This window comes from Schistocerca gregaria, chromosome 7 (genome assembly GCF_023897955.1).
Source record: "Schistocerca gregaria isolate iqSchGreg1 chromosome 7, iqSchGreg1.2, whole genome shotgun sequence".
NCBI lineage: Eukaryota > Metazoa > Arthropoda > Insecta > Orthoptera > Acrididae > Schistocerca > Schistocerca gregaria.
In genome coordinates, this window is record NC_064926.1 from 159,754,834 (window position 1) to 160,242,420 (window position 487,587).

Here is a 487,587-nt window from a genome sequence, read left to right on the forward strand (position 1 = left end):
TACACCAAAATAAGTGTCGTAACTGACACCAACCACATCACACAACATCTGAAGCCCTTTTCGGGTGTTTGGGTATCGTGGGTCCTTTCAGACAGACGAATGCGGAGGGAGGTGGCGGACTGTGTGTAAACCAGATTTGGAGGACCAAGTTTTACAGGATACTGAGACGAACCCTAGTACGAGCTTCAGGCAAGTGGCCCTCCAACATGGTGTAAGCCAAAGTACGATTGCGTGTATCCCGCATGACAACTGTTGTTATCGACTGCAACGAGTGCAGCGATTATCAGCGGTGAATTTCCCGCTGCAGGAGGGATTCTGTCGATGGTTTATGCACCAGACCATCACAATTTTGCTGTTTCTGTCATCAGTCATCTTTACTGACCAAGCAGCCTTTACCAGATCTGTCATCACCAACGTGCATACTCTTCATTTGTGGTCTACAGACAATTATCGGGGAATGGTTGAGGCCTCATATCAGCATCGGTTCAGCATCAATGTGTGGGCAGGCATTCTTGGCGACCACATACTTGGACTGGTTAATACTCCACAACGCCTCGACGGAGGAACGTATCTGCGGAATACTCTGCCAGGGCTGCTTGACAGCGTGCCTTTGGATATACGACGGGTTCTGTGGTTTCTCCATGATGGAACACCACCCTACATCCTCGTGACCGTTCGCCGATACCTCAACAACATCTTCCTCAGACGTTGGATAGGACGCAGACGCCCTGTAGCTTGGTCTGCTAGATCACGAGGTTTAAGCCGCCTGTACTTTTAGTTCTGGGGGCATTTGAAAAGCGTTGTGTATACTGAACCAGTTCTTGATGTACAGACTCTTCAACAGGATCTTCACGATGCCTGTGGCGCTAGTCGGCGAGAGGCCGGAACGTACGAAACAGTGTGGCAATCCATAATGCGACGTGTGAACGCGTGCATGGCCTTCTGATGTGGCCACTTTGAATATTTGTTCTGACACGGGTGCGATGCAGCTCTGTTCTGTTTTCCTGGACGATTTGTTGTCGTTGCAGGCACACCATTCACATGTTCATAGGACCTTTTTACCTCTATTCTCAGTCAGCAATCGGTCCTTGTAGTCCTGCGGTTTATCGATTTTATTAATGGTCACTCTGTTTATTCCATATTAACGATTAATTTAATAATGCAGTACACTTGACTCTGTTCACAAGTGGTCGAGAAACTTTGAATCCTACAGTGAGAAGGTGTGGATTTACAATGGGAAGTTCCATAACATTAAAAAATGTTTTTCATAAAATACTCGTGCACTGAATATGCACACATTTACTACGCGTTACCAACGAATGGGGGTTCGATTCCACCATCAATCACGTGGCAGTTGGGCTGTACAAATCCACTAACTTTCAAGTTCCCAAACTCCCAAACGAATTAAAATTCGAATTCTTGAATCTCGCAATACCGTCTAATCAGTACTCTACATAATTTTGGAATGAATCTACTACCACACCAGTCTGGCAAGGCAAGCCTCTTTTGTTTTACCTCAGACGTGGAGCCAGGCTCAGTAATACGCAAAACATTCTCATCAAAACTCACGAACGAACTAAAAATCTAAGGCTTATGGCTCTCGCCATTCCGTTTAATAAAATTACTCTGTATATTTATATTGATTCACTATATGTGAAGGTAGTATCTGTTCCCGAAAGAACCGATACCATTGATGACAGTGCACCTCCTCTAGAATGAAATGATACTTATGTCGTCACCCTAACTGCAAACAGTCGTTGATATACATCATTGGGGACATGTTGGAAATGTGTGCCCAGACGGGGACTCGAAACCAGAATCTCCTGCTTACATGGCAGACACTTCTATCCATCTGAGCCACCGAAGGTACAGAGGATAGTGCGTCTGGAGGGACTTATCCCTTGCACGCTTACCGTGAGATCCACATTCCCAACATGTCTATACCACTCAATTCGTAGTGCGTCAAATAGATGTTTCCCATCACACGGTCATCAATGGTATCTGTTCTTTCGGGAACAGATACTACCTTCATGTACAGCTAAATATGGCTACCCGGCCATTGACCTTCTTCAGTGAACACACACGCTACGCCCCAATTCGTATGAGACTTGGTAGATTAATCTGCCACGGGTAATGAGAGTGATGGGCAAACATCTATTAAGCGCACTACGAATGTAGTGGTGTGGACGTGATGGGAATGTGGGTCTCACGGGGAGCGTGCAAGGGATAAATTCCTGCAGGCGCACTATCCTCTGTGCTCTCGGTCGCTCAGATGGATAGAGCATTTGCCAGGTAAGGAGCAGATCCTTGGTTCGAGTCCCAGTCGGGGCACACATTTTCAACATGTCCCCCAGTGATGTATATCAACGCCTGTTTGCAGCTAGGGTGTCGATTCAATTATCATTTCATTATGTTGAATTCGCTACGTTTCTGGTTTTTGAAACCAAGTCTCTTTTGTTCTCACACATGGAGCCCAGCTCACTCTTACCAAAAATTCGAGAATGATATTAAAACTTCACTCGAAATTATTCCCGTGCTAACTAACATGTTTATCAATGATTACCAGGAGAAACTCCAATGAAATGATTGGAAATTCATATCTTAAATATTTCTAATTCCACTTTCGATGGGCCTAATATTAAGCCCCGGCTCGATAGAGCCCCCTTTTTTTTAATCCAGTCTAAGCGCTTTAGTCACCACTGTACTGAAAATAGGGGTGGAGGGGGGGGGCAAACATGGAAAAGAAGGAAAAAGCAGTGGAGCACAGTGGCTTCTAAAATATATAAAGAAGAGGGAGCAACAATTTTCCTTCTTTGCAAGAGGAGAATGAAGTCGAAAGAAACTTTTTTTGTACATATACACTTCGCAGTACTCTGCCATTTTGCCCTTCCTTACCCTGCAGTAGCGTCATTTGCACTTCACTTTATTTTTGGAAACAGAAATTCAGATGTAAGTGTTCGCACTGAGCATAGTATTACAATATTTACGTTATTTCTTGTAGGTTGTGAGCGTTGCCAAACTTTTTTAAATAATATAATTCAGGTGCGCGAGTGTGTGTGTGTGTGTGTGTGTGTGTGTGTGTGTGTGTGTGTGTAGGCGGAGGGGGAAGAGAAAGAGAGATTAGTCTGTGGCGATGTGAGAGGGAGAAGTGGTGTGTGTTTCAAAGAGTGTGGATGGATGGGTGGGGGTGAGCTGTTCAGGTGCGCAGGTGTGTGTGTGAGTGTGTGTGTGTGTGTAGGCGGAGGGGCGAGAGAAAGACAGATTAGTCTGTGGCGATGTGAGAGGGAGAAGTGTGTGTGTGTTTCAGTGAGTGTGGATGGATGGGTGGGGGTGAGCTTTGTTGTATGTTTAGGAGAAATGCGAGTGGTTGGGGTTGGGGGGGGGGGACGTTCGAGCTATTGTACAAATTTTGGGGGAATAGCGATCATAGGAAACAAACTTTGAGGATATGACAGTGGTGAAAAGGGCCTGGTAATGTGTATATATATTTAATGATAACTGGTCAGTTAGTTCAAAGAGTGCGTAGTTTGTCAGATTAGTCTGATCATTTGTTGCTTCTTTTCTTTTAGGTTTTCTGGATATGGTAGTATTTTTGCAAAGTGAGCAGGTATTTTTTTGTTTTAATTGTTATTATGATTTTCATATGTCCATGATAGTAATTTTATGTTGGTGTTGGTGTAAGCGTTGTGAAATGTTGAATGATTTGTCCTTTATTTCCATGTTCTTACATGTTGTTTCTATCTGGTGTCAAATGTTCTCCTATCTTGACGTACTTGTCTTCCACCATGTTTCAAAAAAACAAGGCGTAAAAATAGTCCATCAAACCAACAATTCAGTTCAAAAGTACTTTCCAAAAACAATAGGAAAATCCGACCTATATCAGAAATCGGAAATATGCCGTCTGAGATGCAATACATGTGATGGAGCCATGTATCGTCAACCGATAAACCTAGGGCAGATAACCACGTCACTGGAGTCGACATGGATCCACATCCCTGTTGGTACCTTCCAGAACCTCACTGAATCTCTTCCTGCTCAACTCCGTACAAAAGGTAGTTATTCACTTTGTGAAAAGTACTCACAATAATTTGACTAGACAGTGTAATACTCCTGTATTATTTGTGAAGGAATTTTGACACAAGTCAACATGTTGTACAAAACATAAGTACAAATGAACAGTCCTATGTACAGTTCTATCAGCCAAGCAAAAAGCATTCATAGTTTCCTTGTTAACAGCTCACACATGCATATCTCGAATACAGAGTGATTGATACAAAAATGATATACTGATCACTGCATTATGTTGTCACGTATTCTCAAAATTATGCAACTAACATTTGTCGATTCCACTATTGCATCTAATATTTTCGTTTGAAAACTCTTGGCCAGCATAGAGTCAGATGTAAAAAAACGAATATTTAAAAAGTTCACTGTCCTGTTCTGAGTATATTTGCATGTCTTTTAAACTCTTCTTATCTTCTTTTATTTCTTTCTTTGGTCCAATTATGATTTAAACCCAAATAACAAATAAAGAAGCACACAGTTGTCGTCTAGAACATTACGTATGAAACAAAATAACACAGCTAGTTTTACTTAATCTTTGCTTTCGTGTTTCAATTATCTGCAGGTACATAAGGCTCAAAAATACGTCAAGAGTTTAGCGCTCTTCATCTACAGCAACTTTAATTTAAAATTCTTCAGCTCTTTCTTACGTGATATGGTCGCTGGTGAATCTTAAATCTTAAGATGATTTATATTACAGTATGAAAATTTCTTCTTGCAGCATCTTTCCGTTAATCAGGAATCCTACAAGTTTCCCTCATTGGTGGACTCGAAAGCGGCTGGTGAAGTAGGCCATTGTAGCACAAATTCACTCGAAACTCCCGAAACCAAAAAACACAATCTATGTGCGTGGCGACAGAAAAATGTAGGGAGAGAGATTTGAATTGCGACTACCTTGGATAAGTAATAAACGTAAAACGTTAAGGTCGGTTTGTATCGTTACGTATGTTACTCATGCAACAATATGGTCGAAAGTGCCACAAGATGCGATTTTAGCCAATCAAGAAGTGTACTGTCGTGGAGAAACGAGCGAGACCCCTCGCCTTTTCGTTATGCTGATCCACACAGCATTAAAGTCTGCTACACAGCATAACAAGCAAGGCGACGAAGTGCTACCAACATACTATGCACAGGCGTAAAATTGACAAAGTATCCAAACATTGTCAGACTGTTTTCTATCATATGTAAGACCATACGAGGGTTGGAACTTAAATTTTGGCAAATATTTATTCACAATCAATACGAAAGAGTTACATGTTTGCACCTGTTACTGTCCTTCAAAGTAGTTACTAGCGTTGTGTAGAAACCGTTGCCGTTACTCTCTAATAGCAGTATTTTGTTATTTCGATAAACATCCCGAATGCTTGCCCTATAAGCGGGACTTAAAGGTAGAAAATTCATGTTTTAGAGTCTAGAAAGCTCATTGCAACAGAAAATGCAGATCATTTTTCCATTTTCATTGCGAAATTGTTGGCTTATTCATGTCTGGGGTAATAGCAGAGGGCTTTTTGCCTGGGTTGTCTTCTAGCGTAGTCAAAGGTGTCTGCTACTGCAAGGGAGGTCTGGTTTGTTTTCGGTTCTAATCTCGATGGAGGCAGATAGACTATCAGTAAAGCAATTTTAAGAAATTCTCGCGCCCCCAATGCGATTTATATTTATCTTTATTCAGCACTGACGCTCTGTGGATGTTAATATGAAACTCTTGTAGAATTTCATACTTGTTGCTGTCTTCCTTTTTCCGTCTCTGTCAATAAATGAAGTGACTTACGTGTGACACTGAATGATTTTTAACTGACTTTCGTTATTAATGTTCACGCATTGCTAAATTTGCACACTTTCATGGGAGGTCAGCAACGGTAATCCACTATGACTGGTCTGAAAGTTGAGATAAACCGTTTCGCTTCCGAATGAGCATCATATTTCGCTGATTCGTAACGATCTGGGGTACTTTGTCTTACTAGAACAGTTGTGTTATCTCGATAAGCTGAAATTCATTTTTATTAGTACAGTTCATACTAATTAGCGTTTTTTCTTTCATTTATATCTTATATTTACGTGTTGTGTTTAATACACTAATCAAAAATGGTTCAAATGGCTCTGAGCACTATGGGACTTAACATCTGAGGTCATCAGTCCCCTAGAACTTAGAACTACTTAAATCTAAGTAACCTAAGGACATCACACACATCCATGCCCGAGGCAGGATTCGAACCTGCGACCGTGGCGGTCGCGCGGCTCCAGACTGTAGCGCCTAGAACCGCTCGGCTACTTCGGCCGGCACACACACTAATCAGTATTAATATAGGCTTACACATGATTGGAAACAGTCTGACAAAGTTTCACGGCTGTGCATAGTATGTTGGTAGCACTTCGTCGCCTTGCCTCTTATGCTGTTTAGCAGACTTTAAAGCTGTGCGGATCAGCATAACGAAAATGCGAGGGGTCTCTCTATCGTTTTGTCCACGGCTGTAGAGGGCGACAAGCGCAAGGATGATGATGATGATGATAATGGTGATGATGTTTGGTTTGTGGGGAGCTTAACTGCACAGTTATCGGAGCACGTACAGGTTCCCAAGTTTTACACAGTCCAGTCTCATTACTTATACAAATGATGATGAAATGATGAGGACAACGCAAACGCCAGTCCCCAGGCGGAGAAAATCCCCAACCCGGCCGGGAATCGAACCCTGGTCCTAGTGATCCAGACACAGCAACGCAAGTGGAAGGGAAGGATAGCTATCCATTCCCTATGCAGAGCTCTAACCGCACCTGCAGAGTGGTCGGTCTTCCTGCACATCTTTACGAGAATGCACGTATGTACAATTAGGCAGTGTTGCTAAGAAAAATTCAGTCACCCGGCGTATGTTACAAAACATGGATTATGTAAGTGGCATCAAACCAGTACTTCTAGTTTTCTACTTGAAAATAGATTACAGTGGTTGGTTGGTTGATTTGGGGGAGAGGGCCAAACAGAGAGATGAAAAGTCCCATCCGATAACGGAAGGAAGGGGAAGGAAGTCGGCAGTGCCCTTTCAAACGTGACTGAGTTAAATCACAGGAAACCAGGATGGCCAGACGCGGGTTTGAAGCGTCGTCCTCCCGAATGCGAGTCCAGTGTGATAGCCACTGCGCCACCTCTCTCGGTAAAGTGAACATCTGTCTTATAGGGCTCCACAGTTGAGTGTGGGAGCAAATTAAACAGTCTGCGTTGCAGAGCGTATGTATCCAACGAACGGCGAACGGAAGAAATATAGAAAGACTAGCCACATATTATGATGCTCTGCAAATGACAAGGGCCGAACAGAGAGTTTTTAGTTTCGCATAGCTGAACGAAAAAAAATGGCACCATGACCTTTCGGTCAATCGTCGACTGTATTATCATTTACCACTCTCTATCTGTAATAGGCTATCTAAACGCGCCTATTCATTGCACTATTTTATTGGGACAATTTCTCTGTGCGTTCTGTACGGAATGAATGTAGCTTTTTTATCTTAAAAAAGTCGCCGTTGCACTAAAGAGTGCAATGTAAATTAAACACAATTCTTTCTCTCTCTCTCTCTCTCTCGCTTGCTATTGCTGTTGGAGGTAAAAGAGTGTTGCGTTGTGCATTAGCAATGTACTAATTAATTGCGCTGCAAATATCGAGCGTTTTCGTCATATATATCCTGTTGTCACCAAAAATTAATAGTACGGTGTTAATTAAATACAGAGCTGAGATTTGCAGTCGTATAAATTATTTAATGAACTGATGATTTTAATTGGTTTAGAATGATTTATGCAATATGATGGAAAACAATTTTTTAATGATTCTGAGATAAAACTTTGATTCTGTGGGGGTCAAGACTACATAATTTGTACAGATGGTCAACAATTCGACTATTTAATTATTTTGGTCACTTACGTTTTTATTTAAGTAGATAGTGATTCACTATATTTCCTTATCAAGTAGATTTTATGTCCTCACTCTTTGTACATGAAAACTGTAAACTGCAGATCAGCTAATGTTATGACTGAATTTTCTTTTGAAGGTGAGCATTCTGTTTAAGAAGGTTGTATCTGTAGAGTTACGATTTTAAACAGGATAATTATGGTACTAATTAATGAGTTAGGAACTGAATTATACGTTTCTTAGTCACACTGGACATTCTCGGCCAATAAATGGACTTTAGTTCATAGCAGTATGCTGGGGCTGCTATTCGGTAATTATCGTAATGAAAAATATAACGTTAATTTTTTTATTGACGTGAGTGAACAGTCTGGCAGTTTAAGACCTCGTTTGCTTTCCACTGCCATTGAGTATTGTCTTATTTGTGTTGTTGATTCTGAATGGGTATTGCTCACACTGCTACTAATTAAGTAGTTGATTTACGCATAAACACAAAGGATATTTAGAGGAGAATGATTAAGTAGGCACAGATATTGTGAAATTTGTTTCAAGAGTTTTGTTTTTTGCTTTCAGCTCGGTTAATACTGCGGTATATCATTATTTACTTCACAAAATGATACGAACTTCGGAAGTTACACCATATATGTCATATCTTGGACATTAGTTTTAATTTCTAATATCGTTGCGACTGGCATCATGTTCTGGAATATTTACTGTTCAATTTGCATAGACCATGCAGTTGGAGAGGTTTGGAAAACATCATAATATTAAGTGTTCGTTGATAACTGTTTCAGTGATGTTACATTTTGATGTGTATGTGAGTTGTATAGACATATCTATTAATGAAGCGCTGCAGGCTACCAAGGCGAATGATTGAGGATCTGAATAGGACAACAAAGAATCAATGAGGAACTACATATTTTGCTAGTGAACCTCCATCAACTGTGAAGAACAAGTTGGCAGCTAAACTTGTTGCTGACACCTTCAGTGTACGTCGTGGGCAAGAATACAATTGCAATCACCAGATTCATAAATAACTTACATAATCCTTGCTAAAAGTGACGCGATAGCATTTTGTGTCAAATGGCGCCCTGATCTATCACTGGTCACTACAGAACCGTCTAACAGGTATGCAGGCATAATTGTAAAAAAGCTTGAAGCAGGATCAGTCTAGAAACGGTGTTGCTACAGCTAGGGTAATCATACGTAAGAAGCCACCACATAACATTTTAAATACTGAATCTTTCTTTCTTTCTTTCTTTCTTTCTTTCTTTCGCCTACGCCATAGTGCTCAGCGATCGCAGGGTCGGCGTAGTTACAACAGATTTGGCAATGTATTTTAAATACTGAATATCAGGGTTAAATTATGTAGTTTTGAGTAGATGTCCCATTTTACATTGGAATTATGAACTAGTATTCAAGCAATTGGTGGGTCAGCATTCCGAAACTGTACTTAAGGCATTCTGTTAAGTTACATTTTCTGCATCTAGAAGAACTGAACACATCGATTCTGAAAACATTCTCTTCATGCTACATGTACTTCGGGTAACGTATTCAGCTCCTAAGAAAAACTGGCCGTTGGTTGGCCCTGTGTTCTGCATGTGAACAGAGTCATGAAACAAAAGTATTATTTCATGAAATGCAAAATTTGAAATAAAGAGAGTGAATCTAATTAAATGCGCAAAACAAACTAATTGTGTGCTAAATGAAAATTATATAATTAAAACTCAGTACTGAAGCACATTATGAACGTTGCGTGATATGTAGTGCAACGTTAGAATTGGAAAATCCACAAAAAATAAATTACTTCTGTATTTTGAAGAAAATAACTCTGAAATTACTAACTCTGTTCACACAAAATTAATGTACTAGCTAATACGATACCTGACAATCCTGACTACATACAAGAATGGAAGGTGAGGTCTTTTCTGGAATAAAAGATACTTACGGCTTGCTTAGCATTTGTTTTTGTGCGTAGAGTATTAATGTTGTCGAAAGTGAATAAAAATCAGCAGTTGCAGCATCTAAAGATAAATAATCTACTCTACATTCTTTTTGTCAGAAACAATCTCTTGCTATGAATGGTGTTAGGTGCAATGCACACACGGTAGGTGGGCCCGCATCTCGTGGTCATGCGGTGGCGTTCTCGCCTCCCACGCCTGGGTTCCCGGGTTCGATTCCCGGCGGGGTCAGGGATTTTCTCTGCCTCGTGATGGCTGGGTGTTGTGTGGTGTCCTTAGGTTAGTTAGGTTTAAGTAGTTCTAAGTTCTAGGGGACTGATGACCATAGATGTTAAGTCCCATAGCGCTCAGAGCCATTTGAACCATTTGAACGGTAGGTGGGTTTTACTTTAAAGAAAATTGTTTTTGGGAAATCAAACTGTTATTATAAAGACTACATAACTATAAGAAAACTCTAACAATTACAACATTCTCTCGATACAAAGAATCCACAAAAATGTCTTTAAAAATCCTCCGAAATCTTCTCTGTCAATAATAAGAGCAACAAAGCATTACATATCACTTTTAAACTCCATAATAGTATTCTAGATGGATTGTCCCAGATTCACAGAAAACAAATCTCATTCTTTGAGAAACTCAGCTGCCTGCTACTATACCTCAAATAAGAATGTCTCAGCGCTAAGAAGTCAACATTAGATAAAACTAAACACAGAGTCCAGGGTCTTATTCACTACTACTGCCATGCAGTCATTCATCTTTGTCCCAATAAGTAAAGGTGAATTTTTTTACAATGGTAGAAAACAGATGAAAACCATACATTATAGTCTGCCCTCTGGAAAAAAATTTCATATGGGCTGTGTTATGGCAAGGAAATGAATTTTTTTTTAAGTTACAAGGAATTGTGTACAATAAGTTAGAAGCATTAATAATATTATAAGTGTGACGAATCCAGATGCAAAATGTACAAAAACATGCTCTGATTGTTTTTAACATATGAAGATTGTCTTTTCATAGGGAGAAAACATACAAACTATTTGCGTGGTTCTATAGATTGTAGGTAATTGTTGTATAACTGACAACGATAGAAGTTTTTCTTTAAAGTCTCATATCACTAATCTTTAGGCTAGTATGTGAACACAATTGAAGATAAAATGCTATGTTACTCGGCACCAGTAAAGATACTTTCGCTGTTCATTGAGATTTCTCTGGTGGTCAAGAAAAGGAAGGTAACTAGCACAATATTGTCACATTTCTTGTTGTATGGCCACCAATCAGGACGCTGACCATTTACCGCTGAATCTACAGATCCAAGAGGTCAACAAAGCAGAAGAATATGAAAATTGCTTCAGGCTTAGGAGCAGCCCATTGATAGGCGTCATGTATAATTTTGTCATCTGAGTCGATTGTGAGCGAGCAGCGATGTTGTAAGGCAGCATCGTAGAAATTATTTTCTCTGATGTGTGCGAGGGCGCAGTGCAGCAGACTATGTTTAGCTGTATTGGAGCAAGGAAGCTGACATTGTTATACAGTGTTACTGTGAGGAAGCAATGGCAATACTGCGTTTCACATTTAATGTGTCAACTCACCAATTTGTTCTATAAACATCATTATACCAAAAGTGTAACAGAAACTGATTTGTGAAGGAAGAAGATGAACACAGTATCAGAGGTAAAATTTAAATGACATTACACTTTTTCACTATTGTTGAGTCATCGAATTAATGTACTGAACGTTACTAGATTTCAGAGATAGGAAAGTGTATTGTTTTGATGTTAAGAAGTTCACTAAATTGAAAATCGGCCTTGCGCACTTTTTCACGGTATACAAAAAAGCTTACTGTTCCCATTTATGCGCATATTTCGTTGTTCTACCAAAGTTTCTCTTACAATTTTTAATAGATCATAGAACCAAATGTGTCCGGGAAACAGTTCGATTTGCAATTAACAGAGAAATCACTGCACCTCTCGAGTGTCACTGTGTAGATACAGTAAATTGCACCTTTAGTACAGTGGCGTACAAGACATAGTAGTATTGCAACACATTATCCAAGTTTGTGCAGAATTGAGGTAAGGTCTAAGTATTTTGATTTTTTTCTTTCTTATTCACGACCCAATTAATTCATTCAGAGACATTGTTTGTGATCAGTTTTGCAAAACCAATTAATGTGGGTTTTATTTCAAAGTTCATTATTCAGTCAGTTTATACTGTTCAAAATTCTTGCAGATTGCTAACTTCTACAGTTTTAAGGAATTCCATTGTCATTACGACCATTAATTATTATTACAGTGCCGCTTTACTTTCACATTACGACAGTAGAAGTTTAATTGTGACGGCTCATTCATTATTACAGAACAGAGCATGCAAATTGAAAAAGTACTTAAGCCATATTTTTAATTACTTTAAAGAGAACCTTCACTATATATAGTTCTTTATTTTATTTAAAAGAGAACTTTCTCGAGATGCCCTTGTACAGTTCAGGCGACTTAGGAATATTTTGAGAAACAGTCATTAATTGTGTGCTGCTCTGTCTTATTTATTATTACAATTTTCACGCAACGCGAATTCCTATACGAACATTCTACATCTCTTTTCAAATTAGACACTTATTGTGTTCGACGTTGTTTATTACATCTTTAATTTCTTTTTATATTTCTCTATTATCATGCTGCCTGGTACGTTTGTCAGCAAATCAGGCAATACGATGAAATCTCAAAAATATGATTCGCAAAATGCAACCAACAGGAATAATACCTTTGCTGATCATTCTGTTGCTACTAATATTAACCATATTTCCGACGTAATAATGGAATAACCTGTGTCTTTACAACGGGGTAGTCAATCAACGTACATTGTACACACTCCTGATTCTGACATAACTCAACATTCCGATGTTAATATTTGTCGTAGTACTGATCTTTTGTTTTCTGAGTATAGTAATATTGAAGGTTCACTCCCTTTGACAAAATCCGACCCCCAGCCTCGACAAAACTTTTCTCTGACAACCAACAATTTCCATTCCTTTTCTCAATCAGATTTTGTACGCCTGTTGCAAGCTATTAAAATATTACGTGACGAAAATAATAAACGTTTTAAGGAACAATCCACTTGTTTTACTGAGAATTTTGAAGAAAACATCATGGCACTTACGAAACGTCCACTCCTTTTGACGAACTTAAAAACAGTATCGAGTCCCTTACAAAGTAATTTCAAGAACTTAATGACAAATGTACTAAAAATTATGAATCTCTCACAGAATGTTTTTATGCACAGGCTACTCATTTGGAAGGGCTTAATCAGAAATTCGAAGAGCATAAAAATCTTTAGATGCTCTCCGTCGGAACCAGAAAGCCGAACTGAAAGACAGCCACAAAACTTTAACAGACCGTATAAACGATGTTTCATCTGAGGGTTTCCAATGTCACATCTCGTTGAACGAACTAAGTACAGCTCATGACAACCTTAGTCAACGTGTGTCAGACAGAGAAGTAACCACTGATGAACAACTTAATACCATTTCTGAAGATGAGCGGCAAGACAAAGCCCTACTTATTGCTAAAATTAGATAGTCGGTACCATGTGAAATTGTTGCTACGCTGCAAAAGGAAATGTGTAGCCATGCTGTACATGCTGTACAGTTACAGTCACTTAAGGATGATACTACCAACATTCTAGATCAATACGACAATCTGAAACCGAATATTATGAACTCACCGACACAGTAGCACAATTAAAATTGAATCATGACAATCACTCTGAAGGTACACAAGCGGTACGCTTCACTGACACTGAAGAATTTCAACCACTTGAAAACTTTGGACAGGGACAGCTGTGAATTAATTGTCAAATCAAACAGGAACTTAATAAACTTAATGCTCGCTTGTCTGATAATAGGAACTATACCATTTCTCAGGACGGCTCACATAACATTGCCACGCATTGTATCGATCAGAATATAGAACATTCTCCGCAACCTCAGCTTATTAAACCAGTCAGAGAAAGAAACTTTCTGCAATCACGTCACAACTCTCGCTTCTTTTTCAGCCTACAGCATTCTTTTGATAATTTTGGAATCGACGGATTTGACAACAAGCATTTTTTATCTGTCAGGAAATTCAAAGTATTCCGTAATGGTCCTAATTGTCTACATCCCTTGGACTAGATTCAGTAATTTACTTTCTCTTTGCCGCCAAGCTGACCTGTCTCTCATAAATTAGAATTTATTTGTAGCTGTTTTGGAAGATGTACCATAGACGAGAATGCGATCCATTGCACGCCAATGATTTTCATTTGAAGAATTCCCAAAGTGCTTTCATCGCAGCGTACTCGAATTTTGAAACTTAACAGATTACTTTGAAGACATTGTACCACAAAACCACCATTTACTTGAACCATTCAGCTCGTCAGGTTTGAACCACCTCTGTATTTCAAAACTTCCAAGAAATTTGATATGTGCGTTAAGAGTAGGTCAACAAACATGTAACATACGTGCTTTTCGTGATGTTATACTGTTACTTCAAATGGACCACTCGTTTTCTCAGCAGAAGAATAATAATAACTTTTCTAACAGTAATCGCAATTTTCACTACAGACACAACGGTGGTCATTCTGGTACGTTTTTTAATCACAATATGAGTGACTATTTTGGGAATGAAAGACGTAACAGAAATTTTGACAACAACAACCAGAATTTTAATGGCAATCAGCGACGACATTTTCACCAGAACCAAAGTCTTCCTAATAACTAACAACAGCAGAATCATAATTTTCAGCAGTCTAGTCAGCAATATGTTAATTCCGGACAACACAGAAAACAGTATTGGCCGTATCAGCTATCACAGCAGCAGTAATTCTCACAAAATGATTCTGGTAAAATTCTTACACACGAACGCTTTCCATAAATGTAGACATCAACCGTACCAGCAAACCTCTTTTGGCATTGTCCAACAATTTCAAGGTCACAATGGGAATGAGCCGGGAAAATAGAAATGTTGATCATAATTACAAGTAATAAAGGGCACTTTAATAACAACCAGTCTTTATGCTTAAATTAACCACACTCACATTTTCACCAGCAACAAGGTAATCAAAATTGTTCAGCACTTCAGCGCACTGTTCAAATCATTGAAGGGGCATCTGCCAGCGCACATAATGGTACAGACCCTATGCAACTATGACTATCAGACCAGGCGTCAGATGATGCTGACGCTGCACCAACACAGGGTACATCGCATTCTGCAGATGTACAGAATTCTTCGTATTTGTCATTCGAATGCTTTGGAAGTGGAAAGTTTAAGAACCAGACTTAGTATGGGTGTACACCATATTATGTGTGTCAAAGAATTTCACGAATAGGACACACTGACACAGCTTTACAGAGGAAGTGCCTACACCGAGAAGTTGTTTACTATAGAATTGGTATGACCAAAACCTACTTTGTCATTTCTTGTTTTATAATTTGCGATTTTCCCTGATTTTGTGACTTATCAAGGAGTTATTGTTTTCGGAAAGTAAAATTTCTCACTCTCAACAGGACACACATACACAGCTTTACAGGCAGCACACTTCCAATGTGATCTGGATTACTACCGGACTGATATCACTGTAGTCTATTTGTCTAATCTTATAACTTTGGGCTTGCACTTATATTTGGATTTACTTTTCTGTTTTCTGCCTTTTGTCTGATGCTTTCTACAGCCTGTTACTTTCATACATTTTTGTCTACTGTCAGAAGGAATATTTGCTCAGAGCTACACTTTCTTCTTCTCATGATCTTTTGTCATTGCAAGTGTTGTGTGTACAGTATTGGTGTTTCATACGTATGGCTATTAGGTGTTTTTCGTGTGTGAGAAAATTGATCTCGACAGAACAGGGAATTTTATTTTGGTGCATTTCACATGAGTTTTATTAAGAAGTTCAAAAACGGTTCAAATGGCTGTGTGCACTATGGGACTTCACATCTGAGCTCATCAGCCCCTTAGAACTGAGAACTGCTTAAACCAAACTAGCCTAAAGATATCACACACATCCATGCCCGAAACAGGATTCGAACCTGCGACCATAGCGGTCGTGCGGTTCCAGACTGAAGCGAATAGAGCCGCTCGGCCACAAAGGCCGACTATTATGAAGTTTACTGCATATTTGTGTATTTGATGATAATGATTTCTGATGATATTTAATTAGGTATATGATTATGATTGATGTGGCTTACATATATGATGTGTTATTTGAAGTAACTAATAAGATGATGATAGTGAATAATTGTGGTAATGGTTCAGGCTTAATGGCCCTGTTTTTGTTGTCGATTTTATTTCACATGATGATATTTCTCTTTTACAAACATAAAAGATGAGTTTGGATCAGTCATGGCAGGTTGACAATGGTAACTGTTTTACAGCTATTTGCTACTACACAGAATCTTTTGTATGATATGCAGTTGTCACTTTCTTAAAATTTTCATGCAACCCTCGTTATACTTGGTATTTTTTTCTCGATGAGAATAACGCAACAGGCTACAGCCATGCTACATCTTACAGCTGTTTACAATTCTGGTCTAATTACTAATATATACAATGGCATTTTTTCCTTGCCTAATAATAACCTACTGCTTTATTTTGACTATTTGTTCTTGTGGAAGCTTGGTTTTTCTCATATGTAATTAATAAATTAGGAAACATACACAGTTTGACAGACAACATACACACACAAACGGAACTATTACACCTAATTAGTGTCTTATCATTTTCCATACTCATGCTTTGTCTCTTCAAGAATATTGTATACAGGTCATACTATGCTTTATTTGTCTTATACTTTATACACATTGTAAACCGGTTTGCATTTGCTTTATTACCTATAGGCAGCTACATTATACACTATGACATACATTTTCTTTGATGTTTACAGTGAACCTTCGTCTTGCAATTTTTTTGCCACTGTAATATTTTAATCCTATGTACTTAACTGTTGCAGACCCACATTGTGCTTGAAAATGTGTCTTTTTTTTCCATTGTCTTGTCTTAATTTTGTTAAGCCATAAGATATTTATATACCTCGGCAGCATAGTACAGTTAGCTTGGTACATACAGAAGTAAATCGTCAGCATTCAGGTAATGGTCATGTGGCTGACGCTTTGAAACCGTGAATCATTGTTTTGCACCTGATCAGTTTTCAAAATTTGTACCAATCTATCTTAACAGGTCTAACTGGATTGAGAATAGGTCATGCTCTGTCTTTGTCGGCAAATGGTAAGGCAATTATGAAACTCTGCACGTATTTCTAGTATTACAATGAATCTTTATGATGTATTTCTTTTGAAGCTATTATATTAAGAAGAGACTTTATGTGGATGATGATATTTTCTTGTGATTTCATGATGATATTTCTTCCTGGTATCGATGGTGTGAGATTAGGGTTACTTTTTAAGTGATTTGCTGATTTGCTAGACTTGATTTGTTTCTCTCTATGGTGATTTGTGGTTGGATACATAAATTCTTGTTGCCTGGTGATTCCTCTTTTCATTATCTTCTCAAGTCTGAAATATATTCATGACTTTGGCCACATTCTTCTTGTTGCTTTGTTGACTGTTGCATGACGAATGGCTTTAAATTACTTCTTTCCACTGGTACAATAGGCCTAGAGCACTATGCAAACCTTCCTTTTTCCCCTCATGTCCTATTTGTTCCCATAGTTAGTGGAGCACCTATCTTTTCTTGTGTGTGTTTACTCTGCATAGATAGTGTAGATAATAATATAAATGTTGTTAATGTTAATGTGGAGATGTTCGTGCAATCATATGGGAAGTATATTGTCATAGGGCAACTATGTTTGAACAATTCTATGAATATATACAACAAATGTTTCAAGGAACTGTGTTACTCGCATTACCAAATGCCACATACTTTTCCCTTGATAACTATTTTTTACATGTCACCTCTGTAATTTTGTATGTGACGTATCTGGTCATACTGTAACTAAGTTTGCATATTACACTGAATGTAACGGGGTCTTCCCATGCCAGTCGTATGTAGTATGACATATTGGACTTCAGGCATACTCTTTTCTTGTTGATATTGCTACCTTGATTATTAGCTTAGTTTTAAGTCACTGTTTTAGTGGTAAGATGTTCTGTATTCTGACATTTTTCCTCTTTAAGGTCAAAACTTCTTCTCACACTTCACCTAAGCTTGCACATTACTCTGAAATGTGGCCTTTGTTAATACTTTTTCAAAAACTGATTATTTCCTTAATTTTAGCCGTTTCATCAGTGTTAAAACAAATTGTATTCTTTTTTTTCTCTCTTTAAAGTAATACCTTTCTCATTATGTTACTCAATTTAATAAGTGTACTAGTTCACTATTTTATTTCATTGCCTGGACATACACTCTTCTTTCATGTGTAACATTTGTACTTTATTTGCATTCTGCACAGATACTGAAATATTTTCACAGGGAGCCACTGTTAGTTCTCAAATTTTATTTGATCAGAAGCTGTAGACTCTTATACCCTGGCTTTTGATTGGCCTGTAATGAACTTGAGATTATATATACTGTCGATGTCAAGTGGAGACATGTTTGTAATGAGTGGTTAGATTTTTGCTACAGTGTGGATGGACTATTTTTTTAACACATTCATATCTTGCAACATCCTCAGTACTGCTAACGTCTGATGTTGCTGCCAGCAGGACTGCAAGATTGTTCTGCAATGCTCAGTTCTACCAAATACTTCTGATGACAGTGCCAGTGGGTCTGCAAGCTTGTCACACTGTGCTTTTAAAATAATATTTGTACTGTCATTGTCTGTAGGTGTACAAGATTTTCATTCAGTGTGTCATGTAGTTTGCCTACACGCTTATGATTGGCAGTTATTTACAACTTTTATTGATCTGAGGACACTTTTCATGCCACAACCCAAGGTGGTCAGAAACATTTTCTTTGTACTTAGAACGTTAACATGTGCAGTGTATATATGTATTCTATCAGCTCACTGTACTAACAGTCTACACATGTAATACGGTCTGAACAACTGTGAGTGTACCCTAATATTTAGCAAATACTATTCTGGTAACTATATGTTTATGTGCAGCAATGATTTGTAGCCACTTTCCATTATGCAACTGTTTATGTCCAGCAATGATTTGGACCTATTTTCAGTTATACAACTGTTTAAGACCAGCAATTATTTGTACTTACTTTCGGTCATGCAACTGTTCATGTGGATCAATACTTTATATTTATTTTCTGTCATGTTTAGTTGTATTTTTACCTGTGTACTCGTATCGTATCTTCAAACTTTTGTAGTCACCTTTCTGCATCTTTCTATCAGAATATTGTTTTCAGAAAGTAAAATTTCTCACTCTCGTCAGTCACACTGACAACAGCTTGCCTGTGAAATTTTGGCCCGCCGGACTGCAGAGTAATAATAGGTGTCATCTATAATTTTGGTAGCTGAATCGATTATGAGCGAGCAGTGATGCTGTAAAGCTATATCGCAGATGGTAAGTTATTATTTCTTATGTGCGGGAGCTGCAGTGCTGCAGACTATGTGTAGCTGTATTAGAGTGAGCAAGCAGACCATGTTAAGCTGTGTTAGGGTGATGAAGCAGTAGCAATTTACGTTTAAAATTTAATATCTCAGTTTGTCAATTTCTTCAATCAACATCATTATATCAAGATTGTAATGGAAACTGCTTCGTATAGGAAGAAGTGTAATGGAATATCAGAAATAAATATTATAATGATGTTAAATTTTTTCACTATTGCTGTGTCACCAGACTAACTTTGATATTCTACTGAGAGTTACTAGATTTGAGAGATAGAAAAGTGTATTGTCCGGATGTTAAGAAGTTCACTAAATTTAAAATTTGCCTTGAGCACTTTTTCGTGCTATACAAAAAAACTTTGTGTTGACATTTATGTGCATATTTCATTTTTTTACCAACCTTCCTCTTACAATTTAAAATGGATCATGGAACCAAGTGTGTTCGAAAAACAGTTCGATTTTCAATTAACAGAGAACTTATTGCACCTCTTGAGTGTCTTTGTGTAGGTGCAGTAAATTCCAGCTTTATATAGTGGCGTACAAGACAGAGCAGTACTGCAACGCGTTATCCAGGTTTGTGCAGAATTGAGGTAAGGACTAAATATTTTGATTTTTTCTTTATTCACTCAGGAACAACATGAATCATTCATGGACAGTTTTTGTGAACAATTTTGCAAAACCAATTACGGTAGTTTTAATGTCAAAGTTCATTATTCAGGCAGTATATACTGTTCAAAATTCTTATAGTTAGATTGCTAACATTTACAGAATTAAAGACTTCTGTTTCCACTACGAAAATTAATTATTATTATAGTGCAGCACTACTTTCACATTATGACAGTACAAGCTTCATTATGACACTTCATTTATTATTACAGCTCAATCAGAAACAGTAGTTCAGTCATATTTTAATTATATAAAAAAGAACATTAACTATATATTCTTTTTAATTATTTTAAAGAGAACTTTCATCATAAGGTAATTAAATGTCCATTGCTGACAACGCTCGGAAGATTTGCTGTATACATACAGAGAGATATGAACAGACTCAGAAAGGCAGTGTTACATTGACAATAGAAAAATTTGTAACCCATATGTCCAACATATGTCTGGAAGATAATCTGAGTTCTGATATTTCATTTAAGTATGTGCAAGACTTATTCAGATCCCTGGAAACTTGTGATTAGCGTTACAAATAAGCTACGTGAACTGCACATAGAGTATGGTCTCTCAAACAAATTATCTTATCCCTACAAATATCTGAAATAGCACAATAGCATTGCCTGGAAATGTAAGATGAAAGTTACATAGAAAACATGAATATTTGAAGATTACAATAGTCTGTGTGATCAGAAAACATCTACATACAGAAAGAATTATGCAATATTGTGTGCCTGATAGAAAGTAAAGTTAACAATAGGAGGAACTGACAAAACATCATTACCTTCTAATAGTTACAAATGGCCATGAAAATGTACAAGGAAACATAGTGTACACTCAATACCAGATCCAATGTTAGAGAAGACATATAGTTACTCAGAACTAACAACTAACATGCAAAATGCAGGAACAAAGCTAATAAAAAAACTTACATAAAAAACATACATACACACACACACACACACACACACACACACAACATTACAGAAAGACAGTTAATAGACAGGAAAGAAAGCACAAACAAACAAATTAATCATGGTCCGTGTAAAGGAAAAGTGGAGGGAAGTAAGTGCTCTTCAGAGTCAAAGTCTCAGTGTGATATTTTATCCTAGTGTCATGTATTATTCTAATGTATTGATTATCTTTCTGACTTCTGTACTGTATTCATGCTTTCTCTGAATCGTTATACTTTTCTCATAATACCTTTAACTCATTTTATGTGCAAAAAACATTATGCTCATATAATAATACATTTCGTGGCAGTTTATTCATTTCGTTGTCACTTCATCATAACCATGTAATATAATAATTATTCAACCTACCTAAAGTCATTTATTTTTCCTTATAACAATTAACATTACATTCCTTCCATCACAGCATGCATCAAATTTTATTTGAGCTTCCTACTCACACGCCTTACTACATTTTGTTTTTTGTCACATCTCTCTCATCCTAAGTGCAGCTGCTATATTTTCAACATTCTCTCTTCCTATACCCATTTTTCGTAATTATATTGCAACATGACAATTACCTTATTTACACCCTCTAACAGAAAATGCTTGTCCTAAGTAAGCTCTCATAAAATTATAGGCTGCATGTTATACACATATGCACATAAACACACTCCTGGAAATGGAAAAAAGAACACATTGACACCGGTGTGTCAGACCCACCATACTTGCTCTGGACACTGTGAGAGGGCTGTACAAGCAATGATCACACGCACGGCACAGTGGACACACCAGGTACCGCGGGGTTGGCCGTCGAATAGCGCTAGCTGCGCAGCATTTGTGCACCGCCGCCGTCAGTGTCAGCCAGTTTGCCGTGGCATACGGAGCTCCATCGCAGTCTTTAACACTGGTAGCATGCCGCGACAGCGTGGACGTAAACCGTATGTGCAGTTGACGGACTTTGAGCGAGGGCGTATAGTGGGCATGCGGGAGGCCGGGTGGACGTACCGCCGAATTGCTCAACACGTGGGGCGTGAGGTCTCCACAGTACATCGATGTTGTCGCCAGTGCGCCAGTGGCGGCGGAAGGTGCACGTGCCCGTCGACCTGGGACCGGACCGCAGCGACGCACGGATGCACGCCAAGACCGTAGCATCCTACGCAGTGCCGTAGGGGACCGCACCGCCACTTCCCAGCAAATTAGGGACACTGTTGCTCCTGGGGTATCGGCGAGGACCATTCGCAACCGTCTCCATGAAGCTGGGCTACGGTCCCGCACACCGTTAGGCCGTCTTCCGCTCACGCCCCAACATCGTGCAGCCCGGCTCCAGTGGTGTCGCGACAGGCGTGAATGGAGGGACGAATGGAGACGTGTCGTCTTCAGCGATGAGAGTCGCTTCTGCCTTGGTGCCAATGATGGTCGTATGCGTGTTTGGCGCCGTGCAGGTGAGCGCCACAATCAGGACTGCATACGACCGAGGCACACAGGGCCAACAGCCGGCATCATGGTGTGGGGAGCGATCTCCTACACTCACCGTACACCTCTGGCGATCGTCGAGGGGACACTGAATAGTGCCCGGTACATCCCAACCGTCATCGAACCCATCGTTCTACCATTCCTAGACCGGCAAGGGAACTTGCTGTTCCAACAGGACAATGCACGTCCGCATGTATCCCGTGCCACCCAACGTGCTCTAGAAGGTGTAAGTCAACTATCCTGGCCAGCAAGATCTCCGGATCTGTCCCCCATTGAGCATGTTTGGGACTGGATGAAGCGTCGTCTCACGCAGTCTGCACGTCCAGCACGAACGCTGGTCCAACTGAGGCGCCAGGTGGAAATGCCATGGCAAGCCGTTCCACAGGACTACATCCAGCATCTCTACGATCGTCTCCATGGGAGAATACGAGTAGCAGCCTGCATTGCTGCGAAAGGTGGATATACACTGTACTAGTGCCTACATTGTGCATGGTATGGGGTATCGTCTCAGTTGTGCGACTGGATTCGTGATTTCCTATCAGGAAGGTCGCAGTTCGTAGTAATAGACGGCAAATCATCGAGTAAAACTGAAGTGATATCAGGTGTTCCCCAGGGAAGCAGGGAAGCGTCCTGGGACCTCTACTGTTCCTAATCTATATAAATGACCTGGGTGACAATCTGAGCAGTTCTCTTAGACTGTTCGCAGATGATGCTGTAATTTACCGTCTAGTAAGGTCATCCGAAGACCAGTATCAGTTGCAAAGCGATTTAGAAAAGATTGCTGTATGGTGTGTCAGGTGGCAGTTGACGCTAAATAACGAAAAGTGTGAGATGATCCACATGAGTTCCAAAAGAAATCCGTTGGAACTCGATTACTCGATAAATAGTACAATTCTCAAGGCTGTCAATTCAACTAAGTACCTGGGTGTTAAAATTACGAACAACTTCAGTTGGAAGGACCACATAGGTAATATTGTCGGGAAGGCGAGCCAACGGTTGCGTTTCATTGGCAGGACACTTAGAAGATGCAACAAGTCCACTAAAGAGACAGCTTACACTACACTCGTTCGTCCTCTGTTAGAATATTGCTGCGCGGTGTGGGATCCTTACCAGGTGGGATTGACGGAGGACATTGAAAGGGTGCAAAAAAGGGCAGCTCGTTTTGTATTATCACGTTATAGGGGAGAGAGTGTGACAGATATGATACACGAGTTGGGATGGAAGTCATTAAAGCATAGACGTTTTTCGTCGCGGCGAGACCTTTTTACGAAATTTCAGTCACCAACTTTCTCTTCCGAATGCGAAAATATTTTGTTGAGCCCGACCTACATAGGTAGGAATGATCATCAAAATAAAATAAGAGAAATCAGAGCTCGAACAGAAAGGTTTAGGTGTTCGTTTTTCCCGCTCGCTGTTCGGGAGTGGAATAGTAGAGAGATAGTATGATTGTGGTTCGATGAACCCTCTGCCAAGCACTTAAATGTGAATTGCAGAGTAGTCATGTAGATGTAGATGCTCTGTTGCCTGTGTCTGTGTACCTGTGGTTCTGTTAGTGTGATCATCTGATGTATCTGACCCCTGGAATGTGTCAATAAAGTTTCCCCTTCCTGGGACAATGAATTCACGGTGTTCTTATTTCAATTTCCAGGAGTGTAGTACATCAGGATAACAATATAGCCAAATTCATTATCATAAAAAAAAGACAAATATTTCCTCACAAAAGAAACGCAGCAAAGTATCTGATCCCACACATATGCAACAAAATATCATTATGGTAAGCCACTAAGCAAAATGAAGAGCACATTCTTGGACTAAGACAAATCGTACACAAAAGTTTCATCATAAAAGTAATGCAACAACTAAAGCCAAGTATGTCATAACAAAATTGCAAGCTATCTGTGTCATCACAAAATGCAAATAAGACAACAGTGTCAAAATTTGTTCGTGCAGCAATGATTGTGTGGTGGATAAATCCAAAATAGGCAACGCTACGTTAAGGAATAGTAATATTATGCAGCCCACCTGGTTAGCCATGCGGTGTAACAGATGGCTTTCCAGACACTGGACTCGCATTCAGGAGGAAGACGGTTCAATCCCATCTCCTGCCATCCTGATTTAGGTTTTCCGTGATTTCCCTAAATCGTTTCAGGCAAATGCCGGGATAGTTCCTTTGAAAGGGCACGGCCGATTTCCTTCCCAATCCTTCCCTAACCCGAGCTTGCGCTCCGTCTCTAATGACCTAGTTGTCGACGGGACGCTAAACACTAATCACCACCACCACCACCACCGGCTTTCCAGAGTGGGAGGGTATGCCTGGTCTCCAGCAGAAATCCACCTAGCAGACTTATGTTGAGGTCCAGTGAACTGGCCAGTCAATCTGTGGATGGTTTTAGGTGGTTTTCCATCTGCCTTGGCGAATGCGGGCTGCTTACCCTTTTCCGCCTCAGCTACAATATGCCGACGATTGCTGCACAAACATCTCCACATACACATATATCACCATTACTCTACCATGCAAATATAGGGGTTATACTCGTCTGTTGTCTGACATTGCCGGTTGTGGTCCACTGGGGACAAAGCTGCACAATAACCCTGAAAGAGTGATTCAGTGTGGGGTGGTGGAGGGGTAAAGTGGACTGCAGTAGTCGTCACAGGGTTGTGGACCACTGCAACTGCAGCGGGGATGGAGCCTCTCCATCGTTTCTAGGCCCGTGGTTAACATACAGTACAATACAATATTATGCAACAAGATTATAAATATTTGCTAACCTTGACTGGGGGAATAAAATTAATTAATAAACGCAACAATGGAAAAAGGAAGTAAACGTCATGGATTAGTAGCAAAAATTCTTGGAAACAATTATTTCACCAGAAAATACATCTGTCTCTGTGTGGTACCTTAACAAAAACTAGTATTCAACAACACATCCTATCTGAAACTGTATGTCATAAATCTGGAATGCATGAATTGTTAGCCAAATTCGTTTTCATATATATTTATGAGACGAAGTCTGTCATAATCTGACCTGAAAACATAAGAGGTGTGTAGTTAGTTACAAAAAAATGTAGACACTTCAATGGGATGATGTTCTGATATGCTATAAGCAGCCAATCAAAAAAAAGTCACAAGACAAAATATATACCTAAGACAGAAATGTATGACATACCAGTTCTACCTTATTACCCAAAAAATTTCACATAAAAACAACTGTATTGCCATTTATCATATTGGTGTTACTTACAATTTCAGACCTTCTTTTTGTTACATGCAAGTTAGTGAAACATATATGTGCAAAGGAAAAGCAGTGTCAACAAAAACAGGTTTTCAAACATGTACCCTAACCCTAACCTACTCATTCCTCATCATATATCATAATTCCTAACGATTGGATTTGCCTGACGTATTATCGTCACTATCCTGTTAACCATCATCATCAATAATTACTAATATCTTCAACATTCTTGTCTCTACTGTATCGTCATCATCATCATGTCAGATCACATAATATCCTCATATCTCGTAACTAATAAATAGTAAATACTGCTAGCTGTGTTTTATTATATCAGGCCATGCAAGAGAAGTATTCCACAGTCACACCTGATAAATAACCCTACTGAGCTAACATACCTTCATTAGTGTACATCTGAACATGAAAAGACAATCTCCACAAAAATCCATATTCCTTCATATACTGACAAGTTAGTCGAGACAACACAATCTTATCTTTAACGACGTAAAATTATTCCTTGACCTGGTAGAAAACCCTATATATACTAGTAATTCACCAATCCCATTACTTTTAAAAAACTTATTGTCACTTTGCACAGCACAACTACATTCTCAATACCAGAACTGGTACTAAATCTTTATTTTATAGCCCATGACTGCAACTGCCGTAATTTTTTTCATTTTTTGCAGTTTAAGGGGAACCAGAACGATGAAAATGACAAAATTAAGGTTTTATGTTTTTTCGTTATAAAATTATTTGGAGTTTTCTGTATAAAACAAATCAAGTTTCACCCTTCTAAATGAATTGTAAGTGTACTTTTTATGGCTGCAAAGTTGACACGCCGCGTAAACGGTTATAGCACCTTGGTGTGTCACCTCTGACAGAGCTTCTCGCTGGCTACAAGAAGGGTATCTTTGCGGAATTAGACAGTGTTTCGTTTTCCAACGTTGTATGGCTTTATATCTGTGACAAGTGACTGTTCATATCGGTAAACATAAACGCTATACCATGTGTGTTGACTTGTAGATTCTGATTTCTGTTGTTTAGCTGTTCAATTTTGCATATTTGACAAATTTTGCTCGTACCTGTTCCACGTATTTGGTTTGTGGATATCAATATGCACTGTTTCAGTAATCGAGTGCTTAAGAAAAGGCACAACGAGTGGAAGAAGAAATCTTTTGTTGTTTCGAAGGGAGATGCTGCTCAGACTTCTTCACCGACTACTCCAAATGAATGTGATAGAGCTTCTTCCCGCAAGAAACTTTGTGACAGCAAAGAAAAATTATAAAAATATGAAAGTGACAGTAATGATGTAAATGAAATAATTAACATGTCCTTGCTCTCTAATATTTTGAAACATAACGTATAATGCGAAGATTGCAAAGAAAGAGGACTAGGATGGAAAATATCTTCACACATTAGTTTTGCATGTAAAATGTTATTGAAGTGTAACAGATGTGCTGCAGAAGCTTCGTTTTTTAATTCTAACGGTATTCGTCGTAGTGGTAATAGCGGAAAGAAACAGTATGGTATAAATGTTAGGCTAGTGTATTCCTTGCGTTGCAATGGTAAAGGCAGTGCTCCAGAGACAATGTTATGTGGATTTATGACCTTTCCAAAACCACCAACCACGTTTGGATTTTGTAATGAATTGGTGGGATCTTCTTCTGAAGAAAGCAGTTGAAGAAGCTGTGACAGGGAATGGGAATTGTAGAGATTTAACTGTTTAGATGGATCATGCAACATAGAGGTCATAAATCTGTACAGGGTAATACCAAGGACGAACATTGTGAAAGTTGTGAAGCAAATTTTCACGATACGAGTGAAGCGATTGAAGTAGAGGGAGTGAAAGCATTTTTTTTCCAGAAACAGGAGTGGTATTATGTACTATACAGTAATCATCTAGGAGATGGTGATTCTAAGGGATATAAAGCTGTACAGGAACTCAAACCTTATGGCAATGAAATTCACATTGAAAAACAGGATTGCATTGGACGTGTGCAGAAGTGCATGACGGCTCTCTCGCGCGAACTAAAGTAGACATTAAGATACCAGAAACGTAGTGATGGTAAGACCCTTGGAGGAAGAGGAAGATTCTCAAATGAAGCAATTGATAAATTGCAGAGGTATTATGGGTCTGCAGTTAAGCAAAATACAAGAAGCATTGAGCATATGAGGAGAGCAGTATGGGCACTACTTTTTCATAGTACATCAACAAATGAGCACCCAAAACATACACTTTGTTCCACAGGTGGTGACGCATGGTGTAACTACCAATCAGGAAAGGAATACGCCCATAAAAACAGTTTGCCAAGTGCTGTAATTGATGTAATTAAGCCTATATTCAGAGATTTATGACAGCAAAGTTTATTGGAAAAGTGTTTGCATGGGAAAACAAAATCCAAATGAAAGTGTAAAAAACATAATTTGAATCTGGATCCCCAAAAGAGTGTTTGTGCAGATAAAAACATTGTATTTTGGAGTGTATGATGCATTGGCACCATACAATGAAGGAAACATTATCAAATGTGATGTGCTGAAACGTTTAGGTTTCCAACCAGTACACAACACCATTTCCACAATGCGCCTAATTGATGAAGAAAGACTAAGTGGTGCAGCAAGAAGAGACAAAATCCTACAACATGCAGCGAAAGGGAAGAAAAGGCCAGTGAAATGGAATCCAATACTGGAAAAAACAAGAGGATGCTGGTAATGCATCATATGGGGCAAGTATGTGTTAAAAAACTTCGGAAGCCATTTCCCATAACTTAAAAAGTTTCATTTTTGAGAGGCATTTTCTCAAAAACTGCTAACAATATATCAAAGAAATTTGTACAAAATATTATTTACTTCTTGTCCTTCATTTTTATAACAAATTGTAAAAAAATATTGTATAATTTTAGAGTAATAGAAGAAAAAGTGCAAACTTTTAGAGATAAAATAAGCATTTGTTTAAAAAATTGTAAAATAAAAACCAATAAATATTTCTTAACATAGCATTATAAATTTGTAGAGAAATATTCACTGAACATGTAGTCGAAACTTCGGAGAAGTATGTTTAATGGTTTTAGAGGAAAAGTTCCTTCTATTTCCTAAAATTAACTTAGAGGAGATGGATCGTTCCGGCTCCCCTTGATGTCGTGCCTGGGACGATCATAAAGACATTTTTAACCGAAAAAAATCCTTTCAGTGTCACTAACTGTGTGTAATTACAATTTTCAGTGTTGTCAGAATCAGAATCTACTTTGTGGCCAATATGACAGATCTGTAATCATACCTTACAAATCACTAAAATTGCTATCAACATTTGTACATTACGGTAGAGAAGAAAATTCGTTGTACTTATCTACTATAACGGGTATTGAGAGAAGAGGAGTTACCAAGAAACTGAAAGACAATAACACCCCCCTCGGGGAGGCAATGCCGCCACTCGATGTATACAATACAGTATAATGAATGTCCTACCTACATTATTTTGAATGTGGGGAAATAAATGGGATTCAGATTGTTTCTTCATCTCGTAATTCTCTGCCTCGTGATGACTGGTTGTTGTGTGATGTCCTTAGGTTAGTTAGGTTTAAATAGTTCTAAGTTCTAGGGGACTGATGACCATAGATGTTAAGTGCCATAGTTCTCAGAGCCATTTGAACCATTTTTTTTCATATCGTAATTACTTTGCTCAAGTGAGTAGAACAGCATGCATACTATTCACTGCCTTATGTGTAAGTGTATTTTTCTACACGAGAATAATCACCTAAGTTCACTGTATGAAAATATTTGTGATCTTTCGTGGCCACAAAACTTCTTTGATATGCCGCCGAGATTGTTCACTGTTGCGACAGCGAGTTAAACTGTTCTCGCGAAAGGTCACACATATGCCATGAATATACACAAAGACGGAAAATGCCAAAATGTAGATAAGAATAAGCGAAATCATCTCATTAACATCTATGTCTAAGCTATTGTTTAATCATTCTTAGATGTTCGTCTAGGTGGTGTTTCAGAGTTTGACATTTCTCATTTCGTGAAAAACAGGCTAGAAAAATGTTCTTTTAGTTTCTGCTTATGTTAACCGTACTGATCGCTGTTTTTTAGTGTTCTTCATGGGCAGTGATAGCACGAGGTCCGATTTGTTGCTCTCCATGAGCTGTAATGGTACAGGGAATTACTTGCATATGGATTTCTTTAGATGGTTGTTCTATTTTGCCGTTGCGCGGATTTGTTTCACTGTTTAGACTCCAGTCAGTTAATTTCGAGTTAGCATTTAGACCCCAAGCTGGATACGGTGGCCAATGTGTAGTGACCAATCATCGTCCAAAGCTCTGGACGAGTTAATTCGTCTGTTTGGAAGGGGAGGTGGCCAACTGTTTTCTATCTTTCGACGATGACAGATTCGAGGCGCACGCGCAGCAATATTTCTCAAATGATCTACAGAAACTATTCGATCAAACGATTTCATTTTTGCTTTACTTCTAGCTTTGTATGTCAGACTCATGATGACATGCCCGTAATTTCATTAATGTTCACAGTTATTGTGGTATTTACGTGCAAGTAAACAGTGCGCGAAATTCGAAAAAGTTAGCATTGAGAAGTATGGGTGTTTACGATTTTGAGTTTGGTGTATGTTACATAGTTTATTGCTGCATATGAAATTTACATAACATATTGAATTTTTCTTTAGACTTAGGTACAGGTGTGTATCTGTCACCCAGTCTCGAGAAAATTGATCTAACGTAGCATACTCATTTGCGAGAACCCCATTCCACCGGTAAGGTCAGAGTGAAATAGCCACAACATCCTTTATATTTCACAAGTAGTTACAGATATCGAAATGAGATTTTCGCAAATGGTAACACACAAAGAAAAGTATTTTGCCATGTCATTATTATGCAAAACTTCATATTTAACATACATTCCACTAACTACAGACCTTGACGATGAAAGAATTCAACATTTAAAGGCCATTGATAGCTGGTGAAACGAGAAATGCTATGGGTTTTGGAACAACGTAAGTCAAGACATTTGAACTGAGGATTTGCGTTTTTGTAAGCTACTGAACTTGCTTTTCCTCAGTTTCTCCCTTAATATACTTAATAAACGATTGTTTCAAAATTCTCTCGCACTTGTGTTTGTACAACAAATTAGTAAAGTGAGGCTGTGTAAACCCTACTGATTTCAGGCTAAATTAACAAATTTTAACATGGCGAGAAGTGAAATGTGTAGGTTTTACTCAAAATCCGCCCTCATATCAAATGCTTAGCATCGCCGGCTGGTGAGGCCGAGCAGTGTTAGGCGTTTCAGTCTGATACCACTTAAGCCCAATAGTGTAGAGATGGATCGAACTCGTTCATTCCCGTGAACTACTTCATTCATTTCACTCTTTGCCGGGAAGCGTTCAAATGAGGTAGTTCAATCCTGAAGTACGGAAGCCTGGCGAGGTAGCGCAGTTCGCCGCTCAGCCGCTGCTACGCTCGCTTCGCCTCGCTCGTACAATAAAGGTCCGTAATACTTCACAATTTTACCAACAGATAGCGGAACTATGTAGTAACGTGCACGCAACGTTTTACGCTCTTGCAGCGTCTGAGTCAACATAAATAGAGCATGGTCGTAGGGGACAAAGGAAAGATAAACAGAGAAGCTTGTCACATATAAAGGTACTACATTGAATCTTCTCGACATTTTCTCATGAAGCGCCAAAAAAGTCTTTATATGCCAAATGAAACATTATTTGAAATATTCATGGACTGAAAAAGAGGGCTACCAACGAAATGCAGTCCAATTTTATGTTCCTTTTAAAATTTAATCCAAAATAGAATGAGTATGTTTAACACTGTTACACAGTCTATATACCTACGTTAAGTAATTATTCAGAAGTTTACCTGTAGATTTTATTTTTGTTGAGAATAATAACCCACCAGATTCAAAACGTAAACTGTCACCTGTAGCCATTGGTACGATTTCAGGTAAAATCCCTCTTCAGTGTTATTAACAAACCTTTTATTTTCATGTTGACTGTATCTGCTCACACAGATAGCCTCTTCGTTTCTATCTTTAATATTCATTTGTCTACAAGCGCTGCCAATGGTAGGCTACCCATAGACGCGAAGGTTAACTGCACAAATAGTCACGGGTAATGATGTCAGCACTGCAGGTAGCAGCTTACTCTGCCTTCTCCTCGCCCCTCACCTCTCCCGCCACTGCTGAACCTATCGTTCCCCACAAACACCGCGCGATTCGTCGACAGGCAGCACAGGGAGAACTGAAGTGAAGGGAGGATGAGTGACGTGGGTGAAGGAGGGAGGAAGAGAGTGACTGAACTAGAAGAAAGTGTGGAGTGTGCTATCTGTGAAGAGTTTAAAGTACCAGTTCCTTGAAATTAAGTGGTTAGTTCACACTTCACAGGAGTGAAGCGTTCATTTGAACGACTCATTTACGAGCTCCCCATCACTACAGTAGTGGTCAGAGCCATTTGAACCATTTTGATTAGCATGCCAGGCGAAAATAAATCGCTTCATTTTCAGAGAAACTCCTTTAAGATACTAACCAAAGCAGCAGTGATTGTCGTTTTGAATGGTCACCATGTAAGTGTGATCGTGGAGGAGCCCTAGTTAATATTTAGAAAAAATGTGATCATAGTCTTCAGTTTAGAAAGACATTTCCCCTCCAGCGCTCCGCATTTGCCCCACAACGGCTCCCCATAACCCCCACCACTACCCCTCAGCCCACACATGACTTCCATCTGTGCATCCATGGCCATCGTTTTCTGTGTCATCTCTACTTCGCGTTTCTGTTGAGTAGTTTTCAAATTGTTTTGTTCAGTTTCAAGGCTGCATAGCGAGGCCTTAAGCCTCGTAAGTGATTTTGGTTAATGTTACATATAGTGTTTCGCGTAATTGCTGAGACTGTCTTGTATTTGTTCAAGTGCTTTACTTGCGTCTTTCCAGGTTTAACTCATGGTTTGCAGCAACACTAGCAAAATGGAATTAATGATTTCCGCATTCACGTTTACTGGATTTGCAACGATTGAATGTAAATTGTCGGTAATACATGACGGCTCATGTACCGTTTCATTAAAAAAAAAAAAAAAAAAAAAAAAAAAAAAAAAAAAAAAAAAAAACTGGAAGTAAAACCAGAATCGGCTGTCTCAGTGAATGGTTGTTGCGAAATTTCGCAAAGCTGAGGCCAATTGTTACATGCGTGTTGATCCTCTGAAATTTCTTGTTCACTTGTTTAACCTTTGTTGGGTACTAATTTCACATTACCTCTGAACAAAGTGTTGAGAAGAGGATTTGTGCCCGACTCGTAAAAATTGGCATAATTGTGTTTATTCCTAGAATTTTTGGTTATGCAGCATCCGATATTTTCGCCCAGTTAGCTTACTAAATTTTGATACTGGCGAGGACGATTAATAGCCAGCTGTTTGTGTTGCTGGAGAAAGTTGTTAGTGACCATAAAATTTGTATTACTGGTCATACTACTCAGACGCTGGTTTACAGAATGTCATGACGTCATACCGATGGCTGCTGTTACTTCTGTTCTTGGTGCTTTGGATTTTTATGGATTTTGACAGGGCATTCGGCAGTGCCAGCCTAGGCTTCCTGTTGCATGTTCTGGAAGCCATTGTGTTTAACATTGACATTCGCAGAGTATTGCCTAATTTGTTTACGGGTATCTAAGCTTCGGTGATTGTCAGAGGCCAACTGACTACACGATCGGAATCCGTAGGGATTTTCGTCACAGAAGTCCGCTTTGAGTGTCGTTCTTTATTCTATCACTTGAGCCCCTGCTTCGCTAAGTTGCAAGCATGGACACTGAGGCGAGACGACTTCGGTACGAGTACACACAGACAGTGGGATGGTGTTACTCTGCCCTCCTGCTGAGATTCCGTTCCTGAAGGCTTCGTTGGATTGCCGCATAAATGAAGGTGAATCTTGGTTGATGAATTTCGGTGTATTGAGAATGTTGTTATTTCGTTAGCGGCTGTAGTCGATTTACATAAATCTTTGACAGTCATAATTGATCGCTGTCTACCCCAAATGGCTGCTCTTAATTAGAAGTCGGTTACAGGGAAGAGACGAGGTGTAATCCTGTGACGTGAACAGCATTCCCTTAACCTGCTTCAAAAAGTTCGTATCCTTTATTCCTAGATCTTGCGTAAATTATATTATGTCGCACATGTCTTTTCCCTTCCCATTTATTTCTACTTGATTACTAGGCTATTCACAGTAAAGTGCCTGGCAGAGGATTCAATGAACCACTTTCAAACTGTCTCCCTACCACTCCACTCTCGAACGACGGGCGGAAAATACGAGCTCTTAAATTTTTCTGTGAAACCCGTGATTTCTCTTCTTTTATCGTGATGATCATTTCTCCCTATGTAAGTGGGTGCCACTAGAATGTTTTCACCATCGGAGGAGAAAACTGGTGTTTGAAACTCCATGAGAAGATACCCTCGCAATGAAAAACACCTTTGGTTTAACGGTTGCCACTCGAATTAACGTATCATGTCTGTGTCACTATCTCCGCTACTCCGTGATATTACTAAACAAGCTGCCCTTCTTTGAAATTTTTCGATGCCATCCGTCAGTACCACCTGATGAGAATCCCACACCGCACTGCAATACTCCAGGGTATGGCGGACAAGCGTGGCGAAAGCAGTTCCTATTTGTCTAGCATTATTTATTGCTAAGAGGTAAAGCATACTCTCGTAGCCATTTACCCTTCGAGTGGGCTCATGAACTAATTGACCGAAATACGTTTCTGAGAAAGCATTCAGTAAAATTTGGGATGACATTTTATGCCTGCCGCTGGCTGTGAACGTATAATTTTTCCAGCATATCAGGGGAGATTGAAGTCACCACTGACTATAATCATTTGAGTGGGGAACCTATTTGAAATGATACTCAGATTTTCTTTGAACTGTTCTGCAACTACAGGGTATTACAAAAAAGTACGGCCAAACTTTCAGGAAACATTCCTCACACCCAAATAAAGAAAAGGTGTTATGTGGGCATGTTTCAGGAAACGCTTAATTTCCATGATAGAGCTCATTTTGGTTTCGTCAGTTTGTATTGTACTTCCTCGACTCACCGCCAGTTGGCCCAATTGAAGGAGGGGAATGTTGACTTCGGTGCTTGTGTTGACATGCGACTCATTGCTCTACAGTACTAGCATAAAGCACATCAGTACGTAACATCAACAGTTCAGTGTTCATCATGAACGTGGTTTGGCATTCAGTGCAATGTTTACAGATGCGGAGTTGGCTGATGCCCATTTGATGTATGGATTAGTAGGGGGCAATAGCCGTGGCGTGGTACGTTTCTATCGAGACAGATTTCCAGAACGAAGAGGGCCCTACAGGAAGACGTTCGAAGCAATTGATTGGTGTCTTAGGGAGCACGGAACATTCCAGCCTATGACTCGCGACTGGGGATGACCTAGAACGACGAGGACACCTGCAATGGACGAGGCAATTCTTCGTGCAGTTGACGATAACCCTAATGTCAGCGTCAGAGAAGTTGCTGCTGTACAAGGTAACGTTGACCACGTCACTGTGTGGAGAGTGCTGCGGGAGAACCAGTTGTTTCCGTATCATGTACGGCGTGTGCAGGCACTATCAGCAGCTGATTGGCCTCCACGGGTACACTTCTGCGAATGGTTCATCCAACAATGTGTCAATCTTCATTTCAGTGCAAAAAGGATGAGGCTTCATTCCAACGTGATCAAATTGTAAATTTTCACAATAAACATGTGTGGGCTGACGAGAATCCGCACACAATTGTGCAATCGCATTACCAACACAGATTATCTGTGAACGTTTCGGCAGGCATTGTTGGTGATGTCTTGATTGGGCCCCATGTTCTTCCACCTACGCTCAATGGGGCACGTTATCATAATTTAATATGGGATACTCTACCTGGGCTGGTAGAACATGTGCCTTTACAAGTACGCCTCAACATGTGGTTCACGCAGGATGGAGCACCTGCAAATTTCAGTCGAAGTGTTTGTACGCTTCTCAACAACAGATTTGGTGACCGATTTTTTGGTAGACGCGGACCAATTCCATAGCCTCCACGCTCTCCTGACTTCAACCCTCTTGACTTTCATTTATGGGGGCATTTGAAAGCTGCTGTCTACGCAATCCCGGTACCAAATGTAGAGACTCTTCGTGCCCGTACTGTGGACGGCTGTGATACAATACGCCATTCTCCAGGGCTGCATCAGCGCATCAGAAATTCCATGCGACGGAGGGTGGATGCATGTATCCTCGCTAACGGAGGACATTTTGAACATTTCCTGTAACAGAGTGTTTGAAGTCACGCTGGTACGTTCTGTTGCTGTGTGCTTCCATTCCATGATTAATGTGATTTGAAGAGAAATAATAAAATGAGCTCTAACATGGAAAGTAAGCGTTTCCGGATACATGTCCACATAACATATTTTCTTTCTTTGTGTGTGAGGAATGTTTCCAGAAAGTTTGGCTGTATCTTTTTGTAACACCCTGTATATCTTCTGCTAGTCCGATTGATGACTATAACCTCTCCCATACTATTTTGCAGGAACTATCTACTTCAGTTTCACTAGAAGGTAAACTATTTATAACAGCAATAAATGCTCTACCAGCAACTGCATTTAATCTATCATTTCTGAACACTGTTGGATTGTTTGAAAACATTTCGGCTGAAATTATTTCCGGCTTTAGCCTATAACTATTTGAGCTTCAGTGCTTTCTATTATGGCTTGGAGCTCTTGTTCTTTCCCAGCGAAGCTACGACAATTTACAACTACAATACCGATAGTTTCTACCTGATGGCGCAAGTCAAGGAATCTGCAGCCTACCCTATCACAGAACCGCCTGTGCCTTTGATTCAGACCCTCTAGTCAGCTCTGAACCAAGGGATCATAGTCGGTTCCCTAGACGATGCTGCCGATTGTGAGCTCCTCTTTAATATCGCAAGCAAGACTGGCAGTGAAACTTCCTGGCAGATTAAAACTGTGTGGCGGGCCGAGACTCGAACTCGGGACCTTTGCCTTTCGCGGGCAAGTGCTCTACCAACTGAGCTACCCAAACACGACTCAAGTCCCATTCTCACAGCTTTACCTCTGCCAGTACCTCGTCTCAGCCGCGAAAGGCAAATATCCCGAGTTCGAGTCTCGGCCCGACACTCAGCGACGATCAGCGCACACTCCGCTGCAGAGTGAAAATATCATTACGGAAACAACCCCCAGGCTGTGGTTAAGCCATGTCTCCGCAATATCCTTTCTTTCAGGAGTGCTAGTTGTGCAAGGTCTGCAGGAGAGCTTCTGTAAAGTTTGGAGCGTAGGAGACTAGGTATTGACAGAAGTAAAGCTGTGAGGACGGGACGTGAGTCGTGCTTGGGTAGCTCAGTTGGTAGAGCACTTGCCCACGAAAGGCAAAGGTCCCGAGTTCGAGTCTCGGCCTGGCACACAGTTTTAACCTACCAGGAAATTTCATATCAGCGCACACTCCGCTGTAGAGTGAAAAATCTCGTTGTGGAAGACTTGCAGTCCTTACCATTTCCTGGAGCCACCTGAAACCAGAGAAAATCTCCCTGATCCAAAGCGAGACACGACACTGGTACCGATATGAGCCACCATCTGCAGTTGGCTGCCCCCTGTACTCTTTATGGCATCCGGAAGCACCCTTTTCACATCCGGTATGACTCCCTCTGTTGTGCACAAGGGGTGCACATTGTTTTTCTTCCCCTCCTTGGCATCCATGTTCCTAAGAGGCCCCATTATGCGACTAAATCTGCAACTCCCAACTACCAGCCAACCCACCCTCTGTGAATACCCAGATCTTGCATGCCGAGAAGCTTCCTCTGAAATACGGTGGACCACTGCATCCGGCTCAGACACGTCGTCAGCCACAGATAGTGTCCAAAACCTATTCATCAAATGAACCGGGGAGGCCCTATGATTGGCCCCTCAGAAAGATTTTCGTTGCCTGCCAGACTCGACCACAGGTGAGGGGTCAACGCCAGCGCAGGCAGTACCCAGGGCTGACACAGCAGTGGACCAATCGGGAAGCAAATGGGACGTGCTCGATGTCCCTCACATCCCCACGTATGACCCCCAACAGTCATGCCCCTTGGCAGCAGCTGCAAGCTGTGTGATGAAGCCAACACTGCCTGGAGCTGTGAGCGAAGGGCCACCAACTCAGCTGGCATCTGTACACAGCAGTCACAGTTCTTATCCATTACTGATGTCGCTCCTGTTTGAAGCTTATAAAACTATATAAGAAATGGATGGTGTACTCGCCTTATTAGTAGCAAGAATTCGAGGTGCTCGCTCACTGACGGTTTGATATCAAGTACAATAGTTGTTTTATTAATATATGCTCATGTGGTAATGAGTTAAATGCATTTTATTAATTGCCTTGATCAATTGCTTTCTGAATGTTTAGGGGTGGGGGGGAGAAATGTGCAAATTGAATTAAATGGCGAACATTTTGGTAATCCATGCTGGTTTGCGTGTAGAATATTGTTCTTTTTGAAATACTTCACTATATTCGAGTTCAGATTACGTACTAATTTTCTAAAACAGATGAGTGTCGATTAGAGTGGATGGTAGATTTGTGGGTCTCTTTTGCTACCCTTCTTGTAGACTATAACAATTCGTTGTTCGAGGGATGTACAGAATCCTATAATGATAATGGAAACTAGATCAGTTGCAGATTTCATATCCAGTCTGACAGGGATTTCTTCATCCCTGGACCCTTGTTAATTACAACGATTTCAGGTATTTCTCAAACGCTACACACACTGTTTTTACAGGGCATAAAAGAGCAAGCATACATAGTTGTAGAATTATTAAAGAAGATAAAAAATTGTTATACGACAGAAATGGCACTAACACCATTACCTCACTAGGATTCTTGAAGGTTTTTTTCTGGGTTTTTCACAGACCAACAATGACAGTTGTTTTGGTTACTTCATTTTCATTACGTCGACACTGGAATTTGATTTGCAACACAATTACATCTTATTTCTAGGAATGGTAATATGTCATTACTGCTAGCAGTGTCCAAGGTTCTGGATAAACATTTATGTTATTTGCGATAGTGACACAGCTAAAGAAATGAATTAAAATCTATGCTACAAACTGGATTTGAAACCACGTCTTCTTCCTTGTTACACAGGAGTGCTAACCATTACACCAATGCAGCATTGTTGCACGGATTCCCGAAGCTCAAGATATGAATTGAGGTTTGTGTTGGGGAGGGCATCCGACCTGGGTAGTCTGTGCAAGCGGGTTAATGGTTAGCATTCCTGCATAATAAGCAAGAAGCTCTGCGTTCAGTCCTGACCGTTGCACAATTTTAATTCACTTCGGTAATTCATTACCATAGATAAAAATGAGTCTCAAACGTCTCGAGAAGAATTAAATTTAATTAAAAATATTTATGTTATTGTTGTTTATGTCATGTACACATAATTGTTTCTACTTATATGTACTCTCTCTCGATGGCTAATACACTCTGACAGAGTTAGCTGACAGTGCATCATTTATGTGGAGGCATGATGCAACTGTCGAAAAGCAGCGCGCCTGTACGTACTACGATTTCCAGGGAAGAGGTTAACAAGTCATGTCACATTTCTAAGAGTCGAGGGGCGTCTTTCTGAAATGGATGTCTTAGAACAGACCGACGGGAGACTGGTAGATCTCGCATTGTCGAACTGTCCAGTTTAAGGAAGATGTGTTATAGTGATATATGTGGTGTCCGGTTGTATCGATTCACGTTGAATGTTACTTAAGTATCTTCTGCCTGGTCCATTGATGAATGAGTGCGAAATTTTCATGCTTAACAAAATTTTATTCACATTAATTGTCATCCGAATTCCACACTCGTCATGTTAACGTAACACAGACTTCACTGAACTGTCGTAGCATCGCAAAATCGCTTTATATAAAATTTTAACAATAGCTTTCAAGATAGCCCGTTACTAAATTTGTACAATTTCAATGTTACAATTAAAATTTACAAAATGTAAAGAAACTGATGTTTCAGCCGAATAAGGTATAAAATACAATATTTGAGTTAAAATCTAGTCTAGTAATATCTTTAGTTTTCCATAAGAAAATCATTGTGAACTTTAATTACAATAATGTCTCTAGTATTATTGTAGTTAATTAATTACTTACAGTTGTGATTTGGTTACTAACATGTAATGGTGTTACAAATCTTGTGCTTTGTCCGCCTGCATACGAGAAAGTTAGAAATCAAGCCTCAAATTCTGAAATTGCAAAACTGTGAGATTTAAAGAACTGGAGAGTTAATTAGTAATGCAATAACAAGGACTATTAAATACAGAGGTACACATAAAAATAAATAACAAATGAAAATACATCGCTTGCTAATAACTTTCAAGTCGTTTCTCAAGATAATGAGGTTGTTTCTGTTAACTCGTTACTCGATTGTATTTATGGTAATTAGAGGCGCCAGACACCTATGCCAACACTTCTACAACATTTTATTATCTGTTTCTTTCTATTTATTCCTTCAGTCTGTTGATTAATCATTTAATTTAGCATCTGTACTTAATTTTGTTAATGACAACAATCTCTTGATAATTATGACAATATACACTTTTCCAGAACGTTCTATTTGCTTTCACAGTGAATATAAAGTATTATTAGCAAATTGGACAGAAAGATATACACATAGACACACATACAAATCCCTAGGAAGCAATAAATTGTCCGATAATCATCCGGATGCAAATAAAAATGGTGATATGAGACATTTCATATGAATTTTGGGGAAGACTCTATCGTTGTACGGTCTTTCGAACATGTCTGAAAGAAGAAGACACTACATACGTAATTAAGGCGATAACGGCCAATGATTCTTTCAGTGCAGATGCACACCATGCTCGAATTCGTACAGGAATCGGGTAGCTGCCGAGAGTAATGTGTCGCATAAGTCGAGACTTTTTGTCTGACGGAAGGCATGCTAGAGTAGTGCATGCGACATTGGTGATCACTGTGTCCGGATGGTTTAGTGGTCAGAGTATCTGCCTTGTAAGTAGGAGACGCGGTTTAGAATCCCAGTCTGGTGCAGATTTGCAAGTTTCCCCACAGATAAAAATTAATGCCCACTGGCAGTTAATATCTTTACTTCCTTCGTGTCTTATGTTACAGTGAACTGAAGATAACCCAACACCAGAGCATGATACACAGGCAATGAGAAATACCTGCAAAGCCTAAGTGTAGAGCGTTCTGGACAAGACAGGCACGCATCCGTCCTGGTATAAGAAGGTATAAGACCATCCAGCTGATAATTTCCCCCAGCAGTTTAAATTCTGCCAATGGCATCTACACCAAACGGTAAAAATCTGTGCCATGCAAACGTGCTTTTAGCTTACTACAGACTGCCTCGCATTGGAAGGAATATTCAGCGTTCACTAAGACACACCTGGGTGTTGGAAAATTTTAAGGCAGCACATGTGTTGCCCCCTCGACAGAAATTCACAATCTATAGGCTCGTATTGTTCACAACCATGTGATTGGGCTGTAACTTCTGCCTAACAGGCTCTATGGAAGACATTATCGAATCTTTCTCTGTGAAGTAATACCGCAGATGCTGGAAAATGTCACGCACGCACTAAGGCAACAATTATGGTTCCATCATGACTGAGCCCAACGTGACTTTGGTGTTCCTGTCAGAGAACGTTGAAGACAGTTTCCCCCAGATATTGGATCGGGAGTGGTCTGCCAGTACCGTGACCACAACGTTCTTCCGAAATCTACATTTTTCATTTACATACTCCACAAGCCATCGTATGGTGAATGGCAGAGAGTACCTAGCATCATCACTACGAGTCATTTCCTTTCCTCTTACACTCGCTAATAGAGCCGTAATTACTCTTTGTATTAAATTCGTCGTCTTTACGCGAAATTTACGTTGGGGGCAGTATATTTCTCCCTCAGTTAACTTGAAACGCAATTTCCGTAAATCTTCCAGACAGTATTTCCCGGAAAGATCGTCTTTTTTCCCTCCAAGGTTTCCCATTTACAGTTCATGAAGCATCTCCATAATAGTCGTGTGCTGATTAAACCTAGGTTAACATATATAGCAGCCCTCCTATGGGTTGCTTCGATGTCGTCCTGTAATCCGGTTTGGTGGGGATCCCGAACACTCGAGCAGAACACTAGTATTTTACATGTGGTCTCATTTACAGGTGAATCACACATTCGTCTTGTCCACCACCGTCCAAACGCGTCCGTTCCAGTTCATATCGCTTTACGTCGTTACCCCCAAATATTTAACAGACGTGACTGTGTCAAGCGCTCGCATCTCGTGGTCGTGCGGTAGCGTTCTCGCTTCCCGCGCCCGGGTTCCCGCGTTCGATTCCCGGCGGGGTCAGGGATTTTCTCTGCCTCGTGTTGGCTGGGTGTTGTGTGTTGTCCTTAGGTTAGTTAGGTTTAAGTAGTTCTAAGTTCCAGGGGACTGATGACCATAGATGTTAAGTCACATAGTGCTCAGAGCCATTTCAACCATTTGAACTGTGTCAAGCAGCACACTGCTAGTGCTGTATTCGACCATTACGGAATTTTTATTCCTACTCAACTGCAGTGACTTACATTTTTCTATATTTACAGCAAGCTGCCACTTATGAGGGGCATTTGAAAAGTCCGTGCAAAAATAAAAACTACTTTCATGTTGGGGGTAAACCTTTGTTATTTTTCGACATAGTCTTAAACTTATACACTTTGTCCAACGCTATTCTAATTTGTGATCGCTTCCGAATAATAGGACTTGTCCAAGTCTGCAAAATAGATATTAGTTGTTGCAATCACCTTCTCCTTTGAATAAAATCTTTGTCCCGCCAGCCATTTCTTCAAATTGGGGAACAAATAGTAGTTCGAGGGAGCCAAGTCTAGAGAACAGAGGGGATGTAAAACTAGTTGGAATCCAATTCCCATTAATTTTGCAACCACAAGTGCTGATGTGTGTGCTAGAGCATTGTAGTGATGTAAAGCGACTTTTTTTCGGTCCAATCGCCGGCGTTTTTCTTGCAGCTCGGTTTTCAGACGGTCCAATAACGATGAATAATATTCATCTGGTTTCACCTTTTTCCAGATAGGCGATGAGGACTATCTCTTGCGAATCCCAAAAGACAGTCGCCATGACCTTTCCAGCCGAAGGAATGGTCTTCGCCTTTTAGGGTGCAGATTCTCCCTTGGTAACCCATTGTTTACATTGTTGTTGTTCTCAGGAGTATAGTAATGTATCCATGTTTTATCCACAGTGACGAAACGACGCTTAAAGCCCTGCAGATTCTTCCTGAACAGCTGCAAATCATTCTTGCAACACTTCACACGATTCTGTTTTTTGACAAACGTGAGCAACCGCGGAACCCATCATGCGGATAGCTTTCTCATGCCCAAATGTTTATGTAAAATATTATGTACCCATTCATTCGAGATGCCTACAGCACTAGCAACCTCACGCACCTTAACTCTTTCGTCATCCATCACCATACCATAGATTTTATCAATGAGTTCTGGAGTCGTAACCTCCACAGGGTGTCCAGAACGTCCAGCATCACTTGTGCTCGTATGGACACTCCGAAAATTTTGAAACCACTTATAAACTGTTCTAATTGAAGGTTCTGAGTTACCGTAATGTTCATCAAGCTTCTCTTTAGTCTCCTGAGGCGTTTTGCTTTTCATAAAGTAATGTTTAATCACCATACGAAATTCTTTTTCGTCCATTTTCTGACAATCATTCGATTTCCTTCATTCACACGAATGCGAAACAAAATGAAATAGATCAGTATGGATGAAACTTGGTGTGCGTTCCTTCCAAGGAGGTTACTAGCTAAAAGTGACCTCGATACGCGCTCGTGGTGCCATCCCTCGGACTTCGCTAGGACTTTTGAAACGCCGCTATTATCACACAAACTAGAAATTCTGAGTATGTCACTCAGCGACATCTCCTTCCTGTGTACTACAGTCTCATCAGCTAACACATGCAGATTGCTGCTCACTCTATCCAAAATAACCGCGGTCCTATTACACGTCTCTGGGGCACTCCTGACGATCCCTTGTCTGTTAGCCAGCCGTAGTGGCCAAGTGGTTCTCGGCACTACAGTCTGGAACCGCGCGACCGCTACGGTCGCAGGTTCGAATCCTGCCTCGGGCATGGACGTTTGTGATGTCGTTGGGTTTAAGTAGTTCTAATGAGTCCTCGGTCACTGAGCAAGCTGTAAATAAAATCAAGATGAAATTTATAAAGGGTATTAACGTTCAGGGAGAAGAAATAAAAGCTTTGTCGTTTGCCTGTGACTTTATAATTCAGACAGGGACAGATACGGACTTGGTCGAGCAGTTGTACAAAACAGACAGTGGCTTGACAAGAGATGGTGAGGTGAACAATAGTAAAACTAAATTAAGCGTAATAGAATGTAGTCGAATTAAATTAGGCGATGATGAGAAAATTAGATTAAGAAATGAGACACTAAAAGAAGCAACTAAGTTTTTCTATTTGAGCTGCAATAGAAGTAATGAAGGCCGAAGTAAGGAAGCTATAAAATGAAGACTAGCAATAGCAAGAAAATCATTTCAGAAAAAGAGGAGTTTGTTAACATCTGATATTAATTTAAGTGTTAAGAAGTCTTGTCTGAAGGTATTTGTCTGGAGTGTAGCGTAGTTCAGACAAGGGTGAGAGAGATGAATGCTGAAAATTAAATGGGTAGACCGAATAAAGTATAATGAGGTAAACCTAATTTGGAAAGAAAGAAATGTATGGCACACTTTGACGAAAAGATGGGATCTAGTGATACGACGTATCCTGAAACATTTATGAAGTTTAAATTTAGTGATTTAAGAAGTAATGGGATTAAAGTTGTAGCGGGAGACAAAGGCCTGAACACTGAAAATGGGTTTAAATGGACGTTGGCTGCGGCAGTTAGGCCGGCATGAAGAGTGTTGCTCAGGGTAGGCTTGCATGGCTAGCTGCATCAACAAGTTTTCGGGCAGAAGAGCACAAAAAAAATTCTTAGTAATTGGCGATTCCAGGAGGTATGGTAAATATCTAGGGAGATGATGGGAACGATCATTCGATACGAAAAAGTAAAGTAAACATGGGCTTTAAAGCGCATACCTTTAAAGCTTTGAGCGATTCTTGATTCGATAGTGTGGAACAAATCTCTTCTACCGTAAGCTCTTTTCTTCCGTATTTTGGAAAGTGGCAGTAAGGACCAAAACATGAAAAAAGTGTCTAGTAAAGAAGAGCTCTAAAATGCATACCGTAACAGCTATGAACACTTGCTCATCTTCGCTACTTTGAAACACAACTCTTCTCATGAACAAATGATCATAACTTTTAAGGTATACATTTTAGACTACATTTTTACCGGAAACTTTTTTCCTTCTTTTTGTCCATACAACCGCTTCCCAAACTACGGAAAATAAAGGGCATGCAGTAGAAGAAATTAGTTTCACAGTATAGAATATGAAGAACTGGTATGCGTTTTAGAGAGTCCGTGTTTACTTGACTGTTTTTGTTACGAATGATCATTACTATTTTATCCCTGGATACTGACCATTCCTTGTAGAATACATTGTATATTTTGAAAGCACGCCACTTCTTCAGTCAGAAGGCACTTAAAATGAACATTAGTTAAGGTGCGATACAGGAAGCTTCAAATACGACACAAACGCTGAACGCAGAACCAGTAGTCCGAAGCACAGACCCTATTTTCCGCATACACCATGGCTCTGTGGTAGGACAGCGGAGCGTATCAGTTTCTGCAAACCAAAGAAAACCAAGAAAATCACTAGAAGCAACCTATCACCAAAACTACGTGTCAAAACCTTCGTAGAGACATTAGCGCTGTGTGTCCTTCTTCGGCGTGAAATAGCAAAATGTCTTTTCATTAGATGTCGTAGATGTCGAATCTCTGAAAAAAGATTACACTATACAGAGGTTTGACAAAATAAGGAAATACTGTGAGAAATTCATGCTTGAACTTACATGTAAATGCTACCCAAGCTTAGCCGTCCGGTGTGGCCGAGCGGTTCTAGGTGCTTCAGTCTAGAACCGCGCGACCGATATGGTCGCAGGTTCGAATCCTGCCTCGGGCATGGAGGTGTGTGATATCCTTAGGTTAGTTAGGTTTAAGTAGTTCTAGGTTCTAGGGGACTGATGCCCTCAGATGTTAAGTCCCTTAGTGCTCAGAACCATTTGAACCATTTAGCTAAACATACAGGTTGCGCTGCTGTGTTTGGCCACGAACGGAACCTGTTCAATGACCTTAATACGTTACAAGTGCCAGTTGTGGTCAAAAGATTGTTCTGTGTGACTGTGAGTGCATTATCTCGGAGTTTAGTGCCTTCTAATGTGGAAAAATTGTTGCTTCCACAAGCAAATCTTGTGCAAAACATATCCCGTGCACGGTAGCCGAAGTGTTTGGGTTCTCAGCAAGCACTGTGTTGAAGCTTTGTAATGCTCACAGAGAAAGCGGGAGAATATCATCTGGTATGCAACAAAGCAGACGAAAGGGTTATTTGAGGGATCATGGACTGTGACGAAACATAAGAGGACAACAAGTGCAAAACTCACTACAGAACTGAATGTTGCGCTCTTGAACACCGTCAGCACCAAAACGACACGAAGGGAGCTGGATAAGCTTGGAATTGCAGTTTAGGTGGAATTCAAAATGCTTGAGTACTGCCAAGAGTGGAACATGGAACCATTGCGACCATTTTGGGTGATGTTTCTCCCCAACGTTGACGCTGTGTTTCAAGACGACAGTGCCCCTCTTCACACAGCTCGCATCCTGCTGGACTGGGTTTGTGAACGCGAGGATGAATTACCGGATCTCCCGTGGCCACCACAACTCCCATGTCTCAATATTATTGTCTTTATGGTCTGCTTAGGAGAGGGGTGCCTAGCCACTATCCACCTCCATCATCTTACCTGAACTTGACCGTATTCTGCAGGAATAAGACCCTCTAAAGTCATACAAGTCCTGTATTTGTCCATTCCAAGGCGACTGGAAGCTGTTTTGAATACCAACGGCTTTCCTGCCGCGTATTAGGGTTGGTAATGTGTTCTGTTTTTGGTGATTCCACACTTTTTTACACCCCTGGTATTGTTCACATAGTTACCAGAAGTTATGGTTACACGAAAAAGATGGCTACAATAAGTCGCCCTGCACTATTTGCACGCCGCACTCAGTTTGTCATATCGTGCAGTGGCTCTCCATTAAATGGCAAGGACTTTTAAAACTAGAACATAGCGTGTCCTGGTAGTTCACCATAATTCAAGAAAAAGAAATTTTCAGCATCACCTTTTTCATCGTACAGAGACTACAAGAGCCAGTTCCCATACTGACTTCGAGCTATAATATCCGAACAGATCAGGTGTGGAACTACCACTGAATACTTCGTCTACGCAGTACAGCCTCTGTTGATGAAAAGTAACATTTTACAGCATCACTCACTCGTTTATTTTCCACTACGTGCTTCGATTGCCTACACTAACATCTTCAGATGGAGAATCGTCTAGTTACATACCAGGTATAATGCAGAGCACACATACAGTACATTACGTTGATTTGTTTTAATTCATCTCTATACCAAAAGGAACAGCTTAAGAAATATATACAACTAATGTATAAATTTTGTTATATTGACAATGTAAATAACCCTACTCGTGCACCTGCAACAGTAGGTTTTTAGTTTTTCGTGGTGGAGTCGACTCATAATTTAATAATGTAAGATAGGTGGGGTAAAATGGCCGCTCTAATGGAAATTGATTTTTCACCAAATCCTTTGGACACTGTTATAAACTTGGTGCTCACATATTGCGAATCTACATGTTATAAGTTATGACTTTTTTTTTAAGTTTTGGAAAGTTCCTATGTAACCAAACTGCAGAGGTCATCGGTCCCTAGGCTTACACAGCACTTAATGTAACTTAAAGTAGCTTACGCTAAGGGCAACACACACACCCATGGCCGAGGTAGGATTCGAATCTCAGACGGGGGAAGCCGCGCGAACCGTGGCAAGGCGCCCTACAGCACGCGGCTACACCGGGAGGCTAAATCTTTTTAAGTGAAAGTCATGTGAGGGAACTACACGAATTTTCTAGAGATGTACAACCTGACTACTTTTCTCTGCCTAAGGTGGTAACGTCGCAAATGCCACGGTAACAGGTTCCAATATTTGTTGTTTTAATTTCCGGACTTATTTTGTAGGCATCTTGATATCCTAGTATCTGAAACAACACCAAACGGTTGCAGCAAACCGTTTCCAATCGGATTTTTGTATCAGGCCAAATACAAAAACACTGAGATAGTTTTAAATAATATGAATTAATTACCCCAGTACTGTGTCAAAGGAATATAGAGTGACGGATGACAGCTTTGTATACGAAAGGGTTTTGGAAGCAGTTTGATCTGTAGTATTATGAGTGATACGTGGAAGTGAAAACTGTCATTGGGGTAAATGCCATGGACACTTTTCTCGACGAGTATTGTGGTAGCTTTTACGGCAGAGCGCAATGTTATCATTACTGGTTCACAGATAAGCTTGTAGTACAAATCACAAGCTCAGTATTTTTCTGGTGTAGTTGTTAATATTTGTACATGTTGCACTATTGTACAATATAATACACCTTTTACTAACAGTACCTTTATGTAATGTTTTAGAGTGGGGCTGCACGTAATTCTAGAGAATGTCTTTAAAAAAAATTAATTGCTAAAATTTCCTTTTAAACTGTTAATTGTATTAATTTGGATGTATAACCAATTATTGTTAAATAATAAATCTGTGTCAACAAGTCTTGGACCAAATAAATGCGCCTACACTTTCATCATCCTGGCTCTGCTACCGTCTGTACATCACAGTTATACTTTACTCTTATAACCCATTTTGCGCTTGTCAGTGGTTGTTTATAAATATCAGTGGGTAACTCTCAAGTATAAAGATAGGAATTTGTTTCCATTTTTAGCTAGAAAACTCCCTCCTCCCATTAATATGTCTTTGTGAGTGACTTGGTGCCCATTTTTTCCATGCTTAATTGGTCCAGCTCTTTAAATATCCCTTTAAATAACGTGTTTACGTTGCGTGACAGTCTCCTTATTTTATAAATTATTTGCATGATCATTTGGGATGGTTTGTTGTTGAGTTGGTCACCAAACTTTGATCCTGTACGTTCCAGGGCTATGCTCGCTACCGCAACCGAAACGCCTATTGTAAAATAAACAAGTGACTGACGCAGTAAACGGCGCTGTATACGTATGTGCACCACCGTTACTACCGTTCTGGTTTCGTGCGAAGCTCTGTGGCCATAAGCTACTCACACACAAGGGTAATGTGTCAGATTCAGCAACGACTTTGTCGCAGTCCTTTCCAAGACCAGTAGTAACTCTTATGGTTCACCCTCAGCTAAGACGGAAACGCCACCTGCCAAGTGTCCGAGGAACGAGCAGCCGCCTTGTTACTGCAGTTTCGGTTCCCGCGTGTCGCCATATAAAGCGCTTACATCGCAGTTTTTGCCTGGCCAGCTTACTGTTTTTGCGTTACGCTAACGCTCCACCATTGCTGTTAATATTTACCAGTTGTTGGGCGGAGCGGGGCCCCGCAAGTCGTGAATTATTGACACATATCTGGATTTGGGGAGGCGGAGCTCTCCGTGCCGTTCCGGCTGGGATTATGTGAGCCCGGCCCGCGTCCTTGCTGTTGCCACAGACACCTGTTCATTAGTGCCGCAGACGCCCACCGCAGCTGTTGTCTTCTCCTGCTACTGCCGCCGCTGCGCTGCCGCCACGGAAGACGAGATCACAGGTAAGCGACAAACTCTCCACTGTTACGCCAAACATTGACTTTATCACCTCTGTAAGAATTAATTATCGTCTCTTTTGGCAACCTTTCTCCTATATGTGATCACACTTGAGAAAAGTGAGACGCATACAAGGTATTTCTGAATTTATTACGATTTGGAGCAGCCAGTGAAAAGCCGATGGGGAACATACGGTGCCACACACGATACGTGGAAACTACTTCTCAGTACGGATTTAGCTGATGTGACATTTCTGTTGCTTGGCTAATGGACCAATTGATTTAGAAAGTACAGCTCTAGTTAACGGTTGCATTTTTCTGTATAATATTTCGACAACTTAGCTAGTCGTCGTCATATTTTCGGAACGAAATGTTAACTTAGCCATTCGAAGCAAAAATGTCTAGTAAACATGAGTTCCAAAATGCATACCTTTCGAGATATGAGCACTTGTCCATCTTCGCTATTATGAAGCACATCTATTCTACTCAACAACTGCTCATAGCTCTTACAGCATGCATTTTAGAGTCGAGACTTTTCTGCATCGAACGATCGTTCCTGTCATAAAAAAAAACCCTCTCCATCTATAGGCCACAAGTGGAACATCGGGAGTATCCGACCGCTGTGTCACCCTCAGAGGAGGATGCGGATAGGAGGGGCATGGGGTCAGCACACCGCTCTCCCGGTCATTATGATGGTATTCTTGACCGAAGACGCCACTATTCGGTCGAGTATATCCTCAATTGGCATCACGAGGCTGAGTGCACCCCGAAAAATGGCAACAGCGCATGGCGACCTGGATGGTCACCCATCCAAGTGCAGCTGTCATATCCCTGAATATTAACGGTTCCTCCTGGGATACCCTGCATAGATTGGTGAAAAAACAAGGCATTAGCATAAAATGGAGTGGTACGAGTCGAATCGAACAAAATGTTTCAAATAACCAGTGACCGTGTGATCTCCGTCTATTTGAGGTTGCTGCCTTAAGACGACAGTTAGCGAGCGACTAGCACACGGAAGTTTGATCGTTGGGCAACGTGTCTGCATGTATGTAACCGTACATTTTTGCCCACCAAACATTTGTTCTACGATGTTAACTTTTCTGTAAAAGAAGGGTCATTGACGAAAGAAAAGTACTTAAAATTTAATTTCTGATTTCTCTTCTAACATCGTCTCAGTGAGAAATTGCTACTGTATTCGTTAGAATAAACCTTCATTCGTTGCCTCTGTACATTGCCAAAAAATATGACATGTGACCTTTAGATGTCATTGTTAATAACGCTCCACCACATGTCAACTATTTGCTACAGTGATATTCTGCAAAATACTTCGTGGTCACAAAAAGTTAATGTTATTAGAGCATTTTCTGCATAGTTGATTTAATACCGAAACCTTACACAGTAAACGTAACATAAAAACCACGGCTAACGTAAACAGCCATAGATAGAAATTTAAAGTTCGTCTGGCTTTGAGCGTTCAGTTGAAACCATTATCCTCAGTTAATTTTATTACTAAGAGCACTATTTAGACATAAAAGAGTTTCAGCTGGGAAAAAATAATTAAACGCGCACCCTCCGCGCACTCGTCGCTAATTCATTGTCATTTTACGGCCGTTGCTCCATATTTCTGACCTGTGGTTATTTAGACGCCCCCTACCCATCCCTGACTTATTATCATGTATTTTTTCCCCGTGCTGTACTGCACGTTACCTGAAGTGGTTAAAAGTAGACCTGCTTCTTCCCAAAAGGAATCCATACCCGAAAACTATGTAATGAAATTCTGTTATTGACGCCAAAGGGAGGAATGACAAAAGAGAGATTGTAGAGAATTTAAAATTCAGATGGAAAATCGAAGCAATTATTAAAGCGAATAATTTTCGAGATACGATATAACTGTCGATTTCGAGAGGCTTTGATCGAAGCATTTACTCCATCTCGTTTTTCTCATATCTGATAGATATCACTCGTTCATTTAGAGATGAACAATTCATGTGTGAGCTACACCATTGTTCAGTGCAGTGTTGCGCCATTACCGTATGAGAACGCGTGCAACTCTGTGTTATGTGGATTCAAAAAATGGTTCAAATGGCTCTGAGCACTATGGGACTCAACTGCTGTGGTCATCAGTCCCCTAGAACTTAGAACTACTTAAACCTAACTAACCTAAGGACATCACACACGTCCATGCCCGAGGCAGGATTCGAACCTGCGACCGTAGCAGTCACACGGTTCCGGACTGCGCGCCTAGAACCGCAAGACCACCGCGGCCGGCTATGTGGATTCATATGCCAGAACACTGATCTGCAGATGGCCGCAGTTAATAGCTGAAACCCGCCTTTATAAATATAAGAAAATATACTTGCCCTTAGCAGTAATAGAGAAGGATAGGCTATGAACTCAGTTGGAGGCTTGAGAAGCTTATATTTTTAGTCACTTAGCGGAAGCACGAACACATCCCTTACGCTAAGCACGATAATCGAACATCCTTTACTACCTTTTCAGTGGCTTGAAATTAGTACGTCGATATAGAAACAGGACCATGCGTCTTCTTTGGCTGTTTTTGCTCTTTCGATAAAAACTGCTGAAAAAAGTGAATAGATAATATTTAGTTTTAAGGATATCTAATAAACCAAAAACATATTAGCAAGGCAGTACACTTAGGTAGTTAAACATTTATCCAAATATTGACGTGGTTACGTCAGTACGGACGAAAACGCGTACTTTATAGTCATCTCTCCGTCATTTGTAAAATTTTAAATTAAAAAAAGATATGACCGAGAGAGAAACTACAGCATTATATAATTTACAGCCTGAAACACTTAACGTTAGTAACACCGCAGGTACTAAATTTCGTAGTTTCTAAAAAAGGTTTCTCTTATACAACTCATCTGTTGCAGGTCTTCATTAGTAAGTACCTACCGTAGTTGGTATTCAGGCACGATACACTTTAAGACAGAAAAGAAGACTCACCACAAAGGAATTATCCAAACGTGTCGGAAATTGCTGCTTGTGATGCACATGTGTAGACAAACAAGTGATCAAAATTCAGCAGTTTTTATCGAAAGAGCAAAAACGGCCAAGGAAGACGCATTGTCCTCTTTCTATATCGGTGATAAAAATGGATAAATTAAACAAGTTAGTAAAGCGTTGGTCCACATCTGGCGCTCACTCAAGCAGTTATTTGTCCATGCACAAACTGACAGAACTGTTGGATGTTCCCTCGAGGGATATCGTGCCAAATTCTGTCCAGTTAGTGCGACAGATCTTCCAAACCCTGAGCTGGCTCTGGGTCTCTACCCAAATGCTCCATACGTTCTCAGTTGGGGAGACGTCCGACGACTTAGCTGGCCAAGGTAGGATTTGGCAAGCACTTAAAAAAGTAGTAGAAAACCCCGCCGCGTGCCGGCCTGCATTATCTTGCTGAAATGTAAGCCCATGATGGATGGCCACGTAGGACAACAAAACGGGTTGTTGAACATCGTCTACGTACCGCCATTCCTGCTTGTCGAGCTGCATGGCTGAAGATAGTCACATTGTTATTCCACAGCAATCCGAGGCGTCTCCAGACATGTCTTCGGCCTAGGATCTCATACTGACTGGAACAGAAGTGTCATCAGTGATGAGTCCCGCTTCGAACTGAGCCCCGACGACCAGCAAAGGGGAGCGTTATGTGCTGGTCGCTCCTACCAGCTCATTGTTTTGACGATCTATCATACCAATCGGACAGCCATTGCAGGACATTAAAACACCCTGTTAGTCAGGATAAAGCCGAATAAGTGCTTGAATAAGGGGCAGAGGTGGACAAACAAGTTATTGAGTTGCTCATATTGTGAACCTCTTTCTCTTCAATAACTAATCTAATTTTTCTGAAATTGTAATCATTTGTGTCTCTAGTTTTTCATCGCACCTGTTGATTTCCGTTCCATTCAGAGAATTCGTTCGTGGTTTGCCCACTTTTTTTTTCCTTAGGACGTATCTTGAGTAATGACAATGTACTTTTCTGCGACGGAATCGCTTTCTGTTCATCGGGTGAAAAAAAAATCGTATGCTGCAGCCCTGTTTGTCTTATCGCGATTATCATTCAGTTTGACGCTTCATCCATAAGATTAGCCCTCAAACACTATACACCGTTCTGTGGCTGATTAGCCATGGATAGGTCGACTTGGTGCCGCTAAAAAGACTGTCTCAGTACTGGCTTTTGCTTTTACAAGGAAAATTATTCTAAATTTAACAACCTTTATATTTGAAATGCCTGCGTCATATTATCGACCCAGAAGATTGCGCCAGACGCCGTATGACGCTTGTAGATACACAGGGTGATTCAGCTGCCGCGACCTATTTGTTTTATGCAGCCCGCAATGCCTTCGAAAACCATGTGGAAGTGGAGACTTGTGTTTGACGTCCCGTCGACAGCGAGGTCATTAGGAACGGAGCACAAGTTCGGATTAGGGAAGGATGGAGAAGAAGTTGACCGTGCCTTTACAAAGGAACCTTACCGACATTTGCCTTATACGATACTGGGACATCATGGAAAACCTGTCAGAATGGCTGGACGCGGCTTTGAACCGTCGTCCTCCCGAAAGCTAATCGAAAGCGCTAAACATTGCGCTACCTCGGTTGGTGAAAACCATGTGCCAGATGTTGATAGTCTCTAGTTCACTAGGTGCAAACCACTGTCCTACAGAGAAAATGAACGGGACATTATTGTAGTTAATGTAATGTAGTTAAATTCTGCACTGGGATCGGTCATAGTGTCGTAATTGAAGAAAAACGCACCATGATGACATTCAAAAACTTCGAAAAATTTATTGTATCATTGCAGCTGTGGTGCTTCGTCACTTTTATGGCTAAACGATAGTCCACCAGATGACATGTCTGACCGTTTTTAACGGAAGAGCTCTGATGATACAAAGTTGGCCCACAAATAACGCTTTTGTTGCCTTTTCAACAAATATGGACTTCTAAACTGAAATGACGTGAAATTGCCGTCACCTATGCCCTGTTGTATGTGAACCGTAAATTATTCCACTGGAGTGCAAGTGTGTGGTGAGCCTCAATTTCACTCGGGTTGCAGGAACGAGGCACATGTAATTATTAACGTAAGAACCAAAGCTCGTAAGTATTGTGCTCAATTTGAACGCGACTAATTCCGTTAAAAATACCAGGGGTGGATAAAACTTGATTGTCTCCTAGAAACATTTACGATACGCCGTTTCTTCCGGCCAATGACGTGAGTGCCAAAAGGTTGGCCCAGCTCACTAATAAATTAGAGACGGTCTACACCGTTTTGGTTTTAGCTGTACTAACGGCGTGCTATATTGCTATCAGGAGAAGTTAAATGTAACGAGGCCTGCACGCACGTACCTGCAAAAAATGATCATTAAAACTGGCTTTGCCTGGCAATCTATTTATTCTAATATTCAATCTGTCTAACTCCTCCTCCTCAATCTCCTGCTTCCCCGTTTCTCTATGCACGTGTTCCTCCTCCATCCCTCTACCCGTCCTTTTTCCCTTTATTCATCTCTCCTCCCTCTCCCTCTATCCATCCATCAGTACCTCTGCATGACCTTCACATCCACCCCACTCTCTATCCATCTCCAGCACTCCCTCTCTCTATCCATCTCCTCCTACCCTCACTCTCTGTCCACTCCTCCTCTTTCCTTTCTCTGTCCACCTCCTCCTCTCCCTCTACCTGTCCATTTCCTCCTCCCCTATCTCTATGTCCATCTTCTCTTTTTCCTGTCTGTGTCTATCCCTTCCTTCCCCCTCCCTTTCTGTCCACCTCCTCGTCCTATCTCCTCTCTCTACAACATCCTGCTCGCCCTACTGGAGGCTCGTGGTTCTTATCCAGACAGCATTTCTTTCCGGATTGTGATTAATCGGTGCACCAGGTTTGATTGCAAACGATCCAGGGATTTAGAAAGTGCTTTTGTCCCGTGGTTTTTCTCGCATGTTCACATGTCAAATATGTTTCACACACATGTAAAGTATTTCACCCGCAGTATTTGTTCACGTATTTCATCAGTTTGTCTAGCGAATTTCGCTCTGCATTTCCTTTATCAGGCAGCGTAACATTTAAGACGTCGTACTTCATGAACAATGTGCTGCACGACGAAATTATTTAGCGAGCACATGCAGTCGTATATTTGCCTACTGCTTGCCGAATGTGGTGGAAACAGATTTTGTAGCAAAGAAGTAATAAATTAAGCTGCATGCGGCAGTTTTTTTCACATCTTCGTATTTCACGTCATATGTACTGAAATATATGTGGTAAAATGATTTATTTTTGTAGATACATTCAAGTGTGAATACTGTTTGCGAGAAGTGTTTTGAACGGAGTTTGTATACACGAAGTAATACATTTAAACGTCTTGCATGATTCTGTAGCTTTTCATGCATTCAGTGTTCATGACGTCGTATCTCCTGAACTAAATGTCGTATAGTGATATAGTTTTTCTGGTACATTCAGTAGTGCACGTCAATTCTGCCTGAAAAATGGTTAACGAATACACTCATTAGAAAAGAAGTCATAAATTAAAATGAGATATTTCATGTGGCAGTTTTACTCCATGTACAGCAAAAATGTGGTAAGGTACAAACTTTCTTCACAATTCAGCGGGTGTTGTCAGGAGATAAAGTTTCGTAAAGCTGTGAAATTATATGTAAAGTGTGTTGTTTAAGTCTATGTGTGCTCTCATTCTCAAATACTGGATAACGAAAGTACTGGTACTCTCGCGTCATTGCCCACACTGCTTTTTAAGCCCTACCCACACCCGTTTAATACGTGGGTGGTTCTGAGGTATCCACACAGTGAGTCTTTTCAGACAGTAAATGATTTGTGTACCAAGTTTGGTTGGAATCGGGGGGTGGGGGCGGGGGGGGGGGGGGGGGGGACGGGATGTGGAACATAGTACATACGTACATGCATACACTGATCAGCCGAAACATTACGATCACTGCCCACCGCCATGCTGACGCCTTGTGGGCACGTGACTTGGTAACGAAAGTTTGCAAGCGGAGCAGAAAGGAACAGGGCATCACCCTGATGAATATAAGGGCTGCGAACGGGGAAACCCATTGAGATAAGCGACTTTGACAATGGGCAAATTAACACTACTCAGAGCCTATGATTGGGTATCTCGGAAACGGCAAAGATGGTCGAATGTGTACGTTCTGCTGTGGCAGCAATCGAAGACACGGTGACAGCTGCGAACCGCCTGCATTTCTTCATGCTTGATGTCTTCCCCGATGGCGATTTCATCTTTCAGAAATATAACCGTTGGTGTCACGGAGACAAAACTGTGATGCACAGGTTTGAGGAGCATTTTAGTGATATCTCAGTGGCCAAATTCGGTTCATGTAAATCTTATGGAGCCTATCTTGGTCGCTATCAAGCAACATCACCACGTACGCAAATAAATGACCCTTTATCTACGCGAATTACATGACGTGTGCGAAAAAATTTAATGCCACATACCTCCAAAAAACCACCCACGAACTATTGAATCCCTGATACGCAGAATCAGTTACATATTTCGTTCCAGAGACGGACAAGCAAGCTATTATGCACGTGGTCATAGTGTTTTGGCTCATAAGGGTTCGTACGTACGTACATACATACATCTATCTATTTTTATAATTTGCGTGGATTTCTTCACTGACTTCAAATCAGTCTACAGTTGATAATATTTTCTCTAGTCGTCAGATAGGGTTTTCCTGCAAATGGCTCTGAGCAGTATGGGACTTAACTTCTAAAGGCAGGATTCGAACCTGCGACCGTAGCGGTCGCGCGGTTCCAGTCTGTAGCGCCTAAAACCGCTCGGCCACCTCGGCCGGCGGTTTTCCTGCACAACATGTATTATATTAGTATAGATGAATGGGTTGTCGAGTTCAAACAAAAGTTAGTTAGATTGTGTTAGAACTGAAAAAGAGCTCTTCTACTGCATGCCGGATATAGTAATGGAATCAGTAATCACGACAGTCAATGATAAGTAGTTGGTCTACCACGACAGATTATTGTTTGGAGCTTACTGTATAGCTTTACTTATACAACTTGTCAACCAGTTCGTAACATACGCAACATATAAAATCTAAGCGTAGTGTTAACAAGGATGTGCAGCCGATAATAACGGGTTGCTTTCATTATCGCATTAAGTAACTCCTTTCGTGGGAAGTAAAATAGTTGAACCTATAAACGTAAATCACTATATTGAAAGTATGAAGCAATTATTTTGTGAAATACATTTACTCATTTACAGGAAATGTATTCGTAGTTACAAACAGGAACTACCTTCTGCTGCGTATTAGAATGAAGAAAATGAAAATTTTTGCCACGCCGAGACAAGAACTCGGATTTCTCGCATTACGCAAGGGGTCGCTTTAACTGCTTTTTTTAAGCGGAAGAATAGGATAATTCTGTTTTTCTGTGCAGCAAATGTTCTACCCCCTTTTGTTACATGTAAACTGGAACAATAGCAAACTACCTTTTTGCTGGAATTTCAAAAAGAGATCAACAATTTCTTTATATATATACACATACAAGCTGAACAGGATAACCATAAACCTGACTGATGTAAAATTAACATTGTACTAACTAGCAATCTTTGAAAAGTTAAATATACTCGTGGATCAGAAACGGGAAAGCTCAATAAAATTAAGTTCAAAAAATACTTATCCAACTACGCTTAATATTTCAACGAATATCTTTCACAAATTAAAGCAAATCTTGGTTCATATATAGCATTTAAGTGAAGTTCAATTTCGGTAACAACTACTTCATTGTCATACCACAAATAAATCTACTAAACTGAACTAATGTTCATAAGGAAAGAAACACACAGCGCAATGGAGGACCGTATTTCCAATTCCCCCTCCCCCCCACTCAGCAGCTCTGTCATCCTGGTATGTCATTTCGTAGGCGTTGGTATCCACCGATTCTTATCTTGCGCTCATTGTTTCTTCGCGTCGATAATTTAACTTCTCGGACCCTGGACGTTCCAGCTTTGCGGGGGATCTTGAAATGCACTCCAATAGGATGTTAGAGAAATACAATTGGTATTTCCGATTGCTCACAATCTTTACATGTCATTCCCGCAAAAAGGTCCAAAAGTGCATCAAATTCTTTGGGCCATCTCTGAACAAATAGAGTACCTTCTGCCCTCGATGCCACGTGCTGTCATTCGTTTTAATATGTGGATATTAAGCCCCGCCCGGGAAGAATATAATCCGTGGTCCAATGTTGCGTTGTCCCGTTCCAAGAAAGAAAGCGATCAATTGTGTCACCAAACGCCACACCTCTACCAAATGGCCGCGTATCAGGCGGTGTTCACCGTCGTTCTGAGTTTGTCCGTGACGCACGATGGTAAATCTGTCATATGAATCGCATGGAGTCTGGATCGGGCGACATTTTTACCATATTAGGTACCACACTGCACGTGTCTAAGGAAACATGGTGTATCGATCGACATACTACTTGCCAATTGATAAGTGAATGCTTCCTCTCAAGAGGATTGTTGTGTCGTCGTTAGTATCCGCTAGATGTGACGCGGCGTTGCAGGTCTTGTTTCCTGCAGAGCCGTCTAAAAGTAGCTGTTCTCTATCAGAAAAAGGCGCGTATATGGTGGAGTGACTAGGAAATGTGTTGGACCGCCACTGGCGCCATTCGAGAAACTGGTGCTAGTTTTTCTATTGAAATCCCTGTCAGACAAGTCTGACGTCGTCACCTCAGATGTAATATTGTGCTGATGTATAGTGCCACCGCTCGATCGTAAACATGCGCAAGACCAAGTCCACCCTACTAAGAGTGACGGAGAGGGCGTTGTATCTTAGTTTATAACAGTACACCTGTACTCACGAAGGAACCGAACGCCGCCAGTATTCGTCGGCCGCTTCGGTTATTCGTGCACGAATCACGTCCAGACCAAAACTTCCATACGTCGTTGTTCTTGCGTCACAACGTGCACTCTTGCGTTACTTACATCCCCGTCCAGGAGGGACATTATTGAGAGTCGAGGGTCTGGTGTGGGCGATTAAACATGAAATCGTAGGCACTGATTCGTTGTTACGCTAAAATTTGTGTTACGTTGTAAGCATCCTCTCCATTTTTCAAATTCGGATTACAGGCTAGTTTGTATCCTGAAATACACTCTGAAATAAAACGCTCTCTTACATACGAAAAAAGAAAACTTAAATCATATTGTGACGTCACCTGTCTGCACCTTTAAGAAAACTAAAGGTGAACAGGACCAAGTTACCTTGAGCAACGTGCTGGCCATAAGCAAACAGCTGATTAAATTGAATAAACATACTAAACTGTGGTAAACATATGAATTCATACAAATAACAATGTAAATAACTGTTTTATAGCCAAGTTACAGGTGCAGAATAAGTGTAGTCGGGTCCGTTAGTATACTCTTTCTATCAAGAAATCTGAAAATCCAAAGATGTAAAACTATCAGACGTTAGATAAAGTGATGAACTGTCAGCTCCCTCCGCAACTGCAACGACTGACTTACCTTCTGTTCTGCAGAAACGTGTACAGAAAAATGTACTATGTGTTCAATTCAAATGCCTCTGAGCACTATGGGACTTAACAGCTGAGGTCATCAGTTCCCTAGAACTTAGAACTACGTAAGTCTAACCAAAGGACATCACACACAACCCTGCTCGAGGCAGGATTCGAACCTGCGACCGTAGCTATCGCGCGGTTCCAGACTGAATCTTGGCCAGCTAAGTGTTCTATTCACTGTAGTTTTAAAATATAAACATTCTTTGTAGTAATATTTCAGAAGATACCGTATCTTTTCAATGCCGATTGCAAAGTCTAATAGCGAACAAATTACAGGACCTTTAAAGTAAAGAAAACTGTAATTGCATTTAAATCCTGACTAAGGCCACCATCACACACAACATCCATGCTTAAAACACGTGGTAGAAGGAAACACTGCTCATTAAATATTTAAACAAAACGAACTTTACATTTCTCAGGAAATAATGAAAGCAGCTCACTGAATGGGGCTGTGATGGACTTAAGTGTTATAGTATTTCGATGGATTAATAAATCCTGATTCTGTACCGTAATTCGAAAGTTACCCTTTTCATAGAAGACTACACCTACCAACAGTATGTACATAAAATACACGCTGAGGTGCTAAACATATTATAAATTACATTTCGTCAAGCTTTGCAGTTCGTACCAGAGAACAAGCATATGTTTATAACACATGATCAGCTAATGAACGACAGACTCTGACTTTATTTCTGATCAAATCTTACTAACAACACCCTATATGTGCATTCGAAACGAACATTCCCAACTTAACACGTGATCTCTGCACTTCTCACTAGCAGGTCTTCAAAGATTTTCTTGCGAGCAACCTACTGAGCGTGCCAAAGACTATCATGCTTTCAGATGTCGATCGCTCTGCAAAGAGTACATCTTCGCAGAATGTTTCAAGTACATGAAACGAAGTCAGCATTCTACATTGTGGTTGTGACAGGCAACATTCAACATGACAGAGCTTAAGCTAATGCAGTGCTGTGCTGAGCACTTGTACGAGTGGTGATAGGTTTTGTTCTGCTTGTTCCATATTCAATATAGCTTGTCTTTTTACTGTGTAACTAAGTAGCATATTTAAATTCGATTCCACTTTCAAAAACGTTCATGTTTGTTGGTATACAAAGCATTTCCAATCGTCTGCATTCTTCGTAGGTGCTGCTTACATTCATAATATAAATTTACATGTCTTGTGTACTTCTTACATAAACATTCTGAAATTCCATCCTTTATTACATAGTTCTGAAACTCGTTTAACAATATTTAAACATAGAGTTGTAAGCACGGCTACTGTGAACTTTATGCCGAGGTCATTGTGCCTCTTTATTAGAAGCACACCTCTAGCATCAGATACATCTATTAAGGTGATATTCACAGGGAATATGTTAAATGTGTAGACGCCAGCAAGTTAATGCAAAGATTTTCGTTCGTTGTTAAGTCTACTTGTAACACGGTATGTTTCAGTCAGACTCTTATAAAGAGATTTGAAGTTAATACTATTTTTCATCATGCTGCAAAATGTTCAAACATATATATATATATATATTAATATATTAACCCATTAAAAAGATTCTTATAATGAATAATAGTTAGTTTTTCTTAAACATAGGTGTTTCTAACAAACGTGTTTGAAGGTCTTCCAACATACTGATTTTTTCTTTTACTTATTGTTTGTACAAAGATGAAGCTGTGTGTCTGAATTTTGCAATGTTTTTAGTAATGTAGTGGTATTGCAACATGACGGGATAGTCGCCTTAAGTTTAAAAAGCTCCAATGGCTCTGTAAGTAAATTGTCACCTATTGACATTATGTAACAATAAATGATCTCAAGTGTGGCACAACTTTGAAACATAGAAAGATCATGATGGTACAATCCTTTATTAAACGTTACATGTTTCAGTTTTTCACCATCCGTCTTAAATTGTGGAATAAAGCTCACAAGAAAATTAACAAAAGCACATATGTACGCAATAACATAAGTATGCATGTTAATATTCCATATACAGAAACTTCAATTCGTATTGTACTTATAATTAAATCAAACATTACTAAAAAGCTCACGAAAGTAAGCACGTATACTGAACATAATACAGATCTAATCTCATAGAGGTATATTTAAAAATACCGTTGTCTGCTCGAAGAGAACCAGAGCCAAACTGCATGTGGCGATTAAGCTATCAACGGAATGACAAAGGCCGGTAGACAGTGCTACTTTTAATACAGGAATGCAGTCAAAGAGTAACTTTACAAACAGCTATGCATTGCAATTAACTAAATGTCAGAACATCATGTTCAGCTTGACAAAGATACATTATGCCACTTTCATATAGGAGAATCTCCTACATTGACAGCATGTAATGGAACACAATTGTGTTACTCAAGAGCGCTTAATTACACCTGTGCAATTCTGAGGTAAAAACAAAATCAATAAATTTGTAGTCAGATACTCACTGTACACCATTACCAAAGCTTAGAAAAGAAGAATCAAGAGAATTAAATGAACGTTATTCTTTGACATTATAAACAGTTTCGACACGCATACGGTACGAATGTTGTTGAATAATAAGTACGCATGTGTCCAGAAATGCCCTCAGTCACACAAAATACACAGAGGGGACCAAGTCACGCAACTCATACAATATTATAAATAAACAAATTCCAGACACGTGTGCGCCAGCTGTCAGGTTTGAATGTAGCCCCTGCTGCGGTTCTCGACCAATCACAACAAAGGGTATTTATGATAGGTTTTAGTGTACACCGTATAAATGGCAGCTTCCATACCTGCTCATTTTACTATTTAAATTATTTATTACGCGAAGTTCAAGCGTTCGCCTTATAAATGGAGACAGGCAAATCCATCCGCTTCACAGTTCAAATTATTTAATATGTGCGAGATCAGAATCTGTGGACTATTTTAAATGTACTGACTGAATGCGATACTACTATTTTACAGTTTAAGAGAAAAATTATATTAAAGGATATGTAGCAAGCCCTATAGTCATACGTTTTTAATGTTGCGGAAATTCGTGACAGCATTATCGACCTAAGACCATGTTACAAGTTGAACAAAATTTTATTTTAAACAGTAGATACGTAACACAACACTTTTGCAGTTGAGAACCTAATATTATTCAACAGTCTGTTAAAACACTCTCCGCTCTGGCTGCACCTCATCTCGTTGCAGGACAAGACAGCGGTAGCCTGATGTCGCGGGACTCCAGTTCCAGAGTGTACACCATTTGCAACATCTGAGGATAACATATTTGCGGAATATATTTTTCTATATGCTGCCACACTCCGTGGCACTCGCGGAACAGTTTCAGTTCATTCAGTGACACATCACAGTTAAGAGCGTATTTGCATCAAACGTCCAGATCCCATATCGTACACAAACACTGTTTCACCAGTGGCCCATCTGTATTCGTACGTTTTACAAGCGATAACTGACTTAGTTAATTCAAGAATGGAAGTGTAGGCCATAGTTCCCTGTTTAATCAGCAACAGTAGGTGCTACTCACAGTGGTACGATGCATATACTATCCATGTCCTCAAATGCGAAAGACTCTCCACGAGTCATGCCGTTGAGTTAAAAATTCCCATTTCTTCGTTATCGATATTATCAATCAATTTTTTCAGAGGCTATCTTCTAACTAAGTTACGGTAGAGGCACATTGAAATTTTTATGTTCATACGGGTGTGTTTGTAATATTTGAATGTAATGACACCTGTTGCTTAATATAATAAACAAATAAAAATAATAAAAGGAGAAAAAATGGAAATAGGCTTAAAACTATCAGAGTATGTCCCGAACTGCGCTCCATGCAACCACGCTCTGCTACCGCAACATGGCGTGAGACTCAAGTGGGGTTGGGATAAGGCTGGAGGCTGTGCAGATATGGGCTGATTATTTACCATGTAGTAACCAATTTAACAAGATAGAGAACACTATTAGAAAAACAGGTTCTTTGAAGCTCAAATAAATTTGAATAGTGGTTGAATAACACAACATACCTTCTTGAAACAATAACAATAATTAATACAAAAGAATTCATTATGGTATCATAGAGGCAACCCAAAAAATATCTAAGACATTAAAATATACATCTCTTCGCTTTCACTATTTATGACAATAGTAACTTGTTATACAAGAAAATATTCACTTATGTGTTACAGAAAATTGTGTAGAATCGGTAATAGCGAATGCTTGCTGGGAACCTCCAATCACCAAGACACGAATTACCAATATACTGCTCAACAACCAATTGATTAGGAGATACACCAGCTACCTATACCAAAACTTATTTACGTACAAGAATATAGCAATTCACAGTAAACATGAATTAATCAAAGGTTCAGTAATATAGTGCATACTGGATCAACATAAGATCCTCAGAGCATGGAACAAATCCACAGTTACAGCAAGATTTTAAATTACAGTTAACTTTTGTATAATCAGTCACACAATGCACACTAGTATAAAACGAATTGTTAAATGACACAGTATTCACTTCAACACACCCTGCATGAAATATTCACTTAGCATGACCCCATGTGCAATAGTCACAACACACCATAATTCAATGCCCGTAACTTCTTGATGAAACGAGCTAACACTGACTTCACTTAATGCATCTTTGCATATAACACAGTGACCCAACATAAACACCAGAACACCAACATTGATTAAAAAGCACGCTGCTTGTGCTCCTTGTAATCTGCTGAAGTCATTCCTCATTTTTCTGCAAATGCTGCGTATGCGACCAGCGAAAAAAAGAAAAACATGCGCACCAACAGGTAGTTGTCTACATGCAATCACCAACACACCTGATAATGTCAATCCAGTGTTCATTCGCACACCAACTCAGCTGGACTTGGCTTCCTTCACAACTGCTTTCCTTGGTGTATCTCCAGCAACTCCTCATCAGTGACCATTCATCTCAAAGCACAGAGGGGGCCTCCAGTCTTCGCCGGCACCACAAGCCTTAGGGCCCTGTGCTGACAGTCAGCAGGTTCAGACTTCATAGCCCTAGACGGCTCTCTTCCCTCTGCATTACCCTTCATTCCTTGGTACCCTGCTTGCCGTCTACAGATGTCGCCCAGCACCTGGTATATTCTTCTGCCCTTCTCTTTCCCAGATTAAAACCTTCAATCGCCTCAACTAGAAGCCAATCTCGTCCCAAATTATGTACCACCGAGTTTAGCTTCCCACTCTTCAATGTTAGCAACACCCTCCAGTCTTCTCTAACTCTTCTCAGTACATCCTCATATGACTTTATCAGTCCAGCTAATCTCCATACTGCTCCATCGTACTTCACGTGCTTCACTTCTGCTCTTGTCAGCCTTTGTCAATGTCCATGTTTGTGCTCCGGACAAGGTAACGCTCCATATCAGGCGTTTCACTAGTAGCTTTCTTAATTCTAAGTTCAAACCACAAAAGAAGACGGTACATCGAGTATGGTCAAACTCAGATACCTGATTTGCAGATTCCAGACATGCATGAAGAATTCCAAGGCGGTCTTCTCGTCCTAAAGAAGAATTTAAGCCTTTTGTCCCATGATCCGAATGGTTCCTGCATAGCAAAGAATACGGAAATAAACAAAAAGAAAACGAAAGACATGGTTATAAGCCTAAATAAAAAAGAGCTAAACCATGGAACAGGTGACAGAATTCAAGTATTTAGAAGCAGGGTTAGGGAAGATATACATTGTGAAAAAGATAACAAGGACATGTTGGCGTGGCATAAGATGCATTTCAACAGCAGGAAAGACTCTTATCTAGTTTCCTGAATCAAATGATGAGAAAAACATGATAACCGCATTAAAATTTCTGTAACCTGTGCTGTTACGCTCTATTTAGATGTAACAAGTATTGAGCATGGGCTATAGTAGCATTTATCAATAAATTGTAATTGCGCTCAATTATTCAGCCTATTCTATTACTTAACATTTACTTCATAATTTCAGTGCATCTGCAAACGCTTATACCACGCAGTAGGTTTCTCTACCGATTTGCATAGATCCAACAGCCACCTACTGCATCTATATATACGACGCAGCTACCGCGAGGACAGAAGTGTTTTAACAGTCGAAATACGACTGTACAGTAGATCTCAGTAACAAAATTCCATAGCGAATCCTCGTATATCATGCTCTGAACGCCTTCGCCAGGGGAATCAATACATACACAGTACAACATAACAAGGCAAACTGAGTTTTCCCTAGTACTCTTGATTTATCAGTGCGGAATTTTTCCCATCATTCCTTTCTCCTAAATACCTACGTCAGTAGGCGTAACATTCAGACACAAAAGATCATCACCTAAAACGCCAATTCAACTCCTCTGAAAAATAAATCACTTGCTTCTGCAGATACATCACTAGATTTATCTCCTGCTGACAAGACCACTGAACGTGCCTTGACAGGTATTTTCACCTATTTCCAGCGATACAAAAGAAAAATTATCTCTACCAGCTGGCGAAACCACTTCTGTGTTGCTTTCACTGGCGTATTCATCTAAAATACTTTCCCATATATCGCTATAATTGCTGCAACTGAATAGTACTTCATCGGAATTCTCCATACATTCAACCTCCGCCAAGTTCGTATTCACTTCTGTCTCTCTTCCGTACACAGAACATTCCACCAGACGTATAGCCATTCTATCTTTCTCTTCTCCAGGATAAAATAAAATGTCTAGACCCATATCCTCTTAACTAATTCAGAACTATATGCTTCTAACTTCAGTGCACTCTTTTCTTTTTACTGATGTACTTCACCAGAATTCTTTTAGATCGTTGACTACACGCACCTTCGAAATTTTAGCCTCACCTGACATTTTATACATAGCCAAATCACATCAATCATTTGAAGATTTACTTGCCAATATATTTCTCCACCTCCTGACCTGAGATGTGGCACAGATCAATTTTACGACCTCTCACAGTTCTTTATCTGCCCATGAATCACAGGTCTCTCAAATGTGTGCTAACGATACTTGTATCATAATGTACAATATCTAAGATATTTCAAAACATTATTATTAATACAAACATGTTCCTCAGTGAAAACTTCCGTTACTGGCTTCGCCCTCAACAACATTTATACATTCTAAGTCTTTAACCTACCAATCAGTTACTTCTTCCGCTAATTCACCTCTTGTTTGTCTACTTGTATCCTCAAGAGTACTTTGGTTCAAAATGGTTCAAATGGCTCTGAGCACTATGGGACTCAACATATTAGGTCATAAGACCATAGAACTTAGAACTACTTTAATCTAAGGACATCACACACACCCATGTTCCAGGCATGATTCGAACCTGCGACCGTAGCAGCCCCGCGGTTCCGGACTGCAGCGCCAGAACCGCACGGCCACCGCGGCCGACAAGAGTACTTTGCTTTGGCTCGCAGCACCATCACATATTTTATCTTCTGACTCATCTTTATCAGTTCCTTGTGGTTCCCCATACCGGATCGACTTTGTCATCAACCTTGTCGATTTTTCCGATGTCTCTATTACTTCGACTTTAAATCTACCCCCCCCCCCCCCCTGTGTAAATCGCACAGGTGCTTCCGTTTATAGTAACTGCTAGACAGAATGTGTCTTTAATCTTTGTAGTCAGAAAGAAGAGGGCAACTTGGAAAAAGTTTCACCTTTCTTCATTCAAAAGTGTTTAGATTGTATTGCCAATACTTTAAAATCTGACAAAAAATTGGGAAATGGACAATTTTGTCGAAACTTCAAGTTTCAAACTAACATAGAACTCCAGAAACCAATGCACCAGGGAATATGCAATCTAAACAGAGCTACACAACACCTTGAACTACAGTGATATCATTGACATCGTCAAGGAGGAACTGAACGATGGATGGAATCGACGAGTCGTTAGGGATGTGACAAATATAATGAAATGGATAGATGGCCTGTTGGACACCTCCAGAGTGAACCAAGGCAGGTTTTCCATGCTTAAATGTGCGGCAATGGCTTTTGTTCATCTTCTCTGAAGTGTGCAAACAGCTTATCCCAAAAACCGTTGCCTCTACACAAACATTGCTAACATTGCTAATGTCGGCAATACTACCTGCGTTTGTCAGTGCCGTTGTGAAGGTGCTACTTTTTTTTTTTTGAGCAAATGCTGTCCCCAAGGCATCAGATGAAGCCACAGCTGGGGATATTGTAGAGCTACCGGTACCTTAGAGGAAAGACGTCAGTATACAGGCCGCCACTGCCACTACCAGTGCCACGGAGATTCCTACGAAGCTTCCTATGGCAAAGAAACCAAATGGAGATCATCAGCCACAGAAGAAGACAGCTCGTAGACTGGCGCACCATGTTGACCTCGCTCTCGCTGACGGTTCTAATGATTCGACTTTGGAGCAAAGTGCCATATGAAATCTACTTGGGCAACTATCTAGCACCCAGGCTAAGCCTCCATTCCATGCATGATATCTAGCACAGAAGTGAGACGGGGCGAAAGAAATCTTCATCGGTAAGTGGGACCCGTAGTTCAGTGGAACATCGCTGGGTTAAGGACCCATGTAGAAGAGCTGAAACGCCTAGTGCAGGTATGCCCATGTGCATGTTTTAACAGGACACACATTTCAGTTCTATTGATGCCTTTCTGTTAATAGGGTGTGCCTTTCACTGTATTCATGACCTGACTGAGAAATGGATCAAGAGGGGGACAGTTGTGTTTGTTACTAATGGATATCATTCCTCTGCTGCATCCCTAGTTAGTAACCTGCAAGCAGTTGCCACTGAAGTTCATGTGGGACAAACGATCACAGTATGCAGTTTGTGTTTTTTACCACAGAACGTGATAGATACTGAGAATCTCTCAAATTTTATGTGCCATGTCCTCTAACCATTTCTTCTTCGTCGTTTTCTTGTACCTTTCTCCCATGTCGGTACAGGGTCAGCACGGTTTATTAATGGATTTGGGATCGTTACTCTAAGGCATGGCTGGATGCCCTTCCGTTGCCACCCCATTACCCACTGGGACGGAATATGTGTACAACGAACTGTCGGTGTGTGGTGCTACTCAAGTGAATGTGGGCGAAAGTTTTCTAAATTTTTGCGAGTCATGTATCTGAGGTTACAAGTCCAGTATTCACCATGTGGAGTGTGGGAAAACACATTGAGGCTCTGGCACACTGACCTTTGTTTATCCAATAGGCAGATTCTGTCCACAGCTGGTACAGCTCCCCATCTGGGAATCGGCACTTTAACACACATGGTTATCTAGATGTGTTGCCACTTCGAGACTTGACTTCCCAATAAAGTATTATGGAGCTCATATTTTAACTGCACGAGTTTTAAATCCTAATGATGACCCAGTGATTGTGACTCCACAATAAGGACATTGCCCTTTATTTTCTTGCTGCTACTGGTTCGTTCTCAGCCTTTGTCCACTCTTTCTGCTCCACAGTCCACACAGAATCTCCTCAGTGGGAAATAACTGATTTTCATTCCAGCAACCATTTCTTTCTTGGATTCATCTATCTTTCCCCTTGAAAGAAAACCGAAGAAATGGTTGAGCTAACTGGACGCAGTTCCACCACCTGGCTACGTTTGAATGGGTGGTTCCAGTCGCGTGTATGATCCACCACTCCATCAACGTATTCATCACGAAGTCCTCCGGTCATCTTATAAGGCAGCCCGTACCTTGCTGGAATAAGGAATGAAGCTCAGCAATTCGGGATAGGTGTGTGGCTCTGCGATGCTCTAGGTGTCACCCAACAGTATAATACCTGGCAGCTTTTAAGAGTCGTGAGCCCCAAAACTTGACTCATAATCAACGAGAGCAAGATAAAGTCATGGCACACGTTCCTGGAGTCTATCAGCCGCCCCACTCGAACTACCAAAGTGTGGGAATACATCAGGAAGATTTCCTGTAAATGCACTCTTTTATCAACAGCACCGGTGCTGCTACAGGGGTGCCTCCAAAACCACCTGGAGACATCCCTGAAAATGACAGAGCATTTTGCGACGACCACTGCTGTTGCTGGCCAGGATTTAGTGTTCAGCTGCTAATACTCGACCTTCGAGTGATGCGAGTTGGCTTCAATTTTATACTCTGAAGAGCTGGTTTCGACGGTCTGTGAGGCTCTTTGTAGTGAGTCCAGGGTCGACCAAATTTAGTGCAGCATGCTGAGACAATTGCCAGCAACGTCAAAGGTAATTCTCCTCGAAGGTTTTAATTAGGTATTCATACAGGACAATTTTCCATCTAGCAGAGAGAATCAAGTTTGATACGTCTCCTTAAACCAGAAAAGGAGCGACCATGTCCCACTAGTTACCAAGTTAGCCATCAAGAGCCGTTTAGGTAAGCCGCTCAAGTGAGTGGTGAACTGCTGTTTGGTCTGTATGTTTGAAGCTACATAACTCCTTAGCTGATGGCATTGTGGATTCAGGAGATGTCGCTCCATTGTTGACAATCTGATCCTGCTAAAGGCGGCTATCCAGCATTTTCTACGTAGACAGCATTGATCAAGATATTTTTTGACATCAAAACGTGTACGACATTACCTGGAAGCACAATATTCTCGGGCAGCTCCACCAATGGCGCTTTCGTGGACACCTCCCCATATTCATCAGCCTTTGTCGGTACTGAGTTGGTGGTATGTTGTTAATTGTGAGCGGGAATGATGTTCCCCAGGAAAGTGTTTTGTCACCCACTGTATATGACGTATACGATAAGGAGTCCTGTACAATGCTCCTTATTTGTGGACGATTCTACAGTTTTCTGTTCCTCCCCCAGTACTGCAACAGCCACCATTCAGTTATAACTTACAGTGACGAAGTTGCAGAAGCGGGCTACAAAGACAGATGTTACACTTTCCTCAGATAAGTGTGTTTTCATCATTTTAATCGTTCTCGGCATAATTTGTATTTTACTGATCTGCATATGAGGGACACCGTTCTCCGTTTGAAATATTCTGTGAGGTTTTTGGGCCTCATTTTCGATTCCAAACTGTCGTGTTTACTTCACGTTGAAGGACATGAAACCAAGGACCCAGAAAGCTCCTAATACCTTCAAGTTCCTCAGTCGCAAATCCTGCTGAGAGAACATGGCGCGTCTGTTTCAGTTTTATAGGGTTTTTGTGAGAACATGTCTAGACTATGGATGCACGGTGTACAGATCAGAGAGACGTTGTCACCTGTAGTTCACCAGCGCTATCAACCATGAGGGGATCATGTTGGCCATTGGTGCTTACGAAAACATCCCCATCCACATTCTCTGTGCTGAGGCTAGGGCGGCAGCTCCTAATGATGGGTCAAGCAATAAGTTCCTCGCTGCTCCCAATTCTCTGGCATTCAGTACTGTTGCCCGTTCAGTTATGGAACACCTTTTTCTAAACCCCCGGCAAGCAACAAAGCAGTTTTGGGTGTGTGTGAAGCATCTGCTACAGACAGTCGATTAGTGGCAACTTCAAATCCAGACACAGAGTTGGAACAGATTGCCACCCTGGTAGCTGGAGATATAACGATTAATTTTATATTTAGTTTGGTACAGGATAGGTGGCACTCCTGCTTCTGTTTTAAATACCAAATTTTCCCCATTTTTAATGAGCACCACAAACACTTATCTGTTTTTACGGATACGTCGAAACAAGATGATTCTGTTGGTTGCTCTGTTGTTTTCTCTGACCATGTCGTTCAGATTCGATTGTCTCAACAATTTGCTGTGTTTGATGCAGAATTGTATGCGATCTTGAAGGTACTGGAGCTGATGAGCTGTGTTACGTCCACTAAATTCCTCGTCTGTTCTGACTCCCTGACTGACCTTTACTCTCTAGAACACTTGTACACAATGGTTCAAACAGTCCACTATACGCAGGACGTCGTCCTCCACCTACAATAATTGAAGAAGGAGGTATCTTACTGCTGGGTGCCAGGGCGCAAGGTTGTAAAGGGAAACGGATTGGCAGATATAGTGGTCAAGGAGCAATGCCACGTTAATAAGATAGTTCTGTGTGCCATTCCGCTAAATGCTCTCTCCTCGCTGTTGTGCTGTTACGGTACAGAGGTATGCCTTAGTAGGAAGAAGAGTGGCTGAAAATGAAAGACAAAAAGCTGCATCTAGCAAAGCTAGCAACTCGGCTATAGCATACCTGCTTCCAGTCATGCAGACGGCTTACTCACTTGTCTTCGCATGGATTACACACCTACTGAATATAATTTACTGATATATTTGTCCACTACTTTACCTGAAAATGGCAGAAATTTTTCGTGGTTTTGTGTAAGGGTGATTATGGTGGGACTGAGAGACAGTGAGTGCATTTTTATATCACATTGCTTGTCCAGTCCGTGGATACGTCCCATCACCAGCTTTGGACGAAGCTGTGGACTGTGTGGCGCAGTAAGGACATTGACGACATTGTGGGCTGAGGTCTGCTAAGTTACCTTTAACAGAGTGAGAGAGACAAATCCTTCTGCGATGCGATTCTTAGCACAGTTGATTTTGCAGCGAAGAGGAAACGTCGTTGGCTTCTTAGGATTAAAGATTCAGTTTCAGAGCAGTTAACTTCCCCTGCATTTCAATCACATTTGAAGGGCGTCTTACAGTGGCTTTATATCTTTGCAATTCTATGAGGATTCCCTTACCGCTCTACGTGATACTTATTTTCAGCAGTCCCATTTTCTGAGTTTCCTTTTCGTTATAAAAGAAGAGCGTTCTGCTTGCAGCTCCTTCCGACAATATACAGCCAAATACTTCAACCACAATGGGAGACAAGTGTGAGACAGTGCTTGTTCCAATTCATATTGTGACACGCAGAAAAGATAAACTGTTACTGATTCTTACCACAAGAGATAAACTCTACAGAGCTTGTTTTTCTACTAACAGGCAGGAAACGCAAGATAAGAACTGTTACTGGACGCCTCTCGAAAAGTCAATTGTCGTTTCCTGACTCTGTACTGAGTCGCAGTTAGTACTGCAGTAACATCGACATGCACTTTGTAATGATTCTGGCCGTAATGACACTGGCTTCCTGGTAATGACGCTGGCCGTTTATATACTGGTTTTTCAGTAACATTTGGGTGAGTTTTTCCCTTAGAGATATTTTCCCTGATTATTTCAAAGGTTGTCCTAATAATTCTTCCTGAAAATTCCAGAACGTACTCCAATATTCTAGCTGTATGCCAGCGTCTGCTACATCGTCTTGTTGCCTAAGGGGCAGTCCTCTCCTAGCCGTTACAGAACTGCCGCTTCCTGAGCTGGTTGTCAACAAGACTGATTTTATTCAGAGCACTAGTCCACTCTGTGTTGTCCGCCTGACACGCCACCTTGTGTCAGCTCTTGAATATTGCCTTTAATAAAGATTCTCTCCTTTCATCACAGCCTCGCCACTTGTCAAATTAACAAAATTCTATAGCCATTGACGCCGCCCCCACCAGCTTAAAATACACTCCTGGAAATGGAAAAAAGAACACATTGACACCGGTGTGTCAGACTCACCATACTTGCTCCGGACACTGCGAGAGGGCTATACAAGCAATGATCACACGCACGGCACAGCGGACACACCAGGAACCGCGGTGTTGGCTGTCGAATGGCGCTAGCTGCGCAGCATTTGTGCACCGCCGCCGTCAATGTCAGCCAGTTTGCCGTGGCATACGGAGCTCCATCGCAGTCTTTAACACTGGTAGCATGCCGCGACAGCGTGGACGTGAACCGTATGTGCAGTTGACGGACTTTGAGCGAGGGCGTATAGTGGGCATGCGGGAGGCCGGGTGGACGTACCGCCGAATTGCTCAACACGTGGGGCGTGAGGTCTCCACAGTACATCGATGTTGTCGCCAGTGCGCCAGTGGTCGGCGGAAGGTGCACGTGCCCGTCGACCTGGGACCGGACCGCAGCGACGCACGGATGCACGCCAAGACCGTAGGATCCTACGCAGTGCCGAAGGGGACCGCACCGCCACTTCCCAGCAAATTAGGGACACTGTTGCTCCCGGGGTACCGGCGAGGACCATTCGCAACCGTCTCCACGAAGCTGGGCTACGGTCCCGCACACCGTTAGGCCGTCTTCCGCTCACGCCCCAACATCGTGCAGCCCGCCTCCAGTGATGTAGCGACAGGCGTGAATGGAGGGACGAATGGAGACGTGTCGTCTTCAGCGATGAGAGTCGCTTCTGCCTTGGTGCCAATGATGGTCGTATGCGTGTTTGGCGCCGTGCAGGTGAACGCCACAATCAGGACTGCATACGACCGAGGCACACAGGGCCAACACCCGGCATCATGGTGTGGGGAGCGATCTCCTACACTGGCCCTACACCTCTGGTGATCGTCGAGGGGACACTGAATAGTGCACGGTACATCCAAACCGTCATCGAACCCATCGTTCTACCATTCCTATACCGGCAAGGGAACTTGCTGTTCCAACAGGACAATGCACGTCCGCATGTATCCCGTGACACCCAACGTGCTCTAGAAGGTGTAAGTCAACTACCCTGGCCAGCAAGATCTCCGGATCTGTCCCCCATTGAGCATGTTTGGGACTGGATGAAGCGTCGTCTCACGCGGTCTGCACGTCCAGCACGAACGCTGGTCCAACTGAGGCGCCAGGTGGAAATGGCATGGCAAGCCGTTCCACAGGACTACATCCAGCATCTCTACGATCGTCTCCATGGAAGAATAGCAGCCTGCATTGCTGCGAAAGGTGGATATACACTGTACTAGTGCCGACATTGTGCATGCTCTGTTGCCTGTATCTATGTGCCTGTGGTTCTGTCAGTGTGATCATGTGATGTATCTGACGCCAGGAATGTGTCAATAAAGTTTCCCCTTCCTGGGACAATGAATTCACGGTGTTCTTATTTCAATTTCCAGGAGTGTAGTTCGCTCGCAACTTAATGTTAATTGGTCTTACGCACATAAGATAATAGATTTGTACTGCTTAGCTAATGGTCCTTAATCGGATGATTAATTCTACAGATGTTGCTCTGTAATGAGTTATTGTGTTTCTAGTTACTTAAGGCAGATGTCAGTCTGTTGTGGATAGCCACTAGTTCTGGTATTTTTCGTACCTATTCGTGACCGTTCCCCTCCCGTGTGGGGGTCCATGCCGATTCTGTATAGGAAACAGCTGAGTGGGGGGCGTCCGCTTCTGGGCATAGTTTGTTGAATCCCACGAGGTTGCTTGGTCATATTAAATTTTATATTTTATATCCTACACTGAAGGGATCCTGCCATTGAAGTAACGTGTTGTGTGCCATGATGTCTGATTTGTTGCTGCCTGTACTTTGAATTACTTTGGTAATACCAATCAGTGCACTAACGAAAGACTACATTTCTTCGTTAAATTTTAGTAAACTGTTCTTCAGGTTGGTCATAGTTTTTGAGTAAATTATTTTTAACTCATTTCACAAAATGTGTAATAGGCCATAAGGGCCGTGGTTTATGAATGTTTAAATTTTGAATTAACTTGCTCTCACCTAAATGGTAATTTTAAAAATGTGTTGTGGTTTTATTTGTTATTTGTCTTGTTTAAATGTGCCAAATAAATGTTCCGTGCAACATGTCGATGGTGATTGCCTGATGTGTCATTTGGTCCAGTCCTACCACACCACAGCCTATTCTGCTGAGCTAGAAGAAAGTATGAGCATTTTTGTTAAGAACAAGGTTCCGAGGATATTCATTCACGAGACGCGGGGTGGTTTACGTTCCACACGAAATGTGAAGGATACGGATCGCAGGTATACGTCCAGTCTAATAGAGTGAAACAGACCACTGACACTGGAAGAGACATTACCCTAGTATTACAATGGTAATCAATTGTTGTGAATAATGTGAGAGAGAAACATATAAGAGGTTCCATTACAATTGCTATTAAGACATGTAGAGGCAATGTTTGACGACCTACAGGTATCAGGAAAACGATTAGATGACGCGGAGCAGCTGATTGATAAATATCAGAGATAAATGGGCGGTGGGAGAGGAGTCCAGCATTACTCTACAAAGAAGCGCCAAAGAAACTGGTATAGGCATGCGTTATCAAATACAGAGATATGTAAACAGGCAGAATACGGCGCTGTGAACCGCAACGGCTGTATAAGACAACAAGTTCTGACACAGTTATTAGATCGGTGACTGCTGCTACAATGGCAAGTTATCAAGATTTAAATGAGTTTGAAAGTGGTGTTATAGTCGGCACACTAGCGATGGGACACAGCATCTTCGAGCGATGAAGTGGGGATTTTCCCATACGACCATTTCACGAGTGTACTGTGAATATCAGGAGTCCCGTAAAACATCAAATCTCTCACATCGCTGCAGCCAGAAAAAGATCCTGCAAGAACACGATCAACGACGACTGATGAGAATCGTTCAACTTGACAGAAGTGCAACCCTTCCGTAAATTTCTGCTTTATTTCAATGCTTGGCCATCAACAAGAGTCAGTGAGCGAACCATGCAACGAAACATCATCGATATGGGCTTCCCGAGCCCAAGGCCAACTCGTGTACCCTTAATGACTACACGACACGAAGCTTTATGCCTCGCCTGGGCTCGTCAACCTCGGCATTGGACTATTGATGACTGGAAAAATGTTGCTTGGTCGGTCGAATCTCGTTTCAAATTGTATCGAGTCGATGGACGTGTACAGATATGGAGAGAATCTCATCAATCCATGGACCTTGCATGTGAGCAGGGACTGTTAAAGCAGGTGGAGGCTCTGTAACGGTGTGGGACGTGTGCAGTTGGAGTGATATGGGACCCCTGCTACGTCTAGATACGACTCTGACAGGTGGCACGTATGTAAGCATCTTGTCTGGTCACCTGCATCCATTCATGTTCATTGAGCATTGAGGTGGACTTGGGCAATTCCATCAAGACAATGAGACACCTCACACGTCCAGAATTGCTGCAGAGTGGCTCCAGGACCACTCTTCTCAGTTTAAAAATTTCTGCTGGCCACCAAATATCACTTAGTGTGCAATAAATATGAACTATACCACGCATCAAGAAATTCAATAAAAGGAAATACTGTGGTAACCAGTTCACAAACAAAACAAGCCACACTGTTGAAAGTAACCTATGTGTCAGTACTTCAGGGAAGAAACTCCCACTCGGCGTTCCTCCTGGTGATTTTTATGTTAACATTGATGTTGTTTGTAATGTATTTGTTGTTATTGATGTGGGCATCTTATTTTTTTTTGATAAATGAAGTGGCGAAATGTAAACAATGTGATGGTATAGGCTGTCTGGAAATAAATGAATAACAAAGTAGCAGGAAGGGTTTAGCGTCAAAATTAGTTGTTCTGTGTAGATCCTGCAATAAATCTGCCCCGAAAATGACTTCGAACATTGTGCATAATTCATATGATGTGAGTTTGAAGTTAGTGTATGCAATGCGTGCAATAGGAAAAGGAAAAAATGGTGATCAAACGTTTTGTGGACCTTGCTCCCCCTTCTAGTAAGTTCAGCAAGTACATAAAAATACCTTTAGGTGCATTGACGCTTCTATCTGAAACATCTATGAAATGTGCAGTAGAAGAAACGGTAAACATTAGTGGAGCCAGAACATTGCTGATGCACTTGATGGGACATGGCAATGTCGAGCACATCGTTCCTTGAATGATGTAAGTGTTTCTTCTCTGGAGAACAGAAACGTTGTTCATGTTAAGTGCTTATCTAAGTAATGCCACACTTGCCATGGTGACACTGAAGGACATATTTACCATCAGTGTTGTAAGAAGTATGATGGTTACATTGGAGGTATGGAGTGTGATGGACCTCTAAAAATATTTCAGAGGTCGGTGCTCGCTTATAACGTTAGATATAGGAAGTACCTAGGCGATGTGGCCATTAAAGCTTTCAATAAAATTAATGAGTTCAACTTTTGTGTTGACATCTTGGTAAGAAAAATGGAGTGTTGTGGACATGTGCAAAAGAGGATGGGTGCTAGATTGAGGAAGCTACAAAGAGAAATGAAAGGAAAGTTGTATTTGATGTAAAATCTTTGCCTGGCCGAGGCAGATTTACAGAATCTGAAAGACACCTTCTTCAGAGTTATTATGGACTGTCCATTACACGAATTGCACCTCTGAACGGTGTTACAGCAATGAGAAAAGCTGTATCGGTCACCTACTTTCAGAAGTTGTCCACAGATGGCTACCTTCTTCACAGACTTTGCCATACAGGATAGATTTTTAGAGTGGTTACCCAAAAAAAAAGATTGTGTTCAAATATATCACCATAAGCGTTCTCTTCCTGGACATGTTATGAATGAAATAAAACAAATTTTTAGAGACCTGAGTGACCCAGTTTTGCTTAGTAGATGTTTTCATCGAGGCACTCAGAATATAAATGAAGGTTTCAACCACGGCATAAGGGAAAGATTACCCAATTATATTTTTGTAAGACTACATACATTAAAAGTTGGTGTTTACGATGAAGTGATACGTTTCAATGATACAGTGATAGGAAAGTTGGAAGACCTGAGAAATTTAGGCATAAAATGTGGCTCTAAAATGGAAGATCAACTGCTTGCATGTGGCAGACAACGGGTGCATGATGCTGAAGGATTCGCTCTTCAAGTTACCAAAGAAGCAAGAAGTGCTAAAAGGAATGCCAAAAGGAAGCTTGAAGATGAAGAAATGCTGTAGAATGAAGACTATGCTTCAGGAATGTCCTGAGACACATTTTAATTGGACTCATATCTTCATTCGCAGTTTCCCACAAGTTGTATTTTTCAGAATTCAGGTACATATATTTCCTAAATTTTATAAAACATTGCTGTAAATATTTTCTCTAACTTTAAATAGTCCATACGTATGTAGTAGACTGAAGCTTTATTGCAGACTCGACTAAATTATAGAAAAAAAACATTTGATTAGAAAAAAATATAAAAATTACCTTGTAAAATACATAATAAGTGTAGTACCTCAGCCATCATGTCACGCACATCTGGTAAAAATTTTGGTCTCCTTCACATATATAACATTGGATTAAATGGTACCTCAATTTCAGGAAGCGTTGTGGAAAAAAATTCCATCAGTTTCTTTGCAGTTTTTTTAAGAACCCTAAGCAGGTTCAAAAATATTCAAAATACTTCTAATTTGTTTAGAAAGGGTGCTGCATTACCTGATATCAGTAAAAAATATATAAAACATATACATTATAAACAGTGCCTGAAAGAAATAGGTGTTAGTCTTTGCATAATATTGAGCCAGAAAAGTACCCTGCATCCATAAAGAATAGAAAGTAGAAAAGAAATAAGGATATCATGTATAACAAATGTATTTAAATTTAAAGGAATTAATTTCACACTGAAAAAGTGCTCATAAATTACACTCCTGGAAATTGAAATAAGAACACCGTGAATTCATTGTCCCAGGAAGGGGAAACTTTATTGACACATTCCTGGCGTCAGATACATCACATGATCACACTGACAGAACCACAGGCACATAGACACAGGCAACAGAGCATGCACAATGTCGGCACTAGTACAGTTTATATCCACCTTTCGCAGCAATGCAGGCTGCTATTCTTCCATGGAGACGATCGTAGAGATGCTGGATGTAGTCCTGTGGAACGGCTTGCCATGCCATTTCCACCTGGCGCCTCAGTTGGACCAGCGTTCGTGCTGGACGTGCAGACCGCGTAAGACGACGCTTCATCCAGTCCCAAACATGCTCAATGGGGGACACATCCGGAGATCTTGCTGGCCAGGGTAGTTGACTTACACCTTCTAGAGCACGTTGGGTGTCACGGGATACATGCGGACGTGCACTGTCCTGTTGGAACAGCAAGTTCCCTTGCCGGTATAGGAATGGTAGAACGATGGGTTCGATGACGGTTTGGATGTACCGTGCACTATTCAGTGTCCCCTCGACGATCACCAGAGGTGTAGGGCCAGTGTAGGAGATCGCTCCCCACACCATGATGCCGGGTGTTGGCCCTGTGTGCCTCGGTTGTATGCAGTCCTGATTGTGGCGTTCACCTGCACGGCGCCAAACACGCATACGACCATCATTGGCACCAAGGCAGAAGCGACTCTCATCGCTGAAGACGACACGTCTCCATTCGTCCCTCCATTCACGCCTGTCGCTACATCACTGGAGGCGGGCTGCACGATGTTGGGGCGTGAGCGGAAGACGGCCTAACGGTGTGCGGGACCGTAGCCCAGCTTCATGGAGACGGTTGCGAATGGTCCTCGCCGGTACCCCGGGAGCAACAGTGTCCCTAATTTGCTGGGAAGTGGCGGTGCGGTCCCCTACGGTACTGCGTAGGATCCTACGGTCTTGGCGTGCATCCTTGCGTCGCTGCGGTCCGGTCCCAGGTTGACGGGCACGTGCGCCTTCCGCCGACCACTGGCGACAACATCGATGTACTGTGGAGACCTCACGCCCCACGTGTTGAGCAATTCGGCGGTACGTCCACCCGGCCTCCCGCATGCCCACTATACGCCCTCGCTGAAAGTCCGTCAACTGCACATACGGTTCACGTCCACGCTTTCGCGGCATGCTACCAGTGTTAAAGACTGCGATGGAGCTCCGTATGCCACGGCAAACTGGCTGCCACTGACGGCGGCGGTGCACAAATGCTGCGCAGCTAGCGCAATTCGACGGCCAACACCGCGGTTCCTGGTTTGTCCGCTGTGCCGTGCGTGTGATCATTGCTTGTACAGCACTCTCGCAGTGTCCGGAGCAGGTATGGTGGGTCTGACACACCGGTGTCAATGTGTTCTTTTTTCCATTCCCAGGAGTGTAGATACACGGACAGCCGGCAAGCGCAGGCAACGGGGGCGTAAAATACTCAATAGCACAAGCAGGACGCAACCCAGGACCCTGCACCCGCTACCAAGACAAACAGCAGAAGTTCCAATAAAACGAAATCAAATGCAAGTACCTAGAATGGAGTCTAACGATATATCGAGAACCGTCCCCCGAGCCGGCCGCGGTGGCCGTACGGTTCTAGGCGCTGTAGTCCGGAACCGCGGGACTACTACAGTCGCAGGTTCGAATCCTGCCTCGGGCACGGATGTGTGACGCCCTTAGGTTAGTTAGGTTTAAGTAGTTCTAAGTTCTGGGCGACTGATTACCTAAGATGTTAAGTCCCATAGTGCTCAGAGCCATTTGAACCATTTTCCTTCCCCCGACGCAAAACACAAGGCGACTTACACCAAGTAGCTGCACTTTAATTTGTGATTCATTCAGAATTAATAATCATATCCACATACTATCATTGATGGAATTCTAGTACTTACATTAATAGAAACAGTTTCACACTATTTAAACACACAGTAACAACTGGCCTCTAAGTAACTTGTAAGAATTTATGAAACTACTTATTTAGAATTAGACACGTGTTTCTCAGGCACACTATCACTTCAGATAGAAACGTAACAGTAATGCTATTGCAATTCGCAGCAAAATATATCCAGGGAAAATTTCATCCATGCATATCTATAGCAATGGGTCAGCTTTACTCCGTCGTGTGATACAAATACAATAACCAGGCGGCACTTAGACAAGGACCAGTCAAGCTGTTGTCAGTGCAGGTTAATGCTGACAGTAGCAATCTACAAGCAGAATGTATTAGAACGCCAGGCCCTAGGAAATGTTAATCATCAAATCACATACAGCTCTCACTAGAACCTTGCGTACTAACGACGGTGAAATTAACATATTCGAGGACAGACTCAGCAGGAGTAGCAACGGCCAGCCATGAAAATGAAGTCAACAGCACTGAACCCAGTAGTCGATTCCGGCAACAATTTACAGCACAAACAATGCCCTCGCCCTCTTGTTTGTTCGACGAAGCCAGACGCCGCAGATCCCGTTGCCAGGAGACATGCAGGAAGCGAGATACACCAACGGCTTCCCATTAACGTGACTGCTTCCATGCCGGCAATATTTGCTACGGCTCCGTCACCCAGGTAAACAGCCCCTTTCAGATGTGCTCTTCTTGCTGCCTCGCACGGCGCCTGTACAGTCCGCCAGACTTCCCAAACGACGTTACTGCTAGGAGTCCCAAAGCAAAAATCCTCTCTTGCTAGAGCTTATCCCTCGCTCCCCGATCTGCCCGGGAGGTGGCGCCACCGCATGCTCTGCGAACAGCATCGGAAAGAAGAGCCATACCGGCGGCGAGAATATCGCTGATCGAGCCACACGGCTCAGTACAGGGTGAGTTCATGATGACGTTACAAGCTTTCGGGGCTGATGAACAAGGTAAGGCACACTGGTCTGGAAGCGACATGATCGATCCTGTAATAGCGTAAACATGTACCGGCAATGTTGTCGCTAAGATTATAGGGTAGTCAATTTACAGAGATGGTAGTAGAGACTAAAAGAACAAAGAAGTGTCTGGTAAACATAGTCTTCAAAATGCATACTTGAAGAGCTTCCCATGGTTATTGAGGAGGTAGTGTGCAATAAAATTAAACAACTTTCCAGTAAATATAAGCTCTAAAAGGTATATCTTAAGATCTATGAGGACCTGTTCAGAAGAGATGTTTCACAGTAGCGAAGATGAATAAGTGCTCACAGCTATTAAGTTACGTGTTTTTTTTTTGTTTTTTTTTTTTGTTTTTTGTTTTTGGTCATCAGTCTACTGACTGGTTTGATGCGGCCCTCCACGAATTCCTTTCCTGTGCTAACCTCTTCATCTCAGAGTAGCACTTGCAACCTACGTCCTCAATTATTTGCTTGACGTATTCCAATCTCTGTCTTCCTCTACAGTTTTTGCCCTCTACAGCTCCCTCTAGTACCATGGAAGTCATTCCCTCATGTCTTAGCACATGTCCTATCATCCTGTCCCTTCTCCTTATCTGTGTTTTCCACATACTCCTTTCCTCTCCGATTCTGCGTAGAACCTCCTCATTCCTTACCTTATCAGTCCACCTAATTTTCAACATTCGTCTATAGCACCACGTCTCAAATGCTTCGATTCTCTTCTGTTCCGGTTTTCCCACAGTCCATGTTTCACTACCATACAATGCTGTACTCCAGACGTACATCCTCAGAAATTTCTTCCTCAAATTAAGGCCGCTATTTAATGTTAGTGGACTTCTCTTGGCCAGAAATGCCTTTTTCGCCATAGCGAGTCTGCTTTTGATGTCCTCCTTGCTCCGTCCTTATTTGGTTATTTTACTGCCTCGGTAGCAGAATTCCTTAACTTCATTGACTTCGTGACCATCCATCCTGATGTTAAGTTTCTCGCTATTCTCATTTCTACTATTTCTCATTACCTTCGTCTTTCTCCGATTTACTCTCAAACCATACTGTGTACTCATAAGACTGGTCATTCCGTTCAGCAGATCATTTAATTCTTCTTCACTTTCACTCAGGATAGCAATGTCATCAGCGAATCGTATCATTGATATCCTTTCACCTTGTATTTTAATTCCACTCCTGAACCTTTCTTTTATTTCCATCATTGCTTCCTCGATGTACAGATTGAAGAGTAGGGGCGAAAGGCTACACCCTTGTCTTACACCCTCCTTAATACGAGCACTTCGTTCTTGATGGTCCACTCTTATTATTCCCTCTTGGTTGTTGTACATATTGTATATGACCCGTTTCTCCCTATAGCTTACCCCTACTTTTTTCAGTATCTCGAACAGCTTGCACCATTTTATATTGTCGAACGCTTTTTCCAGGTCGACAAATCCTATGAACGTGTCTTGCTTTTTCTTTAGAGCCTATATTTACTACACATCTCTTTCTTGTGTTAGACCATACTACCACCTCTGAAAGTTGCATACCCTACCATACCATCTCCTCTGCACGTTGCGTACCCTGCAGTCTTCGCAACTGTAGTACCGGTGCATGTATTCCATTGCCATATGTATAACAACAGTTTTCGCTTATAACTTGCTAGTCGATTCCGGATCAGTTTTCCTTACCCCAGTTTGGTACATTTACCCTTCTTCAAATACCGGAAAGTCTGAACCATCATTACAGAATCACTCTGTACAGCCATTTGTTATCACTAAAATGTGTGCACTAAATTTTTGTAAGGCAATTAACTTCCGGGTGCAATTATTTGAGATGCTCCTGTTTTGCAGTATTAGGACTTCACACTCGACTTGTTCAGTCGTGGACAACATTACAAATGTTTTCATACATATCTTTGTTCCCTTAACAATCTCTTTACATTTTAGTAACCGCCGAGAGTGTAACTCACAGCTTTTTAGAATTATCTAACAGTAAATTTTATTTCTTTGGCCTTATATAAATCTGTTTCCCTGTGTCGGCTCTTGTTGTGTTTGGGACTGGTAACAGTCTGTGTTAGTGGCACGCTAATGACATACCCTAATGCATTTTCTGACACAATGACACCTAAATATCTACTTATAGAAGCACATCTCCACATTTTTTAAAGCATATATCCACATGCTTCTGGCAGGGGTACAGGTCATCTTCCGTTTCTAATATCATTTTGAATTAACCGTAAATGCCGGCCGTTGTGGCCGAGCGGTTCTAGGCGCTTCAGTCTGGAACCGCGCGACCGCTACGGTCGCAGGTTCGAATCCTGCCTCGCTCATGGATGTGTGTGATGTGCTTAGGTTAGTTAGGTTTAAGTAGTTCTAAGTTCTAGGGGACTGATGACCTCTAATGTTAAGTCCCATAGTGCTCAGAGCCATCTGAGCCATTTTTTTAACAGTAAATATTTTACTGTCTGTGATGGATACCTTTTTGTGCATGCAAAGTAGCACTTACTAACTGCTCATACTCAGTACTTAGTTCTCTAAATTGTGAGGTCAGTTGTATCATCCGTTTATTGATGATGAAGACCGCACCTATTATCTTTAGTCTTACATCAGTCGTCTTTAGCGAGTAAGTAATGAATTGCTCCAACTTTTCTGATATTTACTCATTCGTTGGCATATGCGCTATCACGTGTTTCAGACCAAATAACATTGCTCGTACTACGACTACTTCTTTCTTTGAAAGTCTCAGCGAACTTCCCGATCACACTTATATTGAGTCGATTTTTGTTTTATAGAATGAACCATCCGTTTCGACCTGATTTCCGAATAATATTTTACTGATTTCGCCTACGAATTTGAAAATTACCCTTCTGGATTTGGAGCCATGACTGGATAATTGCTGAACTAAGTCTCTGGATTTTTCTAGTCTGGCTACATTACTACCAGTCTCATTAATTAGGTTACATTCTGTTCTACCTATATTTAATTCTCATATTCTTGTTCTGTAGGATAGCCTTGTTTCATACCCGGGCCAATCTATTGAATTTTTCATCAAGCGTTCTTAGGTTCAGATACGTCACTAATTTCCATGCGATATTTGTGATCTATGACTTTTCCTGATGGTGGTGGTAAATCCCAGGTGAGTTTTCTGTCTTTTGGCTCTCCAATGCGTCTTCACGTGGTTAGGTATGCAACCATCCGCCTCGCTGGATCAGTACCCATGGGATCAGTTTCGTTTGGACCATGACTCCTTGCTTCTGTAAAATATTTTCTTCATGCTACTGTCTCCTATAGACTCTTCTTGCCATTAATAATCAGACTTCAGTCAGTTTGCATGTACCTTCATCTGTTATTTTCTAGGCCCCGTAATTCTCACATTCGGTAGGTCTCTTGATACAGTCCTCGGAAATGCTCAACTAACTTTCTAGAGCGAATCATCTTTATGATCTCGTCACACAAAAAAAACCCTATCTTCTGTTCTAAATATTATTAGATTCTCCGTTTCGTCATAGTGAGCCCTACTGATTTCTTTCGACTCCTTCATCCCTTCTCATGCTAGCCGGTGCGCTTTTTGTATTATAGTTTGCCCCCGATACACATAATTATACCCAACAGATCTTTTCTCTTTTTGCAGGACTTGATTTACGCCCAAACATTAAGTAAAACTTTGCGTAACCACTGCTCCGACTTGTCACAGTAAACTTTAATGATTTCTTTCACTCCCTTTACCCTTTTTCGTGCTACTCAGGGAGCTTCTTACATTCTAGATTGTAACTGGTATGTATAACCATCATGATTATATCCAATAGTTCTTTTCTCTTTCTAGAGCACTTCTACAGAGTTTAATTTTCTCCCAAATATTAACTCCAACTTTGTGTAGCTAGTGCTACTATGAGCTGTTGTATTAAATACAGAAGGACTATATGCTAACACTAGATCAAAATTAGACTGGTCCTCTCTACTGAAGTGTCGTAAGTATTCCAACAGCGTCTTGTGTGTTCTCTTGAGCGTCCCATTCTTCTGTGGGTGAAACGCCATGGTTTGGACCTTCCTGATCCTTTGTAATTTACATATGCCGTTAAACACTACGGTTAAAAATTCAATCAATATTCGGTCAACAGCACTGTCAGAATTTTGTACTTCAAAATAATTTATTCTACAAATTTCTGTGCCACTGTCTCGGCTTACTGCGTCTCGATTGGCACTGCTACAGTGAACTTGCTCACGTCATCTTGTAATGTCAAGGTATATTGATTGCCAGTTCTTGTGGTATCTAACGGACCTACAACGTCCATGTTACACTTCTCGAATGCTATTGTCCTGTGTCTGTAATTAGTAGCGGAAAGTTTGTCTAGCTCTATTTGAACTTAATCCTTTACAATTGTCGAATTCGTAAAGCATTCTTCTACTTCTTTTTTCATTCCTTTCCACTATTTATAACTCTTAATTCGGGATAAGGTTCTGTGCATTTCTTGATGTCCACGTAATGAATTATTCTGCATTTCCTTCATGATTTCGGCCTTTCCCTCGGCAGTAGGTTCCCAGTTTTCTTGTTCCTATTCTTTATTTCCCCTAACCACTCTTAGGCGTACTACACTTCCATTTACATTCTCTACACCATCAGACTGTATTTGACTTAATGCATCTGTATTGAGTTTTCTGTATTTATACACTACGTCATAAGAATACTCGTCTAGTTTGAACCTCCGTTTTAGTTATTCTGACGTTAGATCTTTGACACTGAAAATCCGTGTCGGTCAGTGGCTTCTGATTGGTTACTAAGGTAAAATGTCTCCTCCAAGCATACGGTCTAAACTGCTCTAGGGCCCATACAATTGGTCAGCACTCTAACTCTATTGCAGAATACTTCCTTTCAGCCTTATTCAATGACCACGACGCAAAGTTAGTTGGGAGAACTGCACCTACCTTACTTTGTAACAGAACTGCTTCAATGCTTTTCTGTTGGCAACAGTAGCCATAATAAATGGTTTCAAGAAATCTGGGTAGCCCACTGTGGTAAGACATATTGATCTCTGGTTCTCAAGTACTGCTCGTTGTTGAGATCTCCTTTTGTATGACACTTCAGTCTTCAGCGATTCATGTAATTAATTCATTATTTTACTGACTTTGTAATAAATAGATAGTTCTCCTTATATTATGACACGTAGAAATTTTCTATTTCTTGTTTCTACCACTAGACGTAAAGTCTACAGGGCTTGTCTTTTGCTGACAGGTAAAACACTGAAGATATTAACTGTTGCGGGATACTTAACGAAATCTCAGTTGCCCTCCTTCAAACGAGTACAGTCTTCTCATAGTTCTTACTGCAGCAGCATCGAAGTGTCATTCTCTAGTGACTCTGAGCGTCGGCAGCAGTACTCCTTCCTGATGCTGACTGACTTCTCCTCTGCATCGGCAGTTTATATACTCATTTATCACGGATTTTTGTGTGAGTTTTTCCCATTGAGATGTTTTCTGTGAATCTGACAAAGGACTTTCTATTGATTCTTCCAAAAACTTCCCGAAGGTTCTCGATCATTCTAGCTGTATGTCTGCGTCTTCTAGTCGCCTTGTTGCCTGAGGCTGTTGTCCTCACATATCCTTTACAGCACCACCTCTTCCTCAGCAATTTATGGGCAAGTCTGACTTCATAGAGAACACTGACCCACTTTCTGATGTCCAACTGACACCATGGATTGTCTTAAATATTACCTTTTTTATGTAGCCCACCACTAATTCCTTTCCTGTTCCAACCTCTTCATCCCAGAGTAGCACATCCTATGTACATCCTCTATTATTTGCTGCCCGTATTCCAATCTGTGTCTTCCTCTACAGTTTTTACCATCTTCAACACCTTCTACTACCATGGAAGCAATTCCGTGATGCCTTAACAGATATACAATCCTCCTGTCCTTCTTCTTTTCAGTGTTTTCCATAAATTCGTGTCTTTGCCGATCTGCGGAGTACCTCCACGCTCCTTACCTTATCTATCCACGTAATATTCAACATTAGTCTGTAGCATCACATCTCGAATTCATCGATTCTCTTCTGTTTCAGTTTTCACGCAGTCTATGTTTCACTACCATGCAGTGATGTGCTCCAGACATAGGTTCCGATAAATTTATTCCTCAAATTAAGGCCTACATTTGTCAGTAGTGGACTTCTCTTGGCCTGGAAGGGCCTTTTTGCAAGTGCAAGTCTGCTTTTTATGGCCTCCTTGCTCCATCCATGATGGGTTATTTCGCTGCATAGATAGCAGAAATACTTAATATCATCCACCTTGTGGTAGCCAATCCTGATGCTAAGTTTCTCGCTGTTCTCTTTTCTGCTACTAGTCATTACTTTCGTCTTTCTTCGATTTACTCTAAGTCCATATTCTTTATTCATTAGACTGTTCATTCTAGTCAGCATGTCCTGTAACTCTTCTTTACTTTCACTGAGGATAGCTGTGTCATTATCGAGTTTTGTCATTGATATCCCTTCACCTTCAATTTAAATTCCACTCTTTGAATCGTCCTTCGATTTCGTCATCGTTTCTTTAATGTGTGGATTGAGCATTAGGGGTGAAAGACTACGTCTCTGCCTTACATCCTTTTTAATCCGAGCTGTTCGTTCTTGGACTTTCACCCTTATTCTTCACTTCTTACACCAATAAAACTCGACACCCATGAAACGCATCTTACTTCTTTTATCACATTTTCGACTCTTTAACAACCTAATAAATTGTCTGAAATTATGAAAATTCGTGACCCGTCAGACACTACTGCACGCGTCCAGGTAGCTACTATCCAGTGTGTGTTTTGTGTAGTCCATTGTGACGCACACCTTAATGAGCTGCTGTCGGCTGTGGCGTTTTGTGATTACACTGCATGCAATTCCTTTCGCAGTTCGTATTAGAAAGTGCTTAGATAGACCTTAAATAATTGACATTAATTGAGAGCAGGGCTGGTGCTGGTGTGGAAGTCAGCTGTGATTCTTGTAGAGGAAGAGTTACCAGTTACCATTGAAAAGGTATAACAGTCGTGATTGCTGTCGGTTACGATCTCTTCACTACTAGTATTTTTAGATCGTATGTCGTGTGGCTGTGAGTGGTTCATCAGTCCTAACAGTCACTCTGAAAAGTCTTCATTTATACACCACCAAAGTGGATAACTTCATTCATGGAGTTGTCATAAGTACCTCCAAAAACCGTAGCTCTTCTCTGTGATTCATCGTGCTGATACCTTACAACCGACTGGCACATACACACCACCCAGTTCAGTTCCATGACTTAAGTTAGTGGTGGGGTGTCACATTACCGTCTAGTACCATTTAGATACCATCTACAGTGTTGCTTTGCATCCGATCTTCTGTTTTGGGAGAGAGTGTAATATTTTGTCAGGTGCGATAATTTTTGTAAATATTGACATGCAGGGAAGGAGGAAATATGTTTCGTACCAGGGTGGTTGGCCTCTACAGTGACAGGGCTGAGTCGAGGCAGCGAGTTGACGCCAGGATGTCTCGAGAAAACAGCATAAACAGTCACATATTTTATCAGCAAACAGGCTACAGCACTCGTAGTGTCGTTCCGTAGCACTTACACTCACCTCCGTGCGTTCTGAATGCAGCGCGGCTAGTTTTTGCTGCGGCGCAACATGTCCTCAGTGCGAAACAGGACTGATAAGGTAGTACGCTAGTGACAGCATGTGCACCATCCTGGTACTGCTCTATAACTGACGGCAGTTCCAGTCTGCACGTGTAGAAGTTAGCCGCGATTCTTGATGCGGAAAACAGCCTCCAGCAGTGGTGTCCGCCTGTGAGCGAGGCGGCGTACAGCAGTTCCAGTTTTCAAGAAGAGTCGTCGAGCAGATGCGCAAGACTATAGGCCTATATCTCTGACATCGATCTGTTGTAGAATTTTAAAACATGTTTTTTGCTAGCGTATCATGTCCTTTCCCGGAAACCCAGAATCTACTCTGTAGGAATCAACATGGATTCCGGAAGCAGCGGTCGTGTGAGATTCAACTCGCTTTATTTGTTCATGAGACCCCGAAAATATTAGATAAAGGCTCCCTGGTAGATGCCATTTTCCTTGACTTCCGGAAGGCATTCGATACAGTTCCGCACTGTCGCGTGATAAACAAAGTAAGAGCCTACGTAATATCGGACCATCTGTGTGGCTGGACTGAAGAGTTTTTAGCAAACAGAACAAAGCATGTTGTTCTCAATGGGAAGAGGTCTACAAACGTTAAAGTAACCCCCGGCGTGCCACAGAGGAGTGTTATGGGACCATTGCTTTTTCACAATATATATAAATGACCTACTAGATAGTGTCGGAAGTTCCATGCGGCTTTTTGTGGATGATGCTGTAGTATAGACAGAAGTTGCAGCATTAGGAAATTGCAGTGAAATGCAGGACGATCTGCAGCGGGTGGTCACTTGGTGCATGGAGTGCCAACTGACCTTTAACATAGACAAATGTAATGTATTGCGAATACATAGAAAGAAAGATCCTTTATTGTATGATTATGTGATAGCGTAATAAACACTGGTAGCAGTTACTTCTGTAAAATATCTGGGAGTATGCGTACGGAACGATTTGAACTGGAATGATCATATAAAATTAATTGTTGGTAAGGCGGGTACCAGGTTGAGATTCATTGGGGGAGTCCTTAGAAAATGTAGTCCATCAACAAAGAAGGTGGCTTACAAAACACTCGTTCGACCTACACTTGAGTATTGCTCATCAGTGTGGGATCCGTACCAGGTCGGGTTGACAAAGGAGATCGAGAAGATCCAAAGAAGAGTGGCGCGTTTCGTCACAGGGTTATTTGGTAAGCGTGATAGCGTTACGGAGATGTTTAGCAAACTCAAGTAGCAGACTCTGCAAGAGAGGCGCTCTGCATCGTAGTGTAGCTTGCTGTCCAGGTTTCGAGAGGTTACGTTTCTGGAAGAGGTATCGAATATATTGCTTCCCCCTACCCACACCTCCAGAGGAGATCACGAGTGTTAAATTAGAGAGATTCGAGCGTGCACGGAGGCTTTCCGGAAGTCGTTCTTCCCGCGAACCATACGCGAATGGAACAGGAAATGGAGGTAATGACAGTCACACGTAAAGTGCCCTCCGCCACACACCGTTGGGTGGCTTTCGGAGTATAAATGTAGATGTAGATAGAGATGTAGATCAGTGTGCCTGTACAAGTGCGCTCTGGATCCAAATAGCAGCCCTCCAACCCAGAAGTCTCGCTGCAGCCGACATGAGCCCAAGGTGGCCCACCAACTGGGATTTGCGAAGTCCATGTGACTGAACTCAGTACATTCAGACAGCTCATGGGTGGTGGACCAGAGGTTTCATGGTGGCAACTTGCAGAAGCATGTTGCCCTTTCACCTGCGTGCACCTCCCGACGTAGTACGTGCCACCAGACTGCAAATACCTGAATCATTGAAGAATCCAGCTTCGGCCTGAGCCACGATGACCAGCGAAGACCCGTGTGGAGACGTCCCAGACAGTGGTGGGATATCAACGGGACTGTTGCCCGCCATTCGACGTGACACGTGCGTGAGATGCTGAAAGGTGCCATTTCATTTTATTGCTATAAGGACCCCTTGGTCTGTTATCCATGGCACCCTTAAGGCACATCAGTACGTGACGATTCACGGCACCCCGCTTTATTGGACTTTATGGCAAACCGTTGTAGGCTTACACTTCAGCAAAATAATGACTGCTCACACACAGCGAAAGTCTCTACTACTTGCTTCGTGTTTGTAATATCCTACCTTGGTCAGCAAGATCATCGGAACTCTCCCCTGGTGAGAAACGTTTGGCGTATAAAAGGCACAGCCCTCCTACCAACTCGAGATTTTTAAGATCTGACCGACCAATCGGGCCTTTCATCCTTTGTCGATGGCGTCATCGAATGCGGTATGGACGGGTATGTGGTCAGGACGCTGCAGTCCCAGTGTTCGTCGGGCTCCTTGCTCGTCCTTGCAACTGCTGCTAATCAGTCAATTTTTACTTCATTACTTTGTTTCTTTCTAGGTTTATGTCTGTATTTTCCCTGTACCTTGTTAGTCTAGTATCACTTCTAATTATTATGTGGTTTAAGACCATCAAATTCAGCATTATTTTCTTCTTACTGGATAACTTACAATCACATGCAATTTTAGGTCCTGATCCTGTGAAGTTGCTTTCTCTCGAAATAATGTGTGAAGCACAAACGTGTTGCATTGTTAAGCACAAACGTGTTGCATTGTTAGCCACCTCATGCTTAAGTCAGACTTTTCTGCATCCATGAATTTCGATATATATATAGTTCGTTACATGTTACATCTTCCATTTCAGTGTTCCACAGATGAACACAGTGACGTCAGCTTTTCCCACTAAAAAACCGAAATTTATGGATGCAGAAAAGTCCGACTTAAGCATGAGGTGGCTAACAATGCAACACGTTTGTGCTTAACACAGTATTTCGACAGAAGGCAACTTCACAGGATATGGACCTAAAATTGCGTGTGATTGTAAGTTATCCAGTAAGAAGAAAATAATGCTGTATTTGATGGTCTTAAACCACATAATAATTACAAGTGATACTAGACTAACAAGGTACAGGACAAATACAGACATAAACCTAGAAAGAAACAAAGTAATGAAGTAAAAATTTAAATGGAAATCCCTCGAAGGAAGGAAATGTTCTTTTCGAGAAACGGTATTGAGTAAATTTAGAGAGCCGACTTTTGAAGCTGACTGCCGAACTATTCTCCTGCTGCCAACATACATTGCCGGTAAAGACGGCCTCACGGGTTAGCCGCGAGGTCTAGGCGTCTTGTCACGGTCCGCACAGCTAGCCCCGTTGGAGGTTCGAGTCCTCCCGCGGTCATTGGTGTGTGTTTTCATTAGTTTAAGTTAGATTAAGTAGTATGTAAACTTAGGGACCGATGACCTCAGCAGTTTGGTGCCATTAGACCTTATCACAGATTTTTCTGTAAGGACCTCGAAGATGAAATACGAGAAATTATGCCTCATTCGGAGGCATATAGGTAGTCGTTTCTTCCTCGCTCCGTATGCGAGTGGAACACGAAAGGAAATGACCAGAGTACCCTCCGCCACGCACCGTAGTGTGGCTTGCGAAGTATCTATGTAGATGTTCATGAAGAAAGTTCGATAAATAGATTATGGAAAATAGATCATATTATTCAACATGTTTATTGCCTCAGAAAACGATGAGGATTAAGGGAAATAATTAATGAAGGTAGTTAAGCAAGCAGTGAAATACAAAAACAGCAAAACAGAAGAAAATGTCGAATGGCATGAACTAATAATTATTAGAGAATAAAAATAATATACATTACTAAGATCTAAAAAAAAATAAAGATATTTGGAAATGCTTCTTATAGGACATGAAAGAATACTATAAAAATTACATAGAAGCAAAAAAATTAAAAAGAGTTTGAAGAGAAGGAATAGAAACAAATAATGTGTAGATATTACGTGTTTAATTTAAAATGGCATGTGTCACAGTAAATAACAATAGAGGCAAAACAGTATAGATATTCAGAGATTATTGTGAATACTTGTGCACCCTAAGAAATGAAAAATAATCGTAGATCAATGAAAACGATGACCTTCTGTCAGTATTTCTAGAAGTGGTGGATAAATCCATTCACTGTAAGAAGAAAAAGAAATCGAAAAATAATGATAGTTTATAAACGCGTGTAGTCAAGTGTTATGTTGATATAAAAAGAACTCGCCAAATTGTTGCAAGAATGTTTGGAGACGAAATGCTGTTCCCCAAAACTGGAAATTAAGTCAAATGTTCTACTTAACTCGACTGTAAACAGGAAGGAGATAAAAATTTACACAGCTATGAGACTTCTCACAGAAATTTACATGTTATTCACTAAATTTGCCACAAATACTGCGGACAATCTGAGATTTGTAGCTTAATTTAATGACAGTGTTCTAAATTCAGTAGACAGAACGAATAAGTTTGTTTGAGGAATATACAGATGCAGATAAATAGTAAGAAGACTAAATTCTTAGTAAATTGCTAAAAAATCAAACTTGCACCCAAATGGTGTGAATGTGTAAGAAACAAGCACAAAGTACGCAAAATAACAGAATGTTCCCGGTATTCGTTTGATAGCAACCTGTGTGGGCCTGACGCTGTCCTGAAGGGACTAGAACAAGGAAAATGTCCTCACCCCTAGCCGCCATTGGCAAAGGGCTTGCCACAGTGGATACATCAGTTCCTGTGAGATCACTAAAGTTAAGCGCTGTCGGGCGTGGCCGGCACTTGGATGGGTGACCATCCAACCACCATGCGCTGTTGTTATTTTTCGGGGTGCACTCGGCCTCGTGATGCCAATTGAGGAGCTACTCGACCGAACAGTAGGTCAAAGAAAACCATCATAACGACCGGGAGAGTGGTGTGCTGACCACACGCCCCTCCTATCCGCATCCTCAACTGAGGATGATACGGCGGTCGGATGGTCCCGATGGGCCACTTGTGGCCTAAAGACGGAGTGCTATCCGCGATTGAACCCGGGACGTTCAAGGCTGCCGACCAACGATCTATCCTTTAGACGATAACAGCCCCTGCTAAATAAATAAGATAGTGAGAAACACTGACTGTGAAAGGCCAGTCACACCGCAAAATAGAATAAATTTAAAAAAATAGCAAGCGCAACTAAAACGCTCTAATTACTTATTTACTCTGAAAATCATGAAACCGATTACCTGATAACATTAATAGTAGCGTCTTGAAACTAAAATTATTTCAATGAAAACAGTATTAAGAGATGGGCACAAATAAATCATTCACCGCAAACTTCGTGTGCTCAAAACACTATCAACGTAAACGAATGGCTTCAGTAATGCAAGAACGCTGTATCGTAAAGACAGGTTCGAAAGATACTACTGAAGGGTAAATTGTAGAAAACTGTGTTACGTGCAGGCGACACATTCAACTCCGGAGACGGTGACAAATGTTTACGAATGCGGTGTCGTGTAGCGCTGGTGTACGTCGAAAGAAGAGACCAGCATACACGCAGAAGACCGTCACCGTCACTTCTAAAAGCGAAATGTGACTTTCAAGTAGGCATTTTTCTCCCCTTTTCAGTCAACCGCTGGGGAATAAACACGTTACCAATGGCGCTGCGTGCTGAAAGAGAGTTTCCGTGAGCTGTGGCAGAAGCACCCACTGCGCCTGTGCTTTGCGCCTAGAGCTGGGCTGTTGTGCAACGGCGGCGGGGGCGGTGATGCGGTGCCTGGCCAGGAACACGGAGCCCCCAGAGCGATCATGGTCGAGGTCGCCTCTCCTACCACTGCTCGCTCTCGTTGTTCCGCGACGTTCGTCAGCTGGAAGCGGGCTTCGTCATTTCGTAAGACTAATTATGCCGCAAAAAGGTTGCATTGTTTGAACTTATGCAGTTTATTCGACCACTCCTTCTAGAAAGTGTTGGTACAATTATAGATCCTCTACAAGTCTTTGTCAAAAGGACATCTGACGATTAGCACAATCAAGTAAGTAGTACTGCAGGAGAAATCACACTAATACCATGTATACATCCTCTACTTTGATATGGTCTCATTACAGTGAGGAAGAGAGTATGCAAGTTATACAGGGTGTTACAAAAAGGTACGGCCAAACTTTCAGGAAACATTCCTCACACACAAAGAAAGATAATATGTTATGTGGACATGTGTCCGGAAACGCTTACTTTCCATGTTAGAGCTCATTTTATTACTTCTCTTCAAATCACATTAATCATGGAATGGAAACACACAGCAACAGAACGTACCAGCGTGACTTCAAACACTTTGTTACAGGAAACGTTCAAAATATCCTCCGTTAGCGAGGATACATGCATCCACCCTCCGTCTCATGGAGTCCCTGATGCGCTGATGCAGCCATGGAGAATGGCGTATTGTATCACAGCCGTCCACAATACGAGCACGAAGAGTCTCTACATTTGGTACCGGGGTTGCGTAGACAAGAGCTTTCAAATGCCCACATAAATGAAAGTCAAGAGGGTTGAGGTCAGGAGAGCGTGGAAGCTATGGAATTGGTCCGCCTCTACCAATCCATCGGTCACCGAATCTGTTGTTGAGAAGCGTACGAACACTTCGACTGCAATGTGCAGGAGCTCCATCGTGCATGAACCACATGTTGTGTCGAACTTGTAAAGGCACATGTTCTAGCAGCACAGGTAGAGTATCCCGTATGAAATCATGATAACGTGCTCCATTGAGCGTAGGTGGAAGAACATGGGGCCCAATCAAGACATCACCAACAATGCCTGCTCAAACGTTCACAGAAAATCTGTGTTGATGACGTGACGCACAATTGCGGGCGGATTCTCGTCAGCCCACATATGTTGATTGTGGAAATTTACAATTTGATCACGTTGGAATGAAGCCTCATCCGTAAAGAGAACATTTGCACTGAAATGAGGATTGACACATTGTTGGATGAGCCATTCGTAGAAGTGTACCCGTGGAGGCCAATCAGCTGCTGATAGTGCCTACACACGCTGTACATGGTACGGAAAGAACAGGTTCTCCCGTGGCACTCTCCACACAGTGACGTGGTCAGTGTTACCTTGTACAGGAACAACTTCTCTGACCCTGACATTAGGGTTATCGTCAACTGCACGAAGAATTGCCTCGTCCATTGCAGGTGTCCTCGTCGTTCTAGTCTTCCCCAGTCGCGAGTCATAGGCTGAAATGTTCCGTGCTCCCTAAGACGCCGATCAATTGCTTCGAACATCTTCCTGTCGGGACACCTTCGTTCTGGAAATCTGTCTCGATACAAACGTACCGCGCCAAGGCTATTGCCCCGTGCTAATCCATACATCAAATGGGCATCTGCCAACTCCGCATTTGTAAACATGTCAACACAAGCACCGAAGTCAACATTACCTTCCGTCAATTGGGCCAACTGGTGGTGAATCGAGGAAGTACAGTACATACTGACGAAACTAAAATGAGATCTAACATGGAAAGTAAGCGTTTACGGACACATGTCCACATAACATATTTTATTTATTTGTGTGTGAAGAATATTTCCTGAAGCTTTGGCCTTACCTTTTTGTAACACCCTGTATGACAGGATACCACAGGGCCAAAAATAGCGACAATGTATGAATGCAGAGTCTCGCGGAGATAACATTGAATAAAATGTTCTCAGGTTTCCAACCGCGTCAATTGCTTAAAAATAACTGCACGAGCTTTGGACATAATTTCCCAGTACTTTGTAAGTGACGTGGTCGAGCTATTTAGGCACACTCTTACTTCCTCCTATGTCGTGTTCAACGGCCAGTATTACGATAAGACGGCGTAGCAATGCGTAGCCCGTTGGCTCCAGCTGTTGCAAACCTCTTCATGGAGAATTTTGAGGATAATGCCATAGACACTGCGCCAGTGAAGCCGAAGTGTTTCTTTCGATACGTTGACGACACTTTCGTCATTTGGCCACACGGACGCGAGAAATTGGACGAGTTTTTGGAACAGTAATATCCAGTTCACCATGGAGGTGGAAAAAGATAATGCATTGCACTTCCTCGACGTCCTTGTCCACCGTAAATGAAATGGGTTCCTTGGCCACAGCGTCTACAGAAAACCCACCCACACAGATCAGTACCTGCACGCCACAAGCCATCATCATCCAGCACAGAAGCGCACAGTATTACAAACATTGGTGCATCGTGCAAGAGTAATATCAGACGAAGATAACCTGCCCGATGAACTGAGCCACCTACCCAAGGTTTTTCAGGAATAACTCCTACAGCGCCCATCAAGATAAAGAAGTGATTTCTGGGAAATTTCAGAATAAGACCACCGACGAAGAGCAGGAAAAGAAACTTGCTTTGCTGCCATTCTGTGGCTCTGTGTCCGGCAGCATAAGCCGCCTGTTGAAAGAAATGGCTCTGAGTACTATGGGACTTAAAATGTGTGGTCATCAGTCCCCTAGAACTTAGAACTACTTAAACCTAACTAACCTAAGAACACCACACACATCCATGCCCGAGGCAGGATTCGAACCTGTGACCGTAGCAGTCGCGCGGTTCCGAACTGAGCGCCTAGAACCGCTAGACCACCGCGGCCGCCTCACCTGTTGAAAAGACGCAAGATCAAATCAGTCTTCACGTCTCCAACGGCAATCCGTCATGACTGAGACCAGTTAAAGACGCAGTAGGTCTCAGAACACCTGAAGTCTACGAAATACCTCGTGAGTGTCGCCAGAAATACATCGGATACAATGCGCACAGTGGAACAACGCAGGAAAGAACATGAGAGGTATTATCGCCTACGCTATCCAGAGAAATCTGGGTTAGCTGAGCATGCGTTAGAAAACGGTCACCACATAAAATTTGACGATACCTCTGTCGTGGCTCGCACTAACGGCTTCTGGGACAGTTTAATAAAGGAAGCTATTGAAATAAAAATTACCGCAAACACCCTGAATAGAGACTGTGGCTTGCAGCTCAGCGTTGCGTGGAATCCAGCGATCGCGTGGTTGAAGGGAGCACATCGAACGCCGACTCAAAACATGACCATATATGGCAATGTCACGGGCACCAGTGACGTCACAGCTGGCAGCTACCGTATATAAGGGCGCACCAACAGCCCACTAGCAGTCATACCACCTGACAATGGCCAAGGAGTGCTTGGCCGAAACTTCGTGTCGCTTTTTAAAGCAATTGACACGGATTGAAACTCTAGAACATTTTATTCAAATAGCGACGATGTTCATTGCTGCGTTGCACGTGCCTGTGGGGAGGCCGGTAAATAATCAAAATGGTTAAACTTTTGGTACGTGGTTATGAAGAGACACTTAAATTGTCTATGCTTGCTTTAGATCTACCTTCGACGTTTACAAGAGCCTTAAAACTATTTTTGGGTTCAGCCAGAAAGCGATGTAGAACATACCGACCATAATTTCCAGTCTGCAAGTCCACATCACTATTGTATGCACTAAAGAAGATGTTCCTACTTGCTAGTCATTCAGCAAGTTCAGGGGTGACCTCCAGAGCAAGTTCCAAGTAAAAGGGTCTGTCGCTCTGTCTTATAATCACCAAAAGTTAATTGTTCGCCTTAAAAGTAGAAAATAATCTCGCCATCTACCACGCGGTTTCGTCAACATTACGGGCAGCACACAAACAGTTACTTCGTGAAATTTCAGCGATCCAGGATGTTGTTCAGTCCTCGTGAGTACACTTCCTACTTTTTTACCGAAAACACCTTCAAGTCTGCTCATCTCTGACGTCATCCGAGGCACAACACGCGCACGTGTTTGACTGACGTCAACACATTGATATCTCGGTGCGAAGTGTGTCTTCTCAACAGACTCTCTGGCTGTATTTATGTAGGGGCGCAGTGGACCGTCAAAGGAACATCCGCTATCAGTCGCTCTAGGCACAGTAGTTGTGTCTACATGGGCCCTTTCTCGATCACATATTAATTAATATATCTGTCGTTTAACAATTTACAATCTTCTGAATTTTTATATAAACAGATTAATGTTCGCTCTAGTTACTGAAAACGTTTTGGGGAGACTGCATTTGAACTTTGCCAGCTAGAATTTTTAGAACGGAACTAATAGTAGAACATGATCTCCGAATTGTGGCTTTAAGACCCCTTGTAAGCGTAGTTATTTAGGATACAGTCTTGAAACTTGGTACATTCGTCTTATACTAGGTCTACAACATTGTTTCCGCCGTTTTTTCTCGAAGTTCGGGGCTTTATTGTGAAAAACGTACAAAAAAATTATGATTCATAAAATTGCCAATCGCTGGCAACTACATTCTCCCATCTTTCGGATAGCATACGAATCCTGTCGCGGAAGAACTGGGCATCTTTTGCGGGGACCCATCAATCGATTCAATTTTGCACTTGTTCATACTATCGGAAGTGCTGGTTAGCCAGACTGTATGCCACTGATAGAAAAAATGTGGTAATCAGAGAGAGCAACGTATGGAGAATACGGCGGGAGGGATAGGACTTTCTCATTTCAACATTTCCATGTATATTTTGACAGGTTTTGCGGCATTGGGTGGAGCACTGACCTTCTGCTAAATTACCTTTACGTGACTATCACTGTATTGTGGCCGTTTGTGTTTCAGTGCTGAGCTCGAACGCATCAATTGCTTTCGATAATTATATCTTGTGACTGTCATCGTGTGTTACAATAGCTACGAAAACCTTCTGTCTTCCACCGCCATCGACATCAAAATCACCGTTCTTAAGATGCTGAAAATATTCTCTGCACGTTCTTCCACTAATAGCTCCCTCGCCATTGGTCTTACCTAGCATTTTAAGAGCCACAGCCACAGATTTCTTCATGTTAAAGCAGCCGGTCGGAGTAGCCGAGCTGTTCTAGGCGCTTCAGTCTGGAACCGCGCGATCGCTACGGTCGCAGGTTCAAATCCTACCTCGGTCATGGATGTGTGTGATGTCCTTAGGTTAGCTGGGTTTAAGTACTTCTAAGTTCTTGGGGACTGATGACCTCAGAAGTTAACTCTCATAGTGCTCAGAGCCATTTGAACCATGTTAAAGCAGAAAATTAAAATTTCCCCGCAAATGGCGGGAAATGGGTACATAAGTTGACGTACTTAATTGAGAATAACCGTATGATGCAATAACAAACCGACTAATATTTTTATGGCATTATGTTTACAGATGCCTAAGCTTACTGTATACACCTGTGAGAAAGTACCCAAACCCCACTTGCGGCTACTGCTGTCTATTGCAAAACGGCGGAATGTTGTAGACCTTATAGCATAAATTTAAGTAGAACTTTCTATCGCAAATACAAATGACACTTAATCTATCATGATAAGCTGATTTTCCAAATCTGATTTTTAGAAAATTACTTGAAAATTAATAGAGGTATTTTTTAGCTTATTGGTATCTTATATATAATGATTTGTATCTAACTTAGGTTACATACGCATTTCCATTTTCGTGTGACTAATATTTAGCACCTTAAATTTTTCGTAAGAACGCCTAATTTGACCTAATTATTGCTCTGATCAAGTTGAGATTTACAGCTTTTAATTGTGACATACTCTTGCATATTCTGAACAGCTTTTAGCTCGTATATACTGCCTAGCATATTCATTTGATCATTCCGATACCTTACAGTTTTAACATTAATGTACTGAAGCACATCCTGATGAAGTTTCGAAAAGTTATTTTAATTTTTAATTTCGCTCTTAGATTACGTTAAAATCTTTTGTATGTTAAGCAGAGATGCGTTATGATGATGGGACTCTGGTAGTAGTGTACTGAGGTAAGCCCCAGCACTCACGCTCACCTCTGTACCTCTTATAATGATACAGCGTTTGTTTTGCCTCATGCCTTTCCATGCAGTCCCAAACGTTTTCTATGATTTGAAGAATGGGTGATTTAGCAGGCCAGTTAAGATGCAACAGGACCTTAGCTGTGTAGCCTTGTGAACACGAGTGTTGCAACCCTGGAAGACGCTAGCGTCCACAGCAAACTCGTCAGGATATACGAAAGGAAAGGCAGCACTTGATCACCTAGACGTTTGAAGTAAACACCCCGGTTCATGTTCACAGTAACCTGAATGAGTAGACTCATCTCAAAACAGAAAAAAAACGTCTTGGAAACCTCACAGAATCTCTTTCAGCCTGAACTGCACACTGTGGGCTAAACTCAAAATTTGGCCGTCGGTTCACTCGAAGCTTTGCATCATTTGCAAAGAGATTAAATACCAACAGATCGGACCATTCTACACATCCCGGTAGGGTATCTGTATAATCATTGTGTTGTTTGGCCCGCTGAAACTGAGCCGATATCCCGTTGTGAGCAATGACATTGTCAGATACCTGACTGAAATGTCCATTTTATGCTGTTCCCTCGCCAGTAGTAACTGAATCCAAATGGCTCTAAGCACTATGAGACTTAACATCTGAGGTCATCAGTCCCATAGACGTAGAACTACTTAAACCTAACTAACCTAAGGACATCACACACATCCATGCCCGAGGCAGGATTCGAACCTGCGACAGTAGCAGCAGCGCGGTTTCGGACTAAAGTGCTATTGTCAATATTGCTGTTAGCATGGACGATAACAACATGCGGCGTAAATACATAATTGTTACAGAACATTGCGTCTGCGGTATGTCAGAGATTTTAGCTCATACGTAAACTGATGAGCTAACACGTTTTGACCACATGATTAATAGCTTGTGTGTCCGATTTTGGAACGAAATACAAAATTAATTCTGAGAGCCAGAAATCGGACAGTTTGTTGGTAGGTATGTGCCGTTATGTGGTTTTAGATGTCTAAGCGCAGGTCACATAATTCGCATAAATAACAAGCCGCTGGTTTTGCATACGTGGTAATGACGCCCGATAGCGAGGTAGTTGGTTTCCATAAAATATAGATCGGTCGAATGTGGTCGCCTAGACATCAATGTGAGTTCATTGTAATGCTACTCAAACCACTGTAGCACAGTTCTGGCTCCGAGATGCGCATAATTATACTGTGCGTAATTATACTGGTGAAATATGACATCGCCACCGGGGAACGCATCAAGCACAAAGCGATGCAGGTGGTTCGCAGCTGTCAGCGTGTCTTCGATTACTACCACAGCCCATGAAAGCGCAGGATAATATATCCCCTGCGTTCGTGCCACGCTGCACGTTTCGAGCCGCCGTTCCCGTCGATGACGTCATTTGTGGAGACGAACATCTACCTAGTGTAGCAAAAATGTGATTCACCCGAAGAACTGACACGTTTCCATTGATCCACGTTTAAATCCCGATGGTTCCTTTCCTACTGCAATCGTAATTGACAATATCACTGGGTCAACATGTGAACACGTAAGGGTGGTTTGTTAGTGGGCTTCATGGTCAACAATGTACGGTGATCGGTGTGTCAGAAACACTTTCGTGTGCAACAGCATTGTGCTCTTTCGGGAGAGACGCCACAGGTCACCACCTATCCTTCTTTAAACAGCAGACTAGCCCCCGAACTCCACGTTCTGTGAAGAGTCGCGGACGTCCGACCATATAGTTCGTAGTGGTAGTTCCACTGTCCTATCTCTTTCCGTGGCAGCACGTGAATATTCGACCGTTTTTCAGATACTCGTTCACAGGGTCTGCGTAATAATACTCTGCTCTTTGTCGAAGTTGCATATCTCAAGGGATTTCCCCATTTGCAGCCCGTATCTTCTCGAGCGTGCTCTCCTGTCCAAGTTTTCTCCTCTTATACACTTTTTTTACCACGTCACGTGCCTGCAACGCCACCAGGCGTCATTCAACGTACGTTGTACTGTGGTCATAATATTTTGGCTGATCAGTGGATATGTCTCGACTTATTTATATTTTTAGAAATATCCAGGATTTTTGCTGTTATTTATCTAACGGAGCAGTTCATTTTGATATTCTTCACGCTACGGAACGGTACCTTCACTCACACTTCTCTGTTTACCAGAGACAATATTTAGAACGAGCAGGTGAAAGAAGGAAATGGAATGCTCTTCAGCAGTGTAAACAGCATAAAAGTTTAATTTATAAACAGTTAAATATCACTGAAAATGGAAGACATTCAAAAAAAACTACGGTTGTAGCTGGAACAACGCTTAAATGAAATGTTGTTGCTCAGAAACATGTCACAACTGAGTCTTTCCGTGTACACACGAGGAGTATCTGTGTGATTCAGAACAAGGGATAGAAACGTGGAACGGACCACCGAATAACTGGGTCACGTGAACAGCTTTACTGAGAGGTGACGGAATAAGAGAGGGGCAGTATGTGAAAAAACAGAAAAACCGTACTCTGGGCACGGTTCAAATATAAACCGAATGAAAGAAAGAAATGCCGAAGACGTATAGAATGAAGGTGTACTCACTACCAGGGAAATTAATTATATCTGGATATTCCTTTTGAATAAAAAAATAATAGAAGTAAAATTTAGAGAAATCGCATTACTTTTAGAGTTAGACAAACGTGTCCTCATTGTGAAGTATAATAAATTCTTTAATGCGATGGCAAGGAAACGAAAAATGTAGACTTCTACGTTACAATAGGGAATAATAAAAGTGAAAGACAGTTATGTATAAAGTCGCATAAGAATGCGTGTAACTTGGCCTGCAGTTTACTATCAATACTGTAAAGCTGGCCTATTTGAACGGCAACGAATGAAATTGAATAAAAACTAAAGCATATTCAAATATATAAGGATACAAATACCAGTGACTAGTTCTCAATGCAAGGAAAACGTATTGGATATTATGTAGAATGATCTAACAACGAAATTGAGTTAAAACTAAACATAACATAAACGGATATAGCGAAGTTAATCACAAAAAACTCACCAAACATACAAACACGGGGCGATGCAGTAGTCGAAACTGGGCGGGATTGCACAGTGGTTAAGGCACTAAACGTTTAGATTATTTGCACTTACAATGATGGCTTCTTATATATCTGGAAATCTCCTCCAGTCGTAAGAGAATGACAGCGACAAACATTTTACGAAAATATATTATCCTTGCCTCGTTCCCTACATTTTTCATCTATTTGCTAATCCACCGTATTTCTATCTTTGATTTCTCCCCTCTGTCGACATTCTGATCACTGGAGATGCATATGGAAACCCATAAATTGGAAATAACTCTCATGACTCTAACCTGAGAAGATTTATGGAAGGCGCTCCAAACACGGACTATTATATCAGACCTCAGGCACAAGGTCACATACCCACAACATTTCAAGAAATATTTTCGAAATAAACGTCTAGTAACTACAAGTAGCTATACTGTCGTAAAACTGGTTGGCATGCAGCAATTGTCGGTGATTCCAGAATGAGATCTTAACTCTACAGTGGAGTGTGCGCTGCTATGAAACTTCCTGACAGATTAAAACTGTTTGCCGGACCGAGACACGAACTCGAGCCTTTGCCTTCCGCCCGCAAAGGTCCCGAGTTCGAGTCTCGGTCCGACACACAGTTTTAATCTGTCAGGAAGTTTCAATTGGCGGCGATTTTACAATGCTACGTGTCCCTGAACTTCCATGAGGTTGTTGACATCCACAGCGCAATTAAATTCATCTAGTTTCAGAATAAAACACTGGATCACCGGGAGTAATGTCCGGATCAGTGGACTGGAAGGGAAAGTCCATCACCCTGGCCACTCCGCTATCCAGACATTACACCCCATCATTTTCTTTTCTGGGCCTATATCAAAGACAGAGTCTTGGTCACACCAGTTGCTGACGTTGGCGAACTGAAGGCTAGGATACAAGCTGCTGTGAGTACTGTGACAAAACACTCCTATCGGAAACTAGAATACCGCCTCGACATTCTCCGAGCTACCAAGGGAGCACACGTTGAGGCCTTAATAACTAAGTGGTCTTAAAAAAAAAAGTAACACTAACCTATGTAACGGCATCAAATGTAGCTTATTATGCCAAACGGTTATTCTGTTATAAATTTTTATATTCAGCACAAGACTTTGTGTTCACCCTGTATACCTGACATGTGCAGATGCGAAAAAAACCATTGCTAAAAACCTCAACCTAAACCCCTGGAAGGGCTTCAGTCATAACTGGTACACATACTGACTGCAATTTGGAAAGAAATACTGTAGGGGTAAGAACCACCAGCCACCTAATGGGGTGAGTGTGAAAATGTGGAAAAGAAGGAAGGACAAGGAGATGGACAGCCTACAAGGAGAAAAAAGGAGAGGAATGAAGAAGATGGGCAGAGAAAGGGAAGAGGAGGAGATGGACAGAAACAGGAGGATGAAGAGACAGGCAGAAAGGTGGAGGAGCAGGAGATGGAGGGGAAGGAGTAAATGGACACAGAAATAAAGAGGAAGAGATGAACAGATGGAAGGGAGAGAGAGAGACTGCCACAAGAGAAAAAGGGGAAGGAGGTAAACCAGGAGAGGGGGAGGAAGAGAAGGACAGAGAAAGGGTCGAGTTGGAATTGAATAGAGAAAGGATGAAGGAGATGGACAGAGACAGGAGGAGGAAAATGCAGAAAGTGAGATAGGGGAGAAGGAGATGAACAGACAGAGGAGAAGCAGGAAATGGTCAGAGTAAGGGAAGAGGTAGAAATAGACAGAGGAGAGAGGAAAATATGGACACAGAAAGGAGAGGGAAGAGAAGAATTGGGAGGGGGAGGAGGAGATAGGTGCAGAGAAGAGGAGGAGGAGATGGACAGAAATAGGGGAGGAACAAATGCACAGAGAGAGGGGACTGAAGAAGATGGACAGAGAAAGGGAAGAGGAGATAACAGAGACAGAGACAGGATAGGAAGAGATAGGCAGAGCGAAAGGTGTACAGGAACAGACAGAGTGGGGGGATAAAATTGACAGAGAAAGGGAAGAGGAGGAGATAAACATGGAGAGGGTGGTGGAGGAGTTGTAAAGGCACAAGTGGGAGTAAAAGATGGAGAGGCAGTGAAGGTGGAAGACATTGACAAAGAGAGCGGAGGAAGAGATGGAATTAGAGAGGGAAAGAGGAGATGGACAGAGGGGGAGGAGAAGATGGACAGAGGAGGATGAGTAGGTCGGCACAGAGAGGAAGGAATCAGAGATGGACAGAGAGTGGGGTAGGGGGTGCGGGAGGAGTAGGTGGACAGAGAGACGGGTGATGGAGATGAACACGCAGAAGGGGAGAAACGAGATGAAGTAACAGAATACTGGAGTAAATACATATCTGGGTAATGTCAGATATTCATCTAGGCGTTCATTTGATCTGCTGGAACCCTTGTGGAGAACAGGCTGGCCAATTTATGCGTCCTCCACGTCCTATGAAACGCCCGTCGAACATCCTGTCAAGGGTTATCCTAGTGTTAATTGCAGAATGAGCAGGTGCACCATCATGCTGATACCACATTCGTCGACGCGTTTCCTGTGGGACATTTTCGAGCAACGTTGGCAGATCATTCTATAGAAACGCGATGTATGTTGCAGCTGTTTGGGCCCCGGCAACGAAGTGAGGACCAATGAGGTGGTTGCCAATGATTCCGCATCATACATTTACAGTCCACGGTCGCTGTCGCTCTACCTGTCTGAGCCAGCAAGGATTGTCCACGGACCAGTAATGCATGTTCCGTAGATTCACTGCCCCGTGGTTTGTGAAATCCCCTTCATCGGCTAACAGGTAGGACTGCAATGCTTTCTCTGTTAATGCCCATTGACAGAATTGCACTCGATGATTAAAGTCATCACCATGTAATTGCTCATGTAACGAAAAATCAAACGGGTGAAAGTGGTGACGATGCAGTATGCCATGACACTACTTTGACTCAGTCCACCGACTCTCGCAAGTCCCGTGTACTCATGTGTGGGTTCATGGCAACAGCAGCTAACACACCCACTGCACCCGCTTCTCCTGTGATGGGCCTGCTAAGGACCCGTTTGCGTGCTAAGACCATACCTGTTGCATACAGTTGGCGGTAGATGTTTTGCAATGTGCGGCACGTTGGATGCTCTCTGTCCGGGTACCGTTCTGCATACACCCTGCAGGCTTCAGCTGCATTTCGTCGACACTCGCCATAGATGAGTATCATCTCCGCCTTTTCAGAGTTCGAATACACCATGGTCACAGTTCCTACAACACTACACTATCACAGACGTCTGGTAACACGGTGTACTACAGTTGGTCTGCGTGCAGAGACGGATGCAGAATAACAATAGCAGCAAGCGCTACATGCGGACACTGCGACAGCTAGACCAAACCACAACAGTGCACTGCAGCCACACTCGTAAACACGGTCATCATCGTAAACATGTCCCTGCAGATGCTGCTCGCCGATCGTGGCCCGTGTTTGTTACAAAACGCAACTGAACGTCAGAGGTTTCAAGCGTCAACTTAAGGTTACAATATCTCCGGATGTAATTAACATTTTACAATGCAACAAATGGCACTGATATTGTTTATATGTTCAGATGTGCTAACAAAACTAACGTGGTTCCATTTAAAAAAACGTAGGTTTGTGTTAAAAAACATAATTCCGTACATTTTTGTATGGTTTGTATTAAACAATTACACTAGCCCTCTCCTCACGTTCGGTCTGTGGAATCGGTTCGTCAGTATTTGATGTGGTTTACGAAATATATCCAGCGGTAACGTTAGGTGACTCACCCTGTATATAACTTGGTGTGGGTGATAATACGGAGACAGAAGAGGTAACAGGAGAAGGACTGGAAGGGTAAAATGGGCGGAGTAAGTGGCCAGGTAGAGGAGCAGGAGGAGCTGCATAGGGAATGGAGATGGGGGAGGTGGTCAGAGAAACGGCGTGAAGGAAATGGAGTCGAGGAGGAGGATATGGACAGAGAGAATGGGGAGTGAGTGGAGGAGGAAAGTGACTTGGAGGATTGGGGAGGAGGAGGTGCATAGAAGGGGAAGGAGTAAATGGGCAGGAGAAGGACAGAGAAAGGGGCAAGAGCAGTTGGACAGGGAGTGAGAGCTGGAGAACGTGGACAGAGAAAGAGAAAGAGATTGACAGAGAGAGAGAGAGGGGGGGGGGAGAATACAGAGAGGGAAAGGGGACTGACAGACTGGAATAAATACGTACCTGGGCAATGCTGAAGAAACAAACATCTTTCTTTGAGAAAGGTGACACTGAGTCACTTTGCATTACTAAAGAACATATACGTCAAAGGTATTACATTGATAGTAGGAATCAGGGCCGCTTCGAGAATTTTTCATTATTTTGAAATGAGCAGTTTACAGTCAGTGTGTATTACCATTTAGACATAGAACTGAAAGGCTAAAATCGTTCAAAAACATAATTTTCAACAAATAATGGAGTGAAGCCACATGGTAATTGCTGGAGTAGACAGGAAAACAAGCTAATGAACAAGGGTGAACAGAGAGAGGAAGTAAACGGAGATAAGGGGTTCCGAGTGATAATAAAATATCGAGACGACGATAGACCAGTAGGTCGGCAGTTGACAACAGGAACCGACATTTATGCAATATATTTAAAACCGTAATGTGTGCGACAGTCTTTAGGAGACGTTTCTCTAGCTCTGGATGTGAATCTGTTGCTGCTGCTGCTATTGTCGATGATGATTATGGGTTAAGTAAATGGGGGTATACTCGTATGCAGAAACAGACACCAATTTACGTTTGATTAAGATATTTGCAGGACGTGGAGAAGATCTGATGGCATTCTGGAAGTGGTATGGTTGGAGAGAACTTATTTATCTAGAGAGCGACTTAATGTAGGAAAGGCTGGGCAATCACAGAAGGCGTTATAGATTTTACGGTGAGTGATAGTATGTTTCCGGATTCAAAGTCTGAATCATATCGGCTAAAAATTATGGTAGCTTATATGACTAGCAATTCCTTAGTCGTCCTTCGAACCTACTACAACTACGAACGTTATATGTCACACATAATGAACAGTGCACTGCGGAGAGCCCGTCTATGAAGTGCTCATACGATTGTTATATAACACTGAAGGCCCGTCAGTAACATACAGAGTAATCTAGCTTCGTACAGTAACTATATTCAGAATAATTTAGAGAGATGCGTATCACCTCTCCCCATGGAAATACAAAATGTTAGACCCAAGAAAGGAGGTCTATAGTTTCATTTCAAGTACATGAATGGTAGATCTCGCGATCCATAGTGTTTAAGCTAAGCAACGCCGATGTTAATGCCCTTTGGTGCAAAACTCGCACAGGTATCTGCGGAAACCATTTACTATGAAGTCCTCCATTTGATTCAACTTTTGGAGATGACAAATAAGACCAGCTGCAGCCCATCAAATACTTTTGCACGTAGCGTTAAATATATGAAGAATGAAATATACACTGCTTACAAATAAACAGGAGGAAGACTGCTTCCTTGAAGCTAAACCACATAAATACACGTTAATATCGATCAGGAGCGTGAAAATCTTTACCTAGTTTAACCTTCTAACAATCAACAGCTTCAAATATTCTCCCATTTTGGAAATCCGGTACGATTACAGATGCAATACGTCTTTTTGTATTTTCAGCACCAACAGAAGCCGACTGTATGTCTGCGAGATCATTCCATGTATAACTATACAATTTACAACAAGCAATTCGCTACCGTCTTTTACCCATGTACGAAACGAACTGAAGGCAAGTTGATGTTATATAGCACTACTGTTCTGCTTTAGAGAACCCGCGTTCATTTAGTCAAAACAGTTATTTACATCCAGCCTATAATCTCCTAAAGCTTCTGTACTTCTTTCGTAAAGACAACATACAAATGATCTAATGAACAGCTTCGGAAACTCCACGGGTCTGTTCGTGGACAATGCTGTTGCCTTTAACAAGGTTATAACGCCTAATGACCGTACTGAAATGCAGAAAGGCCTGCAGAGCATCGACGTTTGAAGTAGGGACTGGCAGTTCATACTGAAAGTAAATAAATGTACTTCGAACAAATTGTCGAGGGGATAAAATAGTGTTTGAGAACACTATCGGCGATACACTGGAAGCAGCAACAACTGTAATATTCCTAGGAACAACCGTCGCTAGCGACCTAGACTGGAATGATTACATAAAACAAACTGTAGAAAATGGAGATTCTAGGCTAAGATTCACTGGGAGAATCTTAACGAAATCTAATTCATCTAAGAAGGGACAACGATCATCGTAATAAAATCCCAACAGGAAAACTTAAAGAAAGATTAGTTTTTCCCACTTTAAACAGTAGAAAATAAAATGGTTATGTGAACCCTCTGCCAAGCACCTAAGTGCGACCTGCAGAGTAGTCATGTAGCTGTACGAGTAGATGTAGACCGGAGAGATTGAAACTGTTACGGAAGTTTACCGATACTCATTCTTCCAACACTGATGGAACGGGGATGGGGGAGCAGATAGTGGTAACAGAAGTAGCCTCCGATACACATCGTAAGGTGGCTTTCGGAGTGTAGACGTTTCCGACAGTAGACAGCACAAAGGAAGAACAAGCCCATATATTTAGAGTTGCGCCTGTTTGGTAGTTTTGGTGCACTATATAAATGACGTAATAAGTGGTAGATCTACCTATAGTGTCGGTAGCATTGGTAGGGAAAGAAACATAAATGAATGTGAGAGAGAAACTACTTTTTGTTTGTTTGTTTGTTTTACACATAATTAGAGCCGCACATTGTTCAGCGTTAGTCCACTGTGCAGTTTCTAACTTTACAAAATATAAACTTCATTTTATAAGTGAAAACATTGAGCTGCTCGCTTCACTTCTACGCTTTTACGTAACCAAAACAAATGCTTTCTATAAAAGCCCAGTTTACGTGGACAAACACAAAACATGTATAAAATTATTGCCGTTATTTTGTACTCAATAGAACGATCTTCATCATGATCAAATGCAAGAGTTTCCCTTTGTAATTGATGAATGCGAAAGTTGTTTAACATTAACAGAAACACGTGGTATTTATGCTGGATGCTGTATCAAAGCGATCTTTGATATGATTTTGTTTTGCATTTTTTAAAATCTTACTTTTTTATGAGGAAATTGTGCTTTCAAGCGCTATGTGATAAATCCGTATAGATTTTTTTTCTTTTTTTTACTACAAAATATATCTGTTTCACGTTACAAACCAACAGTTTTCCAATAAAACCTGAATTAACAATGCAAATTATCGAACGAGTTGGCACGGTGGTTAGCACACTAGACTCGTATTCGCGAGGTCAACGGCTCAAATCCGCGTCCGGACATCCTCATTTAGGTTTTTCATGATTTCCGTAAATCGTTTCAGGAAATTTCCAGAATGGTACCTTTGAAAGGGTACAGTCGAGTTCCTTCCCTATCCTTCCGTAATCCGATGGGACCGATGACCTCACTGTTTGGTCACCTCCCCCGAATCAACCAACCCACCAATAATACAAATTTCAATTTTGCAGTAAGTGCCGTTTACTTTTAAGTAACAAACAAGAGGATAACCATGCAGAACAACAATATGTTATAGTTTACGTGGCTCTTTATATATCCAAACTCAGTTTCTAGACGGTTCACCAGTTTTCTAGGCTAATATGGTAAGACTGTGACCGCATACGCAAATAAAACGACAGAAGTGAAGTAACGCCCGATAGATATGCAACACACCTAACATTCAGGTAATACGGTTACGATCTTAACTGACCAAACCTACAAAGAAAAGTACCGAGGTCTGCGCTTTCTTACGATAGTCTACGGCAGGGCTTCCCAACGTGTGGTCCGCAGACCCCTTAGGGGGTCCACGGCCACCCTTCACCAAATCGTCTAAAATAATGAGTAAAATTATTGAATAAAAATGTGAAAAATCAAATTCATCACTATTTCTTTTTTCGTGTGAAAAAATGTGTGCTTTTACTTCAGGTCGTATTCCTAAGTAGTCTTTGCGGTTCCTAAGTGAGAACGCATACACAGTTTAGTGCCGGAGAATGCGGTTTCTCTAATGGACTGTCTCGCAACAACACGCGAGTTGTTAGTGCGCCGGCTCACGGCAGTAGATGCGCTGAAATATTTTACGCATGCGCGGAGCGAGCTTTGTCGACCAATCACAGCACTCACTGGCACGTATGCAGCCCCAGGCATCATTAAATGTTAAACTTGCTTTTTCAGTGTACTACCTATTTCATAAGACGAGTTTTGACCTTCAAGTTGTTTTCATTCATCTCTAAACCAAAGACTATTGATTCTTCTGTGTGTGTGTGGGGGGGGGGGTCATTGGGAACAGACTAGGGGTCCGCCATGGATTTTCGACTACAGAAGGGGTCCACCATCTGAAAAAGTTGTGAATCCCTGGTCTACGGTAGCTGATGATAGTTTTTCAGCTCCACATGTACTTATTTGGCAAAAGTACCTCGCACTTCCGCGTCCAGATAACACCTTGCCTGATCGTGTGCAGATGTGACGTCACGAAACAAACAAGGACATGATAGTTTTTCAGCTCCACATGTAGTTATTTGGCAAAAGTACCTCGCACTTCCGCGTCCAGATAACACCTTGCCTGATCGCGTGCAGATGTGACGTCACGAAACAAACAAGGACGAGGGCTGCACCCCGTGGGTAGTAGCGTGGGATGACGGACTTACGTATGCGGATGGGCATCGGCGGTAGGCAGCCAGCCGCCCACGCACGCGTTAGCCGTCTCTGTGCGGTAGGCTTCCCCGCCAAGACCGGCGCGGTTCAATTAAAAAGCTTGATTGGCAGGCCGGCGTGGCGGTGGTGTTGGTGCCGCGGTGGTGGCGGGCGGTGTTGGTGGCGTGGTGGTGCCGCCTCTATCAGTCACGTCGCGTGCGCGGCGCGGCGCGGCCGCCGGCGGCGGCACCGCCTCTGACGCACGTTCGCAGGCCGGCCAATCGGAAAACGAGTCTTTTGGCTTGCACTGTGGCTCCCCCTCCCCACCACGGCCCCCTTCCTCAGTCGCTCACCGGACCTCTCCCCCTGCTCTCCCTCTTCTTCAGGCCCGGGGTGTCCCAATTCCTCGCCACTCCCACCTACTGTTAAATAAACCAGCCTCGACGCAGTGGTACACCGGTCCTCTGCACCACGCCTCGCTTCCCGAGCTTCTGGTAAGTAGTTCGCTGCAGCGGTCGACCGCCTCCACGCATTCGTGTGAAACCGCATTCATAAAGGCTGCTCCCGCCAGTTTACGTTACTTCGTCAAAACAGAAAAAACACGTAGATAACTACTCACTAAGCCCAACACTTGTTAATCGTTTCAGAGGCCTCAGCCACCTTAACTTGGCAATATCGGATTTTAATTCACCGGCATACCTCACGTAAAGTTGAAATTGGTGCATTTTTGTATGATTTCCGCAGTACATTTATACTGGAGAGCCCTGCGTTCGACACTTGTGCTATATTTGACCATACAGTTATTACTTTCTGCAGTATCTCCAGAAGAAACTGAAACACATCGTGGGCTAGAGAAGCTTGGTGGCTAGTTATGTGATACTTCTGTTACTTTTATGTTACTTTCAGCGACTTCACGCTATACCACCGAACAAAATTGTATCGACCCCTCGCATATTTGCTTACATAAGGTACTGATTATTTTACGTGTGTGACTACCTCGATGTGACTCATACTGACTTACGGCGACAGGGCACCAATCAGTTTTTTCTGAGGTACAGTGAGCGGTCGTTGAGTATGACATTAACGGTACTAACCATCAAAATACCTTTGCTTTCCTCTCCACAAACATATTATGGAACAGTTTTTTTCCAAGAACACAAACCGTAGTGAAAATATGTAATGTGGCGTTAGGTCAAGACCAAAACGTGCGGTCAGATTTTTTTAAATGATTAGAGTAGCTATAACGCTTAATTATATGATTAAGATGCCTTGAAAGTCTAACAATGTAAATGAAATATTTTCCTTGTTCATCTGTGCATTTCTTGAATATTACCATAGAAATCCAAAAGAAGAATGGAACAAAAGGTCTCTGATTTTTACTACACAATTAATAGCATAAAATACGTTAAAAGTATTATGTGTGTACAAAACATGCGGTCAGATTTTTGTAAACGTTTAGAGTAGCTATAACGCTTCATTATTTGATTAAGATCCCTTGAAAGTCTAATAATTGAATAGAATATTTTCCTGTTTCATCTGTGCATTCCTCCTATAGAAATCAAAAGAAGAAGGAAACAAAAGGTCTCCGGTTTTTGCTACTCAATTAAGAGCATAAAATACGTTAAGAGTAATATGTACATATTATACCAATCTTGAGTGATACAAGATATTGTTATCTATAAAAAGACATCATGAAATGGTTTAAATCATCTCCCTTAAATTATTCCACGGTGTCATTAACCGTCTGTTCCATTCGTTTCTGGCAGATTATTTAATGCAATATGAATGAAAAAACACACGACAACGACGCAGTATTGTACAGTACTTTTTATTTTACAAATTATTTTTCGGCTGTTTAGCTGTCGTCAGATTCAGAGTCACGTTTACAGCTACACATATTTATCTTTGTGCCCTACAATGGCGTAACAGCCGAAAACGGGCTTTTAAAGTAGTAAATGTTGTGGAATATTAAACCAGTGTCGCATGTTTTTTCATTCAAAATGTATTGTACTTTTCTGTACTGTTTTAATATCTGTTTCACAATAACACTGGCGAATATTACAGGTGTGCTACTTTCCCTGTTCATGCTATTTACTTTTTGTTTGGTGGGGATTAGTTCATCGATTTCCGCGAAACTCATAAACAGAACTGGAAGTACTTTTGTTTCATCATCTCTATTTATCTGTTGATGTAATTACTTTGCGGTAAGGAAGAGAGAATGAGATAAAAAAGTTAACAACGTAAAATAAAAAACGTTAAGAACATCATAAAAAATCCGAGCAAGTTTATTCTCATAACTTTATTAACTCTGTAGTTTATTGCACATTTCACGAAGCTTTTTATTTTCCCAAGAATTTAAACAGGTGTCTGCGGAGCGTCGATCAAGAATTAGTGGAATGCTTTACAGCGTAGTCGCCTACACATTACTTCTTTGGAAACGTGAGAGCAATAAATCTCAATGCCATACTTTCAAAGACGTTAGGTTTATGCCACGAGACATAGAACTTCTTTCTGTGTTCAGTAATTGATATGATTTTCAGATTCGCGTAGCCTTTTATGCTTTTGTGAGTCTCGAAGACAAAGAAAAAGTGAAGAGTCAAACCACACTTCCATTATTTACATATATCGGAATCTGAGATGCCTTAGGTCTTCAGTTCTAAACCTATTATAAAAATATTTGACGACCTCGCCTCATGTCTGTGCTAAATTGAAATTAGTAAGTTTAAAACAATAACTATCAAAACTATCAGGTTGCACTATCAGTAATATGTATTAAATATTAAGTCAGCTCCGTCTAGTTATATAAAACTCGATAAAAATGGAAAATTTTCAGTAACCTACCTTAAAAATTACAGTTGTCATGCTACATACGTGACGTGTCCCAACTGTGAGGGCTCCACATTTGGAGATGCTTTATCTCGAGTGGTCCAACTATGTCTTGCGTCTCCAATGATGTTATTTCCCGTATAATCCATATTTTACATACCCCACTTTTCGTGATATTTGATGCGCTGTTTGTTATTGTGAAAATGGGAGATTATGAAGACGTGGTAACGTTTAGTCCTTATGAATAATATGCAGTATGTAAGTAATTTTTGTACTTTTTTGGCTGCAGTAAAAGTTACGAATAAAAAGAACACAAATAATGTAGGACCACAGACCAAAAAACCCAAAATTTGTCCTTCACATTATAAGTCGCCCACTAATTCACAACTTACAACAAATTTCAGTGTTACTTGTTGCCTTGAGTACACTAGTGGTCCACTGGTTCCTTTGATTGTATTATTCATCAGCCTTACTTCTAAGAATAGAATACTCCTTTACTGAAAACGGACGGAGTTTTATGTAAATCAAAGTGTGAAGAAGGGAATATGTTTTTGACATACTGTAGGCTCTTAAATGGTTTCTATGCTTCTAATGGTGGCAAATAACCTCTACATACAAGGAGTGGTGTGTGGAAAAACGACAATTGCATAATAAGTCAAACTAAATAAACTTCTGATTGATGTGTATCTAAATTCATGACCCTGAATGATCACAAAACCATATTTCTGCTTCTTTCCCAACAGAGTAAGGAAGAGAGAGTTCATTTCTTCTTTCTGCGCTATCCATTTTCCTTCTAGTACGGGGTCCGCTTTTTTAGGACATTGCAAATTTTATTTAATTTAATCCTGTGGCCGGATGTCTTCCGTAAGTGGCGTGTGTCACCTGTGAAACAAATAAACTTTGTTCCGCATGTTGTCGCATCGTAAACGTCTTCGTATCATATTCTCTGAGACAAAATTTAGAGATTACCACATCAAGTGTGGGAGACCGCCTAGCCACACTCAGACTAGCCACTGTACAAGCGCTTGGTCCGTAATACACCGCGCAGCTTCGATCACGGTTTGGTGCAACCCCTGAGTCGTCAGCTAGCGTGGCGCGTGGTGCACTGTAAGAGCAGGTGAGTTCCTGTATTAGTCGGATAAAACAGAATACGTCACTGCCGATTTCCTTCGAAAAGTAAAGGGACAACAAAACTAGCTTTGTGTATTTCGTTCTTAGAGTCTAAGTAGGCAAAGCTTACCTCTACTTGCTCAAGTAGGCTGTCAAACACCTACTGTAAACAGCTCTACTCAAAAGTGTAAGCTCGCATTCATATGCTTATTTACGTCTAACTGGAAGACTGCTACCAGAAACTGCATAAACTGAGCGCCAGCGCCTTGTTCCTTTCTTTGTTCTCTAATATGTTAAGTGCAATTCATCGCATAATCCATCTGTGGGCCCGAAAGTTTCTTTTCGTTACTTCCGCTTCTACATTTCTAACACAATAATTATAACAAAGAATCCATTGATTCTTATCTCTCTAACAATTTAAACAAGTGAAGACAGTGTGACAATAGAGGATAACGTCCAATTCTACATCTGCATGACGATTCGGGAATTTAACCGGTATTCCCTGAAAGAGAGTCCTTCGACATACCTCCATCTTCCAGAACGAGCTTTAATTTATCTTATTTTATTTGTCTTATATTATTTTCTACGTAGGTTAACGACGGTAAAATATTTTCGCGGTCAGGGGAAACAGTTGGTGAATGAAATTTCGTGGAAAGACTTCGTCACAGCGAAAAACTCCTTTGTGTTTATGATTGCCGCACCATCTCGCTTATCACACCCGTGGGCCCTCTCCCTTATCTTGTAATAATACAAAACAAGCAACCCTTCTTTGGAGTTTTTCTATGTCCTCCCTCCGTCAATCCTGCTTGGTCAAGATCCCATACACCACAGCAGTACTGCAGCAGTGCACAGATAAGTGTAGTGTAGGTAGTCTCTTTAGTAGATATGTTGCATCTTCTAAGTATTATGTCAATAAAAGGTGGTCTATTGTTTGCCTTCCCCGCAACATTATCCATGTGTTGGCTCCAATTTAAGTTGTTTGTAATTGTGATTCTAGGTATTTCGTTGCATTGAAAGTCTTTATATTTGTGTGATTTGTCGTGTAACCTAAATATAACGGAGTTGTTTCAGTGCTCATGTGGATGTCTTCGCACTTTCCCTTATTCAGAGACAATTGTTACCTTTAGAATCACACAGATGTTGAGTATAGGTCATTTTGCAACTGGTTTTGATTCCCAAAAGACTTTAAGAGACGGTAAATGACACATCATCTGCAAACATTCTAAGAGGACTGCTCAAATTGTCTGCTAAGTCGTTTGTTTAGATTAAGAACAGCAAAGGGCGTCCTAGGGGAACAACATATACAACTGACGTTTTACTCGACGACTGACAGTAGATTACTACGGGCTGTGACCTTCCTGACACGAAATCACGAATGCAGCCACAGAACTAAAGCGATATTCCGTAGGCACACAATCTGATTAGAAGTCTCTTGTGAGGGACGATGTCAAAAACCTCCTGAAAAATCTAGAAATACGGAATCAGTTTGAGATCTCCCTGTCGGTAGCACTTATTAGTCCTTGCGAATAAAGAGCTATTTATGATTCACAGTAGCGATATTTCCAAAATCTGTGCTATGTGTCAATAGACTGTTAACTTCAAGGCAGTTCATAATATCCGAACACAGTATATATTCCAAAATTCTACTGCAGATCGATGCCAGTGGTATACATCAATAATTAATCGGATTACTCCTATTTCCTTTCTGAGTACTGGTGTAATTTGGGCAACGCTGTAGTCTTTTGGTACCAGTCTTTCGTCGTGCGAGTAGTTGTATACCATTTCTAAGTGTGGGTCTACTGCATCAGCATGCTCTGAAAGAAACCAACCTTCCATACATTGACGTGACGAGAGTCTTGGGAGACCCCTACTATCTGTCGGAATTCCTATTGCCCGGCATAGTGCAGTAAATTCTTGGAAGTCCCCTGCAGAAATTTGTGCCATGCTGCCTCTATACTAGCTTACTTACTTACTCCTTGGCCTCTCTGATGATCACAGTCCAATCCTGACGATTTTCTACTCGTTTCCTCCATCTCCTGACTCCAATCTTTCTCAAGTCATTTTCCACATCCTCCAGTTATCGTTTCCCGTGTCTTCTTTTGCTCCTTTTGCTACCTGGGTTTCCTGTGTAAACCTTTTTGACAGCTCGATCCTCCGACATTCGCTCTACATGTCCCAGCCATCTAAATCTTTTACACTTAATTTCACTCGCCAAGTCAGGACTTCTATACAGTTCTTCCAATTCCTTGTTTCTCCTTATCCTCCATTGCCCCGCCTCAAACACGGCTCCAATAATCTTTCTTAATATTTTCCTCTCCCATCTTTTCAAGAGCTCTTCTTCTGCTACAGTCATTGTCCATGTTTCTGAGCCCTACATTACCACCGGTCTTATGATTGTTCGATAGACAGTCACCTTCGATATTCTGCTCAGGCAAAGTGACCGAAGGATCATGATCAGGGCCCAGTAAGCACTACTTCCGGCAGCAATCCTATATTTTACTTCTTCTCCTATTCTACTATCTACAGAAGAATGCTGAAGATTATATGGGTAGATCACGTAACCAATGAGGAGGTATTGAATAGAATAGGGGAGAAGAGACGTTTGTGGCACAACTTGACAAAAGGGACCGGTTCGTAGGGCATGTTCTGAGGCAGCAAGGGATCACAAATTTAGCGTTGGCGGGCAGCGTGGAGGATAAAAATCGTAGAGAGAGACCAAGAGATGAATACAGTAAGCAGATTCAGATGGATATAGGTTGCAGTAAGTACTGGGAGATGAAGAAGCTTGCACAGGATAGAGTAGCATGGAGAGCTGCATCATATCAGTCTCAGGACTGAAGACCACCACAACAACAACAACATTCTACTGTCCTCCGTAATCAGCACTCCCAGCTATTGTAACTTCTCTGTGCTTTTGTGTTGGTTACTCAAAGTCCTAACTGTTCTGCTTCCTTTTCCTGTCTGCCAAATCCTTCTCCCATTTCCTTTAAACATCTTGACAGCATACACACCTCGTCGGTATGATCCATTTTTTGGTGCATACGGTTAAACACAGTGCCACCTCAGCTATCAATCTCCACCTTTCCCATCACTCTCTCCAACACTATGTTGAAGAGTAGCGTGGATAATACATCACCCTTGCTAACCTTTGGTTGACCTCAAATTCTTTAAAAAGTTTCCATTCTGCTTGTTCCTGGCATTTTGTGATGGTGAGGGTCATTTGTACCAGTCTGATAAATTTATTTGGGAATTCCATCTCGATTAAGGCGTAATATAGCTTTCTCCTTTTAATGTTATCATAGTATTGTTTAATGTCTACAAAAAGCTGGTGTACATTCACATTATATCGATAACATATTTCCTTTATTTGCCTTATAATGAAGATCTGGTCAGTTGTTGATCTGCACCGTCTAAAGCCACAGTGATAGTCTCCGAGTATTTCTTCTGTAATTGGTGCAAGTCTCATACCAATGACTTTGGTTAATACTTTGTGCTCCCCATGATAATTTTCACAGTTTGCTTTGTCTTTCTGCTTATGAATCGAGCATATAATGGGCGTATTCCACTGGTCTAGCATCTCTTCCTTTTCTCATATTTCCACTATCAGCTGATGTACCAATCTTGTCAGATGTTCACCTCCACCCTTGATCATCATTGCTCAAATGTTGTTACCTGCAGCCTTATTATGCCTTAGGCTTTTAATTGCCTTCCTCACTTCCTCTATTGTTGGTATAGGTAAAGGTCTTTCATCCTGACTAACATTCTGCCACACCTGGTCACCCTCTGTTTCATTTTCTTCCAGAACTTCTCTTTCTGTAGTGACATTCAGCAGCTCGCTGAAATATTCGGCCCATCGGTCTAGAACCTGTTCTTCTCCTCGTACAAAATTTCCTTCTTTATCTCTACAGAATACCGTACGTGGTTGGAAGCCTTTCTTCAGTTCCTGAACTCTCTGGTAGAATTTTCTTACTTTTTGATGATTATACTCTTCTTCTAGCCCCGTAATCCCTCTGCTCTCTAACTCTCCTTTCTTTCACCTGCAAATCCTAATCTGCCTCTTACGTTTTCTTCATGAATTCTTCTGTATTGGACCTTGTTGTCCTGTTTATCATTTTCTTCCTTGCCCGGCCGGCAGCGGTGGTCTCGCGGTTTTAGGCGCTCAGTCCGGAGCCGCGCGACTGCTACGGTAGCAGGTTAGAAACCTGCCTCGGGCATGGATGTGTGCGATGTCCTTAGGTTAGTTAGGTTTAATTAGTTCTAAGATCTAGGGGACTGATGACAACAAATGTTAAGTCCCATAGTACTCAGAGCCATTTGAACCATTTTTTTCTTCCTTGCCTCATTTCTCCGTTCCACTGCCTGTCTACGATCTTCAACGTACCATCCTGCCCTTTTCACCCTTTCTTCTAAACCTAAAATTTCTGCCGCAGTTTCTTGTAGAACCTCTTTAATCATACTCCACTTCCCTTCGATGCTTTCCAGTGCTTGGCTTTGTTTAGCCTCACCCTCCTGCAGTTCTTCCTCTATAGGCGTCCATAGTTCCAAAGGTACGCCAGTGCAGGATGCTGTGCAGGAAATGACCTCTCGATTATGTACCATGCTGTTCGATGGAATAGAAGACGGGCGGTCTAGGTGTCCAAATCATTCGCTCGAACTGTACAGAATGGTCTTCAAATCAATCTCTAACAATTGTGACCTAGCGACGGGGTGCATTGTCACTATTGATGAATATGAAGTCTATGAATGGCAGCATATGGTCTTCACGTAGAAGTTATCGGTTCAGATTGACCACGGCACCCAGTTCCTTCCACGTAAACACAACCCACACTATTACGGAGCCACCACTAGCTCGCGTGGTGCTTTCTTTACAACTTGGGTCCATGGCTTCGACGAGTCTGCGCTACACCTTGAACCATACCATCAGCTCATACCAACTGGAGTCGGGACTCATCGGCCAGGCCACCGTTTTCCAGTCGTGTAGGGTCCAACCCATATCGTCACGAGTCCAGGAGAGGCGCTGTAGGCTACGTCGTGCTGTTAGCAAAGGCACCTCATCGGTCCTGTACTTCTATAGCCCATTAACACCACATTTCGCCGTATTGTCTTACCGGATACGTCCGTCGTACGTCGCACATTGATTTATACGGTTATTTCACGCAGTGTTGCTTGTTTCTTGTTGTTTGTTGCCGTACACAAACGCCGCTGCTCTCATTCATTAAGTGAAGGCCGTCACCTACTGCTTTATCCATGAGAGAGCGACTCTTAACCTAAGGGACATCCTAAGTGCCCTGTGGTTTCACAGGCTAAACCCAATTGTTATTCCTGTTTATCTTAAGTGTACTTGTGTCTCTGATGGCCTAACGTGTTGTGTGTGTCCTATGTGTCACATGAGTGTTGTGTGCGTGTGTAGTGTATCTGATTTTGCTCTAACAGTGGTCGTGAGTGTTTCCACTGGCGATCACTGCCGAAGCATGTCGGGCCATCGTGTGGTCCCCCTCCTGTGCTCCTGGGTACCCAGGTTTGCTATTAACCTGTTGTCTGACTGGGACGACAGTTCATAGAACTGCCGCGCCAGCAGTTTGAAGCGATCCCTAATCATGGGGATCCCTGTGACGTCATGCAGGTCCCTGGTGGGGAAGTCCCGCGGGAGGTGCATGGCAAGGCGCAGGACCTTAGCTTGTAGGCCTTGTAACCACTTGATATGGCAGTCGGCGGCATTTCCCCACACTACGGCCGCGTACTCCAGCACTGGCCTGATCAGTGCCAGATATAGCGTAATGCCGCAGTGTGTGGGAAGCGATGGTGAGAGGTAATGTCTGAAATATTTTATTCTTGGCACACTCTTGACACCGTGGTTCTCGGAATACTGAATTCCCTAAGGATTTCCAAAAATGGAATGTCCCACGCGTCTAGCTTCAACTACCATTATGCGTTCGAAGTCTGTTAATCCTCGTCATGCGGCCACAATCACGGAAAGCTTTTCACATTAAGCACGTGAGTACCAATAACATCTCTATCAATGCATCGCCCTTTTATACCTTGTGTACGCGATACTACAACTAGCTGTGTATGTGAATATCGCTAGGCCATGACTTTTGTCGCTTCATTGTATGTGTCACAAGCTAGCGCGCTTCGCGTTACATTGTGCGAGTTGGTAGTTGATGGTTGGACACACAACATCGTTTTTACCACTTCATAAATGTTGGCTACTGGTGAGCCGCTTATACGACTGTAGTTAAGCCCCTCAGCGTCGGTTAAGGCCCGACGATGGTGCGCTGTAGCGCAGAAACTGACAGGCATTTAATAAATAACATCGTAAAGACAGCTGTAGGTGTTCCATTTTACGGCACTATACGAGCAGGTGAGTTCCTGTATAAGTCGGATAAAACAAAGTATGCCATTGCCGACTTCCGTCTAGAAGTAAAAAGACAAATATTTGGTTTGTGATTGTACTGCAGTCAAGCATCTCTACATGTAAACTTCTACAAGACAAGAAAGTTTAGAGGTATCCACGTAAAGGACCTAGGTAGCCAAATATTTACTCAAATTCGATATCAGATATCTCTTTTTAACTATCTCTCCTCAAAATTGTACACTCGCATTTCTTTACAAATCTTCTTCTGACAGAAAGACTGCCTCCTAAAACGTGAAACATCCAAGTCTCATTATAGACTGAGGAACGTTGTTGCCTTAATTTTCAAGTTTCTTTCTTTGTTCCCTAACATGTTATACAATTCAACGCATAGTCCATATGCGGACCCGAAAGTTTCTCGTCTTTGCTAGCACTGCTGCTTTGCTAACATAATAACTATAAAGTGTTGAGATAAACAGTCCACTCATGCTTAGATTTGAACAAAAGGTTTAAAGACCAGAAGGCAATATGGCAATAGAGGATAAAACGTGGAAATCGAATGTGTGTACGGGAATCGATAGACAAACAGCTGCCTAACATTGCATTGCCAACAACACTTCTGCTTTACAGGAGCAGACTGTGCGCAAAAGGGGAAGGTGGGCAGTGGTCACTGCCTTCATGCAACAAGTGCACTTCAGGTGTGTGTGCGGGGTCATACAGAGGGGATGGTGAGATGGGCCCAGCCAAGGGCGTAGGCACAGAGGGAGCGCAAAAGATCGACGAGAAAAAAGAATACAAGGAAAAAAAATCTGTTTCATAGCTAACCGGGAGCAGCAGGTAAGCTCTCCCTACCCACGCTCTCCTACCTTCTTCTTAAGACAAAAATCCTTTTCCTCAGTCTGCGACCCTAATCGCATGCACTGTGCTGTTTCTTATGGTTTGATTTGGTCTAAGTAGCACCATAAGCAAAAGGACTACAACCGAACGCACGTCTATTGCAAACATTGTTTATGTGGTACAATATGCTTGGTCTATACAGCTGTCTGCTCCACACTTCATTGATGTTCAGAGACAGAATTTGTACGGTACCCCTTTTCGCTGATAAGACCACATTTTCCTTTACTTCCCGTTTTGCTATTTCATATACGCGAAGTGAATGTGTCAGCGCTGCAGTAAGTACAGATTTGGAGCTAGGATCCCACGCTGGGTAGCTCAGGCAGTTGGCCATCTGGCGCTTTCAGAATCAATGGGGTCAGGTGCCGGTGCAGAAGTCGCTCATGACGTAAGCATCTTTACAATTATGGGGTTTCTTTAAAATTAATCTGAATACATGGGAGGGGGGGGGGGTATGACCTCAATACAATTGTCGCGCAAACGGAACTCAGTAGGATGTACCGTACATCAGAACTGGATGAAGTGGGAAGTGGAATTTTAGCTGTGAGAGCGTAAACAAAAAATCTGGCAAAAGAACATTTATTATGTCGGTAAAGTTAATTGCACACACGAACATGTATAGTGAAAAATATGATGCCTTCAATCTATTACGTCGCACATTAATTACACCTAGAACTTTACTTTGGAGTGCCATGCAAGGTCTTTGTTCTATAGAAGAGGAATGATCAAAGGATAGTTTATCACGAACACTTACATTCACACGCACTTAAGAGAGTAACAGGAAGGAAAATAACTATAAACTTTCACCACAGCTCACGTGGGTAACAAGAGGGGCTGTTTCCTTGATTTTAACTTGCAGGGTAAGTGAATAAAATTTATATTAAAGTGAATTACTATAAATTCAGCATAAATAAGAATCACAGTCAATTCAGATATTCTACAGCGGAAGACCACTGTGGCCTTGACACTGTAGGCTTTCTCATTAGATCACGATCTCGTGGTCCTCACAAACAAATGGGTGCACAATGGAAGTTACCAGGTGAGACGAATTGCACTAAATTCAGTCATAAAATCACGGAAATCAGCCGCTATATACATGCTCTCGTGAAAGGGATACAAACAAAATGAACTGAATCACAATAAACTCAACACGGCTCCAAGTGTTTGATTAACAGTTCAACTGAACAAGCCTACACCGTCCCTGGATTTTAACGCATTTAACATTCCCGAACTAGCAAGTAAAATTTGTCACAGAAGATAATAAACTAGGAACGATGAAAGGAATCATTTACTTTGACTAGCTTTGAAAAACTTACAAAAATTCAACGTAAACTTCCCATCGAAAAGGCACACTTACCTCCAGAGGGTCTCACCCGTCTCGCGTCCCATGGAACACTCCACGGGCATTCGCTCTCCAACAAAAACCGCCCCCGAACCTACGGATGTGGCCAGAGGAGCCTCTTTGTGGTGCCAACCTATACAAAAGGTTCGTCAAAGGCAAACAGAAACCTCTTTGCTACCTGGTACTTGTTTCCTACAGTTGGCTGGTCTGACACAATGGTTGACTACTACACCCCCCAACTGAAATCCTTGCATACACTCATTCACAGATTCAACTGATCCGAAAAGAAGAGGAAAGGATAGATACATTGAAATATGGTACTTAAATGTATCAAACATGCGTGCGGGGCTTCGACAACCACCAATAACCTAATGAAATGTTTAAACGAAATACGGATAGTATACTGTGGCTACCACAAACACACTCAGCTGCTCAGTCTTTTACCTTTTCTTCTTTACATCTAGGGTAACAGACCTGTTGCACCAACAGTTTAGGTGCCAGAGGCGAACAAATGGAGCTTTGTGGTATGGTAAAATCATGAAGAGGCTCATGCAGAGACCCTTCATAACACACACAGGTCCCGGAGAAAAGACTGTGCTGGGAGTGGTTTTGGCATGCAAGGACACACGCAAACAGGCTTTAATCCATGCCACAGACAGAGAATTGTACACAGTTGCAAAAGACAAGCTGGAACACTATGAAATATAACCAATGTTGATAACAGGCAACCATCTCTATATCTTAAGCCTAACATTTTACAAATTCTTCATCAGTTTCTCTGACAGTGGTTTCAAAATTTTAATTAAGTTTGTTGTGAACTGAAAACTGTATGTTACTAAAAAATAATTAACAAGCCAAAGTTGCCTTTGGTCACTCAGAGATTAGGATGAACCTACAGATCATAAATACTATCTTTCAGTAATTTTACAATGCCAGGAAACCTTAATACGATTATTAATGAATAAATGAATACCTTGGTATATCCAAAGATGTACAGTCTTACACGAACTATACCGATTATACCATCAATCTACAGGCTGTGCGCCATAGTCGGCAGTCGTCGATAGCACGCCTTTCGATCCAGTCATGCGGTAGACCATGCTCTCGTACAGTTAATACTTCGCTTACGATCAGTGTGAAAAAGTTCATTTTACGGTGATTCTTAAACGCACCATAATGGCATCCATTGTAATAATTATTTGCACAAAAACATTTCGTTCTGCTTCATTACGTAGAACATAGACTGTACTATTGGACTTGCAGAATCCGACGGCGCTGCTAGTGCTTTGCAAGGGCACGTGAAACTACGACAGCATTTCCACATAACACGTAGCAAGAATTCCTAGGCGGCGGCTCACTGAGTTACTTCAAGGACAGACTGGCTCAAGTATCGCAAAACTTGGGTGGGAAAGCGTGGCCAGTTATACTGTACGCTCCCTATACCATCATCTACGGACTCACAGGCTAAACTGAAACATTTCTGGGAGCTTAGTATGTGTGTGTTTTTGGGGGGGGGGGGGGGGGGGGGTTCTTGCAAGTTCTTAGTGCTGCTTCGCTACGGTGCTGTGGGATTCCAAACGTCGGCGAATGCGTGCTGAAGAAAATACACTGGTTGATCAAGAGTTTCTGATTTTTGCGTGATTCTATCGAATAAGGACCACTAATAACTTATGAGTGGCAAATAAATTCAATTCTTTATTATACATGATACTAAAACCAGTGTATAGGGTCGTTATAATTAAAATTTCGCATCTTGGGAGGACCCTTCCGAACAAAACGAGTTATCGTAGGACAATGAAACTTTGTGGAAACATCTGTAAGGCGTGCTGAAGAGAAATCTACATGTACATGTACATCTACATCCATACTCCGCAAGCCACCTCACGGTGCGTGGCGGAGGGTTCCTTGAGTGCCTCTATCGGTTCTTCCTTCTTTTCCAGTCTCGTATTGTTCGTGGAAAGAAAGATTGTCGGTATACCCCTGTGTGGGCTTTAATCTCTCTAATTTTATCCTCATGGTCTCTTCGCGAGATATACGTAGGAGGGAGCAATATACTGCTTGAGTCCTCGCCGAAGGTATGTTCTAGAAACTTCAACAAATGCCAGTACCGAACTACTGAGCGTCTCTCATGCAGAGTATTCCACTGGAGTTTATCTATCATCTCCGTAACGCTTTCGCGATTACTAAATGATCCTGCAAAGAAGCGCGCTGCACTCCGTTGGATCTTCTCTATCTCTCTGTCAGCCCTATGTGGTACGGATCCCACATCGGTGAGCAGTATTCAAGCAGTGGGCGAACAAATGTACGGTAAAACTTCCTGGCAGATTAAAACTGTGTGCTGGATCGAGACTCGAATTCGGGACCTTTGCCTTTCGCGGGCAAGTGCTCTACCATCTGAGCTACCCAAGCACGACTCACGAGTCGTGCTTGGATAGCTTAGATGGTAGAGCACTTGCCCGCGAAAGGCAAAGGCCCCGAATTCGAATCTCAGTCCGGCACACAGTTTCAATCTGCCAGGAAATTTCATATCAGCGCACACTCCGGTGCAGAGTGAAAATCTCATTCAAGTATACTGTAACGTACTTCTTTTGTTTTCGGATTGTATTTCCTTAGGATTCTCCCAATGAATCTCGGTCTGGCATCTACTTTACCGACGATTAATTTTATATGGTTATTCCATTTTAAATCACTCCTAATGCCTACTCCCAGATAATTTATGGAATTGACTGCTTCCAGTTGCCGACCTGCTATATTGCAGCTAAACGATAAAGGATCTTTCTATGTATTCGCAGCACATTACATTTGTCTACATTGAGATTCAATTGCCGTTCCCTGCACCATGCGACAATTCGTAGCAGATCCTCCTGCCTTTCAGTACAATTTTCCATTGTTACAACCTCTAGATATACTACAGCATCATCCCCAAAAAGCCTCAGTGAACTCACGATGTTACCCACAAGGTCATTTATACATAATGTGAATAACACCGGTCCAACGGCACTCCCCTGCGGCACACCTGAAATCAGTGTTACTTCGGAAGACTTCTCTCCATTGAGAACGACATGATGCGTTCTGTTATCTAGGAACTCTTCAATCCAATCACACAATTGGTCTCATAGTCCGTATACTCTTACTTAGTTCATTAAACGACTTGGGGAACTGTATCGAACGCCTTGCGGAAGTCAACAAACACGGCATCTACCTGGGAAACGGCGTCTATGGCCCTCTGAGTCTCTTGGACGAATAGGGCGAGCTGGGTTTCACACGATCGTCTTTTTCGAAACCCATGCTGCTTCCTACAGAGTAGATTTCTAATCTCCAGACATAACGAATAAACCTTTGAATGAAACACATTGTAACTTCAACATGTAAGGGTAACGTTGGCTAATTGTCACGTGAACATTACAGATCATAAACGTGGCTCATTGTGCCGATTACCTGCATCCTCGACATCCTAGATACAATGTCACAATTGTACACAATACTTTTCGAACGGTGAACCATGCAATGTTCAGGTGCCGTGACACAGCTCGCATGCTGGTTGAAGACTGCGCCATTGCATCTAGCATTTTCAGCCATGGAAACAGCAACTTATTGAACAATATGTAGTGCAAAAGGCTGTCGGCCTTTCCCAGGAGCGGTTCCCATATTACCATTTCATTCAAACTTTCGAATATTTTTCTTAAACGCCGGTGCAGAAAGAGGACCTTGCCGTGTTCGTTTATTGCGTCGATACTCGGGAAGAACAGTAGCACTTTTGCTGTTGTTTTGATGAAACAGTTTCGCGAATGAAGCTCTGCTCACCTTGCGCAGACGAACGTTGACTGTTCGGAAGTGTAACGCACGGTGATGCATGTGTTCAGTCCCTACATCGAAGTTCCAGCACCGGCGCCTAACAGCAAATCATGACAACCAACAACGCAAGTCTTGCAGCGCGTTGTCTCAACGTCATTCCTATGAAGTTGGGTATCCGTATGGAAAACAGTTTTCGGCCTACACAGCCTCAAGTAGCGGAAGATTAATTAAAGTCACCCTGACCAGCAGTTCCTATAACCAATAAGATATACGAGGTGTGACAGTAAAGAGACTGATGTGAAAAAAAATGTTGCTTACCGTTTTAGTCAAGTTTAGTGTTGTTTCCTTCAAAGTAGTTCCCTTCTGATTGCACACACTTTTTCCAGCTGCTTCTGCCATTGATGGTAACATTTCTGGAATTCATATTCCGTAATATCCTCCAAGACTCTCGTCACTGCTTTTTGGACTTTTTTTTTGTTTGAAAATGGTGTCCCGTGACCGCCATTTTGACTCTTGTAAATTGAAAAAAGTGGCACGGACCGATATTTGTTGAATATTGTGGCTGTGGTAGTACTGAAATATGTTTTGAGGTTAAAAGTTGCTGTATTGACAGAGCAGTATGGGATGGCGCATTGTCGTGATGCAGAATCCAATTATCAGCAATGTTGGCACGGAAACGAAGAACTCTTTTAGGAATTCCTTCTAAAATTTCTTTGTAGTAATATTGGTTAACTGTTTGTCCAGGAGGAACCCACTCTTTATGAACAATTCCCTTGGAATCAAAGAAGCATACAAGCTTGATGGTCGTCCAGTGCTGTCTTAATCTTCAACATTCGTTCGGCCACCATTAAACATTTTATGCCAACTAAAAACTTGAGCTCTTGACATAACGTCCTCTCCAAAAGCCTATTGAAGCTTACCGTAAGTTGTCGTCGCGTTTCCACCCAATTTAACGCACAAAGAAAAGGCATACCGTTGCACAATATTACGCGGTTCCATTTCCGTGACGAGACACACAAAAACGTGTTAACTTATTACAGCACAACTCACGACTGAGCAGTTGCATAGATTTACTGTTTGGACTAGAAGCAGCTTATAGACCAAAGTCAAAGATATTGTGAATACGCAAGCCTGCAGGGTTGCCACATCTTGAAAAGAAAATCAGTCGCATAACTTTATTGTCGCACCTCGTATATTTTGATTTACTTCCAGCTTTATTATAATGTTCATACAATTTGCTAGTGATGCATTTCATTTGTTGAGTAGTTTATCTTCAATACACACGGAAGTACAAAAGAAACTGGTACAGGCATGCGTATTCAAACACACAGATTGGTAAACAGGTATAACATGGATATGCGATCGGCAACGCCTATGTAAGACACCAAGTATGTGGCGCAGTGGTTAGTTCTGTTACTGCTGCTACAATGGCAGGTTATCAACATTTAAGTGCGTATGGTGGTGGTGTTGTAGTCGGCGCACAAACGATGGAACACTGGATCTCCGAGGTAGTGATGAAATGGAGACCTTCTCGTACGACCATTTCACGAGTATACCGTGAATATCAGGATTCCGGTAAAATATCAATCTCCGATATCGCTGCGGCCGGGAAAGGATCCTGCAAGAACGGGACCAATGACGACTGAACAGAATCGTTCACCGTGTCACAAATGCAACCATTCCTCAAAGTGCTGTAGATTTCAATGATGGGCCATCATCAAGTGTAAGCGTGCGAACCATTCAACCAAACATAATCGATATGGGCTTTGGGAGCCGAACGCCCACTGGTGTACCCTTGATGACTGTACGACACAAAGCTTCAAGCCTTGCCTGGGTTTATCAACACCGACACTGGATTGTTGGTGACTGAAAACGAGGTGCCTGGTCGGACGAGTCTCGTCTCTAATTGTAGTGAGCGCATGAATTTGTGCCGGTATGGACACAACCTTACGAATCCGTGGACCATGCATCTCAGCAGGAGACTGTTCCGGCTGGTGGAGGCTCTGTAATGGTGTGGGGCGTGTGCAGTTGGAGTGATAAGAGACCCCTGATACGTCTAGAGACATCTGGCACTTACATTAGCTTCCTGTCTCATCACCTGCATCAATTCATGCTCATTGTGCATTCCGGTGGACTTGGACAATTACAACAGGACAATGCGACACCCCACACGTCCATAATTGCTGAAGAGTGGCTCCTGGAACACTTTTCTAAGTTAAAACACTTCCGCTGGCCACCAGGCTACCCTGACATGAACATATTGTGAACATATTGGACATATCTGTGAGGTCTTGCAACGTTCTGTTCAGGAGAGATCTCCACCGCATTGTACTCTTACTGATTTATGGAGAGCGCTACAGGATTCATGGTGTCAGCTCCCTCTAGCACTACTTCAGACATTTGTCGAGTCCATGGCACGGCGCTTTGCGGCACTTCCACGTGCTCGCGAGGGCCCTACGCGATATTAATCAGGTATAACAGTTTCTGTGGCTCTTCACTGTAGACCGTTTAGTAATATTTTAGAATTATCCTACATTTTTATCAAACCTACTCACAAAATTTGCTAAAAATTACTGAAATGTAATTTTATGGGAAGTGGGCGATGGAGGTGGGGGGAGGGGGAGGCGAGGGGGAGGTGGAGGGGGAGGGGGAAGCTTAGATTCGGCAGTTCTGTCAATGGCGCAAGATGATCTGAGTCATTATGATATATGACGCGTACCTAGCGAGTCTTGACTGCACTCTCCTATTAGTTCCATTATTGTTTTAGAGTGTTAAATACGACTCGTGAATCTGTACCCTTTTTTGAAGTTTGTCATGCGAAAACAATGTTACGTGTATGTTAAAAGACGTGTATTTGATAATTCCCGGTGGCATTATTTTTAAAGGAACAGTTAAACATTTTTCCTAGAAAGTAGATAAATGTAACATTTATCTCAAACTGGAATCGCATTACAATTCTAAACACTCTGACTGATAATTTTGTGTCCATTTTTAGCAGAAGAACCGATAGTACCACTGCCTCCTACATGCATCTATGCATCAGATGCTAGTGGGTCCATAAACTGTACACAGCATCTAACTGCATGTAGAGGCAACTACTGCCGATTAGGGTAAGGCAAAGCTTTCACGTGATCAGCAGCCCCAGTTAAAACAAGATCGGAAGCTCAATTAATTTCCGTTTAGCTGTTCCTATTTCATACGTTCACCACACCACTTGACAGAGAAAAATGTGTAGAGGTAATTTTTTTTATAATACAACTTTAAGACTCATGGAAACGTAACAGAAGCTAAGGTTTGATGGTTTTACGTCCTGTCAAGTGGAGAACCCCGCAACACACGAGTTAATGAAACGTCTGTTACTGCAGTGGACAACACTACGAGGCGTCAGGCTGCAGTAACCGTCAGTTTAATACGGAATTCATTGACTAAGGCTGACACGGTCGAAATCGTTTCATCTTTTCCCATTTCACGATTTACGCTCTTCAACAATCACGTCCGGGTTGGTGTGTACACTTCCTAATTACGGCGTTGTTTGCTGTACTTTTAATAGCCTCTGTGTTCCATGCGGGTACATTGCAGTGACCCGTATTTCGCACATTCTCAAACCGCAGGGATTAAATCATTCCATTGCTGGTGCAGGTCAATTCCGTTAGTTCGCAGTGATGGATCTGCGAAAATTCTTGAGTTCAGACAAACGAATTGGTTATGACAGCTAGTATTGGTTGGTTTGTAGGGGGCCGAAGGGACCAGACAAGAAAGGCCATCGGTCCAGCTAGTACTGAGAACGGGATATTTTTTCTAGAGGTACCCAAGAAAATAAATTAAATGTTCTCAGCAGGTTGACGGAAGTGTTACTGAATAAAGCTGCAGTACGCTACAGTGTACGCTGTAAATAGAACAGATCAGAAATCGACAGTACACATAAATGAAATTGGCTAAAAAAACGGGAATATCTCTAAAGCAACGAATGGTTCTAAGAGTTTATGATGTATCTTTTTTTTTTTTTTTTTTTTTTTTTTTTTTTTTTTTTTTTTTTTGTAAAATGCTGTAACGAATTATCTGCATAACGGTGGAACTACCTGAAGAAAGATTGGGTTCCGGAAACATGCAGCAACACTATTGGCAATCTTGGAAAATACCGGGTGATCAAAAAGTCAGTATAAATTTGAAAACTTAATAAACCACGGAATGATGTAGATAGAGAGGTAAAAATTAACACATATGCTTGGAATTACATGGGGTTTTAATAGGATAGCGCTCCACCCCATATTGCTAGACACGTGAAAGATCTCTTGCGTGCGTCGTTTGGTGATGATCGTGTGCTCAGCCGCCAATTTAATCATGCTTGGCCTCCCAGGTCCCCAGACCTCAGTCCATGCCATTATTAGTTTTGGGGTTACCTGAAGTCGCAAGTGTATAGTGATCGACCTACATCTCTAGGGATGCTGAAAGACAACGTCCGACGCCAATGCCTCACCGTAACTCCGGACATTGTATATAGTGCTGCTCACAACATTACTCCTCGACAACTGTTACTTTTGAGGAATGATGAGCATTTCCTTTAAAGAACATCATCTTTACTTTGTACTACTGTGTTATGCTAATTATTGCTATTCTGATCAGGTGAAGCGCCATCCGTCGGACATGTTTTGAACTTTTGCATTTTTTTGGTTCTAATAAAACCCCATGCCATTCCAAGTATGTGTCAATTCGGACCTCTCTATCTACATTATTTCGTGATTTATTCAGTTTTCAAATTTGTACTGACGTTTTGATTACCCGGTAGATTTAACAATGACAAACCAGTATTTACAACCTTCACAGATTTAAAATTACTTCCTCTATAAATACTTGCTGACAATGTTGGCACTTTTTGTACTTCTGAAGTTATTAGGTACAAGATACTGGAATGAGTAATTAACTTCAACTTTCCAGAACCCAGATTGCAGTTCTAAGAAGGGAAAGATATAGAAGGGAAGCATTAATTAAGAAGGAACTGAAACAGTATCGTAGCTTACCCCTATGTTATTTAATCATCTACATCTACATTTATACTCCGCAAGCCACCCAACGGTGTGTGGCGGAGGGCACTTTAAGTGCCACTGTCATTACCTCTCTTTCCTGTTCCAGTCTCGTATGGTTCGCGGGAAGAACGACTGTCTGAAAGCCTCCGTGCGCGCTCTAATCTCTCTAATTTTACATTCGTGATCTCCTCGGGAGGTATAAGTAGGGGGAAGCAATATATTCGATACCTCATCCAGAAACGCACCCTCTCGAAACCTGGCGAGCAAGCTACACCGCGACGCAGAGCGCCTCTCTTGCAGAGTTTGCCACTTGAGTTCGTTAAACATCTCCGTAACGCTATCACGGTTACCAAATAACCCTGTGACGAAACGCGCCGCTCTTCTTTGGATCTTCTCTATTTCCTCCGTCAACCCGATCTGGTTCGGATCCCACACTGATGAGCAATACTCAAGTATAGGTCGAACGAGTGTTTTGTAAGCCACCTCCTTTGTTGATGGACTACATTTTCTAAGGTCTCTCCCAATGAATCTCAACCTGGTACCCGCCTTACCAACAATTAATTTTATATGATCATTCCACTTCAAATCGTTCCGCACGCATATTCCCAGATATTTTACAGAAGTAACTGCTCCCAGTGTTTGTTCCGCTATCATATAATCATACAATAAAGGATCCTTCTTTCTATGTATTCGCAATACATTTGTCTATGTTAAAGGTCAGTTGGCACTCCATGCACCAAGTGACTATCCGCTGCAGATCTTCCTGCATTTCGCTACAATTTTCTAATGCTGCAACTTCTCTGTATACTACAGCATCACCCGCAAAAGCCGCATGGAACTTCCGACACTATCTACTAGGTCATTTATATATACTGTGAAAATCTAAAGACTGAGCAATCAGTAAAGGGAACTACGAAGAAATTTCGAAAGGGGTATTAAAGTTGTAACCTGCCCACAGAATAAAATAATATGAATAATATTCTCGTTTAGTGTAACGTAAAAACAGAAAAATTCCTAAACCTCTCAACAGTAAAAAAATATAATTATGTCGTTCACATTCAGTATAACCTACCAACTGGAAAATTGCGTAACGTATCAGTAATAAAATGTGACTAATCTCTCAATAAAAAAATGTGGGTCACTTATAACCTTTCAAAAATTGACAGTCAATTTAAGCTGGTAAATTTTGGACGTCAGCAATGCTGCGTCATGGCCCTGATACATCATTCTGAATAAGCTGAAAAATCTTACCTTAATTATGTCGCCGGATAACGCGTATATATCTGCTCCTATAAGAAATTTTTCCTGGCGCAGCTAAGTGCAATGCTGGCCGATAGATTTGTCTTATATAAAAGGAAAGAACTGATTTTTCTTTTCAATAATCGGGATGACCAAGGATTGGAGAAATTAGTGAATTCTTAAAATTGAGATGAATGTCAAAAGTTACTTTTTATGAGAAAGATTATTATTAACAGATTTTTTTAAAAAACATTTACATGGGACTTAATGTAACAATACTACATATGCGCGAGGCTGCTTTTACCTTATCCTACAACGCTCAAGCTCTGCCATCGCTGCACACGACCGGCCCAGTCAACGCAATACACCAGACACGACTACTCGCTAGCAACAACTTACTGCTACTAACACACAGTTCTTATTGCAGTCAATACTGCTCTTTGGTCTCAGATTCTCTTCTAGGTTACATATCGCAGGCAGCGCGTGAGCAATACATCGAAATTACATCAGCTCGAGTGCGCTAGCAACAAATTCTTTAATTATGGACCTCTTACAAAGTTTAAGATTTTTAAGAAATAGTAGTTCTGACAGAGACAACAAGGATTTTGCACGTTCAGTTCAGAGGAGTTTGTTAGAGCAATAGAGTCATGAAAAGAGGTTATAAGATGAATGTAATTGAAAGTCAGTCTAACGTAAACGGTTGTAGTCCTACTAAATTTATTGATAGTGATGAAACTGTATTAGGAAATAGAATGCTGAAGTAGTAGGCGAGTTTTGCTATTTGAGCAGCAAAATAAGTGCCGAGGGTAGAACTAAAGAAGACCCAAAATGAAGACTAGTAATAGGAAGGAAAGCTTTTCTGTAGAAGAGAAATATGTTAACATCCAATATGAATTAGTGTCAGGAATGTAGCAGCTTTATAGGGAAGTGGAAGTGAAACGTGGACCATAAGCTGTCAAAGCAAGAAGAAAAAAGAAGCATTTGAAATGTGATGTCACAGGAGAATGCTGTGTATTACATGATTAGATGGAGAAGAGGTACCGAATCGAATTAGAGCTAAAAGGAACTTAATGGTGAAAGGTGACTAAAATAGAGATCGGGTGATACGAATAGTCTTTAGGTGTCGAGGAATAGTTAATTTGGTAATGAAGCGATATTTCTGGTACAAAACTTTTAGAAAATCCACGGCACTAAGAAAATAAGCAGGATGAAGCAGTTATTCAGGTACGAGAAGGATTGTAGAAGATAGCCAAAGTGAAGAGCTGCATAAAGTCATTTTTAAGACTGATGACTATAACAGTATATCCCTATCTCTGCACACCAACTTGGTAGTTGTGTTGCACGCTCTGTGTCAAGACGTTAGTGTTATTACTGCTTGTCCAAACATTCTCTAAAGCAGCAGCGCAAGGAGATCTGAAAGAGTGTTGTGGGCGACTGATGAGATGCAACTGGTTTCCCTATTGCGTCCTGCAAATACTCTACACTTTTGACGAGTGCCTGCAATGGCTTAATTCACCCACTTAGCCCCTCAACGCAGGTCAAACAGTGCACATCAGTAATGCTACCATCGGTACCTCGATAGTCACTAATGGCCACACCAAAAAAGTTTATTTGGAGGAGGTCAATGATTTACAATTGGCTCTCCGCCTCTGGATGTGGACACGAGTGAGAGACACTGTTGTCTGCGTATTGTTAAGCATTGAGCGTAAATGGAAGCTCAGGAAGGCGAAATGGACTTAAATCCGCCGGCTATGGCTAAACTTTGAGAGAGCGCCATAGGACGGTTTCATCAGATCATGAGGACGACTGACTCTCCGAGCCTTAGACGTAGCCACGGTAAAATGCTCAGTGTTACTGCGAATACCTCTCCGTTCCCTTGCAGTAAGGAGGAAAGACGCATCATCATAGTGGACTTCGTCCAGTAACGAATGACTTCACACTCCAATGCGAGTAGCATCAATACAAAACATTGAAACGAAATGCCATTTCCATTTTGGTCAGACAGCAGAAACAAATTTAGAAGGGAGACTAGCGGTCTATTCAAACACTTTGGTTTTGCTGCTACAGTCTTTAAACTGAAGGCTGATTCGATGCAGCTTTTTAGCCGACTTTTGCAGCCTACTGTAACTTGCAATCTGAACCTACTTACCCCATAGCTATTCAATGTTGCCTGACGATGTGCCCTCTCACCATACCCCTATTTTACTTAAATGCGTCATAAAATTCCTTTTTCCCCCATTCATTTTGGCACTACTTCATTAGCTGGTCGATGCACTGAAGAAAAACTCATGTTTATTTCCTGAAAAGGTATTTATCAAGGGCTCTATTCTCATTTTATTTGTAAAATTCACTTTCACAACCAAACAAGTAGGAGTCCGCCCCGTAATTGCAATGATCTTGTGCTTTCCTTATGTACCTATGTGCAAAACTAGCAGTGAGGGGAAAGAGATAAGTGTTGCTGTCTTCCTAGACCCGTCCGCAGCATACGACACACTCAGCGGAAAGGGATTTTTTAATGAGACTGATCAAGGAAGTTTTCTGACTATAAATCATCTCTATATTGGACAATAAGCAAAATAAACGCTCGTTTCAAGTTTTCTCCGAACATTTCCAGAGTAGGTTGCGCAAACTGAAAAGTAAGCTGCCTCAAGTTTCAGTACTCTCCCGTACACTATTCAGCGTATATTTCCTCGACTTGCCAGAAACTTTGTCTCCTAAATACACTGTCTGGCAGGAACAGTGTACCATACAGAAAGAGAGGAGGAAACGAAATGAATCATGACGGATTGAGAGCATCTGTTAGTGCAATGATTACAAAAATTGTGTGTTCATTTATAACCACTTTCAACACTCTATTCACTCTTTTAAACTGGTCCTCAAAGTTATTTGTCGTCTCTGTCAGAAAATGGCGCTATGAACCCAAAAATTTATATGGCGTTACACGCCGTCTGTCCTGGATACAGCGTTGCTTCGAATGGGATGAGCTGGAACACGATTGTTGTAACTGGTCCGTGATAGCTTAGGTACAGACACCGGAACGGGTTTGATGATCTAGCTGGTTTCCTACATATTTTATTGGAGACTGATCTGGGGTCTTGATGGTCACATGAATACCGCAGCACCACACACACAGTTTGTAGCAACATTTGTCACGTGTGATACTGCCCCATGAGAGGTAACACATGAGTTCTTTATTGGAGACTGATCTGGGATCTTGATGGTCACATGAATACCGCAGCACCACACACACAGTTTGTAGCAATATTTGTCACGTGTGATACTGCCCCATGAGAGGTAACACATGAGTTCCATGAAGTTCGTGATGTATTGTTGTACCGTCAGGGTTCCCACAATCACTACCACCCATCATATGAAATTTTGCTAGATGGCTTCCATCACTATAAAACCAGAAGAACATAACTGTACCTCTCCAAAATATTGGAAGTAAGAAACCATCACCCAGGTCATTGTGATACTCGGCAACGACAGTTGATTGGGGGAGGGGGGAGGGGACCAAACAACAACATCATTAGTCCAATCGGATTAGGGAAGAATGACGAAGGAAGTGAGCCATGTTCTTTGGCAGGAACCATCCTGGCATTTACCTGAAGCGATTTAGGGAACTCATGGAAGATCTAAATTAGGATGATCGGACGTGGGTTTGGACCATCGTCCTACCATATGCGAGTGCAGTGTGCTAAACACCGCACCACCTCGCTCTATGACTCGTCCAGGATAGCGCAGAACCACGATTAATTGCTGCAATCGATATTAAGCCAATGATCATCAGTCCATGCTTTCGATTCATGGCATCACTCCAATGCAGCCATTTTTCTTGTGGTGTTCATGACAGCCTACACATGGTATGGTAGCGTCATAGATTGGCTTCTGATAGTCTCTGACCACGATATTCCACAATGCTGGATGCTCTCTCATATGAGGGGACGTGCAAACATGCAGTGTGCCTAGGAATACTGTCGAACGTAATCGTTATGGTGGTCCAGTTGTTACGATGTGGGGAGGATTATAGTTACATTGATATACAGACCTATAAATCTTTGAACACGGTACGCTTACAAGCATCATTATTGCGGTGCTGTACTCCTTTACCATATGCGTCTTTTTAGAGTTGTGTTCAGCCATGACTTCATCTCTATGGATGACAATGCGCGACCACATTGAGGAGTGCAGTTGGAGGCCGTCTTGGAACGAGAGGATATTCAGCCAAACGTCTGCCCTGTTCGTTTCCCCGACCTATACCCCATGGAACATGTGTATGATGCCATGAGGAGATGTATTGCAGCATGTGCACATACATCAACAACCATCCAGGTGTTGTCTGATGAGCTGGTGGAGAAATGAACGCTTTACCACAAGTACTGCATACCAAATGTATCGATAGCACAGGAGCATGTTGCAGAGCATATATTGATGTCTGTATGATCACACACTCTATTAAGAAGCATGGTCGGCCTGAGAGATTGCAGGGCACTCTCACTTTTTACACGGTGTCATGCTGCTTAACGTTCTTAGGGAAGTTGGTCTTTATTACTTGGTTGCTATATCTGATACGATCAATCATATGATGAAATTGTTGGCAGTAGTTAATGCTCTAGTGAAGACATAGCAGAACCTGTGTTCGAAGGAAGAGGATGCCTACTTAATTGACTGTAGTAAAAGTGTACAGTGACTGAGAGTAAAGGGGAGGAGAGGGGTATCTTTTTTTCTGTAGAACCTGTTGAAAACGTTTGACAACGGCCAAGTCCCTACGGTTTCATTGTGCAGACACAGTGAGAGGCGCCGCTCGGTTGGCAGTCGCAGCCAGGTAGGCTGGCTAGCGCCGAGGCGTCACTGCAGGTATGAGAAGAGCATTGTAGATCTGACGACTGGCAATAAAACAGAGGATGGGCCCTTGTTAGGTAGAAAGCAGATGGGATGGCTGTCAGTTTCTGCCAATTTCTGCGGGACAGGGCAGTGGCGCCCAGGTGACCAGACTCTGCTACAAAACATATTTGTGGAGGCACGAGGCCTTTAGCGAGTTTATGGCCGTTCTTTGGAAAGTTCGAAATGGATGCAACAGAGAAGATAATGATCTTTTTATGGGGAGCTGTGGTTCCATCCAAGTCATGCCTTTAGCAATGACATGGCATAAACACATGGGAATAAGGGTGGAAGCTCAATCTTTTTTCCATTTCTCCCAGTTACTTTTCAAAGTCGCTGGTTGGTCAAATCTGTTTATGGAGAGGAGGGCGGGGGGGGGGGGGGGGTCTCCCAGTCTCCCAGCTGAGCTAGTGATTGACTTGTGTTTTCTATGTTACCGAACTGCGGAGGAAAGCTGTAGAGAAAGACAAGATCTCGCTCTTGTACTGGCACTTCATTAGTAAAGAATGGCAGGTCTTTACCTAAACGGTGAGACTTGTGCCCTTTGCTAATGTGCCACTTACAGCCTGTGCCATTCACCATCTGAACTGTCAGAGGTACTGCTTCTTGCATTATGCACACAGTGAGTTATTCGTGGGTGTACTTATTTGTTTTTAGTCGGCCGTCTAAAGATTTGACATATTGCGTTATGCATAGTCTTGTCACGGAGTGAAATTGGTTGGGCACAAATGGGTCCACTGGAATTCACCAGGGTTTCAGAGGCTCATACGGAAGTACCTTCATTCCGAATCACCTGAACACGAGACCGCGAACTTGCATATTTCTGGACACGTGCTGTAAATACCAGATTGTCACTGTACGGGACTGCAGTCGACGAGTGTCGTGATGTGCTGCCCTAACCTGCATAAGGGTAAAGCATTAGCTGCTACGGCGCAGGGCTGGAATATATGCTTCTCAGCACGCTGTTCTTTAGAAACATGTTTTTCTTTATGGAATAGTACAGTACAGATGCTTGACAGTAGCGTAGTTTTTAGGCCGTACCACGGATTCACATTTATGAAGTCAGATAAAGAGATTAGTTCCGGTTAGTGTGGTGTGTTGGCCCCCAGCAGATCACTTTGTTAACCATAAACCATATATTGTTGAAAGCATTTATCAAGTAAAAATGTTTGTGTGGCGTTTCTTTAGCCATCTTTTGTCATGTGATGTTAAGAATGAATAAATCTATTCCTATACAGACCACAGCTCCTCCTAGTGTCTTGATCAACATTACCTTTGCCATTTTATTAAAGCCTTGATTACAAATGAAAGAGTCGGAAGCTTGAAGGCCTTTTGTAGTGTTCCACAGACCATCACCAATCGCGGTGATCTCTGTCTCACTAATGTCTCTGAAAAAATGTATCTTTCCTGTTCGTCTAATTCAGTATTTCTTTCAGTTATCATCTGTTCTGTAATGCAGCAGTTCTTTCCCTGCAGAGTCCAAGTTTCGTCGAGCTACGTCACTTGGCAGTTACACATCACGCGAAAGTTACTTTCATGCTTAGGATTTGCACACCAGTGAACGAGGGCGTGCTGAAAAATAATGCCTCCCAATCTTTATGTGAAAATTGTTAAGAATGATAATCGTTATTAGCATTCGACATCTTTATTATTGCAGTCTACATTATTTCCAATCTTCTGCCGGTAGAAGGCCCTGAATTGTAGCTTGTGAGAAACAGCGTGCTGTTTCTAATTTAAAAGAGTCCGTCAACACATGGAACCCCCCCCCCCCCCACCCCTTCACCATGTCGATGCCAGAGTACACGCGAGCGCTTCGACATCTGCAACAATGCGAGGCACAGGGATTACTGTCACCAATCATCCTCCGCCCCGTTCTATTTTTATCTGTTTCATTAACTTAGAGGACACTTTCGGCAACTTCACCCTGGTAGTGATGCTGCGGTGGTAGCAGAGGCGGGGTTGTGGCTCCGCCAACAAAGTCAAACGAGCTACAGTGACGGTATCAGTAAACTGGTCTCTCATTGGGAGAAACGAGATTCTCATCAGGATGACTGTATTGAGACATAAATATGTAGACATGAAGAATAAAGGTGTAGAATGTTAATAAAGAAATCTATAAGACTGTGCACATAAAAAATTCGGAGGCATTATCTTTAGGACGTCTTAGTAGTTGGAAGAATCCTACGAACGCCCGATTGATTTACGAACGAGGGTGTTTACCTATTTGTTACTGTGTGTCAGTATGGAACTCTCCCCAAGTTGCAATAACAGGAAGATACCGGAGACACTGACTTCTTCTCTGACGTCTTATTTTGTTAACACAGTGACATATCAGAAATGCATAACAACCTCTGTTTGAGGATGCAACTACAAAGACGTTATGGGTCTTCCAAAGCCTTAATACTCAAATTTTGATTCCGTACATAACAACACGGTTAAGAAATCCAAAATTCCATCACATATATTGTCTAAAAAACAAGTTTGAAGGACCCAGAAGACAGTGTTGGATGTCAGTATAATTCCGTACACCTACCGATCATCGCCGTGTGTCTCACGAATAGAGCTGCAATTCTCTTTCACAAGTAGATAGACCACCAGAGTGTATTAGTATTCTTCACGTTTAGTGTTGTTAATAGGCCCGTTAGGGAATTAAAGAGACATGATGGTGTCAGATGTCGATCTTTCACTATGAAAGACACAGAGATACAGCGTTCCTGTCTCAGACTGCGTTATCAGCACCTGACAGAGTCTGAAAGTGGCGTCATTATGCGTCTCAGTTTGGGATATAGTATGCAGATTTGTGGGGCATTCGAATATGAGAGTGCTCAGATGTTAAACTGCATGGTTATGTGAGGGCAAGCATAATAATTTCCGTTTAGGTGCTGGTCGAAGACGCCTGACCACCACAAAGGAATATTTGATCAAAGGAACAGTTGAGTCCAACCAAGGCAATAAGCACATCGTAATCCGTTCAAAACTCCGCATGGTTCAAATGGCTCTGAGCACTATGGGGCTTAACTGCTGAGGCCATTACTCCCCTAGAACTTAGAACCACTTAAACCTAGCTAACCTAAGGACATCACACACATCCATGCCCGAGGCAGGATTCGAACCTGCGACGGTAGTGATCGAGCGGTACCAGACGGTAGCGCCTAGAACCGCTCGGCCACTACGGCCGGCAAAGCTCTGCATACCTTTCGAGGATAAGTAATGGACCCCCTAAAAACTCCGTGTTATCTCGCATCTTAGATCGGAGACTAGCAGTAGCCCGACTGGAGCATTACTGTCCCATGCGTACGCTGCCGTTAGACCCTGGTTGTGGTGGTGCCACGACCGGGAAGCATTCGCTACTCATGTATAGCGTCACAGTGAGTTCAAAGATTAACTGCAGTTCTTCATTACCCCGTCAGGACATTGCCAACGAGAGTGGCAGCTACCCGGGGAGAGGTCCCAGTCTTCCAATGTTTCGGAGAGGCACAATGTTGTTACACCTGGTGCCACTGTTTGGTGACGCATCGTGTATGACTTCAGGTCACGGTTGGTTAAGTGTGAGGGAATTCTGACAGTACTACGGTATGACATGGTCATCATGCATCCTCTCATGTGACAGTATCGTTGTGGTATCATGTATCTATATCGTCACAGGAGTGTCACACTTGGTAAGTACTCGCAAGTTTCCGTCTGACGCCGACAGTTGTCACGCGGGACCAGGCGGACCCAATGATTTGTGCCCACTGAGCCATGCATCCAGCAGTCCTGGGTTACGAGTGCCCTCTACGGTCGCTATATAGGACGGCCAGTGGCATCCACTCAATCCACTTTCACTTGGAGGCTCTGCACTACGACACCGTCATACGTGTTTTGTACAGTGAGCCTATTCCTTGTTAACATTGCGATTGGTAGACTACGTTCCTTGATGCAATATTTGTAATGAGTCTTTGTACATTTAGAGAAATAAAAATGAAGTAAGCCGCGCGGGATTACCCGTTCGGTCTGGGGCGCTGTAGTCATGGACTGTTCGGCTGGTCCCGGCGGAGGTTCGAGTCCTCCCTCGGGCATGGGTGTGTGTGTTTGTCTTTAGGATAGTTTAGGTTATGTAGTGTGTAAGCTTAGGGACTGATGACCTTAGCAGTTAAGTCCCATAGGATTTCACACACATTTGAACAAGTAAAGTAAATCTTCTGCTTACTGTGTTATCTTGTCCGCTAATCATTCCCGCTCCTGTCCAGCTCTTCTACGACGACAGTTTACGCGCCACTGTGTAGCAAACCCCACCGTACCGTTGTGTACGAAGTCGCACGTCCTCTCCCTCCAGATCTGTCCCCATAGAATAAGTGTGCAAACAGCTTGGACGTCAACTCTGTCCTAATACCAAAAAGCAGCACGTTTTTTCTGCAACTGCTTTTCCCAAACTGTCTCATAACTTACGTAAGACCAGCAAGAAAGAGTCAAATGTTATCGGAATAAGTTAATTCCCACAGGATAATGAAATATGAATGAGTACCAGAGACTGCCAATACTTAACCACAAAGCTTACAACTTTCTGTACTAAATTACATCCAGAGCTAAGTGAGAAGCCACTATAGAAGCAATCTGGACCCCATGGAGAACGAGGGAAGTGTGGTAAGGCTCTAAACTGCAGGGAGTCTGCCCCCACCCTTATTCGCAGGGTAGCCAGTCTCCCCTGTGCGAGGGCTCACCAAGCAGGTATTAGGGTCGCGTCAGGCTGCATTTTGAAAAGAGGCCACCCTGGCGCCGCCCTCCACAGTCATATAATGCAGATTACATCTTCAGGATGTGTGGGTACAACAGATATTGTTTTTAGCCAGCTTTGTTGTCACAGGATGTGTCCCGCCTCATGGCAGACTTCCCTAAGTACTACCACTGTGGAGAGAATCAGCAGGAACTCAAAATTATCCGAAAAACGTGAGTTATTAAGGCAACATCTTAGAGAATAGAGTTGGAACAGAAAGCTAGGCACCCCTTTGAAGATCGTGTGATGCCAATACCTCACTCAGGTGCTGGAAAACCAGTCAGAGAAATGTGAAAACTGCTATCTGTGTTTTATGAAAATTATTCAGAAGTGGCAGCAAGGAGTGTGACTATGCTTACAAAGGCCCATCCAGATTGGCCAGTACGTGAAGGTAGGTAGAAGGAGGAACTAATTCGTACACGTTTCACACTGCCAAGTCAAACAAATTCCATAACTGGTTATCCACCCAAAACTTAACTAAGTGAGGGAGACCAGCTTCTTGTAAGATAATGTCTTACTGGTCGGCACTCACAAGACTTCTTATCCATCGAATCACAAATTATGCGACTCCCAAAATGCACATGATAAGGTGGTCATTGACAGGTCCGTCCCCAGTAGCTGAGTGGTCAGCGCGACAGAATGTCAAGCCTACGGGTCCAGGTTCGATTCCCTGCTGGGTCAGAGATTTTCCCCGCTCCAGGACTCGTTATTGTATTGTCCTCCTGATCATCATTTCATCCCCATCGACGCACAAGTCGCCGAAGTGGCGTCAAATCGAAAGACTTGCACTGGGTGAACGGTTTAACCGACGGGAGGCCCTAGTCACACGACATTTACATTTTACTGTCAAAAGCCGTATGCAAAAAGTTATTTTTTAGGCTGGAGACGTTAAGGGCACACTTCATCTGCTAAGCTCACTTCTCCAGGCTCGTGTGGAACGAGGGGCTCTTATGTGGCTGAGATGAACTTATATGGAGACACAGATAAGTACTCGGTACAGACTTAATAACTGATTTCGCAACTATTTCAACCATCATTTGCATTTTTTGAGCAGGGTGAGATCCAATCGCAACAGTGAAGTAATCAGCAGGGAAAGACAAATCATTTATAATTCAATAATTTCAAGCTCACTCTGAAAACTTGTTTGGAGTTAGAGATTCTGGCGGGAGATGCAAATGCATATCCTTCTGTACTCTTTTCCATCTCAGTGCAGGAACCTTCGGGGTAAAACTCCCGCAAGTGTAAATTTTTTGTCCAAAAACGAATTCACTTTAAATTTTGTTCTGGATATATTATACAGATTTTCCAAGGCGTTAGCTTGTTACTTTCAATTATTTCTAACCCACCTGTCTGTTGCGAATTTAATTACATACATTTATAATGAACTGGGTTCATTGAGACCCTTGTCTCACTTAATAGTCAGCAGCATTCCTCTAGCATTGTTCTCATGGGTGATGATTTACTTACGTCAGGTACCCAGAGCCAAATGAAGAAGATTAAAAATTCCAACTGAAATACTCCTATCACAATTTAGACAATAGGGCGTAAGGTTATAATATCAAGGGTCATACTAATAAATGAGTTCATGCCTCAAAATTCTTTATCAATTTAACCCGATTTCATAATGACTAAAAAACCTCGCATCCTCATTCAAGCTGTGAAATATCATTTTTTATTTTATACTTTCCTTCAGGGGAACTGTATTGTTTTTGTCAGGCAATGAGCTTACCAAGTAATTATGCCCGGATGGCCCTTCATATGAGAGGATGTGGAGGTTTGCCGCCCCAGGAGATAAACGACAACGCCCGGTTTGCCAGCCAACCTGAATGTTGTTTCTAGGGTTTTTTTCCCTATCTCCTTCGGTGAATACTGGGCTCGTGTCGCAGTCCGTCTCAGGGACATTTAGAAAATTATCGCTGATTTTTAAACGAATAACACTCCACGCAGACAGTTAGATTGCATGAATTCCGCCTTGGGTGCTAACTGGGAGACGACAATGGCATGTGGCAATCCTTTAAATTAACCGTGCTAGATGCGCTCCTAACCATATCGACCGTGAACGACACGAAACAAAGGCAGAAGAAGAAGAAGAAGAATGTATTTACCATTTAATGATCGTGACGATAAAATAGGAAAAATTCGCGATTATCCAGCGACATCCTAGGAATATTTTCACGCCACTTGCCGCGAATGAGGCGTGATCTTCGCCATAGGCAGTACGATGACCTAAGAAATACGGAAATGATTTAAAGAAACTATACTACGGTATATTTCTCGCACATTGACTGAACGAACATCAACAGGAATTGTGCAGTAACATAATTATCTACTGAATGAATCATTCACCCTGCAGTGCAATGTGTGCTGACTCGAAACCTGCTGACAGATGAAAACTATGTGCTAGACAATGACTCGAACCCGGAACCTTTCCATTAGTGGGAAATGCTCTTTCCGAAAGACTTTCCAGTCAACTCTTGCCTATCAATAACAGTTTCACCTTTGTCAGCACTTCTCTCGCAGTTTACAAACTTTGTAGAACCTCTCGTTCATACCTTGCCAGAACTAGCACGTCTAGAAGAAGGTATACTGTGAGGAAATAAGTACTACACAGCCTAGCTGATAATTTATTGGAGTAATCTTTCACTCTCGAGAGGAGCATGTATTGATTTGAAAATTCCTGGCAGATTAAAGTTTGCGTCCAGCCGCGACATGAACCGAAAACCTTGACTATTGCTCGCAGAAATGAAGCAGACAAAGCGCGTCGTTATTCGTGCCTGGATAACTCAGTTGTGAAACCATAACAGACAAGGTTCTGGGTTTGCCTCTAGGTCCGACACACAGTTTTATTCTCTCAGCATGCTTCAAGACGATGCCATTTGAACGGGAGATTAATCGCCGTTTATTATTAGATCAATAACACCCTCCCACCTCCCATTTTTCAAAAAATCAAACTCCCATGCACAAAACGGTTTCAAACGTCTAATTACTTTTCGCTGAAGAGATGAAAGTGATGGGCTAACGACAGGCACATACAGAAATGGTGGTAGCATCGCGAACACAATGTATAAGAGGGCTGTCATTTGTATTCACTAGATTCATGTGGAAAAGTTACTGACGTGATTACGGCCGCACGTCGCGAATTAAAAGACTTCGAACGCGGGATGGTAGTTGGAGCTAGACGCATAGATCATTTCGGAAATCGTTGGGGAATTCAATATTTCGAGATGCACAGTGTCGGGAGTGTGAGAAGAATACCAGGTTTCAGGCATTAACCTTTCAACACGGACAACGCATTCGGCGGCGTTCAGGTAACGACCGAGAGAAGCGGAGTTTGTGTAGAGTTCTCATTTCTAACAAACAAGCAACAATACCTGAAACTACAGCAGGAATTAATGTCGGACTTACGAAGATATCCGTTAGGATAGTGCGGCAAAATTTGTCGTTAATGGGCTACGGCAGCAGACTAGCGACGAAAGTGCCGTTGCTATCAGTTCGACATCACCAGAAGCGCCTCTCCAGGGCTCGTAACCATACTGGCTGGACCCTACACAGCTGGAAAACCATGGCCTGGTCAGATGAGTCACGATTTCAGTTGGTAAGAGCTAAGAGTGGGTTTCGAGTGAGACGCAGAGCTTACGAAGTCGTGCGCGCAATTTGGCAACAGATCACTGTGGAAGCTGATGGTGGCTCCATAAAGGTGTCAGCTGTGTTTACACGGAACACACTGGGTGCTCTGGTCCAACTAAACGGATCGTTGACAGAAAATGGTAATGTCCTACTACTGGGAGGTCATTTGCAGCCATTCACAGACTTCAGGTACCCAAATAACAATGAAATTTTTAAGAATGACAATACTGCATCGTACCGTGCCTCAATTGTACGCGAATTATTTTAAGAACCATTCTGGAAATTTCGAGCGAATGCTTGGACCATACAAATCGCCCGCCACGAATCTCACAGGAAACTTATGGGACATAGTCGAGAGGTCATTTCAAGCACAAAATCCTGCACCGGCAACACTTCTCCAATTATGGGTGTCTACTGAGACAGCACGCTCCAATATTCTTGCAGGGAACTTCCAAGGATCTTTTGAGTTCATGCCACGTCGAGTTGCTGCACCACACCTGTGGTCCGACACGACATTAGGAGGCATTCTAAGACTTTTCTCACCTCAATAAATCTCTCGGATAGATGCATGCTTTGATGTAACGCTTCATTTTTTTCCTGCCGTAAGTGTGTTTGTGTGTGTGTGTGTGTGTGTTTGTGTGTGTGTGTGTGTGTGTGTGTGTGTGTGCGTGCAAGGGTTCAACGAGAAAAAATATAAAAAAAGTATGAACAGTTTCCTAAATGTCTTTAATTGCTTTCATTGTCAAATACTAGTAGAGTATAATCTGTGTAATTTGCGGGTCTTTAGTTGTGGTTCCTCAAGATAAATAAAGTGTTTCTAATTTAAATACTTGACTTAATGCCTGAAATCTGTAACGTATAATATTATACCTCTTAATGAGTAGATTGAGACACCATTTTAAATTTTTAATTCGTCTGATAATTACGCGAAGAACTAAAAATCAAATTTTTGTATCTGTTTTAGGCATTTAGTAATATAGATGAATTAAGGCTGGGCCATGGTACTTGGATCATGTACATACCACTAAAAGGCTCTAGCCTTTCTCCTGATCCATTTTCATTCCACGAAATTTCCAGAGTCTTCCTCAGTGAAACACGTTACTGTTGCGCGAGAGTGCACAGTCACGTGAAGTTACTGCATGCGCTACGCTTCTGTTTCAGGGACGCGCAACCGTGTGTGCAAATTTATGGGGCTTATTATTTGAGCAAAACTGAGTACTACCGTGCCTGCTGCGAAACTGTAAGCTGACTAAAGGAGTAGAGCGGCTCGGAAACTTGCCAGAAACTTGCACCGCCGCCGTTTCCGCACCCACCAACCCTGTTTATGTACGTAGCGAGACGCCTCAGTTTGCACGCGCCAGACACAGCAAAGGAATGATAGCCAAAGTTACCGGCAGAAGTGCACACAGCCCAGCATGGCGTGACTTGACTGTAACTGCATTCCGTCACGCCTTTCATTGCATATGGAAGTCGTCAGAATTCTTTACGTCAGTACATCTTTACATCATCAGAATTATTTGAGCCTATACGTCACTGAGTGTTCAAAAAGTTTAAAGGTAAAACTATGCAGACCGCATATGATCCCTTACAAGGGAACCTCCCCATCGCAACCCCCTCAGATTTAGTTATAAGTTGGCACAGTGGATAGGCCTTGAAAAACTGAACACAGATCAATCGAGAAAACAGGAAGACGTTGTGTGGACCTATGAAAAAAATAAGCAAAATATACAAACAGAGTAGTCCATGCGCAAGATAAGCAACATCAAGAACAGTCTGAGCCCAGGAGCGCCGTGTTCCCGTGGTTAGCGTAAGCAGCTGCGGAGCGAGACGTCCTTGGTTCAAGTCTTCCATCGAGTGAAAAGTTTACTTTCTTTATTTTCGCAAAGTTTTGATCCGTCCGTTCGTTCATTGACGTCACTGTTCACTGTAGTAAATTTAGTGTCTGCGTTGGAACCGCAAAACCGTGAGATTAGTAGACGAAAGAACGTGCCTCTCCAATGGGAACCGAAAACATTTGATTGCAAGGTCCTAGATCAGCCGATTCCTCCACAGCAAAACACGTCTGATATATTCTATACGACACTGGTGACGGCATGTGCGTCACATAACAGGAATATGTTGTCGACCCACCTAACTTGTACACTTGGCGAATGGGTAAAAATAACCTTGTACCTTGCCCGATTTAGGTTTTCTTGTGGATGTGATAATCGCTCCCAAAAAAGTGATGAAAACGTAAGAGTTTGTAACATAAACTGCAACAAATGAATGCAACAGTTTCATAGTCGCACAGTTTTCCCTGTGCTCTGTCAAAACATATGTCTCTTTTCGATGTTTGTTTTGGTGTAGCGTCTCCATACTACGGCGCAGTTACCTCGCATCGGACGGACTTACGGGCATATAATAATCGTCTGAAAATAAAAAAATTAAACTTTTCTCTCGAAGGAAGACTTGAACCAAGGACCTCTCGTTCTGCAGTTGCTCACGATAACCACGGAACCACGGCGCGCCTCGGCTTAGATAATTCTTGATGTTGCTTATCTTGCACATGGACTACTCAGTTTGTATATTTTGCTTATTTTTTTCATAGTTCCACATAACTTCTTCCTGTTTTCTCGATTGATCCGTGTTCAGTTTCTCAAGGCCTACCCACTGTGTCAACTTATAACTAAATCTGAGGGGGGTGCGATGGGGAGGGTCCCTTGTTAGAACTAATTAAAGATGACGAAGCGATGCTCTTGTGGTAAGAGCCCTTGAAGGAGCAACATGTGAGAAACTCGTGTTCGTCAACTATTACTTTTCATAACAAATAACTGAATGTGGCTTCGATAAAATATATCACTCGGCACAACACCAACGCTTATCGATGACTGTGCTGTCATACGGGTTCCAACACATTACCTTTAATAAATGGTCATCGATAGATATAGGAGTAACGTACCACCAGGTAAGTATATCCGGGCTCCTGTTCTTGATTAATGACCTGACAGACAATATCAACAGTAACCTAAGAGTTTTCGCAGATGATGCAGTTATCTATAACAAATGACTATGTAATGAATATATTAAGAGTGACGGTCGTCACTTTGAGCAGTTGCAGTGAGAGCAAGATGTTGTTATAAGTAATTTTTCCTCATAAAACCTAAAATTTTTAATACCGATCATTTGATCATCATCTGGAAGTGCCAACCCAGTTTGGGATAGTCTAAAATTTTGACCTAAATGATTTTGCACAATAGGACAGGGTGAACAGAAACAGTACGACAGAAAGGACAGAGCGCAGCAAACGCCGTCCAATCGTGGTAAATTATTCCAATAACCAATTTGGAGATAACGATTGTGTAAATATGGCTGTGAAGTGACAGCTAATCAGCGTCGAGAATGCAAAATTGTGTGCAGCTGAACTAACTTGCCCGATGTTGTGCCTGTTATGCTACAACTTGCAGTGACCAATGAAATTAGTTAACAGTATATGCTAGAGAATCTTGAAATTACTATCCATGGTTGGTTAAGTTGGACGAGAATTTCATGTTATGTTTATGGGCTAAATCTTTACTGTTGAATCACTTACATGAAAAGTACCGTAATGGCGTTAACATTTTAAAATAATAACCTGTAAAGAAGAAGTAGCAATGCAGTAAGGTAATCAACAAAGCGGTAGCATAAGGCACAATATTGTTAATAACGAAATGTAAAGGGAACTTCCATTCGCTACTGCATCGGGTCCAGGAAAACTGTCAGTTGCTCACTCTTGATGGAGATACTCTGATGTTTATGTTGGTTCCTGGTCACTTCGGTCTGACGGGAAACGAGGCCGCTGACGCTGCTGCCATGGCTCGTACCTCAACCCGCTAGCTCTACCATTCCCTCCAATGATCTCTGTGTTGTCATCTGACAGCAGGTGATGTCACTTTGGCAATACCACTGGTCCTCCACCAATGGTAACAAGTTCCGGGGAATTAATGTACTCCCAGCGGCTTGGATTACCTTCTCTCGGCCAGAGGAGATAGTTTTAGCTAGGTTGCATATTAGGCACTGTCTTTTTAGCCAACGCCATTTGTTACGCTGTGCTCCCAGTCCACTTTGTGTTCATTGCCCTCAATCTTTGACGGTCCACCATTTCCTGACGGAATGCCCATTTTTTTAACAACTGACGTTCTTATTTATGTTAGCCATCTGAGTTATCGTCGGTTTTAGCGAATGACTCACGGGCTGTCGACGCGTCTTACTCATGCTTTTTATCCATCGTAGCACTATGGCGAATGACATTTAATCTTTAGTTGAGGACCTTCGTTTCTCCGTGGAATATTTTATGGACCTTTCTCGAAGTCCCTGTCTTTAGCTGTCTTTCCTTCCGTCGATTGGGCTGAACACGTAGTCGTTTTTAACTCCTTTTTCTTCTTCGTGCTTCATAGTTCTGACATTTGCGCTTATGACCCTAATTGTTTTTGCGCCCTAAAACAGAAGCGAAAAAGGGCACTTGTTTCAGTTTTTGTTAGTAGACAAAGAGCATGAACGAACTTTTATACTAATAAGTACTGTACATCAGTAAACATGAACTATGACATTGGTTAAAAAGAAAAAAGAAACAAAATTATTGAAATAATGTCTTTTGCAGAACATGTCTTGCCCGTAACACAGTTACAAAGCACAACCAACGCATTACAATACAGCAGCAAATTACCCGGGAATATTCGCAGTGGCACACGCATACAAGAACGTTCGGTTGCCAGACCAACTTGTTGCTGATTGGCGGTTGTTTAACCTTCATAGGTTCACAACGGTGGATGTCGACGTATAGGTACCTGTGAAATATTGTTCGATTCGACGTTCCCTACTCATTCCTTACTGCAGGGATGGTTCCTTTGAAAGGGCATGACCGATTTCCCTCCGCTTCCTTAACCAGGCCGAGTGTGCGCTCCTTCTCTAATAACCTTGCTGCCAACAGGTCGTTAAACTTAAGACCTCCTACTGTCGTTACTTTCCTGACCTTATTACTAGATAGTTTTCTCCATCCTACACAGTGTGCAAGGGCGAATGGTGACAGTTTAATTTCCATTCCTGTATAAATAATTCTTTACACCATTTACATCCTAACCATTGTTTACAGTGAATTATTTCTTTCTAATTCATTCAGTTGATGTTACTCTGCGATATTCATGTCTCTTGGGACGCTTCACAATGAATAGAAATCCCTGAAAGTCCACTCTGCTATTGATGGAACGCGTTGTAGAATCATCCAAGTAACTGTGTGCCACGTAGTTTCATGCTTTTAACATACAAAAACTTCTGGTTTTATGATTGCATTGTACCATAGTCGGAGAATGTCCTGTTTGCAGAGAACTGATAACGAGACGCGTTGACGTAGGTAGTTCGTGAAGAGGTTACTGTATTCTCCACGCCTGTACCTCTCGACGTGCGTCATAAAGTAGCTTGGGTAGCAAAGCCGACAAAACCAGTATAACATAAATGACTTAATGCTGCTGCTGTTACTCGTCGAACGACAGTACAGTTTGTGCTATTCAGCTTTGCACACCGAGCCTTCCTGACAGTTCTATCGCCGTAAACTTACTCAGGTAACACACTCTACACCTTACGGGTGGAATTTCTCTTTAACGACATAAGCTTAACGAGAGTAAGTCGCATAAAGACATATCTTAAATAAATGAATTTTTTAAATTAAGCTTCGAATAAAGTTAGTTGTTAGGATTTGCCAAATTTTTACATATCACTTTATTGCCAATCCTTTGAGACCGAGACTAGAAAGAATTACCAATTTGCTCTCCGAAATAAATTACTTCGTATCAGTAACTTCAGTTTACAGTTTCATTAAAATGGCTTACATAGCTACATTTTGATATTATTCATCCTTAAGAAATACATTGGCTGTAAACACCAGTTTCAGTTCCATTCTAAAAAGCTGTTTCTATCGCCGGATCTATGCTCTTGGGACACTCTCAATTATGTTGGTCACGAACAATAGACACTTTCCCTACAGTCTGCAGTTTTCTATCAGATCCAAACATTTCAGAGAGCCACGAGGAATTCTAATAAATTCTGTGTTCCATATCAAAGGATTATCTTGTGAAACATATGTCTTCTTTCTGTAAATCAGTAGTTTTTCGGCCAGTATAGATGCAGCTCAAGACGAGGTCTTTATAGATAACATCCAAACTGTCGGTGATTTCCAAACAGTTCTCTATTTGGTTCCTACTGCACCTAGTAGAGTCTAAACGTTCATATGAAGTGTATATCCGTAAATAACTTGATAAATAAATTTTTCAGCTGAAGATGTGATCTTGACCTCCTTAACGCTGAGTCGTAGACAATCTTAGGTATGCTTTCGTTCGTTGCTTTGAGTTTAACTAAAATACTGATGCTGAATACTAGTTAACTGGCAGTTTTAATGCCTGACATCGAACTTTGTATAAATGTCGTTGTTGTCTATGAAAAAGTAGTATCTGGTAGGACCTAGTATATGTACAGGTAGACGTTTATAAGATTTCTGCCTGAACTGCATTTCTACGGGGAGTAAAACAGTGGTATGCTGATATAATTATAAAGACGGCATTTCTTTTAAATATGAAAATAAGGAATCAGGCACTTCCTGAAATTATATTGACTCCTAAACTCAATGAGACATGAAACGTGCTATATGCTTTCAGTGATAATCTTCTTCCGTGAATGCCTTTAGTTGTAAATTCATGATTCATTTCAGCAACTGAAATCCTATGAAAGATATCTAGCACTGGTTAGAATCTGCGCCATTGTACAACGGAAATCGCACAACGTGAAGAATAGCGTATTACGTTTTTTTTTTTTTTTTGGTAAGTAGGTGAGCATGATATACTCACAGAATTTGCCAAAGTTAGTTGTTCTACCACATGAAATCCACGTCAAACACTTGCAAAGGTGCTGTTTCTAAATGAAGTCAGATAGATATACATGTCTTTGTGGGAAAAAACAGTCTATCCTTGAATGAGATCGTTTACAACTCAAACAAGTAATTAGTTGAAGAAATAAAGCGCCTTTTCATTTCTGTACATGCTAACTTTATACAGAATGCCATAATAGGTTGGTGTAAACAAAGCTGTACAAAAAGTGTCTGGCTGCTGTACTTCTTCAAGTAATGTAATCCACATCCACGGAACTCAGCAACCACTAACATGCATAAATTAATGCTGCAGAATTACAGTATCATACTGCTAGATCTCTAAATCTGTAGGTGGTGATGGAGTATTTGAAAGACATGAAAGATCATGGAGATCGACATATTCAGCTAAATTTGTAGTAAAACACCGTTATAATAATCATTTCTACAGCAAAATTCCAGAGGCAATAACTTCTTATTTTTAAAAACCGACAGTACTGTGAGCAACCATTAAACCTTTCATACTGCAGGAAAAAAAAGTAACTAAATTCAACATTCTATACGAGTACTTAAACTATTCTTTTGCTTTTAATAATATTTCACTATCAGTTGGTGCAGAAATTGACAGTTGACACTCAATGTAAAGAAATCTACTCTATTGCGCATAAATAGGCAGAAAGATGCACTATTTTGTGAGCACACGACTGCAAGGTACTCACTGAAAACAGTTACATCCATAAAGTGTCTAGTATTATGCTTTTGGAACGATTCAAAGTCGAACGAGCACATAAAAGTAATCGCAGGTGACGCAAATACCAGACTGAGATCCACTGGACAAAACCTCAGGAAGTGTAATCGTCCCACAAAAGAGGTAGCATACAATACCCTCATCCAGTACTTGAATACTGTTCGTCACTCTGCGATCGTAACAGCCCGCTAGAGGAAACAGAGAAGATCCAAAGAAGAGCAACATATATTGTCACACATTCACTTAGAAAGAGTGGAAACGTCACGGAGATTCTCAGTTAACTCCAGTGGCAGAAACTGCAAGACAGGCGTTCGGCATAGCACTGTGGTTTACTGTTAAAGTTTTCGAGAGCGTACATTGCCAGAAGAGTCAACCATCATATTGCTTTGTCCTACGTATATCTCACGGAAAGATCAAGATATGAAAATTAGAGGCGTATCACCAATCATTCTTTTCACGGACCTTTCGCGACTGGAACAGAAAAGGGAAACGTGACAGTGGTATGGGCTGCAAATAACTTGTAGCATCCTGGTTCCTTACGCATGCGTGGCGCAGTCAGGACGTTAAAAACATTGTGCGTTTAGTTTGCATTGTTATCGACCTTTATAACGGAGATGAGAGGGAGAAAACCTCGTAGGTTGGAAGAGGTTACGTTGCAGAACACCGGTTGAGTTGGCAGTAATGGTTTCCTGACGTAATATGTTATTGCTCTTTCCTTAACCAATTTATTGTTCTAACGAACAAATCACTTAATGAGGTGTCGGAACAAATCTCCTTATCAGAATGTGTTATGCTTTCAATAATTACTAGAAAAGATCTCTATTAGACACAAGTGCTTTACTATCACTCGCTGTGCTAACCGCTGGCCATTTGGCCTTACTAAACAACCATCCACACTGTCAACCACTCACAAGCCACTTCGCCTACCGTACAAGAGACAAGTTGAAAAATGGCTCTGAGCACTTTGGGACTCAACTTCTGAGGTCATCAATCCCCTAGAACTTAGAACTACTTAAACCTAACTAACCTAAGGACATCACACAGCCGGCCGGGGTGGCCGAGCGGTTCTGGGCGCGACCGCTGCGGTCGCAGGTTAGAATCCTGCTTCGGGTATGGATGTGTGTGGTGTCCTTAGGTTAGTTAGGTTTAACTAGTTCTAAGTTCTAGGCGACTGATGACCTTAGAAGTTAAGTCACATAGTGCTCAGAGCCATTTGAATTTTTTTTTTTTCGACATCACACACATCCATGCCCGAGGCAGTATTCGAACCTACGATCGTAGTGGTCGCGCGGTTCCAGACTGTAGCGCCAAGAGACAAGTACCAAGCAGTAATCTATTCCTGCTATTCCCTTTTATTCCGCTATTCTAACTCTCTGAGACAAAGATAGACCGTCTCTGTTCAGTACTGTTCCAATGAATATCATAAAACATTACCTAATTTACAGTTGCTTCGTGTCCACCAATGTCTATCATCGTCTTCTCATAGTTGATGTGTTTACTGATCGATCAGGTGCTGCTGTGAGGCGTCACTGCCCTTTGTATTTCCGGTAATGAAACTGAATGTCCTTCCCTCGACGTGTGATCAATTTATGTTTGATTGTCTCTCTAAATCGTACTGCTGTCCTTCCATTAAGCACACTGGAAAATTTCTTGATATTCCATTGACTTCGACAGTCTGTACGGATGGCGAGGTGTCGAGTGTGCTACTTCCTGGCGTGTTTGATAAGCCGCAAAGAAGTAAGAGATCTGTTCAAAAAATTACGAAATATTTGTCAAAATGCGATTGACCATCCTGTACTCGCCTGTGTTTAGCGTGAAGCTATAGGAAGTTACATTGTTGTATGTTTAGTTAGTGTTTAGTGCTGTAGTGAGTACAACGTTGTGTTGCACAGTTTGCGAATTTCGGGATGGCAGAGTTAGAGGAGCAAAGCATCTGCATTAAATTTTGCGTGAAACTCAAGAAAACGTTAACAGAGATGCGCCAAACGATGCAAGAACGCAACGGCGATGGGTGCTTGAACTATACTCTGCGTTACGAATGGTTAGAGGGGTTTAAACACGGCCGGACGGAAGTTAAAAGATGACCCTAGTTCATGACGATCTTCGACGTCTATCGACGACTCGCATGTCAGGAACGCCAACGAAATCGTAATCGAAGACTGACTGTCCGAGAAATTGCAGAAGAATGTAACATTTCAGTTGGATCATGTCACGAAATCCTGACACAGTATCTTGGAATGTATCGTGTTGCTGCTAAGTTCGTCCCACTGCTCATGATGCAAGACCTGAAAGACCTTCAACTGTTAAATCACTGTGGCGCCTCATCCTACGAACTCGCCAGACATTGTTCCTTAGGACTTCTCTTATTTCCAAAGCTGAAAACCCCGTTGAATGGACGAAGTTTTGCAATGACAGACGAGATAAAGGAAAATCTGCCGACGTCGCTTGGCGCGATCCAGCGAGATGCGTACCAAGACTGCTTCCTGGAACCGGCGGTGGGAGCCGTGTAGCAATTGTGCACGAGACTGTTCCGAAGGAGAACATGTACGATAAGTAAAAGGCAAGAGCAAGAAAATTTGTGGACAAAGATCGGGAATTTTTTGAACAGACCTCGTATATAGTGTCCATCTGCACACGGAAGGGTTACCTGGCCCCGGTATCTTGTTTGACTACCGACTGTCACACACGCGGGCCGGCATGCATACAGAATCATTTCTCTCGTTACGATATGACATTTAGTAATATTTGCTACGCATTTCTAATGCGGCGAGATTTGTTCCTTCAACCACCACAACCAGCAGTAGCCTGTCAGTAGTTCTGTTTGACGCTTCTCAGGAAAAAAATATTTGTAAAACATAGATAGCTTTAGTATGTACAGAAGATGTAATATATATTTGCTATTTCTTAAAAGAAATTGAAAGGAAATTTGCGCATGTGTGGTATTAAAACTGTTTATTTGTTAAGAACAAATTCCGGTGCATGTGTAGACGATCCATACGGAGCACTACACCACACTAAAAATACAGGGTGGATGCGGTAACAGAAGTAAGCTCGAGTGGGTATATGGAGGTGGAACCTGTAAGGTGGTAATGGAGTTGGTTGATTGACAGCTGGACACATGTTTAGTGTGGACAGTGGAGGTAGGATTCGTGGGTTTCTGGATGGAGGTAAACAACATCGAAACAGGACTATGGTGATGGAAGGGATGGAAATCAAGGAAAAGTCCTGATGTGGGAATAAGATGGACAGTGTTACACTTGAGAGAAAGCGAATGGAGAACTGTTAAAAAAGAGACAAGAAAAGGCGGTGTGGGGATCGTAAGATGTGTTGGCAAATATTCGGCTGCATCTTTTTGTTTATTTAACTGTAACTTCCGTTCCTTCCTAGGGTGTGTAGGGGGGAAACTGCAATAACAACGATCTCATAAATACAGCAATAGAAACTATTATCTTAATATCGACAAAATGATGATGTGTATAATCTTGGGATCTGTAAGTATGATGGTTCTGTGGCCTCCTAATATAATTTCCTAGTTGTAGGATTTGTACGCAGGTGGAATGGAGGTCACACAAGAAAGAATACGGGATGAGTGTCGGTAATTGTTAGGAGGGAGGATGTCGGAGGTAGGACAGGGGCTGGATTTCAGATATGCACGGACAGGATAGTTTGACACCTTTACGTGGAGAGTAAAATGGTAGGGTAACCAATAGTTCATAACGTACATGACTGACAATTTGTACAGTGCAGTAGGTGTTTAAAAACAGGTGTTAAAACAAATTAAAATATGAAACTGAATGAAAAGCCCAATAGTACGCTGTAGCTGTATTTATTTAAGTCGATTAGAGACCCACACAGCCGTTTACGCATCGTTTAAGTTGCATCTTAAAATACTGAATGAATGGAATTAAACATAGAAGAAAATATTACGTAGTTATTTAGCAAAATTCCGCACAAAGAACCTGCCATATACGTATCTGATGAATAAGTTTTGCAATTTCATACCAAAAGAAGGTCACTTGCAAATGCTATGTCGTATCGTATAGGGAGTTGTTACAGAACTCCACAGGGTGTGGGACGCCAAAAGCGGGTGAAGGAGTTCCGAGTGTTTGAAGAGACGTGGGAAATAATAAACTGGTACAGGATATTGGTGAGGGAATGTATCGGAGTGCATGAAGTTCAAGAACTGGAGGCAATGGCGAAACTTGGGAAGGCAACAGCGCCCAGGTTAGGGGGAATAGTATGGAGTTTTGGACTCCAATCCACCATCGTGTACGATGTTTGAGTATGTCCACTGTGGAGGAGGATAGAGAAGAGCTGTTGTAGATACTGGAGGTAGTGACGATAAGAATATCATGCAAGTAGTGCTGGAGTGGAGGGCCTCTACGATATGGGTCGAGCTATACATGGTGGTCCATTGATCGTGACCGGGCCAAATATCGCACGAAATAGATGGCGTTTCCATAGGTCAAACGAATATCAACTGCGTTTTTTTAAAACAGGAAACCCCATTTTTTATTACTTATTCGTGTAGTACGTAGCGAAATGTGAGTGTTTTACTTGGACCACTTTTTTAGCTTTGTGATAGATGGCGATTTAATACTCACAAACATATGGCTCACCATTTTAAACGAAGAGGTGGGTTTTTTAAATTAAAATCACAACGTAGGTACGTTTTAACATTTTCTTTCCGTTGTTCCAATGTGAACCATGTACCTTTGTGAACTTATCATTTCTGAGAACGCATGCTGTTACAGCGTGATTACCTGTAAATACCACATTAATGTAATCATTCCTCAAAATAATGTCCATCAACCTCAATGCATTTGGCAATACGTGTAACGACATTCCTTTCAACAGCAAGTAGTTCGCCTTCCGTAATGTTCGGGCATGTATTGACAACGCGTTGACGCATGTTGTAAGGCGTTGTCGATGGATCACGATAGCAAATATTTTTCAACTTTCCGCACAGAAACAAATCCGGGGACGTCAGATCCGGTGAACGTGCTTCGACGACCAATCCACCTGTCATGAAATATGCTATTGAATACCGCTTCAACCGCACGCGAACTATGTGCCGGACATCCATCACGTTGGAAGTACATCGCCATTCTGTCATACAGTGAAACATCTTGTAGTAACATCGGTAGAACATACATAGGAAATCAGCATACATTGTGCCATATAGACTGCCATCGATAAAATGGGGCCAATTATCCTTCCTCCCATAATGCCGCATCATACATTAGCCCGCCAAGGTCGCTGATGCTCCACTTGTGGCAGCCATCGTGGATTTTCCGTTGCCCAATAGTGCATATTATGTCGGTTTACGTTACCGCTGTTGGCTAATGACGCTTCGTCGCTAAATAGAACGCGTATAAAAAATCTGTCATCGTCACTTAATTTCTCTTGTGCCCAGTGGCAGAACTGTACACGGCGTTCAAAGTCGACGCCATGCAATTCATGGTGCATAGATATATGGTACGGGTGCAATCGATGTTCATGTAGCATTCTCAACACCGACGATTTTGAGAATCACCATTCTAGCCCAGTTTGTGTGCTACTGATGTGCGTATTAGCCGCGACAGCAGCTAAAACACATACTAGGGCAGCGTCATCTGTTGCAGGTCGTGGTTGACGTTTCACATGTGGCTGAACGCTTCCTGTTTCATTAAATTACGTAACTATCTGGCAAACGGTCCGGACACTTGGATGATGTCATCCAGGATACCGAGCAGCATACATAGCACACGCCCGTTGGGCATTTTGATCACAAAAGCCACACATAAACACGATATCGACCTTTTCCGCAATTGGTAAACGGTCCATTTTAACGCGGGTAATGTATGACGAAGCAAATAGCACCCGCACTAGCGGAATGTTGCGTGATAGCATATACTTATACGTTCTACACCTACATCTAGATCCATACTCCGCACGCCACCCGACTGTGTGTTGCGGAGGGTACTTTGAGCACCTCTATCGGTTCTCCTTTCTATTCCAGTCATGTATCGTTCGTGGAAAGAGAGATTATCGGTATGACTCTGTGTGGGCTCTAATCTCTCTGATTTTATCCTGACAGTCTCTTCGCGAGATACATGTAGGAGAGAGCAATATGAAGCTTGACTCCTCGGTGAAGGTATGCTCTCGAAACTTGAACAAAAGGCCGTACCGAGCTACTGAGCGTCTCTCCTGCAGAGTCTTCCACTGGAGTTTATCCGTCATATCCGTAAGGCTTTCGTGATTACTGAATGATCCTGTAACGAAGCGCGCTGCTCTCCGTTGGGTCTTCTCTAGCTCTTCTATCAACCTTGTCTGGTACGGATCCCACACTGCTGAGCAGTATTCAAGCAGTAGGCGAACAAGTGTACTGTAACCTACTTCCTTTGTTTTCGGATTGCATTTCCTTAGGATTCTTCCAATGAATCTCAGTCAGGCATCTGCTTTACCGACGATCAACTTTATATGATCATTGCATTTAAAATCACTCCTAATGCCTACTTCCAGATAATTTATGGAATTAACTGCTTCCAGTTGCTGACCTGCTATATTGTAGCTATATGATCAAGGATCTTTCTTTCTATGTATTGGCAGCACATTACACTTGTGTACATTGAGATTCAGTTGCCATTCCCTGCACCATGCGTCAATTCGTTGCAGATCCTCCTGCATTTCAGTACAATTTTCCATTGTTACAACCTCTCGATATACTACAGCAGCATCCACAAAAAGCCTCAGTGAACTTCCGATGTCATAAACAAGGTCATTTATGTATATTGTGAATAGCAACGGTCCTACGACACTCCTCTGCTTCACACCTGAAATCAGTCACACTTCGGAAGACTTCTCTCCATTGAGAATGACATGCTACGTTCTGTTATCTAGGAACTCTTCAATCCAATCACACAATTGGTCTGATAGTCCATATGCTGTTACTTTGTTTATCAAACGACTGTTGGAACTGTATCGAACGCCTTGTGAAAGTCAAGAAGCTCTGCATCTACCTGGGAACCCGTGTCTATGGACCACTGAGTCTCGTGGACGAATAGCGCGAGCTGGGTTTCACACGATCGTGTGTGACTATTACATTGCATTTATCACAAAGTGAAAAAAGTGGTCCAACTAAAACATTCATATTTCTTTGCGTACTACACGAATATGTAATAAAAATGGGGGTTGGTATTAAAAAAAAAAACGCTGTTGGTATCCGTTTGACCTATGGCAGCGCCACCTAGCGAGTCAACCATAGCGCCACCTGGTTTCCCCCTTCAAGCTAGACGAGTTTCTTACTTTGTAGTTTTTGTCGTTTGATGCTTATTTCGTGAGATATTTGGCCCGGTCACCATCAACGGACCACCCTGTAGCACTGGTGTGAGGCTGGGCAAGGAACGTACCGGCTGTTTACGTGGGTGCCGTAATGCTTCCAGATGGCGATGTGGGTGCAGCTGCTGCTGGCGGTGCTGGCTGGCGCCGGGTTGGCGCACGACGGCGTGCAGAACGCGCTGCACTTCAGCAACGAGTGGGTGGTGCGGCTCGAGGGTGGGCCGGGGGCGGCCGGCGCGCTGGCCCAGGAGCTGGGATACGTCCTCCTCGGCGCGGTGAGTCCTCGTGTCTGCATAACTACAGCCTAGGACCCACACAAAAAGTGCTTTAAGATTGATAGCGAGAACAGTAGCTACCTGCCGCTGCAGAAAACTCCCGAACTTTCCAAAGCTCACTCCACCATCACAACACTTCCTGACTGCAGCTGAGGTTCAATTGCAGTCAACTTGCTGACCTGTCCGATCGTTGCGCCCTCTGACTTTCTGTGTGTGGGCGTTATTATTATTTTATTTGTTCTTATAGTTATTTGTTTTTACTGTTGTACGTTATTACTTTTGTTCGTAGTGTCGTACTCAGCGATGTCGGCGGGAAGTTCGTCGAAATTTGAAAGTGGTAAATTTCGACCTTATTCTCTTGGACAGAGGACTGCTGTACGAGGACAATCGGAAGAAATGGTTTGCGCATTACCTGCACCCCTCTATATGTAGGAAGATACACTACTGGCCATTAAAACTGTTACACCACTAAGATGACGTGCTACAAACGCGAAATTTAACAGACAGGAAGAAGATGCTGTGATATGCAAATGATTAGCTTTTCAGAGCATTCACACAAGGTTGGCGCCGGTGGCGACACCTACAACGTGCTGACATGAGGAACCTTTCCAACTGATTTCTCATACACAAACAGCAGTTGACCGGCGTTGCCTGGTGAAACGTTGTTGTGATGCCTCGTGTAAGGAGGATAAATGGTTGCCCTGTTTTGTTCCTACTTCGGCCATGAGACTGTACCATAGAAGCACTGGTATCACTTCCTCCTACGCTTCTATACCGCCGATTTGGAGACAACGGAAATAATAGAGTGGAAACTTATTGTAGGTGTCGCAGCTCTGATGGAAATAAATGACCACAGGTTGATCGAAGCCCCGTTAGCAGTTCTTTTCAAAATACGTGGTGCATTGTCCTCTAACTGTTTATGACTCTCGATATAAGTTAAATTTTTATTCGTTTAATGGTTCTTCTCCGAAAGAGCTTAAAGTTTGTCTTTTCTACTGCGTGATGATTGCACTACCCAACTTGAAATATAATAATCGATCATTAATGTCAATTCAGTGAATTGGTATGTGTAATATAAGGGATTGTTCTAAAATAAAACTAATCTTTCTATTCACTTCCGATCACATTTTAATTTTACAGTTGAATTGAGCGTTTTGTTAAAAAGTAATCTAGGTGTAAATAGCTACTTATGCTTCCACAGGGTAGTGTCAAGACGATTATAATCAAAATGTTTTATACTCTGACGCGGTAGAATACCTCCAAGAATTATAACCACAATAACCGCGGTAGGTCTGTCAGAGACATACAGCTTCCGAACAATCCAATCATCCCGTCTACTGCTAGTGCGAAACGTTTATGGGCGTAAGGCACCGGAGGATTACGAATACTGCTGATTCTGGCCGATCCGAAGGAATGTGAGACAACCAAGATGTCACAAAGCGTGCGGGGAAGCCCCTTGAAATAACGACCGGGAGAAAGAGGGAAACTGACGACCCGGCCCGACCCAGACACGAACTGTGTGCGCATAAGTAAACATTCTAGAAACGAAATGGTGCTTCCAGAGCCGTGGCAGCTTTTTCACACAGTAACGAATACATACGGTATGCGACAGCCCTAGAATTCGCCAAAGCGGTCAGTTGCCGGTGCTGCGGAACGCCTTGCGTCTGGCTGCAACATCATAAACCAAACGTACAAAGAACATGACATCGACGCTGCGCACTGCAAGATATTTTCTGTGAGGCAATGCATTCTTAAATTCTGATTATCGGCAATTACACAACAGAAAAATTCAATACCTTAAATTCAGAGGATGCAATTTACCGCTTATGCCTCAAAACGTTTTTATTTTGCAACTGCAATTTCGGTGTTACACCATTTTCAAGCGTAAATATTCGTTGTCGTACCCTTGTACGGTTGTGTCCCACTTAATAGCCGTGGAGATAGCAGGTGTTTCACTGATCCAAAAAACGTAACACCCTAACTTGAGCAGCTCACATATCTATATAATATACAGTGGTCACGTAAGCCATTTCCTTCAGAAATTTTCTGAACATCTTAAGGGGAGTTAGAACAGAATTTTTTTTTCATATTTTCGGATTCTTATCACATTATAAAATTTGCAGTTCTCCGAATAAAATTATATACATCACTTATAAACTAACATGGGAAGTATTTTAATTTATTTTTTACATGTAAGCTACACCAGTTGAAAATATTAAAATTTTTACGGACATTACTTCAAGATCTAACAAAATCGGTAATTTTTTATATAGAAAGCTGTGGATTGCTGTGTTATAAAGGCCATGTCCAGAAGAGGATGGACACCAGATTGAGGGAGATGAAACAAAGTCAGAGAGAGAAGAAACTTTCTGATGGTAAAACTATAAGACGGAAGCTGACAGACAAAATAATTGATGAACAAGAGAGGTATTATGGGATGGCCATTAAAATATGTAATACTGAGGATTTGTTGAAAATAAAACATGCAGTATAGGCCACCTCTTTCACAGACTGTCAACTGATAAATTACCAGTACACCACCTTTGCCCTCCTGGACCTGATTCATGGTCAAATTACAGCGATGTCAGTACTAAAACTGCATCAGAGAACTTGAACGCATGGACAAGATCCGAAGTGATAAGGCAGAGTATGCTGCACAGTTGATCACTAAGGAGTCCAGAGAGAAAAAAAGAAGAAAAAACTTGGAAAATGTTCAAGAGGATGATACACAGTATGTTCCAGGATGCTTTTGAGTGACTAAAAATAAAAAATTAAGCATATGTTAAGTGTGTTACAGTCTTTTGAAACTCTAGAAACCGTACCTGAAAGTTTTTATTCCCTGTTGCATTTTTCCCTAAATGTCGGAAACCACTTCGAGTAGAGTATTCAAATTTTCAGGAAGTAATAAGATACATATCCTGATTCTGCTGAAGTAAAAGAAGAACATAACATTATGTATAATTGCAATTATTTAGGATAACGCACAAAAAAGTACACAAAATTTTAACCGTATTAAAAAATTGTATTTCCGAAAGCAATCACTCAATGCAATTATCGCAGTTCATTAGACTCAGAATATAGAGTTTAATGACCTGTTAAAGTATCATGGCAATGGCACAGTGGTCCGTGAAATACAAAGAAGTCAAGTCACTAAATTTAACATTGTCGGAGTAGGGCATTACAACTCCCTTTAAGATACTGTAATTACGCTCTCATTTAAATGAATTGGAAAAAGTCCTTATGACCGATTGAAATTCGCTTTTATTATCTACATTAGTTAGAGAGATTTCGGTATTGTCTTCGATTTTTTAAATGGAATTATTATAATTTCTGCTGCTAGTATCTATACCTACATCTACTGCATCGACATCTACTTCGGAAGTTACCTGTACCAGAGTCACTTCTCCCTTTCCTGTTCCAGTCACGTGTGTTTCGAGAGAAAAACGATAGCTGGTAAGCCTTCGTGTGGGCTCAAATCTCTCCAATTTAATCAGTTCATCTTAATGGTCTTCTCACGAAGAATACGTAGAAGATAGCAACATATCGTTGGCTGATTGTTCTGGGAACGTATGCTCAACAGTGAAACACAAAGTTGTGCAGAACGTCTCTCTTGCTGCGTTTGCCAGTGGAGTTGGCTGCACATTTCTTCTTACGAGTTAACTACATGATCTTGCTCTTCAATGTATCTTCTCTACACACTCCATCAGTCGTACTCTATGAGATCAAAAGTTTCCGCACACCTGGCTGAAAATGACATACAAGTTCGTGGTGCCCTCCATCGGTAATGCTGGAATTCAGTATGGTGTTGGCCCAACCTTGGCCTTGATGACAGCTTCCACTCTCGCAGACATACGTTCAATCAGGTGCTGGATTGGCATTCTTCACCGAGTGCAGCACTGAGGAGAGGTGTCGATGTCGGTCCGTGAGATCCCAAAGGTGTTCTATAGGATTGAGGTCAGTACTCTGGGCAGGCCAGTCCTTTCAGGGATGTTACTGTCGTGTAACTACTCCACCAGAAGCCGTCCATTATGTACAGGTACTCGATCGTGTTGAAAGATGCAATCGCCATCTCCGAATTGTACTTGTGGGAAGCCAGAAGGTGCTTAAGACATCTTGTAAGCCTGTGCTGTGATGGTGCCACGCAAAACAACAAGGGGTGCCAGCTCCCTCCATGAAAACCATGATCACACCGTAACACCACCGTTTCCGAGTATTTCTGTTGGCAATATAACCGTTGGCAGATGACGTTCACCGGGAATTCGCCATAACCACACCCTGCCATCGGATCACCACATTGTGTACCGGGATTCGTCAGCACATACAATGTTTTTCCACTGTTCAGCCGACCAGGGTGGCCGAGTGGTTCTAGGAGCTATATTCTGGAACCGCGGGACCGCTACGGTCGCAGGTTCGAATCCTGCCTTGGGCATATCACGTTCGAAGTCCGTGAGTTCCGCGCAGCGCCCGATTCTGCTCTCTCACGATTTCTAATGACTGCTGAGGCCGCTGGCAGTAGGTGGCAGCACAATGCACCTGATATGAGAAACGTATGTATTCGGGGGTGTCCGAATACTTTTGATCACGTAGTGCATGTAGTGCGGATCCTATATGATCTATGATTCGTATGTGGTACGGTTCCCTGACAGAAGAACAGTATTAAAGTATTGGTCGAGCGACTGGTTTATAAGCTACTTCTTCTGTTAATGGACCGTAGTTTCTGAAGATTCTACCAGTGAATGTCAGTCTGGCATGTGACACACCTACGATTAGTTCTATATAGTCGCTACACTTCAAACCGCTATTACGCATTCTCTTTAAAATATTACGGAAGTAACTAACTCTGGTTATTGTAATGTAACCGTGAAATGATCCAGTAAAAAGTCTTTCTGTCTATATATTCGAAGTACATTGCATCTGTTTATGTTGAGGATCAATTAACAGCCGACTGCTATGGCCGATCAGTTCTAGCCGCTTCAGTCGGGAACCGCGCTGCTGCTACGGTCGCAGGTTCGAATCCTGCTTCGCGCATGGATGTGTGTGATGTCCTTAGGCTAATTAGAATTAAGTAGTTCTAAGTCTAGGGGAATGATGACCTCAGGTCTTAAGTTCCATAGTGCTTTGAGCCATTTGAACCATTTTCGTCAATTGACAATCTCTGCTCGAAACGTCAACCTTCTGCAGTAATTTTACAGCGTTGCTATTTGTCTGTATAAAATAGTGTCATCCGCCAAAAGTCTCATGGAAATTCTGTCGTTATCTAATACATCATTTATATTACAACAAATTTTTTTCTCAGCGAGTTTCGGTTGAAAAAATGCGGCAGCTGTTGCATGACATCGTGAAGTACTCCCACTTGGCACAGGTGGTGGCACACTGGACTCTCACACGGGAGGACGGCGGTTCAAATCCAAGTCCACCCATCCTCATTTAGGCTTCTCTTGATTTCCTTAAATCGCTTCAGGCAAATGACGGGATGGTTCCTTTGAAATGGCACGACCGACTTCCTTCCCCATGCTTCCCTATCCGCTGGTTACTCCACGTCCCAAAATCAACCAACTAATAAACCAGTCAGCCCCTATAGTTTCATGAAGTTCCGAGAGGCGCTAGCGCTATACGTAACCTTTAGAATGGCGTCTGTAACGGACGAGCGCTCAAGTTAGAGAGCTAAATGTTGGTACAGACATTCAGAGGCGCTTGGACTATATCTACAGAGAAGTGGCAGTGAAAAAAAGCACGGTGAGCCGGTAAACGACGCATCTGTCTTCATTGCAACAAGGCTGCGCAAAACTCTCCGATCTCCAGCCTACCTGTCGACCACAAACAGCCGTGACTCCTAAATTGTTGGAGGTGGTCGACGGTTTACAATCAAACACTTCGCTGCACAAGTGGACGCCTCTGTTGGTGGTGCTCACATAACTTCATTGGACTGTTCTTCCTCATCGACCCTACAGCCAAGATCTCGCACCTTCTGACTTCCATCTTTTAGCACAATGGAGGATACACTCCGCGGGAAGCAGTACTTCGATGATACGGAGGTTATTGAAGAGATAAGACGCTAGCTCAGACATCGAGCAGTAGAGTGGTACCATACTGGCATGCAAGCCCTCCCAGTAATGTAGAATAAGACCCTCGTATTGAACGTAGATTATGTTCAAACAGAGGGTTTTGCAGCCAAAGGGTTGGTGAATAATACGGCGTATTGTAATCCTAAATGAAATCAAACCAAACTGCTTTCAGAAAAAAGATGAGTTGCATTAATTATTGTACGTCCCTGGTACATAGCCATACGCCTTTCGACTTTATCTCTTGAAGGCATCATCTGCGACAAATTTAGTAGTAGTAAATGCTATTCTACGTATGGGTTGCTGGTTTTAAAGTTGCTCTTCAGCTTTCATTCTATCGATCATCTATTGTACAGCACTGAGTATATGAACACACATACATGCTTAATGAACTGTTTGGAGTTCGTAACGTATGTTCCCATACACACTACTGTGCTAGCAAAATTCGATGTACTGAAAGCACAACAACAGCTTTAAAACCAGCAAAGTAACACACAAGCAGAGCATCATCTACCAATTATACCACGTGCATGCCTTCCAAAACAAAAAAAGAGACGAAACAACTATAGCCATGTAAAACTGGTTCTATTCACTTCGCGTTGACGGACCTGAACTGAAAATTATCAACGTAACTGATGCTATAAATTTCAACCGCCCTCCCAGGAATGGAACCATCCACATTCAGATTGTATGTCACAACAATAATGTTTCGATACGACAGAAGGGGAAGACTCTCATTCATTAAAGTATTGAAGATGAAGTTCTACCTCTAGTTCATGCTCTGTTAAAGCTGTCTCTTCAGAAGCTTTTGGGACACTTTTTTCTGTTCTCGATTAACGAACTACTTTTCACACGTCGTTCCGCCGGATAGCATCCATTTGTGTTTGGAGGCTATTCACCGGCAGTGTCGGTGTTCGATGGTTCCGTTACCCCACAGGCGACAGAGCGGACACAGCAATAAGCGTGTTGAAGGGCGGGCAGCTCCTCGGAATGATTGACGCGCACAGCCAGACTGCTCAAATATTGACGGTGTCTGCGGACAAAGAGGGCGACAGCTGACGAGCCACGCCGCTACACCTTGCAGCGCGCAAACGCACGCGGACGGACTGCGCTGCTCACGTAAATTGCGATGTTTGCACAGATGGGACGTGGAGATGCGTCCTCGGTCACCGATAACACTCTTATACGGCGATAAGCCAGAGCGGATCAACCGCCACACTCGGAGCCCACTCGCGAAAAGGCCTGGGAAAATACAACGATGTTTGTCGTAATTCGGATTGTACTGTATATCCTTGCCGCTCGACGAAGAATGTCATGATGGCTATACAGGATGGTCCACTGATAGAGACCGTGCCAAATATCTCACTAAATAAGCATCAAACGAAAATACTACAAAGAACGAAACTTGTCTAGCTTGAAGCGAGAAACCAGATGGAGCTATGTTTGTCCCGCTAGATGGCGCTGCCACATGTCAAACGGAGATCAAGTGCGTTTTTTAAAAAAAAATAGAATCCCCCATTTTTATTACATGTTCGTGTAGTACGTAAAGAAGTATGAATGTTTTAGTTGGACCACTTTTTTCGCTCTGTGATAGATGGCTCTGTAATAGTCACAAACGTATAAGTACGTGGTATAACGTAACATTCCTCCAGTGTGGACGGTATTTACTTCGTGGTACATTACCCGTGTTAAAATGGACCGTTAACCAATTGCGGAAGAGGTCGATATCGTGTTGATGTATGGCTTTTGTGATCAAAATGCCCAACGGGCGTGTGCTATGTATGCTGCTCGGTATTCTGGACGACATCATCCAAGTTTTCCGGACCCTTCGCCGGGTAATTACGTTATTTAAGGAAGCAGGAAGTGTTCAGCCACATGTGAAACCTACAGGTGATGATGCCCAAGTATGTGTTTTAGCTGCTGTCGCGGCTAATCCACACATCAGTAGCAGACAAACTGGGCTAGAATCGGGAATCTCAAAAGCGTCGGTGTTGAGAATACTACATCAACATCGTTTGCACACGTACCATATTTCTATGCACCAGGAATTGCATGACAACAACTTTGAACGTCGTGTACAGTTCTGCCACTGGGCTCAAGAGAAATTACGGGACCGTGATAGATTTATTGGGCGCGTTCGATTTAGCGACGAAGAGTCATTCACCAACAGCGGTAACCTAAACCTGCATAATATGCAATATTGGGCAACAGAAAATCAACGACGGCTGCCATAAGTGGAACATCAGCGACCGTGGCGGGTTAATGTATGGTGCGGTATTATGGGAGGAAGGATAATTGGGCTCCACTTTATCGATAGGAATCTAAATGGTGCAATGTATGCTGATTTCCTATGTAATCTTCTACCGATGTTAGTACAAGATATTTCACTGCATAGCAGAATGGCGATGTACTTCCAACATGATGGATGTCCGGCACATAGCTCGTCCGCGGTTGAAGCAGTATTGAATAGCATATTTCTTGACAGGTGGGTTGGTCGTCGAAACACTATACCACGGCCCGCACTTTCACCGGATCTGACGTTCCCCGAATTCTTTCTGTGGGGAAAGTTGAAAAATATTTGTTATCGTAATCCACCGACAACGCCTGGCAACATGCGTCATTGCATTGTCAATGCATGTCCGAACATTACGGGAGGCAAACTACTCGTTGTAGAGAGGAATGTCGTTACACGTATTGCCAAATGCATTGAGGTGAGAACTTATTGCATTAATATGGTATTTACAGGTAATCACGCTGTAACAGCATGCGTTGTCAGAAATGATAAGTTCACAAAGGTACATGTATCACATTGGAACAACCGAAATAAAATATTCAAACGTACCTACGTTCTGTATTTTAATTTAAAACACCTACCTGTTATCAACTGTTCGCCTAAAATTGTTAGCCATGTGTTTGTGACTATTACAGCGCCATCTATCACAAAGCGAAAAACGTGGTCCAACTAAAAGATTCATATTTCTTTACGTACTACGCGAATATGTAACAAAAAAATGGGGGTTCGTATTTTAAAAAACGCTGTTGATATCTGTTTGACCTATGGCAGCACCACCTAGTGGGCCAACTATAGTGCCATCTGGTTTCCCCCTCCAAGCTAGACAAGTTTCGTTCTTTGCAGTTTGTTCTTTTGGTGCTTATCTCGTGAGATATTTGGTCAGGTCACGGTCAATGGGCCACCCTCTATAACAGTGCGATTTCTTACCAGACACTAGCCCAGTAATAACACCGACTTCAGTAGCTAACGGTTACACTATCGATGATCCATTAAAAACGAACAAAAAAACACACACACACACACACTTTTCATTCTAAATCTCTTCAATAATGGTCTATTGTGTATACTCACTACATAGAAACTTCTTAGGAAACAGTCGGTAGAGTAAAATAGGTGTAAGCCAAACCATATGCCTATAAATAGAGAACTACTGAATGAAACATGTTTGACACTAGAAGGAAGGTTTCAGCGACTACCGTGGTAGAATCTTATCGAAAGCCCACTTACAAAACCCCCAAAAATTCCCACCGAAAGTAAAAATAGGTTACCGCTGCGAATGTCCAGTTACTACCGACAACATAGCTTTCATTAATTTTCGTAATTTTGGGAGTCACAGTCATGTAGAATTGTCTAAATGATAACATGTTCGTCATAAATTTCGGCTCTATGAGCGTTTTCAGGTAATTCATTACTATTCTAATTAAAAGAAGATGATAATAAATAAATTCAAAATGGCTATACAGCCGAAACTGTGGCAGTGTCCACAACCAGATAAAAGAAGTGTCAAACGAAGAACGTGCTATCATTTGTATGTAAATCTCATGGTTAAATGATGATGACAGTTTTGACAAAGTGATGCTCGGGGAAATTGCGTGATTTAGGTTGCTGAGCGTACGATAAATGGGTGCACTATTACGGTCTAAGAACGTAATTAATTTATATGATATATTTTCATTGGATTAGTTTATATTCCAAAGTGTTTACAAATAATGAAAGTTGTGTTTTAGATTTATAGTGAAGAGAATAATATAGTTGATGATGCTAAGTGTTGAAACCAGTTGTGTAGTTTAAATAATTTTTTGCACTACATCTACGTTGTAATGCAGTTAATAATAAATGAATTGCTCATCATCATTAATCATAGGATTTACAGAGTAATACCGTAACTGTAATTTATTTGGTTGCTTAGCCCAGTTACCTTTGCTTTTGCGAAGATACCTTCACGAATATAAGTCGTCCTGTAACATGCTTAAAACGTACAACACAAAATACAGAGTAACGCAAATGCCCTAGACGAAATTAATGGGGTATAATAATCGAACAGCTCCCCAAAAGCGACAGATGTACACAGTCAGTAGTGAGCGACGGTTGAAGTGGTGCGAAGAACAATGTCGCTGAAAGCGAGTGAATTCGAGCGATGAGCAACACAATTCGAGCTTTTTTTTTTTTTTATTTTGGCGACTGCAGGAAGGGCTGTTCCTCAAATTGACTAAACATTTGTCTAAATCGTCTTGTATCTTCTTACAGTCACTCAACTGCCATCATGTGTAGCGCCAATAATGAATTGCAAAGGAGATGGTGTTATGGTGTTTTTCATGGTGAGGGTGCGACCCTTGTCTTACGCTTAAGGAAACGCTAAATACGAAAGGATATGAAGACATTTTACAAATGGTTCAAATGCACTATTGGACTTAACATCTGAGGCCATCAGTTCCCTAGACTTAGAGCTACTTAAACCTAACTAACGAAAGGACATCACACACATCCAAGACCGACGCAGGATTCGAACCTGCGACCGTAGCAGAAGCGCGATTCTGACCTGAAGCGCCTAGAACCACTCGGTCACAACGGCCGGCGACATTATACAAAAAATGGTCCAAACAGCTCTGATCACTATGACACTTAACATCTGAGGTCATCAGTCCCCCATAACTTGGAACTACTTAAACCTAACTAACCTAAGGACATCACACACATCCATGCCCGAGGCAGGATTCGAACCTGCGACCGTAGCGGTCTCGCGATTCCAGACTGAAGCGCCTAGAACCGCTCGGCCACACCGGCCTGCGCCATTTTACAGCTCTGCTTGCTACATACTACAGGGGAACAGCTCGGAGGCGGTGATACTTGTATCTGCATTACAGTGTACCCTGTCAAAAGCAGCACAAGTGAAGCGATTGGCAGTGGACAATAGGATTCCTGAGGTGGACTGGCCTGTCCAGAGTCCCGACCTGAGCCCAATGGAGCGCCTGTGTAGTAAATAAGAATGTCTGTTTCACTACAGTCCTGGCGCCCATAATCACCAATTTCTCTGGTTCCGGCTACTGAAGAAGAGTAGGCTACCGTTCCTCCACAGACATTGGCATCTCGTTGTAAGTGTGCCAAGCAATTTAAGCTGTTGTAAAGGAGAAGGGTGGCCATACCTAGATTAAATCCAATAACAGTCGTCTCGATTCTCTTCATCAGGTAGTGTAGTAGCGCATTCCTCAACAATGCCTTGTAGTCTGTTGACCTCTGGGTCCGCAGGTATATTGTGTCACTGTCTCATTCTTTGATGTCATATTACTTTTCTTAATTCTTGGCACCTACCCAGATCTCATTGAAATGATCTGGAACACATACATCTACATATATACTCCCAAGCCAACGTGCGGTGCGTGGCGGAGGGTACCCTGTACTACTATTAGTTATTTCCGTTCCCGTTCCACTTGCAAATAGATCGAGGGAAAAACGACTGTCTATATGCCGCTGTAGGAGCCCCAATTTAACGAATCTTAGCCGGCCGCAGTGGTTGAGCGGTTATAGGCGCTTCAGTCCGGAACCGCGCTGCTGCTACGGTCGCAGGTTCGAATCCTGCCTGGCGCATGGATGTGTGTGATGTCCTTAGGTTAGTTAGGTTTACGTAGTTCTAAGATATAGGGGACTGATGACCTCAGATGTTAAGTCCCATAGTGCTCAGAGCTATTTGAACCATCTGAACCTCAAATCTTATCTATGTTCGTATAACCATAATTGAAACGGACGACTTGGGACGTCAACTAGCATAATATATGTTAAAAATGACGAAATTCCTTCAGCTGTATTAAGGTATTGGTTTTATTGGCAACTACTTTAGATGTTGCTACAACATCAGCTTCAGGCTATACTTGTTGACAGCAACCATATGTGTCTACTACTAGTTTTAGACACATACACTTGCTCTCAACAAGTATGGGCCGAAGATGATGTAGTAATAAAGTAGTTGCCAATAAAACCAACACCTTAATACAGCTGGAGGAATTTCGTCATTTTTTAACATATCTTATCTATGTGGCCCTTACAATTACGTATCTTGGTAACAGTAGAATCGTTCTGCAGACAGCTCCAAATGCCGATTCTTTAAATTTTCTCCATAGTATTTCTCGAAAAGAACGTCGCCTTTCCCCCAGGGATTTCCATTTGAGCCGCGCGGGATTAGCCGAGCGGTCTTGGGCGCTGTAGTCATGGAATGTGCGGCTGGTCCCGGGCATGGGTGTGTGTGTTTGTCCTTAGGATGATTTAGGAGAAGTGGTGTGTAAGCTTAGGGGCTGATGACCTTAGCAGTTACGTCCCATAAGATTTCACACACATTTGAACATTTGAACATTTCCATTTGCTTTGCATCTCCGTAGCACTTACATATTGTTCGAACCTACGAATGACAAATCTAGCAGTACTCCACCGAAATGCTTCAATATCTTCTTAAATTCGACCTGTTACGAACCCTAAACACTCTAGCAGTACTCAGGAATAGTTCACACCAGCGTCCTATATGCGGCCTCTTTTACATGTCAACTACTCTTTGCTAAAATTCTCCCAATAAACCGAAATCAACCATTCGTCTTCCCTACCACAGATCTTACGCGCTAGTTCCATTTAATAGCGCTTTGCAACTTTATGCCATTCCTAAAATTAACTAGAAATTTTGTCCAAATCGTTTTGTATCTTCCTACAGTCACTCAACTTCGACACCTTGCCGTACTTCGCGGTATCGTCAGCAAACAACCGCAGACTGCTGCCCACCCTGGCCTCCAAATCATTTATGTATATACAGAACAACAGTGGTCCTGTCACAATTCCTTGGCGCACTTCTGATGATACCCTAGTCTCTTATTAACAAAAAAATGGTTCAAGTGGCTCTAAGCACTGTGGGACTTAACATCTGAGGTCATCAGTCCCCTAGAACTTAGAACTACTTAAACCTAACCAACGTAAGAACATCACACACATCCATGCCCGAGGCAAGATTCAAACCTGCGAAATTAGCGGTCGCGGTTCCAGACTGAAGCTCCTAGAACCGCTCGGCCACAAAGGCCGGTTCTCATTAACAGTCGCTGTCGAGGACAACATACTGGGTTCTATTGCTTAAGAAACTTTGAAGCTTACGAAATAATCTGTGAACTGCATATGCTCCTACCTTCGTTAACAGCCTGTAATGGTCAATGCGTTCCACAAGTCTAGAAGCACGGTATCTGCTTTTTGCCCATGATACATACCATATCACGAGAGAAAAGAGTAAACTGAGTTTCGCAAGAGCGATGCTTAAGAAAACAATGCTGATTTGTGGATGTAAGATTATCGGTCTCAAGAAAGTTTCTTATATTCTAACTGAAAACACGTTCAAGTAATCTGCAGAAAACTCAAGTTCGGGATATTGGTCAGTAATTTTGCGGGTCCGTTCTTTTATCCTTCTTTTACGAGGGTCACCCCAAAAGAAATGCACACTATTTTTTTAATCCATCTTTTATTCTACATGTTTGAAAGTTTTACAGTGTGTAGATACATCCTTTAGAAACAATATTTTCATTTCTCCACGTAATTTACATCCCTCTCAATTGCCTTAAGCCATCTTGGAACCACCACCTGTATAATCGCTCGGTAAAATTCTGGACCAACGTGTTGGAGCCACCGTTTGGCAGCGTGCATAAGGGAGTCATCATCTTCAAACCTTTTTCCACGAAGAGAGTCTTTCAGTTTCCCAAAGAGATGATAGTCACATGGAGCCAGGTCAAGATTGTAAGGCGGGTGTTTTAGTGTTGTCCATTCGAATTTTGTGATTGCTTCCATGGTTTTATGACTGACATGTGGCGGTGCATTGTCGTGCAACAACAAAACATCCTGCTTTTGCCGATGTGGTCGAGCACGACTCAGTCGAGCATGAAGTTTCTTGAGTGTCATCACATATGCATCAGCATTTATGGTGGTTCCACTTGGCATGATGTCTAAAAGCCAGAGTCCTTCGGAATCGAAAAACATCCTAGCCATAACATTTGCTGCAGAAGGTGTGGTTTTGAATTTCTTTTACTTGGGTGAATTTGCATGATGCCTCTCCACTGATGGCCTCTTCGTCTCTGGTGATAAATGATGGAGGCATGTTTCATCACCTGTCACAATTCTTCCAAGAAATTCATCTTCACCTTTCTCTTACTGATTTAAAATTTCGCTGCATACCGTTTTTTTTTTTTTTTTGTGTTTCTTTGTGAACCACTATCAACATCCTGGGAACCGACCTGCCACAAACATTTGTTAACGCTTACACTTTCAGTATTCTGCAGACACTTCCTTCCCCTATCCCAACGCAGCGTGACAATTCATTCACTGTGATGCGTCTGTCAGCAGTCACCAGTTCGTTAACTGAAGGGTGTGCAGTACGAGGCCTGCCGCAGCGACGACAATCCTCAATACTGCCGTACCCGCTTTCATCACGTAACCGGCTTGCCCACCTGTACTGCGATCGACAGCAGCATCTACATACACCTATTTCAACCTCTTGTGGATGTTTCCCCACTGACTCGTTTCGTTTTCACAGCACATGAATTCTATGACAGCACGTTGCTTGTGACGAACGTCAAGTGTAGCAGCCATCTTGAAGACATGCTATGACGGCGCCACTCACGGGAACAGGTTGAACTAAGTTTGAAAACAAGCGGGAAGGATGTATCTACACAATGTAAAACTTTCACACATGCAGAATGAAAACTGTATTTTTTACCAAAATAGTGTGCATTTCTTTTGGAATGACCCTCGTATAATTAAGTCACCTGCGATTTTTCCAGTCGTTTGGGACTTTGTGCTATGCAAGAGATTCACGACAGATGCAGGCGATGCAAGGGGCCAACGCCGGAAAATTACTCTTCGTAAAACCGCATTGGATGTTTCATTCGCTTCCAAACCTTTCAGTTGTTTCTCTACGCCAGGGTAAACCTGTGACCCTGCGAGTGCAGAACAGTAGGCCGTCTAGGTGTTTCCGTGAGAGAGATATTACGGAAGACGGGAGAAGAGTCAGTCTATCCGCTTGCCGCGAAGCACGCCGCCGTCCTAAGCCTACGCGAAACCAGCGACGCGGAAGTACGGGGGCGCTGAGCCGCCTCGACTGGCGACGCCCACGCGACGCCGGCGCCGGCGTCGGCGGCCGCCGGCTCTCTCGACGCCGGGTGGCGCCACGTCGGCCCGCCGTTTCATTTGTCAGCGGCCGCGTCAGCCTCCTGGATCCCCCGCCAAATAATGCCGCCGCGTAATGAAAACATATGGCGCGCCATTGACAGATAACACGCGAGCGCCCGCCGCCGGCGCAGGGGGGCGGCATAGAGGTGCGGCTCACACGCGGCCACTGCGGCTGCCCACGAGGCGTCGCTGGCAAACCGGGTCGAGCGCGTCACTTTCTCCGCGGAATGGAATTTCTGATTACTACTAATAAAATACGGAGAGATACATTAACAAGACTAATTTTAGAGTGGGGAAACATTAAATAGGAACGTTAACCATGGCGTCCCACAAGGTTCAGCACTTGGCCCAATCGTACTCTTGCCCTGGATAAACGATTTATCCGAGACACTGGTGAGTCCATCGGATTACTGACGTTCAGTGTAGATTCACGTATACTGATAAAGGGCGTAGACCTTTATACGACCAGAAGCAAGGGAATAATGAAACTGGCTTATAAGTGGACCACGGCAGACAGCTTAAGCATTAATATGACGATGCTCGTATCACCCAATTTCAAACGATGTAAATAGATATCAGTCCACGCATTCTCTATGATGCGACATTTGTGAAGTTCCTAGGCATCCAGATCGCTAATGTACCAAGGTTGCATCACTGCTGGTAATTTGTTGAAATCTCTCTTTTTTATTTTTTATTTATTTATTTATTTATTTTGTCATCTGGGTTCCAGCTGTTAGAACCTTTTTTAACGACTGTAATTTCGGCGTTAAGCCATTTTCAGTTATCTACAAAACGTAATACAATGTAACGAGAACAATTTACAGAACGATTATCACTAGCTACAACCAGTTTTGCAGATTGTTGACAATCAAATAAAGTAATAACAAGATTTTAACCAAAAAAATGCTTCAAATGGCTCTGAGAAATATGCGACTTAACATCTGACGTCATCAGTCAGACTTAGAACTACTTAAACCTAATTAACCTAAGGACATCACACACATCCATGCCCCAGGCAGGATTCGAACTTACGACAGTAAGAGCAGCGGCTATTCTGTCTGATATGGCACCAAAATAAGGTAAAACAATGTATTTCATTTTTTATGGTTCTGCATCACTTGTTAATGTTATTTCTTTGTTATGTTTTGCTATATAATTTGGTAGTATATATTTTGTCAACCTTACCAACATGGTAGGCGTTCTTTGTTGCTAATGTTGTATACACAACTCTTTGGTAATGTCCTTCTATTCTAATGGGAAGGTAATGATTATGTTTTATATGCTGTTAAAAAAGGCATTCTTGTGCATTTCTGGGTGCTGTTATATATTGACCCATGGATGGGATGAGTAGCGTACTTTGCATACGCTCACGCAATTCTATTCTATTCATTAATCTTTTGGGGATTGTATCTCAAGACAAATGGTTCAAATGGCTCTGAGCACTATGCGACTTAACTTCTCAGGTCATCAGTCGCCTAGAACTTAGAACTAATTAAACGTAACTAACCTAAGGACATCACACACACCCATGCCCGAATCAGGATTCGAACCTGCGACCGGAGCGGTCGCTCGGCTCCGGACTGTAGCGCCTAGATCCGCACGGCCACTCAGGCCGGCTATATAAAGACAAGAAAATGGTTATTCTGCATAAGCGCGCACTTAGAATATTACGTAAGGTTAGTAACGGAACATCTAGTAGAAGCTTCTTGGAAGATCTAGCCATTTTTACACTTGCAGGTCAATATGTTTACTAGTGGTACTTGTGAGTATTAATTTAGCATGAAATGCAAAATTCAAAACCACAGCAATAGAAGTAAAATTAATTTGCATATGGACTACGCACCTTTCTCTAGTGCAAACGTCGCGCGTATGTATCAAGCAGAAGTTGGATAGATATTAAAAATTAAAGTAAAAGATTACTTTACTATCCATTCCTTGCGCAGTTAATCAGAATGTCTGGAGTCACTGATGTAACTGCTGCTAACTCCATTGTTGCATTGCATTTATTAGACGTTCTCGGACCCGGAAGCATATCTGCTTCGAATGTTTACACGATGGGTACCATCCGTACACTTCGAAGCACACTGTGGGTATGTAACCGAGTGAGTGAAAGAGCCATTGCAAAGCGACCAGTATTAAATTTTCAATTATTATCAATTCAGATCGTTTGAGAAATTTATTAGGCTCCCTTGTTATTATTCGCTATTATTTTACTTACCCTTCTGATCCTACTAATTTTTGAGTGGAATGCGCCTCATGAACTGCAGGGCTGGTCTCGGGTGTGTAATTGGAGCGCCACACCAGTAAGCGATAAGTTTCAAGCAGCGGATAAAAACAGCTCTGCAAGAGGAGAAGCATCGGATTGCTTCAACGTAGATCCTTTTTTCCCAATATAAATTAAACTATATATAAGTAATTCCCACAATATTGTCACTGAGAGTAAATTGTCACTAGCCATCATTTGTAGTGGGCATACCTTACGCAGATTGCCTGAAGTACTTGCTTCTGCTTTTTAATATAGAATTTTATTCGTTCCATATCCCTGCTCGCTCTTCTTCATGAAGACTTCTGAGGTAGACTAACTGTGAAAGAGTAAATGAACGAAGCTGCAACACCTATACGCAACTAGCTACCTCAATGGCGTCGTTCTCGGAACAATACACTGCTCAAAAGAATTAGTGAAACATGGCTTTGGTTGTCTACCATACTCCACTAAGCAATAATTGACGACTGAGCATGTTACCTAATTATACCTGTAACTTCTACAAAGTAAGTGCTCAGCAAAACGTCGTTACATCTTCCTTCATTTGCATAGCAAAAACTGAATTGTCCGACAGGAGGCGAACACAAAGTGGAAACGATTATTCATCCTGTCATTCTGGGTGGTTTTCACTGTACTTCAAGAGCTTCAATAACACGTATGCGCCCAGTGAGCACTTGTCACCACCTTGAACGTACGCGGCATGCGTATACGGAGGTCACCGTGTGGAATCCGTTCCCACCCTTCAGTGAGAGCCCTTGACAGTTCTTTAGGAGTCTGTGGTGAAACATAAGGGCCACAAACACGTTTATCGAGCATCTCCCAAACAAGCTCGATGTCAAGACTTCGCAAGACATCCCTAGTGACGCCCACCATATGGGCTCTGGCATCGTCGTACATGAGATGGAGTTCAGTGCCACCACGGTATGCAACAGCCACCATATGGTCCAGCAGGATATGTTTTATGTATTGCCTGATGGTAAGGGCACCATGGGCAACTAAAAGATCCGTACGATCGCTGAATAACACGTTTCGGCAGTGACGAAGTTGGCAGTTGACGTGGAAGGGCTGAGATGTTGTTGTGTCAGTTGGGGTACTAAAACAAGGCATTATGATCAAGAAGTCTTTTCTCGTAAACTGCTCCTTGCAGTGGGATCGGACAAGCGGTTCCAGTCGCCCTTCTAGAATCGTTTTACGTGTGGTATCCGTACGACGCCGGAAAGCAGAGATGGCGTGATATCGGTGTTCATGTGCGGCTGTAAAACGTAGGCTACCTTTTGGAACCCGTCTTGTGTATTGACGTGTTTCCCTGCAGCGTGTCCACAATCTCTGGATGACAGATGGAGAAACATTGGCATCTTCAGCCATACGACGGAAAGCCCATTCTTCCTGGATTTAACAGACTGCCCTCGCAACCTGAACCGAAGTGAGATGATGCGTTGCATTTGCTTGGTTGAATACAACTGCGACAAATGAAACTTCCATCTGTGTATCTCACTAGAGAACACAGGTACACCGATACCCACTTCCTCTTGCGGTGTCAGCTGATACTACAATGTATAACATAGCTGATAGATGACGAATGACTTCAGGTATTACGCACATTGCAAACGAAGGTCTCAAGCTATACAAAAAGACCAGAGGTACCACCTTTATTTATCAAATAAATTTAATATTCTGGATGTTAACGCAGGTGTTTTCCTAATTGGTTCAAATGGCTCTGAGCACTATGGGACTCAACTGCTGTGGTCATCAGTCCCCTTGAACTTACAACTACTTAAATCTAACTAACCTAAGGACATCACACACATCCATGCCCGAGGCAGGATTCGAACCTGCGACCGTAGCAGTCGCACGGTTCCGGACTGCGCGCCTAGAACCGCGAGACCACCGCGGCCGGCATTTTCCTAATTCTTTTGAACCGTACATTTTGAGACCTTGTTAGAAATCTGCTAGGAGACCGAATGGAGGAATCAGCACGGATTTAACAAATACCGACCATTTGGAACTAAACTTCCCGTATTAGTTCATGAATCTCAGAGGACTCTAGAGAACCCAAATGACTACCGTGTTGTTTACTGGTGGAAAGCCCTCGATGTCGTTCCTCACCATTGGTTAGTAAACAAAATACATTCTTGCGTCGTACTGGAATAAGTATGTGATTACACTGAAAACATATCTTAAAAAAAAAAAAAATCAGTTCGTCGCTCTTCATGGCAGGATGTAGTCCAATGTGAAAGCAACATCCAATTTACATTCAACGTATTAAAATTAGCGACGTTTCGGTTGTCTTACAGAGGTCTTCCTCAGGGCATACACAGTTCTCGTTCTATAAGGTACACTAAGTTTCTTTGAAACAGCGGTAGAAGCTAGAGAATGGGTTCCGTCGCATGGCAACCAAAAATGGACATAGAAAGAACAAAATGCAAGAGGCAATACAGTGATACAGAAAATGAAACGCTTCGCAGTTGCAGAGCGTCTGTATTTGTCACTCCCAGCTAGCTACATAATAAATGCAACTGATTTCGCAAGTAGGTGTAACGTTATTGGGGCAATAACAGGTGTCGCCGGTAACAGTTGGTGACGTTGTTAAGCTTGCATTCAGAACGAAGTGGTGGTGGCGGGATGAGATTACACAATTTGTACAACTTCCTACTGCAGAACCGGCCAGAAGCGGCCCGACCGGACCGCATCAGTTCCAGTGGCTGCTCCCCCACCGTCCATCCGTCCAGCCGGGGTTTATTTCTGGGCCTGGCCGGTCAGTCAGGGGGGCCCCCCAGGGCTGACTTGATTTAATTACACGGCGGGGGTACCCCCGGTGCGCGGCTACGTCTGCAGAATGCGGCCGGCAGAGGCGCTGCGATCGTCCCTTCTTCCCTGACCCACTTCATTGTTTGCCAAACCTTCGGCGGTGGAAGTCGTTGGGCAACAGTCAATTCGAGAATAAACTGATATTGGCCTGTCTTCTTCCACTTCCCCCTACTCCTCCTCCTCCTCCTCCTCCTCCTCTTTCATATGGAGCACTTCATCACAAAACAGTGAAGTGGTGGAGAAAACTTGCCTTCCACTGTATAATTATGGCAGTTTCCAATGGTTGTATTTTGCACAATTGCACCAATGAGAAGAAGCTGAGCACTCCTAAGTTTATACAGGAGGTCTGCACTGCGTTAGTGTTACAGAGAGGATAGAGAATTGAGGATTCTCATGGATCTGCAACGATTGTTCGATGGTCGCAGAAACATTTTCCGAATCGTGTGGAAATGGCAGAAGGGAAGAAGAAAGCACGAAGACGTTGTGTAGTGTGTAGTGGAAAACAAAAGAACATTACTGGGAAAGCTGGGACGAAAGATACTTCTTATGAGTGCAGTGAGTGTAATGTAGGTTTGTGTGTCACCCCGTGCTTCAAGCTTTATCACACTGTGGTTCACTATGCAAAATAGCTAATGTGTATGTAGCTATGCTTTATGTTCAAATGGTATAAAAAATGTCTTTTCAGTGCCAAATGATCACTTTCCAAAATTTAATTCTTCTTTAAATTGAATAAAGTAGTAAATATAAATTTAAAAAAAATTCATTTTCGCAAAATAGAGGAGAAAGCCGCATCACATCTTGAAAACTGTATACTCCCCAAACACATGACTGTTAACCCGTGTAAAGTTGAAACCTTAGAGTTTTAAACCATACCTGTAGTTTTTATGTATCTCTAATTAAACGTCCTTTACAGCTATTTGAAGTTTGTTGAAAATAGAAAAAATCTGCCAGCACACAGTCGTTGGGCAACAGTCAAGTCGAGAATATACTGATATTGCCCTGTCTTCTTCCACTTCCTCCTCCTACTCCTACTCCTCCTCTAGATTCTGCTTCATCTTCTCCTCAGTTTTGGTATGTCACATTTCCTCTTCCCATTCACTCACTGAATTGCCCTCCCTCAGTGACCATAAAACATACCTTCCTGAATGTCCGCCTTACAACATATTTCTTTTCCTTCTCATTCAGAAATGTCAACTAAAATGATATCATCTCTGTTACTATAGCAGAATACATGTTGTTTCCAACTACAGAGACTTCGCGCATTCGGGAGGTTTTTGGTGGAGGGAGACATTGCTGCGTGTGTCGTTACATTACGGAATTGCTTTTGGTCCAAATCTTCACCATAGTGATATTCGTAGACTTTTCATTGTCCAGCTGCGCCATTATCTTTGCTTCACACTCTAGAATGTAAGCACACACGGTTGCAAGTAACCATCTGCGTCTTCCTAATATAGGCACCTTTCTGGTGTTTTGCATTGAAGCTGCAACTTTTCCGTCGCCGGTGCTCTGTAGTGCAAGTCCGTACTGTGAGTTGGCTTCTGTCTCTGCTCACTAGAAAGATGGCGAAGCTGTTATTCAATGCTCCATGTGATTGTCTCAGATTGGTGCTGCGGACAGCGCAACTAAACATTTGGACCGACTGAATTTTGAAATGTAAATTGCATATCCAGATCTAACAACTGCTGTATGCTGTGTAATTAGTTATAACTCTCTACTTCTTCACCAGGTGAATGCAGGTTGAGGTCGCACAATAACCGAATAATACACATACAAAATTTGTAATAGAGTCACGCCAGTGGTGCATCGGCGCCACATCGATTTGTTGCATATCTCTTACAAAGGCTGAAATACGAAACTGATAATATATTGGTAGTCAGCATAGATATTGGAACTGGTGTCAGAAGATAATATTAGAAACAAAACATTGAGATTTAGAAGAAAGCATTAGAACACATTTTGACTGAAATTTTGCTTACTAAACAGGATGTTTATAAATTACCTTTACAAATGAAGACTTTAATACCCTTAAAACTATATTACATACCGACAAATGTGTTTCAACATTTAAGATAATTCACCTCATTCATACACATCAGAGTGTGCATCCTTAGTGCCAGGGAAAATATGTAGTGCAGTAAATGAATGTTTTCCAGCGCTTCCATTGCACGTCAGCCAAAAGTGTGACCGTTCACACGGACCTTCTTTGTACGTGATAGATGTGTTGTCGGATGAGTTATGTGGTACGACGATATGGATAGTATTTCAATAGTGATTGCAAACATGAATTGCAAACAAATCCAACATTGACAATTGGCTGTTGTCAAAGATCCATTTTGAGGAAAATCAACATCTAACATAATTTTATTTTCTTCCAACAAAACCTACGCGCTTATTCCACATAGTATTTTCACTCATTTATAGTCGCAGTAGTTTATATGAATTTATATCCCTCTGTGGATAAATTTCTAAATGTCGCAATCACTCACTAACGGTCTGTATGGCAGGTCGACTTGCTCTTGCATCCTCCTCAGCTAAAAGGTGTTTCCTTAGATAATACAAGAAGTGCTTTGATGATTTACTATAAAGGGAAACATTTTGCAAGTGCATTACAAGTCAGACAACAGTGTGAGCGCCAGAGACGAGGGAGTAAGATAATACAGCCATGATCACATAGTTCCAAAGACAAGGTACTATCCAAACGAAGATATACGTACTCATACGCGTATCCTTATAGGCTTTCGGCAAGATCAATGTGTAGTATACCAGGGGTGCCCCTGGAACCCAAATACGCTGTGGCAACAGTTATATGAGTATTTCATTTCAAAATATACAGGGTGTTACAAATAGGTACGGCCAAACTTTCAGGAAACATTCCTCACACACAAATAAATAAAGTATGTTATGTGGACATGTATCCGGAAACGCTTAATTTCCATGTTAGAGCTCAGTTTAGTTTCGCCAGGATCTACTGTACTTCCTCGATTCACCACCAGTTGGCCCAATTGAAGGAAGGTAATTTTGACTTCGGTGCTTGTGTTGCCATGCGACTCATTGCTCTACAGTACTAGAATCAAGCACATCAGTACGTAGTATCAACAGGTTAGTGTTCATCACGAACGTGGTTTGCAGTCAGTGCAATGTTTACAAAAGCGGTGATCGGCAGATGCCCATTTGATGTATGGATTAGCACGGGGAAATAGCCATGGCGCGGTACGTTTGTATCGAGACAGATTTCCAGAGCGAAGGTGTCCCGACAGGAAGACGTTCGAAGCAATTGATCGGCGTCTTAGGGATCACGGAACATTTAAGCCTATGACTCGCGACTGGGAAAGACTAGAACGACGAGGACACCTGCAATGGACGAGGTAATTCTTCGTGCAGTTGACGATAATCCTAATGTCAGCGTCAGCGAAGTTGCTGCTGTACAAGGTAACACTAACCACGTCACTGTGTGGAGAGTGCTACGGGAGAACCAGTTGTTTCCGTATCATGTACAGCGTGTGCAGGCACTATCAGCAGTTGATTGGCCTCTACGGGTACACTTCTGGGAATGGTTCATCCAACAAAGTGTCAATCCTCATTTCAGTACAAATGTTCTCTTTACGGATGAGGCTTCATTCCAACGTGATCAAATAGTAAATTTTCACAATCAACATGTGTGGGCTGACGAGAATCCGCACGCAATTGTGCGTCACGTCATCAACACAGATTTTCTGTGAACGTTTGAGCAGGCATTGTTGGTGATGTCTTGATTGGGCCCCATGTTCTTCCACCTACTCTCAATGGAGCGCGTTATCATGATATCATACGGGATACTCTACCTGGGCTGCTAGAACATGTGCCTTTACAAGTACGACACAACATGTGGTTCATGCACGATGGAGCTCCTGCACATTTCAGTCGAAGTGTTCGTACGCTTCTCAACAACAGATTCGGTGACCGATGGATTGGTAGAGGTGGACCAGTTCCATGGCCTCCACGCTCTCCTGACCTCAACCCTCTGACTTCCATTTATGGGGCATTTGAAAGCTCTTGTCTACGAAACCCCGGTACCAAATGTAGAGAATCTTCGTGTTCGTATTGTGGACGGCTGTGATACAATACGTCATTCTCCAGGGCTACATCAGGGATTCCATGCGACGGAGGGTGGATGCATGTATCCTCGCTAACGGAGGACATTTTGAACATTTCCTGTAACAAAGTGTTTGATGTCACGCTGGTACCTTCTGTTGCTATGTGTTTCCATTCCATGATTAATGTGATTTGAAGAGACGTAATAAAATGAGCTCTAACATGGAAAGTTAGCGTTTGCGGACACATGTCCACATAACATATTTTCTTTCTTTGTGTGTGAGGACTGTTTCCTGAAAGTTTGGCCGTACCTTTTTGTAAAACCCTGTATATGTACTTCTACATCTACATCTACATCCATACTCCGCAAGCCACCTGACGGTGTGTGGCGGAGGGTACCCTGAGTACCTCTATCGATTCTCCCTTCTATTCCAGTCTCGTATTGTACGTGGAAAGAAGGATTGTCGGTATGCTTCTGTGTGGGCTCTAATCTCTCTGATTTTATCCTCATGGTCTTTTCGCGAGATATACGTAGGAGGAAGCAATATACTGCTTGACTCTTCGTTGAAGGTATGTTCTCGAAACTTTAACAAAAGCCCGTACCGGGCTACTGAGCGTCTCTCCTGCAGAGTCTGCCACTGGAGTTTATCTATCATCTCCGTAACGCTTTCACGATTACTAAATGATCCTGTAACGAAGCGCGCTGCTCTCCGTTGGATCTTCTCTATCTCTTCTATCAACCCTATCTGGTGCGGGTCCCACACTGCTGAGCAGTATTCAAGCAGTGGGCGAACAAGCGACTGTAACCTACTTCCTTTGTTGTCGGATTGCATTTTCTTAGGATTTTTCCAATGAATCTCAGTCAGGCATCTGCTTTACCGACGATCAACTTTATATGATCATTCCATTTTAAATCACTCCTAATGCGTACTCCCAGATAATTTATGGAATTAACTGCTTCCAGTTGCTGACCTGCTATTTTGTAGCTAAATGATAAGGGACCTATCTCTCTATGTATTCGCATCACATTACACTTGTCTACATTGAGATTCAATAGCAATTCCGTGCACCATGCGTCAATTTGCTGCAGATCCTCCTGCATTTCAGTAAAATTTTCCATTGTTGCAACCTCTCGATACACCACAGCATCATCTGTAAAAAGCCTCAGTGAACTTCCGATGTCATCCACAAGGTCATTTATGTATATTGTGAATAGCAACGGTCCTATGACACTCCCCTGCGGCACACCTGAAATCACTCTTACTTCGGAAGACTTCTCTCCATTGAGAATGACATGCTGCGTTCTGTTATCTAGGAACTCCTCAATCCAATCACACAATTGATCTGATAGTCCGTATGCTCTTACTTTGTTTATTAAACGACTGTGGGGAACTGTGTCAAACGCCTTACGGAAGTCAAGAAACACGGCATCTACCTGTGAACCCGTGTCTAAGGCCCTCTGAGTCTCGTGGACGAATAGCGCGAGCTGGGTTTCACTCGACCGTCTTTTTCGAAACCCATGCTGATTCCTATAGAGTAGATTTCTAGTCTCCAGAAAAGACATTATACTCGAACATAATACGTGTTCCAAAATTCTACAACTGATCGACGTTAGAGATATAGGTCTATAGTTCTGCACATCTGTTCAACGTCCCTTCTTGAAAACGGGGATGACCTGTGCCCTTTTCCAATCCTTTGGAACGCTTCGCTCTTCTAGAGACCTACGGTACACCGCTGCAAGAAGGGGGGCAAGTTCCTTCGCGTAGTCTGTGTAAAATGGAACTGGTATCCCATCAGGACCAGCGGCCTTTCCTCTTTTGAGCGATTTTAATTGTTTCTCTATCCCTCTGTCGTCTATTTCGATATCTACCATTTTGTCAACTGTCCGACAATCTAGAGAAGGAAGCACAGTGCAGTCTTCCTCTGTGAAACAGCTTTGGAAGAAGACATTTAGTATTTCGGCCTTTAGTCTGTCATCCTCTGTTTCAGTACCATTTTGGTCACAGAGTGTCTGGACATTTTGTTTCGATCCACCTACCGCTTTGACATAGGACCAGAATTTCTTAGGATTTTCTGCCAAGACAGTACATAGAACTTTACTTTCGAATTCATTGAAAGCCTCTCGCATAGCCCTCCTCACACTACATTTCGCTTCGCGTAATTTTTGTTTGTCTGCAAGGCTTTGGCTATGTTTATGTTTGCTGTGAAGTTCCCTTTGCTTCCGCAGCAGTTTTCTAACTCGGTTGTTGTACCACGGTGGCTCTTTCCCATCTCTTACGATCTTGCTTGGCACATACTCATCTAACGCATATTGTACGATGGTTTTGAACTTTGTCCACTGATCCTCAACACTGTCTGTACTTGAGACAAAACTTTTGTGTTGAGCTATCAGGTACTCAGAAATCTGCTTTTTGTCACTTTTGCTAAACAGAAAAATCTTCCTACCTTTTTTAATATTTCTATTTACGGCTGAAATCATAGATGCAGTAACCGCTTTATGATCGATGATTCCCTGTTCTGCATAAACTGATTCAAATAGTTCTGGTCTGTTTGTCACCAGAAGGTCTAATATGTTATCGCCACGAGTCGGTTCTCTGTTTAACTGCTCAAGGTAGTTTTCAGATAAAGCACTTAAAAATATTTCACTGGATTCTTTGTCCCTGCCACCCGTTATGAACGTTTGAGTCTCCCAGTCTATATCCAGCAAACTAAAATCTCCACCCACAACTATAACATGGTGGGGAAATCTACTCGAAATATATTCCAAATTATTCTTCAGGTGCTGAGCCACAACAGCCGCTGAGCCCGGGGGCCTATAGAGACATCCAGTTACCATGTCTGAGCGTGCTTTAACAGCGACCTTCACCCAAATCATTTCACAATTCGAATCTCCGTCAATTTCCTTCGATACTATTGCACTTCTTATCGCTATAAACACGCCTCCCCCTTCACTGTCCAGCCTGTCTCTGCGGTATACATTCCAAGCTGAGTTTAGGATTTCATTACTGTTTACACGTGGTTTCAGACAACTTTCTGTCCCTTAATCACAAAATGGATGTGTGTGTCTCATCACTTAATATATAAATAATGGAGGTATAGCCAGAGTCCTCATGTAGGTTTTGACGTTTCAGACTCTTGCTTTCGTTGAGGGGATCTTGTGTGTACCACGAGGGGTGGCCTCGATTTCACTGACGGAAGGCAAAAATGTAGATCTCCCCTGATGAACCGCAAGTGCAAAACCATGAGAAACGGGAACTATAGTGTTACAAAGATCTTAATCAATATATGAGAGCCTTTAATAATGGTGCCGCCGGTAGACATAATGATACCAAGAGCCTTAGAAGTTATTAGGTCTCTTTTTTAGTCCAGCTTGATATAAAAGAACCAAAACCGACAGCATATCTTAATAAAGACTCGGACATACGACTTTTTGACGAAAAACAGCAAACAAAATCACCAAGAGGAATTCTACACTCGGATATAGTTAAATATCTAGTGTTAAAGGTATGTAGTAAATAAGTGCTAATGAAAAACAGCAACTTTTCATTAACCTTTTCAGAACTGCTTTCACTTGTAAAACATGTAAACTCGTCGAAACGTTACGTTAATTTACAAATGCCCCTGTGGAAACGCATCTGAGATCTGGTCTTAGATCCGGAGGAGATCTAGGGTCGTATATTGCACAACCAAAAATTGGATCGACGTAATGGAAATGTAACACCGCAAAAGTTGCGATACACTCAACTATAAGGAAACTTGAAGATCGGACGCAGGGCTACTTACATAATTCGAAATTTCAACGATTATTACTCATATATTGAATCATAACATAAAACAATAAAATTCCATAAGATGTACGCAGAATTATTTGACAACATGCTGAACATAATGATTACACACCATAACTAGGGAAAAGAAACGCCAGTGGAGTCACCTTTCCCAGTTGATGCCCATTATTAGTAACCTGAGATAAATATCTAACGCATCACGTTGTTATTATTATGTAATACTTCATTATTTCGGTACAAGCAATGGAATGCTTTATGGTAGATAAAAAAGACATTCGGCAGCAGTGGTAGGTTAAGACTGAAATGCCAAGCTTTCGTGTGTAAGAGGAAGAAATCCCAGATACAGCACAACGCAAATTTTCTGTGTTCTACTTCCAAACGTTAATTTTTGATAATAATATTACTATGTACAGTAAGATGTAAAGCTATTAATAAAAATCCGTTCTTTTTTTTTAAAAAATGGTAGGAACGAGAGCATAGGGTATTATATCAGAAAACAATACGGAAGTTTAATGCATTTAGCAGAATACAAGCCTGGGTTCCGTAATGACTAGCAAGGAAATTGGAGGTACTCTTGTTTATGTAACCATTGCAGCAATCGTTCGTCAGATGTAAATCAGTGTTGGCGGATAGGGATCTGAAAAGCCTCCAATTTCGATGAAGTTCCAGTGGTATCTGCCCAATAAGAGGTGATTTCGGTTTTTGTGGAATCCGTTTATGTACTTTCCGACGCACGCGCAGTTGACTTGATTGCTTTTTAAATGCGCTAACATTGTATCGCCCTACTGTATTAGCTAATATTGGGTTTTCTTTTCTGCGTCTGGACTCGAAACCTGTTGCTTCAAGTTACTCCTCAGCAGTTGCCAGTGCCCTTTATCAAGGAGAAAATGACGCCTAAGAGAGAACGGAATGGTAGTGTTTAAAGCATCATCGGTGTCAAAGTCGTTAGAGATGTAATCTGTTATTCTGCTTACTTCGTTTTAGACTCTGTATTCTCATTAGGGCTGCTTCAAATACAGTTTGACGGAAGCCAGGGAAACGAGGGAACAGAGCTTATCCTACTCTTTCTTCATTATTAACTGTCACACTTCTATTAAGCCGTGAACTGTCCTGTAAATGTGCTTCCTGTCTGTGAATTACGAGGCTGAAAAATAAAGAAAAAGGAAAAGGTGACTATACTTCAGACATTACTAAAAAGAGCTATATATCGTTGCGTACTAGTAGGCGATCGTTTTTGGACATTTAACTTTTCCCTCTCTTCGTACAGTTTGCTCTAGAGATATCCTTAAGCTCAATCAGAAAATGTCATATGGTAAGTCTGACACAACAGACTCGAGAGAGATGCTGCAAATTTTTGTCCTCACCAAATATAGTCAGTTAGTGGTGGTTGCTTTCAAGTGTTCTGACTTAAAAGACTTTTTTTAAATTGTTTGTAATTTTTGCTACATTTTTAGTAGTAAAATAGCATCTAACTTATTTAAAGTGTATTTGATAGTTTGCTTTTGACTGGAAAGTCGAATAAGTTTTGTTGTTGTTCAACACACACGCACACTACGTCAATTGTCAGTTCTAAAACCACGTTTCTTTTAAATTCATTCTGCAACATTGGAATGTTTGCCCTTGTGATTTACTGATAGTGCTATTTTACGTTAATCTTACTGGACTGTTAACTTTGGGTCTTTTAAGTATAAATCATTAGTTATTTGAAATGAAGAGCATTCGTGTTAAAAAAAAAAGCGACTTGGCTTCTTCACCCAAAAAACGCTCTTACGTATGTTGTATCCCAAAAATACTCCTAAAAGAATTTCAAAAGTACTCCTAAATGTACATTAAGTATCCTGTCATTCACTTATTTATTCACAGCTTTACTGTTCTACTTCTTAACTTTTTAACTTCTTTACATTTTCCCCGTTCCTGGAACTGTTCTCTTCTGTGTCTAAAAGTGTGCTGGCACATGCACGTCACATTTTGCTTCATATAATGTAAGTAGCTATCGCCACAATTCCCTGTTAACAGTTCTTAAACATAGCAGAACAATCGCCACAAAATGTGTAATTTTAAATAACACTCGAGAACGTTTGAAAATATTCGAGAACATTCCACAACACTCGAGAACATTGTAAAAATGAATATTCAACGAAATCGTAAAAATATTGGTATTTCCCGCTCAAAACTACCCATTAATATTGAAACCGAGACAAAGCACCCTTGATGACTGCAACTGCTGTGTTCGGACGCAGGCTGAGTTGGCATCCGTTCGCTCCCAGCTTCAGGCAGTGTTGGCTTCGGTCACACAGCTTGAGGCTGTTGCCAATGGGCATCACTGTGGGGGTCCGGATGGGGGTTTGTCGGGGACGGCCAGCTCGTCCCACGCATCCCCTGATCGGACTACGACTGTGGCTGCCCGGGATACTGCCTGCATTGAGGCTGATTCCTCACCTGTGGTAGAGTGGGAGGTCGTCTCGAGGTGTGACAGGGGGTGAAAGACATTCCGGAGGGCTGAACATAAGGCCTCTCCAGTTTGTATGACGAACCGGTTTCAGGCTCTGTCTGAGGCTGATACTGATCTTCGGCCGGACATGGCTGCTTGTCCTGTTCCAGAGGTTGCCCCTCAGTCTGCAAGATCCGGGCGGTCGCAGAGGGTGGGCTTACTGGTAGTTGGGAGCTGCAACGTCAGGCGCTTAGTGAGGCCTCTTAGGGATATGGCAGCAAGAGAGGGAAGAAAACCAATGTGCACTCCGTGTGCATACCGGGGGGAGTCATTCCAGATGTGGAAAGGGTCCTTCCGGATGCCATGAAGGGTACAGGGTGCACCCATCTGCAGGTGGTCGCTCATGTCGGCACCAATGATGTGTGTCGCTATGGATCGGAGGAAATCCTCTCTGGCTTCTGGCGGCTATCTGATTTGGTGAAGACTGCCAGTCTCGCTAGCGGGTTGAAAGCAGAGCTCACCATCTGCAGCATGTCAACAGGACTGACTGCGGACCTTTGGTTCAGAGCCGAGTGGAGGGTCTGAATAAGAGTCTGAGACGGTTCTGCGACCTTGTGGGCTGCAGATTCCTCGACTTGCGCCGTAAGGTGGTGGGGTTTCGGGTTCCGCTGGATAGGTCAGGAGTCCACTACACGCAACAAGCGGCTACACGGGTAGCAGGGGTTGTGTGGCGTGGACTGGGCGGTTTTTTAGGTTAGATGGCCTCGGGCAAGTACAGAAAGAGCAACAGCCTCAAAGGGTGCGGGGCGAAGTCAAGACATGCGGGGACCAAGCAGCAATCGGTGTTGTAATTGTAAACTGTCGAAGCTGCATTGGTAAAGTACCGGAACTTCAAGCGCTGATAGAAAGCACCGAAGCTGAAATCGTTATAGGTACAGAAAGCCGGCGGAAGGCAGAGATAAATTCTGCCGAAATTTTTACAAAGACACAGACGGTGTTTAGAAAGGGTAGATTGCATGTGACCGGTGGTGACGTGTTTGTCGCTGTTAGTCGTAGTTTATCCTGTAGTGAAGTAGAAGTGGATGGTTCCTGTGAATTATTGCGGGTGGAGGTTTCACTCAACAACCGAGCTAGGTTAATAATTGGCTCCTTTTACCGACCTCCCGACTCAGCTACATTAGTGGCAGAAAAACTGAGAGAAAATTTGGAATACATTTCACATAAACTTTCTCAGCATGTTATAGTCTTAGGTGGAGATTTCAATTTAACAGATATAGCTTAGGACACTCAGATGCTCAGGAGTGGTGGTAGGGCCAGAGCATCGAGTGACATTATACTGAGTGCACTATCCGAAAATTACCTCGAGCAATTAAACAGAGAACCGACTCCTGGTGATAACATCTTGGACCTACTGATAACAAACAGACCCGAGCTTTTCGACTCTGTAAGTTCAGAACAGGGAATCAGTAATTTCAAGGCCGTTGCAGCATCCCTGAATATGGAAGTTAATAGGAATATAAAAAAAGGGAGGAAGGTTTATCTGTTTAGCGAGTGTAATAGAAGGAAGATTTCAGACTACCTAACAGATCAAAACGAAAATTTCTGTTCCGACACAGACAATGTTGAGTGTTTATGGAAAAAGTTCAAGGCAATCGTAAAATGCGTTTTAGACAGGTACGTGCCGAGTAAAACTGTGAGGGACGGCGAAAACCCATCGTCGTTCAACAGCAAAGTTAGAAAACTACTGCGAAAGCAAAGAGAGCTTCACTCCAAGTTTAAACGCAGCCAAAACCTCTCAGACAAACAGAAGCTAAGCGATGTCAAAGTTAGCGTAAGGAGGGCTATGCGTGAAGCGTTCAGTGAATTCGAAAGTAAAATTCTATGTACCGACTTGACAGAAAAATCTAGATAGTTCTGGTTTTACGTTAAATCAGTAAGTGGCTCGAAACAGCATATCCAGACACTCCGGGATGATGATGGCATTGAAACAGAGGATGACACGCGTAAAGCTGAAATACTAAACACCGTTTTCCGAAGCTCTTTCACAGAGGAACACCGCACTGCCATTCCTTCTCTAAATCCTGGCAAAAACGAAAAAATGGCTGACATCCAAATAAGTGTCCAAGGAATAGAAAAGTAACTTGAATCACTCAACAGAGGAAAGTCGACTGGACCTGACGGGATACCAGTTCGATTCTACACAGAGTACGCGAAAGAACTTGCCCCCCTTCTAACAGCCGTATACCACAAGTCTCTAGAGGAACGGAAGGTTCCAAATGATTGGAAAAGAGCACAGGTAGTCCCAGTCTTCTAGAAGGCTCGTCGAGCAGATGCGCAAAATTATAGACCTATATCTCTGACGTCGATCTGTTGTAGAATTTTAGAACAAGTTTTTTGCTCGAGTATCATGTCGTTTTTGGAAACCAAGAATCTACTCTGTAGGAATCAACATGGATTCCGGAAACAGCGATCGTGTGATACCCAAATCGCTTTATTTGTTCATGAGACCCAGAAAATATTAGATACAGGCTCCCAGGTAGATGCTATTTTCCTTGACTTCCGGAAGGCGTTCGATACAGTTCCGCACTGTCGCCTGATAAACAAAGTAATAACCTACGGAATATCAGACCAGCTGTGTGGCTGGATTGAAGACTTTTTAGCAAACAGAACACAGCATGTTGTTATCTATGGAGAGACGCCTACAGACGTTGAAGTAACCTCTGGAGTGCCACAGGGGAGTGTTATGGGACCATTGCTTTGCACAATATATATATAAATGACCTAGTATATAGTGTCGGAAGTTCCATACGGATTTTCGCGGATGATAGTGTAGTATACAGAGAAGTTGGAGCAGTAGAAAATTGTAGCGAAATGCAGGAAGATCTGCAGCGGATAGGCACTTAGTGCAGGGAGTGGCAACTGACTCTTAACATAGACAAATGTAATGTATTGCGAATACATAGAAAGAAAGATCCTTTATTGTTATGATTACATGATAGCGGAACAAACACTGGTAGCAGTTACTTCTGTAAAATATCTGGGAGTATGCGTGCGGAACGGTTTGAAGTGGAATGATCATATGAAATTAATTGTTGGTAAGGCGGGTACCAGGTTGAGATTCATTGGGAGAGTCCTTAGAAAATGTAGTCCATCAACAAAGGAGGTGGCTTACAAAACACTCGTTCGACCTACACTTGAGTATTGCTCATCCGTGTGGGATCCGTACCAGGTCGGGTTGACGGAGAAGATAGAGAAGATCCAAAGAAGAGCGGCGCGTTTCGTCACAGGGATGTTATCTATGGAGAGACGCCTACAGCCGTTGAAGTAACCTCTGGCGTGCCACAGGGGAGTGTACCTCTAGAGACTTGAGATGTTTAGCAAACTCAAGTGGTAGACTCTGCAAGAGAGGCGCTCTGCATCACGGTGTAGCTTGCTCGCCAGGTTCAGAGAGGGTTCGTTTCAGGATGAGGTATCGAATATATTGCTTCCTTCTACTTATACCTCGCGAGGAGATCACGAATGTAAAATTAGAGAGATTAGAGCGCTCACGGAGGTTTTCAGACAGTCGTTCTTCCCGCGAACCATACGCGACTGGAAGAGAAAAGGTAGGTAATGACAGTGGCACTTAAAGTGACCTCTGCCACACACCGTTTGTTGGCTTGCGGAGAATAAATGTAGATGTAGATGTAGATGCCAAAGAAACAGATGTGAACACCAAGATGTGCTGTCAACTACTTCAAGCACTATTCAGAGGTATCTCCAACTTCGGCCACAAATATATGTCTATGGTGATATGGGGTATGGGTTCTGATACAGCGATCGTTGGTACTTTGAAATGTGCCCACCTCAGTGTGTTGTTTTTCCTCTGCGTCTGACAGTCTTCCCGCAAACATGCCACTAAATTACTAACTGATGTTTTCTGTACGGTCGTAATTGATCCACTATGTGGACCACCGCAGTCAGTACAGACCAACTGTTTTGTGTCCACATGTTCACATTTCAGTACCTGAACTGCTTTCCAAGGGAAAATAATCCGTAATGGCTTGCTCTTGCCGTGCATCCTGGTAGATACTGACAACCTGAAAACCATGCCACTCCTAATAGTTATACTTAATAGGCTGCAAATGAAATAAATACTGACGTAATGTTGTTCAGTACGCTGTCTTCAGTCAGCAATCAAAATATCTGCACTTGTACCACTAGAATCCTGTATATGTACTTGAATCCTACAAATGTACACGTTCAAATTAAATTAAAGCAAACAGTGTTTCTACATCTTAGATAAAAAATTATTCTGAAGGAGGATTCAAGAACGAAACAAAGTCGCCATTATTAGAATCATCATAACTGGGGATGTTAGACTTAAAGATTAAAGGAACCGCTATTCACAAGAAAATACATAAACAATCTCTTCCTTACAGATGACTTTATTCTGAAGCATATGTCTCTTTCGAGCAACACGTAGTGATAGAAAAACTTTACAAATTGTGCAAGCTTCCTTCGTTACTCTTAGGAAAAATATTGAATTTTTTTATCTTCTCCGCCATCACAGACCATCGTTTAAGTACGCAAATAAGAAAAAATACTCAAATAACACTGAAATCAATGTGCAGAATGAATGTAAAGAGACAGTATGAGGAATGCGTACGTATAAAATTAAGCTGGTATAAGGGATGCCTTGAGATGGTTCAGGGCAGTAAAATGACCAAAGGAAAGTCATGGTACGAGAAGAGCTTCTGAGAGATTGAACTAAATGATGTCGGAATGGAAGGTTGTAGAAGGAGAAAGAAGGAGACAGCAACAAAGAAGAAGAAAGCGAGGAGAACTTTTTCTCAGCTGTCACGGACCACAATAGCGCAAGAGAAGGATCTATGAAAGAAATTGGGAATGGTCTTCGCCCAGAGGTGGTGCACTGGAGGCTGGTAAAGATAACAGCTAGTGATAAACGACGAGAAAACAGAAATCCATCTCATAGAGACGTATTTCAAACACAAAGAAGAGGTGCACATAATTTTATTGATTATCAGTTCAGTTTTGTTAGCAATTTAATGAATGATTATTTATCCGATGAACAAGGAACGTGAACAATTTACTATTTTCGTGTAACACACAGAAGAAAGAACGAAACTATTTTATCTGAGCACTGATAAACGCAAAGATTGCAACATTGGCTGCAGTGTTCCTGTCAACCCAATAGAGTGCACCAATATTAAATGTAATGTTCAACCACTTACAAATGTGTGATGTAATTGTCAAGACGTGCTGTGTACAAGATGTGTGAATATTCTAGTGCTGTCGCGATTCAACTATTTATTCATACCCTATTTTTTTCTAAATAGCACAGCGTAGTAAAATAATTATGAGAATTATACTATGTAAATATGATGGATCGCTGTGTATCAATGACCAAATGTCACTAAAGAAAATAGTTCTTGTTTTCATTCAAACGTGCAAGAATTTTTACTCAACTCTTCAAACACAGCTATATTTATAAGCCAGCTACATATAGAGCATATACTGTGTGGTGGTTTGGAAGTAGGACGTTTGCTTTCTATTTCAGTGTTTTCCTTCTTCTGTGTATTACGGGTACTCGTCACCCACCAAAAGCACGGATGGCGGTTGAGTTCAGTCCAACTGAAAGTTTTAAACAGACTCTACACACATAAACGAAACGTTTTATCATTTTTTTTACACATTCCACGTGATCTCTGAGTCTTAACTTGGCCAAATAGCACCGATGAATCTATATCTAGACATGTACTCTACAAACAACTGTGAAGTGCGTGGTGGAAGAATGGCTGCTTAACACTAAGTGGGGTAAATTTTACATTGCTACTAAACCATCGTTAAGTTAACTACTCCACATTTTATTGCAAGGAAGTGATAATTTATATGTTATGAATTAGTTAATTATAATTACTAGACATCCAGTGGCATGTTACGTGTCAAATTAAGTACAAAATGTCTTCTGTTATGCCTTACTGCAATAGTAAATTTTACAAAAGTTGATAATTTAGAATTAAATGTCCCTGCGTGCTGTAATCAGTCCACTCTCGTTACCATAGTTCCTACGGTAGCGATGCACAGAAGTTGTATTACATTCTTAGATTGCACAATACTGGTTCTTGAAACTTTGTGTTAGCTTTTGTGGTGTAGTTGGTGTCTGTACTCAAAAGCCTGCGAATTCTGGTTTTCCAGGACTTCTGCATGGATCAAACAAAACTGAGACCATTCTTGATCCTCCTGTTTGAATACGTTCAACAACTCCTATTTGATATGTGTCCCACAAACAAGAACAATATTCTACGGTGGGTCAAACGAGTATTTTCTAAGCAGTAGGCTTTGTAGAATGATTGCATTTTGGTAGTGTCCTGTGAATGAACCGAGGTCTACCACCTACTTTTCCACACGATTGATTCTGTACCATAATTACACTTCATATTCCTAAATATTTTTGGTTTATCGCTGGGGTGATTGTAGAGAGGAAGCAAGTATAGTATAAGATGAAGTTCTTTCAGGGAACTGTGGAACAGGCAAGAAAGGAAAAATTTTGGAAATTTAAGGTAAGGTCTTATGGGACCAAACGGCTGAGGTCATCGGTCCCTAAGCTTACACACTACTTAGTCTAACTTAAACTAACTTACGGTAGGACAACGCACACACCCGTGCTCGAGGGACGATTCCAATATCTGGCGATTGTGGGGAGGGGGGGGGGGGGGACGCACGGACCGCGACAAGGCGTCCAAAACCCCGCGGCTACCAGCGCGGCTCGCGGCGAGGTTGCAACAGATGTAACAGTTGCACACAATGACAGAAATATTAAAATAGAGCCGTTTTGTGTAGCTCAGAACCTAAAAGCCTGTGTTTGGGAGGTGTTACTGCATAATACTTCTTTGGGAACTACAACAGTCTACAGATCCAATTCTAGAGACTTCCAGTAATTTATGTGAAATCTATTTGCAGTATTGCGCTACCTGTCAGAGAAAAAGAAACAGTTAGTGGTTTTCTTGAAATATATAGACAGGAAAAAAGGAACTGGAATCGTTATCTGGGTATTTCAATCCAATTTCAGTAGTGAATTTTCTAACTAGTGTGCAGCTAGATAGCAGGATCTGGAGTGATAACTTATTTATAAACAGTGCTCAGGCTGAAACGATTAATTTGTACCCAATTGTTAATGGATTATTTCATCTTGATACATAGTTAATATAAGTAATCAATACAGAACCTTAACAGCCCTGAGGCGGGTTTATGCTGAGCTGTGAAACTTAATGATAAGAACAGAACACACTCTTTTAACATTAAGTTAAAAGACATGCAGTCAAATTAGGTATATGTGCAAAGAGATGCTAATGTCAGATTCAAAGATTCAATTTATCCAATGGCGAATCTGTGTCAACATTCGAAGAATCGTTACTATACAGGTATCCGGAATATCCATAAAAACAAACATAAAAAACAGGCAAGCCATGGAAAACTAGTTGAATTAAAGAGGAAAGGGGATATTTATGTAAAGACCAAAATGACTTTACTTACACGCTGCAAAAATACTGCTGTGTTTTAAGGAAAGTCATTAAACTACCCAAAAGCAGACATGTGCTGAAAGAACTAAAGAATGGAGAAAATAAGATTAAAACTGAATGGGATACTGGGAAATGGGAGACAGGACACCCATTCAACGAGAAAGTTACCATAGCAGTTAAACTAAACGACAATGGACACAGTTGTGAATGACGATTCTCAAGTTGCAAGTGCTTTTAACAATCACGTTCCAAACATATAAGCGAACATAGGATTAAATGGTTCACATGAAGAAGCAAGAGCATATATTAAAAACATCATTACAGAGAAATTTAAGGAAATAAGCAAATAGAAGTAACATTTAAAGTAATAGAATCACAAATATTCTGAAAACCAAAAGCTTGTTTGGTGTTAAGATTGCTGACAGAATTATCAACAGCTCAACAGTTGCTCTAACTTAGCCCTAACAATATCATCTAATTTGCGAATTTGCCAAAACGTGCATTACCAAAAGGGGGGGGGGGGGGAAGTCTTTATGCCCACCATAAAAAATGAGAAAAAATATTTTAAATTTCTGTTAACTTATACTAAAAATAATTTTTAAAACGTTATTCACCTGTAAGTATAGTCCAGAATACATTCTTATCAGGATAAACGCACTTTCACTAATATGTACTACCAACGAGAGGAGGGGGTACTTTATGGCCACCAGAAGAAAAGTAAAATTCATTAACTCTAGTGAAATACTTGTTAAGCAGATACTGATGTATAAGTAAGGTCCTGAATATGAAAGGATTCACTATGGCATATACTACGAAGTCAAATTTTCGCATTACGTTTAAGTGAAAAGTATGAAACATTTATGGATTCTGGTAGAATAATTAATTAAAAATAATTATTTTTATTAATTTTAAAATATAAACTAACTGACTAGATTATAAGGTATGTAAAAGGTTGGCACAAAGTATCCTCCTCTGCCCCTCCCTCAATACTGTCTTTAGTGAGACATGTACACTACTGGTCATTAAATTTGCTACGCCACGAAGATGACGTGCTATAGACAAGAAATTTAACCGACAGGAAGATGATTCAGTGATATGCGAATGATTAGCCTTTCCGAGCATTTACACAAGGTTGGCGCCTGTGGCGACACATACAACGTGCTGACATGAGGAAAGTTTCCAAGAGATTTCCCATACACAAACAACAGTTGACCGGCGTTGCCTGGTGAAACGTGTTGCGATGCCTCGTGTAAGGGGGAGAAATGCGTACCATCACGTTTCCGACTTTGGTAAAGGTTGGATTGTAGCCCATCGCGATTGCGGTTTTTAGTATCACAACATTGCTGCTCGCGTTGGTCGATATCCAATGACTGCTAGCAGTATATGGAATCGGTGGGTTCAGGTGGGTAATACAGAACGCAGTGCTAGATCCCAACGGCCTCGTGTCACTAGCAGTCGAGATGACAGGCATCTTATCAGCATGGCTGTAACGGATCATGCAGCCACGTCTCAATCCCTGAGTTAACAGATGGGGACGTTTGCAAGACAACAACCATCTGCACGAATAGTTTGACGACGTTTGCAGCAGCATGGACTATCAGCTCGGAGGCCATGGCTGCGGTTACCCTTGACGCTGCATCACAGACAGGAGCGCCTGCGATGGTGTACTCAACGACGTCCCTGGGTGCACGAATCGCAAAACGTCAGTTTTTCGGATGAATCCAGGTTCTGTTTACAGCGTCATGATGATCGCATCAACGTCTGGCGACATCGCGGTGAACGCACATTGGAAGCGTGTATTCGTCGTCGACATACTGGAGTATCACCCGGCGTGATGGTATGGGGTGCCATTGGTTACACGTCTCGGCCACCTCTTGTTCGCATTGACGGCACTTTGAACAGTGGACGTTACATTTCAGATATTTTACGACCCGAGGCTCTGCCCTTCATTCGATCCCTGCAAAACCCTACATTTCAGCAAGATAATGCACGACTGCATGTTGCAGGTCCTGTATGGGCCTTTCTGGATACAGAACATGTTCGACTGCTGCCCTCATCAGCACATTCTCCAGATCTCTCACCAATTGAAACCGTCTGGTCAATGGTGCCGAAGCAACTGGCTCGGCACAATACGCTAGTCACTACTCTTGATGAACTGTGGTATCATGAAGATGCCGCATGGGCATCTGTACCTGTACACGCCATCCAAGGTCTGTTTAACTCAATGCCCAGGCGTATCAAGGCCATTACTACGGCCAGAATTGGTTGTTCTGGGTACTGATTTCTCAGGATCTATGTACCCAAACTGCGTGAAAATGTAATCACATGTCAGGTCTAGTATAATATGTTTCTCCATTGAATATCCGATTATCATCTGCATTTCTTCTTAATGTTGTGATTTTAATGGCCAGTAATGTAAAGCATCGCTAACACAGGGAATTTTCCCACAGAAGCTAAAATAGAGAGTTATTAAAACTCTTTATAAGAAATGTGACTAGAGGACTTAAATAATCATCGTCCAGTTTCATTACTGACATCTTTTCCCAAAATTCTCGAAAAAGTAATTTTCTCAAGAGTAGACTCACGTTTAAGTAGAAACAATTTACTTAGCTTAGGGCTACTTCACTGAAAATGCTGTTTATGAATTTACACTCTCAATATTACAAGTTATATGTAATAAAATATCGCCATCCTGTATTTTTCGTAATCTTTCCAAGGAGTTTGATTGCGTGGACCATGTCACACCCTTAGAAAACTTACTTTTCATGGAACTGATGACTTTACAAACAACTACTTTGAAAAATACTCAACAAACTAAACGCAAGGAGTTGTACTGGAGAACGTTGGAAAGGCAGAAAATTTTAGTGAATGGCGAGAAATGGCGAAGGGAATACCACAGGGTTCAATTGTGCACCCCTGGAAAGACGCACATGGGGAATGAGTACACTTTCAGAGTAACGTTAATCTGTGAGAATACTGTGTCCAAAAGGTTGAGAGGTCAGTGTACCTATATAACATTATTCCTCTCCACACTAAAACGCACAGTCCACCGAAACGACCATATTCGACTACGCTCTTGGGTGCATCGCGCACCCTCATATGGTGAGGGATGGGAACACATTATACACCCAGGTACACTGTGGAATATGATCGTTTTGTTGCTCCGGGTGTTACAGTGTGGGGAGACATAATTAAGCTTATGCTTACTGACCTTCAAATCTCAGAGTACGGTACACTTACTGGTCATTGTTATCCCGACACTGTATTCTTTTCATGTGTCCAGTGAGCCCCGTATTCATTTTTTTGATAACAATGTATGACCGCATCGAAATGTGCGGGTGGAGGAGCTCATGGAACGAGAGTATGTTCGGCGAATAGTCTGCGCTGCCCGTTCCCCTGAGTTAGAGCCGATCGAGCAGTAGCTGGGAGTGTTGGGGCGATGTATTGCAGCGTGACCACAAGCAGCAACAACTACCCAACAAGTGTGTACCACGCGGGTGCAGAAATGACACGCCCTATCACAAAAAACCCCTGCCAACGTCGTGGTCAGCATGGGAGCACGTGGCCCAGCATGCACTGCGGTCATCGATGATCACATTTCCTATTAAGGAACATGCCCCACCTTTTGTAATGTCCAGGATATCAACATAAATCGTAGAGTCGTTTCTGTTTGTCTTATTTGGTACTTTTTTCAGTTACCTTCTTTTGTGTATGGTCCAAGTTTCATCGAGCTCTCTTGCTTGCCAGCGGCCTCTCATATGAAAATTACTTTCGTTGTTAAGTTTCGTATACCACCTTGTTAATAGGTAACTTACAGCCTTGGATGCACTTTCAGCTTAGACTGATACACGGCAGAAATGACTCCATGTACGAAGTGAACCCCCCTTCTCTTCGAGGCACACGTGCCGAAGACGCTGGTTACCAGCTTATCGGCACAGCTCGCAGCCCGGCGAGATGCGATGTGTGCCACATATGTGACAGGAGCCGGGCGTGTGGCGGAGGTGATCCCCCGCATCTGCTCATTGTCAGGCCCCAGCGGAGCGAACACACAGCATGGCGCAGCGCCTCCCTGCGATCGCAGCAGGCGCCGATCGGTGTCAGCGGCTGATGCTCAACCGGGTGTACCTGAATGCCAAACCGCGCTGCCGTTCTGCTCCAAAGGATTCTGAGAATGTTCACCACTTTTAAGTCGCTAAGTTCCGGATTTTCACTGTATATAATTCCAATCCCAAAGAAAGCAGGTGTTGACAGATGTGAAAATTAGCGAACTATCAGTTTAATAACCCACGACTGCGAAATACTAACATGAATGCTTCACAGACGAATGGAAAACTGGTAAGACCTGACCTCTGGGAAGATCACTTTGGATTCCGTAGAAATGTTGGAACACGTGAGGCAATACTGACTCTACGACTTGACTTAGAAAATACATTAAGGAAAGGCAAACCTACGTTTATAGCATTTGTAGACTTAGAGAAAACTTTTCACAATGACTGTAATACTCTCTTTCAAATTCTGAAGGTGGCAGGGATAAAATAAAGGGAGCGCAACACTATTTACAACTTGTACAGAAACGAGATGGTAGTTATAAGAATCGAGAGGCATGATAGGGAAGCAGTGGTTGGGAAGGGAGTGCGACAGGTTTGTAGCCTATCCCCTATGTTATTCACTCTGTATATTGAGCAAGCAGTAAAGGAAACAAAACAAAATCTCGGAGTAGGAATTAAATTCCATGGAGAAGAAATAAAAACTTTGAGGTTCGCCGATGACATTGTAATTCTGTCAGAGACAGACAGCAGAGCACCTGGAAGAGTAGTTGAACGGAATGGACAGTGTCTTGAAAGGAGGATATAAGATGAACATCAACAAGAGCAAAACGAGGATAATGGAATGTAGTCGAATTAAGCGGGTGATGCTGAGGGAATTAGATTAGGAAATGAGACAAAGTGGTAAAGGATTTTTGCTATTTCGGGAGTAAAATAACTGATGATGCACGAAGTAGAGGCGATATAAAATGTAGACTGGCAGTGGCAAGGAAAGCGTTTCTGAAGAAGAGAAATTTGTTAACATCGAATAGATTTAAGTGTCAGGAAGTCACTTCTGAAAGTGTTTGTATGGAGTGTAGTCATGTATGGAAGTGAAACACAGAAGATAAGCAGTTTGGACAAGAAGAGAATAGAAGTTTTTGAAATGTGGTGCTACAGAAGAATGCTGAAGATTAGATGGGTAGATCACATAACTAATGAGAAGGTACTGAATATTATTAGGGAGAACAGAAATTAGTGGCACACCTTGACTAGAAGAAGGGATCGGTTGGTAGGACATGTTCTGAGGCATCAAGGGATCACCAATTTAGTATTGCAGTGCAGCGTGGAGGGTAAAAATAGTAGAGGGAGACCAAGGGATGAATACACTACGCAGATTCAGAAGGATGTAGGTTGCAGTAGGTACTGGGAGATGAAGAAGCTTGAACAGGATTGAGTAGCATGGAGAGCTGCATCAAACCAGTCTCTCGACTGAAGATCACAACAACAACATCTGTTCTATTAGAATTACTGACCAGTAAAAATGGAGACAGTAGGCGTCTTCACATAAGTTAGGCTTTCATGTTGTGTATGCCTTAGTTCTTAACCCATTGAGATATTTTTTTACTCTAGCGGTTTAAACTTAATAAGTTCGTAATATGATGCATTAGTATGATTGCAGTAATTTTTAAACAATTTCGAGATAGTCTCCATAAGTCGTTGTCCATAAGAAGTAGGTCATACTGTCATACCTATTTGCTGGTAATTCGAGAAATGGTAAGAACTTGTGTTACTGCTTACCATATACGACTTAGTGATATCAAGAGTAATAGCACTCTGGTCACATGGACTGTCTGTCTACTCATGGCTTACGTGGGTTGTGATCTAAGTTTTTTGTTTCAGTTTCATGATTTTTTTTTTCCTTTCTATGTGAATGTATCTGCTAAGAGTCAACTTTGACAGGTCCATAGCATAAGTTTCTTCAACAAGTACGGAAACAAAGTTTCGGTACATGTTACTTTCATGTATTACATGGGAATAGAAAAATACGCTTCAAAAATTATATTTCCGAACATGGGATCCGGTGTTTATGAGGACTACGGAGACCGAGCAAGCTTAAACTGCACTGTTACAAGCTTCGAGGCTGTGTAGAGAGCGTTGTGTAGTTGATGGCTTGAATGGAAACTGGTGTGTCTGCACGTATCTCTCACGTGTTGGTCACGGAAAACAACACGAGCCATTGTATCACGACTACAGAATTGAGGAGCAATTGTATTTTGATGTCACTTAAGCAATTACTGTGTTAACAAAAAGGTAACTCATTAGGATAACCATATCACGTGAAAATTACTGTTGTAACAGTGGAATGGGCCGATAGTGCAAGTAAAGTCACAGGCTGTGTGACCTGGCATATGAACTGAGTACAATACGTTATTTAACTGTTTATTGCCGGAGTAACGGCGAACTGGTATGGATACTTTCTCCAGTACTTTCGGGCGTGTTGTACGTATTTCTGTTCACGTTTCTTCCTCTCTGAACACGGATCCCTGTTCAAACGTTGGGGTCACCACACCCCTGTAGGCCACTGGATCGATTCCTGGCGACCATTCTTAAATTTTCCGTTGGGGTTTTGAAACGCGATATGCTGAACCTGGAAAACCAAATGATAAACTACTTCAACTGGAAAGCGACGATACTGACACGCTAGTTTCCAAAGCTGTATTAAACTGAAAAAGATTGTACCAAACGAGAGATAATAATTTACATTCACATCAAATATTTCTACGATGTCCTCTACGTTTCGAAGGTGTTTGGTGGTAATAACACCGTGTATAATTTATCTCCAACGATCTGTTGGACATAATGCTTGTAAATATTAGCCTGTTTTCCACTTTATTCCAGGGCAAGATTATGAGGTCCCCTAAGAATCTTTTTCTCTCATCAACATCCAGTATAAAATTTTTGTGTTAAAACACCACGTAGGCGCAATGAAGTTGTTACAAATATTATTTCTCGCATTCGTGTGTAGCAAGTGGCTAGTAAATAATTGTAGTTTAGATGTAGCACGAATAATTAAAGAAAACTTAGGATAAAATGGACGTTTACTGAAATTGAAATAAAACGCAATTTTCGGAACATTAAGAACCTATTTCGTCCGTAAGTACTGCAGACAAGCTTGAATTATGTTGGTGGGTGAAACAGTTATATATATTACCTGACGAAAAGCATCCAGGAGTCATGCTCGGATGCCAGTGCAGCATCGTACACGTACCCCCTTCGGCAGGTATGTGAATTACTAGAATTGCTATTCTCTGTGAAAGGTAGAACGTCCATGGGAGTGTATTCATATTGATCCCGCGTTTAGTGTTATTATAAGGCATGGTAGCAGAATTACTTAATATCGTCTACCTAGTGATCGCCAATCCTGATGCTAAGTTTCTCTCTGTTCTCTTTTCCACTCTTTGTCATTACTTTCGACTTTCTTCGATTTACCGTACGTACATATTCTGTACACCCCCTCCCCCCCCCCCCCAAAAAAAAAATTTGTTCAAATGGCTCTGAGCACTATGGGACTAAACAGCTGAGGTCATCAGTCCCCTATAACTTAGAACTACTTAAACCTAACTAGCCTAAGGACACCACACACATCCATGCCCGAGGCAGGATTCGAACCTGTGACCGTAGCGGTCGCGCGGTTTCGCGCCTAGAACCGCTCGGCCACACAGGCCGGCGGTAGGATAATAGGGGGTGTGAACTGAGTCAGATGTTGATCACCGTGAAGGAGACGGAGATGCCGCGTAGTTATTCGAGACAGCGTTATCAGCACCTGACAGAGTTTGAAAGCGGCCTCTTTTGTAGGTCTCCGTTAGGCTGGCTGGTCAAATCGCTTAACAACAAGATTTGTCGGTCATTATAAGGTGATAGAGACCCGATGTAGGACTGCAAGGGAACATGAGGGTAGGCACACTCTTCAATGTTCTGGTCCAGAACGTCTGACCACTACAAGGGAGGATCGCCGTATTCTGCACCAAGCACATTGCAGACCACTCACATTTGCTCCTGCCTTCTATCAACAACCAATGGATTCCGTGAAATATTTTGTGTCATCCTACAAAATTGTCCGAAACTAACAGCAGCCGGACTAGAGGATTACCGTCCCATGCGTAGGCTGCCGTTAACACCACAAAACAATCGACTATTTTTGGAGAGCTCCCGTGACTAGGAAACATGGACTGATGATGAACGGGGTCCCATTATTTGCAACGACGGACTGCTATTCCACACTACCTCGATGATCATCGTCGGCGACTACAGCGCCAATGCGGAAAGAGGATCCGTTCTTCCCAAGTTTAGGAGTGGCAGAGCTGTGTTGCTTCTATCGCTATAGCTTGGGGAGCCGTTAGGTATGACGTCAGAAGTGACTGAGGTGACAGTGACGGCACAGTGGTTCGTCCTGGACAACCTGTGCCTCCATGTGTTACATCTCATGCGAACGTACCGTAGTGCTATTTTTCAACAAAACAACGCTCGTCCGTGTATGTTACATGTCTTTTACGAACTGTTGTGTAATGTTGAGGTACTTAGGTTGCCAGCACGATCCATAGATCTGACCCCGATACAACTTGTACTATCTCTGACGTCAACTCGGTTCCGGTGTCAACATCCAGTATATCACGTACCAGTTACCACAGTTTTGTGCCAACATGATACTGATGAGCATACAACAGCTTTTTGACATCTTTCCCAATCTAGTCAGTGCACGATCTACAGCTACATCTGCATGGATACTCTGCAAATCACATTTAAGTGCTTGGCAGAGGGTACATCGAACCAGCTTAAAAATTATCTATTATTCCAATCGCGTATAATGCGCCGAAAGAACGAACACATATATCTTTTCGAACGAGCTCTGATTTCCATTATTTAATCATGGTGATCGTTTCTCCATGCGTAGGTCAGCGTCAAAAAAATATTTTTGCTTTCTGAGGAGAAAGCTGGTGATTGGTGTTTCGTGAGAAGATTCCTCCGCAACGGAATACACCTTTGTTTTAAGGATATCCATCCCAAATCTTGTATCATTTCAGTGACACTCTCTCCTCTATTTCACGATAATACGAAAGGTGCTACCCTTCTGTGAACTTATCGATGTGCTCCGTCAGTCCCATCTGGTAAGGAGCCCACACCGCGCATCAGCATGCAGCATCCTAAAAGAGAGCAGACAAGCGTACTGTAGGCAGCCTCCTTAGTTGATCTGTTACATTTTATTAGTGTCCTGCCAATAAACGCAGCCTTTGGTTACCCTTCTCCACAACATTTTCTATTTGATCCTTCCAATTTAAGTTGTTCGTAATTGTAATTCCTAGATATTTAGTGGAATTTACGGCCTTTAGATTTGATCGATTTATCGTGTAACTGAAGTTTAACGGATTTCTTGTAGCACTAATGTTGAAGACCTCGTAGTTCGCGTTATTTAGGGTCATGCGCTAATTTTCGCACCATACAGATATCTTATCGAAATCGTTTTCCAATTTGTTACGTTCTTCTGACGACTTTGCAAGTCGATAAACGACAGCGTCATCTGCAAACTACTAAGACGGGTGCTCGTATTGCGCCCCAAGTCGTTTATATAGATAAGGAACAGCAAACGGCCTGTAACACTACATTTGGGAACGCCAGAAATCGCTTCTGTTTTACTCGATGACTTTCCATCAGTTTCTACTAACTGTCATCTCTCTGATAGGAAATAACGAATCCAGACACATAACTGAGACGATACTCCGTAAGCACGCAGTTTCACTACCATCCGTTTGTGTGGTACAAAAATACGGAATCAATTTTAAATCCCTTGTCATAGCACTCAACACTTCATGCGAGTAAAGAGCTAAAAAACTGGTTCAAATTACTCTGAGCACTATGGGACTTAACTTCTGAGATCATCAGTCCCCTAGAACTTAGAACTACTTAAACCTAACTAACCTAAGGACATCGCACACATCCATGCCCGAGGCAGGATTCGAACCTGCTACCGTAGCGGTCGTGTGGTTCCAGACGATAGCGACTAGAACCGGTCTCCACATCGGCCGGCTCTACTCCGAGGATATCTACTTCTACATTACTCATGTTGGCAGCTGTTCTTGACTATTTCGTCCTCTTTTGTGATGGCATTTCGAAAGGTTGTGTTCAGTAACTCAGCTTTGACAGCACTGTCTTCGAGAGTACCTCCATTTCTATCGCGCAGAGAAAGCACTGATTGTGTCTTGCCACTAGCACACTTCACATACGACCAGAATGTCTTCGGATTTTCTGCCAGGTTTCGAGACAAAGTTCCGTTGTGGAAACAATTATAAATTATAAACATCCCGCATTGAAGTCCGATCTAAATTTCGAGCTTCTGTAAAAGATCGCCAATCTGGGAGATTTTGCGTCTCTTTGAATTTTGCATGTTTCTTTCGTTGTTTCTGCAACAGCGTTCTGACCCGTTTTGTGTACCAAGGATGGTCAGATCAGTCATTTGTTAATTTATTTGGTATAGATCTCTCAGTTGCTGCCTATCCTATTTTTCTGAATTAAAGCCGTATCTGGCAAGAGAAGGTGCAAGGCCGTTCTGACAAGTGGGCTTGTACTATCAAGTTATTTGTAAATTTAAGGTGATTTTGTAACCATTGAAATAACAAGACACAGCCTCTCATCCCGTGAAGTTACATTTCGTTTACTGATCTCCTTCCGGGTACGTCACTTTTTTCCCATGGGTACTGTATACAGGGTGGTCCACTGATCGTGACCGGGCCAAATATCTCACGAAATAAGCATCAAACGGAAAAACTTCAAAGAACGAAACTTGTCTTGCTTGAAGAGGGAAACCAGATGGCCCTATGGTTGGCCCGCTAGATGGCGCTGCCATAGGTGAAACGGATATCAACTGCGTTTTTTTTAAAAATAGGATCCCCCATTTTTATTACATATTCGTGTAGTACGTAAAGAAATATGAATATTTTAGTTGGAGCATTATTTTTCGCTTTGTGATGATGGCGCTGCAATAGTCACAAACATGTAGTACACAATTTTAGACGAACAGTTGGTAACAGGTAGGTTTTTTAAATTAAAATACAGAACGTAAGTACGTTTGACCATTTTATTTCGGTTGTTCCAATGTGATATATGTACCTTTGTGAACATGTCATTTCTGAGAACGCATGCTGTTATAGCGTGATTACCTGTAAACACCACATTAATGCAATAAATGCTCAAAATGATGATCGTCAAACTCAATGCATTTGGCAATACGTTTAACGACATTCCTCACAACAGGGAGTAGTACCCCTTCCGTAATGTTCGCACATGCATTGACAATGCGCTGACGCATGTTGTCAGGCGTTGTCGGTGGATCACGGTAGCAAGTATCCTTCAACTTTCGCCACGGAAGGAAATCCGGGGACGTCAGATCCGGTAAACGTGCGTGGTATGGTGCTTCGACGACCAAATCGCCTGTCATGAAATACGCTATTCAATACCGCTTCAATCGCACGTGAGCTATGTGCCGGACATCCATCATTTTGGAAGTAAATCGCCTTTGTGTCACGCAGTGAAACATCTTGTAGTAACATCGGTAGAACATTACGTAGGAATTCAGCATACATTGCATCATTTAGATTGCCATCAATAAAATGGGGGACAATTACCCTTCCTCCCATAATGACGCACCATACATTAACCCGCCAAGGTCGCTGATGTTCCACTTGTCTCAGCCATCGTGGATTTTCCGTTGCCCAGTAGTGCATATTAATCCGGTTTACATTACCGTTGTTGGTGAATGAGGCTTCGTCGCTAAATAGAACACGTGCAAAAAATCCTTCATCGTCCTGTTATTTATCTTGTTCCTAGTGGCAGAACTGTACACGACGTCCAAAGTCGTCGCCATGCAATTCCTGGTGCATAGAAATATGGTACGGGTGCAATCAATGTTGATGTAGCATCCTCAACACCGATGTTTTTGAGATTCCCGATTCTCCCGCCGTCTGTCTGCTACTGATGTGCGGATTAGCCGCGACAGCAGTTAAAACGCCTACTTGGACATCATCGTTTGTTGCAGGTCGTGGTTTCACGTGTGGCGGAACACTTCCTATTTCCTTAAATGACGGTCCGGACACTTGGATGATGTCGTCCAGAATACCGAGCAGCATACATAGCACACGCCCGTTGGGCATTTTGATCACAATAGCCATACATCAACGAGATATAGACCTCTTCCGCGATTGGTAAACGGTCCATTTTAACACGGCTAATGTATGACGAAGCAAATACCGTCCGCACTGGCGGAATGTTACGTGATGCTACGTACAGCGCCATCTGGCACAAAGTGAAAAAGTGGTCCATCTAAAGCATTCACATTTCTTTACGTACTACACGAATTTGTAATAAAAATGGGGCATCCTATTTTTAAAAAAAAACGCAGTCGATATATGTTTGACCTATGGCAACGCCATCTAGCGGACCAACCAATGCGCCATCTGGTTTCCCCCTTCAAGCTAGACAAGTTCGGTTCTTTGTAGATGTTTCGTTTCTTGCTTATTTCGTGATATATTTGGCCCGGTCACTATCAATGGACCGCCCTCTATATTCAGTTATAAAAAAGAGTTAAGCAAATGCATGTTGCAGAGAAAAATAAATAAAACTTATAAGTTAATCTTTTATGTAACTTTATAACAGTGATTAAAAAATAAAGTGCAAAGTACAAAAAAGGAGGAAAACGCTAGTGTGCTATCGATCTTCTTGAAAAAGTTATATAACGGGATTTCTCTCGTATAGATTAGTGATATATTCGCAAAGAAGACTAAATTCTTGTTTAAAGAATTACTTTAAATGTTTGAGTTTCACAAAAAATGAAATTAGGGAATCGCGAGTATTTGTTGCGTAAGCCTCTGCTCAAAATCCATCTAGTTCTTTTCTTAATTCTTTTCATTCTCTACCTCTAAGGGTGGTACAAGCTGCTCGAGTTATGCACCTTTTTAGAGTCAGAGTCTTTCTACAAAAAAATCACATGAACTTGTCGTGAGGCTAGGAAGTCCCAGTTGAGAATATTTTGGAGGGCAATTTTAGCTGTAGTAACTGCCATGTAAACAACGAGAAACCCCTGAAGATCTTGGGCAGGTCGGGAGGATGGAAAATATTTTTAAACTACTTCTGGGACAACAGTCGCCACATAAATATATAAAGGCCAAGTGAATGTTGTCGTGTAATAATTTATGTGTATAAAGAAAGAGCTTGATGACTTTTGCAGGTCAGGTGCAGCGCAAAACTGTCGCCGCCGATCGCTGGCAGACACCCCTGAACGAGGTATTAGTCCTGATGTAAGGATAACATGTTAGTCTCCACCTAAACACATCACACTGATCGCTGTGGTGCACTGTGAGTCATGGCAGCGAAATACTGTGGGTAATCCAATCGGTTGTACGGAAACAGCGCCGTAACCTGTGTCGGCCTGGAGACGTGATAGAAATGGCCCATCGCGTTTGGGTTTGCCATGAGCTCACGATTTATGTAGTTGCATGATTCATTGTCATGTCAACGTGAACTGTTAAACGTATCTCTGAAGCGTAGTGTAGAACTCGCAGTCATGTATTACAGCGTAAGAACAGTTACATATAGCTCCAAACAGTCAGTGTCCTGTGACATGTTTCACAGCTTGTTGACAACGTGACTGATTGATTCGTTGTTTTATCAACGTGAACTCTTTAATGTATCTCCAAAGAGTAGTGAAGCACTCGTAGTCATTTAGTACAGCATGAGAACTGTTTTCGTAAGAATATCCAATAAGTCAGTGACCGGAGACAAGTGGGACACCTTGTCGATAGCAATGGGTCCCAAGCCCGACAGCGCTGCTGCTGTCAGAGAATGCAGATCCATGACAGCTTTTTTAAGGAACGTTTCAAAAGGAGCTGCATGCAATTCACGTTTTGAGTCAGGCACATCCATCAAGTCCATTGCTCACAGCGGTATAGAAATCCGCAAATCGTGAATATGTCAAGTAACAGAGAACCTGCGCAGAAGCTGGCTGAATGCATGTTGTGTGAACCGACAACTCGACTGTCCCTGTAAATAACCCAATCTTAATCCCATATTGAATGCCTGTGACTATTTGGGTAATCCAAGCCCTGAAATGAGGCAGTTAATCACAATGAATGGCTTCAGCTGGATGTGACTTATGTAAAGAAACTTGTGGACTCTCTTCATCTCCAAATTTAGGCCATTATCAAGAATAGACGTGGCGTTACTGGGTATTGGCGACTAAATTTTTATCCGTTAAGTTTAACTTCAGTTATTTACCTACACTACTGGCTATTAAATTTGCTACACCAAGAAGAAATGCAGATGGCATTCACTGGACAAATATATTATACTAGAAATGACATGTGATTATCTGTCTTCACGCAATTTGGGTGCATAGATCCTGAGAAATCAGTACCCAGGACAACCACCTCTGGCCGTAATAACGGCCTTGATACGCCTGGGCATTGATTCAAACAGCGTGTACACGTACAGCTGCCCATGCAGCATCAACACGATACCACAGTTAATCAAGAGTAGTGACTGGCGTACTCTGACGAGCCATTTGCTCGGCCACCACTGACCAGATGTTTTCAATTGGTGAGAGATCTGGAGAATGGGCTGGCCAGGGCAGCAGTCGAACATTATAAGTATCCAGAAAGGCCCATAGAGGACCTGCAACATGTGGTCGTGCATTATCCTGCTGAAATGTAGGGTTCCATAGGGATGGAATGAAGGGTACAGTCACGGGTCTTAACACATATGAAATGAAACGTCCATTGTTCAAAGTGCCGTCAATGCGAACAAGAGGTGACCGAGACGTGTAACCAATGGAACCCCATACCATCACGCTGGGTGATACGCCAGTAGGGCGATGACGAATACACGCTTCCAATGTGCGTTCACCGCGATGTCACCAATCACGGATGGTACGATCATGATGCTGTAAACAGAACCTGGATTCATTTGATAAAATGAGGTTTTGCCATTCGTGCACCCAGGTTCGTCGTTGAGTACACCATCGCAGGCGCTCCTGTCTGTGATGCAGCGTCAAGGGTAACCGCTGCCATGGTTTCTGAGCTGATAGTCAATGCTGCTGCAAACGTCGTCGAACTGTTCGTGCAGATGCTTGTTGTCTTGCAAACGTCCCCATCTGTTGGCTCAGTAATCGAGACGTGGCTGTACGATCCGTTACAGCCATGCGGGTAAGATGCCTGTCAACTCGACTGCTAGTGATACAAGACGGTTGGGATCCAGCACGGCGTTCCGTATTACCCTCCTGAACCCATCGATTCCATATTATGCTAACAGTCATTGGATATCGACCTACGCGAGCAGCAATGTCGTGATACGAAAAACCACAATCGCGATGAACTACAATCCGACCTAAATCAAAGTCGGAAACGTGGTGGTACGCATTTCTCCTCCTTACACGAGGCTTCACAACAACGTTTCATCAGGCAACGCCGGTCAACTGCTGTTTGTGTATGAGAAATCGGTTGGAAACTTTCCTCATGTTAGCACGTTGTAGGTGTTGCCACCGGCGCCAACCTTGTGTGACTGCTCTGAAAATCTAATCATTTGCATATCACAGGATCTTCTTCGTGTCGGTTACATTTCGCGTCTGCAGCACGTCATCTTCGTGGTGTAGCAATTTTAATGGCCAGTAGTGTATTTATTCAGTGGCCACAGACCCTGTAAATCATGCACTGAGTCAATAATCAGTCTCTTCTGCATTCTCTCTGTTGCTGTTCCTCCCAGTTGACTACATTCAAAGCTTCCGCATCTTTCGTTGCGCTATGTATCCATCTCTTTTCTTGGTTTATACAACTCTTATTGTTGAATTTGGACAATGAAAGATTTCTTACGAAGTAGGTACTCCGTCATACGGATTAGTTAACCCGCCCATGCCCTTCTGATATTGTAAAACTTTGAGCTGGTTATTGGTTTCATAAATTTCATTATTCTTTTTTGCTCTCGAAGCATCGCCATCTCTCATTGTAGCCCATGTTTTCTTTATTGCCTTTCTTTGAGATGTTTGAAGATTCTGCAGGTCTCTTTTAGTTAATGTGCAGCCTTCTGAACCATGGAGGACAATGGGGCATATAACGGCATTGTATATCATTTTCGCATTATATAGCTTCAGACTTGAACGTGTTTCTGAAGCCGTAGAGACATCTGGAGCCAGCAGAAAGTTTTTCATTTGCGTCACTAACAGTTGTGTTAGCGTCCAGGCACCTGAATGATCAAGAGACTAGAACTAATTTTCGTTAAGTGTTAAGTGCTCATGTGCACGTATAGCATTGCCTGTTTGCATACATCTTTTTTATGAGTAGTACTGTTACTATTCCAACCTTTCTGTTCAAATCTCCAATAACTTTTTCGCTATGTTGCCTACGTAGGGAAACATGTCGAACCTGCAACCTTCTATTCGCAGCCCTTTACTTTCTTCAACTTTGCTCTCTGTTACTACTTTCTCCAGGGCGAGATTAAGGAGTGCACATGACAGCGCATCTCGCTATCTTAATCCAGTTGTTGTGTGGGAAAGCACGTACTACTACTCTTGATTTACTCATACATACTCTAATCATAAAGAGTAATCAAGCTTCCTGGAGTTCATAAAAATTTTCGCCAGACGGGATGTTAAATAATTTGCTTGAAAATGTTTAAAGTTCACCTAATTAGGCTTTATTTACTCCAAAACAAGTTTTAAATGACTACCAAGTCCGCACTTACTCTTAGAACTGTTACTGGTGCAAGTTAGCTACTGATTTTACTACAACGTTTCACACGAAAGCAGCCATAAGATCACCAGTCCAACACGAATGATTTTCACACTCTATACAATCACTGACCTGCAGTTATTCACAAGTTACTACAATTACAGCTGCAAGACTATCAGCGTTCTTCTTAGAAAGAAAGGCGTGCCTAAATGTTACGACATGTTCAGGGAACATGCCAGCAGAGTTCGAAATGCGAGAAGACAGTTCTCATGGCAGTAGCTTCCAAAGTAAGTCACATAAAACTTCCGACGTTTCATCAAAACTTCGCAACCATGATAAAAGAACAGACAGAATGGAAGATCTTCTTCATCTTAACGAAAATACCTGTGGTGCAATTTCACATTGAGCTGCACAATAAGATAGTTCTCAAGCGACTCCTAGAGACACTGACTTTTGTAACACAAAGCACTACACAAAGTATGGAAGACGCTTAATTCCTATTGACTGATGATTTAGGTAGCCAATCAAAATAGCTCCAGCTCTCCTATACTCGCTGTAATCCCTAAATCATCCAGCAGAATTACAGTAAGCAATTTATAAAAGAAGCTCTGAATTCACGACACCAAAATTAATTTAGGTGAAGAAAGTTTGCCGGCCAGGGTGGCTGAGCGGTTCTAGGCGCTTCAATCCGCAACCGCGGGACTGCTACGGTCGCAGATTCGAATCCTGCCTCGGGCATGGATGTGTGTGATGTCCTTAGGTTAGTTAGGTTGAAGTAGTTCTAAGTTCTAGGGGAGTGTTGACTTCAGATGTTAAGTCCCATAGTGCTCAGAGCCATTTGAACCATTTTTGAAAAAAGATGAAATTGTCCCCAGAAATGAAATGTCAATTGATTTAACGCCTAACATTTCTTGTGTTTGATTTTATTCAAAAGTGTGCATACTGATCACACGTCATATGCACCACAGGATTTATGGCTTTACAAGAATTTTCCGACGCGTACATTTTACATAGCTTTAAAAGAATAAAACATCCAGACTTAACATATGTCCTCCATAACTCTCAAATTGTCTGTACAACCTTCAGACAACAAATCATAATTAAATAACATTTTCACAAACGGTTATTATTACGTCAGAAAGCTATGCTTGGTGACAGCAAATAAATTACTAGAAAAACAGTATACATTTACTAATCTTTATGGTAATGATTCCAGGTAAGATTGTAACTGTCTACACTAGAAACTTTTTGCATTACTAGAAATGGTGTTACTGGTTTTAGGTAAAATTGTGTGTATCTGGAAGTACTGAAAATAACGAACTAAGATTTTTACAGTGCTACTGTAGTACAAATGTAAACATCGTGTAAATTTTAATACTCTTTCTCTCGATTATTTGGGAATGTGTGTATTGAAATCGGTCGGATGCGAGTCCAGCACGCTGCCCCAGTTGCCACCGCGTCAGTTGCGCTGTTATGAGGACAAATAAAACTGTTCTCTTCCCGACCACGAGTCAAGACACACAACAAGTTGTAAGGACCCAGAATAATTTGCTATGTTACAAGTAGTTGAAAGATTTGGACGGAATTCAGGCTGATATTCCTGTCATTACTAGCCTGAAATTAGGCGCCTCATAGTGCGTATTCCCTGAGTAATACAAGATACACAGGTGTCTCCGACACAATCAAGGTGAAGCAGAGGTGGAGTGACTGTTCTTGTGGGACGCTACGAACTACATCCAGGTGACAAAAGTCAAGGGATACCTTCTACTGTCGTGTCGGGACACATTTTGCGCGGCGTAGTGCAGCAGCTCGACCTGGCGTGGACTCAACAAGTCGTTGGAAGTCCCCTGCAGTGATATTGTGCCATGCTGCCTCTATAGCCAAACATTTTTATGAAAGCGTTGTCTGCACAGGATGTTGTGCAAGAACTGACCTCTCGATTATGGCCCAAATACGTTCTATGGGATTCATATTGGGAGACCCGTGTAGCCAAGGCATTTGCTCAAACTGTCCAGAATGTTTTTCAGACCAATCACAAACAACTGTGTTCCAGTAACATGGCGCATTTTCATCCATAGTTGTTTGGAAACATAAAGTCCACTAATGACTGCAAATAGTACATTCAATTCTCGGTTCATTGGACAAGAGGACCAAGTCGTTTCAATGTAAATACAGCATACACCATAATGGAGCCACTGTCTGCTTCCACAGTGCATTGTTGATAAACTGGGACCATCGCTTCTCGGGATCTACTGTAATCGGAACTCATCTGACCAGGTCACTGTTTTTCAGTCGTGTTGGGTCCAACAGACATTATCACGAGGAGAGGCGCTGCAGGCGATGTTGTGCCGTTGGCAAAAGGCTCTGAGCACTATGGAACTCAACATTAGAGGTCATCAGTCCCCTAGAACTTAGAACTACTTAAACCTAACTAACCTATGGACATCACACCATACATGCCCGAGGCAGGAATCGAACCGGCGACCGTAGCAGTAGCGCAGTTCCAGACTGAAGCGCCTAGAACCGCTCGGCCACATCCGCCGGCGTTGGCAAAAGGCAGTCGCGTCGGTCGACTGCTGCCATAGCCCACTATAGCCAAATTTCGCCGCACCGTCTTACGTCCCACATTGATTTCTGCGGTTATTTAACGCAGTGCTGGATGTCTGTTGGCACTGACACCTTTACGCAAACGCTGCTGCTCTCGGTCGTTAAGTGAAGGCCATCGGTCACTGAGCGGACTGAAATTTGGTATTCTCGACACACTCTTGGCACCACGGATCTCGGAATATCGAATTCCCTAACAATTTTCGAAACAGAATGTCCCATTCGTCTAACTTCAGTGCGTTCGAAATCTGTTAATTCTTGTCGTACGACAATAATCCTTATCACACGAATCGTCTGATTACAAATGACAGCTCCGCCAAAGCACTGCCCTTCTGTACGTTGCGTACGCGATAGTACCGCCATCTGTATAAGTGCAGGTCGTTGTCCCATGACTTATGGCACATCAGTGTACGTGTCGGTTCGTAATGAAATTAGTATCACTTGGAGAAACGAATCGCTGGCCAGGAAACGGAGGCGGCGGCGCGTCTGGGTGTCGCGGCCGGTAAGTAGCTAACTCGTTAAATTGCTTCCGGCGCCGGCACTTAGACGGCGGCCGCCGGTGGCTCGTGGCTCGGTGGGGGCGGCCCGACCGCCAACGACTCCCCGGTTAATTGTGTCCTGAGAGCAGAGCAAACACGGCGCTAATTGTGCATCTGGCGGCTGAGTGGCGCCGGAAGCCACCACGCGGGCTGCCCTCTGCACACGGCTGCGGCGGTGGTGGAGTCAGCGTAGGACTGGCGCGTGGCCCTACTGCCGCAGCGACGCCGTGTCAGGAGGTGATTACTGTGCGTCGCCCCAACTTCTGCTTTCCGTGGGACACTACTCTACTAAACTAGTGCCCAAAAGCGAGTAACATCACTGGCCCATGATGCTACAAGTTTCGTTTGAATGAAAGTCGCTTGTACTTGCACTTTTAGTGTGGCGAATCCTAATGCGATGACAAAGAAGTCATATCGCAGATGACATTTTTGAAATACTAACACTCAGTATTTAACCCTTCAAGTAGGTGTGTGAAGTACCTGCCCGTGACGACACGTTCTCAGGCGAGTCGACGGGTAAGTTAGTGATCTGCTTATACCAGGGGATCAAAAAGTCAGAATAAATTTGAAAACTTAATAAACCATGGAATACTGTAGACAAAGAGGTAAAAATTGACACCCATGCTTGGAATGACATGGAGTTCTACTAGAACAAAAAAAAAAAAATACCCCATATTACGCGTGAAAGATCTCTTGCGCCCGTCGATTGGTGATGATTGTGTGCTCAGCCGCCACTTTCGTCATTCTTGGCCTCCCAGGTCCCCAGACCTCAGTCCGTGTGATTATTAGCTTTGGGGTTTACCTGAAGTCGCAAGTCTATCGTGACCGACCGACATCTCTAGGGATGCTGAAAGACAACATCCGACGCTATTGCCTCACCATAACTCCGGTCATGCTTTACAGTGCTGTTCACAACTTTATTCCTCGACTACAGCTGTTGTTGAGGAATGATGGTGGACATGTTGAGCATTTCCTGTGAAGAACATCATCTTTGCTTTGTCTTACTTTGTTATGCTAATTATTGCTATTCTGATCTGATGAAGCGCCATCTGTCGGACATTTTTTGAACGTTTGTATGTTTGGTTCTAACAAAACCCTATGTCATTCCAAGCATGTGTGTCAATTTGTACCTCTCTATCTACAATATTCCGAGATTTATTCAGTTTTCAAATTTATACTGACTTTTTGATCACCCGGTAGATGTTGATTCTGACATTATTGGTATATCACTGCACCACTTACATAATGTGGCAATTAAGAGGCTTCCTTTACTCCTGTTTCAAGAAGTTCTTTGCGGAGAGGGAGAGTGGACAAGTAAGCGAAAAACAGTATTCCATTTGAGTCCGCAGATGTGTCACTGACACTGAACAGGTATTTGAATGTTGTGCTAGGGCAGTTGAATTTAGTGAAACTGAACTCCCAATTGTTGTGATTCATAGGTCCCCTAATTCCGACTTCAGGCCGTTTTTTCTCAGGCGAGAGAGGGTGGTTGGTGCACTCTATATGAAGTACCAAAAATGTGTTGTATGTGATGAATTCAGCCGGCCGGAGGGGCCATGCGGTTCTAGGCGCTACATTCTGGAGCCGAGCTACCGCTACGGTCACAGGTTCGAATCCTGCCTCAGCCATGGATGTGTGTGATGTCCTTAGGTTAGTTAGGTTTAATTAGTTCTAAGTTCTAGACGACTGATGACCTCAGAAGTTAAGTCGCATAATGCTCAGAACCATTTTAACAATTTGTGGTAAATTCAATGTTAATTTTGTATGTGATTGTGCAAGAAAAATGATTTTGGAAGATCTCTTAAATTCATATGATCTGATGCAGCTTGTATTGTTTCCAACCAGGGTGTAGGGGAGCAATACTGCAACCACAGACAATATTTTCTTTTTCATTCTTCATTATTAGATGGGCATTCTGTTAGTAAAAGGGTGAGTGGCCTTTCAGAGCACGATACACAAATATTAACACTAAATGGTTGTACTCAAAAAACTTTTACACATAATGAAAAACTATGTAGAAAAGCTATTCCAATGGCTTTAGAGAATTTTTTAAACCTCGTTAAGGAAAAAGAGTGGCAGGATGTTTATAGTGCTAGTAACATAGATTACTTTCAAATAGAACGTTCATAAAAGAGTTTTAGCAGTAAAAGACAGCCTGGATGGTTGAACGAAGTGGAAATTATACTGAAAGTAGTCACAATAGAATTACAGTAGCGTAGTACAAACAGAACTGTAAAGCGCTTAAATGTTAATAGGAAGGCAAGGAGTATGTGTTATGCAACTGAAATAGCTAATTCACAGGATAAAATTAAAACCATATGGTCAGACGTGAAGGAAGTGTCCGTTCAGCAGAACAAGGCCGGGGATATAAAGTCAGTGTGTAGCAGATATGTTTCTGTTACTGACAAGTCAGATATATGTACGATATTTAACTATCAATTTCTGAACTTAGCTGGTGAATTAAATAAACACACAGTTTCTACAAGCAGTCATATAACTCTCTTGGAAAATAGATTTCTGAGACACTGACAAGGGAGAGATTGAGTCAGTAATTAAATCACAGAAGACTAAGAACTGTCATATATATGGTGGAGTATCTAACTGAATACTAAAGTACTGTGCTGCACTTGTATGTCATGTACTTAACAATATTTGTAATTTTTCCTTTAGGAATGACCAGTTTCCTTAACGATTAAAGTACTCAGTAGCAAAGCCGTTTTATAAAAATGGAGAAACGGATACTGTAGACAATTTCAGACCTATTTATATGCTATCAGTGTTTGTTAAAGTTATCGAAAAGGCTGTTTACAAAAGGATAATTGATCACATCACTTCATATAATTTGCTGTGAAATGTAGAATTTGAGTTTAGATGTCGTTTAAAAACTGAAAAAGATATATATTCTCTTTTCTCTGTGAAGGACTGGATGGATTAAACAAAATTTTTCGAACACTAAGCATCTTTTTTGATTTAACTAGGGCGTTTGATTGTTTTGACCGCAAAATATTGCTCATGAAGTTGGACCGTTATGGAATACGGGGCATAGCTCACTGTAGGCTCATATCTTACTTTAAGAAGAGGCGGAAAAAGGTAGTTCTTCACAATACTGAGAAAGTTGGTATGATTTGGGGTCTGAGTTGGCACAGTTAACTGGGAAGCGCCCAGGGATCAGTGCTGGGGCCAGTCCTGTCCCATATTTATATAAATGATATATCTTCTTGTATTACAGTTGTTTCTAAACATTTCTCTTTGCTGATGACACTAGCTTGGTGGTAAAGTATGTTGTGTGCAATGTTGGCACTGTTTCAAATAGTGGAGTTCGAGACCTAAGTTGATGGCTTGTAGAAAATAAAGTAACTCTAAATGAAAGTAAGACTCAGTTTTCACGGTTTCTAACACTCAATTCAACGAAACCTGACGTTTTAACTACACAGAATAAACACATGTTTAGTGCGACTGAACAGTTCATTTTTCTAGGTGTTCACATAGATAGTAAACTGTCGTCGAAAACTCATTTTCAGGATCTTGTTCGAAGACGTATTGCTGCCATTTTTAGTATTAGAACAATATCTGAAGTAAATGATTGTTCGACATTAACAGTATCCTACTTTGCTCATTTTTATTCGCTTATAGTGTATGGTATTATATTTTGTGGTAACTCTTCCCATTCTTCAGAAACGGACGATTCGAGCAATAAGTGGTGTAAGTTCGTGAACCTCTTGTAGACCCTTGTCCAATAGTCTTGGTATCTGACATTGGCTTCTCAGTATGTATATACACTCCTGGAAATGGAAAAAAGAACACATTGATACCGGTGTGTCAGACCAACCATACTTGCTCCGGACACTGCGAGAGGGCTGTACAAGCAATGATCACACGCACGGCACAGCGGACACACCAGGAACCGCGGTGTTGGCCGTAAATGGCGCTAGCTGCGCACCATTTGTGCACCGCCGCCGTCAGTGTCAGCCAGTTTGCCGTGACATACGGAGCTCCATCGCAGTCTTTAATACTTGTAGCATGCCGCGACAGCGTGGACGTGAACCGTATGTGCAGTTGACGGACTTTGAGCGAGGGCGTATAGTGGGCATGCGGGAGGCCGGGTGGACGTACCGCCGAATTGCTCAACACGTGGGGCGTGAGGTCTCCACAGTACATCGATGTTGTCGCCAGCGGTCGGCGGAAGGTGCACGTGCCCGTCGACCTGGGACCGGACCGCAGTGACGCACGGATGCACGCCAAGACCGTAGGATCCTACGCAGTGCCGTAGGGGGACCGCACCGCCACTTCCCAGCAAATTAGGGACACTGTTGCTCCTGGGGTATCGGCGAGGACCATTCGCAACCGTCTCCATGAAGCTGGGCTACGGTCCCGCACACGGTTAGGCCGTCTTCCGCTCACGCCCCAACATCGTGCAGCCCGCCTCCAGTGGTGTCGCGACAGACGTGAATGGAGGGACGAATGGACACGTGTCGTCTTCAGCGATGAGAGTCGCTTCTGCCTTGGTGCCAATGATGGTCGTATGCGTGTTTGGCTCCGTGCAGGTGAGCGCCACAATCGGGACTGCATACGACCGAGGCACACAGGGCCAACACCCGGCATCATGGTGTGGGGAACGATCTCCTACACTGGCCGTACACCTCTGGTGATCGTCGAGGGGACACTGAATAGTGCACGGTACATCCAAACCGTCATCGAACCCATCGTTCTACCATTCCTAGAACGGCAAGGGAACTTGCTGTTCCAACAGAACAATGCACGTCCGCATGTATCCCGTGCCACCCAATGTGCTCTAGAAGGTGTAAGTCAACTACCCTGGCCAGCAAGATCTCCGGATCTGTCCCCCATTGAGCATGTTTGGGACTAGATGAAGCGTCGTCTCACGCGGTCTGCACGTCCAGCACGAACGCTGGTCCAACTGAGGCGCCAGGTGGAAATGGCATGGCAAGCCGTTCCACAGGACTACATCCAGCATCTCTACGATCGTCTCCATGGGAGAATAACAGCCTGCATTGCTGCGAAAGGTGGATATACACTGTACTAGTGCCAACATTGTGCATGCTATGTTGCCTGTGTCTATGTGCCTGTGGTTCTGTCAGTGTGATCATGTGATGTATCTGACCCCAGGAATTTGTCAATAAAGTTTCCCCTTCCTGGGACAATGGATTCACGGTGTTCTTATTTCAATTTCCAGGAGTGTATATACTTCAATGTCGTTTCTTGTTACCAATAGCAGCTTATTCCCAACAATTATCAGCTTTCACTAAGTTAATAACCGGCAGAAATCCTGTCTGCATTTGGATCTCACCTCCTTTAGTCTTGTGCAGTATTCTGCTGCATACGTTTACAGCAAGATATCACAAGAATCATAACATCCTAGCAGTAATCCACGCGCTTTCAAATCTAAACTGTAGAGTTTCCTCATGGGTTACTCCTTCTATTCTGTGAGGAGTTCCTAAGTTAACTAACAACCAACCTTGGCTTCGCAGTACTAATAAGTATATAAATCTGGCGTAGCGATAAATTCGTTTACAGGCCGCTGCTTGGAGTTATGCGTAAAATTAAGAGAACGGTCTTAGGTAATGTAATATGATCAGTCTGATATAGGCCTAAGTGAAGCCATTTAAGTAATTAGTATATTTACAACCAATGTAAGTATTCTATGCACCTTATCGGTGTATGCGTGATTGTGACTGCGTATATCGCTGAATGTCCGAAGGCAACAAATAAAATGAACCAGGGAAACCTTGCATCATGTAGATGTGTCACTTGTGACAGCACGCTCCTTGTAAATTTTAGTACGCTATGATTCATTGTTCAGACTTCTTGCCACAATTCTTTCTCGCAGACTCTTTACGACGCAAAGAATCGTGTCCGCATCTGAGTTTCACTCAAAAGAAGAAGAAAGTTGAAAGTTGGCATGTGATGCGACGCTGAAAAAAATCTTTCCTCGTGTAAACCGAGAAAGCAGCCTTGCATGCTAAAGGAGGTTCTCAGAAAATTTATTACCTCTTCAGTAAGAAATGAATAACCACTTATTTTGATTTCGCTTGATTTTTGCTGCGAAGTTGTTCTCAAACGATTTCTTATGGTACTTGCTAGCTGTGCGAAGAATGAGCATCGAATTACGAGTGTAAATTACAATTGCAAATCTGAGGAAAGCAGAAATCGACAGTCTGATATTGCGTGGTTTTTTTAAATGAATCCCCCAATCATCTCTAGAAGTTTTTTGAAATCTTCTGCAGGCATCCAGGTATCCGCAAGGAATTCAGAAATCCTATCCATCCTCTACTTTCACGGTGTGAAGAAGATCGTACACTTGTGTGTCTCCTTCTATATGATGCTGACGAACCTATCAACGTTTATGAACAATGCTGCAACTTTTCGGTTGGTGCACTTCAAGTTAGTAAGTTCGCGCACGAAATGAAGCTTAATTTCAAAGAGTGCAAGCCGGACGGTGTGGCCAAGGGTTCTATGCGCTTCAGTCTGGAACCGCGCGACCGGTACGGTCGCAGGTTCGACTCTTGCCTCGGGCACGGATGTGTGTGATGTCCTTGGGTTAGTTAGGTTTAAGTAGGTCTACATTCTAAGGGACTGATGACCTCTGATGTTAGGTCCCATAGTGCTCAGACCTATTTGAACCATTTTTGAAAGAGTGCAAACAAGTAATATGCGAGTACATTAGACCACGTCCACACTGACCGCGCACCGCCGACAGCCGTTCCGCCTATTGTCGGTTCATCAAACGAAGCCGAGCGTTTGCGAGCGCTGCTTGGACGTTGCTGCATCCCACAGGGCACAAGAGTGGTTTCAGAGAGTTCTGCCATTCACCGCTAGCTCGCAATGGTATCGTTTTCACAGGACGGTTTATAACCCTACCACTACTATTGTAATTTAATATGCTTTTACCTAACTAACAGAAACCTTGTCTCTATGGTTCCACGTATAGCCCCCTTAGTAAAATTTAGTTTAGTTTCCAAATAAAGTACACTATGGGAGGATAGTCCTGTTTATAGGAAAATATAATCAATAGAGTTACCCTTTGTGCAGGATTTGAGCGTGTGTAGTGTCTAATGGACAAGTAAATCAGACTATTCACTTCTTTTCCTAAGATCTTATCCAGCGGTTAGATAGACACGCGGTATGAATGATATTATACTGAAGCTAGGACAACTCAGTTCCAAGTTCATTTAGTGGTTTAAAACATATACTAATGGTCGCCAGCCTATCCAGGAAATGAAACCGTGAAGTATTGGAAAAACAGAAGTATGAATTCTGCCTACTTTCTGCCTACTGTTTAAATGGTTTCTTCTAATACATATTACTCCACTTAAACAATGTTGGACTACATCCGTATACATTACGTTTTTAAAACAGAAAAAGTGCAGTAGATAACTTCAAGGAAGATAAGAAATTTGGCCATGGGGGACGTTTAGGAAAGCACTTCCCATAATCAACAAAATTAGGTATTAAAATACTTATATACTATAGCACACACGTTTTATACTGAACATTTCACTTCAAGGAAACCTCTTTCTTACTGCATTTTACTTTCAAAAGCTGTTATTCTTTGAAATAATTCTGTATACTCATTTAACAGGTTCTAGTAACTTGGCTTCACTCAGACTGAATTTTACTTAAGCAAATTTTTACTGTAATACTTTGCAATAGTTGAGAAAACTTATTTATTATTTGCACAAAAACAATTTAAATGCTGCCTCTTTATATTAATTTGGCAATTCTTAAGTCTGTAAAACAGGATACTCAGATTAATCTAACACAAGGGAGGAACCATATTTAGGTGTATGATCAGAATGAAATAATAGGGTGAACCAGTTTATTTAAAGTTCAAGAATGATTACTAAAATATAGTTTAAATTAATGCTTCACGTTCTACAAAACTAAAAATACAAAACAATCTTATATTGTGGTTGTAGGCTTGGGTGTGGCGAACAGTAATGACGGCTACACTACCTTGCTGTATGGGCTCAATTTCTCTTCTTGGCGTCGTTCACTTTTACATACAGTAGCCAAACAACTCGCAGCTGTGCCGTAAGCCGTTTGCAGCATCTTTGTGCAAATTTGCAGGCAAAGCTTCTCCTGCTCCACAAAGGTGTCGTCTCAATCACTGCTGCCTACAGACTGTGTGACTTACTTCCCGCTCTTGCTCTAGATAGCGCGCCAATTCGCCCTTGCCACTTTTTCCACTCCACAGAGCCACTTTCGTTTCAAACAAAAGCACACTGGCTTTTACGTAACACCTATTTCTTACATTGTTCCTAAGCGTGACCATTTCTTAAATTGTCAAATTTACATCAACATGAACAATTTATACACACAAATATTTTTAAATACAAAATGTCATCAGAAAATTGTTTAACTTAATAAATAATGTACACAGTATTCCACATACATTACTCACATACAATGCAAAGAATTCAAACTCCAATGTAGCACACTTTACATCTACAGAAAAGGTAGTACCAATAGAAGGAAATTTTAAAGCAAAAAAATTATGAAAATAGGTAGACTGATTCATCATAGTTCAGAAAATTTTCACGAAATCTTAGCAAAATTATAAACACATACATTTCATGTAAGTAAGTCTATCTATAAGCAGAAACAGACAAAATACCTAAAGTAATTCCTGATACTCGCCCGATTATGCCCAAAAAAGCGATGAGGGCGCTTTATATGTTTGGAGAAGACAATAGGAGAGGAAGACAGGAATTACGAGTTTCATGCCGTCAGGTGTTACAACTCTGTCCATTTGGAACCTCTCTTCATTCAAGATGACATACAGTAAAATTTGTGGTAAGATCATATGGGACCAAATTGCTTAGGTCATCGGGCCCTAAGCTTACATCCTACTTAATCTAACATAAACTAACTTAAGCTATGGACAACACATACACCCACGTCCGAGGGAGGACTCGAACCTCCGATTGTGGGGCGGGGGGGGGGGGGGGGGGGGGGGGGGGGAACGGCGCAGACCGTGACAAGACGCCCAACACCGCGCGGCGATGATATATGTTATCAACTCTAGGAAAGCTGTTTCAAAATAAGGATTGGTAAGAACGCATATTGTGACAGTCGTTATCTTCTTTCACATTTAAATGCCTGGCAGAGGGTTCGTGAAACCACCTTCACACTACCCGTCCACCATCCCACTCTCGAAATGCCCGTGGGAGATCTTTTCAGGCGACCTCTGATTTCTCTTATATTATTACGATGTTGATTTTCCCAAATTATGTGAGCATTAATAAAATATTTTCGCACCGGGAGGAGATAGATGGTGATTGAAATTTCTTGAAAAGGTCTTGCCGCAATGATAAACGCATGTAATATTCGTGGCAATCTTTCCTCTTTTTCGTGGTAACACAAAACGAGCACCTTCTCTATGAGCTTTTTTGATGTTCTCTGTTAATACTTTCCGGTAAACAACCCATACCGCGCAGAAACGCTCTTGAGGAGAACGGGCACGTATAGTGTAGGCAGACATTACGAGATCTCTTGCGCCTTCTAGGTATCCTGCCAATAAAATGCCTTCTCCACAATGTTTTCTATGTGACGGTTTCATTTTAAATTGTTCGTAACTATAATCCCTACAGTCGAGTTGGGGTATGCTGATACCTGACAGTTGGCAGCGCTGTTGCCAGCTTTCAATTACTGAGTGCAAACGGCTGCAGGTCAAAACAGTAGGCATCTATAGAGCTCCGACAACACGTAGGGGTTGCCACAGAGGCATGACGTGACTGGTTACAGCAGGTTGGCCAATTTGCTGCCCTCAGCCCACTGCAACTGTCAGGGACTCTTTTGTAGTTCGATGGACACACTAGATTTGTGTGATTTATGACGTAACCGAAATTAATTGATTCATTTTACTATGGGACGGTGACATAACTTCGTACACTTTTCAGACTTCCTCCTCTAGCCAGCCCTGTTATATAAGTCTAGTATACTGAAGCTCCCTTTTTAAATGACATTCGCTTTTTACGTGCACCTCTCTTTATCTGAAATTACAAAAAATCACGGCGTAAAATTAAATTTTTTGCACATGTGAAGATATGTTACAAGGTACATCACACGCATGTAGCTACGAACAAATATTCAATTGAAATTTTGAAGCACTGGAATCCAGAAAATCTTGTCAGTACTGCATTTAATAGTATACGTGTTACATCATTAATCTGCTACACACCTATAATCAGTAAGTGAATTCAAATAAAGCAGAAGTATTATCAAAAGCAAGTTGCAAGTTAAACGCATTTTGAAACAGAAACTATTGTAAAGTAACACAGATTTTGATTTTCAAGACAGATAACATCGTTTAAGATATTAAAGAAACTTAGTTCATTTGTAAGTATCACATGTCCCTGTGTCTCAAGGTATAAGATGGTGCACAACAGACGAAGTGCTACTTTACTGTTTGCGAGTTATGTTAACAGCTCTAAAAATATATACCCTTTACTCACCATAAAATACTGTACATCAAAAGTAAACGTTGTATTACGAATAGCTTTATACAGCTCTTAAATACATAGGATGTGAAACATTATAAATGATGCACAGAACACAACCTTACATCTAGCAGCAACAGCCACTGCAGAAAATGGCGGAAGTTGTATAGGACGGTCTGTAGTGAGCATTCCTTCATGGGATTCTAAAATCAGTCCCTAGACTGAAGTGCCGACTAAAGCACATTGTGTGTTCCTACACACATTGTTCTCTAGATACAATACGCTCCCTACTCATATAGATGACTTTTTGTTGTTTAGAGTCAGTTGTCCCACCCTACAGATACATTTTTTAAATCATTTTGCAGTTGATTTTGATCTTATTATGACTTTACTTGACTGTAAACAACAATATCGGCTGCGAACAATCTATAAGGGCTGTTCAGATTGTCTCCAAAATCGTTCATATAGATTAGGAACAGCAGAGGATAACACTTACTTGGCAAACGACAGGTAGCATTTCTGTCTTACTCGACGATATTCCGACAATTTCTACGAGCTGTGACCCTTCTGACGGGATATCAGTCGCACAACTGACCAGGCAGTCTGATCATAAGCGGCCTATAAGGAAACATGTCAAAAGCCTTCTGCAAATCTAGCAATATGGGATCATTTTCATATCTTATGTCTACAGGCTTCTTTACTTCGTCTGAATAAAGAGTTAACTGTGTTTCACAAGAGCGATATTCTCTGAATCCATGTTGAGTATGTACCAATAAATTATTTCATTGCAGGTAATTTATAATGTTCCAACACAATATATTTTCTAAAATTCTATTGCAACTAGTCGTCGGCGATGTGGATCTGTAATTCAGCAGATTACTCACATTTCTTTTCTTCTGTATTGGTGTGACTGCGCAGGTTTTAAGTCGTTGAGCACGGATCTTCCTGAAAGGAACGTTACTGATATACTATGTGGACCGGCAGACTTGCTTTCATAAGTGACTTACATGATTATCTTCAGGACAAAAATAATTTCTAGAACTGTTTTGGAGCTTGTTCGGGATCAGCTCTGACAATGTTTCTGCGTGTACCTCGATGAGTAGTAAATTAGTCCTAAATTGCTTTACAAAGTAACGAGTAAGAACACCTGTGTTAATAGAATGGGTAGCTCAGTGGTAGAGCAATTGCCCGCGAAAGGCAATGGTTCCGAGTTCGAGTCTCGGTCCGGCACACCGTTTTCATCTGCCAGGAAGTTTCAACACCTGTGTTGTCAGCACAATGCTGTAAAACGAAAAACTGAAGATGGACTAATACGTATCAGTGTACAGACATGAACGGATGTTAATGAAGTGCCAGAAGAAGAGGTATCGCGATGGCCAGCACGTTCCATGATGATATATTTCAAGAGTGATGGCATCGTCCAAACACCGACTGTTGTTTGGAAGATGCAATAAGAGCGATTCAGAGTTGCAGATCTATCAGATGACGAGCAGTAGAATGAAAGATTGTCAGAGGATTTGATTTTTCGCCATTTACTGGACGTTAAAGCTTCAGTGCATACGTTGTGAGAAAAAACATGGCAGCAAAAAAATAAAAATTAATTTATTGGAAGTGAAGAATGGACTCGGAGAATAGTTTGTTTGGGTCCTCTCCACAACAGTGATCATCAACTGCACGCACACCTTCCCCCACACCAAAAGCGACTCCTCTTACAGGCAGACTTTTCCGCAAAATGTCTGTCAACAAGCAAGTGTGGGGTATGCACGAAAAGAGGCCTTCGAGAAGAAACATCTTGTTTGTGCGCAGAATATTTTTTTTATTTTCGCTGTACAAAAGAAGATTTCATAGCGAATTTATCGTTCAGAAATCGCATTTCAGTTTACATTCAAATGGTTCAGATGGCTCTGAGCACTATGGGACTCAACTGCTGTGGCCATCAGTCCCCTAAAACTTAGAACTACTTAAACCTAACTAACCTAAGGACATCACACACATCCATGCCCGAGGCAGGATTCGAACCTGCGACCGTAGCAGTCGCACGGTTCCGGACTGTGCGCCTAGAACCGCGAGACCACCGCGGCCGGCAGTTTACATTATTTGTGGGAAGATGGAATTATGCCTTGTGTACGAAGGAGAAAAGTTTAGCAGCATTTGTCTGATTTCGGCACCGAAAGGAGCTTGGCCTGCAGAGAGAGTGGTTGATCATTTCACGATATTGATTCTCTCGTTGATCGGGGTCCTATGACAGTCATCCGACTAAGGAATCGATGAGCGTAGTAGGGTCGCACTCAACGCTATGCAGAATTTCAACGGCCCGACCGGCTAGCGCCAAGCCGTTCGGGCGCATCACTTACATCTATTGAAGAACTAGATTAAAAACGAAAACCATCCAAGACTACAGCCATGATACTACGAGGATCACTCCAAAAGAAATGCACACTATTTTTGTAAATCCATCCTTTATTCTAGATGTTTAAATGTTTTACAGTGTGTAGATACATCCTTTAGCAACAATATTTTCATTTCTTCACATAATTTCCATCCCTCTGAACTGCCTTAAGCCATCTTGGAACCAGCGCCTGTATACCCGGATGGTAAAATTCTGGACCAACCTGTTGGAGACACTGTTTGGCAGCGTGCACAAGGGAGTCATCATCTTACAAACCTTGTTCCACGAAGAGAGTCTTTCAGTTTCCCAAAGAGATGATAGTCACATGGAGCCAGGTCATGACTGTAAAGCGGGTGTTTCAGTATTGTCCATCCGAGTTTTGTGATCGCTTCCATGGTTTTTTGTATGACATGTGGTCGTGCATTGTCGTGCAACAGCAAAACATCCTGCTTTTGGCGATGTGGTCGAACACGACTCAGTCTAGCTTGAAGTTTCTTGAGTGTCGTCACATATGCATCAGCATTTATGGTGGTTCCACTTGGCATTATGTCCAAAAGCCAGAGTCCTCCGGAATCGAAAAACATCCTAGCCATAACATTTGCAGCAGAAGGTGTAGTTTTGAATTTCTTTTACTTGGGTGAATTTGCATGATGCCTCTCCATTGATGGCCTCTTCCTCTCTGGTGATAAATTAGGGAGGCATGTTTCATCACCTGTCACAATTCTTCCAAGAAATCAATCTCCATCATTCTCGTACTGATCCAAAAGTTCGCAGCATACCGGTATTTTTTTGTTTTTTTGCCTTTTTTTGTTTCTTTGTGAACCACTATCAACATCCTGGGAACCGACCTGCCACAAACATTTTTTAACGCGAACACTTTCAGTATTCTGCAAACACTTCCTTCCCCTATCCCAACGTAGCGTGACAATTCGTTCACTGTGATACGTCTGTCAGCAATCACCAATTCGTTAACTGTCTGCACATTGTTTGCAGTGTGTGCAGTACGAGGCCTGTCGCTGCGAGGACAGTCGTCAATATTGCCGTGCCCGCTTTCATCACGCAACTTGCTTGCCCATCGACTAACTGTGCAGCATCTACGTACACCTTTTTCAACGTCTTGTGGATGTTTCCCACTGTCTCGTTTTCACGGCACAGAAATTCTATAACAGCACGTTGCTTCTGACGAACGTCAAGGGTAGCAGCCATCTTGAAGACATGCTGTGACGGCGGCACTTACGGGAAAAGGTTGAACTAAATTTGAAAACAAGCGTGAAGGATGTATCTACATATTGTAAAACTTTCACACATGCAGAATGAAATCTGTATTTTTACAAAAATAGTGCACATTTCTTTTGGAGTGACACTCGTACATTTGTTAATCGTCTCCACTATCATCGCAGCAAATGGCCTACTGGAAAACGTCATCTTAACACTGAGAAACATCAGAGTTAAGGATGATATATTCTACATCCATAGCCCCCATGCCACCAGTAGATACTTCTGTGACTGCTGCGGGCAACATGGTAAATCTCTAGATCTGGGATTCCAGGGAACTCAAACCATCTCCAGACAATGCCGAACCTACTATGCGTCAACACTGAAATGCTCCAGATGAGGTAGCGCCGTCATCCACAAACCCAGTGGAGTCAACCAACGGAACTAATGGGATCACAACACATAGCTCCCCGCAGCCCGCACTTGCTGGAAGACCCGCATAAGCTACCTACACGTTCCGATTTGTTCTACCTGTTCTGGTATAGCTGCCACGTTGTTGGCCACGTATCCACTGCTTCTGTTCGTGCTCTGTCTAGAAATAAATTGCGGCGCTGGTGAATCGTTGGTCATATTTATTCACTCCATTGCAATATTCACTTCAACATTATCACATATAACTGGGTTTCTCTTGCACCCTAGATATCGTATTGGCTACCTCGTTCAGCAGGTATCATTTGTTTCTACTAACATTTACACATATTTGATGGATATTTATTTTTACCCTGTACGTATTCAGAGTATGATGAATGGCATGGTGGACAGTGAATGACGCCTTTAGATGGTTTTACATAGCTCACAAGCAACCTCTCCTTGATGTTTGGAAACATGCTATATACCCAGCGACCTGTTCTGATAGCATCCTAGTCTCTTTGCCACTCGCGCACTCTCTACAAATGTAATTCTTGTCTGGTTGTTATTTCCTGACTTGTAATTTCTCTCACCTGGGGGAGATAGCCTTTGCGAAGACACCAGAGATCCTCCATATCTGATAGGAATATTCACTGGGCACACGTCCAGTATGACTGATACTGTCCCCATTAGTTCTGTCCCATAGGCTCTTGAGAGGCTCAGCACCAGACTCCTCTATGCAAACCTGAGTTTGACTTTTATCGACTGTGTCGCAATTTGTGTACACAGACACTGGCGACAAATCCTACGATAGCACTGATGATTGCATCGTGACAGAATGTAAGCACCTGGAAAAGGATCTTACAGTCAACAGTGCTTTGTCTTATCAATTTGTACATAATTTTAACAGATTCCTGACATATCTAACATGTACCTCAGGTACTGTCTCCGGCTGAGCCAGATGTAGCTGTCTACCCTGTTTCAGAGGATGGTTCTCAGCCTTCAAGGTCAGGGCGATCGCAGAGGGTGGGCTTATTGGTAGTTGGGAGCTCCAATTTTAGGCGCGTAATGGAGCCCCTTAGGGAGAAGGGGAAGAAATCCAGTGTGCACTCCGTGTACATTCCGGGTGTAGTCATTCGTGATGTGGTAAGGGTCCTTCCGGATGCCATGAAGAGCACAGGCTACAGCCAGCTGCAAGTGGTGGCACATGTCAGCACTAATGACGTGAGTCACTTTGGATCTGAGGAAATTCTCTCTGGATTCCCGCGCCTTCTAATTTGGTGAAGGCTGCCGGTCTTGGTAGAGCTCACCATCTGTAGCATCGTTGACAGAACAGACTGCGGACCTTTGGTGCTGAGCCGGGTGGAGGGTCTGAATCAAAGGCTCAGACGGTTTTGCAACTGTGTTGGCTGCAGATTCCTTGACTTGCGCCATAGGGTGGTGGGGTTTTGGGTTCCGCTAAATCGGTCAGGAGTTCACTACACTCAGCTGGCGTCTACACGGGTAGCGGAGGCTGTGTGGCGTGGACTGGGCGGTTTTTTAGATTAGAAGGCCTCGGGAAAGTACGGGGTGGGCTGCAATCTCAAAGGGTGCATGGCAAATACAGAACGTGCTTGTGTCAAGGAACAGTCGCAATTGTAGTTGTAAATTGTTGTAGTTGTGCTGGGAAAGTCCCTGAGCTTCACGCGCTAATAGAAGGCACACAAGCTGAAATCGTTATAGGTACAGAAAGCTGGCTAAAGTCTGAAATACGTTCTGCTGAAATTTTTACGAAGTCTCAGACGGTGTTCAGGAAAGATACATTAGGCAGAATTGGTGATTGGTGGTGGAGTGTTTGTGTCTGTCGGAGTGGTGTATCTTGTAGTGAAGTCGTAGTAGATACTCCGTGCGAATTGGTATGGGTGGAGGTTATACTTAACAGCCGAACTAAGTTAATAATTGGTTCCTTCTACCGACCCCCAGACTCCGATGATATACTTGCTGAACAGTTCAGAGAAAATCTGAGTCTCGTAACAAATAAATACCCCACTCGTACGGTTATAGTTGGTGGGGACTTCAACATTCCCTCGAGTTGTTGGAAAAAATACTTGTTCAAAACCGGTGGTAGGCAGAAAACATCTTCCGAGATTGTCCAAAATGCTTTCTCCGAAAATTATTTCGAGCAGTTAGTCCACGAACCCACGCGAATTGTAAATGGTTGCGAAAACACACTTGACCTCTTAGCCACAAACAATCCAGAGCTGAGAGAAAGCATCATGACTGATACAGGAATTAGTGATCACAAGGTCGTTGTAGCTAGGCTCAATACCGTTTCTTCGAAATCCACCAGAAACAAACGCAAAATAATTTTATTTAAAAAAGCGGATAAAGTGTCACTAGAAGCCTTCCTAAGAGACATTCTCCTTTCCTTCCGAACTGACTATGCAAATGTAGACGAGATGATGCTCAAATTCAAAGGTATAGTAGCAACAGCAATTGAGAGATTCATACCTCATAAATTGGTAAGATATGGAACTGATCCCCCATGGTACACAAAACAGGTCCGAACGCTGTTGCAGAGGCAACGGAAAAATCGTGCGAAGTTCAGAAAAACGCGAAATCCCGAAGATTGGATAAAATTTAAAGACGCGCGAAATTTGGCACGGAATTGAATGCGAGATGCCTTTAATAGATTCCACAACGAAACATTGTCTCGAAATTTTGTAGAAAATCCGAAGAAATTCTGGTCGTATGTAAAGTACACAAGCGGCAAGACGTAGTCAATTCCTTCGCTGCGCAGTGCCGATGGTACTGTTACCGACGACTGTGCCGCTAAAGCGGAGTTATTTAACACAGTTTTCCGAAATTCCTTCACCAGGGAAGACGAATGGAATATTCCAGAATTTGAAACACGAACAGCCGCTAGCATGAGTTTCTTAGAAGTAGATACCTTAGGGGTTGCGAAGCAACTCAAATCGCTTGATACGGGCAAGTCTTCAGGTCCAGATTGTATACCGATTAGGTTCCTTTCAGATTACCCTGATACAATAGCTCCCTACTTAGCAATCATATACAACCGCTCGCTCACCGATAGATCTGTACCTACAGATTGGAAAATTGCACAGGTTTCACCAGTGTTTAAGAAGGGTAGTAGGAGTAATCCATCGAACTACAGACCTATGTCATTGACGTCGGTGTGCAGTATGGTTTTGGAGCATATATTGTGCTCAAACATTAAGAATCGCCTCGAAGGGAACGACCGAATGATACGGAATCAGTATGGTTTCAGAAAACATCGTTCTTGTGCAACGCAGCTAGCTCTTTATTCGCATGAAGTAATGGCCGCTATCGACAGGGGATCTCAAGTTGATTCCGTATTTCTAGATTTCGGGAAAGCTTTTGACACCGTTCCTCACAAGCGACTTCTAATCAAGCTGCGGAACTATGGGGTATAGTCTCAGTTGTGCGACTGGATTCGTGATTTCCTGTCAGGAACGTCGCAGTTCGTAGTAATAGACGGCAAATCATCGAGTAAAATTGAAGTGATATCAGGCGTTCCCAGGGAAGAGTCCTGGGACCTCTGCTGTTCCTGATCTATATAAATGACCTGGGTGACAATCTCAGCAGTTCTCTTAGGTTGTTCGCAGATGGTGCTGTAATTTACCGTCTAGTAAGGTCATCCGAAGACCAGTATCAGTTGCAAAGTGATTTAGAAAAGATAGCTGTATGGTGTGGCAGGTGGCAGTTCACGCTAAATAACTAAATGTGTGAGGTGATTCACATGAGTTCCAAAAGAAATCCGTTGGAATTCGATTACTCTTTAAATAGTACAATTCTCAAGGCTGTCAATTCAACTAAGTACCTGGGTGTTATAATTACGAACAACTTCAGTTGGACAGATCATAATAGATAATACTGTGGGGAAGGCGAGCCAAAGGTTGAGTTTTATTCGCAGGACACTTAGAAGATGCAACAAGTCCACTAAAGAGACAGCTTACACTACACTCGTTCGTCCTCTGTAAGAATATTGCTGCGCGGTGTGGGATCCTTACCAGGTGGGATTGACGGAGGACATCGAAAGGTTGCAAAAAAGGGCAGCTCGTTTTGTATTATCACGTAATAGGGGAGAGAGTGCGGCAGATATGATACGCAAGTTGGGATGGAAGTCATTAAAGCAAAGACGTTTTTCGTCGCGGCGAGATCTATTTACGTAATTTCAGTCACCAACTTTCTCTTCCGAATGCGAAAATATTTTGTTGAGTCCAACCTACATGTGTAGGAATGATCATCAAAATAAAATAAGTGAAATCAGAGCTCGAACAGAGAGGTTTATGTGTTCGTTTTTCCCGCACGCTGTTCGGGAGTGGAATGGTAGAGAGATAGTATGATTGTTGTTCGATGAACCCTCTGCCAAGCACTTAAATGTAAATTGCAGAATAATCATGTAGATGTAGATGTCCTTGTTAATCAAAGTTACGTTTCTCGTTCAAGTGTGTGCCCACGTGCTCATGTGTCTCACTGCCATGCACTGTAGCGGCCCCCAATTCTCAGAGTAGGATTCCGCAAACCGGAGGGGCTGCCTTTGTGAAGCAGTATCTAGTCTCATTTGGTGCCATTCCCAATTTATTATCTGAGCACCACTTTTTCATGTGAGCAGACACACCACGCACTTTCCTCTCCAGCCTGGGTATTAAGTTTACAACCGCTATGTCATCGGCGTAGGGTAGTATTCCTGACAAGGACAATGCGACGACGTCTAGTGCATCTCGGATTGTTACCATGGCGACCATTTTTGAGACAACATAGATAAGCCTGAGGACAGTGGTGCGCCCAACGAGAAGATTTGCCACCACGTCGCTGTTTCAGGCGAGTCTAAGTTCTGATAACAGCACCACGATGGGTGTATCCATGTGTGGAGTCCCCTTGTGGAAAACGAACGTGCCCAGATTGCACTTGTTATCTCCTTACGAGCACAGCACCTCCGTGTTTGTGTGGGTTGCCACGTATGGGTGCCGCTTATGGTTCGCATAACGCATGATTTGTACAGCAGCAGTTATATATAGTGTCCAGGATAGAAGTAGACCCAAACTAATCCTAATAACGAAACAGCTCGACATTTTGCGTTTCCGCTTAAATACACAGTCGATAGAGACACTCTCCAAGATGTGGTTCTCACCATTTCATGAACAGCGCGCCAGTGACAGAGCACCCCCATCCAGACATGTTGGCGTGCTATGCAGTTCCACAGATGTGTCCCGATATCATTTTCCAGGTGGAACTGGATCGGAAGGGGCGATCCCATTCCCTGGCACCTCGGTCTTCCGCTCTGACTCCGCTGCGTTTCAGGGCATGGGAGTGTTTATCTAGGAGATCGTTTCAACAACAAGCCGTCGAGATCTGTCAGATTTGAGACAACGGATGTAGTAGAGGCCATATCACCTGCCATGCTTATGAACTCGTGACGAGAAACTGAGTACCGTTTGGGTATCTGTCGGTCTGCTGTGCCCACATCGAACTGAACCAGTTAGCACAAACATGTCTGAGATCCCGTGTACAATGTTATAGGTACTGAAATATAAACAAATGGTTCTGTACACCTCTAGCCCGGACACCTTGTATTTCGTACGTCGTAAGGCCAGTAGCCGTGAGCTACTTCGAGTCCTCCATCACATTGTCTACCAAAAAGATTATAGCTGCATGGAATGACGTATGCTTTTCTGTCACAGATGCTTAGTTCGCTCAATATCCAGCCTAGCAGGAGCTAGTATTGGAGCTAGACTCCGCTGCAAGATGTGCTACCTAAATATTTAATCATATACTCTTCTTCATGTGTGCTACCGAAATATTTAATCATATACTCTTCCTGATGTTCTGAGTAAGCGCAATAAGTTATATTTAATCATTTCAGTCCTTCTTGGTATCGCAGTTTTAATTACCAGCAGCGAATTCAGCTAATACGCTGACGAAAAGGAAAGCAGTAAGCAGTAGAGCACTAGTGCAATATTAACAAACGTTGTTGCGATGTTCATCACATAACGGCTAACAGATGATTAAGTCTTCATTGGATTCTGAAAGGATGCCTATTATCAAAATTAGTGTTCGTATATTCCTCAAGGAGCTTGTAGTGTCAACTGCAATGTGAGTTATTGCATTATCCTGCATTACTGCCACAAGCTGGCAAGCAATCAGTCTCACTTGATCAGTTATAAAATCAGTCCTGTAGTCAAAAATGGTTCAAATGGCTCTGAGCACTACTGGACTAAACATCTGATGTCATCAGTCCCCTAGAACTAACCTAAGGACATCACACATATCCATGCCCGAGGCAGGATTCGAACCTGCGACCGTAGGAGTCGGTTCCGGACTGAAGCGCCTGAAGCGCCTAACTTTCAACACAAGGATTCCAGAAGTTGGAGAAATTTCGACCTCAAGAGTCGCTGCTTCCTGTGGCCTTACACCGGATCACCTACAAGCAAGTTTGCGCCGATCGAAGCGCCAAAAAAAGTAGTGAGACACATCATTGAATACAACTGAATGGCAGCAAGTGTCCCAGCTGATGCTGGTTCTACACCATGCAGTTCTCCGTTGACTATAGGATGTGATAAGCGGTAAATCACACTTCGTAACTGGATAACACAAACTTCTGTCCCGTAAGCTGTTAGTAGTGAAACTATTCCTGTAACCCGGGCGTGGATTGCAGCTGCTGTTATCCGTCTGTTAGTCAGAGATCGTATAAGTTCTCTACGATGAAGTCGTGGACACTGTGTGGAAGGAATGGTGTCTAATTTTCTGCCCATACTGTTGTCCTGTACCTATACCGTCAGCAATCGTTCTGCAGTCACCGCACTGCAGCGAACTGTCTGTGCAATCGGTACGATAGTGGCATGTCTGCCATGTCCATCATTCGACCTTCGTCAAAGAAGAGTGGCGATAACTCGCATGTTTAGACCCTCTGAAAAAGTTGTGTTACGATCTCCACCTTCAAATCAGAGCGAGGTGATGCGGTAGGTAGCACACTGGACTCGCATTTGGGAGGACGACGATTCAAACCTGCGTCTGGCCATCTAAATTTAGGTTTTCTGTAGTTTCCCTAAATCGCTCCAGTCCAACGCCGTTGTGGTTCCTTCCTTGACACGGTCTGAGCTTGTGCTCCATGTCTAAGGACCTCAATGTCGATGGAATGGTGAACCCAGTCTTCCTTCCTTCTTTCACCATCTTAAAAGTTTCAGTTACGCTCGACATACCTTATAGTTATCACGTACTCACATCATTCTTTATCTGGACGGATCGAGTTCCTCTGTACGGAAAATAAGTTCTCATACGGATGACATTTCAGTCGACATATCCCACTGTATGGAAATACAAGAGTTTCAGTTTGGTAAAACCTGGCGGAGGTTTCACGGTGTAACGAGTTATATTTCCTTCGGCGTTATATCTTATGTGAGTGGAATAGCAGGGCATTTGACTCGGTACCACACCTAAGTTTTCACGAGCCTTTCACATTAATGTGACCACTGCCTAAGTTCGACGTCTACTTGCAATAATAACTCACAGAGGTCAGGTGGCAGCACTGACAGTGGAGAATATATAAAGGGTGTCGGTGGAACACCGAAAACATTACGGTCGTTGTCGTAATGCGCAAACACAGCGGTTTATCTAACCTCAAAAAGGGGCGTGACCATTGGCTTATGGGTCAAGGGTCGCAGGATTTCCGAAACAGCTAAATTTGAAAGCTGTTCACAGAATAAAATTTTCACTTTGCAGCGGAGTGTGCGCTGATATGAAATTTCTGGCAAATTAAATCTGTGTTCGGGACCGAGACTCGAACTCAGGACCTTTGCCTTTTCCAGGCCAGTGCTCTACCAACTGAGCAACCCAAGCATGATTCACGACCCTTCCCCATAGCATTAATTCCACCAGTACCTCGTCTTCTAACTTCAAAACTTCACAGAAGCTCTCCTGCGAAACTTGCAGTATTAGCACTACTGGAAGATAGGAGACGAGGTACTGGCGGAATTAAAGCTGTGAGAACGGGGCGTTAGTCGTGCTTGGGTAGCTCAGTCGGTATAGATGTCTTGATTGAATCCTTGCCAAACGGTGATTCGTCAACTGAATTGCAGAGTAACAGCTTGCGCTTGTTGGGACCGGAGACCAAGGAAGACGAGGAGCAGCTAGCAGAAGTGTTGAGGCCCTTCTGCAACAGATCCACGATGCACTTGCAGTCATTACACAGCGCCACCTAGACATGCGACGATTTGCTGCAGCTGATAGTTAACAGTGCTCGGTGGCTTGTGACAAGCCTATGAGGATCTGGAACTGCCATGATGGAGTTTTTGATGTGACGACGTGTCTATGTAATTGCTTATTTACAGTTTTTCAATAAAAAAGACGTCGAGCCCTTGCCCGCGAAAGGCAAAGGTCCCGAGTTCGAGTCTCGGTCCGACACATAGTTTTAATCTCACAGGAAGTTTGAATGTTGTTCTCATTCCGCCGTGGTTAAAGTATACTGTGCATGACGAAATATGTACAGACGAACAGACACGCAATTGTTCAGTAACTGACCTAGCAAAAGCACCAAGAGGCTACCAACGGTGTCTCCTCAACGACACTTCAGCGAAGGTTACTCAATATGGGCTTTCGCAGCAGGCGACTGGTTCTTATACCCATGCTGAATGCTGTTCATTGGCGACGAAGGCTGGAATTTGAACGCCAGCGTCACAACAGGACGTCAATAGAGTGCCGATAGGTGACGTTTTCAAATGAAACACGTTTCATGTTCCATCGAACAGATGGCTGCTGGCATGTACAGCGTGAAACGTCTGAAAGTAAACACCCCGCAACCAGCATAGGGCGTTGTGGTTTGGGGAGTGTTTTCATGGCATTTCCTGTGTGATCCTGTCATCCTGGAAGGAAGAACTGATCAACGCAAGTCTGCATCTATCCTTGGGGGGGGGGGGGGGGGGGGGAGGGGCATGTCCACCACGACAAGCAGTTTGTTTTGCCTTGGCATGATGGTGTCTACCAGCAGGACAACGGGACGTGTCTCACAGCTCGCGGTGTGCGTGGGTGTTTCGAAGAGGATAAGGTTACTATGCTCCCCGGATCACCTAACTTCCTGGATTTAAACCCAGTCTAATCTGCGAGGCCACGTCGATGTGACGCGCCACGGATTCTCAATCGTACCTACCGTAGCTGGCAACGGCACTGGTTTCGGCATGGCTCCCCATGGAAATGCGGTTATTCAGTCACATTAATGTGACTGGACATTGTATTAACAAAAGCACGATCACGTGGAGTCAAAAACGAAATTTTTATTATACTGACGATTATTTGGCTGGGAGGACACAGGGGTCTACTGTGTAGAGCGTCGTCGACAGTTGTAACTTTAAGTTTCCCCCAGGGATGTATTTTGTGACACTTTATGCTCATGTTATATGTTCATGACATGCCGTACAATAGTAACAGACACCCCAGACTTTTTACAGGTGAATCAGTTATCCATAATAAACAAATATGCCGAAAAGTCGGCTCAAATACACATGTGCATTCATATCTTCATAATATTTCCAAGGGGACCAAAGATTGATAACTCACTTAAATTTTTAATAAATTTAAAATTGTAAACACCACAAAACGAAAAATGTTAGTATCTATGACTATGATACAGCATGTCATAACTGGAATCAGCCAACCAACATAAATACTCGTGTATCGTATTATTTAGGGAGATAAAATGGAACAAGGACATCTAGACGTCGTAGCTGAAGCAGGTGGTAGACTTCATAGGTGGAAATATAAAGTCACTCTACAAAAAATACTTCTAATAAAATATTTGTTTGACTCATCCTAGAATATTGCTCAAATGTGCGAAAACCATACCGCACAGGACTATCAATAGTACCCCACTGAATATACACTCCTGGAAATTGAAATAAGAACACCGTGAATTCATTGTCCCAGGAAGGGGAAACTTTATTGACACATTCCTGGGGTCAGATACATCACATGATCACACTGACAGAACCACAGGCACATAGACACAGGCAACAGAGCATGCACAATGTCGGCACTAGTACAGTGTATATCCACCTTTCTCAGCAATGCAGGCTGCTATTCTCCCACGGAGACGATCGTAGAGATGCTGGATGTTGTCCTGTGGAACGGCTTGCCATGCCATTTCCACCTGGCGCCTCAGTTGGACTAGCGTTCGTGCTGGACGTGCAGACCGCGTGAGACGACGCTTCATCCAGTCCCAAACATGCTCAATGGGGGACAGATCCGGAGATCTTGCTGGCCAGGGTAGTTGACTTACACCTTCTAGAGCACCTTGGGTGGCACGGGATACATGCGGACGTGCATTGTCCTGTTGGAACAGCAAGTTCCCTTGCCGGTCTAGGAATGGTAGAACGATGGGTTCGATGACGGTTTGGATGTACCGTGCACTATTCAGTGTCCCCTCGACGATCACCAGAGGTGTACGGCCAGTGTAGGAGATCGCTCCCCACACCATGATGCCGGGTGTTGGCCCTGTGTGCCTCGGTCGTATGCAGTCCTGATTGTGGCGCTCACCTGCACGGCGCCAAACACGCATACGACCATCATTGGCACCAAGGCAGAAGCGACTCTCATCGCTGAAGACGACACGTCTCCATTCGTCCCTCCATTCACGCCTGTCGCGACACCACTGGAGGCGGGCTGCACGATGTTGGGGCGTGAGCGGAAGACGGCCTAACCGTGTGCGGGACCGTAGCCCAGCTTCATGGAGACGGTTCCGAATGGTCCTCGCCGATACCCGAGGAGCAACAGTGTCCCAAATTTGCTGGGAAGTGGCGGTGCGGTCCCCTACGGCACTGCGTAGGATCCTACGGTCTTGGCGTGCATCCGTGCGTCGCTGCGGTCCGGTCCCAGGTCGACGGGCACGTGCACCTTCCGCCGACCACTGGCGACAACATCGATGTACTGTGGAGACCTCACGCCCCACGTGTTGAGCAATTCGGCGGTACGTCCACCCGGCCTCCCGCAAGCCCACTATACGCCCTCGCTCAAAGTCCGTCAACTGCTCATACGGTTCAGGTCCACGCTGTCGCGGCATGCTACCAGTGTTAAAGACAGCGATAGAGCTCCGTATGCCACGGCGAACTGGCTGACACTGACGGCGGCGGTGCACAAATGCTGATCATCTAGCTCCATTCGACGGCCAACACCGCGGTTCCTGGTGTGTCCGCTGTGCCGTGCGTGTGATCATTGCTTATACAGCCCTCTCGCAGTGTCCGGAGCAAGTATGGTGGGTCTGACACACCAGTGTCAATGTGTTCTTTTTTCCATTTCCAGGAGTGTATATGGAGAATAGGAGCACATGTGTTCGAAAGGCGAAATAGCCTCAGACTAAAACAAGAATATAATAATTCCAATCCCAAAGAGAGCAGGTGTTGACAGCTGTGAAAATTACCGAACTATCAGTTTAATAAGCCACGGCCGCGAAAACTAACGCGAATTACTTGCAGACAAATGGAAAAACCGGTAGAAGCAGACCTCGTGTAACATCAGTTTGGATTCCGTAGGAATGTTGGAACACGTGAAGCAATACTGACCCTACGACTTATCTTAGAAGACAGATTAAGGAAAGGCAAATCTACGTTTCTAGCATTGGTAGACTTAGAGAAAGCTATTGACAATGTTGATTGGAATACTCTCGTTCAAATTCTGAAGGTGGCAGGGGTAAAATACAGGCAGCGAAAGGCTATTTACAATTTTTACATAAAGCAGATGACAGTTATAAGAGTCGAGGGACATGATAGGGAAGCAGTGGTTGGGAAGGGGGCGAGACAGGGTTGCAGCCTATCCCCGATATTATTCAATCTGTATCTTGAGCAAGCAGTAAAGGAAACAAAAGAAAAATTCGGAGTAGGAATTAAAATCGATGGAGAAGACATAAAAACTTTGAGGTTCGCCGATGACATTGTAATTCTGTCAGAGACAGCAAAGGACCTGGAAGAGCAGCTGATCGGAATGGACAGTGTATTGAAAGGAGGATATAAGATGAACATCAACAAAAGCAACACGAGGATAATGGAATGTAGTCGAATTAAATCGGGTGATTTTGCGGGAATTAGATTAGGAAAGGAGACACATACTGTAGTAAAAGAGTTTTGTTATTTGGGGAGCAAAATATCTGATGATGGTTGATCTAGAAAGGATATAAAATGTAGACTGGCAATGGCAAGGAAAGCGTATCTGAAGAAGAGAAATTTGTTGTTATCGAGTATAGATTTAAGCGTCAGAGAGTCGTCTCTGAAAGTTTTTGTATTGAGGGTAACCAGGTATGGAAGTGAAACATGGACGATAAATAGTTTAGACAAGAAGAGAATAGAAGCTTTCGAAATGTGGGTGCTACAGAAGAATGCTGAAGATTAGATTTTTCAATTACTTGAACATAACGTGTAAAATACGTGCTGCAGTCACGGCATCAACAGAACACAGCGCCCACGCTCAGCGAAATCAACGCCACGGCTGCCCACCTTTGCTCTGCGCTCGGCAGAGAGGTGACTACCGATAGTCACCGATACAGTTCTATGCTTACATGGTGTTACTATCAAATGAAACTCCACCCCACACCATCACTCCTCGTTGTCATGCCGCTTGATTTTTTAAAGTGGAATTGGTATTCCATCGCTGTCTGGGATGTCTCCAGACACGTCTTCGCTGGTCATCCAGGCTCATTTTGAAGGGGACTCATCACTGAAGAAATTTCCACTCCAGTCAATGAGATTCTAGGCGGAGACGTGTCTGGAGACGTCCCGGATGTGCGGTACCTTTGCAGTACAGCGGTAAGTTGACGATATTCTACAGCCCCGTTTTACGAAGTGGAATCCAAAATTTTCTGGACTGGTGCTGCCATTTGGAAAGTAGGAGTAGTAGATCTTTGCACCGCTAGGTGGCGAGAGCTGCATATCTCATGAGTCAGTGTGCGGAGTGACATTCAGCTGGGAGGACGTGTTGTGTATCCACAGTGATTACCGTTATACTGAGTGTTTAGTGTGTGGTGATTTTACGATGGGTCCGCGAACAGAACAGCGCATTTTGAAATGCACATGGACCTTCGTCAGACCGCATCTGATGATCCAACCTTCTTGTCGCGGGTTATCACCAGCGACGAGAGCTGGATTTACGGTTATGACCCAGACACAAATCAACAAACGTCCCAGTGGAAGATCCCGGTCTCCAAAAAGATCCAAAAAAGCGAAACAGATGACGAGCAAAGTGAAGAGCATGATCATAGTTTTCTCCGATACCTAGGAAATTGTGCACAAAGAATTCGTCCCACCCACCCAAAAAATGAATTTTGCTCCTACTGTTACGTTTTTCGACGGCTTCGTCAAAACGTACGGCGACGACGGCCCGAAATTTGGCGTCAAAGGAGCTGGCTGCTGCATCACGACCACGCGCCCTGTCACACGTCCTTGCTCACCAAGACCTATTTGGCAAAAAACAACATGGCAGTTGTACCCCACCGACTGTACTCGCCCGATTTTGCACCTTGCGACTTCGCGCTATTCCCAAAACTGAAACTGAAGTTGAAACGCCCGTCGGTTCGACACTCCAGAGAGGATTCAAGAAGAATCTCTGGCGATGATGAACACCCTCAAAGAACAGGACTTCCAGAAAACGTTTGACCAGTGGCAGAAGCGCTGGGACCGGTGTGTACGTGAGGATGGGAACTACTTCGCGGGTGATGGTGACCATTAGCCCAAAGGTAACGTTTCCAACAGATGGCAGCACCCGTCCAAAAATTTTGGATACCATCTCGTATTGTCCTTCATAACAAGTCATATTGGGCTTACTTTCAGGAAGATAAATGTCCGCATTCACACGGCGAGAATATCTAATGCTTGTCAGCGCGCTTGAAAAATCCTTGATCAGCAAGATCGCAGGACTCTCCCCAATTGAGAACGGTTGGAGCACGTACTGATTTCCGTCCCATTCGGATTCCTTCGTGGTGGGTCCGTTTATTTATTCCTTTAAGTGATGAGTGTAGGAATACACTACCATAACCTACGTCTCGCTCTAGTATTAAATGTGAAAACAAAATAAGACTAATTACAGTGTTCACAGACGAATTTAAGCAATCATAATTAGCACGCTGCACACGCGAAAGGAACTGGTAGACGCTGTAACAAGTGGTACAGTGGGTAGTACCCTCTGCCATGAAGGTCGCAATGGGTGCAGAGTGGAACTGTAGTTGGAGATGCAGATAAGGTTACGGTGTCATGAACTTGAAGGCTGGATTGAACGCCTAAACACCTTTCTAGGCCATCTTCTATTGGAAGTGGTTAGCCCTTGCTTTCCTCCGACGTCTGTATTATTCCTTCCGCCCCGTACCGGTGACATTCAATTTAGAATGCGAGCCACTAAGCAATTTGTCATTTTTCGTATGTAAAAGAAGGTAAAAGAAGCGGTCAGTGATAGAAAATATCCTAGGTCAGACTGATGTTTGATCTCCGGGGCTTTCTATGTGTATTCGTGCGTGTAATCAACATGCCACAGCTTCAAGGTGAAATCGAGTAATCTTTCATATGATAAAGCATGGAGACTATTCTACGCTAGTATGATCACCTATTATTTATTTACACGACAATGATATTCACATGCATGAAATAACTTTCTAGTTGACCAGTTTGTACAGTTTACGTAACTTGCTTTATCACTCTGTATTATGAATGCGACTGGATATTGTGTGTCTGTCAAACTTTAGCAAATTAACTGCAGAAATACGAGCATGAGCAATACATTCGAAAAAAACGAATATCATTTATACGGGCTTAATACTTTAATCATAAACGAAAACACAAACTGTAATGACATGTCCCACAATAGTGATTTGCTTATTAGAATTATACATTGAAGCGCTAATTCATCGAAAACTGCCCAGTAAGCAAACAAATATTGCAGACTATTTTGTAGGTCGTGTTTCCATCAATGACACGAATGCTATCAGATAAACACCACCGACGCTTTCCATTAATTTAATTTGATATTTAACACTGGCGAGCTGCACACAGCTTAATCCTTTGGCTAATCACGCTCTTTTCGTTCGCTGGCAAACTGAGATTTGATGGCATCATTTCAGGCTGTTTCGGGATAGACCTCGCAATCAATCTTTGATATGAAACGGAAAAAATTTCTTTGGTGTGAGCTACGGCTCTGGTGCTAATGTTCTCTAGGAAAACCCAGAAGGACGCCAGGTAGTGAGCAACATGAATTACGTGTATGCATGCGAAAGTAACCAGCCATCTACACACAAAATGTGTGTGACATTGCATTAGATGTGGGCTGAATAATTATCACACAAAATCTCGCTTATATTTTTCTGTCACATTATTATTTCACCATTCGAAATCTGGATCCTTTAGGTTTTCTCGTGCATCAAACTAACCATTATTCTCAAAATTCTCTTCTCAAGATTTAGACTACAAGAAAGATAAAATACTATTTAAAATACTGACTGAAATGCCAGTTACAACGGTTATCATAAAGGCTGATCGTTTACTATTGCCAAAATCGTGTTTGCTACGTCCTATGATTATTGTTAAGGAGTAAAATAACGACAGTATAACCATTAGCCAGTTAACATTTAGCCTGAAATGAGGTAATTACATGCTTGATCAAACAGAGAGCAAGGGAAGTTAAAAGTCAGGAAAAGAGAGGATTATGAATGCCGAATTGTTATAGAAAAGAAATGTCGGGAATGATGGACATAATAGTGCAGGAAGAAGTACCGTAACGAAAGAATTAAACGTTTGTTTCTGTCACCTCTTGAGTGCACAATATTTCGAATTATATGTAAGTTAATGGTTAATGTATTTAAATAAGCCTGGGTGACATGGAAATGGGCATGGAGAACTTTTTTGTTCTGTACTGGTGCAGTTACGACAATGGATAGACTAAATTTTATTTTATAGTTTTGAAAGAAAATGTGACAGCATACGCACATTGACAAATACGTGATGTTCTTGTCTGACTGTGATAGTGTCTCAGGCAGTCCAGCATGATGTATGAACAGCATCGCCATGCATGTTTTACCACGGAGAAGATGGTCACATGATATTACCCGCTGCAGATTTTAATGCTGGCCGTCAACATGTGTCAGCGTGCGAATCATTTAACGAAACATCATAGACATGGGTTCTATACGACTCTGACAGGTGACCCGTACGCAAGTGTTCTTTCTGATCACCTTCAACCATTCATGTCCGTCGTGCATTCCGACGAACTTGGGCAGTTCCAGCAGGACAATACGACACACCATACGACCAGAATTGCCACAGAGGGGCTCCAGGAATAATCTTCTCAGTTTAAACACTTCCGCTGGTCACCAAGCTATCCAGACATGAACATTATTTAGCATATCTGGGTTGCTGTTAACGTGCTGTTCCGAAGAAACCTCCAACCCCTCGTACTCTTACGGGTGCACGGACAACCTTGCAGGATTCATGGTGTCAGTTCCCTCCAGCACTACTTCAGACATTAGTCTAGTCCATGCCACGTCGTGCTGCAACACTTCTATGTGTTAGCAGTGGACTTCACGATATTAGGCAGGTGTATCAATTTCCTTGGCTCTTCAGTGTATATACATCAGAGATAACTGAGGCTTGAAAAGGTCTCTGGAACGATATCGTTACATCTGATTGAAGTTTTAAGTTAGTTCTGATTAGTATTTAAGAGACAGTGCTTCATTTCATATTACACACATTCCCCTGTCTTGAAGCTAATGTCAGTGGCTTCCCTTCACATACTGGCAAAATAGTTTTGACCCTGATCGACTCTGTGAAGATTTTAGAATTAGAGATTTGACAGGATTTTGCCTGAATCTCATGAGGCGCATCGAAGAAAGTAGCTGGTTGAATGCGCTGACGGCGAAAGGAAGATATCCTGATCAAGAATTCGTCTAAAACATCATATTCACGAAGATCCATACCGGCCGATGCTACAGTGACATGGAAAAATTTCTGTACTTAAATGGAATGAAATTATTCTAATAAGATATTAGGTCCGTCTTGTACACCGGGTCGAACATACTATCCAGTTACTGACACGAAAATATTATTATACGTGCGCAATATTTTATCTTTGGTGAATGGTTTATGTATTCTGCCATAGAATTTAATCCATGTAATATGTTCTTTCGGCAATAAGATGGTGCAATCGAATTTCAGCCACAATACTCTACACCCACTGTTCACATTCTTTCGTAGGTATTGAGAAAATGATGACTAGGCTAGAACTATACTACGATATTTCTGTATCTTTGAGGCATTACAGGCCTGATACAGCAGTAACATCCAGGCATATAAAAATACGCGTTATTTTAAGCTTGTTTCTGTTCCCGTTGTTTTCTGGCTGTTCGATTCGTCTAATAAGCGTGTCTAACGTTAACAGATCAATTTCCGTGAAAATAAGGCGAGCAAATAACTGTAAGGCTACGTTCTCTTCCCACCACTGAAAACGCTGTTTTTTCTGCGAAAAGAATGAGTATTTAAATAAAGGAACAGAAAAAGTGGATCAAAGACAGTAATTGTAGTAACGCCTAGTACATGAAATATGATTTGGTTCAAAGTGGCTCTGAGCACTATGGGACTTAACTGCTGAAGTCATCAGTCCCCTAGAACCTAGAACTACTTAAACCTAACTAACCTAAGTACATCACACACATCCATGCCCGAGGCAGGTTCAAATGGTTCAAATGGCTCTGAGCACTATGGGACTCAACTGCTGTGGTTATCAGTCCCCTAGAACTTAGAACTACTTAAACCTAACTAACCTAAGGACATCACACACATCCATGCCCGAGGCAGGATTCGAACCTGCGACCGTAGCAGTCGCACGGTTCCGGACTGCGCGCCTAGAACCGCGAGACCACCGCGGCCGGCACCCGAGGCAGGACTCGAACCTGCGACCGTAGCGGTCGCGCGGTTCCAGACTGTAGCTCCTGGAACCGCTCGGCCACTTCGGCCGGCTAAGATTTGGACATGTAGGTAAAAATACGAGTGTCAAGGAGTGCAACACGCTTTGATAGAAATATAATGAATTTCTAATTACATGACTAGAAGTATACGTCAGTCAATATTATTTACAGGTAATTACACATAACGTTCTGCTTTCGTACTTAAGGTATGATGGAGCAAGTGGTTTCACCAACACCGGTAATCATACGGGGAAGATCAGAACTAGTTCAAGTCCTTCCGATTAAGAAACAAACATTCTAGCTAAGGCATCTCCGAGATATTGCGGCTGAAAAGTAACTGTGGTAAATGTTTTTTTTTTATTAAAGCGTGAAAGATTAATGACAAGAAAGCCAATGATATGATAACTTGTCTCGATGCTCTTTTTTCATTCGGTCTTTCCTGTCTCAGCGGTTTTTTCAGACCCGAGTTGGTCACACATTGTCATATCGATTTGAGCAGGAGAATGGTGTCCCCCAGGGCAGAGTTTTAAGTGTTACCCTCTTTACCATAGCCATCAACAGTATAACATCTACGGTAAAGAGTCCAGTACAGTGCTCCTTATTTGTGGACTATTTTGCTGTTTTCTGTTCCTCCTCCAGTGTTGCAACGGTGAGGCGTCAGTTGCAACTTACAGTGTGGCGGTTAGACGAGTGGGCTGCAAAGACGGGTTTTCAGCCGATAAGTGTGTGTGTGTGTTTGTTAATTTTAATCGTTCTCCTCATCCTTTTAATTTTCCTGCCTTGCATATAGGGGACACTATCCTACATTTTAGAGACACATTGCGGTTCCTGGGCCTCATGTTTGACTCTAGACTGTCATGGTTGCCACACCTGGGAGACTTGGAAGCCAAAACCCTGAAGGCGCTGAACATCCTCAAGTGGCTTAGCCTCAGGTCTTGGGGAGCGGACAGGGTGCGTCTTCTCCAGTTTTATCGAACTTTTGTGCGTTCGCGGCTGGACTGCGGGTGCACGGTGTATGGGCCAGCGATGCCCTTTCTGGATCCTTGACGCTGTCCATCATGCGGGGATTCGACTGGCCACGGGTGCTTATCGGACTAGTCCCATACCCAGCCCCTGTGCTAAGGCGGGATAACCGCCACTTACCATAAGGCGGCAGCTCCTGTTGATGCGCCAGGCTTGTAAGTTTCTTGCAGCTCCAACCTCACCCGTTCATCATATTGTTGCTCGTCCGCCTCTGGGGCGCCTTTTTTCCAACCGTCCACGAGCCTCGATGCCATTAGGGATCCGTGTGCAGCTTGTGCTGGAGTCCCTCGGTGTGGAGCCCGTACAACCCCAAATCCAGGATTTTAACCGCCTGCCACCCTGTTTACTGGAGAGGCCCAGAATGATTTTAGATTTGGTGCGGTACAAGAGAGATTGTACTCCTCCACCGTTTTTAATGCAACATTTTCTGCCATTTTATCTGAGCACAACGACTATGTAGCAGTCTTTACGGATGCGTCGAAAAAGGAGGATTCTGTTGGTTACTCTGTTGTTTTTCCCGATCGTGTCCTCAAGGTCCGACTACCTCAAACATTTACTGTCTTTGATGCAGAATTGTCTGCGATCTTGTGGGCACTGGAGCAGATGAGATGCTCTTCCCGTCCTAAATTTCTTGTCTGTTCCGCTTCACTAAGCGCTCTTCACTCATTGCAACGTTTTTATCCAGCAGATAAAATAGTCCGGAACGTCCCGCATGTCCTCCTCCAACTACAACGGTTGGCGAAGGAGGTGGTTTTCTGCTGGGTTCCAGGGCACGTCGGCATTGCTGGGAACGAAAGGGCAGATCTCGCAGCCAAGGAGGGGGCGTGTCTCGATCGGCAAGTATTTCAGTGTGTCATGCCCCTGCACGCACTCACCACGCTGTTGAGCTCACGAATCATGCGTCGGTGGGAGGATGAGTGGCTGGAAATGACTGACAATAAGCTCCGTTTAGTCAAGCCTACAACGTGTGTGTGGTGTACTTCTTCCCAGCCACATAGATGGGACGAGGTTCTCCTCACTCGGTTTCGGATAGGCCACAGTCCTATGGCGCATGGCTCCCTACTTTGGCGAGAGGACCCTCCACTGTATGGTACTTGCTCACCACGTTTTATCTGCAATGCATATTATTTCCTGACTTGAAAACGGATCTGCCATCTCTTTTAGGAAATACTCAAACGAAAGTGGCTAAAATTTTAAAGTTCTGTGACTTGTCCAATGTTTTTACCAAGATTTTGACAGAGTCTTAATTTGTTCACAAGATAACTGGTTCGCCCACAGTTTGCGTAAATGGCCAGCCAGTGACAATTTTCTGTGGCATCCTTGACACACCTTTCTCGTTTTCCTTAATTTTTTTCTACAGCATTTTGCACCTTTTCCCACTTTGTTTCCGTGTATGCTTCCATTTAAGTAAATTTGTCCACATTCGATTCTTTTAATGTGTGTCTGGGTGCTGATGACCTCGACGTTGAGAGCCCGTAAGCTCCAACGCTCTCTCTCTCTCTCTCTCTCTCTCTCTCTCTCTCTCTCACACACACACACACACACACACTCGTTGCTCTTATGTTTTAGTGACAATTTATTAATTTAGTTTAGATCTTAGGTGATAAATAAAGTCGTACTGAATTGAATTACACAAAAAATTTGAAGCAGTCGGTTGTTGTGACAATGAATCATTTATCTAAGAAGGCCATTTCTAGAATTTTCTCTGCTCGAAACTAACTAACCAACAACTAACCAACATATTTACTGAATCTATCAGAAATTCCATGGGGGCTCAAATGAGAAGTACTAGCAAAAATGGAACGAATGTGTTTTACATTCCGAAGAAACAGGAATAACTAAATCTGATCCCTCTCGACAGTTTACAACAATATGTAATCAATGACGCAAACAATACGCCACCCGGATAACATCTGCCTATTTGCGCTGAATATGCACTGCCTGACAAAAAAAGGAATGCGCCAACAAAACATTGTCATAAGTGAAAGTAGCTTCGCCCACACAGTCACCATCTGCGGGTCGGTAAATCATTAGAGTTGCAATGTTCTGTGACATTTGGACTACCACCAGAGTACATTAGTGCTGTGGGTGTTTCGTGTTGATACGAGAACTGGTAGGGTACACAAGGGGTGTGAATCATGTCATTGTTTGAGTGATCACTGTAATGGACGCCAAGATGCCACGTATTCGTATCAGACAGCATTATCAACACCCAACAGAGTTAGAGAAGGGCTTCTTTGTGGGTCGCCATTTGGCCGCCTGGTCGAATCGCGCTATTTCGAGATGTGTGTGGTATCCGGATGTAACAATGGCTGGATGCTGGACTGCATGGGAAAGTGAGGCCAGGCACATTCGTAACCAAGATTCGGGTCAACCTACGAGAAAGAATCGCCGTAGTGTGCACAAAGCAAATCTTAATGCCTTTACACCTGTGCTTGACATCCGTGAACAGGTAATGGACTGCGTGCAACATTCTGTGTCATCCCTGTCCATTGGCCGTAGTCTAGCAGCATTTGGAATAGAGAATCTCTGTTCCACGTATAGGCTACCGGTAACGCCACAACACGAACGAGATCACATTGTGTTCAGCGATGAATGTTCTACACTATCCCGGATGAACATCTTCAGTGACTAGGGAGGCCATCTGGGAAGAGGTGCCAGTGTTCCGATGTTTTGGAGTGACGCAACGGCGTTACTCCTGCGTCATGGTGTGCGGATCCGTCAGGTATGACATCAGGTCGCGGCTGGTAGTAACTGAGGGAATTCAGATGACAAAATCTACATCTTGGTTTAGCTCAAAGGCGACAGTATCGTGGTGTCTTTTCTGAATAGGTCAATACATGTCCACATATGGCATGCATCTCAATTAACTGTCTGTGTAATGTTGAGATACTTCCGCAGCAAGCAAGATTACCATATCTCTCTCCAATGGAACATGTGTGGAACCAGCTCGGACATCAACTCTGTTCTAGTGCAAGAGTCAAGGATGTCAAGACCAGGACCTCGACTTGCCTCAGGAAGGGATGCGACAGCTTCCCAACAGAATCTGTACACACATCCAGGCCAGAGGGCGTGCAAGTCATATTGATAAGTGGGCTCATTAGTAAATTTGACTCGCTTGTGTAATCAGTGAAATAACAGCACCTATCCTCTCAACCCGAAAACTTCCGTTACGTTTCCTCCTCCCCATCTGGATGATTAATTTTTTTGTCGGGCAGTGTAGCTGCTTCCTTACGTCAGAATAAACATCAAAAGAAATCATTAGCTTCCCATGTAACCCCGCACTCTCACTGACATGAATACTGCACGGATCTGCTGGCCTGTCTTGCTATTAGTTGAGCTTTTTAGTACCAACACTCACTTCCTCCCACAAATACGTCGAAAAATGATCGCGAAGCATAAATCAGAGATATTAATGATTATTGACATCTACGATTTGCGAATAAAACAGGGAATAAGGGAAGGAGTAGCGGTACCTCAATTCATGTTTCAGGAGGAATAGTTTATAAGGTGATACTACAGACTAGTTCGAATGAAACATTCCATGTAACGTGCGTCCAGTTTTTATTTCTTACAGAGATACTGCTGTGACGCTGTAACACAAACTAATACAGAAGGTATTAAAGGCAGATTGTTAAGTTCAAAATTGTTTTTCACGTATTTCTCCTACGACTTCAATGCTCTTCCGAATTCTCTTGACAACACCAAGTGTAGCCCTTCTGAGGTCGTGCTGGCGCTCTTTTACACGGGCAGCATTATACTCAATCGGAACGATGAATTAGTCTCTTGTGTTTACTTCTTCTTTGTAAACATCTTCTTCAGCCATCCACACAGGCAATAAGATACAGTGGTAAGGTCTGGGTACCTTGGTGACCAAGAAACGCGACCGTTTCCGTCGATCGATCCCCTGGAGAGTGGTAGGTTTAGATGACGCGCCGGCCGCGGTGGTCCCGCGGTTCTGGGCACTCAGTCCGGAACCGCGCGACTGCTACGGTCGCAGGTTCGAATCCTGCCTCGGTCATGGATGTGTGTGATGTCCTTAGGTGAATTAGGTTTAAGTATTTCTAAGTTCTAGGAGACTGATGACCACAGATGTTAAGTCCCATTGTGCTCAGAGCCTTAGATGACGCGTCACTTGGCGAGTAGAATGTGCAGCTCGCAGAATACACCAGTCCTTGTAGGCAAACGAACGTCTTTGAAGGTTGTTGGAAGCTCCGTTTTCGAGAAAATATAGACAGCGGGACACTGTAAGACTACGTGGTTACAGGCTCAATCAACTGAATGTGTGTCATATCACACCAAACATTTGCAAAGTCGCGTTCTTGTCAATGAGTCGCCTTAATGGCATGTGGGTTTTCGTTGGCCCAATGATGGGTGTTACGAGCGTTATTGATACCGTAATGAATGAAAGTCGCTTCATCAGTGAAGAGTATTATGCAATTATTCAGCGATTTCCAGTTAGCCAACTAAAAATTCCAATGGTCTACCAACATCTTCTTTTCGAAAGTGTTCAGTCCTCAGTCAATGTTAAGGATAGTGAATACGTTATGTCCGTCATATTCTTCTATGTGGGCCACCAATCAGTGTGCAACTTCTGCGTGAACTTGATAAAGGACTATCTTGTACCAGTTGAATAATGTCTTACGTTTCATGCACGCGCGGTTCATTTGGATACATTTGTAGATGAAATATTACAACTGCACCAGCCTCACGCAGTGGGATGAAAGAACGTGAAGTATTCCGTACTCTGCAACTATGAAATCGTCTACCGTATTCTTGACCAGCAGGGGCCGCTTTTTCATTACAAATCCCATACAGAAATACCATATCTGCACATTTAGGATTTGTATATGCATGCATCATGCTTAAAAAAAATACAGTATAGTTGAGAATCGTACCACAGTCACAATCACAACTGAAATATTCAGCTATCTGAACTTCAGCGGAAATTCAAAACAAGAGTAGCAAAAAAATATTCAAATGTGTGTGAAATCTTATGGGACCTAACTGCAAAGATCATTAGTCCCTAAGCCGGCCGGAGTGACTTTGCGGTTCTAGGCGCTACAGTCTGGAACCGCGTGACCGCTACGGTCGCAGGTTCGAATCCTGCCTCGGGCATGGATGTGTGTGATGTCCTTAGGTTAGTTAGGTTTAAGTAGTTCTAAGTTCTAGGGGACTGATGAATATATATTAGTTAAGTTACATAGTGCTCAGAGCCATTTGAACCATTTCATCATCAGTCCCTAAGCTTACACACTACTTAACCTAAATTATCCTAAGGACAAACACACACACACACACACACACACACACACACACACACACACACACACACACACACGCACACACACATGCCCACATGCCCGAGGGAGGACTCGAACCTACGCCTGGACCAGCCGAACAGTCCATGACTGCAGCGCCTTAAACCGCTCGGCTAATCCCGCGCGGGAAGAGTAAAAGCAGAAAAATAAACTTACAGTAACTAGAGTATCAACACACGACATAAAAACCTATCTCTGTAACCATCTGTACATCTATAGCAGTAGGAAACTGTACACACGCTATATGAAGTGTTTTATTCAAATTAGTCTATATTTAAAAGCAACAGGCCATTTAGTGTCTCGCTTTTCATTTAATATGAGAATTACACTCTACTAAGAGGATAATTATGTGGCAGAATATTACAATAATGGCTTCTAAGCTTGAATTGGACTGCAGTGTTTGTATGTTCTGACCTCTAACTACATATCTTAGTGTCATTTAACATGGTGCTCTTCCCCATCTTCTCTGCTTTCTGAGAGTGCATGGGAACCGGGGCACGCCCGATTTCGGACGGGCAAAGCACTGTCTCACATAACGAAAAAGCGGGCTTGAGCAGTCAGCAGGAACTCTGGCATTCGCATTGGGCAGGTAATGTAAGGTGTTGCCTCCAAAAGCTGTATCGCCGGACGAGTGACAAGGTACAGTGTGCTATTGTTTGTTTCCAACTTGTTTCCAACCTAGTGGCCCAGCATTGTCGAGGGGAGGAACTTTTATGAGTGGGAGAGAGGCAATTTTGCCATATTCTGAAGAGTGTCCTCAGCAGACGACAACCTTGCGCCCTCCTAAGCAAACACGACATGCTGCAAAATAAGAGCCCAGCTTCGAGTGCAGTATTCATTTTCTGAGTACTTCTGATGGGAGGCATTCTACTGGACGTGAAAATGCGCGATTAGTAAAAATGCTTGTGGTATGAGGAAGAGAGATTATAGGGAAAAGGTTTTTTGAACAGAAGAGTGGATCGAAAAATCATTGGAGGTTTACCATAATGAATTTTTCTTGACGCGATTTGTGTGAAAGAGGCAGTCACACAAGGGGCAGGTGGAACGTTCTCATCTAGTGACTGACGGTCATGTCTTATTTGGCTGCAAGGAATGAGCAGGCTGTATGATTTACGAGGGAAATCGCAATAGTAAGGTCTATTTTTTTTGTAAGTACATAGACCTGTTTATGTCTACAATGGTTTGCATCAGTTAACAGCTTCAACATTTAGCTGTTTTTCGACATAATCACCATTTCTGTCGATGCATTTTAGTAGACGGTGTGGCAGTTTTTGTATGCCCATGTCATACCAGCTCGCCGTCATGCTGTAAAGAAAGTTATGAACCTCTTCTTTCACTTCGTCGTCGGAGCTGAATTGCTGCGACCACAATTAACGCTGACAGGTACAGTCCGGTAAAATGTTCTTTTAACGTAGGGAACAGGTGACAGTCACTGGGCGCCAAGTCAGGACTAAAGGGTGGGAGGGTGATTATGTTGCACTGAAACTGTTGCAGGAGAGCAACGATTTGCCGAGCGATATGTGGGCGAGCGTTGCCAAGGAGAATGTGTACGCCCTTGCTCAACTTTCCTCTTCTCCGGTACTGAATTGCCCGTTTGATTTTTTTCAGAGTCTCACAGTACCTGTCAGCGTTAATTGTGGTCCCGGTTGGCATAACGTCGACCAACAATACCCCTTTCGGATCCCAAAAACGGCTGTTATTGCTTTACCGCAGACCTTGTTTGTTTGAATTTCCGCGGCTTTGGTGAAGAAGGATGCCGCCACTGGTGTGATTGTTGCTTGGTCTCAGGTGTGGTATGCCCAGGTTTCGTCATCCGTGACAATTGAGTCCGAATAGCTGTCCTGTTCGGCTGCAAGGGGGTGAAAAAATGCCCGTGAAGCATCAACTCGTTGCCGCATGTGGTCCTCAGTGAGCGTGCGTGGCACCCATCTTGCTCACACGTTCTGGCAGTTCAAAGTTTCCGTTAAAATTCTGTGCGCGGTGCTTCGGGAAACTTCAGGAACCAACGTGCAGAGATCATCCAGGGTGATCCGCCGATCTTCACGCATGCTTTGCTAAACCTTCAACACTGTTTCCACAGAAATTGACAGTCTCCCGCTCCTTTATTCGTCGTGACTTTCGGTCCGACCAACTGCAAACTCTCTACACCACATAATGAACATTTTTGACATCCTTGCACGACACACCATACGCTTCCGTCATTTGGCGATGGATTTCAATCGGCGCAGTGCCCTTTGCGTTCAAATACCGAATAAATGAGCGAAATTCGCACTTGGCGATAACATCCAACGGGAACTCCATTCTCAACGGCTGCCAAGCCAAGACTGAGCCACAGAGCGACGTGCGCATGTGTACACACAGCGCGTGAAGCACTCTTCATATCAGTGTGACCAACTGCGACACAAACAGAGTTCTGTATTTATAAAAAAAATAGGTGACCTTACCTTTGGAATTACCCTCGTAGCTAGAGAATTAGGGTTCGTGCGGGGATGTGGGAATCAGCGTTCATTCAGGAACAGAGAAGGGGGTAGATGTTCAAAAAATGGCTCTGAGCACTATAGGACTCAACATCTATGGTCATCAGTCCCCTAGAACTTAGAACTACTTAAACCTAACTAACCTAAGGACATCACACAACACACAGCCATCACGAGGCAGACAGAATCCCTGACCCCGCCGGGAATCGAACCGCACGAGCACGAGATGCGGGCAAGGGGCAGATGTAGGAATTCATCCGAGGCCAAGAGTTTGTTTCGGTGGAAGCAGAACACTCACATTGTACTTCAGAGAGAGTTGCAGTGGCAACGCTCTGCGCACTTCATGCTGCTAATTTATGCTGAGCATTATTAGCAGCACTGCTAGCTTAGGACGACCCTTGGTCAGAATTTAGTTATGTTATTCCTGTTATCTGTCTCAAGTGTAGCAGTGCCTAGTAGATGCACGAGCTTTTCAGTGTGTCTCGCTAGAATTTCAGGAGTCATTTTTAAAAGTTAATTGCGTCTGATGCGCATGTTCTCAAGACTTTCGAGTAACTCTGACCAACAGCAGACTCGCTTGGTGTGATCCATGCAGTGTGCTTTGTAATATCAAGTGACGTTGTTAGACAGTCAGAGGCATTTATGTTTGTGTTTTCAATTGAATAAACTAACATGTTCATTTAAAACTTTTCCCTGTCAACAACTTGAGTTATTCTGTCTTTAGTTGTGGTGGTATGTTCTTATGGGACCAAACCGGTAAGGTCATCGGTCCCTACGCTTACACACTACTTTTTCTAGCTTAAACTAACTTACGCTAAGGACAACACACACACCAATGCCCGAGGGAGGACTCGAACTTCCAACGAGGAGAGCCGCGCGAACCGTGGCAAGAGGCCCCTATTTTTAGTATTATGTAGTTCTTCACCATACCATCCATAGCTAGAGTCATAAAATCTTCACGTTAGTTAATCCGTTTGTGCCAAGTAATTCAGCTTGTGTCTGTCTCTCATTTAATTTCCAGGGTGAGAGTACCCATTTGAAACACACGCCGGTTTTAGCAATGTTACCACCGGCCTTACGCGAAGCGAAGGCACGCAGTGGAATAATGACTGTAGGCTGGTACACTGGCCGGTCTGATTAGGGTATATATGCGCTTGCCCTGCTGGTTTAGGTAATCTCTGGGCTAGTCTTCAATGTGAACCCTATTGAAGGCGATACACAAACAGTTAGAATACGGTGTCACACGGAACGATGTTCACAAGATTCACAGAAAGACGGAGGGAAAGACTTCAATGGCTTTGGTTGACTCGACGACTGCAATGTCAGGAAGGACACCCGGCCACAAAGTTAAATAATGAAATAACATTTTCCAAATGCTGAAAACCCGTATCCCGTACTAAACAGGTTAAGAACTAGGGAAGGGAAAGAAGAAATAAAGAGGTTATACTATCACCTCCTAAAATATTACCTGTAAAAAAATACACTATTCCAGACAAATGTTGATGGTGTTGGGACAGCAACCAGCCACAAATTTAGTTTCATTTCCTTTCTTCATAGGGTACCGTTACCAATTTCGAATCGTTGTGATTCACCTTCAAACGGTTTACACGATTTCCTTATAACATGTGGTGTGTTTTTTACAGATTAATTGTCCTAAAATATAGATAACACTTAGTTGTAAGTACGCCACACAGAGATGGTTGCTTTACAGATTTTCGTTTCATGTGACTTACGTGAGACGTCAGTTTAGAGTGTTTATTTTCATAACATTCGTCCAACAGATGTGAATTCATTTCCACTGCATTCTTATTGTTGTACACGTAAATGTTTCTCACTGAACACGTTAGATTTGTCACAGAGAAGATTTCTACCACGCACCAGATGTTTAGATACTTACAAAGAGCTTACAAACATATGAGTATCAAAGATGCTATGATATATCGTAATACTTGAAAATGTCCTATGTTTGTAAAGGATCATATTTTCACTTACGCAACTGAAATGCATTTTACACTAGTACAGAGACATTGATTTTTTGGTTTGATATTTTGATATTGTTGCATTGATTATAAAGTTGTTCCTTTTTTTAATACTATGTAGGTAAAGTAGTACATTATTCAGTTACATTTAGCATCATGAGAAGTATAGTAACATATAAATTGGTACTTGATCTACACATAGGCCTACTAATATTATTTGCTTTGGAGGTTGGAAAATATTTTTTGGGCATTTTTCAGGAAAGGTGTGTTAGCTAACTCTGTTTGGTCATTAAGGATATAGTCTGGGGTGGTGTTTTTGTGTATGTGTATTTCTATTTCTTCTAATATATTCATGGTGGCTCCTTTTTCTTCTAGCTGTAAAATTTTTAAGTTGTTCTCAGTGTTTCTCACTGAATAGTTTTCTTCAGCAATATGGGCTACAAATGCAGATTTGTTTGCAATAAGAATGCAGTGGGAATGTATTCACATCTGTTGGACGAATGTTATCAAAACAAACACTCCAAACCAACATCTCACATAAGTCACATGCAACGATAATCTGTAACGCAACCATCTGTGTGTGGCGTGTTTATAATTATGTATCATTTATATTTTAGGACAATTAATATGTAAAAAAACACACCACGTGTTATAAGGAAAGCGTGTAAACCGTGTGAAGATGAATCACAACGATTGGAAACTGGTAACGGTACCCTTTGAATAAAGGAACTGAAAGTAAACTGGTGACTGGTTGCTGTCCCAGCATCATCAACATTTGTCTTCAAATAACAGCCACGGTCTCCAACCATGTCATCATATGACAAAATTGCAGTATACTATTCCTCTGGAAACACCTTAGATGTATGGTATTTTGGTGCTCACGTAGCCTCGTGAGCAATCTAAAAGGTGCGTTTGAAAGTTATGTGACGGGCCTCAGAAAAAAAGGAAAAAAGAGTTGCAAACTAAATACGTTTATTGGCGGTCAGTGAAATCACCATTAGCCACAGCACGCTTCTGACATCGACTGTCAACTTGATGGAAACTATCAATAAAATCTTTTTGTGGAATCGCACGAAGGACCGTGGTCACGCGTTGTTGGATATCCTCAACGTCTGCGAGCCTCAGTGGACAATAGTAGTTACATTGTCTTCGCTTATTTTCAGCTCTTCTGCTCTCATTCTGAGAGACAGCCGCCAATCATCATCAAGCACATGTCGCTCTTGTCTCATTGCAAACTGGAGCGCAACATTGTACAACGCGTTAACATGAGGGTTTGTTTCAGATTAGGGAAAACGGTTACGGAGACTCAAGGATTGTTTATATAAGTGTTCAGTGTTGAAGTGAAGTGTATGTTTGAGTGGTGTAAACGCCTTAGAGATGGAAATGGAAGTGTCGAGGAAGAGTTGCATTCAAGTTCCAAACAGTTACAGGAGAGCAGGCGTCAACACAATGCCAAAAACAAAAGTGGTTCAAATGGCTCTGAGCACTATGGGACTTAACTTCTGAGGTCATCAGGCCCTGTAACTTAGAACTGCTTGAACCTAACTACCCTAAAGACATCACACACATCCATGCCCGAGGCAGGATTCGAACCTGCGACAGTAGCGGCCGCGCTGTTCCAGACTGTACCGCCTAGAACCGCTAGGCCACCCCGGTCGGCCAACACAATGACAGACAACGTCGAATGCATGCGACGAATGCTTGCGGTGATCGGAGACTGTCTTTGAGAATGAGAGCAGACGAGATGAGTACAAGCAAAGACGACCATTCGCAGATGTTGTGGATATCCAACAACGGATGACCACACTATTTCAGGCGATTCCAAGAGAGGCCTTTGATGACCCATGCCAACAACATAACCGATCTCAGAAGTGTATTGTAACTAATGCTGACAACTTTAAAAACCAATAGAGATACGGTGGTCAAAACAAATGTTACGTGTTGCCGAAACTTTAATTTAAAGGTTGTGATCCAGAAATAGGTCGTGTTACCAACACATTGTTTTGTTTATAACGTAACTCTAGCAGAAACAGTCCACGATTCTACTGCGAGGGGGCAGTGTGTGCATCCTGTGGCAACTATGTCAGCTGTAAACATTGCAGGACTTCTGCGGTGTGTCACGAGAGCTGTGTTCCTTCGGTGTGGTTCGGCCAACAGTAACGTATTGTCAGAGGCTCCGTATAGTCACTGCAATTGGGCAGGGAATGAGACAAGTGGACATCGCAGTGAATGTCTCTGTAGAATCGAAGTGATGTCTCTAGAATCTGTAACAAGTTTCTAGCGACAGTATCAATTGAGGATCACAGAAGATGCCGCAGAAGAAAAGTAACGGGTGTGCAGGAATGATATCTTCGTATATCAGCAAGCAGGTACCTCATCATAACGCTAAGCGTCTGCGGTCGCAGTTACAAACAGTTGCAGGAGTGAAGGTGTCAACAGAAACCATACGAAACAGGTTCCATAAGGAGGGTGCCAGAAGACTTTGCAGAGCTCTTCGTATAAACCGGGTTCGCAGAGCAGCTCGTGTCGCATGCGCATGAAACCGCTCTTTGTGCCCTAGGCAGCAGTGGAATACAAAGCTCTATGGAGACAACGAGGTCAACGTTACTCCCTAACTGCATCGTTGACCGCGACCTTTATTAAGCGGCCATGTTTTGAGGTGGAACCATGTACATCCGAAGGGCACGCCCTGTGTCAATACATGGGAGGATGAATGGTGTAAGTATCGGGACGACATCCTTGTAAGCATTGTGACTAAATTTGGTGAATATGTTTTTGTGGGCTTTACACTCATGGATGAAAATGCACGCCACCATCGTAACCGTCTTGTGAACACTTTCCTAGTGGCGCTCTGAATCAGTCGGATGGCACTGAGAATGCGTGGTCCATGCTAAAACGAACGCTTGACAGTTTCCAGTCTCACCAGAGACCTTACAAGGGCTCTTAGAAGGCGCTGTGGAAGAATGGTACAGGCATATGCAAAATTAAAGAGTGTGCCTAACAGCATTCAAAAATGTTTCCAGTTACGAGGAGGGCCAATCTACATAAATGTTGGTTTGCTCAAAATCGTTGATTTCCGAAAGTTCTTAGCCGATTGCTTTGAAATTTCGACACACGCGTGTTTTGTTATCTAGTTGTGTGGGTGTATGTGTGTGTGTGTGTGTGTGTGTGTGTGTGTGTGCGTGTGTGTGTGTGCGTGTGATGTATAAAGGGAAACCATTGTTACCAAAAATCTCAAAACATACTTTCCCAATTTATATGAATTTTTTTCACCTTACTGTAATAGACGTTTACACACGCAACCATATATATGTGTGTGTGTGTGTGTGTTAGGAAACAGGGATGTTGTATTTATGGCTTATTGGTTTAAGTTTAGAATACTACCACAGAACCTGAATTTCCAATAACAATTAAAAAAAAGTCTCGAGATCAGAGAGAGAGAGGGGTGAGAAGAAATGAACGGGGGGTGGCGGGAAATGGATACATAAAACGGGAAGGAGGTGACGGACAAACAGAGGGGGAAAGGGAGATGGAAAGACGCAGGAGAGAGAAGCAGGTACGGCTAGTTGGTTCATAAGCAATGTGTTATACAAGATGACCGTGAATAGAAACTGTAGTGTTTGCCGTGGAACTTTTGAAAGATTTCGGTTACATATATATTTTTGTGTTAACCAGGTGGAAATACGTTTATCGTCTCTATTTTTGTTTTCTCATGACTGTACTTGGCAGAAAAAATTCAGTTTTGTTTCCCATTATGTAGATATTGACATACAAGGCAATATGCAACTTTGTTTAATATTGCCTCTTGTTTGTAACTCTTCTTTTCTTTATTTTCTGAGACCATTCACCGAACGTGTCAGACGCAACTTGTATATCACTAACGGGCTAATATGATCTCCTAATCGCCCGGTCGCAGGTGCAGAATGCGTCTAACTGCTTCCAGGGGCAACAAAAAATATTTGATTTTCAGTATTTCATATAATTAAGGAGGTCGGTGGAAGAAAGTGCCAACCCTCAGTTTATTAGAGATCATTCTTCTCTCTTTATTTGTTGTGTTTTCGTATTCAAAACATGCTTGTCACAAATAGTTCCATGTGTACAGCTAGAAATTGCAATCTGAAATTCAAACTGCATTTCTCATTATATTTCTGATGTTCTCTTCGAATTTAACCAAACTTACAACGTGCAGAACGAAAATTACGCTCTTGTGGGTTAGCACCTTCTTCTGCTGGCTCATACAGTTACTGACCGGATTTGAAAATTTCACTTCCATTCACAATCTACTCATTAAAGTTATAAACTGTGTATCAGTCTTGATACAGCCTAATGGGGCGCGCAAATGATCCAGAATAATAGCGCTATTTGAAAAGTCAGGAATGATCGGTAGCCAAGTGGAAAACACAGTGAAAATCAAAAGTTATTTATTTGCGAAGTTAGCTTCACCTTGCAGCCACGTCTCTAAAACGTCGCTGCCACGACTTAACATTTGCTGTAGCGTTGTACCAACTTTCCAACACCCTCGTCACAGAAGGCAGGCGCGTGTGGTTTCGGCCTATTCTCTACGTTGGTCTGTGAGCTCTTTGTCTGTGCCAAAACGTTGTATTCATGGCCAGCGGCTCGTGTGACAAGGCATGAAAGTCAGGGAAGCCACTTACGATCAGGAGTGTGGATGATCAAACACTTCCCATAGGAAACGCTCGAGAAGCATATTTATTGCCCCTGCAGAGTGCGGCAGAGAAACGTTATGAAGAAGGAAACACATAACATGTATGTTATGTCGGCTGAATGACATCAGGCGAAATCTCTCTCCAGGCCTCATATTTGGTGGAAAACACTACTTTCTAGGCTTCTTTAGGCTGTGCTCTCAGAAAAGAGTGACATGTGCAATAGACAGGCAAACTAGAGACACTGCCCAACACATCTGTGCAAATATTCATCAAATTTTCGGTGTGGATTCCATTTCGCGACCGATCGGACCTTACTTTCTGCCGGCCATTGTGGCCGAGCGGATCTAGGCGCTTCAGTCTGGAACGGCGCGACCGCTACGGTCGCAGGTTCGAATCCTGCCTCGGGCATGGATGTGTGTAATGTCTTTAGATTAGGTAGGTTTAATTAGTTCTAAGTTTTAGGGGACTGATGGCCTCAGATGTTGAGTCCTATAGTGCTCGGAGCCATTTGAACCTTACTTTCCGGACAGTCCTCATATATTCATCTGTTCTTGAGAATTAGAGTGCTTAGCGGGTTCCAGCAAAGTTTACACAAAAGCTTCAGAAATTTCTCCCGTTGACGCCCTATCCCCCTGCGTATCACACACAAAATAACAGTTAGACAAAAGATTGACACTTCCTACTTTTTCGCCTTATATACACTATAATATCAACATTACGCATGGGCTCTCAGTTTATTACTTGCTTGATACTAGTTCTATTAGCAACACATTTTGCAGGCACTGTCTACATACATCATTAGATGTACTTTCAAAATTACGTCATTGTTCGACACATCATTCAGGGGATACGTCGTCATACATATTTGAGTTGCGCGAAGCGGATAATTTATACAGTCAAGTTTGATTCCTTGTCGAATGGAGAGGGAGCGAGGTTACTGCTGCTTTTATACACTACTGGCCATTAAAATTGCTACACCACGAAGATGACGTGCAACAGACGCGAAATTTAACCGACAAGAAGAAGATGCTGTGATACGCAAATGATTAGCTTTTCAGAGCATTCACACAAGGTTGGCGCCGGTGGCGACACCTACAACGTGCTGCAATGAGGAAAGTTTCCAACTGATTTCTCATACACTCTCATACACAAATAGCAGTTGAGTGGCGTTGCCTGATGAAACGTTGTTGTGATGCCTCGTGTAACGAGGAGAAATGCGTACCATCACGTTTTCGACTTTGATAACGGTCGGATTGTAGCCTATCGCAATTGCGGTTTATAGTATCGTGACATTGCTAGTCGCGTTGGTCGAAATCCAATGACTGTTAACAGAATATGGAATCGGTGGGTTCAGGAGGGTAAAACGGAACGCCGTGCTGGATCCCAACGGCTTCGTATAACTAGCAGTCGAGATAACAGGCATCTTACCCGCATGGTTGTAGCGGATCGTGCAGCCACGTCTCGATCCCTGAATCAACAGATGAGTACGTTTGCAAGACAACAACCATCTGCACGAACAGTTCGATGACGTTTGGAGCAGCATGGACTATCAGCTCGGAGACCATGGCTGCGGTTACCGTTGTCGCTGCATCACAGACAGGAGAGCCTGAAATGGTGTACTCGACGACAAACCTGGATGCACGAATGGCAAAACGTCATTTTTTTCGGATGAATTTAGGTTCTGTTTACTGCATCATGAGGGTCCTGGCTGTGTTTTGCGACATCACGGAGAACGCACATTGGAAGCGTGTATTCGTCATCGCCATACTGGCGTATCACCCGACAAGATGGTATGGGGTGCCATAGGTTACACGTCTCAGTCACCTCTTGTTCGCATTGACGCCACTTTGATTAGTGGACGTTGCATTTGAGATGTGTTACGACCCATGCCTCTACCCTTCATTCGATCCCTACGAAACCATGCATTTCAGTTGGATAATGCACGACCGCATGTCGCAGGGTATGTAGGTCCTTGCTGGACAGAGAAAATGTTCAACTGCTACCCTGGCCAGCACATTCTCCAGATCTCTCACCTATTGAAAACGTCTGGTGAATGGTGGCCGAGCAAGTGGCTCATCACAATGCGAAAGTAACTACTCCTAATGAACTGTGGTATCGTGTTGAAGCTGCTTGGGCAGGTGTACCTGTACACGCCGTCCAAGCTCTGTTTGACTCAATGCCCAGGCGTATCAAGGCCGATATTACGGCCAGAGGTGGTTGTTCTGGGTACTGATTTTTCAGGATCTATGCACCCACATTGCGTGAAAATTTAATCACATGTGTATTCTAGTATAATATATTTGTCCAATGAATATCCGTTTATCATCCGCATTTCTTATTGGTGCAGCAATTTTAATGGCCAGTAGTGTGTTACTCTGATCGAAATGCAAAACCACCAACAACACAAACGAATACACAGCCCAGTCTGTTGAAACATGCTGTACTTCTACCCAACACTTGTCGCAGTCAATATTTCTGCTCCCTTGATGGCTACCCACATTCCAGCTCTGTATTTTAGAGTCGGACCCGCCGCTGGCAATGTGCTGCACGTGGGAGCGACGCCAGCGCGTTCGCATCTGGCGCGCCGCAATCTCAAGCCCCTCCGGCGCACGCTCGCTGCAGTCCACACCGGTGGGCCACGCTATCGATTTTGGCAGCTCCGCTCACCCGCACCCCTCCCCGCTGTGTGGCGCGTCAGCTAGTCGAACCCTCCGCGCCCAACGCCACGCGAAACAGCTGCTCGACACCTCCTGCGCTTTGCTGTCACCCTGCTCCTGGCGTCCTCGGTGGCGCCAACGTGGGCGTCGCTCGCGGACGCCGCCTATCGATCCGCGCTAATCGATAGCGTCGCGCCACCTCCCGCCGCGGCATGGGGCCCTGGTCTGGCGGCGCTCGTCCGCCTTCCCTGTCGCCAGATGGACTCGACCGCCGCGCCGTGCGCGCGCACCCGCGTCTGCGTCCGCTCTGGCTCGGCGGGCGCAGCACGATGGCTGCAGTGCTGCCATCTCTTGAGTAGGTGCCAAACCGGACGCAGAGTCCATAGCGCGGCATCCAAGTCCGCTTAACAGTTACCGCAGGGTTCCGTACTATCACCGGTCCTTTTTAACATTTAAATACAAGCTACGCTGAATGCCACTAGGAAAAAATGGGCAGTGAGGTCTCGTAAGCTCTTACAAGTTTCTGAAAAAATAACATTGAGTATCTCATATGTCTAAGTAGTGGAGGCGACTGCTGAGCAATACTGACTGTTGGTCGGTCTTGTGATGCCTATGTGAACAATGTCGTGAAGCAAAGCTTTAATTTTAGTGAAAAGCTGAATTTTAAATAATGAAAGTGAATTTAATTAATGTAGGTTGATTCTTACAAAGAGGACAGCAACCGGCCGCCATTAATACTGTTATTTATTTAAATAAATAGCGCCGTAACCGGTTTCGAATGACAAGTTCATCATCAGGCGGCTGTTCACAAGATTTTACAAATGCCCTTTACATAATCGTCAGTTTTCGTATTTTATTCTTCCATTGTGGCGTAATATTCTTGTTGTGTTGGTGCCCTATGGTAGAAAACAGTGTTAGAAGCACCCTATGTGAACATAACTAACCTCCAAACGATTAAATACAGCGTAAATAGATATGTAAGGTTAAGTGGTTATGGTACTTACATCGAAAATTCGGCGCAATTTTGTTGCGAAGTTGCAGGATTGTATTTTTCAAATAATCCAAAATATTTGCAGCACTTATATGATTTGCACATCACCATATTGCCTAAAGCATCACACACACACACCAAAAAGTATTTGCCACATGTGAGGTTGACACAAAGATAAAGGTTTACAAATAAAACAGTGCCAGAGATGTTCTCTCTCAGAGATATTACAATATACAGATTTCTTTGATTTCACAGTATGACTGTTTTCAAAGAATCGACATAACATAATAACAATTAAAACACAAAGATAAACCTTACATAATGAGCACATAATAATACAGATGAAGTTGACAGATGTAGTAACCAGCTTGTGTGAATGCTATTTATGTGGTATTATGTAAATACTGTGCTATCTGCAGGGAGCAGCATCAAGGTGAGATAAGACGACTAATATAACAGTAACAATTATGTTAACATCATATGGCGCACTGAAATTTTGAATCAAGTATAGTTGCAATGAAGAGTGACTAAGCAGGTAGCAATATTTTGGTGTAAATCAGTGCCAAAGAAGTTCTTGTATTGCAATATATACAATAGATACACAATATATACTTCTTTGTAAGAACTAACCTACATTAATTGTACACAGTGACGATCTCACCATGTCAGTTTTAGACAAAATAGAATTTAATTAAATCCCAAAAGAAACTAATTGATTATTCAGTGAAAAGTACTTCACTGAAACTCAATACTGAAGTAGGTTCTGAATGTTACATGACATAAGGTGCGGTACCTAACTTGAAATATCCACGAAGTAAAATACTTCTCAACACAGCAGAAAACAACGGTTAAGGTAATCTACACTGTCTGTAAATTGAATTGCTTACTTAGCTCAACACCTGGAAATTCTGACCCTGTACTGTTTGCTCACTAGCAGGCTGAGTGACTGTGAGATCTTCCTTGAAATAAAGTATCCTACCTCACGCTCAGCATACTGTTTTGTGTCTGCTGAAATGACATTCTAGAAATCAAACTGAAATCAGCAAATTCAGCAGCCAAAGAAAAATAATCTACTCTAAATTTTTCTTTGCTTGTCACAAACAGTCTGTGTCTGCGTGTGGCGTAAGGTGCAATATGCACACTACAAAACATTGAAAACTTTTTTTAAATGATGGAGGAGGGTTGTACTATAAAGAAAATCATTCTTGAAAATTAAACTTTGTTTATTGTCAAAAAGGACTGTACAGCATAAGAAGCCTCTAACAGTTGCGAAATTCTCTCATTAAAAAAATTACAGACATTCTAACCTATTGCGTAATTTGGGACATAATGAAAACAAATAGGTCAAACTTACATGAACCATGGATATTATTAGTTATCAAAGATAAAAAGATTTTCTTCAGTTGATAGTTTGAAAATAACCATAACATACTTCCGCTTGCGTGGGTTACCTTGTAATATTCCATCAAAAATCTTCTCCATCCCTACAGTTAAGACAGTATCATCTCAAACGAGTTTTCATCTCCATAGTAAAGCGTACCAGATAATTTCTCCCAAATTCTCAAATATCAGCTCTCCTTCTCTGAGAACTCAACTGCTCGCTGCTATGTCTCTAATAAGAATGCCCCAGAGTTGCACAACAGACCGGGTCAAAGCGCGCTGCAGATTACATTAGACCTCAGAGTCAAGGATCTTATACACTACTCCTGTATCGCGCTCTTGCATCTTTGTCTCAGTACAGTAAAGGTGAATTATTTACAATAGCATGAAACATATGAAAACATGGACAACTTTCCAACGAAACAGATTTTTATCAGAAGTGGTTCTCAGACGTCAGAGTGGGTAAAACGCTTGACGGTCTACAAGCATGTATTGTACAATAGGAAGAGAGCAAATTTCTAGGTTTGGTAACAAGCACAAACAACAAAATTTGTATTGAAAATATAAAAAAATCATCATTATGTTATTTTTCGTTGAGTTCAGTAAAATTAGCGTAGAAAAATGTAAGAAGCAGAATTGATGACATAATAACTCATTTTCCAAATTAAATTTCATGGAACTGAATACCGTTGAGAAACTGCTGGATGGCTAGCACTTCACATCTAACGGTTAGTTTTAGTTCATTTCCTTCCACTGAGAATGAGGAAGGATCAGCAGAAGATCACAGGGTTCGTACAGAGTCGTTTAGACAGACACTTCTACCTCGCCAAATACACGAATGTAATAAATCAAATGGTTCAAATGGCTCTGAGCACTATGGTACTTAGCATCTGAGGTCATCAGTCCCCTAGACTTAGAACTACTTAAACCTAACTAACCTAAGGACATCACACACATCCATGCCCGAGGCAGGATTCGAACCTGCGACCGTAGCAGCCGCGCGGGTCCGGACTGAAGCGCCCAGAACCGCTGGACCGCAGCGGCTGGCGAATGTAAGAAAACTGAGAGTATTGGTGTAATGTATCCTCCGCCATGCGTGGACATCAAATGTAGAACGTGCCTCTACTGGCCGAACAGAGGCTTTTCCATCGTCAAGTAGCGGCCAGCAACGAGGACGATTTATGAATGTAGGCAGCTGGAATATCAAGCTTTTCTTGACCCTTCTCGGACAATTAGCGTCATGAGAGGAGAAATAATCCAATGTGCGCTCGGTATGTATCACTGAAGGAATCGTCTGCCAGGAGAAAAACGGCTTCCCGTTAGAAACTGAAACGCAAGAGAGCAGTCAGTCGCAAGTCTTCACCCGCGTTGGCAACAACGAGGTCTGGTACGCAGGATCCGACACTACTCCGATACCTTCTTCACACCGGCGGACATTTAGAAGACAGATTATATATCTTTGTTGTGTCTCAGCACAGTTGCAGATTTCGTGTTTTATTCCGAATATTGTACAAAGCACTCTTGTCTGAAGTCGTATGGATGGCAAAGGGAGCCAAAATATTTCCGAAACTACATCAAAACAAGTCGGTGCAAGATCCTGGGACACATCTTATTACTGAAACACTAACAGACAGAACTTCAAGGTTTTATCGGCAACGGCCACCAATAGTGTTATATCCACCATGTTAAAAGTATACAGACAAGTACTGGTGGACATTACTATAGGACGTCACCACCCGTCGTCTTATGACTGTTTTAACTCTCCTGGGAACATTTTCAATGAGGCTTCTGAGTGCCTGTGGAGGAATGGACGCCCACAGTGATGTAGGACGCTGGTATCTAGAGCAATGTTGACGTTCTAATAACAGAGGAGTTCACGTCTGAACTCTGAGCAGGCAGGTCCATTTCAGGAAGTTGTCATCCGTAAATTATTGCCTCACCCATGGTGGACTGCAATGCTGACATCAACATTCATCGTCCCTGAACTCTTCCTCTTCTGTATACAGCATACAACGCTGTAAAATTTGTTCTCTTCGTTCCGCCTTTAGCGTCCTCTTAAGCACAATAATGGGACCACACCTTAACCTCGAAAAACGCCGCCATACCGTGACACAACCTCATAAATACTTCACTTCTGGTGCTTCTCGCGATAGGAAGTAGCGTTCTCCAGGATTCTGCGAAACGCTGTCACTTCCATTGGATTGTCTCGGGATACAGTGCGATTCAAAACTCTAAGTCCGTGGTTTCAGTCATCCACTGTCTAGTGCTATCGCTCTTTACAACACCTCATGCATCGCTTAGAACTCCGTACAGGAATGTATGGCTTATAAGGAGCTCCTAGACCATTATACCTCATTTTTTTCATCTCTGTACACACAGTCATTGTGCTAACTCGACCTTTGGTAGCACTTTGGAATTCCTTCTGCTATTTTCGTGCGATTTTTACGACCATCTTCAGCAATTCTCAATGGCCCATTACCACATGTCGGACTGATGTCAGTTTAGTTGTGCTTGTGCCCTTGCTTTTCCACTTCATAATCACATCACCAACAGTCGAAGTCGGCAGCTTTCGAAGGGTTAAAATGTTCCTGATGGATTATTTTCTTAGATGACATCAAACTGTCAGCTGACGTTCGAAGTCGCTGATCTCCACTGACCGCTCCATTATGCTGTTACTTCTCCTCTGTTCTGTCATAACACTCCGCACTTCTATTCAGGCTGGTGCGCCTTCGGGACATGTGGTGGTCAATTCCGCTTTACGCAGGAGTGTCCAAATACTTTTGATCAAACAGTACACATGCAGTTGACTGAGAGGGATATGAGGTATGCTCTGTGCTACATATGCAGAAAAGAAAAGGAAGTCATACGTATGGGTGAAATTGTATACTATTGCAAACTGACATTAAGGGTTGAAGACTGAAGAGAGAAGAAGTCCTTATACTAAGTGGCTTGGTTGTGTCTTCCAGTGTGTTCGGACTTATGACTTCTTTCATATGAGACAGAATTCGAAAATTTCGTGTAGTCATACTATTTCGTCTCTTTTAAGGAACTCTCGAATACGTTCACAAAAGTACTCAGTCCCACAAAGAAACCACAGTTGCTTTAATATCTTTTTTTTTTGTCATCAGTCTACTGAATGGTTTGATGCGGCCCGCCACGAATTCCTTTCCTGTGCCAACCTCTTCATCTCAGAGTAGCTCTTGCAACCTACGTCCTCAATTATTTGCTTGACGTATTCCAATCTCTGTTTTCCTCTACAGTTTTTACCCTCTACAGTTCCCTCTAGTACCATGGACGTCATTCCCTCATGTCTTAGCAGATGTCCTATCATCCTGTCCCTTCTCCTTATCAGTGTTTTCCACAGATTCCTTTCCTCTCCGATTCAGCGTAGAACCTCCTCATGCCTTACCTTATCAGTCCACTTAATTTTCAACATTCGTCTATAGCACCGCATCTCAAATGCTTCGATTCTCTTCTGTTCCGGTTTTCCCACAGCCCATGTTTCACTACCATACAATGCTGTACTCCAGACGTACATCCTCACAAATTTCTTCCTTAAATAAAGGCTGGTATTTGATATCAGTAGACTTCTCTTGGTCAGAAATGCCTTTTTTGCCATAGCGAGTCTGCTTTTGATGTCTTCCTTGCTCCGTCCGTCATTGGTTATTTTACTGCCTACGTAGCAGAATTCCTTAACTTCATTGACTTCGTGACCATCAATCTTGATGTTAAGTTTCTCGCTGTTCTCATTTCTACTACTTCTCATTACCTTCGTCTTTCTCCGATTTACTCTCAAACCATACTGTGTACTCATTAGACTGTTCATTCCGTTCAGCAGATCATTTAATTCTTCTTCACTTTCACCCAGGATAGCAATGTCATCAGCGAATCGTATCATTGATATCCTTTCACCTTGTCTTTTTAATTCGACTCCTGAACCTTTCTTTCATTTCCATCATTGCTTCTTCGATGTACAGATTGAAGAGTAGGGGCGAAAGGCTACAGCCTTGTCTTACTCCCTTCTTAATACGAGCACTTCGTTCTTGATCGTCCACTCTTATTATTCCCTCTTAGTTGTTGTACATATTGTATATGACCCGTCTCTCCCTATAGCTTACCCCTACTTTTTTCAGAATCTTGAACAGCTTGCACCATTTTATATTGTCGAACGCTTTTTCCAGGTCGACAAATCCTATGAACGTGTCTTGATTTTTCTTTAGCCTTGCTTCCATTATTAGCCGTAGCGTCAGAATTGCCTCTCTCGTGCCTTTACTTTTCCTAAAGCCAAACTGATCGTCACCTAGCGCATTCTCAATTTTCTTTTCCATTCTTCGGTATATTATTCTTGTAAGCAGCTTCGATGCATGAGCTGTTGGGCTGATTGTGCGATAATTCTCGCACTTGTCAGCTCTTGCCGCCTTCGGAATTGTGTGGATGATGCTTTTCCGAAAGTCAGATGGTATGTTGCCAGTCTCATATATTCTACACACCAACGTGAATAGTCGTTTTGTTGCCACTTCCCCTAATGATTTTAGAAATTCTGATGGAATGTTATCTATCCCTTCTGCCTTATTTGACAGTAAGTCCTCCAAAGCTCTTTTAAATTCCGATTCTAATACTGGATCCCCTATCTCTTCTAAATCGACTCCTGTTTCTTCTTCTATCACATCAGACAAATCTTCACGATAATAGAGGCTTTCAATGTATTCTTTCCACCTTTCTGCTCTCTCCTCTGCATTTAACTGTGGAATTCCCGTTGCACTCTTAATTTTAACACCGTTGCTTTTAATGTCACCAAAGGTTGTTTTGACTTTCCTGTATGCTGAGCCTTATCTTTTTCGATGTCTTCACATATTTCCTGCAGCCATTTCGTCTTAGCTTCCCTGCACTTCCTATTTATTTCATTCCTCAGCGACTTGTATTTCTGTATTCCTGATTTTCCAGGAACATGTTTGTACTTCCTCCTTTGATCAATCAACTGAAGTATGTCTTCTGTTACCCATGGTTTCTTCGCAGCTACCTTCTTTGTACCTATGTTTTCCTTCCCATCTTCTGTGATGGCCCTCTTTAGAGAAGTCCATTCCTCTTCAACTATGTTGCCTACTGCTCTATTCCTTATTGCTGTATCTATAGCTTTAGAGAACTTCAAACGTATCTCGTCATTCCTCAGAACTTCCGTATCCCACTTCTTAGCGTATTGATTCTTCCTGACTAATGTCTTGAACTTCAGCCTACTCTTCATCACTACTATATTGTGATCTGAGTCTATATCTGCTCCTGGGTACGCCTTACAATCCAGTATCGGATTTCGTAATCTCTGTCTGACCATGGTGTAATCTAATCTATCTTCCCGTATCTCCCGGCCTTTTCCAAGTATACCTCCACCTCTTGTGATTCTTGAACAGGGTATTCGCTATTAATAGCTGAAACTTGTTACAGAACTCAATTAGTCTTTCTCCACTTTCATTCCTTGTCCCAAGCCCATTTTCTCCTGTAACCTTTTCTTCTGCTCCTTCCCCTACAACTGCATTCCAGTCGCCCATGACTATTAGATTTTCGTTCCCCTTTACATACTGCATTACCCTTTCAATATCCTCATACACTTTCTCTATCTGTTCATCTTCAGCTTGCGACGTCGGCATGTATACCTGAACTATCGTTGTCGGTGTTGGTCTGCTGTCGATTCTGATTAGAACAACCCGGTCACTGAACTGTTCACAGTAACACACCCTCTGCCCTACCTTCCTATTCATAACGAATCCTACACCTGTTATACCATTTTCTGCTGCTGTTGATATTACCCGATACTCATCTAACCAGAAATCCTTGTCTTCCAGACCGAGTAAGACAAGACTCGCCATCGGTGGTTATGAGCTTCACTTCGCCAGTCGACTATGCTGAATTAGATATTTGGACGTTTCCCTAAATCATTTCAGGCAAACGACTCATTACACATGGCTATGGCGAATTTCCTTCCCTGTGTTCCTTTCACAACTATTGTCTGATCTGTCTCCAAATGCCTACATTTTAAGGGGATTTTAGACGTTAACTTCTCCCTTTCTGTGGCTTCAAAGGTTATCGGAAAAATCTGAGTTAACGTAATAGGTGGCGCATCATCTACAAGTAAACGATTCTCAATAAAATAACGGTCAATCTAAGAAATATGCTTGAACTGGGAGAATATTTAATAATATTACATATTAATGACATATTACCTAAAATAACATAAAAAATGTTTCACCCCAACTTAACAGCTAATTAACCGAATTTCTAAATTGTTTACAGCAAGGTTTCCGAGCAAAGGTGGGGCTGTTCGGACAGTGGCAGCAGTGAGTTTCATGGCTATGAATAGTCCTGCTGGAAACAATGTACCATCGGGAGGATCTTACGACAGAAAGAGAGATTCTGGAGACAAATTCCTTCTCTAATGGAGTTTAAAGTGAGATGAAAGTACAGAATAAGTATTAAGATTTTTACTTATAGTGGGAAGGTCGAGATGAAATGGTTCTGTAGAAAAAATTACTGCACATAAACAGTGATAAAACATTTCATTAACATTAAGTGAAGTGAAATGTCATAAGACATTAAGAAAGCATCGGTGCTTTATAAGACAGATTCAACAATTTTACAACAGATAATCTGAAATATGATGTAGTTAAATTTACATTTCTGAGACGAGCAACTGAAATCAGAATTGAGAACCTGTATTTGGCAGTGCGAAATCGATACATAAAATGCTAGTATTTCCAGTACTTCTAAAGATACATGAATTATTCATGAACCATCTATACAAGCTGAAATGTGGCTGGAGACGGATGAATAACAAGTCAATCTTCCGAATAAAGTGCTGAATTCGAACTGGGCTTTGTGCAAAAGGAAGCAATTCAGATCTATCGTTGCGCAACAAGCCGTTTTGTAGAACATCAAGTTTACAACATGTTTTCGAGGACAAAACGAGATGTATGTATACTAAGGAAACAGCCCACCACGGGAAAGGAAGACCTACCTATGACATAGAGTTGTTTGTTGTTGTGGTCTTCAGTCCTGAGACTCGTTTGATGCAGCTCTCCATGATACTCTATCTAATGCAAGATTCTTCATCTCCCACAAATCATTGTTTATAAAATGCACTGTTGATAAAAGCAAGTGTTTTAATACAGGATGGTAAAAACCAACTGCGTTCAACAAAAATGTGAACGAATATTCCCTGAATGGGTTTCCAAGTTTTACAATGGATCGAAGGATGACCTATGCCATATCACATCTATAATCTAGGTTTAAATTAAGTTTCACAAAAGAGAAAAACTATCAAAATGGTCTACAGTGACTCTCAATTATTTTTAATAACTTATCTAACTTGTCGTAAATTACAGTGGCTGATGTGGCTTCTCAACAACTATATAACAGAAAAATCATCGCGTTTCAGATTTTTACTTCAAGTGGCAAATGTGAACACCATGAGCTTTATTTGACGATCGACACTAGTATTACGCAAAAACAAGGAGGTGTAACAGATGAGACTTCTGCAGTTCTGAGTGAAGCCTTATGCGCTCAAAAATGCGGCATCGCGTGCGTTCATTACCTTGTCGGTGTTTAGACAGCGTCAGGACGACAGCGGACAGCACAGCTCCGCTCACCTCGCCATCTCGGAAGCAACTCTGCCTTCTCCTTACTACAATTTAACGAAGTTGGTTTAAAAAAACTATCCAATGAGGGTCTCAATGTTAACCTTAAGCTCCGCCTACAAAAATTCTGTCTATCCAATGAGAAACGTTATACTTTTCGTGCAACCTACATCCTTCTGAATCTGCTTAGTGTAGTCACCTCTTGGTATCCCTCTACGATTTTTACCCTCCACGCTGCCCTCCAGTACTAAATTGGTGATCCCTTGATGCCTCAGAACATGTCCTACCAATCGGTCCTATTCAATACTTCCTCATTAGTTATGTGATCTACCCATCTAATCTTCAGCATTCTTCTGTAGCACCACATTTCGAAAGCTTCTATTCTCTTCTTGTCCAAACTATTTATCGTCCATGTTTCACTTCCATACATGGCTACACTCCATACAAATACTTTCAGAAATGACTTCCTGACACTTAAATCTATACTCGATGTTAACAAATTTCTCTTCTTCAGAAACGCTTTCCTTGCCATTGTCAGTCTTTATTTTATATCCTCTCTACTTCGACCATCATCAGTTATTTTGTTCGCCAAATAGCAAAACTCCTTTACTACTTTAAGTGTCTCACTTCCTAATCTAATTCCCTCAGCATCACGCGACTTAACTCGACTACATTCCACTATCCTCGTTTTGCTTTTGTTGATGTTCATCTTATATCCTCCTTTCAAGACACTATCCATTCCGTTCAACTGCTATTCCAAGTCCTTTGCTGTCTCTGAGAGAATTACGATGTCATCGGTGAACCTCAACATTTTTATTTCTTCTCCATGGATTTTAATACCCACTTCGAACTTTTCTTTTGTTTCCTTCACTGCTTGCTCAATATACAGATTCAATAACATCGGGGAGAGGCTACAACCCTGTCTCGCTCCCTTCCCAACCACTGCTTCCCTTTCATGCCGCTCGACTCTTGTAACTGCCTTCTGCTTTCTGTACAAACTGTAAATTGCCTTTTGCTCCCTGTATTTTACCCCTGCCACCTTCAGAATTTGAGAAAGAGTATTCCAGTCAACATTGTCAAAAGCTTTCTCTAAATCTACAAATGCTAGAAACGTAGGTTTGCCCTTCCTTAATCTAGCTTCTAAGGTAAGTCGCAGGGACAGTATTGCCTCACGTATTCCAACATTTCTACGGAATCCAAACTGATCTTCACCGAGGTCGGCTTCTACGAGTTTTTCCATTCGTCTGTAAAGAATTCGCGTTAGTATTTTGCAGCTATGACTTATTAAAGTGATAGTTCGGTAATTTTCACATCTGTCAACACCTGCTTTCTTAGGTGTTGGAATTATTATATTCTTCTTGTTGTCTGAGGGTGTTTCGCCTGTCTCATACATCTTGTTTGCCATATTGTAGAGTTTTGTCAGGACTGGCTCTCCCAAGGCCGTCAGTAGTTCCAATGGAATGTTGTCTACTCTGGAGGCCTTCTTTCGACTCAGGTCTTTCAGTGCTCTGTCAAACTCTTCACGCAGTATCGTATCTCCCATTTCATCTTCATCTACATCCTCTTCCATTTCCATAATATTGTCCTCAAGTACATCACCCTTGTATACACCCTCTATATACTCCTTCCACCTTTCTGCTTTCCCTTCTTTGCATAGAGTACGTCTTTCAAATGACGCTGTTTGCACTCACTTAACGCTTCATTTTTCTGGTTCTTTCTCATTTTTTATAAACGCATCAGCTAGAATATTGTGACCACCGACCTTCTATAGTCCTGGTGATAGCAGCGTCACCTGGAGAAGAAAAACCTATTACTCAGACACACGTACGGTGCATGTAGTATCAGTGAGCGTTTCGTCACTGTGTAGAATGTGGAATGCGAAGGCACGGGACTTGTCAGAGTTTGACCGAGGGCAGATAGTTACAGACCACAGGCTCAGTGCGAGCGTTTCGGAAAATGTTCGAGGAGTGCTGTGGTGTCTTCAACAGATCGCAAAACCAAAGTGAAAGCACGGCCAGACTTCGTGGGGTTGGGTGGCCGCCCCTCATTAAACATGCTGGACGAGGTAGGCTGGGCACATTTGTAAAACAGGACAAGCGGAGAACTGTGGTGGAACTAACATTAGACTTTAATGCTGAGAGGAGTATAAGTGTGTCTGAACACACAGTGCACCGAAAACTCTCAGCGTTGGGCCTTCACAGCTGACGACTCATGTTTGTGTCAATGTTAACACAACTACATCAACAACTACGAATGGGCACGTGACTTTTGGCATTGGACGCTGGTGCAATGGCAGAGAGTTGCACAGTCTGATGAATTCATACACCGTCTTCATCATGCCGTTGGGGCAGGGGGGGGGGGGGTGCCAATCCGTCGTCTTCCAGGAGAACAGCTCCTTGATACCTGTACTGTGGGATGGAGACAAGCTGGCGGCGTCCTCATTATGCTGTGGGGATAGTAGTGGCATAATTCAACGAGATAATGCGGCATGTCAGAAGGCTAGGGGGTGATGGTGTGGTTCAAAGGAACACAGTGGGGAGGTATAGCCGATGTGTTGCACCTCAACTCACCAGATCTGAACCTGACCGAACACATCTTGTTCTAATCCTGTATGTGGAACAAATTTTCGCTACCAGCATTTGACCAGCACAGGGTCAAGAGGAGTTACAGTCAAGTTACTCAACGCCAAACTTTGTTCCAGTGTTCTGGATTAAACTACCAAACGTCTCATTTTCTCATGAAGTGAGAACATGTAACATTGTTGATGGTGATCCGTCTGTGAGGTGCCTGGCAAATCCAACACCTTCCATGAAAACTCTGACATGATAAGCAAATCCAGTAGTATGTTACATAGCTCCAAATAAATCGTGACATTAAATTAACCAAAGTAATACGAGTAACAAGTGAGCAAATGGAATACCACAGACTAACACAAGAATGCCTAAATGCATGTCGTACCTTCCCACCGTGAGACAGACGCAGTTCCGAGGGGAGAAACGAGAACAGAAGCCGAGAGCAGAACCATGTTAAGTTAGAAGGCCCTACGATAAGGGACGGACTGGACACCCACGTTGCCAGCTAACCACTAGGGCCACACCACCCGCACGGTTTAGTGTGAGACTTTTTCGCGTCTCTGTTATGTCAAGGACCACCCCCCAGCCCATGTTAAAAGATAGAGCCTTCCAGAAAAACAGTATAGATCTTACGATAACACAAAAAGGGCCACGACCACCTGCAAGTTTTAGCGTGAGACTTTTTCGCGTCTCTGTTACGTCAAGGACCACCCCCCAGCCCATGTTAAAAGATAGAGCCCTCCAGAAGAACAGTATAGATCTTACGATAACGCTAAAACGGCAACACCAGCTGCAGGTTTTAGCGTGAGACTTTTTCGCGTCTCTGTTACGTTGCAAACTTTAAAAACATTGCCCCACCACGAAAAGTATAACGTTTCTCATTGGATAGACAGAATTTTTGTAGGCGGAGCTTAAGGTTAACATTGAGACCCTCATTGGATAGTTTTTTTAAACCAACTTCGTTAAATTGTAGTAAGGAGAAGGCAGAGTTGCTTCCGAGATGGCGAGGTGAGCGGAGCTGTGCTGCCCGCTGTCGTCCTGACGCTGTCTAAACACCGACAAGGTAATGAACGCACGCGATGCCGCATTTTTGAGCGCATAAGGCTTCACTCAGAACTGCAGAAGTCTCATCTGTTACACCTCCTTGTTTTTGCGTAATACTAGTGTCGATCGTCAAATAAAGCTCATGGTGTTCACATTTGCCACTTGAAGTAAAAATCTGAAACGCGATGATTTTTTTGTTATATAGTTGTTGAGAAGCCACATCAGCCACTGTAATTTACGACAAGTTAGATAAGTTATTAAAGATAATTGAGAGTCACTGTAGACCATTTTGATAGTTTTTCGCTTTTGTGAAACTTAATTTAAACCTAGATTATAGATGTGATATGGCATAGGTCATCCTTCGATCCATTGTAAAACTTGGAAACCCATTCAGGGAATATTCGTTCACATTTTTGTTGAACGCAGTTGGTTTTTACCATCCTGTATTAAAACACTTGCTTTTATCAACAGTGCATTTTATAAACAATGATTTGTGACTAGATCAAAATTTCCAATGGTAAACTTAACTGCTTTTTCGACGTTATTTTACCAGCTAACTAAAAATAGGAAGCCTTGAACCTCTTCCACTAAATTTAGTTAGTATTAAGATTCTTTTACAGGGAGTGCAGTGGAGCTGACGATGAGATCATTTAGTATTTGGTTATATCGTCGCTAGTCTCACTGAACTCTTCTGAATTCTACATGTCATGTGTGGTCTGGCGTCTCCTTACCAGCAAAAGGTCCCAGGTTCAAACTAGTCAATTCCCTAAAAAACACGCTCAGAGCGTCGTTGCGCGAAAGTGGTAGGGAGACAAGATATAGAACAAACAGACATCACCATGAATGTTTAGACGTCTGTCGTATGGAAACTGTGGCCGCCTTGGTGCTATTCTGGAGGAGTAGGTTTCACCATCATCATTATACGACACACACACACTGCAGCCATATACACTTAGGACACAAATTATATACTACGCGAAGAGAAAGGGCTGTTCTGCGACGGGGAATAGAACCTTTTCTAATTACATGGCTGGACAACTCCTTCTGTATCTCCTTGACAAAAGTGCCACACCGCTCTTTCTTTCTTCTACTTTCCAAAGGCCACAGAAACTCTTCATTAAACCTTGTTGAAGCGGTAATCTTTGGAAGAAAGATATCGCAGATAGTGGTATAGATACAGTCTGTGGGTAGTTTCAAACGTGCACAACAATAAGCGAAAATCATTTCGAAATGTAACGGAAGATTAAAAATTTGTCTTCTGGGGCATGTCCTGCCATTTACCTGAAGCTGCTTAGGACACTCACTGATATCTTAAATTGGAACAGTAATACGGAGATTGGAACTCACTCGTTCCGGATTCCAGTGTTTTAGTCAAAACCCTTGGTTTTCCCTTGAGTATACACCATTTAAAGCTACTTTCTGGTAACAACCTCAAACCAATGTATCCATAATTCGCGTGCTAAACATTAATATTTATAACAAAGAGATGAAAAGCAAGTATAGTCTGCGCGCTCGAAAATAAAATTAGGAATCCCAATTTTCCCAGTTTTATCGCATACAGACATGTGGCATTTGCTGATGAAATTGGTGTATGACTACTACAACACGTCAGCTGCAGTGCTTCCGTTTCGCGGGAGAAGACTGACAGAGAATTCCAAGGCGACGCTATGAAAACTCTTTAACACTGCAAACGAGTGAATAACATTTGGTTCTGGAGTCTTCTCCGTTTGCAGCCATTAGTAATTTTGGATTCGTGCGACGAGTCGGATGTAAGTATTTCTTTAACTTTCTTTGTTTCAGTATAAGGAACATATTTTTTTTACACAAGAGGATTATTTCATGTGTACCTTGTATACGGAATACTGTTCTCGGTGCAATGAGAACCAGTTTGCTGCAAATCAGCCCTGAAAGATTTTGTGAACGCCTGTAACGAACAACTAATATGGATCTCTTACGCGTTAATATTGACGTACGGCACTACTAGGATCGTCAAGTTCTCTCGTCACGGTATGTATAACAGTACACGCCGAAGATACATTCTCCTTTTAATTAAACGTAATGGGATGACGTTAGTTTATACTGCGTGTTTAGAATGTTGTCACCTTATTCACAGCGTGCCACTAAAACAATTTTACTCCTCAGACGGAGGCCCTTCTTTTTATTTGTCAATCATGTAGTGGACTGAACACATACGCTGCTTAACCCTAGCAATACCGGGGGAAGAGAGGCGTACTTTACCTCCGCACCAAAAAAAAATTAAAAATAACAAATTTCATTAATTTTGTTAAGTTTTAATAACAACTTAATTGATATCTCGGTAGTGTCCGAAACACTGAAATATATTTTACGTAATTTTAGCAATATTTCCGAAGTTTTCACAGCGTGTACTGCCATAGGAAAATACTTTACGACCACAAAAAAGTATTAAAAACTTGGAACTTCCGTTAATTTCATTGAGTGTAGTTTTTCAACATACCTTTTACAGGAACGCTGATGTGTAAAAAGACTACTGAACCTTAAAATATGAAAATGACATTTCCTGTGAGATATCACATCTACTACTAACACTTAAATTTTTAGGTTAGGTTTTACTGCAAATTTTAAAACAAGAAATCACTATAAATAATAAACGTTTCTTTTTTTCTTTTTAAAACATAACGTACATGGGTAGATTACAATATTTTCAACAGGTGGGCATAATGTGCCTCCTTCCTTCCTCACCCTCCCCCCCCCCCCCCATCCCATTGGTACGGCGAAGGTTAAATCTCTGCTTACAGTCTTACGACAGTTCACAGTCTATGACAAACAGCAGCGAAAATCTATGCGATAAAAACTGTAAACTTTTGACTCAGTGGTCCGAGGAGACAGCAGGTAGTACCAGAAGAATGGCTTGATATAAACTCAGAATTTTTGGCTTTTATTGCCGCTACTTCCATATTTCCCAGTCACTAAAACTGGCGGTGATTTTTCCAATTCGAATAGGAAAATGTAATTAAAGTATGCCCTGTGTACCGTTATCGCCTACATATAAAATCTCAGCTTTGGTCTTACTTGGAAACGGGCCAATAACTCAGAAACACATCAATGGCCTCCTCGGAACTTTTTTATGTCTTTCATCATTTTACTGGTACGCAAAGAAAGAGGAAAAAACTTAATACTACTTTCCAGTTTTCCTTCTAAATTCATGATATAAGTGATGTGTATTATATTCTCCTCCATTTGATACTTTAATAGGACAACCTTGGAATGACAAATGGAGCTAATTACTAAACACATGTACGATGGAGTTTGACAGTGCAAATTTTCAACCTGAAATTTTCACTGCCAACATAAAAAAAAATACTCTCATTGTTTATCTATTTTACCTACTTAACCTGATCTGATTTCGGCTATCAGACCGTCTCTTACACTGGACCAGGGTTTGACACATACAGTACATTTTTTTACGTCATAGTTTCCTAAGAAATGACAATTTTAATATGACAAATAGTATTAAAATGATTCGATAATCTCATGTGGCAACGTAAATAATACTGACTGTGAACTAGTAAAGAGAATGCTGACAGTCTCTTTGACTTCACGCAGACCTTTTAGCCCTTGTTGCTTCTTAAGAAATGACAATTTTAATATGACAAATAGTATTAAAAAGATTCGATAATCTCAAGTGGCAACGTAAATAATACTGACTGTGAACTAATAAAGACAATGCTGACAGTCTCTTTGACTTCACGCAGACCTTTTAGCCCTTGTTCGCTTCTGAAAACGCTGACCACGTTCATGTGATTCACATCGATGTTGATCTGATACTACACCTTGAGTGTCCGTATGCAAAATTGTAGCTGCTGACATGTACTGGAAGTCACCTAAAAAAAATCACGAACATGGCTGTGTTTCCTGCTTGGCGCTTGCAGTGACGGCTGGCCACCCCTGGAAATGGCGAGTCGCGAGCCTTGTGCGCATGGTCGGTTAGTGCGGCCGTCTTATAGCGGCGTTCACTAAAAAGGAATGTCGCTGCACGGTTTTGGTGGAAAGGGAAAACGAATATTCGTTTCTGGGGCATGTGCGTCCTTTTAATTTCTGGTACGTATTTCGAAACCTACCGTCCTGAAACCTGAAACTGGTTATAGATGTGAAAGATGTTCTGTACATTTACGTCTATACTCCGCAAGCCACTTTACGGTGAACATTCAATCTCCCCTCACAGGTGATGGCGAACCCTGGTAAACGTTTTGCTGCTTGCCATGGAGATATACCACAGACGGCAAATGAAGCAATCAGCAGAAAACACGGGTGAAGACTATGTGTTGTGCGACATGGTTTTTAAACTTCTAGATGAGCATGTAAATGGCGCAGACATGTGGCTAGAAACAACTGAAACACTCGATATTGCAGACTGTGAATCTACAGACGGCGAAGACACCGACAAAAGTTGCACTCACTTCGAGTGATAGCGCCAGATACCACCATCAATTATCTCCGAAAGTAACACGAGCAACTACAATTACCTTATCAGACAAAGAAAAAGCGGTGACGTATTGGTTGAATGAAAGTGGTACGAAACCCTACGTGTCAGTACCGATCAGAATAAGTATCGCTTTGTCTGTTCTGAACGTGAATTGTGTAGATGGAAAAAGGGAGTCGCTGGACGACGTAAGAGTCGACTAGCAATTGCGACGGAGATCAATGCGCGAGTTTTTGAGCTATTTATCGATGCCAGACAACCGTCATTTAGTGTCAGCGATACAACTTTGCGTGATTGGGCATTAGAGATTTCCAACGCGATAGGCGCTAAAGAATTTACAGCTTCTCAAAGTTGGATTAGTCGCTTCAAAAGATCACATAAAATCGTGGCAAGAAAAATAAAAAAATATGTATCGAGAAACAGGTCGGAAAATGAAGTGACACAAATCGAAATGATAGAAGCTTTTCTTACGAATGCAAAAAATAAGATCGCTATTTTTAATGAATCGTACGTGTACAATGCAGATCAGTCAGGTTTTCAAAAAGAAATGCGTGCGAAACGAACACTGTCATTCAAAGGGAAAAGATATATTGAGGCGATTGCGCAGTCCACGACTGCACTCACCCATTCATACACTATAATACCCATAATTAGTCTGGATGGTTCATTGCTGCCTAAACTATATATGTGCCTTCAAGAACCAACTGGACGTTTTGGACCACGTGTCAAAAGAACAATGATGTACGCAAACAATCTTGTGGTAGACGCATCGGAGTCTGGAAAAATGGGAAATGAAAACGTTACACTTTCCACGCGTCATGCTTTTCTTCCGTTCTACGGGAACAAATCTCTTCTCCTTCTAGATTCGTGGTCAGGTCATAAAAGGGCTGATTCATTAAAAGCTGTATTTCGAGCCCACCCTGACAAAGAAGCAGAGTTACTTCAGATTCCACCCGGCACGACGAACGTAATTCAACCTTTAGACATAGAATTTTCCGTCAGTGGAAGGCATTTCACAGAAAACTAACAGAGAAAATTATTGTGTGCAGATCACTGCAATTGCCTGTCTATCACCTTGACAATATTCTCAAGCTGCAATCAGTAGTACATTATCAAAGTTCCTCCCCACGGTTTCAGAATTTGATTGAAAATGCGTGGCACTCCTCGAAATATGCTGATACTGTGCCTGATTCATTCCTAACATCAGCCCAGTTTAGTCTACGGACATCTAACAACGTCTGTGAATCGCAGGGCTGTCATATGTCGTCTTTTCTTGTGTGTTCTTGGTGCACAAAAAACCTATGTTTTGAACATTGTAACAATATTTCGCATTTTTGCGGTAATTGCGAGAAATGGAATTTGGACGAGTTCTAAACCGTATATTTATTTGTGTCTATTTCATAGCTATTTGGAAAGAATGTTGTAGATAACATATCAGCCATATTTTTCAACGAATGTTTAATTATCATACGATCGCTTTCACTGGGGGAATCAGCTCTCTCACTGCTAGATGGCGTTGGTATAAGGTAGCGAGAGAGGTCAGGGTTGTACAAGAGGCAGTTATAAGCGCGGAAACCATGCGACAATAATGTCTTATTTCACTAAATTGTTTACAGACTTCCAGGTCATGTCAGCAGCTAAAATTCTGCATACAGACTTCTTGCAATGTTAACTCCCAATGGTAAAAAAAGGCAACACAGGTTTCGACATGACAAGTCTGACCATTCCCTTGTCAGTCCAGCACCCGGACAGCATTAAAATTACTGCTCAGTCAAAACCACACAAGCTACACACAAACAACTCGAACAAAACTAAAACCAGTCACTGTGGAACACATTGACACACCTGGAGAACCCAGAAGCAGACGGCGGCCAAATACACGGCGTCATACAGGACGACCGATCGAACGACCAACCACTGTCGTCCACACTCAAGTAATGTGTCGGCAACAATCGGGCGAGTCATGGCTGTCCGGACCTCACTGCTGCTCCTTCCCCGACTGCCTACGGACACAAGACGATCTGGAGACACTGGCTCGGACCCAACAATGCAGAGGGAACACTTGCTCATTGGCCACCCGACATCTCTGCACAAGGGAGGAACCGACCCACGTCCCGTAAGATGTCCAATTTAAGGGGCCCAGAAGCGCTCAGAAGACTAAATATACGTTCCCCGATGAGACGACCGACCAAACGACCAGCAAACGGTCGTCTCTGCTCAAGTCACGTTCCGTCGGACAGTGCATGTGTGTCACCAACGGTCGGTGGAGTACTGTCTGTGCAGACCTCACTGGAGCTCCACAACGACCGAACACACCACACACCACGACCCGGAAATACTAGCGGTCGTTCCAAAGATAGTACGACAATGCTCTTATCGATAGCGCTGCTGCTGCCACTCACGGGCAGGCAAGCCAGCAGCTTCGTGACGCCAATAAATCGAATAAAAAACGGGATGGTAATACCGCAAAGACAAGATGTCTCCTGTTTAGACTTTTTATACTCATCCTCTTAGTTTGTAAAATTCAATTTATCATTATCTTCAATAAAGGCGATCGCACTGCCGATGTATATCGCTGTTGTGAACTGTAGCTAAAATTGTCGCAGAAATTTTCTTAAATTAACTCAAAATTATTTTAGAGACGATTTTGCCTACATCTCAGTGTGGTTACTGAGCCTCCAGAGGCGCAACAGGTATGATTTTCTGTATTGGATGGCTCAAGGAAAACTGCACAGAGCAACAGAAGCCTACATATTTAGTTTTATACGACCTGGAAAAAGCATTTGATTCAGTAGCTAGATCTGCCATGCAAAAAGTAATGAGACACTTTAGATGACGTGAACGGTATGTGGAAATGGTTGACGCACTCCATGATGGCAGGATCTTCAAGGCGTCCTTGGATCGGATTTGTTCCCAGTCACTCATAGCTGAAGCACGACTGTGTGATCGCTACAACAGTCTGTTCACTGCACATGGCTGACATGCTGTACGAATCAATGCAAACAACCAAGGCACGTAGATTAAGTTTCGTTTTGGCGGAGGTTTCTTCAGAGTGGCAAGAATTCGTTCGCAAAGACAACACACACGTTACCGACGTGACGCAGTTGCAGTACGGCGATGACACGTTATTTTCTGCTCAATATCTGCACAATTACAACAGTCGACCTACTGTTCTGAAACTGCGTATGATCGAATTCGTCTTACCGTCAATGCAAAAAAAGAAAAGAAGGCACTGGTACAATCTGCCAAGGATTAACTCTCTCTATTTGGACCCAACACATGAGCAAGCTGTTCACTTTTCATGTCTTGGAAACATCTCGTGTGAACGGTGTACCAGTGAACAACATGTTGGTAAAGAATTGGGGCTGCTCACGCAGCATTCGGTTGGTTAATGGGCGCAATCTTTACGAATAAAAGACCTAATGCTGCGTATCAAACTCATTGTATACAGGGCTGTTGTGATTCCACGCTTCTGTATGACTGTGAAACTTGGACGCAAGCAAGAAAGCTCAGTTATTCTTCAGTTACAGCCCCACCCTCCTCCAAACATTCAATGCGATTTCCATGGGAGCAAGCTTTAAGCCAGGAATCACATCCATAAGCTGATTTGAAATGCTCTTTGTAAATAGGAATAAGTTATGTACACCCGGATCGAGTTGCAGCCGATGACGAGAGTAATTTTAGACCATGCCAAAACGAAATCACGTGTTCATAAGAAGTATAAAGGAATAGTGTTAATTAACCGTTGCAGGGTTACTTTGAAATAACAAGAAACTTGACTCAGCCCCGCAGTTCAACTTAAATCTCTGTTGCCAGCAGCTGTACAACTAAGTCTACGTCTCTATACATAACCCGCAAGCTACCGTAAAGTGAGAGGCGAAGGCAACTTGTACCGTTACTGGAAAACTCCTCTCCTGTTCAAATCACAAATACAGCCAGGAAAATGCGAGTGTCGATTATGTCTCTGTATGAGCCCTAATCTCACCTATCTTATCGTCGTAGTCCTTAACGCGAAATGTATGTTGGCAGTAGTGGAATCGTTCTGCATTCAGCTTCAAATGCCGATTTTCTAAATTTTTCTGAACAGTGTTCCTCAAAAAGAACTTCCCCTTCCCTCCAGGAATTTCCATTTGAGTTCCCGAAGCATCTCTGTAACACTTGTGTGTTGTTCGAACCTACCGGTGACGAATCTACTAGCCCCCCATCTGAACTCATGCGATGTTTTCCTTTAATCCTACCCGGTACGGATTCAAAACGCTTGAGCAGCACTCAAGACTAGGTCGCACTAACGTCCTATATGCGGGCTGATTTACAGATGAACCACATTCTCCCAAAATTCTTCCTAGTTGACCATTCGCCTTCTCTACCACAACGCTCACATGCTTATTACATTTCATATTGCTTTGTAACGTTACCTCCACATATGTAAAGGACGTGACTGTGTCAAGGAATGGTGTATGGAAACAAATGGTTCAAATGGATCTGAGCACCTTGGAACTTAACATCTATGGTCATCAGTCCTCTAGAACTTAGAACTACTTAAACCTAATTAACCTAAGGACAGCACACAACACCCAGCTATCACGAGGCAGAGAAACTCCCTGACCCCGCCGGGAATCGAACCCGGGAACCCGGGCGTGGGAAGCGAGAACGCTACCGCACGACCACGAGATGCGGGCTGTATGGAAACAGAACGGCTTTGTTTATTCTACTCATCCGCATTAACTTACATTTTCCCGCATTTCTATTTAGCTGCCATTCATCACACCAACTAAAATCGTCTTGTATCCTCCTACAGTCACTCAACTTAGACACATTCCCGTACATCAGAGCGTTATCAGCAAACAACCCCAGATTTCCCCCTACGGTAAGCGCCACATCAATTACGTATGCAACAAATAACAGCGGTCCTACTACACTTCCCTGGGGCACTCCTGACGATATCCTTATCTCTGACGAACACTTGCCGTCAAGGATAACATACTGGGTTCTACTACTTAAGAAGTCTTCGAGCCACTCAGATACCTGTGAACCTATTCCATATGCCCGTGCCTTCATTAACAGTCAGTAATGGGGCGCCGTGAGAAATGGTTCATGGAAATCTAGAACTATGGAATCTGTCTCTTACCCATCATCCATAATTTGCAGTATATCATGTGACAAAACGATAAGCTGAGTTTCGCACGAGCGATGCTTTGTAAAATACGAGGGTCAGTCAAAAAGTAATGCCTCCTATTTTTTTCTACGTTTAATTGTCAGGAAATTTAAATGCAATTACATAGGTTGAAAACCACAACATTGAGGATCATTTTGTCATTTTTCAATGTAATCTCCGCCCATCTCTACAGTTGTGGTCCATCTTTGAACAAGGGCATGTATCCCAGCACGGTAAAAATCACAGCTCTGCTTCCTAAGTAGCCGGCCGCGGTGGTCTCGCGGTTCTAGGCGCGCAGTCCGGAACCGTGCGACTGCTACGGTCGCAGGTTCGAATCCTGCCTCGGGCATGGATGTGTGTGATGTCCTTAGGTTAGTTAGGTTTAAGTAGTTCTAAGTTCTAGGGGACTAATGACCACAGCAGTTGAGTCCCATAGTGCTCAGAGCCATTTTTTTTGCTTCCTAAGCCATTGACGCACGGTTGTTTTGACGGCCTCCTCATCTTCAAAATGAATCCCACGATGAGCTTCTTTTAGTGGCCCGAACAGATGGAAGTCTGATGGTGCCAGGTCAGGGCTGTATGGGGGATGAGGCAAAACTTCCCATCCAATTTTGACAATCTCGTCAGAGGTGTGACGACTGGTGTGTGGTCTTGCATTGTCATGCAAAAGAAGAACATCTGCCATTGATTTTGTTGGGCGAACTCGCTGAAGACGTGCTTTAAGTTTTTTGAGGGTTGTGACATATTGAACAGAATTTATTGTGCATCCCTGCTCCAAAAAATCAACCAGAATCACACCCTCTGTATCCCAGAAAACTGTTGCCATAACTTTCCCTGCCGATCGCACAGTTTTGAATTTTTTCTTCCTCGGCGAGCTTGTGTGACGCCACTCCATTGACTGCCTCTTTGATTCGGGTTCAAAAAAATGCACCCATGTTTCGTCCCCGGTCACAATTTTTTTCAGAAACTCATCTCCCTCCAAACGGAAGCGCTGCAAGTGTTGGGAGGCTATTGTTTTCCTTGCCTCTTTATTCTGATCGGTTAACATTCTTGGAACCCACCGTGCACAAACTTTTGAGTACCCCAATTGTTTAATAATCGTGATCACACTGCCTTTACTAAGAGAAATAATGCGACACACTTCATCTGCAGTCACCCGACGGTCACCACGAATGATGTCATCAACTTGCTGAATGTTGTGTGGAGTCACTGCACTCACCGGCCTGCCGCTCCGCTTTTCGTCAGTCAACGGTGTTTGCCCTTCAGCTTCCTTACAACGACGAACCCATCGTCTAACAGTGCTGACATCCACTGTCACAACACCATACACCTTCTTCAGTCTTTCATGAATGCGTATGGGCGTTTCACCTTCTGCATTCAAGAATTCAATCACACAACGCTGTCTCAAACGAACATCGATGTCGGCCATCTTACAAACTTCTGCTGTGCTGCCACCTGTTGACACAGAAAGTTACTACTGCAGTGGATTGCAGAAGAAGGTTTGAGGAATGGCGCCAAATTCAAATTTTTCACTTAACTTAATTTTTTTAAGTAGAAAAAAATGGGAGGCATTACTTTTTGACCGACCCTCGTAGACATAAGATTTTCGGTCTCATGAAAATCTGCTATATTCGTACTGAGAATATATTCAAGGATTCTGCAGCAAATCGATGTTAGGAATAATGGTCTGTAGTTTTACGGGTCGTTATTTTACCCTTCTTATAAACAGTAGTCGTCTGCGCTTCTTTTCCAAACGGTTGGGACCTTGTGCTGGGCGAGAGATTCGCAGGAAATGCAAGCTAGATAAGGGGCTTATGTCGTAGAGTGCTCTTTGCAAAGCCGAATTGGGATTCCATACGGACCTGCCGGTTGATTTGTTTCGAAATGTTGCAGTTGGTTCCCTACGTGACGTATGGATATTGCCACGTCTCCATACGGGAGTCTGTTCGATGTCCTCTTCAGAACCGACACCGTTTAATGGATATTGCCACGTCTCCATACGGGAGTCTGTTCGATGTCCTCTTCAGAGCCGACACCGTTTAACAATAAGGACGTGTTACGGATCAGGAGGCTAATGTACTGTTTATTAACAAATACAGGTCAACAGTTTTATGGTGCAGATATGCCATGGAGAGTTTATTGTCTCTCCGTCCGTTCTAACTTTTTTCGAACATAATACAATAATATTTGCTGTATCTTGCAACGAATTGTTATAACAAATATAATTTACATTTCTCAAACGTCAATCTGCAAAACAAAAGTAATGCGGCCCCGTGCTGCCATCTCTCGCATCTAGAACGTAACACGTTAGTCCCGTGAACAGACCTGACATCTTCCGTGAGAAACGCGAACTAAAAGGAGGCCAGCGCGTGTGGCAGTTCAGTTCTTGTAGACGGAGAATAATAGCAGTCTGCATTTTTCTTTTTTCGAAATAACTAGCCACTTCAGCTCTGTAAAGGGGTTTATAATAATTACCAGTCCCGTGGCCATAAACCTTCAAAATTAGCATTTACTTTAGATAATGTGGGCGCTCGTGAGTGACGTATGTGACGATGCTGTAGAACAATGGTCTCGTAGTTACTACTTCTTACACAGTCGGACGTGAACTTTGCGAGCGATTAGTAATAGTGACATTATGTGGCAGACACGTGTTACTCACAACTCGTAATTAATTATCATAAAAGTATGAGGCTGGAGAAATCGCAATTACAAACATCAGCACTTAATATGAATACACAGTGTTACAAATCCACTAAAACGCTTAAGAATAGTGAGTGTTACTAATCGGTTGGTAAAAAATTCTAAATAATGTCGTGTATTTGACTCCATACTGAAAATTCCTTGGATATGTATGTGACGATGTACAGAGTGCGATTTGAATAGAAACCCATAACCGAAGTCGTGGCAATTACAACATTTACAGTTCTGGTCCAGCTTCAGATAGGGGTTTCTACAAGACCTAAATACGCTTAGGGAGAATTAAAAACGCTTTATGTAATCATGGATGAACGTTTCTTTCTTTTTCCGCTATTATCATTTGGATTTATTCGATGTTATCTTTGTCTTTTCTGTGGGATGTTAGTCTTGCCATTTCTCATGGTCTGTACATGCTATATCACTCTTCCTTGTTTTCTCAGTACCTTTCCCCCTACTGTCCACTGTCACTTCTCCGTCGGTGAGGACGTACACAGATTTATTCTCTCGACTGCTCCAAGTTACAGTTTATTTTTTATTTTTTTATTTTTGTATTTATCTGTTTCGTTTCGACAGTCCTCAACGTTTGAGTTCATTCTTGTTTATTATTTTCCGATTTAATCTCTGTGTATTTTTGATTTCCGCCGCCTGCCGTTCTCCAAAAGCATATCCTGAGAAACCCTGAGCTTAAGGCTAATGGCACATGCAAGTCGCTTATATTGTTCAAGAGTGCTTCCTAATTCTGCATCTTGTTGCCTCATTACACCACCGATTAATATAATCTTGAATTTTATGTAATAAGCGTCGGTTCTGTATCCTCTTATGTTGACACTTAAGTTTATTTCAGCAGTAGACATTGTATCACCGATGTGTTCTAGTGGTAGTCACTCAAAAGTATACACTACACACTACACGAATGATAATTATTATTCTATCGTTGTTTTACATTCAGGCAGTATAGTAAACCACCTGCCGTAGTTCGAATTTTATTCCTAGCGCTGACATTAAAGGGATAGGGATATATTTACTTTCCCTTCAATTTCACTCGCTGTAGCCCGTGACTTTCAAGCTATGGAGTTACATTTGGCAACTAATTAGTAGTTTAAGAGTAAACAGACTCTGAGACTGAAATCTAAAATGATTCCGAGTATACGCAAAACATGTTATTGTAATTGTTCGTGGAACTTTTTATTTGAAGCGTTAAAAGAGAGTGTATTAATTGAATGTGTATGTTGACGTCGTCCACCCAGTATTGTGTCCTTTTTTGTTTATTTACTGTCGAACTAACATTAGACGCACACGCCCATCTTCAGCACTGCACTGCAAAAGATAATATAGCTTTGTTAGTCACTTGAGAATATCTCTTTATAGAGACATCCCTCTACCGATCTATACCTCCAGGCTAGATAGGTAATCCTTTCGCCACCACTCTGATTTTGCATGTGACCAGCAGAAGTTTCACGTGAAACTTCACCACAGTTCGCTGCTGCAACAAAACAAAATAACAGTTCTTACACATACGAAGGCCACGGTCTCACTAAATTGTTTACAGACACAAGAAATTCGGCATTCGACTGAAAAGGCGTTACGCTTCACAACTCTTTCACGCACGGGTAGTCAGTCTATGAGCGTCAGTCCTCCCATTTTTTTTGTTTTTTTTTTTATATAGTCACACCTCGTGCACCTTCCCTAGTGCATCGGTGCCCGCACCTCTCCTACGCAGCATCCACTCTCGCGCTGGACAGTGGTTATAATAATTTCGTCCACTCTGCGTACTGGGTGTAACAGCTCTGTCATGTTTGGTTCTCCCAATGGTTTCAAAGAATAGGCGGGGAGCTTGTATAATCCAGTTGACCTGTTTCAACGTGAGGCCTGCCAGGGCTCTGCCACACCCTTCTCTCAGCCTCACGTCTTTCTCGACTACCTCTTCTACTGTGTGATAGGAAGTGGTCTGCCATAAAAAATAAAACTCTACCTTGCGTGAACAGCACATACAGATCATGTTAAAACAGTAGTGTCATTCTTTCTGTGCCTTTTGTCCTGACAAGAATGAAACGGTGTTAATCCAGTGGCCCTTCCATTCCCAGTAATTTTCCTCCACGAGACGTGCGGTATCTCACTCAGTCTGTTGTGTATTACAGGTGCCGGGATTCCCAGACACGTACCGCATGCTGCGCCACGACCACCCACCGACGCAGAAGAGAGCATCGCATACCATGACTCAGAGGCTCGCAGCTGACGCAAGGGTGAGTGTCTTCCCTATCTACGCACTCATCATCACAAGTCCCATATTTGTACCTTAGAGTCTCCAGGCCCCTTATAAGATGGAAAATTCTTCATATACTTACATTATGTCCATTTATCAGTGTCTTCAGAGGATTAAGTCGGAGGCTTAGAGCCATAACGGTGTATCTGTAAAATCTGTATTTGGAGATAAAGGAAAAATTAAGTTTACAACAGTCGAAACATTATCGTCGTTACCACCTACGCTCACGAGGCTGATAATTATGATACCTCATGACTGTTACAGTACGTTTACACTCACTCAATAATTTTTCTACTTTAGCGCTAGGTACTACACAACAAAAAGATAGACACTGTTATAGATACTTTGTTTTGACTTGAAACGTATTCGGTCTGTGGAAAAATCACACCTTATGTACTACAATTAATAATATGGAATGCACCCATAAATAAAATATATTTTGCTTGATTCCGTTAAAAATTTCTAACAGAGAGTCTTAGGGGTTTAGAAGCGTTTTACACTGATTCAGAAATTACATACTTCATATGTCTATCATCATTTGACTTTAATTACTCAAGAATTATCACTATGAGGAAATGACAAAACATATGAGAAACAAAACGTATTTATACTACTTATTTGTGAGGCTATCAGAGAAGCCGAAACAAAGACTTATTGACAGCTGAATATACTTTAGTCGTCATCGTCATCAACATTAATTACTGTTTCTTCACCAGCTGTTGTATCTACCAGAATGATTTATAAAATGACGAAACTGCTCTGACATTATCTCCACGTTACAAAGATCAGTAAGATCCTTAAGCCTTTCTTTCCGTATGGGAACTGGAGAAGAATACAAAGGCAGAAGTGTGAAAGACTCTAACAACCATGTGTTAGCTTTGCAGAAAATTTCCAGTCCTTTGAATTTTTCCTAAGTATTGTAGCTGTGTTTAAAACAAATGTGATCCAAGTTTTCTTTTCGATTCAGCAACCAAAATTCCTTAGACCAGTTGACGTTGTTGTTGTTGTGGTCTTCAGTCTTGAGACTGGTTTGATGCAGCTCTCCATGTTACTCTATCCTGTGCAAGCTTCTTCATCTCCCAGTAACTGCTGCAGCCTACACCCTTCTGAATCTGCTTAGTGTATTCATCTATTTGTCTCCCTCTTCGATTTTTACCCTCTAAGCTGCCCTCCAATATTAAATTGGTGAACACTCGATGTCTCAGAACATGTCCTACCAACCGATCCCTTCTTCTACTCAAGCTGTTCCACAAGCTCCTCTTCTCCCCAATTCTATTCAATACCTCCCCATTAGTTATATGATCTACCCATCTAATATTCAGCATTCTTCTGTAGCACCACATTTCAAAAGCTTCTATTATCTTTTTATCTAAACTATTTATTGTCCACGTTCCACTTCCATACATGGTTATACTCCATACACATACTTTCAGAAACAACTTCCTGACATTTAAATCTATACTCGATGTTAACAAATTTTTCTCCTTCAGAAACGCTTTCCTTGCCATTGCCATTCTACATTTTATATCCTCTCTACTTCGACCATCATCAGTTATTTTGCTCCCCAAATAGCAAAACTCCTTTACTACTTTAAGTTTCTCATTTCCTAATCTAATTCCCTCAGCAGTACCCGACTTAATTCGACTACATTCCCTATCCTCGTCTTGCTTTTGTTGATGTTCATCTTATACCCTGCTTTCAAGACACTGTCCACTCCGTTCATCTGCTCTTCCAAGTCCTTTGCTATCTCTGACAGATTTACAATGTCATCAGCGAACCTCAAAGTTTTTATTTCTTCTAACTGGATTTTAATACATACTCCGAATTTTTCTTTTGTTTCATTTATTGCTTGCTCAATGTACAGACTGAATAACATCGGGGAGAGGCTACAACCCTGTCTCAGTCCCTTCCCAACCACTGCTTCCCTTTCATACCCGTCCACTCTTATAACTGTCATCTGCTTTCTGTACAAATTCTAAATAGCCTTTCGCTCCCTGTATTTTACCCCTGCCACCTTCAGAATTTGAAAGAGATTATTCCAATCAACGTTGTCAAAAGCTTTCCCTACGTCTACAGATGCTAGGAACGTAGGATTGCCTTTCCTTAATCTTTCTTCTAAGATAAGTCGTACGGTCAGTATTGCCTCACGTGTTCCAACATTTCTACGGAATCCAAACTGATCTTCCCCGAGGTCGGCTTCTACTAGTTTTTCCATTCGTCTGTAAAGAATCCGTGTTAGTATTTCGCAGCTGTGGCTTATTAGACTGATTGTTCGGTAATTTTCACATTTGTCAGCACCCGTTTTCTTTGGGATTGGAATTATTATGTTCTTCTTGAAGTCTGAGGGTATTTCGCCTGTTTCATACACCTTGCTCACCAGATGGTAGAGTTTTGTCAGGACTGGCTCTCCCAAGGCTGTCAGTAGTTCTAATGGAATGTTGTCTACTCCGGGGGACATGTTTCGACTCAGGTCTTCACGCAGTATTGCATCTCCCATCTCATCCTCATCCACATCCTCCTCCATTTCCATAATATTGTCCTCAAGTGCGTCGCCCTTGTATAGACCCTCTATATACTCCTTCCACCTTTCTGCTTCCCCTTCTTTGCTTAGAACTGGGTTTCCATCTGACCTCTTGATGTTCATACAAGTGGTTCTCTTATCTCCAAAGGTCTCTTTAATTTTCCTGTAGGTAGTATCTATCTTACCTCTAGTGAGATAAGCCTCTACATCCTTACATTTGTCCTCTACCCATCCCTGCTTAGCCATTTTGCACTTCGTGTCGATCTCATTTTTGAGATGTTTGTATTCCTTTTTGCCTGCTTCATTTACCGCATTTTTATATTTTCTCCTTTCATCAATTAAATTCAATATTTCTTCTGTTACCCTAGGATTTGTACTAGCCCTCGTCTATTTACCTATTTGATCCTCTGCTGCTTTCACTATTTCAGCCCTCAAAGCTACCCATTCTTGTTCTACTGTATTTCTTTCCCCCATTCCTGTCAATTGTTCCCTTATGCTCTCCCTGAGACTCTGTACAACCTCTGGTACTTTCAGTGTATCCAGGTCCCATCTCCTTAAATTCCCACCTTTTTGCCGTTTCTTCAGTTTTAATCTTCAGTTCATAACAAATAATTTGTGGTCAGAGTCCACCTCTGCCCCTGGAAATGTCTTACAATTTAAAACCTGGTTCCTAAATCTCTGTCTTACCATTATATAATCTATCTGATACCTTTTTCGTATCTGCAGGGTTCTTCCATGTATACAACCTTCTTTCATGATTCTTAAACCAAGTGTTAGCTATCTTTAAGTTATGCTCTGCGCAAAATTCTACCTAATTTCTTAGTCCTTATCCATATTCACCTACTATTTTTCCTTCTCTCTCTTCGAATTCCAGTCACCCATGACTATTGAATTTTCGTCTCCCTTCACTACCTGAATAATTTCATTTATCTCCTCATACATTTCATCAATTTCTTCGTCATCTGCAGAGCTAGTTGCCATATAAACTACTGTAGTAGACGTGGGCTTCGTGTCTGTCTTGGCCACAATAATGCCTTCATTATGCTGTTTGTAGTAGCTTACCCGCACTCCTATTTTTTTTATTCATTGTTAAACCTACTCCTTCATTATCCCTATTTGATTTTGTATTTATAACCCTGTATTCACCTGACCAAAAGCCTTGTTCCTCCTGCCACCGCATTTCACTAATTCCCACTATATCTAACTTTAACCTATCCATTTCCCTTTTTAAGTTTTCTAACCTACCTGCCCGAGTAAGGGATCTGACATTCCATGCTCCGATCCGTAGAACGCCAGTTTTCTTTCTCCTGATGACGACGTCCTCTTGAGTAGTCCACGCCCGGAGATCCGAATGGGGGACTATTTTACCTCCGCAATATTTTACCCAAGAGGCTGCCATCATCATTTAAACATACACTGAAGCTGCATGCCCTCGGGAAAAATTACGGCTGTAGTTTCCCCTTGCTTTCAGCCGTTCGCAGTACCAGAAGAGCAGGGCCATTTTGGTTTGTGTTACAAGGCCAGAATCGCCAATTATCCAGACTGTTGCCCCCGCAACTACCGAAAAGGCTGCTGCCCCTCTTCAGGAACCACACGTTTGTCTGGCCTCTCAACAGATACCCCTCCGTTGTAGTTGCACCTGCGGTACGGCTATCTGTATTGTTAAGGCACTCAAGCTTCCCCACCAACGGCAAGTTCCATGGTTCATGGAGGGGGGGGGGGGGGTACCTGACGTTATTTCTATCAATATAAACTTTTCTGTTCTTTATTTTGTAGCGTCCCAGTTCTGGGAAATTCATTACATCCTTGTACTGAACTTCATTAACATGGTATTTTCTATTTGACATTCTAACGGCAGTGAACCATTCTGCTGGATCAGATATATCAAGCACTTTTGTCTTTCTCCCTGCTGAGGCTCGAAATGAATGAGACTCCATTTGCGAGTGACCTGGCTCAAACAACATATGTTTTATTATAGGAATATCAACATGATGTTTCACAGCATACAGAAACATAGCAGAGTTGATTGCATTTGCCCTGCACATGAATTGGAAAAGAAATTCCACGCTTTGCTATCTGCCATTGTTTCTAAAAAGTTAAGAAAGCACGAGCCAATTTCATCAGATCCATGCTTGGGTGTCCTTTCACTCCACATGCAGCATGCAGCTTCTCTTGAAGCTGTATCCTATACAACTGGGTTGTACACAGTGAGCCGTCGTCGATGGAATTAGTGCTTTAGCAGTTGTCTTTGTACAGTAGCAGACAGCCTCCAGTTCAAATTCGTCTAAATAGGTTGTTCTTTAATGCAGCTTCCAACTTAACGCTCTTCTTCCTACCTCTATCTAAGCACTTCCGATCAATGTGAGCATCCTGCTCTCAACGGTGAATTTATTTCTCTGTGGCACACATATGAGAAACCTTGTAACATGTGTGCCAGACGTCAATTTTAGGTACGTGGAAGGGTAGGTTAAATTCAATATTAAATATGTTTCGATAAGGAGTTTCGTTTTCAGGTGTCATGTGATCAATTTCGCAAGTTTCAGCTACTTTTGGCACGTATTTTGGAAGACAAGTACTCTTTCTCTAATCCTTCGTAGCATAATGTGAGGGAGATTTTGGAAAGCTACTGATGTGAGCTCTAATTCTTTCTTTCACAGTACCTGATTTAGCTAGATCTCTAGGAATTATGATGTGCTCATTCCTTTTTAACAAAACCTTGCATTTGAATTACTCAGTCAACTCCAATGCCGCAAGAAAGAACTGACAAACCTGTAACTTTCGACCATTTTTGTTTAAAAAGTGTTTATTTGTGAAGTTTCTCCTGGAGTAGCCTGTAAAAGTCCTATTACTGCACTTTTGTGAAAGCGAACTGCTTGTCTGTAGCATCAAAGTTCCAAAATTCTTCTTGAATGTTTAGTTTGTCAGTTTTTGAAACATCGTGATCTAAAATTTCGTTCAGATTGATTCCTTCTTACGAAGATTACATTTGGACTGCTAATAGCAATGATTTGTCCCTTGATATTTGGCAGAGCCGTAATGTTTAACAATTTATGGAAGACAAGCCGTATGGTGATCAAACAAAAAAAAATTAAAACCGTAATTTACCGGGGGAACGTAATGTAAGGCTGCAAAATTTACAAAATAAATATCTTTAAATTTGTAAGGTAAGTATTAATCGAAGCTAGAAAGTACTTGTGTATTGCTAGTTTCTTTGACGAAGGAAAACTCCTAATTAGAAATTGTTTACATTAGTCCCTTGTATACTGTTGTACAACATGGCAAAATTCAGCATTAATAACACAACAGGCATTGTTTATTTCTTCATAAATATTTTTATTTTCATCTTTTTAACTCCTATCGATTCCATTTCATCAACATTGCTATTTGTAGCTATATACCACACTGTCATCACTTTCGTCCTCTGTTGCTGGGATTTGCTGGGATCCTAAAAGGAGTCATCTGATGAGGAATCCAAATATGAATCACTGACAGCGTTGAACAGTTTTTCGGCATCTTCAGCTGTCATAGAAATGCTTTAGTACGGCCGTCATTTTCTGCAGTACAGTTAAGAAATTACACATAAACAAGTTGCTTGAAGTTGCAACTGTGTACACCCTCTTTAATATCCAAATTTAATCATACGACCATGGGTTACTTACCGAAGAAATTGAAAAACTCTTACCACAGCTTGCAAAATCGTTGCTATCTGATGATGAAAGCACATTGTGGTGGTAAATGAATTTCAGTCTTCTTCTATAGTGCACTCTTGATTCTTCAAAAGATGAATTATTCTTCCTCTGGAAAGCATGTTGACTGCGTAACAGCAAAAGTTTGAATGATGAAACTAACAACAGATTGATGTCTTCCATGCAGAACATGAAAGGGCAAGCAGTGCCGTTATCGACATCGCAAGTGTTATTTCGACAATATGTGTATATAAGACTACAGGTTGCACCGCTATTTGGACATGTATCTAAAAATACACAGCTTTTGTTTGGTGCTAGAAGGACGTATCTGCACTTACGCTGTTACGTCTTTTAACAGCACAGTACTGCAAAGAGAACCAAAATGGTGTAAAAGGCAGTACGCTAATATGACTAAAGTGATTTTTTGGATACACTTCACCCTATTTCCGGAAATATTAAAGATATTACTTCCGCTGTTTTGGCATCCAATAAATAATTGTTTCCGAAGACGGTGGTGAAATAAGTAGGCCAAAATGGCGAATATAGTGGTTCTAAACCTCCAACTAACTTCGCAAATTGTGTAGCGAACGCATAATATTACTGTTCAAGAACGCCTGGGTGGCAGCACTGAGAGCTGGTGGAAAAAGCATTTTTTCCAGACAACCAGTGTCAGTCAATAGGCCATCTTCAATTCACGACTTAACCTACCACAGCATCAGATCCAGGCTTCTGTTGTGAGGAGATACAGAGGCACTTGTATTTCATCCAGCTTAATTAAAAAATGTAGTGTAAAAAAGGTCCGTATCAGTTACCCATGTGATGGGGTCAATGAAAAGATACATAAATTAAACAAAGTAAAATGTCCTCCGTCAGCGAATATCTTCCTTTTCTCTCATCTTAAAAAGAACCTATAGTACCAGATAATGGATATCTCTTATGCGTTACGTTGCGTATTTGTAGCCGATGTACTTGGAATTGCAGCTCTTGAAGACACTGACTTGCCGTTATTTCATAATGTGCAATTAACATTTCTGTAATTTTTTTACTGATAGGTAAAATATAATCTAATTGAGGACGTAATTTCATCAAAACAACTCATAGCAATTGTGTGATCAGACGAAATTGTATATAATGAATGGATAATCTTACAGTTCACTCTGATATTACACCTAGGGGTACAGATGGACAGTAATGCACTATAATGCATATGGATACAACATAGTATTTCGGGTACACAATAATACATTGCACTATAGCACAAAAAATGGAAATAAGCCAATGGCAACTTTGTCCGGGAGGTCCCCATTCGGGGAAGTTAGACCGCCAGGTGCAAGGCTTATTTCATTGGAGGCCACATTAGGCAACTTGCGCGCCGGTGATGAGGATGAAATGATGATGAGCACAACACAACATCCAGGCCCAGAGCTGAGAAAATCTACAACCCACCAGGGAATCGAACCCTGGCCTGCTTGAATGGGAGGCGAGCATGTCGCCACCCAGCTAAGCAGGCGGACACTATAGCACATAAACACTATAATTCAAACTACATAGTACAATGCATACAGCTACATTATACTACACTGCAGACACATATACTATAGTCATGCCTACAGATACACTGTCGTACAATGATGAATGAGCTCTCATATCACTAACTAGGCGTATGTGGGTAGGGAGCGTCTCTTGGTGAGCAAAACTCTCTCTTTCTTCTTCCCCTAACTGTTCTAACAGTTTCCTATGATACGTCATGATATATTGTATGATCCAGTTTGCATGCTGAGAGTAGTTTCTGAATGAATGTATGGCACATCGTCTACGGTTTACGTATCTCCTTCTTCATAGACACTGTGACGTTCCTATATTGGAACCACAAAATATCCAGAAGAGATGGATTGTAAAGAACATCTAGTAGACACCCTTTTTGTCCCCAGGTCAGAAGCGAATGCTACCATCGTGTTTGCAGCTCTTAGGCAAATGGCTAAGTGCACTCTTCACCAACGAACGTGTGCTATGTTGCAGGTGCTGTGGGCTGAGCAACAGTTCTCCAAGAGCCGAGTGAAGAGGGAGGACCTGCCAGTGCCCAAACAGTCGGAGATGCTCTTCAACGACGAGCTCTGGGACCAAGAGTGGTACCTGGTACGAAACCAATAACTCCATAGGCTCATTCTGTTGTCATTATATCATGATGTTAAGCAATAAAGAGTCCTGCTTGAGTGAAAGACTCAGGAGTGTACGCTTTCTAAACGTGACAATGCATCCTTTCTATCTAACGGGGCAACGATCACTTCCCCCTCTCCCCACTCGAACATCTAAACCTGACAGATAATTGAAACACTCAGAAGATATGGCCGGATGTCAGTGTAACTTCATACATGTTCGCACCATCGGCTGGTGTGCAATTAGAGTTGCAATTTTCTGTAACAGTATGAAACGTCCCCTTTGAACAATTATACATAATGGCCCTGACTAACTTTAACCTACATGTTTCACAAATCGCTTACCTCACAAAAAACTTGGTTACTCGAACTACTGCAATACAGCGAGCGCCACTACTGCCAGCTAAATAAGAGATTCAAACTACGGAAGGCACTAACTACTGATAGGCATAGTTAGCAAATGAAAGATTTTAATAGAGAACAAACACTGTATATACCTTAATAGTCATAACATATATATCTGTTCATGACACACAGTCTTACAAATTTCAAAACACCGCCATCTCTCTCCCCACATCCACCACTGCTGGCGGCTCACCTCCAACTGCGCAACGCTACGCGTCGCTAACAGCCAACTGCCCAACGCTACAATGGCGAGTATTACAACAATGCCAACCAGCCACAGACTGCACACAGCACAGCCAGTGATTTTCATACAGAGGTGGTGTTACAAATAAAAAAAACCTAAACAGCCTACTTACAACAGTTATAACGGCCACCACAGTGCACCAATGATGTTCGTGTTTCACGTTGTTATTATGCCCGGTAGGGCACCGAAGGGCCTGAACAGCCACAACAGTTGCGTGATCACTGTGAAAGACACGGAGATGCCAGGCACTCCTGTGAGAGAGCATTATCAGCAACTGACAGAGTGTGAAGCGGTCTCTTTGTGCGTTTCCATTTATCTGGCTGGTCGAATGGTGGAATAACGAGATTTGTGAGACATTCCCGATGTGACAGTGAGCAAGTGTTTGGCTCAATGTGAACTCCAAGATAGTTCTGTTCGACCACGTCTATCCACTGGTAGGAAGGTGAGAGTGCTGTACTGTGCGCCAACCGCACCGTAAGCGCTTCACATCTGCTTCACCTCAACGTTTTTATTTCTTCTCCCTGGATTTTAAAACCTACTCCGAATTTTTCTTTTGTTTCCATTACTGCTTGCTCAATATACAGATTGAATAACATCGGGGAGAGGCTACAACCCTGTCTTACTCCCTTCCCAACCACTGCTTCCCTTTCATGTCCCTCGACTCTTATAACTGCCATTTGGTTTCTATACAAATTGCAAAAAGCCTTTCGCTCCCTATATTTTACCCCTGCCACCTTTAGAATTTGAAAGAGAGTATTCCAGTCAACATTGTCAAAAGCTTTCTCTAAGTCTACAAATGCTAGAAACATAGGTTTGCCTTTCCTTAATTTTTCTTCTAAGATAAGTCGTAAGATCAGTATTGCCACACGTGTTCCAGTATTTCTACGGAATCCAAACTGAACTTCCCCGAGGTCGGCTTCTACTAGTTTTTCCATTCGTCTGTAAAGAATTCGTGTTAGTATTTCGCAGCTGTAGCTTATTAGACTGATTGTTCGGTAATTTTCACATTTGTCAACACCTGCTTTCTTTGGAATTGGAATTATTATGTTCTTCTTGAAGTCTGAGGGTATTTCGCCTGTTTCATACACCTTGCTCACCAGATGGTAGAGTTTTGTCAGGACTGGCTCTCCCAAGGCCGTCAGTAGTTCTAATGGAATGTTGTCTACTCCGGGGGTCTTGTTCCGGCTCAGGTCTTTCAGTGCTCTGTCAAATTCTTCACGCAGAATCGCATCTCCCATCTCATCCTCATCCACATCCTCCTCCATTTCCATAATATTGTCCTCAAGTACATCGCCCTTGTATAGACCCTCTATATACTCCTTCCACCTTTCTGCTTTCCCTTCTTTGCTTAGAACTGGGTTTCCATCTGAGCTCTTGATGTTCATACAAGTGGTTCTCTTATCTCCAAAGGGCTCCTTAATTTTCCTGTAGGCAGTATCTATCTTACCTCTAGTGAGTTAAGCCTCCACATCCTTACATTTGTCCTCTAGCCATCCCTGCTTAGCCATTTTGCACTTCCTGTCGATCTCATTTTTGAGACGTTTGTATTCCTTTTTGTCTGCTTCATTTACCGCATTTTTATATTTTCTCCTTTCATCAATTAAATTCAATATTTCTTCTGTTACCCAAGGATTTCTACTATCCCTCGTCTTTTTACCTACTTGATCCTCCGCTGCCTTCACTACTTTATCCCTCAAAGCTACCCATTCTTGTTCTACTGTATTTCTTTCCCCCATTCCTGTCAATTGTTCCCTTATGCTCTCCCTGAAACTCTGTACAACCTCTGGTACTTTCAGTTTATCCAGGTCCCATCTCCTTAAATTCCCACCTTTTTGTAGTTTCTTCAGTTTTAATCTACAGGTCATAACCAATAGATTAAGGTCAGAGTCGACATCTGCCCCTGGAAATGTCTTACAATTTGGAACCTGGTTCCTAAATCTCTGTCTTACCATTATATAATCTATCTGATACCTTTTACTATCTCCAGGGTTCTTCCATGTATACAACCTTCTTTCATGATTCTTAAACCAAGTGTTAGCTATGATTAAGTTGTGCTCTGTGCAAAATTCTACCAGGCGGCTTCCTCTTTGATTTCTCTCCCCCAATCCATATTCACCTACTACGTTTCCTCGGAAGATCTTATCGAGTTTATTTCGTGTCTTGAAGCGCACTGTTTCAGAAAAATACAGTCTGTTTCTTCGACGGCACAGATGTAGGTACTTTAAATATTTCTTTTAAATTTAAAATTAATGCATCGATTTTGTGAACTGGTGATACATTGACTTGTTTCCTAGTATATGATGTTAATACTGTGGCACTATAGTTGGAGAATGTTTTTGTTTATAGCTAGTAGCATAGTGTAATTAGGAATGTAATACACGTTCCAAACTTCACCTTTTGTCTTCTTTGCATTATGAGGAATACAGACACCAGCAGTTCGAAGTCTTACTTTTGTCTTCATTTATATTAGCGACTCAAACCAAAAGAGTAACTAATTACTGTTTCGGGCAAACCCTAGTAAAACCGCAGCTGACTATAATTTATTTGGAGACGGCATCTAACCTGGGTAATTGTAGCGGAAGACAGACTTATGAGGCTCGAGAGGATTCGATTAGTTAGTACTACAAGAGGTATAAATGAAACTAAAGGCGTCCAAGGACTATGAACTCTTATTATAGTGGAAATCGATTTATCGGGGATCGTGTATGCAGTGCTCGTATTTTGTTGTTTGTGTGAAATGAAGCAACTCTGAACCTTATTTACTAACAAAAATAGTAATCTATAAATGCAAACCGAGCTTCTATCCGAGCATTTAGTGAGAGCTGATCTGTAGAGTGTGGTAACTGTGATGCTGCATTTACGAGGTCGCCCCTTCGAATACTTACTTAAAATGGTGAAAAATTATTTGATATATAATAATACTCGGAGGTATGGCAAAACGAGCAAGATTTGGCATTAAACATGTCATAGAATCGTAGTGTGGTCCGTTGAAGACTGTGAACTTACATAAGCACGTAGCTGTGGGAAAGAAACAGAGAAAGATACCAAAATGACACAAAGGCATCAAATTTGTTAATAACTTGTTACAAAGAAGACCACCCACTTTACACGCTAAGCAGGCGTATATTAAAACTCGTGAAATAACATCGAAATTCAGACTGAACAAGGAAGTACAGGATTTACAAAATAGTGGTGCGAGAATCTTGGAGGTTTGAGCGACCTCTTAGTATGACGCTACGCCCTCTCTGGGCTGCACATTTGCTCTGATACGGTTGAGAAGGGTATCATAAAGCCGCTGCATCCTCTCCAGAGGCAACGTGGCCCACGGCTGTTCTAAGTGGTCTTTGGCATACTAGATACTGACACTGGGACAAAGTTGACGCTCGAGCTGATCCCATACGTTCTGTCGGAAACGGATATGGAGATCCCGCTTCCCAAGCGAGTGCATTTACATCAGGCAGACAGTTAATAGAGACAGGTGTAATCTGTGGAAAAGCATTGTCTGGATAAAAAATGGCGCCACAACACCGTTGCAAGAGACGTGACGCAGGATGTCCTTGACGTACCGCTGTGATGTCACAGTTACCTCAGTCACAACCAACTGTGACCTGAAGTCATACCTGATGGCTCCTCACACCAGAACAGAGTAACACCGCTGCGCCTCTCCAAAACATTGGAAGAACAGGACCTCTCCCCAGGTCACCACCATATCGTCGACAACAGGGACCTAGTGATTCATGGTACTGTGGAACCGCGGTTCATCACTGTCATTATCAGCAGCTCGCACTTCCTGGTACTGACACCACTGCTAATCCAACGTTTGTGTTATAGTGTTACTGGCAGCGTATACATGTGACGGTAATTCTCTTGTCCAACTGATGCTGGTCTCCCACCAATGGTGCCGGATACACACAATGTTGCGGGGACAGCAGCAGTAGATATGAAGCGTGCGGAATGTGCTTGACGACATATTCTTGTGGTAGTCATAAGCGCTCGATACAACCTGTACAAGGAGTGTACCTGCCCTCACGTTCCCATGCAGATCACCAAATGGTCACTGTCGCATGCGAATGCCCCACAAATCTGGATATTTCAAGATTCGATCAGGTGGCCAAATGTAGACTCACAATGATACCCCTGTCCTCAAATTCCGCCAGGTGCTGATCACCCTGCCTCACACAAGTAACCACCATCTCTGTGTCCGTCACAGTGATCGCTCAACACCTGATGATTTTCATCCACTTTATATAACATATGGGGCATGGTAATAAGCTGAACACTAACAACAGTAATGGACTATTGAGGCCGTTTCCCCATCACAGAGAACTGCAGCTCCAATCATTTACATACTCTCTGATGCCGTGAACGTTTACGTAGTTAGATTGACATCTCACCATGGTTTCTGTGTACTTCACAGTTTTGTCGGACTGTGTTCTTAAATAGACTATGGATTACTAACTTCTTGCAATCCTCCAAATAATCAAATTCTCCTGATTTGCTGATCCACTTTATACACTATGTGATTAAAAGTATCTGGTCACCTGGCTGAAAATGACTTACAATGTCGTGGCGCCCTCCATCGGTAATACTGCTATGTTCAATCAGGTGATGGAAGGTTTTTTGGGGAATGGCAGCCCATTCTTCACGGAGTGCGGCACTGAGGAGAGGTATCGATGTAAGTAGGTGAGGCCCTGCCCGAAGTCGGCATTCCAAAACATCCCGAAGGTATTCTGTAGGATTCATGCCAGGACTCTGTATAGGCCAGTCCGTTACAGGGGTCTTATTGTCTAGTAACAACACCGCCACAGGCGGTGCGTTATGAACAGGTACTCGATCGTGTTGAAAGATGCAATAGCCATCCCCGAACAGCTCTTGAACAGTCGAAAGAAAGAAAGTGCTCACATCATCAATGTAGGCCTGTGCTGTGATACTGTCACGCAAAGCAACAAGGGGTGCAAGACCCTCCATATAAAACATAACCACATTATAATACCACCGCCTCCGAATTTTACAGTTGGCACTATACACGTTGGCAGATGACGTTCACCGGGCATTCGCCATACCCACACCATGCCATCGAATCGCCACGTTGTGTACCGTGATTCATCACTCCACACACAACGTTTTTCCACTGTTCAATCGCCAATTTTTACGCTCCTTAAACCAAGCGAGGGGTAGGTTGGCATTTACCGGCGCGATGTGTGGCTCATGAGCAGCCGCTCGACCATGAAATCCAAGCTTCCTCACGTCCCGGCTAACTGTCATAGTACTTGATGTGGATGCTGATGCAGTTTGGAATTCCTGTGGGATGGTCTGTATAGATGTCTGCCTATTACATATTACGATCCCCTTCAACTGTCGGTGGTCTCTTTCAGTCAACAGATGATGTCGGTCTGTACGTTTTTGTACTGTGCGTGTCCCTTCACGTTTGCATTTCACTGTCACATCGGAAAAAGTGGACTTAGGGATGAAATATCGTGTACAGACGTATGACACAAGTGACTCCCAATCACCTGATCATGTTCTAAGTCCGTGAGTTACGTGGAGCGTCCCATTCTGCTCTCTCACGATGTCTAAAGACTACTGACGCCGCTTATATGAAGTACCTGGCAGTAGGTTGCAGCTCAGTGCGCTTAATACGAAAAACGTATGTTTTTGGCGGTATCAGGATACTTTTGATAACATAGTATATTTTGGGAAGTATCCAGACACTTATTAGCGGACATTAATATAGGGTATGTCCACTTTTCGCCTTTACGACGGTTTTAACTTTACTGGGGGCACTTACAATGAGGTGTCTGAATGTGTGTGGTAGAATGGCAGCTCATTCTCCTTTGAGAGACGAAGACAGAGAAGGCAGTGACATTGGACTCTGGGGTATTGACCCAACTCAACATTTTAACTCATCCCAAAGGCGTTCCATTGGGCTGAGGTCAGGACTCGGGGCATGGCAAACCATTTTAGGTTTGCTATTGTGCATAAACAACTGCGTCGCAGATCCTTCCTTATGACAGGGTGCTTTTTTCGTGCTAAAACTAAACTAAACTCCATCGGAACAGGCTTCGAAGGCCCAACGGTACCGACCGACCACCGTGTCATTCTGAGCTTACAGGCGTTACTGGATATGGATATGAAGGGGCATGAGGACAGCACACACCTCTCCCGGCCTTTGTCAGTTTCAGTAACCGGATCTGTTATTACCACATCAAATATTTCCTCAACTGGCCTCACAAAATCAGAGTGCACCCCGTTTGCCAACTGCACTCGGCAGATCAGACGGTCATTCATCCAACTACCAGCCAAGTACGACAGTGCTTAACTTCTGTGATCTGACGGGAACCACTCTTGTCACTGCGGCAAGGCCGTTTGCGCTTTTTTCGTACCGAAATAAATAATTATCGTCTGCGCACTACTCCTCCACTGTACTCAGTGATGTAAAATGTATTAATATCTTTCAGCATTTTGCGTTTTCTTAAGCTGAATAAGAGGACCACGCCCCAACGAGGAAAAACACTTCTATATCGTACCACAACCTCCTCTCACCTCTCTGTTGGCATTACACGTGAGGGCACATAACGTTCTACAGGCATTCGCCAATACAAACCCAAACCCTTCCATCGGATTGTCGGCTTTGGTAATGTCATCCATCACTCTAAATCAATCGTTTACAGTCATCGACAGTAGAGTGGCGTTTCTGTTTACACCAACTCGAGTGTCACTTAGCTTGGCTTATGAGGAGCTGCTCGAACTTTGTACCCCATTCTTTTCAACTTCTTCCAGATTGGACTGTTGGAACCACACTGAAACTCTGAACTGATTTCTTATGCTGATTTTTTGCGGCTTCGTTTCGTACAACCACTCTCCGCAATGGTTTATGGTGACCATGCGTCTGTACGTAGGTCTGCTGATCCTGGTTTAGCTGTGGCTGTTCCTTCGCCTTTCCACTTCACTATCATATCGTTAATAGTCGACTTGGGTAGCTTTTAGAGGGTTGAAATAGCATTGATAGACTTGGTACTCACGTGAGATCCAATGACTAGTCCATATTCGTAGTCTGTTAGCTCTCCTGGTAGAACCATTCTGCTGTTACTGCCTCTATACTGATAACATAATACTACAGCCTCATTTTACACTGGCTGGTAGACCTTTCGTGACAGCTAGTCGTCAATTCCCCATTACATTGGAGTGGCGGATACTTTTGATCATACAGTGTAGCTGTCTGTGGGCCTTTCCATTCTACGCTACTTCCTATTAGAGCAAGGGAAACGAAATTGACCTCTTTCCGTCCGTTCTCCTAGTCTGAAAGAAATGCCAATAGTTCAAGAACGTATTTATCACAAAATTATTTGTGGTTTTACTCTCGAGATAAACGGTCCAAAGATAACGGATGATCACATGAGAAGTGTTAGCAGCTTTTACTGAATTATTGACACCTAGTCGAAGAGACTAATCCGTCATTCATCAGAAGGGAAGTATTCAAAAGAAAATGACCGAGCCTAGATTTGAACTACTATTACGCAATACCAAAATCGTGTTCCAGCACTGCATCAGTTCGCTTGGCACAAATTCGCTGTTAACAAATATACTAGGTAATCTGTTTCAGAGTAAAAATTTAAGTAATTTTCTCATGAAATGCAGCTGTGTCCTGTGATGTAAATGCCACTTTACGAGCATCAGAACTTCGCATGTAATCTACAGTATCGACTATATTTCGATAATTACGTGCGCGATTAATGGGTCCAAACAATGCGGTCGGACTGAATGATGCACTGGAATAACGGTGCAATTGTAACTGTGTGGAAGACAAATGAGAGGTCATTAAAGAATACGTCCCACTGTATTAGCCTGTAACCACATTACTGTCAATGTTTTGGCATACTAGTGCAGTTACAGATAGAACATCGAAACAATTACCGTAAAATAATTACGCCTATTATAACGTAATGGGTTGTTTTAGCTCTAGATAAACGACAACCACGTCATATCGATTGCTACGCCATATGACCTAGATTGCCATCATACGTGGGAATATGCAATTATCAATGACATTTTAGCCCTCATGTATGTCTCTTTTTACATGTAATGTTTCTTATATATTTTTATACGTATTTAGGAGACTTGAAGACGTTCGTTCGTCTGAAACTGATTGTCTATATATAAATATACAGTTATTTATGGGTCCATGATGTCGTTCTTTAAATATAATTATTATACACACACAAATGGTTTTGTAAGTGATCAGTTTTAAAAGGTATGTCTGTTCCACTGTCGTGACGGTCCGTCGACTGATAGTTACTGTAGGCTATTGCCCCATATCACACCTGAAGTATATTCCTGTTAAAATGATAGGGTCATCATTCGAACATGTTTTGTAGCTTTATTTACATTGTCATAAATTGCATCCTTTCAGAAGACAGAAATTTCTCAGTACACTCTCTTTTATTCTGTACGTGTAGTGGTTATTTACACAGCTGATTCGTTGTTGCTCGCACATTCTGACAGCACCCTTAGAAAAGACAGTTTACCAGTCAAATCCCTCTACCGTAAGTGCTTGTACTTCCACGAACTTTCAGCCATTTTCAGTTGCTGATTCACTGACATGTGGTCACTGGCTTCGTCCTTATATTAGTGTGGTACTTGGTCACTGGCTGTGACTCGTGCTAGCGAATACTGCACGTGCTTTAAAATTAGCTTCCATGCTATACTCAGCTTCAAGCTGTCACATTTATCGAAGGCGCTATTAGATACACACTTCTGGTCCTTAAAACTGCGACATCTTCAAGACAGCATGCAAAAAATGTCAAATCGGAATGGAGTGCATTAAATGCTTGGATATGCAAATGACTATCGTTTCAGCTCAGTCACACAGGTTAGGTAAGGATAACACCAAGTACACTTCGTTTGTAAGTCAAGTTTACATAGTGGGCTAGTCTTTCACGAATTGCATTCGAAGTTGTTTGTCTGTCTATCGCTCGACGAAATTGCTTCTCTCGTTGGTCGGAATCCCACGACTTCCACGCGAATACGGGTCAGTGGACTCAGGAGGCCATACTCGCTATGCAGTATCTGCATAGCTCCAAGCAACTAGCGCCCGAGAGCACTGACGTATTGTTAACATGGCCGTGCAGGCTTGTACAGCAACGTCCTTACAATGGGGCAGACAAAGGGCTTGTTCTTAGCCAATTACACACATGGACAGTGCGACGGCGTCTACGCCACCACTTTCGGCACGGCAACCTAGGTCGCGTCTTTCCTTGCGAGGGCAGCGTCGAGAGACCTGGAAACAGTGGTGCGCCCAATGACGATATGGGGCACAACTGTGGCACCATGTCGTTTTCGCAGACGAGTCCTGGGTCTGTGTAGAACATCCGGATGGACTGCAGACAGCGTGAGTTCATTGCAGTTTTGAAGCCTGGAAAATTCCTGTATGAATTGTCGTAATACAAAGCTATTGCACAACATTCATGCTTGCTGGAGATGTTAGGGACAGTAATAAAACGCAGGGCAAAATGCCAGTACGAATATAACGGTCTGTTACAGAATGGGCAGGTGGGCTCCTGCAAAGATAGCGGAACCTATGAAACACTAGCACAACTTATTACAGATATCCAGCTTTGCCTCGGAAACAACAAGTCCCTAATAGAGGTTTACAGGGATATTGAGAATGCTAATGATGCAGCTGACCTTTGGTTACTATTCAAGAAGACAGAGTTACACACTAAACTTCTTCACTACATTAGCAATCTCCTTTGTCTAATGAAAAACAGAGGACTTTGTATGAAATTTGGTAACAGCAGCGTGGGACGAAGTAAGGACATCAGCTCTCTCACCGATAATGTTTAATATCTAACCGTAAATATGCACACAATTTTCGACATCAAGATACTACAATACGTTGGTAATTGATATTAGAAGCCGTCAGCTGTGGCCGTATTACCGCTCGTTCTCGTAAGCGGGACTGAGTAGCGAGAGTGCTGTCTGCGAGATTATCGAGTTCCGAGAGCACGGTGTCGATAATGAGGCGACCTGACACTCTCGGCTGGCCACCCGCAGCCGAACGGTTCAGAACGCGAGTCGTACTGTGTACGGCTATCCGAGTTTCAAGTATACTAGTAAGGGACATACACGTGTGACATGTCACAGTTGTTCTGGTATGTCTGAAAGCATTTTGGGAGATTTGAGACTCATTTCGGTCGAACGAATCAAAACTGAGACATTAGAACACATCCAGACCACGTAATTATAAATGCAAAGCTGCCAGAATTTCCTGTAAAAGTGCTATCAGTGGTGGCATTCTGGTTACTCAGAAACTGCCACGTAACGGCGACAAGGGAAATCGTGAAACCTTATGACAAAGGCCGGCCGGAGTGGCCGAGCGGTTCTAGGCGCTACAGTCTGGAGCCGCGCGGCCGCTAGGGCTGCCTCGGGCATGGATGTGTGTGATGTCCTTAGGTGAGTTAGGTTTAAGCAGTTCTAAGTTCTAGGGGACTGATGACCTCAGAAGTTAAGTCCCATAGTGCTCAGAGCCATTTGAACCTTATGACAAAGGAAGAGATGAAGACTGTAAATCATTTTCTACATGTTGATACGATTATCATAAGGTCTAAGCTAAGCATTAACACGAAGTCATTTCTTGCAGTAGCAAGGAAAACCAACCACAGTGGCAGCAGGGCACAATATTTCTGCAAGAGACTTCAAACGACTTGTTTAATCCACGCCCCGTTGAGTTGCTGCACTACACCAGGCAAAAGAAGTTACGAAACGATATTAGGAATTATCCCAAGACTTCTGTACGTCACTGTATACTTGCAAATACAAGTCAACATAGCCAGATTTGTGTGCATTATGTAGTCAAATGTCACCAGTTGTTCAATTGTTGGTTGTTCTCACAAACTCTGACACAATGAAAGGCTAATATGTTTACATTTTTCGTGGAGCATGGTACAAAACTGTTATCTTACTTTTGAGCAAACTGACGTTGCACACAAACTTATCATTGATATTATAAGAGATTTAGATCGCGTCACTGACAGCCAGGCCAAGAATAATCATCTTGATTGCGTGGCACGATGTGACAGCCGCTGTTTTGTGGACAGAAGAATGTTCATGCTGATGTCGTAGAACTCCAGTTCGAAATTATTCCGTCATGGAAGGGAGACACGGTACGTTTATATCCTCTTATAAACATATGCATATTTCTGTATAAAATTAACCATCTGAACACACAGAAATGAAGCAATTCAGACCCATCACAAAAATCCATCGAATATCAAGAAATGGCTCTGAGCACTATGGGACTTTACTTCTGAGGTCACCACTCCCCTAGAACTTAGAACTACTTAAACCTAACTAACCTAAGGACATCACACACACCCATGGCCGAGGCAGGATTCGAACCTGCGACCGTAGCGGTCGCGCAGTTCCAGACTGTAAGGCCTAGATCCGCTCAGCCACCTCGGGCAGGCATAGAATGTCATTTTCACCGCAGAACTCTCTGGTAAATACTGTTCGCCAGGAGTTCCGGCGCAGAAGAAATATTGGTTCGTGTCAAGACTAAGATGAGTATGCTTGTTTCTAAAATGCACTGTGTTGCAAGAAATTACGACTCTGAACTATATGTAGTCATTCCGAGTATCACACCAGATTTTGCACACACTGGTTTCAAATTAGACGCATCAGTCAAATTAGAGCGTCAATGTCGTTTGAGCAGAAAGGCGTTTTAAATTATTCAGTGGTCTATCATTCTGGTTCCTGCTGAAGTCTTAATATAATGTTGGTAAAAATGATCTACCACTTCTCTAAGTAATATTCATATGTAATTACTGATAAAAGGAACGAAAACAACTTTAAAGCAACATATTAAATAACAAAATTTGTAGATAACTACTTTTCAGAAATGGAACTGTAATATTATTTTTTCATCAGCCTCCTGTAAATGAAAAAATCTATATAATTAACTAACAGGAATCAGTATCAATATAAATTAAAACTTTTGAACTGCCAAGACACACTCTCAGACGGCCGCAGTGGCCGAGCGGTTCTAGGCGCTTCAGTCTGGAGCCGCGCCACCGCTACGGTCGCAGGTTCGAATCCTGCCTCGGGCATGGGTGTGTGTGATGTTCGTAGGTTAGTTAGGTTTAAGTAGTTCTAAGTTCGATGGGACTGATGACCTCAGATGTTGAGTCCCATACTGCTCAGAGCCATTTGAACCATTTTGACCAGTGATGATAGTTTGTAAATGAACAGGTAGCAGCCACAATGACTTTCCATCGGATCAGACGGAATGTCAGATCGAAAAAATGTGTGAAAATTCCGTTAACCGACCTACATGCAAATAGCACTAGCGTTCTAAGAATTTTTGTTTCAGTGTATAGGCTTGGTGCTAGTTTTCTTGCTACTGTATGTATGAATTACGGCAGACTAAATCCTAATCATACACACATTTGTTCCAAGTATTAACTACACCGCTTTTTCCAAGCCTCACAACCGATACTGGGCATTCTTCATGAGAAGGGTTGATTTTAAGCCATTGAAACAAGAAAGACTTTCAAGAAGTAGAATTTTAATATGAGACCTCCTCTACTAATTAAACATAATTTTTCACACGGAAAACGTTCACAGAAAACAGCGTTGCTAATAAGGTACGTAATTAGGAAATTAGAATTGAAGCCCAGGTTGTATTTTTTTTTTCTTCAAAAACTTTAGGTTTCTCACAACGAAACACAGAATTAATCATAAATAACCCAGTTTGGTAATTTTAGGAGACATTTATAGGTATCCATAATTTGCTTTGACATACTTTTAAGTACATGTTAATTTGTTACTGTCAACGGGAAAACGAGACCATGAACCCCTTTAAGCAGGATCGTGATTTTCTAATGGTTCATCTCCAATTTCGCAGGTAAAAAGCATTTGTACATTAATGTCAGATTAATTAATACATAAAAATTTGCCTATTCAGAGTGACAACAAACAAATATTTACCTAGTGACTTCAGTCTCAGGAAAACAGTGAGAGAAAATGCCCTGCTTTCGCGAGGAAAGTTCTCAACGCACAGGACAGACACCAGTTGACGAGCTACATGTTGTTACATTTATCTACGAAACTATTAAATTCGGTAGACAGATTGGACATTACAGCTTTTTTACAGTCAAGAATGTTAGTCCCATAAAAAAAAATTAAGTTAAGGTCAGTTCACCAGGGCACACAAAGGAGCAGTTGTAATACCGATTACTGCAGCTCCATTATTCCATAGGTAACTGTCATGTTCCTTCATAGTCAACAACAGTTACCATCTGAATATGAACGCAATGACGCAGTATTCCATGATAGAAAAAAGTCGTTATTTTCTACAACGTAGTAACAATAAATAATTTATCCCAAGACAAGAGAGAACAGCATCGTAAAGGTAGAAAACAATGGGAGCTGAGATCTTACAATCCGCACCTCCAGCATATGAGTTCATTATTTACTAATGTTGCGTATTTTTAACAGCTAATTTTCAGAACACCTACAATCGTTTTATCAGTACAAAAACTGCTATTAGGCTATAGCATTGCTCTAAAATACTGTCCAATTACAGGTAATAGCATACATGTATGTAACATTATTGACCAACTTCATATCAAGTAACACTTTCGAATGCTCTTAAAACTGAATAACAATAAACGTGCGTCTGATGATATTCAAAAGATATGGTGGTTATCGTCGTATGCAAAGGGACGTCATTTCACATTCGACAGTAGGGGAGTCATGACCACGCATAATCAACTACGTTATTGCTTCGTAGTACTGGTGTCAGAAAACACAAAATTCCACGAAAAAGTACAGGGTGTATTCCATTCGCCGGAAAGCGTACTAAAAACGTATGGTTGATTCTTTGTAGCCATGGCTATCGTATTTTTGAATGTCCTATGAGAGGCATTTGTTTGAGGTCAAGAGCGCTCTACAATCAGAGTGTCGTGTGACGCACGTTTGCGTTTTTGCACACGTAGAAAGCACTTGAAAATAGCTCTACACGTGTAATTCGCCAATAGATTCATATAAATAAGCATTATTCTCAGTAATTATACAGTCTTGGAGGAACAAAGTTGTCATCCAAAAAAAAAAGTAGTTGAACACTGTAGCATCAAATCTGAAAAAATAAATGGAATCTTAATTTGTTGATACAATACCTAATCTACTTGCAACTCATAAATACACAGTCGATATCGCTCATCGGGAAAACTACTGGCCACTAGTTATAGCATGGAAGTAAGTTTCCCCAGAACATTACTTTTTCTTGAATTGCCTTCTCTTAAATCAATCATACGAGCGGCGTATCTTCGAATATGCATGCCACAAACCTTATATTTACTTTATTACCTTGTCTAAATTAAACATTCATTATTTAATACTTCCATTGAAACCTGCTATCACATTTCCTCATATAGTATTCTAATGGTTTATACTACATTCGGTTTCACATATTGGACGCACATGCACACATTGACACGCACACACACACACACACACACACGCACACACACACACACACACACACACACACACACACACACACACAAATTCATTTGAAGCTAATGTTGTCGGCATCACACCAGTTATTAACACAGGATTACGATTAATGCACCTGACCCATAAAACCTTCCTAAACAAACCCTACATGCAGTGGCGTCCATATCTGTGGATGCCGTGAGCGGTAATAGTTAGCTGCTCATAAGGATAAAACAACCGTGTATTAAACAAAGTTTCACACATCAAGAACTATTTTGACGCATAACATACGTAAACCGGTTGTTCAGAATCTGACACAATTCAGATATTGTTGTTCAGCTGTCATCCTGAATTTCTCTCTTTTCGAACCTTGATCTTTTAAGAAGATAAAGAGCGAAAGATAGAGAGAGAGAAAAAAAGTGAAGAAATATCGACAATTTTCTTTCCAGTGCGTATAGAGTCTCATAAATGTGCGCTGCCATCTGCATGCAACGTGAGTAATGTGGTAAAAACAATGCCTCACAACCGTTTCGAACTTTCGGTTGACTACGGTGGAAATGAAGCGTTCATGAACTAAATTTGATTTAGTAAACATAACTGAAACGTAATGATGAAGCTTTCTGGGCAGTAGACGTACCTGAGCCGCTGTAATAACCCAGCGAACGGAGACCAGCATCACGGATGGACTCACTGCGCTGTAACGAACTAAGTGATCGTTGCCTAGCAACATCACACTGTTTGTTGTAACAAAAGAATATCATTATTTTCGCTAGCCGCCGGATGGATAATTGCACCATGTCCTTCGGAAGATATGACTGACCATTTCGCCGACTTCTGTCGTGGGTATACCACCGCACAATAATGTTACATAAGATTTAAAAAATGTGACTATTATTACGGTATCGTTACCTCTCACTTTAAAATGCTATGCAAGAAAATTCGTAAAAAACTTCGCCTTTCTTTCTAAACTAGTAGATCGAATCTGAACCAACTAATTTCTTGGCAGACGTTGCCAAAAATTATGGTGCGCTGCAAAGAGGAATTCATCATAGGAGAAAGAGCTTCTTAACATACTGCTTGCACTAAAATGAAAATATTTCGGATTTACTCACTACCAAAAGGTTTCTATTTTTAAACTGGGAAATTATTATATCGTCGTGTACTGGTAACACCGTTAAACGTATGGAAATCGGAGCAGGGTGTATGCACGTTACTGGCTGTACTCATGTGGAGACTGCAAATCAGAAGTGATTTAAATACACTACTGGCCATTAAAATTGCTACACCACGAAGATGATGGGCTACAGACGCGAAATTTAACCGACAGGAAGAAGATGTAGTGATATGCAAATGATTAGCTTTTCAGACCATTCACACAAGGTTGTCGCCAGTGGCGACACCTACAACGTGCTGACATGAGGAAAGTTTCCAACCGATTCCTCATAAACAAACATCAGTTGACCGGCGTTACCTCGTGGAACGTTATTGTTATGCCTCGTGTAAGGAGCAGAAATGAGTACCATCACATTTCCGACTTTAATAAAGATCAGATTGTAGCCTATCGCGATTGCGGTTTATCGTATCGCGACATTGCTGCTCGCTTTGGTCGAGATCCAATGACTGGCACCAGAATATGGAACCGGTGAGTTCAGGAGGGTAATACGGAACGCCGTACTAGATCCGAAAGGCCTCGTATCACTAGCAGTCGAGATGACAGGCATCTTGAAACTTCCTGGCAGATTAAAACTGAGTGCCAGCCCGAGACTCGAACTCGGGACCTTTGCCTTTCGCGGGCAATGCTCTACCAACTGAGCTACCCAAGCACGACTCACGCCCCGTCTTCACAGCTTTAATTCTGCCAGTACCTCGTCTCCTACCTTCCAAATTTTACAGAAGCTTCCTGCGGACCTTGCAGAACTAGCACTCCTAAAAGGAAGGATATTGCGGAGACATGGCTTAGCGACAGCAACAGCCATTCTACAAACATCCCCCAGGAGTGCTAGTTCTGCAAGGTTCGCTTGGGTAGCTCAGTTGGTGGAGCACTTCCCCGCTAAAGGCAAAGATCCCGATTTCGAGTCTCGGCCCGGCACACAGTTTTATTCTGCCAGGAAGTTTCATATCAGCGCACACTCCGCTGCAGAGTGAAATCTCATTCTGACAAGCATCTTATCCGCATGGCTGTAGCGGATCGTGCAGCCATCTCTCGATCCCTGAGTCAACAGATGGGGACGTTTGCAAGACAGCAACCATCTGCACGAACAGTTCGACGACGTTTGCAGCAGCATGGACAGTCAGCCCGCAGACAATGGCTGCGGTTACCCTTGACGCTGCATCACAGACAGGAGCGCCTGCGACGGTGTACTCAACGACGTCCCTGGGTGCACGAATCGCAAAACGTCATTTTTTTTCGGATGAATCCAGGTTCAGTTTACAGCATCATGATGGTCGCAACCGTGTTTGGCGACATAATGGTGAACGCACAATGGGAGCGTGTATTCGTCATCGCCATACTGTCGTATCACCCGGCGTTATGGTATGGGGTGCCATTGGTTACACGTCTCGGTCACCTCTTGTTCGCACTGACGGCACTTTAAACAGTGGACGTTACATTTCAGATGTGTTACGATCGGTCGCGCTATCCTTCATTCGATCGCTACGAAACCCCACATTTCAGAAGGATAATGCACGACCGCATGTTGCAGGTCCTGTACGGGCTTTCTGGATACCGAGAATGTTCGACTGATGCCCTGGCCAGCACATTCTCCAGATCTCTCACCAAGTGGAAACGTCTGGTCAGTGGTGGCTGAGCAACTGGCTCGTCACAATACGCCAGTCACTACTCTTGATGAACTGTGATTCCCATGTTGAAGCTGCATGGGCAGCTTTACCTGTACACGCCATCCAAGCTCTGTTTAACTCAATGGCCAGGCGTATAAAGGCCGTTATTACGGCCAGAGGTGGTTGTTCTGGGAACTGATTTTTCAGGATCTATGCACCCACATTGCGTGAACATGTTATCACATGTCAGTTCTAGTATAATATGTTTGCCCAATGAATACCCTTTTATCGTCTGCATTTTTTCTTGGTGCAGCAGTTTTAATGGCTTGTAGTGTAATTATAAGTTGAACGTAATAAATGCTACAAAGCGTTTAAACCCTTGTCTTTATTTTTGAAACACACAGTAATTTACGAATGATGTTACATGTGTTTTGATAGTTTTGTGAGATCTTTTGAACATTGACAACCCAATGATTTGCTTCGTTGCGTGGACGCAGCTATAAAGTGTGTTTAATGCTACTAAGATGTAATTAGCAATAAGCTGTCACAATAACAGCATGTTGCTTACATGTCCACTCCACCATATACATGAGAGATCAGTTACATACCGTTTATGAATTGGTGTGCTGAGGCCCCAAGTCTGCTACCTCGATCCTCGGTCCGACATATAAACTGCAGGAAAAATATCTGAACACCTCATGCAATGCAGAACTTACCACTAGATGTCACCGGAGGCGTACTAGCCAGTATAATAGGATATGAAGATGGCATCTTTTCTTTCGGACGTATCCGAAAAAGCAGATGTCATCTTCATATCGTTTAAGGCTAACCGGCCGATGACCTTCTTCAGCCGGCCGCGGTGGTCTCGTGGTTCTAGGCGCGCAGTCCGGAACCGTGCGACTGCTACGGTCGCAGGTTCGAATCCTGCCTCGGGCATGGATGTGTGTGATGTCCTTAGGTTAGTTAGGTTTAAGTAGTTCTAAGTTCTAGGGGACTAATGACCACAGCAGTTGAGTCCCATAGTGCTCAGAGCCATTTGAACCATTTGAACCTTCTTCAGTGTCAATGCACACGATTTGCCTGAACTCTTACGGGACTCGGTGAAGTGATGCCGCGAGTAATGGATATAACGACAGGGGCACTACGAGTGTAGTGTGTGAACTATAATTTGAGAATGTGGGTCTCACGCGGAGCCTGCCAGCGATAAATCCCTGCAGTCACACTGTCCTCTGTGCCGTCGGTGGCCGGGTACCATGGTTCGATTCCCGGCGGGGTCAGGGATTTTCTCTGCGTCGTGATGGCTGGGTGTTGTGTACTGTCGTTAGGTTAGTTAGGTTTAAGTAGTTCCAAGTTCTAGGGGACTGATGACCATAGATGTTAAGTCCCATAGTGCTCAGAGCAATTTGAGTCCTCGGTGGCTCAGATGGATAGAGCGTCTGACATGTTAGTAGGAGGTCCTGGGTTCGAGTCCCAGTCGGGGCACACATTTTCAACTGTCCCCGTTGATGTGTATCAACGCCCATCAGCAGATAATGGTATTGATTTAATTGTAATTTCAGTGTAAAAGGAGGTGAGCATTGTTGTGTTGTCAGTAGCGAAGCGTTAAAAGCACATTGGATCAGTGACTCACTGGATGTCATCTGATTAACAGTTCCATCAGAGACATTTCAAATCTTCTAAAGGTGCAAAAGTCGACTGCTGTTGATTTGATTGTGAAGGGGAAACCGGAAGAGCAACGACTGATAAACAAAGACCTGGCAGACATCATGCGCCGAAGGACAGGAACTGTCCAGCACTGCGGAGAGGGGTATTAATTTTTTGGAAATTTGTGGTAAGGTTCTATGGGACCAAACCGCTGAGTTCATCGGTTCCTAGGCTTACACACTACTTAATCTAACTTAAACTAACTTACTCTAAGAACGACACTTACACCCATGACCGAGAGAGTGATGGTTAAAAAGCGCATGGAATCAGCGTAAGGAATCACTTGCGAGTACCGAAGTGCTACCAGACTTCCAGCTAGCAAAATGTTTGTGCATAGGGAATTAAAAAAGAATGTGGTATACTGACAAAGCTGCTCCACGTAAGTTACAAATTTGAGTAGTAATTCAAAATGGTTCATATGGCTCTGAGCACTATGGGACTTCACATCTGAGGTAATCAGTCCCCCAGAATTTAGAAGTACTTATACCTAACTAACCTAATGACATCACACACGTCCGAGGCAGGATTCGAACCTGCGACCGTAGCAGTCGCGAGGTTCCGGACTGAAGCGCCTAGAACCCGGCCAGATTGGCCGTGCGGATGTGTGTGATGTCCTTAGGTTAGTTAGGTTTAAGTAGTTCTACGTTCTATTGGACTGATGACCTCAGCAGTTAAGTCCCATAGTTCTCACAGCCATTTGAACGATTTTTTGAAGCGCCTAGAACCGCACGGCCACCGCAGCCGGCTGTGTAGTAATCCAAAAGACAATGGATGACTGGAAACAAATGATATGAGTACCCAGAGACAGTTCGATGGAGAAGTTTTAGTTTGGAAAATTCCTTGAGAACGTTATCTGTCTTCAGTTGAGGCGCCAAGAGTTAAGTGCGGAGGAGATTGTGTTACGGTAGGGGGGTGTCTTCCAACGTTATGGCGTGGTTCTCTTATTGCGCTGCAAGAAACGCTAAATGCTAAAGGACAAGCTGACTGTTTACAACACTGTGTACTGCATACAGCAAGAGAACAGTGCAGAGTCGGTGGTGACTGTTTCAGCATGAAAATGCCCCATCATAAAGCGGTATTTTTGAGGCAGTGATTTGTGGAGATTAATATTCCTAAATGGGGCTAGCCTACCCAGAGTCCTGATCTAAACCTTTACGATCAGTTAGAACGTGGACATCGCGTCCTGTATCAGTACCTTCTCTGATTTCGTATCTTGAGAAAGACTGAGCTGCCGTTTCTCCACAGACATTCGGACAACCCGCTGAAGTTTTTCCCAGATGAGTTGGACCCGACACAAACGAGAAGGGTGGATACATCCCACACTGTTGTCCAGTAGCAGGTGTCTAGACACTTCTGAAGAGGCAGTGTATTTCGTGGCTTTACGTCAGCACTGACGATCATAATTCTTCCACAGAGGGACACCCGCACGCGGCCAGACCTGCCCAAGCTGGACCTACACGTGCTGCCTGTGTACGCGGCGGGCGTCACCGGCAGGGGGGTCCGCGTTGTCGTGCTGGACGACGGCGTGGAGAGAACGCACGACGATCTGCGCGACAACTACGTGAGTACTCCAACCCACCACCTGCTGCCTGCACGCCGGCTCCTGGTGTTGCGTTGCAACGCACACACCGCGTTATGTGAGTAATGTAGCTCAGTAATCTGTCTTCCGGTGGATGTACAAATATAACAGGCAAAGTCCTCGATCACAAACATTCAAACTTAATCCTGTTTAAGTTTTCATTTAGATCCCTTTGGGTCCCGCATTACGTCTAATACTTTTCTTACATTAGTTACCTCTATCTCTTTCAAATTCTAAAGGTGGCAGAGGTAAAATACAGGGAGCGAAAGGCTATTTACAATTTGTACAGGAACCAGATAGCAGTTATAAGAGTCGAGGGACATGAAAGGGAAGCAATGGATGGGAAGGAAGTGACGTAGGGTTGTAGCCTCTCCCCGATGTTATTCAATCTGTATATTGAGCAAGCAGTGAAGGAAACAAAACAAAATATCGGAGTAGGAATTAAATTCCATGGAGAAGAAACTAAAACTTCGAGGTTCGCCGATGACATTGTAATTCTGTCAGATACAGCAAAGAACTTGGAAGAGCAGTTGAACGGAATGGATAGTGTCTTGAAAGGAGGATATAAGATGAACATCAACAAAAGCAACACGAGGATAATGGAATGTAGTCGAATTATGTCAGGTGATGCTGAGGGAATTAGATTAGGAAATGAGACACTTAAAGTAGTAAAGGAGTTTTGCTATTTGGGGAGCAAAATAACTGATGATGGTCAAAGTAGAGAGGATATAAAATGTAGACTGGCAATGGCAAGGAAGGCGTTTCTGAAGAAGAGAAATTTGTTAATATCGAGTACAGATTTAAGTGTCAGGAAGTCGTTTCTGAAAGTGTTTGTATGGAGTGTAGCCATGTATGGAAGTGAAACATGGACGATAAATAGTTTGGACAGGAAGAGAATAGAAGCTTTCGAAATGTGGTGCTACAGAAGAATGCCGAAGATTAGATGGTTAGATCACGTATCTAATGAGGAGGTATTGAATACAATTGGGGAGAAGACGAGTTTGTGGCACAACTTGACAAGAAGAAGGGATCGGTTGGTAGGACATGTTCTGAGGCATCAAGGGATCACAAATTTAGCATTGGAGGGCTGCGTGGAGGGTAAAAATAGTATAGGGAGACCAAGAGATGAATACATTAAGCAGATTCAGAAGGATGTATGTTGCAGGAAGTACTGGGAGATGAAGAAGCTTGCACAGGATAGAGTAGCATGGAGAGTTGCATCAAATCAGTCTTAGGACTGAAGACAAAAACAACAACAACAACAACAATAACAACAACATGTCGAGCGAGATGATTTATAGCAAAATTATTGTCTTCCTTTTATAAGATTGTTGCGTATTCAGATTGAGATTTTCACTCTGCAGCGGAGTGTGCGTTGATATGAAACTTCCTCTCAGATTGTGTGCCGGACCGCGACTCGAACTCTGGACCTTTGCCTTTCGCGGGCAAGTATTCTACCCAAGCACAAATCACCTACCCCTCCCCCCCCCCCCCCCCCCCTCCTCAAAGTTTTACTTCTGCCACTACCTCGTCTCCTACCTTCCAAACTTTACAGAAGCTCTCCTGCGAACATTGCAGAACTAGCACTCCTGAAAGAAAGAACTACAGAATGTTCTGCAGTTCCGACCTATCATTCTAACTTGGGAAACTTTCTACGCACTGGCAATACGAGGAATTTGTCGGTCGGGATCCACAGCTTATTGAAACCTACCTTCATAGGTTAACCAAAAGTGTAAGACTCAGCACAGACCAACAATGGCTTCTTTTGCGTTTAACTGACACTGATTGACTCGTTGTAACACCATTTATTCTGTATCTGACCTCTCTCCACCAGCATTGACTTCTTAAATGTCATTTATGAACACAGGATAATAACTACTTTCTCCACAATAGTCTCACAAACGGTCTCCTTACACAGTTGAATTTATGCCTCGGTTCTATGCAATGATGTTTTCAATGTACAGTATACTATTGAAATTAATTATTTAAAAAAGGGACTTGAAGCAATACTTAATAAATGAAGAACTGGGGTTGTGAGATGTGTTACGAAATCAGGGGAAGAGTTTCATGATACTGGAGGGTGCCACTGAGGACCAACGTTGTAGGGTAACACAAGGATTACTCGTAGAGTATATATATATAACGTATAAATATGTTGTGTGTAGGTTCTAATGAGGTGAAGCGATTGGTATCACAAGGAAATTGTGACTAGTCGCCTCAAATCAGACTACTTCTGCCGTTCCTCCATCCCATCAAAGAAGTGTAGTGAACAAGATGTAATAACGAATTAGAAACAGAAGTTCCAGTCATTTATTGCATTATCGTCTGGTCATTACATTCACCACACAGGCGAACGATGATTACGATACACTTCTTGTAGTGTGATACCAATGAAACCAATGCAGTGTGTATGCAATAAGTGGTGTAATAAATGGCTATCTAGTTTATACGTTGGTAACTACAATTAAAGTAACAAACGGAAATTTTGCAAGGTTGCGTTTATTTTGCTACAAAACAGTATAAACAATTGATAGTACAGTAGAAACATTGTAAAGGAAATAGAACGTAAACAACTCATCATGCAAAAAGGTAAACAAAAACGTTCTTCGTTTCTTCCAACTTAAAGGATTGGCACGCACATTCCGACAACTGGTTAATGTGCTCGGTACGGGGTGTGACCACCTCTGGCAGGAATACAGGCCTGAAAGCTTTGGCTCAATCTGTGAATGATGTTGTCAGTGTAACGTTGAGACAATAATGCTCATTCTTCCTGCAGATCTGCTCGCATGTCTTGGAGAGTGGTTGGTGGATGCTGACGTTTTGCAACCCGTCTCCCTAGTGCATCTCAGATATGCACTATGGGAGAGCGAGCAGGCCACGCCGTGCGTGCAATATCATCCAAAGAAACATCAACAACCCGGGCTCCATGAGTCAAGCATTATCGTCCATCAGTAGGAAGTCGGGGCTCACAGCGTCTCGCAACAACCGCACATGAGATCACAAGGTCTTGTCACGATACCTGTCACCAGTTAAACCTTGCCGATTCACGCGTACAATTCAACGAAGAGCTGTTCGAGTTGTCGATGTAGTTATTGCCCAAACCACTTGGGATCCTCCTCGATAGTGGTCTTTTTCCATAATGTTTGGGTCCAAAAATCGTGTTCCACGTTCCCTCCACATGTGAATCCGTTGAGAATCATCCTCCAGACCAAATTGGGACTCATCTGTGAAAACAACATTGGTCCCCCGTTCGACCATCAAGCTGGCAAGTTGGCGGCTCCACTCTATACGTGCTCTTCTGTGAAGACAGCAAGGCTCCAACAACAAAGGACACTCTGCTGAAGCCTTCCGCACACCGTTTGCCTAGATACAACCCGTCTAGGGGATGCCAGTCGCAGTGCAGTACCACGGCAGTACCGCCGTGCTCTTACAGCCAAATAACGGTCCACTCTTTCTGATGTCACACGTGGTCGGCCATGTCCTGGTCTCTGGGATACAGTTTCGGTCTCTATAAAATGTCACCTCATCCGAAAAACAAGTGGACGACTCACATTAAGCCATGGGCCTACATCAGTTTGCGACTGTCATGCTACCATTATTCCTATGGCCCTCCACCACAGATAGCCTGGTAGGCGTCTTTTCTGTACCATACTGCACCGTCTGTAATTGTGTACACAGCTGTTGTGGATGCGGGACTACCCGACAAGTATTACCCTTGTTGATGAGTGCCCTGACGCCATGGCTGGCTTGGTTGTCCGTTGATCGGAATGCCTTCATCCCTGCGGAACACGATTGTACTCACATCTGTTGACAGTCTGTACGATTATATCGGTACTTAGATACAGGACGAGGAAACAGCGGTTTGTTGCTTTATTTTTGGACACCAGTGTACATTTTAATTTATAGAGCTGCACGTTCTGCGGCCCCACTGTTTCCACAACGGCAGGTTCCTAGCCGGCTCAGTTTGATTCTTTCGCACTGTGTCGGATCCGGACGAGTCCAGAAATACGGAACTGACCACTAGATATCACGAGAGTCGAAGTCGATAGTATAAAAGAAGGTGGCGAGTGCTGCCAGAAGAGAAGCAGTAGTAGCAGAATGGTTCGATAAGGTGAGCTCAGTGACTTCGAACGTGACTGGTTACTGGATGTCACTTGAGTAACTAACCCATCAAGAGCACTTCAACACTTCTAAAGCTGCCCAAGGCGGCTGTTTGTGATCGCATTGTGAAGTGTAAACGCGAAGGGATACCTGCAGCTACAATGAGACCAGGTAGAACTCATACACTGACGGAAGGTACCGTCGAGCATAGTGGAGGTTGGTTGTTAAAAATCGCATGAAATCAGATAAAGAATCACTCATGAGTTTCAATGTGTCAGTCCAGCTAGAACAATGACTGTGAATAGGTAGTTAAAAAGAATGAGGTACAGTGGTCACGGTAGCACCTCAAACGTCACACATTCCCATAGTCCATGCAAAGCGCTGCTAGAGGTGGTGTAAAGAGTGACACCAACGGAAAGTGGATGACTGAAAATGAGTGATTTTGAGTGATGAATCACCCTGTAGCAAGTGGGAATCCGATTAAAGCGTTTGGCGAATATTTGGAGAACATTGTCCACCCTCATTTGTAGTGTCAACAGTGAATTCAGAGGAGGTTGTGTTAGGGTATGGTTCTTTCACTGCGCTTAAAGGAAACACTAATTTCTGAAGGATATACCACATTTTTCAGTATTGTGTACTGAGGAGAAAATCATAAATCGGTATGCTACGACACCATGCGTTTGTAATGTGTTCCAAAATGCCTCGCATGAAAACGGTATTTTATGGTTTTCATACCACTTGGTCGATTCGTTATAGAGAAGTAGCGTAATGTGTTTTGGATAGTTCTTGGCCTAGACGCCATTGTATATCCAACATAAGGATCGTCTTAGTGCCACTATCTTATAGCATAAGTCAAAGTATGGACATTACACTATCCTGCTTATGCAAATAGGGCAAATCGGTTAGTTCTTTATACATTTGATGTGGCCTGCAATGGTCCTGACGGGACTTATGGAGGCAGCATTGGTTCCTGGGCGTTCCCTCGGAAAACCGCAGAAAGGGTTTCCTCACTATATTTTCGACGTCGTCAGAGGACCAAAACCCATCTGAGGGTTTAAAGATGGAATACACAGCAAATTACTGAATATTTTCGAAAATATTTTCCTAAGATCCCGATCTCGAGCAAACTCGAAAATTTTTTTGGTCACTTTATCCGTTTCCAAGGTACACAGGTTCAAAGTGACAACTACACTTAAAATCTGACATGAGGAGAAATCTAAACAATAAATAACCTCAGAAAATTGCTCAAATTTTAGCTGTATATTCCCCAGCCGTTTCTCTAAGAGAGCTATATCTCCGTTTTCAAAAATCTTTATCCGTAGTCGAGGAACACTCCAAAATTTTGTTCTTTGAGTACCGATACCCAGACGGGGTTCTCCAAGACGGCTATGCGCAGCAAAGGACAGTAATTTTTACGATGTATTCCTAAGGCCCCGATATCGAAGATTTTCATCGTATCTGTATCCGTTTCCGTGGTACGGAGCTTCACTGTTATTCTACTTGTAAAAATAAAATAAGTACGTAGTATCCGGTGTGAGGTCAAAACGTAGTTTATAAAGCGACATAATACTGACAAATATGCTGTAAAGTGTCTCCGTTATCACCTACCATGTAGTACTGAAGCACATGCAAATTTTTTTAGCGTAAAATCGGATATGTCTGCGTTATTTCAAGATCACATAAGTAAACTACCTGCATTTTATTGAGCAATACCAGTCTTTTCATGTGAATTGTGCTCTGCTGTAACATGCAAAAGAAGGAACCAGAGGAATTACGCTTCTATCGGAACACGAAAAATAGGAATATGCTCCTGTATATTTAAAATACTCTAATCGAAAAGTGAGGTTCCAGCTGCCTCATTCTACTTTCCTCAGCACCTTAAAAAATTTTGCCCACAAATATTTGCCCGCGAACATATTCCCGCTGAAAGAAAAGAAGGCAATAGCAGGGGAAAAGGGACAGAGAAGTAATAAATACTGGAAGGTAGTAGACAGTGGTGGTCGATCGAAAGTGACAATGGCAGTGTGAGAAAAAAAGAGGGATGCAGTGACAACGGGACATAATTGAACAGCAACAGATCCTTGGTACCATAAGAGTGAAGGAGACAGTGTCAGGGCGGGAGAAATACGAATAAGAAAGCGGAAGTGGGTGAGAGCCAGGGATAATGAGAGACAGGGTATATGACAATGACGACGAGGAAGAGAGAGGCAGATACAGCGAGAAGACACAGCAGCAGTGGGAAGAAAGAAATTATTTATTAGCAGTAAGAGACTGTAGGTGCGATACAGAAAATAATGACCGAGAGACACAATGAGGTAATGACAATCAGTTGCGCTGCATGACTGAGTTAGAAAGGACAACTTGGAGTGGTTGGGCATCAGTGACCTACAGCTATTGACTAGTGGGTGTGAAATACATTTAGGGGAGCTTGTGGGAATTTGAGGTGAGTTGCGTGTTAAAAAATGCTGGAATATGTTCGCACTCGAAAATTTTTGGGAGAATTTTTAAAGCTGGTGAGGAAGGTGGAATGAGACAGCTGGTATCCCACTTTTTCGTCAGTCTTTTAAATAGATAGGAACATTTTTTTCTGGTAATTATGTCCTGGTGATTCACGTCTTCGCTGTGATCGAGTAGGGAGACCGCTACTGGTCATTAAAATTGTCGGTGTAATATTTCAGGATCCGAACATAAGCTTCGATGCCAACGACGACGACCCCGACCCGACGCCACGCTACGACCCGTCGGGCTCCAACGCGCACGGCACGCGCTGCGCCGGCGAGATCGCCATGGCTGCCAACAACGGCAAGTGCGGTGTCGGCGTCGCCTTCAACGCCCGCATCGGAGGTGAGTGGCTTCCACTTCTTTAAAAATTCCAAATTCAAATTCAGAATTGCGGTTCAAGTCAACAAGTCCCCTTCATACACATGCAATTCCTTTGAGCCTATCCATACCACACCATACTGGCCATCTGCTGAAACAGGCACAAGGTACCGGTGAAAACGTCCGATACCTTGCACTTAGAAACTTTGCTGTCTCCATCATAGACACAACAGAAACATTCCACCGAGGAAGACGCCTCACTAAAATGAAATTAAAAGGAGTTCAAAATAAAACCGTAATACATAATGGTAGGACATGTCTAAATTAAGCTTTCCAGTATTGTCCTGCAGTTTGCTTTATTGTGACTATGAAACACGGATTGAAATACTTCGTGGTTCCACCGAGGCCCTGTGTTACTCAAATAAAATGATTCATTGGTCACTGTTGATGCACATTATCTGACCACAGGAATATTATCAGATCTAATGTACAAATGGAACATTTTTTTCTGGTATTTCGTCACACATTTGCCATTTCGTTTTTGTAATGTGTAACTAGAGCCAGTCAAAACAACTATTGCTCACCACGTAATTCATTCGACGCTCAGTGTGAACAGTAAGCGTCGGTTTGTTTCTCACACAAACAACAGATTTTTAATCGGAATTTTACGTGCCCATTCGATAGAACTGTCCGAAATTAGTCTAGCGGAGCTCTGACGGCAAAGGAGTATCGTACACTGGTTGCAGACCACCTTCATGACGATAATGTTTCCCGAGAGCAGTGGCAGTTTTCATGAAGATAATGCGCCACGTCACAAGGCTAGGAATGTAATGGAGTGGTTCGAGGAACACAGTGGCGAGTTGTAATTGATGTGCTGGCTCACCACCTCACCAGACCTGAAACCGATCGAACACATCTGGGAAATAACTGGACGTGGCGTCAGAGCTCATCGCCAGTTTCCCCGGAATTTACGGGAATTAGGTCACTTGTGTGTGCAGATGTAATAACAGGACGTACCCTCTGCTATACACTTCACATTGGTGTGCTGAAATTCCCGTTACCGATTTCTTGTACTTGTAGAGGGAATAAGTGCTGAATATTTTGAATAGGAACCTATATCCAGAAACGTCATCCAACGATGCAACGGAAAGCGCTGAAGTCTGTAAATGTGACTATACGCAGAGTGATTCCTCGATGATGTTACAAACTTTCTAGGATTATGGAGACGAGTAAATGAAGCAATTTGAAGTCTGGGTCCCTGGTTCGGAAACGAACGAGTCGAAAGTTACAAGCAAAAAACGTTCTGAAACCTCTGGCTCTGGAATACATGTACCGCTACTGTTGTTGCTAAGTGTGTAGAGGCGGTAACCAAAACACGCTCTGTAGTATAGTTCGATGACGTTCCCGGACATGGGTTGCTATTCAAAATGTTATGAACTCACACTATTCTACAATTTCGAGAATGACCGAAAACACCCCACATGCTTCCCGTCCAGTACTAAATTGGCGATCCCTTGATGTTTCAGAATGTGTCCTACCGACCGATACCATCTTTTGGTTAGGTTGTACCACGAACTTCTCTTCTGCCCAATTCTGTTCAGTACCTCCTCATTAGTTAGGTGATCTACCCGTCTCATCCTCAGCACTCTTCTATTATACCAAATTTTGAAAAGCTTTTATTCTCTTCTTGTCTAAACTATTTATCATCCATGTTTCACTTACATACATGGCTACACTCCATAGAAATACTTTCAGAAAGGACTTCCTCACACTTGAATCTATACTCGACGACCACAAATTTCTCTTCTTTAGAAACGCTTATCTTGCCATTGCCAGTCTGCATTTTATATCCTCCCTGCTTCCCAAGTAGCAAAACTCGTCTACTACATTAAGTGTCTCATTTCCTAATTCAATTCCCTCCGAATCACCGGAATTAGTTCGACTATATTTCATTATCCCCGTTTTGCTTTTTTAGATGTTCATCGTATATCCTCCTTTCAAGTAATGTCCATTCCGTTCAGCTGCTTTTCCAACTCATTTGCTGTCTCTGCCAAAATTGCAATGTCATCGGCAAACCTCAAAGTCTTTATTTCCTTTCCCTTGACTTTAATTCCTACTCCAAATTTTTCTTTTGTTTTCTTTACTGCTTGCTGTGTATACAGACAGAATAACATCGGGGATAGGCTATAACCCTGTCTCACTACCTTTGCAACCACTCCTTCCTTTTCGTGACTGTCGACTCTTACAACTGCCGTCTGGTTTCTGTACAAATTGTAAAGAGCATTTCGCTCCCTGTATTTTACCCCTGACGTATTCATAATTTGAAAAAAAGTATTCCAGTCAATGTAGATGTAGAAGGAGAAGATTTTTTCTGTGTGATATTTTCTGTAGTATTTGAAATAAATTGTTGTGTGCATGAGTCCACTGTCGCAGGTAAATACGTTAAATCTTGAAATTTATACCAGATGGGAAGCTAAAGCTTTTTTTCACCTGTCATTTCGGCGTCAGTGTCTTGTAGTTACTACGCCAGGATAGCTGCGAAGTGCTTGGTATGCGTAGTCCCCTCGTGCCGGGCCCCTGGCCATGTCAGGCGGGCCCGTGTCCACTGAGGAGAAGCTCGCGGAGCAGCCTTCGCGACTCTCCGAATCTTATTTCGGCGTTAGTGTCTTGTAGTTACTACCCCAGGATAGCTGGGAAGTGCTTGGTGTGCGTAGTCCCCTCGTGCCGGGCCCCTGGCCATGTCAGGCGGACCCGTGTCCACTGAGGAGAAGCTCGCGGACCGGCCTTCGCGACTCTCCGAATCTTATTTCGGCGTTAGTGTCTTGTAGTTACTACCCCAGGATAGCTGGGAAGTGCTTGGTATGCGTAGTCCCCTCGTGCCGGGCCCCTGGCCATGTCAGGCGGGCCCGTGTCCACTGAGGAGAAGCTCGCGGAGCAGCCTTCGCGACTCTCCGAATCTTATTTCGGCGTTAGTGTCTTGTAGTTACTACGCCAGGATAGCTGCGAAGTGCTTGGTGTGCGTAGTCCCCTCGTGCCGGGCCCCTGGCCATGTCAGGTGGACCCGTGTCCACTGAGGAGAAGCTCGCGGAGCAGCCTTCGCGACTCTCCGAATCTTATTTCGGCGTTAGTGTCTTGTAGTTACTACCCCAGGATAGCTGGGAAGTGCTTGGTGTGCGTAGTCCCCTCGTGCCGGGCCCCTGGCCATGTCAGGCAGACCCGTGTCCACTGAGGAGAAGCACGCAGAGCAGCCTTCGCGACTCTCCGAATCTTATTTCGGCGTTAGTGTCTTGTAGTTACTACCCCAGGATAGCTGGGAAGTGCTTGGTATGCGTAGTCCCCTCGTGCCGGGCCCCTGGCCATGTCAGGCGGACCCGTGTCCACTGAGGAGAAGCACGCAGAGCAGCCTTCGCGACTCTCCGAATCTTATTTCGGCGTTAGTGTCTTGTAGTTACTACCCCAGGATAGCTGGGAAGTGCTTGGTGTGCGTAGTCCCCTCGTGCCGGGCCCCTGGCCATGTCAGGCGGGCCCGTGTCCACTGAGGAGAAGCTCGCGGAGCAGCCTTCGCGACTCTCCGAATCTTATTTCGGCGTTAGTGTCTTGTAGTTACTACCCCAGGATAGCTGGGAAGTGCTTGGTGTGCGTAGTCCCCTCGTGCCGGGCCCCTGGCCATGTCAGGCGGACCCGTGTCCACTGAGGAGAAGCTCGCAGAGCAGCCTTCGCGACTCTCCGAATCTTATTTCGGCGTTAGTGTCTTGTAGTTACTACGCCAGGATAGCTGCGAAGTGCTTGGTGTGCGTAGTCCCCTCGTGCCGGGCCCCTGGCCATGTCAGGCGGACCCGTGTCCACTGAGGAGAAGCTCGCGGAGCAGCCTTCGCGACTCTCCGAATCTTATTTCGGCGTTAGTGTCTTGTAGTTACTACCCCAGGATAGCTGGGAAGTGCTTGGTGTACGTAGTCCCCTCGTGCCGGGCCCCTGGCCATGTCAGGCGGACCCGTGTCCACTGAGGAGAAGCTCGCGGAGCAGCCTTCGCGACTCTCCGAATCTTATTTCGGCGTTAGTGTCTTGTAGTTACTACCCCAGGATAGCTGGGAAGTGCTTGGTGTGCGTAGTCCCCTCGTGCCGGGCCCCTGGCCATGTCAGGCGGACCCGTGTCCACTGAGGAGAAGCTCGCGGAGCAGACTTTGCGACTCTCCGAATCTTATTTCGGCGTTAGTGTCTTGTAGTTACTACCCCAGGATAGCTGGGAAGTGCTTGGTGTGCGTAGTCCCATCGTGCCGGGCCCCTGGCCATGTCAGGCGGACCCGTGTCCACTGAGGAGAAGATCGCGGAGCAGACTTCGCGACTCTCCGAATCTTATTTCGGCGTTAGTGTCTTGTAGTTACTACACCAGGATAGCTGGGAAGTGCTTGGTGTGCGTAGTCCCCTCATGCCGGGCCCCTGGCCATGTCAGGCGGACCCGTGTCCACTGAGGAGAAGCTCGCGGAGCAGCCTTCGCGACTCTCCGAATCTTATTTCGGCGTTAGTGTCTTGTAGTTACTACCCGAGAATAGCTGGGAAGTGCTTGGTGTGCGTAGTCCCCTCATGCCGGGCCCCTGGCCATGTCAGGCGGACCCGTGTCCACTGAGGAGAAGCTCGCGGAGCAGCCTTCGCGACTCTCCGAATCTTATTTCGGCATTAGTGTCTTGTAGTTACTACCCCAGGCTAGCTGGGAAGTGCTTGGTGTGCGTAGTCCCCTCGTGCCGGGCCCCTGGCCATGTCAGGCGGACCCGTGTCCACTGAGGAGAAGCTCGCGGAGCAGCCTTCGCGACTCTCCGAATCTTATTTCGGCATTAGTGTCTTGTAGTTACTACCCCAGGATAGCTGGGAAGTGCTTGGTGAGCGTAGTCCCCTCGTGCCGGGCCCCTGGCCATGTCAGGCGGACCCGTGTCCACTGAGGAGAAGCTCGCGGAGCAGCCTTCGCGACTCTCCGAATCTTATTTCGGCGTTAGTGTCTTGTAGTTACTACCCCAGGATAGCTGGGAAGTGCTTGGTGTGCATAGTCCCCTCGTGCCGGGCTCCTGGCCATGTCAGGCGGACCCGTGTCCACTGAGCAGAAGCTCGCGGAGCAGCCTTCGCGACTCTCCGAATCTTATTTCGGCTTTAGTGTCTTGTAGTTACTACCCCAGGATAGCTGGGAAGTGCTTGGTGTGCGTAGTCCCCTCGTGCCGTGCCTCTGGCCATGTCAGGCGGACCCGTGTCCACTGAGGAGAAGCTCGCGGAGCAGACTTCGCGACTCTCCGAATCTTATTTCGGCGTTAGTGTCTTGTAGTTACTACCCCAGGATAGCTGGGAAGTGCTTGGTGTGCGTAGTCCCCTCGTGCCGGGCCCCTGGCCATGTCAGGCGGACCCGTGTCCACTGATGAGAAGCTCGCGGAGCAGCCTTCGCGACTCTCCGAATCTTATTTCGGCGTTAGTGTCTTGTAGTTACTACCCCAGGATAGCTGGGAAGTGCTTGGTGTGCGTAGTCCCCTCGTGCCGGGCCCCTGGCCATGTCAGGCGGGCCCGTGTCCACTGAGGAGAAGCTCGCGGAGCAGCCTTCGCGACTCTCCGAATCTTATTTCGGCGTTAGTGTCTTGTAGTTACTACCCCAGGATAGCTGGGAAGTGCTTGGTGTGCGTAGTCCCCTCGTGCCGGGCCCCTGGCCATGTCAGGCGGACCCGTGTCCACTGAGGAGAAGCTCGCGGAGCAGCCTTCGCGACTCTCCGAATCTTATTTCGGCGTTAGTGTCTTGTAGTTACTACGCCAGGATAGCTGCGAAGTGCTTGGTGTGCGTAGTCCCCTCGTGCCGGGCCCCTGGCCATGTCAGGCGGACCCGTGTCCACTGAGGAGAAGCTCGCGGAGCAGACTTTGCGACTCTCCGAATCTTATTTCGGCGTTAGTGTCTTGTAGTTACTACCCCAGGATAGCTGGGAAGTGCTTGGTGTGCGTAGTCCCATCGTGCCGGGCCCCTGGCCATGTCAGGCGGACCCGTGTCCACTGAGGAGAAGATCGCGGAGCAGACTTCGCGACTCTCCGAATCTTATTTCGGCGTTAGTGTCTTGTAGTTACTACCCCAGGATAGCTGGGAAGTGCTTGGTGTGCGTAGTCCCCTCATGCCGGGCCCCTGGCCATGTCAGGCGGACCCGTGTCCACTGAGGAGAAGCTCGCGGAGCAGCCTTCGCGACTCTCCGAATCTTATTTCGGCGTTAGTGTCTTGTAGTTACTACCCGAGAATAGCTGGGAAGTGCTTGGTGTGCGTAGTCCCCTCATGCCGGGCCCCTGGCCATGTCAGGCGGACCCGTGTCCACTGAGGAGAAGCTCGCGGAGCAGCCTTCGCGACTCTCCGAATCTTATTTCGGCATTAGTGTCTTGTAGTTACTACCCCAGGCTAGCTGGGAAGTGCTTGGTGTGCGTAGTCCCCTCGTACCGGGCCCCTGGCCATGTCAGGCGGACCCGTGTCCACTGAGGAGAAGCTCGCGGAGCAGCCTTCGCGACTCTCCGAATCTTATTTCGGCGTTAGTGTCTTGTAGTTACTACCACAGGATAGCTGGGAAGTGCTTGGTGTGCGTAGTCCCCTCGTGCCGGGCCCCTGGCCATGTCAGGCGGACCCGTGTCCACTGAGGAGAAGCTCGCGGAGCAGCCTTCGCGACTCTCCGAATCTTATTTCGGCATTAGTGTCTTGTAGTTACTACCCCAGGATAGCTGGGAAGTGCTTGGTGAGCGTAGTCCCCTCGTGCCGGGCCCCTGGCCATGTCAGGCGGACCCGTGTCCACTGAGGAGAAGCTCGCGGAGCAGCCTTCGCGACTCTCCGAATCTTATTTCGGCGTTAGTGTCTTGTAGTTACTACCCCAGGATAGCTGGGAAGTGCTTGGTGTGCATAGTCCCCTCGTGCCGGGCTCCTGGCCATGTCAGGCGGACCCGTGTCCACTGAGCAGAAGCTCGCGGAGCAGCCTTCGCGACTCTCCGAATCTTATTTCGGCTTTAGTGTCTTGTAGTTACTACCCCAGGATAGCTGGGAAGTGCTTGGTGTGCGTAGTCCCCTCGTGCCGGGCCTCTGGCCATGTCAGGCGGACCCGTGTCCACTGAGGAGAAGCTCGCGGAGCAGACTTCGCGACTCTCCGAATCTTATTTCGGCGTTAGTGTCTTGTAGTTACTACCCCAGGATAGCTGGGAAGTGCTTGGTGTGCGTAGTCCCCTCGTGCCGGGCCCCTGGCCATGTCAGGCGGACCCGTGTCCACTGATGAGAAGCTCGCGGAGCAGCCTTCGCGACTCTCCGAATCTTATTTTGGCGTTAGTGTCTTGTAGTTACTACCCCAGGATAGCTGGGAAGTGCTTGGTGTGCGTAGTCCCCTCGTGCCGGGCCCCTGGCCATGTCAGGCGGACCCGTGTCCACTGAGGAGAAGCTCGCGGAGCAGCCTTCGCGACTCTCCGAATCTTATTTCGGCGTTACTGTCTTGTAGTTACTACCCCAGGATAGCTGGGAAGTGCTTGGTGTGCGTAGTCCCTTCGTGCCGGGCCCCTGGCCATGTCAGGCGGACCCGTGTCCACTGAGGAGAAGTTCGCGGAGCAGCTTTCGCGACTCTCCGAATCTTATTTCGGCGTTAGTGTCTTGTAGTTACTACCCCAGGACAGCTGGGAAGTGCTTGGTGTGCGTAGTCCCCTCGTGCCGGGCCCCTGGCCATGTCAGGGGGGCCCGTGTCCACTGAGGAGAAGCTCGCGGAGCAGCCTTCGTGACTCTCCGAATCTTATTTCGGCGTTAGTGTCTTGTAGTTACTACCCGAGAATAGCTGGGAAGTGCTTGGTGTGCGTAGTCCCCTCATGCCGGGCCCCTGGCCATGTCAGGCGGACCCGTGTCCACTGAGGAGAAGCTCGCGGAGCAGCCTTCGCGACTCTCCGAATCTTATTTCGGCGTTAGTGTCTTGTAGTTACTACCCGAGAATAGCTGGGAAGTGCTTGGTGTGCGTAGTCCCCTCATGCCGGGCCCCTGGCCATGTCAGGCGGACCCGTGTCCACTGAGGAGAAGCTCGCGGAGCAGCCTTCGCGACTCTCCGAATCTTATTTCGGCGTTACTGTCTTGTAGTTACTACCCCAGGCTAGCTGGGAAGTGCTTGGTGTGTGTAGTCCCCTCGTACCGGGCCCCTGGCCATGTCAGGCGGACCCGTGTCCACTGAGGAGAAGTTCGCGGAGCAGCTTTCGCGACTCTCCGAATCTTATTTCGGCGTTAGTGTCTTGTAGTTACTACCCCAGGATAGCTGGGAAGTGCTTGGTGTGCGTAGTCCCCTCGTGCCGGGCCCCTGGCCATGTCAGGCGGACCCGTGTCCACTGAGGAGAAGCTCGCGGAGCAGCCTTCGCGACTCTCCGAATCTTATTTCGGCGTTAGTGTCTTGTAGTTACTACGCCAGGATAGCTGCGAAGTGCTTGGTGTGCGTAGTCCCCTCGTGCCGGGCCCCTGGCCATGTCAGGCGGACCCGTGTCCACTGAGGAGAAGCTCGCGGAGCAGCCTTCGCGACTCTCCGAATCTTATTTCGGCGTTAGTGTCTTGTAGTTACTACCCCAGGATAGATGGGAAGTGCTTGGTGTACGTAGTCCCCTCGTGCCGGGCCCCTGGCCATGTCAGGCGGACCCGTGTCCACTGAGGAGAAGCTCGCGGAGCAGCCTTCGCGACTCTCCGAATCTTATTTCGGCGTTAGTGTCTTGTAGTTACTACCCCAGGATAGCTGGGAAGTGCTTGGTGTGCGTAGTCCCCTCGTGCCGGGCCCCTGGCCATGTCAGGCGGACCCGTGTCCACTGAGGAGAAGCTCGCGGAGCAGACTTTGCGACTCTCCGAATCTTATTTCGGCGTTAGTGTCTTGTAGTTACTACCCCAGGATAGCTGGGAAGTGCTTGGTGTGCGTAGTCCCATCGTGCCGGGCCCCTGGCCATGTCAGGCGGACCCGTGTCCACTGAGGAGAAGATCGCGGAGCAGACTTCGCGACTCTCCGAATCTTATTTCGGCGTTAGTGTCTTGTAGTTACTACCCCAGGATAGCTGGGAAGTGCTTGGTGTGCGTAGTCCCCTCATGCCGGGCCCCTGGCCATGTCAGGCGGACCCGTGTCCACTGAGGAGAAGCTCGCGGAGCAGCCTTCGCGACTCTCCGAATCTTATTTCGGCGTTAGTGTCTTGTAGTTACTATCCGAGAATAGCTGGGAAGTGCTTGGTGTGCGTAGTCCCCTCATGCCGGGCCCCTGGCCATGTCAGGCGGACCCGTGTCCACTGAGGAGAAGCTCGCGGAGCAGCCTTCGCGACTCTCCGAATCTTATTTCGGCATTAGTGTCTTGTAGTTACTACCCCAGGCTAGCTGGGAAGTGCTTGGTGTGCGTAGTCCCCTCGTACCGGGCCCCTGGCCATGTCAGGCGGACCCGTGTCCACTGAGGAGAAGCTCGCGGAGCAGACTTCGCGACTCTCCGAATCTTATTTCGGCGTTAGTGTCTTGTAGTTACTACCCCAGGATAGCTGGGAAGTGCTTGGTGTGCGTAGTCCCCTCGTGCCGGGCCCCTGGCCATGTCAGGCGGACCCGTGTCCACTGAGGAGAAGCTCGCGGAGCAGCCTTCGCGACTCTCCGAATCTTATTTCGGCATTAGTGTCTTGTAGTTACTACCCCAGGATAGCTGGGAAGTGCTTGGTGAGCGTAGTCCCCTCGTGCCGGGCCCCTGGCCATGTCAGGCGGAACCGTGTCCACTGAGGAGAAGCTCGCGGAGCAGCCTTCGCGACTCTCCGAATCTTATTTCGGCGTTAGTGTCTTGTAGTTACTACCCCAGGATAGCTGGGAAGTGCTTGGTGTGCATAGTCCCCTCGTGCCGGGCTCCTGGCCATGTCAGGCGGACCCGTGTCCACTGAGCAGAAGCTCGCGGAGCAGCCTTCGCGACTCTCCGAATCTTATTTCGGCTTTAGTGTCTTGTAGTTACTACCCCAGGATAGCTGGGAAGTGCTTGGTGTGCGTAGTCCCCTCGTGCCGGGCCTCTGGCCATGTCAGGCGGACCCGTGTCCACTGAGGAGAAGCTCGCGGAGCAGACTTCGCGACTCTCCGAATCTTATTTCGGCGTTAGTGTCTTGTAGTTACTACCCCAGGATAGCTGGGAAGTGCTTGGTGTGCGTAGTCCCCTCGTGCCGGGCCCCTGGCCATGTCAGGCGGACCCGTGTCCACTGATGAGAAGCTCGCGGAGCAGCCTTCGCGACTCTCCGAATCTTATTTTGGCGTTAGTGTCTTGTAGTTACTACCCCAGGATAGCTGGGAAGTGCTTGGTGTGCGTAGTCCCCTCGTGCCGGGCCCCTGGCCATGTCAGGCGGACCCGTGTCCACTGAGGAGAAGCTCGCGGAGCAGCCTTCGCGACTCTCCGAATCTTATTTCGGCGTTACTGTCTTGTAGTTACTACCCCAGGATAGCTGGGAAGTGCTTGGTGTGCGTAGTCCCCTCGTGCCGGGCCCCTGGCCATGTCAGGCGGACCCGTGTCCACTGAGGAGAAGTTCGCGGAGCAGCTTTCGCGACTCTCCGAATCTTATTTCGGCGTTAGTGTCTTGTAGTTACTACCCCAGGACAGCTGGGAAGTGCTTGGTGTGCGTAGTCCCCTCGTGCCGGGCCCCTGGCCATGTCAGGGGGGCCCGTGTCCACTGAGGAGAAGCTCGCGGAGCAGCCTTCGTGACTCTCTGAATCTTATTTCGGCGTTAGTGTCTTGTAGTTACTACCCGAGAATAGCTGGGAAGTGCTTGGTGTGCGTAGTCCCCTCATGCCGGGCCCCTGGCCATGTCAGGCGGACCCGTGTCCACTGAGGAGAAGCTCGCGGAGCAGCCTTCGCGACTCTCCGAATCTTATTTCGGCGTTACTGTCTTGTAGTTACTACCCCAGGCTAGCTGGGAAGTGCTTGGTGTGTGTAGTCCCCTCGTACCGGGCCCCTGGCCATGTCAGGCGGACCCGTGTCCACTGAGGAGAAGCTCGCGGAGCAGCCTTCGCGACTCTCCGAATCTTATTTCGGCGTTAGTGTCTTGTAGTTACTACCCCAGGATAGATGGGAAGTGCTTGGTGTGCGTAGTCCCCTCGTGCCGGGCCCCTGGCCATGTCAGGCGGACCCGTGTCCACTGAGGAGAAGCTCGCGGAGCAGCCTTCGCGACTCTCCGAATTTTATTTCGGCGTTAGTGTCTTGTAGTTACTACCCCAGGATAGCTGGGAAGTGCTTGGTGTGCGTAGTCCCCTCGTGCCGGGCCCCTGGCCATGTCAGGCGGGCCCGTGTCCACTGAGGACAAGCTCGCGGAGCAGCCTTCGCGACTCTCCGAATCTTATTTCGGCGTTAGTGTCTTGTAGTTACTACCCCAGGATAGCTGGGAAGTGCTTGGTGTGCGTAGTCCCCTCGTGCCGGGCCCCTGGCCATGTCAGGCGGACCCGTGTCCACTGAGGAGAAGCTCGCGGAGCAGCCTTCGCGACTCTCCGAATCTTATTTCGGCATTAGTGTCTTGTAGTTACTACCCCAGGATAGCTGGGAAGTGCTTGGTGTGCGTAGTCCCCTCGTGCCGGGCCCCTGGCCATGTCAGGCGGGCTCGTGTCCACTGAGGAGAAGCTCGCGGAGCAGCCTTCGCGACTCTCCGAATCTTATTTCGGCATTAGTGTCTTGTAGTTACTACCCCAGGATAGCTGGGAAGTGCTTGGTGTGCGTAGTCCCCTCGTGCCGGGCCCCTGGCCATGTCAGGCGGACCCGTGTCCACTGAGGAGAAGCTCGCGGAGCAGCCTTCGCGACTCTCCGAATCTTGCACCGCCGCCCTTTGAGGAGAACCGCGTCGGAAACGCTGCTCGCTCGTCCCGGCCTCCCGTCGGGCACAATGCTCCGCCCACCTCGCAACGCGCGAAGGATCGCTTGAATCGCGTCAACCGCCACAAATCGCCGGTGGAGACTGTCCACCGTCGCCGTCGTCGTCCGACGATTCACGTGACCGCCTAGTAATTGATCTTTCTTGTAGTGAGGCGGCGAACACATCGGCTCTGTCTGAACACCACCCGGCTGTACCAGCACCTCTTTCTATGCTGTCCCGCCACCGTGGCGAGTCTTCTGGGCACCCTGACCCAGTCAGAAAGTCCTCCGTCGCTCCACACGCCCCTCCGCCCACGCGGGCTGTGGTGGCAGCGGATCGTGTTCCGATACCCCCCTGCTGGGCGACGCCGCACCGAATAGTCCTGTGGATGAGGGAATGGCTCATGCTCCCGACCCTCCTTCTCAAGACATCACGTCGAGACCTCTGAAGAAAGAGAAGGTACCCCCCATTGTGGTATATAACTTCACTAATTATACGAAACTGAACACTGAGCTCCAGCGGCTCATTGACGGCCAATTGAGAGCCGTTTACCAAAAAGATCATGTGAAATACCTGCTTGACAGTAGGGGCGCCAATCCACCATTCTCGATTTCGTAAAATCAAAGGCGATGCCTTACCTTACCCACCAGACGTCGGGTAATCGCCGCACCAAAATCGTCATCAAGGACTTGCCACCAGAGGTTACGGCAGAGGAGGTCAAGGAGGAACTGCTTCGACTCGATTTCGAAGATCCTTTGCTCCACCAGTATAGCAATAGGAATCCTGAGACCAGGGCATTGACCTCTGCCCTACCCATGTCGTCTCCCTTTCCCGGAGGGAGGACATAGAGCGGATTTATCAAATTCGATATCTTCTGTACACGAAAGTCCGGATTGAATCGTACGAGTCGGCCGCGGTGGTCTCGTGGTTCTAGGCGCGCAGTCCGGAACCGTGCGACTGCTACTGTCGCAGGTTCGAATCCTGCCTCGGGCATGGATGTGTGTGATGTCCTTAGGTTAGTTAGGTTTAAGTAGTTCTAAGTTCTAGGGGACGAATGACCACAGCAGTTGAGTCCCATAGTGCTCAGAGCCATTTGAACCATTTTTGAATCGTACGAGGGCCGCAACGGGCCAGCCATCTGTCGCAAATGCCAACGTTTACGACATACTGGGAATTACTGCTCCCTGCCGTTGCAGTGTGTTAAGTGTGCTGGCCCACATTTAGTGGAGAACTGCACACTCCCTGCTTTCGAGAAACCTACCTGTGCCAGATGTTTGGGAACGACGCACGATCCCCACCACATGGCATCCTGGAGGGGGTGCCCTGTTTACCAGAAGGCACTGAAGTCGTCTCGTCCGTCCAAAAAGAAACCAAGAACAAATCGACCTCCCCCACCGCCACGAGACATGACCAACTATCCTGTTTTGGGGGGTCAGCCTGGTGCGCTGTCCTCAGCAGCCTCTCTGGTACCAGCCACTCAGGCACCAGATGGTTCAGTGGCTCCTGCGCCCCTTACTGCCCAGACTTCCACGACATCCTTTGTTGCTGCAGCCCGGTCTCCTCCTCATTATCCGTCTTCCATGACTGCTCCCACTGCTCACCAACTACACAAGCCAGCTGCAGCCCACTCCAGTCCATCTGTGGCTCTATCTCAGCCCTCTATCCCTATCCCCACTCTGCCTACTATTACACCTGCACCGGCGCGCCTTAGGGGCAAGCAGACCACCTGGGACCCTTCCCCAGTGGTGAAGACTGATGCGTCCTTTCGGGCGCACATGCGCGAAAGCCTCCAGGTCATCTCCTTTTTTACGAAACCCCACATCTAGGCTGTTATTTGTGACACTGCACCAAAAAAATCGTCAGTCCAAGGTCATCGCCCTAGTGGAAGGCTTAGTCAAATATTGCCGTAATGGACCTCCACACCACCACCAGCCCTCTCAGGATCTTGTCACATGCATTTTTAATGGCAATGGCATAAAGCGTATGAAGACGGAATTGAACACCTTCCTCCATGACTATCGTGTGGATGTTTTACTGGTCACAGAAACACACCTCAAACCGGCAGACGATTTCCGCCTTCGCAACATGGTGTGTTACCGCTCTGACCGCCTCGACTGCCGTGGTGGAGTTACAGCTGTATTCCTCAACAAATCTCTTGTCCATACCCAAGAGACTCTCCAGCCAATGGAACACATAGAGGCCACAGCGGTTACCATGTCCACACGCCTTGCTGCCATAACCTTTGCAGCAGCGTATTTGAGCCCAAACAAGCCACTGCTGGAAGCAGACCTCCGCACATTGTCATCCTTCGACAGGCTCATCATTGGGGCAGATCTCAATGCCAAGCACCCAGCTTGGCATTCTCCCGTGTCTAACCTCAAAGGCCGGCTCCTCCTTGACCTGGAGGATACTTAAGCACTATTAGTCTATGGCCCCCACGAACCTACCCATATCCCAGTCCCCACTAACTGCCAGTCAGACGTTCTGGATGTGGCCATCTTCAAAAACATCACCACTCAGTTTTCACTGGAAGTTCTCCACGAGCTGGCCTCTGACCATGAGCCAGTACTCTTGCACCTCACCAATGCTGCACTTTCATTTGATGTTCGTTCCATTGCGACCCTCACCAACTGGGACAAGTTTGCCAGGGTTCTTAATAACACCACTCGACACGACCTGGATTTGACAACACCAGCCAGTATAGTCCGTGCTGTGGATTACCTTATCGCCAAAATACAGAAAGCAGTGAAACTCTCCACTTCCACTGCACCTTGAAATTTAACACCCCTGGACGACTTGCCCTCTGTGTTACGAGAGCTGAAGTTGCAAAAGAACCATTACCGCTGGAGGTGGAATCAGTTTCGTGACCCTCAGGACAAACGCCAAATGAGACGCCCCCAACGCGAATTCAGCCACCGTCTCGCCGAATGGAGGTCTTAACAGTGGGAGGATTGGATGTCCACTTTCCTACTCCACCAAAAATCTGACTGGGCTGTCATTCGCACCCTGCGGCGTTCTATGCCAGCGACTGCCCATCCTATTCGTACAGCACTGGGCTTGCCGTATGATACACACCAAGTTGAGGAAACGCTGGCAGATGCGTTCAAGGCCCAAAACCCCCCTCTGCTCCAGGACCTTTCTCCGAACGAACTACAGGAAGAACATGAAGTCCTGACAGCTGTTGCTGCTCTCCGCAACCGCCGACCCCAGTCTGCTCCCCTTCTTACGTCCATGGCAGGAATTCAGCGCATCCTTTGACGGAAACGTGGCTGGTCGGCCCCTGGATTGGATGGAATTTTAAATGAACATCTTTGCCACCTTCCCCTCACACCACTCATCTTGTTCACCGAGATTTTAAACTGTTGTTTCACGTACGGCCTTCCTCCCCCCCCCCCCCCAGTGGAAACAAGCCAAGCTGATTGCGATCCCCAAGAGGTTCAAAGATCCTACAGTCCCCACCAACAACAGGCCCATCAGCCTCCTAAATACTATGGCGAAGGTCCTTGAATCTGTGATCCTTCACCGACTTTCCCAACCTCTTGCGGCAGCTGGGACGATCCGTCCTGAACAGGTTGGATTCACTTCGCACTTCTCTGCTTAACTTCAGGTCCTACGGATCAATGAACACATCAGCAAAGGCTTCAACACTGCCAAGTCAACATCTGCCGTTTTTCTGGTCTTGCAAAACGCCTACGACAAGATCTGGCAAGACAACCTCGTACACAAGATGCTGACACAGACCCCTATGCCGGATATTTATGTCAAGATCGTGGATGACTTCCTTCGTGGTAGGACTTTCCTAGTTTCTCAACGAGGAATGCGTTCTGGCATTCGCCAATTGTCGGCAGGCACTCCGCAAGGACCTGTGCTATATCCCATCCTTTTTAATACGTATGTAAATGATATGCCTGTCATCCCCGAGTGCCACCTTGCACAATATGCTGACGACACAGCAGTATACACCACTGGCCGCATTACTGACGCCGTCGTCGCCCGCCCTCAGAGACAGGTGGACGCCACCATCACCTGGAGCCGGACAAACAAAATAGCTCACAATGCCGCCAAAACTACGGCAGTTTACTTCACGAAACGGCGACCAGTCCTCCGCCGCAATATTTTGATTGCAGGTGTGCAGGCGCCGTGGTCCCCGACAACCACCTATCTTGGGGTCCAGATGGACCACAAGTCGCTCTTTCACTGTCATGCGGAGTATGTCACCAACAAGGGGCAAAAGCTAACCGGGGCTTTGTACCTACTCTTTCGCAGTAGGGAACTTAACCTGCATACCAAGCTCCGCATTTACCGAACAGCTATCCTGCCTGTCCTCACGTATGGATCTGCTGCATGGGCCACGATTAGTGTCACCAGGATGCGGACATTGCAGCGCCTGCAGAACATGGTGCTCAGGTGGAGCCTGCACGCCCCGCCACTCACGAGAATTGTCACTCTCCACGAGGAAGCGGATATCGTCCCCCTAAAGACGACAATACGCATCAACGCGCGGCGGCTCTATGAGAAAGTGGATGCCTTTCGGGACACTGTCCATGGGTTACGCCACGTTGGGACCACACTTCCACGCCCCTGGCATCGACATCCGGTTCCCCTAACCATCCTAGAGGAATCGGATTCCGACCATGGCTAACGATATGTCTGGCACGCCCACCACGGACGCATCCTTTGGCGGGACTAGCCCCCATTCTACATCCAATACATTCCCACCCTACCTGCCCACGTTAGGCTCAATTTTTCTGCTTGACTGATGTAGTACTGTCACCGTCAGAGGGTGGTACTACAAGTCCCACCGCCACACCTCCAAAGTGAATTGCAGTGACGCAGTGTCACTGCCCTGTGGAGATTTACTGCCTTACCAACACAGCTAGACCGCAAAAAACCGGTAATTCTGTATTGTAACATATCACAAAAGAAAAGAAAATTGCTTGAAGTTGATGAGCTCTGAGCATGTGCTAAGCGTAGGAAACAGTGAGAGAGATGATCACATGTTTCCGTGTACATAATTTGTTGGTGAGTACGTAAGGCCAGGAGCGCATTGTCATTGTTGACGAGCCTGCTTCTAAATCTATCAAATCTATCGAAAACTGTTAAGACCAACAATGTTGAATAGCGACTCTTAAATCATGAGCAGTACAGGGCTATAGCTTTATTAAATACAAGTTCTTTATGAGAGAGCTTCCATTTTATGAAGAATGTACAATCCAGTCTAGGTGTTTTCTGTTTTAATAGTCTGTTCCGCCCGAATTAAGCCACCAGGAAACTGCCTAATTGTTTCGCGATTGGTTTCTGGAAACTTGGAGCGAATGCTTTGGACACCCAGATCGCCCGCAACGAATCCCATAGAATATTTGTGGGACATAATCGAGAGGTCATTTCGTGTACAAAATCCTGCACCCGAAACACTTCCGCAATACCGTCCATTGCACGTCGGACTGCTGCATTACGCTGGGCAAAAGAATGTCCAACACGATGATAGGAGGTATCTTGAGACTTTAGTCACCTCAGTGTGCAGTAACAGAAGAATGGAGGGGTATCAACTTGCTGTTCTTAGTGCTGGTGCTTCCACATATTCCGGTTACTAAATGTGGCGGTGGTTTTTCAGATAAGAATGGAAAAATATAATTAAAGTAATATTTCGTCTCATGTTAACGTCAGAATGTAATGATAAATCACAGTGCAATGTAAATTATACGATTTACCGTAGCAGGACCGTAATCCTATAACCCAAGATACTTTAAGACCTGTTGAATCCAAAATTACTTGAGTAGAAATATATCCGCATCCCTGGCTCCGGTTTTCTGGTGCTTTGCCACAGTTGCAGTTCGTTTCGCGAGTTTATTAGCTGATTTTAGGCTCATTTTAAAACTTTAAAAACTTCGTACGATTTTTGCACGTTTGCAGATTAGCTCCTACTTCTTCTTTTAAATATCCTTTTCGCTTTGAACTTGCTTTTACGCACCGCGCGTACCTATCATGTTTATCTGTGCTGCTTCCAAAGTGTGAAAATGTATTCATACCTTCAAATTTCTCTTTCCCAGCTCTAGCTGTACGTCACGTCCGCCTGTGGCATTTTCTTCTTCAAAGTGTTCTGAGCAGTATGGGACTTAAGTTCTGATGTCATCAGTCCGTAGAACAACTTAAACCTAACTAACGTAAGGACATCACACACATCCATGCCCGAGGCCGGATTCGAACCTGCTACCGTAGCAGTCGCGCGGTTCCAGACTTTAGCGCCTACAACTGCTCGGCCACTCCGGCTGGTATTTCCTTATAGAATTACAGCTGGCACATGTCCCATTACATTTAGCACGCAGTGCAATTCTACTTTACTTCCGCCTGCCACTGCTATATCATCCATTAATAATATAGAGCTAATTATCTGTCCCTGATAAACAATAACAGTCATTCACGTATCCCAAATCACATTGAACCTGTCACAGTTTATAGTGCCACAGTAAATTCCGAAATACGACCTCATCTGCATTTTGAATGTATTTCCCTCCATATACACAATAAACAGTAGTTCCGCAATTTGTTTATACACGCGAGCCGCTTGGCGGTGCTACAGGAGCGAAGTTGCAGGAAAACTGTGCGAGATTCGTGATTCATTATAACTCTGTTATAACTTCATTGTTGACATGCATTTGGTAGTTTTTATATGTTTACTATACATTATTTTAATCTTATTATGTATAACGCTCATTTTATCCGTATACTTCTTCTCCAATGTAAACGACAATTTCTACTATTCCATTTATAAATATTTATTATTTTTTTTCAGTCCTCAGCCACTATAGACCGCATATAACGAAATAATAAGCAACCAGATGCATAAAAGAAATTTAATTTATTTACCGGTTCGAGGACTTAGCGCCCTTTTTGAGAGGGTTAACTATCACATTAATTGCGAGTGTCAGCAATATGATGTACACAGTAAAATGACATGGTATGTGATTCATAATGTCCGTACAAAATCAGTATAAAGAAGCGAAACAACAAGTGCAGACATCATGCCAGAACAGGAACTAATGCTGATTGGCTACTTTTGTCGCATTATGTCTGCATTTGTTGTTTCGGTTCTCTATACTAATTTTACGCGGACGCTATGAACCACCAGGATAATGCTCGCCCGCATACTGCCCGTAAAACTCAATGTGCTCTACAAGACGTGCAGCAGCTCCCCTGACCACGGCGATCTGTGGATTTGTCCCCAGTGTCCACGTGACGTGACGTGACGTGACCAACAACTCTTACAGAAATACGTGAACAGGTCGAGCTGGCGTGGCATAACGTATTCCTCCATTCGCCATGTGTGCGACCGACTGGATGTTACCAGAGCACCCGCGTTGCCGCCCTTGTAGTAATACCAGTATTTCAGCATGGGTAGATTTCTAGTACCTCAGAACCGCTTGCGCTGTTGATCTGTAAATGTAGTTAGTTGTTTTACACACTTCAAATGAATATCACGTGCTCTAGAAAACGGTGTTTTTAGTTTTTTTAGGGATACACATTCTGGCCTTTAGAGATCTTTAAAATGAATGGTCAAATCGACAAGCGAAAGCATTTCCGACATCTTCGACTTCTTATCTATAATAGATGTGCCAAAGGCACGGAAGCTGCTCGGGAGATTTTCGAACTGTATAACGAAGAAACGGCGCCTCTAAGGACGGGTTAAGATTGGGTTAGGTGATTCAGATATGGTAGTTTCGACCTCAAAGGCATGTATGATCCACTACAGACTGCTTGTCTGCAACCGAGCTGTGTATTATGCAGAGCTTTAAGTCCAACAAATGGAATAAGTTATCCACAAAAAAAAGTTATATATACAGACAGTTCACCCATTCCGGAAATCGATAATCCCGACAATTTTTGCCTGTTTTGACATCGATACTTGCAAGATATCGGTCCCCGGAATTCCAAGACTTTCGGGAATGTTTTAATGTCAATAATATAAATTTGACATAAAGTCATGCTGGAGGCAGGCGACCATTGATAAAAATAGTCAGTAGTTTCCATTCAGGCAGACTAGATCGCAGTTGTAAAAGCCAAACAACAGGCAAGGAATTGACTTATTTATAGCGCATATGGCGCGTTTTGGGATTCATTTATCAACAGATATTCAGGAGAGACTGCTGCACCTATGGCGTTTCACATAAATCTTGAAACGTCTCATTTACCTGCAGCAATCACTCCGGGATATCTGAGATGAATGAATTCAGTAACGTGTGAGGCATCCCTTGCCTGATATTGTACTTGCAACCCACTCTGTTGGCATACCAAACTACTGATTGTTTTAATTTCAGGTTTGATGTCGGAAAACAAATGACAAAAAAAATTTTTTTTCGTCTGATACAGTTACAAACTAACAATTTTCGAAATTTTTCATTTTACTTGTTATGAGAAACCTTGTTTCTTGCCAAATTTCATGATTGTAGGCCAACGGCAAGTACCCCATGGAATTTAATGAACGAGTGTGCGAGTATCAAAATATGACACAACGTTTACCCGTTTCCGAGAAAAAGGGTTTTTAACAGTCCGGCAGACACACACACAGACGGACAGACAACAAAGCGGTCATACAAATTTTCCGTTCTCACCAACTGAAGTATCGGACCCCTACAACGACCTAACCGGCGATATGGGGTTCTTCTGCAACACAACAACGGCCTCACATCACCAAAGAAGCCTTTCAAACACTTGTTTGTGAGATGTTGCCACATCCTCCATATTGACCCGACTTGTCTGCCTTCAGATTTCTATCTGTTCCGAGCCCTCTAGAATGCATTGCTTCGAGTGTCGCCCGAATCTGGTGGTCTTGCTGTAGCGTTCTCGCTTCCCACTCCCGGGTTCCCGGGTTCGATTCCCGGCGGGGTCAGGGATTTTCTCTGCCTCGTGATGCCTGGGTGTTGTGTGATGTCCTTAGGTTAGATAGGTTTAAGTAGTTCTAGGGGACTAATGACCATAGATGTTAAGTCCCATAGTGCTCAGAGCCAATTGAAGTTTTTTTTTTTTTTTTTTTTTTGAGTGTCGCTCAGTATTGGCTTGGAGCTGAAGGCCTCGCTGGACGATTTCTTCGAGTAAAACCCAGGTGATTTTTGCTATCTGAGGCACTGAGCAGCTTGCTGAACGTTGGGAAGAAGTTGTTAACGAGAAAGCAGAATACATTGATGATTGATTTGCTGTTCGCTAGACCTTAGAACTTCGGGGCCTACTCAGTAGCATAGATACTTTTTTCGCCTTCTTTTTTTTCTGTGTGTGTGTGGGGGGGGGGGGGGGGCAGGGGAAGCGTACAGGTAGAAGGAAATCGAGGAGACATATTTGATGCTTCTGCTGTAGGAAGGACAATGAAACAAGAAGATTTTTTGAGACTTTAAGAAAAAACTAAATGAACCTCGGGCTCATTTTGTTCAGTGTCATAAAAATTGTTTGACTACGATAGAGCTCCTTTTGGAGAAGAATTTTTCGAAATAATACTGAAGGTTTTCATGCAATGGAATTTAATGTCTCCAAAATTTATTTTCTCGTACCACATTTTTGCTTTTTTCCTGGCAAATCTTTGTCAAGCAAGTGAAAAAAATTAGGAGAACCTTTTCATCTTCAGATATGAATCTCTATAAACCTTATCAGTGTTACTGGTATCAGTCTATTCTGGCCTGTGTTGTGAGTCATGATAAATACTGGACATCCAGACTGCACGAGATGAGCTAAGGAGAAAAGACGATGAGATGAGAGCACTCATAATTCTCGTATCCCAGTCACGTGTCATGGTCAGTCTCGAATCCAGCAATGAAAACTGCTTGAAGAATGAGTGCTACCGGTAAAGACAGAAAAAGTTCATCTCGATTTGTCCTCTGGTGCTATCGCTAACGCAGAGTAACGAATAGCCCACAATTTCCCAAGGGGTTTGACACTGGGCAACTACAGCACGTTTGTTTCACGTTGTCGCACTATAGTAACACCTGCGAATACAGCACATGCAAATAAAAGCGCAATCTTGTTACTTAAAAGTTGTGGTGCATCTTCAAAGACAAAACTTAGTGCTCTAATCCATCTTACTAATCAAGATGGAAAGGTACGACGGTAAATTATTGTACCGGTAGAAAATGGATAACATCTTTCTTGTACTTCCATGGCTTCACAAATGGGAGTTTTGCAGCCCATTATGCACGGACCATAATCAATATGTTAATGTTTGATCGTACATTATAATCACTTCCAAGATGAGTGCCCACTTTTAGATTATTACAGACACGTTGGTCACCACGGAACAGATGTTCTCCATTTTACCGCAGATATTGATCTACTCGTAGTTTCATATTTGGAGAGAAGCCGAACGCATGATATTATTACGCAATATGTTACAGAAATAAGGCAAAGGTACTCACGAAAAATAGGTCAAATCTATCGTGCAAGTATCTTACCATACTTAGTTCAATGGTTTACTGAAGAAACATAGGTTCCGTAAACAAAGATCGTGTAAAATCCAATTCGCTCCGTTTGTCCACAAGGCAAAGAACGCAGCGTTGTGATAATGGCACCCAGATTGTTGTCGTTTTCCTTGACTTCCTCGAGACGTCGATACAGTTCAGTACTTTCACCTGATGCAGAAAATGTGAGCGTACGGAATATTCTGCCAGTTGTGTTGTTGGGATGAAGAGTTTCTAGCGAACATAAGGCAGCTTGTGATTCTCAACGGAGGAAAATCTTCATAAGTAAAATTAGTCTCGGAGTACCCCAAGAATGTGCTCTAGAACCATTATTTGTCACAACATGTATAAATGATCCAGTAGATAACGTCGGAAGTTCCATGAGGCCTTTCGCGGGCGACGCTGCTGTGTACGGAGAAGTCGCGACGCTAGAAATTTGTAGCGAAACGCAGAAAGACCTCCAAATAATCAAGCACTTCGAGCAATGACTAGCAACTGACTCTCGACATAAACAAATGTAACGTATTCCTCATAAACAGGTAGGAAAACCATTATTTTATTATTACATGATTGCACACCAAGCATGAGAACAACCCAGATGATTAAAATATCCCGTAGTATAAATATGGAGCGGATTAAATAGGAATATTCACATAAAACTAACTGCAGGTAAGCCAGATGTCAGACTGAGATTCAGTGGAAGAATCCGCAGCAAGTGTATCACCCTACAAAAGAGGTAGCTTATAAAACACTCACAGATGCTCAGCCAATTCCCGTGGCAGATGCTGCTTTGCTGCGAAGTCCCGAAAGCGTACGTTCCTGAACAGTCAACCAATATATTGTTGCCTCCAACGGATATCTCGCGAAAAGGCCAATATGTTAAAGACAGGTAGATCAGAGCCTACAAAGAGGCTTACGAGTAATCGTTCTTTCCGCGAACAGTAAAAAGTGTGTGACAGTCGTACACTAAGTACCCTCTGTCACACACAATAAAGTGTCCTGCGAAATGCAGCTGTAAATGTAGAAACACTTGTAATATTATTTTTTTTTTCTTAGTTCAATCAACAGGTTCCGCGATCAGCATCAGGACAGATTAGGTATTGAACATACACAGTCCAGCTACAGCAATACAACCAGTCCCTACGTTCCACTTCAACGTGGAATAACCACTCACTGCCGGGAGATGGCAGCACTAGCAGAAGACGACATATAACCCATGCTGGGAGGACGCGGAAAACAGTGCAGTCGTTGTAATGCGGATATGGAGCGATTTATCTCACGTGAAAAAGTGCGTGATCATTGCCTTTCGGGCCAATGGAGGAATCATTTCCGAAACGGCTAAATTTGAAAACTGTTCGTGTAACTCCTTGGTTAATGTGTATCGTGGATGACGAAATGGCTCTATCCACAACCAGCGCACCACAGGTCACAAGTGACAAGAGAGGGCGACGACTACAGGTAGTATACAGGCTAATAGACTTGCAACTGTCCTCAACAGGCGCCTGGTTCATACACCCATGCTGGCTGCTGTTCACCGGCGACGAACGCTGGTATTTACACGCCAGTAACGCAACTAGACATCAACTGAGTGACAACATGTGGCCTTTCCAGGCCAATGGCGTTTTATGCTCCATCTGACAGCTGGCTGTTGCTGTGCACGGAGTGAAACGTCTGAAGCAACACCCTGCGATAATCGTCCGGAGGGTCCAGGCCGTAGGGCATTCACTGGGTGGTCTCACCATTCTGGAAGGCACATTCGATCAAGAAAGGTATGCATCTATCCTTGCGGCCATGTCTACCCCTACATGCAATTTATTTTTTCCTTGCCTCGTTGGCATCTACCGGCAGGATAATGCAACGTATCATTCAGCTTGCAGTGTACTTGCGTGGTTGTAAGAACACCAGGACGAGTTTGCCGTACGGCCCTGGTCAGCAAACTGCCCGAGCTTAAACCCAGTCGAGAATCTGTGGGACCTCGATCGCACTGACCGAGCTATGGATCGTCAATAGAGAAGCCAAGCGCTGCCGGTCACGGGCCTAGCGTCGGCATGGCTCCACACCCCTGTTTGTTTCCTCCAGAACCTCGCTGACTTTCCTTTTGCACGTCTCGCAGCGGTCCGCGCTGCAAATGCTGCTTACTCACGATTCTGACACTTGGTCATATTAATGTCAGTGGACAGTGTATGTGATGTGTTGGATGATATGGGATGATTCACCGCAAATACAGAATGTGGTCGAACACTTTGTTTCTTTTTCCCATTAGAAAAGTTATTCCTTGCGTCCTCCATGGCTTGTGAGGCTTCTCCACTTGTCTTCCACGTACATTGAGGTAAACTGGAGCTTTGGTGAGGCTGATTAGGGCTGTTTGTATTCCTGGTACAGCTTGCTGGTTCCACGTTTACTCCTAATTATAGCAAATATTAAATACTCCATTAGGAAGTTATGTATTAAGTTTCAGTGCTGAACGTTTGTACTTTAGCCTGTCAGTTGTATCACTTGGGATATAATCATGAAGGGAAGATGTGATGTGTAATAACAAGCGCAGTGAAAAAAATCCTGAGCTACCGTTTATTCAATAAGTCTTTGTGAGACATCAGTGTAGCTTATTCTTAACAAAAGAGAGCACCCATCGGCATATTCTGAAATTCACATCTTCCGTGAATACACTTATTTTGTGATCGCTGATTCTCCAGGGTAAGGGGCCGTGGAGACATTTGTATATTTGATGTGGAATTGCATTTTTTGATAAGAAACAAAAACGATGAGTAAAGCGTGTTCGTTACTGTTCAGTACATAAACAAAATACGGGTGCAAGACAATGCAATTTCGCTATGTCAGTGTTTCCGCCTTCACAGCAGGCAAAAACATTACAACGTGATCGTGAGAACATGCACATCTGTAGCTGTCAAAGCTGTACCTGTCGATATCGTTTCGACTGCCCCTAGAAAGGTCAATCTTTGGTTGAGGTTCCTTCATTTTTTCCAGTGACATCTGACGTCATTCCCTTCTATCAGACTTGTAAGGTGTCATGAATCAAATTATGTTTCATGTAATTGTAAATTATGCTAATGATCAGTTACACAGATAACTCAGTGTATCCAAAACTGAGAGCCCCTAAAAATTCCCGGTTCTGTTCGTGTGTGTACTACACCGAATAACTCGGTCTGAAACGAGGCGGAAGGGCTAAAAACACACAAAAAAATTCACTAAAAACTGGAAAATAAAAATCTATCAGAAAGTCAGTATGATGTGTATCAAACGATTCCATTTGATCAGAAGAGTACGAAACTCAAATTCAAACTGGGTCTCGTCTATGCAAACTATTGCAAGAGTTGACGAAGTTTTCATTAATTAGTGCATTGTCCTTCAATTAAAGCTAATTATCAATGTTGAGGTATTTAGACCTCGTGTTCCGACTGAAATACTTATCTCAAAAGGATAATCTAAAAAGTGTCAAGATTGAGATGAGCAGTATCCTCATCTCTAGTTTTGCAGGACTGATTGCTGGAAACTAACCTCTACGAAACATGTTGAGTCACTGTGAATAACAGGTGATTTTGACTTTCAGTACAAGTTATAAAAGATGGGAATTATATCTAAAAGAGAAACATAATATGAAAACTTAAACTACACGAACGGAACTGAGACAGTAAGTACAAATAAAAATAAAACGGTCGCTACGGAAAGGGACGCTTAATTTCTGTCAGTTTTATGTAGTTGTCAAAACTGGATGATATGTTACATTAGAACCATTTCTTGTTATTATACAGAATTTTACGTTATAATTTACAAAGATGTTTTTGTATGAAGTAATCGATTTTTAAGAGATCGGGTGGTCTCAAGCAACCTCGAATTTATGCAAAGAGCGGCGAGTTCAGTAGAATTATACCACAACTGCATACGGTTAACACACAGGGGTGCGCTTGCTGGATGGTGACGTCAACGACAGGGTGGAGGGCGTGTCTCTGGGCTGGGCGCACCAGCTGGTCGACATCTACAGCGCCTCCTGGGGGCCCAACGACGACGGCCGGACCGTAGAGGGCCCGGGCCGGCTCGCCACTGAAGCCATCGAGAGGGGCATCCGAGAGGTAGGCTCCGCCACTGACCTGTATTATCAAAGACCCACTGAGCACATCCGGGATGCCTCCGAGACATATACAAGGTAAACAATAATAATACCGACAAAAAACTGGGACGGATTCCTGTCTGTTTAACGGGACATCTCCTCTAGCATTAGTTTTCCTTATAAGTATTTGTCGATACCAGCATTATTTTTTCAATTTTGAACAGGTCATTATTATCGCAGCTGCTTTTCTGAATACTTTCATATGATTTAATGCACAATATGTTACATTTCAAGCTAAAATTTATGAAAAGGAGTTATTTTATTTTCGATGTTACAATCGATATTACTAGCTCTGAATGTACAGTTGAAATAATTTTTTTAGAAACATTTGAAATTACGAATTATTTGGCACACTTAAACTTTATGTCATGAACTACGCAGTCTAGTACTGTTTACTATGTCTATTTCTGGATTCATTTTTGAAATAACAATCGAAATTAATAGAAATTCATTTGTCAAGAAATCTTGTAAGCCCCTTGGAATATGGTTATTACCGCGGAGTGAAGCAGTAGTAAGCAAGCTTCTGATGTGATCAGACGTATTTTTGTAATTTGCGCGAACTATGTAATTTCGGCTTTGGTAATGTGAAAATTCAAAAGACTGTGTGATATACTTAAATGTGGCAAAATATGTTAACGTAACAACAAAAATACTGCAACAACAAACTTAAAATTTATTTAGATCAACACAATCGTGAGAACGTAAAATTTGATAATTTCAGTTTCAAGAATTACAGCCCCTAGACAAGAAGAACTGGAGCCAACTCTACACGAAAAGCTAAGTACACTAGAAAGTTTATTGTATTCTTCGCTCCTCTCAAAGTTTTCATACGAAGCTTTGCTTATTGTGGACAACATCTTTGAATTAGGAAGGAGGGGGGAGATTACAACTGGAAATGGAGGAAAAAGGGCCTATGACCACGTGTCCAGAAACGCATTGTTGCCAAGGTACGAGTAGTGAAAACACAGTCCGCTACCTTTCTGATCATTCACCTGTCTGAAAGGATCCATGATGACATGAACGACCGGAAAGGGCTTGACATGTTTCGTAACGTGGTTGGTGTCTGTGAGGGTACTTGTTTTGGTACAGCCGTGCTACCTCTCGACAGTTTCACCATCGCCGATTGTTCCCGTCAGGAATACCGCATCATTCAGCTGTTTTCAGTAACTGCAGAAATCACGCAGCCTACAACACACAAGGATCACACGGCGCGTGGTGAGAGGAACTTTCATTCATCAGAGCAATCTACCGTGCCGACGATGTATTTCCGAATATGCACTCCTGGAAATGGAAAAAAGAACACATTGACACCGGTGTGTCAGACCCACCATACTTGCTCAGGACACTGCGAGAGAGCTGTACAAGCAATGATCACACGCACGGCACAGCGGACACACCAGGAACCGCGGCGTTGGCCGTCGAATGGCGCTAGCTGCGCAGCATTTGTGCACCGCCGCCGTCAGTGTCAGCCAGTTTGCCGTGGCATACGGAGCTCCATCGCTGTCTTTAGCACTGGTAGCATGTCGCGACAGCGTGGACGTGAACCGTATGTGCAGTTGACGGACTATGAGCGAGGGCGTATAGTGGGCATGCGGGAGGCCGGGTGGACGTACCGCCGAATTGCTCAACACGTGGGGCGTGAGGTCTCCACAGTACATCGATGTTGTCGCCAGTGGTCGGCGGAAGGTGCACGAGCCCGTCGACCTGGGACCGGACCGCAGCGACGCACGGATGCACGCCAAGACCGTAGGATCCTACGCAGTGCCGTAGGGGACCGCAACGCCACTTCCCAGCAAATTAGGGACACTGTTGCTCCTCAGGTATCGGTGAGGACCATTCGCAACCGTCTCCATGAAGCTGGGCTACGGTCCCGCACACCGTTAGGCCGTCTTCCGCTCACGCCCCAACATCGTGCAGCCCGCCTCCAGTGGTGTCGCGACAGGCGTGAATGGAGGGACGAATGGAGACGTGTCGTCTTCAGCGATGAGGGTCGCTTCTGCCTTGGTGCCAATGATGGTCGTATGCGTGTTTGGCGCCGTGCAGGTGAGCGCCACAATCAGGACTGCATACGACCGAGACACACAGGGCCAACACCCGGCATCATGGTGTGGGGAGCGATCTCCTACACTGGCCGTACACCTCTGGTGATCGTCGAGGGGACACTGAATAGTGCACGGTACATCCAAACCGTCATCGAACCCATAGTTCTACCATTCCTAGACCGGCAAGGGAACTTGCTGTTCCAACAGGACAATGCACGTCCGCATGTATCCCGTGCCATCCAACGCACTCTAGGAGGTGTAACTCAACTACCCTGGCCAGCAAGGTCTCCGGATCTGTCCCCCATTGAGCATGTTTGGGACTGGATGAAGCGTCGTCTCACGTGGTCTGCACGTCCAGCACGAACGCTGGTCCAACTGAGGCGCCAGGTGGAAATGGCATGGCAAGCCGTTCCACAAGACTTCATCCAGCATCTCTACGATCGTCTCCATGGGAGAATAGCAACCTGCATTGCTGCGAAAGGTGGATATACACTGTACTAGTGCCGACAATGTGCATGCTCTGTTGCCTGTGTCTATGTGCCTGTGGTTCTGTCCGTGTGATCATGTGATGTATCTGAGCCCAGGAATATGTCAATAAAGTTTCCCCTTCCTGGGACAATGAATTCACGGTGGTCTTATTTCAGTTTCCAGGAGTGTATGTTTATAGGATCCTTCACTTCCGCTCAGGATTCTATCTCCGCAGTTTGTCGGTTATATTAAAGTTTACCGCGTGTAAGTACCGACCACAGACAACTTTGCGAAATGTGGCCAGTGGCTGAACAGTCATGGAGTATAACGCCGACCAGTCCCCACCTTCCTGTCCCCTCCCCCCGCACCACCAGCAATTTCCGTGGCTCGTGTAAACCGTTTCTGCGACGTGCGGCCAACATTGTCACGGGATAAAGTGCACTTTGCACTGTTCCTAGTCTAACCCATTGCTCACTCAACGAAAATAGTGAGTTCCGACGTCGACTGCCTAATCCTAATTATCTCAAATCACTTCAAGAAATACACTGTATCCAAATTGTGACTGAACACCACGAAATCATTACCCTCGTGCAAGAGATGCATGTCCTACATCATTCATCATCATAATCAGTTTCCTGACGTATCTGTAGCTGCTTTGCGTCCCCATTTCTGGTGAGCCATCGCTTCCCTCTTCACTCTGCCTATACTCTTTAAAGTTTGTTCTTATAAGCACTCTTCTGATCGTAAATTATGTCCCATCCAGTTTCTTCTCCATTTTTTTACATTCATTTTTTTTATCTGCTCCCCGACTCCTCTTAGAGCCTTTCTTCATCCTCTCTATCGAACTTCCAGGCTTTTTCTTTCCTGCTTCCTAGGTATTTAACGGTTTGTGCATCTAATCTTACTCTTTCCGTAGTGCCATTACTTGTTTTCCTTTGTATTGATTATCAGTCCATTGATCTTTCCTTTGGATTTAAAGCAACCATTAAACCCCGCAATTATTTTTCATCCGTTGCTGCAACGGCTGTGATGTCCGCAGTGCTCAAACTCTTGTCTTCTAGGGGACACTGCTGTCATTTTCTTTAAGTAGAAATGAAGAATGTAGGAGATGGACAGCGATCTAAATTCACTTCTTCTCCTAATTCAGTCCTGTTGGTAATTTCTCCTTTCATTTTTGCTGATATTTCACTATATCGCTAAGCGACAGAAATGTAAGGACACAGAGTTGCTATGAAGTTCGCCTTATATTATAGAACAGCCTGAAGCTCTGTGATTTTAAATATTTAATCATACGCAACAGAGAATAATAATTTTATAGACATTCTGCTCAGGGGGTGATCTGCATGTTGTAATAGTTGAAGAAATACGGCAGAGCCAAGATCGCATTTCAATATTTCTTTTGAATTGATGACCGGTTTCAACAATACCTTGCTGTTATCTTCGTATCCAAACCGAGGGGCCAACTAGGAAAAACACAGCAAACGGAACCACATCGTGTGAGTTCCATTTTTCCTGTGTGGTACCTTGCTTTGGACCCGAAGATGGCAGCAAGGCATTGTTGAATCAAGACTTCACTCCAAAATAAATATGTATTTAAATGTGACCTTGCTACTGTAGTATTTATTCAAATATTACAAACGATAATAAACAAATACAGTTTTTATATATTCACAACATTTTCGCCTCGAGTCAATGAAAAACAAAAAAATATATATATTTATTGACGTGTTTTTGGCCACATTAGTTCACTGTGCGGCCACATGGTTTGGAAAGGCTACTGTCTCTTTCCATCTTCTAAAGAACTGTCGACGCATCACAGTTCAGCTTCTTATATACGTGTTGGTGTCAGAGGCGAACACATTCGCCCTTTAACCTGCCCATGCTTGCCATTTAGCCAGACACCACAAGTTGCCGCTACACCCAACCGAAGAATGCTAATTGGGAGTTTTGTTTGCCCACCCGGCTTCTTGCTGTGCTACACTGGGTAGCCGTTCACCATTTTGGGTCATTGTCGATCAGAAAATTGTTGATTTCATTTACCCCTTTTTTTCCTTTTCGGCGTATTTCGGGCTTATATGTTTGTTTAGATGTTAACAGTTTTCTGAAACTTCACCTTCTCTCGATTATTATTGGCGTTCTCCTTAGTCTCCTTTAAGTTTGGTTTGTTCATTTTGCTGCTTCCACCGGTAAGATAGCTGACCTGCAATGAAACTAACCACGCAAATAAATACCTCGCTAGTTATGCTGGACTATTAGCGCAAGCTGTTGTCAGGGGCAGCAGGCTGAACGGGTCCCTTTGACGCTTGTCAGCCTTGCAGAAACTCAAGCTGGCCGGCTTTGACTATCATACTTCAGTATACATGTACTCTTGTGTCTCCGTAGCGCGACAGGTTGAGTTGCTTAAATGCTTGCGGCGCAGGTAGGGGCAGCCAGGCTAGAAGATGAATTTGTAGACCTCTGTTTAACGTCGAGCAGTTAAATCTCAGAAAGACAGCTCCACAACCGTTGAACGCTGGCCCTGCTGATTGTTTACGTAGCTGGCAACATGCGTCGGCCGGGCACCGCAACCCAACGCGATGTACAAAACTGCTGTCTCGCCTGTCTTATTTCTTCAAAGTCTGGTTGCCAAGTTGCGCTGAGGGCGAAACCATAATCTGCATTAACAAGAATCGTTGGTACTCGTAAATATATTGCCTCCTTAATAACGCTGTCCCAGAAACCATTAGCTGAGTGGATGGCAGACATTTTTTCGATTTCCAGCATGTGGTTTTCAATTAGTTGGGCGCGGCCAGAGGAAATATATTTTCCTGGTCAAGTATTACGTTGCGTATGTTCCCCGTCCGCCATTGGGAATCGTAGGAGATCCCTGTGTTTGTCGGATGTAAGCTTTTCCACATTCGCACGGTATATGATATACACCAGAAGTATTAGGCGCGAGGTGACATTTCACGCTTCCTTGAAGGTTCCTTACTGTTGCGGTGGTCGAAATATTGGATTGGCGCCATTCTTAGACAGCGCTCGGGAGATTCTTGCTGAAGTTTCCACAACGTATGGCACGAACGCAATCTTCGAATATTTTTCATTGTTTTATTCTGTATCTTATCCTATATGACAGGCGCTTTAATTTTATATTTTAGCTATCGAAAAATTGTGTCAGATTTTGTTTCTTTCAACATACGTTTATTTCGTAAGGTGTGAATATGTGACATTCCAGTTCATTATTGAAACCATACGGTAGATGAGTTATACCTTGCAACAGTTTTTTTCGGCTCTTTATACCTGCTGCAATCTTTTCTTTATAATACAATAATTACTCCCGAAAATAAACGATTTTCCAAATGGGAGAAACTGTTCGAAGGTATAACGTGGTCATGTACCTACAAGGGACATTCAAATGAAAACGAGACAGATGAAAAAAGGTAAGTGAACTGTTTGTTATTTCAGCAGTAATCGTCATAACTGTTAATAAATTTATCCTGCTGTGGGGAGACAGTACGGTCAATACCTTCGCCGGCCGCGGTGGCCGAACGGTTCTAGGCGCTTTAGTCTGGAACCGTGCGACTGCTACGGTCACAGGTTCGAATCCTGCCTCGAGCATGGATGTGTGTGATGTCCTTAATTTAGTTAGGAATAAGTAGTTCTAAGTTCTAGGGGACTGATGACCTCACATGTTAAGTCCCATAGCGCTCACAGCCATATTGAACCATTTTTATCAATACCTTCAAGGAAAATTGTTTGCGATTGCCTACGGAATGATTATTGCACTCACGTATGCACCTCTTCGCCCGAATCAAATCGAGGGCCACGTCTGTCTTTCTTCACGACTCCAAAAATATGGAGATCGCATGGCGAAAGATGGGGAAAGATGTGTCCTGGCTTCCCAGTGAATCGTGTGCAGCTTAGTCGAAAGAACAGGCACAGCTGCTCCGGGAAAGCCACAATGAAATTTTCGCCATCAATTGCAAATGTTCAGGAACGTTGACGGACAGCATCATCCTGTTGCACGATAATACCCGCTCACGTGATGGCAAGGATGTTTCAACTACGTTGTAGAAATATCGCTGGGAAGCCATTATACACTCCATTCAGTCACGACCCCTCCCCTTGCGATATCTATATTTTTTGGAGCCCTGGAGAAATACATTCGTAGCCATCGATTTGCTTCGCATGAAGAGGTGCACATATGTGTTATCGATGTTCCATAGGCAACCGCAAACATTTTCTCATGAAGGCACTAACTATATTGACTCACACCGGTATAAATGTATTAACAGATATGGCGAGAACTTTTGAAATAATGTACAGTTTACTTATCTTTTCTTTGCATCTGTCTCGATTTCATTCAACTGCTCCTAATACTAATGATAATTTCTTAAAAATACGGTGACCGCTGGAATCTTCGAGGTTGCAGAGTAGGTAGTGTCATGGCGTGATTACCTGGGTATTTAATAGCTTTCGTGGCTCATCAAAGTCAAGTATGCAGTTTCATTTAATTTATATATTGCTAAATCGGTTCAGTTACATTCAAGCTATGGAACATGCCTAGAGTCATGTGACTTACGGTACTCCCAACAGTTACGTATAGCGGCACCTGTGTTTTTTTATGTTTCTTTGGTCCCTTTGCCTTTAAAGTGTGGCAGCAGTACAACGTGCCGCTCTATAGGCGAAGCATTCGTGGAAATATAATTAGTTATAAGTCAATAAATAGATTAAACATGTGCATGTTCTTTCTTTTTGTAATTGTGTAAATGATGGTCGCATACTGATGTCTTCAATAGGAAACACTGATAAATATGTAAAAGCACTTAACTGTATAAAATGCGAAAGTCCTGCACTGTGATAGTTAAGCGGCTCTGGTATTGGAATGGGTGGGGTAACAGTGGAGGAGAAGGTTTGGTGTTGGGGAATAGATGTAAGATGTGACAGTGATTGGTAGCATCAATGGGATTTAACAAAATTGGAACTCGGGTGGAGGCCAGGTCATGGTTACGAGGAATAAACAGTATGAGAGGGTGGGACGAAGAAGCTCTGATGTGAGAGACGGTAGGAAGAAGGTTATATGTGGTAAGGAGGGAGGGTACGGGGGACGTCAGGGTAGACTTCATTGTCTAGGAGAAGGAATCTGCTAAAATTGCGTAGAGGGAAGGTGTGGAAGGTGTGTGGGGTAACGCTGCTGTTATTTGTTTTTACTGGTGTAGAAGCACACCAGAAACGGCAATTAAAGAGGAAAATATACGGTTGATGCAACCGATTTTCCTGTATGCATTAGATATGTGGTAATGTTTGATGTATGTTAAGAATGAAGGGAGAGTGATGAATTGCAGAAGGTTTTGTGTAGGGTGGGGTAAACGGATGGATGGGAAGTGTGGTGTTTGGTGGAACGGATATGCAACCAACATTCAAATGTAGTGTATGTATGGCATATCTCAAGACACTGTAGATGTCGAAGAATGTGTAGGGATGCAACCCCCTCGTTGCGACAGTTAGTAGTTTTAGCCCACTTTGATTCTTTGTTGGATCGTAGTGTAGGTGAGTTTCTACATTACCTTAGTGTCAAGGTATAGTTCGAGATAGTTTAATGCGTTAAGTAATTGAATAGGTCGGTGATAAGCCGTTACTAAAAACCCATGGAAACAAAAGTTACGGATGGTTCTTCCTGTAATTAATGCTGGTTTTAAAATGGGTTTGTCTTGAGGAGCAACTGATTTCAATAGGAAGTAAACTGGTTGAGATGGAGTCACCACTGGGTATGTGTTAATTGTTTCTGTGGTTGGTGAATGATATCTCTGTCAGACATGGCGTGCAACAGCTACGCGGGAATGCCGAGGCGGTTAGTAGCACCGTAGTTTTTCGTCTCTCATTCTCCTCCAAGAAACTCAGTGTTCCATCTCTCGCGAAGTCACCCTCTGTGATACCTCCGCACTGACAGTGTTCTCCCTGTTGCTGGGAGCAGGGCCGCGGCGGCAAGGGCGCCATCTACGTGTGGGCGTCCGGCAACGGCGGCAGCCGCGGCGACAACTGCAACTGCGACGGCTACATCAACAGCGTGTACACGCTGTCCATCGGGTCGGCGTCGCAGCACGGCCAGTTCCCCTGGTACGGCGAGCGCTGCGCCGCCACGTTCGCCACCGCCTACTCCAGCGGCGCCTACTCGGACCAGATGATCGTGAGTATCGCCACCGGCATCTGCTTAATGTGGCTGCCTACGCGCCCCATAATCCTGGACGTACGGTGCAGATTTTCACGGGAGGTACACTCCTGGAAATGGAAAAAAGAACACATTGACACCGGTGTGTCAGACCCACCATACTTGCTCCGGACACTGCGAGAGGGCTGTACAAGCAATGATCACACGCACGGCACAGCGGACACACCAGGAACCGCGGTGTTGGCCGTCGAATGGCGCTAGCTGCGCAGCATTTGTGCACCGCCGCCGTCAGTGTCAGCCAGTTTGCCGTGGCATACGGAGCTCCATCGCAGTCTTTAACACTGGTAGCATGCCGCGACAGCCAATGATGGTCGTATGCGTGTTTGGCGCCGTGCAGGTGAGCGCCACAATCAGGACTGCATAGGACCGAGACACACAGGGCCAACACCCGGCATCATGGTGTGGGGAGCGATCTCCTACACTGGCCGTACACCTCTGATGATCGTCGAGGGGACACTGAATAGTGCACGGTACATCCAAACCGTCATCGAACCCATCGTTCTACCATTCCTAGACCGGCAAGGGAACTAGCTGTTCCAACAGGACAATGCACGTCCGCATGTATCCCGTGCCACCCAACGTGCTCTAGAAGGTGTAAGTCAACTACCCTGGCCAGCAAGATCTCCGGATCTGTCCCCCATTGAGCATGTTTGGGACTGGATGAAGCGTCGTCTCACGCGGTCTGCACGTCCAGCACGAACGCTGGTCCAACTGAGGCGCCAGGTGGAAATGGCATGGCAAGCCGTTCCACAGGACTACATCCAGCATCTCTACGATCGTCTCCATGGGAGAACAGCAGCCTGCATTGCTGCGAAAGGTGGATATACACTGCACTAGTGCCGACATTGTGCATGCTCTGTTGCCTGTGTCTATGTGCCTGTGGTTCTGTCAGTGTGATCATGTGATGTATCTGACCCCAGGAATGTGTCAATAAAGTTTCCCCTTCCTGGGACAATGAATTCACGGTGTTCTTATTTCAATTTCCAGGAGTGTATTTACCTCCTTGGTTAACTTTGTTTATGACCATGAACTCGTACGTTTACCATCGTCATTCACTATATTGACGAAAAAATTAATAAATTTGTTTCGTCGCGTCCATATTTAAATGCGACAAGCCCATTGGCTGCGGACGCGTGACAGTAGTGCCATCAAAAGCTTCCTGGTACTGGACAAGTCTGAAAGGACACCACCCATTCATGTAACTGTTTCGTGCCGGCCGCGGTGGCCGTGCGCTTCTATGCAGTTCAGTCCGGAATCGCGTGACTGCTACGGTCGCAGGGTCGAATCCTGCCTCGGGCATGGATGTGTGTGATTTCCTTAGGTTAGTTAGGTTTAAGTAGTTCTAAGCTCTAGGGGACTGATGACCTCAGACGTTGAGTCCCATAGTGCTTAGACCCATTTTTTTAACTGTTTCGTCTAGATGGGCAATTCATCCACCTTCTTCAGATCGGATGCTCAAGGACGTTCGACTCCCTGCGTGAATCTCAGAGTGGCGAGCATGTTGAAAAGTGTAAGGGACTGTGGATAGGTGGCGCTCGGTGGGAATCTGGGTCGGCCGTGAGATGCGCCGAGATAGTCCACGCAGTTGCGATAACACTGTCCCGGACGGAGCAGTGGTTAACGCACGTGCCTAGTAAGCAGCAGATTCGGGGTTCGATCCCTCGTCCGGTAGACAGTTTCACTCGTCACCGCTGATTCCGCGTAATGCCCCAATGCAGCTCTCTCCTCTCTCCCCTCTCCCCCTATAGTTTGCATATAATGTTTGGTGTGCGTACTGAAAGCCTTCGGCACACACACCATCAGATTATTTGACTTGTCGCTCTAAAGAATTAGGCGAGTGTCAGCAATATGTCTCGTGGTCTTACCGTGGAGTGTTTATCTTCTGCCGTTAGGTCAGACGATAGAAATGCCACTTGCACGCTTAGAGTAGCAGATTGACGGTGACCAACTTTAAACAGAACTTGACTAACTTTCACACACATTTATTAAAATAATAAAAAATATAGACATTACGTAACTTGATTGTGGATGCTGTTTACAACTGACAATCTGAAGTTCCTTTGGACTTGGTGCGTTAATCTTATTCTCACATATCTCTGATACTTAACATAGTGTCTATTCATTTATCTTCATGGCTATGTACAGGAATAGGTTAATCTTATTAGGCGCAGACTGAAACTTGACTATAGACTGGTACAGGCTAATGCAGACTAATGCAGAGAAACGCAGACTGATGCAGACTGACTAATCGGAGGTCTGTACACTCGTTATAATATCTCTCGCGTTCAGGTATCACTGCGCGAGTGTGATCCGCGAGGAGAAAAGGTTCTACGTTAGCAGCAATCTGCGTTACAAATTATTACTGGCTGCGTTGCATATTAATACGCGGATCGGCGGAAGCAGAATTTGGTCCGTCTCAAAGACAGCGCCATCTCGTAGTGTGGAGACGGAAGAGCGCTGCGCCTGCGCTGTTGTGCTTACCGGGGCGCACTCTATTGGGAAAGTTGTGTACGCACTGACTACGTGGAACTATGTACACAACATGATGTATCACAACTGCAGATTCCGCGTGGTGTCTGTTCATTCGGACATGTCCGAAAGAACAAACACCAAGCATTCATTTGATCTCTGCATACCTTGGAAGCAAAGTATCAAGTCATCTATTCTAACAAAAGGTCGCTGCACCACGCCTTCACATTTGGATTCAACGCTTCTGGTTTATATTATTTATTAAATGTCTACATACTGACACTCTTATCTATTTAATGCTTAATTGTTTGCCAGTTCTTTTCACTGCAATTCGTTTGTCAGCCATTGTATTTTGTGAAATACGTCACCAAGAAATATTGTGGTACCACCAGCATGCCATGAGTAATAGATTATGTCTTTCCTTAATTTTCCAAGCCATCAACGTACCACATGTAACACGTAAGGCCTTCGATTAATTTCTGAAGCTTATTGTTTTTTAGAGCGCTGCACAGCAATGTGTCTGTTTCTTAGAACGAATCAGCAATGTCGGTTGTGCCCTTTGCCATAAACTCTGTGTTAACAACTCCTTCACAGTCAAAGAAAACGTTAGCCGTGACCTTCCCTGCTGATAGTGCAACTTTGCATTTCTATCGCGTAGGCGAAGTGGTAAATTTCCATTCTATGGTCACCCTCTCTGTTGCACGTGTGGTACCATGGACCCAAGTCTCGTCGCTGTGATGATGCGGCTTGGAAAATCATTGCCGTCCACGGAGTAACGCACAAGGAAGTCCAGACACGCATTTGCCTGCAGATGACAGTGATGGCGAAACCTGGCATGAGCACCATTTCCGATACTGCATTGACTATTTCGAAGGATGGAATGAGTACTGCCTATTGAGATACACATCTGCTTAGCAATGTCTGCCATAGTTACTGTGTGAGTGCTGCGAATCACTTCCCCGACTGGGTGGACACTGTCGTCTGTGGCCATCGTTACCGATCAGCATTATCCACGTCTGTGCAGCCTCTGTCTAATTGTTGATATCATCTCACTAGGGCTGGACGCAACTGGTCTATAAACAGTCACAAATTGACTGTAAACTTGTTTGCAGTTGAGACATAGTTCGCGCAACTATCGCAGCGTACCACTTATTTCAGCTATGGAATACATTTCTAGTTCCCTATCCATTTGCCTCACGCACTGTAATGCACCTGTTATCCGTGTCGTAGTAGGCTTAAGCCTACAGGAAATCTGGAATATGTACTCTCCTCTGACAATGCGCCACTGTTGTTGAGCAGTGGTCTTAGCGTGGGACTACACGTGTAAATTTACTTTATGAAGTCCCTATGTATGTAAAAGATTATCATCGCATATTGTTTCTTTACGTACCTTGAGGGTACACTCGGTGAGAATCAGGCTGGCTGCACCCTTTCAGTCTAGCTCAGCGTGTAACGTCGGGCGACGGCCCTGCTGTGCAGAACGGTTAACAGCATCGCCGTTCCGTTGGTTCAGTGTATTCATTGGTCTCCTTGAATGCTTCGCCATAACCTACATACGTTTCTGTGTGCAGGCCACGACGGACCTGCGCAACTCGTGCACCATCCGGCACACGGGAACCTCTGCCGCAGCGCCCCTCGCTGCAGGCATCATTGCGCTCGCTCTGGAGGTCAAGTGAGTACCCTAACCTGTCCTACACTAGCAGTTTAATTCAGTTTCACTTTATTGTTAAGAATTTTTGATCTTTCATACGGAAACTCCAAACAGCTCGTACATATTCGATACATAATCACGGTGATATGCAACGATTTACATTTTATATATAGTAATAAACTACTTTAATAGCAACCATTGGTAGTATGATGTAGAAATAAAACATAAAATTGAAAATAAGAGTCAATTACAAAAATAAAACGAGATAAGTTACATGTGAATGAGTTCCAGTTTATATTGCTGAAGCAGACTCGGAATTATTCTAGGTTTGCCCACTACTTACAACGACTTCTACTTCTAAACCTATTGTCGCTACACTATTCTAAATTTCCCACACTGATAAGTGCGCGCCTCGGAAGTCTTCGACTCTACGCATCCTGTTGTGCCTGGCCATTGCATTCTTTTTTTCTTTCCTTTTATGTTTCTTAAAGTTTCTCTTAAATAAATTTATATGTCGCTATCATCGTTTATAATGGAGGAAACGTTTCTTGTGTTCTTTTGTTATTTTGATATTCAGAGCTTCCACTTCATCTGATTGAATGAAAGCCAAGCCGTTACCTTTCAGATGTTCTATGTGCAATCTTATTACCTGTCTTCCGTAAGTTTCGGTCCCTTACAGTTGTTTGCAGAAACACTGTTTGTTGTCTCTCTTTACCTGAAAAAGGAGGCAACTAAACATGACAAGCGGAACTTTCCTCTGCATATTCACAATTTGGCCTGTTGTTACATCTTTTTTTATTGATTAATTAGTCTTCTGAATGGTTTGATGCCGTCCGCTACGAATCTCTCCTCTGTGTCAATCTCTTCATCTTTGAGTAGCACTTGTATTTACGTCCTCAATTATTTGCTGCATGTATTCCAATCTGTGTCTCCTTCTGCAGTTTTTGCCCTCTAGAGCTCCCTCTAGTACCATGGAAGTCATTCGCCGACGTCCTAACGGATGTCCTATCATCCTGTCCCTTGTCCTTTCCAATGTTTTCCCCATATTCCTTTCCTCTCCGGTTCTGTGCTGAACCTCCTCATTTATTACCTTATTAGACCACCTAATTCTTCTGTAACACCACCTCTTAAATGCTTAGATTCTCATCTGCTCCGCTTTTCCCAAAGCCCATGTGTCACTACCACACAACCACATAGAGCCGTCGTGCAAACGTAGATTCTGAGAAATTTCTTCCTCTAATTAAGGACTATGTTTGATACTAGTAGACGACTCGTGGCCAGGAATGCCATTATTGCTAGTCTGTTTTTGATATCCTCCTTGCTCCGTCCGTCATTTGCTGCCTAGGAAGAAAAATTCAGTAACCTCATCTACTTCGTGACCATCAATCCTGATGTTAAGTTTCTCTCTGTTCTCATTTCTGCTACTTCTCATTACTTTCGTCTTTTTTCAATTCACTCTCAGTACACATTCTGTATTCATTAGACTGTTCATTCCATTCAGCAGATTACATAATTCTTCTTCACCTTAACTCAGGATAGCAATATCACCAGGGAATAGTATCATTGATATCTTTTCGCCATGAATTTTAATCCCACTCCTGAACCTATATTTTATTTCCCCCGTTGCTTCTTCGATGTACAGATTGAACAGTAGGGTCGAAAGACTACATTCCTACCTTACACCCTTTTTAACACAAGCACTTCTTTCTTGGTCGTCTATTCCTTCTTGTTTCTTGTACATGCTGTATATTACCCGATTCTCCCTATAGCGTACCCCTAATTTAGTCAGAATCTGAAGATCTTGCGCCATTTTATATTGTCGAACGCTTTTTCCAAGTCGACATATCCTATGAGCGTGTCTTGATTCTTCTTTAGCCCTTCCTCCATTATCAACCGCAACGTCAGAATTGCCTCTCTGGTGCCTTTACTTTTCCTAATGCCAAACTGATAGTCATCTAAAACAGCCTCAATTTTCATTTTCATTCTAATCGATGCGGATGTTTGGGATAGGGACCGTGATCTGTTAAAAGATACACCATACCTCGAGTAGGGGCAACGCTGCGCAGTTTGAACCTGATCGTGTTGCTTGGGAATATATTGCAAGCTCGCCTGCAGTGCTTATAGCGTCCCAGTCAGACTGCCATTCGTCTAACTTCCACACTCGTAAATGTTTTTTACAAGTAATATGAATTCCCGTGATCTCGTAACACGATATCATTCCCCAGCCCCCAACCAATACATGGCGTTCCACGATATGCACCGAACATACCCCGAGAATCATCAGTAATTCCTCGACAAGTGTAATGCAGAAGGCACCGGTGAGCCTCAGAAGTACGCTCCACTGAATTCTTCTCAGTATTGTTTTGTAACTGCCTAGGCAAAGACGCTGGCAGTGAAGCCCACAGTGACGTCGAAGATATATCCATGATATGACGGCCCCACATGCAACAGTAATTTATAGTCAGCAGCGGCGGCGCAGAAAGTCTTATGCACGTGTAAAGTGGGTGGTCCTCTTTGTAACAAGTTATTAACAAATTTGATGCATTTGTGTCTTTTTGGTATCTTTCTCTGTTTCTTTCACACAGCTACGTGCTTATTTAATTTCACAGTCTGCAACGGACCACACTACGTTTCTATGACATGTTTAATGCCAAATCTTGCTCGTTTTGCCATACCACGAGTATTATTATATATCAAATAATTTTTCACCATTTTAGGTAAGTATTCGAAGGGAAGACCTCGTAAATGCAGCATCACAGTTACCGCACGCTACAGATCAGCTCTCACTAAATGCTCGGATAGAAGCTCGGTTTGCATTTATAGATTTCTATTTTTGTTAGCAAATAAGGTTCAGAGTTGCTTCATTTCACACAAACAACATAGTACGCGCACTGCATACACGATCCCCTATAAGTCGATTTCCACTATAATAAGAGTTTATAGTCCTTGGACGCCTTTAGTTTCATTTATACCTCTTGTAGTACTAACTAATCGAATCCTCTCGAGCCTCATAAGTCTGTCTTCCGCTACAATTACCCAGGTTATCAGCCGTCTCCACATAAATTATAGTCAGCTGCGGTTTTACTAGGGTTTGTCCGAAACAGTAATCAGTTCCTCTTTTGGTTCGAGTCGCTAATATAAATGAAGACAAAAGTAAGACTTCGAACTGCTAGTGTCTGTATTCCTCATAATGCAAAGAAGACAAAAGGTGAAGTTTGTAATGTGTATTACATTCCTAATTACGCTATGATACTAGCTATAAACAAAACCATTCTCCCCCTATACTGCCACAGTATTAACATCATATACTAGGAAACATGTCAATGTATCACCAGTTCACAAAGTCGATGCATTAATTTAAAATTTAAAAGAAATATTTAAAGTACCTACATCTATGCCGTCGAAGAAACAGACTTTTTTTCTGAAACAGTGCACTTCAAGACACGAAATAAACTCGATAAGATCTTCCGAGGAAACGTAGTAGGTAAATATGGATTGGGGGAGAGAAATCAAAGAGGAAGCCGCCTGGTAGAATTTTGCACAGAGCATAACTTAATCATAGCTAACACTTGGTTTAAGAATCATGATAGAAGGTTGTATACATGGAAGAACCCTGGAGATACTAAAAGGTATCAGATACATTATATAATGGTAAAACAGAGATTTAGGAACCAGGTATTAAAATGGAAGACATTTCCAGGGGCAGATGTCGACTCTGACCACAATCTATTGGTTATGACCTGTAGATTGAAACTGAAGAAACGGCAAAAAGGTGGGAATTTAAGGAGATGGGACCTGGATAAACTTGAAGAAGCAAAGGTTGTACAGAGTTTCAGGGAGAACATAAGGAAACAATTGGCAGGAATGGGGGAAAGAAATACAGTAGAAGAAGAATGGGTAACTTTGAGGGATGAAGTAGTGAAGGCAGCGGATAATCAAGTAGGTAAAAAGACGAGGGCTAGTAGAAATCCTTGGGTAACAGAAGAAATATTAAATTTAATTGATGAAGGGAGAAAATATAAAAATGCAGTAAATGAAGCAGGCAAAAAGGAATACAAACGTCTCAAAAATGAGATCGACAGGAAGTGCAAAATGGCTAAGCAGGCATGGCTAGAGGACAAATGTAAGGATGTAGAGGCTTATGTCACTAGGGGTAAGATAGATACTGCCTACAGGAAAATTAAAGAGACCTTTCGAGATAAGAGAACCAATTGTATGAACATCAAGAGCTCAGATGGAAACCCAGTTCTAAGCAAAGAAGGGAAAGCAGAAAGGTGGAAGGAGTATACAGAGGGTCTATACAAGGGCGATGTACTTGAGGACAATATTATGGAAATGGAGGAGGATGTGGATGAGGATGAGATGGCAGATAAAATACTGCGTGAAGAGTTTGACCCAGCACTGAAAAACCTGAGCCGAAGCAAGGCCCCCGGAGTAGATAAGATTCCATTAGAACTACTGACGGCCTTGGGAGAGCCAGTCCTGACAAAACTCTACCATCTGGCGAGCAAGATGTATGAGACAGGGGAAATACCCTTTGACAACAAGAAGAATATAATAATTCCAATACCCAAAGAAAGCAGGTGTTGACAGATGTGAAAATTACCGAACTCTCAGTTTCATAAGTCACAGCTGCAAAATACTAACGCGAATTCTTTATAGAAGAATGGAAAAACTCGTAGAAGCCGACCTCGGTGAAGATCAGTTTGGATTCCGTAGAAATGTTCGAACACATGAGGCAATACTGTCCCTGCGACTTACCTTAGAAGCTAGATTACGGAAGGGCAAACCTACGTTTCTAGCATTTGTAGACTTAGAGAAAGCTTTTGACAATGTTGACTGGAATACTCTCTTTAAAATTCTGAAGGTGGCAGGGGTAAAATGCAGGCAGCGAAAGGCTGTTTACAATTTGTACAGAAACCAGATGGCAGTTATAAGAGTCAAAGGGCATGAAAGGGAAGCAGTGGTTGGGAAAGGAGTGAGACAGGGTTGTAGCCTCTCCCCGACGTTATTCAATCTGTATATTGAGCAAGCAGTAAGGGAAACAAAAGAAAAATTCAGAGTAGGTATTTAAATTCATGGAGAAGAAGTAAAGACTTTGAGGTTCGCCGATGACATTGTAATTCTGACACAGACGGCAAACGACTTGGAAGAGCAGTTGAACTTAATGGACAGTGTCTTTAAAGGAGGATATAAGATGAACATCAACAAAAGCAAAACGGGGATAATGGAATGTAGTCAAATTAAATCGGGTAATGCTGAGGGAGTTTGATTAGGTAATGAGACACTTAAAGTAGTAAAGGAGTTTTGCTATTTAGGAAGTAAAATAACTGTTGATGGTCGAAGTAGAGAGAGGGCTGCTAGAAATCCTTGGGTAACAGAAGAAATATTGAATTTAATTGATGAAAAGGAGAAAATATAAAAATGCAGTAAATGAAGCAGGCAAAAAGGAATACAAACGTCTCAAAAATGAGATCGACAGGAAGTGCAAAATGGCTAAACAGGGATGGCTAGAGGACAAATGTAAGGATGTAGAAGCTTATCTCACTAGGGGTAAGATAGATACTGCCTACAGGAAAATTAAAGAGACCTTTGGAGAGAAGAGAATCACGTGTATGAATATCAAGAGCTCAGATGGCAGCCCAGTTCTAAGCAAAGAAGGGAAGGCAGAAAGGTGGAAGGAGTATATAGAAGGTTTATACAAGGGCGATGTACTTGAGGACAATATTATGGAAATGGAAGAGGATGTAGATGAAGACGAAATGGGAGATACGATACTGCGTAAAGAGTTTGACAGAGCACTGAAAGACCTGAGTCGAAACAAGGCCCCCGGAGTAGACAACATTCCATTAGAACTACTGACGGCCTTGGGAGAGCCAGTCATGACAAAACTCTACCATCTGGTGAGCAAGATGTATGAGACAGGCGAAATACCCTCAGACTTCAAGAAGAATATAATAATTCCAATCCCAAAGAAAGCAGGTGCTGACAGATGTGAAAATTACCGAACTATCAGTTTAATAAGCCACGGCTGCAAAATACTAACGCGAATTCTTTATAGACGAATGGAAAAACTGGTAGATGCAGACCTCGGGGAGGATCAGTTTGGATTCCGTAGAAATGTTGGAACACGTGAGGCAATACTGACCTTACGACTTATCTTAGAAGAAAGATTAAGAAAAGGCAAACCTACGTTTCTAGCATTTGTAGACTTAGAGAAAGCTTTTGACAATGTTGACTGGAATACTCTTTTTCAAATTCTAAAGGTGGCAGGGGTAAAATACAGGGAGCGAAAGGCTATTTATAATTTGTACAGAAACCAGATGGCAGTAATAAGAGTCGAGGGGCATGAAAGGGAAGCAGTGGTTGGGAAAGGAGTGAGACAGGGTTGTAGCCTCTCCCCGATGTTATTCAATCTGTATATTGAGCAAGCAGTAAAGGAAACAAAAGAAAAATTTGGAGTAGGTATTAAAATTCATGGAGACGAAATAAAAACTTTGAGGTTCGCCGATGACATTGTAATTCCGTCAGAGACGGCAAAGGAATTGGAAGAGCAGTTGAACGGAATGGACAGTGTCTTCAAAGGAGGATATAAGATGAACATTAACAAAAGCAAAACGAGGATAATGGAATGTAGTCAAATTAAATCGGGTGATGCTGAGGGAATTAGACTAGGAAATGAGACACTTAAAGTAGTAAAGGAGTTTTGCTATTTAGGAAGTAAAATAACTGATGATGGTCGAAGTAGAGAGGATATAAAATGTAGACTGGCAATGGCAAGGAAAGCGTTTCTGAAGAAGAGAAATTTGTTAACATCGAATATAGATTTATGTATCAGGAAGTCGTTTCTGAAAGTATTTGTTTGGAGTGAAGTGAAGTGAAACATGGACGATAACTAGTTTGGACAAGAAGAGAATAGAAGCTTTCGAAATATGGTGCTACAGAAGAATACTGAAGATAAGGTGGATAGATCACGTAACGAATGAGGAGGTATTGAATAGGATTGAGGAGAAGAGAAGTTTGTGGCACAACTTGACTAGAAGAAGGGATCGGTTGGTAGGACATGTTTTGAGGCATCAAGGGATCACAAATTTAGCATTGGAGGGCAGCGTGGAGGGTAAAAATCGTAGAGGGAGACCGAGAGATGAGTACACTAAGCAGATTCAGAAGGATGTAGGTTGCAGTAGGTACTGGTAGATGAAGCAGCTTGCACAGGATAGAGTAGCATGGAGAGCTGCATCAAACCAGTCTCAGGACTGAAGACAACAACAACATGTCCATACGTTAAAGGAAGAGAGACTTAGGTCAGTTATCCTACTCGATTATTTGCGTCGTCTTGGTGTAGGCAAAATCAAAGATGCTGTTGATGCCCTTGACCCAACTGAAGAACTAAGCCGGTACTACATATTACTTACATCCACAATTGAACAGTAAATGAAACAGAGACTTATGGGCTACGATATGCGGACCAACGACGGCAATGACGAAAAATCCTGTCTGAAAATAACGTAAAAAATCAATCATGCTTAACTGATCATCATCTAATCGATACGGTGGCATCACAGTCCAAATGATGAATCTTATTATTGACGCACTACTGCCCACAATAACAGACATCTTAACCCACTCATTAAAGACAGTGTTTTTCCTAAGGCCTGGAAGCAGGAATTAGTTAAGCAGTGAGCATGGGGTTGATCTGCTATTCTGTTCTTCTGCGCAACGGATTAACCTGAGATGTACCCTCTATCCTGTGGCTCCTGCAAGATGTAATTTCCACCCCTACACTACTACAGAAGTCAGACAGACGCTCCTAACGTTCTAAAGAGAAATGCCTGAAAAACTTTCAGCAATAAATGTCTTCTGGAGTCGTCGGCTGTAAGGAAATGACACAAAAATTCACAAAATTTCTTACGTAACTAGTAGGATGCTTGGGTACTGGAGTAGTGCTAGTTAGTGTAAGAAAAACATGAAAATAAGGAAAATTATTATTTATTTTGCAAAAATTCTGAGAGACCACAATGGCACTTTTAGTTATGAATTGAACAAGTTATATCCTGGTTCTTTTTGGAATGTGATGGGATTCGCTAATGAAATTTCTATACAAAGTTTAAGATTGTTATTGACCTGGCAGAATGGCTGAGAGGCGCACCTAATGAACTTGAATAATTATCCTTTAGAATGTTGCTAGGTACGGTCGAGGCTGTCACGTGTGAAATGCAGTGAAGTTTACTGTTGTGGAGAAATGTGAGGCTTGCAATAGCTGTAGTGCACAATACTGTAAGCTGCGATGGCTGTTGTCTGCGCCGCTCTCTGCTGGCAAATAAGATAACTCTCGTTGTATCTGGATTTTCATTCGCCAATCAAACTCTCCCTACGTCTTGATGAAGTCAAGGATTCCTATTCGCCTCTGGTCTAACTATTGGCGTGGTACACTGGTCAGATAACCAGTCCACCACGATGCCACTCAAAAATTCGCTTGCAGGCATTTAACTATAACTTTGTCCGTTTACACCGCACAATGAGTGTGTCGACCAACACAGGGAACAACGCTTAATCGCATGGTTTCAGTATAGAGTCGTACTTGGATTCGCTCTCGACAGAGGTGCTCTCCCAGTGAAGTACTGAGGAGAGACTTGTTCCTCGCTCCCAGAGCGACAACAGAACGGCGCCTCTCCACGCCAGACATGAAGAGGTATATCTTGCGGTCTCTTCCAGTACTCCTTCAGTTCAGGGCGTCAGAAATATCGTCTGCCAATCAGCATTGCTCTTCTAAAATGGGAGAGTGACGTTTCGTTTAAGGCGACCAATCTGGAAATCTGTAGTATCGGCGTTTGGCGTTTGCTGTCTCCCTGTGAAAATCTCTGAAACTGCGTGCTATGTGTAAAGAATGCGTAGATTCGACGCTCTCACACAATGTAGCGGAATTTGCTTTTAATCCGAACACGGGGTCGTTCCCCCTTTCACTCGGGCACATGCTGTCTGCTCCACAGGTGGCCGAGGTTGACTCGTCCTCTGAAGGGACCGTCCTCCCGGTGTGTGGTCTGCCTCTCTCGAAGTAAAAGCTCCTGTGACTGTCATGTCTGGAATGTATGTGTGTACGGCACCCTCGAGTATTTCAACCCTTGTGGGCACTTGTTATTTGCATATCGTTTACATGAATTAATACAACATTGACTTTATCTTTCGAGTTCGGGTTCAAATGAAGCGTCTTGATGTGCGGAATATGGTTGTGAGAGCGGAATATGTAAGCAATGAAGGTCAGGAGACCACAACGTCTTACAAAGCCACTATCTAAAAAGTACATTGCCACAGCATCCTCAGATTACCAACCTATTTGTATTCTTTCACCACTGTGGAAGACCTTAGATTTTACACTGGTGTCCAAAATTAAAGCAACAAACCTCTATTTCCCCGCCCTGTGTCTAAGTCACGATATAATCATACCAACTGTCAATAGATGTCCATAAGATCGTGTCCTGCACGGTAGATGGCATTCCGGTCAACGGCAACCACGCCAGCGATGACGTCAGTACACCCGTCATACTTGGTATTATTTGTGGGGAAGTCCCACATCCACAATCGCTGTGTAGATGCAGTATGGCACAGGGAAGACGCCTACCAGACTCTGCAGTGGAGAGCCAGGACAGTCGAAACTGATGTGACCGGATTTCTTCTGTTGATTCTCGAATGCGGAGACAGTGATAGAGACCGAAACTACTTCACAATGAGCAGGGCACGGCCGACCATGCATCAGAGAGTTGGCTGGAAGAACATATCGGTACCGCATTTGTACTGTACCTCGAAGCCTCCAATGGGCGTGTTGTATCGAGGCAGACGATATACAGAAGTCTTCAGCAGAGTGTCATTTACTGTCGGAGACTTGCTGTACGTGTACCTCTGATGCGTCTTCACAGAAGGGAACGTCTAGAGTGGAGTGGTCAACATGCCATCTGGTAGGACAAACAGTGGGCCAATGTTCTTCTCACACATGAGTATCGATTTGCTCTGAAAAATGTTTCTCGAGTGATTCGCGTCTGGGGGGACAGTGGAACACGATCTTGGGACCCAAATATTGTAGAAAGAGACCATTATCGAGGAGGGTGCCTAATGGCGTGGGCACGGATTATTCTGCCAACTCAAACAGCTCTTCGTGAAATTGTATGGGTGATGGCTCAAATGGCTCTGAGCACTATGGGACTTAACATCTGAGGTCATCAATTCCCTAGAACGTAGGACTACTTAAACCCAACTAACGTGCCCGAGGCAGGATTCGAACCTCCATCCGTAGCGGTCGCACGGTTCCAAAAGCGCCTAGAACCGCTCGGCCACTGTGTAAGGGTGTATCGGTAAAGTTTAAGTGATGTCAGCTATCACGACGAGATCTTGGTACCTCAGGTGCGGTTGCTGCGAGATGCTGTGGGCCCAGACTTTCTAATGATTGATAATAGAGCTCGACCTCACAGAGCGCGGGTGTTTGATTTTTTATTTTGGAAACGGAAGATGCTGCACGCATAGCGTTGCCTACTCTCTCTTCCGGTCTGAATCCTATAGAGCGTGTCTGGGATGCACTGCGGAGACAGGCTGCATCACACCATCCATCAACCACCTCCAAGACTTGCGAGCAGCTCTGCCGGAAGAATGGACGTTGTTGCCTCAATGTGATATTGATGACATCGTTCAGTGAATGGTCCTTTGTTGTCAGGCCCGTGTTGCTGCCAAAGGCGGTTACACCCCATATTGAGCACATTAAGCAGTCTTCGGAATTTGTGTGCAAATCCATTAAGTTGGAAAAAATGAAGAACATTTTTGTCTACCATTATACACGTTGCAGTTGCTTACGTTCTTTATTATTTACGTTGTTTTTACTTTCTTGTTCCTTGTTTATACAGTTTTATGGCAAAATAAATGCAACCTTGCAAAATTTCCGTTTGTTGCTTTAATTGTGGACACCTCTAGCTGATATAAATACTATACTAGACGAACACCAACTAGGTTTCCGTAAACAGTCTAACACAGCATCTGCATTCACAATGGTTACAGATTATCTGAAGCCTGCAATGGATGCGAAAGAGACAACCAGACTTTCACATTGTCGGATATTTTGCTTCCCAAACTTAGCAGCCAAACTTTTTTTCTTTAAAGTCAGTACCGCCATTAGACTGTTGTTTATTTACAGTGTTACACTTAAACTTACATAATCATGATTTTGGTTTTAAAGTGCCATTATCAAGTGTTTTAAATGTTATAAATTGCCTCTTTCTCGAATTTCCGATCAGTAGCAAGAATCCAAATCTGGAATAACCTTCCTCATTCGAGCAGTAAAACGAATATCCTCTCCATTTTGAAAACAATATTAATGACATATTAACTGGAACAACAATAATGTCTACCTTTCCCCCCTGCACTCACTCCTTACTTTCTTTCCACTTACAAATTGCTCATTTACCAGTGCTTACATCTCGTGCATTGGGCTTAAATTTCACTCTCTTGGAAAACGCTATGCTATGATGCTGGCAACAATCAGAGCAAAATGCCTAGGACCTTTAGAGGTGACGGAGTCCCACCTGTAACTGACAAACCAGGGACTCCTAAGATACGACTTGGCAAACAAGTGGTAATGAGATGGGGAGCTATTAACATCAATGGGGGCTACTCTGGGAAGAAGGTAGAGCTGGCAGAGGCTGCAAGTAAGATGGGGCTGGACGTTTTAGCTGTTAGTGACATTCGGGTAAGGGGTGAGAAAGAAGAGCAAGTGGGAGAATATAAGGTATACTTGTCAAGAGTCAAAGCAGGAATAGCACAATGGGGTGTAGGGCTTCACATCAGGAAAGAAATGGAACCCAGCGTAGTTGCAGTAAGGTATGTAAACGAACGACTGGTGTGGATGGATTTGACAGTGTCTAGCAACAAAATTAGGATTGTGTCAGTATATTCGCATTGTGAAGGGACAGATCAAGATAAGATGGATAGTTTTTATGAGGCACTCAGTGATGTAGTTGTTAGAGTAAAGGACAAGGACAGTTTTCTGCTCATGGGTGATTTTAACTCCAGGATTGGAAATCGAGCAGAAGGGTATGAAAAGGTTATGGTTAAATTTGGAGGGGATATGGAGGCCAACAGGAACAGGAAAGAACTCTTGGGTTTCTGTGCCAGTATGGGCTTAGTAATCACAAACTCCTTTTTTAAACATAAGAACATTCACCAGTATACTTGGGAAGGCAGGGGAACCAGATCTGTCACTGACTATATAATAACAGATCAGGAATTCAGGAAGGCTGTAAGGGACACACGTGTATTCAGGGGATTCTTTGATAACACTGATCATTATTTAATCTGCAGTGAAATTGGGATTGTGAGGCCGAAAGTGCAGGAGGTCAGGTCTATATGTAGGAGGATAAGAGTGTAGAAAATTCAGGATAACGAAATCAGGCACAAGTACATACCAGCGATCTCAGAAAGGTACCAGTTAGTTGAATGTAGTCAATTACAGTCATTTGAAAAGGGATGGACAAGGTACAGGGACACCGTACTAGAAGTGGCTAAAGAATGTCTTGGAACAGTAGTGTGTAAAAGTAGGATGAAGAAAACAGCTTGGTGGAATGACACAGTCAAGGCAGCCTGTAAAAGGAAAAAGAAGGCGTATCAAAAATGGCTACATACTAGAACTCAGGTAGACAGAGAAAGTTATGTTGAAGAAAGAAACAAAGCCAAACAGATAATTGCAGCATCCAAGAAGAAAGCTTGGGAAGACTTTGGAAACAGGTTGGAGACTATGGGTCAAGCTGCTGGAAAACCATTCTGGAGTGTAATTAGCAGTCTTCGATAGGGAGGTAAGAAGGAAATGGCAAGTATTTTGGACAGGTCAGGAAAACTGCTGGTGAATTCTGTGGATGCCTTGGGCAGATGGAGGGAATATTTTGAAGAGTTGCTCTATGTAGGTGAAAATACGATCAGCAATGTTTCAGATTTCGAGGTAGAATTGGATATGAATGATGATGGAAATAGGATCACATTTGAGGAAGTGGAGAAAATGGTCAATAGATTGCAGCTGGGGTGGATGAAATTAAGTCGGAATTCATCAAATACAGTGGAACGTCAGGTCTTAAATGGCCTCACAGGATAATTGAAATGGCCTGGGAGTCGGGACAGGTTCCATCAGACTGGACAAAAGCAGTAATCACACCAATCTTTAAACATGGAAACAGAAAAGATTGTAACAACTACAGAGGTATCTCTTTAATCAGCGTTGTGGGTAAAATCTTCTCAGGTATTGTTGAAAGGAAAGTGCGAGTATTAGTTGAGGACCAAATGGGTGAAAATCAGTGTGGGTTTAGGCCTCTTAGAGGTTGTCAGGACCAGATCTTTAGCTTACAGCAAATAATGGAGAAGGGTTATGAGTGGAACAGGGAATTGTATCTAAACTTTATAGATCTAGAAAAGGCATATGACCGGGTTCCTAGCAGGAAGTTATTGTCTGTTCTAAGAGATTATGGAATAGGAGAGAAACTTTTGCAACCAATTAAAGGTCTTTACATGGATAGTCAGGCAGCAGTTAGAGTTGACGGTAAATTGAGTTCATGGTTCAGAGTAGTTTCAGGGGTAAGGCAAGGCAGCAATTTTTCTCCACTGTTGTTCATATTATTTAACGATCATTTGTTGAAAACAATAGACTGGCTGGGTGAGATCAAGATATGTAAACACAAAATAAGCAGTCTTGCATATGCGGACGACTTTGTTGTGATGGCAGATTCGATTGAAAGTTTGCAAAGTAATATTTCAGTGCTAGATCAGAAATGTAAAGCATATGGTATGAAGATTAGCATCTCAAAAACGAAAGTAATGTCAGTGGGAAAGAAATATAAACGGATTGAGTGTCATACAGGAGGAACAAAGTTATAACAGGTGGACAGCTTCAAGTACTTAGGATGCATATTCTCACAGGATGGCAACATAGTGAAAGAACTGGAAGCGAGGTGTAGCAAAGCTAATGCAGTGAGCGCTCAGCTACGATCTACTCTCTTCTGCAAGAAGGAAAACAGTACCAAGACTAAGTTATCTGTGCACCGTTCAGTCTTTCGACCAACTTTGTTGTATGGGAGCGAAAGCTGGGTGGATTCAGGTTACCTTATCAACAAGGATGAGGTCACGGATATGAAAAAAGCTAGGATTATTGCAGGTACTAGTAGATGGGAACAATGGCAGGAGGGTGTTCACAATAGGGAAATCAAAGAAAATCTGGGAATGAACTCTATAGATGTAGCAGTCAGGGTGAACAGGCTTAGATGGTGGGGTCATGTTACACGCATGAGAGAAGCAAGGTTACCCAAGAGACTCATGGGTTCAGCAGTAGAAGGTAGGAGGAGTCGGGATAGACCAAGGAGAAGGTACCTGGATTCAGTTAAGAATGATTTTGAAGTAATAGGTTTAACATCAGAAGAGGCACGAATGTTAGCACTGAATAGGGGATCATGGAGGAATTTTATAAAGGGACTATGCTCCAGACTGAACGCTGAATGGCATAATCAGTCTTAAATGATGATGGTGATGGAAAACGCTATAGCAGAACATATCTTTTTATACACCTTCAAGCACTTTTTTGCAATGACACTATCACTTATCAATGTTATTATTATTATTGTTATTGTTATTAGTTGCAGCAGCAGCATTTGTGGAATCACAGCCAGTATTAACTTCATTAGTAGTTAGTCAGTTCTGTTTGTTCACATTATCTCTCATACACTGACATCAATTTTTGTCGTATTAATGACCTTTTATTTCTATTACTCATACTAAAATCATTGTTGAAGGGACTAATATGATCGGCTTACGTAAATACACTGATTGAAAAGTTGCAACACCAAGAAATAATGATTGTAGAACAACGAAATTTCTGGAATACGTTTTCCTAGGCAACATATTTAAGTAATTAACATTGCAAGATCACAGGTTATTGTAACAGCGAGAGAAGTCATCGTAAATATGAAATTATGGTACTTCAACAACCGGTTCAACTGCCTGAATATCGAATGCAAGCTTGCAACCGTATTTGCATGATGTTGTATAGGTGCCGGATATCAGTTTGTGGCACAGAATTCCATGTTAGTTGCATTCTGTCGGTCAATACAGGGACGGCTAATGCTGGGTATGGATGACACTGGAGTTGTCGTCCAACGATGTCCTATATGTGCTCTTCTGGAGACAGATCCGGTGATCGAACTGGCCAAGGCAACACTTCGACACTCTGTAAAGCATGTTGACTTACAACAGCGATATATGGGTGAGCGTTATCCTGTTGAAAAACAACCTCTTCATGAGGGGCAGCACAACAGGTCGAATCAGCAGACTGGCGAAGAAATTAGCGAAACCGCACCCCAGACCATAACTCCAGCCGGCCGCGGTGGTCTCGCGGTTCTAGGCGCGCAGTCCGGAACCCCGCGACTGCTACGGTCGCAGGTTCGAATCCTGCCTCGGGCATGGATGTGTGTGATGTCCTTAGGTTAGTTAGGTTTAAGTAGTTCTAAGTTCTAGGGGACTGATCACCTCAGATGTTAAGTCCCTTAGTGCTCAGAGTCATTTCAACCCAACAGTCAAACAGATCAGTAACAGCTTGCACTGTACGTGTTTGAGAATTGTACTGCAGAAACTGTCATCACTTCTGTCTCTAAGCTAATCGTAGGTTGTGTTCTAAAAATGAACAGGATAGAGACAGAAGTGATGACAGTGTCTGCAGGACCTGATCATCATTTAGCAGGACAATACTCAAGCACATACAGTGCAAGCTGTTACTGATTTGTTTGACTGATGGGGCTTCTCCCAAGTGCTATACCACCCACTGCACTCCCCTGACTTAAGCCCTCGTGAGTTCAACTCGATATCTAAAGGAAACACTTCACGGCATTCGCTTCGGGACTTCTACAAATTCATCGAGCAAGAGACCGCGCCGCTCGAACCGTCAACACAACTGGCACTGCTAAGAGTACCAAACGACTTCCACATCGCTGGCAACGGGCTATCCACAATGCCGTTGACTACTTTGAAGGCCAGTAAAATTTTGAAACGCGTATCTATTTTGTAATAAATAAATAGCTGCGACTGTTAATGTTCAAACCTTAGTAATTTTCATCCTTCATAGTGGCACTATTTGCGCCACTCAGATTCGTCTGGCTTCAAATCTGAACAGACATCATCTTTCAGAGGTAGAAACACACCTATCAACTTTCGTTTCTGTCGCACAACACCGTCTTGGTGTTGTGTTGTTCTTCCTTCAGTGAGTATTTTCATTTTCATACTTGTTTGTACATGCATTGGTCGCACGGTTCTGCAACGTCTGCACATTGTCGATTGGTCTGGTATGCACCAATGTCTTTCAGTCTCCCCATAGTGAGAAGTCGAACGCATGCAGGTACGAAGCAAGGGGCGGCCACGCTACAGGACCTCCTCGACCAACTCATCGCTCATGAAACGTTGGGGTGGAGTACTGCCTCACGATCTGTAGAGAATCGGATACTGTCCAGTCATACATAAACCAACGTCGGTGTATTTCGGCAAGGAATGTTTTCCAATAGAGCTGGCAATTCATGGCGCTGATCGGTGATTCTCAGCATCTGTTAAACCGTTTGGTAAATCTTGTGGGCCTCTGAGTCCTGTCACAAACAATTCCTATCCGTACGTTGTTCTTAATGCTTGACCTCCACGAATGCTCGAGGATTTTCTTCTGCTCACATATGCGTATCGCGGTAATTTACTCTTGTGAGTCCTCCCTCATATTCGAATAAAACGCATTCTATGAGCTACGATATTCAGTAGTCTGTTGTAGGAGCCAGTGCCAGAACTGTAATCCGGCACGGTGGTCTACCAGTCATAGGTTTGGTCCACTTTGCATATGGCAAAGGTAAAGCAATTACTCGTGCCGAAATGACCACGTCAGAGTGTGACTAATACCTACAGCGACTCCAGTTTCTCGCACACTTGTTTTAGGTTCAAAAATGGTTCAAATGGCTCTGAGCACTATGCGACTTAACATCTGTGGTCATCAGTCGCCTAGAACTTAGAACTAATTAAACCTAACTAACCTAAGGACATCACACACATCCATGCCCGAAGCAGGATTCGAACCTGCGACCGTAGCAGTCTTGTTTTAGGTTCAAATGGCTCTGAGCACTATGGGACTCAACTGCTGTGGTCATCAGTCCCCTAGAACTTAGAACTACTTAAACCTAACTAACCTAAGGACATCACACACATCCATGCCCGAGGCAGGATTCGAACCTGCGACCGTAGCAGTCGCACGGTTCCGGACTGCGCGCCTAGAACCGCGAGACTACCGCGGCCGGCCCTTGTTTTAGGATCATGTTCTACATGTTGCAATACTTCCTCGTCAGTTTCCGGCGTGCGAACGGGGCGAGGCCAACCGCCGTCCGTTATCCTTGCTGCCGACGGTCCGTGTCAGCATGTCGCTGGAATAGCCTACTGAACACTCTTGCAGATTGCAGGGCGCATTGTCGTTCGGCGTACACTTCACAGGCTTACAGATTACTGCCACCGGCCGACCGCTGGGTTGTGAAAGTGTGCCGTCACGGCTCCCTGGGCAGTGGTGGCGTTACAATAGCTGCAGCGCGGTGCTTTCACAAATACAATAATGTGGTCTGATGACGGTTATTCGAATATATCAATTTTACGTGCGCTACTGTCAGAAATAAAGAATTACGGCAGTATGTCATTTGTTTCAAAGTTCCAGCTACTGGACCAAAGCTTCCTAACAAAGTTAAACGACATTAGGAATCAAATGACGCTAGTTTGGTACAAAAGAAAAAAAAACCACGAGAGCCAATTTTCCACACATTAAAAGAAGTGACCAAAAGACAGATTTCACCAAACAAGCTTCGATTTGCATTCTTATTTCATCTTAAAAAGTTGCCTACAGTGCCGCAATGAGGAAGAGACCTCACGGAATAGCAGAAGATCTCTTTTCACCAGCTTCTCTGGACATGGTACCTATTATGATAGGTGAGCCAGCTGCCAAGCAGTTGGTAAATATGTCCTTGTCGGACAACAATATCTGTCGTCGAGTACCCGATTTGGCTGACGACATTGGTGATCAATCGGTTAAAAAACTCAAAGATACTGTTCAGTCGGATGAAGAAAAGAGACAATGATACACATCTTACTTGTTACGTGCACTTTTTACCTAACATGAAATTTCATACGGTTCTTCTTTTCTACAGGAAAATATCTTGAGAAACAAAAGCAACAGACATCTTTGAAACATTACATTCTTACTACATTAATTCAGAAAGTCGTGTAGACGTGTGTACAGATGGTGTTCGAAGTATGACTTGCTGTTACGCCCGACCTGCAAGTTATGATCCGTAAACTAGCTCCTCATGTTATTTGGGCTCACAGTTGTATTCACAGTGAAGCACTTGCTTCAAAAAGCGTGAACCACATGCTTCATGAGGTTGTTCCATCACTGACTGACGTGGTAAAATTCATTAAAAGTTGGCCACTTAAGTCGAGATGTCTTCAATAAATGTGCGTTGATGTGGGGGCTGGGCACATTTCGTCAGTTTATTACAGTAACTCTTGCTGGCTTTCACGTGGGAATATCTCTAAAAAAAGTGTAAGAACTCTGAAATAAGCTTCACTCTCACCTTGATCAAGAGAAATATTTCAGTTTGGAAAAGTTCTTAGAAAGTGACTCAGTACTGAAGCGGGTGTACTCCTGTGGCATTCTGCAGCTGTCTCACAAATGTCAGAAGGAAACTACTATTCTGCAAAAAAAAAAAAAGATGGATAATGAAGATATGCATTAAATTTTCCCTGCTGATCACACAGTTTTATAGGACAATGACTTTCAGTTCAGTAAAGAACTCAAGCCATGCATGTCGAGGATCTAATTGAACTCACTAGTTGATTTCTGGAGTACTTTCCTGAAGAAATGATCTGTCACAAATGAATCAAAGAGTCGTTCTATCAACATTTACCGCCACAGAACGACAGCAATTTATTGATATTTAGGTTCCAAACTGAAAAGGAGGTTCGTTTCCCTTTCAGTGCTGGTGTTTTGGTGCGTAGTGGAACAGGAGTATCCCGAAATCAGTAACAAAGCCCAAAGATTTTTGATGCTTTTTAAACGTCCTACTTAGTGGCGAAGGTTTCTCAGCATTGGCGCCCATCAACATGAAATGCAAAACTGCGAATGAATGCAGAGAAAAAGATGCCAGTCGCAATTTCCAGTATTGTGTTGAGATTTGAATAACTGATGATGAAGAAACAAGTTCAGGCTTCCCATAGATTTCGTTGAAAGAATAAGGTGTCAAGACATTAAACGTTGATTTAAACGTGTTATTTCAGCAATTAACAGAGAGATAATTAGTGTTATTTTTATTCAATTTTTTTCTTTATTTATTATTTAATTATTTTGAAACTTAATTTTACTTACCCTACTCTTCGAGTCCGATGTCATCTGCTAAAGGTATCGCAGGTGTTTATGTTGAAGTCAAGGGAGCCGTCGACCCAAAAGTCTGAAAACCACTTTGCTAACCAGTTGCAGAATACCGTGCTTGCCACTTTCGTCTTGAAGTAGTAAGTCTCCGTAGAACATTTTATGCTACAGTTCGTCCACGATTCAAGGAATCACATTTGTTTTGGTAACTTAATGCACGGACAGCAAAACAGCCTCAACTGACTTATGTAGTAAGTATCTGCACTGTGTGACTGGTGCCGCGGCAGCTTTCGCATCGACGACTTACAACCATTCAGACACGCGCAGCGAACTGCGTTAGTAAGACGGTCTACACTGTGAGTATTACACATTACTTTTCACAAGCAAAACAGCCCATTGAGCCAGATCGCTGGTCGATCATCAGCGATCTGTTTGTTATCTTTGGCGCGTCCCCGGGCATGAGCATCTTTGCGTTTTCGCGGGGCGGCGGGAGGCAGTCGGTTTGGGGCGGCCAGTGAGACTGGCGGAGCTGTGGCTCGGGCGTAAGCACATGTGTGACGTCTGTTACGCTGGGGCTGTCTGCTAATCGTGAAGCTCCTGCGGCGGGTACTGGCTGCCTGGAAGGCATTTCATATAAACTGTGCCAAGCCTCGAAGTGAGACGGGAGTCCGGAGTTGGTGTTGGCCTAGATGTTTGTACAAATTGAGTTGCCTGTGTGAGAAGCACGGCGTGGGCCTGTTGATTGGTTCGTCCTTCTGGTAGCCACCGCGAGTTGATGTTCGGCCGGAATGTCTACAGATTGAGGTGAGGATAGTGTGAACAAGTTCTCGTGGGATGTGCTCCCAGCCTCACTCTTAGCCTGCGTTATTTCTAAGTGCCGACCCCTTGCCTGTGACTGCTTCCGGGTGTCCTGTAAGATTTCACAGCAAAACCGTGTTTTTGTGGCATTCTGTGTTTCTGGCTCAGCCTCCGCCTGTAAATGGGACATCTTTTGGAATTTCTTGATACTGTAATTTAAACATATTTAAAAAAATGTTCGTTCAAAATAAGCGCATGTTTCTTTGGAACACTGCAGTTCAAACAGGAGTGGCGTAATGTTAATGAGTATTTATTATTCGTCAAACGAAGTGTATTTAATGTTTTGCAGTTTTCTGGGGCACGCATCTGTGTTAATTAACTCACTTCAGTGTATTCTTTTGAGTAGCACTGTAAGGTTTTTTGGATATTTGTCAGTGGGGCGTATTGTGAAACGCCCCCTTAGAAAAATTAATGAATTATTGTGCTGATAAACCTCTTACATTATTTGATTTTCAAACAGCTGAGCGGAACTGAACATACTCAGACATTTCGCTCTTTCCCTATTCTGATAAACACTAAACTGACACACAATATTTTTAGCGCAACGCAATCTGACTTTTAATAATCCCTACAAAAGACTGGCCCTGACTAACAATAACCTATACCTTTCACAAATCACTTACCTCACAAAAATCTTCGTTACTCAAACTACTCCAATACAGCGAGCGCCAATACTGCTAGCTAAATAAAATATTCAAACTACTGAAGACACTAACTACTGATAGACATAGTTAGCAAATGAAAGATTCTGGTAGGGAACAAACAATGTATTTGCCTTAATAGTGTTCAAAAGTCATAATATCTATATCAGTCCATGATATTCAATATTACAAATTTACTGTCTCTGTCCAGATCATCCGCTCTCAAAACTCCGCCATCTCACTCCCCACATCCACCACTGCTGGCGGCTCACCTTCAACTACGCAACGCTACGCGCTGTTAACAGCCAACTGCCCAACACTACAATAGCAAATTCCAACAATACCACCCAGTCACAGACTGCACACAGCACAGCCAGTGATTTTCATACACAGCGCTACGTGGCAGTGGCGTCACTAATATAAGAACCTAAACAGCCGACTTACAATTGATTAAAAAAAATGGTTCAAAGGGCTCTGAGCACTATGGGACTTAACATCTGTGGTTATCAGTCCCTTAGAACTTAGAACTAATTAAACCTAACTAACCTAAGGGCATCACACACAACCATGCTCGGGCAGGATTCGAACCTGCAACCGTTGGAGTCGCGCGGTTCCGGACTGAGCGCCTAGAACCACTAAACCACCGCGGCCGGCTACAATTGAGTCAATTTTGTTTTTCTCTATCTTTTGAGTTGCGGAGAATTGTTTAGTTTATCTGGTTATTGGCTTAACTTGCAATTCACGCACAAAATCAGCCGATATTGAAATGGTTATTTATGTTCCTCTTTAATGTCACACAGATTCAAACGTAACTTTATTTATGTTATTTGAAATAAATGTGTTGGATTGGCCTTAATGAATTATGTGCAATCGAAATAAGGGACCCAGTTCGTCATTAGTGCTTGACAGTGGCGTGTAGTTGGGGTTGTGAGCCAGTGCTCGGACCACCATATCCCAACAGGTGTTGGTTTCGGGACAGATCACTGTAGTATCTTTCCTTCTGGTTTTGATCGATACTATTTCCTGTATGATTAAGGGACGCTTTTGATGAAGATACCGTACTTATGCGTGAAGCCGTGGTATTACAGAACGCGAGACGTGTCCTATGGTGACGAGGCCGGTGTGTTCTGCTGCAGCCCGGAGCTGACGTGGCGCGACGTGCAGCACCTGGTGGCCTGGACGTCCGAGTGGGCGCCGCTGAGCGACAACCGCGGCTGGTCGCGCAACGCGGCCGGCTTCCGCGTCAACACGCGCTTCGGCTTCGGCCTCATGAACGCCTTCGCCCTCGTCTCGGCCGCCGCCAACTGGACCAACGTGCCGCCCAAGGCCATCTGCTCCACCCCCATGACGCCCACGTGAGTACCTGCCACGTCGCAACGCGCGCTAACAAAATGAGGCCACAATATTAGGAACAGTTGCTATGGTTTCCAGTCGCTCCGGACCGCTTTCTTGCAGTTCTGCAAGCTGTTCCTTCCTGCGCAAGTCTTTCCATCACTGCAAAACCACTGCAACCAACCTTGCCGACTATTACATAGGCAGCACCGGCAAGGACAGCATACAAAGGAATTTTACTTGTTGTTCGTGTGCACTATAGAGGGAAGAACACGTTATTACAATATGGATCATTTTGGTGTGTATAGGGGATCGCGTCATGGCTCAAATGGCTCTGACCACTACATGACTTATATCTCAGGTCATCAGTCCCCTATAACTTAGAACTACTTAAACCTAACTAACGTAGGAACATCACACACATCCATGCCCGAGGCAGGATTCGAACCTGTGACCGTAGCGGTCGCGCGGGACCAGACAGTAGCGCCTAGAACCGTTCGGCCACACCGGCCGACGATCGTGTCATGGCTAGGGCTGTTGCTAAAAATATCGATGTACCTCGGAGATAGTTTTCCAGCGATATATCGATAAATCACAGTCGAAGTGGCAACATCGACAGCCAATATTTTCATTTTACATTATATTTTATTCGCAATTACGGAAAATATTTGAAATTGTTCTTTTCAAATTGTAGTAGAACATAATTTTGCTTTCAATGTCTGAAGTAGTCTAACTACTTCTTGAGCTTTCATCACGTTCAGTCTTTCTCTTTGACATGAAGAAGAAGTCCGATTGCATTGGGGGGAGGGGGGAGGCGAGGGGCAGTGTGAATGGAATTACAAGATTTCCTATGTGAAGACATAGCACACCAGTTGCGTTGAGAAACAATTAACGCAGCTAGTGCGCTATTTCTTCACATCGACATTCTTCAAAAACATTTGCTGAAAATGAAGAACAAAAATCTAAATGACAAGACTGGTTTTTGCGGTGGGTGGAGATCTGAGAGGAAAAATGGTGACGTAGTCAGTGCTCGGTGCTACCAAAAGAAACTGGAAAGTTCAACGTCAGCACGCAGTTTTGGCACTACAACTGCTAGTTCGCTGGCGTTTATAGAAATGGAAAAACAGAGAAGTCAATAAAAATGTACCAGAGAAATACGACATGTGACGAAACTGAACGACGGACCCATCGGTCACCTTTCATTGTGCCTACTTACATTGAGATACCATTTTTCGCAAAGTTGTTATCGCTAAACTTGACGGTGTATCATTTACCTTTCAATTCATGCTGTACGGGGGATAGGCAGGCTGCTAGCTTATTTATGTACAGAATATCTAATAATAAATCAACACTTAAACATACAGCTCTAAAGCCGACAGTGTATTTACAATGTGCAGACCATATATTTACAGACCGGCACGTCATATTTTTTTATGTCTGTATGTTGACATATCGAACGTTTTCGATGTTTCGAGAGCTGACACTGAGGTGTTTTTTTAAATGTCCATTTTTAGTTCCCCGATATTCTTAAAAACATCAACAGTGCTAGTCCTGGCAGACGTTCAAACAACAGCTTTGGATGAAACTGTTGTCTACTTGGAGCAATTAGGACATTGATGACACTGTGGAATGAGATCTGCTAATTTACTTTCAACGGGGAGTGAGGGGGAAAGCCTCCTAGGATACTTAGCAGTGGTGATATTGGAACGGAGAGGAAACTTTTTTGGCTTCATAGGAAGTGAATAACGATACAAACGCTCCCTGATACAATTTACAGTTTACTTCGCAATAATTCACTCAGAGAAGGTTCTTACAGTAGCTTTTGACATATCAGTGATTACATTCTACCGCTCACTATGTTAACGTTTTGTCGGCCGCGGTGGTCTCGCGGTTCTAGGCGCGCAGTCCGGAACCGTGCGACTGGTACGGTCGCAGGTTCGAATCCTGCCTCGGGCATGGATGTGTGTGATGTCCTTAGGTTAGTTAGGTTTAAGTAGTTCTAAGTTTTAGGGGACTAATGACCACAGCAGTTGAGTCCCATAGTGCTCAGAGCCATTTTTTTGTTAACGTTTTCCAGCAACTCCCTGATCCTGAGTTCTACATTTGACTATCAGAGAAGAGTACTCTGCTTGTGACTTGCTCTAATGATACACATTTAAATACCTAAAGAGATGAGTGCGGGACAACACACGAACTCCATACACACAAAAATAATAACTGTCCCATGTAGCGCCTCATGCCACTAGACACGTTATTCATACCAGCAGACAAGTGTAAGACGGTGCAAGACATCACTTGATTTAATCATAAATATACGTCATAGGGACGGTAAATGTTATTATCTCTACGTATCAATATTATTCAAATCGTGAGCTGCACCCATAATTTTTTTATATGAAATTAGTGAATTTTCTCATGGCGTTTTTGCTGCCTATGTCTGCAGTCACATTCAGATCTCAAAGTAATAATCAAATTAACATATTTAGTAAGACTAAACCTTGAATTTCTGGTGCATCCACGCACCACCACAGTAAAATTAAAACAGGGAATAGGTGAGCGAGTACGAATGAGAACAGTGGTATATTTCAGTTTACAAAATAATGACCAGCTAGTAAATCTCACAAAAAAATGAACCCAAATCAGAAAAGTGATGGTACTTGACTGACAAAGCGTTCATTGAGGTGGAAGCTATACAAATTCTCCATTGAATTAATCCCTTTTACAACGCTATCTGACTGTTTTACATGAATTCACTGCGAGGTCTAGTTCTATTAAAACGGAATCAACAACGATCAAGTACACCACTGACTGTGGTTCACCGGAGAACAGGGAACTGTGAATATCGTTCAGCAACCCTACGCCGGTGGAGCAATACTTCACCCTTTCACCTCGATTTAAGCAGCTGCAGAAAACGGCCCACTGTAGGCCAGGAGCGGCGCTCTCCATCAGCTGTAATGTTGTAATGCGTGCATGAAAATTTTCAAACTACGCCGACTGGCTTTCTGATTGTTAGAAACGTCCTTATCAGAGACCTGAAATCCCAGCCGATTTCAGTGTGAGGTGCATCGGGTCGCTGGTCTGCCCAAACCAATTTGATTCACAGGCACGATGATGCATGCTGGTATTAAATGTCAGACGGCTGAATCAGGACGTATAAGTTCTCCTTCGTGACATGCTGTAGTGTCCTGCGGCAGGAAACAACTAACAGTCAGTTTTAATACACTTCATTGTAATTAAAGGAAACGCCTTCTTAGCATACACTAAGTGTAAAACACAAGAACAAACAGAAAAGAACCCTCACAACTCTTGTGGGGGCCAACTAGATAATGAAACAGGACAATGGGAGAAAATACTGACCAAAATCTGCACTATAAAATACAAAATACAACGTTCTACTCAATGCTACTGCGGGCTTAAGTACTGACTGGAGCTATTCCTAGAATTTAGTGAACACTGCCGGTCTGCCGGTCTAGGCGTGCTTATAAAGCCAGGTCGGCGGAGAGCTACAAGAGTCAAATGAGTTCCGATTGGTGGAACACTGTCACATGTTGTCTGGTAATTCCATGTTTATTTGGAAAGTCTATTATTGTTACTGTCCGCTGGCGATGTTTCTCTCCTCCCTCCTGAAAGGGGGCCGGCAGCCCATCTTGCATGTCGGTTGTGCGGGCCCTCTAACAATAAGGGGCCGTTAAGACACACGTGATATGTCAGAGATGCTGTTCTACTGTCCACATTCTACAGACTAATCGAACTACTCGCTACTTATTGAATCTCCCCTCTTGACTGTTCTGTTGGCTTGGTAGTCAGTCCAGACACAGCACCATGTTTACCATGCCGGGGGAGCAAGCCTCTGCTTTTCATATCCTGAGAGGAGCCAATCTTTGACTGAAAATCTTTTTTGTCTGAAAATAGAAGATTTTAGACTAATGAGACTTCGTTCTCCCTGTAAAAACATCTATCTAAATGGGACCACAGTCCCTCATTTATGAAGAGATCTAATCTTTCTAGGCTGGCCATTTTCAGTTTCTGAAAGAAGGCTGTTAAGCTTCCCAGACAGTTGTGCCCGTGAAATATATGTTTTTGCCGCTCTCTAAAAGAACCTGGGGACTTCCTGGCTTCAAGGGGAGTTACTGTCTTGCCTACACTAAACACGTGTACCACCTGCTCTGTCTGTATCGTCCCAGCTTCTAAAATGAGAATGCTCGCCCTTTTATGACCTTCCCACCGTTTGCACAAGAGTTCAGATTACAGCAGTCTCTCTTAAATGGCTTCCTCCACCCACTTTCCTCCAACTGGTCACCTTCACAATGGACTGTCGCCTGGCCCAGGTAAAATGTTTTGTGAGCTGGCACCCTCCTACTCTGACCCTAAGTGAAGGATGGAAGTTCCAAGGCCTGAGTCCCTCTGCAGGAACAGTCCACAGCGCGGCTTCCCTGAATCATTCGCACAGCCAGGTCACTGGATTCAGTATTTATGGCTTTCAATTCATCTCTGTACCTGTTATCCATCGCCTCCAATACGGTCCCTCAGTACAGCTTCTCTAAAGGCCACATATTAAGTTAGTTGAACATCCTGCCCACAATTTCTTCATTTAAAAATGTCACAAACGACACGTATCAAATGTAGTCCTAAAGAACACCGAGATAATGACCTAAATTATGAATATTAATCTGACAGTTTTGTTAAAATGAGAGAGTGGCATGCCACCTATCAATATTTGTTGCTCTATATATTCTGAAACACAGAAATACTAATATTCGTTCCTACTTCTAGAGTGAAACTCTACAGAAATTGTGCTTTACTGACAGGCAGAAAACTCAAGGCAATAACTGTGGCTGGATATTTACCAGAAAATCAATAGTTGCTCCTTCGAATTTGTAGTCTTCTCGTAGTTTACTGCAGCATCATCGAACCTATTTGAATAGTCTGGAAACGCCCTACCTGGGCTGACACTTACTTGTATCAGTAGCTGTTACATATAGTTCTGTTATTCTAGGTCAGTGACCATGGCCAGCCCAAACTACTTTCTCTCCTGCATGAGGTGACACGTATGTTTGACCCACTTCTTGGCCACCCTCATTGTGTCGTAGCACTGTTTCCGAGTGAATATTTAACATTACTACTTACTCGTGTTTTATTTATTTTCAGGGCGTCCTAAACACTTATTACATTAGTAAAAATTGGCAGCTTATATTCATAAACTTTGATAGATTTGACGAGAAGGACAATATAACCGTCAAGATAACAAGGGAAGATATATTGGAGCACTACCACACAATCAACTTAACGGCTCATGCACCCAAATCACTAAAAATAATAATATACACAGGTAAGGAAAATAAAATGGAGGATCTGTTGGATAACAATATGTTTAGCTTTTGGACAGATAAAGGCACGATATGGAGTTTTGATGTTGGAAGCAGGACATAAGAAAAATCAAGATATATTCATTTGATCTGTCAACACAGAAAAAGCGTTCCACGATGTAAAATAGTGCAGGATGTAGGAAATTCTGAGAAAAATAGGAATGAGCTGTAGGATATTATGGGTAATATATATAATACAAACAAGTATCAAGAGGCAACAAAAGAATGGAAGATAAGAATGAAGAGCTCGGTTTAAAATGGGTGTAAGAAAGTGGTGTAGTTTTCCACGCTACTGTTCAATCTGTAAATCACAGAAGCAGTGAAAGAAATAAGAAATATGTTCAAGAGTGGGTTTAAAATTCATGGTGACACGATATCACTGACAAGATTTGTTGATGTCATTACTGTCCTTAGGAAATGTGAAGTAGAGTTACAGGATCTGTCAAATGGGATCAAAGTTCTAATGAGTACAGAATATGGATTGCGAGAGTTCTGATGGAGAATAAGAGGTCTACGAAAGAGCATCCCACGTGGCGTATTTGGTAACGTTTTTCCATGTACGAACTCCGATTTCAATCCGAAGTATCAGTTCTACATCTAGGTCTACAACCATAGTCCACAAGAATGGATAAGGAATGTGGTAGGTCCATTGCGCATCATTGTCACTTCCCCCCTTTCGTGCTCGAAATTGATTGACCTCCATGTGAGCTGGAATCTCTTTAATTCTAGGCTTAATGCCGGTGAGATATGCGTAAGAGAAAACAGTACATTAGTGGACTCTGCTAGGAACTTACGTTCTCGGAATTTTAGTAAGAGCCTACATCATGATGCACAACGCTACACTTTCAGCATCTGCCTATGGAACTGGTTGTATATCTCTGTGACTCTTTCGTGCTTACTAAAGAACCTATGAGTAAACGTGCTACTATCCTTTGGATCTTGTCTATTAACTCTGTCAATCATATCTGATAAGGTTACGATACTTACGAAGAGTAGAGCAGTGTAGTTCGAACGAGAGTTCTGTAGTCTACTTCATTCCTGGTGGACTGCACTTCCTGAGGATTTTTCCAATGAGTCTCCGGCATTTTCCTTTACTCCAGTCACTTATATTACTGGTTTTATTGCAAATCTCTGCGTAAGCGTACTCACAGAGATTAAACGAATGTGACTGCTTCAAGTGAATGATTGGACATCTTATCATAGAGTAACATGCCTTTTCTCCAAGTTATGCACAGTATTTTACATTTGTTGGTGTTAGTTGTTAACCGCCAATGTGTGCACCAATGGTCGATCCATTGCAGGTCTCGTTGTATTTCACTATAATTTTTATCGTTGTGATTCCTCTACATACAACAGCATCATGGAATTTCCAATATTATCCATTTTCAATCTAAATTAATCTCACAATGGGTTGGTTCCATGCCGTACTCAGCTGCAAATCTGCTACCATTATTTTTAATTTTTTTAGGATAGCTGGGCTGGCCGTTGTAGAACATCATGTTTTTTTTCACACAAATATCCCAGTAAGCTGGAGGTGTGGCAGAGGGGATCTCAAATTAGACTTGGGACAGAACTTACAGTCCCGGCATTCGTCTAACAACCAAAGAAAATTTTATTAAAATCTTGGTGGGAACCATGGGATTGGAACTATGTTAGTTTATCACTGGGGCACCGACGACCAATGTCCCTGTCCAAAAAGTACGATGTCACGGAGAAAGAAGAATAAAAACGCAAAAACATAATTAATGTACAATAACGAAATTTCGGAAACACAATTGTCTTGGTAACTTACTCGTATTTAAGTGATTAACATTACAACATCACAGGTTAACCCAAGCGCGACATAACCCATTACAAATGTGAAATGCTGGTACATTAATGAGCAATAAAACCGCCAGGACGTTAAATGTAGCACGAAGGCGTGCATACTTTTTGTTGTACATGTGCCAGATGTCAATTGGTTGGCTGTAGTTCAATGCTTGTTGCACTTGATCGATCAATACATGGGCGGTTAATACTGTTTGTGAATGATGCTGGAGTTGTCGTCCGATTATGTCCCACATCCGCTCTATAGGAGACACATCTGGTAATCGAGACCAAGGGAACATTTCGACACTCTATAGTGCGTGTTGTGTTACAGCAGTGGTATTTTAGCGAACTCTGTACTGTCGGAAAACATCTCCTGGAATTCTGTTCGTCAGTGTCGGCATCACAGGTCGAAATCATTAGACTGACATAGAAATTTTCAATGAGGGCACGAGAGACAGCCACGAGAATGCTCCTGCTGGTCTCATACGAAATCGCAACTCAGATCGTAATTCTACGTGAAGGACCAATGTGTCTAGCACTCCGACAGATTAGTGGAAGACCCTTAATTCGCCTCTTTCCAACCAACACACGGCCATCACTGGTACCGAGGCAGAACCAGCTTTCATCAGAAAACATAACAGACCTTCACCCTGCCCTCCAATGAGCTCTCGCTTGACACAACTTAAGCAGCAACTGGTAGTGACTTGGGGTGAGTGGAATACACGAACATTCTTCATGAAGAACTGCTAACAGTCTTGGAGGGTGGTCGGTGGATGCTGACGCGATGCAACGCGTCTCCCTAGTGCAACCCAGACATGCTCTATGGGATTCAAATCGGGACACCGAGCAGTCCTCGCCAAGTGTACAATATATTCTGTTTTTTTTAAAACCTGTTCTCCGTGAGGTCGAGAATTATCGCCTATCAGTACAAAGTCTGGGCCCACAGCAACTCGCATCAAGCTTGCTTGTGATTCCAAGATGTCTTCACGGTCCTGACAGGATTTGGATTTTGCTGATTCACCCGTAAAATTTCACGAAGAGGTGTTCGAGTGGCTAACATAATCCCTGCCCATATCATTCGAGATCCTCCTCGATATCGGTCTCTTTCCATAATCTTTAGGTCCTGAAATCGTGTTCCATGTGCCTTCTAAATGTGAATCCGTCGAGAATCCCCTTCGAAGCTAGATCTAGACTCATCTGTGAAAAGAATATTGGCCCACCGTTCGACTGTCCAAGTGGCATATTGACCACTCTAGACTGTCCCTTCTGTGAAGACATGTCGGAGGTAGGCAGCAGGTCTCCAATAATAGAGGCCAGTCTTCTGAAGCCTTCTCTATACCGTTTGCCTCGATAAAACACGTCCAGGGGATGCTGCGACATCTGGTGTCAGTTGCAGTGCAGTAATAACGCGGTACCATTGTGTCCTTACACCCACAAAAGGGTCCATTCTTACAGATGCCACATGTGATCGATATCCTGGATACAGTTTCGGTCTCTATAGACTGTCGCCTCATCCGAGAAACAACAGAACGATCCGCATTAAGTCATTGGGCCACATCAGTTTGTGACTCTCCTGCTTCCGTTCTTCCTATGGCATTCCACAGCAGAGAGTCCGTAGGGGTCTTCTCCGTTCCATACTACACCGTCTGTGACTGTGTGCACGGTTCAAATGGCTCAAATGGCTCTGCATACTATGGGACTTAACATCTGGAGGCATCAGTCCCCTAGAACTCAGATCTACTGAAACCTAACTAACCTAAAGGTATCACACACATCCATGCCCGAGGCAGGATTCGAAACTGCGACAGTAGCGGTCGCGCGGTTCCAGACTGAAGCTCCTAGAACCGCTCGTCCACAAAGGCCGGCTGTGCGTACGGCGATTGCGGATGTGGGAATACCCTGGAAACACTACACCGCTTGATAGGCGCCATGACATCATTGCTGATGTGACTGCCCCTGATCGAAATGCCATCTTCCGTGCAGAACGCGATCGTTGCGACATCTGGTGATCTAATGACAATCTGTATGATTATATCGTGAATAAGACACCGGACCGCCAAATAGCAGTTCATTGCTTTAGTGCTTTAGTTTTGGCCACTAGAGAGAGAGAGAGAGAGAGAGAGAGAGAGAGAGACTGCGAGTGTTGCGTGTTCGTTCATTTTAGTATCTGAGTAATGTTATAGTGTTAAATGAAACTATTATTCGAGGATCAACAGTCTACTGGAAGGATCATGTTTCAACTATTCACTTGTCTTTGTGTGGTGCAAACAAGCAGCAGAAACCAGGAGAGTAAGGTTCCTGAAAAGCTGAGTTTAATCAACACAATTCACAGTTAGCGGAATGATATGACCGGACCGAACGCAAGTTTGTCTGCAGCCCTGTTAACTGCTTTGGATCTCCTGCCTCGAGAGCGCCGCTACCTGTGAGGGCAAATGTGTAATTAAACCAGAGAGCTGCCAGTGGTCCGTGCCTCAACCTCTAGATATTACGTGTCACAGGGAGTCACGACTTAACAGCCGCTGCCACTGTCAATGTGAGCTGTTCCACTAATGAATTCCTCTGAACTCGGAAATGGCTGTGTTAAGGTCATGGAAACCTCTTGCGCTTCGGTAACGCGGTGTAATACCTGTCACGATCTCTCCCTCTTAGACATGCACACACACACAAACACACACACACACTGTGCATTTCACAATTTCCATAATGACGTAAAAACCTTTCATTGTTAATCCTAAAAGCTTATACCAGGGTCAATCACTTACTGTTACTGTTTGCTACTGCGCATGCTGCTCTGCAAATAAACAGCCCGCTGCCATCAATGTAATTTCAGCACTGAATGAGACCTAATAGAGGATTGACGTTCGAAGCTGCGAGACAAAGTGGTTTCATTAATTTGACAGAAATGGTCTCCGGAGAGACACTGTGACCCTGCTGTAGATATCGCGCAAGCATACCTTTGCTGAGTAAATGACACATACAATGACATTTTACGGACGGAAGATGTTATACGGGAAGCACTGTTAGAAGAACTCAACCGTGAACGTGACGTAGTTGACTTTCGTGATGAAACTGATCCTGAACGCGATGCTCCTGAAGCAGTTATGGACAGTGTTAAGCCTGATGAGCATGCCTAATTTCAGACAGCGTTCAAGAACATACAGAATGTTCACTGGTGGAACACAGCTTGTCCCTAATAGAAGAGATTCCCAGTTACCTATAACATTAGAGTCCATATTTCAAGAGTATTGAAATAATGAATAGAACACCTCAAAATATTTGTGTTATACATGCATATTATGAAATGAGTAGCGTCTTCATGTAATAAACTGCAAATAAAAATTTCAAGTTTCAGCATTGAACAACTTCGTAGGCAGTTTTTACTTAGTCTTGAATTTGGGATGTGTTAATACTAATATTGTTTGAAAAAGAACATGACAGATGTGAAACAAAATGTGTTATATGAGACACCAATTTCACTATAAGTCTATATACGAGAAATTCCTCCAGCAAATAATTGAATGTCAATGCGACCCTGGTATACAATTTATGTGAAAATTTGAGAGGTGCACACTACTGGAGTTAACGCACAAGAACACATGTAACAATCTCACGATGGGGTTTTAGAAAGAGGCCCTTTTAGACGCGAGTAGCAGACTGTGCGTTTAAGTCTTGTAATGACGAAGTCAGTGGTACAACTCTCGCTGCTAGTACTGTTTTACTTCTATTTTACATTTACCTTGAAATGAAATACTAACTAACGAATATTGGGTCATTTTTTGGTGAGTTGTTTCAACTCAGCAAACCATAGATTTTTTTTTTTTTGCATTTACCCAAACCTGTTTCGATACTTATGTGCCATCTTCTGTGGACCGCGGTTTACTTCTGTAAAATATAATTTTTTTTCGTTTTTGGCCTAAAAACTGTAACATGGTTTTTAAATTAACTTCGCTTAGACTGCTCATACGTAGCTGTATTAATTAATTGAGAAAGTTTACTTATGTAGGTCCGCTTGTTTTTAAGACCTTTTATCATCTGACAGCACGTCATCTGCAAAGTAATAGGAAGAAGTTTTCCGAAGGGTTTGTTTCTCAATTGTTAACTTTTAAAATACTTTTCCAAGATTTGCTATTGTTTATGTCCTGTACTTCAGATTTTTGCCCATTTCGCTATCTTTAGTCTGTTCCCTTTTGCCTTTGTAATAACGTTCGCTGTTTTCCACACCTATTCACACTTCACTCCCACCTGCTTATACACGATTTTTTACATTAGAAAGTGAATTATATAAAGAAAAAAGATCTCGAATATAGGTATTTCTGATTTGACGCCTACAACTAATATACTGATACGCCCACATATCGCTAACTTTGCTCATGGTGCAAACTGCGCATACCGGGGAGTTGTAGACGTTTGATAATTATCGGCCCAGTGCTCTTTGAAGAGGAGTCACGATACGTGGCTTTGTTAGAAACGGAAGCTACTTTCTGTAGTACTTTCTATAATATTTTTTTTTTTTTTTTTTTTTTGTAAATTATTGGCTCACAGTCGTAACACTACTACTAACTCTCTAACAAGTATGATGTACGACCGCCTTCACTGTGCATGTGATGAGAATCCTGCGAATGTGTTTCTGTTTACGGTCGAAATGTACAACAGATTCCAACTGAAGCCATCAGCAGAGAACGCGTGAAGGTTATGTCATTGCGAGATGCTGATTAGCCTTCAGAGGAACGTTTAAATAGCGTAGGTGTATGCTTAGGAACGGCTGAAGAACTCAATGCTGCCGACAGAAAATTTACTGGCTGCAAAGAAACTAAAGATAGCATTACCCATGGGGAATTTGTGGGCGATGCTGCGACATTTTACTAACGATTAAGTTAGAAACGGACATTACCGTGCTAGACAAAGTTGATGTGGGTAGGGCCTTGGATGAACTAAGACGGTTGTTAAAAACGTAGTCTCTAAGACAGCAGGTTTAGTGAACCTTGCTTGCGTGTAAATGCAGCGAGCCTCGTTATGAAAATGACATGCAGAGTAAAATTACGCTTCATTCAAAGGCGAAAAACATACGAAGACGACAGCGGAATCAACATCTGTACACACTTATTCGTACATAATAACAGCCATGATCGGTCTGGATTGTCCGCAGTTACGTACGTTATTAATTTAACTTCTAGAATCAACCGGAAAATTTGGAGTATGTGGCCTTTCAGATCATGATGCACAAATTTTAACACTAAAAGGTTTCTTGTGTGTGTGTGTGTGTGTGTGTGTGTGTGTGTGTGTGTGTGTGTGTGTGTGTGTGTGTGTGTGCGTGCGTGGCCGGCCGTAATGGCCGAGCGGTTCTAGGCGCTAGAGTCTGGAACCGCGTGACCGCTACGGTCGCAGGTTCGAATCCTGCCTCGGGCATGGATGTGTGTGATGTCAGGTTAGTTAGGTTTAAGTAGTTTTAAGGTCTAGTGGACTGATGACCTCCATGCCCGAGGGAGGACTCGAACCTCTGGCGGGAAGGGCCGTGCAATCCGCCACATGGCGCCTTAAACCGCGTGGCTCCTCCGTGCAGCAAAAGGTTTTTGTACTCATACTAATGTTATATATAATTACAAACTATGTAGAAGAGTTAATCCAGCGGCAATAGAGAGCTTTTTTAACTTCGTTAAGGAGCAAGAGTGGCAGGATGCTTATAATACCGATAACATAGACACCAAATATAATGCTTTCCTTAACACACTTTTCATGCGTTTCGAAAGTGGCTTTCCATTAGAACGGTGTAAACAGAGTGCTAGCAGTAGAAGGTGGTCCGGGGACTGACTAGTGAGATAAGGATATCACGTAGAAGAGAGTGGAAATTAGATCAAAATGTTAGAAGTTTTCACAAATCGTGTATCTACCTTTCTGCAGATGACTCAGAGGAATGTCGTTTTAACTTTACTCTTGGTGGTGGCGCAGAGCGGAACAGTACTCTTGGTTGGGACGCAAAGAAGTTAAATGCTCTTGGCCTGGACGCGTAGGTGAAAAGACTTGAGTTAGGACGCGAGGCAGAACAAAAGTCTCGATAGGTACCGACCCATAGCATTGCTGAGGTAAAAAATTCATACAGTGTGCGGGCTGTGGCAGCTTCCTCAGGACTTATGCCGTCCGCAGTTGCTGAGGACTAGAGCATGTTCTGCGTATGCTAACGAGACTGATGTGTAATTATATTTCTGGGATATCAGAGAATCTGAGGACCACAACTGATTTCTGTCGAAACCGGTCGTGAAATAAACTATTTCACGTCAAGTGATCTTGGCCTCTAATATTATAAATTACAACATTAGATCAGCCAAACAGCATACGTTAATTTACTTGAGTGATCTCGTAAGTTACCACACTATTGTATGCTTTTCCCCGTTGACTTTGCTGCTCACTCTGTGGCAACTGTTTAATTATACAGATTTCTTGTTACGATTTTCACTCCTCTCGAGTGTGTGGGTAAGTGAACTATTACATTTGCGTGTCACTTGCCGTGGCACCTGTGGTATATTTTGTAATGGATGATGGTCTGAGCCACCGCTCTTTCACTTCAGTATTTATATACGTATGGTCTTCTGTTAGTATTGTTCACTTCAACAAGAACCACGCCCTCCGCTTACTTGTTAGGGTCAACACTTCTTCTTCTGTTTACTTTGACCACAGTTTAGTACATGCAGTTTATCTGATACTCCACCAAATCTGCCCCAAAGCCTGGTTGAGAAAGGAAGATGGTGAGCAGTAACACATCGTTAAAGAAAATCTTGGTTCACCTGACCTGCGTGGTAGTATCTTGTGTGAGCCACTTGCCAGGGCACAATGAAGACTTCAACGACAGTGAAGGCGGAGACGAACATCATCGGAATGGCTGAGCTGGCGGATGAAGCAACCCTGTATTTTTGGAGCAACGACAAGATGGACGGAGGAGGAACCCACTCACCGGTCGTGCAGGTGGATAAGGTCAAACCAGAAAGAATGCTGTGGAGAAGCAGGTTTATGGCATTTCGACTCTGTGTCATTTCATTGCAGTCGCAGGACTGGATCTTGCACTTCTCATTTCGTTTGAGGCGCAGACCAACGTTCCGAGACCATAACGTGTGGCTTACTTCTCTGCGAGTGTGTGGTTTGAGGTTTACGGGCGCTATACAGCGTGGTCATCAGCGCCCAAACGCATAAAAACAGGAACACATGCTGTGAAGGGACTAAGACGAACAGCGACCAAGAAGAACGGCTAAAAGACACAGCCCTGACGCAGTTCCAAATCCTCGCATGCGGAGGCAAAACAAGAGGAGAAGGGACACACTAAAAAAGGAAAGGAAACACAAGGAAAGGAGAACTGAAGTCGAATGGAAACAAGGAGGTAATCACGACTGACGGACCTCTTACCTAAAACCTGTGTGAGCCAGTCACCCAGCAGCACATTAAAACCCTCTCTCTAAAATCCGAGGCAACATATTGGACAGGACACGAAACCGTAAGACCTTAACCACAGTCTTGCAAAATAGAGGGCAAATCCGGTGGCAAAGAAACCACCGCCCTCTGGTCAGAGAATAAAAGACAGTCAAGTAAAACGTGGCGGACAGTAATCTGGACGTTACAAGCACTGCAGATTGTGGGGGTCCTCCCGCCGGAGTAAAAACCATGCGTTAAGGGACTGTCCCCGATGCGGAGGCGAGCCAGGAGAACCTCATCCCGCCTGCATGACTGGTAGGACGTACGCCATGGCCGCGTGGTGGCCTTGACCAGACGCAGCTTATTGTCACCAACTGCCAGCCACTCCTCTTCCCATTGACGCATAACACGAAAACGCAGGAGGGAGGTAACAGCATGGAGGGGGACGGCACATTCAACAACGTGAGGGAGGGAACTTGCATCTTTGGCAGCCACATCCGCCAGTTCGTTTCCCCTAATACCCACGTGCCCCGGCACCCAGCAGAAAGGAACCTCCTTCGTCTGCCGTTGCAGGTGGAGTAGGGCATCATGGATGTTCTGGACGACCGTATCCGCTGGGTACAAGTGTTGCATGGTCTGAAGGGCACTCAGGGAGGCAGAACAGATGAGGAACTTAAGACTGGGAACACATCTGCTTCAATGCCCGCAAGATCGCAAACAATTCCGCATCAAAGATGGTAAACGCCGCAGGAAGCCGTAACTTGACGACTCGATCAGGGAAATCAACAGCACAACCAACAGAGTCAACCTGTTTAGGGCCATCCGTAAACACTTGTACATGGTCGGGATGCTGGGGAAAAATATCGGAAAATAAGGAGGTAAAAACAAACGCAAGAGTGCAGCTCGTCCGGTACTCCGACAAGTCTGAAATGACGCTGGGCCTCTGGAGCAACCAGGGAGGCAGGCGGGTAAAACCTTGTCGTTGTAGGGCCACACGCTCCACACCAAGGGACCCAAGCAAATGCTTGGCACGAATGCCAAATGGTCTCGTTGCCCTGGGACGACTGGAAAAGAGACGTTCCATAGGCGGTCGGGCAACGGTAGGGTACGCAGGGGAGGTAGGACAGGCAAGGAAATGACACACCCGTCGCACCATGAGGAGTTTCCGCCGGATGGCGAGCGGCGGTTCCCCTGCCTCAGCACACAGGCTGGGGATGGGACTGGTACGGAAGGCACCAGTGGCCAGCCTGATACCCTCATGGTGTACTGCGTCAAGGATCTTCAGATGCGAAGGCCTTGCTGACCCATACACGGTGCAACCATAGTCAAGACGCGATCGGACGAAAGCCCTATAAAACTGCAACAGACGCGCCCGATTTGCTCCCCAGGACCGATGGCTCAGACACTTCAAAATATTCAGTGCCTTCAGGGACCGCACCTTGAGGTCTTTAAGGTGAAGCAACCACGACAACTTGGAATCAAGAGTGAGGCCCAGGAACCTCACAGTATCTCTAAAAGGAAGAACGGTGTCCCTCAGGCGCAATTCAGGGGAGGTAAAAAGACGCCGAGAACGATTAAAATGAACACACACAGATTTGTCTGCAGAAAAGGTAACACCCGTGTTTGCAGTCCATGCCTCTAAGCGCTTTATCGTAAGCTGCAACTGCCGACTAGCAGTGACAAGACTGGGGGAAGAACAGAAAACAGCAAAATCGTCCACAAGCAAGGAGCATTGGGCAGGACTCCGGATAGTGGACGTGATACTGTTAATAGCGATGGCAAAGAGGGTGACACTTAAAACGCTGTCCTGAGGAACATCATTCTCCTGCACGTACAAATCAGATAGCACATTACCAACCCGATACCGAAAGAGGCGGTGAGAAAGAAAGGACCGAATGAAGATGGTGAGACGGCCACGAAAGCCTCACTCATGGAGTTGATTGAGGATAAACACACAGTAGTGTCATACGCCTTATTAATGTCAAAGAAGACACCTAGACAATGCTAGTTGCGTAGGAAGGCCTGCTGGATGGCGGCCTCAAGCAGGGTCAAGTTGTTTATAGTGGAACGACATCTCCGAAAGCCACACTTAGAGGGGCTAAGGAGCTGCCTGGTCTCGAGCAGCCAAACCAGGCGACGGTTGACCATGCGTTCCTACGTCTTCCCAACACAGCTCCTCAAAGCAATACTCCGATAACTACTGGGATGCGTTCGGTCCTTCCCTGGTTTGAGGAGGGGAATCAAAATCGTCCTCCCTCCAAGAGTCAGGGTACGTGCCAGATAACCATATCATATTAAAACAGTTCAGTACCGGATTTGATCATGACCAGGCGCAGTATCATGAGCCACAGACAGCGCCGAATCCAGTTCCCACATTGTGAAGCGGCAGTTGTAGGGTTCAGAATTTAGAGACCGGAAGTCCAAGTGACCCCTCTCGATGGCAGTTCGGCAGCGGCAGAAACCTGGATCACAGTTAATAGCGGCGGTAGAGTCCGCAAAATGCATGGCCAGTGTCTGGGCAATGTCTCTCGGGGCCGTGAGGAGACATCCCTGATGCAGCAATGCAATAACAGGGAGTTGGCTGAGTTTCCCGGAAATCCTCCTGATGGCTTCCCATACTTTCGTAGAACTAGTGGAGCGAGAAATGGAGTTCAAGAATGATTGCCATGACCGTCGCTTGCTCTCTTTAATCACTCGCAGTGCTTTGGCCCTTGCTACCCGAAAGTCCGCAAGATGGTCAGCTGAGGGACGGCACTTAAAGCGGCGCAGAGCTGCACGGCGGGCTCGGATGGCTGAGCGGCACTCAGTGGTCCACCAAGGGACAGGACGCCTCTTGGGATGACCGGATGACCGTGGGATTGACAATTCAGCAGCATAGGAGATCATGGCTGTAACATGGTCTACCCATTCGTGGACGCTGGCACGGTGTTCCAAAACAGCCAGTTGGCTGAAAAGTGTCCAGTCAGCTCTGCAGAGTTGCCACTGGGGCGGCACTGGTAATGCCACAGCCTCTTCCAGGAGGCGAATCCAAAGGGGGAAGTGGTCACTAGAATGGAGGTCAGCAGCAGCCTCCCACAGAGCAGAATCGGCGAGTGCTGGAGAGCAAAAGAAAAGGTCAATAGCCGATGACGATCCGGAAGCAGTACAGAAATGAGTGGGAGCACCAGAGTTGAGGATGAACAGTTCTTAAGACTTCATGAGGCTTTCCGGAATGCGACCCCTGGGGCAAGTAGTCGGAGAGCCCCATAAGACATTATGAGCATTGAAGTCCCCCAGAAGAAGAAATGGGCGGGGGAGTTGGCTAATAAGGTCTGTGAGAGCCTCAGAGTCTATTGCATCCTGAGGCGGTAAATAAACTGAACAGACTGTGAACCTCAGACCCACAAGAATGTCAACCGCAACTGCTTGCAAATCGGTGACGAGAGGGAGCTGAGATGAGGGGTGCATGTCACGGACAAAAACCGCAACACCACCCTTTGCCCTTTCCCCCGTCAGATCATCTTTCCGATATACGGTATAGCCCCGTAAAGAAGGAGCATCAGTGGCTCGAAAATGTGTCTCTTGGAGACATAAGCGCAAAGGGCACTCTCGTACAAGGAGTTGTAATTCGGCCACATGCGTCCTGAACCCATTTAGGTTTTACTGTAATAGGGGAGGCAGTGATCAGGTTGGCTGAACTTTCACCCTGCCTCTGTGCTTTGGAGGAGAGCCCATACTGGCCAGAGATTTATTCCTGGGGCGAGAAGATCGCCCCCGGTCGACATCAATGTCCATCAGCTCCGATGACGACCCACGGGAGATGTCAGACAGTACGATGGCCTCGTCATCGGACCGACCCTGACTAGTCTCCTCAGGTAGCAAAACCTTCCCCTTTTGCATCTTTGTCTTGGGGGGCTTAGAATGCAGAGCCTTGTCAACAGTAGGAGCTTTACTCGCCTGAGCAGAAGGCGCCATATGGGGAGAGGCAGGAAGTACCCCAATGTCAGCAACCACGGCCTTGTCCGAGGCAGCGGGGAGAGCCGCAGGTTTGCAAAACAACCGCAGAAGCACAAGTGCACTGGCAAACGCAGGTATTAATGCTAACACTAGCAACCTCCGTTTGCTTAGCAACAGTGGCCATTTTTACCGATTTTTTCAGAGCAGAAGCGAAAGATGTTGAAAACACAGAAGGTTGCATGGCCTTAAAGAGCTTCTTGGCCTCACCATAGGGGATGCGCTTGGATGTTTTAATCTCCTGTACCTTCCGTTCTTCGAGATAGATGGGGCAGATCCGACTCCAGACAGGGTGACTCCCAGTGCAATTCACGCACTTCACAGGCGATGAACAATCGGCTCCGTCATGGGCAGGCTGACCACATTTACCACAAGTGGCTATCCCATTGCACCCCAACGTAGTATTCCCAAAGCGCTGACATTTAAAACAGCGCATTGGGTTGGGGAAATATGACCGTACTGGCAAACGTAAGAACCCCGCTTTAACATGCTCTGGGAGTCTCGGGCAACTGAACGTAAGAATAAACGAGTCAGATTTGACGAGGTCCCCATCGACTCGTTTCATAATATGCTGCACGTCAATAATACCTTCGTCAGCCCACTCAGATTTTAACTCGTCTATGGGGATATCCACCAAGTCCCTACACGTCACAACACCCTTACTATAATTCAAAGTGGAGTGGAGCTCAGTCTCGATAGCGTACTTTCCTAGACAGGTTGCTTTCCAAAGGCAAGCGACTTGACGGGAACTGGAAGTCTCAACTAACAGAGTCCCAATGCGCAGTCGCTTCACAGATTTCAGTGTTCCTGCAATTCCCTCAAGACCCTTGAGGATGTAAAAGGGAGAAACCCTCTCAAAGCTACCCTCCTTACGTTTAATATCAAAAACACATTCTGATTATCAGCAAGTGCTCCGTTACGAAAGTCTGTTAAATCTCTAGCAACACCAGGCGCTGGAGGACTCGCAGCGCGTAGCCGCTTTTTCGATGGGGTGTGTTATCCTACCAGTGGCCCACCCAAGCCACTGGTAGGGGGAAATGTAGAGGTCGAAGGGTCCATTGCGGTCCCACGAGCAGCTAGGGAACTAAAAGTCCGCTCAGACAGAGCCCCGCGAGCCTGAGTCAGCCTTATACAACTGGGGTGCGGCAGGTGCCCCAGAGGTTGCCCGCTTGCGACTGTTCCACCCCAACAGCCATGCATCTTCTGGGCGCGGAGCACGCCGAAAGATTGAGGGGTTTTTATAGAGGTTGGCCTTCCTTGCAATCCAGGCGGACAAGCCAAGATTACCATTCCCCGCAGCACACAACATTGCACCGCCGCGCCGTACGGTGGTCGCTGAAGCATGTCCGGGGGTTACGGTGACAGAAGACTGGCGGCGCTGATCAGTCCCCAACTCAGGACCCCGGGGTCGCCAAGACCGTACTCAGCAAGTGAATGCTGAGCCCTTGGGGGCCTTCTCTGCGAGCTGAGATCTACCTTAGACAAAATCTCGCTTGTTTCTTTTTCCTACTGTCTCACCTTCAGCTGAAGTCTGTGATGGGATAATGGTAGTAGAGGCATGGTTTTGTGCGAAACTGGAAGAATCTGATTCGTACATGCACGTTCGCAGCAGATGTGTGATGCTCGTTTTTATCAGACATCGTGACTACTTAGGAATTTGGCCTTGTATTTGGATTTGGACAGGCAACTGCCCACCCAGAACGAGGAAGGCCTTAGAAAATGTGGACTAAACATCAGTAGTCACACTCTCAGCCTGCTGAGAGGGCGAACACAGCGGGTCAGCCCTCATGCGCTCGAGAAACTAAGCTTACAAAAAATGTAGTGATAGGATCCTGGAATGTTTTTAAGCAGGCTGTTTAGGTTTTTATGTTGGTAACGCCACGTAGCGCTCTGTATGAAAATCATTGACTGTGCTGTGTGCAGTCTGTGGCTGGTGGGACTCATTGTTGGAATATTCCCTTGTGTAGTGTTGGGCAGTTGGATGTGAACAGCGCGTAGCGCTGGACAGTTGGAGGTGAGCCGACAGCAGTGGTGGATGTGGAGAGAGAGATGCCAGAGTTCTGAGAGGTTACTACAAGCGGACGATCTGGACGTGTGTCCGCCTGAAAAAGGAAATTAGTAAAGATGGATGTCATGAATTGATGACTTTTGAACACTATTAAGGTAAATAGATTGTTTGTTCTCTATCAAAATCTTCCATTTGCTAACTGTGCCTATCAGTAGTTAGTGCCTTCAGTAGTTAGAATCTTTTAGTTAACTGGCAGTATTGGCGCTCGCTGTATTGCAGTAGTTCCAGTAACAAAGATTTTTGTGTGGTACGCGATTCATGAAAGGTATAGGTTATTGTTAGTCAGGGCCATTATTTTGTAGGGATTATTGAAAGTAAGATTGCGTTGCGCTAAAAAAAAAATATTGTGTGCTAGTTTACTGATGATTAGAATAAGGAAAGAGAGAAATGTCTGATTACGTTCAGTTTTACTCAGCTGTTTGAAAATCAAATAACGTAGACGTTTACCAGCACAGTCGTTCATAGTTTTGTAAGGGGATGTTACATGTTCAAACATTAGTTAATCTGGAATACAATAACAGGCGTGAGAGAAGAACAGCACGTGTCATCCATAAGCCTTTTCGAATAAACATTGGTACTGCCACCTTAAGTGAAACGAGATTTTCCAGCGTAGATAAAATTGAAAAATTCCGTTCAGATCATACGATTTTCTGGAAGAGAAAAGATGAGAGAAAACGCCAGATTCACGGTGTTGGATCCGCTGTGAAGACCATATTCGTGAATGGTCATCAGCTAATCCCATCTTCTGTCGGCGAGAGAATTACATAACATCCAATTCAATTCTCTGAGGTAAATTTATGACTCTAATCTATGCATATGCTTTCACCTTGGAGGCTGATGCAGACACTAAATATCATTCCTACAACCAGTTAAACACAACCATCAACAAAGTGCCAGATACATCCTCGCTCGTAGCGCTGGCACACCCCATACTGTCTCACGAGGCATTATAATAAAAAGGATATTCTTGTCATCAGGACAGCAAGAAATGCCGATGACTGCTGGACAGATGAGAACTCGTTTGCTGCCGGTTGAGGATCTCAGTCAGTCGCAAACCAAAAAGATCCATCCACATCCTGCTCAGACGAAAGTTTCACACTTCTAAACTTCAAATTAAGGCCACTGCTACAGATTACAGAAACGCAATCTCAAATAATCTGGTTACTCACCCATTCTACACTATGAATGAAAATCTGGAGTGGACCATACTTCAGGTGTTTATTACTGACTCAGCTGAAGAAACAGTTGGTTTTGTAAAGAAGAAAGACATGTTTCCAGAATGAGATGTCCTAATGTAACGGACCCAAAGTGGCATCGTCAAAAGATAAACACAGAATCAAGGCTGCTACCAACACCACTATCTTCAAGTCTCTAACATCCTCACTATCTTCAATGAAAGCAACTGTAGTGCATTTGGAACTACCGTGGTACATCGCTGTTGTCAAATGCAAGGTAAAATTCTCGCTTTAATTCTATTAAATCGGCTGCAAATTTGTTTCAGAGAGGTTACTACTTGAATCTCAATGTTTCTGTGCTAGACAACTCCAGGCAAAATTTAAAGAGCAACAGGAGCCTCTGAATGTAGTTTTCTATGGCCTGGAAAAAGCCTTTGATTCAGTACTTAGTTCTGCCATGTGAAGGTACTAAGAAATGCTGGATGTCCTGAACGCTATGTGGAACTGAATCAAGCTCTTCATGATGCCATGGGTGGGCTGATTGTTCACGGCAATTGTGTGCATCGGCCTCAGGGACTCAAACATGGCTGCGGGCTTGCTCCAACGCTCTTTGCACTGCACGTAATTGTCATGGAGTAGAAATCATTTTTAAATGGCCAAGCACAGAGACTAAGTTTCTTTTTGATGGAGATCTCTTCAGTCTTGCAAGACTTCGGTCACAAAGACTTACTCAGGTTACACGGGTGAAACCACTACTTTATGCCAATGACACTGCATCTCCCATCCCTATACAGGAAGAGCTACAACATGCAGCTGCCTTAAAACTGCATGAGATCAGGGTCTTGTTCTTACCATCAATGAGGAAAAAACAAAGGTATTCGCACAACCTGTTCCTGGATTAATTCTCCTCTCCTTCTTAGACACGGCAGTGGAGCAGGTTGATTATTTTTCGTACCTTGGAAGAATCTCGTCTAAATGGTATACGTGAGAACAGGATGTTGATAAAACGATTGGAGGTGTCCCTGCAGCTTTAGGACGGATAATGCACAGAGTCTTTACGAATGAAGACGTAAAGCTGCATATCAGACTAATGGTGTACAGAGCTGTTCTATTTCCACGTCCCTGCATGACTGAAGCTTGGAAACGCTGTCGCGACTTCTAGAGCGCTTCCACCAACAAAAAGTGAGATACATCTTTAACATTAAATCAGAGGACAATATGACCAACACTCCAGTTTTTAAGAAAGTGTATTTGAACAGCACTGAGGCAAGTGAAATGCTTAGGCCGTGTTCATCGTATGAGTGGTACAGGGCTTCCCTTTATTGTGAACTCTTCTCTACCAGTAGCCCTCATAGTCCCTCTTACGTTTTAAGGGCCAACTAAAACACGTTATAAAGAAGACTGGTATAAATATACATGCATGAGAAGACTGTGCTGTGGACCGCTCACTGTGGAGAAAACAACACCCACCGCTGTCAACTTGTTTGAAGGAGAGCGTCACAGACCCGAAGAGGCCAAGCAACAGGCGAGAAAGCTCCATCGATTACAACCTCGACATTCTCCAGTCTTTCACTGGGGTTTGTGTGAACGCATGTTTAATGCCAGAATTGGTCTGTTCAGTCATCTGAAATACAACCATGAGTTGATGACAGGCTCATTCCGTGCTGGAAGAACGTATGCATACTCAGAATCGAGCTGTAGCCAACGACGATGACAAGTGAATCAGAGGGGGGCGATGCATATCGAATGGGTTCGTTCGATTCAGATCAAAGGCACTGTTTAAATTTAGCCGTATCCCAGCACCGTCTTACAAAACAATTGATACATCATTGATTTGTCAATTGCTTCTCACAACACACACCGTTAGAAGTTATTTTAAAAGCTTAAATAACTCCCCTAAGATATTATCAAACTTTTTTAGTGAAGAAGATCCATAATTTTGTATTTATATCTCCCTTGTCAGACATTCCCAAAAAAATGCTATGTAGTTGTGCAGTCTAAAACTGCTGCCACTAAATCTTCCTTAAATCACACTTAAAACCTTGGTCAGATGTGGTTCATTTCCGTGAAAACCATGATGAATGTGATCGCCATAATGCAATGAGACGTCGAGGTTCCTCTCAAGCTCCAAGAGTAGAACTGGTTCAGAAGCACTAGCAATAGAGAATGTCAAATCAATGGTTTCCTTTAACTATATCATCTTGACATTGCGAAACTGTAAGAATTTAAGAGGGTGGGAGGGACATATAGGGAAAGCAAAAATAAGTGGGACCAAGGCGTAGGAGGTATGTACACCATGTCATAAGGATTAAAAATCTCGAATGAATAAATTCAAGTGTAATTCTTGTGGTGCTTATATCTGTCTCCATCACCGCACTTCAATACAGAAACACGCGTGTGAGAACAAAAATGACATTCGGAATGAATGTTTGATTCTTAAGACGACGAAAATTACTTGTTTTTGTGAAGGTCATATGGATTCAGCCGCGTCGTAATTACTTGCCTTTGCCAACTGATGTTTGATGCATACTGAACTACGTCTTTAGTTTAAGATGTAAAGATTAATGAAATTTGATTATGCTTAATCATATGGTTTCATTCCAACACCACTTTCGTTTACGTTTTAGTATTTATTGCCGCAGAAACAACAAATGCACCTCAGAGATGCTCCGTGACCACTGCTGCTCCGCAAAAGCTGACTCTAGCGGAATATTAAAAGATTTTGTTTCTTCCCTGTAAACTTTAGTTTCTTCCTAGTTTACTGCTCGCTCAATGTACAACAGGAGTACAATGGTGAGCGTCTCACTCTTTTCTAGCTTACTATCTCCCTTTGACTTCCTTCGACTCTCACAACTGCAGTCTGATTTGCGAACGATCTGTAGATAACTTTGTACTCTTTGCATTTCATCCATGACAGAGCGGTTTGCTGTGACATTCCCTTTAACAGGGCCGGTTCACCTACTGACTGCAGTTCGTCTGTTTGAAGGGTTTCTTCCCTGTAAACTTTAATTTCTTCCTAGTTTACTGCTCGCTCAATGTACAACAGGAGTACAATGGTGAGCGTCTCACTCTTTTCTAGCTTACTATCTCCCTTTGACTTCCTTCGACTCTCACTACTGCAGTCTGATTTGCGAACGATCTGTAGATAACTTTGTACTCTTTGCATTTCATCCATGACAGAGCGGTTTGCTGTGACATTCCCTTTAACAGGGCCGGTTCACCTACTGACTGCAGTTCGTCTGTTTGAAGGGACAACACGTCGATAAGGCAAGGCGTTCTCACAGTGGCGCACTTCCACACGGACGGGTGTGTGGGCACGGAGCGCGAAGTCAATTTCCTGGAGCACGTGGAGTTGCAAGTGAATCTGCGCTACTCCCTGCGGGGCGCCCTCGAGATATACCTCACGTCCGCTGCAGGTATGTGATGGCTGCATGGCCGTGGAGCGCGAAATTATATTCATGGAGAACATGGTTCTGTAGGTAAATCTGTGTTTGTAGCTGTGTGGTGCCTTCCAGATATTATCTCGTGTCCACAACAGGATGTGGCTGAGTGGCCACAGGGCGCGAGTTCACACTTATGAAGCATGTTGAGCCACAAGTAAACCTGTATTACTAGTTGCATACTGCCTTCGAGATATTATCTCCCATCCGAAACAGGTACATGGTGGGTGCATAGCCATGGAGTGCGAGATCGTATTCATGGAGGACATGGAGCTGCAAGTAAGCCTGTGCTGCCACCTATTTGGAGTCTTTTAGATATTACCTCACATCCGCAACAGGTACGTAGTGACTCTGTGGCCATAGAGACTAACATCATTTTCGTGGAGTACATGGAGTTGCACATAAACCTGTGTTACTACCTATGTGATGCCTTCCAGAAATCTCATGACCACAACAGATACGTGGTGGCTGAAGCGCCAAAGAAACTGGTATAGGCATGCCTATTCAAATACAGGTATGCGTAAACAGGCAGAATATGGCGGTGCGGTCGGCAGCGCCTATATAAGACAACAAGTGAGCCGCGCGGGATTAGCCGAGCGGTCTTAGGCGCTACAGTCATGGACTGTGCGGCTGGTCCCGGCGGAGGTTCAAGTCCTCCCTCGGGCATGGGGGTGTGTGTTTGTCATTATGATAATTTAGGTTAAGTAGTGTGTAAGTTTAGGGACTGATGGCCTTAGCAGTTAAGTCCCGTAAGATTTCACACACATTTGAACATTTTAACAACAATTGTCTGGCGCATATGTTAGATCGGTTACTGCTGCTACAATGGCAGGTTATGAAGATTTAAATGTGTTTGAAAGTGGTGTTACAGTCGGCGCACGAGCGGTACGACACAGCATCGCCGAGGTACCGATGAAGTGGGGATTTTCCCGGACGATCATTTCATGGGTGTACCGAATATGGCTGCGGCCGGAAAAAGATCCTGCAAGAACGGAACCAACGACGACTGAGGAGAATCGTTTAACTTGGCAGAGGTGCAACCATTCGGCAAATTGCTGGAGACTTAAATGGCGGGCCATCGACAAGTGTCAGCTTGCGAACCATTCAACGCAACATCATCGATATGGGCTTTCGGAGCCGGAGGCCCACTCGTGTACCCTTTATGACTGCACGACACAAAGCTTCACGCCTCGCCTGAGCACGTCAACACCGACATTGGACTGTTGATGGCTGGAAACATGTTGCCTGGTCGGACGCGTCTCATTGCAAATTGTATCGGGCAGATCGACGTGTGTGGGTATGAAGACAACCTCATGAATCCATGGACCCTGCATGTCAGTAGAGGATTGTTCTAGCTGGTGGAGGCTCTGTAATGCTCTTGGGCGTCTGCAGCTGGAATGATACTGAATCCGTGATACGTCTAGATACGACTCTGACGCGTGACACGTACGTAAGCTTACTGTCTGATCACCTGCGTCCATGTCATTGTGCATTCCGACGCACTTGGACAATTCCAGCAGGACAATGCGACACCACACCCGTCCACAATTGTTGCAGAGTGGCTCCAGAAACACTCTTCTGAGTATGAACACTTCAGCTGTCCACCAAACTCCCCACACATGAACATTATTGAGTATATCTGGGATGCCTTGGAACGTGGTGTTCAGAAGATATCTCCACCCCCTTGTACTCTTAGGGGTTTGTGGATAACCCTGCAGGATTCATGGCGTCAATTCCTTCCATCGCTACTTCAGACATTAGTCGAGTCAATGCCGCGTCGTGTTGCGTCACTTTACGTGCTCGCGGGGACCCTACAAGATATTAGGCACTTGTTGCAGTTTCTTTGACTCTTCACTGTATAAGAATTATGTGGAACTGTAAGTAATCCTGCGCTACTAACTGTTTGGTGCGTTTGAGAAATTTAACATACATGACAGGTTCATGTTAGATGCATGGACATGTAGCGCGAGATCATATTGATGGAGCATGTGGAGCTACAAGCAAACCTGTGCTACTAGCTGCGCAGTGCCTTCGAGGTATTATTTCATGTCTGCAACAGGTATGTGGTGGCTACATAGCCGTAGAGCACGGGCTCGTATTCATGGAGCATGTGGAACTGAAAGTAAACCGGCACTACTAGGTGTGTGGTGTCTTTATGATATTATCTCACGTCCGCAACTGATTGATGGTGGATGTGGGGCCATTGAGCCTGACAGCATCTTTATCGAGCACATGGAGCTGCAAGTAATTCGGCGTTATCAGCTCTGTGGTGTTTTCGAGATATTATCTGACACCTAGAACAGGTACATGGTGGGTGCATGGCTATTTAGTGCAAGGTCCTATTCATGAAGCACGCTGAGCTGTAAATAATCCTGCGCTACTAGCTGTGCAGTGCCTCCGAGATCACTTCCGCATTTTCATGGAGGATTCGTAGCTACGGAGAGCGATATCGTACTCATGGAGAACGTGGAGCGGCAAGTTTACCTTTTCTAGTAGCTGTACGGTGCGTTAAAGGCGTTATCTCTTGTCCGCAACGGGTACATGGTTGTTACATTGTCGGGGACTGCGAGAATCAGCCACCAGCCTTCATTGATGAAGCACCAGGAGAACAGCAAGTGGCATATTTAGCTTTTCCATTTGTTTTCTCTGTCTAGTTCTTAAATCTTTTATGTGTTTGTGTGTCCTTGCAAAGCTTTACTCTTAAATTCATTGCGTGTTTTTGTATTTGAGAGGTATAGCATCGTTTTCTAATAACAGGAATGTGAACACTCGTGCATTCGGTAGCGTAGCAACCATTTATTTGTTTGTTTTGGAGGGGCAGCCACCACTGAACACAGCCAGTAAGTCGTTGACAACTCAGTCACATGCCAGCCTCCGTTGATGAAGCACAGGTAGACTAACGAGACTCATAATTAGCTTTTCTATTTGTTTTCAAAGTTTAATTCTCAAGTCAGTAGTAGTATGATGGATAGAGTGTGTGTCCTGTGCGTGGACGCAGGAGGAGCTGGCTGAAGACGCTTATGACCACGGTGAGGCGTGCTACACTCTGTAGCAACGTTTGAAACATGTGATTTGGTCATTATTTTATTCCACAACCATATCAAGTGAAGAGCCACGCTAAGTGCCAGTAAATTAGCTTGTTGCACAAATATGTACTTTTGACAAAATTGGTTACATAACCGAAAGCACATATTATTAGGATGACTTATTTTCTACTCAAGTGTAATGATTTTTAATATTTAACTAAGAAAGCAACTCATGCAGCTCATACATTAATTGTGCTGTTTGCTTTGCTGTTTTGTTGATACTTGTGCTTTTATCGTAGTTTAATGTGTTGCAGTTATAATACTTAATAATGGCATGAGGCCGAAATCTAGATTGTGGAATACAAGCTGTTGAACAGCCAAATGGAAGCTGTTTTTGTTGTGGTCTTCAGGCCAGAGACTGGATTGATGCAGTTCTCCATGCTACTGTATCCTGTGCAAGCTTCTTCATCTCCGAGTAATTACTGTAACCCACATACTTCTCAATCTGCTTAGCGTTTTCATCCTTGGTCTCCCTGTACGATTTTCACCCTCCACGACTCCCTCCAGTACTAAATTGATGATACCTAGAAGGCTCAGAATGTGTCCTACCAACAGATTCCTTCTTTTAGTCTGGTTGTACCACAAATTTCTCTTTGCTCCCGTTCTATTCAGTACTTTCTAATTAGTTACGTGATCTACACGTCTCATCAGCCTTCTTCAGTAGGACCACTTCTCAAATGCTTCTATTCTCTTCTTATCTAAACTGCTATCACCCATGTTTCACTTCCATTCATGAATACACTCCATAAATATGCATTCAGAAAGGAGTTCCTGACGCTTAAATCTATACTCGATGTTAAAAAGTTTCTCTTCCTCAGAAAAGCCTTTCTTGACATTGCCAGTCTACATTTTATATCCTCTGCACTTCGACCATCGTCAGTTATTTTGTTTCGCAAATAGCAAAACTCATCTACTTCTTCACGTATCTCATTTCCTAATCTAATTACTTCAGCATCACCTGGTTTAATTCGATTACATTCCATTATCCTCATTTAGTTTTTGTTGATGAACATCTAATATCCTCCTTTCAAGACACTGTCCATTCCATTCAATTGCTCTTCCGAGTCCTTTGCCGTCTCTGACAGAATTACAGTGTCGTCGGGAAACCTCAAAGATTTTATTTCTTCTCCCTGGACTTTAATTTATACTCCAAAATTTTCATTTGTTTCTTTTACTGCTTGCTCAATATACAGACTGAATAAAATCAAGGACAGGCTACAAACCGATTATGGCGATTACATTTTTCAACAATTTATATGTCGCTGTGACTCCACACAAAAGTAAGGTCATAACTTTTGTTGTGTTGCAGTAGAGCTAAACAAGTGATTTAAAAATACGGCATTACATTAACGTAAAGGAATGTATTTACAATTCGCGTTCATTAAACTAGAATGTAGCTACCTATCGTAGATTATTTAAATATTCCAAATAGCGTGAGTGTTATTTCGTACTCTGTAAGTATCAGTTATTGTGGTAAGCTTCTTCAAGTGATATTGGTTTCTGTGCTGTTGCATGAATTTTCTGCAGACATTCAGTGTTCCTTTCCAAAATCATTTTCAGAGATCCTCGACTTGGGGCAAGTTTATTGTTATTTATTTACCATGGCGAATACGAGTGTACTGCGTCCGACTGCTACACGACAGACCATATTTGTTGAGTTCCAGGCTAAGCAATAGTTCACATATGTGCGCATCGTAACATCTTTACATGTATCTGTATTCGGTTGGCAGAATAGTCTCGTTTCCGGATGTGTTCAAACGCTACGCTGATAACAACACATTTAAGGTGGGATCGTCTGTTCCATTCCAAAGAACGCTCACGTGCCGGTAACAGCATCAGCACCGTACGTTTATAAAATAGATATTCATGGATGTACATTGCTCTCAGTTTCAGCAAAGCAGAAGCTACTGTCCTGCCTTTCTTGTACGAATAGTTTTATTTTAGGAGCTTTTGATTCGTCCTGTAGGAAATTTATTTGAGAGCCCTGGCGTACTTTTCCCGATATTTTAATTCCGCCATCTTGCCAGCTCAGTAATCTCGCTTGAGTAAGTTTACATTGAGTAATGGAAGAAGATAACATTTGAGTGGAACTACGCGTCAGTGGTGGCGTTATTAGAAATGTGACTTCTTGCTGAAAACGATATAACAGGAAATTGACACTGAATTGTTCATAGAAATCGTATTAACAGTCGTCTTAGGTGGTTTAGCGAAAAGCCGGAACGAGTATATCAGGCTGGGCAAGCGAGGCTATGAACCACTTTCCTGTTGTTCGCGAGTCCGGTGTCTTAATCACTGCGCCATCCCGATCAGTTTTGCCTGAAGGTGGTGATCGCACATTCCACTTAAAAATTCATTTGCCTAGCCGCAGAATGGGAATATACCCACATTTCAGCATCACCGTCACACTTCCTTAGAAATGTTGCTATGTTAGATGTAAAATCCTCCAATAGTAAGTAGAGAAATAGTGTTCACTGCTGTTACCGCTACCTCGCGTCTTTCGCAAGGATTTGATTACTTAGAGATGGCGGCTGTAGTCTATATTCTCTTTGCTCTGATTTAGTAGTTGAAGGCCATCCATTCGAGAATACAATATCCAACTCATCTAACCGTGCACTTATTTAAATAATTCACAATTCGTGAAACACAATGGCATGTATGCAATTATTGCGCAAGGAATTGCTGTAGGATGCGTCCTGGATCAGAGGTGGAATGGGAATGTGGTGAATTTGAGCTACTGAAGCCTAACTACAATTACGACTAAAATAAACATTTACTGATTTCGATATAATAATTACCACACTTATGACCATAATAAAATATGACGACTGCTGGTACCTCATGTATCTACATCAGCAGCTACGTGGTTACTCTGCAAATCACACTTAAGTGCCTGGCAGAGGGTTCATCCAACCAGCTTCGCAATAATTCTCTATCATTACACTCTCGAACAGCGCGCGGAAAAAACTAACACATATACAGGGTGGTCCATTGATCGTGACCTTGCCCAATATCTCACTAAGTAAGCATCAAACTAAAAAACTACAAAGAACGAAACTTCTCTAGCTTGAAGGGGGAACCAGATGGCGTTATGGTTGGTCCGCTAGATGACACTGACATAGGTCAAAAGGATATCAACTGCGTTTTTTTAAATAGGAACCCCCATTTTTATTGCATATTCGTGTAGTACGTAAAGAAATATGAATGTTATAGTTGGACCACTTTTTTCGCTTTGTGATAGATGGCGCTGTAGTAATCACTAACATATGGCTCACAATTTTAGACGAATAGTTGGTAACAGGTAGGTTTTTTAAATTAAAATACAGAACGTAGATACGTTTGAACATTTTATCTCGGTTGTCCCAGTGAGATTCCTGTACCTTTGTGAACTTATCATTTCTGAGAACGCATGCTGTCTCAGCGTGATTACCTGTAAATACCACATTAATGCAATAAATGCTCAAAATGATGTCCGTCAACCTCAATGCATTCGGCAATACGTGTAACGCCATTCCTCTCAATAGCGAGTAGTTTGCCTAAAGTAATGTTCTCACATCCATTGACAATGCGCTGACGCATGTTGTCAGGCGTTGTCGGTGGATCACGATAGCAAATATACTTCAACTTTCCCCACAGAAAGAAATTCAGGGGCGTCAGATCCGGTGAACGTGCGCGCCATGGTATGGTGCTTCGAAGACCAATTCACCTGTCATGACATATGCTATGTGCCGGACATCCATCACGTCGAAGTGCATTCTGTCATGCATTGAAACATCTTGTAGTAACAAAGCCAGAACATTACGTAGGAAATCAGCATACATTGCACCATTTACATTGCCATCGATAAAATGGGGGCCAATTATCCTTCCTCCCATAATGCCGCACCAAACATTAACCCGCCAAGATAGCTGATATTCCACTTGTAGCAGCCATCGTGGATTGTCCGTTGCCCATACGGTATAGGGGGTTGGGTTGAGTTGGTCGGGGGAAGAGACCAAATAGCGAGGTCATCGGTCTCATCGGATTAGGGAAGGATGGGGAAGGAAGTCTGCCGTGCCCTTTCAAAGGAACCATCCCGGAATTTCCATGGAGCGATTTAGGGAAATCACGGAAAACCTAAATCATTATGGCCGGACGCGGGATTGAACCGTCGTCCTCCCGAATGCGAGTCCAGTGTGCTAACCACTGTGCCACCTCGCTTGGTCAATAGTGTATATTATGCCGGTTTACGTTACCGCTGTTGGTGAATGACGCTTCGTCGCTAAATAGAACGCGTGCAAAAAATTGTCATCGTCCCGTAATTTCTCTTGTGACTAGGTGCACAACTGTACACGACGTCTAAAGCCGTCGCCATGCAATTCCTGGTGCATAGAATATGGTACGGGTGCAATCGATGTTGATGTAGCATTCTCAACACCGATGTTTTTGAGATTACTGATTCTCACGCAATTTGTCTGCTACTGATGTGCGGACGACAGAAGCCAAAACACCTACTTGAGCATCATCATGTGTTGCAGGTCGTGGTTGACGTTTCACATGTGGCTGAACACCTCCTGTTTCCTTAAATAACGTAGCTTTGCGAAGAACGCCCCGGACACTTGGATGATACCGAGCAGCATACACAGCACGCGCCCGTTGGGCATTTTGATCACAATAGCCATACATCAACACGATATCGACCTTTTCCGCAATTGGTAAACGGTCCATAACAACACGGGTAATGTATCACGAAGCAACTACCGTCTGCACTGGAGGAATGTTACGTGATACCACTTACTTATATGTTTGTGACTATTACAGCGCCATCTATCACAAAGCAAAAAAAGTGGTCCAACTAAAACTTTCACATTTCTTTACGTACTACACGAATATGTAATAAAAAGGGGGTTCCTATTTAAAAAACGCAGTTGATATCAGTTTTACCTATGGCAGCGCCATATAGAGGGCCAACCATAGCACCATGTGGTTTCCCCCCTTCAGGCTGGACGAGTTTCGTTCTTTGTAGTTTTCTCGTTTGATGTTTATTTAGTGACATATGTGGCCCGGCCACTATCAATAGACCACCCTGTATACGTCTCGAGAATGAGATTTTCACTCTGCAGCGGAGTGTGCGCTGATATGAAACTTCCTGACAGATGAAAACTGTGTGCCGGGCCGAGACTCGAACTCGGGACCTATGCCTTTCGCGAGCAAGTGCTCTACCAACTGAGCTAGCTAAGCACGACTCACGACCCGTCCTCTCAGGTTCAATACTGCTAGTACATCGTCTCCTACCTTCGAAACTCCACAGACGCTCTTCTGCTAAACGGAGTTAATGTCTCGGTCCGGCAAACAGTTTTACCCTGTCAGGAAGTTTCACGTATAGACGTATTTCCGTACGACGTATGATTTCCCTTCTGTCACTATGATGTTAATTTATTCCTATGTAGGTCGGCATCAAAAAAATATTTCCGCATTCGGAGGAGAAAATTGGTGACTGAAATCTCGTGAGAAGATCTCGCCGCAATGAGATACGCCGTTGTTTTGCTGATGTCCACCACAAATCCTGTGTCATGTCCGTAACACTCTCTTCCCTTTTTCTCGATAATATAAAATGTGCTAATCTTTTTTGAACTTTCTCGATGTGCTGCATTAATCCTATCTGCTAAGGATCCAAGACCACGCAGCAGCACTCCCGAAGAGGACGCACAAGCGTAGTGTAGGCAGTCTTTTTAGTAGATCTGTTGTATCTTTTGTGTGCCGTGCCAATAAATCGTTGTGTTTGGTTCACCTTCCCCAAAACGTTTCATATGTGTTCTCCGCAGTTAAAGTTGTTTGTAATTGTAATTCCTAGGTATTTACGAGTAGTTGAATTTACAACATTTAGATCTGACTGAAATTTAACGGATTCCTTTTAGCACACATGTGGATGACCAGACTCTTTTTATGATTGAGGATCAATTACTAATTTACGCACCATACAGATATTCTATGTAAATCGTTTTGTAATTGGTTTTGCTCTTCTGATGACTTTACTAGACGATTAACGACAGCTCACCTACAAACTTTCTAAGATGACTACCTAGATCGCCTCCTATATCGTTAAAATAGTCAAGAGACAGCATAGGGACTATAATACTACCTTGGAGAACGCCAGAAATCATTTCTGTTTTACTCGATGACTTTTCCTCATTTTCTATGAACCGTGACGTCTCTGATAGTAAATCCCGAAACCAGTCAAAATGGTTCAAATGGCTCTAAGCACTATGGGACTCAACTGCTGTGGTCATTAGTCCCCTAGAACTTAGAACTACTTAAACCTAACTAACCTAGGGACATCACACACATCCATGCCCGAGACAGGATTCGAAACTGCGACTGAAACCAGTCCATAAGAACGCAATTAGATTACATGCCGCTTATGAGGTGCTGTGCCAAAAGCCTCCTAGAAATCTATAAATACGGCATCAATTTTCACAAAAATGATGTTTTCTATATCCGTGGTGATTGTGTGTCAATAGACCGTTGTCTTCCTGGTAATAATAATGTTCGTCAGCCGTGGTCGGCTCGCGTTAAAGCCGTTTTTCCTTTTGGGCAATTTGTCACTATGGAGTGGCGTCTTTTTCCTCCCTCAGTTACTATCTGAACGAGTTGCTCACTTACCTCAGTCAATGGGAGAAGCAGCGTTTTTCGGTACTAGTACTGCTGTAACCTGTTTGGTGTGGCAGTTACACTTCCGTGTCATGGTGTGCGTGTGGCAGTTGGTCGGTTGCGGCGAAGCACCGAGGAAGTCTCTGCAGCGTGTGATCAGGCGGGCCGCTGGCAGCGTGCACGTGCGGTCGGAGTTGTGTGGCACTAGCTGCGAGAACTGCTAAGTTCGTCGCCCACCTCACCTGCATACTGGAGTTGAGTGATCAGTGACCTTGTCGTGAAAGATCAACCGTTGTGACATATCTTCGTTGATTGCTGATGGTTGCATCCTGGGCTGTCCCCGCAAGCAGCAACTTGGTGTGTTGGAGTCGGTAAAAATTTACAACTGTCTCCCTGTATGGTGTTTAAGCTTAGAAATGATTATAATTTATTACTGAAGTGCACCAGCGGTATCTTCTGCCTTGTGGCCGTTAACGTTCCGCTTACCTGCCCTGGTCGTTAACATAGTTTTGTGGCAGTGTGGTTTCCTCGCTGTGTTGATGCTGTCCGGCTCGGCGTGTGGTTCGACAGCTTGGTGTTGTTCTGCTTCTCTCCTTGAGTGTTTACTGTGCCTTGACTGTGTTTATACGCCAATTATTAAGACATAATGCTACTGCGATCCTCCTCTTCGCTAGTACTTTTGGTAGTGATGCTGTTGGTCGGGTGGAACGGATTAGAGTACGTGGTTGGGAGAAAGGTACAGAAAGCTGGCTAAAGCCTGAAATAAGTTCCGCAGAAATTTTTACTAAGTCTCAGACGGTGTTAAGGAAAGATAGATTAAGCAGAATTGGTGGTGGTGTGTTTGTGTCTGTCAGTAGTGGTTTATCTTGTTGTGAAGTCGAAGTAGATACTCCGTGCGAATTGGTATGGGTGGAGGTTATACTTAACAGCCGAATTAAGTTAATAATTGGCTCCTTCTACCGACCCCCAGACTCCGATGATACAGTTGCGGAACAGTTCAGAGAAAGTTTGAGTCTCGTAACAAATAAATACCTCACTCATACGGTTATAGTTGGTGGAGACTTCAACGTACCCTCGGTATGTTGGCAAAAATACTTGTTCAAAACCGGTGGTAGGCGGAAAACGTCTTCCGAGATTGTCCTAAATGCTTTCTCCGAAAATTATTTCGAGCAGTTAGTCCCCGAACCCACGCGATTTGTAAATGGTTGCGAAAACACACTTGACATCTTAGCCACAAACAATCCAGAGCTGATAGAGAGCATCATGACTGATACAGGGATTAGCGATCACAAGGTCGTTGTAGCTCGGCTCAATACCATTTCTTCCAAATCCATCAGAAACAAACGCAAAATAATTTTATTCAAAAAAGCGGATAAAGTGTCACTAGAAGCTATCCTAAAAGACAATTTCCATTCCTTCCGAACTGACTATGCGAATGTAGACGAGATGTGGCTCAAATTCAAAGATATAGTAGCAACAGCAATTGAGATATTCATACCCCATAAATTGGTAAGAGATGGAACGGATCCACCGTGGTACACAAAAAAGGTCCGAACGCTGTTGCAGAGGCAACGGAAAAAGCATGCGAAGTTCAGAAGAACGCGAAATCACGAAGATGGGCTAAAATTTACAGACGCGCAAAATTTGGCACGTACTTCGATGCGAGATGCCTTTAATAGGTTCCACAACGAAACATTGTCTCGAAATTTGGTAGAAAATCCGAAGAAATTCTGGTCGTATGTAAAGTACACAAGCGGCAAGACGCAGTCAATACCTTCGCTGCGCAGTGCCGATGGTACTGTTATCGACGACTGTGCCGCTAAAGTGGAGTTATTGAACGCAGTTTTCCGAAATTCCTTCACCAGGGAAGACGAATGGAATATTCCAGAATTTGAAACACGAACATCTGCTAGCATGAATTTCTTAGAAGTAGATACCTTAGGGGTTGCGAAGCAACTCAAATCGCTTGATACGGGCAAGTCTTCAGGTCCAGATTGTATACCGATTAGGTTCCTTTCAGATTACGCTGATACTATAGCTCCCTACTTAGCACTCATATACAACCGCTCGCTCACCGATAGATCTGTACCTACAGATTGGAAAATTGCGCAGGTCGCACCAGTGTTCAAGAAGGGTAGTAGGAGTAATCCATTTAACTACAGACCTATATCATTGACGTCGGTTTGCAGTAGGGTTTTGGAGCATATACTGTATTCAAACATTATGAATCACCTCGAAGGGAACGATCTATTGACACGTAGTCAGCATGGCTTCAGAAAACATCGCTCTTGTGCAACGCAGGTAGCTCTTTATTCGCACGAAGTAATGGCCGCTATCGACAGGGGATCTCAAGTTGATTCCGTATTTCTAGATTTCCGGAAAGCTTTTGACACCGTTCCTCACAAGCGACTTCTAATCAAGCTGCGGAGCTATGGGGTATCGTCTCAGTTGTGCGACTGGATTCGTGATTTCCTGTCAGGAAGGTAGCAGTTCGTAGTAATACACGGCAAATCATCGAGTAAAACTGAAGTGAAATCAGGTGTTCCCCAGGGAAGCGTCCTGGGACCTCTACTGTTCCTGATCTATATAAATGACCTGGGTGACAATCTGAGCAGTTCTCTTAGATTGTTCGCAGACGATGCTGTAATTTATCGTCTAGTAAGGTCATCCGAAGACCAGTATCAGTTGCAAAGCGATTTAGAAAAGATTGCTGTATGGTGTGTCAGGTGGCAGTTGACGCTAAATAACGAAAAGTGTGAGATGATCCACATGAGTTCCAAAAGAAATCCGTTGGAATTCGATTACTCGATAAATAGTACAGTTCTCAAGGCTGTCAATTCAACCAAGTACCTGAGTGTTAAAATTACGAACAACTTCAGTTGGAAGGACCACATAAATAATATTGTCGGGAAGGCGAGCCAAAGGTTGCGTTTCATTGGCAGGACACTTAGAAGATGCAACAAGTCCACTAAAGAGACAGCTTACACTGCACTCGTTCGTCCTCTGTTAGAATATTGCTGCGCGGTGTGGGATCCTTACCAGGTGGGATTGAGGGAGGACATAGAAAGGGTGCAAAAAAGGGCAGCTCGTTTTGTATTATCACGTTATAGGGGAGAGAGTGTGGCAGATATGATACACGAGTTGGGATGGAAGTCATTACAGCATAGACGCTTTTAGTCGCGGCGAGACCTTTTTACGAAATTTCAGTCACCAACATTCTCTTCCGAATGCGAAAATATTTTGTTGAGCCCAACCTACATAGGTAGGAATGATCATCAAAATAAAATAAGAGAAATCAGAGCTCGAACAGAAAGATTTAGGTGTTCGTTTTTCCCGCTCGCTGTTCGGGAGTGGAATAGTAGAGAGATAGTATGATTGTGGTTCGATGAACCCTCTGCCAAGCACTTAAATGTGAATTGCAGAGTAGTCATGTAGATGTAGATGTAGATGTTGGTTGGTTGGTTCGTCAGCCGTCCTTAGGTCGTGCTGCAACCCGACTGCTTAGTATTACGCTTGGCTGTCTGTCTCACCTAAACTGTGGTTAGAGTTTCCTCTCCAGGCCGACCCTAGGAACACTTCTGAGCACCACTGTTTGTTGTTTGTGATTGTCATTGTATCTGGTCGCATGTTCTGTGCCAGGCCTTCAGCCGTGCATTAATTTTGTCTGTTTTATGTTCAGTATATGGCCTTCAGCCGAACTTCATAACAACTTTAAGATTAGGCCTTCAACTGTGTTTCATTTATAATTCTTGTTGCTCTGTATTTAGGTCTTCAGCCGCGTTTGTTTCAAAATGTGTGGCTTTAATATGTAAATCCTTGTCTGTAAAGTTCTAACATTCATGGTGGTGTCTGTTCTCTATCGTGTCTCCCTACCACTGTCGCGCAACGACGCTCTGAGCGTGTTTTTTATGGAATTGACTAGTTTGAACCTGGGACCTGTTGCTGGTAAGGAGTCGCCAGACCACACATGACATGTAGAATTCAGAAGAGTTCAGTGAGGCTAGCGATGATATAACCAAATACTTAATGATTTCAGCGTCAGCTGCACTGCACTCCCTGTAATAGAATCTTAATACTAACTAAATTTAGTGGAAGGGGTTCAAGGCTTTCCTATTTTTAGTTAGCTGGTAAAATAACGTCGAAAAAGCAGTTATGTTTACCATTGGAATTTTTTGTTCTACTCGCAGAACATTGTTTATAATTTGCACTACTGATAAAAGGAAGTGTTTTAATACAGGATGGTAAAAACCAACTGCGTTCAACAAAAATGTGAACGAATATTCCCTGAATGGGTTTCTAAGTTCTACAATGGATCGAAGGATAACCTATGCCATGTCACATCTATAATCTAGGTTTAAATTAAGTTTCACAAAAGAGAAAACTATCAAAATGGTCTACAGTGACCCTCAATTATCTTTAATAACTTATCTAACTTGTCGTAAATGACAGTGGCTGATGTGGCTTCTCAATAACTACACTCCTGGAAATGGAAAAAAGAACACATTGACACCGGTGTGTCAGACCCACCATACTTGCTCCGGACACTGCGAGAGGGCTGTACAAGCAATGATCACACGCGCGGCACAGCGGACACACCAGGAACCGCAGTGTTGGCCGTCGAATGGCGCCACCTGCGCAGCATTTGTGCACCGCCACCGTCAGTGTCAGCCAGTTTGCCGTGGCATACGGAGCTCCATCGCAATCTTTAACACTGGGAGCATGCCGCGACAGCGTGGACGTGAACCGTATGTGCAGTTGACGGACTTTGAGCAAGGGCGTATAGTGAGCATGCGGGAGGCCGGGTGGACGTACCGCCGAATTGCTCAACACGTGGGGCGTAAGGTCTCCACAGTACATCGATGTTGTCGCCAGTGGTCGGCGGAAGGTGCACGTGCCCGTCGACCTGGGACCGGACCGCAGCGACGCACGGATGCACGCCAAGACCATAGGATCCTACGCAGTGCCGTAGGGGACCGCACCGCCACTTCCCAGCAAATTAGAGACACTGTTGCTCCTGGGGTATCGGCGAGGACCATTCGCAACCGTCTCCATGAAGCTGGGCTACGGTCCCGCACACCGTTAGGCCGTCTTCCGCTCACGCCCCAACATCGTGCAGCCCGCCTCCAGTGGTGTCGCGACAGGCGTGAATGGAGGGACGAATGGAGACGTGTCGTCTTCAGCGATGAGAGTCCCTTCTGCCTTGGTGCCAATGATAGTCGTATGCGTGTTTGGCGCCGTGCAGGTGAGCGCCACAATCAGGACTGCATACGACCGAGGCACACAGGCCCAACACGTGGCATCATGGTGTGGGGGGCGATCTCCTACACTGGCTGTACACCTCTGGTGATCGTCGAGGGGACACTGAATAGTGCACGGTACATCCAAATCGTCATCGAACCCATCGTTCTACCATTCCTAGACCGGCAAGGGAACTTGCTGTTCCAACAGGACAACGCACGTCCGCATGTATCCCGTGCCACCCAACGTGCTCTAGAAGGTGTAAGTCAACTACCCTGGCCAGCAAGATCTCCGGATCTGTCCCCCATTGAGCATGTTTGGGACTGGATGAAGCGTCGTCTCACGCGGTCTGCACGTCCAGCACGAACGCTGGTCAAACTGAGGCACCAGGTGGAAATGGCATGGCAAGCCGTTCCACAGGACTACATCCAGCATCTCTACGATCGTCTCCATGGGAGAATAGCGGCCTGCATTGCTGCGAAAGGTGGATATACACTGTACTAGTGCCGACATTGTGCATGCTCTGTTGCCTGTGTCTATGTGCCTGTGGTTCTGTCAGTGTGATCATGTGATGTATCTGACCCCAGGAATGTGTCAATATAGTTTCCCTTTCCTGGGACAATGAATTCACGGTGTTCTTATTTCAATTTCCATGAGTGTCTGTAACAGAAAAATCATCGCGTTTCAGATCTTTAGTTCAAGTGGCAAATGCGAAAACCATGAGCCTTAATTGACGATCGACACTAGTATTACGCAAAAAGGGGGTGTAGCAGATGAGACTACTCCAGTTCTGAGTGAATCTTTATGCGCTCTTATGCGGCATCGCGTGTGTTCATTACCTTGTCGGTGTTCGTCAAGGGTCACGGCGGCCGGCGAAGCAGCCATCCAGCTCGCCGTCTCGGAAATAACTGACGTCTCCCAATTTCTCCTTACTACCATTTACCGAAGTTGGTTTTAAAAAATAAACTATCTGGCTGTGTTTTCATCTGACCAATCAGGGTCTCAATGTAAATCTTAAGCTTCGCCTACAAAAATTCTGTCCATCCAATGAAAAACGTTATACTTTTCGTGGTGGGGCAATGTTTTTAAAGTTTGCAGCGTAACAGAGACTCGAAAAAGTCACACGCTAAAACTTGCAGCTGGTGTGTTCCTTTTAGCGTTATCGTAAGATCTATACTGTTCTTCTGGAGGGGTCTATCATTTAACATGGGCTGGGGGGTGTTCCTAACGTAACAGAGACGCGAAAAAGTCTCACGCTAAAACTTGCAACTGGCGTTGTCATAGTGGTTAGCTGGCGACGTCCCTTATCGTAGGGTCTTCTAGCTTAACACGGTTCTGCTCTCGGCTTCTGTTCTCGTTTCTCCCCTCGGACTGCGTCTGTCTCACGTTGGGAAGGTATGACATGCATTTAGGCATTCTTCTGTTAGTCTGTGGTATTCCATTTGCTCACTCGTTACTCGTATTACTTTGGTTAATTTAATTTCACGATTCAATCGGAGCTATATGACATACTACTGGATTTGCTTATCATGTCAGGGTTTTCATGGAAGGTGTTGGATTTGCCTGACACCTTACAAGGTTTCTCTTTAATTATTTTGAATTTTTGAAACGGTCTTCTGCCGTGTTCTGTAAATGTTTCTCTTAAGGTTGTCTTTAATTATTCTTGAGTAATTGCTTGGGCCTTCAACCGACAAGATACTTCAAGTTTTCTTAAGATGTTTTTCTGTTGTACTGTGTAAAGGCTTATTCTTAAAGTCTCTCTTTTATTATGTGAAGAAGATTTTTTTTAACTGGCCTGTCAGCCAAAGAATTAACTTGAATTTTCCTTAAGATGGCCATTAGCCGGAAGATACTGTAATTTTACTTAAGTAAGTCCTTCAGCCGTTACCCTATATCCCGGTGTTTTGAAAGCAATCATTCAAACTCATTTCGGATAAGTTACTTGAGGCCTCAGCCGTGATTTGATATTTATTGTTTTAAAGAGAAAACTGTGCATTGATTTAAGAAATACTGTTGCGTGTGTTCTTGTATAGCTAACAGTAATTGACCTTGTCCCCTTTCCACAACGTGATCTGTTCTGTCCTGCAAAACCAGATTTCAGTTCGAACACAATGTATGTTCCAAAATCCTAATGCACATCCACGTTAATAATATGCACCTGTTACTTACTGGATTATTCTTATTGCTTTCCTTATCTGTGCAACTTACCGGTCTTTGAGTACCGATCTTTCGGCGAGCGGGTGGTTATATATGATTAAGAATGGAGCTAGTGCATCACTGTACTCAGAAAGGAACCCAACTGGTATACAGTGTGCACCAGAAGTATGGCATTTTTTAATTGATTTAAGTTGCTTCACTATTCAGAGGATATCTATCTCTCAGTTACTCGTGTTGTCTGCTGTTCTTGATTCGAATTCTGGAATATTTACTTCGTCTTCTTTGGTGAAGGAATTTAGGAAAGCTGTTTTTGGTAACTCTGCCTTAGCGGCACTGTCATCGATAGTAACTGTGTTGCTATCGCGCAGTGAAGGCATCGTTGTGTCCTGCCGTTAGCATACTACCAGCTTTCGAGACAAAGTTCCGTTGTGGAATCTATTATAAGCATCTCGCATTGAAGTCTACGATAAATTTCGAGCTTCTGTAAAAGATCGTCAATCATGGGGATTTTCCATTCGTTTAATTCTAGCATGCTTTTTTCTTTGTGTCTGCAAGAGTGTTCTGACGCGTTTTGTGTACAAAAGGGGATCAGCTCAGTCGCTTGTAAATTTATTTGGATAAATCTCTCAATTTCTATCGGTAATATTCCTTCGAATCGAAGCCACATCTGGTCTACACTTGCATTGTTAATTTGGAATGGTTATATTTTTCGTTTACTTTGGAGGGTATTTATGCTTGCTCCGACAACCCTGTGTTCGCTAATTCCTGTCGACTTGATAAATGTTAAACCTTCCTTCCGAGACCGTTACGAAATTCGTGGTTTATGAGACGAGAATAATCAAAGGGTGGAGTAACCACACGCGCACTTAACATCGACATGCACCTGATGAGGTTTATACAGAGGAGAAAAGAAAAGAACAAAGGTCCTCAACCATGACCGCACGTGGCTAACAAAGAGATGCTGCTTACTCCATCTTAAAACGCGGAATGAATACCTAACATTACCATAGAAATACCCACACGAAGATCAAAACAGAAACTAAAAGGCACATCACTTCAAATACACTGAATAAGAGAAAGATTCCGGAAGCTATAGCACGATAAGCACTTAAACCATAAAACGAGCACGTCGTGGTAACGTACACAGGTGAGTATGGAACAAAAGGTAATAGCAGAATAAATGGAGTGAGCTGAATTTACACCAAAGGTAACTAGATGTTAGAACAGTAAGCTCTTAAACATCAGCATTAACAACTGACGGCGATCAGCAACGTTACGGACAATGGAAGCTGTAAATATAACGAAAGTCAGTGGTGAAATCACAGTGGTAACGTAAGTACACGTATTTACGGTGAGAAGAATGAGAAGCTGATTGAAATGAATTGATACCCATTTAACAAACCTTCATGTCTTCAGATTAGTAGCTGAGTCAAACAATAGCCTACGAAATCTTCTAAATTTCAAGGTAATCGACGCTCGAGGTATAAAAATAAAATTCGTCACACAAACTCTAGGCTAATAAACTACAAGAGAAGAGCGTTAGGGCTTCAGCTAGACTGAAAACCTACACAAATTCAAGTAATGACTAGACAATCGTAGAGAAGCACTTACGAGCAACTGGTCTTGCCAAGCTCCCCAACGTATGTGTTTGTATAATGTCAGTTCTGGTCTGAGAAATGTATCACTGTATCTGAGTTGTTTTGTTATTCACTACATAATGCTGATGCCTTCTGGAAATTTTACCAGAGATTGTATCTGCCAGCAACTCAACTCTCTTCTCACGGAGTCACTTTCATTGAGAATACCTTACCTGTATATTATCTTCTGCAGAGGTTAATGGCGAGACGCTTAGACAGGACGGATGTTGGAGTGTACCTGACGATGTATCGCGAGGTTCATTTTCAGAGTTAGTTCCAAGGATGCCCATTACATGGAATTTCCAAAGCATGGCGTAGGGAGAGCTATGTGTGCGCTTCTGATATGCCGGACCGTCTTACTGTGTCTAGTGATATAGTACGTACAGATTTACGTTGGCTATTAATCGAGTCAACCAAAATGCGTTGGGGATTAATCGAGTCAACCAAAATGCACCTTACACTGTCTTCCAACACTCGAAAAAAATTACAGTCGCCTTATCGACCTGTTATGTGTTGTTCGCGTTGCGGTGAATACAGAGAGAGAGAGTGACACGTTGCTCCGAAATAAATATTGACTCCGCCAAAGGAAATCAATCGATGCTACGAAAGTGACTGAGCGCTGCGAAATACACTATCCACTCAAATTAAAGTGACCTATGATCGAGATCCTGAATAGCCAACTTCGGCACCGTGGACCGCTGAGACATGTGCAGGAAGAGAGCCGCTGAGGTTCAAGAACGAATCGACAGGGATGTGGAGACATTCCGGCTCCACTGTTGTGGCGCCCTGCGGTAGGCTTCTCGGTTTAGGATACATGATGCCACCAGCCCGATCGAGGAGTTCCCATAGATTCTCGACTGGGCTTTCATTCGAGGAGCTTGGTGGCTAGGGGAGTATGGTATACTCATCCTGTTGTTCTTCGAACCATGCACGTACTCTGCTAGATGTATGACAGGTTGAACTGTCCCATTGGTAGATGCCATAGTGTCGAGGTAAAACAAACTGCATGTCACAGTGGATATGGTCCCCGAGGATGAATGCATACTTGTGTTGATCCACTGTGCTTTACAGAATGATGACACCATACAGGAAGTCCCAGGAAAACATCCCCCAGAACATAACGCTCCCTCCGCCGACCTGGACCACTCCGATTATTGTTGCAGAGTGTTTGCTTCACCTTACACGCCAACAGCCATGTGTCACCTAACGAGGCCGCTTGTAGCTGCTCAGTGGACGTTCATTTCCGGTTCTGATGTACAAAGCATTGCCGCATGCGGAAAGTGCGTATTGCGAAGACCTATAAGCAAAAACGGCGCGAGACTCCCGCTAAACCCGCAGGGCAGAACAGGTGCTTAGATTGTGGAAAGGGCCAAATAAGGTGTCGGTCAAATTCACTCAAAAGTGTAATTTATTATAATTTAATAACACCTTTAAACCAAAGCGGCATATAGCCGACCCTTTAGAACTACGAGTTACCAAAAGGCAGTTATTTCACGGCTTAGCGCCTCCAAACAAGAAATCTTAAAAGTCAGTAAATATAAATGCAGTTAATAGCAAATAAAATAATTAAAATATATATGGTATAACAGCTAGGCTGGACAGACTCAAGGCAAAAGTAGATAGAAGAAACATGTGCAAGGTGCAATGCAAGTGGCTGAGGGCCACAATTAAATTTTAAAATTTTGAAATATATTACCATAATATTTTAAGGCAGAAGGCCGCAACGTTTTTTCCTAAAGGGTAATATCAAGAATAAGGTTTTAAGCGGCTTAAGGCCCTCAACTGATTTTCCATAATTTCAAAATACATAAAGTCCATTAAAAACAAGAATCATTAAATTATTGGCTATGATAGATTACAAACAGACAATTACACACCAGTGAGAAGGATAATAAAGAAAACGGCACTCAGAACCCTCCAGGGAAGTCGGTCTGCCCTCGTTCACTTAGGTGAGACAGGCGGTGAATCCAAGTAGGTCGGCCGGAGTGGCCGTGCGGTTCTAGGCGCTACAGTCTGCAACCGAGCGACCGCTACGGTCTCAGGTTCAAATCCTGCCTCGGGCATGGATGTGAGTGATGTCCTTAGGTTAATTAGGTTTAATTAGTTCTACGTTCTAGGCGACTGATGACCTCAGAAGTTAAGTCGCATAGTGCTCAGAGCCATTTTTGAACCCAAGCACACTTGATCTGACGAAACTCAACCAGTGGACAGCCACAGACCGACGGACACAACGATTTGCTTGCCACCAATCAGTACATAAGAACTCAAACAAAAAGGTTATGAACGTGATAATCCACAATGAAGTATGTGTTAGCTGTCAAAACTAAACATCATGTTGGACAGCGACAACAGGTGAGGAAAGGACGGTGCCTGAAATTACGTTAGTGACCAGGGCAGGTAACCGGATCACTAAGGGCCACACAGCAGAAAATTCCACCGGTACACTTGAATTTGAAAGACAGTAATACAGTTAACTTCACCCGAAAGGAGCATGCCTTAATTTACGTCAGTGTCCAGGGCAGGTAACAAGAACACTAACGGCCACAAGGCAGAAACTTCCGCTGGTGCACTCGAATTACAGTCAACCAATATAGTTAATTGCACCACAAGGCGGCTAAATTTTAGCAATAGAAACACTCGGTGTTGCTCACAGTAAAACTTCCCCAACAGCGAACTACCGAAACGAACCACCTCAACATGAATGAATGTGGTTTGGGTAGTTGAAACCACTACTCATCTTTGACGTCCTTGGTCGGTGAACCACGAAGCTCGTAGCGATCGGACAGCTCCACACACGCTCCGACACGGCGAAGGACCGCCAGCGGAGCCGGCCGACTGCACTGCGCGGAGATAACCTCCCTGGTCCGCAGCAACCGACCGACTCCTCTCAGAATGCCGACAACATCTAAAATAGTCGTCAGTGGAAATAACGCCAACTACACACACCCTGACAAACACTCTCACGAAGAGCTGAACGATACCCAACAGTATCAAGCATGCACAAAGACAGATCGGGAGTCGAATCGCGCACGCACACACAGCCGACTCATGAACGACCGGTGAGCGAAAACGCTCCGTCCGGTAGGACGACCGACCGACGATCCACCAAGACAGTGGCTCGGTTCAAGTGTTGCGTGGCGGCAATGGTCGGGAGAGCCATGTCGACTCACACCTCACTGCTGCTCCAACCCAACTGCTCTAGCGCCGCATCGCAACTCCCCGACTGGCAGGTCCGCAATGCGCTCCTGACTGACTGGTAGCCCGAAGTCGCGACCCGAACGCACCTACGACAGACAACAACCGGGAAGCAATAGCAGTCGAACGAAGATACTACGAGAGGGGATGTATCGATACGTGCTGCTAGCGCCGGTCACGGTCAGGCAAAGCAGTAACTCAGTGACAGTAGTAATTTAAATTAAGGTAGTGAGAGAGAAGTACGTTAAAAACAGGGTGTAAAATACATGATGGCGGGAACACGAGCCATGCACGGGTCACGGACGTTAAGGAGGCACTGTTGGTACGCCTTGATTCATCTGAGCGGTCAGGTGCTCAACAGTTGCTCGTCTTTTTGCCTATATACACCTCCGCAGCCGTTGTTCACCCCTGTTCTTCATGGTGCGTAGTGCACCAAAGTCGAATTGGCACCGGTTTTGGAACAGCGCCATTGTACCATGCACTTTTTACTTCAAACACAGCATCACGTGAACAGTTAGAAGTTAACCGTTTCGGAAATGCTTACAATCATGGCCCAAAAGGCAATATCGTGCCCCTTTGGACGTCAAATAATTCGCACTGTTTCCTCATTACGATTATGACTCTACTGTTTCCCACATCCCCCAACACCATTTAGCCGCGCGGTCTGTGGCGCTGCAGTCAGGGACTGTGCGGCTGATCCCGGCAGAGGTTCGAGTCCTCCCTCGGACATGGGTGTGTGTGTTTGTCCTTAGGATAACTCAGCTTAAGTAGTGTGCAAGCTTAGGGACTGATAAACTTAGCAGTTAAGTCCCATAAATTTCACACGCCTTTGAACACTTTTTGACACGCTTTATTTACTCGCCACTGCTAGCGATGCCATCTGCGAGTGGTTTTTGCACGTTGAACATTGGCGGTGGTCACGTTAATGCGACTGGACAGTGTGTTTGTTTTGTTCTGTTTTTGTTAGGAATCAGGAGTTAGAGTTGGACGATAGCTTCTAGTCGGATGACTCTTGTTGATTACACACCTGAAGACAGGAGGCTTCAGCTGTGAGTATTCGGCTAGAAGGTTTCTCGTTTTTCGAATCTGCTAAAATAATTGCAAGTGAAAAGAAAGCATTGAATTTGATGCTGAGTTCGTATTTACGAAACTCGCCATATTACTTGAGAAATAGAGCAATTTTTTATGGCAGTGACAATAATTTTTGTACGAAGAAACTCCTCGTCTTCTTTCCTTTTCAAGTGCCGGCCTAGTGACTGGGATTATACGACTCTGTTACCTGTGTTATTCGGCAGCACGTTTTCATTTGTCATTGTATCTGTTGTCATTTTCAGCATGACCATTCAAATATTTTCTTTCAAGCTTTCCTTTACATTGTTTTCCACATCCTTCAGTATTTCTTAGAATGTCATTGGTGCTGTTTTTTGCTTTTCTTTCTTTCCTAATCATACAATTCATTGCTACAAAATACGTCTGATATGCAATTTCTTTATAGAACTTCAAAAAATTTATGTCTGAATTTGTTTTCAAAGGATCTTCGAACTGTTTTTACAAATAGTTGATATTTAAATCTAGCTTATTTTTACAGTATTATGAAAAGAACAGTGGCCACTCACCATATAGCGGAGATGCTGAGTCGCAGAAAAGCACAACAAAAAGACTGTCGGAAAGTTAGCTTTCGACCAACAAGGCCTTTGTCTAAAATCGACAACATACAAACTCACGTTTGCGTATGTATGTTATATTTTACAAAGGCCATGTTGGCCGAAAGCTAACTTAAATGTATATGACTCCTATGTTCAATTACATATCGCTTGAACGAAATGATTTTGATGCAGAGACAGTATTTATTTAGATCACTAGATCACATCATATTTTTATAATGCTCTTAAGATAATCTCAAATAAAGAAACTCCACCTGCTTTCTTTTCAAAGACCATGTTAATTCTTATTGCTAAATTCAGATTTCCTTTTCCTTAGTATCGACGACATTTATTTGGTTCTTTTTCGGTCAAAATGAACTTCTTTATTCAGTGTAAGTTACTTTGTTGAATCCCGGAAATCCATCACTGATTTGAAACACAAAAGACATTCCTTACAGGGATCACACACACCTCACTGAACCAAAGAATTGTGAGTTCTTAGCATTTGAATTTAGACGTCAATTCCTCAAAGACATTTAGCACTTTTGTGATTCACATAACAGTAGAGGCCACCATGGATGAACTTCTTTATTCAATGTAAGTTACTTTGTTGAATCCCAGAAATCCATCACTGATTTGAAACCCAAAAACATTCCTTACAGGGATCACACACATCTCACTGAATCAAAGAATTCTGCGTTTTTTTAATTTAGATGTCAATTCCTCAAAGACATTTAGCACTTTTGTGATTCACATAACAGTAGAAGTCACCGTGGATCGTCACCCATCATAGTAGGGCTACCGTGGCAGACGTTTATATTCAAGTAAGTCTAGAAACCAACTGCGAGAAGTTTCCGTTAATTAGATTTAGGCTGAGTTCCTCCAATTTTAGGCAGCATAACGGGCAACAAGTTTTCTCCAGCCAACTCTATCAGTTGTCAAGTTTCCAGCTTTCTCCCAGTTCATGTTCTTGCATTGAAGGTCTTTCCAAAAAGTTAATTTCCAGGTATTACGAGGTTTTCCTCTACACCGTACAGTCACATTAAAGCGATCAGCTGGCAGAAGACTGCAGCGTGGTCTACTACGAGTCGTGCAGGAAAAGTTATACTGAGGCTCTGGAAGGTACGGAAAGGAAAGCGGAGCCATGCCCGCTCCAGCGCCGTGGCCAGCTAAGGTTAGTTTATCGGTTGTGGGTCCAAATGTTCAAATGTGTGTGGAATCTTATGGGACTTATCTGCTAAGGTCATAAGTCCCTAAGCTTACACACTACTTAACCTAAATTATCCTAAGGACAAACACACACACCCATGCCCGAGGGAGGACTCGAACCTCCGCCGGGACCAGCCACACAGTTCATGACTGCAGCACCTAAGACCGCTCGGCTAATCGTGCGCGGCGGCTGTGGGTCCATGGAGCGAAAGGACCAGTCGAGGCTTCCCATAGATTTTCGATGAAGTTTATATAAAAGGAGTTTGATGGCCAGGGGAATACACAAATTTCATCCTGGTTCCCCTCCAATTACGCACGTACACTGTGCGCTGTGTGGTACGTTGCATTATGTTGCTGCTACTGCTGAGGGAAAACAGACTGCATGTACGGGTAGATATGGTCACCAAGGAGAGATGCACACTTACGTTGATCTATTGTGCCTTTCCCGGAATCACGAGATCTCACAGGAAATGCAAGTAAAACATTCCCCAGGCCTTAACGCTCCCTCCCCCGGCTTGGACACTTTGCTTTCAGGCGATTCACGCCGCACAAAGTGGTTAGCAAACTGGACTCGCATTCGGGAGGACGACGGTTCAAACCCGTGTCAGGCCATCCAGATTTAGGTTTTCCGTGAATTCCTTAAAGCGCTTCAGGAAATGCTGGTTCCGTTGACAGGGCACGGCCAATTTTCTTCACCATCCTACCGTAATCAGAGCTTGTGTTCCGCCTCTAGTGACCTCGTTGTGGATGAGACGTTAATTAGTAATTAGTAATTAGTAGGAAGCTCCTTCCTACGTCGTACAAGCCAACAGACATCTCTTTGAGGAAGCATGAGACGTGGTTCATCTCAAAACGCCACCTGCAATTTCTCAGTGGGCGGCCAGTTGCCATACTGGCGTCCCAAGTCCAGGCTTCGTCGCCGTGTACAGCAGTCAGTATGTACGATATAATTTAATCACAGTGGCATGCTAACAGTTTAGAAACTCGGCCGTTTCAAGAATGCTTCCACCTTTGACCCGAAAGCCATGATCGTGCCCTTTTGTACCCCCGATAAATGGCTCCATTTTCACATTACGACAAAGGCTGCACTGTAGAATGAAGGCTTGGAAAAATAGAAAAATCAGCTGTAGCGGAACATGCTCTTCAACCAGGAAACCACCAAGTGAAGTATTCGGATACCGAAGTTTTATCTACAACGTTAAATTACTATCCACGCATATACAGAGAAGCTATTGAAATTTATAAACATCACGATAATTTTAATAGGAAAGAGGAGGCTATGAAACTCAGCGATATATGGACAGTGGCTCTACAAAATTGCTAACAATTTTTATCTTGACAAGGTAGTAATCGATAGTCAACCTTATCTTTGCTATGGATTATCACTGCTCATCACGTGTCACCTGAACCACGCCCCCCTTTCTCACAATATATAAGTCGCTCTCAGACACCCGACCAGTCAGTCGGCAAGACTCAGCGAAGCAGCGCCTCTGAGGAAGTCCAGCGCAGTCCTGAACGAAACGTAAGGAGCAGAAAAAGTTCTGGGACCACGACCTCAGATCCCGGAAAGTATATCAAGGCTGCACTGTTTTCTGCATACCCTTGTAAGTCTTAGGTAATTAGTGCTGCCACCTGCCATATGTGAGTGGTTAACGCACGTAGGCGTCGAACATAGGCGGTGTTCATATTAGTATGACTGGATAGTGTAGTTCTGATACATGCGTTGGTTTCCACGACAGTGCTGATTTGGATATTTTTTCACATTTCATGCATAGATAAACCACAGAGGTTTCATTCTTTTTTCGGCAACGACCTGTGCAGGCTGTGTAGACCACAACTTTTCAGCACTTCCTCATCTGACAAGTAGCTATGATAGCTGACTTTCATAATTCATCATAAGCAATGCTGATAAAAAACATTGAGCTTGTGTCTCGATTCTGGTCTCATTTTCCAGGTCGCCCACTCGTATATGACAATCGGTATGATGCACCTATGATCTAGGAGTAGCGGTTTTTATTAGTAAACAAATCAACCTTTGTTTAAATTCGGAATAAAAGTAAATCCAGCATAATAAGTCACCCTCGTTATGCCAGCAGCATTGTCAAAGAGGACGGACGAGCGACAAATGTTCAGGGTACTCTCTCGCCCTTGGGATGGGAAACTGCCCTAAGAGGCCGAAGAATCAGATATAGATCGCATACGTTGCAAGGCTGTAGAAGCTTCCCCAGTCATGGGGCATCTACATCCCTGTTATTACAGATGAGGCTGCCGTGAGACGGAAGTCGGTCAACATCTCGTAGTAGTTGCTGCTGCACTATAAGGTAGAGAGATGCATTTGCACTTTTTATGGACACTGTCTTTGTTTTATCAGTATTTACTTTTAGCACTACAGAACTACTCATTTCATCCAAATTAGAAGTCGTCGGTTGTAAACTTAGTGATTTATCTGCCAGAGGATGATATCAACAGCAAAATCCCGATCCGTATGCCTAGATTTCTCATTTAAATCGAATACCCACGCTACAGCTGCCCATCGTTTTTCTCGTTATGAAATCCACGACAGATATTATGAAAATGAATGGTGCAAACTGTATTATCATCTGACGCCTTTCAGAATAGTTAAGAGGGGAGTGTTCTCATCTTCTGCTTTCATATGCAACTCGAATCTGCTCACATCAAAAATAGGTTTGCATCACCCCAGTTCCGAGAATTCCTGAAGACGTTGACTGTGGTATATTGTATCACAGACAGTCCCTTTGACTGTTCAGTGATGTCACTAAACCCGCCCAAAGATGTGAAGAACCATGCATGACCAGCGCCTATTAGAAGGAGGCGGCCCGGCAGCCGATGAGTTCCAGTCATTCCACCAGGAAGGAGGTACATGGCACGCGTTGTCTGTAGTTCAACCATGCATACATGATCAATACCGCGGTTCGATAGCTGTTACTTTGTGCCAGGAAGAGCTCTCAACAAGGAAGTGTCCAGGAGTCTCGTAGTGAATCAAAGAGATGTTGTTCGGACATGGCGGAGATACAGAGAGACACGATCTGTCGATGACATACCTCGCTTAGGCTTCACTCCCGACGTCCATGGCGACGACCATCTTTGTAACCACGACACCGTGCACGCCGATACAGATGGGTCCAACAACATGCCGAAGGGGCCGCTCAGGATTACCAACACGCTCTCTTCACCGGCAAGTGTCGCGTATGCCTTCAACCGGACAATCTTCGGAGACATGTTTGGAGGCAACCCGGTCAGGCTGAACGCCTTGGACACATTGTTCAGCAAGGTGGAGGTTCCCTGCTGTTTTGTGGTGGCATTATGTGGGGCCGACATACGTTGCTGGTGCTTATGGAAGGTGCCGAACGGCTGTACGATGCATGAATGCCATCCTCCGATCGATAGCGCAACCATTTCATATTGGCGAGGTATTCGTCTTCATGGACGACAATTCGCGCCCCCATCGAGCACATCTTGTGAATGACCTTCAGGATAACGACATCGCTGTACTACAGTGGCCAGCATGTTCTCCACACATGAACTCTATCGAACATGCCTGGGATAGATTGAAAAGATCTGCTTATGGACTACGTGACTCACCAACCACTCTGTGGGATCTACGCCGAATCGCCTTTGAGGAGTGGGACAATCTGGACCAACAGCGCCTGGATGAACTTGTGGGCAGTATGCCACAACGAGAATACCACCATGCACCAATGCAAGAGGACGTGCTGCTGAGTATTAGAGGACTGATGAGTTCAGCAATCTGGACCACCATCTCTGACGTCTCGCTGTATGGTGGTTCAACATGCAATGTGTTGTTTTCATGAGCAATAAAAAGGCGGAAATTATGCTTATGTTAATCTCTATTCCAATTTTCTGTACGAGTTCCGCAACCCTCTTAACCGAGGTTATGCAAAACTTTTCTTGATGTGTGTAGATACAGGTTTCTGAAAACATCAGTGAGGTAATTATGAATTCCATATTGGCTTACTATATTCCAGAATGATTTTTGGTGAATACTGCCAAACGCTTTTTTTTTTAAAATTCAGAATGTTTAGATAGAATGGACACCTGAATTATATTTATTGTTCTGTTACATTTCACAGAACAAATATTTGCTCGCAGCAGGATCTCCTAGTTCGAAGGCCACCCAGTTCTTCTGTAGTCGACAGTCTGCTGCTTCTTGTATTCTTTACAGGGAATTCAGGCAGTATACTTTTCCTTGCACCGAGAGAAACTTGGTATCTCTCAAATCTGTACACTCGGTTAGACTTCTTTTGTAAATTAATACTAACGCCACTCCTCCAGTCTTCTGGAACTTGGCTTATTCGCTAACAGATATTGCGCTGATTAGTAAGATGGTGTATTATGCTCGGAGCTCCATATTTCAGAATTTCGGGACACGTTTCTTTCAGATTAGCTATTTCAGAATTTTTAAATGTCGTAATCATTGCGCATATCTCTGCTTCTGGGATATCATTTGTTTTTGACATTAGCTCTTACTTTTATAGTTCTTTTTCTAAATTGTTTGCAATACATGAGGTTGCCTGGCTTAAGGTTCCTTCAAGTTTTCAACCAATCTGCAGCTTGTTCATCTTTTGTTAAAAAATAAATAAATAAATGGCTGAGCGCTATGGGACTTAACATCTGAGGTCATCAGTCCTAGAACTTAGAACTACTTAAACCTAACTAACCTAAGGACATCACACACATCCATGCCCGAGGCAGGATTCGAACCCGCGACCGTAGCGGTCGCGCGGCTCCAGACTGAAGCGCCTAGAACCGCTCGGCCACACCGGCCGGCTTGTCTTTTGTGATCATAAATTAGCCTTTTCTGTGCTTTATGGCATTGCTTCAAAAGGTGTGGGCTCCAGTAAGTTTTCTAACGATACGTTGTAATGTCCTGGTGTCATTTCGAGAGGCAACATTTTGCGCCTCTCTACCACTCGTTTTTGTCGGATCTTTTGACTCTGTGGTCGAAATGAACATGTTTTCGTCCAGCTTTCTGGAGCTCTTCTTGATTTTTAGCTGGATCACGTTGTCAGATGCCAAGTACGACCTTGCAGCCATCGCTCTTCCCCTCCGACGTCCAGTTGTCTCTTCAACAACTTTACTCAGAGAATCTGTCAATTTAATCATTGCGTTTCGACGTCATCAGATAGATCTTGAAGTGTCGCAAGGACGGAATATTCAGGTTTGTGTTTGTGTATTTTACAGGAACGAGAGTGGAGTTGCTGAGCCCAAGGAAACTGGATACGTCCAACGAAGGTTTCAAAGACTGGAAATTTATGTCGGTGTTAACGTGGGGAGAGAGACCATCTGGCATTTGGACAGTAGAAATCATCGACAGGGTACGTATTTCTATTCAGTTGCACCAAAAAATCATTAGAAAACTTAAGAGATGGGAGAGACATGCTTAATAATGTCACTCATTATACAGGGGTTTATAAATTAGTTATACAAGTGTTTGATACAGCACAGAATGCAGTGTATCTTCAAGTTTTATTCGCGCGTAATAGTGTTAGTTCCCGATGTTACCGCTAGATGGCATGCGCGAATGCGTTATTCCAACAGTCATTATGGAGTCTTATACAGGCGCAGGGTGGGTGCAGTGTTGTCCATGCTTGCATGAATCCAAACCCGCTAATACAGTTCAGAGAGAGATCAGCACTAAATAATATAGGAAGCCCGAATCAAATATCGTGCGGCTCCCGGTTCTCAGCTGTATTTTACAGCAACATGCATCAAGCAACTAACACCTGAATCCCAAACGACAACTAACCTTAAGACCTTCTTAACAGAGCATTTTTCGTGCTTAGAAACAAAAACTATACTTACAGATACAGAATGCCCTAAGATGTGCTTAACTTTAATTCACGTTGGTGAATTAGGCTGTGAGATAAGTAAATTTTGTCGCTTATGTTAAGGGCATGAGTGTTATGTAGCGCGGCCACTACAGGGCTAGCAGAAGCGAAAAAGGGAATCTTTTATTGCTTGTCTTCCAATGCCGACAGCTGAAGAGTGAGCGCATCAAGCACCTATCAACTGATATGATATAAATGTCAAAAGGAAGTAATATGGATTCGAGAATGCGCTTAAGAGAGATGGTCGTCATCAAATGTGTTACATGCTTGTAGCAATATGCAGTCAAATTAAGGCAATGTAATGAATATGCATACTTGATCCTGTTTCATATAGCAGTTGCTGTTGTTAATATAACGTACTAGTTTATGCAGGTTACCAAATGATAATATGATCAGTAGGGGAACGCGTGGTAAAGTGGCCGGCACGGGAAAAGTGGCTATTACATACCTTTTTTTTGTCCCGAACAGCGCTGCTGCCTGCAAAGACGTGCTCAGACTAGTTCTAACATACATCGCCATTTTTGTGAGTTAGACTGACAGAGGGTGCTTGGTTAGCTGATTTCTAGTATAAACAGTTTTGTTTTTGATTCGTATTACGTAAGAAAAGTCATTTATATTATTCTTGTTACCTGACTTGCATGCTGAGCAATATTTTTTTTACTATATCAATGTTTAAACAATGTCTTTTGGCCTACAAATGTAGTTCCCTGCTATTTACTTCTGTTCCTTAAGTTTCTTCTGTGGACCACTAATCACGAATTGGCGTACACCGGGGAAACGTGGTCCTACTACTCGTCAGGAAGTGTGGCTAAGATGTTCACTCCAATATGAGTTGATTACTTCCCATAAAAACGCATAGTTCAAAAGATAAAACTTACTTTTAAACCCTTCTACATGCAAAGCTATCATCCGCATTTCTGTTCCTCTGAGACAATTTTGAATTAATTGAGTTATATTATTTAAAACCGGTTTTGTCCTATTTGGCCTAACACAACAGCTGTGTGTAGCAGCCGCTTAGGATTCTTTCAGATACTGGGACGTGAAGAAGCCCAGCAAACGGGTCCGGAGGTCAGAAAACCAACATGGGATGTTGTTGCGATGGCGCTGGCCACAGTACCCGCTTAGGTACGGAAAACTGGACACTACCCTAGTCTTCATAAAAATGCATGTAGTTGCACTATACTATTTTAGTTTTCACTAAAAAATATTTGGTGTCGGTAAGCGTCTGTCGGTAATAGTGGTTTGGTGAAAATCGAATTTCTCTTTGAGTTACTACTTTGCCCCACTCCCTCTCCCCTGCTGCCCGAGATCCGGCCCTACAGTGTCAATATTGGCTCTTATAGAAAAGTTTGACGATCATTGATATAATGGGAGTAGGTTCGTTATAAATAGTAACATAGAACAGTTACTGTGAACAGTTCACTGATAGGGTTGTTCTGATCAGAATCGACAGCAAGCCAACGACGAAAAAAAACGGTTCAGGGAGACGTACTGACATTGCAAGCGGAAAGCGAAGAAATAAGGCTTTGGAAGACTTAAGATGAAACATGGCAGAAGGGACAGATAACTTTCCACCGGAATTTCTAAAATCATAGGGATGGTGGCAACGAAACGCCTATTCACCTTCATGTGTGAACTGTATACATTCGCGACATACCATCAGACTTTCGCAGAAACACCATCCACTCAATTCCGGAGACAGCAAGAGCCGACAAACCCGAGAATTATCGGCACAATCAGCTTAACAGCTCACGCACCCAAAGAGCAGACAACAATAATCTACACAAGAGTGGAAAAGAAAATTTAGGACCTGTTAGATGAAGATTAGTTTGGTTTCAGGATACGTAAAGCACCAGAGAGGCAGTTCTGACATCGCGCTTGATAATGGATACAAGACTTCAGATAAATAAAGGTACGGTCATGGAATTTATCGACTTCGAAAAAGCGTTCGACAGTGTAAAATGGTACAAGATTTGCGAAATTCTGAGAAAAATTGCAATACTTTATAGGGAAAGACGGGTAGAACAAAGAGGAAACAATTAGACTGGAAGACCACGAAGTCCTCGGATTAAAAAGTGTGTAAGACACGGATGTAGTCTTTCGCCCCTACCGTTCAATTTGTTCATCGAAGAAGCAACGACGAAAATAAAATAAAACTTCAAGATTGAGATTAAAATTCAGGATGAAAGTATGTCAATAACAAAATTCGCTGATAACTTTGTTATTTTCAATGAAGGTGTAGCAGAATTTCAGGACCTGTTGAATGGAGTGGACAGTTTAATTAGCACTGAATATGAAATGAGAATAAACCGACGAAAGACGAAAGTAATGGGAAGTAACAGAAACGAGTATAGCAAGAGACTGAACGTCAGCACTGTTGATCGCAAGCAGACGACGTTACTGAATTCTGTTTCCTTGGAAGCAAAATAAACCATGACGAACGAAGCAAGGAGCGCACAGAAAGCTGTCTAGCACAGAAAAGAAGAGCATTCCTGGCCGAAAGAGGTCTACTAGCATCAAACACAGGCCTTAATTTGAGGAAGAAATTTCTGAGAAATGTACATTTGGAGCAACGAGTGTATCAGGGACTGTGGGAAAACCTCAACAGAAGAGAGCAAAAGCATTTCAGATGTGGTGCTACTGAATAATGCTGAAAATTTGGTGAACTGGTCCAGTAACGAATAAGGAGGTTCTCCGCAGAATCACCGAAGAAAAGAACATACGGAAAACGTTTAGAAGATGAGACTGATGACTAGGACATCTATTAAGACATTAGGGAATAACCTCCACGGTACCATACGGATCTGCAAACGGTACAAATTGTAGAGGAAGACAGAAACTAGAATATATACTATAAATAGTTGAGGATGTACAGTACAAGTTATGCTGTGAGATGAAGAAGTTGACACGGACAGGAGTTTGTCGCCGCATCCAACCAGTTAGGAGGCACTGCTGACTCGAAGGAAAAATAAAGGAGGCTTACCAGCTTCACTGGACTCAGTACCTCATGCCTCGGCTGTCGGAAACGATGAATAAATATCCTTTAACGTGGCATGTAAGATCCTTATTAAAAAAATCGAAGATTAATTTCTAACAATAACTACGTAACCAAAACTCTTAATTCGATTAGTTTTTCCGTTACTCACAAAAATTTTACACTACATTACATGAATTCCACAAACAAGCAACTAATCCTATGCCCTAAAACTGTGTTTATTTTCGTTTTTTATGGGATCCGAACAAGAATATATCGTACAAACTACACTCTGAAAGAGTAAAACACATTAGCGACGGATGGCAGCGATATCTCTGCAATCGGTTGCTCGCTCTTTTCCATCCTGTCACACATAGCTATTAGCCAAGCAATTTCATCCGGTACTACGAAAGTCACTGTGACGAGAATCTATGCTACGGGAAACCAACTGATACATTTGGCAGCGGCGGCAGTTGATCTCCATATCTACAAGAATACTTGCAAAAGAAAGAATGAAGAAAAGGTAGTTGTAGTTTATTAAACTAATTTCGATTCGCTTTTCTAGGGAATCATAGGTTACTTTACAGAATACATTAGATCTTCCTACGAAAGTTACAGTGACGAGAATCTATGCTACGGGAAACCAACTGATACATTTGGCAGCGGCGGCAGTTGATCTCCATATCTACAAGAATACTTGCAAAAGAAAGAATGAAGAAAAGGTAGTTGTAGTTTATTAAACTAATTTCGATTCGCTTTTCTAGGGAATCATAGGTTACTTTACAGAATACATTAGATCTTCCACTGACGGCACATGTGTTGCGAATATCTTTCCAGTGCGCTGAGACAATTTCTGTTTTTATTTGTTATTCGTCAGTTGTTTTTTCATTCATCAGTCTTACAGTTAACTGCAAGTATATACACAATTTTTTATACAATCTCGATGGTTCTATAGAAATGCTGCCAACCGCAGCTCTGCTGATTACTTTAACTCCTGTTATAACTTGTTTGAGGGAGGGTTAGATTATATAAAAATGACAAGTGATTAGGAGTATAGGTGCATAATATACTTCCTCTAAACATTTGAATTAAAATGAAAACTTAATGTTACGGTGCTTCATTCTATTTAGAACATAAAAACGTTAATAATTCGTGTAACTGTTTGACAAATAACTCAAAATCATCTGATGGAGGCCAGCGTATGATAACCACTACTAGGAAGTGCCCATAAGTGCTTTTTCTCCAACACAAGCTTCAAAATGATAATAAATGCAAAAATGGAGCTTGTCAATATTTTATATTTGTCTCATTTCTTAATGTAAATGGCAACTCCAGCTTCAGCATCACTCCTTAGAGCGGTTCCAACGTAAATTTCTTTCTTGAGATGGACAAAGCGAAATAAAAGAAAGCTTGCCAAAACACTTAATATCTAGACAAACAAGTCGCTGCCGGGATGCCATATTGCCGAAGATCGGATGCCATTTATCAAGCTGCTTAGGATTTCCATATAGTCCGCTCTTGCGCCTGGCCCTTAATGTACAGGGATTGAACAAAAATTTGGGAACACCACCGAGAAATGCTTGCTTGAACATAAATGCAGAGGTTAGCCAAACCTGCGGGCTGCGCTGTTGTGTTGACCACGAACGGCACCTGGTCTGTGTTATCAGTGCGTTGCAAGTGTTAACTGTGATGACAACTGTTTTCTGTGCATTGAGTTCATAATGTCGGAGACAAGTAAATTTTAACGTGGGCGTATTGTTGGTCCTCGTATGGTGTCTGCTTCCGTAACAAAGATAGCCGACGGTCTGGTGTTTCACGAGGTACGATGCTCAAGATTTATACCGCAAGCAGGAAAAATGGAAAACATAATCCGCTAGTCACAACGAGGACAAAAGCGTATTTTGAGTGATCTCGGCGATGGCCATCGGAGAGGATTGCAACGAGAAGAGGACGACAGAGGCTTAAGTCACTGCAGAACTGAAGGGAGAGCTCCATAAGCAGACAATTACAAGACGAGTTGGAATTTCATAACCACTCATCAATAATGGCAATCCCCATACCAGCAAAATTTTACGCCGAAACCATAAAAGCTGGACTACGGAGCAATGGAAGAAAGCTATTTGATCTAATTTGGTTTGTTTCACACTGGCTGAGCTTACGTCCCAAGACTTAAACATGGCAGGGCTGTCATATAGTGCTATTTTATGGACCCCAAAGTTAGTCTACAAGGCCGCCTTCCTGCCAAGGATAATGTGACAATATTGGTTGATCAGGTGCATCGGGTGAGACAATGATTGTTCTTAAGTGGTGATGCTATGTTCCAAGACTATAGGGCCTCTTTTCATACCACTCGCACCGTCCCAGATCTGGTTTTGTGAGCATCCCATCATTAGCACCAGATTTCATCATTAGTCAGCTTTTGTGGTGTACTTTCGAGAGAAGTAGTAGCTGTTCACCTCCATCATTGTTATCTGAACTTGCCACTATTAGGTAGGAAGGATGTTGTGAGATTCCCTTGAAAAGCCTGAAAACCGGACTCCATTCAGATACAGCTGGTAGCTGTTTCCAATGACAACTGTTATCCTACATTCTATAAGGCATGCTAATGTGTTGTTTCTGTGGTGTTCCTTTATTTTCATCTCCCTTTGTAAGTAACTCTCCCCCCCCCCCCTCTCTCTCTCTCTCTCTCTCTCTCTCTCTCTCTCTCTCACACACACACACACACACACACACACACACACACACACACACGCCATATGGCCGAGAACACTTTAATCAAAGCCCTGGGTGTCCTCCTAAGAGTACGTTGCACACGACATCCCCTCTGTGTTCGGCGAAAGACTTCGGAACGTCTAACGTAGACTTCACATGTCCTTTAATGCTTTGTTATATGCGAATCCTTAGGAGTTACGTCTGATGTAGCTAACAGTCGAGATCATCACCTGAACACAGTGAGAAACTAATTCGTCCAAATATCGTGAGAATTCAGGGATAGTACTTGATGGAAGTACTGAAAGCCTCAGCAGTTTTGTATTCATATTGTTGTTGTTAACAGTTGTTTGCCTTCCAGATTAAGTACAAAGCTTGCGCCTTCACACATCAGTATGCTTATTTTAACAACTAGAAAAGGAATGTAAACTTGTGTGTACTCATACAGGAAGCGGAAATGTTGAAAATGGAAAAGTCACTATGAACTGAACACCCCTTCAGTTAAGTTCTTTACGTCTCTTATTCGTATCAGTTCTTATTTTTGTGTTTCTACGTGTTTTTTTTATATTCAGTGCTAAATGGATCATTTTCGTCTAAGAACCCGTACTGCAGTCTACAGTGACGATTATTTCTCCGCGGCGCGAGTTGTGGAACGGAATATTTAATACACTTTCATACCAAATTCATACAGTGAATTATAGACATAAGGAAGGAGATATGTGAGAATGTACGCCTGAGACATATAAAAAATATTTCCTCCAAATTTCTTCTTTCTAAGACCGATGGTTTAGGCTGGTGTCGAGTTGCCAAATCGGAAAAAAGTGCCGCACCCAAGTGCAAAACAACGAATATTTGATTCATGCACTTAGCATTTCTTAGCAAAACCTTTTTGACAGAGCATCTACGTTACATAATGATGTTTCCTCAAAATTCCCCGCTTTTAGGACAAATAATTTCGACTGGGCGTCGAGACATTGATAAAATTAACCTGTTCAGTACCCTTAGGAGTTCAGTTTTGAAAAAGTCTTTGTTCATGTAGAAAGTAATCGCTTAAGAAAGTCATATTGTTAACGTTATTCAATATTTGTAGCGATAACATTTACAAACAGATACAAAACAAAAAATTAAGCGTAGTCTGGTGAACATAATATGTTCTCTACAAAACAATTCGATTATTAAGGCCATTAACTGATGGTTCCATAGCCGCATAGCTAGGCGCTGCAGTCCGAAACCGCGCTGCTGCTAAGGTCGCAGGTTCGAATCCTGCCTCGGGCATGGATTTGTGTGATGTCCTTAGGTTTAAGTAGTTCTAAGTCTAGGGGACTGATGAGCTCAGATGTATAGTCCCATAGTGCTTGGAGCCATCTGAACCATTTTTTCATGGTTCCATATGACTGCGCTAAGCTCCTAATTTACTCACCTGGTGTCTTATGTAGATACTGACCCCTCTGTCTTTGCCTACAGCAAGGCGGCTCAGCGAACAACAGCGGAGAGCTTATTTCTGCGTCACTGATTCTGCACGGCACCAAGGATGCGCCTCAACATCTAAAGAGCGGACCCAGAGCTTACGATGATGACTACAACCACGTGCACAGAAAGGTAGGCATACATTCTCCGGCTATGCTCGAGAGACAGCCGAAAAGTAAACGAGGTCATTTCCTGACGCAGCTCGTCCCTTATCCCTTTCTCGACGGACACATATTATTTACAAATGAACAAGACCCATTCTGATACCAGCGTCTGTGTCAGGTTTTTGTTGTTGTGGTCTTCAGTGGGAAGTCTGGTTTGATGCAGCTCTGCGCCATAGCATCTATCCATTTCAGTGTGCTTACTATGTGCGAGCCCTGGTCTCTCTCCACAATTTTTAACCTCACACTTTCCTCCATTAGCAACTGACTATTCCTAGACGTCTCAAGATATGTCCTTTCAGTCAATCCCTTCTTTTAATCAGGTTGTGCCAAAACTTTGCGGTTTTCCGATGACGTAATTCTTTTAGAGACGGCAAGAGGACCAGCTGAACGGAATGGATAGCGTGTTCAAGAGATGAATATAAACAAAAATAAAACAAGAGTAATGGAATGTAGTGGAATTAAATCAGATGATGGTAATAAAATTAAATTAACATATGAGACACTGAAAGTAGCCGATGAGTTTCACTAGTTGGACACAGAGTTAACTGATGGGTGAAGTACACAGAATATAAAATGCTGGCTGGCAGTAGCTACAAAAGCGTTTCTGAAAAGGAGAGAAGTGTTAACATCGAATGTAAATTTTAGGAAGTCTTTTCTGAAGGAATTTGTTTTCAGTGTAGCCTTCTACGGAAATGAAACGCGAATGACAAAGAAGTTAACTCAAGAAGAGAATAAAATATTTTGAAATGCTGTGCTACAGAATAATGCTAAAGATTACATGGGTATATGGCGTAACTAAGAAGGATTCAGTATCTCCTTATTAGTTACGCTACATTCTCGTCACGACATTCAAGTAACCCTATCTCTCGGGGCCGCGACAGGGGAATAAGAGCGCCCCCAAAGACATGGATGACTCTCCGCCGCTCTGTTGACAACTGAATGTTTGGTATACTTACCATCGGGGTGTTGGTTTACACGAAGCAGATTTTTGACGTATTTATAATGTAAATACTTTACGTTTGATGTCGCCTGACATAACGTTTGTGAGATAAAGAGAAGTAGCGATAGCATGGTACACAGTTTTTCACTGTCTTTCATCATTGTCTTTACGCCGTTTGATTTTCTGTGTAAGTCAGGAAGACAATCTAGACAGGCTGGCGAAAGTGGGCCTAGATAGATCGAATAGTTACTTATGTAAATGCCCATCTTTTTTTAGACACACAAGCAGCATTCATTCGCAATAAATGGATATTACACTAAAAAAATAAATATAAAATAAAAAAATATTTTCGAGCCTCCACAATGTGCGTTCCAAAATGAACTGTCTACGAGCAACTGCATACTTTCAAGAAAATTTGTGAGCTTGTAGATGCAATTCCTCAAAGCCACAACTATCGCAACAGAGCAATGAGTGACAAGGCCAGCCAAACCCAGTAGAGTAAGTTCATGGTAGTTAGCTAGACGGCCCAACTTAGCGTTCGTTCTCAGTTATTGATCTGTCATACTGATTCTGAAGGCAGACCAGAGCTATCGGAAAAATACAGTGCAAGCGCTCACACGCTAAATTACAGCACCAAAATAGACTGTTTCCAACACTGATTGTTCCCGTTCAACGAAATGAATAGACAATTCGTATCTTCCGCGACAGTGATGAAATAGACATTCAGATGAGTGAATTCTTTAAACCATGAATAGCTGATGAAGTCGAACTAGGTCTATGAAATTTCGGAGTTACCTCAGCGATATTTTCTTATTTTTTTGTCTAGGGGACACATGATCTTCGATTATTCGTTACAGACTAATTCCGTTTCATTTGATTTATTGTCCCCGCTTACCTTGTTATCTGTGTTGCACTGGAAATATCTGCACAGAAATGAAAATACTGACTATATGCACTCCTATTATGCACTCACATCATGCACTGGTGCTGCTGCTCGCAGTGTGATTTCAGTTGCCTCAGACTGCAGTTGTATGGGCGAGTTTATGTGTGTGTGTGTGAGTGTGTGTGTGTCGTTTATTGTTGACGAAGACCTTAACGGCCGAAAGCTTTAATTGTGAGAGTCTTCTTGTTGTACCTATCTGCGACTCAGCGTCTCCGCTATATGGTTAGTAGCAACTTCTCTTTTCACAATATTGTTAGATTCCATCCTGGATGTTCCACTGTTTGACTATATGCACTGCATGCTTTGTTTGGAAACAAACTTACTCTCTTCATTCGGAGTACTTGCTGTTGTTAACAGTAACGCCCACTTTACTCTTTTTTTCTCTCAACCCTACATTCGCTACTGATAGGTTATGTCTCGGGTTTGTTTCGCAGGCATCGTTACTTGTAGGTTAGCACTGATACAGAAAGGTTACCGATGGAGAGGTGGCTGAAACGCAACTCTACAGGAAAGATACATGCCGCCTATATGAAAGGGGAAATGAGGAGCAACTCTACAAATATCGATAGCTCCGGTGGCTAGCCAGTGCTAAACAAAGCGCCGAAAGGTCTGAGGAATGCTAAGAGATGCTCTACAAGTGAAACAAACTTGAGGACAACAGTGTAGAAAGAGAAAGTACACGAAGATGAGATGGGAGATATGATAACCGGGAAGAAGCTCTGAGAGGCCTAAGTGGTAGGAAGTCCCCTCAATAGAACATATTCCCTCAGAATTATAGAAGGCCTTGAGATAGCTAACTATAACAAAATTATTCCACCTGATGTGCAAAATATATGAGAAAGGCGAAACACCCTCAGAATTCAAGTAGAACGTTGTAACTGAAATTTCAAAGAAGGCACGTGATGACATGTGAGAATACTGTTGGACCTTCGCTTTAATAAATCATAGTCGCAAAATATTGATACGATTTATTTACGGAAGAACTGAAAAACTGGTAGAAGTCGACTTCACAGAAGAACTTTTTGGGTTCCGAATAAATATAGGAACACGTGAGGAAACATTGACCTTACGATTTACAATAGTATATAAACTGGAGTCCCAAATTAAAGCAACAAACGGAAATTTTTCAAGACTGCTTTTATTTTGCTATAAAACAGTATAAACAGGTGATAGTAAAGTAGAAACAATGAAAGAATAAAGAATGTCAGCAACTGCAACAAACTTTACGGTTTTCAAACTTCACGGTTTTGCACACATATTTCGAAAAATTGTTAATGTGCTCTGTATGGGGTGTTACTACCTCTGGCAGCAATACAGGCCTGACAATACAGACCTGACAACGACGGGGCGTGCTGAGAATGATGTCATCAGCCTCACGTTGAGGCAACAATGCCCATTCTTCATGCAGAGCTGCTCCGGAGAGTGGTCGGTGGATGCTGACGTGATGCAAGCCGTCTCCCTTGTGCATCCCAGACATGCTCTATGAGACTGAAATCGAGAGAGCGAGCGGGCTCCGCCATTAATGCAGCATCTTCTGTATTCAAGAAAACATCAACCACCCCTGCTCTACGAGGTAGAGGATTATCGTCCATCAGTACGAAGTCTGGTCCCACAGAATGTCGTAACAACCGCGGATAAGGTCCCAAGATCTTGACACGATAACTGACGGCAGTTAAAACTTGGCGATTTAACCGCACTGCTTCATGAAGAGGTGTTCGAGTGGTCAACATAATCCCTGCCCACACCATTCAGGATCCTCCACGATATCGCTATCTTTCCACAATATTTGGGTCCCGAAATCGTGTTCCGCGTTCCCTTCATAGACGAATCCGTCGAGAATCACTGTTTGGACTAAATTGGGACTCATCTATGAAAACAACATTGTCCAACCGTTCGACCGCGCAGGTGACTCCACTAAAGACTTTCCTTTTTGTGAAGACGAATCAGAGGTAGATATACAGGAGGTCTCCGAAAGCCACTCAGCCGAAGCCTTTTTGAACACCGTTTCCTCGATACAACAATTCCATGGATCTTGCGAGCTCACAAACCAGTTGCGTGCAGTACCAAGGTGGTACTGTCGTGGTCTTACAACTAAATAACGGCCCTGTGTTTTGAAGTCGCACTTGGCTGGCACTGCCCTGGTCTTTGGGATGCAGTTTCGGTCTCTATACATTGTCGCCACATCTGAGAAATAGTAGAACGATCTACCTAAGCCATCGGCTCACACCCATTTGCTTCGTTTCTTTTCCTGGCCTTCCGCTGCAGGCAGTATGGTAGGCATCTTCTCTGTGCCATACGGCACCCTCTGTGACTATGACTACGTAGACAGCGACTGTGGATGTGCAGCTGCCCGCAGACACTACCTCATTTCATAGGTGCCCTGACGTCATCGTTGAAGCGGTAGTCCGTTGACCGGAATTCCATCTTCCGTGCAGAACACTATCGTACGGACATCTGGTTTACAGTTTGTATGGTTATATCGTCAATTAGACACAGGACGGGCAAACAGCGCGTTGTTGCTTTAATTTTGAACACGAGTGTAGATTGAAGAAAGGCAACCCTACGTTTACAGCACTGTAGCTTCACAGAATGATTTTGACAGGGTTGATTGGTCTACACCCTTTGAAAATTTTAAGATTGCAGGCATCAAACAAAGGGAGTGAAAAATTAAGTACAAATTCTACAGAAAATAAGTTGCTGCCATGGCAGTCGAAGGACATTAAGGGGAAACCGTTATGGAGAAGGAAGCAGGGACTCAGTCCATCTCCGATGTTATTCGGTCTGTTCACTGAGCAAGCAGTAAAGGAAGCCAAGGACAAATTCGGAAAGAAAATTAACGTCCAGGAAGAAGAAATAAAAGCTTTGTGGCTTGCCGATGATGGTGCAATTCTGCCAGAGGCTGCAAAGGATTTGGAAAAGCAGTTGAAAAATATCTATACTGTTTAGAAAAGAGATTATAAGATTGAATATCAACCAAAGTAAAACAAGGGTAATGGAGTGTAATTGGATTAAATCAGGGGAAGGTGAGGAAATTAGATTAGGAGATGTAAAAAGGAAAACAGTACAAGAATTGTGTTATTTGTTAAAAAAACTGGTGATGGCCTAGTAAGAAAAGAATTGTGGAAAAAGAAGAATTTGTTAACACATAATACCAATTTCAGTCTTAGGAAATCTTTTTTCGCGTTATTTGTCGGGACTCTAGCCTTGTAGGGAAATGAAACGTAGACGATAAGCATCCCAGACAAGGAGAGCATAGAAGCCCTGGATGTGGAGTGCTGCACAGAAAATGCTGAAGATTTAATGGCTAAATCGAATACCGAATGAGGACGTATTGAATTCGAATAGTTGGGAGAACTACACGAAAAGAATGGATCAGATGACAGGACAGCATTTGACGCATAAAGGAACTGTCAATGTTGTTGTGGTGGCGAGTGTGTGTGTGTGTGTGTGTGTGTGTGTGTGTGTGTGTGTATGTATGTATGTGTGTGTATGTGTGTGTGTGTCTGCGTGGCGGAGAGGGGGGGGGGGGGGGAAGGGGTGGATGGGACATTATCTAGCGTCGGCTCCCTCTAATAAATATTTCTGTTAAGCTCAACCACTTTGCCCGGGTTCGATTCCCTGCGGGGTCAGGGATTTTCTCTGCTTCGTGATGGCTGGGTGTTGTGTGATGTCCTTAGGTTAGTTAGGTTTAGGTAGTTCTAAGTTCTAGGGGTCTGATGACCATAGATGTTAAGTCCCATAGTGCTCAGAGCCATCAACCACTTCGGGAGTGAAGTCAGTATGCAGTTTTTTGCACACTGAATGCCTCCGATTTTGCAACTCAGCCCAAAAATCATTGGTCCTAGAAACACAAAATTTAAAGGAAATATTCGTTATGTAGAGTAGGCACACACAAAGAAAGTATTCGGTCAAATCTCAATAATTCAGTGGGTCATTGTTGTATGAAACTTTTTAAAACTGCCTTTCAAACCTCTCGACACAGAGAGCTAATCGTCACTTTGGTTTACATTGTACTCGTTAGATAAACGTAATTTACTTCTTAGCGAACGTAAACCACACCTAAAAACAGGACAGGAAAATCTGATACTTATTAAGAGACAGGTGGATTGAAACGTGAAATACTTAACTGATGGGGTGTTCAGTAGATGGCCAGTTTTCTTTTTTTACCACCTGTGCTTCTTGTATATATTACTGTCCTTGAAATATGCACAAGCCGACTTCACCCCAGTGCCCATTCCCATAAAAAACGGCGATTCGCGAAGGTCCTTGAATTGCGAAGCCAGGGAAGCTGGTAATCAATATTTGCGTTATTGGTGCAATCTGCATGACAGACACTTCTGTTCTGAAACGCTTAGCGCGGACCGCGGTGTCATCACGTTGAATAATCGCCCTTTATTTTTTAAGGGATGAAAGTGGTCATACAGCCGGAGTGAACGCCGACCGTTACGCTAACGTATTGGCAAATTTTTTCCTGTCAGGATCTGAGATGTATTATCCTGATTAAAATCTCCTGGAACCACGTCTTTTTCAGGATGTATGCGCGTATGTCTGCTGTGATTTAAAACCGAAGACACTACGTACATCGGATTCAAATGGTGAAAGTGAAGTAGAGTACTTATTTCCCGGAGTAATATGGATCTGATCATAAATTTTTAACTGTAATAACCTGTAAACCACTCAAAGTTGGTGCTTAATCGTCGTTCCAATCAACCTTGTGTCGTTAGTGGCTGAGTATCGGCATGTAATTGTTACTGAAGACAGAAATACAGAAGTGCACTTAAATTTGCTCTGTAGAGAGTTTAATGAGACTGTTACACATTAAAAAAATGAGTATTACATCTCTGCTGTCAACCCATTAAAAGCCATACGATTACACCATTGAACATACGATATCAAGAAAGAGGACCGATAAAGTAATCCGCGCTACTCAGTTTTCTGCTTCAGGAGTTTCTGTTTATAATGTGATATTCTTAATGTGCTCAAACCAGACCATCAGCGCAAAATTTCTTCTTACAGTCTAGAGATAGTTAAAACAAGTTAATAGTGAGTCTTTTCTAAAGGAGTGTTCAGATACTCAGTGGCAGGACATAAGTAGTGAGCTAAAATAAGAACGTGGAGTCCCCAGACTTACTGCACTCTTTCCCAGACTTGCCCATAAACGTTGTATCAGAGTAAAGGGAGCTCTTGCTCCATGTCTGATTACATAATTACGATAGATAACGAATATATGTGATTCTGCCCATACAAGATTCAAGTGAAATCCAGCCCCGGAACTATATGAGGTACATAGGAAGCTGCGAAACCAATCGAAGCAAAACTTACGTTACGCCTAAATGAGGCATGCTTGCTGCACTGTCAGACCTTTTAGCACTCTGCAAAAAACTGCACAACATCTTATATGTTGATCTGATATTGTATTCCAAGCCGCTGCAGACGAATTAAGTGAATCTTCCTCAACAGCAGTAAGTTCTCAGATTTCAATAAGTTATCAGCTACAAGACAGATCCTCCTCGACAGACGCGTTTTTCTTAAAGCATATTTGTACAGACATAGTACAGAATGCAATCATTAGAAGCTCTGAGGAAGTAGGTTATAATGGAATGAGCACAGGTACGACAGAAAAGTTTAAGATATTACTATCAGAGCTCCCTCTTTGGTTAGTATTTCTCGCTTCCCACGTCTGGGTTCCCGGGTTCGATTCCCGGCGGGGTCATGGATTTTCTCTGCCTCGTGATGACTGGGTGTTGTGTTGTTGTGTGATGTCCTTAGGTTAGTTAGGTTTAAGTAGTTCTAAGTTCTAGGGGACTGATGACCATAGATGTTAAGTCTCATAGTGCTCAGAGCCATTTTTTGTTAGTGTTAGATATCCTACTGAGTAGAGGAAAAACTTAATTCAACCAAGATCAAAAATCACCATGCATCTACAGATCGATCAGCACATTACCTGCAGTATCTAAAGCCTTACAGTAAATTATTCACGAACATCTGACAGGTCACCTAAACACTTAAAACACCCACAATTAACATCAGTCATATTTCAGGAAATAACTATAGTGTAGCACCTATCTTAAAGAGACTAACTACATCAAACACGCTCTGAACAATCGTTAAGTGACCATATTAACACTGATGTCAGCAAGGCTTTTGATTGCGTTTATTTCGATATACTACTTATTTAAATGAAGCAGCTGAACTTCTCAAACAGTACAATACTGTGATTCGACAGCTACCTCCAAACCAGACACCGAGTCCTCTGTGGGTTAGGAGCCATAGTGAAAAAAAAAGTGCTCTCGGGATTCCTCAGGGTTTCGTCCTTGGTCCTTTGTTTTCCTTGTTGTATTATCAACGGTATTTCTCCTACACCTCACGCTTGCGACTATCATGTACATGCTGACCGTATCTATTTCTATATATGTGAAAGACCTAAGAAGATTGTTGGTTCCAAATCATCTATGAATAACTATCTTTCTTCAGCAGCGTCTCGAATCCTGGATTTTGAACTAAACCATAATAATTCTCATATCACCGAAGGAAAATCTGCAGACATTTTCTCAGCCGTATCCACATACTACTTCATCAATAAGATCATGGACATCATTTTGGAAGAGCATCATAATTGGGGTGAGCAGACAAACAAACAGTTGTAGCTTTCAGGGTATTTCTAACATGCCTACATACAGTCCAAAAATTTAGAAACTTCAGATTCAACAACAATAAGTTCTGTCTTCAGTCCCACCGAAGTATTACTACTGTGATGTACTTGAAAACGGCTGACGAATGGTGAAAACTGTAGACGACTCGAGCTAGCGATGAACCCATGCTTAAAATACGTCTGCAACATTCTGTTGTTTCATCACCTCAATACTTTCCTTAATGAGAGAGGCACGATGTGATCTGATACACGGCAAGATTTTCACATGCACTCTTTACTTCATCGGTTCATATGTGGTGTTCACAATACCTCTCCTCACATATCTGTCACCATTCCGCAACTGTAATACCCAACTGGATATGTTCAGGATTTTGACAGTATCTTTGTATGACACCAAGTTTTTCTGCATCTCTTTCTCTATTTAGCTAAATGCCTATAGAACAAATTATTCTGCAACTTGTATCTTATCCAAATCCACTTGGCATTTTAGAGGAGGTAGAGGCTTTATCTCTTCTCATCGGCGTAGCTGCCCTCTCTACGCTTTAGTCGTCCCATTCTATTTCCGTTTTCTTCCGTCCATCTCATCTGCTAATCTTGCAAAATTTGCAAATGTAAAAGTACAGTATTCAAATTACGGAACATGGTGTGCGAAATATAATTTCTCTTTAACATATATTTCAAATAGTATTTGATTACAAACAATATTTCTAGTTACATATCGATGAGCTACGATGAATAAATTCTTGGGTGAGCCTACCGTTGAGCAAACAACATAAAGCTAAACATGAGAAAAACACGGAGGTGCCAAATCCACCCACTTGGGTACTCTCTGCAAAATTTATTTAGTTAGTAACACAGAAACAATAAATTTATAGGTCTTGGATGCACAAGGTGGCAGTTTTCACACATCTCATGGTTTATGATGTAATTTCTCCTGAACTACGATAGGTGATTGTTATCTCAACAGCGATTGTTGCCTAACACTAAGAGATATGTGTACCAAGTTCGGCTGAAATCGGTCCAGTAGTTTAGGAGGTGATGTGGAACATACACACCGTACATACAAACGCACACACACATACACACACACACATAAATAAATAAATAAATAAATATATGTATATATATATATATATACACGTCTATCTCTGCGATACTCGTGGATTAAAAAAGTATTCTATATTTTGAAAATATCGATTAAAAATGGTCTCAAAACATCTTTCTACTGCAACCTCTTTGCTATTTCGAACGCTCTATAGAACGCATTAAAAAATGAGGACACATTCTTCTGTTGCTATACATGGATACAGCATGCAGTAAACACGTGGTATTGTTGCTCCTGGAAACGCCGGATAGATGTACTGCATACATGAATTCTAATGAAACGTATGTGCATTGATAAGTTTGTGAAATGTTTTACATTGTTATTTTATCATTGTACACGCCAGCATAATAGGGTCTTTTTATTCGACAGGGGAAATGGCAGACATGATTTTCTGGCAAGTAGAATAATGGACTTCCATTACGCTGCTAACGTTATCAAATACTGACTGCATGCTATATCCACAGGCAGTAGTAGAGTAATGTGTTCCGATTCCTTTGCTGAATTCCATCCTTGCATTAGAAGAAATGTGTTCCACAATAACAAAGATGAAAAAGTGCTCACAGCTCTTGAGTTGTGCAGTTTAGAGCACATAAGAACTCGAAATTTTTGTCTGGATTTGGTCCAAACTAACACATCTCATAATAAAGAATACTTCTTTTAACAGACTGTATATTTCTCACGTAACATACAAATTATAATATCTGGTTTTTATGAGAGAGTAGCTAAACGTACTAACCTTGGCAGCTGAAATAAATGCAAATAACTAAATAAATAAAAGATGTGTAGTAGACATTATTTCCTCATCACCTCATAGCAAATAACTGCTGTCACCTGTAGCCACCCTAGGCAGTAGACTTGGCAGTTTCAGAAATCGTTGTTTGGATAGTTTATTTCTCTTTTATCGATGACAAGTGAAAATGGGTCGGCTTCAGAGATGTATCTTGCTCAGTTGAATACCTCATCAATAGCAGCAGATATGAATCTAATATTTGTGAAAGGGTGTGCTGCTTTAATACGCAAAACTAAACGGACTGCTGAAATTGGTGTGGCATATGATAACTCCTGGGATTAAATTATGAGCTAAGCAGTTTTAATGACCCAGTTACTATATACAGTCTCTGCACACACAAACGTAGACATAGGGGTGACACACCTAAACTTCTCGATTACAGTATCAACCAAGATTGACTAGACTTAATACCCCATGATAACCTAACACGAAGCGTTCCTCGTTTTTAAGGAAAAAGGTCAACCGAGCAAACACAAAGGAGGGTAAGAACAGTATCAGATAAGGAAAAGTTTTGAGAAATGAATACTGCAACACTCGCGCTACTATATGTAACAGCGCATCAATAGTTTGTTTACAGAATGTGTTAAGAATATTGATACTGATTATAATGATAATGTATACAGCCACAAACCCTGCACCGTCTTACACACTTTGTATTTTTTTGTACGAGCTGCACCAGAACAGTGTAACTATATTTTAGTTAATTGGTTATATGTTGATTACATAATTTGAACGGTACTTTTATCAAAATGATGTGAATAGACTTTAAAGTACTGGCCTATGTGAGTAGTTGTTGCACCAGGAGAAATGATTTTACGTTAGATTTAAAGCATGCTATGTAAACAGTCAGTCATTTGATGTTACTGAGAAAAACGATAAAAAATATTTGTTTCTGCATATTGAATTCCCTTCTGAGTCACCGACAGTTTTAATAATGAGTAATAAAAGTAATTTTACGCCTCTAGTATATAATACATGGACATTACTATTATTCTCAAAGTGTAACGTGTTTTTTTATGACGAATTTCGTTAGCGAATATAATGGTATGTACAGTGATGGGGTATCTAAAATGGCAAATCGGCAAGAAAATCGGCAAAATATTTCAGGAGGGTGATTAGTCTTGTTTGCAAGAGTAGCAATTATACAAAGAGCAAAAGTAGTTCAACTCAGTTCTTTGAGCAGCTCAGTGAGATGTTCCTTCCAGTTGAAGTTTTTCACGATATGTGCACCCAAAAATTTCGAACGTTCTAGCCTGTATAGTAACTCCTGCTCATGTGGTACATCAGGTGTTAGTATGACTATTGTATAGAACTGAACACTGGTTGTCTTTCAAAATTTAAGGAGTGTCTATTTTAGGAGAACATGTTAATAATTCTTTGAAAAACATCATAATAATTTTCTCTGTAGCTTCCTCTTAAATGGGATTTATTATAAGGTTTGTAACGCCTTCAGAAGTTACCAGTTCTGCTTTGTGAAAGCAGACACAAAAATTTTCTCACCTGCCATTGTTGACCACTGATTTACCAGCACATCTTGCCTTCTGCTTGTTAAGACTGATTCAAACCAGTAGTGAGTAAAGCCATCAGTTACATAAAACGCAAATTTCTCTAACAGAGTAACGTGATATATGCAGCCAGACGGCTTGGAAACATTACAAAAAATACCAGTTGGTGACATTATATTTATACTGTTTGGTGAGTGAGTATATAAACACCATTCTCAGTTATGGTACAAAAAGTGTAATGTTCTAAGCGAATTGTTTCTACTTAAATGTGAGACTACTCTTGAGTACATCACTTTATCGAACATTTTAAAACGGCGTTAGTAAGAGAATTGGACGTTAATTATTTAAGCTTTCTTGTCACCTTTCTTGTAATTAGATTTAACGATTGTCAATTTTAATCGCTATGTGAAATTTCCATATGCCAACATTTCATTACGTGCGTCAAGAACGACATCAGTTACTAAGTTAGAACAACGCTCCAAAATTATGTTTGAAACTATCAACACCATGTGCGCATTCTTTTAAGTTCAGTAAGTTTTCCGTTACTGTACAGTTATAACTCCATACCAATTTGCGAGTATGAGTCTGGAAGTGCAGAGGAAAGTGTGACTTTTTCCTATGTTATCAATTGTGAGCGTTGTGATGCAACGATAAGCTTCATTCTCAAACACACTGGATGTACTTTGCTCGGTATAGCAGAGCCACAGAGGTACCTCATGTAACTTCGCGCCACCTTGTTCCAAAACGTCTGTCCACTATTTGCTTAAACTTGAAACGTATCTAACTTTTAGTTTGGAGGTCTTTTTCAATTTTTTACTTTTTATTTTTTTTAAATCAGTAGCCAACGGTACTCAAAGTTTTCTTTTCGCTAACCCTGCGTACGACACTTCTCTTGCAGATGGCGTTCATCGAGCCTGTGGAAAAGCGGCTGCCGCTAGACCTTTTGAAAGAGACAGACGCTGCCTTGGACTGGGCCGATATCGTCGGTGTACCCCTGGCTCTAAGGAGCCAGCCTGATTTCAGGTACAGGCCGCAGTGCCCCATTTTGTCCAGATAATGTTAATAATAACCTATGGAACATATCAGTTAATACGACAGTATGGTGTTAATAATATCTTGTAAATAGTACTGGTGGTAGCATTAAGAGTGAAATGAGAATTCCGCTGTTAATTGCGGATGAGAGAGCGGATAGGTGGAAGAAGTACCCTCTACGAGGGAGAGAACTTTTCCGATGACGCGATGGAAGAAGAAACAGGAGTCGACATGGAAGACATAGGTGATCCAGTACTAGAATCAGAATTTAAAAGAGCTTTGAAGGACTTGGACATCAAATAAGGCAGAAGAAATGGAGAACATTCCAACGGCATTTCTGAATTCACTGGGGGAAGTGTCAACAGAACGACTATTCACTTTGGTTTGTAGAGTGTATGACACGGCCGATGTACCGTCAGACTTATGGATAAAATCAGTCCTCAAAAGTCCAAAGATAGCAACACCCGACATGTGCGAGAATTACCACACAGTTAGCTTAACAGGTTACGCATCCAAACTGCTGACAACAATAACATACATAAGAATGGAAAAGAAAACAGAGGATATGTTAGATGATGATCAGTTTGGTTTTAGGAAAGGTGAGGGCACTAGAAATGCAGTTCTGACGTCGTGATTTATAATGAAAGCAAGACTGAAGAAGATAGGATTGGCGATCTGGAAAAATCGTTCGACAGTATCAGGTAGTACAAGTTTTTCGAAATTCTTAGGAAAATAGAATTAACCTGTAGAGCAAGTTGGGTGATGTACAATATGTAGAAGAAGCATGAGGGAAAAAGAGGACTGGAAGTCCAAGAATAAAGTGCTCGGATTTAAGAGGGTGTAAGACAGGGAAGTAGTCTTTCAACCCTACTGATCGATCTGCAAGTCGAGGAAGTAATGACATATACAAAAGAAAGATTCGTGAGTGGGATTAAAATTCAAGGCGAAAATATGTCAATGATGAGATTCACTGACAGCATTGCTATTTTCAGTGAAAGTGAAGAAGGATTGCAGTATCGTTGAATGGAATGAACAATCCAATGAGTACACAATATGGATTGAAGGTACACGGAAGAAAGACGAAATTAATGAGAATTAGCAGAAATGAAAACAGCGAGAACCTTAGCATCAGATCTGGGAAGCAAAATACCCATGACGAGCTGAGCAATGTGGACATAAAAAGCAGATCAGCACTGGCAAAGAGGACCCAAAATGAAACAGAGGACTTCATTTGAGGAAGAAAATTTTTAGAACGAGTTTGGAGCACAGCGTTCAATGGTAGTGAGTAATGACCTGGGAGGAAACTTGAACGGAGGAGAATAGAAGCATTTGAGATGTTGTGCTACAGAAGAATGTTGAAAATTAGGTGGACTGATAAGGTAAGGAATGATGAGGTTCTCCGCAAAATCATCGAGCAAAGAAATATGTGGAAAACATTGCGAGAAGAAGGTACAGGAAGACAGGACATCAGGACATCTGGCTCTAGCTTCTATGGTACTAAATGTAACTGTAGAGGGTAAAAACTGTAGAAGAAGACAGAGACTGGAACACACTCAAGAGCTGTTGCAGTTGCTACTCTGAGATGAAAAGTTTGGCACAGAAGAGTAATTTGTGGTGTGCCACATCAGACAGTCATAAGACTAGTGACTAAAAAGATCGTTGAAATAGGAGCAGAAACTATAAATAAAAATGAAGAGTTTGTAGAACTGCGTAATGAATGTTCAACAAATGTTTTAGTGGAGCGAAAATAAGACTCGCTAGAAATTACACAAGTTTTTCGAATTTTCATATCCTAACAAGGAGTGGGAAAAGTCAAATAGGGTATCAAATTCACCAGCATTAGGTCTTATTTTACAAGAACCGATTTAATTGGTTGAAAGCAATCAGGGAACGTAAGAGCTAATTTTTAGCCATTTGAGGGAAAATTGCTGTCCAAATTTTCGTAGCCAAACGAAGAGTGGGAAAGGGACAAATAGGGTATTCTATTCACCAGCGTGAGGTGTAACTTTACAAATGAAGATTTAATTGCTTGGAAACTGTGAGCATAATAAAGAAGAACTTAGTTAAAGATTTGAGGGAAAACTGAAACCTGCTGCTAGCAATGGATAAGAAATGTCAAAACGTTCGTCTCTTCAGGGCTTAGCTATGTTGAACATAAAAAGCTAAATTGGTGTAGGAATTGGGAAGTCCTTTCTTCATGTTCAAAAAATAATGTAATTATCAAATTATAGCTAAAATTGAAACCTCTCCACTTTCTTGTTCTGTATACATACATACATACATGCTTGTTACATAGATAATGAACTCGACACTTCGTAATGATGTGGAAAGTGCCACTTTAACATAGCTTTTCTTTACACAAAATAATTAATTAATTAATTTTTCACATATTTAAGAATTCATCTATTGAGTGGAAGGAAATGTCATTCAGAAATTATTTTGATTAGCTTTTAAATGTTGGTTGGCTATCTGTCAGATTTTTTATACTAATCGGCAAATGACCAAAGATTTTGTGGCAGATTAATTCACCAACTTCTGTGAATACCATTCTTTCTTCTAATGTTGTAGCTCTTCACTGTTATTTCTGAATTGGGTTGAGTTATTAATGATAAATTTCATAAGTGAATATATGTATTGCGAAGGTACTGTGAATATCCCGAGTTCCTTAAACAATTGTCTGAAGGTGATCTTTGGTGGGCTCCAGCTATTATTCTGATTACACGCCTTTGTGCAATGTATAATTTCTCTCTTAATGACAAATTGCACCCAAAAGATGGTGCCATGTGAAAGCAGTGAATGCGATTATGCCTACTAGTCTGATTTACTGATATGTTTATCACCAAATTTTCCAATAACCCTAATAGCATAATTAGCTGAACCTAACCATTTCAGCAAGTCAGCTATGTGTTTCTTCCAATTCAATTTCTCATCAATGCACACATCCAGAAATTTTGACTATTCTTCCTTAGCAATAGACTTCCGTTTGTAGTCTATATTTATCAATGGTATTATGATATTTACAGTACAGAATTGTATAAACTGTGTTATCTCAAAATTTAGTGATAGTCTATTTGCAGAGAATCACTTAATAGTTTTTTGAAAGACATTATTTCCTATTTCCTCAGCTGGTTCTTGCTTCTTGGGTGTGATTACTATACTTGTATCATCAGCAAAAAAAACTAACTTTGCATCTTCATGAATATAGTGAGGCAAGTCGTTAATGTATGTTAAGAACAGTAAGGGACACCATTCTTGGTAGCTCCCCAGTTAGAGGACTCTGCTGTTTTTTGCAAACTATCTGTGCTATTAATTTCAACCTTTTGCATTCTTCCGGTTAACTTTGGATTAAAACATTTGTGCACGCTCCCACTCATACCACAATACTTAAGCTTATCTAGAAGAATTTCATGATTCACAGAATCAAAAACCTTTGAGAGATCACAAAATATCCCAATGTGTGATGTTCAGTTATTCAATACGTTTAATATTTGATCAGTGAAAGCTCATATAGCATTTTATGTTGAAAAGACTTTCTAAAAACCAAACTGACATTTCGTTAGTACTTCATTTTTACAAATGTGTGATGCTACTCTTCAATACATTCCTTTTTCAAGAATTTTGGATAAATCTGAGGGAAGTGACATATATTCTCAGTCAAGATTTAATTATACTATATTTCATGCTTTCTTAACAGTGTTTGAAAATAAAGAGGAATTTTGACAAAGTGACCAATTTTTGAAAAGAGACGAAATGTGTCGTGAAGAGATTTGTCTGAAAGTGAGAATTAAAATAGATTAAGAGAAACGTTTGACGCACCTCATTCGCTGTAAGTGATTCCGAGCGATTATCAACGCCGAGTCAAATGTTTTTCTACTGTATTTTATTTCTCACTTTTAGACAGATCACTTCACTAAACATTTAAGCTCTTTTTAAAATTCCTTTTTATTTTTAGAGCTGTGATTTAACGATGCTATGTGAGAATGATAAATGAGTGCGAGTATTCCTAGATTCGTATCAGTATTAACGCATGTTTGTGTTATCATCGCATAAAATCCTCGATTATGTGATACTAAAAAGATAATGACACAGATTCATTGGTTAGTTTTGACTGCATTTGGCAAACACTAAAGCAAATTGTGTTACATCGTTTTGGCTGAGGTAATCAATTAGTGATACAGGTTTTGCATTTGGGTAGGAACACATGTGGCGAGAAAGATTTAAAAATGAAGTAGGCGTATGGTGATCCACCGCTATCAGTGAGATCAGATATTTATTGCGTCAATCAATTTGAAGGTGCCCAAACACACCCGCTTATAATGGCAATCGACTAAGACGCACGGATGATGTAGTAACCTAGAAAATCAATACAGAAGGCTCTGACTTCGCTCTTATCGCCAAACGAATCTTACGATGTTGTACTGGCCATGGGGATGTAGACAGGTACTTCAATTTATGTTTTTTCATGATAAAAGGCATTTTGTAAATGTCCGTGTACACAAGACAGGGAATTGTAATTGAGGATGTGTTAGATGACGATCAGTTTGACTTTAGGAAAGGTAAAGGCACAAGAGAGGAAGTTCTGACGTTGCGCATGATAATGGAAGCAAGACTAAAGAAAAACCAAGATACTTTTGTAGGATCTGTCGACCTTGAAAATGCGTTCGGTGATGTGAAGAAGTGCAAGACGAGCGAAATTCTGGGAAAAATAGGGATAAACTATACCCGAAACACAGGTATATGTACAAGAGGGAGGAATAAGACTGGAAAACCAAGAACTAAGTGCTCCGATTAAAGAACTGTTAGACAGGGATTCAGCCCTTCAGCCCCACTCCTCATTCTCCACAAAAGGGAGTCAATGTCTGAAATAAAACAAAGATAAAAGAGTGGGATTAAAGTGCAGAATGAAAAGATGTCAGTGAAACGATTTACTGATGACGCTGCTATCTTTGGTGAAGGTGAAGAAGACTTACAGAATATGTTGATCGGATGAATAGTCTAATTAGTACAGAATATGGACTGAGAGTAAGCGACAATTTGTTTGGAATTCGAAAAATGCTATATGCGTAGACCACTAGAGAATGGAAAAACGATCGCCTGAAAACTAAATCACTTCAGCAAGAAAGGATAGTGCTGTTTGACTATGTCGTGAATCATATTGGCTCTACCTGACACCCTGCGATTTTTTCTTTCTCGAAAAAATGTCGAAATGACTCTCAGGTAAAAAACTTCAGCTTGTATTAGGTCATAAATTATACAAGAACGTATTTTATAAATTCTGATGCTTCTTACTTTTTGGAACGACTGAAAAAGTTGGACTTAGTAAAAAGTATAAATCATTGAAAGAGGGCTTCGCTGGAACGATATGACAATTATTTTTTAAAACACAAATCGTCCTTATTCTGACTGAAGCTTCCTAGTAAGAATAAAGTGAACAAGATAGTTGTAACTGATTGCTTTTTTTTTTATATCCATGGAAAACTGTATATGCCCAAATAAGCGAAATAATGACAACTTCAAGATTCTATTATGAACTGGTTAAAAACGCGTAATCGCACAAGACAGGATGACTATGATTAGTAGGTTTTGACAGTTTTTTGTTTGTGTTAGCTTCAGGATGTAGGCATGATAAAGTAAGCATTACATTAATGAAACACGGGTGTTTGATGTATAACAAAGTGATTGCAATTATCAGCCATTCCGTATTCAATGTTGGACAAAATACTGTTTCAGCCTTCATCAATCATTACGGTCTGGAGTTATAAGCATACTGATTCTGCTCCTTTTCTAGCGTTTTACACCCACGATCCATGAGGGTGATGTCTTCTTCTTGTCTTATCTTACGCAGTTTTATTATAGAATTTTGATGGTCTGCCTACCATCCATTTATCTGCCCTTACCACCTGCTCACCTCAGTTATAATTCCTAGTCGTTATTTTGTCTCCCATTCTAATCTCTCCCTGTTGGCCTTCCTGTTACTGTCTTCCTATTACTCATCTATCTCTGATTGAGGATCCATCCAGATATGAGTGGTTGTCGTATTAAATGTTCATGTTTCATAGCTGTAGGTGATGACCACTAATAGAAATTTAATTTTTCCTCTTCGACAAACTGGACATTCAGGTTCGACAAATTTGTTTATATTATCTAAAGCCTACAGTTAATGTTTACGTTTTTGCTATTTGTTTTTCTGCCCATTCAGTGTTTGTCTTCCTTTGATACAGAAACTCATCAACTTATCTATGAATTCATTGTCATTTTGTACAAATTTCTGTACTCCTTCATTATGACCAATGTGCACTGTGGAATAATTTTTTTTAAATGTAATATTCATGTTCACTAGAGGAAAAAAGTAGAATTACGTCTGCAAAGTAAAAGCTGTTCAGATATCAATAATTAACATTGTTTTTCCATTTTAAGGTTCCTAAAATTTCCTCTAGAACTGTTGAGATTCCATTTGGTGGTGAGAATACTCCCCATGAGGCTTATCTATGAACTATGCATTAGCTACTGTCCTGATGATACTTAATGAACACTCTAGCATCGATGTACGCAGTCTTCCGAATATTAAAATAAGTTGAACCACTGCCATGTTTATCGACGCTTTCAAGTACAGATTTTTGTCGAAATTATGTCAAAACTGAATCATAATTGAAAAATTCCAGACAAAGGGAAAATTGATGGTTATTGCTTTATTGTGTAATTATTTTACAGATTGTAAATGCCCATTCTGCTACATCCATTTCATGTTATTCGTCTTCAATGAAAACTTTTTGTCTGTGTAGTTGATGTTAATATTATTGACTATGACTATATACTGATAGGTATATAGTTATTTGATTTTCATTCTGTCTCTTGAAGTAGCACAGTTTTAGTATTCTTCCAGTTTTGCTTCCAGAGACTATGTGTACAGAATTTTCAGTTTCATTTTGAGTAATTTCTCTGTAGGCATTAATTATTTCTGTTGGGAAATCAATATATTCAGATATCTATAGTCGCTCCTTAGATGGCAGTGCTTCTAGAATGTCTTTAGTTCTGGTACAAATTATCATTGTTTCAGATGTATTTCAGGAACTTCACCTATATTGAAAGGAATCTTTGAATTATTTTAGTGTCTTGCCTGAATTGTTAGTTTCTTTGTTAGTGATAGCAGAAGCACATTTCCTTACCACATATTATGAATCAATCACTGCCAAAGGAAGTGTGTCGACCACAAAGTGATGAAATTCACTTTCTACTCAATACAGTTTTTAGTACACTTATTGGTATACTGACATACTCATACTGATAAAGTGAGATATGGGTACAATGACACAATTAAAAATTAATTTTTCTTTCTTCTAATGGAGACGTCTTGTTTTTGTGGAAGGAATAAATATTCTATAAAGGTAAGATGTTGATTATAATACATGTGTGAAAATAAATAACAATATTAATATTATTATTATTTTTATTCATATTTTCATCATCATGAATTGCGACTTAAATAGGTAAATTCCAAAGAGACAAAAGTTTTCAGAAAGTGGATCATATTTTATGTAAATAAGTTTGTTTCTTAATTATGTACACAGCAGTGAAATCTGATGTTTTAACTCTTGCACATACATTCTCACTTTTTTTACCACTCCACTCAGATCACTTCATGTACTCATCTATTACAGTCATTATTGCTTATCACACAGACTCACTTCAAATTTATTTTGGGGTACCCAGAACACTGAAACAATCAAAAACAAAGAAGCTGCAGCAGAAATAATCTTTATTTGAATGAAAACTCAGAAGTGTCACAATAATCTTGTATAAAGAGCCAGCCACAGACTATTGTGAAGAGTTTATACATTCATAAATACTATTGGAAATCTTAGGTATTAATAACTTTTCATCTCTTTCTTAAATAAACTTGTAATTTTTTGTTTTCTTTTTAATTTGTGCATTGTATCACAGATTACATTTGGTTGAACAGCATGCTTTTTTAATATATAGGTCCGATATGTACCTCTACATTAAAATCATTCTAGTACACAGACTACAACTATAGATAACAACACAACTGCCATTATATGCAATCTCTAGTATATGATATGGATATGAAAATAGGAGAAATTGTCACAAATATAAATTTATGTACAAAATACATTGTTTGTGAAAGAAGTAGAATTCATGTAATACACTAATATACTGTGTTGGATATTTCCTTCATAACATGAGTCTTTTGAGGTGAGATACTATATTTCAATGGCGTTATTGTAAATAATTACCTATCGTCTAACATTGTTAGAACTACAGCACTATACACGAAAATGACCTTCATTACTTCACATAAAAGTCTATTACAGTTCTACCAACTGTGCAGGTAGCGGCAAAGAATATGGAAATTAGCAAAGCTGACTAAAAAACTAAGAATATTTCTTGTAGATAACATTTTCGATTCCATTGATAAATATATGTTTTGTAGTATGTAGTATATAGTATGAAACATTAGATTTGCTTTCTGTTACTAAGCTAAATTAATTTCCAAAATTCTGTAGATTATGAATATTATGAAGTGTTGTTTAGTAATGTATACTCTACCTTCTCACTCATTTTACACAATTATGATATGTAGTGAGTGACTTTCCACATATGACATGTGGAGTTTCAACAATTAAATTAGTAAAAGATTTCTGCTCATATCATTGTGCCAAACTGTCATTGAGCAATGTATGAATATTTTGACTTTGACACAGAGCGAAGTATAGTTTCCTTGTGCTTCAGTAATAAATGACATCACTTGTAAAACAACTAGTTCCAGTGACAAAAAAGTACATTCACATATTGGTGAAATTTATATCAGTTTAGTATACCTTCTTAATTATAAGAAGAAAAAGAATGTGTGATTGCATTATTTAAACTTGGCGACAGGGTGTTATAAAAAAATTAATAACACAAAATGTTATTGAGTAATCAGCTTTGGATTCAATTTAACGAACTCCTGGTAAAACTAATATCTTGTGTCCTCTCTGTGCAGGGAAATGCTGTTGAGGCTATGGCTCAGACGCATCAAGGACCAGGTGACAGAATAACATAATGAAGACTGCCCTCCACTGGAAGAGTAGACTGTACAGTACAATAAGACAAATTTTTGCCAGTTGGTTGTATTATTGAAAACATGAAATAAACAGTAGTTAATAAAGTGCTATTTTAATACTCTGACTTGTTCTTTGGTAATAACTGTTAATATGAGTAAATATTTTCAGCCAACTTAGGTGTTATATAAGAGAAATATCCAACAGCTGAGAAGAGCAATTTAGGAAATGCCTTTCGCCAGTTTATTGTCAGGTAACATTGACTCTTACGTTAGTTATGAACATGTTACATGAAAAGCTTGATACCAATATAATAACGGTGAAAACATAGATCACAGAGATCTCTATAAAAACGTTATAGCTGATCCTCGTTTGAAACGTCATTCTCCTGGAAACGTATACCGTACACAACCTGTTCTGCTGAAGTGAGTTGAAGACATATACAATTAAATTACAGAAGTCAATGAACAGTGATTTGTTACATACCTATGTCCAAGATTGAATCTGCATGTAGTGGTATTTTTGTGGCTTCGTACATAATTATCTTTTATGTATGCTGAAAAGTTTATGTAATTTATTGATGAATATAAATCGTCGTGGAATATTTTAGATGAGACATGTCGTCTCCATTATATGTAAGTAAGTCTAGATGATAAATGAGAAAGAAAAGGAAGTTAGAAAAAACAAGTTACTCATCAAGCGTGATAGGATACAAATTCTAGAGTGACGGAGTAGTCTACACCAAATATTCAGAAAGAGGATGTGGAGCCCAAATGGACGTGAAACCTGTAATTATGGATAAAAGGATGTAAGATGAAAGGTTAGGGTCCAATCGCCACCATGCGTCGTTTCCTGTTAGTACTTTGTTGCCATAAATACCTCTGGAACGGCTAGGCCACTGGCATTCACAATTTCAGTTGAAACGAAACTTCCTGGCAGATTAAAACTGTGTGCCTTACCGAGACTCGAACTCGGGACCTTTGCCTTTCGCGGGCAAGTGCTCTACCATGTGAGCTACCGAATCACGACTCACGACCGGTTCTCACAGCTTTACTTCCGCCAGTACCTCGTCTCCTACCTTCCAAACTTAACAGAAGCTCTCCTGAGCACACTACGCTGCAGAGTGAAAATCGCATTCTACAATTTCAGTTAATTACAGCACAGATTGAGAAAGATATCGATCTCTATAATAGGTCAATAATAACAGCTAGTCCTTGACTAATAAGCGTTCCAGATAACACAGACTATAGGATAGATCTTAATTTATTTAAAAGGGAACAGATCGGCCTTCAATAACAACAGCTTCATTAAGTCAAATTATCAAATATAAAACAGCCATCCTTCAGTAATAACATCTTCAGTTAATAAAATTTACGAAATAGAGAACAAGCAGGCCACCAGTGATAATAGCTTCAGTTAAGTGAAATTACGAAGAGTTTGAACTGTATCCTCACAAGGGGTGCACCATCTACATCTACATTTACATGATAACTCTGCTATTCACAATAAAGGGCCTGGCTGAGAGTTCCATGAATCACCTTCAAGTTGTCTGTCTACCGCTCCACTCTTGAACCGCGTGCGGAGAAAACGAGCCCTTAAATTTTTCTGTACGAGCCCTGATTTCTCTTATTCTATCGTGATGATCATTGCTTCCTGTGCACGTGGGTGCCAGCAGAATATTTTCGCTATCGGAGGATAAAAGTGGTAATTGAAATTTCATGAGAAGATTCCGCTGTAACGAAAATCTCCTTTGTTTTAATGATTACCATTCTAATTCACGTGTCATGTCTGTGACACTATCTCCCCTATTTCGCGAAAGTACAAAACGAGCCACCCTTCTTTGAACTTTTTCGATGTCATCCGTCAGTCCCACCTGATGCAGATTCCACGCCGCACAGCAATAGTCGAGAATAGGGCATACAAGCGTGGTGTAAGCAGTCTCTTAAGTAGACCCGTTGCACCTTCTAAGTGTTCTGGTAATGAATCGCAGTCTTTGGTTTGCTCTACCCATAACATTATCTATGTGGTCGTTCCAATTTAGATTATTTGTAATTGTAATCCCTAAGTATTTAGTTGAATTTACAGCCTTAAGATATGTGTAGCTTACCGCGTAATCGAAATTTAGCGGGTTTCTTTTACTGCTCATGTGAATAACTTCACACTTATCTTTATTCAGGGTCAATTGCCACTTTTCGCACCATACAGATATCTAAATCATTTTGCAATTAGTTTTGGTCATCTGATGGCTTTACAAGACTGTAAGTGGCAGCATCATTTGTAAACAATCTAAGACGGCTACTCAGATTGTCTCCTATGTCGGTAATATAAATAAGGAACAGCAGAGGGCCCTAAAACTTCCTTGTGGAACGCCAGATATTACTTCTGTTTTACTCGATGACTTTCCGCCTATTACTACGAACTGTGAGCTTCCTGACAGGAAATTACGAATCCAGTCGCACAACTGAGGCGATACTCCGTTGACACGCAGTTTCGTTAGAAGACGCTCGTGAGGTACGGTGTCGAAGCTTTCTGGAAATATAAAAATATGGAATCAATTTGACGTCACCTGTCTATAGCACTCATTACTCCATGAGTATAAAGACCTCGTTATGTTTCACAAGAACGATATTTTCTGATTCCGTTCTGACTATGTGTCAATAAATCGTTTTCTTCGAGGTAATTTATAATGTTAGAGCACAGCATATGTTCCAAAACCCTACTGCTAATCGATGTTAGTGATATGGGCCTGTAATTCAGCGGATTACTCCTACTTCCCTTTGTGGGTATTAGTGTGCCTTGAGCAATTTTCCCGTCTTTATTTACTGAACTTTCTGTGAGCGAGCGGTTGTATATATTTTGCTAAATATGGAGCTATTGCATCAGCATACTCTGAA

At 42.9% G+C, this 487,587-nt stretch overlaps 1 protein-coding gene and 2 non-coding genes across 4 annotated transcripts; 2 read left to right on the top strand and 1 right to left on the bottom strand.

Moving 5' to 3' along the window:
- Window positions 1–37,136: 37,136 nt before the first annotated feature.
- Window positions 37,137–37,211, top strand: Trnas-cga (transfer RNA serine (anticodon CGA)). The gene has a single exon. It is a non-coding gene; the product is annotated as a tRNA-Ser (tRNA).
- A 12,287-nt stretch (window positions 37,212–49,498) lies between these two features.
- LOC126281373 (neuroendocrine convertase 1-like) lies at window positions 49,499–484,820 on the top strand. 2 transcript variants are annotated; one of them, XM_049980291.1, is made up of 15 exons: window positions 49,499–49,586; window positions 164,186–164,356; window positions 301,315–301,419; window positions 309,666–309,782; window positions 330,841–330,987; window positions 337,785–337,950; window positions 364,116–364,288; window positions 372,790–373,002; window positions 377,085–377,185; window positions 399,244–399,462; window positions 424,498–424,664; window positions 454,704–454,837; window positions 462,498–462,632; window positions 475,498–475,622; window positions 484,636–484,820. In XM_049980291.1, the coding sequence occupies exons 2-15, from the start codon at window positions 164,186–164,188 to the stop codon at window positions 484,688–484,690; spliced, it is 2,028 nt and encodes a 675-aa protein (XP_049836248.1). In that variant the 5' UTR covers window positions 49,499–49,586; the 3' UTR covers window positions 484,691–484,820. The 2 variants fall into 2 exon arrangements, with proteins under 2 accessions (XP_049836248.1, XP_049836247.1); XM_049980290.1 differs by lacking the exon at window positions 49,499–49,586 and adding an exon at window positions 113,591–113,796.
- Window positions 326,695–326,768, bottom strand: Trnas-cga (transfer RNA serine (anticodon CGA)). The gene has a single exon. It is a non-coding gene; the product is annotated as a tRNA-Ser (tRNA).
- Window positions 484,821–487,587: the final 2,767 nt, after the last annotated feature.

Coding starts and splice junctions, on each gene's coding strand:
- LOC126281373 (XM_049980291.1), top strand. CDS start 164,186: ATGGCGATGTGGGTGCAGCTGCTGCTGGCGGTGCTGGCTGGCGCCGGG. Junction 301,420..309,665: donor GGCTCGCAGCTGACGCAAGG/GTGAGTGTCTTC, acceptor GCTATGTTGCAG/GTGCTGTGGGCTGAGCAACA. Junction 337,951..364,115: donor CTTCAACGCCCGCATCGGAG/GTGAGTGGCTTC, acceptor GTTAACACACAG/GGGTGCGCTTGCTGGATGGT.